Genomic DNA, 562,023 nt, shown 5'->3' on the forward strand with positions numbered 1-562,023 from the left:
TTCAGTATTTTTCATCTTCTTTTTTTCTTACCTGTTTTGAGAGTACACTCTTCAGAGCAGATGCAATCTTCTGTTCTGCGTTTGTGGAGAGTATTCAGGATTATAGCAGGGCTCTATCAAAATGAATATGTTACTGCCATCACTACTATTATTATTATTATTATTGTTATTGTTGTTGTTGTTGTTATTAAACAATAATAACCTGAGTCAGTCATTTGCCAGTCTCAAGGGTTAAAATCAACCGTCCTTGTGGATATTAAAATATTTAACTAACTAAATACTGCCAAAGTATCCACCTCATATACTGTATTTGTAGACTATCGGAACACCTCTGTGCCAGGTAAGCTCCTGGTCCTAGAAAGAGAAAGCATCTTGTATTAGGGATGGAGTAAGAGTCTTGTATTTTCTTGCTTTGATCACCATGTCTCTGCTTTTATGATCTCACTAGGAAAGTGACTTGATGTTTCTTTATTTTGAGTGTCAGCATGGCTCCTGCAAATGTTTGAAGTCATCTTTGTATTTCATTTATTTTTTGGCAAAACAGCATCCATCTGCAGTTTAAGAATAGAACACATAAAAACCTGCATACGACTCCAAAGCACAGAACACAGAATTTCTGGGCAAAATTCTCTTCTCAGTTACACTTATATAACTCTGAAGTAGCGTCTTCATCTTTCTTGTTGTTACTCTGAAACCCATTTTCATTTCATTGTGTCAGACCTGAAGGATCTACCATATACGGCCAAATCCAATTTCATCACAACTGTTGTAATTTCCTCGGCAAACTTACAACCTCAGAGGAAGTACATAAAGATGCATTTTCAGTACATGGGCCTCCATACTCTAAGAAATATGCTGCTGTCAGTTGTTCTCTGTTAGTAGTTTTCCATGCAAATAAAAATACCGCGTAGGTGGAGAACTGCTGAACTATCTGGAGCAGAGATTTTCTCCCCATACACAAGCAGAGAATCTGCGTGTATGGCTGAGCTCGTTTTTAAAACATCATTTTCAACAGCTCTTTCTCGGAACAAAGAAATAGTTTGCTCTAAATTGTTTGATATTTATTTTGTATAACTCTCTTCCTTGGCTGTCCATGCTATAGAAATGCTGTTATGCTACAAGAAGACAGATTGCCTGGACTGGAAGCCCCAGCCCTGATTCAGGGAAGCACATGGTTTCCTTACAATGATTATGATGATTATAATTACTATTCAGTATATGGTGCAATTGTTTTTGGTGTTTAAAACAGAACAAAACAAAACAAAACAAAGCAGTTTTGGAAAGGAAAACATTAGAAAACAACATTAGAAAAAAATAATTGTGAAATAGGAAGTGGTGGACCTTCAGGAGGTAACTCCATCTGCAGTGTCTGCTATCCAGCATTTCTAGTGATCAGAAAATGGAAAGAAAAAAATCCCATTAAATATCCCAATACTCCTTTAGAAAACAATGCACCTCCTTTTCTGGAGGTATAACATTTTACATCTCCTGTTCAACAGCTGCTAGTGTCAAAGGCCAAGCAAGCAGTACGTGGAATGCAGAGCCTGAAGTTTTTCAGCGGTTGCTGAAGGCAAAACCATCTAAAGCTGTAGCAGATGTTCGCTTGCTTCCTGTCTGCTTATCAGCCCTGCAAAGACACTTCGGTTTTGTACTTGTTATGCCAAGTGTAACTATGGAGATCTAATACAAGCTGCACAACTGCGATACGGTGAATAGTTCTTTACGTATTTGGTTATGAATGATCAAGCAAAATATTATGGTTTCTAAGAACTGCCTCAAATTTTTCCGTATGTACATTAGTCATTCCCCTCGCACGACATGAAAATGACAGTGTACAAAATAGTTTAAGAAAGACTACATTACTGCAGCTCTATAAAGATTAATCTAAATATCATTAATGAATTGTTGCTCATTGGACCTTCCATAGGATCCTTTCCAGTTTGACCTGCCCTTTCAGTTGGGACTGTTGTCAGAGGGGAGTCCATGCAACGCATTTACGTTACACCAACTGAACAAGAGTTACGTGCCGTGCTTGATGTTAGTTGCCGGCTTTATTAAAAAAAAAAAAAAGTGAGTTAGCATCTGCTGGGTTACAGTTCCGTGGTGAAATTCTTCATCCACTTCAGTTCACATCCTTTGTATAATGGGCAGAGTGAAGATGTTAGTTTGGCCTCAGTGTGTTCACGCCTTGTATGTTGTTTCTAGTACACCATGAAATAAGGAGTGGTATATCCTGACTGACTGTATTCCCCCAAGGCCTTCAATATGTGACAGAAGAGTTCTTAACTGTCAATTTAAAAATCGGTTACACTAAACATTTTTTGTTGAGTAATCTAGGTGCATCTCAGCTGGTTTAATTCCTGTTTATGTTCATTATGAGCTCCTGTAAATTATAACTTTAATATGCAAGTGTTAAAACAGTATTCTATTTTAGGGCTTTGAGCTAGTTTAATGAGACTGATTTTTACACTGTTGCATTTACGTTGATATGCATTCCCAGTACAGGCAAGACCCAGAGCAATTGGTTTTATTGCTTAATAGACCGGAGTTCTTTTTCCTGCATGAAATAGAAGAAATAAAGACATTTACTTTACGCAAATCCTAGCACAGATGTTTTTGCTTTAAGTTTTTAACAGTAACAGAAAAGGATGGTTTTGGAATGGTTCCTCTGCCCATGTTGAAACTGGAAACCAAAAGTGACAGCTTTGGCCTCTCACTGGTAGACATGGACATAGACATTCCCATGGGAAACAAAAGGTTTCACAGCAACAGTGGCTCTGCTGGTGTTTGCCACCTTTCATATAACGCTATCAAGGGAAAAGAGCACTAGGTAACCATTATTGCCACTTTTAAATGTTGATAGCATTGCAAATCTGTGTTGACCTGGAAAATGCCAATAGTGGGCACAGTGGTTCCTTGAGTAGTCCTTCTACAGGTGATAATCTGTTGTATTACAACGTTAAGGCCCATGTCCTCGAAGGAAATGAAGCACTGGGATGATTGATTCCAGGGAAAGTAGGATATTCTTTTGAGAAAATGAGCTTCCATCTGAAAGCTGTAGACCTAAAATTCAGTCACCTTCCTTTCCCCAAAAGCAAGCAACAACAAGGCAACACATGAAGCTGTTGTGGTTTAAGCCCAGCCGGCAACTAAGCACCACGCAGCCGCTCGCTCACTCCCCCTTGGTGGGATGGGGGAGAGAATCGGAAGGGTAAAAGTGAGAAAACTCATGGGTTGAGATAAAGTCAGTTTAATAGGTAAAGCAAAAGCCGCGCACGCAAGCAAAGCACAACAAGGAATTCATTCACTCCTTCCCATCGGCAGGCAGGTGTTCAGCCAGCTCCAGGAAAGCAGGACTCCATCACGCCTAACGGTTACTTGGGAAGACAAATGCCATCACTCCGAACGTCCCCCCTTCCTTCTTCTTCCCCTGAGCATGACGTCATATAGTGTGGAATATCCCTTTGGTCAGTTGGGGTCAGCTGTCCCAGCCTTGTCCCCTCCCAGCTTCTTGTGCACCCCCAGCCTCCTCGCTGGTGGGGTGGGGTGAGAGGCAGAAAAGGCCTTGACTGTGTGTAAGCCCTGCTCAGCAGTGACGAAAACATCCCTGTGTTACCAACACTGTTTCCAGCACAAATCCAAAACACAGCCCCATACTAGCTACTGTGAAGAAAATTAACTCTACGCCAGCCAAAACCAGCACAGGAGCAAAAGAGAAAAGTTGTTGAAAATGAAGATATCCTTTACACAAAGGATAGATTTGCAGGCAAAAGATGGATCTGATGAATGCAGTGATGGAAATTGCCTGAAGTACCTGGGAAAACACCACAAAAAGTACGAAGCTGAAAGAGGAAAGGGGAAAAAAGAGGACCCGGGGATTACACTCGTATGAGTTGGGAATGTGGACAAGGTGAGCACAATTCTTTGGGTGAGTTCCTGGAAGGGATGCAGTAAATATATTAAAAAAGCAACATATTGGTACTATGACTAGGTAGGGGATTTTTCAGTTGAAGTATTTGAAAATAGAGGTCAGTATTTAGACTCATACTGTAAGGGGTAGCACAGTAGGAAGCAGGATGGATGAGATGGTTTAATAGGGCTTCATTGTAGTCAAATTAATTCCGTTTAAATAATTAATTCTCTTTTAAATTGACTCTGCTCTGCACACTTGACATTTTGGAAAAGCTGCCATTCCCTGGCCTTCTGGTAAATGCTTTTGCATCTGTTTTCCATTGTTTCCTTCTTGAAAAAAATCCTTCTAACTAACAGGAACCATCAGCAGCATGGAACAAATTGACTTGCCAAGGACATTTCCTCCAATCTCATTATTTAAACTGGAAGTATTCTTTTTTGTATTAAGACTCAGTGTGATTTAAAAAAAATTGCCATCTATTAAGATAGTCTTGTACTGTCAAATTCAAATCTGAGTCAAATTCAAACTTGATTACGTGAATTACTTCCATTGCATCAACATTTGGTCATACTTTTTCAAGTAGGTGATCAAGCAGTTTAATTAACCACGGTTCTCTCTGTCTACCTCATTATACAGAGGTATATACTGTTGCAGCAGAGGGCCTCCCCCGAGTGTGAAGCAGATCAGATGTTACTCTCCCTCTTCTGCTGTCAGCACATTGATTTTGAGACTGAAGCTGATGAGAAGGGGCAGGTCCATGGTACGATTTGGGGCAGCTTGGGTTAAACAAATAAGTTTTGTGTTTTATTCTCAAGGTGCTTGGGTTTGTGTTCACTCTCATCTCCTTCGTCAGCTCCAGGTTGTGGACTCCTTTGTTAGCTCCAGTTGCTAAGAAAGTGTTCATCCCCTCTAAACTTCCGTGTTGAAGTGGCAGTGGCGTTACAGCAAAGGAATACAAACGTAAGTTTGGGTTCTGACTGCACGAGGGGTCTGTTGAGGTTAAGGGCTTCTTCGGGTAAGCTGGACCAAATCCTCAGAGAGGTCAGAGAAGGGCAGAAGCTTGGCCTGACCTATATTGATGGTGACTCACCGGTGAGATTTACTGTTGTGACTCTCTTTTGCCTCTGTTTCTCAGCAGTTGCTCACATTTAAACAAGTACACTCTTACCTAACCGAGTCGATAGATGAGTATAATTAGGACCCAATATAATAAGGGCAGTATTTGTAAGAACATAAGGGAACATTCCAAAGCAGTTACAGAAGAAAAGAATTTCAGATAATTAGGAGAGGAGTTGGGCAGTGATACAGATTTTAAAAGTACCCAAGATAAAATAACAGATACTAAAAATATCTGTATTGAGATGAAACCCTCATGACTCGGTACTTGAGCCAACCTTCATTCTCTAGGAATTAGTAAGAAAATCATCCAAACAGGATAAATTGTGGTGTATTGCCTTACTCTGGTGGGCTTTTACTCACACTTCAAAGAAGTATCTTGTGCTGAAAAAGGATAGACACAGGTCTGACTTAACAGGGCAATTGCAGTATTTTTTTGAGTATGTTCTGTAGCTGTAGCTTTTTAAAAATTGGTGGTTTTATTTCTACCTAGAAAAAAATTCTAATAATGAACGCTCTGGATCTTGAGTGACAAAAGCACTGTCAGCAGGGCCTGAGATCCGTACTTTTAGTCAACCAGGACATATTTTTACATACCTGTGACCCTCTAGCTAATAGTTGAGGAGCGATGAATCTAGCTTGCAAATAGAAACATGGAAGTGCCATTTTTTTCTTCTTTTTCTTTTCTGCATAATGAGTTTTCTGACTAGATGCAAAATTTTGGAAGTGCTGTGAGTATTGAAAGTATTTTGAAAGAAAGAAGTATTTTGAAATGCTGTAGTGTTTCAGAAAAGCAGTAAAGCTGTGTTATGAAAACATCAGCTATAATCTGGGTCAAATTTTCAGTGCAGATGCATCAGATGCATTTTCTTGGAAACCCTCCATGACAGTTGATGAGAAGAGTGACCCAATGTTTGCTCACCGTACGAAACAACTGTTCTGTTTGGTGATGTCATGTGGATGAAGCACTGCTTGTATTTCCAAAGCAGTGTCCTGTTTAAGCTTGTTTGGGAGCAGAGATTCTTCTCTCTGAACAGTTTCAAACAGGGAGTCCAGCAAATCTCTTCGGTACATCTTGACTGATCTCAATCTGACTTGGCAGTTTTCTGAATTTTAATGATCTGGGTTTATTTCCAGATAGTGACTATTTATGTAAATGAGATGTCTTATAAATAAGTATGGAAATTATCCCATAATATTAATTACAGGCTTTATGGTTCAAATACTTAATATATTAAAGGCAAATGGTGATGTGGATTGTCTTTATTAATTTAGTTATTTTGGTGTTTTGTTTTATTTTAACCTGACTTACATACGTTGGACAGTGTTTCCTGAACTAAAGCAAGCTATGTTATGTACCTGGATGTATCAAAGGATATTGAAGGACAATAAAAATCAAAATGCATCATACACTGGTAGCAGTAAATGGAAACCCAGATTTCAGAATGTTTTTGTTTAAGAATCAAATAAATTAGTTTTACTTGGAAAATCTCAGCTTAGGAGTTGTTAGCCATTTACTTAAAAGTGAGATAGTTTTAAATTAATTATAATCCTTTGCACTTCTATAGCTGCTTCTCTTGAGAATCTCAGCAGTGTTCTACAAACATTAATTAAGCCTAATAGTACTCCTGAGAAGTGGTTAACTGATAAGATATACTTCACGTAACCCATCATGATACAAGTGATCTCTAGAACAAAATTCAAAAACTTTAAACAGCAGCACTACACAAGAGTTTAGAGCCTGAAGCCAGTATCTTAGCCAGATAAAACTGTGGGGAATGTTTAGATGCATGGAATGCAATTACTTGGCCTAGGCATGGTGTGAAGATAAATAAAAGTGCAAAAACTAAGGAACTGAGCTCTTTAGTGAGGAAAAGCGGTTTTATACCTGATGTGAGAGAAGATACCCCCAGCACCACAGTATCGCGTGGTGTGACTCTGGATGATGAATTGGACTGATTCAGAGAAAAGACTGCTATTTGCAGAAATCACCTCCAGATGGGCCAAAGAGGGCGAGTCCGAATCGAACCTTTAAGGCTGATGCCACTGATGAACAACAGTGATAACAGTCGAGTCCTTACTCTCCCCCTGAGGGTACAGGGGCTGCTGAAAATAGCAACAAAACAGCAGTATCAGTGTGTACATTTACAGCCCGAGACTGTTATTTTTGCTGGCGAATCTGCATGCATAATTTCCTTCCTGATATTACTCCACCAAGAGAAGCTTTTGTTATCTTGCTTTACCGATGAGAGCAATACTTAAAACGAGTTAGTGTTGGAACAGACAAGAAGTTGGGTTTTGGTACAGGCACTAGCACTCGGACCATCCTCAAGCAACCCTTCTGCTGTCCCGTTCTCAAAAAATCTGCTGCAAATATTTGTTTCGGAGCTTCCAGTGTCTACGGGAAGAGCCACTCCAGAAATATGTTCCAGCTGTACATACTTATTTGCCTACTAACAACAGGAGAAGAGGTACGGCATCGCTTGCTTGATACCCCTGCCTGCAGCAACACAGCAAAGCGCAATGTTTTCACACCGATTAATACCAATGGCCATCCAGTGGGTCTCTTATCATTCGACATTTGATAGTTGCTGCAATGCTGCAATGCCTTGAGAATAGTTTTAGCATGCGCTGAGGGAAACTTCATGATGCACAGTCTACATTCGCAGATGCACAATTCTGAGGAGGCAAATCAGCACTGAAAAGTGAAATGATAATGAGTTTGCATCAGATTTTTAGTTATCAAAATGACTTGGAAACATTTGGGTCTCCTCTTTGGATACACTTACTTTCCTTTTTATTTCCCATACATAACTTTTGCAATACCTCACATAATTTTTGCAATAAATCCTTGCTGAGAAAGTCTACCTGCTGGAGAAAAACCTGCTCATTTTACCCAAGTGGAATACCTAGACACTGCAATTAGACTTCATCCTTACTCATACACAATAAAATTCTTTATTTGCATTTTGTGAATTGTAATTCATGACATACATGACTGACACCTAATGAACCCCCCTGCCGTGCTTCTGCCGAGTTCAGTGGCCTTTGGATCAGACCCTCTGTTCGCTTCATTTACCAATATTTTTAGCTGCTTCAGTAAGTTCTTTATCTAGAGAAGGTTCTGAAACCTCTTTTTTTTTCACATATATGCATGATATTCTATTGCCTCTTTTATAATTTATAATAAGTAGTTTCCCTGGAGTGCAAAAAGCTTTTCAGACATACTATACTCGAAGCAGTAAAAGGAAGGGTAACTGCACTGTTGTACTGCTGCATCACAATATTTAAATACTTTATTATTTCATAATCTAATTTCATAGAATTTAATCATTCCAAGCAGGGATGGTCTCTTGATGTCAAAAGGGGTAAGTTCTAGATTTTCAAATATGCATATATATAAAAAACCCACAAAGACGTTGCTTTGTTCTCAGCGTGATTCCAGCGTGCCAAAGGCTCCATTTCATCGCGTAACCTTCCGGATGTAGATCCATTACTGCGCCATAAAGTGGGTTACTGGACAGGGTAAGGCAATTCATCCTCTGAAATGCAGAGTGTTGTTTTGCCAGTTACATGGTTTATAATTATCCATTATCATTATCTTTATTTTTACCAAGGTTACAGATATGCCGTGTCTATTTGAAAGATGTTCTGTTGGGTTCTTTTGGAGACTCATTCTTCCCCCCTGTAGACATAAATGAGCAGTGCACATAGCACAGCCAAGTGAGTTCAAAAGGAATAAAATTGGTAAGAAAGTGAACAGATGAAGCCCCAAATTGCATACTTAAGAAACTGAAATAATTTTGCCTATGGAAGCCAGTCTCTGCTAGGAAATACTGCGAAATAGCAATAGCTGCTCTTTTTTTTTTTCCTTTTTTTTTTTTTTGAGCACTGCTGAAGCCTCATGAATTGTAAGTAGTCAAATCTCACAATCCTGGGACAAAGTCTGTTAAAACCATGTCCTGGGACAGGGAAGTTCTCCATTCCATTCCTGGCTCTGTCACTGACCATCTGCCACTTGTCCTCTGCCTTGCTTGAGTTTACCCATGTGTAAAATGCGCTTAAAATAAGCTAAGCCATACTTGGAAAATTACTTTAGTGCCACAAGCTAGAAATTTGGGGTTGCAACATGGAAAAAAATGGTTCCGTGGTTGCCAGTCCATAGAAACCCAGCGCGTCTCCCTGGCCGCACTCCTGGAGAGGCTAAATCTGGCTGACGGTGCTCCACCCTGCACTTGAGAGGCAGCAGAATACCACATTAAGCATGCATGATGCCTGCCCACCTGCAGTTGTTAACTTGTTTAATTAACTCACTATGCACAACAAGAATCTGCTCCAACACTAACTGGAATTAATAATAGGAAGATTTCTGTTGACTTCATGATCTTGGGGTTGGTCTCCGTATGCATGCAGAGACCACTGCCTAGAGATCCCTAAAGTCCCCACGAAGGGAAAGGCTTTGTTTGACTGACACACAGATACGTTTCTGTGCAATGAGCCTGCAGGAGCTGGGCACACAGTAAATCTGTCTCTGCCTGTACAGTAACACTATTCACTGATGCTGCTCTTTATTCAGAAATAAACACAGCACTATAGTAATTATTTTTCGTAGACCCTTTCGCACATGGCTTTAGACAAGCCTTAATGTGGAAAATTGATGACAAGCTATGCAGGAAAGCTCTGTGGCTAGATATGTTAGGAAAGGTGACTCGATAGAGGTGGTGACAAGCTAATAATGAAATGGAACATTGCAATTAAATGTGCTGGTGGGGAAGAAAGTGTGCCACAGCCAAGAGAGCGAGCAGCAGGTGGGTCATGGAGAGAAAGCAGAAGAGGCTTGATGGAATAGAGTGGGAAGGAGGGGGAGATGCAAGAACAAGAAGGACAGGACAGAGATAGGCACTGTGTTAGCTGGGGTGGTAGGACTGGGCAGAACCTACTTTGTTTGGTGTCTGTATCAGGCCTTGCACGGTGAGATCGTATCCCTGACTGCGATTTGTTGACATTGACACAATATGTAATTAAATGCAGGTAAGTCCTAGAAGGACAGAAATGGTGCATGGAAATAAACAGGTCGAGCTATAAATTAACAGCAAATCAAAGAGACGTCTACACAAAGTTTTACCTATGACATGAGCTGAAAAGTATGAAAACTGCCACAGAATGATTAAGAATTACGTTGCTGTGAAAGTTAAGTTTCCAGTAGAAATAGTCAGGAATATTTTAATGGTTATGAACCTAAACTGTGAGAGGTGAACTATTCATACCTCAATGCAGTGATTTTGCCTTAGTATACATGCAGCTGAAACAATACTCTTAGAAGTAGGAACAGACCCATTCATCTTGAATGTTAATGCTGAGGCCTAAAAATTATGCCTACATGAAAAACGGGCAAGGGCAGAGAGCACAGAATAGTTTGAATATCAAAATTACTAGCACAAGCCAGAAGATGGACTTCATTATTGCTATTTATTTGAAAAACATTTCCAGCATTAAAATGTACCTGAAACTGTCAAACGATTTAGAAAAATTTCTACCAGCACACTACATAATTTAAGGGCTCACTGCAGAACACAAACCAGCTTGCTGCAAAAAATACTGAGGTTCTGGGTGCTTGATCTCTCACTCCCCTGTACATTGTTGAGAGAGAAAACGTCTTTATGGGTGTGGCTAGAAACGCATTTTATGTAGAAATACAAGGAATGGGCGATGTTGTTCTTGTAGTCTCTGCCTGGGATAGGGGTTTGACACATTCCTTAGTCAGTATGCTGTCTGTTGAGAAAAAAAAGAGACAGACTCAGCTCGCAAATATCAGACCTGGCAGCGCAAAGCTGCGTCTGCATGTGCGGGCTTGCACATGGGTGCTTCTGCCTGGGTAGAGACCGGCTTGTGTCAGCCGCTCTGTTTCCTACATGGGGGGTAGGAGGAGCAGCATTTCTGCTGTAAACAGTCCTATTAATAAAAGCATGTGGGGAAAAAAAGTCTTATTTTGTACTTTTTGCTTGTATATTCTCCTATTTGGTCAGATTTTTCAGAGGGATGAGGTAAGTCAATACAGTAGGTTTGAACATACGTAAGCATTTACGGTCCAAATTCAGAACTTCATATGAATTTTCTGTCTTTATAACGAGCCACATCTAAACCCTCGAGCCAAACGGACTGAGGGAAGCTTGAATTCAAAGCCAAAATTGTATGGTTGGAGCCTATCCCTAAACATCACTTCAAAAATAGCACATGGGTATAAAATTTTGAAACCCAGGGTTGCAGTACACAAGGTGCCAGAAAAGTAGTATTTGTGTGTCGGTACAAGCAGGAGGACTCATTGTGTTGTGCTCAGCAACATCTTGACACGCTGCACTAATCTTAGCCGCACGTTCTTAAAAGATTATTTTTGTCTCGGGTTCTTTTCTAGTCTTTGATGCAACAACCTGATGCGGGTTACATCAAGCCTGCAGAAAATCCCCCCCTTTCGCTTCCCTTGTTTTCCAGACAGCCGGCACCTCCTCCGGGACCTGGCGACGGGCGCCGCAGGTGAGCGAAAGACTGGTCTATTTGGGCCGGAATTAATTTCTGTTTAAATTAAAGGTGCTGCCGGCGGGCGGGAGACGCTGTAAGGCGGAGCGGCGGGGAGGGTAGAGTCGAGCCCATGGTCTGCGCGTCGTGTTTTAGCCTGTGCTGAGGGGGTTTCACTGAGCGCGTCCCGCTCCCCCCTCACGGTTCAGAGCCGCCGGCGCCTCGCCGCTCCCTGAGGGGGGAAGGAGGCAGGCGGGGGCCGCTGGACCGAGGTCCCTCGCCGACAGGCCCGCCCGGCCCGAGGGAGTCCTCAGAGGCGAGCTGGGCGCCGGGGGGGGCCCGCACACGGCCGTTATGCAGCGCGGTGGCGCCGGGCCCGCCTCAGGCGCGGCGGGACACGACCGCCTCCCGCCGCGGAGCAGCAGGACCCGGCGGGCGCCCTCCCGCGCCTTCCCCGCGGTCACGAGTCTGCGCCCGCCTCCCTCCCCCCCACCCACCCCCCGTGACAGCCAAGATGGCGGCGCGAGGAGGCGGTGCGGAGGGGAGGGGGGATCCCGCCTGAGACGCCCACACGGCGGGGAGGCGGCGAAGGCGAGTCGGGCTCCGCTAGGATGAGATAAGGGCGCGGGGACCGAGTGTGCTTCTCCCCCCTACCCCCCTTCACCCTCCCGCTCCTCGGCGCCGGCGGCCGTTTCCCCTGCCCCGGGGAGCGCGGCCCCCGCCTGAGGTGAGGGCTGCGGGGCGGCGAGGGAGCGCGCCGGGCTGTCACCGCGGTGGGGCGCCGGGGGCGGGGGGGGATGTCGCGGGCCGGGCGCTATAGCGAGCCTGGGCCGGTGGGGAAGGGGCGTCCGCCTGCCCGCGGTTCCCCCGGCCCGCGGCGGGGCCGGCGGCGCGCGGGGCTGTCAGTACCGGGCGGGGGCGAGGGGGCCCGGCGGGAGGCCGGGCGAGGGGCTGAGGGGAGCGCAGGGGCGGCGGTAACTTTCCGCTGGGCCGCGGCGGGAGGGGGAAAACTTTCTCCTTTTCCCCGTCAGCCCGACGCTTCCCGCCAGCCCCCCGCCGCGGCCATGGCCGGGCCGGAGGAGCGCACCCCCGGCCCGGCTTGCGGGGCCGCCGAGGCAGGCGCTCCCCAGGGCGGAGAGCTGCCTGCGCCTGGGCTGAGCTCTCCCTGCTGACCTGCCATGTTACAAAGGCAGGGCAGGAGCGTGCTTGGAGAGCTGCTCGGGGAGAAACCGGCCGAGGTGTGTGTTCCCCAAATAAATGAGCAATTTTTCCATGCAGCGTGCGCTGCGTCAGCTGGAATTGCACAGGTAGTGTTCAGCCTTGTGCGTGCGTATTTTTATTGCGACTTTCCCGTTGGCTCCCACAGCCTGGGTTACTGTATACCTGGATTAATGCGACGCGCTGGATATGATGGTAAAAATTAGCCCTGATGTTTTTATCTTTGTTCCGTCATGATGTCTGCATGTAGCATAAGCTGCTGGTCAGGGGATGATAATATTTAATAACTTCCTAGCGATGGTTGTTATTCTGGAGTAATTTCAAACGGGCTGCATTTAAAAATGTGCCGCCTCTGAGAATGTTGATTTGCTAAAAATGAGGTCTTGGCGCTTAGTTCTGAAGTTTAATTTTTTTGAATTAACTGAGTAGAAGCGTGGTGTTCTGGACAGCTTCTTACTTCATTTCACAATTTTTTCTGGAACTGTTTCTCAACTAGAGGTTTCCGTAAAGGGTGTTACATTACGGTACATAATCTTTCACTTTCTGAATGATTAAACACAAATATTTAATCTTGGCAAGTATCTGTGATGGTTTAGGAAAACTAATTGACTTAGTCTAGCCAAGGAAGATCGAGGGGGAGTAAATGGATTATTTCTGGTTTGTGTGTCTAGCATACAAGTCTTACTTTGTAAGAGTCTCCCATTTCTCTCTTCTTTTAAAAAATTCATATATTTAGAGTATTTGTGAAATTCTGTCTTACTTTTAGAGTATTGAGGTGTCTGTAAGTTCATTTAAAGTGAACATTAAAGGGGAACTGCATCTCTGGTAAAGGAAGCTAAGTTTTCTAGGGGTAATCGTGAGTTGGCATTGAAATTGTTTCATTATCAAAAATAGAGCATTAGAGTTTTTGTGGTTAGCTTTTGGGGAAGGGGAAAATTGCATGGAGCCTTAAAGACAGAACAAAAAAGATTAAGCTTCTCTACAGCCTTAAAAGCTTGTGTGCTGTACATGTTTTACTTATTCTAGAAACATTAGGGTCCAGCTGGATGAGGTACTTTCCTCAAGTTTATGAGCGGCTTCTGCTCCTTTGGAACAGACTTTACCCAACGGCCTCTTCTAAACAGTGAATTTACTAGAAAGTAGCAGAAAAGACAAGACCTGTTTCTGCAAGCAGTAAGCCAAAAGGCATTAGGACCGTTTTTTAAAATACAGGCTTACTTAGAAATGTTTTTCCAGTATTAAGGATGTTCATACATGTGAGTTTTCATACTTTTTGTAGCAGTGTGGTTGCAGGTCTGCATTTCTGGTGAATGGCTTGTTCTATATGCTTTACTTGGATATAACACTGGTATGGCACTTAATGGAATTTCTATATGTGGTAATGGCAATATTAGCAATTTTGTAGTTACATAGCCAGAGTTAATTATTAGTTAGTAAAAGCATAAATATTGACTTAGCCTGGCACATACTATAGGGCTCAGGTGAGCGTAGCTGATTCAGGTCAAGCATTAGGAACAATGTAAATAACCTGGTCCTATTTAAGATATATGCTTGAAAGGGAAAGTAGCAAGGTAGTGAGTAGAGCCCAGCTGGTGCTCTAAAGAGAATGAGGTTGTCTCAGGAAGGTGTCTGACTAATACTACTGTTCTGTGTCACTCTTGCAAAGGAATTGTGGGCACCACTGTTCAGAAGCCAGACTGGCAATTTTTAATCTACAGGATTTTGCATTGAAGGGTTTACTAATTTCTAGGTAAATTCCTGCTGTAGTGGCTGTAGAAACAGTTTCATTCATGGTCAAACACTGGCAGGTTTGGCAAGGGAATAGTACAATAGCTACTTAGTTAAAACCTTTCTCAATCTTAAATATCTCCCAAAATGACGACTTGTAGGAAGTCTTCTTTCCATTCACTGTCCTTTACTCAACTTTGACCTTAGTTTTTAAATATGGTGTCGGCATGACCAAAAAGTTGGAGGCTAAAACATTGCACAATTTATAATGGATTAAAAAAAAAAAGTCAATGTAACCTTGTTCAAACATAATGTTTGAGGTATTGGTGATTTCCAAGTACCTTGCTGTCTGACAAAGGGTTCCAGTAGCTCAGATTTTGATATATTTGTAACTGTGGATTTAAAGTATTTGTTCTGAAGTTTCCAGGAAAGAACAGTAATACTTCTTAAAAGGAGAGGGAAAGGACCAAAAAAAGACACCAAAATAATTTCTATTTAAGTGCCTTAACAAAACATGATGCAATTTATGTGGACTGGTGTATTTCCAGTACAATTCTCCTTTTTGCTAAAGAGAAAGTGTTTAAATCAGTCTTCTCTGTGATGTATTGAAATTTCAAATTTTTTTTCATGCTGACTCTCCAAAAAAACCCCAAACCCCAGCCTGCCCCCCCCTTCACAATTCCCCCCCCAAACCAAACCCTGTAAAGATTTAGCACCTTTGAAGAAAGTTTAGGTTGAGCCTGCACAAAAAGCAAGGGTAGAGGTGTGGTTTAGAGGGCGGAGTTGTACTTGTCCCTCATCCTTCTGCTGTAGCCTCACTGGGTGATCTTAGGCAAGAGCACAGAAAAGACCCTGCATCTATTTCCTTATATATTAATTCTGTATACAAATAATACTTGCTACTGCAGCACAAATCATGATAGGAGTTTTATGCCATACTAAAAACAGCAAATCCTTGCAAATCCTCTGCAAGCTAAAGCCTTGGTTTAATTGAGGCTAGCTAACAGGTAGGAGATGAATATGTATAAACAGTGAATGCATCACCACTGTTCAACTATTTAAAATCAGCTATTTCTAACAGTGGTACTGACCAAGTAATTACTTCAAGTGAACGAGGTTGTTTGCTATATTGCTTAATAAGCCTTGGATATTTTCTGCTGTCCTTCAGTTCAGACTTAGTCTATGCCTGGTCTGGAAGCTTGGTCTATGACTGATCTGAAAATACTCTGCTGATGCATGTATGCTTATAGAGTGCCCCCACAGACTATAGAGTCAAAATTAAAAGGTACAGTGAAGGCTATGTGAGGCAGTGATGCTGAGAGGTTTGATCTATAGCAGTCGTTTTAGTAGAAGTCTATGATGCAGAAATAGTCATTGGTAGTTCCCTAAAGAGCTCAGAAACAGTACCAGGAGGAAATTGTGGAGGAGAAGTGGAAACAAAAGACTTCAGAAAGTGTTGGCCCTACTTTTTTAAATGGTATATTTTTACCTTTTCAAAGTGTATTTTCATGTATTAGATCCAGGGATACTGTAGGGGCTGAAGTAGAGTGAAATTGAAGTAAGCAATAACGGGGGGCAGGGAGTGAAAGAATAAGGAACAATGGTATAAAAATAGGATGCAAAGAGTAAAGAGGAGTGTTAGAAGTAAGTTAGCCAATTATATCCTCACTACTTAATTTTTACTTTAAAATTTGACTTTTTTTTAATTTGGGTCAGAAAAAAATCATTAATACTAATTAATCAAATTCTTTCAATTTAGCCATCTAAAATAAAAGTGGACAAGCAGTAAGTGTGTTGTATACGTTGTATGTACATACGTGCAAATGAGAAAGTCCCAAGAGGAAACCCCCACTTTTTTTTGTGTGCAAGGGTTATGCAAACAAAGAGGAGGGAATTGTGGACTGGACTCTGGAGTTTTGGTTTTGTCTTGAGCTTCAGAAGAAACTTGTGGGCTTAAGGAATTATTCTCAGTTGTACAACTAAGATCAGGATCTGGTCCAGCTCCGGTAGCTTCTGTATGTCAGCGAGTTTGCATGATATTTTGACTATAAAATTACAGTGAAAGAGCCAATGCTGGCCAGATCCTGCAAGTGCAAAAGTAATCAGGTGCAGCACAGTGCTGTCAGTTAAATGCCAGTACAGGAGCAGTGTTCTCACAAATTGTACAACTTTGTAGTTACCTTGTATGCTAAGCTCCTATTCGGGACAGTGAGACTTCATTATGTAGAGCGCCAGGGCAAGCCCTTCTGTGAGTACTTTTCTCATAATATTTAGCACATGAGGTGACTCTCCCTGACTCAGTACGCTCCAGCCTTTCTTTTAAGGGTGTGGTTATTTAATAATTTTGGTCCAAAAGATGGGGAAGGGTTTTTAAGATATGTCTGCTCTATGTTACAAAGAGGTATTTTGAGCTGGCTTTGGAATCCTGAAGCAGTAGTTACCTTGGCATATCATTGCATTTCAGCTAATTTACTGTGATTATCGGGGGGATACCCTAATGTTGCTTTATGTTGCTTTGTTAGCTAACCTAGCTAGGAAACTGTCACAGCAATACATGTTAGTTGATAGATATATTTGTAGCTGAACTGGTAGCAGTACATTCAGACATTCTTCTGTGGGGTATATGATGAACATTTTGCTAACTGGATGTAGAGATTTACTAGATGAGGGAGGTGTTATCTCACCATTAAACCTTTCCAGTGTGGTGTAGATCATCTGCAAGCGGCAGTTACAGCCCTGCAGTTGCAGTCTATGCATGTCATCCACTTGGAGTCTATAATTTGCAGCATGGCTGAGTCCAGTTTTCTTACCTTACAGGACATTTTTGCTGGCCGGAAAAAAAAAAGAATGTCAAATGTTCTAAGTCACAATTACAGTGCGTTTTTAAATGTAGCAAAAAAATGTTAGAAACAATTCCCACCTGTCTTTCCCTCCACCACACCTGAATTCAAAATTTTAATTTGGGTAGAGAATGGCTTCAAAACTAAACTGAGGTTGGCATGTGTGCCCAAACATGGCTGGGTGAAAGCAGGCCACTTCTGTCAATCTTGGTTGATGCACTTTGACATTTTCAGTGACAGATTTTGGGTTTGAAGCTCAATATTGGAAGATTTGCTGCTTTCATTTGCCTTTATCTGCTGTGCCAAGGAAAACAGAACATTCTGTTTGGGGGACTTCTCCTTTTAAAAAGTTGTTGTATAATAAGTAGTTGTACAAAAAACATCGGCTAGCTGCCCTCCTGAACTGTGTTTTGGATGAAGTAATGTTTACATTTTATAGTGCTTACCTTGGCTTCCCTCCCCCTCATTTGCTATAAATTGTTTTCTGCATCCCTCCCTACAAACAGTTGTACTTCAGAAATTGTTTCCATTCTTTGGTTGTGCTTTTTGGCCATAAACACTGTAATGTAGAAAGAAAAGTGGAAGTTTTAAAACTGGCCTTGTTAAGATTTGTCTCTGTCATGAATCTCATGGGATACTTGAACATCACTTTCTTGAATTTTTGTAGTCAGAGTTGAATATCGTGAGATTTTGCTGTGGCACAACAGTAATGAACACCTAAGCAGCCTGTGTCTTGTTAGACCCTCTTAGTAAATGGTTTTAGTTTATTGAGACTAAAAATAGCAATGAAGAACAAACAAATGGAAGACTTGGTGGGCGATGGTGGAGAGTATAGGAGATGTAGAAAATGCCTGATCTCTCCCTCGGGGTGAAGCCTGTGCCTTCTTGCCTTCTCTCTGCTAGTTATTCTGCTTCCTCCTCTAAGCTCTGATACTCTAGATGGCTAGTTCTTGCTCACTGACTGCAGCGATCCCACTGAATCTAGATTAGCCTCTGAATTTAAGCCTAATTTTTCTTTCTTCCTAGGCATTGCTGAACAAATCTGCTTGTCCCTCAGTTCTTGGCCTGCATTCCTATTTTCTGCTCCCAAACTCATAGTCTTGTGTTCTGTCCCTGCGCTCTTATCCAGCACTTTACTGTTTCCCGGGCACCTCTTGGAGATCCTTTGTTGCCAAGTTTTCTGAACTCTCTTGATTTATCTCCTCTGCTGTTTGGATGAGAGTATGTTAACCGTGAGTTGGTACAGATGATTGTGAATGGGCCTGCAAAAAACTTGATAGCAATTCCGGTCAGTGATGTAGGGGCAGAACAATGTTGGGGTTTTTTGTTTGTTTTGGTTTTTTTTTATATGCCAATATGTTTCTTAGCACTGGTACTACTATTGATGCAGCACCAAAGGGAGCTTAGTGGAGGCTAGTGGCTTCTCACTAATTACTGCGTTGTCTAACATTATTGAGCGCAGATGTATGCCATAGGATCTAAAAAGTAATGCAATTTATCACTTTAACCCTATTTGTTAGTAACTTTCTCTGTTGCTGTCATTTGTTTAGCTGTGGTAGTAGGAAATGTGAAGAAAAGAAAGTACAGGCAATGTCCTACTAAAAAATAAAAATGCTATGAGAAGTCCCAGCTGTATTGGGGTAATAATGTCAGTCCTGTGCACCTTGTTTCTTGAACAAGTAGATCTTTTACTTTATAGATGGAGGACAACAAACTAGTTGTAAATACATTCTACAAGCTGCAAGTACTACGAAATAGAGCTGCAAGTACACTGGCAGCGGTTCTTGTTGTGTTCCTTGTGATGCTTAAAAGTATATTTTTCTTTCCTTTAACTCTCCTCGTTGGCTTTCCAGATAATTGACTAGGAAAGATGTTTTTTGAAGTGTCCATGGGGAAATTATTCATTTGTTAATGCTGCTTATTTCTTAGACTTTTTGCAGCTGTGCTTGAGGTCTGCAGGTGATCCCTAAAATTATAATTTCTGACACTCGTGGAAACTTTATTTTACAGATCAGGTCATTAGACAAAAATGTGTAGTGCTGCTGCTGCATGCTTTCTTACTTTGTAGTCTGGTGTAAAAATGTTTAAAGTCAGTTACTGGAGAGTAACTGACTTTAACTAGTACTAGTCCATAGAGCTGTATGGATTAGAAAGACTTGCACCAGGGGCTGGGTTAAATCCTAGGCTGTCACCCCCCACTCCTTGCTGTAGGAGTAATGAACTAACAGTGCTGATTGCTTCTGCATGATCTGAAATAAGTTGTCCTGTACTTTGAGGTTATGAACAGAGCCTTGAACTTTGTGCTCCCAAAAATATAACCTAGTGTAAGGTTTTTTCCCAAATTTTTTATCACTGCAGGACTGGAAGCAAATCTTTCATGGTTTGCATAAACCCTCCTGAGATGTGTTTCTTCCCAGCCTTGCGCATGTTACACTTGTTTTCTGAAGTCTTCTCACAGTAATCTTCTAAGAGTGTTCTCCAAGTCTTGGCAAATAGAAGCCTCGTTAGACAAAATTTATTTTTGACTACAGCCTTGCTGATGCTAATGAGTCTTTCTGGGAGATTGAAGTCTGAGAGTGTCACCAGTGAGGTATTCTCCTCAATCCCATGGTGGAAAGCTGTTGCTTCAAAGTGCTTAACTGTAGCACAGGCTGCCTGGCTTGCACATGCCTCAGTATAAAACACAAGCTCAAGCTATCTATGGTCATACCAATGTTTAAAAGTGGTCATACTGGTATTTACAAGCTAAGTATACCATACCTGAAGAAAAACAGTGAATTGTGAGGGTAAATGGCAAGGAGACTGTAAATGTAACTGCAAGAACGGGGAATTGGAGTAAGGTGGCTAGATGGAAGAGTACGTGTATTGCTGATTGTGGAGTGAGAAGGATCTGCTTAAATATCGGAATCTTGCAAAGAGGAACAGTATTTTGAAGTAGACTTTGAAAGGTTATTGAGATAAAAGAGCACTTTCATAGCTGGCTGGCACCTTTCTATGAATAGACATGGAAGGTATTTATTATCAGAAAATAGTGGAAGAGTTGAAATAATTTGAAGTGGCTGGCTCAACCATTCTTTGGTTTTGTTTCTTTAAAACATTAAATGTGTGTTGATTCCATTCTTAAAATATCAATGCAGCATAAAACTTGATATTTTGTTTCTTAAGTTTAAAATCTGGTTTCATATACTTTTTTTAACAGTTGTGACATGTAACCTTGTCTTCGTAAGCAAGTCCTACAACAATTCACAATGTTTGTTTAATGTGGCTGGCACAGCAGAGTGTGCAGTAGTTAAGTTTTAATATATATGTACATTGTTTAATTTTTGTTTTTACTGTTTCTATAGGGAATGAAACTTTAACAAGAAGTCTCTGTTAAAGCCTGGCTAACAGCAAGAAAGGCAAAGTGTAGAAGCAATGCCCTGATGAAAAGGTAGGGAACACATTGAAAGAGTTTCCAAAAGGCTTGTCTTCTGACTTGAGATATTTGAAGTGCTTCTGCTTTGTTCCCAGGATTGTTTTCTTGCTATGAAGAAAATACTGGGGGGAAAAAAGGCTTGTCCATTGCTTTTGGCAGGCAACTTTGGAAGTACAGGGATGGAAGGTTTTTCTCTGGGTAACTGCAGTTATTCACATGTTCTCTAGACTGTTGAGCTCTCATGTGATTTGTGCAGTGTCATGGCTGAGAAATGGTTCTGAGTAGCCATAGCAGGACTGACTGATCCAGTTAACTTCATTTTGCTCTTGCATGACTAGCTGCCACATTTCTGTGTGTTCGCAGCGTACTTCAACAGGATAACGCAGCACATGAGACTGAAATGCTGGGGGCTGTTAAAACTTTAATGGCAGTTTTTTAAAATTGGTCATTGATTTGTCTATCTGTCTACTCTTCCTGTGCCTTCAAAGGAAGGAAGTTCTTGGAATGTGATTATATGATGAATGCTTTAAAAAAAAAAAATCACCATTTTTAATAAAGCTTTGAGCTATTTTTAAAAAATGGAGAGCCCTGCATTGGTTTCCAACCTACACTAAGAGACATTTGTTCCTTATTTACAAACAGAACATCTCTTTGGAGTCAGGTTAACAAAGTAAAATGTCACCTGCTTTAGACAGCTAATGGACCTGATAAGGAACTCAAATTAATAAGTGATTTAATATTCTCAAAGGAAAACATGGGATGCAATGGGAATGAAGACAAGGAAGATTAAAAGATTGCAAGGCAGTTGTTGTGTTTCTATCTGCTGGAGGTGGACTGGCAAAACTGTTCTAGGGGTGTTGGATGGTCCTTACTGCTATCTTTCATGGGTCATGTATCTCTTGCACATGCAAAAAGCATACAAGTAAACCCTTTTTGCTCTCTGGGAAAGCTGGCTCCTGGAAAGAAGCTGGCACTGGTAGAGCAGTTCTTCTGGTCTGCAGCCCACTTACAAGTTACCTCTACAAAAGTCTGTGGGTAGGAGCAGATTGAATATCAGTATTTTTTCCCTTGGAAATGGTATAGTGCATCTGTAGTAAACTCTGTACTTCATGAAGCGTGATGCCTGTTGCTGGTGCACAGATGGAATATATGGCACATCCGCATTAGTTCTGGTCATGTGGTGAGGAAAAAGCTGATGTTTACTTCCGTTTTGTAGTATTTGAATGAAAAATGCGATCTGTTCAAAAAGCTTGGACACTGATTTAGTTGTTTTACCTGGAAGTATGTGAGCTGGAATAAAATCATGTCTTTTGATTTTTTGTTTGCTTTCTGTATGAGAGTTGCAGATAGCTTATAGCAAATAGAAAAACACTTTGTTGGAAGCAAAATAAGTTAGTGTTCTGAATTCAGGGTTAGATCTAAGTCCCACCAGTATTTTATCACAAAAGTCAGCCACGTGGAACTCCTGTAAACCTCCTGATTATCTTTCATGTAATAGCAGATTGTTTTGCACTTTGCAGCAAACTGGTTCTCTTTTAACACTAGCAATAGATCCTATAGTGTTAGATCGCAAAGCTAATTTTTCAGATTAATCTCTTGCACAGTTGCTAAAATGCCAGCACCTATGAATTACAACAGTGGTGACAGTTAGACAGTGAAAATTATTGATTAGTATTTCCTAAATGTTTCTGAAGAAATATGATGATACTAAAAAATTAAGTTAAATAAACAATGAAACTGAGTTTACCTGTTGTCTTTCAGCAAAGTAATCAAGCTAATAGTTTGTGGATCTGTGGCAGGATTATGAGATTGCTATTTCTAAAAATATGGGAACAGGGGAAACAAAAAGCCCTCTTTTCTCCCACATTTATATAGTCATGATTTGCAAAGTCTGTGTGTGTTTTTAATATGCTCTTACAGTCAGTTTGCTATTTGCAAGGATATTTTGTTTCTTACTGATGTTTATGGTATTTAATTTATAGTGGTATTAATTGTATGCAGTCCATTGAAAATGATTGTCATGAGATGCCTCAAAGACCATGCATTGCACTTGTTTCCAGGGCCTTTTGTAAGAGGTTATGTTTATGATCCCATGGCATTATCTTCAAAGCACAGCCTTTCATCCCCAGATGACTGAAGTGTAGAGAAGCAATAGTAGCTGCTTCTCAGTGTGGCACTGTTAATGTTGTTGAATTTCACCTGGGACCTGCACTTCACTCTTCTGCAGTTTGACTTTTTCTGTTGTGTGGTGTTTTTGTTTTTTTTTTTTTCCTGGAAGTTGACTTGCAGCAATGTGTGATGTATATAATTAAACATGCTTTGGAATACTTTCATGGTAAGAGTTTCTACAGAAATTATTCATATCTGTCAGTTTATGTGAAATTGCTTGTCACAGAATGATTACTTGTCACTGAATTAGCTCACACTATATACCTTCTTTCTGGGGTCTGTTAACATAAAGTTTGCATAAATCTGCTCTCACAGTAAACAGATATTGAAAATTTGAGTATCACAGTAGCTCTAGTACAGTCTAAGTTGGCTTGAATAAAATACCACTGAATTGTTCTTATCTTCTGCATTTTTATCCCATTTTTAGCTGCAAGCCTTTGTATCAGAAGGCAAAGATCTGAAGGGATGATGCATCATCAGCTAGGTGTTTTTCTTCTCCCTTCTGTAAAAGCTGCATTAAATTATCAAAGTCTTGCTGACTTGTGTATTACTTGCTATAACCTTAGGAAGCAAATTTGTGTGATAGCAGGTGTTTGTATGTAGGGGATTCTAATTTTAACCAGCTCTAAATGAGGAGAGCTTGTCCCAGTTTTTCTTCAAAGTGCTTTTGGGAATAAATGAATGTTTGAATTTAAGACTTTTGGTATAAACTTAGTATGAAATAATTAATAGCGAGGCTTAAATTGTGAGATAGGTATGATTCTTCAGTATAATATATATATCTTTCTGTTTATTTGTAATGCTGTCTTGGCTAATTAAACTGAAATAGTGTGCTGCTAATACACTGAAGTTATAAGGCTTACTTGCAATTTTAACAGTCATAGCTTGTATAATTTTTGATTACTAAGATATTTTTGTCTTTTCAACTTAAAAGGCATTGTGAAGCACTCCAGAAATTGGTGTAGTTTTGTGAAATAATGCTAATGAGAAAAGGAACAAAACTTAATATTTTTCTAACTCAGAATCTTTAAGGCAAAGTTCAGTTTTGTAGTGTTTCTGCTGCTTTGTACTGAGCCTGTGGTTACGGGGCATTTTTCATACACAACAGTGCAAAACTTAGCCAGCTTTCAGTCTACCTTCTCTCTTCAAGTCTTTTAATGGAAAACTTTTTCGCCAGAGCTCATGATGGGGTAAGCGTTGAGTTTAAATGGCTTGGTTGGTAGCTTTTACTTAGCCAGCGCTTTCTTCCTCAGCAGTTCTTGAGGAATATTTTGGGGTTTATATTTTTTACATATATCTTCCCCCTCTATCTTCTGAGCAGCCTTTGAACATATAGCTCTTTTCTGAGATATGTTATGAAATATTCATTGTTTTCTTTCTACATTTCTTGGTGCATTTTCAGATGATACTTTTTAAAAGCAACTGCTTATAGTCTGATGTGTATATATATCTTTTTCTTTTTTAACTTAAGAGCAAATGCTTGCCCAGTGTATTGTAGCTTTAAAAAAACTGTTACAGCTTATCCATTGATTTAGAGTGAGTGCTGGTTGATAAAGATAGAAAGTTTTCATGATAGTTAAAATGTGGTATACCATAGTTAAGTTTTACAGAGAATTGTTAATGTTACAAAATATTTAGAACTTCAGTCACGTTAGCTAAAAGTTGTTAGTGTTTGGTCTTATGTTAGAGTTTAAAGATGCTTTATGAAACTTCTTTATCTCTTCATGCATTTGCTGCTAGCCTATTCTGGATTTGCTGAAGCCAGATGTACAGTGAAATAATAGGCAGCATATGTAGTGGTTGAATTTGTGTGTCTTTGAATGTATCACTCAAGGAGAAGTTTGAGTTTGTAGCTAACTACACTCATATACTGCTAATTGAGTAACCTCTTCCAGATGTTTTTGAAATAACTGAATATAGGTCAAATTAAGCTTAGTTTTGTAACTGCATTCTCTCTTCTCTCAGAAAACAAGCTGAACAGTTATTTACAAACTGTTACGCTGCTATATATTGATGGTTGTTTCCCAGTAATCATGTGTTCTAAAGTGTCCCGTGCTGCTTATTAACCATATAGAAAGAAATAAAGGTTGGATAGTTTGGGGGTTTTTCTTTGCGTTTTCTTGAATAATGTAAATAACCTTAAAATAAAAACTGTTACTCATGTCCTTGTGACTTTAGAAGCTAGTCAAGTCAGTTACTCCAGCAAAATACAAACAATCTGCAAAATAAGAGCACGAAGATGGAACTACCTTTCTTGCACTGGTGGATGAGGTTGATAGTGGTGATTAGGCGCAGGCTGACATTCTTCCTTCTTGAGCAGGGTCTGGTGCTGGAAATCTGAGGTCAGCTTGGAACAATTTGATTAAATGCACAGTATCAGCTTAGGACATAATTTCCCTAATTACCAGTGAGAGATGTCCAAATTTATTTTGCTTGTTTTAATGAAGATTTGTTGGTAAAATCCAAGAATCATGATGGTATGAAGGCTTAATACTTGCTACCTAAAGCAAAAAATAGAGGGAGATAAAGCAACCAGAATAAAGGTGGCATGAAAACTGAAGCCTTGTACCAACCATTCAAACTGTTTTAAATTCTGCTTGTTGGGTTTCTGAATACTAGCAAGTTCTTGAAAGTTCTGTGTTGTAACAGTTTCTCTTGCAATAAAATTTTACACCCAAACAAAATTAATTCAACAAAAAGGAGTCTTAAAGAGCTTGTCTGGTTTAAAAAGTCTGGAACTTGATGACAGTAAACTTCCTGAAGCTACTTTAACGAGGTTCCAGCACATATGGGTGACTTAGATAAACATTTTTAGCCCGTTTCCCAATGTTCCATGAAAGAGCAGAAAGTATTTTCTTTATTTGCAAAATCAAGCTATTAAATAAGACATGGGGTTTAAGTGACTTGCAGAGGTATTCAAGAGTCTCTGACAAAGAGGAAACTGAATCTGCAGTGCACTGCATTGTTTGCAAGGCCATCTTTTCGTCCTACAGATATTACTTTGTCCTGTGCTGAAGTTAATTTACAACATTCGTAGCAAACACTGCAAAAAAATACTATACAGAAAGAATTCATATGTAAAGAATTTTTGTTATCAATATGTTCCAGGGAGAAAGAATGTAATTTCCCAACACAATTTGGCTGGAACAGCAAGCCTGTATTCCTTTTCATTATGAAAAACTTCATGTGGTCTTGAATGTTTTTGTTTCACAGTGGTCTGTAGTCCATTGAAGTGGACTTGGTTTGAATGTCTTGTATAAAAGCTAGTATGTTGCTGGCTACGGATGGGTTGCATATCAAGGATCTGAGCCCCAAAACACTGTAAAATAAAATGGTATCAACTTTTAGCCTGCAAAATGCTCCAAGAAGATCTGGCCTTGGTATCTGATATAAAACCCCATAGGGTAAGATGGCTGCAAATATTATAGTTGTATCTTTAGAATAATCAAGACAGCCTTTGCATATATATATATATATTTAATACTCAGAAAGCAAATTAATTGCAGATTATGCCTCAGAAGATCCATTGTCGTGGTGAATAGAGTGCAGTAATAGTCTATATGCAAAACATGAGAACTACTTTTTGGCTCAGCCATGAGCTTTAAGTAGTGAACTATTTGCAAAACTTTGCACAGTATTTTGCTGTTACTGTTCCTGTTGATTCAGCTACTCTAGTAAGTTAACAAAACGAGGCCACTTGGGTTTTCCATTCCAAGATTTAACAATAAACTCTCATGATTGTGGCTCAGAATTCCAAATTGGAAAGATCATGATTACAAATGAAAAACGTTACATGATCCGATGATGGATTTCTCTATTTCTTTTGTATTCTTCTATTGTATTTTCATTTATATTATTGCAAGTTTTCTGTTTTTGAAAATAAACAAATTTTATTATTTCTGATATCTTGTAATTTCCTTTAAAAATACTGATATATATTTCTTTCTTACCAGCTATAACGTCTTGTAATGGAAGATGGAAGACAAAGGGGCTCGTGTTGCTGACTACTTTGTTGTCGCAGGATTAACAGATATTTCAAAACCACTAGAGGAAGAAATCCACTTCAATGATGCTTGCCATAAAATCGCTAAACCAAAAGAACCTATTACAGATGTAACAGTAATTAATAAATCTCTGGGGGAGGAAGTTCCTCAGGGATATAAATGCATAGATGTTACTCCCTCAGGACTGTCTGCAGATCTTAATAATGGCAGTCTTGTAGGACCGCAAATATACCTTTGTTATCGCCGAGGAAGGGATAAGCCCCCACTCACTGATTTGGGGTGAGTGTATTTTCTGTTCCAGTAAGTGATTTTGGCAGTGTTATTTGACCGATGAGGTTTATTGAAATACCATACTTCTTTAATATAAGGCAAAATTCTAAACAGGAAGATATTTCTTGACTTGAGCATACTGTAACCCAGTATGGGGGGAAAAATGCATGCCGAGTGGATTTTAGTGACCAGTGTAGTCCTTTGCATTTTGGAGTTTTCAAAGCCGTTTATGATTTTCAATGTATATATTTTGGTTGAGATAAGATGCTTAACCTATTTAATACAGATTGAAAGGAGGTGAGTTGTATGATGTTTTTAGGATCAGGCAATGAATCTTTAATGGAATTAAAAATAACACTATTTTGCAGTAAACAAAACACTTAAAAGCAATTATATGTGAGGAAAAGTAGTATAGTTTCATCATGAAGCTTTTCTGTTAGAATGCAATTTGAACTTGTCAGTAAAAATGTTTTGATTGGAGATGAGACAAGAGCTGCTGTTAAACTAGTACTATTCAGTTATAATTCTTAGTATAGTATTAGTATTGTAAGTGTTAAAAAAAAAATTGTCTTCTGACTTTTGTTCATCCCATTTTAACCAGGGTTTTATATGATGGGAAAGAAAGAGTAAAGCAAGGCTGTGAAATAATTCAAACTACTCCATATGGTCGGCCTGCAAATATTAGTGGCAGTGCCTCATCACAAAGAGTGTACATCACTTACCGAAGAGCATCCGAAAACATGACACAAAATACGTTGGCTGTTACGGACATATGTATAATCATACCAAGTAAAGGAGAAACCCCTCCACATACATTCTGCAAGGTTGACAAGAATCTTAATAATAGTATGGTAAGATTCAAAATCTGGATTTTGAACACTTGATATTCAATAATGTAATGTTTGTGGAGTATTTGTGACGGTTCTGAGAGTACCTGGTGAAAAATTTTGATAAGCACTCTCCAAAAATAAATCAAATCTTGGAAGAGTTGGAGGATTACATTTCTTTGTTCCTGCTTGTAAAAAAAAAAAAGTCTTTTTGGAAGTCTTGGAGCAAATAGTCTTTTTAGTGCTGACTTAGAAATGCTGACTTCAGCAGCTTTCAATTAGTCCTTAGAACCTCATGTGTCACCATGAGTATAACTGAAGGTTTCACAGATGTGGCTGTTTCTGACACTGATTTTACTGTTGTGATGGGAATTCTGTATCTAACAACTGTCTTCTGTTTTGTTTTTAAACTCCCCTATTACCTACAATGCTCTTTTATAAGTGTCATTCTCCTCAGTATTTTCACAAACTTTTTCTCTGAAGAAAGTTGCATATAAGCGATGTTGGATGCTGTTGCTGTAAGCCTGTCTAAATGCTTAATATGGTTCCAAAGCTAGACCTGCTAAAATACACAGGCGTCACAGCACTTTGTTTTGCAGAACTTAATATTTAGGTGTCTCCTGGTTGAATCTGCAGCCCTAAGTGCTGGCTTTTGTAGGGTCCTCATGTGCGTAGTATCATGCAAAAAAGATCATGGAAATTGATCTGTACTTGTTTTTAAATACATGCCTGTGGACATTAACAAATGGATTTTTTCAGTTCTACCAGTCCCTGTATTGACTGGGTTATGGGAGTGCTGTCTTACGGAAATTGCTGTATCTTTCTCCCATCCCTAAAAGCTTTATGTGCCCTTCAAGGGCGCCGGTCTTTTCCATTCTGTGGCTTTCCATGTTCTTTATTCTCATGTCCAGAAATTGAGAACTTAAAAAATATTTTAAAACATTAACCGTGCCAGAAAGGAAATTGTCGTTTAGAAGCTGCAAAAACTATGACATGATGCTGCAGCTTTTCACAGTCTATGAAATCACAGATGGAATAAGGAATTGTGCTTAAAGATTAGCATGATTAAAATAAAAATGCAGGCACAAAAGAAAGATTGTTAATTATTAACTTAAAGTAATACACAATGTAGTGAATCACAGAAACATTGCACTCTGTGTGTGTGTGTATACATAAACGTGTGCATGTATGTATGTATATCTGTCTATACAGATATTTAAGCCAGAAGTTTAACAAAATGGAGAAAGGTTTAAATATTTACATGGATGACAATTGTACTTACAATTCTGTAGTTGTGTTAACAAATGTTTTAGAAAAGAATTTATAGATGTCATGCTTCAGTCTATAAACCAGTTCAGTTTTAGAGGTCAGGCTGATGCCTGCCATGGCTCAGAGCTAACATAGTACTTTATCTGTTTGCGGCCGTTGTTGGAAAGGGTAGCGTAGTAGGCCCAAAATTCCTATATCTTTAATGCTCTGTATTTTTGTGTGTAGATTATAGTTCTTTGTAAACAAGGAAGAGGAGGTTTTCCTCCACTCTTTTCTGTTACGTCCTTTTGTTATACTTCATTATGTAATCCAATAATTTCTTTTGTTTTACAGTGGGGCTCAGCAGTATATTTATGTTATAAAAAGTCTGTGGCAAAAACCAACACCATATCATATAAAGCTGGTATGTAACTACTGTTTAGCTTTTTTCATCTTCAATTCAGGATGTACAGGCTTATTTGTAACGTAATACATTTTTTATCGAAGAATTATTTCACAAAGACACTGTCTTGGCATTATCCAAAAAGGAATCTTTCCCTGAAAAATTCTTTTAAAATAATGTCCTAAAATAAGCCTTAGAATTATGTATCATGACCATTTTGTTTTAAAATTTGCTTTTAATTGGAAGCTCAGTTGTGTTTTGATAGGTCTCTACAAACCTGTGCGTCTCCCACCTCTGTTTTTGTTGCTGATACTGTCTCTTAAGGATACGTGTGTGTGTGTATGTGTACATATATATGCAGAAGAAAATACCGCAAAAATTATTTGCTGCATTTTCATGATCACTTTCTTTAAGAAACATTTTGAAGAATACTGCAGACTTCCATGCTGCCCTGAACATTAGCAGCATTGAGCTCTTCAAGTATTTTTGGATTGTGTATCATCTTTATTTTGTTGTTTTATTTATAAGACAGAATTAGATTTGCTATGGCTCTGATAAAATGTGTTGGTTTTTCTTTTTCTTTTTTTTTTTTTAAATCCCTGATTTTGTTTGCGTACAAGTCATGAGCATGATTCAGACTTAAGCTTTAATTCACTTATATCCCTTTGAGATGCTGCTCTCTGTAAACAACAGTAGTTTAGGACTAACTAAGAGGTGGACAATAAATTTATAAATAAATAAAAATTTTAAAAGGCCCCACATCTGGTAGTAGCTTGCACAAAATTTTGCTTCTTGGCGGCAGGGTGGAGGGGAACGCTGCCCTTCTTGATTACCAGTTTTTATTGCTTATTAATATTTCACTCTATATTAGAAAAGAATGTGTAGTGATTGTGTTCTCTAATGCAGAGAAATCCTAAATCCCTTCACGCGATATTCATTCTCAGTTTGGAGTCCCCTGGGTTGGCAATAAGAAATGATAGATTGCTACAGCCGTATGATGTAATTGAAGACCTGTATGTTAAGAGCTTCTGCTTTAGAACTTTGTGTTTTACAGCTATGTTTAAATTTAAGTGTAAACACATTAGTCTGATAGCACATTAGCTGAATCCTCAGCTGAGGTGGATCAGCATAATTAATTGGTTCGATGTTAAAAAACCGTATCTAATATCTAACATACTATCAGATTTTTCAGGAAACTTTTGTTGGTAAGAATTAATTGCTTTCATAATTGAAAACATCAGTCTTATTTCTCAATGATTCAGGTTACCATTTTTTTAACTAAATTTTAAATCTCTACTCACACTAATGATAAATGTGAACTATTGTAATAATAGCTGAGATGCACACAACCTGCAAACAGAAAAAGATAAATTAGTTATGAATAGTTCCTAGAATAGTAAGTAGGACTTCAGACCAGTGTTTTAGGTGATTCTTCCTTAGGCCTTGGAAGCATGCTGCCCCTTTCCAGCTATTTGCTGTGCATGATTATTTACAACTTTCCTTTACTGATCTTCTGAAGTTAGTGTATGCTCATATACGATTTTTCTGGGCATGTTTTTATGGAACGAGCTATTACAAATGTGTTTCTGCTATTCCTTACATAACTGCCTCTTTACAAATTGCCTTTATAGGTTTAATATGCAGATATCCCGAAGAAGACTATGAATCATTCCCATTACCAGAATCTGTGCCTCTCTTTTGTCTACCTATGGGTGCAACAATTGAATGTTGGCCATCTAACAGTAAATACCCTCTCCCGGTTTTTTCTACATTTGTACTAACTGGAGCTTCTGCAGAAAAGGTATTTTGAAAGCTTAAAAAAAAAATCATTGTTAATAATTTAAGTTAAAAACCGTGGTTGTTCATCTTTTCAGGATGATGATAATGCATACCTTCATGGACAAACTTGAATCTATTCGTTTGGGCTTAATTCAAAGACTACTTTAAAGAGTGACTTGCATTTATTTCACTGCTGGACTGTTGATCATATAAACCTGTACTCCTTTGTTTTCCAATCATGTTAGCCTTTGAAACTACAGAGCTATAAAAACTCTGATTGCATATGCATGCAAGTATACTATTTTTATTGTAAACATGGAAATAACCTTGCATGTAAATACTTGTTCTAAAAAGTAAATTGGATGTCAGAGGAATACTGCTTTGAGTTGCTTATGAAGGATTCCTAAAATAGCTTTAAAGGCAATTGTAGGAGCAGTTGACTATAGTTGTCCTCTGTATAATCATTATTTTTCTGTAACTTAAATCGTTTCATAAATAACTCTTTCTCATATGACATTAAGTGTTTTAAATAAATAATAGACAGTCTGGATTTTCACAGCCGTAAGAATATTCCAGAATAGATTGCTTCAAAAGATGGTTCATTAATGTAACTCTTCAAAGAATAACATAGACTTGATTTTCCTTGCATGTTTGGCATTTGTTAGATTGCTTTGAAGGTTGAGGCAGATTTATTGACTTCAAATCAACAATGTTGTTTGCAGGTATATGGTGCTGCTATTCAGTTTTATGAACTGTATCCTGAAGAGAATCTCACAGAGAAACAAAAATCTCAACTGGGATTAGCAGCTGCTGTTGAGGGAAAGTCAGACACATGCAGAACAGTTCAAACAAATAAATGCATCTGTCTGCTCTCTCACTGGCCTTTCTTTGATGCTTTCAAGAAGTTTCTTACCTTTCTGTATCGTTACTCCATTTCTGGTCCACATGTCCTACCCATTGAGAAGTAAGTAATTTCAAAAATTCGTAACAGTAATTTCAGTTGATGAGAACTCTTTTTTTACTTCTAAGTTTCCTATAATATCCTTTTTACTTTAGTCATCAAACATTAAGTATAATGGTTACAGTAGATTAAGCACTTTTCTCCATTGATTAAATGTATCTTCACCTATTTCCTGAAAAAGACTACATTTTTATTTGTGATTTAAGTGCCTGCAAAGGTATCTCTGAAAGCCTTTTTTAATTAGCTTTGCACCCTTTAGCGTAGTGATTAGGAGGAGCAAGATTATAAATCCTTTCTTAATGTTGCATACATTAAGTTAGGAGAATGAAATACATAGTTTTGCATTTTTTCAAATGCCTATTTGTTATGTAATGAGAGATAATAAAGCAGATTGAATTTTTTGCACTAGTAATCCTCTTCTATTTGTGATAAATAAACTTAATTCCCTTCTTACATAAAGGATTTCACATTTTTAAATGCAGAGGAAATCCTTACATCCAAGAACTGGTTGATATCTGTAATTGATATGTAATAATTGATATGTAATACTGTTTTAACCCGTTTAACATTTCTAGGCTAATGTAAATTTAATGCATCAGATTTCAAATGCAGTATTTGCTTTTTTATTTTATTACACATCAATCTTTCTTCTGATTAAACTTCAGTATTAAGTTGTATGAGACTTTGACTTGTGGATTGAGTGTTTTTTGTGATTGTTTATCCACTTTGTTATTCCACTTCATGTCTACTATACTTGTTGTAAATTCTGATAGTGTAAACTTCCAATAATGAAAAGATTTTTTTTTTTAACCTGAGAACTATTTTTGGTTTTGAGTTTCGTGAATGAATAAAATGAGAAGTAAGCATAATAAATGTTTTATTCATTTTGATTTTACAGATTTATTTGCTTATTCTGATTTGTAAACTGACTGGTCAACTTACTGTGGATAATTTAAATAGAGCTACACTGTTTTGCATGAAGTTAATATAGTATCTAGCCTAGTTTCTTTGGCTATTTTAGTGATGATGAATGTTGTCTGTGCCATACATTTGTATTTGAACATTTCCAGTTACCCCTGCTTCTGCAAGCAGCAGGCCTTTCCCTTGATGTTTGCTGTATGTTCCATATTTCTGCCACCATCTTCATACATTGATAATAAAGACAAAGCCCCAAATTCGTTGTCAGCCTGATTCCTTTACTGTTCTCATTGCCGTTTGGCTGCACAGACATTGGTGCTGACACAAGGGAGGTCAGTTGAGGAGTGGCGAAGAGGAGGCACAAGACTGCTCCTCGTTAATGCCAGTTATGTGATTATAGAACTGCAACAAAAAGTTAAGCCTAGCACAAGTACACAAAATTAAACACAGTAAAAATGGGATTTTTTGCATACATCTAATGGTGTAATATGCAGCTACATTGAAATGTATGTATGAAATATATAGCTTTGAATCAGAAACATGTAAAACTTTTATATAGAGTCTTCTATATAAATCAATGCTTATTTGTGGGTTTCTCTGAATTTCTTCAAAATTTGATTGTTGTCTGCATCATAATAATGGTAAAAGTTGCAGAGATCACAGTAAAGTATGTGCTGTAGCATGCAGTTTATAATGGATTACCTGTTTCTTCCTGAGTTGCTACTGATTGCGTGTAGTTTCTTTTAATGTGAAAGTGTGTATTATGTAGAACTTCTACGCTTCTAGAACTTTTGTAAGTTTAATCAATTTATAAAACTTATTCCAATTTTAAAAACATTTTTCTGTATTTTTAGTATATGGAAAAACTTTAACACTTTTTTCATCAGAAACCTTACATAACATTTTGTACTTGGAAGTGAAGAAAATGGATGTGAAGAAATGGATGAACTTAATGATTCTCCTTGATACTCAGCTGTGAATATTTTTTTGCAAATAACCAGTGCTAGTCTCTGAGGTATAGTGCTATTTCAAGCCAGTCTCAGAAGCAGGATTGTGAAATGGTATTGTGGTACTCAAATATCAGTATTTCTATCTTACAATTAAAAACAAACAAACAAAACCAAAACAAAAAACCTCCTTGTAATTTTTCACTCTCACAGACCAAGCTTGTAGTCTGAAGGATAATCTGGCCTGCCATTTTGGTTGTCATGAGTAGAAAAATAGGTTTTCAAGGTCAGAATATCCCTGTAGGATTTGGGGGCTAGTTTTTTTTTCTCTCTGTCTTCTGAATAAGTATGTGCCGTTTTTATATAATAATTTCTCTTACTGGTAATAATTTTGCCTTGAGGTAAAGCAATTTAAGCTTATAATTTTTACTAAATCAGTATTTTTCTTTTCCTCTAGACACATTTCCCATTTCATGCATAAAGTTCCTTTTCCATCTCCTCAGAGGCCAAGAATTCTAGTTCAGGTAAGTGTAAATTTCTTCTTAATAGCTATGTCTTAAGAGAAGACAAAAGAGCTGTTGAACAGGTTAGTAAATGGAAAATGTAATTTTTATGTCAGATTTTTTTTTTGTTCAGGATTTTTTTCCTAAATTCATACACTTAATTTTTAGATTTCTCACTGTTGTTTCCAGTTTAGTTAAGGACTTTAATGAGCTATTACAAGATACTCTTCAGTGAGCTTAGAACTTAATTTTTTTTTTTTTTCAGAGTATATAGAAATTAATGAAAAAATACTCAAAGTCGGCATCTGGTTTGATTTTTTGCAATAGCTTTTGAACTGTTTTCTTCTTGCTACTGTATGAAGGCTGAGTGTAAAATAAATAAATAAGATTAAAAGCAGATGTGAAGAGTATATTCATGATTACCCGTTTTCCCAAAGGGCTTCATGCTGTCCTCTACCTAATGGATAGCTCTTACTGAAAACTGCAAGAGCCATGCACATTCAACAGAGGCATACTTTATCAAATATGACCCTTACTCTGTCCTACCTGCAAGACCTAGTATATTTTACTGTGTGTGAGTGAAATGGTATAATTGCTAGGATTAGGTTACCTGTTATTTGAGATTTCACCCATGTCACTATTGGTAGGAGAGAGGAAATCCCTATCTCAGAGATTTCTTAAGTGAAGTGTTATTAAATCTTCATATTTTTTTTCCTCCGAAGAGGCAAAACGAGTAGAGACATGTTAAAATTTTATTGCTGAGAAAAGACATCTCTATTCCAGTTGTAGTTATTCTACCAATCCTGTGGTTTTGAACAAGTTGTTACAAAATGATGTTACTCTCTGTTACTACTTGTATGAAATAAAATACAGAGAGCCCTGTGCAGTTTTCAAGTCTTAACGTAGTAGCCCATATGCTAGTGAAATCTTTCAGAGTAAATACTATCTTGGATTTTGTCTTTATAGAATGTATTTAACATTAAAGATCCTCCTTTATCCTTGGATATTCTAAAGAAGTGACATTTATTACTGTTACTGAAAAGGAGTTGGAGAACAGTTATACTGAAACTGTATCTGACACTTCTGTCACTTGTATTATGATTTTAAAGTTCAATGCAAAACACAGTAGTTTTACATTGTGGGGGTGGTTTTTTTGTATTCACATTCAATAAAATATTTGTGCTAGGGAACATGAAACACACATTTACAGAGATCTATAAGTGAGTTTAGAGAAAAACATTTAATTCTTTTAGTCTGAACTCTGTCAAAGTATACATGCATGTATATGCTGGAACAAAGTCTGAGGACCTAGATGTAAGTGATGTGAAATTATGCCTTTTATATCGTATTTTCAATATGCTGTAATGTGTCAAGTTAGTACAACTTTAGTGGCTGATAGTACAGATGGAGAACACTCTGCTTTTAAAGTAGGCAGTGGTAGTTGAGGTCTATGAATAATACTTCCTTCAAGCTGCTTTCAGGGTCTGAGTTATGTTTGATACTGCACTGAATAAAATTACAGGTGATTGTATCTAAGATGTTTTCCCAAAAATAGTATGGCAAATGCCTTTATTCTTGAAAATTATAAGCTTTTAGGATTCCATTTCATTGAAGAAATAGTAATTTCTCTCTGAAGCTTGTTAATGTAAAACATGGTCGTCTTCTGCTAAATGATTAGTATAGCAAATCCTTCTGAATGTGTTGCTGTAGAATGTCTCACAAGTGCCTATACGTTTTCTGAAAATGAGACCTGATATATTTCAGTAACTACATGTGTGCCAGTCTGGATGTGTAACCCATTCTTAGATCCTTCTTAGCATCTGTTACAAGCGAGAGAGAACATGGCACGTGTCTGACAAATTTTAAGTTTCAAAGAAATTACAGCCATTAGTAAAACATTCAGGAATGTTCCCGATTGCCAGTTTCCAGCTGCCATTGTTGATAGGTTGTTTCTGATTTGCAATCTGCTAGTCTCTGTTCTCCATGTCCTACATCCCCTTATTACACAGGTGTTCCTGTTCTAATGATGTATTCACAATGTGCAAACTTCAAGAGCACATCGAGTAATATGTTTCTCGCTCTGAAGAATGGGGGCAGTAAGTTCCCCTTCTGCCTAAGGGAGATGTGCTCTTTGAATAGATGCTTGATTGTGTTTATCTGCTTTTGCTGAAACACAGAACTTGTAGGACATTAGGCTGATGCTTCCTTTCTGAGGGTAGTATATGAAGGTTACCTCAGGCTGAAAAGATGAGGTCTCTGAATTCTTTCACGGAACAAGCTAATGGTGGCGGTTGTTACAAGGTGACTTACTTGAAGACAAATCTAGCATGTAGGTGGTGTGGCCATCCTCATTTGTCTTGAAGCTAAATGTAGCATCAGCCTTCAAAAGCTCTGGTATGTGAAATATGCAAGGAAGCAGTATTGCATAGACTCTCCTTAATGTCGTATGTTTTGTGTGTCTGTCCAGGCACAGTGTTAAGTGACTTAGTGCTTCAGCATTTGTATTACTAATTCATCTGATCTTCTAACTTCTATTGTCTGCTCATCTGCAGTGGGGTCTAAGGTGAAACATACTCAAAAATTAATATTACTAAACGTTGTCTGAACTTGCAGCTTAGTTGTACAAGTTACTGTGACTTACTGAATTACTACTGCTACTTGTATGTCTGCTTTTATATGATAGACAGAAAATGCATGACCACTTAGCGGGGAGAGTTAAGCTAACTGCTCTCTTGTTACCTTGGATTTACTATGGCTGAAAACATCAGCTGAGCTTTGACAAATAGATTGTGTATCTGTATTCTTGTACTCATTTGAATCCTCTTATTCATGGTCAATATATGAATGATTTCTCTTGATGTCATATCACTGTAAGAAAGAAATGTGAATTAATAAGATCTTTGTCTTGGATCTTCAACTAATGCAAATTTTAAAGATTCTGTCAAAGCTGAGCTGAGCCATTTCTACCAGCTAAGAGCCTAATTCTCATGTCTTCTGAAGAAAATATTACTTTACATTATGATCTGCCATCTCTCCCCTTCGTGCATTTTATCTCTCTCTCTCCCCCTAAATCCAGAAGGAATCCCCCCTTGGCCCCTGAAAGCTGTGTATGAGCTATGGGTCCTCACTTCTCTTAAAATACAGAAGGCTTCATTTTTTAGCAGTTAATATATTCAATTTTTTGCAGTATTAGCTAATTTAAATTTTATTCATAGTCTTTATGAATATGCAAGGTATTCAATTCTGACCAAGAAAGGAAGATTGTGCTTTGCCTGTTTTTTACTGAAAGATACTGATGCATAGCATTGTACACCACTTCTTGCAGTGCTATACAACTGGGGTAGATACGGTTCAGCTTAGTTTAAATTTTATTTTTAGGTGTTCTTTGTTATAGTTGTGTAATTTCTAATAAATATTTCCAAAGTTAAGAATAAAAAGAATGTATTTTAAAATCTTTTTCTAGCTATCTCCACATGATAACCTGATTCTTAGCCAACCTGTGTCATCACCCCTTCCACTGAGGCAAGTAGCAGTATCTTTGGTTTAATTGTGAAATGTATTCTGATTTATATTGCGGAAAAGATTTGGTACTTTGAATTGTAATTGTGCAAATTAACTTACCTTGTCTGGTGCCTTTTGTAACTAGTGTATCTGAGATTTATTTATGTGGTTAGACCTGCGCCCAGACAAGGATACATACTTAATGAAAAATATCTGTGTTTTTTCAAATAATTTTAGTGGTTCTTGAGGCAGGATACAGATTGTTAGATCCCCTTTCTAGGAGTCGGTACCTGGGCTCCTGAGACAGTGCAGCTTTTGTATTGCAAGGTTAAAGGAGTTCTGTGACTGTCTTAACTTTCGTGTCTTAGTGCAGGAGAATGATTAAAGAAACGTATGTTGTCTCCCTGTAAATTGCTTCTCAGAAGGAAAAATCATCATGCACGTGTCCTGAAAATAGTCTAGACTGATTGAAGAGTCTCAAGAAATTGTGGTTACTATTGGGAAGTAGCCATTCTTCACTTAACAGTGAAGTGTACCAAGTAGTCTGCCTTGCAGCCTTCTTTAAAAGAAAGATTTGCAGACTTACGTTTATAAAATCCTACTCTAAAGCCTTGTTTTCTATTTTGTAATTGAACATTTCTTTTTTTTTTTTATGGTCCCTTGTAACTCACCAGTGTCTTTATATTCTGTAACAGTGGGGGCAAGTTTTCTACACTACTTCAGAATTTAGGACCTGAAAATGCAGTAACTCTACTTGTATTTGCTGTGACGGAACATAAAATTCTCATCCATTCATTGCGACCTTCTGTCCTTACTAGTGTGACAGAGGCATTAGTCTCTGTAAGTAATGTTTTTTCAATCATACACCTGTAAGTGGAAAAAAGAATGTTTTTTAGATAAAATCTAAAATTAGTAGTAGTGCTGTTAGGCTTAAAGGTTACTTAAGAATAAAAATAAAGATCATTAGAGAGAAAAATTAATGTTGCTAATGATATCCTATGAAGACAGAAGAGAGAGAGAGTAACTCTGTTGTTGGTTCTTTGTGTGTAAATATTGTAAATAAGCATGTTGTTTGGTCATTACAATGCACTAAATACGAGTTCCTCGTTTTCCCAAATAGCACTGTATTCTCTCTTGCGGAATTCTAAATGCATGTTACTTTTTCCTGCCTGTCTTCACTAAGCATTGTTTTGCTACCTCTGCTATATGCAATCTATTATACTGAAGAGCTTTTTCCTACAAATGAAACAAATTGAATTTATTGAATTGAATTGAAATAAGTGCATTTTTTATTTAATAATCTGCATCTAGATTTTCAGTAATAATCTGCCATGTTGAATAATTTTGAAGTGGCAGTTAGTGAAGTGTGGTTTACACAGGTGCGTAGACTATATTATTATACATGTTTAACCTATGTTTTTGTCTCTGCATATTTTCAAAGATGATATTTCCCTTCCATTGGCCTTGTCCATATATTCCTCTCTGTCCCTTGGCACTGGCAGATGTGTTAAGCGCACCATGCCCATTCATAGTGGGAATTGATTCAAGATACTTTGATCTCTATGACCCTCCACCAGATGTTAGCTGTGTTGACCTAGATACCAATACAATTTCTCAGTAAGTATTTATTAACAGTTTTTCTTCTGTGTTAATTTTTTTTGCTTCCTGTTTTCAAAGGGAAAAACTAGCTTTTTGGCAAAACTTTGGGAGGTTTTGTTTGTTTTAAACCTCTGAACTTTCTAATATATCATCCTTGAAATGAGCATGCTAGAAATGATATCTCCTGTTCAACATGGCAGAGTGGAGGTACAATCCTCATGGAACATTATTGCCTTTTATTCTATTACATTAAAATCTTATTGCACGCGTTGGCACATTTCCTGGATTAACCATATTGTGTCTCACTTCATTGTCCCTGGAGGAGAATAGTAATTTTCATTTTTCATTATTAGCTTTTTAGTGTCGAAGAAATTCTAGTATCTTCATATGAGCATCTACTTGAAAGTTATAACAAATTAAATCATACTGCATATCAATATGAAGTACAGGAACTTCATGTTGAGAATTAGAGATGTGAACTTTCATGGGTTAGAGAGAGTCTTAACTAAGACTTAGAATCATGCCATCATTAACAACCTGAAATAACAGTATTGTAATATTTCTCATTCAGAACTGTGTAGAGTACTACATTTTTCTGTAATACTAATTATCTCGCATCTAAAACACTAGTAAGGGACAGCAATGCACTGTTAAAACCATTGGTAAACAGTCCATATTGTTATGACATTCAAAACAAAAAATTATTTATTTCCTTGTGGTGATGTGATACAAAAATAGACAGAAGAGGGTAAGGCTTCCAATTCAAGATTCTAAAACACACAAAATTAATTAAACTTGTATTTCAGAATTAAACTTTTATTTCAGTATAATGTTTAATATACTCAGTATATACTTAGTGTAACTTCTCAGTCTTCGGTCAGCATTCTTTTGTGTTATACTTAGTGTAACTTCTCAGTCTTCGGTCAGCATTCTTTTGTGTTATCCTCCTATTGATAGCAGTCTTTCAGCATTACTATGCCTAACTAAAAACTTTTTTCTTCCTAAATTTTCTTATTTGTGGGTTTATTTTTGCTTCGGTAGTTGTGTGTGGATTTAGAGAAGGTTGCATATATTAAGTATTTGTAAATAGAAATTTTTGTTAAGGATTTTATGTTGGTACCAAGTTTGTATAGCAATTCTGCTCTGAAGTTTTTAGGAACTAGTTCAAACTAGGCTGCGATAACTTCAGTTTTGGTTTTCTTACTTTTTGGTTAAAAGGAACATGTTTGTGCATTTCTTCTGGTAATCATCTAATTAGCTACACATTCATTAATGGAAAATAATTTATTTCCAGTTATTTCTGTTTTCATTCTACTTTTAGCTGATTTTCTGTGCATTTTCTTAGTACAGATTAATAGTGTTTCATTGTATGGGAAAAAAGTGTCAAACAAATGCTTACAATTTTTGCAACTTTGGGACCAATGGGGTCTTGAGGCTTGCTGGTGCCCTCTGTTGACAAAGAATGTTGTAGTTTTTTTCATCATGATAGTGATACAGCTAAGTCCAAATCTATACACAGTAAACACAAAGCGGTTATCATATCAAATTGATTTTTACTATGAGCATTCTAGTCACTATCTCCATCCTAGTTTAAGTAATTACAGCTGAGAACATAGTATGTGTGGTGGTTGCTTGTGCAATGGCAGGTGCTTAATACTATTAATCCATCTTTCATGAGTTCTAAGTGCGTTGATTTCAGTGCTAAAGAGTGTGGCTGCATAAACATCATCCTGAAATACGGGGCATTGGTTGGATGGCTGTGATCAAATCTCCATGTAGTAAATTAAGTTTGACTTTGTTGGTTGGTTTTCAATCCTTCTCAGTCCTGTTTTAATAGAGCAAATTGTATATGCTCTCCCGTTTCTCTGGTAGGATAGAAAAATCCTCTGAATACAGTCCTATATACAGATGTATTCCAGTGTATACTCACACTTTTCTTTTTTCCCCCCTTCCAGAACTGGAGATAAGAAAGCTATTGCATGGAAGATCTTACCAAAGAAACCTTGTAAAAATCTGATGAACACTTTAAGTAATTTATATCAGCAACTGGCAGAATGTGAGTGGGAAAGTACATAGTAAGATTTACACTGGATATAGTGTGCCACATTAACAGATAAATATAGCTAATTAAATATGTTCTTAAGTCACCTGTTACACTAAACACAATGTTTTCGTACAGAATGGGAAAAATCTGTGCTTTAAGTCCAGAGATTAGAACCCATTTAGGAGCTTTTGGGGTGGAGGAGTCTTCGATATATATAAAATGGTGCTCAATAGATATCCCTTTGTATTGATGTTATCCTCGTATCAAAAAAAATGCAGAGCTTTTATGAGAAGGGAATAGTAAAGCAAAAAGTAGGCCAGGACCAAATAAAGACCTTTGTTTTGTCTTCAAAGCCTGCTCAAGTCTGCTGATGTCTTGACAATTGACAAAAATATGACACTCAAGCTGGTAGTACTTTACCTGAAATTTTAAGATGGAAATTACAAATGTTCTATAAACATTGGGTTTTTAAATGTATAGCAAATTACTGGACATTTCTAAGGAAAAATTGGTTGTTGATAGAATCCTCAAATACTGCAGAGCAAGGTATATTGATGTGAGAGAGCAGAAAAATGGATAGGGATGATGTTGGTGAAATTCTTTACAATAAAACATTTGGAAATATGAATGTTGTCAAGGCCAGCTGATGTGCTTGGGCGTCATAGCTAACAGGCTTTGTGAAGTGCAAGGAGGTCCATCAGCACTCTGACATTACCTGTCTGCTTAGAAGATGATTTCCGTAGACACTGGAGGGAGCCTTGAGGAGCAATAATGCAAGTGTAAAATCAAGTTGCTGTGGCAGATACAGCAAGTGGTTAAGACTTAAATCAGAGTATGAAAAGGATGGGGTTGATCAACACTACGTGTTTGAGAAATACATACCTGGAAAGCATATTGCACAAGATTTTTGTAATTGTCGCCTGGATTTAGGGCACTCTTTTTTTAAAGGCTGTTTACACCTTCTTGGCTGTTGAGGTTACTAGAATTTAATTGTGTCCCAATTAGAATGTACAGAAACAGAAATTTATTGGTGTGTGCTGCATAAAAATGTGTATAGGTGATAAAAATTGTCTGTTGCTTCAAAATTTTGATATATTTTACTGTGAGGATTTCTTTAGGAAAAATTGTTAAACTGTATGTTCTCTATACTCTATAAAAATAGAGTGGTACTGATCTTTAAACAATTTACTCTGTAATAAGAATTTAACATGATATCAGTATAAGGTTGGTTATAAATATAACATGTGGAAAGACAGTAATGAAACCATCCTTTCACTTTTTTGAGACATTATTAGAATGTTACCATATCTTGTGTGTAGCAGTGAAGTCTTAGCTAGAATTCTGATGGCTTTAAAGTGTTGATACAAGTATCTACTTTAAGAATAGAGATTTTGCTAAATCTTCTAAAAAAAAATGCCTGCTTTCTCTTTGTATCAGGGCTTTGTGTTGTGATGGCTCCACTTTGCATCTGAGTGGTGTTTTTCTGTGTATATAGGTACTTAATATGTATAGTCTGCTTTTCGGGAACCCTTTTAAATGAAAGGCACTGTAAAAAAAAAAAAGTAATACACACATCCCATCGATGTGTTTGTCCCTAAAATATGCTTCTTTAATCAGCTCTTGTATAAATTTTCACATGTTTTTATAAACATGAGGGTTTTTTTTCAGCTCTGTCCATACTGGTTCTCTCTGCTGTAATAACTAATGTGCTGAAAAGGTAAATGTATCGTGCTTTTGCTATTATCCAGAGATACAGGAGTTGTGTAAGGTCAGGCTGAATCCATGGTCACATGTCATGATTGAATTTAATTGCATATATTTTAATCTGTTCCAAACTTAATGGAGCTCAGTAATCAGTGAATCTAGTAGGGTAAAGAGAAATTTTTTTTTTTACCAATATTGGAAAAAAAAATTATGTGAAACGTTATAATGTTGTTTTTGTTCACAGTGCAACAGAGACCAAGAGAAGATGCATTAATGGAATTAGCAATGAATGACTACGATTTTAATTCTGGGAAGAAATTGCATCTGTTAGATTTGGAGATCCAGGAAGCATTCCTGTGTTTCATGGCCTCAATACTAAAAGGTTACAGGTCTTATCTCAGGCCAATAACAGAGGCACCCTCTGAAACAGCCACAGATGCAAGTTCTCTCTTTGAACTACAAGGTGAAGAGTCATAAACTTGTTTTATGTATATTAATTTACTATTTTAGATTCTCTCTTATTTGAAGAGTAAAAACATTTGCAGCGTTAGTGTTGTGAATGATGGTAGAAATGTAAGTGCAGAAAAAATTACATGGTAGTGGCAAAGATTACAGAAGGGCTATTGCTCGTTAGTAGAATATATGATGATTTTTGGTGAGGGCTTTTTTTTTAGGCATTCTTACATGCTTCTGGTCTCACTTTATAGGTTTCCTCAAAAGTCGAGATCGTTCACATCAGAAGTTCTACACACTGATGACCAAAACTCAAATGTTTATTCGCTTCATTGAAGAATGTTCTTTTGTCAGTGATAAGGACGCAAGCCTTGCATTTTTTGATGACTGCGTGGATAAAGTAAGCATGTCTTCATATGCATATAGTTTTTTAACTTCTGCTGTTGCTTACATTATCTGATATAGTACAAGCAGAATATATTTGAAGGCAAGTTTATTTCTATTTTTCTTTTACTTCCTTTTTTCTAGTCACCGGAGCCTTCCATTTTCCTTTTTTGTTGGGCTTTGTTTTATTTTCTGCTTCAAATTCTTGAAAATGTAAATATAATATCATGAGAACCAATTAGAAGTGCTAATTTTCACATGTATGTAAGCTTCTGAAATACTGGCCCATAGTAAGAAGTGTAATATTCTGACTGTAAAGTAGCAACTTTGAGCTTCTTTATCAGAGAATTATACTCCGTAGGTAAAACTACAAGCACTTTTATAGATTGTGTAATATTTCATGCAGCCGTTTAGGAATGGGGTTGATGAACAGCACACTAAAAGATATAAGGCAGCCTCACTATTTTTTAATCATTATAAACAGAAGGCTCCTTGACCTTTTTTTTTTTAAACAATGTGCTGGCCAGTTCTTTCTAATAGTGATTCTCTAGTTACTCTTAGAGAACTTTTAGAAGGCTTGTACTAAAAGTAAATAATTAAAATGAATCTCTTATCAATTCTCCTTTCATTCATACTGCTGTCATTGCTTCCCCCAATTCAAAACCAGCTTGCTGATGTAAATATCTTGAATACAGTGCTTGTATTGATACTCTTCTCTTGGATAAGAATATTTTCTAATGACCTTATTATCAAATATTGATGGATATGAAATGTATGGGTTTCTTAAAGTAAGCAAGATTTATTATGGTGTGTCACATATAAGCTTTGCGTAAGCTGACATTTTTTGTAGGTTCTGTTACTCTACTGTCGTGTTTGTGTTGCAGTAAAGGAATACCTTACCATGGTTTGCTATGCTATTCTATCATTTGTAATGACAAGGAAAGGCAATTGTTAAGGATTATGTGACAAGGAGTGTGAAAGTGCAACACGATCACAATTGGTGTTTTTCCTGAAATAAGCGTAGAACAACTGCTGGACTGGAGCTCACAGAATGTTGGATTTCCCAGTTCAAAGTGGATTTCTTTTTTAGTCTTCCATGGAAGTATCACTCAGATTTTGGAAAATCCTAAGATATTTATAAGACAGGTCCACATTAGTATAGTGTTGAGCACTGTGAAGAACTAATTTTCTAAAAAGTACAGGTAGATTAGCTTTTGAAAATTCATTGTATTTCCAAAGAGGGTCTACAAAAGTGTTTTGAGGCTGCTTGAAATTTTTTTTGCATTAGTTTTTGTTTTCAGAAGATCTGAACTGAAAACCGCAATCTTATATCCCTGTTTGCTTCTATTGTAACATGAAAGAAATTTTTATGAATATTATAAGAAATTCCACACCAACTTGTCATCTTACTGGCTACCTGTAACACTCTATTTGTTGACACTGATGTTTAACTAATGCACAGTTGTCTAGAATTTCCTGTAAAGTAGGTCACCTGCTGTTCATTCCACAGAAGTTAATACCGAAGACTATGCAAACTGCTATTTACAGTTACTATTTATGGCTATTTCTGCTATGAAAGTGCAGAAGAGCTAAAAGGAGTTGTTTTGAAAACAAATCTGAAAGCAGTGAAGTTTAAGTTTGAGAGAAATACAAAAGCATAGTCTAATGGTATTTAGTGCTCTTTATAGCTTTTGCTAGTCTCAATATTTTATTAGTAGTTCTCAAAAGCGTTCTTCACAGTTATACGACATAAGCTGCAGATATTCGTTGGGTTGTAAATTGATTTTATTACAAACATTTCTGTAATGTTCACTCAGTTATCCTATAGTTCAGTTAAAAAGCCTTCAACATGTAGTGCTTGCTTTGCTGTCTGCCTGTTAGTGTTTAAAAATGGGAGGTCTCGTAGACAGGAATATACATACCCCAGTGACTAAACGCTATTGAGCAGTACTTAGCTTCCATTGTCTTGCAGGTTACTTCTCTGACTACTGTTAAATAGGATTTTTATTCAGAATGTGATGACTATGTAAGTGTCAAATTCTATCTGTTATATTTCATTTTGTAGAATGGTTTATGAGGGCACTGAAGTTGATGCCCTAGCTAAAGTTATCTTGCCTGGGAATTAAAACAGTTGTTCTGAAAAAGTAATACTTAGGTTTGTGATGCCACTGTGAGACTGCACATAATCTGTGAAGCGGTTAGAGCTTTCACCTTTTGTAAAAGGTTAAGTAGCCACTCGTACAGCTGAAGCACCGACTCTGTGCCAGTTATTTTGCTAGTGGATGCCGTGGGCAGCTTCTTTCCACTGTAAAAAAAAAAAAAAGCTCGTGACTGTGCCATGAGAATAAATTTTATAAGAAAAGTACAAGAAAACACTTGTACTTCTCCAACTTCTATTTCTGTCAGTGAGGATTTCATTCAGTTTTATTAATTGGACAACTACTTCTATGCCAGTGATAATTGTGGAGAAACTGAGGCACTGGAATTACTATGTGTTTAAGATTTGCCATGGCTTAAGAATTGATTGTGAAACTAGGTTTTCATTGACATGAGGGAGTGCGTTCCCCACGTAGGATTTCTTTGAACAATGATATATTTGCCTCATCTTCTCTTTCCTGCTTCTCTTTATTGATTTCTCTTATTTCTGATACTATGCTTAACAGTAACGTACAAAGTCAAAATACTGAAGTATACCAAGGACTACTGTACGAACTAGAGCTTTAGGCAAGATGCTCTACTTTGACCAGATACCACATTTGAATGATTCCAGTAAAGTGAATATTTATTTCTATATTAATGGCTTTTACTAGGTGAACTAGTACCTCAAAGGGTATGCATGAAAGAGTGATGTCATAGTTTGAAAGATGATACAACACTTTCTTATGGGTGGTTATAAGCCACTGGGTTGAGACAAATTTTATGTGCTATGAAATTAGTTGTCTATAAAATATAAACTATTCTTGTAAATTATTTGAGGCAGGGCTTAGATTAAGCTGAAGAGTGATCTCTTCTACATGTTATTTTATCCTAGACAGCAGCAGCAGAGATTGTAATTGATTACCCATTTTGTCTACTGAAAGATATGGTGTAATTGTCTCACAAGTTTTCATTTTTCCAGGAATTAAAAATTATCTCAATTCTATAGATATTTAAGCTACTGGCTTTATTGTAATTCACTGGTGAAACTTGTAACTGTGGGGTTTTTACATCCTTAGAAGTATTTAAATTGCCAAGTAAGGTTTCGTTTATTTCTACTTTTCAGGAGCCATATGTTCTTGCTACTTGGCTGGTTCGATTTGCTAATATGTTCCATCTGTCTCATGCAGTAAAATGTGTAATTAAGAACACCTTTTTGTATGTTTATCAAATTTTAAATATTCAAGAATTCTACTGAAGCTACTTGATATATTTCCAGCTCACTGGAAGGGAAGAACTGTGGAATATGCTTCTTTTTGTACATTAATTCTCTGTTGCTAAACTCCTAAGGCATGAAGAATGTGCATCCTTGGGTTCCACAGGTTACTTATTCATTTCTTTGAAATAATGTACCATTTGGCTGTAATTTGGTTGCCATTTAATCCATTTAAATAATGGCTATAAATGTAAACTGTGACAGTATTTGAGCTGAACACTGGGGCTATCAATATGTGAATAAAAAGCACGTTCTGTGCGCTACAAAGTAAGTAGTTTTTGATAGTGCCAACACTTTGAGATGGAGACGGGTCTCATCCCACAAGTGGAAGCAGCGCTTATGAGGTGTTGGAGGAGACACAATTGGTGACAGAAGATCAGAGACAAAGCAATACAAATACCAGTACAAATATTAAGTAAAGGCTCTCTGGTGGAATGTAATCATGTTATACTTGGTGTGTTCCTAGTGGTTTCTGTAATGTGAACAGTAGCAGTAGGAAGCTTGTAGTATTGTTGAAGGCTTGTCTGTTCTTTTTCTCAAAAGGAAACAGTTCATAGTTTCCCAAAATCTTGTTTGGGGTGGCCAAGTTTTGCTTTGGTTCTTTATTTTTGTCTCAAGCAATGGAAGAAATTCTTTCAGTAAAATTGTTGGACAGTGTTTTTTCTCCCGCTTGATCCTGCAGTTTGGTGCTTTGAAATTTGCCTGGAGCCTTGGAGTATGTCTCTGCTGCTGTCTTTAAAGCAGGGGCGTTAATTTGGGAAGTGCAAATTTCTCCTCCTCTCTGCAACAGCCAGGCTAACAAAGCAAAGATTTGTGGTCAAATTGCCAGTTACAAAGCTCAAAACAAAACAAAACAGGTGCAGCCATAATTTATGCTTAGTTGTATTATTATTACAAGTTGCCTTTGTTAGCTATGAACTTAATTTCTGTCCTAGCTGTGAGAGGACAGGACGACCCAATATGTGCTGTATTTTCACACGTACAACTGTTGAGTTATCGAAAGAGAAAAAAATCATGAAGCTGCTCTTTACTATTCAGGTTACTGTTTTTTTAGAAAAACAAAGTTACTTCTATCCCCCTTTAATTTTAGTAGAGGTCACATGTTTTTATTCCATTATCTCTTTGAATGCATGTGTATTTCTGTAATCTCTGCAAACTAGCATGACCTTAATGACTATGTAAGTGACTGAAATTGCTAGATAGTATTGTTTGTAGATTCTGTATACATCAGACAATTGGATAAAGTTTGTTATTGTTTTCAGTGGTTAAAACAGAGGAGAAAAGGTAGTTCTCATTTTCATATTTAAAAATAAATTTCAAGTTACTGCTGCAGTTGGAAACATAATTCCAGAAATGGTTGTATTCAGAAAGATTAACCTCTTTGTACAACTACTTACAATATTTAACTGAAAACAGTCAATTCAGAGTATATCGTTAAACATCGATTATTGTGCTGGTGTAAAGTTTACAAAAACGATGCAGCACTTGCTATTCTCATTATAACTTTGCGAGGCACCCTTACTTTTAAAATGCAGTCCTTTGATGCTGATATAGACTTTGCCCTGCTTGACCATATAGCTTTAACGGCAGAAAATAAATCACACTAGTAACTACTTTTTCTTTTAACATAATTTCTCCAGGTAGATATGGACAAAACCGGGGAAACACGACTTATAGAGCTGGATGAGTCATACAAGAGTGAGCATACAGTTTTTATAACACCACCTGAGATCCCTCATCTGCCAAATGGTGAAGAGCACCCGCTACAATACAGGTAACCTAAGGACATGGTAGGATGCTAGCCAAAATCCTATCAGCTGTCCTTGTAGAGTTTAGTTTCTAGGTTCTTGTGATAGCCACGAAGTACAGATTTTTTCCTGTCCCTTCATGTTGCTCAAGTAAAAATGTGTATGTAAAATGCCTAGTGTGCCAGCTCTTCTGAAGTTTTAATGATTTTGTGTGTGTGTACACACAGAAGCAATGATACTTAATAAAGCTGGCTGTGTGTTCATATTACATTGTGCTAGCTGTTGATGCTTTTTAAGGTTAAAATTGAAATTAATGGACCCAGTCTGTTGGCCTGCTGCTACTACTGATAACGATACAAGCTGCAGATACTCTTTGGACAGAGAGAGTACATTTCAAAGAATCACTGAAAACTGGTGTTACTAATTTAGTAATTGTGTCAAATGAGTTTGTCTATTGGTTTCTTCATTAATTCTGAGAAACATTTTTAAAACCAATCTAATTTAATCTTTTAGAGAGTTTTGATATTGTTCATATCGATTTTTATAAACCTCTGTCATGTGATGCTCAGTAAGGACTGTGAGCCACACAGATTTTATTTTTTTTTTATTAACTAGAATCAATACTAATGCATTTGACACATTAATTAAAGAAAATGCTGCGAAAGCAAACGTTTTTATCAATTTAAGTTGCTTATGCTGAAATAACAGGTTAAGAGACTGTGCAAGCTTATGAAATCATGTAGATGGATTAGTAAACCACTTTGTCAATGGTGTCTTTAAAGGTTTACTTCTGTGTTTTCTATTTCCTGTGTAGCTTCTAGTGCAACTGTGTAATTGATTTCATTTGCTATAATGTGGTGGTTTACTGTGGAACTGCCTTACGGAGTTAAGTGACACATTTCTTTTACAGCTATAATGGATTTCCAGTATTAAAACTAGATTTGTTTGAGCGACCTCAAGGATTTCTCACAGCACCAAATAACAAACTGTCCTCAAAAGCCAGTAGTCCCAACAGCCCATCGCCAATGTTCAGAAGAACTAAACAGGTACTTGCAGGTATTCTTGTAGTGCGAGGTGCTTTGGAAAGTGACAGCTTGCTGCCTTCATCTTGAGTTTGGCTATAAAGACTGACTCTGGCAGTGGCTGCAGCCTGACTAATGGTTCTTCACTGATACAGTGACTATAGGGTAGCCATGCTAATTATTCTTTGGGTTTTTACCTGTGCTTCTTGCCTACACTGTATCGTATAGGGCCCCTGTACACAGATTGTCATTTGCTGTGCTGTCCCTATACCTTCCGTGTTCTTCACGCTGTTATCCATGAGCATAAACTGTTGGGCTTCCACATCCACTTTTTGATTGCTTTTCACTGTCCAGGGCTTTAAAGGGGACTCTAACTTTCAAATGTTTCTTGCAAAAAATGCAGACCAAAAGTAATAGACATGAATTTAAAGAAATGCAAGTTTTTAGGAGGGGAATATTGCACAGCAACTGGTTTTGGTATCACTTGCTCTGCTTTCATTTTCTTTCCCACTTTGAGTATGTTTTTCGTATTAATGTTGCAGTTTCTGTAGGTATAATGATACATGTTCACTTTTTAACATGTAGGTTTGTGCAATGTGTATGTAAATATACACAAATAATCTTTATGATTCTTTACAGGAAATTAAATCTGCACATAAAATTGCTAAGAAGTACTCATCCATACCACAGATGTGGTCCAGGTGTTTGTTACGTCACTGCTATGGTCTTTGGTTTATCTGCCTTCCTGCGTATGTGAAAGTGTGCCATTCAAAAGTCAGGGCTCTGAGAACTGCATATGATGTGCTACAAAAAATGCACACCAAAAAAATAGATCCACCTGATGAGGTAAAATAAGTCACTGCCGAATTCCAGAAACAGCCTGTGGGTTTTATTGAATGGAGTACGCGTTTGACTATAGAAGCGTGATACTAACTTGTGTGTATTTTCAGGTATGCTACCGAGTACTCATGCAACTGTGTGGACAGTATGGTCAGCCTGTGCTAGCAGTGAGAGTGCTTTTTGAAATGCAGAAAGCTGGTGTTGACCCTAATGCCATTACTTACGGCTACTACAATAAAGTAAGTATTTTTGAAAGAGGAGGGAAAAAAAATGCATTTTTATCCAGGCAAATAGAAGCAAGCAAAATAAGGGAGCAGTTCAGATGTAATTCTGTCATTTCTAGTAACTGGAAGAAATACAAGACAGAATAATTGTGTTTTCTTTGGTTTTGTAGGTTTAGAAGTCTACTTTATAACTGCCAATGTAACCCAGTTTGAAATTTAAGTTAATGATTTCACACCTGACTCTTCCTTAAGATGACTTATTTGACTTCGATATTTCCAAAATAGGCTGTTTTGGAAAGTACCTGGCCTTCAAGCAATCGAGGTGGCTACTTCCTATGGATGAAAATACGAAACGTTGTTCTAGGAATAGCACAGTTTAAAAAAGCATTGAAAAAGCTACCAGCAAGCACCTCACATACAGCCATTCCTGGTAGAGTATTCACATCCTTTTCTTTTTTATTTTCATGCTGATAAGAAAATTATTTCAAAAAGCTTTCTGTTGTGAATTTGATGATAAAACCATTACAGGAAAAAAAAAAGTTCTTCCATAATTTTTAAAAAACAGCTTTTTTTTTTGTCTTTGAATGCAAAATAATCTGCTCTTTGTTTATTGTATCAGATCTTCATGGAGACAAAATATGAACCTGAAATCAATTTGATAATTATCCTAGTTCATACAACAGCCAGTCTCATAACTGGCAGAACTTCTGTCCAGCCTTGCCTTTTTTTTGTTTTCCCCTTTTTTGATGTTAGTTAAAAGGCAACTAGAACTAGTCCATGAGTTTGTAGTACTGTTTGCAAATGCTGCGTACCAACTGAAATGATCATATTTATTTTTATCTAGAATATAAGTACAATATTTGAGGCTGTAAATTTTGGTTTTCTTTCCTTTTCTTTCCAGTAAAGATGTATGTGATGTTCAAATGGCTACATTACCATGCTGGTGATTTACCTGTAGTTTGTATTTTTCATAGGTACTACTTTTCACAGTATTTATAACCTACTACTAGTAAAGCAAGATAGTACATTTTAAAGCACCAGCAATATAGTTAGCTTAATTGTAGTTGACCTTGGAAGACCTTGACAATATACATGTATAAATCTACGAAGATCATCTGAATCATCTTTCAAGGTCCTTTCCAACCAGGGCTATTCTGTGATTCCAAATATGTACAAATAAATCTTTGCCCAGACAAACAGAATAGATAGGATGGCCTTGTGGCTAGAGTATTTCTCCTAGACTCGGGAGACTACAGTCCTACTTCTGGCTCTATCACTAGCCTTCTGGATTACCTTGAACAAATTTACTTTATTTCTGCCTGTTCTTCATGAAGCTGACCTTCCTGATAAAACACTTTTTTGAAACCCATCTCTGCAAAGCACTGTGTAAGAGCTTAGCGATGCTGGTTGCAACTCAGACCATGTAAACTAAGGAATTGTATTTAGTCCTTTACTAATTAATGGTATTACTAATGGTCCTTTATATAATTAATGGTATTTGCTTTTGACATCATCTGATTTTTTGAGATTTCTTTGCATGAAAGCACATAGCTAGAATGGATGTTGACTCTTCAGGCAATCCCAAAAGCTTTTCCATAAATTCCAGAATATTTTGTTATCTTTACAATAGCAACAAGGTTTTTACCCTCTTTGGAGACATTCAGTGCAGCATCTTCAGGAAAAAGAGGGAAAGAAGCTGGCTTTCAGCCATGTTGTACCCTCTTGATCCTGGACAGGTGCTTACTGTTAACTCCTAAACTGTGTGAGAGTAAATCCCCTAAAGGTGGTGTGGGACTGCTGAAGACTTCAGGTTGACCTGGACAAAGGATGTGGAATGTGTGTGTCTTGAAGTGCTCACGTAGTAGTTACAGCGAACAGAAACTTTCTTATCCGCTTTGTTAATTTGCTTTATTTTGGTGCTTTATAACAACCTGGAAGAGGAACAACCATGTTAGTATTAAGTAAATTTGGTTCTTGAAATCAGTCAATCAAACTATACTAGTTACACTGGGAGCAGCGTTTTGTCTTAAGAATGACCAGATAGTGGCTTGAATGTTTGCAGGGTTTTTTTGGGTGGTGTTGGTTATTTTTATTTTAATCTTACTTTGCAAACAAACTCATGGTTGCTGCTGCATTGTTTCAATTTTTTTACTTTCTAGAGTAAAACCATGAGAATTATATGCATTAACTCTGAGAAACAAACTATGCTAAAATGAAACCATGTTTAGATGCTTCTTAGAGTTCTTGAAAAGATGTGACATTTTGATCAAATAAACCAGGCAACAGAATCAAAGACAAGCAGTGCTTTAGTACAGTATTTAAAAAGCAACGTTGCAAATTACCCCTTTAATCTCATCCTAATGAGCATTGCTTCAATGTTTGTACTGTAAAAGTAAGCCAATAATTTTTCTCACTTTTTTGTGGTAAAATGTTCACTGTTAATTGAATGTACTTGATAAGAGGCCTTTGAATTACTGTGGATATTCAATTTATTCTGTTTAACAATGTCATGCTATTAAATACCATTCTGTCATTGCCCTGATATGATAGGGGGACTTTCAGACTTTGGCAATAACACATCATTCAAAGAAGAAGCCAGGCAAGGGAAAACTTGTCTTCAAGATATACAAGAACAAAAAGAGGATAAGAGAGAGAGTGACTCCAGTTCTCGTATGTATCTTCTGAATACAGATACTCAGTTCAGTGTGGATAAATAGGGATTTCAGCAAAAGCTAAGTGGGGCAGCTGATTTCTTTACAGTGAGTGTATGTGATAATGCCCATTTATACCCATGCCTTAAGTTCTTTTCTCTAAATGTAATTTTCTGGATGTCTAATGGCTTAACTTTTAAAATTGCAGTTCTTTTTTTCCCTCCTCTGTTTCAGATAAGTGATAATGGTAATATAAAGGCTTAATGATAATTACAGCTTAATGCTTTTGTCTTTTAAAAAAATGAAATTGCTTTATAGGTATAATCTACAGGAAAGCCTTTTCTACCAGCCTGTTTTCTTTATAAATCCCGTAAGAGGAGAACAGCTGAATTTTTGCAGGTCTGTGAGAGAGGTCTAAATTACTCAGCTCCCTGGAATTCTCAAAATTTGGAGATGCATCAGAAACGAGAAGGGCTTTGGATTTGCTGTGGACCTTTGTTTTTTCTTCAGGTTTTACATCTGCTGCTCATGATTCCCTTAACTGCAGTTGAGCAGCATAGACTTTATGCAAGCAGATAGCAGATCAGATTGTGTAGTAAAAATGTATAAGTACTATAGATTCCCATATACATTCATTGAAAATGCTCTTCACAATAAATGTTCTCCTAATAATATAATTATTTAAATTTTTCAGTGTGCTTTCCCCTACTGTTTGAGTTAACTATCCCCTTGTCAAGTGGAAGTGGTGTAAAAGTGTGAGAAACCATGGAACCAGAAAAGTTACTTCAGTGTCGTCTTTTCACCACAGTCTTCCTTCTAGTATTAGTATTTTTTCTTCAGTTTGCTTGCAAATTTGTGTGTTACCCATGGTCATAAGAATGTACCTGTAAGATGGCAGGCAGGTTATTTAGGTTTATTGAGACTTTTGAAGACACCGAAAATGTGAATTGTGCTGAAAGCTTGTTTTAATTATGGCAAAAAATAATACAAGTTTGTGGCTCTCTGTAGTAATATTATGTGCTGAAAATGTTTTGCACTTTTGAATACAGCTTGAGAATATTAAGTTGCTCGAATTCCTGTAGAGAAGTAATTGCCTGTTTTGGGTAGCCACCTGACAACAGAATTTGTCTTTCGTATCTAAAAGAGGTGAATATAAATACTGCAACACTTGCTTCATGTCTCTTGTGTAGTCATGGTCATGGGGGTAATGAGATCTGTACGAAGATAGGCTCGTTGGCCCTGAGCTCTTGCAAAGGCAGGAGAAAATACTGTTATGCCTATCCTTTGCAAGCGAACAGGGTGCTCTTAGTCTCCACAACCACCACAAATTTTTATATGCAAGTACTGGTTACTTGGATTCTGTGTACAGAAGCTCATGGAACTTTCAGTGATAAAAGTAATGCCAAGAATTAAATGTCCATAGTTCAGATGTTCCAGCTTGAAAACCTCTGCCCAAGTAGATATCAGCCTATGCATCATGGGATATGTACAACGTGCTGTCACTTAATCCTGCATAAAGCATCTAATAGGTAATGGAAACTTGAGATTTAAATTAAGTTGCTTTGATTCTAAAGAACTGTCTGTCCTTTTCTATATACAGTGTCCGAAGTGGAAAGCGCAAAAGGGAGTGGTGACTGCCTACCTAAACTAAATTATCAGAACTCAAGTAATGCCGAAGCTCCTTCTAGCATAGTGCGGCTCAATGGTACAGTTGACAGTACCGTAGCAGAAGCTAGCACGGGTGAGTGGAAGAGAAAATAGATTTTGATTCTTGTGCAGTTTTGTCTATATATATTCCATTTCTAACAGGAGCTCTAAGTAGTGTGCCTGAGTTCTGTTGTCCGCAAAACTTATAGTATTTTATTGCTGTAATGGCAGTGGCCAATGAAATTTGTGGGAGCAACTTTGTGGGAGTGAGTTTAGGTTAGAGTCTGCACATGCTGTGTCAGGGAGATGCATCTGAATATTCTGCATTTCCAGATTTTTTTCTTGTTTGCCTTTTTTTTTTTTTGGCTATAATTAACATCTGCTTAGAAAATCCCAGGTCTTGGTTTTTTTCTTATAACCTCCAACAACTAATAAATTCTTTCAGGATGGACAAGAGGTTTCTATGCAGTGCAATTAAAAGAAACTTTCGGGCATTTTCACAATTCTTGAGTAATGTCAAATCTGGTTATTATAATACTGTCAGCTGTGCTTGAAATACTGTAATATCATACTTTAAAGTCTGCATCTTTATGCTCTGGCAAAACAATGGAAATTTCTCTGACAATAACGACTCTTGTTGGCTCTATTTCTAATTCATCAGGTTAGAAAGTGTTGCTTTTTTTGCCATGTCCTAGATACCTTTGCTGTCCCTAGCTTTCAAACCTGTTAATAATGGAGTATGTCTCCAAAAGGGGAAACTAAATACATCTGAGATTTTTCTTGATGGTGTCTCTCAAAGTACTCTTGAGTTGTATGATTTGACTCCCTTTTAAATGTTTTATCGTCTGATCCTTCCTAAAAGTGATGACCATGGTCAACTCAACTTTTCAATCACTAGCACAATACATAGTGAACTCCATCTCTTAGTGTTGTCAACTGTTTGAAAGATGAGACAAATTTGTGTTCTTTTGTAATTTGGTTAGTTTTCTTGCATAGCAAGAAATAAAGCACCTTGTTTCATCTGTTTTTCAGAGAGTTCTGTAGGATTGCTGTTTACATCATCTTTTGAGGATGCCAGTGAAGCAGAAGTTATAAAAAGTAAATCCTTAAGAAAGAGACATAAAAGCGCAATAGAACCTGACTTAAGGGAGATACCATGGGAAAGCAGGAACCGTAACCTGAGTGGAGACGGCTTAGTGGGACTCATGATAAATAGAATAAATCAGGAAGCAAACCCTGGAGAAATTGTTGAAAAACTAGGAGCTGATGCCAAAATCCTATCTAGTGCATTACAGAAAAGCATAAGGCCAAAAACTCTTAATATCAGAACTTCCTCTTTAGGATCTAAGAGAGAAAGCCTGGAGAAAGAATCCAGTGATGAAGATGCAGCTTTTGATTGCAGTTTTACAGATAAAACAGAGTCTCCTGTTATCTTTGATCTGGAAGACTTGGATGCAGAACCTGAAACATCTACAGCAGTGAAAACCTCCAGTGAAAAATCTAGAAGGCTGCAAAGAAAGAGCAGCTTTCCAGTAAAGCCAGTTGAAAAGACAGATGTTGAAACTGGATTTGATCCACTGTCCTTGCTGGTTGCCGAGACAGAACAGCAGAAAGAGGATGAGGATGAGGATGATGATAGAAGTGTTTCTACTCCATCTGCAAGGCGAGATTTAGCTGAAGAAATAGTCATGTACATGAACAACATGAGCAGCCCTTTGTCAAGTCGTGCCCCAAGCATTGAATTGCAAAAACCCCATGATGACAGAAATGCTAGTAAAAAGAGCCCAACAGTAATCCAACCTTGTAGGAGGTCCAGCCTCCCCCCAAACTCCCCAAGGCCATCCAGTCTTACCAAATCCAAGAGTTATCACGCAAAAAATGAAGAAAGGCCAAGAGACAGGCTTTGGTCCTCCCCGGCTTATTCCCCAAACAGTCCAGCAAAGGAACAGCCACAGGATGCAACTAGTGCATTAACGCTTGTGTCTTCACCGTCATTCAACTTGGATACGCTGTTAACACCTAAGTTTGACGTTCTAAAAAGCAGCATGTTTTCTGCTGGAAAAGGGGTTGCGGAGAAAGCTAGCAAGTGGTACTCAAAATTTACAATGTACGCTGCATCCTCAAAGGTAATTTTTTATAATTACTTCCCCCTTCCGCCCCCAAAATCTAAGTTCCTATAAATGAAGGAAGAAGCTTTGTAAAGGTTTAATCGTTGACTCCTATGTGATGAATCCTATTTGAATGGCATGCATCATGGTAGACTGTGTGCAGTAATTTGTTTTAATCATGTTTCAATTTCCAGGACCCTAATTTTATTGTCCTGAATCGAACAAAATTTCAGTCTAGCATGGGTTCAGAGTATATTTAATGGGAAAACCTAAGTGTACTGTAGTGTGTTGACAGGGCAGAGAAGACTGCTATCCCTTCCCTTATTTACCTAAAGAAAAAATACTTAAATAAACAATACTGGTTTTAATTCTTTTCAGCTTTTATGAAAAAAAATGGAAATCTTGTATTGATTACCAAAGTGCTTTAACTTGAACTAATTTTGAACTGAGGTAATTTGTTTAGAAAGTTCTTTGCTGCTACCAACTCAAACCAAAACTCATTTTATTCCCAGTCCTTGGGAATGAAAATAGACGCAGTTTGCTGTTGGTGTATTGTCTTAATGTGCTGAAAAGCAATCTGAGACTAATTAACTGAAGTATCAGTGATGCCTTGCCTATCCTAATGCATTCCTATGGCTGGTAATAACTTCTATAGCAATGATGGGAAAAAGTTATAGGATGAAAATGTTTAAGTTTTCATTTAGATCTTTTTATTCGGAGAATCTCTTAAAAAGAATCCTCATGTAGCTGTTTAACCCTGAGTGAAACTCGCCTTGTTTCACATTTGTTCTGAATACAGATCTGAGCTGAGTGACTTTTCAAGGAGGGAAGTTAATACCTTGAATTTACTGAGACAGAGAAGGCTGCCTCTTATTTTCAGAAACATTTTTGCTTTCCGTTTCTCAGTGGAATTTGTTTTCTTCTCTCAGGATCAAAATTCAGACCGAGCAAGTGTTTCATCTCTTGGAGCTCTGGACTCAGAATCTACTTCTCTAACTGATGAAGATGTCTGCAATGATTTTGAAAGTGCTTCTCCTCAGGAGAATACCACATCAGAAATTAAGGGAATTGGCCTCAGCAGGACAAGCCTAGAAAGCTCAGCTTCCCATGATGGCTCATCAAAACAATTTGACCAATGTGGTAAGAGACAGCTTTTGCATTGCATTCATTGATCTGAATAAAAATATTCAAGTTTTAGAAGTTGTTCTTTATAATTCTCAGTTTGGGATCATCCTAGTTATTAGTCCTTTTTCTGGAAGCAGTAAATTTTTCTTTTCCTGCATACTATTGCTCATATACCTATGTCCATACCTATGGATATTTTTATTGTAGAACCTTGTTTTGGATGTTCTTTCTTGTGGAATAACTTGCACAGTAATGTCCTGTCCCTGAATAAGTTTCTGGATGCTACAGTTATGCAAATAAGAGACCCTTTAGATCCTTCAGTATTCAGGTAATCATCTTATTTGTGTAAGCTGTACAGCTCCAGAAAACATCTATAAAAACTTTCAAAAGGTAACTTTATTAGTTTGGTTTTGTTTTCTAGAAGTAGTAAAAACCCTTTTTGGAAAATTATCACTTCCTATAAGCCACTGTTAAAGCTGATTATCAGACAGACTTGTTTTTTTTTTCCTAATCTGCACTGGATAATTGGTAGTGACTGTTATATCAATTTCTGTACTATTGTTACTATAGAGTAGAGTGTGTTAAGCAGAATCAGGATGAAAGGAAGATCTGTCTACTTAGATCCCTCCACTTAGCACCTAGGAGAGTATGCCCCAATTTGGCTCTCTGGTTTGTGGGATGTGGAGGAACTGGAGAGGGGCAGTGGACTGGGGCATCCTGAGGCTGAGGGGAGCCTGGCTCGTTTAGTGTGGCGAAGAGAAGGGCCATGGATATCTGCAGTCACGAGCAGCACCTCTTATGCTTCCCTAGTTTTTGTCCAGATAGAAGTGTGGGTATGAATTACTTAATCTGTAAAATTTGTTTCCAAGCTACCAACTGTTGTAAAAGAAGAAAACTGAACATATGGAAATTCTATGTTGGTAGATTTTATTTTTGCCGTTGTTGGTGCTGGGCAGATGGCAGCCTCACACTCCAGCTTCATGTTTCTTTCTGTCTATCTGATTTGTTGCATCTTCCATGACACATTTTATAACTGCAGTATTGTTTGACTAAAAATGTATATTCTGAATAACTAATGCTTTGGGTTTCTTCTGTTAATAGGTTCTCTTTCAAAGTTCCCTTTACCTGACAAATCAGAGTTGATATCTTCTTGCAGTACAAGTAGTACCAGTGTGTTTCAGAACTACGCTATGGAGGTACAGGATGATGTATTGATTTTAATTGATACGCTAAAAGCATATGTCTTTAAATATAAATGCTATCTGAATCTCTGTTAAAGTTCAAAGCTTAAAACTAATCCACTGAAGGATAGATAAATATTTCTGTGACAGAGTAGGATTCATTTCAAATCCTGCTCTAGAAATGTCTTTATTGCGGTCACATCTTTTGGTCCTTAAACTCTCAAGGGTTTGAGAATTGGATGCCATTGAATTCAGGCATCTAAATCCCTTGTGCAGCTAAATTTGCTTAAAGTGAAAATACCAAGTCTTAAATAGCACTATACATTTAAAAATACAGAATAGAAAACTATATTTCTTGTTGTAGCTTCTAGTAAGATCATTTTGCTTTTCACTATTAAACTTGTTTTGGGTGGCTCTTTTTTTTTTCTTTTTTTTTCTTTTCTTGTTTCAGTGGATTTGGACTAATGACTGATTATTTTAATCTCCCCTTTCTATTATACTGGCAGTCACTATAGAAGTGTGTTTAAATTCTAAGAACAATTTATGTAGCTGCATAAATATTCCTGTACTATTGTTTGCAAACGGATTACAAATGACATGTTATTGTTAATAAAAATATGATCGAATAACTGGCTGGTTTTACTCTGGGAAGCCATAAAAGGATCACCTAACCCACTTAGCTAAAGTGTTTTTATTTCACAAGCATAGTTCCAGATCCCAGTCTACTTGCTACAATAGAACAAAGACCTGCACTTAATAAATTTTTAATAAATGCTCATTCCAGTCATTTACCATATCAATGTCTGCTAATGCAGTTTGGATTTAAGATTTAATAGTTGTTCTGAAATACATAAGTTTAAATCCAAATGTTCCAACCTAAAGCCTGGAGACAGATACGTAACTGAACTTGTATGCAAGTGTTGAGTAGTATTCATCTAAGAGCAAAGATTTTGGCTACAGTTTTAACTGCTTTGTAAGAGAAGAGTGGTTTTGAGAATGTGTTATAGTGGAGTTCTGTTTTCTGCTGTATGCAGGTCCTCATCTCAAGCTGTTCACGATGTCGGACTTGTGACTGTTTGGTTCATGATGAAGAAATCATGGCAGGTTGGACAGCAGATGATTCAAATCTCAATACCACGTGTCCTTTCTGTGGCAATTTATTTCTGCCTTTTTTAAGCATAGAAATTAGAGATCTTCGGCGACCTGGACGGTAATAACATTATTTGAATTTTCCTCAATTTTGAATGCTCATAATTGTAAAGTGTTTTTTGTTTAGGTTTTTTTAGATAATATTAAGCTTTTGCTTTCCCTGCAGTTATTTTCTGAAGTCCAGCCCTTCTACAGAAAACATGCAGTTCCCATCACTTTTTGCAAATCAGAGCGGGAAGTCCTGTAACACTGCAGCTACTGTTGGCCTTGCTACATCTCTAATGTCTGTTCAAGAGGATATAAATTCAAATAGGTAAACCTGCATTTTCCGCATAGAAATTACTCAGGGTCTCTGTGGATGTGTGTGTATTTCTCATCAACAGAAATAAATTTAATAAGATACTGTCTGAAGAGGAGAAATTGATTTGAGAGAGGATCTCCTTGCTGCCCCTCCCTTACCTCTGAGTTAACCACATCATGCTTTTTCAGCATGGTGTTTACCATTTCATCCCTAATATAAAAATTCATGTAGGCATCTGTAATTCTGCAAATCTTATGACTCTCTTAGGATGCTTGTGTTCCTTATCAGTGCAAGGGGGAATAAAACTTGCACTGTAGCATGAATGAGTGTGGTGGCTGACAAGATAGAATTTGAGGTGTCAGGTCGATTGTTTCCAGTTTATTTCTGTCTGTGTATATGTTTGAGCACTCAGAGTAAAACAAAAAGCGAGATTCTTAATTTTATTTTTTTCTCCTAGCAAATCTAAGCAGCATGACAATATTTGTGCCAGAAGTATCCAGATCCCCTCAGGAAGAAGACAAAATACCTCTGGGTCAGAATGTACAAGTCACCCTGTAGCAAGGAGTATCAGTACTTTTGGTCCATTGGAAGAAGATGAGAAGGAAAACCAGAAGATCAGCCATATCATTCCTACTGGTAGCCTGCCTGCTACTTTGCAAGGACCAACAGTGTGTAGTTTTTCTACCTTAAATGTCATTTTTTTCAAGTGTGCGATAGATTAGAGAAATATGAAACAGCATGAATTAGGAGAACAGAATTAACCATCCCAAATTATGACAAATACTAAGTTTTATTATTTAAACTAATATTAGTTGTAGCTTTTAGATGTTGGTGTGTCTCATAGGGAACAAAAGCATTCATAAGACTTTGTAAAGATAGTTACATTCTAACTAATGGCATTTTTTCCTTTTTTACCATAGGATTCCTTGGGCCTAGAATGGCGCTTACCTAGTCCTGATCCTATAACGGTTCCTTATCTCAGTCCTCTAGTGGTATGGAAAGAGCTTGAGAGCTTACTTGAAAATGAAGGGGATCATGCAATAACAGTGGCGGACTTTGTAGATCATCATCCTATTGTGTTCTGGAATTTGGTGTGGTATTTCAGACGCTTGGACTTGCCGAGCAACTTACCAGGATTAATACTTTCTTCTGAGCACTGTAATAAGAACTCCAAGGTACGGAATTAGATAGGAAATATTGACATATAAGAAATGCTTGTTTTCCCATATAGGAAATCATTAGATAATTCAGTAACTCTTAGAAATGTGTCTTACAATGTGCTGGGCCCCGTCCTGAATTGGTAAAGAATGTGTCAACTGAGGGGAAAATATGTCTAACTCGAACTTGGGCTCAGCAGTACTTGTGTAGGGTAAGTGTTTAGCTCTTACTAGTCACAATGTAATTTGTGATCCTCAGTTACAAAGAAGAAAGGTTTCTAGTTGGTTTTATTGCAGTTTGACTAGTTAAACAGTAAAAGGAGGAGGAAGTTACGATTTTAGGACTGTACGAAGATATGCAAAATACTCGTTTACTATGTCACTGACATCCTGTTCAGATTTAGCTTTCTCTGGTTTTACAGCAGTTTAAAAGCTTTTTACCATGAGGCCTATAGATGTCAAGATATATTTTAAATACAGAAGTCCTTTGTCGTGACTTTGTAATAAAATATCTTTATGTATGCATTCTCCTGTTCAGATTCCGCGAAATTGTATGTCAGAGGACAGTAAATATGTTCTTATTCAGATGCTATGGGACAATATGAAATTGCATCAGGATCCAAGGCAGCCTCTGTATATTTTGTGGAATGCTCAGAGTAAGCTCTGTTTCTTGTGTTTTTAGTGGGTTTTTTTTAAAGAACAATTTTCATTTTGAGCAACTAAAGAATGTGTTTTGAAAAAAAGATGTCTTTGTGGATAGTTCACGCAAGATACATAACTGATTTTTGATCATACTACTTTTTGTTTTTCAGGTCAAAATCGCACTCTTTTGTTTGAGAGTGAGTGTTAAGTTTGGTGTTGCTATTCTGTGTGACTTGTTTTGAGAGGGAGGGAGGGTGGTTGTATGTTTAGCAGTTAACTGCTTGAACAAATTTAGTTTTCTCGCATACCTGTTTCAAATCATTGACCAGTATCTCCAGTGGCTTTTTGTTCATTGGGAAGGGAGGAATAAGAGGGAATATGTTTCAGTGATACATTGAACTTGTATTGACAGTTCATCCACTTAGCTACTTCTCTTATTTTTAGAATTTGCTTACTAAGAATTTTGTTGCCAGTGTTGGATCATATGCCTGAAAATAGCTCATGACCCATTACAGCTGTTGAGTTTTCTCTTATGTGCTTTTTGTTTCCTTATGTTGATATTATTTTGACTTGATGTTTATTGTTTTGTTCACTACATATATGTCAACGTTTTCACAGTTTGTGTAGCCTCCCACCTTTTTTATTAGCTTTCTACTTGCTACACAAAGAATATATTTATTCTTACAGCATTTCTAATGTTTTTCAGCCCAGAAGTACCCAATGGTCCATTTATTGCAAAAAGATGATGACTCTTTTAATCAGGAGCTCTTGAGAAGTATGGTGAAAAGCATTAAGATGAATGATGTGTATGGACCAATGAGTCAAATATTGGAAAGATTGAACAAATGGCCACATATTAAAAGACAGAGGTAAGAATGCGAACATGCCTAGCTGGAGCAAGGTTGGACAACAATAAGGCTTGTAATATGAAATATATTTTCATAGTGTGTTTTTTTTTAAGAAAAAAGCACTGTTTTTCAGCAGTGTTCTCAAATTTATCACTCAGTTTGGTAAATATTATTCTTTTTTGCGATAACTTTCACAAACTTATTTTAGAAAAAAAAGGAGAAACTATTTTTCACTTTTTCCTCTTCCTCTCCTCTTTCAGCCACCTCTTTTTCTTCTTGACTCTGAATGATGGGAAATCACATTTGAAATGCCACTTTTTAAAAATAAGATATCTTTAAATGCTTCAATCTATTTTTAATATAGATTGATTTGTGGTATATTGTTGCAGTATATAAATTGACATTTCTTTTTACAATTTCAGGAGCCTTTACAGAGAAATACTATTTCTTTCACTTGTTGCCCTAGGAAGAGATAACATAGATATAGGTAAGTTTTATAAATTATTCAGATAAACATAGATGATGAATGTATGCAAACTTGTTCTTCAGCTTCCAAAAAAAAAAAATCTGTAGATTAGATGTATGTCATTCAATGATAAGTGCTGAATAAAAAGAACTTTATAGTTATTTTCTGCTGATAAGCGTACTAGCTGTCATTGCATTTGGGTTGTGTTTTTGAGCATGGTATATAGCAGTTGTTTTTCTATTTCTGCAGATGCTTTTGACAGAGAGTACAAAATGGCCTATGATCGTCTCACAGCTAATCAAGTGAAGAATACGCATAACTGTGATAGACCACCAAGTACTGGAGTGATGGAATGCAGAAAGATTTTTGGAGAACCGTATCTTTAAATATACCTAGATAAAGAGGTGATATCTATGATATGTACCTGTGTAAAATAACCACTTCAGTCACAAGGAACATCTCAGTCTTCAGTGTTTAGGAACGTATGTACGAATGTACTATGGCAGAAGGCTTTGGAAAAACTAGGCCTGTCTACAGTTGTGGAAATGGACGGAGTGAAAAATGGGCCAAGTGTTATTTCCCTGTCCCTTGTCCTTTCTGCAAATCAATGTGTAGAAAGGAAGATTCTAAACAAAATCCATTCTTTAACTTGGGACAACATATACAGTTCCCTTCTTAAAAAAAATTAAACGACAGGTGGACAGAAACAATGCACTGAAACTAATGTGAGCGAAGTAAATTCTTCAAAATCTATTGTTTACATAGAATATTCATGATGTTATGAAGAGCATACAAAGTTGTATTATACATATTTTAAATTGTTTATAGTAAGTTGATATTTTTTTAATTTTTTTAAATTACTGGAGTGAATTTTAAATGGGACTTGTTGCATAAGCAATACAGTGCTTATTTTTTTTGCAGTACACTGCTATTTATAGTAACTTGTCCAGTTACTTTTTGAAGAGTGATTTGTTTTTAAAGCAGAATAGAAAACGTTAACCTTCACCTAGACAGTACTCTAGATACAGCATTTGTCTCATGCACACATGGAAAATCTGTTACCACAGCGATCAGAAGGAAGGTATGGTAAACTTCTGTAAAACTCTACTAATGAACACACTGATGTCTCTGTAAGACACTTCTGTAGAAACCTCCTCTTCCTCTCCTGTTCCCTTCACTCCCCACTCCCTAGTAAAGAGAAAGCCTATTGAAGAGTCCTACAGATTATGTTATGGAATCAGTACATCTCAGCTGTTGGCGTTTGTTAATGTGACCTCATTACAGATGTAATACAAAGCAAATGACAGCCTGCAAGAAATTCTTCATAAACATGCAGTGTGCAGAGTCTCGGTGGATGTCTTTGAAACACACTAAATATGGCACGTACATAATGCTAATCCAAAGCTTTTAACTAAAGTAGATACAGCAAACTTGCTACAGGGAATATATAGGGAATGTAACTTATTAGGGCATATTGTGCATAGTTAAATGTACTTGGAATGTTCGGTCTCTATTTCACAGGCAAAACAAATTCTTTTTTTTCTGTGAAGAAAAACGCTATGTCAGTCCTTGTGGTGGAGTCATGGCTTTTGACTCATGTTTTCATGTTCTGGAGATTTAAAAAAGTGTTCCATGCTCTCAGTCACATAGCAACTCCTTGCCAGAAGGTAGGCTACAGAGAAAACATCAGAAGTCTTGTATGGAGGTGGGAAAACAGACATTGAATTGTATAAAACACCCTAAACAAATTAAACCATGCTTTAACAAACAGCTTTAATTTAAGTAATCTTAATGGTTTTCCAATTCTAATTTCTTTTATTTGTTGCTCTTATAATATTTCTAAATATTCAGCTGTTACACTAGATTTTATATTTTGGTCTGCCGACCAGCAGATATTTTAAAAAATCTCTTTAGTTTGCAAGTGTAGTAATACAGCAATATTTAGTTAGGCAGAAAGGAGATAAACTTTAAAGCCCACGTTTACTTTGTTAAATGAAATAGTGAGCCCCTTAGAGGCTTAAATGAGAAGTAATGCTGCTATGAAGCTCTATGTAACCTCCTCCCAGACCTCTGTAAAGTAGTAAGAAGATGCTGCCCTAAGGAGAAAGGATTTAAAATTTGTAGAACTGCAGGTATGTGCTGATGATAATTGCAAGATGCAGTCTTGTTGGATACAGCTTTCATTGGGTAATACCTCTTCTCTGATTTGCTGCTAATTATGTAGCTGACCTTTTTTTGAAAGTATCCCCCCACCCTGAGGTGGAGCTAGCAATGCTACACTTACCAACATTTTTCACATTTAATTTATTTTAACAATTTGTGATGCTCTCTTTTATACTGCCACGCTTGTAAAGTATTCCTCATGCATGAAATATAGGTACTTTTTTCACCCAGGTAGATGGTAAACAGTGTATCAGTGTAGGGTGGATACATACCCCCTTCATTCTTCTGAACTATCGTGAAAAACACCAGGTTATTTTTTAACATATTCATTGTAAGTACCTATTAGTGTGCATGTATGCTCTGCTCTGTACAGTAGGTACACTGTATTTACTAAGTAAAAGTTGCATACAGTAGTTGCTGCGTATATAAACTCATCCATGTTTGTGCTGTGTATAGATAATGTTCCTAGCTCTTTGCAGTTCTGTTTCCCATGTCATTTACCACTTGGGGCAGCCACTGTTTTATAGGACCTTCAAGCCATGAAGGAGGGCAAGTGCTTTTTCCAGAGCTGCCGTGGTGTGTTAGACGTACTGAGCTATGAAGCAAGCTTCACACTTGCTATTTGAGTCTGGCAGAAGCGACTGAGCCTGGTCTCTAACCACCTCTCACTTACTAGGACATGGCACTGCAAACTGTGTGTGCTAGCACAGGAATAGATGCAGCGCTTGTATTAAGTGGCCCACTTTCTCCATTCCAGTCCCAGCTTAGTTGTAAGAACTTCCAACTGTCTTCAGACTTATAAAGCCAACAAGTTTGCCACTTCATTCAAATATCAACAGTCCTGCCAGTGTTACCAGAAAAGTAAATACTGTACCATGAAAAGGACTGTATATGCATCCCTTCAGACAAACAATCTTACTGTGTTCTTGCATCCTCAGAGTGGCACTCCTGGAGCATTGCTAATGTTTATTTGGGTGTGCTTTTAAATTACTATATCATGTAGTAGTTCATCAAGTGAAATCATTATACTTAATGAATTGTTTTATAAAGTCTGTTGCAAGTCAGTCCACTGTAGAAATACTATAATAAAATATAGTTGGAATAGTAATATACTTTAAGTGGGAAATTTTCCTCATTCAAGTCAATGTTCAAAATGTAGGTCCTGAGGTGGATAATTTTTAAGCATCATACAATTCAATGTTGAAACAGTTTTCAAATCTCACTATCCTTTATTAGAAAAGCAATTTGAGTATATTTTCCAATACCGCAAAGATGGATAAATAAAATATTTGAGACATATTTTCAATTTAAAATTTTGTATGAACTGAATTTTCTCCTTTTGTGTACTAAATAATGCTTATGTCAAAAACCTTAAACAAGGGTTTTACATTTGCAGTGCAATATATATTTTGCTTTACTTATGGTTCCACTGGAATAATTATTGGAGATGAAATACTGAAATGTGAATAGAACTTGTGCTGTTTCTCTGACACTGCTAACAGTTTCCCATTTTGAGAAGGTTTGCTGTTGGTAAATTACAGCCTGATGAATTAGACTTCCACTGGCAAATTAAGTTATTTGTACCCCAAGAAAGAGAAAATTCCTGCATGTAAAATCTTTGTATAACAAATGGGACATGCAAATAGTAATGAGGGGGGTATTTCTGGATATTATCTCACTGGGATTTAAAAATGGTACTTTGTTAGTCTGCAAGCAGCACTTTTTAAATGAATGGTTGTAGATTTGTAAATATGTAATGTTTAAATTTTATTTACCAAAAAACAGTATGTTGGATGTTTGCTTTGGTTTGTAGTTCCTTTAAAATACGCAAGTCAGTGTTCACAATGTTAAGTTTTTTCTGTCTCATCCAAAAACAGTTTTACAGTGAGTCAATAAAAAGCTTAAAATCTTTCTGGTCATTTTCATTAACATTTTATTAGATGGATTAGAATGACAGAAATGTCTGCAACTCTTAACTACGTTGTTTGCTCACATGAGGCATTGTTAACAATAAACCTCTCAGGTTTGTTGATAGTTGATGTCAGTGGCATTTTTTCATAGTGGTTATGTAGACGACAAAGCTAACAACAAGAATTAGTGCTGGATACAATTATCTGTAAATTTCAGAGATTAGTGTGAGGATGAAAACAAAACTCAAGCAGTTCAACTTCTTGTTGCAGTATTTCTGATTCCTGGTTTTACTTTTTATTAGTGGTAATGTGGTATTCTAACCCCAGATTCATTCAGTCTTGTTACAGTAAGATGTAAATCCATATGACATCACACTTGTATGGCAGCATTTACCATAAGTTTTAGGGATTGTATTGCAAGATCAGATACAGATTTAAAAGGAGCCATATGGATAGCTTTCAGGATTTCTCTGCGACTCTCAAATCCTGTGTTCTTCTGCATGCAGAAATATCTTACTGCTTTGCTTTTTCCTTGAAAACCTGAGTATTACATTTCCCACAGTCTTAGGAGGGCCAGCAAAAAGCATTTCCTCTGCAGTGCATCGCATGTCCTGTGTACGCTTCCCTGGAGGTCCGTGTAGAGTACCAGTTGTGGATGCTTATAGTGGCATTCACCGAAAGGATGAAAACTACCTCTGCATAGGGAAGGCGTGGCAAACTAGCTGCAGCACAAACCTCGGGAACCGCTGTGCTCGTTGCTTATATGCAATTTGAGGGAGTTCACTTCTGAGATGCAGAATGTGAGTCCGCACACTGATTTTAAGCAGAGTAGTTCTGTAAAGGCAAGCCATAGAGGTCTGATTCTGTTCCCACTGAAGAAAAATTCATTGATTTTGGTGAGTTTGAGCTGCTTACTAAGTAATTTAGAGAGTGTTCCTGAAAATATTTCTATAATGAGTAAATATTCTGTGCTGAAAATCAGCTCCATTAACTTGAGGGGATCAGCCATACTGAAAACTTCATGCACCTATATCATACCAGCCTTTCCATGAATGCCTAAACATGTATGTTATCTGATACTGGTCACTTCATTATCTGATCTTTTCTCATCCTAAAGAAAAATAGTAGAGGCTGACATACGACTTGAGATTTATTTTTTTTTTAGTATGTTAAAGATATTTTATTCTCAGTAAGTTTGTTATAATTCTGGTTGCTTTTTTCAGTAGAACAATTGCTACCTTAAACCCCTTTTGATTTTGATGTATGCTTACATTCATCTTGAAGTGTCCAAATGTCATACAGATACTGGGCAGGATATTATCTTGTCTTCTAACATCACACTGATGATCAAAAACACAAAGTAAAGAGCAAACATAGTGAGCCCCAGTAGTTTGTTCATTTTCCATTTACATACAGCGATTGAGATAATCACAAATAGGAGCATGAGAAAAAGGAGAACAATTGCACAAAACAAACCATTGCTACTGACTGCAACTGGACCGAGGCCATTGAAGACAGAATAAAGGAACCAAGGAACTGGCAAACTGCAAGTAAAGGAAAAGTAATTGAAATAAATGTTTTAAGGCAGTTCATTTTCTGCATCACAACTAAGCAATTTTTCCAACCCGTTACAGAAAAAAAATGCATGATTGCATTCAGTATAACTCAGCATAAATCTAAAATTGATGTTGTTCGTGTCAAAAATTGCATTTGGATAATACTTCACTATCGTAATGCAATCCAAGAATCTAAAAGGGTTTTTAAAATAGTACCTCTGAATTAAGTGTCTTAGCATGCTATAATAAAGAAGCAAGCCCTGATGCTTTATTGATGAAAGATACAGGCACAGATACCGAGCCTTGATTGCATAGGATCTGAATGTCTGAGTGGCTGGATAAGTATCCTGTCTGTAAATCTTTGATGTTAGCCAAAGATTTGCTGCATTTTTGCCTTGAAAAATCACTAATCTTCTGTTGATTCAGAATTAAGTGAAGATGGTGGTGCTTCTGTTTTGAGCTACATACCATTATTTTAAGCTGCAGAACAATGACCTGAACTATGCAACTTAATGTTCACTCTGCTGCACTAAGTTATAAAAATCTCTCTTTCCTGACTAAGTTAAGTTTTTTTTTTCTAAAAAAAAAGTAACTGGTTGTCCAGCTGCCCTTCATTTAATTACAGCTAAAATGAAATTAATTAATTGGAATAAAACAGCTTTCTTTGTATTTCAGAAGAAATGCATCTTTTAGCATTGAACTAATACTCACCCAACAGTGATGTCGAAGATATTGCTGCCTACGGAGCTGGAGACAGCCATGTCACCTAAGCCTTTCCGTGCAACAATGACACTGGTGATAAGGTCAGGGATTGATGTTCCTGCTGCCAGTATGGTTAACCCCATAATTTCCTCTGATATCCCAATTGTTTCACCAACCTAATAAACACAAAGAAAGTCGGGTAGGGCAGTTAGTTTTGGGACATGGAATTTAATTGCTCTGTGCAGCCTTTTAGGTTTTATGCCGTATTTGAGTTAAAATATTCTGAGTCCCCTTAAACATGGTAGCATTTTTCTGCTTTATAGGATAAAAAGTTGAATTTCCTAGTGTATGTTGATCTCAGATTTGCTTTATAGCGTAGGGCATCTGATCACAGTGTTGCCAAGACTAAGCAAGGTCAAGTCGGGTACAGCACGACTCTTCTGTCCTAAGTTCACCTCTCCTGGATGCCTTCTACCTTTCCCGCTCCAAATTTAACATCAGCTCTGTATAATCCGAGAGCTTTGGGAAATGACAGTCTTTGGATTTATGGCTTGATCCACTATACTGTGAATGTGCAGTGTATCACTAAATACAAATTGTGGGTCTGATTCTACAAGATGCGAAGTATTATTTCCCAGAATACCAGTGAACATTAAGGCAAAAGGGGTTGAGATCATTTAGCAGCTTCCAGAATCAGAACCTGTATTTTCCTAGAATTTTAATTAGGTAAGGGATAATTATGTTCTGCACAGAAGCATTCATCAATGAAAAGGCAGTATTAAGATAAATCTTGATGGCACTTTTCCTTTCACTGATGTACAAATTCCCTTGGAAGCTCTTGAAAAAGAATGAGACTCTGTCAAATCAAAAAGAATGAAATTGAAAATTCCCTTTTGGGTTCTTACAAAACAAAGTTTCTACTGTTTGATGGATGACTGCAGCTGTAATTCATTGGATAAAATGCCACAGTGACACTGTTCCCTCTCTCTCCTCTACTTGTTCTGAAATGGTCTTGTTTGCAGAGAGAAAATAAACCCCTCACCTGGTGAGCCCACCACACCATGAGGTAAGAGAATATAGCAATCCAGATGATGGATCCAAAAAACGTGATGACAAAGAATTTTTTGGAGTCCTGTTAAAAGCAAGTTTGAAAAGAAAAACATGGAGAATTTTCAGGAAAGTTAACAATCCCCAATGAAAATTATTCACCTGAAACACTTCACTGCAATCAATTGCTTTAACTTGGACCCTGGTCTCTGTAATTGTATTTATTTTTTGTCAGCTTAATTAGGTGACCGATAGTTGCTAGTCTTTTGTGGTTTATTAAATTAAGTCTCTGGAATTATGCTATGCTGCAGCTGGGGCTCCTGTCCCACTCCCTGCAGCATTAACAGCACTTCAAGCATGCAAAGACTCTAGACATGGAAAAACAGAACTGGGGACTCTTGCCAAGAGGAAATCTATAGTTCAGTTAATGAATCCAGTAGCAGAAGGAAGATAGATTCTTACGGGGTTTCTAACGTCAGGTATAGTGCTCCAGAGAGGGAAGACAATGGGAAAGAGGAAAAGGTAAATTGCTTGTTTTTTCCTAGTTTCTGGCCATTCAAGAGATAATGGCTCGTCGTTTTCATCATCATCCGTGCTGTCGTCATCACTGTCTTCGTCACTCTCAGAGCTGCTGTCTTCTGAGGTACCGCTGTCTGAAGAGGGCTGTAGATCAGGAAGAAGAAAAAAGCCCATCTGGTTTCACACTGGAAGGAGCTGCACAGCATTTATTCACCGTGGCCTTGCCTTGGCAGAGGTCGCATTTGTAACATGGCTGAGGGCAGCCACAGCCCACATCTTGCTGTTGTGGGACAAAATCCAGGCATACCTGTGTGTTCTGTTAACTAACTTGTAGCCGTTAACTAGAACCAACTTTTAGACGGGGTTTTGACACAAATGAAAAATTTACTGTCTGTCCTTGAAAAACCTTTCCTCATCAGAACAGCCAAATTGCATCAGTTGAAAGGAGGGCTTCAGGAAACAAAACAAATATACTGGTGAACACAGGACAGGGAGATACTCGTATCTTCCCTTACGTTGGCGTAGTCCTCTGACCTCAGAGGAGTCATTTGAGGAGAAAATACTATACAGTGTCAGTTGGTGTCATATTTTGGACCTGATCTGTGTTTGTAAGCCAAAATGTTTCAGCTGACACCTTAATATATCTCATCACTACACACAGAGTCTATTTATAGGTGCCAGGTATGGGAAATGGGTCAGGTCCTATCCCAAAGCTCTAGAGAGGGAAGAAGGAAAGTACCCGTGAAGTTTGGTCTGGACTGAGCAGGTATTGCCTGTGGTACTTATTTCAATACCTGCCCATCTTGCGGTGCGTCTGCCTTCTCTTTGTCTTTGCTGGGTTCAGAATCACTGGCAGGAGTTACCTGAACGGTGCTTGGTGCCTTCTTTTCCTCTTCTGCTAAAAGCGATAAGAAGGAATACTGGTTTCAGTCATGTTAGCATCAGGTCGTCACCTTCCCCTTGATCAGCAGGGAGGTTTGAGCTTCCTACAAAAATGCGTGGTGTTTCTTGCTAAATGCAGTCTGATTCTTAGGTTTTCTGTTTGTCCCCTCTGTCTTCTGTGGATTGTGATTAGTAAAAGCTGGGTAGAATCTAGAATGATACCTTCTGCTTGAAACTGCTGTTAAGTGGCACATGCGTAACAACAGGGAAATGCTAATTATCTGATCTACAACTGATGAGTGTTTCTTGGTTTCAGTCCGGATGCTGAAGATCTTATTAAAGCCATCCTTAAAAGCCAGAAAGGATGTAAAGCTTTGCTTCCCCTTTTTTTCTAGTAGAGCATGGCATTCTCCAGGGAACTGATGTTCTTCGAGGCTTCTGAGAAATGACTGTTAGGTGCTGCCAGACTTCAATCCCTAATCGTTTGGTAGGTATTCAAATGTAAATAGGAAAGTGCTGACACATACAAAGAAACAACTGCAATGTCCTCTGTGCTGTTCCTGTGTTAACCTGCGTGGCCAGGAGGGACACAGAAACCTCTGTACAGAATAGTGTAGGAATAGGGATAACACAGAGCAGAGGCGAGAGGGAGTGCCTGGCGCTCTGCTCGGTCACTGCAAGGGCCCTTTTGAGACTGCTGCCATTTAGGCGAAGGCATCCCCTCCATATAGTCAAGCCTGCCAAGTCAGCAGGATTGTGTTATCCCATGAATTGTACCAGGATGGGGCATTACAGGGTATCTTATCCTGGCCTGGGTGAGCTGATCCAGTACAGTGCCTCACAACTGCACTAGGGAGCAAGTCTAGAGGGGAGATTTTCAGAAATGTGTGTTTTCAGTGAGTGCCATTTGGGATTTCTGAAACTGGGCCTTAAGAAAGTTCCCCTGGGATACTTTCAGCCCAAAGTCGGAGACAGAGCAATAGCACTTTTGGAACGTGCACAGCTCTATCTATGCACCACAAAGCTTGTGGAACACCTCACGGGGTGAAAATGCATAGTTCAGTGAAGTCCATGTGGTGTTGATAACTCGCACCGAGAATTTACTTGTTTCTTAAACAGTATTTTCCTCAAGTTTGGTCTCATTCACATAGGTGAGGCTCAATGTTGTGAGGTGCTCGGGTGACTGCTGTACTGCAGCAGGGTGCTTGTGGAGTGGGACCTTCCACACAACGGTGTTTGCTTGTTTTTCAAAACCTCCAGCCTCACTGACAGCACAGACCCACGTTGTAGCACAGGCCCGCTGCTGCCTCTGACTTAGCTCGGAAAGCCTGTGTATCAGTAGTGATACAGAAAAACCAAAAACTATTAAAAAGGAGGATGCACAGACCCTTAGAATTGTTATAGACAAAGTCAATGCAGCTTTTCTCTGTGCAGGAATCTTTCGTGCTCTTCTGCAAGTGTGCTAAATTTCCAAGCTAAAATGAAGGTATTTTGTTTTAACGAACACCTCATTTGCAGGGTCTACCAAAGATCAGCAGTATAGCAGCACCTAACTGCCCTCTGTAATGGTCTGGCTTTCCCTCTTCCACCCTTCTGGTTGCAACTTACACTACATCCTTGTAGCACTTTCTTTTGGGTGCTATCTCACTAACCACTCCTGGATTCCCGTGGGGATGGTTTTTATTGCCCACTGTTAGCATACATCGATTGATTTCTGCTGCATTATTATAGCAGCCATCTGTGACCAGTAATAACAGAGAATTTGTGTTAGACCATGGTGCTTCTTTGCCAGCCCTTGGGTGTTGAGTGCTGGGAAGGTGAGGGATTGCAGTGCCGAACAAGGCAAACAGCACTGGCTCTTCTTGCACTCACCTTCTGGTTTTGATCCTTGTCCAGCCAGAATCTCTACTTTGGCCTTGGCTATGTTGCTCAGGATGTCAACCCTGTCTTTAAATTTTGCTGTGGATGAGAAGGGCGCATTCATCAGCAGCTGTCAGCTATGCAAAGCCCCCCTTTACCTGCCTCCCCCAACACACACACACACTGTCTCACCCCTTTCCTCTCGCACGGATTGCAGTCAACACTGACTCTTGAGCTGTCTTTCTGACTGTGGCCCTAGGTTTTGATCGTAGCTGTTATATTTAAATGCTTAGTACTATGGCAATTATGCCTGCAATTTGACACGTAACCAATACTTTCATATTTAAAAGAGAATCTAGAGGGAAGATAAATCCTTTACAGTTCAGTAATACAGGGGATATCTGTACTTCATAGGAAGCAAATGCAGAAGGAACAGAGCGATATAATTTTGTTCCCGAAAGCCTGCTAATTTTTTTCAGGCTAGATTATGTCCAAGCTAAAAATGACATTTTCCTTCTGCCATGTGCCTGTGTGCTGCTTGCAGCCTGGCGACCTGATGGTAAGGAAAAATAAAAACCTTTTATGTTCCAGTTATCTGGAAAAGGATTGATTTCTCTTAGTATAGGCAAGTGTCTCCTCTGCTGGAGTTGATCTAAATTCTTGGTATCCAGGTTCAACGTGGTCCAGGCTGCCCAAGAGCTCATCTTCACCAGTGTAGTGTCCAGTCCTATATTTCTGGGACTGCTGAGAACTTCTTCCAGCGTAAACCGTGCTCTGCTCAGCTGAGCTGCTGTATTATTGTTTTACAGTGAACTGTGAAACTGTGCATGTGTGTGTGTGTCTCCATAGGTAGGTGTTGTACTCAAATATCTTAACTCCTACTCTGATTGAAAGTGAGCAAGTCATTGGCTCAAAGGAAAGCCTCATTTTGCTCTAATCTATATCCTCTGTTGAGCTGCCTACTCAATGACTGGGTAGGGTTACAGGGTTTGCACATGGACAGTAGCCATAAGAAATTGGCCATGCTATGCTTGGCTTGTGTGCGAGGCTGTAAATTAATTTCCTCTGAAAGTTTTATGACACTGATTTAATCTACTGTACTGTTGACTGTGCAACCAGAGCGTGCTGTTGTCATTTGCCTCAAGGGCAGGGCTCTGCCGCTTTATTCATCACCGTGACACTGCGTTAATAGAAATAGCAGGTCTGAGGCCCTGAGCCGTGCAGGCAGATCTACCGTTCTGAGCTGAACCTCATGAAAGTCAGTAGACGCTGGTATACGCCCAATAACTGGGACTGGCTCAGACATTAAGGCTTCTGGGGACGAGTCCTGTTCTGGTGTGATTCCTGTCACTGTCTGACAGAAACATTTTTCGCCGACTGGGATTTCCACTGAACACTGGAATGGCTGGACAGAGATGAAACAATGAGCTCTCCTCCTTTGAAAGGCTGGCTGGGACTGAAGACCCTGACTCTTCCATGCTCCTCGTCAATATTGAAGCCTACCAGAAGGGATGTGAAGCACTTTGCTTCGCTCCCCCTCTACTGATGCTAAGCACAAGCGTACCCCTCAGTGCAAGGCAATGAAGAGGTGACTTTTTGCTCCCAGTCTCCTCTAACCTCTGGGCAACGCATCTTTCTGTTCAGCTTTTCCCAGAAGCTGTTGCAAAAGCTTCTGTCAGCAGGGTCAGGGCGGTCAGGCTCAGCCTGAAAGAGATTATAGAAATTCAAGCTCCTGGCTCCCTGCCCTCACCTAGGCTGCAGGCTGTGAGCACTGACCCGAGCAGAGCCTGTGAGCATCTCTGTCAGGATAAACAGATTAGGTCCGGGCCACTATCCAGTTCTCATGAGATCAGCCTCATTTAAAAAGGTGTTAATTCCTCTGACACACATTTCATGCAGGATGGACTGAGATTGGAGGAAGAGCTGGCTATGAGCTGGCCAGATCTGCAGGTCAGCATGGGGAGGAAGGATATCTGTCAGCTCAGACCTTGCTAGCGCCGGGGATTAGCTGGGCAGGGCAGCGTGCTGGCTGTTTCGGCAGCCAGGGCGCTGCCGGTGCTCCGCAGCCCTGTGGGCTCAGTCCTCGCTGAGGACTGCAGTCCCCTGGGGCATTTGCTGCTGGTAACTGTGGCCCCTGGGCCGAGAGCCCATCACACGGGACGTGCCTGTGTCCAGGGGCCCCGAGATGCTCTTCAGGAAGATTCCTATCCTATGGATTGACAGCATCCAGGCTGGACTTAAGGCTGGACTTAAGGAGCTTCTACCTTGAGTTTGGCTCTTATGTTTAATTAATTCTTTGGCTCTAATAATTAATGTAACAGCAGGAAGGACTTTTTTCTTTAAAATTTGGCATGAACCTGGAGGATTTGGGGATGCTGCTGTCTAAAAGTAGACGTAAAAAAAATCTCATGACTCCTTTTAGCCCTTGGCATCATGATTCTCATAAAACAAGTGAGTGAATGCTAATGAAGCAAGGAGAAACTATAGCTGCCTTCAATCTTCCAGCTCAACTGTAGTCTGCAACGCTGCCTGCCGCTCTATTCTGGTCTAATTTCCGAAATCATTAGCTTGTTAAGTGGGGCATACTGAGGGTAGACAGCTCTGGAAACCTTGCTGCTGGAGCCTTTTTCTTCATTCAAAAGTAAAAGCAGGCTTCTGTCTTCTTCCCTGTATGACTAGAATTTAAAGAATGATCTGATGGTAAGACTGGAGGTTCAGAAATGAGAGGGTTCCTCAGTTTTTCCAAAATCCTTGTTCCCTTTAATTTCCCAACAGTTCCCTCTGGTGTCTAGCCAGAAGATCTTGAAAAGATCTCATGTCCTGCTTCTACACACTTTCAGAGAAAGTGGGGAAAAGACCAAAGTTGCTAGAAATTCCTTATTTAAAAAAAAGACACTTTGAAAATAAAAGGTGCTATCAAAAATATAATTCGGGGTGCAATGTAAATGTTAGAATTTCTGAAGTAAAACACCTAGCCTCCTGTAGATAGAGAAAAAGACTGAAGTAATGATCCCTTTCTAATATAAAAAGAAAAAATAAATATTCTGAACTTAATCCACTGTTGAAATGAGAATTTTTTTTTTTCACACAAGGGGTGTTGCATTAGGAACAGTGAAACAAAATCTGTATTTCAGACTTCTACTTTATTTCTAAGACCTTTGCCTCTGGAAGTTGGTTTTGGAGGCTCAGTGCTGGCAGGTTTTCCACATTTTGGACTCTTGCTGCCCTGAAACTGCTTCTGTGCTGCCCAAATAAAATGCAACTGCAGCAGAAAGAAGGAAACCCTACAGAGATCCCAATTTCAGTAGGTTAAGTTAGGAACTGCTGAGCAATAGTTGGCAACCTTTTTCTTTTGTAGAGTGTTCTTTACCATAGCCTCTAAGTGCTGATGCTACAGGCATTGGCAAGAAGGATCAAGGACCCTTGAGGAAAGATAAATTGCTTTGGGATCATCTTTTATGTTGCAACCTAATTACAGAAATGTGTCCAGTACAGAGTGTGCTGCACACGCTGCAAAGAGAAGGACTTTGTCAGTGATCAGTGGGAACTAGGCACCCAGCTGTCCTGAGGGTACCAAAGGGCTGCAGTACTATTAACACAAAGGCTGAGCTTGCAGTCCTGATGTGCCTTTCGGGTTCAAATCCTTTTTCAGAGTCATCCTGGGGAAGTCACTTCATCTTTTTGGCCAAGATCCTCAAGGCACTTATGTTTCTCAGTCTATTCATAAATGATTCCTTTTCTGCAGACTCCCTTTTCTTTAGGTATGAATTTATCAGGGTAAGGAGTGTCTCCTACCAGATACACAGGACCTGGCTCCTTGATTTGGAGGGCTGTGCCGTTGTAATACCAGTAACTTGCTTTATCGTTATCTTTTCTGAGGAGCTGTCTCTGGTCTAGCAGTGTTGAGGGGAACAGGCATGTACCTGGGGCAGAGGCTTTGCCCTTAACTCAGTGGCATTATTACAGTAAAGGGTCTAAGAAATAACAACCTTTTGGAGAGGCTGTAGCCCTTCCTCCCATCGTCCCTGTTGTATTAGATGTGCCTATGGTCACACTCCCATCTAGTGGCTGCCGCATACAGAGACAGTAATTCAAATTCTGCCTAGCTGAAACGAGAGGGGAGGCTGTCTTTCAGAGAAGACCCAAACCACTGCCCCCAGTCCCATTTATTCAATATTCACAACTCGTGGTAACGCAGCCTCTTTAGCAAGGCCAGTGGCTTACAACTGCATTGAAACCCCCCGGCAGTGTGTTTTGGGCTGAGCTAGCTGGGGCAGCACTGGAGCACTCTCCTTGGCCTGGGCTGGCATCCTCGGGCCCCCACAACTCCGGCTGAGGTCCCAGGGTTTTACCAGGACACCAGCCTGGACCATAAAGCCAAGGGTGTGCTGGCCTGGGGTGGGCAGATGCTGCACAAAGACATTTAGAGGTGCAGGAAGGATGAGAAGGTGCTGGTGGGTCTCCGAGGGGCAGCAGTCCCTCAGGTCTGGCACTTTCTGATGCTAAAGGCAATGGCATGTCCTCCTGTAAGTTTTTGTTTTTATCTTTGTACTGTTGATACCACCTTTTAGGGGGCAGGAGGCAAGGGCAGTAGAGCAAACCCTGGTGAGTCTGGCGCTTGTTAGGCTACCGTAACATGATGGGTGCCTTCACTAAATTCTATCAAAGCGGACTCTTATCTGTCTTGCTGTCCTTATCAAGCCTCCTTTGTTCCCTCGATCAGTTTGTGCAGCTGGGATTTTGATCCGCAGAGTCCTTTTTGTAACCTCTGTGATAGACACGAAAGGTGTTGATCTGCTTAGCTTCAATCTCTCTTTGAATGGACAACAGATAATCTCTTTAGAACAAGTAGGACAGTGGAGGGGTGGGACGTGCTGAGCTAGGAAAGAAAATCTAAAAAAAAAATGTCTTTTTTTAACATGTTTCACCATTTCTTGGAAAGTGAACTTCCACACTGTGTTTGGATTAAAGTTGATACAAAGCACCACATTAAAAGTTTGCGTACAAAGACCCTGGGTCTGTCTGGAGATGTGGCTTCTCCGCACCCTGGGCAGTTTTAAAGAAGGTGTCTTAGTCCTGAGCTGCTCAGCCCTTGGCCATGGGGTGTTGGCCCATTGCCTGCAAAGTGCTGTGGGTACAGTTTACCACGGCAGTGATGATACTGCAGTGCTGCAGGTGGGGTTTAAAGATGCTCAGTGTTGGTCTAAATCACATATGGTTTGGCTTAACCATCATAATTGGAACCTGCTGTGTGTTTTAGATCTCAGCTGGGATTTTAACCACTGCCAAAATGATAATTCTTCAAGGGTTTTAACTTCTTTTTCCTCTTCTTCAGGTTTATGCCTTGTGAGGGGCTGTGTGTGTACAGCTGGGGAGGTGCATGGGTAGTGAGGTCTCCCCGTGTTCATTTTCCCATTATAAATGAGACTGATGAGCAGCTCTTTCTCGAAAATGTAGTCAGCATTGAATGCTGCTGTTCCAAGGCTGCAGTGAGCTACGAAGAGGAAGGAAGATGTACGTGCTATGAGATGGAGGAAGCCTGTAACTCATGTTTGCTGCTCCTGCTGTCAGAGGGTCAGCAGAAGCTGGGGGAGTGCAGTGACTGCCACTGCTCGCAGGGACCCCAGCAACAGCAGCTGCTCCGCATGCCCTCATCCTCCCTCAAGCAGCAGCTGCCACCGCAGCAGTAACCAGTTTGGCACAGACAAAGTAGATATGGCAGGGCCAAAATGCGAGGTGTTTGTCCTTGCTAGCCATGCGATCAGAAGGGGTACGTCCCACCGTTGCAGAACTCCCCCCACGTAACATTACCTGTGATACTCAGAGCTGCATTTCAAGGATGATCCCCCACACCCCGACATAAAAACGCTGTATTCCCAGTTAAACTGCTCTGCGCTCAGGGCTGCAAACCCAAGTCCCTCCGATGTGGAGCATTCACTCACCTTCCGTCAGGGGGTCCAGGGTGTGGATCATGAGTTGGAAGATGGTGCTGCGCATTTGAGAGTTGTGTAGGGAGGCTGAGCTGCTGCCTCGCTGTAAGGCTGATGCAGGCTATGGAAAGGTACAATGCAGCAGTCAATAGCAGTTTCCTCCTCAAAACATCTCCACCGTTGGCTCGCCTCTGCCCTGGGGATGCATTTATAGGGAGGCTGATCTCTCCAACTCAAGGAGCAGCCTCAGCGTGGATTTTAAACAGCCTCTGCATTCAAGTTCACAGGATGGCTGTCAGTATCGACTGTTCACAGCAAGAGACATGCTCTTGAGATAGCAGGCCAGCCTGTCCTCAGGTAAATACAACGGACTCAGCATCAATACGATGTTGTTATAAATTATAATAATCAAAGTATGCCGTGCTTTTAGTCATAAACTTGTTAATAACTGTGTAGATTGATATGTTGTTAAAAGGTAATGCTACAGTCATGCCAAGTGTCCTGACTTAACTTGAAAGCTCTGGTGCTCTGTTCTTATAGTCAACACCAGAATCCTAATGAGCTTTTGACTGAACATTAATTAGTACAGGTAGGTTAGGCGCGTAGAGGGACAAGTGGCATGCATATGAGGAAGCTAACACCTGTTATTTTACATACATTGCAGCCACTGCATCAGATAGGCCTCTCCATGCTGGCCAGCCACAGGGAAGACAACGGGTCAGCAATTTAACCACAAGCAGAAGAATGAGCTCTTCAGTGTTCACTGTGGGGAAGGACAGACCCTCCAGCCTCTGCTCTGGGAGCTCAGGAGGAAAACTGGCCATGAAACCAGGTAAGAAAAGTCATGCTCTGAGTTTCTCTACACCTGTTTAAAGCATAGAATGAATAGCACTCTCTTAGTCAAATCCGCTTGGGAAGCCTGAGCTGTCTCTTAATTTTTATAAAAATTCCTTTGAGGACACAACTCAGCCCGGTGTTCTCTTAAGCAAGCTGTGGATATTGTGCCAAGCGTGGCTGGTTCTTTGCACAAAGTAGGATTTGGTCCAGGTTCCTTGACACAGAAGTTGACTCCTTTATTCATGACCTGACATGGGGAGGGGTTCAAAGTACAATGACTTTGGATCCCTGTAAAGTTGCTTAGACTCACCTGCAGCTTCCTCGCATCTGCTGGCTTCTGTGTTCCATCATCTGCAACTGCCCCACTGCTTTTCTGCATGCAAGCAAGAACAAAAATGATTGAACTCCACTACTGCTTCACCTGCTTTTTAAGGATATAATGATAGCTCTTCAGGCTACTGCCTGTGAGAAAGCGAGACAGCTAATATGAATGACTATGCATGGATGCTACTGAAACAGCCGCAGCTATGTGCTCTCGTTAAAACCATGTGGCCTCCAAGAGAAACAAGATTCTACCTACAGGTCCTCAGTGATGGTGCAGGTACGTGGACTTGGACCCAAATGGCCTCTACCATCTGATTCCTGTAGATATAGGCAGCCCCAGACTTCATCCCCAAACATCTGTCCTGACATTTTCCAGCAGAGGCAGACTGAAGGTGCAAAGGGGTATTTTTTTCCAGTGATCAGCATTACTTTCCATATAGGTAATTTATTTTTCCCAAGGATTAGGTCCAGCAGCTCTCTGTTATGCTACTATACGCTAGTGAGAGTTCTCTGTAAACTTAAAGTGCAGAGTTTTTTTCCTTCAATCTGAAGGGTTGGATTCAATTTGTGATGATTAGTGATGTCCACAGTGATGTATGTGTATAGCTGCAGTATCTTGCACATGTATCCCACTGGAATGCAACACATGAGCTTTCAGGATGCTCAGCCTCGAGCCCTGGCTGAAAGACAGACCAGGAGGAGAAAAGAAAAGCATTCTCGATTCTGCACCACTTCCACTATCCTCACCCCTCTTCCTTTCTTTCCTTAAATTATGTGGAGTGCCGAGACCAGAAGGGGCAAAGCATGCTTGAGTGCCAGTGACACACATCTGACTAATAAAGCATGCCAATGCCAGAGGACAATTTGAAATCTAATGGTCTCTGCTCGACAGTTGGCAGTAGCACAGGTCAAGAGGACAAAAAGGCAGTAAGAGAGTTGGGGAGGGACAGAGGAGGAAGAAGTGGGAGGCACGCTCAAGAAGACAAAGCCCCAAGTGTTCCGGAGACCATGTCCTGGCCAGATCTGCTAGTCTGAAAGGGTAATTGGCTCTGGGACACCTTCACATACCGTCTTTGGGTAAGCAGTCAGCTCTGCCTTCAAAAGACAATGAGTGAAGGGCCCTGGTCTCAAATCTGGAGCGTGTAGGTACAGCCACAAACCTCCCTGTCTGAGCACCAGCGGCACACGGAATCATCTCTGAGCACACACAGCTGTGGTCAGTGCATGGAAATGGGATTTGGGCACTTCGATCTTGTTGCCAAATGCTGATTGGGAGAGGTGGCAGTGGTTGCTAAAGGCTGCCAGATCCCCTTCTGTGCCGCAGATTGGGTAACAAGAGATAGCACAGCATCCCAGCAACACACCCAGCTTCAGAATGGGAAAAGAGAATTTCCTCCAACATCTCTCATCTGCAAGAGGCTTGCACAGCACCTCTTACCAGAAGCCTTCTTTCCTCTTTTTAACACAGAGTTGTCCAATCACGTTCCCAGACTAACAACGTGTTCCTGCAAGTGGTTTTTCTGAAACTGCTTTACAAAACCGGGTGAGCAAAATCCCACGCATGGCTTTGAAAGTAGATAATTGACAGCAACTGATATCTTTAGTAATTGCAAGGGTAGAACTCCCTTTTAGTGGTGTTCTCTAATTTCTTAGAATCTCTACTATCTAGATTGCTTTTCCCTCATTTTATAACCACAATTATTGACCAGTACCTGTATTCTGAGGTTTTGTTTGAATATGCACTTTGTGAAGGAGATGCGGTTTTTCTTTGTGGTTTATGCTAGAACGAATTATTTCCAACTTGCCCTCTGAACAATAAGGACACCAACCTTCCGTATATGCTCTGCTGATGCTGCCTGCACAGCATTTAGCTTCTTGTTCAGCTCCTGCTTCACCCATTGTTCTAGGTACACGTTCTGTTTCATAGTGAATACATATGTGGCATAAGCAGTCAGTAAAAGGAGGCTTTCCCACCAATCAATGACACTGTCTAGGAAAAACAGGATGAGCATCAGTAAGTCTACAATGTAGAATGAGATGTCTCTAAATAAGGGCCACCATGTCAGGTGGAGTATCTCCCTCGAGAAGAGGGCACAGGTGCCAATGACAAAGAGGATATTAAACACTGCTGAGCCCACAATGGTACCGATGCCCACATTGCTGTGTGAGATGAAGACACCTATGAGGGAGGTGAAGAGTTCTGGTGCTGATCCACCTGCGGCCATGAAGGTGGCTCCAGCCACATCTTCAGAGATTTGCAACTTCTCTGTGATCACTCCCAAAGCAGGGACAAAATACTCATCACACACTATGGCCAAGGCCACAAATACATATATCATGCCAAAGATGTGAAGTACAACCCACCCTTGCCTGCGTTCTTCCACACTGAATAGGTCCTCGGGATATTCTCCTTTGGACTCATATGGTGGCTTTTCATCTGGGTAGCTTTCACTGACATTTTCTCGCTGTGGTGCTGTATCCACTGATGTAGTGACGGGCACAGTTGGCTCAGGATCCACATATACACAGTGCCTTATTTTGGGTGCTGCTGTGACATTGCCTGTTACAGCAGTCTTGTTGCTGGAGAGGTCCCTGGAAGTCACTTTGACAGGATCCGTGAGTTGGGGTGCTGTGTGTGGTGCTGGAAGGGCAGAGGGGCTGAACTGGAGCTGATAGAGAGAGAGGACCAACACTATGGCAAGCAAGAAAAAGATTCGGTTCCGTTGTAGCCGCCTTCTCCGTGGTAAATGCATTTCCTAAAGGTTCAAAAATCAGAGCCGTGTCCAGAAGCCACTGAAGACTTCTCTTGATCAGCAGTTTGCACTTATATCCACCATTGGAGTGTCCAGCTGATCTTAAGCATCAGGAGTGAAACTGCATGACACAAAGTGTAGAATCCTGCAAAAGAAAATCTGATGTAAAAAATAAAGTACCGCAACTTCCCACCATTTGGGTAACATCACTTCACAGACTGCTTTTCTATTTTTCAATAAAAAGAAATGGACTTAAATGAGTAAAGGCAGATCTAGAGTCAGGTTTCGGTCCTTTCTTCTTTTTTATGACTGTAGGCTATGCTGACTAATATTCAAAGGTTTGGCTTAATAGAGAGGAGTTGGCCGAGACAGTCCAACCTGAGCTGAATTCTGATTCCACCTAATGCCCACATCCAGGAGCTATTAAGGTTTGTGTTTTCACTTGCGTCCAGTTGTTAATCTGTAATATTAACAATTGGGTCAGCGTTCTGCAGGAGGAGGTGATATGGCTTCTGTCAAGGAACCTAGTTTAAATTGCTAGAAAAGATGATGCTCTGAAGACAAGATCATGCTGTTAAACCCTCCCTCCTAACAGACCAGTTATTCACCTAAGTAACATCAACGGGAGGATGAAAACTCCTTGATAGTTCCCAGCTATGCTGCTCCGTGGCTCTCCAGCCTTGCACTCCCACAGAATACAAACCAAGCAATGGTGAGCTTTTTTCTTTCAGTTTGAGAAGAGCATGAGGAAAACTTGGTTCTAGTAAAACTGAGGGTGCTGAGCATCCATTTGTTTCTATGACTACATCTTTTCAAGCCTTTCTGTAGAAATCAGAACTGGCAAAGCGGAATTGTAATCATACCTTTTATTAGGGGATAATTAGCGTATCTTGCATAATTATTTGAACAGCATTTAGAAAGGGAGAGAAATTGTAAATGCCAGAGTGACAGAGCCTGCAGCTGTGACAGTATGGAGACAGTGATTTGGGGCTGGACAGAATTTACCCTTCAGCACTGCTTGAATATTTTACCTTAGAATATCACTCTTCATGGATTTTTTTTTTCCCAAAGTGGGAATGTTATGTTATTCTTGAGCTGGATGTGAATCACAGTGTTGTAAGCCATTCTCAGATAAGCTCTTCATGCAAGTTCGCACACACTTACCCTCTTGCATAACACCCAGTGAAGTAATCAGCCTAAATTTCTTGCAAGACAGGCATTATTATCTTCTTTTAAATAGTTGGGAGGATCACTAAGGCAACAGTAATAGAGGGTCATGGGAGTACCTAGATAAATAGATTATATAAGCTTTGCTTTTCATATATAAAAAGAACATAAACATGCGTATGGCAGAACTGCATAATATGTATAACAAATTGCACGTTATTAGAAAATAACCCTTCCTAAGAAAGATAAGAGAGTAAAAAGAATGACACAGAGAGAACAGAAGACCTATGCACACACTCCTATTTAAACACTGTTTTTACTTCTCCTCTCCCAAATGAGTTGCTTAAAAGACCTTTTACAAGCAGAAACATATCCAAAGCTAGGATCAATTGTAAGAGCTCTCCAGCCTTTCACAACACCTGACCATCAGCCTTGTAAGTTTAGCAGTTCTCTTACAGGTCAACTCCTGGTCAACTCCTTTCTCACTGGTTGGATTGTCTCAGTCATGAGAGATCTGAAGCAATCAAACGAACCTCCACAGCTTACCTTCCAAAAATGCTGTCCAAGAGGAAGAGGAGTACCAAGGGCTGAGCGTAGTGCTGGAAGCTTCTAACTTAACAGCCAGATGGGAGATGCTGTTGCAGAGAGAGGCAGATGAAAATGATCCCATTTTCACGATGCCTCTGCTGGCGGAGTTCTAATACAAGAGAGGGTCAGGTGTGAAGGACATATTACTGGAGGAATAGCCAATCCAGTTTAATACCTGCAGTCCCTAAGAAGATTAAATAGTATTGTATAGATTTGGGTCTATCTCTGAAGCCAATATCTTTGTCTGCTACTACAGGTTATTCTCAGTAGGAGGGCAGGCGATTATCTCCATTACAAACTAACAGATGAAAGCACTGACTGTCAGACTCGTACCGTTCTCACGGCAGCTATGGAAGAGAGCAGCGGGGGTAAATCGCTCCGCTCCTCTGCATGGAGCAGTGGTCACTCAAAGAAGGCAACTTGCACGTAGCTTCATTTTGAGGCACCTCGTACGGCTGACAGGCCAGACAAGCAGCTCTGGTGGCCTTTGCCACGATATGAGCCTACTTTGCAATGCCAGAGGGAGGTTTGAAACTCACTGTCTCCTGGAAAAACCCCTCAGCTCCCACACCACGGCCACGGAGGCAGGGGGACGCTGCAGGGCCCCGTGCGCAGGCAGCCCCTCGCTGGCAGAGCAACCCGGGGGCCGCGTCAGCACCTCTTGCACCGAGTGGCACCGCTGTGGTGCAGCTCCGGAAAGGAAGAAATAACAACATTCCTGCCCAAACCAGCAGATTTATCACAGGGGAATTAGAAAATGATGATTTGACAATTTTAAAGCAACCTGTTGTCTGAATGGACAGTTTCGCAGGGGTCCGTCCAAGCTTTGCAACGGAGTTCATCGAACGCCCCCATCCTTTCTCCCCTACGTGCAGAACCGGGAGAAGGAGGTCCACTAGCCAGCTGGGATGCTTTTCCATAACCTCCTCTGCTCTCTGCATAGCTGTCTTTTTTATCTGGCAGTACTTTTCCACAATACAGGCATCTAACTGAACTGCCTTCCCTAATGTATGCGGCATTACAGACTTCTCCTGCTTTTACTGATGAAAATACCGTTTTTCCCATTGCCCCCCACGGGGAGGCCTTGTGAGGGGAGGGCTGGCCGGGGCTGCGGGGGGAAGGCTGGCCGGGGCTTTGGGGGGAAGGCTGGCCGGGGAAGGCTGCCCGGGGCTTTGGGGGGAAGGCTGGCCGGGGAAGGCTGCCCGGGGCTGTGTGGAGCGGCGCCCGGCAGCCGCGGCCCGGCACCTTCCCGCCTCGGCCGCGGCGTTCCAGGGGGGACGCTTTCTGCGACGGACCCATGGCGGCACGGCGGGCGGGGGGTGAGCCACACCATTTCCCTTCCCCCTTTTGCCTCACTCTTCTCTCACCCCCGAAACACCCCGAGCTGTCCCCGGGGGAGGGCGCCGGGGAGAGGCCCCGCTGAGGGGGAAGGCTTGGGAGGGAGGGCTGGCTCCCTGCCGGGGGGTCCCCAGGCTTCTCCTCGGCCCTCGGGGTGCCACTGGTGCTCCCTTTCCCTCATCGAGGCTCAGCCCTGGCCGCGCTCGCCGTTTCCAGGCCTTTACAGCCGGTTGGATATGCTGTGTGTGGTTCAGGAGCAGATCTGTTGGCTTAATCTGTGCTAAATCCCACGTTTTGGGGGGCAAGAGGGTAATTGTCGCTTCCCCCACAGCACAGTGGGGTCAGTGTGAGAGGGCGAGACACGTCACCTCATAGCTGCGGCTGCAGTAATCATGTGTGGCCTTTTTCTTCCCCCTCCATGCAGGGGATCACTGTTCTCCGCGACGGTAGCAGAGAGGAGCAGCTCATCATGCCGACGGTGGTGGTGATGGACGTGTCGCTCTCCATGACACGGCCGGTGTCGGTGGAGGGCTCCGAGGAGTACCAGCGGAAACACCTGGCTGTCCACGGCCTGACCATGCTGTTCGAGCACATGGCGACCAACTACAAGCTGGAGTTCACGGCCTTGGTGGTGTTTTCGTCGCTTTGGGAGCTGATGGTGCCCTTTACAAGAGATTACAACACGCTGCAGGTAGGGTGCACTACACAAAAGCAGTAAGCTGTCAACATTTAAAAAAAAAAAACCACACGTTTCCAAATCATGGTGAAATTGTGTGATTTCATATGAACCTGCGCACAACATCTTGGATTGAGTGTTTTATCCTTATTTTAAGCATAAGTGAAATCAATGCATTTGAAACGTTTTGCTACTTCACAAATCATACCTTTGCAGGTGACCTCTGGAGTGTGGTTATTTAAGTTAAAAGTGGGGATGGAGGAAAGTGCTGCCTGATGAAGCTCTTAAAAATGCCAGTGGTTCTGTGACGTTCACGTTTTTGTTTGTAGTTGTTGATTTGCTCTTGATAAATGATGCAGCAGACCAGACCGTTTAGAAAGGTTTTGAGTCAAGTGATTTGGTAGAGACAAGATGCTTTTAAGAGTGTACCAACTGAAGCAGGGCAAGAATGAGAATAAAGTGATTTTAGGCCTCGCAGATGTGATGGGAAGATGGGAGAAAATGGAAAGGATAAAGTCCAAGAAAGAAATTTCATGTGAATGTAGTAAGACATTGAAAGTCTCTGAATCCGGTAAAATTGTTCATCTGGATCTGTTTATCGTATATAGTACGAAGACGAAATGATACGTCACTGTCACAGGGCACCATGTTTTAGGTTTGTCAGTTGTGAGACATACAGATTTTAAAAGATATTCTCTGTTATGTTTGCATTTTAGCAGATGAATGCCAGTGCATTCTGTTTGCTTTATTTTCCCCTCCTTAAGAGTTCACTTGAGGAATTTCTGAAAGCCAAGAATTCAGCTAAGCTCCACTACCATGTTAGTTTTACAGCTGCACCCTCCTTGTGATGCTGTGTTAAGTGTAAAGTTTTCATTTTAAGGAGAACAGCTGGTTTATGGTTATGGAAACAGGATGCAGATATGAGTTTTGGATTCTGTTACTCTTTCTGCCAAAGAGTCTTTGTGAGACAAGCTCCTTGTGGCTACTTTCTGAATCTCTGAGAAGTTAAAGTTGCTCTGACACCTGGGAGTATTTTCTAAGCTAAATGTTTCATGTTAGACATTGCTTCAAATTTTGACTTTACTGTTTCTTTGAGACATGCAAAGGATTTTTTTTCTCCCAAAGAGCTGTGTTTATAATACTATAGTTTCTTCAAAGTCCGCTTTCATTGTTGTCTCATGATATTGTTCACTATTTCTTATATCTTTCTTTCTTTTTTTTTTTAAACTTTGCAGGTCATATGTAAGAACATAGCCCTTTGCATTGTGTTACGATGCAAAGCAAACATACTGACTTACCACAGAACTGTGAATAACTTTTCTATGTTTCCTGGCAGTGATATTTCACCCAGCAGTGAAATATTGCTGGTAGTGATATTTCACCCGGTGGTGTTTGTCTTTATAGGAAGCCCTAAGTAACATGGATGATTATGACAAAACCTGTTTAGAGTCAGCGCTGCTGGGAGTTTGCAATATTGTCCAGCAGGAATGGGGTGCAGCAATTCCTTGCCAGGTACGACTGATATTCACTATTCTTAGGATCTAGTGTATACTTAGTACTCCCTGTAAGTTGCAGAAGGAAATGTAAATGCAATTTGAAATCTGAATACTCTCAGGCACGCTGGTGCTACATGAAGACAAAGAATTACTATTTTGGATATGTCTGGAATATGAACAGAAAGTGGTCTTTATTAAAATATTCAGCAGCAAAAAAAACTAGACTGCTTCTTGTCCAATGTGTTACTGTAGAGGAGTGGATTATAAAATCTGACCCGAGAGTACTACTTTGGAGGCTTGGCATTTGATGCAGTCTTCTGTCCCAGGAGCCTCGTTCAGTTTGGAAAGCGTATAGTCACACATACAGTAACCTTTCTCCTCCAGTACCTGAAGGTTTCTGGGGCTTGTAACAGTTCCAGGTCTCAAGCAACAGCATGGGACTACTGCTGAGTGTGTTTTGATCTGTCTTCTTTCCCTAATGAGTCATTTGGCATGCATCTGCTCACACATTCCACTCAGCCCTTGCAGCGCTCAGCCTTCTGAATTTGCTGCCTCTTATGGCAAAATCTGCTTTTAGCCCTCAGTTTTCTGAGACACTTAAAGAGCCGGTTGCTCTTTGGGTTAGGATTTAAGTTCAGTAATTTTGCAGCTCGGTGAGCTAGGAAGATGTCTCAAGCCATATTCCTTAAGGAGAAAAAAGATAGAGTTTTATTGTCTAGGCAATGCTTCATAATCTAACAAGGATAAAAGGCAGCTTGGAAAAGCAGACATGCAAAGCAAAGAACTAGAAAGATGTAAAAACCAAGCATAGATTAGACCTCAACAATTTGGTCTCTCATTTGTGTCATGGCTCATTTTACTGGAACTTCAGGTGATGGGGTGATGAAAGGCAGTGGGGAATGTGCTGTGCAGAATCTTGTAATAGTGAAAAACATTACAGGTGAGCAACAGTTCAGATGGTAACTGAAGAGACTGCAAAAGAGAGAGATTGAGGATGAAGAGAGAATACAAATCTGGGTGTAGCAGATATATATTGAGTTTCAGTAGGATTTGATTTTCCTTATCTCTCAGCCAAAAATAATGCCTGCTGTTGCTGTGCAGTGCTGAAGAGCAGCTATTTTACTGCTCTGGAAATGACTGGGTCTCAGCTGAGTGTAGATAGTTCCATTATTCAGAGTAACCTATTAGTGCCGATTTCTACAAGGAGTGACTTTGGACGTGCAACTGAATGGAAAAATGCGTATTTTTGCTTTAATAGTTCTGCTGCAAAACGTGAGCGTACTGCAGCTGTATTTGTCTGCAAAGAGTTAGGGTAATTAATACTACCTTTTGTATGGCTTCTGTGGCTTGTAGCGGAAGTTGGGTCACCCTCCAGATTCTGCAGAAGAATGGTCATAGTTGGCCTTTATCTTCCATCTGAAAATAAACCCAAAGTTCTTGAGTCCATCAGCAGCAGGCTGCTTTTTTGGCTGTATGGTCACTGTTCTAGTGTACACTTAAAAATGGCTGTATTTATGCACAACATGGTGTGTTTCTGGCTATGAAATTTAAACTTTAGTGCAATTGCCTAATTACAACAAACTGTATATTTACCATGCACATAGTTTAAATTGCAATGGTTAAATCTTCAATTTCTCATTTATGTACCTGTTTCTGGAAATTTTACTCACAATTCCTTCCCCAGCTCAGTGGAGGAAATCTCCGTGTGAGCAGGGATTTTCAGTATAGAAGTGCATGCTGCTAGGAAGGCTACTGAAATGTGTTGGTGTATAGTTGCCCTCTGCAGATAGAGATGTGTCTTTACTTGGAAATGCTGATCTATCCACTTTCATTCAAGGTTGTTCTTGTCACTGATGGCTGCTTGGGGATCGGCAGAGGCTCCCTACGGCACTCCCTAGCTACTCACAACCAGCGAAGTGAAAGCAACCGGTTTCCACTGCCTTTCCCCTTCCCATCCAAGTTGTATGTCATGTGCATGGCAAATCTCGAAGAGGTGATGTCTTTAACACATACCTTCTTCTGTGTTACATTGGATAAGTATTATTCTTCTCTGAACTAATGATGACAAAACATACTTCAATGTTCTTGTGCTTAGTTTTAAAGTTTAGTTGACATTCCGGAGCTTAGTGTTAGTATTATTAAAAGTGCCTGTAGTATCTCTTTTAAAGTTTATTATCGCACTATTATTATCTACTACTGTTGCATTATTATCATAATCTTTATAAATCATGTCACTTTCTCCCTGGGGAATATTATGCAATTTTTATTTCTCTGTTTATATTATTACCTTTACTGCATTAAATACATTGAATGCTTTCGGGGGCTTTTCTTAATCTACAGTTAAATTCTTGAATAAATGACTTCTATTGCAAAGATGCTCAGCACTTAAAACAACAATAGCTTTATGTAGAAATGTGAGTGAGCAAAATTCTAAAGTCTCCAAGCCAGTGTTCAAACCAACATCCCTTAGTTTTGAAGGAAAGGTGACTGTTTTCTTTCTCTTCAGGTACCTTTGAAAACTCTCAATACCAGCTTTAAAAATCTTCACAGTAGTTAGAATTCTGTTGAATAAAGAATGTTTAAAAAGAAGCCTATATAGACTAAAGTTCTTTAGATTAGCTTTTATTAATAGCATAGCTTTTGACTTGACACCTGTATTCTTCTGTCCATCACAGAAGGATTTTCTACTTAGGCATGCAATAGATATTTCAGCTTCAAGGTCTCTATCAAGGATGATCCTCTTGATTAAACTGATGGATTGAAGCATTGTTTACACGTCAGAATAACTGGGAAAATGTTTAAAATAAATCTTCTATTACTGATAAGTTTAGGTGCTTTCACAAACATTCTCTAAGAACTTCTCAAAAAGAATTATATCTACCCTCCCTCCTAAAAACTATATTATCCTGAAGGAACTGGAAACTTAGCATTACCAATAAAATGTTACACTAGTTAAGGCATTCCTGTGCTCTTGAAAACTGAGAGCTTCTGGGATTTTTGGTTGCTTGAACCTGCTTTCAAAGCAGAACCTAATATGATAAAGCAATATATTGGGAATTGGACTCGATGATCCTCATGGGTCCCTTCCAACTTGAGGTATTCTATGATTATTTGTTACTACGCCAAATGCTGCATCTGGTCTAATATAAATGCAACATAAGGAGTACATTTCCTGGGAGACCAAGAATGTTGGTTTATTCAGAAAGGAGTGAGATTACAAAGAATCATTATAGCACCCAATCAGATGCTTTTTGCTGTGTTGTGTATATTTTCTGAAAACATACTGGTTAATAAAAAGAGAGTAAAAAGAAAACTTAATAAAAATATTTCATTTTATTTTTTTACAGCTTCAAAGCACAGATTCCTTAGACTGCCTGGAACGGCTCATAGATTTGAACAATGGGGAAGGGCAAATTTTCACCATTGATGGTCCCCTTTGCCTGAAGAATGTGCAGTCGATGTTTGGGTTAGTAGATTTGTAGATAATATGCCTTTGTGAAGGTTTCCAATTAGTATCTGTAACAGAAAACAAATATAACAAGAAATCTGATGATATTAGGTGTTCTAATTAAGCTTTTTTTCTTTTAATTTATGATCTTGTTAACTGCATTTTCGTCTTGACCTTTGCTGGTTAAGGCCAATATTTATTTTAATCATTCTGTAACAAACCATAGCATCTGTTTACAATTGGCAGGTGGAAGATACTGATTTCCAGAATTATTGTTAGTTTGCCATCAGTGTGATAATATGCTGCTTTGTTTCGTAATTTAGCAACACTAGAACTATTGAATTAACTGTAGTAAAAAAAAGTTTTGGGAGCTTAGTTAGTGTGCTTTAGACAAACTATTTTCATTTGATATGTGTTATGTTTTCCTTTATAATAACTGATCGTGTTCTAGAAAGCTAATAGACCTGGCTTATACACCATTCCATGCTGTTCTCAAGTGTGGCCACTTAACATCTGATGTGCAAGTATTTCCCAGACCAGAACCTTTCATTATAGATGAGGAAATAGACCCCATCCCTAAAGCAATTAATACAGGTAACAAATCTTTGATTGCCTTTTACTTAAATCCATCTCATTTCTACCTTTTCATTACCACCTCTTATCCTGTATAGTTACTGTTCATCCACTTTCTCTCTGCAAGGATCAGTCGCTGACTGTGATTTGGTATATGTGGCACCAGGGGACAAGAACCTCATTCTGTTTCAGCCATGTGTACCTGGTAAAAGGGCTGGAGTAGGGCAGAGGCACTTTCAAAGCGCAGGGTGCCCGTTTCTAGGGACAAGGACTGTGGAAGACAGCCACAGGCTGCTTTCCATGAATGCCCTTATAAGCTTCATGGAGGATAGGAGAGGTGTGTTCGAGAAGGGGCTGTATTTTGTATTAGAGTTGCCTTTATCAGAAAGGCTGTATTATCAGGTGAGACAAACCAGCATCTTTCTGGAAGGGAAACTACTAGGAGTGGAGTCGAGAAGAATTGGTGAGGCAGCACAAGTAAAGGTTGAGATTTATGAAATCTCTGTCTTTATAGTTTGTCTGTCATCCTGCACTTCTTACCAATACTAAGTTATTTTTAAAAACAACTGTGCAAAGAAAACCTTTCTCAGCCCTCCCATTAGTGGACGCTGCGCCCGTGAACAGCAGGTAGTCTGTAGATAGCCCACGCCTGTGACTTGCAAATGGCTAGGTACGCTTCTTGGAGAGAATACACCGAGCTTCACTGCTTTGCCTTAAGAATTAAGTTTGAACTGTAGCATCAAAATTGCTCTCAGCTCCTCAGCGCTTGGCCATGTGCATTTTGTTGTTCTTTCCAGTCAGGCAGTAGAGCGCTGTGGCTCTTGAGCTGAAGGTTGGCAGCCTCCGTGACACCCCATTGTGACTAACTCTGCAAGGAAGCTGATGGGAGTTCGTGCTGGCTTTGCACTATTTGGGAAGTGTAAAGAGAGTGACTTGGTTAGATCATATGCCCAGGTGTCCTTTTGGATAATTCCTTTTTTGTGAGTTTCTAGCTCTACTGGCAATTTCATTTCCTGGATCTGTCCTGTAGACTTCCTTTTTTTCTGTGTTCATCAACAAAATGTGCACAGCTTGCATGTGAATAAAGACACAATAGTGGTAAAATTTTGCAGGGACGTGAACAGCAACCCATAAATTACTGCCACCAAGATTGCCTTGATTTGTTTGGGTTTTTTTAAATCTGCAAGAGAAAAAACATTTCTCATTTGGGTGTGATCACTTCTTATTTGTAGCTACATACTGTTTAAATAGGAGTGAGTGCATCTGTACCAAAATAGCAAAAGCAAAGAAAAAGAGCATGCAGTGTGTCTTGATGAGGGAGGCTTTGTGTTGCGTTCAGTCTTAGAGTTCCTCCTGTCATTCCAAAGATGGGCATTTGGCATGAAGGAAGTTTTATTCTGTGTGCATTAAAATGCAGCGTATGGTGTGCTCAGCCCCTGAATTCCTCCATGGCTTTAATCAAGTGTTCGTTGTTCAGCTATGAGAAAAATGAATTGAATTGGCTTTGGGCCAGGTCTTTGCTTGGGCTGTCAAGGAGAAGACTCTGCTCCCCGGTTCCAGCTGCAGTACAGGTTGGAAACGCATTGATTTTCTAACTGTGCCATACACATATGGACCTGTGTCCATAGCTAGAGCACAACATTGTCACCATGCTTCATCTAGAGAAGAGTTTACGAAGCAGGTACTCTCTACACCTCTGCCAGTGTTGAGCTGGTCAAAGGCTAGTCCTAAGCCACACACCAAAACCTTCACATGGCTGAGAGACATGAACCCGATACGACATTTCTTGCAGCCGAGAAGTGGGGAGGAAATCAGATAAGGCTGAGCGTGAAGGACATGGTTGCTTCAATCTTTTACCAGCAAATGCCCACAACTCTGTATGAGATGGAGCTGCATTTAAACTTCCAGTGGGCATATAGAACTCGAGAGCCACAACTCAGTCTTCCCAGTCCTGGGAACGTGCCCCAGTGGGGCTAACCCTGCCAGAGGGTTGATGGGAATTCCTGCAGGTTCTGTGATGCCACTTTGAAGCTAGTAGATTTGGTTTAGTCCTTTGTTTTCTCTCCTTTTGAGTTTATAAAATGGCAATGGATTGTGTACAGTGTAAAAAACAATGTGCACAATTCTGTATTTGTCTAGCAGCACAGTTCATGGACAGCAGTATGTGTCTGATGAAAGTTATGTTCTGATCTTAAGGCGTCTTGGTATTATGTATGAATGTTTGTATCTTACTACCGCCTGGACACCATAGTCAAGGTTGGGGCTCTGTTGTGCTACCTCTAGTCACTGCTTCGGAAAACTTAGTGGTGTGAGAAGTGGTAATGTTAAATTGACTCTGAATACATTTCAGCTATTTCCAATTCTGACTTAAACCTGTTGTCTCCCCACAGATCTAGAAATTGTTGGGTTTGTAGATATAGCTGACATTTCTAGCCCTCCTGTCTTGTCCAGACACTTGGTACTGCCCATTGCACTTAACAGAGGTGAGCAAGTTTTGTTTCTTTTAGCAAAAACTGTTTTAAGCTTCCCTTGTAATGTCTGTGGTGGTTTAGACTAGAAGCACAGGTTTTATGCTTTATCAAAATGCCAGATGTCTTGAAAGACAGAAGATATTAACAGTTAAATCACAGCAGTATTCCAGCTGCTAAAACATAGTAATTTTCTCATAATGACCACAAATTGCATAGGAGAGGAGGACTTGAAATTCAGGGTGCTTTTGGTTCAGAAGCAGCCGTGTATTTGTTGCCAGACTCTTGGTGCCGTTTCGTTTCACTTCTACTTTCTTCAAAGCTGAGGTTTATTTGCAGTTTTTCGGTAACTCTGTTTTGTGAGTAGGATGCAGTGGAATATTTATGTAACATAATAGTGCCACTTTGCCCAAACAGTTCATTTAACAGCTGTTTGTTCTAGAAAAGTATTAACTAACTCTTGGATGGCAGAAAATACAGGGTGGTGTCATGGAAATGGAACTAGTGTGTTTGAATTTATTCTTATGTTGTCTCTTCGTTTGCTTTTATTCTTCCCCAGAAGGTGATGAGGTGGGACCTGGGATCACAGATGACACCGAAGATGAGAATTCAGCTAATCAGATTGCCGGAAAAATCCCCAACTTCTGTGTTTTATTACACGGCAGCCTGAAAGTGGAAGGCATGGTGGCTGTCGTCCAGTTGGGGTATGGAGCTGGACGTCTGCCTGAAAAATCTCTTACTTTGCTCATTTATGCTTTATTTATAAATTATGCTTATTTATATCTGTATTCTGTACAGAACTCTGCACTGCTAGACAAAGCTGTGGACTTGTAGTTGTGGATATGTTTATGCCAGTATAAATTGCAAATAGTGAGCCTCCACACAGTGGGAGGGGGCAAATTCTAGGCAAAGAGGTGTGGAAGATTTTCAGCCTTTGGGATTTGCTCTTTTCAATAGGCCAGAGTGGTATGGAATGCTCTATTCACAAGCTGATAGCAAGAAGAAATCAAACCTCATGATGTCACTCTTTGAACCTGGTCCTGAGCCCCTTCCATGGCTAGGGAAGATGGCACAGCTTGGACCTATTTCAGGTACTAGTCACACTCCTTTGAGTAACTCGTACACATTGACTGTTTTCTTGTGTGAATGACCTTGCCGAGTCTTAGATGTTAAGTTCTTTTTATTTTCTTTTCCCTGCCCAGATGCAAAAGAAAATCCTTACGGAGAGGATGACAATAAGAGCCCTTTCCCCTTGCAACCCAAGAACAAGCGCAGTTATGCACAGAATGTTACTGTATGGATTAAACCAAGTGGCCTCCAGGTAACGATACAGGTTTTGGACTTGACGCTTTACTTTGATCAGCAGTAACCATCTTACCAGCAAAATGGAGTCTGTGTGTGTCTTGTCTGTTTAATGTAATTGCTTTATTGCTTTTCTTTCATTTTTATAAACACTGCCTCTTTAAAACGTCATGATTAAAATGCAATCAGAAAGCATAGCTTGTTTAATGAAAGCTGTGTCTCCAGTGTGGCATCTGGCTTAGTTATTGGGTTTAGTGTAATTAGCATTTATGTTTCAGCCTTTGTGAGCTGCAGTCTTGTCAACGGTCAGGATAATTTATCAATAAATAGTTGAGGATTTTTTCGCAGCTTCCCCAGCAGTTGCCAAGATTTTTTTTTTCCTCTCTTTTCTGCAGACAGATGTACAGAAGATCTTGAGAAATGCAAGGAAACTCCCTGAAAAAACTCAAACCTTTTATAAAGTGAGTAACATTTCAGGCCGGCCCAAGTTTGATGCGTAGTGATAGTGGCGCATTTGACAGAACACACACTGTCTGTCTGTGGTATGTTCTGTGCAGGCTTGTAGGGCTCTGCAAAAACATACATGGTTCTGTAAAGGAGACATCCTGAGTCTATTTTACAGACTAGTTAAGGTGAGACAAGGGGCTCTGGTTTCCCTGCCACCACGTTCTCTGGTGTCATTTTACAGGTGCCCCTCATGGTCCCTGCTACTTCCATGGTGAACTTCTTTGCAGATTTTATGCTGTTGTCCAGGCAGAAATAAACTGAGGGATCAGACAGGAATAGGAACACAGATGTCATTCTGAGTCTGAAACTGTCTCCTACATTTTTTCTACAGCTGAAGCAGAGAAAGACAAAATTCCAGGCACATTTGGCTACGTTGTAATAATCCATAATCTAGACTGTAGCTGGAGGTAGTTGTTGTTCCTCTTGTAAGCTTAGTGCTGAAGCAGTTTGCTATTGTAGCCCCCAGCAACTTCAAGAATGAATACCCTGCCTAAATGCACATAAGCACTCATCAGTTTATAGTGAAGAAAAATCAATATATATACATTTTGCTGGACACTGTGGTTAAAGGCAGCAGTCAGTGAAGCCTAAGTTGGAGGCCGCCCCCAGCTGGGACACAGACAAAACAGGCAGGTACAGTATCTGAATGCACAAAAGGGAAAAGGGAGAAGTGGAGATTTATAGAAAAGGATCAAGGGAAAACCAGTTGTTTAGTTGTGCCACTGTCATCTTCAGCCCTGGAGCATTTTTTATCTCATGAACAGCTGGGCAGTTTCCAGCAACTGTACTGATCACTCAGGTTGTTTTCCTTCAAGTGAATAAGCTTGCCTTTAAAAAAAGAAGTAAGAAAACCACATTTTATATGTAAAGGCTTACAGTGGCTTTAAAAGGCATTTTTCTTCTTTGCAGGAACTTAATCGTTTACGAAAGGCAGCTCTGGCCTTTGGCTTTTTGGATCTCTTGAAAGGCGTGGCAGACATGCTGGAGCGGGAATGCACCCTCCTTCCTGACACGGCTCATCCTGATGCAGCGTTTCAGCTCACACATGCTGCTCAGCAGCTTAAAGTGGCAAGTACTGGAGCATCGGAATATGCTGCCTATGATCATAACATTGCTCCACTGCAGACAGACTTTTCCAGCAGCAGCACTGAAAGAATGTGAAGTCTCCATTCTTGTAACTTTTATAGATTAAGACTCAAGTGGTTCCAATTTTCTTGTCCCGTTTACTTTCTAGGGCCTGTTTAATTACTGTTTGGAGAACTTCCTGTCAAAACGGGGTCCCTTACCTGCATCAGTGCTCTCTAAATAAATGTAGCTAGTCTGTGGTGGCTTTAGTCAGACCTGGAAACTGTGGAAAGTGTCCCAAAGTCAATTACTGGGTTGGATGATGGGTGGAAGTTACTCAGTACATGCGAGGAGAGAAAGAAAATGCCATCATGGGCAGCAGACTGCTCATGGCTTTTGGCCTCCCCAAAACACAGTTACTACACAAATGAACTCACTGGTAGAAGTATCCTAAAAGGCAGCTACTATACTTTATACGCTGACTTGATTAGTCCAGAGAAAACACGCGAGAATCCCTGCGCAAGATCAGATACACAGCTAATTTCAGGGTGGTGTCACTAATTTTATGCCCGACTTGAACACCAGCCTGTACTGCCGTAATGAGAGTTATCACTTGCATTGCAGGGCTTATGCTTATGAAAGTAATTTAATCTTGTGAGACATATTTTTTATTTGCGTAATATTAATAAAGAGTAATTCTTCATGAAAGTTTAAGTTGGATTTGTTCCATTTTCATAGCAACTAGGCTGTGTGGCCTAAAACATTGACCTGGTGAAGGCTTGGCTGTTTATTACAAGAGTTAAATTATACAACTTCTTGCATTCAGGGAAAGAACGAACAACTGAACTAAAGCAAAATTTGGTTGTAAATCTTTATTAATAGAAACACATTCTTTCTGAAGGACTAAAATTCAGTAGTGTAAGATCCATGACAGCTTGCACTAGGTACCACAATTTCACTGAGAAATATCATGTATGAATACACACGGATTTCATAACAGAAGTTGAAATGCCCAGTGGAGAAATTAAAGTATGAAAGTGATCCTTGCTGTTCCATTACTCAGCTAATTCAATCCTTTGACATACTTCAAGCATAGGTACAGTGTGTGCTATAGTGAAATATTAAGTGTGTAAATAATGCTCAACTCTTCTGAGTAAAGTAAGCTGCACTCTCCTTTGAGTGCGAGCCTGAAGTATCCCTAAAGAGAAGTTGCATCATTCCTCTTGCTGACAGAACTCGTTTGTGAAATGCAGCATTGAGCTTGTACCAGTTCTTTGTTAAAATCTCCATATAACGCTATTTCCCTTCCTTTACAGTCACAATCAATGAGTCCATATCACAAACAGTAAGCGGTTTGTTACCTTTAATATAGAAAATAATTTTCTGGATGATTCATATTGTTTTACAGTAGAAAAAGATAAATAGTAACATGGCACTAAGCTAATCTCAACTTCAGTGCCTGTTCTGGATTGCTGGCATTGCTTTGCATTGCCCTGGGGGCAGTGGCAGTTACTGTGAAGCAACCTGTTCATAACCACAGTACGGTTTAGAGCAAACTTTTTGTACATTTTCTAAACTGGATTAAGGAGGCCAGAGGGATCTGGAATTAACTACGGGAGGCTAGGTGTGAAGAAGGGCATGCTGAAATAAAGTCAACTGAAACAAAGGTTTCCCAGTGAGAGAGTAGATAACGTGGAATGTGGAGGGAGCTTCTTTTTCTGTTGTTGCTGTTGTTTAAAGCAAGCACAGAGGAAAGGGTCCCTTCAAACCCTCTGTGAGATCTCCCTTACTGAGATTTGATACACGCTATCAAAATAATACACAGTTATTTTGACCCACTACTCCATCCCACTAGGGGCCAGCCAACAAAGCATATACACCAAATTCTCAGCTGCACCCCTAAGTTTAAGTAGAAAAGCAATCTCTACTGCCTTTCTGAAGGCTATAAACACAGGAGCTGCAGCCCTACCAGGAATATCAGAGGAGCCCGGTCTCCCATGACAGTTCCACGTTTTCCCTTTGCATGGGTGGGATGGAGTTCTGTTGGGGTTAGCATGCTAGGAGAAAGCTGGTACCTATGTTTCCTTATTTTGTTATGTTTCAGTGCTTGCATTACCAACCCAGAAAGCATTTCTGACCATGTCACAGAGTGGCAGCTTCCTTTCCCTGACGACTGGGTAAGGATGTGTTGCTACAGGAATGCTAGGATCCACACAGCGCTCCTACTCTGTCGAGGCTCAACTAGAAACAGACTAAGTTGGTAGCACTTAAATAGACATTAGCTAGTTCCAGTTTTAATTCTGCATCAGTATGCTGCAGAAGAAAAGGGGCGAGTATGTGCTGAGCGAGTTTACCCCAACCGTTAATAAATGCCCAAACACTGTTCACAGTAGTCTCAGACTGTGCTCCTCCTGCCACCAAGATGCACCCTAGGAACAGCATGGGCCAGCTAACAGTATATCCCGACGTCAGAAGCCCTATCTGCATGCAATATTGAAAGAGCAAATATCCAATCAAAAGATAAACACTATTTAGTGCTGCTCCACTGTTTATAAGCATATTATATGCAGATAATAGGTTTTCTTTCTAATATGGTAGTTGACAGGATACAAGTTTAAATGTTACTGTTCAATGGTAAATGCCATGCATACATGATTGAAAGGGAACAAAATACAGTATATGGGAATGTTACCTGAATTCACTATGCAATCATGAAATCTAGCGTGATCATTTAATTTTACAAAATTCTTTACATTACAGTGGGTAAACCCGTAAGAATTAGAGGCTTATCTTGTCATTGAGATAAGTTAGATAAGAAAACATTGCAGTCCTCCTTTACTTCATCTTTCTCTTCTTTGGTCCGAGGTGCCGTTTCCTTTGCTTGTAGAGATGACGGAAGTTTACAAATAACCCTGAAAAAGAATGAAGTGTTTAGGTAGGACATTATTGCATCTTTTTAATGCTAGATGGCTGTACCAAATTTAAAACAAACAAACAAACAAACCACCACACAAAAAAGCAATGGTTTAAGGGTGTGTATAGCATTGAAAGATAACGCAAGTTTTTTCTTGCTGAGTGAGGCAGGAGTTGCTGCACAGGCTGTTTGGTACCAGGCTGCTCAGAAGGTTGGTTTGTCCCTTTTAAAAAGTTGCAACACCAGCTGTGCAGAGCTGGGGAAGGATCAAACAGATATTTCAGAGTGAAACTCGATTAAAGGTATTCTTTAAGCAATGTCTGTGAAAGGGAGAGATCTAGTGAAAGTTCAGTTTAAAATTCTAGGTGAGATTCTACTGAGTTGGGGATACCCAGACATACTGGGTGTGCATACTACAAAGTTAACTTATATTTAAAAATGTAACACCAGAAACCAAATATGTATCAAGCACCATTCTTCTTTAAATATACTACTATTTAAAGAGCCTTCTATATTGTTTCCTGGAAAAACATGACTTCATGTTGCATTAGTGATTATAATGTAGTTTAGTTAAACATTGCTTTAATAAGGAATTATGTTTAGATTTCCACTACACAATTCCAAAGCTCAAATACCATGTAAAAGGTGAAACTAAGTATACTGAGGTTATAAACACATGTAAAAATTATTCTTTTAACCCAAGTGATCAGTAGATAATGCTGCTAACTTGTTACTAAGGTCTCCTTCTTGGGGAGCTAACCAGTGCTAATTGTCGGTCTGTTCCCCTCCATCACTGACAAATTTACATAAAAAAGCAACAAGGATAACGCTTAACCTCAAGCAATTTTGTGTTGCCATGATCCCCAAGATGCAGAAATTTAATTTTCTTTGAAAAATACACTTATTCAGAAGAAACTGGCCTTTTTATTTCAATAGTGAGAAATACAATTAAGTATCTTACCTAAAAACAAGGCTATAAGGTATATTTGAAGCAAAAATGAAAACTGGATTGTGACGTTCAGTGGATTTGGCAATCCCAGACTAAATTTCCCTGTTTCACTGAAGATTGGAATGGATTGAACGATACAGACGGCTGAAAGCAGAAGGCCACCATCGTTATCAAACACAGATAAAATACATAATTGCCCAGCCCACACCAACTTTTCCAGGATATTCCCTTCTTATTTGCTAGCTTGCATTAATTATACCAATTTTAAATGCAGCAAGACCCACAGCAACGGAACAGGCATAGTCTTTCCTGTGCTTGCGGTTGGGCAATGCCCAAGCTTACGCCTGGCTCATAGAAACACGTTCTGACAGGTCTGATCACAACACACTTCTTACAGCTAGAAGCTGAGCTGTGATATGCTTCTTTAATATTTAATAAACATTAAAAATAATCCAGACCTGTTAAGACAGAAGAGGTCACTGTAAAGCCCCCAGAGGGGCTACAGCAAGAAGACTAGGTGCCTGCTTCTTCCACGGAGCAGTCGCTCTCAAAGCGGAAAGGGAGCAGAGCCCTATCGGGGAAGCACCATGCCCGTCTCAGAACAGGCTGTGCTGCTTTCAGAGGAAGAATCGGCCCTGCCTGTCCTGTGCAATGATTTACAAGGTAATGTCAAGATCTGCGAGCTGCTGTGAACCCAAGCTAGGCTGACCACGTCAGGTCTAGCAGACAAAAGCAAATACACTGCTTTGGATCAGCAGAGGCAAGCGAGCGTTGTTGTCTTGTGCTGCTCGCGTGGACTGCAGCACACGCTTGGTCACTTTGTCAGCTCACCTTTTGTTGCCTTTACTTTCCTCTCCAGTGTCCAAAAGGAAGACTCCTTTTCACATCACATTGAAAAAAATACTTGATTCAGTAAGAAAGACAAAAATGCTTACATTTGGTTCAGCTCAAAGCAAATGTCTATTTATTTGTTGTTCTACTATATTATTTTTTAGTCCAGCAGCCAAACCAAAAATCGAGTTATTTGCCCAGCCTTGACTTCACTGTTTATTAAATTCTCTTTTTCAGACATACCTTCTGCCAAGACTCCGAAAGGGTAGAGAGGGATCCAGGTAGTGTAACGGAGCCAGGTTAGTGGTTTCCATTCAATGCCGATGCATGAAAGCATGTAATATGGATACCTAAAGCCAATTCAGTGTGAGAAGAAACAGACACTGTTTAATGGAAACTGCTGCTAGAATTAGTCTTGCATATATCTGCCATATAGAATAGTCAACATAATTCCCAAATGACACAAGAATACGGATCACGATGGACACACCCTTATTTGGCAGTTTACAGAACTAATGCTATTATTCTGACCATCTGGATGAATGTAACTGCCTGGCTTGCCTAATAAACCTTTCAAAATACTTCTTTTGAAGGAGAAGCAGAGCATAGTGCAGCTCACTTAATAATGGAAATTCAAAGCAACAGGTTTCCCTAGGTTCAGGGTATTTTTTTCAGACTCCAGCCTTGTCCCAGCTTTTGGCAGATGGAGCAACCTAGGAAGGCTGGGATAGTCCGTGTCTAAAGGAGATTTTACCCTCTGGGGCCAATGCACTAGAGCCACTCTTCCAAAAGGTACAAGGATCAAAATCATCTTTAAAGAGTTCTTGGGAACAATCACGTTGTTCTGTACACACCGGCTAGAGGAAAAATCCCACAAACCTGAACAGCTCAATGATACTCCAGAAATAAAATATGAAGAACACCACAGGTTTGCTCTGCATTTCCTCTAAGCTTCCGAGGACAACAAACAAAATAAAGTTTCTTCCAAGTAGCTGTTTAAGAAAAACAAATTAAGGAACAGTCACACTCTTCAGCAAAAGAAAGAGCAAGTCCTTGCTATCAGAAACACGCAATATATCTACTCTTTGTGCCTGAAACACGCTGAGCGCATAACTAACTCTGCAGCTGAGCTGTGACCTGCTTCTTATGGGCATGCATTTTGCTCTGGATTTAGGTGCAGTCCAAGGGACCTAGTCTTAAATCATCTACCCTCATTTTTATGCACCACAACCACAACCAGGATAAAAAAAGGCACTGGCACCAAATCAAAAGCATGTACTTTTCATCAGCCCCTTCTTGCTTTTGTTGCCCTGAAGTATCTTACGTAGGCGATGGAAGAAGACAGCCTGCCACAGCTAAGACTGGGAAGCCTCTTGAATAATGTATTCTCTAGTCCAGTGCCAGTGAGGTTGTACCAGTTATTTTAGGAGAGTCTCAACACTGGTGTAAAATAGAGATTTAAACATGGGAAGAGCAAGGAGAAGAATCTTAAAATATTACCTGCAGTACAGCAGGTATCAGCGGTGATCTGACTAGTCCTATTAGTGAGTTCATTATCTCCATTAATGCCAGGGTCTGACAGAAATACATCATGTCAGCAATAGTGTGAAATGTATCATAGAAGGAATCTGTAAGACACAGGAAACCATTTTAGAGAACAAATGAATTTCCATGTTCAAGAAGCTGGCGCAGCAGCAAAGCTTTTGATAACAGGATTCTAGTTGTATTTGAAAAAAACATTATGCATAATTACGTAACTTCTTTATAGGCCTTATCTTGAAGGCACAGCAGTTAGGCCAGAAACACTGCTCAAGTGCTCTTTTTCATAAACAGAAGGATCAAGAGCTATTTCCGTAATTACTTCACAGAAAAAGCGATAGCGCTGTACCTCAATAGAATGAATCGGTTTTGCTTCAAAACCAAAATATTCTGCCCGGCCCATTTTCAAAAATACTAACATTGCAGTGAGCGAGACATTCTGCTCCAACTGATTTCTTTAGAAGTAGTCTTGGCAGAGTACAAGTATCATTCATCAGACTATGCAGTTGTGATTTACAAGAGGACAGTATTTTCCTATCCTTGACATTGTGATGGCTTTTGAGAGGCTTTTGTTGTGTGCTTCGGTGATGTGTTTACGGTTTTGTTTCCTAAATACGTCTTCCTTTAGATTTCACTATTTAGAAAGTATTAAAAACACCACTAAAAAACCAAAACAACCCCCCAATGTAAACAAAATAGTGCTTATTACTTGCCTTTTCCTAAGATGAACAGTCGTACTGTCATGTTCACAAAAATCCAAGAGAATCCCAAAAACTGTACAAGATTATACATGATTAAGTATCCCTTCTTCAGGTGTTTGAAAGCTAAAATCAATAATAAACACATCAGGTGAGCAGAGTATAATGGCAACACTTCTGCAGAGAGTACAGCTGCAAACCAGGCTTTCTATGAGAATAAAGCTTACAAGAAAAAGGGAAGCTATTGATTGCAATAAAGGGTTGCTGTGTGCACTGTGGGTTCTGCCTGCTTTTACCATCATCTGCTAGGACTCGATTCTTGCTAGTCAGATTTTTTAAAATTCCTTGGAAACTGCAGTCCAATTTATTAAATTTCTAAATAGCTCACAATACAAAGATCGCCCTCCAAGATGCACCAAGCCAGTCAAAATTGCTCCATAAGAGTTGAGGTTCGCATGTAAGAGTGACAGAAGCTTTCTAAACCCCACCTTACACACTAAAAAGGTACAGATACTTACGGTCTTTTGGGACTCTGGATTCTATTTTCATTTTGTTAATCTTTTCTTCTTCCTTAAGATGAAGGATAAGGTTTTAAAGACTGTTACTGTAATTAGCAAGTGATTTGTTAACTATACTACTGCAAAGCTAGTGGGTTTAAAACTCAGCTAAGCAGCCAGTTGCTAGAGGGTTTAAATTTTCACTTGCATAAACCAGCACATTCATCACCCAGAAATTATGGTACAGTAAAAGCTAGAGGGTGTTAACTAGTTATCCTGCCTTCACTACGTATTTTATTCTAGTAATTAGATTTAGATTTTTTTTTGCTGAAAAAGCCTGCTGTTTTCTGTGTTAATTCTCAGTTATTACTGTTTCTTAGAGCTGTTCCTTAAAACGTTTCATGACCCACCAGTGACCTGAAGGAAAACATCCAGTCCCAGCTCTCTGCCTGCCCTTCACCACTGCTTTCTGGCTCCCGGCATTGCAGCGGCCCTTTCTCCTCCGTGCTAAGCTCAGTGGCTGTGGAGGGGAACAGGGCAGCATTTGTTGTAAAACAGATTTGCAGAAATGTGATCTGCTCAAGTCTTTTCCAAGACGGTCTTGCACCTCCCTGCTGCAGGAAGCTGCTCGAGCTTACCAGATGGTGGGAATGCACCATCAGGGCTAGCCCAGTGGCTCAGGAAAGAGCCTTAGAAATCCCTGCTTTCCAGACAAGCAATGCCCGGGACTGGCGTCTCTGGGCTCCGTATGGCACATCGATATGATCTTCATATGGATCAGGACACACAGCTGCGAAGGCGTCGGGCGAGGGGTGCAAGGCTTGGGCTGCAGACCCTGGCCAGGGCTGAGCTAGCGCACAGCCGCCAGTTCAGATTCGCACTGCTGCTCTTTCTAGCCAGCAGTGTGCCTATTTCTGAACTCCTCCTTACAATCTGAGCCGTTTAACCAATTCTACGTGGGATCTGTATGAAATAGCAGTAACATTCAGCATGCCAGACAACTCCAGGTAAATGAAAAACACAAGCTCACGCGCAGGGGAACAGCTACCCTTGCTTTGTAGCTGGCAGCACAAGCCACGCGTGCCCACAGGACTGACCTTCTCCTTCAGTTCCATTTCAGCATCCGATTCATCTAACCAGCGGTCAAAGTCAGGAGCTAGGAAGAGCGGGCGCTTCTCTTGCTTGGTGAGTCTCTCCCACCAGTTACTCTCTTTTTTCTGCACAGTGATGTTCAGCTGCCTTTGAGTCACCCTGCATACAGGCTGAGGGTAGACACAGGAGCAAACATCAGCAAAAGTCCGAAGAAACAAGCTCTGAGACTGAGTTGATACCCAAGCTCTCCTTATCAAGGAGGCAGGGATGACCTGGACTGCTGCAGCACAAGCACCCCTCTGCCACCCAAGGCATGGAAGCAAAGGGCAGCCCAGTTAAGATGGCAACTGTGATGGCTGTAGGACTTGATAAGCAGCTTGAAAGCCTGCCCGTACCGCACAGCACCATTGCATCCCAGCATAAAGAGCCAGCACAGACCCTGGCACTAGCCTTCCTAGGCAGAACCCATGATCTTGGCTTCAGACCTTCTTGCATTTAGTACTGTGAGCCACTCACTGCTAGTGGTAAAAATAACACTACCATCAGCCACAGGTCCCTGTCCAAAACAGGGGACCCCATGTGACACCTGCTACAGCGAGAGGAAGAGCTAACAGCCTTAGGAAACACCTGGAGACAATGGCGAGCTGACGGAGCTGGCAGCACGGTCATTGCCACCCCACGAGGCCTCTTCACCACGGCCACGCTCTGCGTAACGGCAGCCCAGAACCTCTCCATCCTTACAGCCCACAGCCTTACAGCCCGCCCTTACTGCCACCATCGCACCCCTCCGCACCTCGAGCCCATGCCAGGGTGCTCTGCATGGGTCTGCCTCTCAAACCAGCTGAAACCGATGCAGAAGAGCCATGAACTGCGTTCTTAACTGAGCACTTCACACCAGCGCTGCTCTCTCAAGGCTGTCTGGGTGCTCCTAAGACATCTGAAGGCTGTAGCTGTAATTTACAGCTACCAACGCCTGATCCTTGCCTGTCAGAGGCTCCATCTCTCGCTGGTGGCCAGCCTGACACTAGCAAGTGGCACGCATGGTGCACGTCAAAGCTGGAAGAGAAGGCCCTGGACTGCAATACTTCCCAGTCCCGACCATCTGCAGTTACACAGATTCCAAGGAGGCGATCCTCTTCGACTCGCAGCCCCTTCCACAGTGACTCAGAGTGACTAGACTTTCGGAAGGAGGCTGCTCTGCAGAGGCAAGGGTTTGCCTTCCAGGCCTGGCGCCCAGCACAGCCCGTGTCTGCCAGCACAGGGGACAAGCACGGGCGGTGATGGGCGCTGTGGACCAGGGCTGCTGCTCTACAGGACAGATGACAAACTGGTGACCAAGAGATGTTCATTGTCTGCCACTGAACACCTGGTAGGAGCCACCCAAGAAACCTGCCTGCTGACAGCAGCGTAGAGCTGGGGGTGCCTTTCCCCAGGAGAGTTTCGGTTCAACATCACTTTCAGGATGACCAGACCCTAGAAATTTACCCTCCGGCCCCTTGCGGTGTGGCACAGAGGGAACAGGCTCCTCCCTTGTTGAAGCAGCAGAGGTAACGGTGGCTCCCAGTCTGACTGCAGCTATCCCCAACAGGCAGCCAGGAACAAGCAGCATAAATCCTGCACTGGGAGCAGAGCCCAGAGTTCTCCTGTGCCCCTAACAGCTTTGAGAGGTAAAGACAGACTTTACAGCCACCTGCAAGTAACGCAGAGGGGCTGCTCTTCCAGCCAAGCTCTCTCCTGTTGGACTACGACAGCGATTAAGAAAAGATTTTGCAACAGGAGCCGCAGCGTGTCTGTACTGGCAACCTAAGAAACCTGCAGAAGCCAGAAGCACTAGTTCTCACGACTTTATTTTGTCGGGCTGAAAAAGAAGCCAGGAAACATCACTGACACTTCGCAGCACAGTGTTCCTCTGCTCTGCAGTCAAGGCTGCATCAGACAACACGTTGCCAGATTCTCCCATTATTTTGCTGCTTTAAATCCTTAAAAAAATTTACAACCACTGTTTAACAACTGATACATGTAGGGCCCTGTTTCTATTAAAGCTGACCCATGCGAGCACTATCTCCAGTGAGGTGATTTGCATTAAGGCAGGATGGTGCTGAGCCCCAGGACAGAAGACTGCCACAGATGGCTTTTAGTTTGCAGCGGTTACAGAGCCACCAGGAAAATCTAAATGACATATTATGGACTTTACGCACAGCCATTTTCCTTTCAAGTTTTTCAAAAATTACTTTTTCTTTGCAAGAATTAGAAAAGTAAAGATACCTACTTTAGGCTCAACCGGTTCTAGGAATTCAATCTGAAATTCGTAGATGTTGTCCCCTTTGGCACCATGACCCTGAGCTAAAAGACAAGAATTAACAGTCAGCGTGAAAGTCCTAGCCCGTTCCGCACACCCCGCCTGCAAAGGACGCTTTACACACAGAAATATTCAGCGGTTATTTACAGTGCTTCCCCCTGCCTTGCTGGGAGGCAAGAGGAAACCACACGATAACAGGGAAGATACAAACAGCCCAAAATGTTGCTCGGAGGTGCGGTCGCTGGAGTCGGCACCCAAAAGTGCTGCAGCTCTGCGTGGTGCTGGAAAAGGGCGCCGGCTCGCAGGAAGGCAGCGTGCGAGCTTCCCAAAGGGAAAGGCCCAAAAGGCTGCTCACGGCTAACTTGAATCCCACTGGAAATCCCCTTTGGGAATCCAGTCTCCACAATGACAAGCGAGCACCCAGGGAGGCCGCTCTCTGGTGGGTCTGCAGAAGCGCCATGTGGGGAGTCCCCTCCCAACGGCACATGCGGGTCTTGTCCCCAGAAGGGCTCCGAAAACCTGAATGCCGAGTTTAATTTCCATCCTTCCAAGCCGTAAACTGATCCTGAAGCAAACACAATGTCCAACACCCCACTATCAAATGGCCCTGGCTGTGGCTTAGCAGGGAGGCAGCACTTCCTAGACAATGCATCTTAAAGAAAACCACCAAATAAATGAGAAAATCCAAATAAAACCAGCTCCACCGTATCCTCAGTGCTACCCCGACAAGCCAGCCAGCACCAGCTCCACCGTGCTGCAACGTGCAGCTGCCCAGTGGAAACAAAACCATCTTTTGGGAAGAGATCTGCTTTACCTTTCAAATGGGGCGCTCGTTCCCGATGCAGAGGTTTGATAACCGCTGCAAACAAGGTCTTTGTGAATGGAAAAACCGCTGCCAGTTATCTCCGGGGTTCAGTTGAGACATACGGAAATTTCACTGATATTTAAATATCGGGAGGTGGTGGAGATGGTGGTTTTTTTTTGTTACTAGATAAGCTACAACCTGCTATGGTCACTAGCGCTGGAATACGACGGCTTGTAGGGGGGTGCGTGTCATGACGTATCCGTACACGCCCGGCACCCAGCGCTCAGCGCGGTCACTGCCACCAAGGGCAGCGACGGGGACCGGGCACCCCGTGGCTGCGGGCACCCCGGTCTCTCCTCCCGGGATACCCACGCTCCCGGGTGGGCCGGGCTCAGCGAGCAGGAGACCCCCCCGAAGGACCAGCCCCTACCTTTGAAGTGCAGCACGTTGTCGGTGATGGCGATCTCCGGGTTCTGCGGAAGGAGAAGCGTTAGGCGGCAGCTCACGCACCCACGCCGAACACCCGGGAAACGCGGGGCCTCGCTGGCCCCCACGCGAGCACAGCGTTCCCGGTGCACAACCCGCCCTCGTTGCGGTGCAAGACCCCGCCGCTGCCGTTAAGCCTCCCGCACCCCTCCCGGCCCGTTTGCAAACCCGCCGGTGCGGGGGAGGCTGCGTGGGTCCCGTGCCCACGGGACAGACCCCCCCCGCCGAGGGTCCGCGGGTGGGTCGCCCCCCCCCCCCCGGTACCTGCACGTCGCTCAGCTCCACGCGCAGGTAGAGCTCGCGGTGTCGCTGCGCCCAGTGCACGTGCGGCCGCAGGCTCGGGCCCGCCATGGCGCGCGCCCCGCCGCTCCCGAGGCGGCAGGGGGCTCCCGCGCGCCTGCGCACAACGCCCGCCGCCCCGGCGGGGGTGGGCGGTTCCTACTGCGCCTGCGCACAGCGGGGAAGGGGGCGGTAATGGCGGCCGCCGCGGGGCTTCCCCGCCTGCGCTCCCGCCTCCCCGGGGCAGCCCGGGCCGTGCTGCGTCCCGGAGCTCCTCCTGTGGCCCCAGGTGTCGTTCGGTGCACCGCCGCTCTCCCCGTCGGGGCCTCGCGTGTCCCCCCCAGTGCATGTGCGGCCTCCCCCGTGCCCTCGCGTCGCCGTGCCAGAGGTGCCGCCTGTGTCGGCCGCGATGGCAGTGACCTCGCTGAGAGAACACGTCAGGTATTTTAACAGAACTGCGGGCACCGTTGGCTTTCAGCCCCGCCTCGGCGGCTTTCTGCCGCCTGGGACGTGCAATCCCTCAAGTGTGCCCCGCCGCCGCTGCAACCCGCAGGGCGTTCGCCTTGGTGTTGACCCCCGTCCTCCTCCCTCTGTGCCACAGGCCTTCACCGAGGGGCGGCCCCGGGCACAAGGGGCGCAAGGGCACGGATTGCTGCTCAACTGTCTCAGCCATAACCAAGGCAGGCTGATAAAAATTCAGAAAATACCATGTCTTCTGTAGCCTGCCCCATGACCACGTGCCCCAACCCTTTTAAACTCCTACATTGTAATTATTATGTGCCCCAAGACCTTGCTGCTAATAAGGCTAAAAAAGGGGAGCACTGATTTTGGTGATACTTTGGAAAAGGCCACCCCGCGCTCCCTTAGCAGCTCAGGCAAGGGCACCTCACCCAAGGCCTGGCAAAGCTCATCCTCCTCCATCCCAGCTCCGGGCGCTTTCTCATCCTCCTGCAGAGGGTTCTCCATGCAAACCTCTGCGTCCCGTCGGTAAGAGACACCGGCTCCGTGCCTCAGCCTGCCTCTCAGTGGAGGATTTCCAACCTCTGCCAGCCCCTGGGGCTGCAAAGCCGCTGCGGAGGGACGGGCGAGCTGCAGCAATAGTTGCCGGGCTGCTTTATTTTGGAAGGCAAACCCCACGTACCCTTTCGGGACAGCCTATGGGAGACGGCGTCGAGCAGCTGGTGTGGGAAAAACAGCCGTTAGGTCCGTGTGTGACCTGGGGCTTGTATTTGTGCGTGCGTTTAGGAGGGGGCACCTGCAGCGAAATTATATTTTCTGGTTTATGGTGGATCAAAAAAGACTTTGCTTTACAAAAAGTGGCTTTGTTTTGCAAAGGGAAATTCAAATGTGTAGAAACATTTGGCTGGGGACTCACTGCACTGGAGTGTTATTAGTAGCTGGGATTTTTTTTGCTGCGGGAAGCATGTCAGAGTGGAAGTGCTAGGTTTTTTTGGGGAAAAAAAGCCGTTTTTTGAGACTGAAGGATCCCTGGGGGGAGGGGGTTGCATGGCCTGACCCCCTGCGTGGGGCAGTGTGTGTGTGTGTCCCGGGTCCCCGTGCAAGGGGTAAAGTGTGTGTCCCGGGTCCTCGCGCACGGGGCAACCTGCGTGTCCCGGTGCCCGAGGGGAGCGTGGCACGTCCTGTCCCTTGGCTCCCCGCAGCCCGGTCTTCCCGGCCGGCAGGGGGCGCCCTCGTCCGTACCCCGCGGTGCTCGGAGCGGCTGGGGCGAGTGCGGCGGCACCGCCTCCTCCCCGCCCGCAGGGGGCGCCGCCCCGCCTAGCGCGGCCCGGCGTCCCCCCTCTTGGCGGAAGCGGAAGCGGCCCGGCGGGGCGGCTCGGCAGCATCGCCGCCGCGGAGCGCCGTGAGTACCGGGGTGGGTGAGGACCCTCGTGGGGCTCGGGGTTCCCGGGAGAGGTGGCCTCCCGGGAGCGGGGCCGCCGCCTCCGTCCTGGGGGGAGCTGCTGGTACCCCGTGGGATGGGAGGAGGAGGGGGCTTGCCCCGGGGCGGCCTGGCTTTCCGCCCCCGGCCAGGCCTGCCCACTGCGCCCGGCGGTGGAGGGCCCCTCCTCGGGTCTGCCCGCTTCCTCCGACCTCGGCGGCAAGGGCAGGCCCGTGGCCGTCCACCCCGCTCAGGCCCGACCTGCCCCTTCGGCGCACCCTGCGGATAGGAGACGTCCTACGGTGTTGCAGTGCTGGAGGGTCCCCCTGAGCTGGTGTGAAGGATGGGGCGGTCTCTCTTCGTTGGCTGCAAGAAGGTGGAAGTAAAATGCTTCACGTGGCAGAAGGTGGCTGCAGTAGAGATCCCGCAGTGACCTCCTGGGAGCCAGATCCTCGCGTTAACCTGGACTAACACCACCTTTCTGGGTGGCAGTTCACACTCTTGTTTGCTCGTTAAAGTCTGCCGCTCTTCATTTTCTATCTCTTGTCGTGGGAGGGGAGTGTGAGAAGTAGGTCGGGTTAAGACATACCAGCATCTGGGTGTAGGTCAGTAAAAGAGATTTTTCTGTAAATTAGATGAGAGTTTTCTGATTCAGGATTGAAGTCTCATTGTCACTGTCTGAGCAGAGCAGTGTTCTGTGTTGGCGTTTGGACTGTCCTTCCAGTTTTATAGGGCTGTTTAACTTGTGCCATATTTTTGTATTATAAATAGCTCAGACAAAAGAAAGACCTCTGTTTGTTGTGTTTGTCTTGTCAAAGGTGGAACCAAACTTTTGATCCAGACTTGTCTGGCTTTGCTTTTAGCAGTTTCTGTTAAAATGGGTTTGGTCCAAGGTGTAAGTCATCTCTTTTTCACTCATCTGTGACAGATATCTCAGCTGCTGTGGAGAGCCAGACCATCCAGGAGTTTTACCTCTGCCCAAGCCCTTACCTTGAGATTCAGTGGTCCTTTAGTGCCTGTTTGCTCAATGGGAATCCTTTATTTAGTCCCTATTAATGTTCTTGTTAGGCTCAAACCAAAAAGCTCAGCCCTAGCAGTGCGCAGAACAGTTGTGCAGCTTTCCATTCTATATATAGAAACAACCTCTCCTTTTGAGGACTGACAATCCTTACACCTTATTTCTCTGGTAATGAACCCTGTGGTAGGAGTTTATAGCTTGGATCCTTTTGGAGCTGCCTTCAGATCTGGGATTTGCAGTGGAAAGACTCGGTTTCCTCTTGCCAGACAGCCGGGCTGTTCATTCCAGCTCAGATCTGCTTTGTAAAGCACAGCTGACTGCAGGAAGAAATATCTGCTAAATTAGCAACCTGTTCGGGAGGATAAGACTTATGCTGCGGATAAATCTATTTGGAAACTGCTTTTTTCACTGTGTCCCCTTTCTTCTGGTATCGCCTTACACTTCTGGAAGAGTCTTATCCATACAGTATTTGTAATTATATCCCTGAGATGATATAATAGTGATGACTGTTGCTAGACCCTTCCGAGCTTTGTTTGAAAGGAGATGCAAACAAACCCAAGAAATTATAGAATAATGGGAATAAGGGCATGCAGTTGCCTAGGCCCATTGTGTATGGGCTGGTGGTTCCAAATCAACTACTAATGTTGTTTCTTCTAAGCAACTTCTTGTCCCAGATCTTGCTACAGTCCTAATCATCCCCTGTTCTGATATCAGTGTAGCGAGGTGATATTTGTGCAGTTCACAGGAAGGAAGGAGCAGGCAGGAGCTTAATGGGGAAGAATTTATCCACTTCATGAACTGAAATGAGTAGTTGGTATATGGGGGGGGGCAAAGGCAAACATCAAGAAATCTGTGTGGCTCTATGAAGTTCTTAGTCCCATTCTGAAAGGCTGAGTAATGGCAGCCTGTTTTCCACAGCAGAAATCTTTTTCCTAGTCCTCTTCATTCTGCGTGGATTTTTTTCCCACATGAAATGGTGGTTTTCTTATAGCGCTTTTGCTGTGGTGTGTTTTGGGAGTCTGAAGTGAATGTTTGCTGGGCTGCTGGAAGGCAATGCTGAACCTCTGCTATTCTGTTCTTCCAGAAACATGCAACATGGCAGCAGCCATGGAAACTGAACAACCAGGCCTTGAAATCTTTGAAACTGCAGGCCGTGAGGAGCAGGTCCAGAGGGAGGAGCAGCCAAAGCTGGAACCTTTCTATGTAGAGAGACATTCCTGGAGCCAGCTTCGGAAACTGCTTACAGATACGCGGAAGTATCATGGGTACGTGATGGCAAAAGCCCCTCACGACTTCACGTTTGTGAAGAAAAATGATCCTGAAGGACCTCATTCTGATAGGATCTACTATCTGGGTAAGCTTGCTGCGACAGCCTGTGTCTTGACTAAACAGTCACTGCAGAGGCTGTTCGGGTTTGACTGTTCTTGAGAGCAGGATGTTTCTGGCAGTTAAATCAGAATGGATTTCAGGCCAGATTGGCTGGTCAAATGTCATGATCATGATTGTAATGTCTCATTAAAACTTGTGATGTAATCTCCCACAGAAATGGTGTGGTTGGAGCTGGAAAAGAACTGTGAAGTGTCCCTTGGGCATGTTCCCTAGCCGGGAGGATGGGTTAAGTCTGTTCGGTCTGTTTTCTCTCACTCCCGAGTATGATATCCCCTCTCCAAAAGCTGTGTCAGTTTGATTCCTTTCTCTTAATTACAACTAGTGGGTAGAATCCTTTTCTCCCTCAAAGTTTCCTTCCAAAACAGAGATTATAAATGGTATTTTGAAAGTCCTTTGTGCCTCAGCTACTGATGGAGTAGGTTTTCCAGGGATTCTGGAGGGAATAAATAGCAGTGTAGGGCGGGGACAGCTTAAAGAGTAAATGTTTTTCTCAACAATTTTAGTCTTGATAATGAAGAACTTAATGTAATTTATTGTTCTGGGCCTCAGTGCCTCAATTCTGCATTGTTTCACTAATTAGTGTTCACTTGATATATCTGCATTTCTAAATTGCAGCTGTGCTTGAAGTGATTTGGCACTGTAAATGATACTGTGAGCAACCTTCTGGGTGGCTTTTTGGAGCAGGCCTTGTGGTAGAGGAATGCTTGTGTCAAAAGCTGCGCTAGCTGAACTAAGTCCATGAAAAACTGGGTTAAGAGGAGAAGCAATGGCCAGAGCAAAGGCCTAGGAGCCGGAATCATGTTCTAGCCCCATTGCTTGCTGCTCAGGCTAGTTGCTTAAGCTCTGATTTGTGATTCACAGAGTCTTTGCATGTGCTGTGCAGTGACATAGTCGGAAAGCTGCAGATCTGTCTCTTCTTCCCCTTTTCAGAGGATGGGGGTCATAATCCTTGTGTCATGCTGAGTTCAAGCATGTTGCGGATGCATTAAGGCTGACCCCAGCTGAGATGAGCTCTGGTTTCCTATGTGCCACTTCCTGAGCTATAGGTCAGACTTGGCCTTCCCCGGGGCACATCTGGCTCCCTCTGGGGTGATCCCCGTGTGCCTTGGCAGGAGCTTTCAGAAATCTGAATAGCACTGAGGGAGAGGAACAGGAAAGAGACATTGAAACCTTCCTAAAGACGCATTATCTTTGAAACCCAAGCTGCATCATGCTGTATTCCAGCCAGGGGAATTTGCAGAAAGGCTCTCCTTGATTTTAAAAGCTTATAAAATAAAAGGGCCCCCAGCCTTCAGGAAGACACAGATACGCTTCAGGCAGCGTGGGGTAAGCCTGGGTGTATTTCCTTGTTCTCTGCCTTCTCCGTGACTTGCATTTCTGAGAAGCAGGGAATTCCCAGAGCGAGGCTGCAGTGCAGAGACTGTCAGTGCTTTCTCTGGTAGGAAGGGCCTGTGAAACTGTTCCTCAGTATCCTTTCAGAGTGTTTGGATTAGTAACAGAAAGCTAATACACATTTTTTTTTTCTTCTCACTTTCACAATAGCAATGTCTGGGGAGAACAGGGAGAACACGCTTTTCTACTCTGAAATTCCCAAAACCATAAACAAAGCTGCCGTCCTGTTGCTTTCCTGGAAGCCTCTTTTGGATCTTTTTCCGGTGGGTGCTGATTTCTTTCTTTCTTCTTGCCAGCGTAGCAAGCACATAGGCTTTGGGGTTGCACCTATAAGCCATGATTACAATTTGGAGTTTATTGTCTTAAACATTTTAAGATTCTCCTTGTACTTGGCTAGCTCTGCAGCCATCTCAAAAACAAGCACAGCTTTCTCATCAGTGTTTGGAGTTACAGCCTTTGTGCGTCATAAAACCTGTGTGCTGGATGATTCCTCCTTTGCCGGCAAAGATTGCAAGTGCTAATTTGCATCACATTCTCTGCTGTGAGATCTTGGAGATTGCTGAAGGAGCCTGTAGTCTCCAATAATCGCTGTCTTGCAGGGGGAAGTGCTGAGTCCCCCTGAGGATCAGTCAGTGGCTCTGTGGCTCATGCTGGAGCAGAGGATCCCTTTCCCACTCACTGGGACATGTGTCCCCTTTTCACCTCTGCGCATAGCAAGCCTGCACCAGTCCCACCCCATGTGCCATGGCAGGTTGGAGGAGGTGAGACAAACCACATGTGGAATTAGGTGTGGTTTTTCCCATGTTATTTCCTGAGGCTGTCAGTCAGACATAAAATTCATGCTGTGCTCTCCTCCCACCAGACCAGTCACTGTGTATCTTTGCGAAAGTTAGCAAAGACTCTCCTGTGCTCATTCTAGAAATAAGAGACCTTCAGTCTGATCTTTCTTATACAAGTCTAGATTGGAAATAATGCTGGCCTTGCTATGGGAGCGGTGGCTAGCAGGTTTGCAGTTGTGTAGGATCTGATCATGGCCTGCACCTATAACTACTGATGGCAAAGGCACAAGCAGGAGCGGGCTTCTAGCCGCCGGCAGGATTCCGGAGGAGGAGGGTGTCTGCTCCTGGAAGCTTGGCATGCAGAGGCGCTCTGACAGTATAGTAAGACATGCAGAGCAGAGGGTGTTGATTGTGCTTCTCTGCATGTATTCAGGCCATCCTGGACTATGGGATGTACTCTCGTGAAGAGGAGTTGCTACGGGAGAGGAAGCGAATTGGCACCATTGGGATTGCCTCTTATGATTACCACCGAGAAAGCGGCACCTTTCTGTTTCAGGCTGGGAGTGGAATTTATCATGTAAAAGATGGAGGCCCTTATGGATTCACTGTGAGTTTACTCATCTCTCCTGTTTTCTGCAGTACTGCTTTCCTCTGGCTAGAAGCTCCTTTGGCTTGGAGCGAAAGCAGAGCATGATCATCAGTTCTGCTGCACTAGCATGGCAAGTAGCCTTGACAACCCTTGAAATGCAGAGAAGTCCTCCATAGGGGTGCATTTCCATGGTTGTAGAAACTCAGATGGAGAATCACAAGAAATGGTAGAAGCTGTGGCAGCAAGGCAGGACACCAGATTTTGTTGATTTTTAACAAGTAGCAATGCCAATAAAAAGCAACACAAAGGCAGTGATGCTCCATGCTCTTTCATGTAGTCAGAAGTTACATCAGAGGCAGCTTTTGTTCCCAAGCTGTGGTTTAGAGGTCACTGTTCAGCAGTCGGTGCTGTATGTATTACAAGATTTGGTTGTGTAACTTGCAGAACAAGCAGCCTTTACTCTGCTGGTGCTGAAGCTGGACTTCAAAGCTGAAGTGATTTCTTATTATTATAACAAATGCCTGATGTCTCTCTAACCCTGCTGTCAGCGGGAATTTACTGTACCCTGAGTTGCTTTTGGAGGACAAGATTGTGTGTTCTGCCAGCCCCTTTTTAGGCTGCTGTTTTTAAGAGTGTGGCAGGCTTCTCTAGGCAAGCTGCCTTCTGATTTATGGCTAATCCTCAGCACTGGTGAAAGAGGCCCTGGTGGGATCTGTGCAACCATGGTAGAAGCACAATTTTCCCTATAAAATATCTGCACAGTATTTCTCTGTGTTTAAAATTGATAGATTGCTCTGTGGTAAACGTGTGTATTTGAAGTCAGTGTCCACAGCACTGCGCTCTTAGAGACCTTCTGATAATCCAGTTTAGTTTCTGTAAGTGTCCATGTATTGTTGTTGTTTACTGTGCTTTTTTTTTTTTCCTTTCAAACAGCAACAGCCTTTAAGACCCATTCTGGTAGAGACCAGTTGTCCAAATATCCGGATGGATCCCAAGCTTTGTCCAGCTGATCCAAATTGGATCGCATTTATCCATAGCAATGACATCTGGATATCTAATATAGAAACCAGAGAAGAAAGGAGGCTAACATTTGTGCACAATGGTAATGCATCCTAAATTAAAATCTCTGCACCTCCTCTGCACTTGTTCTTGCTAGACTGAATTAGGCAATGGCACTAGGGGTTCTTCTGAAATCTGGGGGAACGGACACTTTATTCCACCTTGTTTGTCACGTTCTACGTGTTTCCTCTACTGCAAATATTGTGGGATGATTTTTCCCTGCACTGTGGAATCTGGCAGAGTGAGTTATTTGTTGAATACATATGGAAGGGCTCTTCTCCTGAAACACAGCACATTCCTTTTTACTGAAACAGCCTTTTTTGTGTGAAGGAGCTGTGGGTGGAATAGAGCTGAAGGAAAGTTTCTGTCAGTGAAATCAGGCTGCAGGCCTTTTAGAAACAATACAGACAGTTTCTGAATAGCACTGTGGCTTCTGCTGGCCCCTCATACTCAATAACTTAGGTCCTCGCTTCTTACCCTCTCCAACTCTGTTTTAGACCCGTATCCTGGAGGAAGGAAAATGGGAAATCGTGGATAAAACACTTTTTAAAAATTGAATGCGTTTTGTATTTAAATCATACTTTGTATTTAAACTATATAATTTAAATTTGTTAAATTAAAATTTCTAACACTTTATAATAATGCTTTAGCTTATTTAAATGTTAAATATTAAAATATTATGTAAGTACATTAAAAATAAACTGTAGCAATGACTCCTTCTCAGATGATAATTATTTATGGAGCGCTGCTAAGTTACCTCCAGGGTAACAGGAAAAATATTGAAGCCCTATGGATATGTCATCATGTTGAGATGTTATGTAAGTCTGTTACTTTTGGTTTGTACAGTGAATGAAATACTGATTCTTTCATTTTCTGAATGTTGATATTTTCAGTTTCAGTTGTTCAGAAAGGTTTGGTTTTTTTTTCCTTTGATTTTCTTAAAAGTTGTGGTTCCAATTCACTGAGCTCAGATAGAGAGAACATTTTCTTTCTTCAACTAATACATAGAAAATTGAGAAACTAATTGGGTAGGAGTGAGAAGGGAGGATGGCTTTCCTTTCCTAAAAGAAGCTGCCATGTCCGAGAGGATTAGATCCTCCCTAAATAAATCAACAGAGCAGGGTGGAAGCAGAAAACAGTTCTTCTGAGAAGTCAGATTTATTATCGTGTAATTGTTCCCGGGGGGTGAACTTGGGCCATGTTTGGGATAATGCAGAACTGGTTTGATTCTGCAGTACCTCACTAATTCTTTTGTGTCTTTTTTTAGAACTGGCCAATGTTGAGGAGGATCCAAAATCTGCTGGCGTGGCTACTTTTGTGCTGCAGGAGGAGTTTGACAGATACACTGGCTACTGGTGGAGCCCAAAGGCACAGCCAAGTAAGTGTGGTGGATCCAGTGTGTCTGACAGGCACAAGTAGCGGCCCCCCCTGCTGTGCTGTCCAGTGCAGAGTTATTTTTTTCTGTTACTTGTCTTTATGCAAGATAGGAATCTTATACTGATAGCTCCTTTTGAACTATCTGCAGCGGTGGGCATGTTCCAGTGGCCTTGTGAGCACATGTTACTGGGAGAAGAGACTTTCCTTCTCACAACAGTGGTAGGAGTTGTAAGAGTCTCAGAATGTTTTGCTTAATGAAACATGAGTCACAGACTTTGTTGGATTTTTCTTCATCCTTCCAGCATGCTTGTGCTCCTGAGAGAATACTGATGCCTGCAATAATTGATAATGAGAGCTGTTCTGACCAGGAAATGTTAATTCATTTACAGCACTGAGTGGTGGTAAAGTTCTTCGAATTCTTTATGAAGAAAATGATGAGTCAGAGGTGGAAATTATTCATGTCACATCACCCATGCTGGAGACAAGAAGAACAGATTCCTTCCGGTACCCCAAAACTGGTGAGACCCTGATACTTTATCTCTCTGTTTCTGGGAGACACATATTTTATTCCATGTGCCTGACAGCAGTGATCTCCTAGCCTAGAGCAGGGGGTTGTTGGAGAGGTGTTGAGTAGTCTTTGAATTGGTGACCAGGTGGTGGAAATGTGTTTGGGGAAACTGCTGCTGTGGAGGTTAGATTAGTCACTGGTGACTGTGCTGATATTCCAGCCATGTGGTTACTAAGAGCTCTGAGCCTGGGTGTCTCAGGAGTTGGCGGAAACCCTATCTGATTGTCACTATTTTGGAGCTGCTGGCTCAGATCCTGGCAGATCTGAGTCGTTAGGAGTTGATTCTCATTACAGCCCCGTGTCTCTGAGGGAACAGCTGCAGAATTATGGCCTTTTGATTTTTTGGGAGGGTTTCTGTTTAGCTGCTGGCAGTGCACTGGTAGTTCAAGTTCTGAAGGACTCTGGTCTCCATGATTGCTCGTGGACTTTGAAAAATAAACTCAGCATGCTTACAGCCTACCAGGAAAACCCCCTGTTGTCATATTTTCAATCAGTAAATGATCTGGAGGCTTCAGCAGTAAAGGGGCGAGGGCAGGCTTGAAGCATATTAAGTGGAGTGCCCTTAAGGGAAGCGGGACGTATGCAGACCTGCTGGGGCTGATTCACTGGCATGTGTCAGGTGTATGGGGCAAATTTGAACAGTCGGACCCTTGTTCTTCTCAGATTTCCCTGCTGTTATAGCAGGGCATGTTGCCCACAGATAACAGTGGTTCACTCCCTTTCCTCACTCCTGAAATCTTCATTTTTTGGAGAAATATCTTGTTTGGCTGACCTTCCCAAGCTGCAGAATTCATTCAGATCTCGGGGATTCCATGATCCACTGGGATAAGTTTTCTGCTTACGATCCTGATTTACTACTTGTTTCAAGGAGAGAGAAAGGCTCAGTGTTAGCCTGGGAAGCAAGAGATGACTCCTCGTGTTTTTTTGGCGCTTATGTACACCCAGATTTCTGAGGGTATTTTGTCATAGCTTTGTTCAATGCTAAGTTTCAGCAGTTTAGGAAAACGAGCTAACCAAAGCCCAAATCCCTTTAAAAAAACAAAAACCACTAGGTTTTAATGTCTGGGCCTTAGTTTCCAGTCTGAGCTGCAGGGGTAATAGTCCTTTTCTGTGGGTTGTTATGAGGGCAAAGCTTGAAGTAGTGGAGAAAATTCTTCCCAAGGAGAGGGTAAGTACTTAAACAGGCCAGCACTGTGGCCCAAGGCAAGTCGTTTCACCTCAGTGCATCAGTTTTTGTGTATAAACTGGGTTTGATGAAGCGGGAGTACTTCACAGCAGCATTGAGAATATTCAAAGTACATGGAATTTGCCACATGTGGCTTCTTGTGGATCAACTGGCAGGGGCTTTATTCTTTATAGTCCCTCTTTTCTTGCTGTGGAGCAGGCCCCAGCATTTAGCACTGCAGGTGCTGTACAGCAGGCTGAGTTGCTGCTTGGTGTAAAGATTAGATTTTCAGTGTTCAACACAAATATGTAGCTTTATTATCTTAACTGCGCTAATCATGTCAATAGGTTTTTAAGTATTTGATTTTCACAGTTTAATTTTCACAGATGCTTTTTAGCACTGGATCACTTTCTATGCACCACCTTGAGAATAACAGCCAAACAGTAAACCAAAGCTTGCTTTGCTGTCCTGCTCACTCCTAAGCATTTACTTTCAACTAGTACGTGTATCCTTTGACTGTGGGAGAGAAGACTGACTGTGACAGTAGCATGGCTCTTGATCAGATCTGTTTGCAGGATTACATCCACTGAATCTGCCTCATGTTTGCAGTTTCTTTTTTCCCTGCCTGGTTCTGTGCTGTCTCTCGCACATGCAAGTAGGCTATTTGATCAAAGAGCATTCTGCTATTTGCCTTTTCCAGTTCTGTATTAATAACGCCACAATAATCCACAGTTCAAGTCTGCCCTCTTGGAAGCAAACAATTGGTGCCTGACTGCTAACATCTGTTTTTATAGGTACAGCAAATCCAAAGGTCACTTTCAAGATATCTGAAGTGACAATCAATGCGGAAGGCAGAGTAAGTTCTATGTTCTGCTTGTTTTCCAAATAAATATAATTTCTGTGATTCTTTTTTGGTAAAATTCATTTTCCAGTTCAGTACAAATAAGCTTTCTTGGTTGTGATAGCTTAATTGCTTCTCTGCAGGCAGTGCACTTGGCTCATTCCTATGCAGATACTTGGTGTCTATGTGTGCAGCAGTATTTCTCAAGGCTGTGCTTTCCTTCCCTACCACTGGTTTATGAACTCAGCTGCAGAGCAAAATATTTTAGGTGTGGATGGTTAGACCTTCTTATGTGACAGATCTCTTGATTGGCTGTAGATATTGGGAAAATTTGATTGCAAAGAGAATATGTCACCTTACAAAAGCATGAACATGTGGAAAGAGATGAACTTTGCTTTCGACCCGGGATTTTTTAACAGTTGCGGAAATTTCCATAGCCCAGTCCAACATCTTCGAACAGTTGGGAAATTAATCTTACCAAACAGATACAGTAATAGCCATACGTTATTGGGATTCTCTCTACTCTTGAGGTATTTCAGCCATCAACAGTCTCCTGCTGGGATAGCGATGCTGACGTCAGCCAGCAAAGGCAGGGAAAGCCATCAGGACCCTTTGGGTCCCACTGTCACTTGTTCCCAGTCCCTGCAGGGCCAGACCGCAGAACTGCATATCATGAATTAGAACCACATTGGTAACTGGATGTCATGCAGGATGTTCCATATCTACTGCTGAAAACACCTTACGAAATAGCTCAGTACAAATCACCTCCCCTTTAGATGCGGAAACTGAGTGTTCAAGTGACTTGTCCAAGATGAGCAGCATCCAGATTTCTCAAGTCCCAGCCCTGGCTGTGCTGGTAGTGTGCAGCTCTCCTGCTATGCTGGTGTGTGGCTACAGATGGGGTTGAATGCCCTGTGTGGCAAAGGCTGAACAATCTAAATTGCATGAGCTGCACGGAAGAAGTCTTCTGTGTCCAGACTCTCGTCGTGCATGAAAACTGATTGTGGGGGTTCATCTCAGTGTCACTGAATTGCTGCTTTGTCAACAGATTGCAGATGTTGTGGATAAAGAGCTAGTTCAGCCGTTCGAGATCCTCTTTGAAGGAGTAGAGTACATTGCTAGAGCTGGGTGGACGCCAGAAGGAAAATAGTGCGTATGTTAATCCTGTCTCTGCTTAGAGGGTTTGGGGCAATACAGTTAGAAGCAGAATGTAGTGGTCTCTGTCTTCTTCAAGCTTAAGCCTGCTTTCATTTTTACATTGCTACGAACTTGTTTGTGCGAAGGGGACGATTTTTCCAAAAACCAAAACAGAGTCCTCCTTGTCTCTTTCTCTGGTACCTGGCCCTACTGCTTTGGTATTGGGCACTCACAGCCTTTGATGTATGTGTCCTCTCAGCATCCCTGTGAGAGAGAGTGCAGTGCTATTATCCCCATTTTACAGATGGGGAACTGAAGCCCAGAGAGGCTAAGTGACTTGCCATGGTCACACAGGAAGTCTGTGGCTGAGGAGAGAAATGAGCCCAGGTCCCCCAGGCCCTAGGCTAGCGCCCTAACCACTGGACCATCCTTGCTGACCAGACTTACTGATCAGAAAACCTGCTGTAAGTGCTACTTACATTTGCATGTCATTTTTAACCCTGTAGATGATGTAGTACAGTGTTTCTAACTCACCAGAAGCTTCTCCAGAATTGCATTTCTCCAGTTCTTGAATCTAAAGATGGCTTTCACCTTTTTAATTTATTTTTTATCCCCCCAAATGTGGAAGAAATGTAGGGACACATTTGCTCCATTATCTTGCTTTTTGCGGGATTATTGTTAGAGCTACATGTAAAGTCATCAGAAGTATGGCAGGGTCTGCTGCCAATCCATATAGGTGCCAGTATTATTCTCTACCAGGTATAGATTTAAAACATTAGTATTTTCACAAGTGTCCTGAAATTTCAATTGAGATTTCTCTGCTTCATTATTCCCTCTGATTTTTCTCTTTGCTTTCTCCCCTAAAGCACAATTCAAATCTGGGAGAATAGAATTAATTAAACTTTTGAACCGGCAGTGCTTATGCAATATTAAAATGAAGTGAAATAATTTCTTGTGTTGTGGAAGAGATTTGCTTGTGGGTGAAATTTTACATGTGGCTTTGTGCTTAATCTGAAATTGAACATTCTTGACTCCCTCAAAATGCCTAGTGCTAATGAGTGTCTGTCGAGATTTTCAGACCCGTCTAATACTCATGGTTGCATGTTATTTTCTCTAATATCTGTCTCCTCAACAGCATCTGGTCCATCCTACTGGATCGCTCCCAAACTCGACTTCAGATAGTCTTGATCCCTCCTGCATTATTCATCCCCACAGAAGATGATGCAATGGAAAGACAGAAACTTATCGATGCTGTACCAGATTCTGTTACACCTTTCATTATTTATGAAGAAACAACAGACATCTGGATAAATGTAAGAATTTGCGTTTCAGCCTTCTCTGACAGTTTGTTGTTCAAGACCCTATTTGTAGCACTTGAGCAACGTTGTGCTGCCTAGGAGGATTTTCCTATTGTACAAGTTCTGTGCATATTCTGTGCTTCCTGCAGTAAAGAGTTCACAGTATGTAAAGAACAGAGAGATTTGGGATGCGAAAGCAGAACTGCTTTGCTTGAGGCTGCACAGTGGTCAGACAGAGCTAGGAGCAGAGCCCAGGGGTCTGGTGTTCCAGGGCAGCCCTTGCCCACAGTGTTACCCACTGACACCCTCCAGCTTCTTGGTGCCAGTTGTTCACCAACAGCAGTGCCAACAGGTGAAGTATTCTTCAGCCAGCAAAGATGTATCTAGGTGATACTGGGTGAACAAGTACCGAGAGTCTGCTAACAGTCACTAAAACCCCTCCTTAACTACATACGGTCTGGTGAAATAGATTTGTGTGTAATGTTCTCAGAGGTGTGCGCTAGGGCCTGTGCTGTGAGACCTGACACCGTTGCGCTAGGCAAATGCTGTAAAAATGAGTCTTGTTCGTAATTCTGCAGATAAAGATCAATGTCTCTAAAATGATATCCCGTTGGAGGTGTGCCAGGGTGCAGGAAGGCCTGGGAAAATCAATCACTGACAGGTAGTTGGATCTTTCAGCAGAGAGCATTTGCACAAAGCCTTCCAGTGAATGATCTCTATACAGCGAGTGCTCTCTATGATACCATGTTTTCTCCTTAGTAATAGTGTACATGGTTTCAGGATGGTGCAGTGAGTTGTCCTTTCTCCATTATTTTTACTGGCTGGAGTGGTTTTTGACTGGCAGCTCGTACTGTACAGATAAATGCTCCTGAGTCCCTCAAAAGATTGTCCCTTGAAGCAAGAGTTGGCATCTTCATGAGTAGGAAGATGATGTCAGCTCATCTTTCTTTAAATAACCCGTGTGGGCTTTTAGACAGCACTGGACAGAGGAGGCCAGTGAACTCTGGGTGGCTCTCATATGATGTCTGCAGAACTGGACCTGCCTCTGTATCTAAGCTAGAAAGGCAAGTGCAGAAAAACTTATTTAATTAGTTTGGTGGCCAGAAGTTAGAGTTAGACTAGCAAAAAGCCTGGAGTTGTGCAGCATATGTGGCTGCTGTCTGCAGACACCCTGCGGCTCATAAGCATAGCTGGTTCTCCCAGTAAGGGACAGTGCTGCACCCTGCTAGTGTGGCCTGTGTTGTCCGTGTTGAGCAGTGAGAGGGACTTACTATGTGTGACTTCAGTGCCAAAGTCCCGCTGATAACAATAATCCACTGCTCTGTTTCCACAGATCCATGATATCTTCTATGTTTTCCCTCAAACCCATGAAGATGAGATAGAGTTCATTTTTGCCTCTGAGTGTAAAACAGGATTCCGGCACCTATACAAAGTCATCTCGGTTTTGAAGGAGAGCAAGTATAAACGGTCGTGTGGAGGCCTCCCTGCTCCAAGTAAGTGAAATTATTCTTTTGCTTTAATTGGGCATTTGCTGCTGACTAGTGAGGAAGTAAATGTCTTTCCAGGTGGCAGGAATTATTGTCTTATTGGAAACCCATTATTGTCTTATTGGAAGCTCCTGCTGTTGTCCAGGAAAGCACTTCACTGTACAGTCATTCCTCTTGAAATTGTACAGGGGTTATTCTGTATTCAGCATGCCTTAGTTTTAACCCTGATTCTTCCTCATGGTCTAAAGGGAAAAGTTTCAAAAAATCAGATAGGAAGCAAGCTCCCTGTGATACTGTGAAATGCACTTAGTTGGCTTTTCCTTGTCAGTGTTAGGACTGTTTGTGTGCTGAATTTGCCAGAGGTTAATCATTATAGCAATAACATGGCTACCTGTGATGTGCAGGGTCCAATGTGTCCAATAGACGCACATTGGTTCAGGATTTGATTTTGCAAGTAAGACCAACATAGTCCCTGTCAGCCTTTACAAGCAGTTTGGTAGCAGAGAGGCTGACAAAGAGCACGGTTTGAACACACTGTAAAAAGGTCCGTAGAGGGCCTCCCTGTCTGAGTGGGCCCACATGTTAGTCCCTCTAAAATGAACATGTGTGCTTGGCAGCAAAACCTGTGATATGACAACTATTCAGAGAATTCCTCTCTGCTCTTAAAAACAATCATGGTATTGCTGTATAGACAGAGATGTTAGTAGGAGGAAATTACTGGCAGCTGTTGCAAATGGAAATGCAAGAAGAGTCATTTCAAGCACAAAATTTCAAGGACCATGTGCTTCTGAGCTGCAGTCAAAGTTTGGTCTTGCTCAGATGCGTGATGTAGCTGTGTGCAAAGCTCCTGGAGTGGTTTTTCCACAGCATGTATTCTTTAATTTACAGTTTCATGCTGTGATACTTAATTTACTTGGTGTGTGTTGAAGGCACTTGCTGAGCTCTGCATGCACGAAAAATACACCTAATTTTACTAGAGGTCCTAGTTTCATGCAACTGTTGGGCTTTTTTTTGCAGATAGCATGACATCCTGGGTTGATTAGATTTCTCTGAACGCATCCAACTTCTTTTTCTTGCTAAATCTCCCTCATTCTAAGGAAAATGAAACCATCTTATAACAGCAGAGCTGTTCCCCACACTGTTGCAAAATCCCCCATTTTTTGACACGTGAGATTCCCTTTGCACACCTATTTTTTAAGTATAAAACCTCTATTTGTGTGTAAGTGTCAAAATACTTTTTTTAAAAAAAAAAAAGCAAGCAAGCTGTCCAGCCCTCAGGTTATCAGGTGGAATCCTGTGAATCCTTTAACATATATTTCACAGAATGTTAAATAGTACTAGCCGTAACATTTGTCTGGGGAGCTGGCAGAGGTGTGGATCTTCTGCAAAGGCAGGTTGCTCTTGCGTTTAGTCTAGTAAAAAAGCTTGGAAGAAAGAAGTATTATTGGGATCGTGTGTTTTGTAAAATGTAAAAGTGTAAAATCTCTGTTTGTATGTTGGTTATTTGCAGGTGACTTCAAGTGCCCCATCAAAGAGGAGATAGCGATTACCAGTGGAGAATGGGAAGTGCTTGGCAGACATGGATCCAATGTAAGTCTCTGCTCTTGCTGCATGGGTATCCTGCAAGAAACACACCCTGCAGGGAGGTGGTCTCACAAATCAGTACATCTCCCATTAGTGAGGCTCTGCTCCCTGAGAGGAGTGGATCTTGCTACTCCCTGGTATTGAATTTGAGGATATGTATCATGGGTTTTTTTGGTCTACAGTGTGCTTTCATCCTTCTCTACCTTTGATACGCTATTCTGGACCAGAGGTTGTGGTTTTGGCAGTGTGGGAAGGGAACACGGGCAACATTAGTTGGCTTTCTCTTCCTGCATGTTCCCGTGTGGATCCTTGTCGACAAGGAGTATTCCCTACTAAGTCCAAGGCAGGAGGAGAAGGGAGCAAAAATACTGTGGGGCAGCAGTGAGGAAATTCCACATGTTCCATGAGCAGCAAGATGTCATGATGGTGTCCAACTGCTGTCCTGGAATCAAGAGACACTCATGGAAGGATCAGCGTGAATCTATTAGCCCTGTCTCTTTTTAGCCAGAATACACAGTGTTAATGTTCCATGTAGCCTGTGAGCTTGCACAAGGAGGGAGAGAGCTCTTCTAGCTCTGAGCTGGATGAATTCTTTGATCGTTTGAATCAAACAGCAGTTCAAGGAGAACTGTTTGACTCGGTTTGGACTTTGTAAAGGTCTTTGAAATCCTTCCTAAATGTAATTAGAAATGGGGTCAGGGAATGAGGTGTGCAAGTTGACCTGCACTTGAATCTGTTCTGCTGTCTGCTGAAAAAGAAGGCACAACTGAGGAATATTTAACATGGCAGTGGTTTACAGTCAGCTGCTGCCTAGATTTCCTCCTGGGGTGGTTTATATCATATGTGATTTGGGAAAGGGTCTGAAGATTGGGGAGATGACAAAGAATGGGGGACAGAGTTTGAGGGACAGGATGCCATCCAGAGGGACCTGGACAAGCTGGAGAAGTGGGCCCATGTGAACCTCATGAGGTTCAACAAGGCCAAGTGGAAGGTGCTGCACCTGGGTCAGGGCAACCCCTGGTATCAATACAGGCTGGGGGATGAAGGAACCGAGAGCAGCCCTGCCAAGAAGGACTTGGGGGTACTGGTGGATGAAAAGCTGGACATGAGCCGACAATGTGCGCTCGCAGCCCAGGAGGCCAACCGTATCCTGGGCTGCATCCAAAGCAGCGTGGCCAGCAGGTCGAGGGAGGGGATTCTGCCCCTCTACTCCATTCTGGTGAGACCCCACCTGCAGTGCTGCGTCCAGCTCTGGAGCCCTCAGCGCAGAAAAGACATGGACTTGTTGGAGCGGGTCCAGAGGAGGCCATGAAAATGATCAGGGGGATGGAACACCTCTACTGTGAGGAAAGGCTGAGAGAGTTGGGGTTGTTCAGCCTGGAGAAGAGAAGGCTCCGGGGAGACCTTATTGCAGCATTTCAGTACATAAAGGGGATTTATAAGAAAGATGGGCACAAACTTTTTAGCAGGTCCTGTTGCGATAGGACAAGGGGGAATGGTTTTAAACTAAACGAGAGTATTAGATATAAGGAAGAAATTTTTTGCAGTGATGGTGGTGAGACACTGGCACAGGTTGCCCAGAGAGGTGGTAGATGTCCTATCCCTGGAAACATTCAAGGTCAGGCTGGACGGGGCTTTGAGCAACCTGATCTAGTTGAAGGTGTCCCTGCTCATTGCTGGGGGGCTGGACTAGATGACCTTTAAAGGTCCCTTCCAACGCAAACTATTCTATGATTCTATTTAGGATAGCAAACAATAGGGGAGAATGGGAAGAGTAAAGGACCTCCATGAGAGAGCTGAGCAACAAGGTGTGGAGTGCAAATCATAACTGACAGAGTTGTGGACAGTAAGAACAGTCATTTGGGTTATTCCGTGCAGATTGTTGGGCTATAACTCAGCTTTATGGAAGTGAGGTGGGAGGGAGACTTGGAGGCAGTAGAACTGGGTATTGTTTTGGCAAGAAACAATATTGAGGGATGTGTTGTCTTGGTTTTGACAGATCTACGTTGATGAAGCCAAAAAACTGGTATACTTTCAAGGCACAAAAGACTCACCTTTAGAGCATCACTTGTATGTTGTTAACTACGAGAATCCTGGAGAAGTAAAGCGGCTGACAGAACGTGGTTACTCTCACGCCTGCTGTGTCAGCCAGGTACCGTTTGCCTGTGAGGCCCTGTATAGGCAGGACTGGCTGGGTGTGCTGTGGCTTATCGCCAGTCTTGTCCTTAATCAGTCAGCAGACAAGGCTGTATTTGAATATTACAAAAGTCGATTTTACAGTGTGCTGTGTGCTCCTGTACGTTGTACAGTGAGTGTGTAAACCCTGGAAACCAGATTTGACCTCCCAGTCCAATTGCTCTTCAGCTCACCTCAGGCAAAAGGAGCCAGGATGAATTGTTTGAAACTGTTTGAGCCTGGCTCTTTTCACCTGAAGTGGTCTATAGAGCAATCAGCAGAGGAGATGAGCCTGTGGCAGCGTTGGGTGGGGTTCCAGGCATCTGGGGCAGTATCTGGGAATGCTTTACCCAGAAAAGGATGTGTGTCAAGATCCTCATGCCACTGTTGGTTTTGCAGGTGTATTTTTGGCTTTGGAGTGTTAATATCTGAGTCTTGCGAAGGACTGTAGCTTCTCAGAGTCTATCTGCTGTTACCAAAAGAGCCCAGACTTCCTCTTTTAATTTGGTCCATAAACATCTTCTGAAAGATCTAAATGCAGAAAAAAGTGATCACTTTTGCTCGTGCCTCCGCACTGAGGAGTTCAAGATAATGTTCTTTTTCTCCCTAGGATTGTGACATGTTCATCAGCAAGTACAGTAATCAGAAGAACCCACACTGTGTGTCACTTTACCGGCTAACAGGACCTGACGATGATGCAGCTCATAGGACAAAGGAATTCTGGGCTACTGTTTTAGATTCGGCAGGTAACAGCATGGATAAGGAACTGGAAAAGGACAACCAGGATCACAGAATGAAAGATATCCGAGAATATGCTTGCTTGAAATTTGCTGCTGTGGGTGACCAGACTTGTCTCTGAAACTCATGCTTGTGTGAGGAGTTCTTGGAAGTACCTGAGTGACATTTTCAGCTCAGCAATGAATGGGTATAAACTGGCCATGAAGGAATTTAGAGTGGAAATTACTAAGTTTCTGCTGCCAGAGCCAGTAGAAACTGTAGAAAGCCAGTTTTAGCATCAGGGGAGGGGTTTAAGTGCGGTCATTTACTCTGTGCTATATGCCTGCTAATGAGCATATATAATGCTTCTGGGCCTCTGGGGAGGGGCATATACTCCTCAAATAGTTGTGTGCTGCTTCCTACTCATGTCTTTGTGAGGCAGCTCTTGGGCTTTTATTTTTCCATTTTGTTTCTCTTCTCTTTCATCTCTCCGTCCCCCAGGCATACTTTGTATTCTATGCTTTCCGTGTATTAATGCGGTGAGTCCTAAGTGGGGTTAGGAAGGGATGGGATACCTGTAATGGCTGTGTCAGGGGAGAAGAGTTACTACTGTTCAGAGGAGAGCGGGGATGGGAACGTGACAGGACGGAAAAGCTCCCCTAGGGCTGGGGCATTCCCAGTCTCTGCCTGGTCCCAGCCACATCCACTGGAAAGCGTGGGAGAGCTCCATTGGGATTGCAGCGAGATTGGTAATGGGGCAGGGCTGGAGCAGAGCTGCATTATTCATCCATTCCCTGTTAAACCAGACTCTCTGTTCCCTCCTGCGGCAGGCCCTCTTCCTGATTACATTCCCCCAGAAGTGTTCTCCTTTGAGAGCTCTACGGGGTTTACGCTCTATGGGATGATGTACAAACCTCACAATCTGCAACCCGGGAAGAAGTACCCCACTGTGCTCTTCATCTATGGAGGGCCTCAGGTGAGTGTGGCATGTTGGCGAGCAGTGGGGCGGGCTGGCCTGGATCACTCCACTGCTCTCCTGTACGAACAGTTCCTGCTCTGTGCTGAGGATAGCGTGCAGCGTTTTGCCTGTTTGGTGAACAGCTGCTTGGCCGAAGGCGCTGTAAGCGGTCATGGTTTCCAGATCATAGATCGAGGCACTGCCTCTTGTCAGGTGTGAGAGAACAGGTATGGAGTAGCAGAGCTGGAACTGGGAGAAAGGGGAGTGCGGATAGTCCCTGTTCCCTGTTCTCTATTCCCCCTCCTCTGTAGGGGCTCTTGTTCTTTGTTTCCACTTCCCCCATGTATGTGTGAGGGGAGCTCTCTGTTAGCGCTGACCATTACCAGTGTGTGCTTAGGAGAGCTTGCTCCCCAGTCCTCCCTTTCCCACTGATGAATAGGAGAAGGTGAGCCCCTTAGCCCTGCTTTGGTTCCCCCAACTCTGTTTTGCCCTGCTATGGTCCAAGGCAGCTGGAGTGAGACTTGGTGAAGGCAAAGATTTTCTGCTGGGAAAGAACAGAGAGCGGAGAGCAGAGCTGCAGGCTCGGGGTTGGGCTGTGCTGTCAGCAGCTGCCCCTCTTGCTCTATGCCCCTTGTGCTGCAGTGGAGCTCAGTTCAGCTCTTCATATCTGTGACACAGAATGGCTTTTTACTGGGGAACGAGAGTTTATTTCGTAGCAGGGAGAGGGAATCCTGCAGCAGGGAGTAGGGATTTTGAAAACTTTACATTATAAAAATATATAAAACATTTAAAGGAAGGTAAATGTAAATAAAATCTGAAATTGGATTAAGAGGTGACCTCTGGATTCCATATATGGTTGTGTCATTGCTCTTCTATTCCAGGTACAGCTAGTGAACAATCGGTTTAAAGGAATCAAGTATTTCCGTTTGAATACTTTGGCCTCTTTAGGCTACGTTGTTGTTGTCATTGACAACAGGGGGTCCTGCCACCGAGGGCTGAAGTTTGAAGGAGCCTTTAAATACAAAATGGTAAGTGGAGCTCTGAGTCTGGCTCTTCGTTTTCAGCCAGAGACAGATTTGAGTCCCAGTGTTATCTGAGCTGAAGCACTGATTTGGCACAGATGCCCAGCATTGCCTGTGTGACGCTGCCTAGATTTGGGGAGGGGAATTGCGTATAGTTGAGCAGCGTGGATTTGAGGGAGGAAAGACGCTCAGTGTGGGAAAGATACAATGTCAGGGTTTGAGGTTGCGAACCAACTCCAGCTTGGCAGGCATAACGCAAGGTGGTTCATAAGGGGTTCTCTGACTCCCACCAGATATGCTTGCTGCTCACATGAAGCAGGATAGTTTCATTCACAGCATGGGTTACTATTTAGGGCAGTTCCTGTGTCAGGCTGGAGAGGGTGAGTGTGTTTGGCCGTGTGTACAGGCAGGGAGGGCCTGTGCCAGGCTCTGCTGGCTTTACAGTGAAGCTCTCTGTGTGTTGGGAATGGCATTTTGATGCACAGAGCTAGAATGCAGCCTTGCTTTTGTAACAGCAAAAAGCGAAAACACTGGAAAATCTTTCTTGTCCCCAAGCAAGGAGACAAATGAAGAAAAGGATAGTTAAAAGGTGGGTTAGCATGTAGTTATTGTCTTATGGGGGAAAGGGGTCATCTTTCTGTAACATACCTAGCACAGTGGAGTGCTGGTGTGTGGTTGGGTGCTGCACAAACAGAAGCAGCAAAGGTCTGAAGGTGATTACCTTTGGAAATCCTGAGAATGTAACTTTTGTCTGGAACTAACAAAACTTACCTTTTTCTCTCCCCTCCCAGGGACAAATAGAAATCGATGACCAGGTGGAAGGCCTGCAGTATTTAGCATCGCAGTATGACTTCATTGATTTGGATCGTGTTGGCATTCATGGCTGGTCCTATGGAGGCTACCTCTCTCTTATGGCTTTAATGCAGAGGTCAGATATCTTCAGGGTATGTTCATACATTGAGTACTTATTCTGGTGGTGCAGACAGAATTTTTGCCTTAATCGTGTAACCTCCCATGGGTGTTCACAGCACAAAGACTTTTGAGCTTGCTCTAGACAAGTGAGGACACAGTGCTCTGGCTGTTTTCTTCAAGACTCTTCTATTTGGGTGACTTCAGAGAGAAGTTGCTTTGTTAGCAAACATTTCTTCCACGGTATTTCTAATTAGGCTTCCAGCCTTTGGTTATTTTTTTTGATACTTCACAGACAACAGATCTGAAAATCTATTCAGTCTTTAAGGCTGGTGCCTGCTAACAAGCCACAGTACCTTTTAAAGCCAGCAATCAATGGGTATTGGAAGAGCAGTTATAAGTTATTGTGTGACCTGGGGTTGTCTCCTCAGTTCTCTCCACTTGTCTTTCTGTGTGAAGCATGGGGATGAGATGCTCTTCCTCCGTAAGCCTATCGTCACTGTTAGGCTCTGAGAGGTGTCTGGAACTGGTATTCACATTGAGTCTGTACTAGTACAGCTGTGGGACTCAGCGTTTCAGAGACAGTGATACCAGTACAGCCCCAATAATTAGTACTAATAGAGATGCCTCAAATCAGAAAATTGCATTTGTGCAATTAAGTGCTGTGCTTTCCCACCTCACCATACAAATTTGCAGCTTTTCTCCCCAGGAGAGTGTGGTATTCTTATTTAAGTGTAACCACCCCAAAGAGCATGGTGTGACTGCACCATCACTGTGCTTGCTTCCCCCAGTTCCAAATGAGCCAGACATGATCTTGACCTGATGTGAAGGTGTGGTGTTGTCCATGAGGCTTCCTGCATTAATGCGAGCAGGGTGCTTTTGGGCAGAACATGCTTGCCATCCAAGAAACCTGGCATGTAAGAGGAATGTGGGGCTGTTCAGGTAGGCCAATTTTACTGGAATAGCTGAGAGTCTGTTCTTGTGAGCTGGGGTGAGGAGGAACAACTGTTCACCCCATTCAGCTGAGCACAGAAGGATATTCCCTCTCTGCAACTGTGTAAGAGAGCTTTAAAATGTTGGACTGTTGAGCCCTGCAATAACTTAACTGCGCTGGTACAGCTATACCAATCTCAGGTCACCTATGCTGAAGGTACCTCATATAGTCTCAGCTGTTGCCCGCTTTGTGTCAGCTGAGCTCTTTGTGCTGTGAACCAACTAAGGGAAATCCTGCTGAAAAACGACACCTCCTTCTCTTCCTCCTTCCCTCTTTCCCACCCTGAGAGAATAGTTTCTTTGCAGACTGATCTATTCCCAGATCACATTGCCCATGCTGCTTCGTAGCAGTGTGTTCTGAAGCAGCCAGGAGGGCAACCTGGGGATGGGGAGAGGTACTGAAAAGAGGTTCTTATGATTACATGACTTTAGACCACTGTAGTAAATGGCCAGACTGCTGTTGGGCAAGTCTCAGGGGTAGAGATGTGGTAAGGGCTGGATATTGCTCTTGGGATGTGTTTTATTCTTTGTGGCTGCTCTTGCTTTGTCTTAAGTCCAACCTGAATATTCCTGGGAGGTTTAATAATTATTTGTCTCAAGTCCTTAAGGATTGTTACATTTTTACTCTCAAGTCCTTAAGGATTGTTACATTTTTACTTTTAAAAATACCTGTCTTGCAAAGGGTTTTTTGGTGTTTTTTTTTTTTTCTTGTTGGTCTTTTTTTCACAAGCCTCTCTGCAAGCTGGTGTTAGCTGTGCAAGGTAGTTTGCTGAGTCCTAGGGAGCTATATATAGATCCCAGTTTCTGTTAGACATTCAAATGAACAAAGGTTTTGCAACCCGGAAGCAGAGCACTCTGCATTTTGGACAAAATCCGCTTCCCTCAGCAGGCCTTGCAGGGGATAAGTTTAGTATTGCTTCTGATTTGTCTGTAGGATCTTCCTTGTTTTCAGCAGCTGCCTGCTTTTCAGCACGTGTAGGTCATAGCTGAACTGTGCTGATATGTATGAACTGTGGGAGGGAGAGTGAGAATCGCTTTTCTTTTTCCACTGCAGGATTGTAAACTTATCAGTGTGTTTTGGGCAATTATAGTTGCACTGGGGTAGAGATGTGGGAGGGAGGGACGTTCCCAGATCAGGGGGTCAGGTGTTGTTATTCCCCTCCCGATGCTGAGAGCCCTGTTGAACTTGCAGGTTGCCATTGCTGGAGCACCCGTCACGCTGTGGATTTTCTATGACACTGGTTACACAGAGCGTTACATGGGCCACCCGGATCACAACGAGCAGGGGTATTACCTAGGTTCGGTGGCCATGCAAGCTGAGAAGTTTCCTTCTGAGTAAGTTTTGTTCTGGCTCTTGTCTTCTCCTTTTCCTACTGGGAAAGTTCAAGCCCCATGGACACATTTTTATCTCCCTGTTCTTGGCAATTGAATCCTGGAATCACAAATGCTAGTATTAAATAATAATCTAAAAAAAAAAAAAAAAAAGACTAAAACCCAACACTAATAAACTTAATAGACTTGAATGAACATTTGCATAATTACAGGCCATTCCACGTAATCCCTTTTATCCTAGCTGTAACTAAAGATTATCTTTTATGTCTAAAGAAGTGACAAACATATCTTCAATTATATGATTAGCACTTTAGAGTCACATTAAGCTAGACAAAAATTAGTTGATCAAAATGTTTTCTGCATGCTCTAAGGCTATATCAGCACAGTGTTATCTGCAGAGCAGGCTGAGACCATGGGCTTTCTCGCCAAAGAACTGAAAATCAGCAGTGATTCTGAGCAAGTGTTAAGCCGTTGTATTGTCCAAGGTAGGAAATACTTCTGAGAAGAAAGAAGATATACAGATGAAAGGTCTGACCATGATTGCATATGCAGGAAGAACTTTTAGAGGAGGAGAGAATAGATTTGGGAGACATGTCAATCCAGAGCAATTTACAATAGTGAAATTGCTGTCTTCAATGCAAATATTTTCTTCTGTTGAGTGTTTTTGAAGGGATGTTTGTGGACTGTGAAATGACTGGCAGGTTCTGGGATGCCTTCTAGAAATGTTTGTCTCTCGCTTTTCTCAGACCAAACCGTTTGCTGCTGCTGCATGGATTCTTGGATGAGAATGTTCACTTTGCACACACTAGTATTTTGCTCAGCTTTTTAGTGAGAGCTGGGAAACCATATGACTTACAGGTAAGGCCAGAACCGGGGTGTAAAGGTAATGTGTCTGTCTGTGAGAAAATCGGAACTTTTAACATGGCTGTGCTAGGCAGCTTGGAATTCTAGGGTAAAACTGTAGTATTTGAGCCTAACATTTCTTTAAAAGGAAGATTTTATGAGTAAACAAAAAAAAAATTAGTCAAATGAGCAGTTAAGAGCAGATAAGGCTGCTCTCAAGGAGGTCTGCAGTTTGGAGGCAGTACAGCAATGTTTGTGCAGTGTGGAACAAGGTTCTGCGTTTAATTAAACCCTGCTGGTTCTGTGCAGGTGTAGCCCAGGTATCCCACACCATGCTGCAGAACTGGGAGGATGATGATTTACGTGATGGCTCTGCCTCTGTTCAGCCAGGCTGCCCACCCCCAGCACAGCATCAGCTGGATTAGAGGGTGCGGTGGGTTGTCTCTGGGTTCAGGCAATGGAGGATGGGGTGTAGTAGTTCAAGTGCAGAGTTAATGCAGGGAGATTACATGAACATTTTGAATGGCTCTGGGGACCGGTTTAAATGTTGGTGCCCGCAACTCTTGTGGATACTCATGACTTTATTTTATATTTTAGATCTACCCTCAGGAGAGACACAGTATAAGGGTACCCGAGTCGGGAGAGCACTATGAACTCCATCTACTGTATTACCTGCAAGAGAATCTGGGCTCTCGTATTGCTGCCCTGAAGGCAATGTAACTGACCTCTGCAGAACTCTGCTCCACTGGCTGCTTTACCGAACGAGGAGATGTAGGAAACTAGAGAAAATAGGATGGAACATTGCATTTTGGTGCCTGCCACATGCACACACACGTACACACACACACACGGAGACACTTTTTTAAAAGTAAATTTGGTGCCATACAGGAAATTAAAGTACGGTAACCTAATAACTTTAAAGCTTAAGATGTAAATAAAATCAAATGTCTGTGGTATAATGCAGTACCATGGGTGTTCTCCTGGGAGGAGCTGAAACTGAAAATAATGTACTTCTACAGCACCAGATCCTCACTTTTTAAAAGCATTATGACATAATTGATGTATTTTTACAGTGTGTACCTTGGTATCTTATTACATAATACTGGATGATTTACTCACTACACAGCAAGAGTTTACCTGAATGGTTACAACTTGTAATACATTTTAAATGCTATCATATAGCTTTTATGCTTCATAAAAGGGATGTGTCTCACTCCTTAGAAGCTGGTCACAAGTTAGACACATCACCTATCTAGATGTTATTGTTTTTTAAGAAGAAAGACTTTTAAGCTGCCTCCTAAAGAATTTAGATTTTGGATTCAGTTCAGTTGATGCCAGATGATTCTTTTCAATGATTTTTTCTCTCCCCAGGATAAATCATACTCTTTTTTTTTCTTTCAACAGCTTGAGATCCTATCCTGATTGTACTTGATTTCAGTGGGAAAGTGAAATGATATTCTACTGTGATATGGGCATAACAATCTTTCATTCTGAGATGCAAACTAACTTAAGTTAAAGAGCTGAAACTTTGTAAATTTTAAAACAAGCTTAAAATTGCAGCCCGTTTCTCATTGATATTATTCCCTGATGTTCATTCTGGAGCTGGTTTTGCAATACTGTTTTCTTACCATCACATCAGCATGATATAGGTATATGCATCCTGTTACGATTTTAAAATTCAATACTCTAATTCGAAGGTCTACAGAGGATTTAGTGAGGAGAGACCGTACGAACACTACATGTGAGGCAATATGAACTGTTTCATTGAATTTCCTGCTTTATTTGAGGGACTATTTTCCAGGCTCATACTCTATCCAGTCCTCCACTCCTGAGTCCTTTCTAGCACTGCCGTGTAGCATGATTATGATGCTGTATTTGAGAAACCCCCTTCTGTATAGCTTAAGGTAACCCCGCTAAGCCTAAAGGATATGCAATCCCAGTTGTGTTTTTGCTAGTGAGGTTTTAACTAAGCAGCAGGCTTGGCTAAAAAGCATCATAAGTGTGTGAAGTCACTTTTAACTTGCAACAGGTCGTTTAAGATAGAAATCCATAGCAAAATTATTCTCTTTAATCCAGGAAATTCTCCCCTTGGGGCTTGCCTCTGAAACTCCTATAAGTTTTAATGGTTTTCTTAGAAACCTAAGAACTTCCTTTTCTTTCTGTTTTGGTGCTAGAAGGAAGCAGAGCATGATTTTCTTTTCATCTTCTAAAAATCTGGAATCACTCTCAGTGTTTACGCTCTTGGTACTCCACATGTTGTAACCTTGTATTTTCCTCGCTTTTGTACTGTTCAGCTTGATCCTGAAGCTCCGGGATTTAACACAATCTGGATGTATCGTATCAAACCGCATCGTTTTTCAGTTAGGCTGCTGGGCATATGCACCAAAGCTATCAGAGCTGGTGCAGTTACGTGGTTGTAAAATCTGTGTGTGAGAACGGGATCTGTTTTTTGGGTTACACAAAAGATAGCCAAAGCAAACAGGCCTGCAGTAAACGCAAATTTCTTCCGAGGTGGGGATGTTTGGTTTGGGCTATTTTCTGGTTTTCAGATCACAGTGATTATAAGTGGATCAGTTAAAATACCATTAGCAGGTCAATAACAGGCTTACAGTTTTATTTTGGGAAGGGCATGGCAGGGAAGGAGCCCAGCTCCTATAATGTCTTCTCTTATTAGTTAATTGTTGTGACTGAAGCGAACGCAGCATCCCTATGGAGTGTGCTATAGTCAGTATTGAGAGACGGAGAAGTGTGCTGATGCATTTGAACTAGAACAACACGGTAGCGAGTAGAGACAAGTATAAGCTGTTACTATGGAATTCCATTGTGTTCTGTATGTGTTTATGCTGTATTATATATACATATATCTATATCTGTTCATATATACATATATGTATAAAATTACGCGTGGATAGTATCACCTTTTCCAAGATTGTTTATATTTTGTTCAATATTAAATTAACTTGCTTTGGGGGTGTTTTTGTTCTTTTTCTAGAGGTGATTACCCTTGAATGTAAATGTATATGATTTTTAAGAGGAAATTGATCCTTTTGTTTAAAAAACAGAAAAAAAATGGCCTTCATCAAACAGTGCTTTTTTGGGAACTGAAGAACTAAATGTTATTCAAGTAAACCAGGCTAGATTTTGATTTAGCATAGGATGTGATTTTAAGTGCTGACATACAACTTTTTAATAATGCATCCCTCCATTGTTTTAAATACATATATCGAAAAGCTATTAAAGTACAACGTACTGTAAGTACTCTATTTTGCAACATAAATTACGTACTTCTTTCCTACGATTTTTTTTTCTTTTTACAGTACTTAAGCACTTTAAGACCCCATGCTCTCTTATCCTGTGGAAATGCTGGGAGGATTTATCATGAGAGTTTTGTAGTTCTTGCAAAGACGCCTGCTTGTGGGTGAAGGTGTGAGAGATGCCTTATATGAGGTCTGATCCAGCCCTACGCAGTCAACGCCTAAATTCCCAGTGACACGGGAAGAAGGGCAAAGCCTGTTGCAAATGAGACTGCAGAGGTAGGAAGGTGTTAGTGCTGAGGACCGTTGCATCGGTATTTTAGGGGGGAGTAGTAGTCCTGTACCTCGCATGGCGAAGTGTTGGTCCAGAACCGGCATGGAGAGTGGTGGTTTTGCCCTGCTCTGCGCCGCTGGAGTCACCTGCTCCAGGATGAGGTCGTACCTTGGGTCCGGGAGATGGTACTGTCGCTCAGGAAGAGATTTCCAGCCTGTTTGGTATTTGGGATTATACTTTGTCACTTCCTGCATGTTAAAAAATGTCTTGGTTAATGTGAGTTTTAAGCAGAACTAGTGAGATCCTGGGGGAGCATGTGCAAGGGAGGTTGTCTGTGGAGCAAAACCGTGGGAGGAGGAACCGTCCCTGTTTTGTTGCTCCCAAAACAGACGTTAGTATGTCCCCTTGGGGGATCTTCTGCCTTCAGCAGAGGTCTGCTCTGCGCCCAGCAGGACACATGCTCTGAGCGGGAGCAGGATTGAGTCAGCGTTGCGTGGTGGATATTAGTTGCACAGGTGTCTTTGAGATGAATGTTTTAATTCCATATATTTTAAAAAATATATATGAAATAGGGGGATTTGAGTGATGAGATACGGAAGTTGTTGAGTGTTGATGCCAGCAGTTTCTTCTCGTTTGCAGTGGTAGGGATTGGTTGTGCTTGTTCTTTTGCCCTGTTTTAAGGCAGCTTCCAGTAATTTCTCTTGAGTGTGCAATGCGCAAAGCTGTTGGGTTTCACCCTTCGCATTGGAGTTGCACCCTCTACCCCACCCCTTTGTTTTCAATTATCTCTTTTTATTCAGAACAAAGTAGAATTAGTAACTACCCAGAACTGCTTAATTTTTATAAACTCGGTTAACTTGTTTGTTAATGAAATACTGAGTTCAAAGCACCAAGTAAAGCTTTGAAAATGGACTAACTTCATTATATTAGAATGGAAAATGCATTCCTGCTTACTAGTGGCATTTGGAATAGGCTATGGAAATACTTTCTGAGCGGGATGGTGTAGTAATGCTTTAACCCTGGAGCACCGTATGTTTGAGCCTGTGTGGCGCATTGCAGAGAATTCACAAACTCTGAGCCCGAGGGTCCCGACCCTTATTCCCTACCAGGAAAAGTGGGTTGTGTTTCTGCTGTGTGTCTGTGTGTAAGGCAGGCTGTTTTGCTGCTGGCATGATGCTCAACTTTTGACGAGGCAATAATAGAGTGTAAATAAATGAAATAATCAGCCAGATGAGGACACTGCCTTGAATTGCCTGTTTACTTGAGTACCAGAACCCTGTAAAGACTTTTTGTGTGCCCCTCACGGTTCTCCGGGCCGCTCCTTTGGAAGGGGAAGAGAGATCTTCATGCGGTTTTTACTTGGATGTTCTGCACAGTAGAAGTTCAGGTGTTTAATTTTAGAACATGAAGTGCCTGCTGTTTGCGTTAACAAAATTGCATGTCTCACTCCAGTGGGTTTATTGGTCTCCCTCCCTCCCCCCCCTTTCTAGCTACATGGCTTTTAATCATGTAAAGTGGAGACATTAGTTTTGCTGCGTTTTATTACAAAACCTTTGTTGCAATAAAGATGCTGCTAAAGAAATTGAATTAAATGTTTTTCCCCCCTATTTTCAACTGTCTCTCTTCTTGATTTAGTAGCGTTTGTGTGTAATTAAATCTCTTCTCTCATTGTGCTGTGGAAAGCAGCAATGATGGAAAATGTGTGTGTGCGTTTTGTGTAGATGTTGGGCATTTAGCAAAAGCATCTGCGATTTTTCCTGCCCCTTATGGTTAGGTAGATTAGATTGATACAAACGGGAGGATCAGGCATTTGCTTGGCACAACTACATTTCCCCCTCCTGAACGTTTCTGTGTGAATGCTGTTCGCGGCCCTTGGCAGCCACCAGCCGGAGCTGTCGCACCGGCTACGGCACATCGCAGCTTCGCTGGCCAAGATGGGCCAAGCGCCACGGGGGACGAGGTGGCCCTGGCACCAGGGCAGAAGGACAGAGGGACCTGTGTGTGGCGGACGGGCTCTGCCGAGAGAAGAGCTGTCTCTTCACACAGTCACCTCACGCTTGGCCTCATGTATGTCTTTGTGAGCAGTATGGGCTTTGCAGGCACCCCAGTTCTGCTTAGTCCAAAAGGGCTGGGGGGCTGTTGAGGGCAGTCACGATTCATGTTTTTACTCACTCGTTCCTGATTTTTCAGCCACATGGAAGCACCTCTTGTTTTGGTGGCTTTCAGAAATATGCTGGTAACCAACCGTGTGTTGATATGTAGCATGGTGTCTCCCTCTGCGGGTTTGTGTAGGCCCTACCATAACATGGCAAAGGTTCCTCAGGAGCTTTCAGCAGCCCTTGTGCAACACAAGCCAGAACACGAGTGTCACACCAGCAACTGGCCGTGGGCTTTTGGGTTGTGGCTGGTGGTGGGACCCGCTGGTGCCTTTGAGCTGGATGTGCGGGTATGTCCTCATCACCAGAGAGCCAGGAGGGACGGGTATGTCCTCATCACCAGAGAGCAGGGAGGGAGGTTTCTCCAGATGCTGTTGTGCCTGGAGGATTTTGTCATGGCAAAGCATTTCTGTCCTCTTCCAGGTGCCCTAAGGCCTCGCGATGTCCTGCAGTTTGAGGTGGTATAAGCAGGGAGAGCTACAGCCGCCCTGCAGCCGCCCCTTCCATGGCCATCGGAGACGGAGGAATCGAGGTGAGCTTTCAGCAGTATCACTTAACACAAACTCTGGTAGTTCTTTGTGGTAGTTGGAAACAGTAATGGGTCTTAATCCTGGAAATGTTAATATTGGAAGCTCATTTTCTGTCTGTGCTGTCCTGCTGGTTTATAAAATGTTCTTGCTCTGCGAGAGCGGAGAGTCTGGCTCATGCTGGCACAGCCCTCTGGGGCTGGGCTGGAGGTGGGGCAAGCCTGAAGCTGGGAGCAGCTTCAGGAGCGAGCAGCAACCCCGTGGCAGGGACAGCTCCTGCTCCAGCACGGGTGCTGTGGGCGGGGGCGCGTTCCTCAGGTTGGGCTTGATGAATTAGCAGCTCGCCGCGTTTCCACGTCGTGCTGACAAACGAGCATTTGTGTTGTCCCTCTAATTCCAAATGACTTTGGAAGACAAGTTGTGGTCTTTTAAGTAACCATTTATCAACCCGTGTTCAGAGAAGAGGAGGAAACCAATTCCATGAGCCATTAGGCACTCCCGCTCTCCACCTTAATGCAGCTGCCCGTTTCTTAAGCTCTGGAGACCGGGGTGGGCTTTGCATCAGGCGAGGCACCCGAAGCCTTCTGCTATGGCCAAGTATCCTCATTTGGGTGGCAATTATTTTCCAATTATCATTCTGCCAAGCGCGAGAGGCCGAGCCCCATGTCGGATGCTCTGCGTGGGCAGTGCTGGATCCGCACGGAGGAGTTCAGCGGAGGAAGGATGGGCAGAGGCCAGCAGACAGGGGAGAGGTGACCCAGCCGGGAGGGACGAGCTGATCCAGGCCACTGCGGCTTTGCCTGTTTCCTCTTCCCATCCCTGCAAGCTGAAGGGCAGTATTAAACCCCATTAATTCCCCCCGAAAATGTAATCCCCTGCCCAACCCACCCTGAGTATTTGGGCAGAGCTGCCTCTGACCTTCCATCACCCCCAGTGGGGTCTGGGTTCGGGTGCCTTGCTGACAGACAATGGAGGTGATTGGAGCGGCGTAGCCTTGCGTGGGGCAGAGCTGCTGCAGGCACCCGGCCCTTCTCCTTGTCCTCCCCATCGCTTCTCTCAAGGGACGTGAAACTGAGCGTTCCCAGAGTCTGAAACACTCTAATCAAGAGAAACATGAGCTGCAGCACCCGGCCCCCTTTGCAATGCGCGGCGGCCTCGGTACCGAAACACATGGTGATTGTTTTCTTCTGGTGAGCTAAGAGATAGTGCTCAGACCCCAGCTTTATATAAAAGCCTAAATTCCTGCGAGAAACCCGATGCCAGGGCCTGGGCGAGTTTAACTGCTCTCAGGATATTTCAGCAGGTGGGTTGAACGGCTCCTGCTGAGCTCTGCGTCTCCCTGTCTCTGTAGCCACCCCTTGCACAGGAATAAACACCCATTAAAACCCTCACGCTTTGATTTTAAAACACAAGAAAGGCCCCAGTTAGACCAAAAAGCAGTCGTGGCCTTCGGGGAAAGTGCATGGCTTGGTGTGCTTTGAATTAATTTTGCAGGGGGGGGACACAAAAGCTGCTGTCGTGCCCCATCCTGCACTAAAGAAGCCACCAAGGGCGCTGGGCTGTTTCTGACTGCATTCTCAAGCCTACAGGGAGACGTTCGGCATCGCTGGGAGCTCTTCAGTGTTTGCAAAAGGACTTCAGCAGGAAAAGAGAAAAAATCCCTTTGGATGTACTAGCCCAGGAGGTTTTAACTTAAATTCCAGACTTTTCTGGCTGTGTGATCTGCTTGTCCTGTCTTTGTCGCCCTAAATGCAGACATAAATAACATTGGTGCCCTACCACCTCCCGGGTGCTCTGGTGTGGGACCTGCCGCGAGGCTGGTGCGGGGCAGTGGGGTCTGGCCAGGCACGATGGGTGCTTGTACCTGCTTTACATGCCTGCAGCTCTAATGTCGCGCTGGCGTCGTCGATGGGGAGATGTCCACATGCTCCGGGTAGAAAGACCCATCCTAGCTTTCATGGGCATCATTTTCAGGGCGCTTGGCTTGCCTGCGGCCCCCAAAATGCTCCGAGGTGCTGGGAAGGGCCCGTGTGTGTGTGCAGGGGGTGTAGCAGGGGAGGGCTTGTCCTGGCGTGCGCTCGCACTCCGGCTACAGCAGCAGCCCGGCTGTGCACAGCGGGCTCAAGGATGCTGGGAGAGCCCTTCCTTCGCTTCACTTCTTTTCCTCTGAAATTCTAGGAATCTTTTAAAAAATGTTCCTGTTTCTTGGAAGAGAGAAATCTGTTTCCCATCATCCTGGCTGGGTCAGTGCCTGGGGGGGCTATTGGGGTGCGGGATCCTGCCCTTCCCTGTGCACCTCCATCCGCCGGCACCGATGGCGGCTGCAGGCAGGGGAGCGGCAGGGGCCCCCCTCGGACCCGCTCCCAGCCCCACCTTGGCCGCCGGGCGAGGAACCGCGGGAGCAAACGGCTGCGGCATTGCAAGTCGCCCTTCGACTGCAAGCGCCCTGCCAACTCGTCGGGCTTTTCAGCGCCCGTTTCTCCCCATCCCTGGTGAGATGTCAGCCGTGGCACCTTACGAGGCCGCTCGCTCGCCTGTTCGAGATGAATAACCAAGGTTCCCATGGAGACTCATCCCTCCCGCCACATCGGTGCAGCCGGAGCACTTCACAGCCTTTTCAGGCTGCAACAAAACATGTTTTCCACCACGTCTTAAAAGGGGGGGTTATTTGCAATTTGGCGAGCTGGCAGGCATATGTGCTTTCTGTTGCTCGCTGCTAGAGGGAGCTAGAAAATACCCCGGTGTCGGGGAAAGGGCTCGCCTCTGCTCTGCACCGTGCGGGCCTCGGCCCAGCGGGGCTTTCCCCACGCTGCTCTTGAGCTTCACGTGGCCACGGCACAGCAGCAACTCTGAAATCCCGAACAGCAGCCGCCGTTGTGCTGCTGTCGTGGCTGGTCCGTGAAGCGATGCTCAAAATTGGTGCAAGAGGGCACCTTCGCTTGCTCTGGCTGGCGCACGTTGAATCCTCCTGCGTAAGAGGGCAGAGAGTCCTGGTTTGGGGTTTGTGAGGATAAGATATTTGCTCTGGAAAAGCTGCTCCCTGCCGGGTGACTGCTTTCGGCATCATGTCCTCGTGGTCCGGCCTGAGCCCTGCTCCTACACGAGGTTCACGGTTTGCAATCCTTAGTGCTTGCGCCCGTGGAGGTTTCTGAGACCCGAGAGAAAGGAGTGAAGATTTAGCAAAGTCCTTTCAGGGCTGAAGTCATGGTTTATTTTTAATGTTCGGGGTCATAGTGCTGGTCTGGGACAGCGATAAGGGGAAAATCTTTCCTGGAAGAACTTACAGCCTGGGTAAAATAAACCCTCTCTTCACCTTATGGGATTAATAATGAAACTGCAAACAGTAGCTGAGATTGAAGGGCTGCGTTTTCCTCCCCGGCGTCGAGTCTTTTCTCAAGGTGATCATCCCCCAGGCTCCCTGCCAACAGGGCTATGAAGAACCGGCGCCGTTTAACTCGGGCTCCCCGGGACAGGCGCGGGCCATCACGTGTTGGCCCCGCGAGCTTTCCCTGCTCGCTCCCCACGGGGCGCTGCCGGGCTGGCCCCAGCCGGGCTGTGCATTTCCCAGGGAATTCCCAGTTTCAGGATTTCCTCTCTTAAGAGCAAACAGTGAAGAACTGCTCTGGCAGGCGAAATCCTGGAGAGAGGAAAACTTGAGATGTTGAGCTTTGAATTAAGCCTTTTACAGTGGTGCTTGACAGCGTTTTAAGTTGAAAACTTAAAGCTTGTTTGAAAGGGAAAGTCAAACTTGCAGGAATGGAGCAGAAACAGAGCCCCTGGAAGCTTTCTCCAGGTTGTCTTTCAGGCAAAATTTTGTCTAAATAGACATGTTGTCGTACAACTTGACCTGGGTTATGCTTTAACTCCCACGTGCAGACTCGGAGTCTCTGCTGCGGGGCAGCCAGCTCTGCTGGTGGCCGCCTCCACGCGGCTCCATCCCGGGGGGTGCCGGGCTCAGGTCCTCGCTCGCCGCAGCAGCGCTGGGTCAGCCTCCCGGGAAGGACGGCATGGAGCTGCCGGATAAACTCCCAACCACATCCCCATCTTCCCGGGGCTTCCTCCCAGCTCAACACCCCTCCTGGCGATCACAGGGTGTCTGGTATTTCTCATCTTCCCAGGGTTTCTCATATTTGAACATGGCTTTCTCTAAGGGTTGCGTTTCTTCAAGCAAAGGTATTTTCTTCAGGGATGCTTTCAGAAAGGCAGGATAGCAGCGCCGCACGTCGGCTGGGTGCTGTGTGTCTGCAGCAGGACGGGGAGCAGGCAGTGTCCCCCCCGGTGCCGTGCCGGGGCTCTCGTCCCGCAGGAGCCTCTGCACGTGGTTCCTCCCCACCCCAAGCAAACCCCACAACCCTCCAGGGACAAATCCTGCCCCGTGCAAGGTGCCACTGGGGCTGGTCTGCATATTTGGGGTCTGGTAGGAGGCGGGGGGGGCTCCGAGCTGCCTGACTCATCCTCGGTGAGGGAAAGAGGCCAAAAAACCCCCTGGAACCAGCGTTTTGTCTTGGACTCGGCTCTCATCGCTCTGCTCAGCAGTGTCTGTGCTTTCATCAAGGGCCGTTTTAGTCCCGTGTCCATGAGAAGCCCTTCCAGGAGCTGCGAGAAGCCGTTTATTAACTTCAAGCTACTTTTTGCTGAAAAACGTAACTTAAAAACCAAACAAAAGCTTGCAGAAACGTGAGAGCTGAGGAAGGTGCCCAGCTGGGGCAGGATGCGAAGCGCTGGGAGGGAGATTTCGTGCAGCAAACAAAGAGCAGCTGCGGCTTGGGATTTAGAGGGCGGACTTTGCAGGGCATCGTCTTAAGCGTGTGCCCCGTCTCCCTGTGGGGAGGGAATTTGGGTTATTTTGGGGCAGGTGGGCAGCGGCAGGGTTCGGCTGAGGGCTGTGGCCGACCCCGAGCGAGATGTCGGAGACGTCACCCTGCAGCCCTTAGGGCCACCCTGCTGTCCGTGGCAGGGGGTGAGGGGATTTCCAGGGCAGGTGTTGGGCTCGAGGAAATTTCTCCCACGTTTGGGGCCGGGTGGGTACGTCGTGAAGCGGGTGTTTGGCAGCACCTCAGCAAAACCTCCACTTGCTCTGTCCCTGCCGTCCTCCCGGCCCCGGGGCAGCCAAAACTCCTTCTTCTTCCTCCAGACTTGCAAAGCCCCTTTCAGCCTGGGTTTTTTTTTCCCAGCTTCTTTTCCCATCAACAAAGCTATGAGGGCTGCAGAGCTCGTCTAAGAAGGAAAACCAACAGCAAGCAAACAATGACCAAAAAGCATCGAGTTGGAAACGTGCAGGAGGAAGGGGGGGTGGTGCGGGGCCGGGGCAGCATCCCGCTCGCTCGGCACTCGGTGCCGCGCTGCTTTGCATTCTGCGTCGGAAAAAAAGCCCTTTTGCTTTTCTAACAATGGTTTTGACAATTCCCTTGTATCGTCCCCCCCTTCCCTTTTCCTTTTCTATTCTACTTTAAATTTCGTTAGAAATAGATGAGTAAATACCGTGTACATTTGTGTGGGAGCTTGCGGAGTGGTGGCTTGCGGTTTTATGATTTTCCCCCCAGCTGTGATTCATTGTTTTTTACATTTTTTAATCTATTCCCCCACACCCCCTCCTGCTTCTCCCTTCCTCCTGTGCAGCCCAGCAGCTGTCGTTATCAGTGAAATGACTTGACATTATTTTGCCGTACTTTGTTTCTATTCATTGATTTGTTGAATGAAAACTATTTCTCCAGGACTGACACACGAGATTGGAGCCTTTCAAGAAGAGGCAACTCTGCGGTATAATTTGCTCCAAAACAAGCAGAGCAAGAGCTCCACATTAAAACAGCCCGGCTGAAATCCCCGGCCTCTCCGTGCCGTGATCGTGCAGAAGTAGTGGCTACAAAACCTACAGAGGTATTTTATAGAAAAAGCCTCTTTCCCCGCCGGGCCCCACAGGCAGCCCTGCTGGGTTCTTGCTGGAGGGAAATTTGGGGGTTCTCTAGGGGTGGGGATGCCGGGGGTTGTGGGTGGGGAGGCAGGTGCTGGGCAGCAGGTGTCTGGGTGCAGATGAGCCGTTCCCCTCCCCACGGTGAGCACAGCGGTGCCGGAGCAGTGCTCCTTTACCTCCCCTCTTCCCCGTCCCCTGTGAGCACATCCCCACGTCAATACAGGGCATCCAGCAACAACGACCCCCTGGACCCCTCCCGGGACCCAACAAGCCTGGAGAGAGGGTTGCACATCTCCAAAAATAGGTGTCTGCCTCGTCCCCAGCGAGAAGCGATGGACGTCTGCAGGGAGCACATCCCTGCCAGCCTGGTTGCTGGGTTTTGTGCGTTAATATTGAGGATGACGCTGGATGTTGAGGTTGCAACATCCATGAGGTTGCAACGTCCGCGGTCGAGGCTGCAGCAGGTCTCGGGATTGATGCTCATCCCCAGGAGGACCGGTGAGATGCACGGGGAAAGAGGTGCTTTGCATTGCTGTACGGACAGAAATAGGGCTGGAAAATACATCTGGTTTTTACATTGTTCATACTCGGGTCTCCAGGTTTGGGGTTTTTTTTAAACTAAAATCACAGCGGCCATTGCCCGCTGTGATTTTAGTTTAAAATAAACCCCAAACCTGGCCACTGTCACCTAAAATGACAGAAGCTGGTTCCCTGCCAGCGCTGCTCAGAAAAATCCCACATCTTTCGCTCCATCAATACCATCCGCACAGCTTGAAGGACAGGTTTTGCCTGGGGAATACGCTCTTGTTTGAGGGATTCGGGATCCCTTTTTCCCACAGAGCCCTGGCTCCTTTCTTCCCGGCACAATCAGCCCTCTTGCCGCTTTTCTTCCCTTTTCTTCCACCCGCTTTCCCACATTCTGTTCACACCTTCATGAATATTCAGAGGCCATTGGCCATATGAAGCTATTGAGAGCTCTTGTTAACACTCCTCCTAATGACGGGCACCTTCAATAGAAAACAAAAACACAGATAAGAGCTTGTTAGCGGAGACCCTTGTTCCCCACCTAACAAGGTTTCCATTGACTCGGACACTTGTGGTGACACATTGCTTGCTCTCGCTGTTGCCTCTTTTGATTTGCGACTGGCTTTTACGGAGGGTTTTTTTTTCTTTTTTTCCTTTTTTTTTTTTTTGTTTTTTATTGTGCAGTTTTAAGCTAATTAAGAAAAAGGTCAGGTCTCCTCAAATAATGAGTTACGGTGCTACAATGAGCCCGGGGAGCAGCGCGCGACGCGGCCCCAAATTGGTGGGCGATGGGCTCGCACGCCGCAGCGCGTGGGAAAGTTGTGCCGCGAGTGGCATCACCCTGCCCGCGCCGAGCAGAAAGAGCCGTAGTTGGGTCAAGAGGTGATTAAAGCCCGACGAGGGGCTCTGAAAAGGGGCTGAGACCACCCGCCGCGGTTCCCAAGGGCTCTCCGGGTCCCAGCCTGGCTGGACATCCCCGGCGGCCAAAGCGTTGTCCCCAGGGCCATACTATGGGGTGACTCTTCCAAAACACGACCAGGCTTCTGCGCTAGCATTGCCACGCTCCCGAGGTGCTCCCGGTGATGTTGCTCCCGATTTATGGCTGTATACAGAGAGCAGAGCCCCGTAGCCAGGTCCCCAATGGCACCGTCTGTCACAGGGCTTTTCCCCGGGACAGAAATCCCATCCGGCTTCAGCGACTCTTTTTTTCCATCCTCCAACTGTGCTTCGCCTTCCTCCAGCCGTCACCGTTATCTGCCAGGCTTTCATTAGGCTGGGCCCACCCATTCGATACCGCAAGGTGCCTCGCTTGTTGTTGTTGGTTTTTTTTGGCCACACCTCATTATTTCTGCTATTATTAGGCTCTCGCAGCGTTGTTTGTCATCTTGTCAAGGCCCCCGAGTTTCTATGGATACTGCTCCCCTAAGTGGCCACGCTATCAATTAAGACAGCTTCGTGTCTGAACTCTTCCAGAGGACTTTGTGAGATCCGGAGATAATTTCCCTGCAATGCTCTGTTCGTTACCGAGCTGCCTTTTCAGTAACGACCGCTCGGTCAGAGCTCAGGGTAGTCGGGTTTTCTAAGCGTTACCAGTGTCAAAGGCAGGATCACCTGCCTGGCAAGTAGAATTAGATGGAGGGTGATGGGGTTAATAATAAACCACCAGATATTTTTTATATACATATATATATACACACACACACACACACTCATATATATGTAGTATATAAGCAATAATGAGATAACCATCATAGTGGTGGAAGTAAAAGGCACCAGCAAAAAAAAAACCTGCCATGGAATAAAAGGACATTTGCTTTATTGTGCTTTTTTTATGACTCTCTGGGAGGAGGGAAAGCCTCTTTTTTTCCTTCTTAATGCCCTGCTTGAGGACAGACACTCGTGCGAAGCCGAGTATTTCTTCTGAAAATGAGACTGCTTGAAAATTTCCAAATACAGCAATTAAACTTGTTTTCCTTATTGAAAGCAGCATGAGCAAGCAAAACGAAAGACCTGTCGTTCTCAGTGGGAAAAGCAGGCAGAGGAGGATCGCGCTGGATTTATTGGGACTTTACTGGGAAGAGGCTGAGCACAAGGAGCGGCTTCGCCCATCGCCTGGCGGTTTCTCACTCTCCTCTCGACGTTTCTTCCACACCCAATATGTTTCCACGGCCAAATTTGCTTCACCTACTAAATCTATTTTGCGGCTGATGTGGCGTCTAGCAGTCCTGCGGGAGCCGGCGTTGTCTCCATCCTTGTACCAGCTCATTTTTGCCCTCCCGCAGGGGTGGGCAGGACGGGGGCACGTTGCTGGAGGGATGCGAACTGCTGCCCAGAGAGCAGCCTGTCCCGCTCCCCAGCTCTCAGACAGCCGCTTCATTTTTCTATGCCCTTCTGCAACCATAAAATGTTGATATTTAATGATTTCTCAGAAATATCAGGAGGCTTACAGCCTTTCAGCTGGACAGCGAGCCTGAGCACTGTCTGCATTTACTCTCTGGTGAGAATTAGTGTCTGGGGGCAGGAGGCGGCAGAGAAAAAGGCTTTGATTTGGATTTGAGTTTTGGCTGATGATTACAATTCTTTATATGCTCTAAACCAGTTTATCTATCCCTAGGTGGATGTGTGCTGCCAGCAGTGCTATAATATCCATTGAGGGCCGCCCAGAGGTACAAGGAATAAACTCATACGTTATTAGCTAATACAGGAAAGTGATTCGATATGGGTCTCAGACGCTGGAGTAGATAAATAGGATGATAAATGTTGGCATTAGCAGACGTGACTGACTCCTCTGTCTCTGTGATTTGGTAGTGCCCAGTAATTAAATAGTTGGAGTCTAATGTGTTTTAAACTAGAGCCGCAGCCTGTAAATCACGGAGATTATGCTCTTCCCCGCTGTGCGCTCTCGGGGTCGGGAGGAATTTCCACTCCCGAGCGCAGCTGTCCACGGGCTCCGGCTGGGTATTGCGTCCGTCGGGACTGGGAAAGGCAGCACCGGCCCCGCTGCTGGTCCTGGGCAATAAACCCATTCCCGGAGCCTTTCCGTCCCAGCAGAGCATCGTCTCCAGCCCCGGAAGGGTCCCAGCCCCGTGTCCTTTCCATCTTGGGTTGTCTCATCTGTTCTGGCTGGAGCAGCTTCGTGCCCCCACGCACGTGCAAACGCACCTGAGATCACTGCAGACCCTAAAACCCAGGGTGCAAAACATCCCGGCGGGACGATTTGCTCCCGAAACCCGTACTGTGTCGCTGGGAGAGCATCGGCCCCTTGGGCTGTCTTTGCTTTCAGACATGATTTTCATGATTATTGTTTTTGATGATCCCAATTTTATCATTGTATTTACACTGAGGTTTAGTTTTCTTTGCAGCCAGACTATTACCTTGCACTAAATAAAATGTTTGGTCTTTTTTAATATAAGTCCAAGACAAAAACCCAGCTATTTCCAATGCAGCTTGAAGTGGCACTGAACTAAAAGTTACTTTTTATCTTTATACAAACTAGTTTTCATTTCTAATCCTTTTATTGGCCAGACCTGATTCTTCTGCCAGAGGCTGGTTATATTACGCAGGGTTTCTCCATTAACATTTAGCAAAGGACAGATTTAAACATTTCCGTGCCATTCAGCCATTTTACACCTTTTAACACTGTTCCTGGATTAGCTCAGGCTTTCATTTGAAAATTTCTCTGCGATAACTCGCCACACATCCAGCAGACATCTCTCTACAAGAGACCCGCTATAATGACCCTGCCCACATGCAGAAATGCTGCCTGGAACCACAGCTGTGATAAAACCTATCCCCGCTCTTCCTGGATATAATTATTTTTAATAAAATCTATTTGTGCCTCAAATTCTTTCCTCTTCCAGCTCACACATTTTTAAATAAAACAGGTAATTCTGCCGTATTGTTACAAATTATGGTCCCTGAGGTCTGTTCTGCAGCGGTCACGAGAAACTTTCCTCCGACGGGAAGGATAAAGATGGGTTCTCCTTCTGTTTTAGCGAAAAGAAATGTTTCTTCTACTCTTTTTATTAATAGAAGCTGGTGATCTTCAACCCACGGCCTGAAGCAACAACTAATACTGCTTGCAGCAAGGTGAGCAGTAGGTTAACAACCGGTGAGCAGGAACGATTGGAGAGGAGTGTGTGTTTTGGAAAGCGTAAGGTGTAACCCTCCCTGCCGGGCTTTGCAGGGAGCTTGCTCATCTGTAAATCATCCCGTGGCTTGTTTTTTCCATACGCTGTCGCTGTTCTGCCTTCCAGCTTATTTTTAGCCTCCCTGTTCCAGGTACCGCTGTGATACACGACCCGCACCGACCCGAGGGGCTTCACCCTGCGAACGGTCGTGCTCGGCTGCCCTTGGCCAGCGGGAAGCCGAAGGACACGGGGACCTTCAGACTCGCCCGGCTCCGTGGTGGGCTGCGGTAGAGTTAAGGATCATCCCTCTTTCCCAAGTCCCACGGTAACCTCCTGCTTTCCACGCCGTCGTGCCCCGTCCTTCGAAGGGAGGCTGCTCCGGGGCCCCACGGGTGGGATACACGGCGGGCTGCCCACGGAGCAAGGGGATAAAGTTTTACAAGCTGTTGCTGAGGGTTTAAACGAAGGAAGATGGGAGCTCGTAGCTTCCTCTGGAGACACGCTGTTGGAGCAGAGAGGCTGTTTCGGTACGAGCTGGGGGCTGCTAAAAAAGATTTCGGTAAGTGGTGGCATGGACCTGGCAGAGCTGTCGAACCGCAGTTGCACAAAGGAACCACGGGGAAGTTTTTCCCATGATGAAACATCTCTGGAAGGAATGAATTCCCAGCCCCGAATGACCGACAGTCCTGAGCTTTGAAGAGGAATGAAAATGCCCAAATCCTGTCCCCCTTGGAGCTGGAAGTTTAGGTTTCCTCCTGTCTGGTCCCCTCCTAACCAGAGTCCCCCCTCCTTCAGCTGTCGGTGCCTTTGGTGGCTAAATGCTTTTCTTTTTTAGCATAAATATAAATGACTCGAGCGTGGTGTGTGGAAAGCAGTAGAAGCCACCTGAGCTGATACAAAAGGGATCAGGATCTTTTAGCCGAATGAGCTGGTAAATGGCAAATGCAGCTGGATGTAGACGAATGCAAAATGATAATTGGGGGCAGCGAATGGAAAGAAGGTGTATAATAGCGGGGGCACATAGAAAGTGTAAAGCCAGAGGGGGGAGGCAGGGGTTACTGCAAAAAATCCTTGAAATAATCTACCTAACGCTGGCAGGAATGGAGTAACGTACCCCCCAACCCTGACATACATCAGCAGAGGCGGCGGTGGGGTTCGCAGAGGTTTCCCGGGTAAGCAGCCAGCCCGCGGCTTTGCAGCAGGAATAGTAAATGTGGCCGCGGCCGATAAACTGCTCCTTACAGCACCTTTGCTCTGGCAGACTCCTGTAAAATAGCAAAGATGGATCATTTCTCCAAGCGTGTTACAAACGTCGCTGAGTTAATTCATTGGCTTTTGTGTGTGTGGAGTGGGAAACAGGAAAGCAAAGGGGTTCGGGTTTGCCTGCAGCCGTCTTTTATGGTCCAATCAGCCAATTTTCTGTGTAACTATAATAAATCACGGCGACAGACACACAGGATGGTGTTGTCTTTATGTAATTATTCCATAAATTGCCCCATTTTCTCCCCTAGAAAGCCCTCCCAGTTCCTTCCCTTTTCTTAGCTGGAGAAGGTCGTTATCCTGAACACAATAAGACAAACGCGTTTGAAGAACTTATTTTGTAAGCAGAGGGTGAAGAGATGGAGCCTGCTCCTTTTTCCAAGGCGCGGCTCTCGCGTGGCTGTTTGCTCCGAGGGGGGATTTGCAACGCAAGGGAAACAATCTTACAGCTGGGGAAATCGAGCGTGAACTCCAGGACTGAAGCAAAAGCATCTCACTGAAAAGCCAGTCAACACAGAGCCGAGCTGCCAAGGGCGACGATGGGGAGAGCAGCCGGCGGGCTGGGGGACGGGTATCGGCAGGGGCGAGCGTGGCTCTCCCTCCTCCTTTAGCTCTGCATTTCATTTCACCCGGGCTGTGGATTAGGGGTGTCTCCTGTACTCTCTGTAATTAGCTTCACCGTGGCGTTTGGCTTCTCTGCAGAAAAACACTTTTTTTTTTTTTTTACTATTTTTTTCCTCCCAATAAATTTGGAAACCCCACGCCGCGGTGACAAAGGGCAGCTTTTGCATCTTTAAGTTGTCCCTCTGCAAGCGACATTTTAGGGCCCTTTGGCTTTCCAGCTGCTGCAGATGGCACCCATCACTCAGCCCGACAAAGCCACCCTGCTGAGTGGCACAGAGGCACTTCCCACCCCAGCCCGGCTCCTTCCTGCGAACGGCACGCTTTGCCGCAGATTTGCTTCTGAGCAGCTTTTAATTCTCTTCCTATTCCTTTTCCACTCCCATCCCCCGGCTAACTACTGCTTCAGACCGCGTAACGCGCCGAGCAGAGCAGGTTCTGCCTGCAAGAAGCCAGATAAACTATTCTCCTGTGGGCACTTGCAGTTAGAAAACCCACACAATTTGTGAACGGCGAGACTTCGGGGACCTCTTGGCTTGGCGAGTGTTTTGATAAGTTGAGCTTGTGTTGTTGCTCCCTCCCCCTGCCCTGTAGAAGAGACTTTTAAAAAATACAGCAAGTGGGAAAGCAAAAAAAAAAAAAAAAAAGACCTTTTCCCAGCAAGGATATAAAACCTCCATCAAAGCGGCCATGTCACTAGAGACCCAAAGCTAATAAGTCGATCTTATGTCTGTATAATAAACTCATTTATTAGGTTTTTATTTTAAGAGTTGGTGGTATTAATTAGATTGATATGGCCCATAAATCACTTGATTTGGCTGAGCCCTCAGATACTTGTAATTTAAATTAATACAAGTGCAGCTTAATTAATCTGATTAAATCCTGGGACAAGCAATGTACTGTTTGCAGCATCCAGGAGTACGTTACAGGGAAACCGCGTATTTTAAGGTAACGCAGCTTCTTCGTCGGAGGGTCAGACCGGCTCAGCTGGTGAATCAGGGTTCGAGAGTGGAGCTGCAGAAGGTGCAACCCAAAAAACAGTACAAGGTGCGAGGTGAGAAGCTAGACCTGCCAAGCCAGGCACCGCTCAAATATCGTGAAGCCTGGGGCTTGCTGGGGCTCAGTGCAAAAGGGAGGTGCGGTACAGCCGCTCCGGCTCTGCCCCGAGACCTGGCAGCCGGGCAAAGCTCATCGCAGCTTCAGGGCCAGGCGAGGAGCTGAATTGCACAAACTCACAGCCTCCGCTCTGGTTTTGGGGAGTCCTGGTCTTCTTTCATCCTTTGGCACCAACAAAAGAAGGTGAGTTTAAGCCGTTAGTGAGCACAAGCCACGGCCTGATCTCCTTTGCGGTTGCTATCTTGATTTTTTTCTGCCTTGTTCCCCAGGGCGCTGGCAACGAGCAGACCAGGACGAGCAAACAGAGCGGGCTGATGCGGAGGTAAGTTGATGTGCCCCATCCGAGACATACCCGCTCCACAATTCCCTTCCCAGCGAGACTATTTCTCCTCTGGTGATGTTTCTGGATACTGGATCGTGGTAGTGGGGATTTTATTGTGGCTGAATGCACCCCCCGTGGGATATACATTGCAGTGTGTTCTTGCAGGGATGCACCCATCTGCTTCCCGGCGTTGAGGCTTACTAAACCTTTACCAGGCGAATAACACCAGACACTCGACCTGTGTTTCCATCTAGTTTTTTCCAGAATGCTCTGGGCTGACAGCTCTCAAGATTGATGTTCCCTATCTGTGCAGCCCAGACAGCTGCCGTGCAGCCTTCTCCCTACGCTCCTGCTAATTTGCCTTAATCCCGAGTTTAAGTGAGCTCCCCAATGGCTAAGAGTGGAATTCAGACCCCGCGGTCCGGCCCAGCCTTGGTTTCTCTGTTGCCCACAAGCGGTCCACGTGGGACGGTGGCACAAGTCTGATACCCACCGGTTCCCCAGAAGCCGGATGAAAACCCCTTCCGAGGAGCCCGCAGCACCTTTAGCAGGAAGCAAGCCCAGAGCTTGTGCAGCCGCAGGTTGTTTCCGTTAGAGTACGGACGCCATAAAATATGTTTTCTTTAAAAGCGGGAGATAATGCTATTATAGCAGTTGGATTAATCTAATATTCTCCTTCATCTTCAAAAGGGAATTGCCTAAACAGCCAGAGACACGTTTTATGAGTCCTTCTCAAGGGCTATCAATCAAACTTTCCAAGAAAGGCATTGATGCCCGTTTTGCTCACGAGAGGGAAATCAGATTCCCCACGGCTTTGCTTTCAGCCTGCTGTAGCCTTGCAGTGCCATAGCTGCATCGCAAACGGTCTGGACAACCTTTTCTTCTACCGGGCCGGAGAAAAACCCACACGGAGGAAACCTGTAAGAAGAGAGGGAAAACAGCCCAATTAGAGGCAATGATCTCTTAGCTCTCTGCCCTCTCTCCCCCCTGGATGAAGCAGATGTAAAACAATAGCTTTATTTGTGAAAATTTTAATTGGGTAGTTCAAAGGAAGCAGCGGAGGCTCTTTTGATCTCTCGGTGTGTTTGAATGCCACGTTGCAACAGTGCCTGCTGGCCACGGCGCTGACCTCTTGTGTTAATTAGTGTTTATCTGAAATCGAATTAGCTCACAATTGGGAGAAAGCAGAGTGAAAATCAGAGGATAATCATAGATTTGTGTGATTCTCAATTAGAGATAAAAGCGGGTCTTTGGCTGCTGAGTTGACATTAAACAACTCTGAGAACATTACATTTTTGCTTTGTTTTTCTAATACTCTTCGTCAGATGGTACTATTTCTCTTACTAATACCCCGTGCTGCCTTCATCTTTGCTGAGTCTGCTGGTTCGCGGTGCTCATTGGAACTTAAACCATAAACCAACACCGAACAATGATGCATTATTTATAGCAGACCGAATGCTGTAAGGTTGACAATAGTGCAAAGCTGCTCTTTCTTGTGGTCAGTAATCCATAAATAAATACATCATCTATTTAGGTTTGCAGAACTGTCTGATGGACGGGAATAGCCTGCATTATACAACCAGGGCACTGAGGACGCTGTGAAAGCCAGCATCTGCTTTGGGTGCAAACTGCCCATTTCTGAGTAACAGCATTGAAACTCTTTATGTAGCGGGGGGTGTGAGAGCTGCCCAGCCACCTTCATGGTGCCCATCTGTGGGGCTCTCCGGAAGGTAAAGGGGTTCTCGATGCAGGAATAGAAATGCATGAAAGCATCAGGTTCTCCCGCTCTGTGCAAAGTATTAGCAAAGGACAGGATTTTATAGCTAAAACTATCTCAGGAGGCAGGTATATGGTCCCAGCTTCTGAGCAGAGACAGAGACATAGCCAGAGACATAGAAGTCAAACATCTGTCCACCATGAACATCTGCAGACCTTCAGCATGTTGGACTGGAATGAAATCCCATTCTCAGATCAGCTCCAGATCCCAAAGTTTCCAGGGATGGTTTTATTCAAACCTTGCCTTTTGCTCCTAAGCTAGCTTCAGCTGACACCAAGCTAAAAGGTGGACCTTGCTGCTTGCACACGCAGCGTGCTCATCAGCGCGGAGCAAGGCACTCCGAAAATAACCCGGTGGCATTTGTCCTTGGGTGCACACCGCTATATTTTCTGGGGTTAGCCACAAGAGGGTGGCATGATGATGTGCACCAGGCAGCTTCCCTGCTTTGGCTGTTTCGCTTCTAGCATGGCATTTTATAGCCAGCTCTGTACATCTCATAAAACTTCGGAACAGACCCTTGTTTTTGGCACGTGAACGCATTTCCCACTACAAAGGAGCCTGACGGGTGTTTCTGAAGGCAGCCCCGACTGCGCAGTATTCCTTGATGTTACATGTGTTCTTTATGCCTAAAACCAGCCTTAGTTAGTAGGTACCGTAGCAGCGTATAAAATTTAGACTATTTAGGGATCAAAACTTTTATTGGTACTTGGTAACTGCTGTAAGGAGAAGTCCACAGATGTCGTTTATGAGCAAATATTACTTTTCATAGTCATGCATGTTTACAAGACAGTGATGTTCTTATGCAACAGCTCTATAACACGTCGAGATGTTTCTAGTGGGTCTTTATTTGATTATAGCTGATGGTGAACAAGCTGGTTAACAAATACACACAAAAAAGATTCACGTGACAGCAAGGGAGGCTAACTTAAATGAAACAGATTCATTTCATCTAAAATCTACCCAGCCTGGATTGTCTCAGCATGTTTTTCTAAATCAGACCTTCAGTAACCCAAGCCAAGTGACTCGTCTCGAATAACGAATCAGCCGATGTGTCTCTGTGTAAGGCAAGTTAGCATTTGATTTTGCAAAGCCTCACTTGGCTGACAAGTCCCAGTAAGAGCAAGGAACAGGGCACAGGGGACGGCCAGGTAGCGATACAAATCAAAGAGACAAAAAAAAAAAAACCACTCCAAGTGTTATGTGCAAAGCTTTACAAATGCTAGAATTTGTTTACCTTCCATTAACACGATAGCTTTCCGTGTGTAGACAGACAGAGGATGATGACACTCAGAACACACTTAGCCTCACTGCTGTTGCACAGCCTGGCACTCATCTCAATCAAAATTCCCCCGTCCTGGATCCGTGCAGGTTTCTGCAGGGTGCGAGAGTCCCTGCTTACTCGCGTCTCCGGCTGTAGGGCCAGGGCCCTTGTTTGCAGAAATCCCTTTTGCCATGAACATATTTTAAATACAAGCTTCCGAATCTCATTACTTGCTGTCTTTTTCTCTTCCATTCGTTTTTCTCCTAACAATGCACCTGCCAATATCTGCCCCTGAGCTCCATTTTAAGTAGCATTTTCCATAGTTAATGTCACACTCCCGCTCCCTATCCATCTTTGGCAACTGCCGACCGCCTGCAGCAGGACCAGAGGAAGAGGGAAAGCCCTCCCTGGGTATAACAATAACACAACACCCATTCCTGGAAGAATGATGAGATAGGCTGTGTAATAAATATTTATAAGAGCAAGCATAATGAAACGAATGTGTAGTATACTGAGGGTCCCTTAGGGTTTGGTCATCACATGTTTTTTTCGTCTTTTCTTTCTTCTCTGTGATACAGAATTGTCCTGATGTCCCTGGGTTGTCGAGCAAATTGCTTATTGTGTTGCTCACTTACACAATGCATGTTATTATGTGCAACCAGCTGCTCCTGTTTGGCATTGCTCGCACATACAGAACAGGAGGCTACCGTCACTTTTCTCGTCTGGAAGTCAACGTTCCCTCTAGCGCCGAAGTTGCTGCCAGACCAGAAGAAGTCTGGCAACGAAGCGAGTTCCTGGTGGTAAAGGTCCCTGGGAGACTCCTTTTCTGGGAAGACCGAGGTTGCAGTTTTGCAATGAGGTTGAGCTGATCCAGCTTCGTGCTGCCGTTGAAAGCTTCCTCGTGCCTCCGTCTGTATATTCCCATTGCTTTCCTTGTGCTGGCACTAACTCTTGGGTGATTGCACGGAGAGCTGGAGCAGGGGACTGATTTTGTTGCTATTGTTGTTGCCAATTAAGTTTTCAGCACCATCATCCTTTCCTCTGTCCAGCTCTGGGCTCATTCAAGCACTAATGCCATCACAAAGGAAAGAGCAGCCAACTCTTCCGGTAATTAGAGCAGCTTAAATCCGTCATAAAATGTCAACCTCAGTGTTCAGACCCATCTGGAGTCAGAGATGGTCAGAAACCAGAGCAAGGCTGTATTTGAGGCTGGGACGTTTAATCCTGCTTGGGAGAGAAAGAACCTCAGCATGGTCCCAAACACGTCTCAGGCAGACCCCTGCGAGATGGGGGCCGAGTAGCTGTGGGCAGCACGTCACATCTGCCAAACTGGAGGGCACTAACCCCCGGGGGGATGCTTTCGCTGAGAAGGAAAGCGCTTTTGAACAAGTGCATCTACAAAGGCTTCACCGTGCTCTAACTTCAGAGCTATAGGGTCTGGCAGCATGGGGATTTGTGTCTGAGCGGCTGTTCCTGATCAGTGCTCGGAGGGAGCATGCTCAGTCTGCAAAGAAAGTGCCTAATCCAAATTGAAAAAGTCCTCTTTAGTGTGAAGTAGATTAAACTAAAAGCATATAAAGCAACCTTCGCCTGGAATAAGAACATCCTCATTGTAATTTTTAAAATAGCTTTAAATTGCTATCTCCTTCAACTTTGAATTAACTTCCATTTCTTTCATTTGCTTTAAGTGCTCTGACCCTGGACCACAACTTCTCGATGCTCTGAACCCCAACCCCCGGAGGCGGCCAGAGAGCATTTTCAGCGGTAGGATTCAGACTGAACCTAGAACGGGGATAATACTGTGCTGCCTTTTTAACAAAAACATGCAATGTGCTGTGAATCTCCTCGTTCCTCAGTGCTTCCTCTGTGAAATGGCTTTTCCTTATTCTTCGGGTTTCCTTTATTTTTTGGGGGTCTTTTTTGGGAGCAAGCATTGTTCTTTACCTGCATTTGTTTAGTGTTTTGCACAACTGGATCTCGGTAGTCTGAATCCTGCAGCTGCCAGCTGGAGTGGACATGGGCTGCCTAGCGTGGGTTTGGAGAAATTCTGGTTCAGAAACCTCCGTAATTCATGCTGCTGTGCTGCGAGGCCTCTTGCATCTATGCCAACCTTTCAAAAGCATGGATCCCCCCTTGGCTACAGGCTGGCTGCATGGGAAAACTCCTGCTGAGTTAGATAAATTTAGAGCAGCTTTTGCTGGATTTCCCTAATGATCTCTTCATTGCTGGGATCTTATACAAACCAAGAGTTGTGTACGATATACTGTCCATATACCTGACTCACCAAAGATTTTTTTTTTGAGCACAGAAATAATGTCTCCCGAAGGGGGAACAAGAGGCTGAACTACAAAAACCTGCCACTTGCTGCTGCTTCTCTTTGCCATTCACACTTTCTCAGCTCCAAGTACCAGAGGTTTGCAAGTATTGAAAGGTAGAAAGAAACTCCTCGCCGACAGGGAGGGGAACATTGGGGAGTCTGCAGCACATAAGTGGGGGCTTTTGCTTGCTGTAAGTATTGGGGCAGAAATGCCATTATCTGGGGAAGGAATGTCCCTTCTGTTGGCACAGGTCTGCTGTCACTTCGTTCTTTATGGACTTACAGCCAGGGAGTTATCCCATCTTCCCCGAATCTACAAAGTGGCTCTTTCTCCAGCGCTGCAAGAAGTCAGCTCGCGCCCGGCGGGCGGCTGGAGCAGCTGGTGCCTACCCGGGAGGTGTGACACCAGGAACACCTCCCTGCGTCCACAGGACCGGCTCCCGCGAACGCACGCGCCAGCCAGCGTTGGCTTAAGTTGTGAAGGAGTCGCCCTGCGGAAACGTTGGTTGTCGCGAGCTCCGTGTGTGCCGATAAGCGCGAGAGGGGTGGGCGGTGGGGACTTGGTGTTACCCTCGCAGAGTACGTGTGTTGTCAGTGTGAAAGGAGCTGGTGCTCTGGGCCACGTTACTGGCGCTTCCACAGTTCAGGGGCTTTTGCTAAGTCTTTTTTTTTTTCTTTTCCCAGGGATAGGTATTCAAGGAATATATCTGTTGCAAGCTTGTGTTTGTCAAAATGCTGGTTTGATTCCTGTTCCCACTGACATGCAGGAAGACGAAGAGGTGCCACGGCGGAATCGAGTAACACTGTAGTGTCGGGTAGGGAGCAAAGAATTAGTCCTGGGCCTTTTGATTTCTAGGCTAGTGCCTGCTTCTGACCTGGACCTGTTGGCAGGGAGTGGCTCAATGCCTTAACACAGGCAGGTGCCGTTAGTCAGTGTGCAGTATTTTGCAGACCAGTAGCAGTTTTCATTACTTATATTATGCCAGACTTGCCTGACTTTTAGGTAAAGGTTTCCTTGCTTAAGGAGAGGGAGAAATGTCCAGGATTTGAGGAAAAAAAGGCAGGGGTGTGTCTAAGAGCAAGCCACTGGCAGACACAATGAGGAGACATTCCTCTACAGCCTCGTTAAAGCAATTTGACAGCACCTTTAAAACCACCTCACACAGAGAGGAGCAGGTGGGAAAGGCTCAGAGAGAAATGAGGGTTTGTGGAGGTTGTTAATCTTTAGTTCCACGCTGGAGTAATGCAGAAGGGAGCATGGCTGTTAGTAGCCCCTTTTCTTCCCGCAGGGAGGTAAGTGTATGGATGGTGCAGGAATAGGGTCGGTGGATTTGCTGTGGCCTTATTACCCCCCTCCTTCCCAGTGAGGTGCGCAGCGGGTGGGCCCTGATGCTCGGCAGAGCCTCCCTGCATGTCTCTGTCTGGGGCGGGGGGCTGCTGGATCCCAGGGCTTGTCTGCGCTGACAGTGCCAAGTACTAACTCACAGTTGCATAACTCGTACGCACAGGAAACCTGTTCCCACCACGCAGCCTTTCTGGTTTCATTTAAGTTTTTATAGTTCATTATACAAGCTAATAAATAGGAGGGTCTGGATTAAAAAGGTTTCTTTTTTCATATTCTGCATAGCTGGAGCCCTCTCTGCATTCCACACTGCTGTGATAAAACATCCCGGTATGCCGGGCAGCCTCTTCTCCTTTCGGGGGCCAAGCAGACTCCCTCCTACCCACTCCGGATGCGGCTGCCCTTCTGCTTGGCGCCAGCCGCCACTGCCAAAAGAAGGGCTTGGTGTCATTTGCCCTTAGGACTAAACCTGCACCTGCGGCTTTACATGCAGACACGCAGCCCGACTTTGTGTCTGGGACCCAGCCAAGCTGGGGAGGCTGCGGCCGCGGTCTCCTTCTTTCAGCACCCTTCAGCTCCCTGTCTTATTTCCACTGCTTGGCAGATGGGTCCTGCCTCTCTCCACAGTGACGGGGCGTGGACAGGCTGCGCCATGTATTTTATTTGCTTTATTTTAAACACAGACGAGAAGCATAGGCTGGACTGATGCCCGAAAAGCCCAATGAACGATATACACCTGAAGGAGTTGTGCTTTGAAATGGGCCCCAGCGGGACTGCAAACCCACGGGGATATGGTCACTGGTGCCTGTTTGCCTCTGCGGCCCAGCCAGGCTGCCGCCCCACCTCCTCCCCACAGACACGGGCCTGCGCCCGCCGACACCAAGGCCTGCGGGAGGGCGGCCATCACCCCTCGGGCAGCCGCCAGCCCTCGGGCAGCCGCCAGCCCTCGGCCGGCTGTGGCGGTGCGAGCTGCCGGGCACCTCGTGCCTGTCCGCCTGTCAGCGGAACGCGGCCGGTGGACGCCGCGGGGGGCTCCCGCAGCCCTGACGGGACAGAGGGGCTGGCAGAGGTGTGTGTGTCCCCCTCCCCGGGCACCATGAGGGGGAAGACGACGGCTGGCGGCAGCGCGGTGTCCTCCACACTCACCTGCGGCAAAAAGGAAAAAAAAAAAAAACACCTAAAGAGAAGGGGGAAAAAAATTAATAAAAAAGCACATAAAATGTTTATAACCCCCCGTTTGCCAGCCTGGGGAGCTGCCGGCCCGGCGGAGGAGCCCCGCACCTGCCGCGGCAGCCCGGCCCCGCTCTCCCCCCCTCAGGAAACGGGGCCGCTCCCCCCGCCGCGGGCTGGCAGCAACCTGTTGGTCCCGCCGCTGTCGAGGCGGGCGGGAGGAGCCCCCCTCGGCTCGGCGGCGAACCCGCTGACAAAGGCGGAGCAGCGGCAGGCCAGGGCCGCCCCCGCCCCCGGCAGCGGGGCCCGGCGGCGCCGGCGGGCAGCGCGGGGCTGGGGCTGGGGCGCTCGCACAAGATGGCGGTGGGGCGGCGGGAGAGCGCGCTCCCCTCTTAGATGCGACCGCGGCGGCCCCTGCTCCCGGCGCCCGGCGGGGCTTACATGGCGCTGGAGGACCTGCTTTGTCTCTGCTTCTCCGCCCTCGCCGTCCTGGCCGTGCAAGGTGGGTGAGGGAGGAGGGGGTGGGGGCGGTCCGTGCCCCCGAGCCCACGGACGGTCCGTGCCCCCGAGTCCACGGGCGGTCGCGCGTGGGGCCGCGGCGCCACCTGCCCTTACACCGCGCCCCGCTCGGCCATGGGCAGCGGCCGGCTCCCCGTGGGGATGCGCTCCCCGGTCGGGACCCTCTCCCGCGCCGTTTCTCGCCCCCCCCGGTAGCAGCCCTCTCTCCCCCTTTAGTGGCCTCTGCCCCCCTCAGTGGCCGCTTCCCCCATCCCGCGTGGCCATTTTTCACACCCCCCCCCCCCCCATCCCCTTCTCTCCCCCGGATGCTTTTTGTCCCCTTGAGTCGGGCGATGTCCACATTTGTGGCCTCAACCCACGTCTGGGCCTCCTTTGGGGTCACCTTTTGGGGGTGACACAGGGTGTCCCCCGTGGGGAGCCCCTCTCAGAGGGCCGGACTAGGCGGGGGGGAGCGGGCCAGCAGCAGCGACCCCCGGGCCTCTGCCTTGCCAGCGGCAAGTTTCCTCTGGAGGGACAGCCGCTGCGCCAGGCCGGCCCGGGGACAAAGTGCTTGTCCAGCGTGGGGCTGGCCCGGAGCAGGCCCAGGTGTCTGGCAGGGCCATGGTGGGGATGGCCGCCCCTCGCCCAGCTCCCACCAGCACAGGACGCGTGGGTGGGCAGATGTCCCGTTGGTCAAGGAGGCGACCCAGGAGTAGCTGTGCTCCTCGCGCCCGTGTTTTGCAACGGTTACGCAAACGGCTCGGTGCGCGGGTACACGTACGCCTGTCGCGCTTGCCGACTTTTTGCATTTGCCGTCGAAGTTTGTGTCGAGGGTCGTTGGACCTGCGGACCTTGGGGTGCGTGGTTCGTTCCCCGTGCGTGCGCAGACCCGCAAAAGCTTTTGTCTGCGTCCCCGAGAAGGGGTTGGAAAGGTGTAGGCTGGTGGAGCTGCACCGAAAAATGTGAGCCGCCTATGTGCCCTGGAGTTGCTCTCGTTTAAAAGAGCCTCCTAAATGGGAGATTGCGGTGGAGGAGCCATCCCTATGTCATTGTACATTTTTATCCCTTTTTATGATGCATTCAGGTTCGGCAGAACGGAATAACAGCACAAAGGATGTTTAGTCTTTATGGCTTCAAAAATAGCCTTTTGGGGGAGAATACAGTGTGGTGGACGGCTGCAGCATTGTTTTTCTTTTCTTTCTTTTTTTTTTCAGAACATTGTGAGCTCCCGTAGGGGTAGGTTATCATTTGATATAGGTGCAGCGTTACGGTGGCTGTGTGTAAAAATGAGTAACGGTCCATGTAAATGGCCCATTGTCGTCAGTGCGTGTGGGTTTTTCTAGATGGATGGCAGTCTGTGACCCCACCAGCAGACGAATGGGTTAGCTGGGGTGGGGGGGAGCTGCATCTCCTAAGTGTTTGAGTAAACAGCTAATTGGATCCCCAGGCTTGTAGTGGAGAACAATGATTTACAAAAAAAAAAGAGAAAAGGGGGGTGCTGGAGTGGATGTTGTTTTTCAAATCCCCTTCAACAAGAAAACTTGAAATGCTTTGCGGGAATTTGCAGTTGTGGCCTCTCTGCTTTTTTTGCAAGCAATTAGGCAACTAGTGAAAATTGTTTCTGTTTGTTTTCTAACAATGGGCCACGTATTGTGTAGAGGTAGTGAGTGCTTCCGCGCAGTCTGGGATGTGCCGCTCGGTACACACGGATGTGCTTTCCAACAGGTGGGTTTGATTCTGAAAAGAAAAACATGGACTTGTTTCAATCTGAAATTAATTTGGCAGAGGGTTGAAACGGTTTTGGGAAAGTCTGCATTTGATCCCAAAACCCACGTGTTTTGATCCAAAGTTCAAGCCTCGCTGCGTATGAAATACTTAGGAGAGAAGTAGACTGCAAAGCCTTTCCCCCTCTGTGGATTTGATGGAAGCCGTGCTGGTTTACACTAGCTGGGGATGTGATCCAGTGTTTTGAAAGCCGTCTGCCTGTCCTACTTCGAGACTGTTTTCCCTGCAGTAGCAGGACAGAGTTTAAGAAAAAAAAACAACAAAACAACCCCTCTTCAGTTGACTCTGGCAAGGGGTTTGTGCTGGTTGCTTTCCTTGGGGCTTTCTACAGGGGACGTGTCGGTGGGAAGTGGGCTGAGCTTTCCATCCGAACGATCAATTGAAATCCATCTGGGTTTATGTCATTTGGATTTGTGGTCAAGTCCTCTTGCTGCAGAACCGATTTCCTTTTTTGACATCACCTAACTTTAGTTCTGATTTGTTTTATCCTTCCTGTCACATTCGTCTTGGCGGCGTAACCCCGCAGCCTGCTGCGTGCAGTTAGTGCCTTTGCCTGGGGAAGTCAGTGTTGCCATTGTTTGGGGATCGCGCGTCTCTGCTGCTGCGCTCGCCTGCGCTTCGCAGGACGTCACCTGCATGCAGATCCGCTTGCCCTCCTGACTGTGGTGTTGCAGTGTTGCCTGTCCGAGGGCTGGGTTGCAAGGAGGCAGGATGAGCGGTGCAGGGAAGGGGTATTTCTTACAGTCCCCAAAAAATGGGGGGCACTGATAGTGCCAAACACTCGTGCACACCACGTTAGCGAGGTTTTGCCTGTGTCATGTTTCCAGTGTCAGGTTTCTCGCGTGGGAGCTTGCTGCCGTTGTGCTGTGGCTGTCATGACAGCCAAGTCTCCAAGCCCTGATGGCAAAGACTGCTCAAAAGTGAGGAATGTTTCTGCTGGCGTTACCCTGTTTCTTTTCTGGTGTGCGAGGCTGAAGGAGAAACGGCTCAGGCTTGGTTCCGTTTTTGTTTTCCCTGTTTTCCCTAGCTTTTTCCTTCTCTTTTTCTTTTTTTGTGCCCTCTCCTTTCACTACCTTGAAGTCCAAAGTGAAGCAGAACCATCTAATTTTCTGATGTCTCCCCCCTTTCTGCAGCAGACTTTCTCCGGGCAGCTGTAGAAAGTTTGATCTGTTGCAGGGGGCCCCACGCGGGGTGGGTGTATCGCTGATGGTACGTGAGCTGCTTCAGAGTGGCGCAAGTAATAATTTACAAAGAAAATGTTTGGCAATCTGCCTTTCCCTGGGGAAGAAGGGAGACGATTCTCCCTGCATGCGTGCTTGCAGCCTGATTTGGAGCTGGAGGCAGCTTCTGTGGTACGACACAGGTCTCTGTACATCGGGGGCACCAGAGCCACCTGCGTTTGGGAACTGTTGGGGTGGGCTGGGTGTTGCCGTGGCATACGGGACATCTCGCTTGAGAGCCCGCTGTGATCTTGGGCCAGTTGCTTCATCTGCTCTGGTGTCACCAGGGCGCATCTTTAGGCAAAAATAGAGATGCTGCACACTTCTCTTTGTCAAAGGTGTTGAGAGGATAAAATCTGTCAATGAGTATTCAGTACGTATATGATCTTTGTCACTGTAGTGTACAGCTGTCCTGAGGGCAGGGTGCTGCGTTGTCCCATGTTGGCTCACGAATTTGTGATTCCTGATACCGTTTTGCTTGCCAGGTGATTTGAACTCTACCTCTCTTGGAGCTGCCTTCCCAAAGGCTGGCTCTTCTCCCAGGGAAAAATCCAAGTGCTTGTGAACCAGTCCGGGCATTTGCAGTGTAAGAGACGCTGCTTGCACGATTTACACGCTCCTCTCCTGTTTAAATGGCTGCCTGGCCATTAAGCCTAGTCACGGTTATATAATTAAGATGGGAATTAATATTTAATCTGATTGTAATTTGTTGCTGGAATCCATCCCAAACTGTATCTCTGCGTGAGGTGAGTGGGTACCTAAGGGAAAACTGAGGCCAGTGTTGCACGTAGGGGATTTTCTGCTTGGACACTGAGAATTATAAGCCTACCTTGGGTGATGGCAGAAACCCTAACCTTTACAAACCCGCAGCGATCATAGTCATTTTGTTATCTGTAGGAAGCAAATGTTTGCTTTATAGTCAGCTGTAATACTAGAGGGGATATGGTAAATCCTTGTTATCAGTATTTGCCAAGTGCATGTTGGGCCAAAATCAACTCTGGTGCAATTTCTTTTGGAGAAGAACTGGACCCACTTGTCTGCAGTATTTTTAGCTTGGTTTTCTAAGGAAAAGAGACTTACGTAGTCATGCTGTCTGGTTGTCTGTCCATCTCCCTTTCCTTTTCCAAATAATTTTTGGGCCTGCTGGTCAGTCATAGCTAGTGTGGATATGGAGAATTCAGAGTTTTTGAAATTAAGTGATCAAGTAGAGGAGAGAAATGCAGTTTCTGCACAGACTGAAGGAGAGGCACTGGAAAACCCACCCTGGGGGAGAAACGTGAAGTGCCTCAACTGCAGGGAGAGCTTGGAACAGAGCTTGCACCTTGTTCGGGTAGGACAGGGTAATCCAGTCACAAGACACAAAACTGCAGGAAATCACGGTTTCAAGTCCTTGTATCCACTTGTTTATTTTATTTTTGAAGTCTTTTATGTTTTAAAACGTGCTGTTGTTTTATGGTTACGTCAGCATTCACGTCACAGGACTTGGTAGCTGTTTTGCTTTCCTGTCTTACTGGGAAAGCATTTTCCAAGCACAGCACTTGGAGCTGCTGTGACATTGGCTTTTTCTGTTGTCTTTGTGTTGGTCATTTGCTGTCTCTGCCTCAGTTTCCCTGTTTGTTCCAGCTGGGTAGAAGATGCTGTTACACACTGTAAACATAAGAACACCACCGTTACTCTAAGTATCCTTCTTGCGTTTATTAAAATCCCATGAGTAAGTGACCTCCAAGCGCTGCTTATGCTTTTCTGACTTAACGGCTTCTTGGTGAGAGGCTCCACAGTTGTTAAAACTCATTCTGCCGTCTTCATAAAAAGCAGAGTTGAGCTGTGTTTCCATGAGCCCTTCTAGAGATGCTAAACCCCACACCAGACATGGGGGGGAAGGACTGAAGAGCTCCTTCTAGTTTGTCTGACTTTCACTGGTATGCTGAAGTCATCCTTGAAACACCATTGAATTTTCCTGATTCTGAGGAGTAACAGAGCTTTCGTAGGAAGGGGAAGAGCTGGTCAGTGTTTACTTCCAGGAGGGTAGATACCTGCTAGAGTTGCAGCTGCTGAGAAGAGAAATTCCCTGGGAGAGCCCAAACACTTGTCATCAGCCTTGTTTGAGCGTATCTAACACTTTCCTGTCTGCAGGTGTCAAGACACTTTGCTGTGTGTCGGTCGTGGTGCTTCTCCCTTGGATGTGTTTTCGTTCATGTCACTGATGCCCTTTGGTGTCTCTGTTTGAGTCGGATCCTCTCCTGCTCTTAATCCATGGGATCCTGCTGTTGTGATATGGGCCTGCTTTATCTGAGAAGACCAGCAGATACAGCTGTGTTATCTCCATGGGTAATAAACATATTCTGTGGTGGTTATGATAAGCAGTTACTGTACTCCACTGAAACTTTCATATCAGATGTTCTGAAGTTATTTAAAAATCTGTATCTGCATTTTAAATGCAATTGCCTGTTACTGCTGTATTAAATTCAGCTGAGCTATTGAATAACCTGGTTTATTCTATGCTTTCTTCTTTTTTAATGTTTTAATTTTTTTTCAAGATCTCTCATGGATTTCTTGCAGACAGGTCTTTAATATTAAAGCTGTGTTAATGAAATGTGAGCATCCCCAGAGATTGCTCTCAGCCCAAATTGGTGGGAGAAGGAAAATCTAGCGTGTGGAGCTATTGTGCTCAGTCTGCTGTGGCCCTTTCCCTTATTCTGACTGACTTCCCTGCTCTCATTTCCTGCTTGGGTCTTTGAACCACATTCCCTTTGGAGTTGGGATGGCTTAGCACCTTGTTAAATGTAAGAATTTGGGAAATTAAACAATTAAAACGGAACTCCAGCAAAATGTGTGCTGGGATGGCGGAACTTGGAGCAGAGGTGGAGCAAACCTGGGATGCAGAAGCGATGCCAGGCTGGCAGCGGGTTGGGGGGGCGTGATAAGGTCCTGCTTTATGTTTCACTGTCTGTGCTGGGAAATGTGCATTCTTGATAGTTTCTAAATGGACTGTCGATAGATGATCAAGTTAATTGGTATGACCAAAAAGGTCATTACTTAATGGGATGGATTTCCCGTGCTGTGTTGTGTGAATACACTGAGGTGGCAAAACCTAGCTGTTCATGCACTCAGGGCTTTGATAAATCTTCTTTTTTCAAAAGCATCAGCAGTGCTTACAAGTTTTAAAATTCCCTGAAGTTTTGCACTTAATGCAAGACTGTCCTCTCTGTGTCTCTCGGCTGGCTAGTTTGATCCCATTTGCAGAATGGGTGCATGTATTTTCCAGACAAAAGTGGAATTGTGCCTGATATTAAAAGAAAACTAGTCAAGTGTTCACTGATTTTTGTTTGTTTGTTTGTTTGTTTGTTTGTTATTGCAACTGAGAAGGCTTTTATGTTTCTTTGGAAATCTTTGTCCCTTTTTTGTCTCTTTTTTTGAGATGGTCTAGTGAAAAACTCCAGAGTACTCCTTGTAGTGCTGATGTGATGTGCTGTTACCTTTCTGGAAATATCATTGCTGCTTTAGAAGGATGACATGTGTAGTCCTCTTAATCATGTTGACCCAGAGGGACTGGGCTAGTTGCAGCCCATTTCTACGCCGTATCAGTCCTGCTCGCTTGTTTGACTCCTGGCAAAGCCTTGAGAGAGCTCGTAAGAAGGAGATGTGGAGCTTTTCGTCACCAAAAAAGACAAGGGTCAGGGAGGGCAGAGAATTAGCAGATGTTCAGGCTGATGTTCAGGGGATTTAGTCTGTGGTGTAGGGATGAGACCTGTCACTCTATGGGAGATAAGGCTTGTGTACAAGATGCTGGGGCTTGTTTGAGGTTATCTTCAGCAGTGAGGTAAGAAGTGTGGCCTGGGGTGGAGGATCTGGGGCTGCCACCTTGACTCCATTATTTCCTGCTTGATAGGTATTTTCCCTCTCCATAGAGGCCCAAGCAGCCCTGCTGTTAGAGAATTCGGGTTGCATTAGGAGGGCAATCATATGCGCCACAGGTTTGTGTGCACTTGCAAAGGCACTGTGCGTTGTTGCATAGCAAGGCGTCTTGGCAAAATAGCATAGAAGATAAAAGAGGAAGAAGAAACCCAGCGTCTGATTCAATACCAGCTCCTTTGCTGGGTTGGCAAAAATTGTTTAGATCCTCCTTCCCAAGAATGATTTTGTAAACATAATACTGCCTATTAGCCATGTAAATTACTGTCATTGGTGGCAATTGTTGTGATGGAAAGATAAGTGTCTTGAAACTCTGGTTTGATTTACCCTCCCTGCCCCCCCAGGCTTGCCAACCAGTTGTTTATGTCAGTGCTGATTGCGGCTTTTGTCAGAGAAATCAAAATATTGATCAAAATTATTTAGCTCTGTTTTCCCTAGGTCACAGTAAATGCAACTTTTCTTTCTTTTCCTTTGTACTCTTTTCTCTGTGCTGAAAACAAAGCGAACCTTTCCTCGAGGATGAGCGGTACGTTCCCGAAGTCAAATGTCATCTGCTTGAAGAGAGGCCTTAGGAGCAGACCTCATATCTGGAGGCTTTCCTTGAGAGTCTGTCAGTCGAAAATCTGGCTAGCAGCATTACCACAAGTACTATTGCGGGATTTTCTTTACGTGCAAAGTGGGGAGGGAAGGAAGTTTCTCCCAGCTGCTGGCAGAGAATAGCTTCCCGTTTACTTAACGCTTGTGACTGCTGCCAGGATTTTCTGTTTAGCAGCAGAGGGAGTTAAGTGCGGGGTGCAAGGCTTCAGTAACACTTCAGCATCCGGGCACGAGGCTGAGCCGTCAAATAATTCTTCTTGCTCTTTGTTTTTTACACCAGTCAAGACGCTTGGGTAGTTTTGTAGGTTTAGGCTAGCGAGGTTGCGCTGCCTTCACGTGTACTGCGGGAAGCCGAGGACATTTCTTGTTTCAGGTTTAATGGTTGTGCTTGAACAAGAGCATCTCTTAAAAAGCAACACCCACTTCTGACTTAAAAATGTCTTGTGGGTCCTTGTCCGTCACAGCCCCTTGGTAAGCTGGTTTGATGTCCTCGCGCAGTAATGTGCACCTTCATTCAGTCTGAATTTACCTAGCTGTGGTTTATAGGTGTATATGAAGACAGGTACTGGTATGAAAAGCCTCCCTGTGTACACTGGTCAAATTTCCTGATCACCTGCTCTTTACTAAGCTGAATACATGCAGGTCCTTGAGTCTTTCACCTGTTTTCCATCCCTTAATCCAGCCTTCAGTAGCTAACACTAGCTACAGTAAAAGCCCTGCTTTTCTCAGCAGTTAGGTGTTTGCTCAGCAGAGGAAATTTCTTAGCTACTTCGATTTAGAGCCTGACTTTTTGGATCTGGACCCTGTGAGTCCCTGGGGGCACCTGTTCCCCCGCAGCTCAGTGCAGAGCCGCCGTTCAGCTCGGACAGCCGGTGCTGGATGTGGCTTTCCAGATGTGACGGGATCGGAGCCAAGCAGAGGGAAAAGTAAAGAAACCTTCAGCTCCGAGAGCGCCTCTTTGGTGAGCAGCTGAGCTGTTGCCGAGGCAGATTTTGGGTGTTGCAGCAAGACGCTCACACGCAGCAAACCAGAGGAAGAATCGGGATGGGGCACGTATGTGCAGCTTCCATATAGCTTTTAAAGAGAAGGGCTGCTGTCTAAGCTGGAATCACACTGTGTAGTTATACTTGCATAGAAAAATACTGTCTTCGTCTTACAGCAGCTTTCACCAAATAACATCTTGGCCACGTCCTCCATCAGCACTTCAAGTACAGGTGGAGTGTATGAAGCTTTTCCCTCTCCCACTCATAAAGATGCCTCTGCCCTTTTTCATGTCACCTACACAATGCAGCTTTTATATTCTTGTGTAAATGTCTCCAGCCTCTGCCCAGCTGTGTCCATGAAGCAGTAGTGAGCCTTCAGAAGTAGGAAACCAATAGTAGGACTTCTTGGGCTTTAGGATGGAGATGTTTGGTTCCCTGCTGCATGATACACTTAAGAGTGGCTTCAGGCAACCCTTTGTCTGCATCATGGTTCTTAATTTGTAAAATGAGGTATTAAAATTCTTGTCTGAGAGGCTGAGCATGAATACTTGAGGGGTGGAGGTGTCCAGGTGCTGCGGGGCAGAGTGCTGCAGGCGTGTCTTTCAGATGTAGAGGCCTGTAGAGTTGGGGGAATAGGTGCTGTACAAAATGCGTCTGTATATGTGGCTGTGCAGACATGGCTGTGCCTACCTGTCTGTGGTGAATCAGCGCTGGATGTGTGCGGGTGCAGTGTGAATACAGAGATGTATTACGTGGTATGTGCAGGCCTGTAAATGAAAATTCCTGATTACTTGTTTATATATTTTAAAGTTTGTGGGTTTAAAAAAATGCTGCCCTCATAGGGAATATTTTCTTCTCACCAGAAACTTGTTAGACTGGAAATTTCACAGTATTAATTTTTATGGCATTTCCTAAGCTGAACTAATTGGGTATTTTGGAAGGGGGAAGACAAGGGTGTGATGTGCGTTTTTATGTAGATTTCGTTAAAAATGTGACTTGGATTATCCTGCTAGCTATCTGAGCGATGTGAAGGTCTCTGCTGGAAAATGCAAGTGATTATAGGCTGGTGACTAACAAATAATCCTTGCCTAATATGGGGTGGGCTCAATTAATGTTAATCCCTGCTCAGCAGTAGTAAAAGTTGGATAAAGTCAAGGAGACTTTGCAAGGCTATTACTGACCTGAACATGAGAACGATCACACAGCATTCCCTAAAATGAAACTGGTTCTTTGGAAGAGGCATCATTCTCATAATTGCCTTCTTACACTAGAGAAGGAGCTATTCAAAATGGCCCAAAATTCCCTGGTTATGAAGATGAGGATTTCTCTTGCGCTGATGTTATGTGCTGAGGCACACAGGACCTCATGAAAAGAGGAGCAGCAGTAATTAGTCTAGATTAATGGAAATAAATCTATTTTTAGTAATAAATAAGGTTGTGTTCCTTGGTCCACAGCAGCCACCATCCATAGTGCTCATCTAGCAGTCTGATGCACAGAGGCAAAACCTCTCCTCACCGTGGAAAAGAATGGGGTGATTTGGGCATTTTTGCTGAAATCTCAGTATAAGTCCGGGTGTTGTTTTTAGATGTGTTCTGGTGAAATAAGCAGAAGCCCAGAGACAGCAGGGAGAAGCATCATGTGCGAGCCTGGAGCCCATTGATACAGGAGGGTCCCAGAGTGGTGTGACGGTCCCCACAGGCATTCTGCTGCTTGGATACTGCAGCGTTGAAAGCGTGTCCTTCACCATTTGGAAGCAGACCCAGTCCTTTTACTGCTTTGTCCTCAAACTGTCAGGTTTCAGCTGGCTGCAGCTTTGGAAAAAGGAAAGATTTATGTGCTCTGAAGAGAAACTTGCGCTGACAGTGGGTAAATGCACTGTAGATGTTGGAAAGTTAAATAGCCAAGTAGGTGTGAGGGATTTTGGAACATAGGCTATGAAATATATTTTCCTCCTGTTGTTATGATGGAAGTAAGTTTAAATTTGGAAATGGGAGGGCAAATTCCCACCCATTCTGACCCTCAGTCCTAACCATCTTCAAAAGGTGGTACTGCTCCTTGTTTTCCTCCACCTTCAAGTGCATCCCATGGATATGGGTGTTATCTTGCTATTTTTACTAACATGATCCCTGAGCTGTAAGAGCTCACTTTGCATTTTCAATGATAACTGAGTTTCCAGATCACAATCAGATACTGTCTTTTAAAACTGGACTAGGTGAGAAGTTATGCCAGCAGGATGCATAAGTCCTCCTGAGATGGTCAGGTCCTTGGTAAGATCATTGCATTGTCTACCTGTTGGCACTCCTTTGACTTAACAATTTAGCATCTCCTGTTTTATTACTTTCAGTGTCTCCTTCTCAAACCTACCCTCTTATCTGCTATTGTCCAAGTAAGGCTGGTGGGCTAGCTGCATTGATAATATACCTTTGTGGGTTAAGTGATAACGAAAAGGAGCAGAGCGTGGCTAGATAAAACTGGGGTAGTCCACCCCATGGAGGGAGCTGGTGTCAGACACTGCAGCCTGTAGCCAGGCAGTGAAGCACAGATGGGTTTTGTGACTTCCCGGAGGCCGTGCGGTGGATGGTGACAAAGCTGCGCCTGGACAGAGTCTGGTGCTTTGTCTGGACTGTCCACGCTGTCTGTTCTCTGCAAACTTAACTCCTCGCCAACCCGCCCCTCACTTTTCTCTTTGTGTTCCCTGCTGCGTGGCTGGTGTGGGTGTTCTGCAGTCCTTGTGTCCTCCCAGAGAAGTGAAACCTCTCTTGGGGTGATGCAGGCTTGCAGTGACAGTCATCTGCGGTGAGCTATTAAAACATACTTTCCCATTAGTTTTCTTTGTTGCTGTTCTGAATTGTCTTCTCTTCCCTTGTGTGCTGGCTCACTATTTCTCATTAATTCATGGTTTGTGCAATTACCTGGGAAATGCAGGAGAGTTGGCAGGTGTTTGATGAGCCTGACTTCTCTTTTCAGGGGTAGGTGACTTTGTAACGATACAGCATCTGAGAGTTGGTTCTTGTCTTCTTGGAGTGACAAGTTGCACACCCAGACCTCGCTGCTGGGACTTTATGGGACAGATTGGCTGTGTTGGAGAGAGCGGGAAAGCACAAGGAGCAGAAAAAGGGCTAAACATGCAGATTTCTTGGGTACCTGGTAGGACTGAAACCAGAGCCATTCTTGACGTTTTGTATCTGCTGTGTGTTATGGCACTTTACACCCTGCCTGAAGAGACACTCCAGACTTGAACCCCAGCCTAGCAAGAAAATGCAAGCAGACAAGGGAGGCTCTTTGCTTAATTTTAAAAACCAGAAATGTACAATAAATAGTTTTAAAGACATGCCAGGGGATTTTGTTTGCGGTGAAAACTTTCAGCTCAGTCTGAGGAGTGCATGTGTCTTGGGATGTGTCACCCCTGCAGAAGGGTTCTTTGCCCTTTTTCTTTGTGGACAGCATTTCAGGTAAGAACAGAGATGTGATCTGGTCCCTTTTTGCGAGGAGAAAGCCAGCACACGGCAAGATAAAAGGTCTGTCACTGATTAAAACATCACAGTTTCTCTGCTTGTAGCTTGTGTTTTACTGGCAAATATGTCGTGCCACTTGTTTCCCCATACGAATGCTCCTCTTTTTTAAGGGTTGTATTCATAGGTGGACTTCCCAGCTGCTAGGAAGGACCTCTTGACGGAAGCTGGACTAAGCTGTTTGACAGATGGTTTCTCAGAGTTCAGGCTGTCGGTGGAGAATGGGCTTTACCTGCTCTCCTCCTTCCGTTTTCATTTTCAGGTGAACTGCGGAATCTCATTACCAATGGCAGTGGAAGGGCTTTGAAGATTTCTGGCCTAATTATCTTATTTGCGCTGTGAGCAGCAGTGAAATCCATGTGCTGTCAGGGAGACTTAACTATTGTGCCAGCTGTACGGGGGTGGGAGAAAAAGGCCTCATGAAAGGGCTTGTGTGGCAGGTTTGTTTCTGGTGGCGCAGGCTGGCTTGGGCTGCATGCACGTTCTCCAGCTGTACAGGTGCTGCGGGATTTCCTGCAAGACCTGGATGGGGTGAATGAGGTGCAGGTGAGAAGCTACCATGTTCTGGACTCCATCCATGGCCTTGCAAGTGCCTTTTTTGGGTAATGCTCGTAAAGGTCAGCTTGCAAGGTTGAGTTCTTTCTTTGTCAGGACTGTAAAAGCAGCTTAACGTTATGTAGAATCTGCCATTTGGCTAAACATCATCTGCTGTCCCTGGGGAAGGTTCAGGCCCATTTTCTGTGTATGAGACTTCCTAATGGCTTCCTTGGCAGGAAGATTTAGGTACCTTCACGTAATTACCAACAGTCTTACGTATGGAGGGTTTTGGCAAACTGGATTTTTCCCTCTTTTCTATTCAGTTCACTTCTAACAGGAGAGAGATGCAGAGCAAGACTGTAACCTTGAGAAAGGTAGTGGCAGAAGGAGCTGTGCTGGAGGCAGTGGTCCACAGAGCACATCGAGGGCTGGCAGATTCTCTTAGCATAGCCAGAGGCCATCTCTGGAAGTAACAACTGGACAGGGCACAGCTGATGGGTTGTGACATGTGGATGGCCAAAGATACCCAGGAAGGGAAGAGAAGGTATTTGCTGAGGCTGCATGAAGCAGTTTCACAAACTTAAGGAGCAAAACCAAGATGGATGTTTCCAAAAAAACGCAGCTGTAGCCTTCTTTTTGGCAGCTGAGGCAGGATCCTGGAGCCACAGAGGTGGGCAGCTCCATCCTCACTTCGGATATAGATGTGCCTCTTCTGTGGCAAGGTGGGCCAAAGTGAGGTGGCAGTGGGGACTGAGCTGTGTCTTGCCTGGAGGCTTTCCCTCTGACTTGGGCAGAAAATGCTGGGTGCTTCACAGAGGTCTTCTGTGAACATGGGTGCCTAGCCACTGCTGCGGAGTTGCATCCCGTTATCCCCCTCTCTACGGAGGGGCCGTTTGGTTGTTGCATGGTTTTGCACGCTATGATATGTAATTACAAAGGTGGTGGGTCAAATGTAGCAAGTTTCAGTGGTGTGAGTGTGTGGGCTGTCATAGAGCCATGTATTTGCACATCATTTCCGAGACACAGATAGAGACATATTTCTGTTTTTCTGCTCGGATACAAATACTTTGCTATTTGAGTGAAACGGGTCAAAATATTATTAGCTCTAGCTATTCCCATCCTGAAGCTTTAGCAAAGTGTTGCCACATCTCCTGTGTAGGCGAGGAACTTCTGAGGCAGATATGGTCTAAGTAACACTAAACTGCATGTAGCAAGAAGGCAAGGAAAAGGAGTGCAGGAATATTTGATGCCTTGATCATCAGTTGAAGGCAGAGGGATGAGAAGGATCTTTGGTGATTAAGATCTTTGATCTTTAAGATGATGAAAAATTCAGAAACATTAGAATGTACTCCATCCTGACATAATTTCTTGGGTCTTCTTTGGGTCAGTGTCTCTGTGCTGCCCTTACCTTATGGGAACAGGAACCACCACGACAAAAAGAATTGAGGGTAGTAGTTTGTTTTCAGATGCTACGGGTGACTGGTCACTGAGGAGTCTGTAAGAGCTGTTTTCTCTGGCCTTTTATCTTAGCTGTTATTGTATAGGTTCAGAGTCACCTTCCAAGTTTATGTGCAGTTGTGTCTGGGTGGAAGGAAATAGATTGGGCCCTGTGACAAGCTGACCTGGCACAAAAACTCGGCAAAATGCTGGTCCCCCCTTGCATGGCTTGAGGGGTCTGAGTGAACCCTCCCAGTTTTGTAGGTGAAGCCAACCAGTCTCTACAAGGCTATCGCTTACTCCTAATGACGCTCCCTGTGGCTTGCATATCCAGAACACTGACTGCTGAGTAAAACAAGTGCGCAAAGTCAAGTAATCCGTGCACATCTTGAGTATTGCTTTCCCTTTCTGTGGTTCCAGATAGCAGCTGGGAGAAAGTTGGTTTGGAAAACAAAGCTGTTGGGAACTGTTTGTTTAGACACAAGGCAAAATGAAAGTGGAAAACATAATCTGTCTGTTCCCCTCAGCCTCCCACCTTCTTTTTGTTTAAAATGTCCACATGCCATTTACTTTCAATAAACAAAAGATGTTTCTTATAAGCCGGTGTTTACTAGTAGGGGAATGTGATTTATTAGAGAACAGAAATCCCTGCTTGTGCCTGTGTTTTCAAACTGGAGCAAGAGTCCATAATTTTATAGACCTTTCAAGAATGGATTTCCTAAAGCAAACAGTGAGGAACTGTTAAATTATAGCCATGTAAAACAACAGTGTAATAGTGTGATTGCTCAGTACTAATGGCTTTATTATTCTGTAACAAATAGAAGTGGTTTGGGCTGGTGGGAGATAACATGCCTTTCCTGAGATAGCTTTGGAGCCGATTCAGAGAAGAAGCCAATTTTAGATTCTTGGGCAACTTCTTTTCTTCGTAATGAGGGAGATAAGGACTGTATGGGTGTTCTTTTACTCCAGCTTTCTTCCAGGATCATGCGGGGAGGAGCAGCTTCCAGAAAAGCAATGTACAGTTTCTCTCTACAGTCTGAGAGCCACCGAAGTCTCACGCTACCCCTCGGAGTTAAACAGGGTCTCAGCTTCCCCAACATTTGCTTGGGGCGTCTCTGTGACTTATTTGCCCTTTAGAGGGAATAGGAGAGTGATGCAGTTCCCCCCCGGAATCGTGGGTGGTGGGGGCTGTGTCAGTGCCTCTCCTCAGCCCGGTCTGAGCTCACGAGCCCTGCAGGACTCCCAGGCAGTCGGACTCCCAGGGGCTTTGGGGCTGAGCTGCTGTGGGGGCTGCTGAGTTGTTCAAATCCCTGGGCATGAGCAGAAATGACCTCGGAGTGCCTGGCACTGACATCTCTGGATCCCGTTGAGACCCAGGTTTGTACCCCATCTGCCCTTTTCTTTCCACAGCTGCTTACATGGAGCTTGAGCAAGTTGAGGTGCCAGGTGCCTGGTCTTGCCTCTGTCTTCCATGTGTCCGTCACCTCCAGGTGTTGGTGGCTCTGTGTTGTGCTGACCTGGCTGTGAACAAAGCTCTGAAAATAGTGGCTGTTTGAGGAGGGTCCGTGCTCCCTTGTGCAGCTCTGCCAGCCATTACCTCCTTGGCTGTGCCAGGCAGTTTGTCGCTGCAGGTAGTGAGAGGCACAAGAGTATGGGTGGTCTCTGCTTGAGCTCCTGCTTCCTCTGGTCTTGCAGTTAGCATGTGTCTGAGGATGCCTGCCTGGAGCCTGAGTGGGATCTCTAACGGACGCATGCACGGTGCCCTGGCCCTACTCCAGCTCGAAGTCATTGCAGTGACCTCTGCTGAGACGTGTGTTGAAAGGGACCAATCTCTTGTGTTTCTTGGTTTCTTTCTCCTGGTCTCAACTTTTAGAGGATATATTGGGCTCATTTCTGGCTGCCCTACACATAATGCATGCTGGAAAACCTTGTATCAGCTTAGCTGGGCTCTTGGAAGAAATTGTCTTTGCAAAGAGAGCTGTAGCTTGTAATGAAACAGCTTTGCAGTGACATAGTTTCAGTGCTGCAGTATGTCTGTGCTGGCTTTCAGGCTGTTCCTGGGCTAAAAATACGGCCCATTAAGACTTCTGGAACAGGATGTATTTTAAAGATGCTTTATTCCTTATCTGTTATTGCTGAGTGGTTTAACTGATACTGCATTTGGAGACCTACTTGGTAAGATCACTTTGTCTGAAGTGGAAGTTGAGAAAAGTATCAGTTGTGTGTGTTTCTGATGGTGAAGATGTGGTGCTGCCTTGGAGGGCTGGGAGCTGCGACGCACAGCTTGGGAGCTGCACTGGTGTCTGGCGCTGACTGATCCGGGGCCGCTGGACCAGCTATTTCCATTTCTGATCTTCCCTTCCCCCAGATGACCAGAGATTCAGAATTGTGTGGAAAAGATTAGCATTAGGAGTTTTACCACCTACTTCATTTGAAACTGGATGCACTTGAGATGTGTTGAACAAATGGACAGTGGCCTTTCTTCTCCCTGGGGACAGCTTTTACATGGATGGGAAGCTACAGATGGGGCCCAAGGCAGAAATGCAAATAGGCAGGGCTGTGATACGAAGCATTTGGCAGCATCGCAGGCTTAAAAGCTCCCTCCCCACGGCTGCTTGATCCTGCTTTCTCGGTTGTGCTGACACAGCTGGTTGTGGGCTGCACTGTGAACTGTGTGAGTGGAGCTTTGGCCTCAAAACTGTGGGATTAGGGCCTGCACTGCTGGCACTGTGAAGCTGGCCAAGCCCAGTCCATCCCAGTGCTGCTTGTTAGAAGCCCTCAGAGGTGTACTCGCTTCAAAATGACTGCTGTGATTACAGCTTTGCAGAGAAGCATAGTAGTGAGCGCGAACAGCTAATTAGTTTTTATAACCCTCTTTTGTTTGCTTTTGAAGACACGAGTCCTTCGCTTGCTTGCCTGGCTCCCGTTCGGTGTTGTGACAATGTCAGTGCGAAGCTCATGTTACACGGGGAGAGTTCAGACAGGTTTGGTTTCAGCACAGGTCTTGTCCCCGAGCTGTTCCAGCGCTTTCCTGACAGGGGGCAATCGGTGTCAGAACAGGTTTGGCCCCAAGACTGTGAACAAAACAGTTTTGAGGGGCAGATCTCCCACAGTAATGAGTTCAGTAGTGGGTTGACTGTTTTTTGTAGATGAAAAGGTCAGATCTGTTGCCTGGGTTATGTAGAAAGGTTTTGTTCTGGAACAGCCTGCTCCTGGTCAGCTCCCGTCTCTGCTGAGCTGCCAGGCACTGGTCTAAACAGTGTTTTCCCTAGATTTTCCTCATCGGTGAGTGTTGGAGAGTTTATTTTTAGGTGAGTGTGTTCATTTAAGGCTGGAAAGCTTTGAGTTCAGATCAGCAGCGTGGGCCAATTTAAAATGCCCCTGGTTTTGAGCCTGCCCTACTTGGAGTTTGGTTTTAATCACAAGTTTTAACAAATTGAGTCTATTGAAAACGTTCTCAGTGAAACACCAGCTTTTTTTTCTCAGAAGCCATTAGCTGTCTTCAAGAAACAATATTTTAATTGAAGCCATGATAAAAGCAGAGCGGCAGTAGTTGTTATAAAGCTTAATTTATTAAACAGCCTTGTTCTTAATGCAAAAAAATCTGTAAAGAAAAAAAAATACGTGCTTTAAAACTGTCAAAATAAAACCTACAACTTTGAAGTCTTAAAATACTTTGGGAAATGCTGAATGTTTTTGACTGGTTATATGGAACAGCTGAACTGACTTAACTGGAACAAAATTAGAGGAACAAAGAGGTTTTGTTTCCAGAGCGTATTCTTTGCCCTTTGACAGCGCTGTCTGGCTCACACTCCGCAGCGCAGGTCACTGTCAGCTTCCCCACTTTGGTTAGACTTTCCACGTAACGAGTCTGCTGGAACACAGTAATATGCTTATAAAAGAGCAAAAATCACAGGAAGATTCAGGGGCAAGACCAGAACTTGAACCTCCTGTAACTGTTTTGTTGGTTTTTTGAAGGAGGCTGAGTCTCATATTGATGGTTCCTCTTCCCCAGTGCCACATGTTAGTGTTGAGTTTGAGGATACCACAGGCTAGCAGGTCTTTTCCTGGCTGGTGGTTGATGTTGCATCCTACACGGTTGGAGCTTCTCAACATGGTCTCAAAGTAAGAGACTTGTCTTCTGTGGAAGATGCTCTGAAAGTCTCCCAGTGAACACTTCCCATGTACACAGCAGCTTTCATCAGCAAAATGGTGAGATGGTTTCTGTGCACATGGGGTATCCTTAGCACAGTGGCTGGCACACCATCTTTGGGAGGTGCTCCTGTGCTCTGTTCCTCTGTGGCTGTTATTTGCATGAAAACAGGCTCTCTGTCAAGTCTGTCTTCCGTTGGGGAAGGATAGACAGCAGGAGGAGATGAGCAGCTGAGAAACGGAGCTCTTGTTTCCATGCAAGTATCCTATAAAGAACAAAAGAGGGTGAGAAGCATGCTCAGAGATAGGATCTACAAGCAAAAAGGCTCCAGAGTCATTTTCCGTGAAGCAGCATCAGGTCCATGTGAATGTAGTTTTTACATTTGCAGCTGACTTCACTACCCTAGAATTAGGGATTTTAGGGTCTGCTGTTGAAATGATGTGAGTTACCTCTTTTTCCCAAGTCCCAACTTGTATAAGAGGTAGGATGTAAGTAACACAAAAGTTGCCTCATCCGTCCCCATGGTGTATTCTCTGTGGCGGCTCTGAGGATCTTGGGGGCATATTTCACTGTCTTAAGGACTGCCCTGTGATTCCTTTCCCAGTCCATTGGAGAGAGGTTATTTCTCTTCCTTTGGCACCTGAGGAAGGTGTCAGAGAGTGGGAAGCCCTGCATCCCAGCTCAGACTGCAAAACAGTTTTGTGAACAGCAGCCTCACTGGAGTTGCCTTGAGCTTGCAGCACTGCCAAGCTTGAAGCTTTTTGAGAAGGAGGTGGGACTGGAGATAGGGACAGCCCTGTGATATACTTGAATTGGTGCGGCAATGGCAAGAACTCTCGGGAACTGATTGGCATTCACTGCAGCAGACAGCTGGGGTGGTTTGAGACTTGGCTGCTCAGAGCTGCCTGTCCCTGAGGTCCAGGGTACTAGCTTGATAACACAGGTAGCAGGAGCAAGTGCATGTCTCCCTCTTCCATCACTGCCCCACGCAAGGCACAAACCTCTGTTCATCAGCCTTCGTGTCCGTTTGACCTACAGGTATGGAGTTAGTTGCAAGCCAGTGCACTGCCTGAGCAGGTGGACACTGAATTTAGTAGCTTCTTAGAAATAAGTATCACCAAGATGTCAGAAAGGTTAGGCTCATTACTAGATGTCATTAATTCTGTGGAATACCCTGTAGAGAATATATTAATATTCTTATTCTGTTGACATATATTAACATATATAATAGTTGTATAATTGTTACTAATAATTATGATAATAAGAAGCTTCTTCTCATAGACAATAGTCAAAATGGATATTCCGAAGTCCCCGTAGGTACTTTTAAACCACAGTTGGTGGACAGGAAGGTGCTGATGTGTGTACAACATGGTGAGAAGTGCCAGTTTTCTGCCTATCTCTGCTTGGGAGTAGTGTGAGCCTGGAGACCAGGTTTCACAGGTACGGTTGAATGTGTGTATCTGGTGGTTGGCTGGGTCAGGCAGTTTGGGTCATGCCTTTAGCTGGAAATTACTGTTCCCTGCCCTGGCATTTGCTGCCACTCAGCAGAAGCACAGTAATTTGATGTGTGCATGCTCCTATGCCGTTGCAGCGATGCAAAAGTAAAAGGACATTGCTTAAGTCACCTCCAGCCTAAAGCGTCAGTTTGGAGAAGCCCGTTGTGCTTTGCCTTGCAGAAAGATCACCATCAGTGATAGTCTTATCTGGGGATGTCCTTTCTTAAAGCACTCTAACTCCAGGCTTTTCAGATCACTACCCTGGATGAGATAAAGCTCTTGGTTGTGTGTGTTATGTTTGCCTATATAGTTGCTAGCCTACTAGGCCAAATCTTGCCATTAGTTATTACAGAAAACCAGAGGGTGCCCAGATTTTTAGATCATTGAAAGAACTCTAAGACACGTGGAGTTTAAAATGTTCTGGATTAAAATGTGTTCTCCTGTTTTCTTAAATATAAAAACTGCTAACAATCACATGGAGACCCACAGCAATTACAATACAAGGGTACAGCTCTTCTTGGTTTATTGGAAAATAATACCCTGTGGCATATCTGAAAGCCAGATACAGGGTGACAAACCAGCATGGTTATGGCAAAGAAGTAATATTCAGGATTGTCCAAAGAAAGGTTCGCTTTTCAAGCCAGCTTTTACTGATGCAAATTGTCAACCACCGTGTTGCAATAAGGAGTAGAAATAACTAAATATGAAATGCTGACTCGTAAAGAGGAGTCATCTAAAGTGCTTTGTGTTGCAAGATTTCATGAAAATGGTTTTGAAATGTTCTGCTGCATTTACCTTACAGAGAGGCCAGTTCTGCCAGCTGGCAGGTGCTCTCGGCAGTGCATCATCCTGGAGATGTTCGGGGTGGAGCATGTGCGCTAGAACATCCCGTCCGTCTCGCAGGGTCAAAACAGGATCGTTCCCAGTGGTGCCTTTTTTTTTTAAAATGAATGAATTTTAAAAAGGCTTTGTTCAGTGCAGGTATAAAAGTCTCCAGCTTGGTTTTCAGTCTCTTTTTTCTGGGCAGCAGTTCCAAATCACTACCTTCCATGGCAGGGGATGGCTCTCTAAAATATATTCCAGGGTTCCTAGTCTGTAGGATCAATGCAAGTTGTATTCAGTGAACGTCCCTTTCGTTAAGCTCATATTATACAATATAAAGGCCATTTTTCTTCCTTCCTAGTGTGACCCCATTGCTCTGTGTTGTAGTTACCTTGCATCTGGTGGCCAATGTTACAGCTCTTGTGTCCTTTATGAATTGCTGTTTCCGCTGCTTCCATTATTATCTTTACCTGGTTTGGTTTTTTGTGGGTTTTTTGGTTTGTTTGTGGTTGTTTTGTTTTTTTTTTTTTAATAGTCTGCATTAAGGTTGCCTGCTCTTTGCAGCAAGCATCTTGGGCTTGATTTTTATTTTGGGAAGCATCTAGTGCAATTTTGCCTTGATCTTTAAGCAAGACCACTCCAAGCAAAATAATGCAGCCTGCAGTCCTTATCCTGTTAAAGCACAGAGGTTCTGATTTCCCTGGTTTTTGCCAAGACCCTGCTGGGCCGGGTCCAAAAGGTGAATTCAGTCACCACCCAGCTTCTCCAGAACTTTGTTTCCAGCTTCAATCCTTGCATCCTCTTCCCTTAGTCTAATTAAAACCTGCTGTAACAAATGCTGTGAAGCCAGCTGCCGTGCTTTGGCAGGTAGCAAACGCAGGGCAGTGAAACCTCCAGCTAATCCATCCATGCTATGAAGTCATAAGAATCTTGTTAATTTTTAAAAAGCCCTTGATGCCCACTAATCCAAATCAATTTTCATTTCTTTCATAAAGTCGTGCTTCCATTTAGACTTCAGCTAAGAATTACAGCTAATTTGTTCGATTTTATAACAGTATAATTGAAAAAGTGATTTTAATGTCCTGGCAACCATATTCCCTTTCTTTGGTTGTTAATGAAAGAATCCATTAAAGTTAAATGATTTGGGCACAGATTCAAGTTGAATCGCCTGAATATTCTAGGGGAGTGTTTCTGACCATCTGCTGCTCTGTCATTGGCATTTGTGTTGTAAATGGGACTGAGAGAAGGACTTCACAGGTCTTGTTCGAACTATTAAGCGTAAAATATAATTTTAATTTTCTGATCTCAGTGTAAATAGTGGAAATACTCGGGAGGGTTGGGACTGTTCTGGTCTGCGGTACCCTGCGCTCATAAATATTGCTGCTGAGCTGTACTTCACATCCTTTTCAGAGGCTCTCATGGCTATTTGTATTGATTACAGTACATCATTCAGCGGCATGTTGTAAGTTCCCTTTAATGACAAGCAAGACAACTGGAAGCGGAGCCTGTGAAGGGGAAAGTACACGTGATGGAGAAGTGTTTCTCCCGCTGCCTTGAGTCACACTTGTTTCCGTCTGGTTGCAAATGGAGCAGTGCGTCCTGGTGCAGGGTTGGTGAGTGTGAACAGAGACAACTAATAAATTAGAGCAGCTGTTGTCGTCGCCTTCCTTCTTTGCGTATTGCCATGGTGGGTGATTTAGGGCTGTTGGGCCAAGCTGACGCGTGGAAGCACAGGCCTCGTATGCCCAAGCCAGGGCAGAGTCAAGGGGCTCGCGTCCTCCTTTCCCTGCAACACACTGTTCCTCTTCCCTTTGCTCCGAGCTTTCTTGCTGTCCTTGGTGACACACGACACGGCTGACCGACTGGGAAGCAAAATGGACAATGAACCAGGCCGTGAAATCCACGGGGGATGGCGCTGGCTCTCATCGGGTTTGAGCCCGTGCTTGGAGGTGGATGAGTCGTTGGGTCCTCCGTTAAAGCTGGAAGCCTGTCCTTGTTAAGGATAGCTCAAGCAGTCATCCCTGTATTGCGACCTCAGGCTGCTTATCACAGGGTTAATATTTACCCACTTAGCCAAGGTGGCTCTCTGTCCTGGTTTCAACAGCCTTGCAATGTGAAAAAAAAAAAAAAAATTGCAGGTGGTGTCTTTCTTTGGAAATTACAAAGCATAGCTCAAGTTTCTGGAGGCCTTTAGAACGAGAGAGGGACAGGATCTGCTCAGTTTGCTCCAGAGCTTTACACTGCATTTTGCATATAAAAGTTTGAGTTGCAAAGGCTGAAGAATTGTCTGGTAGAGAAGATGGGATTTATTTGCTGGAAAGTTTGGTTGCTAGTTGCAGACCTGCAGTGCGGACACAGTTTCATTCCTCTGTGCATTGACTTTTCCCAAGGTTTGAAATTGGGTATGATGCTTTTTTTTTTTTCTTTCTCTGTAGGGTGGTGAGGAATTGACAGATGAAATATTCAATGTTGGAGCTGAACATTATTCAATTTAATGTGTTTGCATTTGTATTTTTGGAATATACAAAGCCACTAACTGAGGGGAAAAGAGCTACAAAATATACTCAGAGTTTTAACTGTAGCCCACAGGTGAAGGATCTTTGTGTATTTTAGTTGGTAATATTAGTTTCTGGTTAAGTGACTATTCTCAAGAGGCATAATACTGAAGCATGTATCATATTGCATACTTTTAGCTTTCTCAGGCATGGAGAGATGAAAGTATATCCTAAAAATATGCTAAACTTAAATAGTTCAAGTGCAAAAATAGGTAACATTGTAACAGGAGATCTTGTTTCAGACTCTCCTGTGTTGTTTGCAGATCAAACGTGTATATGATGTATGAAATAAAATCAGGAACTTCGGCATCTAACAAAAGCAAAATGACTGGATTTCCTTTCCAACATCAGTGAAAAAGGCAGGAAGTAGTTATGTGTTTAAATGTTGTCTGTGAAATCATGCAAATCTAAGCCAGTCATTTTAGCGTGCTATGGTCCTTTAAAATGGCAAATACCAGGCTTATTCAGCTCGGACCGCTGCTCAGCAGCAAAATTATAGTCACTGTGGCAAATGGGCCTTCTAATGTTAACACCAGCAGATAACAAAAATAGCATTTAATAACTTTCATTAGAGTTAGTGTTTCTAGGGCTTTGGGGCTTTGCTCTTTCAAATCATTTACATAATTTGCAGGTACAAGCTGCTGTGCCAGACTGTCCATCTGATTCTCTCTCTGATCAGAGCATATTAATGCACTTGTTTGATGGTCTGTTACCAATAATTACCTTGGATTGCATTAGGAGCATTTCCAACATTGCAGCTGGTCTGTATTTTTCACTAAGTGTATTTCAGTGCCCAATTACAGGACTCTGATGTGTTATTGTTCCAGTGCGCTTGTTCAAGCTTGTAATTTTAATATGCCTCTACACTGTACATTTATGAATGCGAACCCAAGGCTCTGTCCTGAGTTCCCCATGCATCCCGCACTTGCAGTAGCTTCTGCAGAGATCGTCTCAGCTGTTCCTCATCAGCTTTTTAAGAAGGCAAAGATGACAGCTAGGAGGTGGAAGCTTCCTCAGAGATGTTTATAGAGCAAAGCCTGAAGTTTGGTCTGCTGTGTGCTTGGCGTGGAGCAGGTGGGAAAGGGACAGAAACAGCTCAGCCCTCCCTGGGTCAGTGGGGGGGATTGTGAAGAGGTTTTCAGTGATTTTAGTGTTTAAGTTGCTTTGGCACTTCAAATAAGCATCCTTCGATGCAGGGAAGGCTAGTGCTGATATTACTGTACACAGGGACAGCTCTCCCTGTTCTGCTCTCAGTAGTGCGAGACACCCTGGGGAGAAGACCTGAAAAAGGACGCGTTTAACAAGTCTAGATTTTGGCCTGCTGTAGACTTCAGCTGCAGTTTCGGAAGCCTTTCTGGGGTCAGAGAGGAGGAAATACAAAGGCTTAACCTTCGTGAGAGTCAAGCACTTTACCGTTATGATTGCCACTGACAATTCAACACGATAAATAAATTATTGCTGCTATTGATTTGTTTCATCTTTCTGGACCATTTGTTTGCAGGGGATACATCAGAATAACACACATCTCAATGAAACTGAACTCAATCCTGAGAGCTGGTTTTGTGTTTATCCCTATCTGGTAGGCATCATCTATAGATACAGATGAGATGCTTGGGCAAACCTGATGCTTGTACAGAAGCATGAGAGCATTTAGTCCTTCCTAGAAATCAGTTGATACTTTACTGGATAAAGAATTGTCTTTAAAAATGCTTAGACGGAGACCTTTTCAGCTGTCTTATTTCTTTGATGCCTGGTATGTTATATTTATACATAAAGATATTCGTTCACCAAGGGCTTTGGCAGCCTTTGCTTTTATCTAAGTGAGTCTAGTCATTAACCTATTTACCTTAATTACAGCTTTAGAGAATATCAAGCTTTTCAGGTATGGCCTATAAACAGCGATGTGGCATTGCATTTGTTTTAGATAATGTTTCTTTCATGCCATCCCTCCTGCTCTCTTGTTTTTAACTGGGGATTTGAACAGAAAAAAGAGAAGAGGCTCTGGCCCAGCATCATCCTTCAGGGAGAGTTGAATTTGGAGCATACTACAACAAATCGATAAATTATGATTAATTTAACTTTTAAATGGAAGGGCTTTGTATACATGTGAAAATATAATAATGGACCACTATGAAATGAATGGGTTGGGTCGATGTTCCAAAGCCACAAAGCCTCGTAAAGATTTGTTAGATGCAAAGATCTTTGTAATTAAGTGAAGTAGAGCAATAGGAAGAGGGTATTTTTGTGTTGGCAGCATACTCCCTTCACTGGTCTTGTTGCAGTAACTGGGCTCCCTTTTGACCTTTCCAGGGATGCACAGCTCACCTGCTTGGACAGATGCAGTTGGGTTCAAGCGTGCTTGCTCCCATGTGACACTTTTCTCAGAAGAGTATTTGGACCATGACCCTCCTAAAGCTTTAGAGCAATGCATCCTGAGAGCATATTACAAAGTATTTCTGTCCGAAAGGCAGTTCTAGAGCTGTTTGTAGCTGTTGAGACTGGTCTAGGCTATGGGATGGCCAAGCCTGTGCGCAGCAGCTAGCTCCAGGGCATTTCCACTGGACTACGCGTGGATGGAGCTGAGCGTGCCCTGCCAGTGCTCATCCTGGGACCTGATGCGTACCGCGACTTGCGGGACCCTACTGCGCTCCTGAGCCCAAGCTGGGGACTGACCATGACACTGCGCACCCCTTCCCTGCAGCCGGGTCTGTGCAGGGTGTGAGGGGGGCATCGTACCCTACCCTTTGACGCGGGGACGGTGTGACAGTCTCCGAGTGCAGCCTCTCGCTGCACGCAGTGCCGGTCCGGCACCCAGCTGCTCATGAAAGGCTGGGATCTGCTTAGTGACAGGGTATGATCTGAGAGTCCCTTGCTGCCAGCTGGATAAATATTCCTGCAGCAGTGGGAGATGCTGCATTATTAAATAAACTATCTAGCTTGCTTACATGCAGAATTAGGATAAGGCTGCTTCCCACTGGCGAGCACTGCTCGGTACTGGCACCGCTCTGCTGTGCGTGGATATCACGTGTTAATAAAATGGTCTTTCCAGCAGCCCTGGCGATAGTTTTAGGAGAGAGGCTACATGGAGGCTGAAGGTGTAACTTTCTTACTCTTAGCTCGTTCGCGTTGCCATTACAAGGCGGAAAGTTCCAGTAACATCTGGTAACTGGGAAGGGAATGTAGGGATCTTGACCCCTCCATCTCACAGGCCTCATTACGCTTGAGTGGAAGAATGTTTTCTGTTTTATTGTGCTATGGGGAGGCTGAAGACTTGATGCACAAGGGGATTTAGGTGCCCAGTTCCTCTTTCAGCCTCCTGTTCTGTAGAGATCATGGGAGTCGGGTGCTCCGACCCCAGAGCTCCTCCCATCCTGCTTTTCAGTTGCTGAGCACCCAGAATGCAGGCTTCATCAGAGACCTCCGTCTGGATTTCTTTCTGGGTCACCACTTGCCAAGTGCAGTTGCCCTAAAAAGAGGCTGAAACCAAACTATTGACTTTTAATTGTCAATGCATAAAGTTTCCAGGAAGAAAGAGGGCTTTGTGCTGCTTTAATGGGGACACACTGAAGTATAGTCGCTCTTTGAATTAGACAATGAGAACGTAAAGATTTTCTATGGCTCTAAGAGCATCTGAAGAGCTTCAGCAGAAGGTTATGTTGAACAGAACAATGGCACAGTAGTTGGCTTGCTGAGAGGTAAGAAAACCCTTTGGAAGTAGTAACTCAAGTTTTTCTTCAGTGCTGTTCACTCCCGATTAAATGAGATTAATTGTGCTGTTGAGTTCCGCGAGTTCAGCATCCAAAATAAATACATAAATTAAGGCAGGCGACAGTGCAGAGGCTCAACTGCAGTTTGAATTCCTGCCACCTCCTGCGGGATGTGGAGGAAAGAGAGGAGCCCTTTCCTCTTACCGCCTGATATCCCGCAGAACACACACGACGACCGAGCGCTCTGCTCGCCTCATCTGAGCCGCTTTCCTTGCTGCCGGGAAGGTTTTCTTTGGCTGGAGCTCTGCAAGGTGCACAAGCCAGTTCCAAAATGCCAGATGTGTGTGGAATAGGAAATGCGCTGGCCGGGCTCCAGGCTGTGGGACCTGCAGCACAACAGCGGCTCCCCAGGAAAATCTCCGGCTGCCAAGAACTAGAAGTGATGTCAGCTCTGGAAGTGTGTCAGATTAGAAACCCTTGTACTTTGCTCTCTGTGAAGTATTAATCTCCCAAGGCCTGGGCTGTATCGGGTCCTGGCTGGCTTGGTGCAACTTTATTTGTTTTGGGCTGGAAGTGTTTGAGGGTTTTCGCGTGAAGGCACTGGAAGCTGTTGGTGGTTTAGCTGCTTTGGGTTGGGTCTTGTCCTCGAGTTGATCCTGGGGCCCCACTCAGCTGTGCTAAGGATGGGCCTCCCCTGCCTTGAAGTGAGGGTCTAAGCCTTGTAATTGCTGGGCTGGGTGTTTGTAGGAATAGGCTGGGGTTTGTAGGAATGATTGTGCCTTGGGATCTTGTATGTGCCTAAATCCCTTTGTCTTCCCCCAGCTGAATCAGTTTGTTGAAAAGAAGATAGTACATCTCCTTCAAATACTACCCTTCTGTCTGCCGTTAGGACAGCCCTTTTGGGTGGTGGCTTGGTTAGTGACAAGGTTGTGGCCATGATGGGGAGCTGTTGGGGCTGTCCTCACACCAGCCAGAGCAGAGCCTAAGCTGTGCTGCGCAACTGGGTTGGGTTTAAATGCTGAGTTTATGGTAGTGCTGCATTTGGAGCTGGGACATACATGTCTGTCTGAACCAGCACGGCAGAGCTGTGTGTCCACGTGGGGATGTGCCATTCGGGAGCGGGCAGTGAGCTCGCTCACGGACCTCGCTCAGGGATTGTGGATCAGCTGATTCCAGCTGTGCTAGGTGCTGTACAAAACAAAGAAGCATAGATACATCAGCGCACAGAAATGCATCCCTTTTGGTTTATGCCTGTATGTTTTGTTTTTAAAGTAATTACTAAAACACAACACATCCTCCTCTGAACAAAGCCATTTGTCTCCTGTTGAACAGTAACCTTTTATTTGCTCGTGCTGTGTAACAGAGCTCAAGGACATGTTTACTGCTGATAGCCAAAATTTCACCAGAACAAGCATCTCCCTTGTCTAGGTCTTTCCTCCTCGATTTCAGTTGTTACATCCCAGGGAAGGGAAATAACGCTATGTACAGGGAGACAAGCGGGGTTTTGTGCTGTTCTCAGCCATGGAGTGCAAGTTCCCAACAGATCTATGGGCTTGGAGTATTGCGTGTCTTGGATGTGAAAACACTGCTCTGAGGGTCTTGCCTCTGACCAAGTAATTGCATTGTCAGGAATCTCTCAAACCTCGCTGTGTTGCTAGCTCACGCTTCACCTGGTTATTCATAGTTTTGAAATTACAAAAACAAAATAATTGATTTTTTTTTCCTCTTTGCTCAGTGGTAAGTTGGGCTGTTCCTGCCTCCATTTGATGTAGGGGAGAGGAAATCAGAGGAGTGGTTTTGGCTGTACGTTGAGATGTGTGATTTGGGAAGGGAGACGTTGGCTGGTTTAACGTGGATTTTCGGATGCCTGCTTTGGATCTGGAATCAAGCCTGCTGCTGGCAGGGGCTGTGCTCCCATGGAGGGCAGAGGACAGCTTTGTGCCTTGAAGATTTTACAACCTTTGTTCATCCGAAATGCCCTGGTTTTTATGCCACGCAACAGGAGACACTTTCATTTACTTCACTGGGCCTGGACACTGGAGATGGATGGCTGCCTGATGGAAGTGAGGAAATAGATGGGAGGAAAAGAACATTTTTCTCCTGGGCTGTTTTTGCACGTAATGTAGCCTGGGGATTAGCAACGTGGGAAAGAGTAAAAAACCCCTGCAGAGCCTGGGTCAGAAAATATAATTTTCATGGGAACAAAATGCTTTTAACTTGCTGCATCAAAGACCCTCCATTTCGGGGCACGCTATACGTTTCAATACATCTGCATTCTCCCAGAACTCTGTGCATGCACATATATGCAGTCTATATTTATATGTAAGTATGTATTTGCACATACATTTATAATCTTGAAGCCGGTACTGCCTGTCTTGGAATAGCTCAGCAGTTTGCTGGGCTTAGTGGGGTTTAGTATGAACTCTGCTGGTTACCTGGGGCTGGATGGGCACAGACCGCACTGTTCCTCTTTCCTCGCAACTCACCACTCTGCTTTTGGCCCCTTTTCCCCCAGAGAGGTATTTTGAGATGTTCTCAGTTGTGTTGGGTCATTTCTGGGTAGTTGGTAGACGGGCAGTTTTGTGTGCTGTGATGTAAAAGCCTGCTTTGAATGTATATGTGATGTTGCCCTCCGTAGGGCAACGCTGTATAAGGTTCCCTGGCCTCAATTTAGAGATCCATGAGCTGAAAACTTCCAGTTCTGCCGGGCTTTGATGCTTGAAACTGCATCCAGGAGGAGCCAAAAGCAAAAAGCTCTCCGGCTCCAAAGCACAGGTCTGCAGCTGAAACACCTGCCTTGAACTGATATGTGAAAAGACCTTCTGGCTTCTGTCTCGGAAGCCCACCTCTGTGTTACTATTGACGTCTGTTGGAGTAGCCGTATTAGCTGTGTGAGGCAAGTGGCTGTTCTGTGTAGTCTTCACTACATTCATTACAGGTAAGACGGTGAAGGTAAGCAGGAGGCTGCGCAAGCGTGTCGCTGTGTGTTTAAACAGGGTCGTATCCATTTCTGTCACTATACGATGAAGAATGGAGGTTGGAAATAGTCAGCAGCTTCTGTAAGCACTTAACATTCCTGATTTCATTTGTCTTTGATCTCACTTGAAGTAATTTTACTCTCTTCTGATCCTTTCCCTTGAAGAGGCTTTTATCTCATTGTCAGGCTTGCTAATTTAGTGTTTTGAACCAGACCTCCTCCTACGTTTCCAGAGCCTGGAAGGTATTTTTTCCTTAATCAGGGAGTGTTTATACAGTTCTTTGAACATCTTAGGAAAAGAGTCGTGATGCGGCTTTTTGCAATGCCAATAGGTCCTGGGCCCTGCTGCTCCAACCTCTGTATGTGCAAAAGGCCTGTCCCCAAAAATTTGCAGTATTCTGGGGCCAAAAGGGCAGGAAGAGGGATGGATGATTCAGATCAGATCTGTGCTTACCTGCTAGAGCAGCCTGGTGTCAGTTGAGGGGTTCGTTTGCCCAGCTGGAAGCCTCCCCGGGCTGCGTTAAGGGACAGACAGCGATGGGTTGTCACGTGTGTTTGGCCTTGTCATGATCTTTTGCCAGGTGCTCAGTTTGAGCCCTGAGGGTTGTGAGTACATCTGGGGTTTTATTTGGCTTTTTGGTCTAGAAACATCTTTGGTGCTCCTGAAATAAAGGGCAGTGGTTTGAGTATGGTCATGAGCTCTCACCATCGCGTGGAGTAGACACTTGCAAGTAGAAACACACTGATACCCTGGAGGTTGGTCGCTTGTAAATGGTTCCTGCTGTTACTGGGTGGATTATGTGGTTGGAACAGGTTTCCAGGAAAGGAGTGACTATTGCTCTTTAAAGGTGTTGTTCAATCATGTGTTTATTGGTGTGAAGGCATGAAAGAAGGCAACCTCCTCCTGCCAATATCCAGTGAGATGGTATTGTCATGACCAGCTCAGCAAGCACACCAAATGTTGATGATAGAAACAGACCACTCTGGTTGCTCGTGGAGGATCCTGTGCTCCTGGTGTTAGTATGTTCCTTGGTGAGTGTGCTCCTGGGCTGTGGCAGAACAGTCGCCTGTGAAGTCCAGTTTCAAATGCATTTCTTTCCAATGGTCGTTTCTCCTCTTGCGGTATAGCAGAGAGACACCTGAACCAGGCTGTCGGGCCTGGTGCCAGTCTGGCACTGAATTTTGTAACTGGCCCTTTTTTTTTCTCTAACGTACCAACCAAAAGCTTGGATGCAGGTAGGTTTTGACTTTGGGGAAAAGAGCTGGGTGATACTTAGGGGTATAGAAACATCATCACATGTTTTTAAAAAGCAAATGCTGCTTCTGCTCTGGTGCAAAGTATGGAGCTGTGTGTTCTTACTCTGCTGCAAGCGGGTTGAGTTGATTTTTAAGGAATTGAAGTTTGAGAGGCTGATAATCGCTTCTTACTGACCTGCGCTGGCGTGGGAAGCGGCATTGCAGATCTCTGCTCTATTCCTGGCTGCCTGAGCCAGCCAGCTGTCCCCTCGCACTTCACCTTTTGAAGAGGAGGAGTATTTTCAGCAAAATGCCATTTTAATTGCCGTCTGAAGAAAATAGGACAGATATTCGGGCTGTTTCCCTGAGTGATGAACAGGAGTGCCTGGCATGGAGCAGGAGCCCATGGAGAATCTGGAGGCAGGAGGACAGCCCGTGGGTGTGGTGACAGGGGGCACATGGGATGCCCGGCACACAGAGCCAGCTGATTCCACGTGCCTGTGCACACCCAGCCCTGCTGCGTTACGGGAGGGTCGGTGTTGAAGGAGGGTAGGAGTAGGAACAGGCAGCGTTGATGCCCATGGTGCTGGTGCTGCACAAGAGCTGTCCGAGGCGTGTTGATGTGTCGCTGCTGGCAGTGACGTGTAAAGGGGGAGCCGAAGGGAAAGATGCAAAGAGAAAGCTGGAGCCGTTGGTTGAGGGGACCAACTTGTGACCTGCGTTAATTCCTTGTCTCCTCAGTTTCTACTTGTGCTTCTAAAGACAAAAAAATTAAGGAAAGGCAGAGGATTAAGACTTTAACCAACAAAGTTTCAATATCTTTTGAAATAAGCTCTGCATCACATGCCTCAGCCTTTGCCTTAGCAGCCCTACCTCCCTGGAGGTGGTGTTTACACACAGGCTGCCTGAGCCCCGGGTGACATGCTGCCAGGAGCAGCTGCTGTGGGGAGATCCCTTCAGAGAAGTGCCTGGGTTGCTGCTCCTCCATGGGTGGGGGTTCTCACCACAGTGCTGCAGCTCCCAATGTGCCTCCTGTCCTTAGCTCAGCTGAGTTTTCCCCAGCCTCAGACTGTTAACCCTCTCCTGTGTTTGGCCATTCACCTTCTGCACGTGTGTGCTCGTAACTTGCGTTGTGCTTTATTTCTCCCTATTTAATACAGTTTTTTTGTACCGGCTGTCTTGGATGGAAGGCTTCCAGTGGCAGTGTCTTTCCAGAGCATTTGGGGCAGCCTTTCAGCTTCATCTTTCCCTACTTCTAGCCTCCTGTGGAGCCAGTGAGTGAGTTTTGTAGCTTGCTGTGATCCTCAAAGGACTAATCTTCCCTAGGAGACATGAACGGGCAGAATTGGTGACATTTGGTGACAGTCTCTGCATGGTGGCATTGCTTAGCTTGTTCCCTGGCTTGAGGGGGCCAGGCAGCAAGGGACCTGCCAGGGCTGTGCTGGCTGACAAATCCAGAAATTACACTGAGATGCACGCACATTGGGAGGTCGATGGCATCTGCTGCTCCTCGCTGTGCCTCCTTCCTGCAGACTGAATTTGCGGCCCAGTGGAAACATCCGTGTGGGGAAACCCCAAATCCAGGGACTTGCAGGCAGCTCCACGACGGCGGTAGCTGCCCCTTTGTCGTGGAGTACAGTGCCTGGCTGTTGCGCTGGCTGTGTAGCATGGTGTGAAATGGGCATCTCTGCATCCTGCTGGGGTTTGGCTTCAGGCGATGGGAGATTGTCCTCTGGACATCCTAGTGAAGATGAGGGTTCTTGGGGCAGGGTCTGTTCTGTCCCATAATGATGGCAATCAACAGGCAGGGGACGGGCAGGATTCTTGTGTAGCCTCCTCGTCACTGAAGGGACATAGCTGGCAAGATCAAGTTCTCGGTGGTCGTTCTGCAAACCAGCAACGATGGCAAACCTGACAAGTTCCCATCCCCGCGGGCTTGGGTGGGCACTGGATCAGCCCCGCGTGCGGGCAGGGTTAGGCCCTTCCTTTCAGGGTTACCTGCCGTTTCCGGCACACGTCTTGAAATAATTCCATCTCCCTGCATGTGTAATTTTGCATGTCATTGCCCCTAATTGCGTGCTTAACACACTCTCTTTTAAAATGCAGCCCTTTTATCAGCAGTAGGTAGTAGCAGGTTTAATAGGGTGTTTGAATTCCTATAAAATTAATCTGTAGCCTTCTGCGATAGGAGACAGGCAGGGAGCCATGTGGTTCATATCCAGTGTTGATAAACTTGTTATAGAGGCAGGAAACATTTCTGATTGGAGCAGTGACAAAATAATTTGGAGCGGAGCCATAAAAAGCGTGGATGGTGATGGTTTGAGCACAGCAGAGATTGAAATTGCTGGTGTGTGGAAGCAGCGCTGCCAGCTAACATTGACTTAGTGTCTCTGGAGAACTCTAACGGCAAATGCATTTTATTAATGGCAATATTCTTTTAGGAAATGCTGAGCCTTGTTTCAGAGGTGGAGCTCTCCTATGAGTATGTGGGTTTGGAAATCGGCCAGACCAAGACCTGTTCAGCATAGCTCGCTGCTGGTCACTGCTCTGGCCTCCGGCTGCAGCAGGCAGGTTGCCTAAGGGCATGTTCTGGGTAAGACATGATGTGGCTGTGCATTTGCAGCTGGAATGTCCTTTCTCTTCTAGTGGGGAAAATGCATCCATCCATTCTCATTCTGGATTCAGCTGTATGGCATAAAACACTCAGAGACAGCAGGTCACATTTTTAGCCATTCTTTTGTTGGCTTTCCTTTGAAATGAGTCTCCCAGTACATGAACGTCAGCAGCAGACACTGCCTTTCTGGGTTCCCAGCTGGGCTCCAGCTCTTACTGCCAGTTCCCCCTGAGGGTGTTGTAACCCATCCTACATCTCCTCTGAAGGAGTTTGCTGCTTTGCTGTCTAGATCTTGGGGCCTTGGCCTGGCCTTGTGGCTGCTGGTGCCCCTGTAGTGCTGTGCTTACTTCCTTGCCTGGGATTTCTGACCATGACTGCGCTCCACCATCGCTAACTACGGCAGCCGCAGGCTGGAGTGGGACTTGCGGAGAAGCACTGCTCCAACCAAGTTGCGATCACTGGCATTGGGGCACCAAGCGGGGATTGAACATCTTTGCTTGTGCTTAGCTGTCTTGTGGGGGTTGATCAGCCTCAAAGGAAGCTCTGGTATCCAGGCGGGTTGAGGGGGAGCCCTCGCTTCTGTGGGCAGCTGTGGCAGGTGAAGGAGAGGTTGGGCCCTTGCTGCATCTTACGTGCCTGCTGTTGCTGTCTCTTCACCTTCTTCCAGTTGTTCTTCTCTGCTTTAATCCAGCGTGGAAAAAGCAAGTGTGGATAGAAGGGGTGGCTGCTGGGCTCCATTGGGGGTGGCAGAGATGATGCGGGTTGTGCTTGCAGCCCCAAGGATGTGTGATGGACAATGTAGTGCACAAGTGTAATGGGAGGTGCTGGTCACCTAACAGGGCTGAGTTTCATCTGTTATCTCCAACCACACTCATGGAGAACCGTGCTTCCTTTGCTGTGTAAAACTGAGATGTGATTAACCAAGGAAAGCAAACCCCACTGCAATGCTGTCTTTTCTTTGCAGGGAGGCTGTTGGAAGGGGATTCTCTGGAGCTGAGCTGTAGTGCTGGTCCTGCAAAGGTGATACTGGAGCCAAACCAAGTCGTGGTTTTGGACTGTAACCTGGCCCCTGTTGAGCAGGTGATCAATATCACATGGAAGAAGAATGGGTTTCCATTAGTGGAGCAGGAACATCTCCATGTGCTTCCGAATGGATCGCTCTTCATCTCATCCCAGGCTGTGGCAAAGGACAGTAAATATCCTGAGAGGGCTGGCGCTGAGGGTAATTACTCCTGCGTCTCTCATAGCTCCCTAGGGGCTGTCACAAGTCAAACGGCTGCAGTCAGATTTTCAAGTAAGTGTCGGAGTTTTTTTGTTGATTTTCTTTTTTTCCCCTCCTGGTGTTTATACAGACCATCTGCCTCCCAGAGGGTTTGAGATAAAGTGTCTGTGAAGTGAAATTCTATTAATGATGTGTAGGTGGGATTTGGGATAGTCCACAAATAAGCAGTGGTGTCTTTCTGTTATCCCACTGTTAACATCCTGCGTAACTCTCCCAGGTAAGTGCCATCAGCCATGAATTAAAAACAGGACCCTCTTCACTCTCCAAAAGGCAGTGCTTATTTTTGCAGAGAACTCAACACTTCACAGCCCTGAGTGCAGCACTCTCTGCCTGGGGAGGTGGCTGTGGAGGTCTGGCTGTGACAGCTCTGGCTCTCCTGGCCGAGGCTATGATGGGCTTGTTGCCCCAGTGACATAGATAAGGAGCACTGCCTTAAATCTGTGAGCACTGGCTGAAGCTAAGGGGCTGGGTGATGGGGAAGTGGCTGGGAGAAGGCACCCATTGCCTTTCCTCTACATGAGTCACCTCTGGATGGTGTGTGCAGGAATGCACCCGCGTTACTTGCGTGGGGACAGCTGGAAGGACTGGCTGTGTTTGGGACGGGGCCGCTTCCATTGGTGTGCTGTGTGCTCCCAGCTCAACTGAGCTCTTTATCCCGTTCACACCCCAGAGGTGGCAGTGGGTGGCCTGCAACTCTGTCCAGGTCAGGATCTGCCCTGAATGAAGAGTGTGGATACACTGATAAAGAGTTAATCACTGAGAGACAGTCAGGTGGACGTGGGTGGTCGCTTGAGGGGCAAAAAGCGCTGGGAGCAAGCCAGGCTGTACTCAGCGGGTCCAAGTTCCCCTTTGTCCCTGCTCTCAGTAGCTGGCTTAAATCTTAACACGCTTCTAGGGGCACCTCCTGCTCTCCCCATTTGGAACGTCTGGTGACTTTGATGGCTTTAGTGTGTCTGAATATGGCCTTATGAAAATGATAAAGACTGTGAACGTAGCTGGGAACTGATGCACCAAGGGAGGCCTTGGGATCTTTCATCTTCTGCCCTGTGAGGTCCTGACGGACAGGATGTTGGATGTTTCCCCTTCCGATGGCTTTTGTTTGTGAAAGCTTAGCTCTGCCTTTAGCACAGCGAGTAGCGGAAGAGCGGGAGCTTAATCTCTGGCAAAATGACTTATCTGATGAGAGCCCCGGCTGGTGACTGTGGTGAGTGGGAGTGTTGAGGCTCTCTGTGTGCTTGGTGAAGTGGAGGGAGGTACCAGGATGCCAGTGGGGACAGATGCACTGAATGTCAGTTCCCAAACATGCTCATCAAAAGAAGCGTGACCAGCAGGTCGAGGGAGGTGATTCTCCCCCTCTACTCCGCTCTTTTGAGAGCCCACCTGGAGTACTGCCTTCACCTCTGGGGCCCCCAACACAGGGGAAGAAGGACATGGACCTGTTGGAGCGAGTCCAGAGGAGGGCCATGAAGATGATCAGGGGGCTGGAGCACCTCTCCTATGAAGACAGGCTGAGAGAGTTGGGGTTGTTCAGCCTGGAGAAGAGAAGGCTCGGGGAGACCTTATAGCAGCCTTCCAGTACCTGAAGGGGGCCTGCAAGAGAGCTGGAGAGGGACTTTTTACAAGGGCATCTAGTGATAGGACAGGGGTAATGGCTTTAAACTGAAAGAGGGTAGATTTAGATTAGATACAAAGAAGAAATCCTTCACTACGAGGGTGGTGAGGCACTGGAACAGGTTGCCCAGAGAAGTTGTGGATGCCCCATCCCTGGGAGTGTTCAAGGCCAGGTTGGATGGGGCTTTGAGCAACCTGGTCTAGGGGAAGGTGCCCGTGGCCGTGGCAGGGGGGTTGGAACTAAATGATCTTTAAGGTCCCTTCCAACCCAAACCATTCTATGATTCTATGAAAGCTGCAGGGAGGAGGTCATAGCCCTGAGCAGAAGGGATGGCAGCTCTGTGAACAGGCTCTAGGTCTGACACACTGGATTTGGCTGTGCGCATCAGCTCAGCTGCCTCCAGGTCACCGTCGGTCTCTTCTGGGTTCCCTGGTGAATAGTCAGCACAGTTTGGGAAGGAGCATGGAGGGGACTTGGGGAGTTTGATGCTGAGCAAGGAGTGGTGAGAGGAGGGCAGAGACAAGCAGCTGTAGCTTCCTCAGTAGCTGGTGAATGCAGTAGGTGCTACTGGGTTTGCTCAGATGTTCCCGCAGGTGGAATTTACCCCATCTCAGCATAGTGCAAATCTCTGAACTCCAGGGGAAACTCCAGACAATGAAGAGCAGTGCGGAGGCTGGGACAGACAACTGTCTACATGACAAAGCTCCACTTGGTGTTGGGACTGTCTTGTGAGGTGAATATCTCTTTATAATGGAAGAGATGAAAGAAAGGGCTCTTCAAGCTGTTTTTCCTTTCGGTCTCTGAGAAAAACACTCCAAGATCTGAACTGGTGAATCTTTGCACAACATTCAAGAACAAAATTCCTTTGTATTCAGGAATGGCTCCTGGAGCTATTTTAAATGTGTGAGTGCCAACAAATGATTCCTTGACCTACCGAACAAGTGAGATTAGAAAATAATGCAAATACAGTAACACTTCTCTCTAGTACAGTGACTTATGTAAATGTTAATGAATGCAGGTGCACAGCACGCCATCAGGGCCGGGGTGCTTTTGCACTTGCTCAGAGCTGTGGTAGGTGAAGGCACAGAGTAGATGTCCTAACACGGCCTTTACACCATGATGTATTTAACCTCTGGTACCCCAGGCAGGGCGGTCTAGGTTTGGCCAAGCGCATGTTTCAGTCTGTGAGCATTGTGCTTTAGAAACCAGCACTCCTGATGGCAGGTGGAGCTTTTGCCAGATCAGGAGAAAATTTTTGACCTTTGCAACACGTCCTCCTTTTCTGCTCAGAAAATGTTTAGCATGCAGCACCCACAGATTGCTGGTCACCCATCCCTCCTGTTCCCTCCTTTCAGTGATTTGTAGTGCCAGATAAATAGCTGGTTCCAGTATTTCATTAAGCGAAGGGACCCCTGAGGGCTGTGAAGATGGAGTCGGGAATCCTGCACACAGATACTGTCTGGGGAGGTGGGAGATCTGGAATAGAAAAGGCATCATTAATCCAGGAGGTTTTATTCGGCTGCTCCTGCCAATCCCAGCCACCGTGAATTAGGATATATTTTCTTTTAGGGATGACTTGTGTTGAAGTTTGCACCATGCCTTTTAGCTGGTGGCAATGGTTTGTGCCTCTGTTATGGACCTGGATTTATTGTTTGGTGTCTCACGCGTGAGAATGGTGGAGACATCTCAAAACCAGGAGACTGACTTAAATTGCCTTTCCCTCCCCCTGGGTTTTTCCAGAGGAGCATACATAGGTGACGCATCTCTCCATCCCATTCTGGGTTTCTCCCAGAAACGGGGAATTTCAGGTGAACTCTCTCCTTGTGCATACTCGTATGTCTCCTTTTATTACCATCTGCACGGGGAAAGTGCTGCTTCTGTGGCTCACACGCGCACCTGACATAACATATTCATTTCTGAATGGAGAGCAGCGAGGGAATTGATTAATGAAATGCATCTCTCGCTTCGATTTGTTTTGTGGGTTGGGCAGAAGCACTTGCTACATTAGCATTCAGCTGGTGCAAATGAGGATTGTAAAGGCCTTTTTTTTTCCCCCCTGCCGCTGAGTACAGTAGTCTATCCAAGGCTGTTTACGTGTAGATGGAGTTTTTCTTTGTGCTGATTGCCCTGGGCACTGCTGATCAGTACGGAGCAGTAGAAGAAAACCTGTTCAGCAGGTGGGATGTGTAATCCCTGCCATCAGCCCGTGCTTCTGACCCGCAGTGCGTTTTCTTCCCCGGACTGGGGGTCCATCCATGGTCGGCCGTCCACACCTCGTGGCAGCGGTGGCCGTGGCAAACGAGGAGTCTGTGATGGCTTTTGGCATGAGCGTGGCTGTTAAGTGAACAGCTGCTCAGGCTGATGAATTAGGTTTGAGGGTCTCTTCAAGCCCTGCGTGCTCCCATGTGGAAATACCAGAGACGTTATTTTAGTTGTGGGAAGGTGTAGCTTTCTACCTGTTAATAACTACATTTGTGAAGATTTGTTAAAGCTGTTAATTTAGCTTAAACATTTTGTGTGAGGGAGGTTCTAGAAAATTACAGTAATTGTGACTGTCAGATGAAGACGTTTGCTGTGCCTGGAGGGAATGGGCCTGCGCTGCGTGGCTGCTGGCAGCGAGCGCGGGAGAGGGTTGGTGTTGCTGCGCCTGGAGGGACAGGCCGCCGCGGGAATCAACGCACATGGGCTCTCGCGCGCCGCTCTCCACAAGGAGAATCTCTCTTCTCCGTGACGCGCAATGTGTCTGGGCTTTGAGGAAAGGCAGACTAGGATTTACTCTTATTTTAAGGATTTATTTTATGAATTTTATGCTATTTATTTTGTGGATTAGGTGCATAGGTGAGTGAAGGCCAGTGACTGTAGGCAGAGTCAGGCTGGGCAGGGAAACCTGTAGCAGATGCCTGCACAGGCTCTGGACCACCCGCAGGTGTGACTTTCAGATGCTATTTCGAGTAGGTGGGGAACTGGCATCTGTGAAGAGGCAGGAGCAAGCCCTGTACGGGTCAGCTGGGCAGCGCAGGTCCTGTGCTGCCATATGGCCCTGCAGGCCGAGCGCTGTTCTGGCTCTGCCTCCACCGCGCTGTCGGGCCGTGGCAAATCGCTTCCATGACTTTCTGTGCGTGTTTCCCTTCCACCCCCCTGGCCTGTTTGGAGGTGAGCTGTTCAGAGACGGGTCGTCTGGGTGGTGTACGTGATCTCAGTGGGGGCTGTAGTTGCCCCCATCTTAGAAATACCTAGTAATAATTGTAAAAAAAAAAAAAAGGGGACGAGCACACGGAGAGTCTGGGGGCAAAGCGCTGTGGGAGAGAGCAGCAAGCCCATTTCAGAAGGCTGAATTCCTTGCATAGACTGCATTTTCTGCCTGGGGTGTAGTGTTGCTGGCTGGCAGTCTTTCCAAGCTCACGGCCTCCTGCACGGATCAGGCTGCTGGGAGAGGGGGAGGGTGCTGTGTTTCACCATACTGCAGTCACCCCTGGGCTCGGGGCTAAAAGCCTTGGCACATACGGCTTGGCTCCAGCTGGGTTTAACATGTCAGCGGGGAGAGAGCTGCGTGCTCCATTCCTGGAGGCGCGGAGCCTGGTGCTTTGGCATGTTGCTGAGGGCAATTTGCTGTAATGCTCTTCACCTTCTCACCTGCAGTGGGTAATTTTTACTGAGTGGCCTATTAAGGTGTTCAGGGTAATCAGCGCAACAGGCCTGGGAGGTGTTTTGTGGCTCGGGATGGCTTTGCAAGCTAAACCCTAGCTGAGACGTTGAAAATAATGTGGAGTATGTATCTGTCATCTTTGTTTCCCTTTTCCCCTCAAGCATCTTCTTTCCCTGCCTCCCTGTGTGAAAACCTCTCACTTCGCAGCACTTCTGCAGTAGTCCCTTCCATCAGAACGTGTTTCTGGGAGGAGAACAGCCCCTCCGAAGGATCCCTGTGGCCCTAGGGTGAGCAGTTTGTTGGAGCCTGTCTTGTGCTCGCTGTGACCCGCACGCGCGTCTGTGCAGTGCATCAGAGTAGCAGGACCTCCTTTCCAGTACTTCCACTGCAGGCTTGCCTTGCTCTGGCTGATTCTCTTTTTTCCTCCTAGTGCCAGCTGTTTGCAGCACAACTCTGAGCCTAGGTTGGGTCATGCTGTAGGTGCTGGACATGTTCTGCCTCCTCCATTCCACCCTGGTATCCCTTGGGATGAGAGAGGAAGAACACAAGGGATCACAGCGTGCTGTGGTCCTGGCCCCAAGCTGATGCAGAGGGGCTTGTGGAGCAGCGATGGGCCTGGCCAGCAAGTCTGTCTCTGCCTGAGCCTCGCCAGTGCTCAGATCCAGGGTTCTTGTTTGGTCCTGCATCAGAGAAACCTTTTCACCATTCTCATCTTGTTTTGGTGTTGCTTTCTGTGCACAAAAGATCCCTGTTCATGTTCCCTGTCCTTTCCTTCACTGGGGAGGCTGCAGGCTGTTTCTTTCAGAGGTGATTTTTTTCAGTTTGTCCTGAGCAATTCCCACTATCCCTATCCTGAGCCTGTAAAAGGAAGGCTTCTCAGCCTCTGAATCCCACCCCAACAGTTAGGAGAAAGCTCTAACAGACAAAACAAGGTTTGCTCTGCGTTGCCAGGGTTGAACCTTCGGCACCCACTGAGCTCTCAGCCTTTGCTGGCTCTACCGGGGAGCTGTGACTCTGCTTGGGAAGCCTGGCTGTTCCTGCGTGCCGCTCGGAGCAGGAGGGACGCTGCACTCCCTAATCAGGGTTGCTGTTTAGTCACGCTCCTCCACATCCTAATGAAAAATCTGTCACGGGTGCATTTCTTGGCTCTTTGCTTTTGAAGAGCCGTTCCAGGGCCCGGCACAGCAGGCAGATGGGGCTGGGTGGAGGTGAAGGGCAGGATCTGGTTCTCAGCAAGGAATGCCAAGCTCGCAGACGCAGGTCTGGCAGGTGATGGGGAGGAATAGCCAGCAGCCCCTTGCTTTGGGACAGGTTATTGTCTGGGTAACCCTGGGGAGCCCAGGAAGCATTGTCACCTTTTGTACCCCTTTGCACCTCATGCCAAAATGTGCAGAGGTAACCCTGCCTCGCTAAACGTCCTGCATCTCTTACCAAACTGTGCAAAATACACATGCATGCGGCCGTGAGGGAGCGCAAAGAGAGCGGGGAGCTCCCCGCTGGGATTCACTGTTCGTGACAGTGGTGTTGCTGTTCACGCACACCATGTGCTACTTAGGTTCTCCGGTCTCTGGAGACTGGTCTAAAGCTGCTGTAAGCTTTGGGACCTCAAAGTATCAGCTTAGATGGTGCCACTTAATAATGAGCAGAAGAGAGACAGGTGACCTGACATGAAGCAGAGGAAACAGAGATGCCTACAGATTTCCTCTTTTTAGAAGGATTCCTGCCTCCCATCGTGAACTTTCCAGGTACATGACCCTCAGAGCCTGCCAAAGTATTCTCATGTACACTTGCAGGATGAAAAGAGAATAATAAGAAAGAGCATTAAGGATATCTGCTGCCAGGAGAAGGTTGTTTTCATGGTGCCATCCTGAACGCGCACTGGCATTTGGTGGACTTTCTTTTAAACTCTTGGGTTCAGCAATTTTTATTAACATGAGCTTAAAAGATCTTGCAATCCTTAGAAATTACTCTGTGTTAAAGTGGTCTACAGTGTATATTTGAAAATACGAAAGCAATTGGCTGAATTGGGGCCTTACATATTAATGTCTTTTTCAGAATTTTCCAGGAAAACATTTTTCATTGCCATTTGTATTGAATTGAAAAACTAGACTTGGCGGACAGCTGGTGGGAGAATTCAGTCTGTAGCTGCTGCGGAGAGCAATGAGTTGCTTTAAACATATGATAACTATTTAAATTAAAGAAAAACACTAATGACAGCTAAGAATACGCTAAGGTTAAAATGGGTCATGTAAAAGCATTTAATTTTCAAAACTGCACATACTTCCTCAAGCTAACACTGCAATAAAGTGTGTATGTGCATGCATGTGTGTTCGTGTGTGATGCAAAGAAAACTTCAGTTTTGGAGTCCTGTAAAATCCAAAGCAATGATGGATGTTCTTGGGAAGCGGTGGTGGACAGGCACATAATTGTGTTGGAGGACCAGAAGGTCACTTGGGGTCCTTATAAGCACAGCGCTGTGCTTGGGCAGCAATCAAGCCTGTTTTCTGGCTGAAATTTATGTTTATTGTGCCACGTTCAGGATTTCTGGCACTTGGGTTATAGCATTGCTGGATGAATTTGTACTGCAGAGTGGGTTTAACAGCAAAGGCGGTTTAACAGAGACTTACTGAAAGCAGGAGTCAGTTCTTCTGGTGGAGAAGAATACAAGCTTTCTGCCCCCATCAAGGAGCCTGCATGCATATTCAAAACTCCACCGTGTGACAGAGATGCCTTTGGGTTATGCTATTGATAGGACAGATGCTGACAGCCCCCGGGGGAGGGTTTCTGCTCCGCTGAAGTCAGCGGGGTTTCGCTGTGAGCGTGGAAGGGGAGGAAGATCAGGCAGCTGTGTATGAACGATGGGAAGGGTGTGGTCCAAGAGCCCTCACAAACGTCAGTGCTTTGTCTCCGAAGCAAGTTCAGCCTCTCTAGTACAGAAAGAAGCATATAGACAGGGGTGAGCCTTGGAGGGCAAACAACAATCCTGGCATGTATGAAATCTGTCCTCCTCTTAGCAAGGTGGCTGTGTCTGTATTCCCTTGGCTGCATCTCATCTGCTTGAGTACTATGAAGTTGGTTTCTGCAGGCAAAGCTGTTCACTGTGGAGAAGGAGGATAATAACTCTTACGGTCTCTCACGCTAGTCTCCAGCATTGCCAGCCTGTGGGCAGTTGTTTTGTGTAAGTAATTTGACATCTGCCTTTGTTCTTCCTCTTGCCTTGTTTTAATTTCCTGTGGCTGTGGGAGTGCCACAAGGCAAGGGGAAGCTCTCATCTCTCAGGGTTGTGGCATTTCCCCTCTTCTTTTTCTCATTCTACGTCCTTCCTAAATGGAGCAAGTGAACAGACAAGGAAGCAATTTAGGAAGGCAACTGCTGATATCCGGTAATTGCCTGTCTTTTCTTTCACACTGTTGCCTTAAAGGAGAAAATGAGGCAAGAAGCAAATTTGCACATTGAAACCTTTCAGTTACTGTTGTTAGGACTCTGAGCGTCTGTAGGGCATGGGAAAGTGAGGAATTACATTTCAGGCTATCTTTAGGAGAGAAAAGCCTTCCTCTTATCTCATGCATCATAACAGATTTCTATTTCTCAGCAGAAACACTGAGTTATTAACTTTCCTTCCCTTCTTCTTTCCCCAGCATTATCACGCTTTTTCCAACAGCCGGAATCGCAGACAGTGGAAGAAAATGGCATGGCCCGGTTTGAGTGTCGGATCGAAGGGCTACCCTCCCCTGTCATCACGTGGGAGAAGGACCATGAAGCTGTTCCAGCAGAACCCAGGTGATGCCCTGATTGCTTTCCTGGTATAGCTTGAAAAAAAGTAAAACAAAACCTGACCATGTAGGATGTGGAAATCCTTCATAAAAAGGTAGAATGAAGAGAGAGATGATAGACCAGGTTTGGACCTGATAATTAAGTGGTGTAAGAGGAGGTGTTCAAGGGGCCCATGCAAACAGGTACATAAAACACCTAAATAAAATTAACTTTTCCCCAAATGTCCAATCCACCAGAAGGGAAACAAAAAAAAAAAAAGAAGAAAAGAACCAAGCCCTTTTTTATTACTGATCTCTTGTTCCTTGAGGTGCTGGAGCACTTCCAAAGAAGGGCAACAAAGCTGGTGAAGGATCTAGAGAACAAGTCCTATGAGGAGCAGCTGAGGGAACTGGGAGTGTTTAGCCTGGAGAAAAGGAGGCTGAGAGGAGACCTTATTGCTTTCTACAACTGCCTGAAAGGGGGTTGTAGCGAGGTGGGGGTCGGTCTCTTCTCCCAAGTAACAAGTGATAGGACGAGAGGAAATGGCCTCAAGTTGCGCCAGGAGAGGTTTAGATTGGACATTAGGAAAAATTTCTTCACCCAAAGGGTTGTCAAGCGCTGGAACAGGCTGCCCAGGGAAGTGGTTGAGTGACCATCACATGTAGATGTGGCACTTAATGACATGGTTTAGTGGTGGACTTGGCAGTGTTAGTTTTATTGTTGTACTTGATGATCTTAAAGGTCTTTTCCAGCCTAAATGATTTATGATTCTGTGGTTCTGGAACCTTTGCCATGGTGGACCAAGTGCTCACTCTAGAAAAGACAGTTTCAAGGAAATGAAATTGGCTAGAAATTGGCTGATAAACAAAGTAACTGAGATTGGAGCCGCAGTTCTCCAGTGGCCTGGAAGGTCTGTATGCAAAGATGCACAATTTCAGTACAGTTTACATCAGCCATTTATTCCCCATCCAGAGTGTTGGAGGGAAATTAAGAAGAGTATGCAGAAGGGCAGACAGCAGTGTAAAAGTGAAGAGCGAAACTTGAAATCGTGCCAGTTCTTACAGCACAGAACCTGCACCCTGTAAAGGCCTGTGTGTGTATGAAACAGGGCGCTGCAGGCTGCGGCGTGAGCTGCCTTTCGCTTGTCCTCTTGCGTGAAGTTAAGTGAGGTTGAAGTCTTTGGGGGATTGGGGCCTGACGTGAGGAATATTTCTCCAGCTGACTGTGGGGGTACAGCGCTGGGGGTACTGGGCATACCCAACTGAACTCCGTGATGTGGTTTTTCTTTCATTTTGGTTGTGGTTTTAGATACGGTAATTTTCTTCACTGTTTTCCTGCACAGATTTGTCTCAGGGTTAACGTTTCTTCTAGAGCACTGTGTGTGCTCAGGAACCTGGGAGGTCTTTCTGTTTGTTTCTTTCCCATGTTTAGCGGTCACCTAGTAACAGACCCTGAATTTTCTTTTTTTTGGGAAAGGATAAGAGTCCTGCAGCATGATACCTTTTCTTTAGTGAAAGTCAGTTACAGGCATGAGAAGAGGATAAACCATTAGGTGGCTGTTCGTTGGTCTGTAGGTGTCACTGCAGCAGGGGATCAGCGACTGTGTTGTCCTTTAGTTCTTAAAAACTCATTTTCTGTTCTACAGAAGGAGCTGTTTCCCTCCCAGGGAAGTTAAGCCAAGAGGTAGGTGGAGAGGAAGGAAAGAGGGGTGGGGTAAGGTTTAGGAATAATTCTGCAGCAATGACTGTTTCTGGAAGAATAACCGCTTATATCCTTATCCTTGAGTCTAAAGTGTGGCATCTAAAGGTTTATAGGAGGCTGTTGCTTTGTAATGAGAAGAAAATTAATTAATAAAAAAAGAAAGAAAAAAAAAAAAACAAACAAAAAAGAAGGGATTACAGAGGGAAGTGTGCCATAGATAGGGCAATGGCTTTTTAATGAGACAGCTCGATGGATGTTGTGAAATTACTTGCTCGGAGATTGCTTTCAACACGGCAGCCTGAAAATTGTTTTCCTTGTAAAAGCCAGACCATAATCTCTGGCTGCAGATCTTGCTTTTTAAATCATGTTTTAGCTAATACGCTTTTTCAGAAGTATTTGCTTTTTTGTTGTTGTCTAGTTGTTGTTGTTGGATTTAATATTACCGGCTTTCGAAGGAATTAAGTGAATTCCAGGAAACGTTGGCTGCCAACCAGAGCTCTCTGTTATCCTTACCCCATCATGCCTAAGGACTAGATCTCAGGCCAGCCTCTGATTACTGTGGACTCCCTCCTGTGCACACATCTGATGAGCCTGTGAAAATGAAATCATTTGGATAGGTAGGCGTCAGGATGATGATTTCATATTCCAGAATAGCAAGGTTAGGTGAATGTACGAAATCAGGCTCTGGGGCTATAGATGCAACCCTTGAGATAATGCTACTACATCAGTGTTCATGATTTATTCTACGAGGGAGAGAATAGTCATGGCAAGCTGATAGTGCTTTTTTTTCCTCCTTTTTCTTTTTCTTTTTTTTTTTTTTTTATATTGATCTTGCCTTTGGGCACTGTCTTTGGCCTTTGCCCTTGGGTGCAGGTTCTAGCATGGTGCCACCTCGAAGGTGATGAAGGCTGAGCTTAAAAAATACTTAGACAACCTAAAGGGTAGAGAAGTGCTTATTGATGTTTTCAGAATACCTTTCCTGCCCTGCTGAAGTTCAGGACAAAATCTAACTTTCATATGTGAATAAAGCACAGAAGTATTTTGCAATTCTGGCTCTGAAGTACTTTTAAAAAACATGGTCTTAAATCTGCAGCAGCTGCTGAGAGGTGGCTTGCAGGATTTCTCTAGATTGCAGCTGCTGAGAGGTGGCTTGCAGGGTTTCTCTAGATTGCAGTTGCTTTGGGGTGTGTGCTTCATCTCTTGGCATAATTTCTTCTCTGTTTTAGGTGCTGGCTGGGTTTCACACCAGTCTCCAAATTGCTGTTTGTTTTCTCTAGAGGCAAGACGAGTACTTGCTAGGAACTGGAGGTCTTTGGAGGTCTGCACATCACAATGTATTTTTCCACATTTTGGCTAAGTGAGGGTTTTATCTGTGTGGAGAGTTTACTTCTATCATGTGTCAGGAGTGCCTTCATACGGTTCACGTACAGGGCTCTTGAGCTGTGAGCAAAAGGGCTTGCAGGCTTTGAGTCTGCACCAAAGCTGCAGGTTCCCAACTTGTCCTGAGGACTGGTGCTTTGGTCTATTTTGTATACCTTCAAAGGGCTGCGAGGAAGGGTGTGCCAGCAGTTCATTGGGGAGGAAGTAAGAAAGGGATTTGGACTGTTAATGCTGGAATATTCTCTGCTAAACAGCAGCATAGCGCACTGAGCTGTGGAGTTGCAGGGTTTGGACACAAGGCAGCAGCACCTTCTTGAGCACCGCCCTTGTAATCGTCACTGAAGAGGTGAGCAGCCGTCGGTCCTTCTGTGCTCTGTTCTCTGCCCCTGCTCTCCTGTACGAGTCTGCTCGGGGAGGAGCAGTGAGGGGAAGAGCTACACATTTGTGCCCTGTTGCTCTTGCAGCTTGCTGCCTTCTGTGCCCGTGGCAGTTGGGCCCTGGTCTGAGCGTGCTGCCCTTTAACCAGCTACCTGTTGCAAGTGCGGGGCTTGCCTTTCGCCCCCGTTCAAGGCAGTCTCCTCTGAGATCCTGGCGCTGTAGCTGTCAACGGCAAAACTCCTGAGACTGCCGAGGTTGCAGCATTTCTGTTTCTCCCAGGTCCTTTGTCCACCTGTCCTTTGGTTTTTGTTTTCTGCTTCATCGTAGTGAAAGTGAGCAGACAAAAAGATCTGCCTTTTGTGTGGAAGAAAAGCTAGCGCCAACTGTCTGCTCTGAATCATCAGGCAAACGCAGCTTCCTTGCAGAGAGCCTGGGGATAGAGCAAAATGCCCTTGCAGGCTGCCTGGAGTCTTCGAGTTCAGGGCTGCCAGGAGCCTGAAGAGCTGGAGGCTTTGTGAGCAGCTGGGAGAAATTGTGGGTAGAGAAATCCTGCCTTTCTTCCCTCCTTGCTTCCCTGGGAGAGCAATGCTCACCTCTGTCGTGCTTTCCCAACAGGACGTACTGCATTAAGTAGATCTCTCTGCTGCTGGCCTCGCCGAAGGGACCATCTTGAGCTACATGTTGATCGAGTCTCCCCATTCACTCCCGCTTGCCTCCAGCTCCTGCTCTCTGTAGAAACACAATGGCTTGTTTTCTGCCCTCAGGAGACGCTGAGTGTGTTGGCTGAGCATGACCGTGGACACGGTCCTGAGCAACCTGGTCTAGCTGACCCTGCTGTAAGAGGGGAAAGACCACAGACAATTTTCAGAGGTCCTTCCCAGCCTCAGTGAATCTGTGATACATAATTGGAGTGTCTCTGTGTGGCTGGGAGATGCCTTGCCTAGTGTTTGAAATATGTTGATATTAATTACAGACTCAAATAGCAGATGCACGACAAAAATAAATATTATCGCAGTGGGAGGCTTTCCCTCCACAGAGCCGAGAGGATGCAAATATTTGTCGTCTTTCTCCTGAGTCCTGATGAGGCATCCTGATGAGAGCTTTCTGAGTACTACCTCCTCTGAGGAGCTTGATCCTGAGAAAAATGTCTTTGTAAGTAGTGGGAGCATGGCTTTAGCGTTGTGGGGCAGTTGCCCTTGTGTATGTGGGAAGCTTCAGCAAGTCTGTGTCCATGAATCAGGCTGTAGGATTGTGCCAGCAGAGATATGGTCACCGGAGGAGCTCTGTTAGCTCTTCTGTTTCTTCATCAGCTGTGAAGAGGACAAGAAGTGATGAGCTCAGATTGCAGGAACTGAGGTCCAGGATAGATGCTAGACTCGCAGCAGGGATATTTGTCTCTGGAACAGACTGCCTAGGGCAGGGGAGGTATTTCCATTACTGGAGATTTAGGATAAATGTTTACAGGAGCTGGTGTGCTGTTGGTGACCATGGCTTGAACACAGGATGGGTGATCTCTTAAGGTCCTCCTCTTTTCATGACCCTTGCTCATGGCACTCCAGCTGTCTCAGCACCTGGAGAACCACAGTTTTACTTATTGGGTATACTTATTGGGATCTTTGTGGATGGAAAGGCTGGCATTCATGGTTATAACTTGTCTTTCTGCTGTTCCCGTGGAATAGCTGCTATCCCTCCCCTTAGCAATTGCCTTTGAATGTGTCCTCTTCATAATGAAGACTGATAACCCAGAGCTGCCTGTCAGCTCGGCAGCTCTGTTTATAGAGGCTTGCAATTAAAAATGGATCTCATATATAATTAAAAAGGATCACGTAGGCTTTGCGCCTTGCATTCAAGAATAAAGAGGCTGCCATCTAGGAATCCAGGCAGAAAATGGAGATGCTGACAGCCAGCTCCTACTTTTATGCTAATTGCTAATCATCTGCTTTGTTCAGTAGAATGCAGCAAGGATTGTGTTCATGTTTTGAGCCATGTAGCCATTTCACTCCATGGAAGTGTTGCCCAGTAGCACCCCATGGGCAAATGGGGGGGATACTGAATGCCCAGCTGTAAGGTTGTCAGCTTGTGAAAGCCAGAACCTCCTGGAAGAACAAAAGAAATCAATACAACCCAGGAACGGTGCAGCTTCAGGCGGTTCTGTCCTGACTGCTTTTGGCCATGAAGGTGTAGCTGTGTATCAGTTGGTCCCTTCATGTACTTGAGGTGCAGCAGGAAAAAGATGTTCAGACTTCTTTGCAATGTATTTTTTCTCTGTCTGCCAAACATTTGTGAAAAGCAAGTGGTGAAACTGGCTGTAGTGTGTGCGAAGGCACTTGTACCCTTGGAGATGTCTACAAATCTGCATGTAGAAATGTGTATGTGTGTATGCAGTTGTTTTATACTATACAGTCGGCTTGTATCAGCAAAGCCTTGTTGGTGTGGTAGCCCAAAAGCAGATGCTATGTTGTGAAAACTCCAATGCCACAGATAGGTCTGTACCTGCTGCTTTTTAAGAACACGAGTTGGGTGGCTCAAAGGTTTGTCAGTCCCGCTCTGCTGTGATTACCAGGGTCTGTACATGATGCATCTGTAGGTGAAAAAGAAGGGATAAAAGGGCTTCGAGTTGATGAATAGCTCAGGTAAGGCATAGCCTGTCTCACACTCTTCCTTTTGGTCACTCAGGTTTATAACTCTTCCAAATGGTGTCCTCCAAATCGTGGATGTGCAGGAGAGCGATGCTGGGGCTTACCACTGCGTGGCAACCAACGCCGCCCGAAAACGTTACAGCAATGATGCAGTCCTCAGTGTCCTGAAAGGTAAGGTGCAGGCAGGAGTGTGTTGGGCTGGGCACGCCTGCCACATAGCCATTGCGTGGGATGGCAAGCTGAGCTGAAATACCAGTGACAATCTCTCCTGCTGGTGTGGCTCTGCACATGGCAGGCTTTGGTTAAAACTTGCAGAGAAGGCATTTTATTAAAGATTTCTCTTTACTCTGATGGAATAAGCAGGCTGAGTTGGGAGGTATTGCCACCTGGGAGTCACAGCCGGCTGCAAACGCAAAACACAGCACACCCCCCAAGCTACTGGGAAGAAAGTTAACCCTGTCCCAGCCGGAACCAGGACATCGGTCCAGCCCTGGGAGTAGGCAGCCAACAGGAATAATGGGGTGGTTTCTCTCTGCAGGTGGATTGTAGCAGCAATTGGATTTTAACAGCCCTAGACTCCTTTATGCTCTTAGAAGGGGTCAGGCACCCTGCTTGCACCTTGGGGAAGTGCAGGTTGTTGCAATCTTATCTCCAGTGACCTTGGATGGCGGGACAAGCAAAGGCTGGCATGGACAGAGGAAGACGCTTGCCCAAGCTAGCAAGAGAAACAGTTGGAGGCTGCAGTAGTTGACAGGGCTGTGTCTACCCTGCATTGCCTAGCAGGGTCCGGAGGAGGTTAGGCACAGTGACGTCCGACTTTCATTCTGTGTCCGTGTTGCTGGCTCTTTGCTGAGCTGTTGGGTAGGCTCCAGAGACGTTTTTGTGGTAGTTGGAAACAGCCTCAGCTGGGATTTCTTCTGGTGACACAGACCGTTGGAGCAAGGCTTTGGATGTGTGCTGTCCTTCGCCTCCCAGTCTGGGCCTCAGTCTCTTAATGCATTTTTTTCTATAAACCAAGAGCGCAATGGGCAAGTCTGGACATGAGAACGTAGCTGAGAGCATAAGTGCAGTGGGGGTCTCCATACTCCAGCATCCTTCCCTGCACGCCTGGCTGCCTCCCCAGTATTGTATAATCCCCGTTTGCAAGCGGGCAAACTCACCAGGGCTGGGAGTCTGGCTGAGCTGTCCCTTCTCTTGTGACAGTGCCCCCCTGCCACGTCTGTCTCCTGTTCATGCTGACCCCAGTGTATTTTGTAGGCAGCTGTAACCTTGAAAGCTCTGAAATCCTTCCCAGCCCCTTTTGTCTTTGTTTAGGATTGCATTGCTTGGCATTCTGCTACCAATGTATTTTCACAGAGGTGGCTTTGCTGTTCATCCATCAGCAGGGAGTGTAATTAACTGTGGAGCCTGAGAATACACCTCTGATCAATGGATTGTGTCGTGGAGGTAATCTGTGTGGAATCTGCAGAGAATTCGTGAGGGTTGAATGCTCTGTATCTAACTGCCAGCCTCTGCCAGATCCCCTGTGTGCTTAATGAAGCACAGAGGCGAGGGGAGCGCTTGCTATGGGCAGTTCCACACTCCAGAGAGAGCTCCCATGTTGGGTCTGGTTCACTATTGATGAGTAATATTGATCAAGCTACAAAGGTGAATATGCTGTCCTTGGCATCATAACTCGTTCTGCATAATAGTATCTTGTGACTCTGCAATGTTTAATCTGCTTTGCAAATGTAGGCAATGGAAGAGGTTAAATGGGAAGCGTTCCTTCTGGAGCACCAGCCGGCCCGAGCAGATTTCTGCCTGGAGTTCTCACCCAAATCTCGCTTCTGCAGCACCACACCACCCGCTGGCTGCAAAAACAAATATGCGAGGTTGAGTTTTTCACCAGATTGAGCTGATAGTGATGAAAAACATGCCTGTTAAATCTCTGGGGTTTTTTTATAATTGGGGAGAAGTATCTCTGAGACAGATGGGAAACTGCAGTGACCTGTGCAGGCTGCAAACTCCTCCATGAGTGACTGGCATGGTATTGATCCTTTTTTGTTTCAGCACTTCACTATCAGAGGCACATTTTTGGATGCCTGGACTGCTTGAGGAGTCTTTCCTCCCTGTTCAGAAGCAGCTGATAGCAGTTGGAGTGAACTGGTCAGGCAGAAATCCTTTGCCGGTTGTAAAAAAATAAAACCAAACTAAACCAAAACAATCAAAAAATCCAAGGAAGAAACAAACAAACAAACAAACAAACAGAAAAAAAGAACAATAGCCTGAAATACAGCTATTTAGTGTTGCTTGAGTTGCTTATTTGGAAATTTCAGGGACCAAACTCCTATGTGTCTGCAGGCAGGAACAACTGAACTACTTCTTCCCTGCCTGCTGATGGCTAGTGAGTCATTTGGGGTCCAGTCTTTCAGTCCCGCTGCACTGCCAAGGCTCCTGGAAGAGGTTTGTGCAGTGGGACCTGGTGTCTCCTTACCAGCTGTGCCTGCAGCTTTGGTGTCCCAGTGACAACACTGGGCAGTGCCATGCGATGATGACCAAGTCTCTGTGCTCATGACGGGTTTTGTTCCCAGGCCTGGGAACGTCTTGTGTTCGTGCCTCTGCCCCTGACAGACAGCGCTGGATTTGAACTGGCTGTGCATAGCAAAAGAATCCGTTTCCCTATAGCTCTTCTGCCCAGTTGTCCTTTTCCTCCCCCTTCTACCCCTTGTTCCCGATATGATGGCTGGCAATTGTTCCATCTCCCTTATTAAAGGCCTTTTCCCAGTAGAGGCAGCAATTAGCACGACCCCCTTCTGTCATATTTGCATGGCCTAAAAACCCCAAAAGTGTCGTTTCCCTTGACGGTGTGACTTCCCTGTCACGTGGGGAAGGCTGTATTGTGTGTCGGTGGCTAAACACACACTGGCCTTACACAGGCAGGGCAGAGAGCGGCGGTGCATGGTGGTGCTGTAAGTGCTGCAGATGTTTCGGCTGTGCAGACTTCATGGTGCAAATTTCCAGACGTTCCCTGGGGAAGCGGTGTTTTGAGCTGAAAAGGAAGAGAGCAGGCGGAGAGCGGGATGCAGTCACGCAGCCCTGAAACAGAGCCTGCTGTTGGCATAGGGATAACTTGGATTTTCCCCTTGGATCTCCACTGCTCCCCAGCGGACAGAGTGCCAAGCACATCTGGTAGCTCCGTCCCTTCACCCCTCACCTGGACAGATGATGAATGAACACTGCAGCCCTGCTGCGTGCTCTGCCAAAAAGGGCATTAGGAGCTGGCTGCAGGGTGCTTTTCCCAGGCACTCCGTCTGTGCGTGCTGCCTTTGCTTGGAGTCAGGTCTCGACGGGGCTGTGTCTTATTTCTTTTAGCTCCTTTTTCTGGAAGCAAGCTCTGGAGTCCTACTTTGGACTCGTATATAAAGAGTTAATTCTCAGTGTGTCCTGGTCGTGTTCCCAGGTCCTTGGCATACACAAGGAAGTGCTGCCATGCTTCATAAAGCAGCTCTTGAAGAAGAGTAGCAGAAAGGCTTGGGGCATGTGACGTGTGGTCTCAGCAGGTCACTTTGCCTATCACTTCGCTTTTCCCCTCCATGTCATGCACGTGCTTGCTCTTTGAGTATTTTCTTGGGCATGGGGACTACCTCTTGCTATGTGTTTGCCCCACGTCTGGTGCACTGTGGCTTGTGTCCCCAGTGCAGCACAAATAACCGTCAGAGTCAACAAAGTGTGGTCCTGGGAGCCAGGACTCTTGGGTTCTCCTTTTCTCTCTGTTGTCAGACTACAGAGGAGAATCAATTCCTTAACACTTTATCCCTATTTACAGAGGTAGAAATTAATGTCATAGGCTTGGAGTTGCCCTCTTAGAATCAATCTGTAGAGTGATTATGGGCATTTGGTGCTGGAAGTTTGTCTGCTCGAGTGAGCTGGGCATCAAGGTGCAGTTGCAGAGGAAGCTGCAGATACGTACCTGGGTGTGGGGTTTTTCTTCCTTGTGTCCTCTGCACCCTGTTCCTGATCTGTGCGTGCAGAGTAGCCGTGATTGCTGTGACACATCACTCTGGTATATGGGTAAAACCTTTGCCTCAGGCCAGGCTGGCAAGAATGTGCAACAGCCTTCCCCCAGCACCAACAAAACATCTATGCAGCGATACTCCTGCGGTGGTCTCAACAGTCATGCTCCACGTGATCCTGTGCCTGTGCTGCAATAAATGCAGGATTGGGGAGAACAGATCAGGGCGATGGGCATCAGTACAGCAGGTCTGGGCTGAGCGTGCCACTGAAGAGTCTTCCAGCAGATGAGCACGTCCCCCGTGAGTTGGGGTTTAGTACTGTGTTATTAGAGATGACACTGCAAGATTGCCGTTGGCAGAACATCATTTACGTTGACAGTTGTAGCAGCTTGCTGCAGCAGTGTCCCAGGAAATGTATTTTTCAGCCAAATATTTGTATGAAATATGATAACAGGGACAGAGCTTGGAGGCAGCTGAAACACCTTCATGGTTTTTGTTCTTTTGGTGTTTGTATTGCAGTGGCTCGCGGGTACCAAGGGAGAGGCTGGCTCTGGGTGCTGGGACCTGAGCGGTTCCTGCTCCAAAGGGTTGTAGGAGAATACAGCTATTGAATGGGATGAGCTTTGGGCATGGAGGGGAAGGTGGTGATGAAGTGAGCAGCACTCGCAGTTGGCCACCACCTCGCAGAAACAGACGTGCTGTTACCACAAGTGGATTTTCAGTCCCTGCATGTGCGAATGACGTGCTGGATGCTGGGCTGGCGCTCAGCCTGAGCCCTGACGACACGTGCTGTGCTCCCCTCGCAGCTTTGAACATGGATACCGTGCAATGTAGGAACAGGGCAGTTCAGATTCGGGTCAGTGCTGCTCGAGCCTGACCTCCCTGACCGCAGCCGGGCGTTGATCCCGTTGTGTGTGCTGCCATTGACGGAGAAGGGCAGCGTTAACCAAAGTGGAGTGATGGTCCCACCTGGTCAGGGGTGGCCTTCCTCTGGTAGGAACCCATGCAGCAGAGGCAGTAGGGCCCTGGGGTGTTGTGGGGGCAGAGCTGTGGGGGGAGAGCTATCCACAGCTGTGTCTGTGGGCACAGGAGACTGCCTGAGGCCCTGCTTCCGGGAGCCAAGAGGCTCGTGGAAATGCATAGGGATAGAAAACATGGGGTGGGATAAGGCAGCTGTATTTTTACTGTGAGTTGTTGGCTTAACCGGGAAGTGATGCTTCACCTCTGGAGAAGGAGGCATCCCAGTTCCAACCTGCAATTGCTGTGTCCCAGTTCCTTGTGCTGCTTCTGCTGGGCACAGACCTCTGTCACTTTTCCCTCTCTTCTTTTAGCATCCTGTTTTTCTTTGCCCTCCACTCTCTCGTTTTACTAGCAATTAAGCAGGGAACTGCTCTCCACTTGACATCCCCAAAACTCAGCCACGAGGACTCTGTTTATGTGTGTTTTGAAGCTCCAGTTTCCTGGGCAGCAGGTATCTGAAGCTGTTTGCATAATGCATCTGCTGGGTTGTGAAGAATGCTTTTGATCCTCCTCTGTAGCAGAGGATGCTAAGCGAACCACGGTAAGTGTGAATTCAGAGAATGGCAAGATCGAGGAGGAGATACACAGCATTTCTAGCTTAATAAATAGATCTTTAAAGCTAGAAGTGACCTGCCTAACATGAGCTGTAAACTTTCACTCCATCTCCCTTTTACTGAGCCTGGCAATGCTAGCGATTTCAAGCACGCGTGGAACAGGACTGAGACCACAGATTTTGGGTGAAACTTGTGAAGGGCTGGTGCAGACATGCGTCAGGCACCCACCCAAACACACAGCTCTCTCCTTGACTGGAGTTTGTACGGGGCCAGCATGCATCACACCACTCACATCGCCGAGGGAAAGCTTCTTGTAGCTCAAGTGCCTGTTCCCAGGAGCTGGTGGGGAGTTTCAGCTCAGCTGTCTGTGAAGTTCGGTGGGGCTATGATATGCCACACTCCTGACAGCTCTAGCAGCCTGCAGTGACAGAAGGTTTGATACAAAATTCAGAGCCCTCACCTCCCATTAAACATAACAGCTAAGCCTGGGGTTGGCACCGAAGTGAGTGGCAACAGAGGTGTCAAGGATAATAGAGCAGAACACGGGATGTACAGCTGGGAACAGGTGAGCTGTTTCCAGGTCCTGAGGGGAAACTGGTCTCTCCCACACGCAGCGTTGGCTGTGCGTTATGTTTGGAGCTGTCAGGTATGGCCAGGCTCCTCTGTTACAGGCAGCTCTGCTTCCGACTCCTGAAGATCAGGGATGGCTGCATTCAGGGATGGTTTGCGGCCCTCCGGTGTACTCCACGTGCATCTCTCATTAATCCAGATCTGTTGCGCTTTTGAGGCTTCCTGAAATAAGAGTTGGTGTTTGGTAAGGCTCTGACTGAGGCAGAGTTTAAGCGGCAGTCTCCATTCAGCTCTCCTCTGAGAGTCTCTTGGTGCTGGTGTAACGCTGTGGTGCATCAGCACATCTGCGCTGCAGGGATCACACCTGGCCTCTCCCGGAGGGTACTGAACAGGCTGTGCCGGCACAGTGAGGCTGGAAGGGAGCTAAGAATAGAGATCATAATTAGGTCACCAGCTTGCAATGGGCTGTGGGACAGGAAGGTTGATGTGGTTGGGTTCCTGATGGCACTTGTTAATTATTAATCATCTGTGTTACAGCGGAGCCTCAGTAGCTCTCCGAGGTCGAGGGCTAGCGGTGCCCTGCGGCACTTACAGCATCCTAACAGCTGAGGTAAAGATGTTGCAAGTGTCCAGCGGCATAGCAAATCTCACGGTCCCGTTGCTTTAGACATGGGACAGACATATGGAGGAGGATTGTCCCTGTCTCAAAGACCCACCAGTATCTACAGGCCTGGTGGTGCTAAGGAACAAGAATGGGGTGAGTCAGCGGGGGGAGGCTGAATCGGGAGCTGAGCGCTCGCTCTGATGCTAGGGATCGCTCAGGACACAGCTGGGAGTTTGCCTTCAGTAACTGAGAGATGCTTCTGCCCAGCTCTGTTTCCAGTGCAGCCCAGGGGCAATGCCACATGGATTGTGGACAAGAGTGAGAAGGAGGAAAAGAGAAGAAGGATGGGATATGGAGGGGCAGGTGGGTTGCCACACACTGTGTCTTCAGGCACAGCCTTAGACAGATCGGGGCTCTCTGCAGCGCTCAACAAGTGTCCAGCCTAAGGGCCTTGACAGAATCTGTGGGTATCACTAATGATCCTTCCCCATGGAAAGCCAGCTTTCCTTCCAGACTTTTCCTAGAAAACCAGATTTGCATTGTCCTGAGTTAATGCAGATGCATCCATCTGCTTTTAGTTCTTCCTTCCAAGTTGGCAGTCTTCGTTTGCTGCCAGACTGTGTTACTGTAGGCTCCCAGCATGTTGTGTGTTCGAAGCGTAGCTTGTAGGAAGCATTCTGCGTACCTGGCATCAGGGAGACCACGATATGAGGTGGCTTCCCATAATGTTTCTCTTTTCAAAGCTGTGCATGACAGTAATGTGAACGGCCATCTCTGGCAGACGGAATGGGGCAGAGCACAAGCCCTGCTCGCAAAGAAAGCAGGTTGTGTCCTTCTGCACAGCCCAGGGCCTCCAGCCCGTTCCCTCTCTGTTGTCGCTAGATGTGTGTGAATTGCAAATAGGTCTGATGTTGCAAATAAATCTGAATTGCAAATAGATCTGATGAAATAGGTGTCAGCCCCTGGGAAACGTCAGCCTCTGAGCACAAGGAGGAAGTTACTGGAGTGAAATGGCCCCAGTCACTGAGACAAGGTGAGGCGACTGAGTAAGGAGGAGTTTCAGGGCTTGTGACCTGTGAGCCAGAAGGATCTTCTGTTGACCATGTCTCTGTCTCATTTCTGTGCAAGAGGTAACAGAGGTATCTTTACCTGCCTTACAGCTTTTTTCTTGGAGGTTTCTCCTGCACCATCCTGGAAGCTGATGTGCTGGCCTCGGAAAATGACAAAGAGAGCTGGTGTAATGATGGCTAAAGAAGTGTGGGAATGTTCCCACTGAATCCCAGAGGCTGGCAAGCTTAGGTCCCCAGGGCCATTTGGTGTTTACTGTTTTGGGGGGGGGTGTCTGTATTTAAATCTCTGATACTGTGACTTTTGTTAAGGGTCTTCTGATGCTTTCTGGCTATTACTTTTGCATCTTCACTTCTGTGAATTAGCTATGTTACGAACTCTGAGCAGATGGAGTCATGGAGATGCAGAGAGATGTGCCCACAGCAGCACAGTGAGTTAGTGGCAGAGACCAGGGGACACTCTCTTTCTCTTGAACCACTGGACCAGAGCCTGGCCCTGCTGAGAAGCTGGGACATCATCCTGGCTGTCAGGGCTGAGGCACTGTGCTGGAGCTGTGTGGAGGATTGGTGCCCACAGCAGCCAGGCAGGTTGAAGGACTGGACTGGAGCAGCACAGGTCGCATCAAGGATGGGGTCTGGCTCTACCCTTTGTGCTGCTGAGAACGGCGTGTTGCAGTAGCATCAGTGTTGTCAGCCGTGGGACATGCCTGGTGTAGCGTGGTGGTTCCTGTTGTGGTGATAATTTTGCAAAGCATCCTCTTCCAACTCTTGTCTTTCTTGTCTGTGTTCGTGGCAGCCACTGGGGAATGGCTGGGGCTCGCAGTGCTTTAAGGGCTCAGCTGTCTGTGCCTTAGGGTTAGGGCAGGGAGACTGCTCTGCCATTCCCCAGACTGCTTCAGAAACACTGAGGTACCTCTGCTTCTTTCTTCACCTCTTTTTTTGTTGGCCTCTCATCTGATCTAGAGGCTTAAATCCTATTGTACACTGAGTGACTTTCCTTCAAGGACTTTGTTTGCACTAAGAGCAGTGAAAATGTGCCAAGAATGGCTAAAGGCTTGTTAATTACACAATGGTGACATTATCAATGGTGCTCCAACACGGTCCTTCCGATAGGTCTCAGTGTCCACTGTGCCCTAAGCTTGGGTTTCCTATTGTCTCTGCCCCATTCCAGCTTGTGGTCTGCTTCTTCCGCCTCCCAGAAACTCCCTGTGACGTATCTGCAGGCTTCTGAGGATTCAGATGCATGGCCTGAGGTCTCCAACCCTTTGGCTAACTTGGGCCTGCAGCAGAAGACCAAAAGAGCCCTAATTCTCATAAGAAGCAGCAGCTCTGTGGGGCTACAGGGCCGCATGGCCATGGCTGTCGGCGCGGCACCTCCTGTTTATTTTGCCTAGCTCCCGCTCGGAGCGGTGCAAATGTAGGCGCTTCCAAGCGCTCGCCGGGGAAGCGAGCAGGAATTTGTTGTGCAGTCTGGCTGGCTCCCATCCCTTTTGGCGTGATGAAGAGCAGTTCCAAACGCATGTACGCAAACAGAGAGCCAATGTTGACAGCTTTTCAGGAGGTGGAGTGGTGGGCAGAGCACACTCTGACTGCTTTGCAGCAGAACTAAACATTCCCTGGACGTGTAAAACTCCATGCCCTGAAGGTTCAAGGGTTTCGAGTGGGGGAAGAGCCCCCTAAAAATCCAAGCCTGGAAACCTGCCACTGCTCAGCCTCTTTCTGGGCTTCTGGTTACGTATAGTTCAGGGTGTCAACCTGTAGCTGAGCTAGTACATTAAAGGATTTAATTTCTGAGCTGAAATCTGTCAGCTGTGTAAAGAAGTCGAGGGGAATGAAAGAGGATTGCCTGGCTGGACTGGGATCTGTGCGCTCCCCAGGCTTCCACAGGCAGGACACAGAGCTGGGGAAAACGTTTAACAGGCGTTTTCTCAAGCCAAGTGAGAAGCAGGTCCTAGAGCAGCTCCTCCTCGGAGGCCTGTAACACGCTCCGTGGAGAGACCCCAGGAGCTGTGGCAGGTGCTGGTCTGCGGAGCGTGTCCAGGTAGTAAATGAACACTCCTCATCCAAACTCATTAATCTCTTTTTTTTTTTTTTTTAAAAAAAAAAATCATAGAAGTGTATTTCCTCTATTAACTTCTCCATTTTGCATGTACGTATATGCAGACATTAAAGGAGCAGGGTTTGTGCCTGCTATTAGAAGTGTAGGTTGCACCATGTATTTTGGGATCTGTTTGCTGATTTCTTTTTTGGGGATTTTGTGATAGTAGTTTGAGATACAACATGTGGAAGTCTCTTAATAGCGCTAAAAAAGTGATTGAACTTCTGTGTTTTAATCATTTGTGCGTGTTTGTATGCTGCTTTAAAGATAACAACTGATGTGTAGCTGCTCTGCTGGAGCACTAACTTATAAGTAGGAAGAGAGACTCTCTCCCCGTTCCAAAACTTGGAGATATATTCTTCCCTGTTCAGCTTTTCAGTTAAATCTTTGCATTGACAAATGCATAACCGCTTACAAAATGTTTCGAGGATGTGAGGTAAAAAGACAATACAAAACTGATGTACTGACCTCATTTATATTATTGGGCAGAAAAAACCCGTTATGCCAATACAGTGTCACTAGTGCAATAAAAGCCGGGTTGCTTTTCAGCCTCCCTTCCAAGATGACTCGTGCGCTGACCCCGGCACACTGCAGCTGCCTGAACAGGGAAAGAAAGGGGCATTTCTAATGACGGAGGCTATGGGCACTGGTGCTGCCAGATTGCACTGGGACAACTTTTGCAGTCCCAGTACCTAAGCATGGTCAGTGCTGGAGCTTCTGTTGAGGTACACGTCTAAAAGCTCCTGCAAGTCTTGTGAATCAAAGCCTGATCCTCTGCAGAGGAGGAGTTTCCAATGCTGAGAACCATCAAAACAGTACCAAATGTTTAGTGAACCGAATCCATAATCGTGTAACCAAAAGTCATCCCTCACCAGCTTCAGTGGCGGAGGAAAACAGAACTTGGATCCAAACTGCCACAGGGACTGGTATAGCAAAGGTGGAAGAAAAACCCAAAAAAGCAAATTGTAATTTTCAGAAAGGATGCATGGTTGCGAGAGCTGCGTTTGGGGAGAAGAGGAGGCGGTGTTTGACTGGGGACACTTTGGGGAGGCCTGGATTGTAGGGTGTTGGAAGGGCAGCACTCAACATCACTAGCCATTTCTGAAAAATTACTGGTGCTGGTCCTCTCTTGGCTGTTTTGCTTTCCTGTTTGCAAAGCTGTGCATTGCTGTGTTCAGATGAGAACAGTTACAAAAGAAGAAATGCTTCTTGCTAAGCTTGCTCAGGTTTGAGATCTGACATTGTTTATATTGCCCCCAAAGCAGGTGTGCCAAAGTGTTAGGATACAGTTAGGCAAGTGCCCTGCCTAGAGATTTTACATGCTGGTTATCTCCTGTCCTGGGTCGAGCCCAGAAGTAGAAATAAATTGTAGATAAATTTCCAGGAAAGTGTAAAGGGAGGAGGAAGGCAGGTGTGGAGGATGTTTTTTCTCCTCCATGGTTGCTGTCAGCTTTCTCCCTGAACATCCAGGAGGTCTGTGAGTTGTCTGAGAAAAGGCAGAGCGCTAGGGAGTGGGAGTAGGACATGCTCTGCAAACACAGCACCTGCATTTTTGAAGGTGTGTGCTTTGCAATGGGTAATTTGCTCCTTTATTGTCTGCAGAATAACAGCAGTGACAGCATTGACTTTCTCTAATGAACAGCTGCTCAGTGCTAGAATCTATTCCCGGGGGAGGCTCGCAGGGATGAATAAGGTTTCATGCTCCTCCTCCAGAGAGGGTGAGAAAGTTCGCAGAACAGAAGATTGTTGCGTGATTGTTGGATATCTCCAAATCTTGAATTGCCGACAGCTGAGAGCTGAATGTGTCACCATGCAAGTCATGTTTAACCTTCCAGCACTTTCGCCGAGGCAGGGTGTTTATAGAGTCAGGAGAGAGGTGTTAGTTCCTGTCCAAGAAGTCATCCTCTTGTCACTGCAAATGACCGTCACAAATTGGCTGAACAAAAAACATTTTCCTCCTGTTGCACTGCCCGAATTCTTTGCTGATACTCTGCACTAACAAGAGCAGGGAGGCAGGAGAGGATAGGTGATGAATTATGGATGCATTAGAGGCAGACCCAAGTTGTAAACTTCTGGAGTTTGAAATCACTCGTGTATGTTATAACTCTAGCTAGAACTTCAAAAAAACTTTTTGAGCTTTTTCCCAAGCAGCTCCCCATGGTGCCTCCCTTCACATCCCTGCCTACCATTCTCCTTCACTGTGAAACGACCCAGACTGGATTTTCAGAGGTTAGGCAGCATTTGTGCTGAGATCTGTCTGGCATGCTGCTTGCTGTCGCAAGGTTCCATGTGCTCCCCTCCCCAGCTCCTTTTGGTTTTATACTACACTTGATCATAAGCAATTTGTTGTATTTCCTCTGTGCCTGCCCATCACCTGGCCCTGGAGCCCAGCTCCAGGTGCTGAGAGATGCCCGGGAGAGCAATGTTACAAAAAAGTGGAGCACCCGAATTTGGCCTGACTTGCCAGTCTCATGATAGGAAAGTGGAAAAGCTCATAAACTGAGAAGTCTGCTGTAGTGAGTCGTTCATAAACAAGAAAACCTGGCAGAATATTTTGAAATATTTCTGCAGATTATCAGGAAGTCTTGTCTCTCGCTCTGTGATGGAACCCTTGCCGTCTCCCTGTGCGAACACAAGCATGTGCACAGGTTGACGAACCGTGCAGGAAAAGAGCCTTCATCTCTTAACTCTTTTCAGTGCCCAGAGGATTTCTCTCAGTCCTAGTGCACTACTCCGAGTCATCCCAGAGCCGTGTTTGGCACCCTACAGGCGTTTTTTCAGTAAAAGAGGGTAAAATTGATCCGTCTGATTCAGAAGGGCAAAAAATCCACAAAGGCCATCAGTGACAGCGAGTTTTGATATGACTCCACGGGTTGTGCCTTGGGCTGTGCAAAGCTTTTGCCTAGAGCAGCTTTGCTACTTGGAGAGACAGGACAAAGCTGGGGGGGGGGGGGCGCAGAAATCTCAAAGATGAAGCTTTAAATAGGAGCACTGTGAAAGCTTTTAGTGCCACAGAACGGACAGCATGGCGCAGGTGCGTTCAGTGACCTGTTTTGTTCAGGCAGTGAAAGATGTCTTGGAAACGGTGGCTCTTCTTTCCTTTCGTTCTAACAATATTCCCTCTTGACCTGAAATAATCTTAATGGCAGTGGAGTCAAAAAAACTCACGTTGGTTTTACTCTTTGGTGTTTGTTGGAATCCCCTGTGTGGAGGTTTTCCTGGTAAGCTTAGTACAGTTCTTGGGAACTTTTCAAACCAAACGAAACCTTAGCGGTTTCGTAGCAAGTTAACCTGCGATCCATCCTGTCCAACCAACCTATTGAGATAGCAGGTGAGAAACGTGCTCTAAAGGGGTCTCAGTTTAAAGAGGAGCTTGACTTGTAGACTTGCTCTGACAGACCCACAGTGAAATACAAAGCTGCAGAGAAATGCGTTTGTGTGCGCAAGAGGCGTATGGGGCGTTCATCCATGCACACACCCAGGAGCGCACTGGGAAAGCAAGCAGAACTGTTTGGTTTTGTAATATAATTTCAATAATAATCAGCGACAAACAGATGTGGGGTCTGGGCTAATATGTTTTCCCAATAGTTTTTCAAAGCTGAAACCAGAGTTTCGGCCGAGGGAGAAGGAAGCAGAAGTGGATGTTTGAGCTACAGGTCCCTGTGGCTGTTGCCGCTCTTGATTGTCAGAGAGACCTTGAGTTGTGCCCTTGGATTTGACTGCCAGGAAGCCCCAACATCATCTCTCCTTATACCTTCTGCAGAGTAACTATGGAGCTAATAAGTAGCTCGTTGTCAGCCCTTCTGGGTCGGCAGGCCTGGTTTCTGCTGGCTGGTTACCTGACCACCAGCGAGCTCCTTGCTCTTTCCCTTCCCGAGCACCCAGGGTGTGGGACGGGCAGCACCAGGGAAGGGCGGCACGTGGTGCTGCTGCAGGACTGTTCAGGGTGAGGGTGGTGAAGCGTTTTGTTGGCCCTTCCCCAGCCAAGAGAAATGCAAGGCCCCAGGGAAAGGTGAAGCTATAGGCTGTGCCTTTACAGCAGCGCTTCGCGGTGGCTCTGCTAAACCAGGAGACTGCAGAGCTGGGCTGGTGGCTCCTGGGGCTGTTTCAGAGTGAGGGTTTGTACAGCTCATAAAATCCCTCTCCTAGAGACTGACAGCGCTACAAGACAGCTGTTGAGGGACCGAGTGATAGGGGACAAGTGCCTTCACATGAAGTTTCTATAACGTGTAAGGTGCCTTTGCCAGCCAGCACCTGGGGCCATGCACCTGAACGCAACAGACAAGTGTTTAAGTCACATTTGAGGAGCTTTCTCTCTTCCTCTGCCCTAAGCTTGGCGGAGAAAGCTGCTTGGAAATCTGGCAGAGAATATATTGCCATCTGGCTGGTGTTATTTTTTTACTCTAGATTTATTTTTTTTTCCCCAGCGCTGCAGAAGAGGACAGCTTTATGCACACAGATTCGTTTCAGCCATGTCCTGCCCAGCAGGTACCCCTGGTACCAGCAGGTGGTGTCGGGTAAAGAAGCTCTCTCCCGTGGTAGGCTGGAAGTCTGTCCGTGTATACTGCTGCTCCCAGGACCTGGGATGTAATCTCCTGTCCTGTTCATTTTCATCAAAAGCTGCCATGGCCCCACAGTGGGTAATGGGTCTCCAAGGTGGGCAGATGAGGCTCGCTGAGCCCCGCGCAGGGTGAGCCGGGCCTGTGGTCTGTGGAGATGTGTGACCACATCCAGCCATGCTGCCAGCCCCTCAGCAGAGAGCAACTCCTCGCCTGGCTCCTTTGCACCTCTTTCCTCAACTCACTTCTTAAAACCGACCTCATCACAGCTTGTTGGTTCTCCAGTGTCTTCCTAGCACTGTGGCCTTCCCTGCAATGGCTGCTATAAAAGCAGCCTTTTCCTTTGCTTCTGGTGCTTTCTCATGTGTTTCTTTCCAAATCCTGGCTGGAAAGCTCCTTCTCCTTGTTCTTTCTCTGATGTTGCCTCATCCCTCTCTGCCGCATGGGGTAGAGAAGGGGTAGAGGCCTCGCATTAGCAATGTGCTGAGCAGCCTCACCCGTCCAGCCAGGTCTCGCTGGAGTCCCTACACTCAGTTGTTTTGCAGGACTAATGATTACTCATGGATTTTAGTGCTTTGTTGAACTGGAGCTGGAGTAAAAGAAAGCTGCTGTTCCAAAGAGCCTTGTGTTTCTCTGATCCTTCAGCTTACGTATCTGTTGTGGAAGCTCTCGTGCCTGTTTTTGCATTGAGCCCATTTGCTGTCTCAGTAGTTCTCAAGCCCAGCCTTGGCGCTCCCAGGACTTTGATCTGTTTGTCAATGAGGCCTCTGAATCCGTAGTCTGATGTGGTTTCTTGTCCCTGTTCTGTCCCCCAAGTTGTCCTGCTGCGGCTGGACGTGATGGCTGTGAGGCTGAAAGTGTCTGTGGGCATGAACGATGTGAACATCTAATGTACGTGAAGGTAGCAAAGCCCTGGCCAGCCCACACCGTGCTGTAAGCACAGAAGGAGACTGTATGTGCCTGAGCACACCAGGCCCTCTGTGTAGCTTCCTTGTTCCACCGGCAGGATAGCTGGCTTGGCTTTTCCTTCGTGCCCCATGGCAGCTCTTATTGCTGGTGTTTGCCCAGGGCTGGGGTTGAAGTTTAGTGTGGTCCAGCCATTGCCCCGGGTAGGGGTCCATGGGCACTCCTCGGTCTCTGCTTCCATCTGCTGGACAAGCACTGGCTCCTGCTCTCTCCTGTTTTCCTTCAGTGCCTTGGGGATTTTATTAGCTCCTTTTCAACTGTGCTCACGTAATACTACAGATGGAAATCACTTTCACGCATGTATGGACTGCAAGAAAATTTCAGTGTTGAACCAACTCTTTTTGGCAAGTCTTCTGTGGTAGCGTAGATGGCAACAAGCCTGGAGACGGGCTGAGCGCGGCGCGTTCGGTGCAGCGATGTGTAGCCTCCTGCCATGCAGGCAGACCGACGTGCTGAGGCCAAAGCTTCTCTGGTTTATATTCACAAGAAAGTCAAGTACGAATGAGGATTGCTTGGATGCCACATGAATGGCCAGTGTGGGTCAGGCCAGAGGTCCCGCCATTGCGGTGCCATCTCCAAAAGTGATCACAGCAGATGCTAGAGGAAAGCATGTAAAAAAACTGAGCAGGGAGGACATGGTGCTTTCCTTGGACATATCTCCCTCAGCATCTGAGAGTCAGGGATATGGGAACATCTTGGGCTGGGGACTGCAGTGAGACCTTCGTATTTAACAGTGCCGGTAAATGTGTCGTTCATGAGCTTATCTGAACCTCTTGGTTTTTGAACTCTGCAGCATCTTGAGACAGTGAGTTTGTACTGTGCAAAAAGGTCCTGCTTTTATTTGAGACTTGCTGGCCAACAACTTTCTCTGCTAGATCACGGGAGCACCTGGAGCAGGCCTAAGAATTACTTGTACTACATGACTCCTCTGCAGTTATTTCTCCCTTCATGAGGACAACAACAAAAGTCTCCCTCAGTGTTAAACATGTTTGGGAGAGCTGGAAGAACAAGGTTGCTACGGTTGAGGGTCATGAACAGTCTGGTCTGCTCAAGAGCGCTCTGGTTGTTTTCATCTGACAACAGAAATTTGGCTGCTGCAAAGGCATTTCCTTAACCTTCCCTTAACCTCTGCTCAGCAGTGGGCAGACGCAGGCAAAAGGTTCATTTCAAGCAAAAAATCCCCGTCCCGTTCTCAAGACATTGTGCAATGCAGCCTGTAGATCTTCCTGTAAACGTTGCTTGATTTACGTGTTGGCTGTTCGTCTGTGCATGTATAAGCTAAATAGGTCTCTCTCCTCCAGGTGTGTAATGACTGATTTAGTCTTTGTGCCACCAGGTGAAGGCCTGGACACAGAGGCTTGACCTCTCTTTGTGGCAGTTTACAGTACAGCATCTGGATGTTAGAATTTCTTTAACCAAGTTACTAGATTCTTTCTGAGCTATTACAATGCTCTGGCAAAGGGTGTGTTGTGTTGCTGTTTCTCTGTTTGAGGATAGCGGTGTCTTGTTTCATCTAATTAACAAACATTCATTTAGCAACAGTCGATGAAGGTGCTGGGTTGAAACTCTACTTATTTTCCATGTGAAAATCCTGATATTAATTTTTACTAGGGCCAGCATGATTAGAGTAGATCTGCAAGGCACCCCTTTGTTCATTTCTTTTGCAAAAATATTGTAGTAAAAGCAAGATCTGCTTTTCTCCTCCAACTAGGCGTGAGCCGTTACCACACATGAGACTACTTGAGAAAGCACAGCTGGGGCATCTGGGCTCTGCATTCTGTGCTTTTTTAGGGACTTTGCAATTTGGAAGGACAGACTTTTCCTTTTATTTTTGACATTAGGTTCCCAACCAGCAGGAGGAGATGTCACCATCATCGCCGCTCCAGAGAACACCACGGTGGTGGCCGGGGAGAGCGTGGTGATGGAGTGCATGGCGGCTGCTGATCCCACCCCCTTTGTCTCCTGGATACGACAGGGTGAGCGCGAGGGATAGAATTAAGCTTTTGTTGTCAAGAGGAACCTGTGGACACTTTATTTTAAAAATCTATTAAAAGGTAGAAAAATCTGTGGGACAGGAAGGGCGCTTGTTACATCGGCACCTAACGACACAGGTGGTGTCGCAGTGTAGGGTGTCCTTGCTAAACTGCAATTACTAATTAAATCTAGAAGGTTACAAAGCACGCAGTTCACTTTATAGTTGTTTGACCTGTGAAATATATGAAGTTCTAGTGCCTGGATGCCTTTTGATCTAAATTAGTCATCCTCATTGTATGAGCTTGAGCAGTGAAGGTCATGAGATGGGGTCAGGTCTGTGCCACTCCTCCGGGGACTCAGAGATTAGCGGGGATTCTGTGGAATCTGCCACTGCATTGAAGAAATAACTTGTATTATCTTGCAGGATTATAAAACATGATAAGATCTATTAATCATTAGAGTGGCTGGTAGTGTTGCTGGGAGGTTTTTATTCAAAAATCTTACTGTGGTGAGATTGGTAATGGAAGGATCGAGAAGATGCTTAGGTCTCATCAGAGGTGTACAAATGAGCCAGACTGGCATACGTTACCCAGGGCTGATAGACTAAGTCATGAGTAGGATGCTAGTGTCACTTCACCGAGTCACATCCATCAGATGTGTTTCAGAGGCTCTGACTGAAGACATTCTCAGCTCAGGGGTCGAGTCTACCCCAGAAAAGGCTCTCAGTCATTTTCATAAATCCGGGTCACGATTTAAGACTCCTCTCCCCTGTAACCATTTATTGTGGTTGGTCTTCAGCCCAGACTTGTCCGTAGGCAGTGATTTTAGTGTGTACAAATACTTCCTCTTCCCCACAAAAAAGGGGCAAAAAAAAAATCTCAGAGGACACAACTTTGGAAATCAAATCAGCAAGTATTAAATGTTCTGGCAGAAATGTTTTTGGTTTATCCTGTGAACTTCACAATTACAAATACTCAGCTTTCCTATGCTAGATCACTTATTCATTATTTTACTGAGAGCTACTCATGCCTAGAGCAGAGTAGATATTATTAGAGTTAACTATCAGAGCTAATTATTAGAGTTTTTTGGATAGGGGGAAGAGGAGGGGGAAGGGGGGAAAGGTTGGCGAAACAGTTCCTTGCATGCTTTATTTTAAAGTCTCTGTGTGATCCCTCTCTGCTTCCCGGTGTGGACTCTTCAAATTAGAAAAGATGGATTAACTGTGCTGGCAGTTCTGTGTTATACAAGCATGTTTCTTTCCAAGACGTCATTAAGGAGCAGGCTGGCTTACTGGACAATTAGTCATGCAGGTAACACCGAGGATTGTACCTCCAGGTTGCCAGTTTGGCTCTTGCCAGCCTTGGTGGTGTCAGCTAATTGCTACCATCTGGAGTTAGATTTTCAAACCACTCCAGCACAAATGGGGTGCACAGATTTTCTCCTCTGAGTGTGCAGCCACTGAACTGTGAGGCCATCTGAAGACCCCCAAAATGGATGGAGGGGGCAGAGGATCTGATCTCAGCTGCGTTCCCTGCTGATGGTGCTAAGTAGGTGCAGATGCTCCTGGTGGTGGAGAGCTTGCTTCTGTCTCGAGACACAGGCTCAGCTGAATCTGTGAGGGCGAAGGCAGGCGAGTACTGAATTTTTGCTGTCTGAAGGACATTCCTTCTTCTGCAGGTGGAGAGGGACAAGGTCTGGTGTTGCACAGGTACTGCACAAGCCAGCTGGCTCTCCCAACCCACTAACTGATGCCAAGAGCTGGCCGTGGGTTCCTGACCTCCCATCCGAGCCTTTCCTCAGCCAGACTGTGCTTGCCCGTACTCTGTCCCCAGCTCTTGGCTTTGCCCCCCTGCACTCGTTCAGAGGTACCAATGCCATGGTCCCCATGTTTCTCACATCAGAGCAGTGCTGAGAATAAGCAGTGCCCAGCACCAGCCTATTGCCTTGTCCATGATATGCTGAGGAGCCTAGGGCTATTTGAAGTTGTAAAAGGATGGCTCAGCTTCTGGAAAGCCACCCTTTCCTCCTTCCCTACTCAGCAGTGCTGAGCATCTAGCCAGGAGAGTGGGCAGAGGGCAGCTCATGGCCCATGTCTCTGACCCAAGCATCAGAGCCCCAAGGAGAACCTGGTGTCTTCCTGCTACCTTACAGGTCAGGAGCCAAGCTGGGGGCAAAGAATGAATTGGGAAGCTCAGTAAATTTGGGTTCATGTCCAGGACCCAGAGGAGGAAGAACCCCTGAGTTGTTAGTGATTCAGTGCTCTTGCTGACATGTGCATTAATAGTGAGGGGAGGAGGTGTGTGTGTTCGTGCATGGGGGTCAGCAGGCAGATCCAACAGCTTTTCCAAAATAAGTGTTAGCGTAGCTTTCCCTTGAACGTGCTATTCCTAGGGGGGTCTCGTTGCAGGCACACCCTAGGCATCAGAAACTATTTTGATCCAAACCAGAACTTTTTTGGTTATTACAGGCTAAACTAAACCTTGGGCCAACGTTGGCTTGGGCTGGCTGACGCTCAGTCAAGCAGTGAGGAGTGTCCCAGCAGGAATCCTTCTCTGGGCTGGGGTTTGGGATTTGGGGGTCTCTCTGCTCCCCAGCTGTGAATCCTGGCTCTAGTAGATGCGTTGTTTACAAGCCCTCCTAAAGAGCTGCTTGGGGCTCCCTCCCACATTTGTGCATGTTTCTTCCTGCAGATGGAAAGCCCGTTTCCACAGATGTGATTGTGCTGGGCCGGACAAATCTCCTCATTCCTTCCAGCCAGCCCCATCACTCAGGGGTGTACGTCTGCCGCGCTAACAAACCCCAGACCAGGCAGTTCGCTACAGCTGCAGCTGAGCTCCGGGTCCTTGGTGAGTAGAGAACAGGATAAATGCTCCAGGTGGAAACGCTGGCCAGGTAGCTGTGCGTTACCTGGGCTGACATCCAGGACATCCCCAAGAAGTTGTGTTTGTGGTCCGTGCTGGGTAAGGTGGGAGCCAGGTTAGAGCCAGGAGGCCCTGGGCTGGGATAGCTCTCGGTGGGAGTGTCATCTCTTTAATTTGGGGTTTAGTTCCTTCTGTTTACTGAAGCATTCTATCCCTTATTCTTGTTCTCCAGGTTTCCCCCCGTGGAAATCTGTATCGGCAATTAACTTTCAGTATCGTGGAAGCCAGCAGGGAGAACAGCCTAGGATCAGGGAACGCAGCACATGATTGATACAGAATTTATTTTTCCTTTTGGACAGAGTCTAAATTAAGCCTCTAGAGTCTGCCTGGCAAATCCTATCTTGTAAGCAAAGCTGCTACTGAATAAAACATAGCACCGGGTGGGGAGGAGAAGGGATTTGCTTTGCTATCTTTTCTCCTCCTTCCTGCATTAATTTGTCCTCTCTCTTCCCAGCTACACCCAGCATCTCCCAGGCTCCTGAAACCATCTCACGCACCCGAGCCAGCACGGCCCGGTTTGTCTGCAAGGCAGAGGGTGAACCAACCCCGACCATTCACTGGCTGAAGAACGGCGAGGCCATCCTCTCCAACGGGCGGGTGAAGGTGCAGAGCAGCGGGAGCCTCGTGATCAATCAGATCGGGTTGGAGGATGCTGGCTACTATCAGTGCGTGGCTGAGAACAGCTTGGGCATGGCTTGTGCCACTGCCAAGCTCTCGGTGATCGTGCGGGAGGGATTGCCCAGCGCTCCCAAGAAGGTGTCAGCCGTGTCCCTCTCCAGCACCACAGTCCTCGTGTCCTGGGAGCGGCCAGAGTACAACAGCGAGCAGATCATTGGCTTCTCATTACATTACCAGCGGGCTGTGGGTAGGTGTTACCTGCCTGTGCAACACAGCTGTGTTGCAGGTACAAGACACAAGGCACAGGTTGGCTTTCTTTCCCAGCTAGTGACAAGTGTGAGGCAATTTCAGTTAGTTTAGCCCTTTTCATTGCAGGTAAAGGAGTTTTCTCTTGGAGACAGCATCAGCCTGTGACAGTGCCTGTGGATTAGCCGACATATACTAACTTGTTGACCAGCGGTGGCGTATCCACGTAGCTAAGTTGTCTGGATTCTAGTGGGACCAGGCACTTCTGGAAATTTATTTCTGTTCTTTACTTTTTCCTCCAACACATTGATTTTATATGCAGAGAGTGTGATTATTAATGAAGATATTAAGCAGCTACATTGTGTACAGGAGTAATCACTAAATTATTCACACCCAGAATCTGAAGTGAGGCACTTGGGTCTCTTGGGGTCTGTCTTCTCAAACAGCCAGCAAGCCAATACTCTTGCTGAACTGTTGCCAGAGCTCCTCTGAAAATAAAGCTGGTAACTTCAGCTGCCTTAGCATGGATTAAGGACCTTGAGTCAAAATGGAGATGTTAACATTGAGGCATTGAATGTTTCTGTCCAAAGAGTTCACATAAGAGATGGGTTTTGTGCAGGTGCTGGGGAAATTGGAGAAGACAGTGATTTTTAAGGTAGATTTACACTATGGACCTTATGAGTTAAGTGATTTTTCGAGGAGTGTCTTGGCAGTTCACTGACCTGCTGATCGGTGTTTCCTTTGCTCTAGGAACAGATAATGTGGAATATCAGTTTGCTGTCAATAATGATACCACTGAGCTGCAAGTCAAGGACCTAGAACCCAATACCAACTATGTCTTCTACGTGGTCGCGTATTCTCAGCTCGGAGCCAGCCGGACATCCTCTTCCATCATTGTTCAGACCCTGGAGGACGGTGCGTTGAATTAGATGGGTACTGGTGCCTAAAAAATGTTCTTGGCATGTTTCTCATGGTGAGCATTGAATACGCTATGGAGAATAGTATCAGCTCCTAGAAACGTATACCTGCTGCTCCTACAGCTTCTTGCCAGAAGCCCTTTTAAAAAAAACAAACAACAAACCAACCAAAACCAAAGCACCCTGGTCTGATTGTCAGCTTGGGTGATGAACAGCGTGAAAATGATCTCACTGACACTGGGGCCTGTGAGAATCCTGCAGGAACTGCAGTCAGCTCCTCTGGGCTTTCACCTCGCTAATGTGATATTGCTCCAAACTTGACTCTGGGCCAGTCTTGATTTTAACTCAGAATAAAGACATCTATTGCAATTTGTAGGGGTGGGAGCAGCCTGGAGATTGGATCCCTTAAGAGCTAGTAGTTTGTGTTGATTTTACCATTTATCACGTAGCATTTTGCGAGCAGTAAAGGCAGAGTGCCAGAAGGACAGCTGCCCAACAGAGGAGGACATGGACAGCTTTCAACAGACTGCAGGACAGAGGCAAGAAGCGATGGTTTTGGCAGACCTCATGCAAGCCCCTGCTATGCTGCAGGGTGCATTATGTGCTTTTAATACTCCTGACGTAGTGAACTGCGTGGTCCCACGTGTATGTGTCTGAAGCCTGGAAAGCTGAATTGAAAGCACGAAAGCTGTCTGCAGCACAGAGCTGTGGTTCTCGAGGGAATGGCGATTCCCAGACTGAAGTCTGGATCTACGAGCCATTTTCTTTAGCGTCTCCTTCTTGCTCCACAGTACAGCGTAGGCTGATTAGCTGGTCTGTGCCAACCTGCCCAGTTTGCAGTGGACACAGGGTCACTTACATTTTGCTTCCCTAGAGAAGCAAATATGTGTGGAGAGAAGAAGTGGTGTGGCCAGCAGGCTCTGATCAGCCTGTTGAAGCTGAGCAGCCCACTGTCTCCCCTCCGCAGACACCCTGCCGATGATCTGAGCTGTTGAAGAGCTGCGGGGTATTGGTTCCCCTCGTGACAGACAGCATGTCACCAGCGGCTCTGCAGGACCAAGACCAGGTGGTGGCCTCCAGCCAACTGAGAGAGCTGGCAGAGATGTGTTGAGGTCTTGGCCTGGTCTTTGCTGACTTCCCATTCTTGCTTCTGCCCAGTTCCTAGTGCGGCCCCTCAGCTGTCCCTGTCAAGTATGACTCCTGGTGACATCCGTGTGACATGGCTGCCTCCTCCTCCAGAGCTGAGTAACGGCAGGATAACGAAGTACAAGATCGACTACTGCACCCTCAAGGAAGGTGAAGGAAACACCATTTGGGGGGGTTGTGTCTTCTGCTCCAGCAGTGTTAACAGCATGTCATGTCAAGGGGAGGAGGTGCAAGGCTGAAAACGGAGGGACCCCCTTTTTACCCAAGGGAGGAGAACAGCCCTCTCTTAGCCTGGCTCTGCTGTTGGTGGTCATAGCAGTGCTGGTGCTGTGCTACTTCACACTACTTTGAGGTGCCTTTTTCTGTGATTGTGGACAAGCCTGTGTCCCCAGGGGAATGGCCTGGCGCGTGTTTGTGCTGCCCCATGAATGTCCGCATGAGCAACCCTTTGGTGCCATCTGCACTGTGTGTTTTGGGGGAAGAGCTTCATGCTGGTTGGGGAAGAGGAGTAAATGCATTTGATTCCTTTAAAATGGAGTCTAATCAAAGTGATCCTTGTGAGAAGAAGCAAGTATCCTGGCCAGGCTGTGTTGGTCTATTGCTGAGTTCTATCAGGTTTTATTTGTATTGTCAGACACTCTAAGAAGCCTTCAGCAGGGATGGTAACGTTTCCCTATGCTGGATGCAGTTGTTCCAATTCCATGTGTGCTTGCTTTGCAAATCCTTCTGGGAATTTGCTCTTAAAACCATCAAAGCTCTGCAGCTTCTCACTTCCCAGGGTCATGGTTCTTACTCAGAGAAGGATGGGGAGTGTGATGAAGTGCTGGACATGTTCCCATGTATTTGATCCGGATTAGTAGTCTGTGCTGTCCTGGCTCTTGTTTTTTTGCCCTGAGCCTGCACGTGGCTCTGTGGCATCATAAAACCTTGGAAATGTTTGCAGTCCAGGGATCACACTCAGCGATACGCTGTTACATAGCAGGGACAGTGCTCCCAGCTGAGTTTACGCCAGGTGAAGCTGAAAAGCAAGACCTCTGCGTTCACCAGACAGGCAATATGAATCTTCAGCAAGACCAGTTAGTTGTTACAGTGAAAATCCCAGGCCATTCTCGGTTTAAATTTCCTGTTATCTCCCTTATGAGCTTGGGCGGGCTGAAAAGGGAGCGATAAAACCTCAGTCTGGTGTGAGTGAGGGTGTAAATTTTGCAGAAAGCAGGGCTGCTGGACAGTTCTGGTTCAAATTAAGGTGAGGATTTAAATACAGCAATGAGCTGCACTGGAATGTACCATCAGCTACCATGGGCTGTGCTCATGTTCTGCCATCACGTCAGCACCAGCAAGGTTTCTGACAGCTCCCCTCCAGGCGGGCGCGGTGGTGCTGAAGGCAGCCTGCAGTTTTGAATGTGATGAAGGGGGTTGTCAGTCAGGATATCTGCTCTGCCCAGTCTTTAGTTCTAGTTTTTCCTGGTGGCATGAGATTGCACTGGGCAAAGCCAAGCCAGCCCGGGCGTGCGGACCACGTCGGGGTAGCTAGGCTTTGTGGCTGCTCAGTTATATTTCCCTTTGACTGGGAAAGCCATGTTTTCAATGACATCGCCTTGGTTCCAGCAGATCAGGTTACCTCCATTGAAGTGGGTGGAAACGAGACACAAATCACTCTCTACTCTCTCCATCCCAACAAAGTATACAAAGTTCGCATCGCAGCCAGCACCAGCGTGGGCTATGGTGCCCCTTCTGAGTGGACCCAGCATCGGACTCCTGACAGAGACAACCAGATGCATGGTAGGAGGCTGGGTGATGCCTGGGATTCAGGGTGGGGTGTGCAGGACATTGGGGAACTTGAGGCATGATCGGAGATGTTTGCTTTCATTACAGAATTATAACCATTGGTTTTGGTTAGACCTGAGTACCCACCTTTATCTTTCTGTTGAGCAGCCCCTGTATGTCTTGCTGCTTGCCTGGGTACTTGGTCTTTCCTCCCTCCATGTGCAGCTGTGAAAATTCTTAAAAAAAGGAAAGAAAGAAACAAACAAAAAAACCCCCAAACCCCAATGTTATGACATTTGGGAGTGGGTAGACAATTCTGCCAAACAGAGCTGAGCCCAAGCCAGACTCCAGCGGTGGTTAAAGGTGGTGGTATCTCAGAATACATTGAGAAACTTCCATAGTGGCTTTGTGACACTGTTTTTTCCTGTATCACTCAGCTGGTAAAGTCACGGTAGAGCATAACTGCACCATTCTGTCAGACTGTGGAGATGTCCCGCTCACAGGATGGCCTCTCCTCACCCTCCCGCCTCATGGCCGAGGGTGGGAAGGATTCAGTAGAGCGGGGAAATGGAAACGAGTGGCTGAACTTTCTTCTCTTGTCTTGTTCTTCTTCTAGTTCCCTTTGCCCCAACAGAATTAAAAGTCCAAGCAAAGATGGAGTCTCTCCTGATAACATGGCAGCCCCCAGCCAACCATGCGCAGATATCTGGCTACAAGCTCTACTACCGAGAAGTGGGCCCGGAGGAGTCCAGCGATGAAAGCCCTTTGGATGGTACTGAAGATGAGAGCTGGGACGTAGGACCCATAAAACTAAAGAAGAAAGTGAAGCAATACGAGCTGACTCGACTAGGTTAGCTGGTTACATCTTCTTAGCAGTTGGTGTGGAAGCCCAAGGTCTGTCTCTTTGTAGCAGTCCCGGGATGTTTCCAAGAGGCTCAGTTATCTGCTTGGCTGCAGATACATAGGACCAGGTCCGTGTGAGCTAAACTTTTTTAAGAGCACCCAAAATAATTTCAGGAGTGGGGCTCTTGGGACTTGTTCTAAGCAGAGTTTAAAACACAGAAATTTCTGATGCCAGTGTAGCAGGGATTGTATTTTTAACCAAGGGCTACTAATATACTTAGTATATGCTAATAAGTGGATCTGAATCAATTAGTGCTTTCTATTGTGTCACTATAAAGAGTTCCTAGATTAAAATCTCCAATGATCTCTTCTTTCTTGTGTATTTCTAAGAAGCTCCGTAACTGAATGCTATTTGAAATCTCTCTGTATTAAAATGCAGAGATGGTTAATTCATAGCATGCTAATTTTGGGTCGGTATTCTCCTCCACCTCCCCCTAAGGGAAAAGGGATAGAAGACTGGGTGTCCATGGCTGGAGAACAAGTCTGCACCACGGTCAGATCTGCCTGCCTGGCTAACTGCACTTGGTGTTTCCCGTAAGGAGTTATGTTTCTAACATCTGATCATACCAATTAGTTGATTTGCCCACTGATACAGGATGGAGAGAGAGAAGAGAGTCATGACAGATGCATCCTTGAAACAGGATTCTGCTTCTTAGAGTTCTTCCATCCCCCACTTCATGCTTCATCCCTGTTACTGCCCCGTGAGCTGAGACCGTGGGGCGAGCGTTTCTCGTGCTGGCTCATCTTACACGTCTAGCATATATATTATGCATGGTGTAAAGGTCAGGCTGCAGCACCTGAAAAGACAGTTTGTGTCATCGCTAAGGAGGTTTCCAGCCATGTTGCAGCCATCCTGCCACCGAGAGGGTGTTAACAGTTATGAGTTTCTCTGAAGAATTTAGGTCTGTAATTATTGCACTGAGGAAACCACATGTGAACATCATCACGCGCTGCACTAACCACTGGCAAGTCAGTTAGCAGAGGGACTCGGGAGTGGGCTGAATTGGTTCCAAATGCTCTGGCACGATGATGCTGAGAAGGCTGCTTGTTCTTCTGTAATTACTTCCTTAAATTTGGGCATCCATCAAGCCCTAATGGTTTCCTTATGATTTGGTGGTTGTGTATCGGCTATCATTGTGTCAGGAAGAGAGTCTCGGGTTTCTTCCAGCCGTGGATGTTCTCTTTTCTCCCCCTTACGCTGTTGAATGACGTGCTCCTGCATGCGTACAGTAAAGGAAGGGGTCAGGAATCTGCCTGTATGGAGGAAGACAGGGGCTCTGGACGTGAAACGAGGAGGAGTAGTTGGGATTTAGAAGCGGTTGGTTTTATGGTGGGGAGCTACCCTGCGCCCGTACTTACATCTGTATTAGGGGTCTTGTAGGCAAAGTGGGTAGCAGTCTCGGGAACGGTTGGCAGCCCTAACGTGATCTACGCTGCTGCACGTGGGCTGATGGGGAATCGGCTGGGGGGATTTCTCAGCTCATGGATGTCTGCCTGGGAAGCACAGCAGTGGAAACGTCGCCTAAGATCCCTCTGTAAAAACAAACAAACAAAATACCCAACGCTGTCTCTTGGGAGTATCTCTTGACATCGGGTAAGGGGGCTGCGTGTGGTGAACAGTGCTGTCTGGTGGGAGAGTGAGATGTGCCCAGGCTGCCCCACGGGAGGTGGGCTGTTGAAGAGGTGTCATGGCTGAAACTACAAATTGGGTTAAGAGCTTGAAGAGGTAAGGTGTCAGGAAATCCCAGGTTTAGGCACTGGGAATACAAGGCTGTAGCTCAGACGTGGTTGCACACCGTGTCAGTGCAAAGATCCACGTTCCAACAAGATCCACGTTCCCCATTGGAAGCTGCGTACTGCTGCAGCGCGGTCGCTAAATGCCCCTTAGCTCCACGTCTCCGCAGTCTCAGTGAAGCCAGCGCTCTGCCTCTTGTGTTCGTTTGGGGTGTGGCCTGAGAGACAAGAACTCCTGTCCCGCTGCTTGTTCCTGCATAGCTTGATTTTGATTTCCTGATTTTTCCTTGTTTTTTTCCCAGCAGCACAGCAGGGCAAGAGGGGAAGCACTTTGTGGGGACAGAGCTCCTTTCAAGGCACGCCTCAGACAGAGGTGGATGGGTGTGCAGAATGCAGCTTTGGACAGAGCTTTCTGAGCACAGTTATTCTTTATTCACAGCGATAGCACAATTTTTACACCAGCAAAGAGCCCATGTTTCCCTCCCATAGTTTCCTGTAACATCAGGCTGTGTTTTACGCTGCAGTAAGGGTCCTTGTGCTGGTCCGGTGCAAGATTCGTGTTTTGTCTTCTCTTGCACTGGCTGATCCTGCTACTAAAATGGTGCCAGCATTGTCCACTACCTCTTCTCTGTCCTGCAGGCTTCCTCATCCTTTACCTTACCCCCAACATCTGGCTTCTTGATTTCGCCTTTGGTAATGTCCCAAATAAAAGAAATAAGCTGTCTGAAATAAAAGAAGACTTTTCTCCCATGCTCGTGCTAACCTCTGGAGCAAACCATGTCTCCTTAGAGTGATATCGCTAATGACGCACCTTGTATCTTGCCTGAGAGTTATGTGCTGAAATCCTGTGGGAGAGGTGGGCAGCTGTTCAAAGGCACATAAGAAATACAGCAATTTCATGAGCCCACAAAATCAGAAGGAAGCTGTCCTGAATCACAGGAGGGCTTTTCCCTGAGAAATTCTCATTCATTTCCATCTACGTTCTAGCGGTTATTCTCTGTAATGGTGTGCAACTACCAGGGCTGTCATTTACATGAAAAATAAATGGTCAGGATCTGATCCTGTCTTCCACATTCCCATGAAGGAAGAGTGCATTCCTCTTGGAGTGACTCCCTGGAGATCCGGGTATTTTCCCACTTAAAGGAAAGTATGGGATATGGCATCTGGCCAACATGAACACCTTGAAAAACTGAATAAAACAACATATTTAGCATATTGGATATATTATGCAGTCATCCAGATTAGTGATTTGAAATGATCTGGACTAGATTATTCTGCTTATATTTAATGTATGATGGAATGCAGTGAAATACATCTGTTTTCGTGCTGCCTACTAGCTTCTTGACAGCTTGATAGAGCTTTATGTCTGCATGTTCTAAGAGCTTGAACATCTGGGCCTGTGTATAAAAAACTGAAGCCAAGCCTCTGACTGAGAAATCCAAAATAACCCTATTTTCAGAATGTGAATTGCTTGATCTTGTAGTGCAGCTCCTTTGGCTTCACGTGTAAGTGGCTGCTGTATTGATCCTACCCAGGAATGGAGATGGAGGACTTGTCCTTTCCTTCACTTCATTCTCCAACAGGAGCTGCCCACAGCTGCATCACATCTGTGAGCTCTTCCTCCTCGTTTTGGATCGCATCATCCGTGATGAGCTCGTGTCCCAGTGAAGCCCAGCCAAATGCTCAGGCAGGAGGTGGAGTGTGTGTGCTGGCGAGAGACAGGCTGTGGGGCTCTTTGTTCCGCCAAGCCCGTGGTCCCAGCCATTTGGAAGTTGAGTGCCCTTTGGTCTCATCCCCCTTGTGTGACTTTGAAATGTTTTCCTGTGGCTGGAGAGTGTGGAAATGCAGATCAGGCTGCCTTGGAGGCAGACAAAACTCTGTTTGCTTTTGGGATTCTTTCGGGAAGAAAAATGTGGCTGAACTGTTTTTATATTCTGAGCGCGAACATGTGTTGTGGAGCAGAGAAAGCCTTTGGTAATTGGTACCATTAGCCTCTGGGAGCATAATCAGTGCAGTAATAATAAAATTGGCATCAATAAGAAAGGTTTTATTCTGCTTACGTTGTCTGGCAAAGAGAGCAGTGATCTGTCAGGGCAGGGAATGAACAGGCACGTCCCAAATTAACAAACTTCATCAATGCGCTGCAGCCAAGGCAACCAAAGACAGTCTGGACTGTTCTCGCTGGGTTTCTGAATGGGCTGGCTGCTGAAGGGAGAAGCTGGCGAGTGTCTTATTTGAGAACTTTGTATCTCCCAAGTTGTTTCCTCGATTAAACATCTCCATGAAAAAAAAACTCAGGTGTTACTTAACACAGCAGAGGATATTCAGCTGATGAAAGGCCGGAGGAAAGAGGGAAGGGAATTTTGGACCAGGGCAGCACTGCTTGGAGACAGAGCACCCTGTCCTGCGGCTCAGTTTGGGTCCAAGCGTGAGGTTGCCCACAGAGTGCGTGGCTGTCTGATGGGAAGAGCGTGTAATGAGGACCCTCAGGTTTCTGGTGAGGGTTTTGTGTGCGCTGTTGCTTTTCTAATCGCAAATCAAGAAACTCTGTTATGGAAGCAAAATAGTCACCATACAACAAAAGCTGCCAGTGACTTAACAGAGCGTGTGAGGACTTGTTGGAAGGAAGATCCTCGCAGCAGTGAATAAATCAGAAAAGACTTTAGAAATGGGAGGTGCATTTTGGAGAGGAGAGGATGTCCTCACTCCTCAAGAATAAACAATGCAGTGCATCCGCTTCCATGGGGGGGAGAGAGGAGTCATCGTGCATAGGTTTCTTTAGTAGTTTGCAAGGGAGAAAGTTCAGGAGATGCTGAGATGATGCGCTACAGGCCATGACACTGGTTAACCCTTGGTGGCTGGGGCAAGTCCAATTGCTGCTGATAATTTCTGTAGAAAGTGAGGGGAGAACTAGAGAGTAGCTGTGATGATGTGAGCACCTGTTGTGAGACAGTGTTTGAATGTGGAAAGCCTGTAAGTGGAAGGGGGACTCCCTGCTGTATTTTAGCAAATACAACTCTGCTCAAGCTACTTTCTTGGATGGTGAGAAAAGCTGGTCAGATCAAAGAAAACATGTCTAACTGGGGAGGGCTGGTAACAAAAATAACCCCAGACAAACGCTTATTGATTTTTCCAGCTCCTGGGAAACTCTATGAGGTGAAGCTGGTGGCATTCAATAAGCACGAAGATGGTTATGCAGCGGTTTGGAAGGGCAAAACAGAAAAGGCACCTGCAACAGCAGTAGGTGAGGAATGCCCTTCATTTGTTGTCTGTCTCTTCTGCTTGGCATGTGGCTTCAAGCAAGGCTAGAAGTAAAGTTACAGAAGATTAATTTGAAGAAGGACAATACGAAAATGGGGAAGGTTCCAATATAAGGAAGCTCTCTTTGACAGTCATTGCAAATTGCGTTGGAGGAATTATCTTGGGAAGGAGAGAAAGGAGCAAAATATCCCCCTTCTCATTAGGGTTGTTCTTATCCTGGGTGTGGATGGCCTTCACCGTGTTCTTTCTGGCCCCGTTAGTGGCTCAGGGATGGTCTTGGAAATGCCAAATAACTTGGGTTTTATCTCTTACATTATAAAGATTTGAGAATGTGAATTAGCAGCATGTCAGGCTTTTTGCAGTGTTATGAAGAAAGTAAAAGCTCTGAAGACTGAGGCTCCATTCTCAGCTCTGCCAGTCTGTTGTGGGATGGTGAACAGTCTGGGCTCCTCCTTACCCTGGTGTGGGCCTGTCAGGTGGGTAGCTTTGAAGCTGGCCTCCTGGCTCCACAGTAGTACACCAGCACCTTGGTGCGTGGATCCTCATTGTGATCTTTCCCCCACGTGAGGAAAGCGTAGACCACTATGCACAGAAGGGCTAAGCTGGACATCTAGGCTTACGCTGGAGGCCAGCATATCAGTGCAGGCTTCACAACCTAGGCCTGTTTTCTGTGTTTTCTGTGTCCGTGATGGCTGTCCCTTGCCTTACTGTCATGTATGTCTCCACATCGCTTTTCTCTTTTTGTCTTGCACCGTAGATCCCCCTGTGCAGAAGGGTCCTCCGCTGCCTCCAGTCCAAGTCTATGCAGAGTCCAACAGCTCCACTTCCATATGGCTCAGGTGGAAGAAACCTGACTTCACAACAGTCAAAATTGTCAACTACACCGTGCGGTTCAGCCCCTGGGGCCTGAAAAATGCCTCTCTTGTTACATACTACACAAGGTAAAGAGGGATGCTGAGGGCTCATCTGCCATGTATTGCTCATGTCAGAATAAACACAGGCCAGGAGGAACCGGCATGGAGTTCCAGTACTGAGCAAAATCCTGGGTGTTTCACATGCTGGAAACGTCTGCCTTGGTCACAGATACAACCAGAACTGCTGAAATGTGGCACTGGGACTTGTCTATGACTTGAATACCAAGGGATCATTTACTGGCTGGTCTCTGCATCTTTTCTGCTCTGGTTGGACCGTACATGCTTGTTTCCCTGTTAATAACACAGCCAGGTGCAATTATGTTCAGTCTCTATGCATTCATGATTTGTGAGATGGTCCTCACAAGTTTGATTTAAAAATTGCCAGAATTTAAGCAGTTATAATAGTTTGGGGATGTATTTTAAATCTGGATTCCTGTGCAGGTTTTCAGCCTATAACCAGGCTGTGTTTTCAAGCTTTTCTCTGCAAATACGTCAGAAATGGTCCTGGAGGCTGGGAACCTACTTTGCTCTGTATTTGGGAGCTGAGTGCTCTTGCATTCACATGACTGCAGGAGATGAAGCTTTAGGTGAAAAATCAAATAATGTAAGAGTTAGGATAATCTCTTGCAGGGTTCCTGGTAAGGTATCAAGGTGACGGTGGGTGGGAGAACCATCTAGTGTTCATGGCCTTGTGAATGTGTCATCTTTCGGCAGCTCGGATGAAGACATTCTCATTAGTGGGTTGAAGCCCTACACCAGGTATGAGTTTGCAGTGCAGTCCAACGGTGTTGGCATCGACGGGCCCTTCGGCAGCGTGGTGGAGCGGTTCACCCTTCCTGACCGTGAGTATTTATGGGAATTGAATCCTCATTTCTCCTGGCTTTCCCTGAATCTCTATCAAATGCCTCCTAATGTGCCCCTGAGAGATGTGATCTCAGATCACCTCTAAGCTCTGATGCCCCTGATGCTGAGAGCCACTAAGCATCCTGGTGGCTTTCCCAAGCCCGTTAAAGGAATGCTGCTTTGTAAACAGAGAGGAGCATGTAAAGAGAATTGGGGCAACGATTGCTGTTACTGTGGGGTTCCCTCTGGGTTCAGAGAAATCCTGCTCATTAGAGAGAGCTGATTATGCATCGTTCAAGTGCTAGGTCTTCCCCGGTGCTGAATGTCACTGTCAGAACAAGAGTGCCTTGCCTAGTCTGGTTTTCCTCCACCTCTTAGCTTCAGGCCTGGTGAAGGCTGGGAGGCAGAGGTGATGTGGTGGATGAGCTCCTTACTCTGTGACAGCTTCTCCGGTATTCAGCTTCACAGAGCAGCAGCGATGGCCTTTGGAGGTGTTGTGTGTCCTGCCCCTAGCTGGGACTAGTTGCAGTGCAAGCAGGGCTTTGGGGAACATGGAGAAGAAAGCAACAAGGAGCGAGTGTGTGCTGGGAATATTCTCTCAAAGATGAGCAACGTTAAATAGCCTCAAACTGAGCTGCGTGGCTTCATCAGCACTGTCACGTTTCCCTTGGCCGGTTGGCCGTGATGCACAAGTCCTGCCTATATCGGGCTCAGCCCCCTCTCTGCGCTCTCCGCAGCTTGTTTGGATGAGGTGTCCGGCCACCCAGCCTGCCCATCATTTCGTGCTTGCAAACATGGCTGTAGCACCACTGAGAGAAGGCACAGAGCAGTTGTCATGCCCTGCAGATTGAATGCTTTCCTTTTTTGCTGTTCACGCTGGGTCTTTACTTGTCTCTGCCAGGCCCCTCAACTCCTCCATCTGACCTGCGACTGCACCCGCTCAACCCCTACGCTGTCCAGGTGCACTGGTGCCCCCCTGCCGAGCCCAATGGCATCATTGTGGAGTACCTCATCCTGTACAACGCCAACAACACACAGCCCGATGACATGTGGACCTTGCTGACGCGAGAAGGTGAGCCTCCTCGAGGTACTGTAATGCCCCACCAGGTCCTCCCCCTCCTGCCTTCTTCCCTGCCTACGGAGCCCTGGTTGGTCAGTCCTCCTGCCCTGATTTTTGCCTCACTTTGAGCACATACAAATAAACATTCAAGAGCTCATGCTGCCAGCTTTCTTGGAACATGTGCTGGGCCTTACTCCTGGTCATATAGGAGAGTCCAGCGACACGACTACTGAGAGACATGAAATCATTCATGTCTAGGGCTGAAATAGCCATTATTATCCAGTAAACATCCTGCAGATATAGGCTGGCAGCCAGTAATTCCCAGGAGAACGTATGCCAGCAACACCACGTGCAATCTGTATCATCAGCTCTTTAAGCAGCAAGTTCCTTAATACCGAAGAGATGTATGAATTACCTCTTGGAGCTCATGACGCAAAATCCCTCGCTTCTGAGGGTCCAAAGGAGTTCCACTGCTGCTTTGCTGCAGCCTATGAATACGCTTGAAACTGCACATTTTAAACCTCTTTTGACTTGCTTTTGATCAGGAAATATCTTCAGCACTGAAGTGCATGGCCTGGAAAGTGATACCAGATACTTCTTCAAGATGGGAGCAAAGACAGTCGTGGGATCTGGTCCCTATTCAAACGTTAAGGATGTGCACACCCTCCGGGAGAAGTTGTCTGGTATGAATTTCCCCTTTGTCCCCGTGCAGGAAGCGAGTTGCGTTGCTGAAGACCGCGATTTGTCAGCAATGGCATTTCTGTTTGCCAAGCAATTGCCTGACGTCGCCGCGCAGGATGCGCGATATGACTGTGCGTAGGCAGTGCGGAGGATCACGGCAGAGTCCTCAGATGTGCAGCTCCACAGGCCTCAGGCAGCTCCAGAACCCATCCCACAGCCGAACTTCATCTCTCTTCCCCATCCCAGCTCCTGTGGAAGGCACAACCTGCATCTTGCTGCCTTTCTGTTAGGCCTGCGTAGCGTGAAATTAATGAAGGCGCATAGATGCCAATTTGCTTTAAGCTGCGCTAAATTGTCGCTGCCAAGTAACCTTCTTCCTTTATGTGTACAGAGGCATCACCTATTGGTTTTAGCGAAGCTGGTGCTTCTCTGAACATAAGACGCTTGTACCTTCTTCCTGCTAGCAGCTGAAATGATGTATCTGTCCTTCCCCTACTAGATGTTCTGGATATCCACTCTGTCACAGGAATCATTGTGGGGGTCTGCCTGGGGCTGCTCTGCATACTCTTCTGCATGTGTGCCAGCTTCCGCAACAGCAAGCAGAGGTAGGTGGCACCTCGCCTTTGCAGGAGGTAAAGGAGGCAGGTGTGGAAGGAGACGAAATACACTGTGAGCTGCTTCCCTGCGTTCAGCTAGGCTCTTTGGGATGCAGTGTATGACATCAGTTAATACTAAGATTGAGTCTTGGGAGTGCTAGCTGGCTAAGGAACGTATTTAGTAGTCTTTCCACTGATTTATTTTCTCAGTAGTTTCTCTTTACTTTGCGTTGTTAGACTAATAGGGTTTTTTTCAGAGAAAAAAATAAAAAAAAACCCAAACCCAAACAAACAAGAAAAGGGAAAAAACACTGTTTGCCAGATTATTACCTGTGTCTGTTACTGTGGGCAGTATTTTGCTTCTGAGGGTGGACAGCTCTAAGGATATTTGGAAAGGGTTTGTTAACTTCCACCTGGGAAAATGATGAAAGACTTCCCGGTGAGTGACAGGCTGGTTTAAGGAGGGTTGGACTCAGCCCAAAGCCCCCTGCTATCCCAGGAGTCTGAATCCAGCCACAAGCATTTGGGAAGACCGTGACTGGAAACCAGCTTAGTTGTTGAGAAGAGCTTTGAGCTGGCGGCAGATCTCAGAAGCAACTTCTGAAGTCTCGTCCTAATGTGGCCACCAAACTTTTCTGTCCTGATGCATCTCCTACCTGTAAAGCAGAGATGACAGGAGGGACACAACTCCCCACGGGCAGGGGTTGGAGAGCGCTTGCTCTAGTGCTGGCACTCGTGTTGTCTGCTGCCCTTGTGGTCCACTGGCGAGGGGGGGGCTTTGCATCCAGCACCATGCTTTGTATGAGCTTTAGGATTAGTGAAGGTGGTGAAGAGATGCCTCTGCGGAGAGGCTACTGCAGTGAAAGCTGTTACAGCAGGATGTGGATAGAGGATCCCCTTCCTCAGGAGCGTCAGGGCAGGGGCTGGGGCCTGGTCGCTTCCACAAGGACAGGCTGAGTGGCCCGGAGGGGATCACTTTGTCTGGCAGTCCATGGCTGTTTGGGCCAGAGGAGAGTGAGGCTCATGAGAGATGTCAGCTCCTGCTTGTTTTCCCTCAGGGAGGCCCTGCCAGGCCTGGATTCCCAGGCAGCCGGCAACCACGCTTACTACCACCGGAGCAGGCAAGGGGTGGCAGCTCCCAGTGCCACCTTGGACTCGCATGAGCTAGAGTCCCTCATGTCCCCACTCCCGGAGGATGCACCCGTGCCCCTGGGGGACATCACAGAACTGACGGAAGTGCACAGCCTCATCCACACGAGCCTCCCTGAGGACATCGTCCATGGGAAGAGGAAGGTAAGGACCCATGACGTGGTGACTGGGCTCCCACCCTAGGCAAGAGCCTTTGTTTGGTGTGTCGCTGCTGGGAAGCCAGGGTCTGATCCTGTCCTGGCTCTGCGAAGTGCTGGTGGTCTTGGCTGCAGGCTGGTGCTGGGCAGCCGTGCATTTCCCTCTGTAAAACTGACTGGCTCAGTCTTGGCTGTCAGGTCTAAGTTTGGGATCCCTGTGCCATCTACCACCCCTTTTCATCTCCGCCCCAGAGAAGCAGCTACCAAGCTTACTGCTGCAGAAAGCTGCACATTCCTGTTGCTGTGGCGTACAGATGGTGTGAGAAAGTGTCATGTCTAGAATAGATGCTCTGCCTTCCAGGATACAATTTTGCTTAGAGTAAAATGAGCGTTGTCCATAAATAGCGTGTTCACTGGAATACCCTTGAAGATATACAAGGGTATATCTTATTTGTGAACCTTATTTTTTGAAGTAGTCTTTTCCTGCCCTGCTTGGTTTGCCTGACATTGCATTGTCTTTCAGTCCTCCCTGCCCATTTCCGCTCTTAAGCTTGCCTGAAACATTTCATTCCATTAGGGAACCTTTAATTGGCCTAATTTAGTTAATCTGTTTATGTCTCTCTTTGTAGCCCAGGGAGAGCATGTAAAGTAATTAGGAGGTTCAGTAAAACAAATGCATTGTGAGCGCATGGGATTTCACGTTTGTATCGGCGACGCACTCGTGTGTCACTGGAGGGAAGGTGAGTTCGGGATACCTGGCTAACCGCGAGACCCGTCCCTGCCGCAGTAGCAGTGAAGGTACGGTCTTTTGGAAACACAACGTCTTCTGCTGGCTTTAATAGTCCTGCGAGCTGAAGCCGTGCTCTTGGCCATCCCCAAGTGCCGTGGCAGATCAGTGCTCAGCTGAAGGAGAGGCAGCGTGCAGCCAAGCCGCATCTATGGATTTTGGTGGAATGTAGCTCCCTGTCTGGACCCAAGCCAAAGAGTGTGAGGAATTTCCTACAGCTTTCTGTTAAATAAGGATCAAATGTTTTCAGTGATGGTGACTTACCCTGAGAACAGGTCAGAGTGGGGGGAAGTTCCCTCCCTTGGGAGGCCTTTCTGGGGGCAGCATATCCAGATCTCTCTTCCAAAGCAGCAATCCTGTCTGCAAAGGTTTACACAAAGATTTTAACGTGTGCAGAGCAGGGGCTGGAGAGGGCAGTGCCAAGGCCTGGCCGCTCGGGGCTTAGCCTGAGAGCTTGGGGCCCCCGGTGTCTGTTGCAGAGGCTGGCCGTGTCCAGCAGCGGAGATGTGTTCAGAGATCAGAGCTTGGGGGAGAGGGGCGATTCTGGCTGTAGTGTCTCTGCCTCCATAATTGGATGGGGAAACACCACTGAGAGTTAAATTCACTGAGGATTTTTGCCAGCAGAATAAAGAGCTTGTTTTTTTGATGGATGTGGATAGGGAAGCAAGGATCAGTGAGGAGCAGCCGCACGCAGCCACCCGGAGAGCAGTGTTGTCACCCATGCCGACCGGTGAGGATGACCTGGCAGGTGAAGGAGAGCTTGAGCGGCGGCCAGGAGCAACAGGCTGTTGTTGCTGGGAGTGGGCACTGGAGGGAGATGTGCTCCCACGCAGGAGGCCCTGCTCCCTCCACTGCCCAGTTCCTGCTGGAAGTGCCACCTGAGCCAGCCCTGAGCACTGTTGTATCCTCTCTGTACTCTGACGTGTATAATCAAGAGTGAAAAGACACGGGCCAAAAACATCTTTATGCTGCAGTTGCCAAGAGGCCACATGTCCGGATGGCGATGTGATTTTACCTGGCTGGGCGGTCAAGGAGTTTGGCAGGTCTCATAAGCATGGCCGGACTGGTGCACACATTCCTGGTCCCCACAAGAGATGTAAATCAGAGTCAGGTGCGGTTGTGTGTGTGCGCATCTCCCTGCTTGTAGACAAAATGCTACTAGCAAGGGCCCAGGAGTGGGTTGTAGGTTCCGTGGGTTGTCTGGTGTGCTGCAAATAGCTTCCTCCAGCAGCCATTTAAGCTAGGCTGCCAAAAACCCCCAGAGACCCTGCCTGGAACCGAGTGTTGCCGGGAACTTTGTGCCCTACAGTGACCAGCTGCTTTTGTTGCCGTCTCTTTTCTTCTCTCATGCTGTGTGTGGTTGGGGCTGTGAAAACCCATGGCAAGGAATGTGGTAGAGACACAGGAAAGAGAAAATCCTTGTGGAAGGAAATTCCTGGTCCAGCTTGGCAAGGGGAAGCTCCCCAGGGTGCTCTAGACTGGAAATTAAATAGGAGCAAAGACAGGCTGGACCTTCCTTCTAATTCATACCAGAGTAGAAGCTCCCATCTTAACCACTAAAAAAATCACTTGCAGTTCCTAGTCAATAAAGAAAGGGAGTGAGAAATGTCTCAAGGATCCCTTTTATTTAACAGCGTATCATGTCACCACAGAGCTCAGGATGTTGGCTGGGACAGACTCTTAGTCCGATGCTGCTGCCACTGTTGTGCAGGTTTGTGTAGCTGTGATGCCAAGGAACTGGCATCTCCAGGCCTCTGTGACCTCCAGTTGCCTGCTTGCCTCTCCGTCCTCAAGTTACGCTCCTGAAACCTGTGTGTGTTGGTTGGGTGGCACTTGCCATTAGCAGTGGCAGTGATAGCTGCTCCCGTGCTTGCAGGCTTTTCACATGCTGGCTCGTTACTTAGCGTTTCATGGATTATTCTTTATTGGTTTTATTCTTGTGGCAGCCTGAGGTTCCAGTGGAGATTGGAGGCTCCGTGTTGTTGGGAGACGTACAAACACAAAGAAGGGACCGTCCCCGTGTCACAAGCAGTCAGAAGTGAGTGAATGTCACTTTGCGGGTATGGGGACTGGAGAACAGCGAGACCAAGGGCAGGAAGACTTTAACAATGCTGAGATTTGAACTGACTCCTGCAAAGAATCGTGGGCAAGCGTTTTGAGAAGTCCCCTTGGTCATTTTCAAGTCAAGATCACCAGTTCCTTCGAACGTAGGGCCGTGATTCCTCCTGAGCCGTTACAAGTAATGCTGGGGGGCGCAGGATGGTGCAAGTGGAAGGTGGGACAGTGTTTGTGCTGCTGGACAGCCCACGGGAGCCGCCTGGCCACCCTGCCCCTGCTTGCAGGACAGCAAGGTGCTACTGCAACCGAGCTGTCAGCTCGGGTCCCCTCTGGACGGCTGACAGCTCCATTAGGCAGGAGTATGCTCGGCCATTTAGCGGGCCCTTTTCCTGGCTTTCTGTGTGTTTCCCAGTGGTCTCACACAAGGATTTGTAAATACACTGACAAGTGATTTTCCTCTCTTACTCTCTTCCCCTTCCAAGTGACCCCCAGACTGATGCCCTCAGTAGCCGGCGTTATAAATGACACCGTAATGCACAGGCTGTGGTGGTGCAGCTCTCTTTCCCCTGACAGATGGACTGAGGATGATAAAATGGCTCTGCTCCAGACATCTCTGTCACTGCTGCTTTTGGGCCAAGCAATTTAGGGGGTGGGGGAGAATGTTAAAAAGCATCTGCTTTCCATGGAAGACTTCAGCTTTTCATTGAATGAAGCCAAACCCAAGCATTTTGGCTTGGAAATGTTTGCCATTGTGCTTCTTGCGAACTGGAACCTTCCTTACTTGCTGCCCCGCTCCTTCCCTGTGGGCCTCCTCCCCGCGGGACTGCGTTTCCCATGAAGCATCCCCGTGACTCGGAGAGCAAAAGCTGTAATGCATCAGGGAACTTGGATCTACCCAGGTTGTTTGTCATTTTCGTGTTGAAATTTTTCTGTGGGGGAAAAAAAGTCCCAATGTTTTCTGAAAAGTCTTAGATGAGAGCTATGCTCCCGTTGACAGCTAGCAGAGATTCTCCTTTATCTGGTGGGGGAGAGGTCTGTGTTATGTCGCATCTTGTTTAGAGGCGCAGCTGCGAGCAGGGGTGCCTGTATGTTTGCATGACATGGAGCTTTCCTACTCCCACTGGCTGCTGTGGTGCTGTTCAGCGATGAATCCTTTCTCCGCTATGATACCCTTAAAAGCTGGGCAGATCTGAAGTGTCCCCAGCCTTGTTTTGCACAGGATTTCAAGCTAGTTTAAATAACCATCCTCATAAAACAGGGAAGGTTTCAAGATCAACATTTCCTTACATGTTCATTCTCAGCTCATATATTTGCATGAAATCATTACTTGTCACTGAAAAGGTAACATGATCTAGGCGCATTTTTACCAGTTGGAGCTTCTATAAAAAGGCTAAAATGAAAAGGCTTGTTTGCTTTGATAAGGATTTAGCTGTAATGGAAACACCTTTTACTGAAAGATGTTTTTATTAGTTTTCATTCTTGTGTTTGCAGTGAACTGACAAAGGGGTTTTTCCCTCTTTAAATTAGTATGAGGCTGACACTCCTTGCCTTCGTTATTCTATCGTAAAAACCAAGAGAACATTTCCTTGTCCTCGTTCAGCCATTCGAGTAGAAAGAATTCGAGTAGCCCCCCTCGAGTAGAAAGAAACAGTACCATTTATTACACCAAAAGATACTGCTTAAAAAAGCAGAGAAGCTTTCAGGCACACAAGACCTTCTTCAGGTCTGTGATGAAAACAGACCTAGAGTTAATTGCCGCTGCCCAATCTTAGCGACTGAGCCCCAAGAGAGATTCCCCCCCGCCCCCCCCAACATAATGTGCTTGAACAACATGTGGGATATAGGCTATGTTGTGTGGCTGATGGTTTTTTCTGTTTGTTGAAAGTTGCAAACTGGTACAAAACAAGTTTGTTCTTCATTGCAGCCAATTTCAGCCAGAGCTGAACAGGCTGTTCCCAGAGTCATCAAAACCTATGTAAACATGGCAGATTGACATTTCCGCTAACAGATGGTCCATTGGGGATTGCAGTAGAGCTGCCTGTTTCTTTCCACTTTTTTTGGTATTCACAAGATGCCTGCAAGAAGGTTTTCAAGTTTGCTTTGTGTGTGTGTATGCGTATGATGCTCAGATCTTTCTGATGGCAAATATGCATGTAAGCATCTATAATAGGACACACATTTGTGTGCATGTGTGCATATTTGTGTAGGTTCAACGCTGAAATTTCCAGGCAGTATTTGCTCGGTAACGTATGTTCCTTGGAAAAGGCACAGAAGCCATCAGTCAGCGATGTAGCTGCAGAAAGCCTTTCAGATGGCAGCAGAAGCAAATTGAACACGTTACTTGAGTACTTGCATGTAGTGATATTCCTTATTGTGAGCTGTGTGTGATCGCTTGGTTGATTTCTTGCTATTAAAGTGTAGTTTAATGATTGTCCACTTAAAAAGGGAGCAATTAGGGAATGCTCTTGGCTCAGAATATGTTGTTGAGGATAGCAGAGAGAGGAATGGCAAAGACACTGCCCCCAGTGTCCACTTCTAAATTAGCGAATGCTGGATAGCCACAGCGCTGGGTTTGGACGTGACTGTTCCGCAGGGTGCTGTCATATAAACGAGGCCCTTTACTACTTGTTTTCTTAAGGTTCGATCCTGAGGCAGTGGCCGAGCTCCTATGACTTAGGGTTGGTGCTGAGATGTAACGCTGCTCTACCTCTCGCAAGGTGTTGAGCCCCTTTGGTGCTTGAGTCAGGGTGGACAGAGAGTGCTCAGGAAAGGCTCAGGCAGCCCTTCAGTGCATACACGAGTGCTTTAATGTGCCTTCGGACAGCACGAGGTAGCACTTGCTTCTTGCAAAATAGCTGACTTAGGAATGCCTGGCTCGCACACAACATCTGGTCATGTATTTCTACCTAATTTCCAGCCAGATGGACCGAGGCACAAGGAGGTCAAATGACTCACACAAGGTCAGGCTGATGTCAGAAATCTCCTTGCCACCTCGGCTGGACTCGTGCTACGTTGGCTGTTGTTGGACTAGATCTGGCCTGTGTAAGTAGCGTCCACATATGCAGAGCAGAAACCTGGGTTTCTCCTGCCTGACAGTGAGCAATAGGTGGTTACTGGGTTGGAATAAATGTGCCATATATGTTCACCCTACACAGCTCACACCACCGGTATTCAGTACGCGTGTGCACACGTGCACACTCACAGTTGTGTCAGGTCAGGATTTTCTCTTCACTTCAGCCTTGCGTCGGCCTCTCACTTCCATTCAGGCAACGTGTAACGTCTGTGGAATGAGCCCAGAGATAACTGGCTCACGTGGTCCTTAAATGTGAGCGTGTGTGTGTGTATGTATGTATATGTATATGAGTCAGTAGCAAAGCTGAGCTCAGGTATATGCAGGACAGCCCAATAAAATCAAAACCTAGAAAGAAAATACTTTTCTGCCTGTGAACTAATAGTCTGAGCTGTTAAATAACTTCAGCTCTTAAAGGCACACATTTCCCATACACAGAGGTGTGCATTCAACAGTTTATTGCAAGGGGAAGCTGAGAGAACCCAGAACAAATTGCGTTCAGCCCATATAATTTAATTAGATCTACAAACAGGGTAACACTGGTTGCCCAGGGGATTTAAAGCTGAGCTAAGAATTGCTTGGTGGTCTGTTGCAAAAAAAAAAATTTTCAAAAATAAGGCCCCCAGTTTTGTGCCTCTGTGGATGGGGAATGGCAGAGTGTTTACCCAAGCCCTAGCTTAGAGCAGGAAATCTGGCTGCACCGCAGAGCGAGTAGTTTAGCATTGTCTTCAGCTCTTGGTGGAGCACACGTGCCAGTGCACACAGGTGAGGGTCTTTCTCCATGCTGCAGAGCATCGCTTGCCAAAGCAAATACTGTAATCATTCAGCTCCAGATTTCCACCGTCCCTGTTCCTTTCCAGCTTTGCGGTATTTTTCAGTAGGCTCGTACTGCTCTGGGTTGTTTGCAGCTTTGCAGGGAGTTGGTTTCAGTGGACCTTTGAATGATGTCTTGTGCCATGATATACCCGTTGGCCTCAAAATTTGAGAATCAGTGGAAAGCCCCTTATGCGACCAGTTGTGAACCGTCTGGCAACTGTCATCCACTTGCTCTGCATCAGACCATGTAACAGAGCAATAAAGCCTGTTCTAATGCAGCGGCTCTGTGAGTCCGTTGCAGCGAGCATTTGTATTTTGATGCCATCAGAAGTGTCGTCCGCATTTAACTTGCGTCTTCTAACACCATGGTATTTTCCTGCTTGCCTTTTTCAAGCTGCTTCTCATTTCAGGTTTGTGAGGATAAGAATCTGTATCTGTGATAATTGGATCTTTTCTCCTCCCGCTTCTCTTCTGCAGCCTTCATGGAATAAATCAGCCAACCAGCCCTGGACAAACAGCATAGCCAGGTACGGGGACACTATCACAAAAGACCCTCTCTCTGCTGTGAACGGATCGCTGAAGCTCCCCTCCAGCGCGGGACAGAAGCTTTTGTTACAAGCTCTGGTTTACGATGCCGTGATGGTGGGTGTCTTCGCTCCTTTATTGACTTGCGTATTCTGACATGATTTTTCCATTTATGTTCCCTATCTTGCTTTCTCCTTTTTGCAGCACGGGAGAAAATGTTTTCTTCTCTGAGCTAGCTTTAGCTGGCTGATCGTGGGCTTTATTTTTTTTTCCTGGTTATAGGAGCGTATGCCAGCGAGACTGATAAGGATTTGATTAAAAGCTGTTTGGTTTTTCCAAGCATCGCTCAAAGCCTCAACTCTCCCCTGATCTTCTGTCTTGACTCCGGCCACCCTTGAGGGCCTGTGCTGTGGGCTTGTTCTTCTGGTGATGGTCAGGGGGGGTCAGACAGCTCGGTTGTCAGCAGGGTTGTGGCAGTCTCGGTTCCTGAGGACCCGGAGCCAGGCACCAGCGGTCTGCTTTGAGTCTTCGCTGTGGCCGTGCAGCAAGCAGCCTGCCGAATGAGTTAGGAGCTGCAATGCTCAGCGCAGTCATTAAGATCTACAGTGTGCTTGCCTGAAGGAGGAATTGCATTTTTGCCTGTAAAAGGAGTCAAAGATCAAGGCTTGATTTAAACTCCTTTTCCAGATAGGGTAGAGCAATTTCCACTGTACTTGTCGTCTTTATGTAGGTGCATAGACTGGGAGGAAATCCTGTTTCTGATATTGCTTCAGTGGAGTAAATATGCACTCCCGCGTTTGGGAGAGTTTGTACAGGGATCGTGATGTCTGTGCCATAGTCTCAGCAAAGCCAGCGGACACGTGCTCAGATTGACTCTGTACCAGAAGATTTCTTTGGTTATAGCTTTAAAAAGTTCACCTCCCACCCTCAACCCCAGCAAATACTTCTAAGTAACCTACCTATGTTTCCTTCCTAGATAGTAGTGTGAAAATCAATTATACACAGGATGTAATTAACATTGTGGATAGAGTTAAGACAATGTTTTACAACCCAATTACAGGGCACCGTTTACAGCACAGCTTACCCATCAGAGTTTGTCAACAAAAGGAGAAAAGTGTTAAAATATGTAAATGATGCACAAAGTTGGCTTCAACAGAAAGCGCAAATTACACGTGGGATATCACTTCCATACTTTGAATTGTCTTCTTGCTACTAAATCACACTCAGCCCAGAATCTGAGCGCTGATTGCCTAGAGAGCTCTTTGTGAGCTTCCAAAATAATTTGCCTGTTAAATTATTGAACGATGATCTAGCAGAATGACCTGCATGTTAGCCAGATTTGTGGAGACCTGTAGCCTGAACTCCGCTTAAACACTGCGGAGGAGAACTGATTGTTCTCTTTCTGAATTAAAGTGCTTGAATTTACACCAACTTTTGCAAGCTGTGACCAGGGCTCTAACGAACAAACATTTTGTGATGTGTAGCCAAAATTAAACCAGGAAAGTGAAGGGAGCCCTGGTATCTAGTTGTGGGTCTGGATCATGAGCTGTCTTGGAAACCAGTTTTCTGGTGCCCACTCGCCCTCTAGAAATCTGGCCCTTAATATGGAAACAGACTGGTGAGTGTTGAAAGTTGTGGTCTCTGACAGAGGCTTGGAGGAATGGTTGCTCCAGCCTGCCAAGAAACTGTGGGCAAATCACTTCACTCCCTTGGGACTTGCTTTCCCAAATGTAAAATAGGAATAACGATCCTGAGGTGATTTGAGATGCTTCTGAAGACTTCAGCTCTGAGGAACATATCAAGATAATGCTTCATAGAGGCACAGTACATCCCATTGCACTCTGTGGGATTAAAAAGAAGTACATTTCAGTGCTTGGTTGGGTCACAGCCTCAATTATCTGAATTTCATTTACTTTACCTTCTTTTAATTTTTCCCTTGTTTGATAACAGAATGAAGCAAAGAAAAGCCGCCCGCCAGCCAACCTCCACCAAGTGGAAGCAGAGGTCATTGTCCATTCTGATTTTTCAGCCTCTGACAGAGACTACGACTCCCAGCTGCACACCCTGGAGAGCGCAGAGACAGAAACCGAGGACCAGGAGCCTGAAGAGCTCCCTTCCGGAGAGCTGGCTCTCCCCGGCTCTCCCAGCACCCAGCAGGACGCTAGCCAAGTGTTGGTGGACTGCACGGGCAATTCTGAGGCTCAGGCCCAGGACGAGCTGTTGTGTACCGACAGAAAGACTAACGAAACAGAGGCTGTTTGCATCCGTGGGCTCACCAATGGCTTCCACAGGCACGGGGAAAGTCTGGATTCGGTGGAGAGCGGAGATTCGAACTCCATCCAAGAAGGCAGGGGGGATGTGCAGCCAGTCAAGTGCCAATCGCTTTCCACGGCCCCGGAGGAGGCCCCCCTCTGTAGTAACTCTGGTTTAACAAGTTCATCCTCAGCATCTGAGAACATGGCATGTGTCCACAATCGTTAAAGAGTGAACTAATCTGATTTTGATCATGGGAGAGCTAGAAGCACTAGTAAGGGCCCGTCCCTGTGAGGTGCTGCCTGCCCTCGACTCACTGAACCCAGCAGGAGCTAAGAAGGTGCAGCATCTCACCAGAACAGGATTCGGACCTGTCAGCTGTACATACTGCCTTCAAGAAATCAGTAGGTAGATTGGTAAGGGCCCATCTTCTTCCCGCTGCAGCTGATGAGTAACTTGGTTTGCGTGGGAGCAGGATTGAGCCATCTGCCAAAGTCTGACGTGAAACCACGGCTAGAACAGAGCCTTCTGCGTTAGACTGGGGCTGTCACTTCGCTGTAGTCCTCGAGGCGACTGGCAAGACATCTTTTAATGCTGGGAAGAGGCAGGGTACACCGAGCGATTCTTCTCAACTGTCTCTTCACCAGGGAGCGCCTTGGCACTACCTACGGCCTCGCAGCGTTGGGATGAATTTTGTCAGAGGAGTCCCGCAAGGGGGTGGAAGCCAACACAAACAAATTCAGTGAGCTGTAACCACCAGCCTTTTCTGCCCTCCCGTGGTTAAAAGGATTATAAGGCTCTCTTTGTGCGCCACCGAAGTAACTATTACTAGCAGGCTGATGTAGTGGCCTTTTATTACACACTCTACGAGTGCCTCTAACAACTTGTACTATATAGAACCTTCTGCAGTGTCTGGGTCCTTTCACCAACCTGGACTTTGTTTTATGTAGGTTCTTGTACCTAATATTTTAGGTACATATCTGTCCTTTTAATGTACAACATGTATTTTTATTTCCTTGGAACATCTTTATATTATTTAATTTTATAAAGTGGAGTAGTGTGTGGTATAGAGTAGCATTTTTACTACTTCTCTCTTTCTTTATTTTTTTTCCTCCCTAACAACACAACTACCTCATGTCTGTTGGAGAAAAAAAGCAGTAGATCTACTCTTTTGTTATAGTCCATGATAGGTTTTAACTTATTCTTATACTGCCTTTTTCTAAAGAATATGTTTGCACTGGTTGTTGACTCTTTTTTAATGCATAGTGCTGCAGATCTGATGTCTCTCTTGCTTTGTTTCTAAGTCGTGCTGTAGGACACCTTCCCTACAGCTGGAGAGTTGGGTTGTGTTTCCCTGTAGGACTGTGTTCTGCAGGAGCTGGCCAAAGGAGACCGCTTCAGCTGGCGGGATGTTGATCCGTCTTTCCTTAAGAAGCTTATACTAGCAAAGAGAAAAAAGAACCAACAATTGCAAAATTAACTTGTGATTTTGGGGACATCTGTTCCTTTTTTTTGTTCCGAACTGGAGACATCTCGGACGGTTTTGATTTCCAGGGAGCAGCTCTCAGCCTTCTGTAAGCAGTGGACTTGCTGAAGTCTTTGGATGAAGAGGTGAAATTTTCCAGTCACTTCTGAGAGTGCTGGCCAAAGTGGTTTGGGGTTTTTTTTTTTTAAAGACCAGAGCACCACCAGAGCTTAAAAATGAAAATAAAATCTTCGCTCTTATATCAGTCAGTCTGGGTTTATTACAGATAACGTTTGAAAATCATCCAGTGACTCTTCCTTGCTGACACTGTTTGCTTACTGCTGACATACCTCTCAGCCCGGCCTTCTGGTGTGGGGCGAACTTTACCTTTTCTTTAGCCTGTCTCTGCCCTGTTCCAGGCTTGCAGAGTTTGACTGCGAACACCACGGATGGGACCAGCTCCTCGGGAGTGAAAAGGATCAGTAACTCTGTTCATTGGGTGTTTGGTAAATGTTCTGCCTTCCTGGATGATTCAGAGATCTGGCCATTTGTTTGTTTAAAAAATGAGGGAAAAGATGCCCATCTCCCTTTTTTCCTACCGAAATTCCCCCAAAGCTATATGGGGGGCTGTGTGCTGACCTGAGATCCTGTAAAAGACTTTAGACTTTGTTTTTTGTGGTGAAATCTGGACTGAGATACCACTCAGGAGAAGCTTGCTCCACCAGTCCTATCCCCGCTGCTGCTGTGAAGAGCCATGTCACAGTGTGCCCTGTGTTTGGAGCTGAGCTGGACCAGCCCATGTCCTTGCAATCCTCCATCAAACCCTGTTAGCTCCAGCTCTTCAGTAGAGGAGTACCTCCAAGCCTCCACGTACCCTGTTGGGAAGGATATTGGAACTTCCACCTCTCCCCATCCTACAGCATCTCCTCCCAGCATGACACGCTATTCTGGTGGTATTTCCACTCATTGCACTTGCTCTGTTGCTCCAGCTGCTGCTTGGTATCTTGAGGGGCCTCAGAAATGCCGTTCCATGACTCTGAAAGGCTGTGGCACAGAGACTGGAAATCAGAGCCAGTGAGCAGGCGAGGCAGGAGTTAGTGTGTGTGTGCTACCAGAGCAAGAAGCTAGAAAGCAAGAAATCATAACTGGGCAGAGGAAGCGCGTAAATAACCTCCAGAACTCACTGCCACAAGACTTTGAAACTAATGACTTAGCAGGGTTACAGATAAGGCGGTGGAGTGTTATTGCAGGCAATAAGGGCAATTCACAGTTATATGGGAGCGGATGCGATTGCAGAGGTATAAACCCTCCAGCTGGGGAGTGTCGGGCACTAGCTGCGGAGGATGGGGGAGATTTCTGCAGCTGGACCTCAGTTCGCAGTTCGTGCAAGACTCTTCTTCAGACTCTTCCTCATGGAAGAGTCCCTGCCCTTGCCCAGTGACAGAACAGACCCTGTACCAGCCACATTGCCACTGCTGATGTGCAGAAAGGGAGAAGGACCCTTCTCCAAAAATCTCACTCCAGAGGAACCCCTGCTGACTTCCTTTTACCTCCAAAACCAAATCATCTGCCTGCAAGCATGACAGTATGCCAAAGGACCACTTCTGCTGAGCCTGTTGGCTGCCGGAGGGCAGCGCCGGGAGGAGTTTGGCCAGCAGCAGGTATGACCAAGGCACCGGAGTTCTCCTCCCGGCACCCTGTTGTGACACTGTACCTGGGGCAGGTCATGTACCAGCCCTGAGCTTTCCATCCAGGGGCCTGTGGGGATGGAGGCCTAGTCCAGTGGCTGATTTAGGAGCGTGCCATAGTTTCTGGGGTGCTCCTTTGTATGTTCACCCTCTGCTTTGTCTGTACTGACTTTAGCAGTCGTGTAGCAATGGGGTGAGCGTTGCTGATCTGCCTAAAAGCTATCCCCGCCTGTCACTGAAGCCAACACGAGCAGGCACAGCGTGGCACCGTTCCCCTGGATCACCTTGGGCCGATCACAAAACCACCAAGTTAGTTACGTGCTCCAAGAGCTTTGGGGGAGATGCAGCAGAGTGCAAACAGTTCTGCTTATGCATCACAAAAATACTGTGTCTCCTCACGCTGAAGCTTATTCTGATCTTGTTACATCCCAACAAATTGTACCGGAGTGTGAAACTGGCAGCGTTTGGATGTCCAAGTACATGGTATCCGTGGACTGGTATGCCAGACCTCAGCTACAGAAACCAAGGCGATTCCCTCAGCGCCAAGAGATCACCACCGATGGGCAGCAGCGAAGCCGTTCTCTGTACGAACACGTGTCCACGCAGAGTGCTGGGTGTCCTTGTCTAACGCGGCTGTACCTCAGCTCCCTCCTGTCCTGAACGCACGTGGGACCTTTCTAGTCTCAGCTAGAAATGAATGGAAGAAGACAGATAATACACATTTTATGTGTAAAGCCGAAACAACCAGTGCATATATTTTTTTATCATGAAATAAGTAGCTTTCTTGCAGATTTCTCACAGACACACAAACTGTTGATACCTTTAATTACCCATCATACGTAATGTATGTTCCTACGCATCAAGCTCCTTTCTCCCTTTTCTTCCTTTCAGTAACACTAAAGATTATTGCTGTTCAACTTTTTGCTGGTGTATATTGTTTTACATTGTTAAAATGTCAGGTTTGTCTCACTGGCATAATTTTGTAGTATTAATGTTACCATTTGGCTGCACAACTGTATATTCCCCATGCTGCTGCGAGAGTCACAATTCTCATCCTTTTCTTTCTTTTAATTCCTTGTTACGTGAAACACGACTTGGATAAAAATCTCTTTCAACTTTTTGTTGATTTTATTTCTTACTTAACAGACAGCAAAGTTCTGGTTTAAATAGTTCAAATGAGATAACTTATAATCTAGGTTTTGAGAATTTTTTACATTACTAGCTAACAATCCTGAGATCGGCCCATGAAATACGCTGTGTAAGAAAACAACCATTTTAATAGAGCATTATATATGTTTTTGATCTCATTAGAAATAGATGTTTTGAAGGGATCATTGTGTCTTTTCTAATCAATACCCTTGTTAGAAAAGGTGTTTAGTCCAGCAGAAATCTACCATCTAGTTCTGTTACTGTATTCCCTTCCTTGTATTTTAAAATTAAACTTCGTTTAATTTTCTACACAGTGCATAAGGATGTGTAACCAGAACTTGATCTCGTTTGAAGATTGTGTCTGTGTTTGGTTCCATGCTGTACTTAATTATAACTTTCTTTCTTCAGAGACTGTTCTTACTCCACAAATATTCTTTAGTGTTAAAGTGTAAGAAGACATTGTCCTTATATTCCTTAACTAATGGGTTATTAATAAAATATTTTCAAAAAAGAGTGGAATTTGTCTCAGGATTCAGTCTGTTACAGCTCTTACTCCGAGAGAACGTTGTCCTGGAAGGCTGATCCTGCAGCTGGGCTTGGAGTGGCTGGACCCTGGGAAATTTGCTGTTAGGTGCTGGGCCGTACCCTGCCCCTCAAAGCAGGGAGAGGATGGCCAGAGAGCCCTCTGCCTGCGTGGGGTTGCCAGAGACGGACCTGCAGGGTGTCCCTGCAGGCAGTGTCAGCCTGGCTAGAGCTGCGGTGCAGGGGGGCCTGCGTGCGCATTGCCTAACGGCCCAAATCCAGCCTCGTGCTTACCCGAGTAACTCACTTCTGGATGGATCTGAACAAGACCCTGCAGCTGGCAGCCCCGGGGTGATGTGGTGGAGCACCTTCCGCACCTCCAGCGGCGGGAGCAGGACCCGGGATTCACGCTCGTGCCAGTTCAGCGCCTGAGCTCATAACCATGGAGGTTGGGAATGTGGGATGATGGTGGGTGCCTGGTTCCTTAGACATCACTTCGGGGATTTCAGGTGTGGGCAGAGTTTGGGTGCATGAGGCATTTCTTGATGCTTGCTCATTTCTCAGTTTTGAACCAATTCCTATAAATAGGAAATAAATAGCAAATAAATTATCCAGTTTCATGCTTTATCTTGCTGGGGAATTTTTTAATGTCAAAAATAAGCAGAAGCATCTAGCAAACGAATGGTGAGCCTTCTCTTGGATGGTGCGCTGAGCTGAACACTCAGTGGCTTGCATCCAGCTAGATTGGCGAGAGGATATCTGGCAGTGCCCGAGGACACACTATTAACCTCCCATGCATCTCCCTTTCTTCCTCGGATGCAATCCCTACTTGAGTAGATAGTTTCCATTATTACTTTATGCTGCCAGGACTACGGAGCCATAAAATCTCATTTTATCTGCATTACAGAGGTAATAAATCTACACTTAGTATAGAGTTCTCTGATAGTGGTTAAAGGGAACTGTGTCAGACTGCGTAACTCTGATGAGTCTTTCTCCTAACGACAGGTAACCCCACAAATGAGCAAGGAAGGACCTTGGGGGGGGGTGACGGGTGACTGCAAGTCCCACTTCCAGCTCTCGGTTTGCAGCATGAGAAGCTGGTGGGAGGTTGCCGAGAGGGGACACGGTGGGGTGGCTGCAAACACGGCAGCGCGTGGGTGAACAGAGCGAAGGGATGGACCAGCAGTTACAGGGGAGCCGGGACAATGGAGAAGTCAAGATAAGAGCGAGGTGTTTGTTTGCGTTTCTTTCTCTTCCCAGCCCTTATCACCCCAGTATGGTGCAGCTGGCGATATTACTACAGCGGGCTTGGGTCTCGCGTGGTCTCAGGTAACTCAGTAAGTTACAAGTGCCCGGTGCAGCACATTGCCCAGCTCAACCCTCTGGCAAATCGCCAGGAGGCAATGGGCTGCGTGGTGCAGAGAGGCAGCCGGGGATGCTCCACGGATGCGCAGCGGTCACCAGTGGTGGAAACTGCATCGCATGGGGACTCCTCTGACCCCCTCCCCTCCAGCAAAGCACTGGAGCAGCGGCTACAGCAGCACAGTCAGATCTCCGTGATTTGTGTGGCAGGTACAATTGTGTGGGTTTCGTCGTTAGCGCTGGCTCCCCACACTCATTTCCACTGATGGCAAAACTGCCTGATCGGTGGTACGATTGTTTTCAACAACGGAGAACAGGCAGCTCCTCCTCAGCCAGGCAGCTAAGTGCCGGGAGGCATCCCCTCGGTCTGGTGACAAGTGCTGGCCCCTGCCACCACGACGCCTGTGTCCTTATACAGCCAAAAGTGGATGGAAAAGGGTTTCTGCTGGGGAAAGCAGCTCCCAGGAGCACGTCGCGGGGCTGTCCCACCGCTGCTGGGACAGCTCTCAGCTCAGTGCCTCGAGGTGGGTGCCACAATTTTGGCTCCCTTCCCTGTTGCTCACTGACCACGAAACAGATGCTAAAACCCTGCTTGTATGTACATAAGTGAAAAGCTCCTAGGCTGTTAGGAGACAGGGAAACCACAATTACCCATCGAATAATAAATGGAGTGAATTCAGACAAGTTAATCTCCCACTTCATCTGCTGAAACTACTAATGGTGTCTTGGGGAACCTCAGTTTGCAGTTAATTGGTGTAAATCAGGAGCACCACTGGAGCTGATGTAAATTCGCTGTGCAAGGAGGGGTGAGCGACACCCTCTGAGGCCGGTGCTCGTGGAGGATAACCTTGTGGGGAGGGAGGACAGATGGACGGACAGACCCTGTGCCCCTCTGCAGGAGGGAGGGTGGAGGGATGGAGCCCACGACCGCTCTGCAGGGAAGGGGTTTGGAGCCTCGGTTCGGGCTGGGCACTGTAACCCCGCTGCTTTTCAAAAGGCTCCAATTTCTGCTCGCAGCGTGATAAGCAAATCCCTGCCTCCAATACAAAGCAACTTTTTTAAGCCCTCATGGTTACAGAGGAGCACAGAAAAAACATGAGCGCTCCGGATTCCTGCACTCAGGTGGCTCTAAGGAGAGCTCAAAAGCTGCATTTTTCTTTAAAAATCTTATAGCTTTTCATCGGAGTCCTGTTGTTTGGCAGGACCACTCGCACTTGTGATTTTTGAATTTGACACCGGCGATGTCACAAGTGTCATTTGCAAGACGCGGGGCTGAACTTGGTGATGCCCTGAACGCGTACGTAGCTACCTCCCCCCGCTCCTGCGTCCTGCCACCGCCACACAGGCCATCGCCTGCTCACGGGAGGAAAAACACCCAAAATCTGTGGTTTCTGGGGAAAACAAGCCTTGTAAAGCCCACGGCGCTTCATTTCCCTGGGAGTTATTAATTCCCACAAGCCGTCCTCGGTGCCAGCGGCATCCCAGCCCACGACGGCTGCGAGCGTTACACAAACGCTGGCGGGGCCCCGCGGCAGGAGTCAGGGAGACGGCTGGGGAACAGGAGCAGGGTTGGTGCCAGAAGGTCAGGGACAGCGCAGAAATTCAGATGTTACCGAGAGGCTGACGGAGCCAGAGCAAATTCTTCCCCAGCTGAAAGCAACCTCGTACAGCTCAGCCCTCTGCTAAATGAGGGACGCTTTAATGTGGAGCAGATGTAGTGACGTCTTCTTTCCTCGTTAGCCGACTCCAACACGCTCAGGGTGCACCATCCAGGGGAGCCAAGCAGTGCTTGTCCTTACAAAGGGTTTTTCACCAGGTTTCCAGGCACAGTTACAGGTTTTAGTAACCCGGTCCATCAAGCTCTGTTTTTATTCTGAAAAAATAAGTTAGGATCCACTTTTTTTTTGTTGTTTCTTCCCCAAACAAACACCACAAAAGCCCTTGAGCTGTCATTGAAGAGATGAGTTTTACTGCTGCTGCTGATGATAGGGAGTTGCGTTTGCGGAGAACGTGGGCCAAGGGACTGGGCAGGACCAGATGTAAGGGCCTCTTCAGGGGTGAGCTGGTTGGTGCAACATCTGCGTGACTGACCCGGGTAAGTCACCTTATGATAGCGTTTAAAATAAGGAGCACTGAGGTGGGACAAGCCAAGCTCTTCTTCGTTCCTGTCCCCAGGGACTTCCCGGATGTGGGATCCCCTCATGGCCATCGCTCTGTGATCCCACTGCCCCGCTTCCTGGGGCACCTCCAGGCATTGCCAGCCACCTCGGTGGGTGGTTTTGGTCTTCAAAACAAAGCCCGAAAGCGAAACGCTTGGTGGAACCAACCAGAAGTTGTGCTGAATCATCAGTGTTTTCCCCACCAGTGTTTTAATGCCAGATTTTTGGGTCCCATCCCTAAGGGCAGATAAGAGTCAGCTCCCCGGCCCAGGGCACAGTGGCACGGGCTCGGGGATGGGACCTTGCCTTTGCCCACTGTGGCAGACCCGGACACCATTGCCAAGACCGAGTCACTTTGAGCAGTGATGGGCAGGAGAGAGGCCGTTGGGCAGAGAGCAAGGAAACTTCTTCCCGTATTGTTACTGCAATCTCAGGAAGGCCTGGCGCTGGCTGCCATCCCCTGGCCATGGCGGGGCCACCATCCCCTGGCCATGGCGGGGCCACCCAGGACCGGGCAGTCCAGGCTGCACCCCTAGAGGGCTTTCCTGCTCTGGAGGGCCCACAGTGCCCATGGGGCTGGGCTGGAGGGAGGCCATGAAGGAGGGGAGACCCATCAGGGGGCTCTGGTAAGGGGAGAGCTGTGAGGGGAGACTCGTGAGGGGAGAGCCGTGAGGGATCTCTGGTGAGGGGAGACCCGTGAGGGAAGAGCCATGAGGGGTCTCTGGTGAGGGGAGACCTGTGAGGGAAGAGCTGTGAGGGATCTCTGGTGAGGGGAGACCCGTGAGGGAAGAGCTGTGAGGGGAGACCCGTGAGGGAAGAGCCGTGAGGGGTCTCTGGTGAGGGGAGACCCGTGAGGGAAGAACTGTGAGGGGAGAGCCGTGAGGGGTCTCTGGTGAGCGAAGAGCTGTGAGGGGAGATCCATGAGGGAAGAGCCGTGAGGGGTCTCTGGTGAGCGAAGAGCTGTGAGGGGAGATCCATGAGGGAAGAGCCGTGAGGGGTCTCTGGTGAGGGAAGAGCTGTGAGGGGAGATCCATGAGGGAAGAGCCGTGAGGGGTCTCTGGTGAGGGGAGACCCGTGGGGGAAGAAGAGCCGTGAGCGGTCTCTGGTGAGGGGAGGCTTGTGAGGCAGCGCCGGTAAGGGGAGACCCGTGACGAGAGCCTCGTGAGGGCAGACCCATGAAGTAGCCCCGGTGAGGGGAGATCTCTGAGGGGACTCTGGTGAGAGGGCTCCAGTGGGGGTTGCCCCGTGAGGGGAGCCCTGTGAGCGGAGCCCCGGCGACGACTCGGGCACAGTCCCCGCGGATCCCGGGAGCGGCGGGCGCTGAGCGGCCCCGCACGGGGACAGCCCCCCCTCCCCCGGCCCCGCAGCCCGGCCGGACCCGGCACGCCGCTGCCGGCGTCCCAGCGGATGCGCAAGATGGCGCAAGGCGCTGCCCGCCCGCCCCCGCCCGCCGGCAGCCCCGCTCCCTCAGCGCCGCCCCCCCGCCCGCCCGGCGCGGCGGCGTGCTCGCGCGGAGGGGAGCAGCGCTGAAATCCGCTTTTTGCCTTTTCTTTTCCCCTTTCCTCACCCCCCCCCCCCCCCCGCCCCGCTCTCCGTAACTGGGGGGGTGGTTCTCGCCTCGCCTCCCTCCTTCCCTCCCTCCTGCGCGGGCTGCTCCCTCCCCGTGGGGCGCAGGGAGGCGAGCCCGCCCGCCCGGGATGCCATGGCTCCGCCGGGCTCCGCGCTGCCCGCCTGCCTGCTGGGGCTGCTGCTGCTCGGCTGCCGCGGAGGTAAGAGCCGGGTTGGGCTCGGAGAGCGGGCGGGGGGACGGACCTGCCGCCGCCGCGCCCGGCACCGGCGCTGCTCCCCGCCGCCCTCGCCCCTCGGCCGGTCCGTCGGTCGGTCGGTCCCGTCCGCGGTCCCTCCCGCACTTCGCATCCCCCCATCACCCCCGTGTTGGCTGAGGCCATGCTCGTCCCCGGTCCCCCGTGTCCCTCCCCACCCTGCGGTCGGTCCCGGTCCCCAGCGCTCGTCCCCAGCCGGTCCCGGCCCCGCACGCCTCCCCGGTCACTCCCAGCCCCGCGCTCAGCCCGTCCCCGTGGCATCGGGCGCCGTGGAGGCTGAACGGGGCCCAACAGCTCCGGGGGCTGGAGGGACCGAGCGCGGCTCCGGCACGCGTGTGTCCGCCTGTGCAGCGAGGAGGTGCGCGGCCACGGCTGTCCGTGTCGCCCGCCGTGTTAGCATCCCTCTGTGGGAGCAGGGGGCTGGTCCCCCCGGGAAGGCACACTGGGGTCGTGGCTCTCGACTGTAGACTTCTACACCAGCCCATCCAACACCTGAATCTGCAGATGGCCCGAAACGTTCCCCCAAAGTTGTCTTTTCAGTTGGAAACCCCACTTGCGCGGCGGGGGCTCCGGGGAGGGGACCATGGTGTTTGTGGGGCCCTCGCCTCCATGGCCAGTGATGGGGAGGGATGGGGTGGCAGTGGTGTGGTTGGGCATCTGCGCTCAGACCCGAAATCATCACCGGTGATGTGAGCGGGAGACAGCGCTCGAGCAAACCAGTTGTTTGTTAGCAAGCGCGATAGCTACCGAAAAGAGATGTTGGACTGCAAGTTGCAGGGATGATGGCGAGCTACTTTAAACCTACAAGTATCATGCTCTCCTGTAATGCCTGGCTCGGTTCACACCGCTGCAACTGGTAACACCACCCACCGGACCAGGGCCGAACTACAAAAACATCAAAGGGGTTTTTCCCTGGACCTACTGTGCACATGCCCTGCTGATAAATGGCAATATTGTCCTTCTACTAGTGGTGCTGTTTAAGCGTGGGTCTAATTTGAGAAAGATGCTGTTCTGCATCAAAATACCCATGTGCATCCTGCCCTCGCCTCACTTAGCAGCCTTAAAGATCAGAAAAAGTAGGAATTGTTTAAAAAATGTGCAAGCAGCCCAGCATCGTCAGAGGGAAAAAAGCGTGTGTTAGATTAATCGAAGATTAGCTGCTGGGGTGTTTAGGAAACCAGGCTGTGGGCTATTCCCATAATAAATCTCGCCACGTGGTTCGTAGCAGCAATGGCGAGGAGGAGAAGCCGGTGTAACTCATGGAAAATATAAGTTATCAATCAGTGAAGTGGATGTAATGAAGTAGGTCTTGTTACTCTGTTGGGACTCCTGGGTACGCAGCAGTGCAATGAGGATGGTTGAAAAAGTACTTCTTTTTGGGGGGAGGAAAGGAAAAGAAGTGAATTTTTGAAATCAAAACTTTAGTAAATTGAATTTGTGTCTAGTTTATCGCCTGCTGCTGTCCAAATTGCCCTGTGTGTTTGTTTATGCTGCGACTTGTCAGGTCAGTGGCTCCTGACTTTGGGGTGTGTTTTGCTGGCCCCGCTAAAGAGTGCTTGGCTGCACTTGAAAAGTTTTTCTGTTCTGAGTTTTTTTTCCCCGCTCGGTGGGCTTATACGCTCTAGACGTGATTAACAGTGAGGTAACGCGTTTTCTGCGCTCTGCAGAATTTAATAAACCCTCCCGCATGGGTGTCAATCAGCGCCGGAGCAGAAAGCTAGCTGCGGGGACGGATGCTGCATCGGGAGCGGTGCCGCGCTGCACGGGACGCTCCGCTCCCACCCCTGCGGTTTTCAAACTCCCCGAAATGCTGGCCTGGCGACTGTGAACCAGGCGTTGGGAGCTGCTGGTCAGCGTGCTGGAGTGGGCTCAGCAGCGAGACAGTATTTTCTTTCTTTTTTTTTTTTTTTTTTTAATTTCCTGGAGCTCTTTGTTCTGGGTGGTGGACAGCTTTTGTCTGTTATTGCTGAGCCCGGCATTCAAAGGCAGGCATTGGATACGAGAGGCTCCCCGGCTCTGCTCAGTACAGCCTTGGAATTAAACATCGTCATTTATATTTAAGTAGGCCTAACTTCTAAATTATTGAAGCTATAAGCTTTCACTAATTCCTATTCTATGTGGCTTTGTTGGGTTTTTTTAGATGCAAAAAAAAGGATTGCTTTCTCCTAAATTGGTGTAATACCCCGTCTTTTTTCTTAATATACATAGAGGGTATCTGGTATCATTTTTCCCCAGTAACGCTCAGAGACGCTATATGAAATTCAAGCCCACGTTTGGGCTTTGTCCCTCTCGGGGAGTTCAACAGGAGAATCTCAGGACGTGGTTTTCCTGTGTGGTAGATGTGGCAGGCGGCCGTGAAATGGGGTGGTCGTCTCACAACCGTACACTTGTGCACCACATTTGGGACTGGTACTGGGTGCGAAGCTCACGCAGGGGTGCGGGCGTGCAGCCACCCGTGCCAGTGGCATGCGAACATCTGCTGGGGCCACCATGGTGCCAAAACTAAACTTCTCGTTGGAAGTATTTAAAAGCCAGCCGATAGAGAGGGGAATAGGGCGGGTTAGTCCCCTCCTGATCTGCCCTGCCAGCCACTGCGCAGGGAGTTAGAAATCTTAAATTAGTCTAATTGCGCCTCTTCTTATTACCTGTCAGACTTTGGAACTTGCACAGCGCAAGCTCCCATGCTCGCTTAGGAGCTGGGAGACGGTCCCAGGGAAAGGAGCTGGGCAGAGAGTCCCAGATCCAAGATTACAGCCCAGTTCCCCACTCCTCTCCTTTCTGCTCAGTCCCAGTTTTGGCCCACGTACGCTGGTGCGATGAGCCCGGCATAGGCCAGCGTGGAGCAGCTCAGCAGCAGTACTGCCCGGCAGAGAGCTGCAAAACTGCTCTCATTTTATGTGTGCAAATGAGAAAGCCTCTCTCCCTCTTTGCTGTCTGCCTGAACTTTTCTTTCTCCGATTTCCTTCTTTCGGGAGAGTCCCGTGTCACAGTGTGTGAAGTGCCAAGCAGTGACCCTGTGCAATGCCAGCCTCCTGCTTCGCAAACCCTTGGGACGCTGCTCCCCCCACACCTTCCCATCCCGCTGCCTTCAAACATCTTTCTCCTCCGCTCTGGGATGGCCAGACCCGGCTCACTCGCCTTGCCGCAGCATTAGAATCCAGCACCGGCTCTGGCGGGCGCAGGACGGGGCCCTGACGCGGGGCTGCGGCACAGGCAGTAGCATGCAGCGGAGCTCGTGCGAAGCCGCTGCCGGCGCCCTGCTTTCCCCCCCGAAGCAGCGAGCTGATCCAGCACGTGTTCAAGCAGACCATGCACTTCATTTTGCAGCCTGCAACAGATCTGGGACAGAAGATGCTTTTCTCCGTGCCCCCTTTCCCCCTTATATTTCATGCTTTGTGCTCCTGGGCTTCTGACCCCGGATATTGTCCTTTTATTTGATCTAACAAAACAATGCAGGAGCCCCCCTCTGCAGATGAAGAATTCCCATTTAAATCAACTGAATAACGTCGGGCAGGAACAGGAATAGTCCATTCAAAATTACTTTGAAATCACAAACTTATTTGAACTTTACTGGAGCTTTTAGTTTTACAGAGTTTAGAAACTAATAAATTATGTAGCAGGGCTCATGAAAATCTACCCGAGCCCGTTTATCCAAAAGAATATGCAACATTTTGGTTTTGCAAGAAAATAAAAATAATTGTTTACACATGTTCAGGAGTCATTGGCAAGCATATAAAACTGATGGTTAAGGAGGCGAACATGTCAATAATTGCACTTTAAGAGAAGAGAGAGGCAAATAGGCGAGCGTACTGAGAAAAGTACACAGCATACTGATCTGGCCTTGCTGTTATATCAAATGTCACTGTTGTATCGCACCCTCCACTCGAGAGGAGCCCAGTCACTTAACAACCCAGACCCGCTCCTGAGTTGGTAATTTAAAACCAGAGTTTCAGAGCAGAGTCAAGGTTTTGCTGCCTTTTTATTTTTTTTATTTTTTGTTCTTGCGCATGTGATTGTGTTGATGAAGCTAATGGCAAGTCAGGAGGATGCGGGTTGCGGCGGGTGATTCTGCTGAGTTGTGAAGATGCTTTTGCAAAAGGATCTTTGCTGCTGAAACCTGGAAGTACGTGGAAAGGGAGGGAAGTGCTTTTGTTTTGTTGACACGGCTCTGGTTTTGGAGCAAGCAGGGATCAGTGCAGTGCTCGGCAGGAGCGAGAGGAGCGAGGCGATGCTTTTCTCCGTCCTGAATTTCAGGGTGGGAGGTGATAAGGCAGAGGGGATGGCAGGGAGGAGAGAGCGCTGTGTTTGCTTTGAATCCCCTGGATGCAACTAAGAGTTTCAAAGGTTTTAATGTGCACAGAAACTTCTCTTCCTCCCAGAAGGGCCTTGCCTTTCCTTTCCTTGCACACCATCCAGTCCTGCCTGCCAGTACTCAAGCTGAATTTCAAGGGCTGGGCGACGGGGCTGTGCTGGCTGGTGGTTTTGGCACCGTGATGCCAAAGGGTGCCTGTGGCTCTCTTGGCAGCCTCATGCCTTCATGCTTCTCCCAGCCGCTGTGTCTCTCATCCATAAGCATCGTTACGTACCGTGTGGCCGGTCTGTGCCCTGCCAGGTCTGTGCAAGGGACCAGCCACAGGGACAGCCACCTTCCTGATGCTTTCTCTGCAAGGGGGGCTGAAGGCTGTTCTGCGTTAGAGCAGCCTTGGGGGCTGAAGCCCGCAGGGACCCCGGCTCTGGGCACAGCGTTTCCCATCGTGGCCGCTGCCTTTGCCGTCCTCTCGTGCACGGTTGTTTCCTGCTCCGTATTTGTATTGCTGATGGCCTCTGCGGTAGGACTGTGATCTGGTCAGGGCTGTGAAACACGTGGGGAATGCAAATAACAACACATCCTACGCTTGGCTTGCTGCTGTGCTCTCTGGATGCCTCACTGTGGATGAAGCTACTGTGGGCAATTAACTCAGAAAAGGTCTTTGCCCTTTCCAGCTATACCAACAGGTTTTACCTTGCCTTCTTTAGAGATGGGGGAGCCCACGAGGACTCAGAACTCATCCTGGAAAGGGTCTTTGTGCTGTGAACGCTTCCAGCTTCCACGCTGTGTTTAACAAGCGACCTCCTGGGATTTGCCCAGTCTGGTCTTGAACATCTGAAAATTATTTGGGGCCACTTCTCTGGCTCTTTGGGCTGTATTTGCCTTCTTTGGCTAAAATCTGTGCCCCCACCGAGGGCAGCGATGCCGGGTATGTCTCTGGGCTCCGCATCAGGTAGCCAAGAAGTCACATTATCCTTGACAGAGACCTCCTGCAATCGCTTAACGAGTGGATGTGGTTTATGTGCCCTGATGGAAAAATTGCTTTATATAACCTCCTGTCCGAAAGGAAAGGGAATAAAAAATTCTGAGCTAGTAAACTTTACTGCCAGCAAGATGTTGGGCCTGTTACAGCCTATTCTCCTCTTCTTTAAATGTAAATTTTTCTGGATGCCCTAAAGAGCCAATTTGCACTTTACTGAAGTGTAGTGCTTTTCTCCTTAGGGTCTGGGACAGCCTCAAGGAGATTTAAGGGAGCACCAGCTGGATTTTTAGGTTGCCAGTTTCATCAACCTGAAACCTGTTATAATCCGCTAGAGAACATATTTCAGATCCAGATATCTCTTCCTTCCATATCCTCCCATTTGCAGAAGGGATTAAAAAAAACCCAAATCACCACTGAAAAAACAGGAGCCATTTTTTGTAGGGCTGTCCCAACCTGCACCCGGGTTTTTGGTCCTAATGTTAACCTGCATCCCGCTATAAAAACCTCTGGTCCTGGGCTCGTGGGACTCCAGGGGCATCTTCTTTTGGCTTTATTGAAGCAGGACCAGAGTGGCTATCCTTGCTGATGGTAAGGCTCGCCGGTGGGTCGCTGCTGATTTATGCTGTGTTATGCTGGGAACGAACACGGCAAGTCAGGAGAGGGCAAATTTCTGCTCATGAGAGGCAGTTCGCAGGTGGAAGTCGTGGTGTTGGTGTGATGAGAGAGGAGCTGGGGCTGCCTCGATCTCCCCACCAGTGCTCCAGGCAATGCTGCGCTGGGAAGAGCAGGGCGGACCCGACTGCTCCTGCAATATCTCGCCTTGCCACGAGCTCAGACCGGGCCCTTGACAGGTCACTTCATCTCTCTGTGATTAATGTCCCCTGTCTAGAACTGGAGTAATAATACGGGCTTCATCTGTCGGGACTGCGTGCTCCCGGGGCAGGGATGGCCCTGCTGACTGTGGGTCTGGACAGGGTCCAGGAGGATGAGCCGTGATGTGATGAGGTCCTTTGCGATGGATGTTACCGCTAATTAGAGCAGGGAGATTAGCTGCTGTATTTTTCAGAAGCACAGGAAGGAAAGCTGAAATCGTGTTTCCCAAATGGAAAAGGACAATGCTAGGGTATGAGCAAGTTCTTTTGAAGCTTTGAACATGAATCACAGTGTCAAGTAAAAAATAATTAAACTTATTTTTTTTTAAACGTACTTCAAAGTGTCTTTTAAGCTTCCCATTAATTCGAAGTTCTTTCTCTCAGTGCTAAATAAATCTCTTGGTTCAAAAGCGCAAGTGCTAATTGGTTTCTCTGAGTATGCCTGTCTGCTTGATCAATAGGGGAAGTAGTTTTTGTTAAATATTTGCACATATAGTCACATATTGTATTGCTTAGGGAGATAGTAAATGTTTCTCAAAAGGAGACTTGTAGAATGAGGATTCCAATAATTTTCTTGTGGCCTTTATGTCAGAGCTAATAACGCTTCCTCCTCCATCCTTTTGCAGAAAGCAAAGCAATTTTCCCTTGCGTGCTCCCCGGTGCAGCCTGCCGGTGTCGAGACAAGCAGTCTGTTCAGCTGCCTGCGTAACACCCCTGCCTCCAACTACAAACTCAAGCTGCTGTAAGCCGAGTTTTACAGTTTCGGCATCGAGCAGAAAGTGGCTGTGAGCCACGCTGCCTCGCAGTCCGTTTCGGGAGGTGTCCGGGACGTTGTGTGGGATGAGCTGGGTTTGGATATGCAGCCAGCTGTTGGAGAGGGATGGAGCTTTCAGGCTTCCCGAGTGAATGTGCACGGCCTCGGCAATTTCCTCTCTGTCTCTCTCAATTAATTGCACTTTTACTGTTTCCATGTGCCTTCGGAGTGTCATTTATTTCCAGCAGCATCATTTGTGTGCCTCACTGCTAACTACAATCAGTTATTTATGCTAACGGAGTTGGGTCCCTCTCTTCCCCCGTTACCTCCTTGCTTTGTGTGTGCTCTCCCTCTGGCCCGTCTCAGCTCACCTCTAGAGCAAACGCCAGGAGCCTTCTTGTCCCACCATGGAGACTCCTCTGTGAGTGTCCCTGTCCTTTTGTCTCTCATCCTGAGCACCCCGGGGAGGCAAGGCCCTGTGTTCAGAGTCCACCTTTGAGACCTGAAGCCCCACAGTGCCAATCTCGGCAGGCCAAATCCCAGTGTCCTTGTTTGAAACCTGATCCTTGAAAACCACTTTTAATGCAAATAATCTCATGGTTACAGGCAAATGGATGAAGGGGGGTCTTTAGAAGGTGTAAGGTGCCCAGTTTCTACCATGCCTTGCACACAGTTCTCTCCAGAGTGGCTGTGCATCGGCCATGTGGATCTTAGGTTGGGCTGTTTGTCGACCCGTTTCTCATACCCATTCCTGATGGTGTGCAGCATCCCAGGGCCTCATTCTTTTTTGAGAAAACCTCCAGGAACATGATGCCCTGTAGAAGCACAGCATTGAGAAAGGTCTCCTTCTCCCCAAGCCCACTCTTTGCCCCCAAATTCAGCCACAAGCCTGAGGGCCATAGGGAATAGTGCTGGCTTCAAGGTGACCTTTGGCTGGGGAAGAGCCCATGGTTGCTTCCTCAGAGCTTGCTGCATGCTGGGGACCTGCTGGGCTGCAGTGCCATGGTGGTGGCAGAAACATGCTCAGGTCAGCTTGCCAGTTTGGTTCTTGCCAGCTGTGCCACCAATGACTTAACCTATTTGTGAGACTCAGACTTGTACCCCATGGAAGACAGAGCCTGTGGTTTTTGCAGAGTGGGGTACCGAGGCCCTTGAGGACCAAAGCTCATTTTTTTAAGGCAGTTTCAGATCTATCTGTTTAACAATGTAGATAGGCAGCTTTAGGATGTCTAATGTGCCCATGGTGCCAGGGAAAGGTATATGCTTCTCTGCGTCTTTCAGCATCTAAGTATTTGGAGAGAAGAGAGACTTTTGGCTGAGTTTGCGTGGAAGGCCCATGGCGGGGTGAAAGATAGAAGTTGGCTTCTCCCACATCCCCAGATGGGGTGGGCTTGGTTTTCCCTGTACGTCCGCTTTTTTGGTCGCCTGGCCCTGAAGCCCCAGGAAAGTGGCAGTGGAATTTCTTCAAGGTCACGAAAGCATTCCATGAAAAAAGCATCCATTGAGGCGGAATTTCAGTGTTTCCAGACATAGGGAGGTATCTGCGGGTTACAAACCAGTTGCACACTGTCCATTGCACAGTGTTACACTTTGAGGCACAACCCCCCTCTCGATTACAGCCCGAGGAGACCCCAGGACCAGCCAGTGTCCGTCCCCACCCTGGTGTGTGTTTGAGGGCACCAGTCCTAATTGTGAGTGTCATCACTTCTGCTGCTTGCGCAGCCTGGAGTTAGGATGCAGACCGAATGTTTATGGAGGTAAACATGATTATCTCCAATCACAGGCCTTAATGATGGTTATTATAATGACAGCTATTGTGGGAAGGGCATGTAATTATGTTGATTCTTCCTTTTATTGTACATATAATAATAAGCTGTTTTATCTAAGTGTACAGGGGAGCTGGGGGAAGATGGGGCATTTATTTCATTAGCGATTTTTTTCTGATTGCCTGTTAGACTAAATCCTGAAATCTTGTTCAATCTTTCTGGAGTCAGAAGTCCCCCTCCGTTCAGTGGGGAGTCAGGACACAAGGGTCCTTATCCTCCCTGGCTCCCAGGAGCACCCACGCAGGGAATGGGGCCCCAGCATGGTAGGTGCTGTTGAGACGCTGGCCACTTTGCAGAAAAATGTGGAGCATTCATCTAATTCCTTAATTTTCACAAAAAAAAGTAATTGATGGGTTTGTGCTGGCTGTAGTCTAACTTGCTGAGAGGACCCCAGGGCTATCTCATAAAAAAGAAGTCACAGTGAGCGATAGATCACTGAGATGGCTGGAGCTAGCCTGACATTTTAAGACTTAATGGGTTAATAAAGTGTGTATTTTAGGTGTCTGTCACTAAGTAGAGTTTGTCCATTCCCTGCACACACTCATACCTTGACAGCAGTACCTTTGACCTGCCGTGCACTACCCCTGCCTTCTTTGTCTGCTCCATCCATCTGCCTCGGCTCAGGTTGCACTCAATGTTTATCCCCCGTAATCCAATTTAAGTTGCCGTAGAAAGCAATGGGGATTTACAGAAAGAAAGAAAAAAATCTACTGGGTTTGCAGAGCAGAAAAGACAGACTTTTTTTTCTTCTCTTTCTTTAGGATAACTGCCTCTTCTCATCTCTTTTATTTTTACCATGCATTAACGATCTGCCCTCCACTCTGTTTTTGAGCCTAGTGCGGTGGGATCTGTATTAGGGACGGGCATTACAAAAACTGTGCTGTGGCTGGTGTTTGCTAAGAGAAATTGCCCACATGTGTGCCAATTCTGTGAGCAGCTGTGGAGTCGGTCCCCCTGAGCCCATGAAAGAGGGAAGAAGCTGTATCGCAGGTTTGAGCAGCTGGAAACCTCCACCCGTTGAGGGGCTGTTGCACAAGAGAACTATTAAGAAAGGCTTTCCCCATATTCGGATGAAATTGTAGTTTTCTTACTGTTGGAATTTCTTCTCCATTGCTCTTTAAAAAAAAAATTCGCCTCCATCCCTGCATTTACACCCTTCAAATATTTATATGACTCCTGTTTCTTGGTCGCTTTTTGTCTTTCATGTCAGCATGTATTTTGGACTAATCTTTAAACAATAGCTCTATTTCTGTTGTCTTCTGTAGCGTCTAATCATGACTGTATGGCAAATTATACCCTAAAAAGGTGTGCTGGACCAAGTGAAGCATAACATGCCAAAGACATAGTGTTTAAACGTTCTGTTGGCAAAAGAAGTAAATTAGTATGTATCTGTATGATGGGAAGTGAGGGTTTGCCTATTGTTGGTACAAATTCTGCAGTAACTTATCTCTCGTGGACGTCGTTTAGTGTAATTGCTTTGAGAAACCTTTTGTGTCGCTGAGCCAGAACATTGTGCATTTGTATTTCGGTGCTTAACTTGCTCTTCATTAAGGACTGAATAGCACCATCCTTTGCCTGTTACAGTGAGAGAGAGACCAAAGCGACAGAAGGGCACGGTGTTATGTGCAAGAGGCAAACAGCCTCCTGCTCTGCCAAGCCGGAGAAGTGTCGCGATGATGCCGGTGGCAATATGGTCTGAATCAGGAGCTGCCGATCCTCTTCTTCACCCCCGCCGGCTGCGCTGCAAACGGGCCTGGGGCATGGCGCAGCCCCCTCCCCACCTGGTTACATGGGGGAGGGGAGCGGATTTCTTGAATTGGTGTAAACTTCTGCTCCTGGGGTGGGAATGGCTGATGTGAAGTAAGCACTGCTCCATGCTTGTGCAAGTTTTAATTCTGTATTGCTGTTTCCCTGCAAAGGGAGGTGAAGAGGCAATCTGCAGGGGGGTATGAATTGGAGCTGCGGTTTGGCAAACCACTGGAGGGGTGTGCCTGGCCGACCCCTTCACTGGAGTCTCCAAAGGCAGCCTTGGAGGTCTGTGCCTGTTTGTGCCTTTGGAAACTGCACCCTGAGATTTTGATAGCGAAGCCCTGGGAGGCAAAGCACGCCCAAGGGTTTCATGTTTCTCTGAAACTCTTGCACCCTGTAGCCCTAACATAGCCCACTCTATCTGAAATTCTTTCATCATCCTGTTAGCTGCCGTAGCAGTTGGCTCTTGCTGCTTCTTGTGGAAACACTGCTGACTCTGTCCTTTTCTGTTTGTTTTAGATTTTGGCCATTCCTCCGAGCTGGCATTCGTTGTGGAGCCTAGCGATGACATAGCTGTGCAGGAGCAACCCTTGATCCTCTACTGCCAGGTGGAGGGGATCCAGCCCATCACCATCACGTGGCGGAAGAATGGTGTGATGATCGTGGACAGCGAGAATGCCTTCATGTTGGCCAACGGGTCGCTCTACGTCTCCCGCTTCCAGAGGATCCGGGGAGATGGGTCCTCGGATGAAGGCGAGTACGATTGCATGGCGCAAAACCACTACGGGCTGGTGGTGAGCCGGAAGGCAAAGATTCAGGCAGCGAGTAAGTATGGGCATCGTCCCACCTGCGCCTCATGGGGCAATCCCGCAAGGGGCCCTGGCTTTGCTGGGAAACAGGAGGGTAGTGTGGTGGGTGCTGGGTGTTCAGGGAGGGAGGATTAAAGAGGGGAAAGAGGAAAAAGAACCTGGAGCTGGTGTGGGGATCTGGCTGGCATCTAATCTGTGTAGCTGTCCAGGTGTGAAAGAAGAGCTAATCGGCCTTCTCAGGGGAAGAAAACTAAAAGCCACCTTCTAGCAGTAAATTACCTGTCTCGGAGGGGTAAGTTATGTTAAAGTCATGCGGTGAAATAGTCCATGGTTTGTGTATCTCCTGCGGTGGGTTTGGAAGCCCCTCTGCTTTGCAGCCCGTCTGGGCTCTGCTTGGCAGGCAGCACTTTCCAAACCATAGGCAAAGACCTTCTCAAGGTCATGGTTTCTTTCATTTTGTTATTTAAGGCAAGCAGTGTGGAGGCAGCAGGGTCTTATTTACTACCCGCCGTGGCAGTGCCTTTGGGGGCAAGGCTAACAACACCAGACAGATTGTCTGGTGGGGGAGCCCAGAGGAGGAGAGAGATGAAAATGTCAACGAGGGAATGAAATTTAAAGGTGGGGGAGGAAGAATTACAGGGCAGGCTGTGACTCCAGCCCTGCGCAGTACCCAGCTTAGCCCGTCGCATCGCCACGGCCAGAGCGGTTGGTCCTGTTGGGTCTCCTGGGTTCCCCCTTGCTGGCTCTGGTTGCTGGTTTGTGTTTGTCCCGGGACTGATGGCAGAGCTGAGATGTCGTCGTGGTTTCTGTCCCTGTTGTCTTGGTGGCCAGCTTTGCCCACAGATTGTCTGTAGGCTCTGGGGGTACAGCCGCTAATCCTTTTTGCATTCAACCAGAAGTCACTGCTGGGCATAATTTATACATGGGTGTGAGGACAGGTGTCCAGTGCAGCCCTGAGACCTGGCTGAATGCTGGCTTGTTAAATAAGCTTAACTGAAGGCTTCTCCAACTTGTCTGGGAGATGGCTACCACTCTTCTTTCTGTGCAAGCCACTTGTTACCACTTCTGTTGCATTTGTAAATCACACTGTGATTTTTTTGGTGCAAAGCAGGAAAAGTCTATGGCAAAGTCTGGGGCCAGGGTCCCCTGGCTGCGCTCCCCAAACTGGGGTGGCCTTTCGGAGTGCTGCTGCCTGCTCCCCGCAGCGCCGGGGCCGGCTGGCAGCGCACCAAGGGAACACTCCAGCCCTTGTGTATAACAATCCCTGAGTGCATGAAGTGGCCATCTGCAAACCTAGCTTTTCAGTAGTGTAAGAAGTGACATTGTCCAGGAGCCAAGGGCTTTGGGTCCATGCCAGATTAGCAGCTGGATCTCAAACTCGTCAGTCTTGTGGTGCTAAACCTTGGAGCACTTTTGGTGAACGGCTCTGGCATTTATGAGCTGGGAGCTGGCTGACGCACAAGCACAATGTCAAACTTCTCGGACCTGTAAACAGGAGACATGAGAGCCGAAGGAATTACCTTTGGGATAGTGGATTGTCAATAAACACTGTTATCTCGGCTCCTGCATCAATATGTATGTGATGTGCTGTGTGTCCCTGAATAGCATTTCCTTTTGTAGCTGTAGTTTCGCGTGAATCAAAATAAAAAAGGGATCGTGTTGAAAATGCTCCGGACTGAAACAGAAAATGCTGTTCTGGCTTCAGGCTTGGTTTCTTGTCAGCCCTGAGAAAAGGTCTGGGTGAAGCCAGCACAAAACATGGGGCACCTGGCCTCGATGCCACAGGTGCCTGCGAATAATGGGAATAAAACGGGATGTTGTGGGCAAATGTAACCTGCTGCTCAGGGTGAGCTCCCCCGCTGTACCTGAACTGCAGGAGCATGCACTTGCACTTAAGACGTAACTTAAACATAGATGAAATCTCCTAAGAATGACAGTTGTACCCTCGAGCCCCCATGTCTCAGGGTGGTTACACACAAGTAATAGCGATTTTCCTTGCCCCAAGTCCCAATAAGCAAGTCAAACAAAGGAGGAGAGTAATTATCCCCATTTTAGAGATGAGGGGACCACTGTGTCGAAGAAATAGGTGCTAGCTGCCTGCAAGGAAAAAAAAAAACATGCACTAAGCAGACCTTTGCGAAGCAGAGTAAATACTGCCGGTGGGTAAAACCTCATCCCAAAGCTGATCTCTTCTTCTCTCTGAGCCTGACATCTGAACACAAAAGCAACGGAGAAATAAAAACCTTTCACAAACAAAAATCTTGGAAGTTGATCAAGGCCGTGCTACTGAGGAATAAAAGGGATCTGACAGACCGGAGCCCCTCGAGAGCTCTGCTGCACTTTTCACTGTCTTCAAAGGCAGGCTCTTAGTCTCATATCACCGTTACAGACCCTGGCTTTGTATTATTGCGTGGAATATAATCTTCTTGGCTCGGAGGAATGTACATATTTGCATTCAGGAAATGTGGGCTGGATATCATATTTTTATGTTTCAAATTTACTTCAACACTTGGCATTGAGTAAAATTTAACTGGAAGAATATGCTGCTCTCAGCCACTGCGCGTGCAGCCCCGATGGGCTCGAGGTGCATGCAGTTTCCCCACGAGCCAGCACTTCTTAAAACCTTCCTCCTAAAAATTGACTTATTGAATTTATTTAACTAAAATTCAGGGGAATTTGTGTATGTCATCATTATTAACCAAAGATGCTCAGCGGAGGGAAGTCGAACTTGGCTGGTTTGTGGATTGGCAGGTCAGGTGCTAAACGCATTGATAATATTTTTGTAGCGTAACCTTCTTTTGAACAAGTACAAGTGTGCAAGAAGCCTACGCATGACTGAGTTGAGCGGAAGCCCTCGGCATTTCCACCCTCTGCCTAACACGCCAGTTGGAATTTTTTCGGTTGCTGTTTCTACGTCTGTTGAAACCCTGGTGTGTTAAGTTTAAAAGGTTGTGGAATGCAACATGTTTTTATAATCTGATCAGGTTATTGAATACAGATCTTTTTTTTCTCCTAATGACAGTTTCATAATTTCACATGAGTCCGAGCTGTCTTAATTAAAATCAGTTTCATAGGCAGAGTGTTCTCCGGAGGCACTGCTTGGCTGTGTCTTCATGGGTCTTTTTGAGGTGCTGTATTTCCCTTGTGCATGCCAGAAGCTGATGCATGCCTTTGCTGTCTGTGGATGAAGATACCCTCTGAGCAATAGTAATGGCTAGAGTCCACTCCTTCGGAAGGTGAGCTCCCCAAAACGCAGCTGCCTTTCTTCTCATCACCACCCTTCGCTTAACTTGGCCTTACTTGACTCTGATTGTGTTGTCTCGTGGCATTTCCAGCCCTTTTTGCCGATGCTGTAATTTGATGGAGCTGGCTCCACATCATCATAAATCACAGCCCGGCCGGTGGAGTAAGACCCATTGATTATATCACTCAATAACAAGCAGTTACCACTAATTGGAAATCACCATCAAACTGGGTATCAGATCAGGCTCTGCACGCATCCGGCTTGAGAGTAGCAATTTTCCCTGTTTGATCTGGTGCTATAAAAAAAAAAGGAAAGAGGGAAAGTAAGTCAATTGTGCAACTTGGAGCCAAAGAGGTTTCTTGAAGCTTGGTGAAATGGACCTGCCCAATATTTGAAGTACTGTGGGACCCGAGAATAGCTCTGGAGAGATCTGGGCTTGTAAAGATGCTTTCCTCATCGTGTCTTGCTGCAGGGGGACTGTTTTGTAGCCAAGCATAGCACTACACATCCCTGCGCCCTTCTCTGCTCCCTTACCCCCTTCCCTTCTGCATCCTGCCCCAAATCCTGCTCCTCCATCCCACTGTGCGTGGTCGTCCGTGGCACTTACCGGCCGGCAGGAGGGCAGGATTGATAGCCTGGGCAAGGCAGATGCTACGTCTCTTCTCCGCATCGATCCGTGCAGACAGCAGCAGCAGCTCCTCTCGTCCAGCCTGGGGGCAAACACGCTCTCCCCGCAAACACGCTGGCTGCTGCGACCTCCAGGCCAAGGGTCTCAAGGTCATCTGCAAAGTATAAAAATGGGGGAGGTCTGGTGCATGTGCATGCTTGCAAGTTGGTTTCCCTGCCAAGCTATGTGGCTAGGGGAGGAGGTTGGGAATTGCAGGGTTTTTAAAGCAGGAGAGATCTTCCCATCGTTTCAGCTCCTCTGAACAGAATATATTCAGGGTTTAACCTGCAGCCCCCTTTCCAGGCTCTGGGGTGGTGGGAAGAGCTGCTGAGCCCAAATAATGGCAGCATTTATAAGAGTGTAGCGACAAGAAGGAAGTCTAAAAGGATTAGGGAGAGACAAAGGGGGCTGATTATTTTATGGGTCACAATACAAGGCATTAGAGTGAGATCACAAAGGGATGTAATTACAAAAGAAGGCCATACTGGGGGGATCAAACCAGGATTACAGTGGGAAATGTTTTTACACAGTTTTGTTCCACTCATTATGAAGTTAGCATTTTAAATTAAGGTTTAAATAAGGTGGCACCAAAGTTGTCACCAAGGTATTTCCTGGGCAATGCCACTGTTTGGATGCAGATTGCGAGTCCCAGCTCAAAACATCAAGGCAGACCTTAAACACGTGCGTTTGCTGTTGGTTTTTCTTGTGCACGTACAGTATCCCTATTGTTAGCAAAGCCCTACCTATAGCTTGTGCTTAGATCAGGTAAACCTGTTTCTGCAGTTGGATGCGGGGTACTTTTGTGATGACACGTTTTAGTTGTGCGAAACACGTGCTGGAGGTAAAGGTATGCTTTAAAAGCAACTGCCCTGGTGTCGGTTTGCGGCTCTGGAGACATGGTTGTGTTACACCCAGGAGCTTTTGGCTAGTGGTTGCTTGCATTTTATTGCAGTTTAACCCCTGGTGTTGCATGCCGAGTTTCCTCCATCCACAAACAAGATCTTTTTTTTTTTCCAGTTGTGGCTCTGCTTGCATTTAATGCCCTTTCTTCCCAAATGCTGAGCTTAAGGACTCAGTCCTGATGCCGGTGATGTTTCTTTATTGTCTGTACTTTGAATGCTCATGGTTCTTGGTAAGCCCAGAGCAAGTTCTGGGCTTGTAGCAGTGGGTCTCAGAGGGGAAAAATACCCATGAGGAATTACTAAAAAAAAAAAAAAAAAAAGGAAAGAAAAATAAATTAAGTAAAGCAAAAAGACTGTGAGAGGTTTCCAGGGGATGGATATGATGGGTAAGTGGGTTATTTCTCTCCATCAGCTCTTTTGGCTGCCTCTAGGACATGCTGGCTCACGTGATACTGCCTCTCACATCTGTGCTGTTGCAGTATTTGGCCCTGTGTGTGCTGCAAAACAAATGTACAAATATAGGAGTCACCGGGCGGAGGTCGGAGAGATTTGACTGGGAATTTTAGTAGGTTTGTGGAGTAAAAGAGTTGGTCACTTACCACCCACTGCATTTCAGTGTCTGCATGTAACAGCCAGGATTCATCCTGAGACTTGAGCACATTATAAGACCATATTTCTTTTGGCTGCTCATTTCTTAGCAGTGTGATAGTTATTTAAATATCATCTTGCACTTCTCCACAAGGCTTCTAACATGGATGCGCCAACCTTAGCTCCAGCAATGCTATCTCTCATATAGGGGCTTTGCACTGCAGGCAGTAATGTCACTTAGTCATTTATAGAAAGCTCAGGGGAAATATATCAGAAGAATTTCATTAATGGTAGCACTGTTGAGTTATTTGTCTCAATTAACTCTTGGAGCACAGCTGAGGAAGTTCTGACATGTCTGCAGCTCCTGCCTGCAGCATGAGGCTGCTCCCGAGTTCTCTGCCTGTGTTTTTAACACAGGGTGATGCTCTGCCGGTACCCGTGGAGACAGTGTGGTGCTCAGCCTCCTGTGCTTTCACGCTGCTTGGTCCTCTGGCTGCTGCTTTGCTCCAACCTCTCCTTGAAGCATGGGGCCAGGGCAGGTCTCTGCTACCTTAGTGTCCTGCTTGCAGTCATCACCCCGGGATCTCTTCAGTGCCGTCACCTAGAGCAGCTCTTTATCTGCTTAGGCTTGTCTCAGCTTAAGGATTGGTAATGCCACTAGTTATATGGTTGTTTTTCCAGCGGGCTGGTGATGGTTATATATGGCTTTCACACTCATACTGCACTACAAGGGTCCCAGCTGGCTGAGCCAGTCACCATGGTGTGGCCAGTAACACCGATCTGTGCCTCAGTTTTCCCTCTCTGAACCCAGGGTGGGTTTGCCTCAGTGCCATCATTTGCAAACTGCTGTGAGCACCTTGTTGGGGCAAGTTGCTATTTTGTGTTTATTGGAGACCCGCATTAGCTGGGGATGGTGTTTCATCTGCGCCCATGCTTCCCTGCAAGCCTGCCAAGAGGCGAAGGGCGCGCAGTGCCGGGGAAAGGCTGGTGCCCAGGTGAGAGGGGGGCTGTTTTTCTGCCGCTGTTCGTTGGCAAGGCTGTGAGTAGGAATTGATTTTTGGGGGCGTTTGACCAGAGCAATCAATGCTCTTGATCTAGTGGGTAACCAGCGAGTTAAAGGAAAGCATCGCTGCATTTGCCTCGAAACTCTGGTCATGGCTGTAACCCACAGTTACTGAAAACAGCAAAATATGTAAATAAATAAAAGGGCACAGAAGTTGTAGAGAAAGATACCTGATTTTGTCAGGGCTTTTGTGCTGATCCCTGCCCACAGCAGCCTGCCTGCTATGAGATCGGGATTCAGGGACCCTGCTTTGAACGTTTGGGGCCTTTGGGTGCAGTAGTGATGGGAGCAAGGGCAGACCTCACAAATCCCCTTTTACGGGTGAGTCCCCACACGGGGGCCAAAACTGCTTTCCCAGGGATGGCAGGATGAGACTCGGGAGAGCCGTCAGCCAGAGCTCCCCGACACCGAGGGATGCTGGATCCCTGCTCCATGCACCGCCTCTTCCGCTCTGGTTTTGGCTCTACCCGCCGTCACAGCCCTGTTGCTGGGAAGGGAGTCTGCTCCCACTCCTCCTAGGCACAGCATATGGTTTTCAGAGAGGTTCTTGCTTTAAACCCAATTTTACAGTTGGGTTGACTGAGGCAAAAGGAGGTCAAACGATTCGCCTGAGGTCACTCAATAAGTGGCTCAGATTAAATCTCAACCCACGACGCTGCCCGTTCCCAGCGCTGGCTGTGCCGGCCGGACCAGATGGCCTTCTGAATGCGGCGTCAAGATCCTCGGCTTTTTCTCTACCTCATTGTTCTCCATTGTGGGCTTCTGAATGCAGGACCTTGAAAGTGAGAGTCATTTGGATTTGCCGAGTCCAAGTTACTCTGTTTAATGACATGGATTTGCAGGAGAGGGTTTAAACACACTGCTTTGCTACGGAGGTTTGAATTTTGCAGAGATTTACCGCTTTACTTTGGTTTTCTGATGTTAAAACTCTCTCTGCCCTGACCAGCTAAAATTGCTCCCGTTACCCTTTCAGCTGCCCCGCTGCGTCTCACCAGCTGTGGGGCTGCCCTGGCTTTGTACCTGTGCAGGTTTGTCCATAGGGCTCTCCGGCCCCGATTCCTGGGATGATTCCCCGGGTGATTTTGCTGCAGCTTCCACATTGCTCTGGTCTGTCTGTGCAGTTTGTGCGTTCCCCCCTTAGCTTGGTCCTGGGATCGCACAAGGGGGCCAGTGCAGGGTGCTGCTGGACGGACAATGTTGTGTGTTTGGCTCTGGGAGCCTGCAGGCTCTCGAGTTAGATCTGGAAACACAGATGGAGATGCTGACATCTCCCTGCTGATCTGATGTGGTGTCCCATGCATTGCTCCTGACAGTAGCAGGGGCCATGGACGCAGTTAAAGTCGTGCATTGAGTACCACGAGACAAGCTCCGTCCCCACTCTCTAAACCAAGGAGCTGCCTGGAAAATCATGGCTCCATAACCTCTTTTGGAAAGCAGGCGGACAAACCCTCGGGACATGCAGAGCAGAGACCATCTGCCCAGGGAGCAGCGATGCTGGGGTAGCTGTTCCTCCCTGCAAGCACCCGCCAGCCTGGGGCAGGCTGCGGTCCCGGGGGTAGTGGGGAGCTCTCCTGCGCCCACACATCCCTCTGCATCCAGCCTCCCGCGGGAGGGCCCGCGCTCGGGACCGGCGCCACTCACATGCCTCAGTAAGTTGGCACCTCTTGAGCATGCCTTGATTAATGGTGTTTTTTTGTCAGTCCTAAGAGGCCCCCATTATGTCCCTTTGATGCTGCATTTCGCACTTACCACTGTCACTGAGCTCAATGACTAATTTTCATAGGTCACGGGAGAGGGACAATGGATCAGGCCACGTTTGGAAGAAACAAATGAAATTTTGCTGCAACTGAGAGCGCTAATTAAGAGTGAGGATCAATTTGGGTGTACAAAAGAGATAGTTTTAGGCTGCTGGTGTGTAAATGAGTGGCAGTGTTGTGGTAGCAGAAAAGGCTCGGTGTGTGCATACTTCAGCTGCAGCATTGTACTCGGCTGCATTTGATCGATACTTCTGTGCTTATTCAATTGAGGAAAAAAACAAGTGTTTTCCTGCCTGCTGTGCCCAGGAAGGGCAGGGACAGCAAACCTGACAGATCAAGGCATGGTTGATTCCTGCGAGATGTTTTTGGCCAGCAGCAGGAGCAGGAGCTTGTGTTTTTTCAGTTGTGTTGCTCATCTTGGAGCACGGCACTGCAAATTGGCTGGTGGCTTTTGAGTGCAGTGCATTGCATTCCCTGCCCATCTCTCTGGGCAGGATGATGCCCATCCTCATCTCAGGCCATAGCTCACCCTACCAGGGATTGCACTGCTTTGCTGAGACTGCAAAGGAACGCTGATTTGGAGGAGGTGTCAAAGAGGGAAGGCGGACAGTAAACTCTCATCAACAAGGACGGCATGGATGCAGCAGGAGAGACAAGAGAAAGCCAAGGGTGCGCAAGCTGGGTTCATGGCTTCACTGAGCATTGAAGAAACATGATTCAGGTTTGCCCAAGTCTTCACATACAACAAAAAGTCAGAGCTAATGTGTATTTGGGATGAGCTGGTTGCAAATGTCCAGGTCCCCAAGCTGTGCCAGTTAAAATCAGTTTGCAAATCGGTTTGGTAGTAGAAATGCATCATGTCTATTTTTGGTTTGATTTGCCTCGGGCAGAAAGGTAGGAGCATCGACTGGCGCATCCTTTTGCCAAGAGGGTTCTCCAGGGCCTGTGGGGTTCCCATAAAACAAAGGCTAAGTAGATTTGAACGGAAACAGATTTATGGTACTGAGCGAACTTCCAAAATGATCAGGCGGAAGCAGCAGTCCCCTGTTTCCCTTCGCTCCTTGGTGTGGTTTGCCCATTACCAGCGTTTTTCCCTGCAGCTCAGCATCTTCCCCAGAGAGCAGTGGGACATTCAGTCTCGGTCCAGGGGTTTGCTCTCATTCTGAGCTCTCTGCAGTGACATTGCCCTGAATAGCCAAGCAATGAGGCCTCGTCCCTTTGGTTCCCAGCATGGCAGCTCCTGCCGAGGTGAGGGTACATGCCGAGGCACTTTGTTTGCTTGGAGCAGCATCCACATCCAGCTCACCATGGTTTCCCACGGCAATGTGTAAAGAGGTGGGAGGGAAAGTCTTGACTGTGTCTTTCATTAGTGATCTTAATGCTTGGGGGGAGAGGAGAGGCAGGGCCCCAAGCGGGTCAGCTCAAACTTTGTCTCAAAAAAAAAAAAAAAAGAGGAGGGGAGAGAAAATAAAAGTTTTTATAAAAATAGTTTATTTTAAGTGAGCCTATAGGTAATAACACTTGGAAAGGTTTTATGACCATTGGGAAAAATCTGTCTTTAAGTTCTTCTGCAGCATTAGAGAGACCTTTGCAGAAGGGGGATGTGGAGGTGATGCTCCAGGGCACACATGGGGCCGCGTCAGCTATGCTCCCCTTGCCCTGAGAAACCCTGTGCCTACCATGCCCTGGGCCTGCAATGGCTCTGCAGGACATTGCCTCATGCCTGGGGTGGCAGGACAGGCTGCCCGGTTGTATGAACACAGCCGAGTTTTGCCAGCCCTGAGGATACAGTTAGTTACACTCCTTCTCCCTCCTTCCCCAACCCAGCAGTGGGCTCTGCCCGATCTCTCCTGTCGGTGGTGGGGAGCAGGAAGAGCAGCAACGCTTGTTGCCCAAGCGAAAGAGGCTCTTTTCGTGCTGGACCGGCCATTTGAAGGATGACAACAAAAATAATCTTTTTTTAATTTTATGGTAGCCAAAGAGAAAACAGCTTTCTTGTCCCTTGGGACAACCATGGGTACTCTAGACCCTCACAAGGGCTCAGGCTCTGCAGGCGCCCAGCACCTCTAAATGACAGGGACTGATCAACATCTTAAATACAGAGCCTGGGTGCTAGTTTTAAGGATTCAGGCTTGACCATTTTAGCTGAAGCAGCGTGGTGGTTGATGCCTTGGGAAGCCTGGCTCCACTACTGCTGTCCAGTGTCACCTTGGGCAGCTTTCCTGATGCCCTTGTATCTCCAGGAATTGGGGATGGAGGCAGTAGTGCTCCCCAGCTCCTCCCAGCCCCTTTGGGTTTGGGAGCCCGTTGCCTGCAGCCCATCTGCGCTGAGCTGCTGCGGGGGGCCCTGACCCCGCTTGAAGCTGTCAGAGCCCGTTATCAGCACGGGCAGCTCGTTCCCATCGCAGCAGGTCTGGGGAGGCCGGTTCCCTCCAGGCGCGCTGCTCAGCGCTGATTGCTCTGTGGCTAACCAAGATTGAGGATTTGGGGTGTTGCGTGGACCTTGCATTGCTGCCGGCTGTTGATTTTCGTGAGGCTCCTGGGTCTGGTTTTTCTGAGGCCTTTTAGCTGGTACCCAACCATCCGGGAACCAGCCAGAGGGTTCAGAAGTTCTTTTAGGGGAAGACAGAGGTCCCTGCATTGTATATTCGTATGCAAAAGCCTCTTAGACAACGAGTTTTAAAAGCCAGCGTGGGTATACGTATACAGGAGGTGTTTGTGTTTCTGTGCTGGGGAACACGTACAAGCCTTTCTGTTTTAAAGCGTAGTTTGCATACGTTTGAAGCACCTCCGCGATTCATGCTGCCGCGTCCTGCGGGGGAAACGGGATTTGTTCTTGTACAGCTCCCTGCCCAAGGGGAGCCTGCTTAATTTTTCTTCTGCTAACTAGGTTCCCCCAAGAAAGAGAGATTACCTGATCTTCCAAAAGCATTTCCAATGTGGGGAGAAGTCTGGATGACTCACAACTTTTAATTAGCTCTCCTGACCGAGGCAAGGATCCCTCCCTCCCTTACAGAGAGGTGGTGATTAGAATTACAATGAAGATAATCCAAACTGTATGTGTAGGGTTTTCTGTAAGCGGAGAACAAAGCAGGACATCCATCTGGTGAGTGTGAGCCCATAATACCTTTCTGCTCATTTCTCCAGTGCAACAGGAGCTGCTTGGGACGGAAGCAGGCTCATTATTTTGGAAAGGCTTGCTGACACACAGAGCAGGGCTGGCTTGTAATCTCCGAGGCACTGAAACCGCTGCTCAGGAAGGAGCATTGCTTTTATTTTTAAGTCCACCTTTGTATTTCTCCTTGTTAAAATCTGTAGCGATGAGGGATACCAACCTCTTCTGAGCCTGCCATTAATTAGTGTGTGAATAAGAGATGGCCTTAGTTTTAGCAAGGCTAATCAAAGCTATAAGGGAGTTTTAAAAGGCACTACCCGGCAGCTGAGCTAAGCCTGTCCTGTGACAAACATCCCAGCAGCAGTGAGGAAACGCATTAGCTGGAGACAGCCTCCTTTTCGAGTGATGCTGTTTCCCCTCACTTAAAAGTTCCTTCCCTGTATTGGTCAGAGCTCCTGCTTCAAGACTTTGGCATCCCTTTATGTCCTGTATTTGCAGCGGGAGGCTCGCCTTGTGCCATGGGGTCTGCTTTCCCATGCTGTGCCCTGCAGCAGGCAGGGAAGAGGCAGAGTTTGCAGCAGAGAAATGCGATGTTGGGCCCTTGGCCGCGGTGCTGCTGTGCTTTACGGTCAGCTGGATTTTGCCAGGCTGCTCCAGCACGGCGAGAGGATGGGCGGTTGTCGCCTCGGTGAGAAAGGAACAACAAAAAGCCGTTGTGGAGGAGCAGCCGGCGCTCCGTGTTGCCGCTCGCCGCCATGCCGGCGGCGCAATGCATGCTTCGACTCCTGCCATGGCAACAAGTTCATCCTTAGGCCAGTACAACGGTTGGCTGCAATGTGGCAAGGCCTTGCGGCATCCCCAGAAGGACCCAGGGAGGCAGGAGGGATGGGGTTAGGTTTCATGCCTGCAAGATGCTCTGCCAGCTGCAAAATTCAGGCTGCTGGTTTCCTACCCAAAAAGGACAGGCGAGGCGCTGGGCGATCCTTTTGGGATCCTGAGCTGGGCAGCACCGGTGTGCAGAGTCGTGATAGCTCTTGTTCTCCAACACAAAGAGTTTGGGAAGGAAGATGGAGAGCCCAGATCCAAGGAAATGTTGGTCAAACACAAGGATCCATTCCTCTTATTAGTGCTTCAAGCACTAAAAAAATCCTCCCTGTGTATCAGAACTAGGTGCAGCGTTTGCTTTGAAGGAAATGTCTCTTCAAGCCAGCTGCCGAACTTGCCACCAGCAGCCCTGCGCGAGCCAGGAGTGCTGGTGGGGTGCAGCTGGTGCAGCTCAAAGGGAAAATATGATCAGCTGTTGAATGGCAGAGATTTGAGACGTCACGCCAAGGCTTCGTGTTTCGATTTTTTTCGATGCATGCTGTGAAATTCATAGGTGGAATATTTCTAGAGAACTGCTTGGCTTCCTGTAGGAAACGGGGGAAAAAAGTGGAAAATAAATAATGTACTATATTGACAGCTTCCAGCATTCAAAACCTGAGTCGAGCTGTCTTTCCTCTCCTAAAATCGTAACACTTGTTCTGAATTCTTGATATTAAAAAATAACAAATTATTAGTTCCTTTAGCTTGTCTATTGACTTTTAGCTGTTATGGTACACTTAAATCATGTTTCTAGCATTTGTGATTCGTGGAGAAAAAAAAGCTTGAAAACCTCTCGCTTTTAACATAATGAGAGCTAAGGTTGTCGGAGCTGCGAAACGCTGAAAGTTGGGGCTTCACGGCATTGCCAGACATCACAAGGTCCTTGATGACATGAGGAGAGCTGGGAAAGCTGAATAAACTGATGAGCTTCTTCCATTCTGGTCCCTTGTCATGTAAATAGGCTCCAATCTGCATGTCAGATCCCTTGGGTAAGGGAATGTAATAACATTAAAAATAAGGCAGCAAAAACCCCAAGGTGTGTGTGTGTTAGCAATCTTTAAACAGGCAAAAAATATGCTTGGAGGAGTTCGGATCGGGTGAGAGGGCTCCTTGTTACTGCTCTGCTTCTAATGCAAAAAGGTAACTGCCGTGGCTTTAAAGAAAGTACTTTAATGCTACATAAATATAATTGCTTCAATGAAATGTCTTTAGCCTCCTGAGGGAAGTTGTAGTCTGGTAAGCCTTTAGATATGAATGGGCGACTCTGTAATTGCTATTGTTTCTGAGACACATTAGGAAGGCCTAATGCTGATCACTTCTGACATGTTATGGAAGCAGCGTAATGGCAGTCCCATGCAGCGTGCAGGGGAGAGGGTATTAGTATGCATTTTGCAGAGGGAAAAACTGACAAACGCTTCAGGACTTGAAGTTTTTTTCCTAATTAGATTGTGGGCTTGTGAATTTTATTTGATTTTTTTTTTTTTTTCCTGCTGGTATGCAGAGTGAAGGTATCTAATTCTTTGCAATTCAGGCTTTGGGTAATGAGCTTGTAGGCAACATCTCAGAGGAGTGCGGAATTGATGGGTTGGTACATCAGCTCTGGTTAATGCAGCCTCCTGACTCTGACAGGGTCCAAACCAGCTGGTTCAGTGAAAAGGGCAAGACATGGGTAATGGGTATTGAGAATAAGTTGTTGGTTTTTTTTTTTTTTTAAATGCTGATTAGTAAAACATGGGATATTCTGGTACATGGGATGTGCTTCCATCTCTGGATTGGGAGCAGCTATGTTTAAAAATCAGAATCTGGGCTTAGAGATCATTCCTAAGAGGTATCTTGGGTTGTCTCCTGGTTTTGGAGACTGTAAGCATCCTGTTTTCCAGCTTTTCTTCACGGCATAGGGTCCAGAAAGGCTAGCAGACTGCTCTGGCATGGTAAGCAACTAGGCAGGAGCTGGAAGACCTTACTCCATGCTAGCAATTCTGGCTTTGGTGGCATTTTTCCTGAGAGGCCGCAGTGTAGCCGGGAGGACTGGCACATCCTTTGGGATATCAATGTAATTCTTGTGCTATCGGTTGGACCCAAGCTTATTCCTCATTTTCCACTGGGCAGTGTTTTTAAGTGTTTCTCAATGCTGTTTGACTGCAGTCGTGTTCCCTGCCAGAGATGGAGGCATGTTTGCAAAACCAGGGAGCTTTCCAGACCTGGCTGGAAGAATTAAGGCCGTGTATGGCAGACAACTGAGATCTCCTATCGCACCGGTACTCACTCATTACAGATTAAAGCCTGCACGCGGCTGGATGGTCTGTAGGGGTTAGTCCATCTCCTGTGTCTTATTGGAAGTGGCAGTGCTTGCCAGTTTTGCCATCATTTGCTTTGCTTTTCTATTAACGTGCCTTATTTCCACGGCTCTCCTCCCAGAGATAACGTTACTCAGACTAAGTGAGATGTACTCCCTGTTTCCAGAGACTGGCCCACTGATCCCTGGGGTGGGAGTCTGGCCGAGCAAAAGCTGTGGGATTGCCCATTTTATCTCTTGCTTCCTTGTGCTCGCTTGGACCCTGTCCGTGCCATCGGGTGCATGCACACCCTGGCTGCTGGATGTTTCTTCCTTCCATCAGCAGCTCGTATACTTTGTCATTGATGCTCAGAGCTGCAGATCTGTTTTCCAGCTTTGTTAGCACTGACTTCTGTTCAGGAGTGGTATCAGTTTGTGGTTATTCTGTTGCTTGATCCTGGAAGAATATCTATTAGGTAGTAGCCAAAAAGGAGATGAATTTCTTCCCTTGGGTTGCGTGGGTGTCTCCTCTAAAATGCTGCTCTCCTCTCACCATCCCGTGTGCAGCTCCAGCTTGTCTTCCCAAGAGAAAGTCAGTCCCCAAATACTTGAGAGTTGCTAGCCGAAAGGCCTGGAGAGAGAGCCTGGCAAGAGCTCTTTTGGGGAGAAACAAAAAAAGATGGGGTTAGGTCCTTTTATCATTGCCCTGGCCTTGCACAGTGACTGATGCAAATGTAGTCCTCATCTCTGCTGCACCATTAGCATCCTATTACGAAAAGAAAAGTAATAACTTACTGATGCTTTCCCTTGAATGTTTAGCCTCAAGTGGTAAATCTTGGTCTTACTTGGAATTTATTTTCATTCTGGAGATTTTTACTGCCTTCAGAAACTTCACTTAGAAGAGCGAGATTTTATGGCTCTAAACTGTTTGGTTTTAAAGACTGTTTTTTTCCCCCGTGGGCTTTTTTTAAGGAAAATGAGAGGAGTCATGTAATCCTTGACACACAATAGATTGTCCCAGATTAATAACACACTATTTTTCACAGTGAACACAGTCCTGGCCCGCTGTAATTTACTCTCCATCCTGGCATGCTGTTAATTAGGATGAACGCTTATGTGAAAACTCCACATATGGCCAGTGCCAGCTTTCATAATAAGTTGCCCCAAAAACGTGAGGAACGAGGGGTAGTGAGTCAATGAAAATCCCAACATAAATTGACTTTTTGTGTCCTGGCAGTGCTTGGCTGAAAGCCAATGACAATAAGAGCCCGGCGTGCCAGAATTCACAGGCAAATAACACTTTTCCACTATAGCATCCTTACGAGACACCCTCCCAGCAGCCATCCTTCCTTCCTGCCACTCATTCCCTTGTGTCCAAGGAGGCTGTCGAGGCGGTGGGGGGAAACGTCTCAGTGTTGTGACGGGGTGCAATGAAAACATGAGTGACAGAGTGACATTTTGACAGCTTGACTTCAGGTTCCTACTGTAAATGTAAATATGTTCATTTGAATCCAATTTACACAACCAGGAGTTTTTAATAGGAAATAAATGGAGGATTTGGGGATTTTATTTTTTAACCTGGGATATTTGTGGACTTTTTTTATGGGTTCAGCCACAAATTTCCATGATATGGTGGAGGTCGAAGTGGTCTCCGTCCCAGTTTGCTCCAGTCATTTTTCCATCAAATTGCTTTGTTTTCTCCCAGTTTAATGCTAATCCCCATCTGAGTCAAGAGACCGTCAGCAATGTAGTTCATTAAATGTACCTACTGAGCAGCTGATAACATTGAACCACAATCCCATCCTCCTCAAATCAAAGATTGATTTGGCTCTTAAACAGCCAATAGTCCATTTTATCTTTTTCCTAAGGGGTCTAATCTGTTGCTCTTTCTCGCTTGGAGACTTGCTGTATTTTCACTGGAGAAAAGTCATATAATCGTAGAATCGTTTACGTTGGAAAAGACCTTTAAGATCATCGAGTCCAACCGTTAACCTAGCACTGCCAAGTCCACCACTAAACCATGTCCCTAAGAACCACATCTACACATCTTTTAAATACCTCCAGGGATGGTGACTCAGCCGCTTCCCTGGGCAGCCTGTTCCAGTGCTTGACAACCCTTTGGGTGAAGAAATTTTTCCTAAGATCGTTTAAACCCTCCTTAGTAAATAGTCCCTTTGGGAACCAGTGCCGAGCCCAGTCTCTTTGCCCACTCAGACCCACATTTGTACTGCTCTGGGTGCTGCAAAATGTTGGGAAGGCGCAAAGGGTGCGAACAGAGCTTAAAGCAGACTGGCTTTTCATGTAGTTGCGTCCTTGGACCAAGCTAGTATAAGTGCAAACTGCTTCCCCGTGGTTGCCTCCTAGCTGAGAATCTGTGTCTCTCCTACACAGGGAGAAGGACCAGGGGAGCTCATGGTTGTGTTAAAACCAACTTGTCCTTGTGGGGCTGAAAAGAGACTGGAGCTTCCCACCAGTTGATACACATCATTTTTTGTTTGGGTCCTATAGGTTGTGTCAGAGTCTCCTTGTAGCTGCTGGTCCTCAATGAGTAGCTTAAACCCTGACTATTTAAAAAATTTTGAAAACAGATCTGGGTTTTTTTGTTTTGGTTTTGTTTTTTTTTTTCTTCTTTTTTTCCTCCAGAAACCTTTCAGTGCTCCTTGATTCGGAAGTTTTGCAGTCCATGGCTGGGAAGTCTCCAGCAATAACAAAGCAAGTGCTCTGTAATGCAGCCAGTTTAGCTCATTCACCGCCCAGCCTCTCCCCAGCTAAGGGGAGTTTATGCACGTGCAGTAGTGTATGGGATTTTTGACTGTACAATACTCCATTCCTGGGTCTGTAACTGGAGTGGATGAGTTATCTTGGCTAAGAGCTAGAAAATCTTAAAGCTTAACCACAGATACAGAGATCGTACAGACCCTGTAGCTGTAGGTGTTTGACTTGGGCATCTGGCTGCCTTGAGACGTGGAGGTTAGAGATGAGCTTCTAGCAAAGCCCTAGTTTCACACCCGGAGTTTTGTCCCTCCGTCCCCTGCAGCGATACACAGGCATCCCTCCAGGGACTTCAGCAGCGTGCGTCGCTGCAGGTGGATGGAGGATGTCACCCAGGATTTCTAAGAAGTAGCAGATTGCTTACTCCTTACACCGAGACCTGTGAACACCCATGATGGATGCTAATTAAGCATCTGCTTCCTTCTCAGTTTTAAGTGAAAGGGTGGCAAGGTAAAGTGACAGTCAGACCTCATTTATCTTAATGAGAAGGGTCAGGAGTTTAATGGAGTTCTGCTTAGTGAGGGTGTTTCAGCCTACCCTTTGTTTGTTTGGGAGACATCTCTACGTTTTGGGTCCACAGGACTTTTTAGCTCAGGTGGTGTGGCTACCTGGGATTTAATGCTGATGTCCTCTGAAGTCTTTCCTAGGGAGAAAGGTTTTGGAAGAAATCCAGGAGACTTTCTGGTATGCCTGCTGTGACTTGGTAAATGATTTGGATAACGATATAGTGGATTTTGCAGACAACTTTTCCCTGGCTAGCATGGTGCATCGGGCTGTCTTGCATATATCTCTGAGTTGTGTGCTGTGCTAAGCGACGGTCGCTTTGAAGCTCTTTCCTATAACAGTTTAGACATTTAGCCAACGTACTTAGCAGATACCAGCAAAAAAATGTGATTGTTTTTACATACCAAACTCTCACCTTGTACTTACCACTTCTGAGGTTTGTTTGACACGATGCTGACATATTTACAGTGTAGCCTTACTGTATATAGATGGAGTAATCAGCCAGTCACTCAGGGCTGCATCAACTAGGCAGAAGTAAAGCTCTTTTTATTAGTTCACGTGCAGCACCATGCTGTGTGCATAACCTCATTTCTCAAGCCTACTTCCTAGGTATTGAACATAGACCCAACCAACACCTACCCCTTAATGGGACAGACCTCCAGCTGGCGTATATCAGCACAGCTCCAGCAGAGAATAGCCCTCTATCTACAAAGGACTATGCCAAGATTAGCAAGGGAATTCTTGCAGGGCCGATAAAGCAGGTGAATGTCATTTTTCAGAGGGGACACGAAGGAATGGGGGGGGTAGAACGATGCTGAGACAGTCCAGAGCTCTGTTGCAGAGCTGATGTGGAGCGCGAAAGCCTTCAGTCTCTTGTTGGGGTTGCGTGCCCTGCACAGAGAGGAATTCAGACCTGCTCTGCTGGAGTCATTCGTGCTTGTTCGAAGTCAACATCAAAGGGTCCCATTCTAATTCGATGCTTTTTAACACACAAATGGTGGTAAGATCATTAATTATTGCACTTAACCAACTACAGCGATTAAACGCTCTGTGTTTGTGAGAGTCAAGAGCTGGTGAAATCTTTCTGGCGCTGTAAGTGAAGAGCAGGGGTTTTGCCTGCTGGTGAGGTTGGATAGTGCTGCTGCTCTGCAAGCGGGCAAGAGCTGTCTGCTCTCCAAAGAGGCACATCTGTGCCGGCATATAAGCTCCATTTGGCCCAGAATATTTTCACATCATGCTTGATGGCCTGCGAGTGCTCTCTGCTCCTACCCAGGTAGGTAAGCAGGATCTTCCCTTTTGGAAGAGGGATGCAGTGATGTGAGTATTTTTTGTTGTGGGAGTGTGGAGCACCTTGTCTTATTGAGACAAATGTCTCTGAGGTCTCCTGCAGGTAAACCTCTGTTGGCTTCTTGATTTCTGAAGTGTTCAGCAGCTCTAACGGTGTTACTTTTTCTCCACTGAGCACAATGCAGTGGGGCTGGAATAAGGACCATTCCTTGGGGAGTCCCCTTCCATCTTGGGAGATGTTGGCTTGAGGCAGAGATGCCTTGGCCTGAGCTCTTCCCAAGCTGAGGAATTCTGCAGGCAGCTTCTAGCTATTTTTGCAGAACATCGCCAGTGGGCAGCTAGAGAGCCAGGTGGTTATTTTCCGTCCAGCCAGGTTTTGTCACCTACCACTACCCATGGGGTGAGAATTTCTCCCCTTCCTCCAGAGTGCAAGACCTCATTGTTCCCAGCACCTGAGGCATGCAAAATCCCCCTTGCCATCCTGGAGGAAGGGTCCAAGGGTAACCATGGCTGAGTAGTGAGCCCTGAGCAAAAAACGGGCCAAAAAGCTCATGCACATTACTGTGCAGTGAGAGAAAGTGGACCCTCTGAAGAGGGTGCAGCTCCTGCCCCGGACCTCAGCGGCTGCAATAACCTCGCTCCCGTGGGGCTGTGGCATTTGTCCCCAGAGAGAGCCCGTGTTCAGCAGGGCTCTGCGAGAGATGGCGTTCGGAGGATTGAATTGGACCTGGGATAAACACACTCTCCAGTTTGGTTTGCGTTCAGCACGGCAGGGGGGACACGTCCCTTGCTGGACTAATGAGACTAGGCGTATGTGACATTTTTATGACTCCTTCCCAAGCTATTTCCTCCAAGTTTTTAGTGTTAAATTGGATTCCTTCCCCCACCCCCCCGGTGTTGTTGGGAAAGCCATCTGCAGACGGAAGAGTGATGCAGAGATAACGTTCCTGGGGGTGGGTCTGTCTGAGTTTATGGCTCTTACATCTTTCCTTTAGGGTTTCTCTGACTTTTTACCAGGCACAGATGCATCTCTCTGGGCTGCCCGTGGCCCTGCATTAAGGGCTGCCCAGCCCGGCACATTGTGGACCCCACTCACCCCACAGCCCTCCCAAGGCTTTGTTGCAAGAGGTGTTTTGGAGCAGATGTCCCAAATGAGCATTTCCCAAGTTCTCACCCCACTAGAGATATTCTCAAGAGAAACATGCTTCAGTTTTATGATGTAGATGAGCCTCTTTTCTTCTCCCCCCCCGCCCCCACCCCGTTTCCAGCCCCAAAAGTAGGCGGTGAATTCTAAGGCTTGAGGGGAGCAACCGCACAAAACCCTATTACAATGCAGTCGCATTGTGCAAGGTGGGGATTTGCAATTTTAAGCAGAGGGAGAGGGAATCGTCACAATAATTACATATAATACCTAAAGTACCTATAAATACAGATGTATATTTATATAAAGCCTCTCCCAGCACACGAGTTCCCTGTCTGGATGGGGTTGCCAGACCACCCTGTCCTGCACAAACAAATGAGTTAGAAAGTCCGAAATTCCATCCCTGCCTTTCGGGGCTTGTCTGGGGAATTCCTGAGTAATGGAGGTTGAATTGGGTCACAAGGGCAGCAGGGAATAAATCTTCAAAGGTTAGCTCTGGCATGAAGTCTCCTTTTTTAGGCATGTCAGGGATTCTTTTGTTTTGCTTTGTTTTCCAAAGCCCCCCCGGCCAGGGAACAATACCTCGCTGGGGCCAACCCTAGCCGGGCACAGCCCCGCAGCATTGTCCGGGGGGCCGGGGAGGGGGTCGGGGGGGAGAAATGACATCTTAAAGAATGGTGCTTCTTCTTATGGACACTTAGTAGATCAGTATGCATTCAATTAACCCTATAAACCATGCAAGGTCCAGGGAAAGAGCCTTTCAGGCATTATGGATTGAAAGTATGAAGGGGGGTGTGGGGGAGCTGTTGGTGAGTCCTGTTTAAATAAAGCCCGTTAGGCAGGAGCAGTGTGGTGGGGGTGGAAAAAAGGGATGTTTTTTTTCTGAAAATTGAATTCAAATGCAGTCTCATGTACTGGTCTGGATTTTCTTTAAATAAAGCCAGGAAATCATTGCACAGCTCAGGCTGGGTGTCTTGGTTAGATGTTTGGTCCGACTGTCTTTGGGTCTGCTGGCTCAGCAGCAAAGGGATCCTGTAGACCGTCTTGGGTGGAAAAAACATGAGTATTTTCTTCCCCTTCACATTTCTGCTCAACCCTGAATTGTGTCCTAAGGCCTCAGCTGTAATAGCCTGTGGGACATCCCTGACCTTCCTGAGTGCATGTTTGATGGTCCCCTGGGTATAAAGACATCCAAATGCTTCTGTGAAGGACCAAAACACCTTGATTTTTCCAGTTGTGTGTCTGACATCTTGCAGGCACACTACAAGACACTTCCATGTTTTAAAAATACAATATTTATTCCTATTAATATTTGGAGGACAGTCAAATGTTGAAACTTTTGTGTGCTGGCAACTCCACCCCCGCCGTCCACCCCAAACCCCCAGTGCCAGTTGGGGCTAAGTAGCCCCTCTAGGATGAGAGCAATATTGTGAGCAGAGAGATGGAAACAGCCAAATTTCTTTCACTGCATATGGCTAATACTCACCTGGAGAAATCCAACCCATTTGTAGATATTAAACTAGACACAGTAATAAGTTCAGTATGTATTTCAATTTACTTTGCTGCAAATAGATTTAATTTACCAACTGCAGAGTTTTAGATGGAACTGCCTGTATTCCTGCTATTTTATGCTACATTCTGAATATATTATACGTAAAGTTGTAAATTAATAGGCCTGTTTCTGATTTGTTGCACATGTGACATGGACATGCAACTAAATTAACAGTGAAGTCTTAGTGTTGCAGAGTTTAATTATATTTGCAGATGAATTAGCATCTAATTCCTCTATCCCTTCCTTATTGTGAAGTACACTGGACATGTTTTTTCCCTAAAGAAATTGATATTTTGTATTTTTTTGAGAGGAGATCCGTGAGATCTGCTGCATTTGCAGCTTATCTTGGAGCTGCTTTTTGAATTTGCAGTGCAACCGCTCTACATACAGCTATGTCTATCAATTATTGAGTTATAAGTGGCATTTCTGGTGATGCTATTGCTTTCTGGACATGATATCACCAAGAGTCCCATAGTGGTAGAAAAACAATGTGTATCCCTGGGACCTTGCCGCCCAGGTTGGTTCCTGGCAGGCTGCTGTGATCACGGAGAGCTGGTGGACTTCACATGGGCTGCAAGTGCAGGCTCACGACAACACGTTAGAGATGGCTAAAGCAGAGAAATGGCCTCAGCCTTGGGGAAGAAGGAAAAGAAGTAGCTGGGAGTTGTGCGAGTGGTTTGAGGTGTCAGTCCTTCAGCTGGGAGAGTCCCACAGCCCGCAGGAAAATGTTGGTAATGGTGCAAGGTGACATTTTTTTCCTGTGATGATTATTCTTGGAAAGCATCCCTAATCAGGTCAGCACCAAGGTGTGGGCTGAAGTCCCTTTAAAACCAGCCTGTTACTTGGCTGTTCTTAGGTGGGATGTTTCCCAAACTGGGACCAGATCAGCCAGTGCCAGCTGTGTTAATTCACTCTCGTGAGGTAACCCTAATTGCTGGAGGCACCATTGTATTAGCGAGCCGGGAACATGGACCTCTGCTGCTGCTCTGCTGATGATTGGTAATGTAAAATGGAGTCTGATTTTGAACAAAACACAGTAAACAACAGTGAAATGAAAGCAGCTGTGGTTTTGCCTGCTAGTGAAGCTTGCTCTGTATTGGTTTCCTAAGGAAATAGCACCTTTGTAGCTCCTTTATCTTGGGAAATGCTCCAGAGCTCGGTGGTAACAGCTTTGTGCCCTGTGCTCCTGGAGATCTGCAAAACTGTTGGGCTTCCTGGAGGAAAATTGCTGATGATGCTGGGGCTCGTAGTCCTGCCCCAAATTCTTCCCTAAAATGCCCCGTTCCCTCAGAGAACAGGTACCTCCAGGGCTGGAAACTCATTGAGAAGATGTGACTGCAGAGAGAGTGGCATATGCGTGGGTCCCTGGGACCATGGTGTGCCAGGGTCCCCCTCCCTGGCACTGCTCCCCCATGTTTGCAGAGGACCTCCATAGCATGAAGACTTTGTTAATATGATCTGTTACTGAAAAAAATGAAACCAGCAGCTCTTTTCTCTGCTATCCTTCCTGGGCTCCAATCCAACCTCCTTGGAGGAACGTGCACAGCTTGGCTTTCCGGAGGGCTGTAGTACCCGTCTCCGTGGGGTCTCCAGGAGCATTAGCTTTTCTAGGATCTGGGCCACGAAGTCAGCGCTTGGTGGCATTACTCTCAGCTGCAAGTTGTGTAGGTGCTTTACTGCTCCACTGGATTGAGGACTCTTTGCACAACACTTTTGAAAGCTGCCTCCATCCTTGGCGCGTTAGTAGCATCTGTTGACCTTTTTTGAGCAACAGGGATGAGATAATGGTGTCTCGCTTTATTACCTCTTTTAAAAATTATTCTGACAAAACTAATGGTTTGCTCTCTCCCTGCGTTGTGCTGATTAGCCTTTTACATAGCACTGCACCCTTCCCTTAATTGAAAAGTAGCTTCTAAGTCCATTGCAGTGCAGATCGCATCTTAGGAATAAATACTTCTTCTTTCCTGAGCAAATACAGGAAGAGTCAGCAAATATGAAGCATCCCTTTTCCCTATTGTCACAAAACTGTGGCATTCCCCGAGATTGATTTGCGCTTGCTCGAGGGTGTGCTTTAACAGGAGCACATTTGGGATATAAAGTGGGAAAGGTTCTCAACAGCTTTTAATTGGAGTTGTTGCTTTTGATGGGGCTGCACTAATTTCCAGTGGCTTCAAAGCTGGCGGGGAGGGAGGAAGGCCGGTGAAATCCCGGCTCCATCCACAGGCGGTGGCAGGTTTGCTGTTGCCTCAAAGGGACGTGGTGTGACGCCGCTGCACTTTGGGAAAAACAAGAATTAAATCCAAATGACACCGATCCATGCACCAGGGCTGTTTGTATGAACTGGAATTTGGGTCTGTCACTGCCGAAAAAGAAAACTGGGCCGTAATGAGAGTTTGTAAGGGGAAACCGAGCTATTCCCCCCAGAGCCGCTTTCCTAAGCCATGCCTGGTTGCCAGTGGCTTCCTGTCTGTTGTTAGTTTTTCTTTTCGAATACAATTTAGTTTCTGCAGGCCAGTGGCTTTTAATGATTTCCTTTGAGTCCATGCATCCTCTGGAGCAGCCCTCTTTTCCCTTGACATTTGATGTGGGAATGTGTACATCAGTATTGTTACTTAAACAATACCCTTCAGGCACCGATGCTGGGCCCTCAGATAAATCACAGATTAAAATGAAGCAGAATTGTGTGATAAAAAGTCTACAGTGTTCTGGCATGCAGGGAACAAACTGCACAGAGTCCAGGTAATGGGAAATAGTGTGTGTTATCTGAAGACCCATGTAATTAATGAACAAGAAACCTGTTTACTCTGAAAATAAATGGCAGAGTTACTATAATGCCTTTCTGCTTTGAATGCTGAATGAGTATCTCTGGAGGAATAAAAGCCCTAGCAGCTCAAAGTCACATCTCAACCAGAAAGGCAGTTTGGAGACGGTGCTGAGAATCAGAGCTGTTTTGCTTTTATGAAGAATATGAAACCAGCCTTCCTTCTAATAAACACCTCATTTATTTTCTCTTGGCTCCTAAGCGATCTAGTTTGCAGATCGTGATGCGGACAGAACAATTAGCGGATTCGATTCAGTGCACATGCGATTGCCGAGCAGGAAACAAGCACGCCGGGCATGAATAGCATCAATCTTATTTTCAGGCATGTGCAAGTATCTGGCACTTCAGAGAGATTTGCAAACAGGCTATACTTTTTTCTGTTTTTCCCCTTGCTTTCCATCCTGATCATGCTGCTGCAGTATTCATATGTATTACACCAGGCTCTCTGCTTCCCCGTTACAGCTGCTGCAGTGCTGATGGCTCAGTAGGCTTTTACCACGCTCGGTATTTCATCCCAGCTATTTTCCACGCGTGGAAAAACGCTCCCGTGCAGGAGTAAGCGTTGCAGCAGGCACTGGGAAGGGGAGAGCTGTCCCTTTAACCGTGCAGAGCATAGGGCTGTTTTTAGTTAGACCTCTTTTAGCAAGTTGTCTCAGCACATCAGGGCCCCGCTTTCATCATGCCTGGCTTTTTTTCTTTTTCTCTCTTTGAGTCCTGGAAGTCAGAGGCCACAGGAAGGGTGACAGAAAGCAGTGACCTCTGCATAAGCGGGGGGACCAGATGGCCACTCCTCTTCCTCTGAGCCTTTCTCCCCTGGCCCCAGGGCACAGATCTGTGACCTTCGCTTTAACTGAATGCCCAGACTGTGTGACTGGGGCTTTGACATGCTCTTTAATAGGCATACATTATCCCACCGTTGCTAAAAGCCCAGAAAACTGGGTTCATTTAGATGGAATTCAAGTAAAACTGTTTGGATTGGTCTTGCTATCCCCTAGCTGGCTCCTGCTAAATTGTTGATCTTAGTGCTAAGGAAGGGAAACGCACTCACGGACGGGCTGGGAAGCATTTTATTTTCAAAGCTTTGCAAAACTCGGTGTTTTCTGACAGACGAGGTGTGCACTCACGGTGTGGCTTATGTGCCCACCCATGGCACGAGCGATGCTCTGGTACTCGGACCACGTCGAGCCCTTGCCCTGGACGGGGCTTAGTTCTGCTCTAAGGTCTGTCTCTCCCAGTCAAAGAAAACTTCTGATGTTTAACAGCAGCAGAACTTGGGCTTGTAGCCTCTCGCAGAGTTTGTAGGCACAAGGGGGAGATGTAATCACTAATACTTCAATAATTCTCAGTTCCAACCAGAGGATTTGGTCTGATTTCCAAGTGTGAGCCAAGCTAGAGCATTGCAATGTGGTAGCACCCCATGGTACTGAGCACAGGATCGGTGAGAATGGGCAAAAACACCTCTGAGGAGGAGGGCTAGCACTAGACCAACTGAAAATGGAGAAAATTGAGAAAATACTTTATTCTCTGTGAATTAGAAGTCATTGCGTTTTTCTCCAGTACCCCAGTAACTGAGAAGTTCATCTGATATTTCTGTCTGGTCCCGTAGCTGTTATTAGAGGAGGCCAGGCTCTCGTTAAAGCAATTTGTGTAATCGTAGCTGTGCTCTTCAGGAATGTCCTCGGGAGAGACTGGAAATATGCTCTTTTCCAGCAGAATGGAAATGCAGAGGTGCGTTTTTCTGCTAATGATCGGCAAACATCTTTGCCGATCAGACGGGGATGGCCTCCAACCTCTGCCAGGCAAGCGGATGCTGAGGAGGGGCTTTATTAATGCCTACCATTTCCGAAGGGTTAAGCACATGAAAGTTATTCAAGGAATTTCCTTTCCAGGGCAGACCTAGGGAGGTAGGTATAAGCAAAGGCCAATTCAGCCCTGCTGAAAGTGATGGATGCAATTCTCTTTGAAGTTCCTGGGAGTTGCTCTTCCTTGCTGCATGGCTGAATTGAATCCAGAGATCTTCAACTGTGAATCCGTAGCCACAAAACATGATTTTGTGACATCTGCCGTGGTTCACCAGCTACTGAAGGTGGGAAGGGGAGAGCAAAAAAACTGCCAGGAATGCTGGTGCAGATGATACCAGAGGTTTTGACTGCTCGCAGCTCATGTTCCTGTTTTCAATTAAATTAGAAAGTATTTGTGGATGAAGTGACCCATTAGTTGGGTAATAACACTACCTTATCACGCCTGCTTATCAGTATTAGTTATGCACTATAAAACCCATACCAAACCCCTTGGGGGAATCAATTAAATTGAAGCGGGCAGCTTTGTGTATGCATGCGATGGAGCTGTCGTGAGATGCGTGGCACGTTTGTACACCAAACTGTTGCAGGTTTCGGGCAGACGGTATTTCTGAGCTTGCACACTAGCCCTGCCTGTAAGCTGTCAGCATCACACATCTTTGTTGCCTCTGCCAATTCCTCACTGAACAGAAGAAACAGGCCATAAATTTGCTGATTATGTGCATTTAGGCAGACTAGCTCCCTTAATGGCCTTTACAATGGTTGCAGCCGCCAGTGATGGAGTTTTGCATCCCCAGTTTCTAATAGCAGACGGTTGCTTGTTCATGCTGTACATCCCGTTAAATAAATCTGAGCCAATGGTAACTGATTGCTGATATTAAACCATAGAGGGAGAGATTAAAAGTATTTTCCCTGTCTGCTTGGAAAGCTTGGGAGGGCTTTGTTCAAGTTTTGTGGTTTTCTTTTAAAGAGGAGATAGGAAACACTTTAAGAAATAGCCTCGTCTGTTTTTGCCAGTGTTTGAGCGTAGAAGCAGGTAAGGGCAACCTGATTTAATGACATATCAAATAGAGAGCTAGCTCTCATCCGATAGACCTCTTTGAAACACTGCCAAGGAGCGATCAGTGCCCTGTCTGCTTGCATCAATAATTAGACCTTATAAAGTATTTAGACTCTGGTGGCACAGGGAGCTGTAGTGGCCGATCGCCTGGAAAGGGCTTGATTTCCAGGTAAAAACTCCCAATGCGGTGATTGAATCTGCTACCATTTCAGCTGGCAAAAAGGAGCCAGAGAAAAGCAGCCTTCCCCCGAGTCTTTCGGGGCTGCAGTGCAAGGAAAAACGTGGTGGTGGTTTGCAACGTCCATTAGAGCTGTCGCCCCTGGGGCTGTGAAATGGCCGGTTTCCTCTCGGCCAGGCGGCGAGGAGCGATCGGAGGGGAGAGCCGAAGCGCAGGGCAATGCGGGGCTCCTCGCTGCGGCCCCTTCGACCCCCCCACCAGCCCCCCCACCAAAGGCAGCGCCGCCGTAGCCGGCTGGGGCTCAGCTCCGAGCATCCTCTCTCTGCTTTGAACCTGAGGAGCCGTCACACCTTAAGGTCAGGCGAGGGGCCCCCTGTTAGCGGGCAGGGGGAGGTGGAAGGAGCAGGATGTCATTTTGTCATTAGCCGGGCTTCAAAGGCAGGCAGGCATTGGGGAGGGGGGAGAGGAGCTGCGGGGTCACAGGGGGCTGCGAGCCCCTTGCCCAGCCTCCCCGCGGGCCGGCTCACCTGGTGCACAGCTGCTCCAGGAGGAAGGAGCCCAGGGAAAGCAGAGGGACAGAGGAGGCAGCATGGGGAAAGCCACGTTGCCGATGCCTTTCACCCCGCAGCCTGCCGAATTCAGTGTGCAGGTTGTGTGCTGGGGAGGCATGATCTTTAGCACTGCCGAGATGATGGTGTGAAGCACTGCCTGTGGGTTAGGGCAGCTGTTAAAAGCGTAGTCCTCTTGGAGCAGTGCTGCCTAAAATGATATAAAGGGGTCCTGCACGTCTCTTGGAGACTCTGGAGCATGATTTTGGCTTGCTGGGGGTGTTCATGTTGGAGGCTGGTTACAAGGCTCAGTGCCCTTGTGTTCATATGTCCTGCTCTGGATGGCCTTAAGCTTTCCAGAATCAGATCCAACCCCAAAAAATCAGGAGAGTGGGTTAAAAATGACAAGATTGCCAAAAGAGGAAAAAAATCCCCCTCATTTTGGGGATCTGTGACTTTGCACTCCGGGCCTTGAGGATGCTTTGGGGTCTCCCATTGAGGCTTTTCTCTGTAGCCGCTGGGGTCGGGTTTGTTTATCCCAATCTAAACTGAGATCCTCCTGCAGATCCCCTCAAGCGGGGTCGGGGAGGAATGCCAGCCGCTGCGAGGCTGGAGATCAAAGCACATGTGTTGGCAATACTGGGAGGCTTCTGGGATCAGATGCTCTTTGACCTGCCCCTATGAAAGCCGAGGGCCCTGAGGAAGGGTGCACATCGGGTGGGGATGGAGGAGCTGGGCGATGAGATGAGGGGCAGCAGCTCCGGGAGCAGCCGGGCAGCGCGTGGCACAGTGTTCGGTGTAACCCAGCCAAAGCCAGCAGAAACATGGCACAGCTCTGCTTCACAAGCTCCTTCCATCCTGCAGCCCGATCAGGCTTGTGTGCTGGTAATTAGGATGTTTGCTGTCACTTCTATGGGCACGACAATGCATATTCATCAAATATGTAAATTAACACATTAAGCTATTTGCATAAATCTCCTGGATCCGAGAGGATGACGGAGATGAATTGCTGCAAGAGCAGCTCTGGAAATGATTCCCTGATACGCAAGTCGCACTAGGGTCCTGCACGCTCTCCGTGGGTGCTCTAGTGATGCAGAGCAGGAACTCAGGTTAATTAGTGCAAGAAGTCTAGGCATCATTACCTCTGGAGCAGGATTACAGCTGCGTTTGCACAGGCAGCTCTCAGGTGGCCTTTCTTCCTGGGGGAGGACGGGTTGGAGGGGTGGGCAGGCAGGTGAAGAGTTATCCATGGAAAAAGCAAAGCTGCCCGTGTGCTAAATGTGCCAGAGGTCTCCGGTGAACAGTAATGCACAAAAGTTTGCTTGGGCTTCCTCTGAGCTTCCCAACAAGCTCAGCACAGCCACAGCCTCCAACACATCTGGTACTACCAAAAGGAAAATACATAAGACCTGTAACCCTTGCCTGCAGTAGCTTAACAATACCTCTGAGTATTGCTTCAAATACATATAATAAGTCTGAACTAATAAAGTAACGAGTTTATGAGCTTTTTAAAGATTTTACTAGATAAATGGAAGGCCTAATAACATGATTCGATTTCTTAATATAAACAATGTATTTGCTGGGGCCTCTTAAAATATTCCTAACTTTAGCTGCAGAAAATGCAGCACATGATTTATATTTCTGGTTGCTGGAAGCTCTGGCTTTCATTATCTGTATGCGCCGCAAATCCAATTATGTAATATCATTGAGATAAGGCACGTAATGTTTCACGTCTAATTGTCCTAACATGCAAATTTTTTCCAAAGTGGGCGTATGTTAGGATGAAAGGAAGGCAGGGGCTGTGTTTCATGGGTGTATGTTATGGGGGTGGAATCAGGCACTCTGCAGGCAATTGGATGTGTCGACCTGTTTCTGGCTGGGTGTGTTGCGGTGCAGGGTCTCTGAGAAGCTCTTCAGGAGTCACAAGGTGATGTTTGCTAAGCAGGATGCTGGTTTTTGGGTGAATAAAGTGCCAGTTAAATGCAACCGAACAGAGCCTTTGCCTGGATGGGGAAACCTGTGTATGACTGCAAATATTTCACTGGTCCAAGCTTTGCGACTCATTTTTTCCCTAGGAGGTCCCTACCGTGGGGCTTGATAACCCCTGTGCTTTGGTGTGAATGGGCCTACAGCCCATGGGTCTACAGCTCGGGTCTACAGCCTCCGTCTCCTCCCCAGCAAACGGCTGTGAAACCAGTGTGCGTGCTGAATGTACCCCCAACAGACAGACTGTGCCAGTCCAGAGCACCTGTTGATTCACTGTCTTGGATCCAAATTTCACACTCATTTTCTACGTGGTTTTCATCCATAGGTAGGAAAGAGACCACAGACCTAAGGAAGTTCTTGGTACATCCTGTTAAACAGCAGCTTACATGCTTTGCCCCTTCTTTCTGGCCTTAGGTATTATCATCGCTGTCTCTGAACATCTTTGGACACGTGTGCTCATCCAAGACTCTGTAGACTTACCTTTTGAGCTGGCTGTGTCCTTGTCCCTTCCTGTGATGGGGTCCCATCTGGCCTGCACACCAAGGTTTCACAGCCAGGGCAGGCGAGAAGGCAGGCAGGGCTGGGAGACACTCAAATCTCCCCTGTTGCATCTTCAGAATACAGCCAAGCAGCACATCCTGACATGGGAAGAGGACCTTGTAAATGGATGTCACCTGGGAGACCCCAGTCTTCATCCTTGGGACCAGCACAGACGCTCACATTAACACTTGCCCACATTAAGTGGAAGGGCTGGTAGCAGCGTGCTGTAAATTGGGGGTCTTCATGCAGTCTGATCTTTGGCTTGTGCTGGAGGGGTGCTTGGTTTCTCTGGAAGGGAGTGGAGAGGGGATGGATTTGGTGGCTTTTGATGGCCTTGCTTGTTGACCATAGCACAAGGGCACATGGAGATGTGTCAAAAACCTAGCTTTTTTGGTAAGATTTCTATTGCCCATGGTGGAGCTGACTGGGAAAATTTAAAACAATTTAAGCAAAATGTTGGGGGTTTTTTGGCCTGATCCGCTTATGTGCAGGAACTTGTCCTACATGTTGGATGGGAAATGCAGGCAAATCTTGCTTCCTCCCTAGCAGCTTCTCAGCCCTTGCTTTTCCTTCTGGCCACGCACACCGTCCCTGCCGGGTGTCGGTGCTACTGTGGTGTTCGTGACACCATCCAGCCGGTGGTTCTGGTCCCGGTATTTGGCTCTTTTGAGGAAGTTTCCCACTAGCTATCTTACAGCTACTGGGCATTGTGCTCTGGACGTGAATAGGTCCCATTCAACCTTGTTTTATTCATCATCAGCAAAGCATGAAATTACAGTGGAAATGCTAATAGATTTCCTAACAACTTAGTACCTACTTGGGTGAAACAGTTATTTGTTGACTAATTAGTAAGTTAATTGTTTTATACTTTATTGAGGTCAGGTCGCTATTTTAATGTAGAGGGAGGTGGTGTGTGCTCTTCTAAACAAGACTCTGCTTTAATGAACGGTTATTATCATTGGTTGGGCTAAAGGATTATAGGGAAAGGGTAATGTTACCTCCTAAAGGAGCTTTTCCCCAGCTGTTTGCCGTGTGCCAAGCCAGGATCTGAGCAAACTTGTGGTCCAGGCAAGTGCAAAATGCATGGGTGTCGCATGCATACCCTGCAAATGGCTTGGACCTTTTGGCAGGTGAGGTGCGCCCAGTTGGACCTGTAATCAGGTATTTGCTTTTGGAGCTCTTATCAATATTCAGGCACATGTGGAAAGCTCTAGCCTGACGCAGCGCTGGGTGAAATGCCTGTTAGGGGACTTTGTGTTGACCTCTGCAAACCGTTCAAAGTGGGGAGGAAAGGGCTGGTGTTGCTCAGAGCCATACCTGGAGCTTGCTGCCGAGCATGAGGCTGCCAAGAAATGGTGAGGACCTTTGGAAACCTGACCATCTTCCATGGTGTGGACACTTTCCCCGTGCTCTGTTTTCCTGCCGTCTCTCCGGTGTGGAGCTGGGGGGATGAGCTGTCCCTAGGAACCGGGACGAATCCTGCTGGGGTGCTCAGCTTTCTCTGCGACCGTTAACAGGGCAGGCTTCTCAGCTCCCAGAGCTGCTTACAAGCTTTGGGCACACTAATTGAAACCATTCCTGACATAAAAAAAGCATTTTGCAGAAAGAAAGGAAAGACCTCTCCTTCCTGGAGTTTATGATTGAATGTATGAGTAACCTGGCCTTGGGTTTCTGGGGCATGAAGTCTTTTTCCTGGCTTGATTTATGTGATTTTTCAAAAAAAAAAAAAAGTTTCCTGCCCTCCTTCTCCTCCTCAGTAGCTTTCCTCCTCCTTTCTTCCTCCTCCTGACCCTGTGCTTGTGGCCAGGAGAGGTTTCCTGGATTTAGAAACAGTCTTAAAAGAGATCCATGTGTGCATGGAGGCAGTAGCAGACTGTTGGGGAAGGCTCCTCCAGGGTGATTAAGCCATATTGCTTTGGATATTTTTTTCCTCTTCCATGTTCTTCCACTCCATCCTCCTAATTAGGGCTTCCTAAGGCTTTGGCCAACCCTGTCCTTTCTCAGTGCAGCCCCAGAGCTGTGACGTGAGTCAGTGAGTTTGTGCCTCTTCTCGCTCGCCCTGCTGGGGTTGTCTCCCACGTGGGGAGGGATCATTTATAAAGTGTTATTCTGTGTCAGGCAGCATTGCAGGGAAAACCGAGAAAGATTATTGCTTGCAGACAGCCCGTTTTGTGCTGATTTTTCCTCCTTCCAGCTGGAAATATAGTGTGGAAATTACTGATACCTATTGGGTTTATTTGTTGACTGATGACCGTATGCTTTTTGGAAAACCTGCTGTCATCTTCTGCCTCCAGGTATCTATAAGCCTGCTCTGTAGTCTCAACAGTTTTGCCCATACGCCTATACCAGTTTGGCAATCCTGGAAATGCAGAGTTATGGGTCAAAAGAACACTGTTCCTGCTGTCACACAGTCTGTCCGGTAACCAGAGCAGTTTGTCCTGGCAGCAGCGCCAGCGTGGCAGTGCAGCTGCAGGCTGCGCCGAGACCTGCGGTCGTACAGAGGAGTGTGCAGGTAGACCTGTCCATCCCTTGGCCAAATTTGTCTGGTTTTCAACTCTTCCCCTAATGTAAAATCAAACTGGAAATGGCAGGATGGCTGCCAGGAAATACAAGCTGGTACCAGACCATTGCAAAAAAAAAAAATCAAACAAAATAGGCCTCAAACCAGCCAACAAACTCCATCTTAGTTGCCCTTATTTTTTTAGTTGCCTTTATTTTTTTTTCCTGGTGTGGCCAGATAGCTTTTAAATCTTGGCAGTGGGACTTCTGCTTTCCTGTGTGCAATAAAGCCTTCTACATGCATTGACTGGCAAGAACAATCCCTGGGCAGCCGGCGAAGGGGAGTATTTTTGCAGCCTGCATCCAAGTGTGACTCCGACGTTTCACGCCGCCACCTGAGCTAGGACGGGCTGTGAATACAGATCGCACCGCTCCTTTCCCTGCTTATCCCAGGCTCTCGCTGGGAAAAGGGCCGTTGCTCAGGGGCTCAGGGAAGTGGGTTATAAAAGTTCTATTAGTGAAGCAGAAAGATGTTTCCAGCCTTACTGTTCCTTGGGAAATAAGAGAAGAAAAGACAGATGATGTTTTGCCTCTTTATTAGATTGGAAAATCATCTATAAAGCAGAAGTGTATTGGAAACTGAGCCTTCGTGTCTGTCATTAATGCCAAGTCAGCAGCATCCAGCTGGTTGGATGGAGGGTTTGCATGATGGGGGGCTTCGAAGGGGCCCCGTTATAGTGGGACAGGCTCTGGAGAGCTCTGAAGAAGCCAGATGTGAGGTGGGAAAACCAGAGCCAGCAGCCCAGGCGGTCCTGCACTCAGCCCCTTGCAGTTACTTGCAGCAATGCAGCCGAGTGCTAATGTTCAACTGTGGCAATCTGCACGCTGGAAAAACTCAGCCTTAGGGGAAGTTACCTGCCTGGTGGGTGGATGAGAGCTTGTGTGTGCTCAGGCGTTGTTGTAAGACACTGAGGGATAGCAGTGAACCATAAAACGTCCTTAAAAGTAGCAAGTCCAAGTAAAGCTATGCAGCTTAAAATGTTTTATCATGTCGTGCGCCAGGGCTGTTAGTCCCCTTCTGTGCTTCCGTCAGGCAGCATGGCAACCAGCAGTGAAGTTTTATCAGATATTAAAACCTGCTTTTGAAATCTCTCCTAAAGCAGAATGCTAAATCAACCTCTTCATGGTGTTGGTTTTTTTTTTCTTCTTGTGCTGCTTCCTGCCTGGCAGCTTTACCTTTACTTCCATTTCTCTCTCTCATTTTCCATCAGTTCTATCTGTAACCATTTTGTGTTTTATTGAGCATGAATGAATGGTGATGCCTTTTAGATGAGTGATATTTTCATCTGAAGATGCTTGTTTAATATAAGCCTCTGCTCAGCTGTTATCCCAATGGTGTTTTGTGTTTACCAACAGATTATTTCAACTAGCTTGAATTTGGAGGCAAATTAATTGCGTCGAGAGGTTTTCTCCCGTTCTCCCACCCCATTCTACCTCTTTTCTGGTGGGACATTACAGACCTGGAACGCGATTCAGAGGCGGCGTGAGCTGTGTAAGAGCTACAGCATTGCTCCTGGGGCTGAGTGTAACCTACGCTTACCATATGCTACCACCCTCCCCCTTAGGTAAAATGGGAGTGTTTCTGCCTCCCTGCAAATGATAGCGGCTCCGCAGAGCAGAGACCATAATCATTCAAGCTGCTGCCGTGTGGGTCTCTGTGCATTTGGGAATAAAATTTTCCATCTGTGGGAATAGGTTATGAATCCAAAGTCATTAGAAAGGGTCTGGGTTTACCCTTAGTGCTGTAAGCAGGAGCTCAGCTGTCGGTGACAGTGATGGATCCCCAAATACCTGCTTGTTGCAAGGCATCGCTGCGACCCCAAGAGGTTCCCTGGGCTGTGCAACAGCAGCTGTACCTGGGGATGCTGAAATGTGCCTCAGTTGTTAAAGATTTGTTTTTTGTTTGGCCCGAGGTTTGTCGCAGCAATTCCCTGGAGGTCTCTGCTGGTTGAGTTCACCCTGGGGAGGTATACAGCTATTTTTTGGCACTGGCGATAAACAGGCTGCTGCTTACAGCCGCAGCAAAGGCATGCAAAAAAACAGCGAGGGCATCGTTTGCCTCTGTCATGCTGGGGTGCAAGGCAGTGTGTGGGGGACCGGCTGCGGGCAGGCGGTGCTGCTCGGCGCGTGACACATGCCTTAGCAAAACCCCAGCGGTGAGAGCCGTCTGGTGTGTTGCACTCCTGCGATGTTCCTTTGATCCTCCCAGGCTCTTCTTTGCCTGCCTCTAAATTAACCCTGCTGTCTCTGATCCCCGGCTCGGGCCACTGCAGAGCTGGGTTCCCATGACTTCTCCGAAGCAGGTGATGGAGAGGAGAAATGAAATCCCTGCCTGAAGGTTGACATTTCTGTTTGTGCCCAGATAGAGGGGGCAAATCTTTTTGCATGCCCCAGCCAGAGCTGAGTCCCTTCGGAGGTCTCTGACCTGCATCTTACGCCACAGAAACAGCATTAGATACCGATCAGCATACCCAGATGTCCCCAGGGTAGCACCCCGGGCGCTTTTGGAGGCACAGGTCTCGGCACTGGCCCCAAAGCCTGCTGCCGTGTTAGGAGCAGGGGAGGAGGTGGGATCGCGTGTCCCCCACGGGCGGGAGATGTGCTCTCCAATACGCATTTCCATGCCTTGGGAGCATTGTGCATCCTAAATCCCTTGTGGCTTGTTCTCTTTTCGCTCCTCATGCAACAGCTGGCAAGGGAAGGGGCCGGAGCTGGACCTCGTGTCCTCGACAAGGTGCTCAGCCAGCCCTTTGCTTCACCAGGACAGCACTGAATTTTACCTTGTGATTCAGTGCCAGGCTCTGCCACCCTTATTCTGTACTGTAGTGCTTAGGGAAATCAGATATTCATGGCAGTAAATGTTCCTTTGGGGCAATGAGTCCGCTGGGGTCCATCCTGCCAAAATCAGTGGGGTTGCTCCTGGGTAGAGGTACTGCTGTCGAACTTGGCCCCGAGCGCTCATATCAACATCTTCATCCCCTTCCCTGTGTATACCCCACGCACAGTAATTTCCTAGCCGATCTGCTCCAATACGGCATTACAGGAACATTAGTTAATGAGGCTGGTTTTGAGAGCGACGTATCGGGCAGGCGGCATTAATTTGGGCTGTCCCCGCTGCTGCAGCATTTGCATCTGGCCAGCGTTGTGCATCTCGCTTGGTGAGAAGGGCTGTGCTTCCAGATCCCCTTGCCAACAACCAGTCTTGCAAATGAGCAAGAGCGGCTTGCGTCCGCCCTGGCCCCGCTTAATACGACGGCTGGGCTGTAACTTCGGGCTGGCGCAGGGTTTGTGGCATGCTGCAGCTGGCTCACACCGCTCTCTTTGCTGCCGTCCACCAGCCAAATTTCTCGTGAGCGGGCCACGCATCTGCATTAATTTAGACGGCTTAATGTGGGGAGCTCGTCAGCTTGATTTCCCCCGTGGCTCTGGGAGTCAGCTGGGGTGCCGGGGCCTCCCATTAGCGGTCCAGCCCGGTGCCAGATGGCGGGTGATGGCTTGCGGAGGCTCCGGAGCTGACATGCCCCATTGTGTGAGAACACAAAAGCGAGCCGGGCTGGATTTTTTTTTTTTTCCCCCCACCCCCTTCTGCTTTCATTTTCCTTCGACGGTGTCACCCTCACAGCTAATTTCTGGAGCTCTCTTTATTTATTTATTTCGTTTCATGGTGGGGAGGGCTGTGAAGTTGCTGGTGATGTTTTCCATGCGGCTGCCTCTGCCTTGTCCCACGCGAGTATCTTACAGACTTTGCCATTTCCCGTCTTTTATTCCACGCCTGAATGTGCACGTGGGGTGCCCGGTCCCATGTGCGTGCAAACCCACACAAAATCTCTTCTTGGACAATTTGGTTGCATAAACAAGTTATTAGGGTATCATAGTGGGTCTCCTGGGGAGCCATTATATGCCACAAGGTTTTGTTAAGATAGATTTAATCGCCATCTTGGATATTTCGGGTGTCCCAGCAGTTTTTCAGGTTTCTAACAGTCTGGGCTACAATTACACATTTGTTACTGAGTTTTCATCTGTTTTGTTAATACCAGAGAGATGCCTGTTTTGGGGTGCAAGTGTTTTTTCTGATGAAGGTGCACATTTCAGGAGAGAGAGAACTGATTCCCCAGGCTCGGTGCAGGAGGGGCTGAACATCCCTGCAGAGGCCCCTTGATGATCAGGCTTACGAAGCTTTGGCTCTGATTTCCCCAGTGTGCTGCAAACACCGGGGCAAAACTCAAGTTCAGAGCTCAAAGTCAGTAAAAATACCCCCCTGTGACCCCACCATTCAGGCACAGCGTTTGACCTCTGCCTGCTCTCTAAAATCCACATTGGTTTTGCAATGCCGCTGTTCCTTGACGTTTAGCATCGCTCCAGCCCAGGCAGGCTTGCACACTCGTGTGCGCATCCCAAACCCTTAACAAACCTTAATTAAAATGAAATTTCATGACAACAGGGAGCTTAGGTGGCTAAATGTTGTTAACCCTGGCATCTGGATGGGGAATGTATCAAGGAAGCGAATGGGGACAGCAAGTGCATGAGCAGGGATGGGGACGGCAGAGTCGGGGTGAGATTGTCCTCTCCTGGGGGTGCACCCAGCCAGCAAAGCCGGGGAGCCTTCACAGAAGGGATGTGGCCGCATCCCTCCTCTGCATCATAGCTGGGGAGTTGCAGGTTTGCGTGGCTCTCCCATCACTGAGAGCCTTTGAAGGCAAATATTGATATTTAAATGTGGATTGCATGGCTACTTGAGTGTCCAGCCTTTCTTCTAGCTCTCCTTCCTTCGGCAGGAGCTGCAGGCGCTGAGCCCTTGTCCAGGCTGGGCATTGGGCGCTGGGTTTCTCATCAAGGTCTCCTCTTGTCTTTTGTCCATGACACTGAATTTTGCTGCCAGAGGTTGTTTGGAAGCGCGAGTGCGGAGCGATGGAGGGTGTAGGGACTTGGTGCGTCTGCAGAGGGTTTATCTGATGGTCGCCACAAGCCCGCAGGAGAATCTGTGTCCCCTAGTCAGGGGACCACTGCTCGGGGAGTCTGGCAGCCTGCCCACCCCGACCAGCCACGTTTGTGCTTCTTCATGTGTTTGTGCATCCGGAAACTCATTTGGGTAAAATATTTGCAAATTCCACAGTAGGAAATAACACAAGCTCTTCCTATCTCTCCTCCTCCCAGCAAATCGATAGAGCCGCTCCTTGTAGCCCTGCGAGCTAAGTTATCCCGTCCGGGAGCACCCCTCAGGAATTACTCTTCAAAGGCTTCCTGAGCCTCACCACCCTTGCCTCATGGTACCCAGGGCTTCTCATCGTATCCTGTTCCTATAAGCAGTACAAAAGGTCTTTGAGAAGAGAGGAGAGATACCACCTGAGGTTACCGGTGTTTGTCTAATCTATAATAAAAAAGCAAAAAAATACTAATATCTGAAGTATATATCTGAATACCTTAGCAAAGTGTTCAAAGCTGAAATTTCATTTTTCTTGGCTGCTCGTTTTAAAAATTCCCCATAGAAAGGACTTGGTTGTTTCTCCTTGCCAGTAATAGATGCATATACAAAATATTGTATTTGGTTGTGACACAGTACGGAGATTGGATGATGGCAGATCCCTGATACATCGCTCTCCCGTAGGCACGGTGAGGTTATCTTTCTATCGTATAGAACCCTGCTGTTGTAAACCATCTTATATGCAGAAAACACACCCAGCGAGCGCAGCCACATGGCGTGGCTGTGCGCACAATAAACCGCAGAGCTGTGTGATGGCCTCGCAGTAAATCAGTGCACCTCCTCTTTCTGTCGCTTTTCTTCCTTGACGTGACGCTCTGGGACGTTTTGGTGCTGGTGGTGGTCTCGCAGGCGATGTTGTCCCAGCAGCCACCACCGCTGCTCGGCACGTGCTGGTAAGGATGCTCTGAGCCGGGAGCGGCACATCAGGGTGGTGGGAACGTTGCCTCCTTGACCCACCACTCTTCTCCTACCCCCTCTTTTCAATGAGTCCTTGAAGGTAATGAGTTTAATTTGATAAACTGGGCCCGGGGTGAGGTGTCGCTGCGAGTTTGGGAGATAAGCCTCCGCGCTTCTTATCAACCAGAAGCCAGTCCTCCCTGGAGAGCTGTGTTTTCTGGAATGCATCTGTGCTCCTCAGGTTTGGTGATGGTCTGGTGATAGTGAGGAAGATAAAGATGGTGAGATTTGTGGTTTATAACTCTGCCATCGTTTTCTTCCCTTGTGTGACCATCCTCCCCGTCCTTCTTAACTGTTCTCCCGTGTCCTCACTTGTGTTTGTCTGGCTGCGTGCTTCAGGAGGGTGATGTGCCTCCCTCATACTTAGGGCGCTGTGGGGTACGTGGGGAGGAGAGGGGACTCGCTGCGAGTGCAGAGGTGCTTTCGGATGGAGCAGCTGCTTCACATGGACCCGGCGTGAAATGTAAGCTCTCACCTCATTGTGGGAATGGGTGCCTGGAGGGACCCCGGCTCACGGAGTCCAACCTGTGTTACCACCCATGCTGTGTCATACATGCACATGTATGCACATACTGCACATGTACACATGCTACTGTGTATATGCTGACAAGCGATTCTGGGGTACAACCCCAAGTACAACCATCCCAGCAGAGGTGCAGGAAAAGACTTAATACTTGCTGGCTCATGCACAGAAATACAATCCCCATCTCCTCCAAGCTCCCGGAGGGAAATCGGTGAAAACATCAAACCACACGTCCTGTACAGTGGGGCTGATACGCCGGAGCTATGAACTTTCTCTTTGAGGTGGTAATAGTTTGGCTAGCAGCCAGGAGCGGCAGCCGCGAACGGAAAGGGGGACTTCCAGAGATAAGCTATTTTCAGCCAACGGGGCTTCTCGCTGCGAAATAAATAGAAAAAGGACGAGCTCTACGTCTGCGGTCATGTGTCCTGCTTTCGTGGATTTGGCCTATTTTCTGAAGAATGGCTGTAATTCAGCTTGAATTTCCCCTGGATCGCTGCCAGCAAAATAGGAAGCTGTTGCTATTGCCAGGGAGCGAACAGGAATTTATATATGTAACTCAGCCACAGGGATGAGATGACAGCTAACGGCTTAGCCGCTGCTAGGAGGAAAAGCAGACCTTGGAGGAAGCTGGATTTTCTCAGTATCACAGCGGTTCAGTCCTTTTTACATCTTCGATATTATCACCTTCGATCTGGATTAGGTAACATCATAACACAATGGCTGTGCTCACTGCGAAGGGATGGGAGCAGAGGAGCACTCAGCATTTTGGAAAATCACCTGCATTCAAATGAAATTCAGCATTAAAATGACCAGAAAGGAGCATTAGAGCAGTGCTTCTAGTTTTTTCTGTATTGAGTAGTTACTCTTTAGTCAACATGTGCACCGTTTCCACCTCTACTTCATTCCTTAATAAAGAAAGCGGCAGTTTATCATGCTCGGCACAGAGTATGGACGTGGTGAAAGACATACTGTTCTGAAGGATTTAAAGTTAATTTCCGATGGACAGAGCACCCGTTGTTCGGGTTACTCCCTCTCGAAGGCAGGGCAGCGGCCTTTCTCCCGCGCTCTGGCTGCCTCGGGTCTACGGGGAGCCTTTACCTTGTGTCTTTGCGCAGCTCTTCCCCCTGGCCGGACCCCGTGCTGCTGGGAGGTTTGCAAGTCCATAATGTTTTAGAGTCTGAGGGATACAGCTGAGACTCAAACCTGCCATCCGGCCTCAAACCTGCCATCCAGCCCATGCTGTATAATGGGACACGGCAGAGAGGTGTGTCTAGGTACCACGGAGTCCATCATGTCTGACTGCCCGCTCCTTAGTGAAAGCTGAGCCGCTCTCCGCACTGCGCTTGGGTTTTTGCTGAGTGCTAAGAGATGCTTCGTTGTATGCGCTGCAACACCTTGGACCACCAGATTTGATAAAGAGATGCAGGGCGTCACCTTGGAGGCAGTCCCACCTCCTCCAGGCACGCATCCAGCCACTGCCCAGGGGAATATCTCGGTCTGTACAGCAGCACCGAACACTTGCTGAGCTCCCTTGCCCAGGCAAAACTCCCAGCGCGGCGGGGCTGACCCCGCTGCAGCAGAAGGGAAAATGAGGAGTGAATTACCAGCACTGGTGCTGTTCACTGTCGGCCCGATAAAAATGGCACCTTGCCCAAGTCTTCTATAAATCACAGGTTCCATTCAGAAAGGAGTTTTCCGTGGTAATTAATGAGCCAGTATAAAGACATTAAATGGAGAATGTGTGGTGATAGAAAGGCTTGTCATTCACTGAGCCATCTTCCCCCATGTGAATAACCACGAGGGAACAAAGGCCAAACTCCTTATAGACTGAAGTGCACTATCTCTGATAGCTGGGAATGAAGTAATTCTCTGAAAATAACAAAGGCGCAGTGAAATACATTAGTAAACTAATTACAAGAGAGCTGGTAAAAACAGATGCTGAAAATTTAAAGCTATTATTGGAATGATTGCTAGCAGAAAAATGGGGGCTGACAACAAAAAATTAAAAAATGCATCTCATTTAAAATTCATTAGCCTGTAAATCAGGACAGCTCCCTGTCTGAAAGCAGGGCTGATGGCATTTCCGTGGGCAGTCATGATGAAAAGCTTCCTTTCCTTCACCTTTCTGGATTCCACCATCGCCTCCGGAGATGCCGAAACGAAGCGTGTGCTCGTCGGCGAGCACAAACAACCAGGCACGGCTGCTGGCTTTGCAGACGGGGAGGTCTGAGCAGGGGTGTTTCTACCTAGAGGTGTTGCAAGGGCTGCGGCGGGGCAGGATAACGCCTTGTGCTCGGATGGCTCGCTGCCTCTCCGAGCTGATAAAAAGCAGGATTGCTCGTCCGCGCTCGATATCGGAAGCAGTTGGCTGCAAACAAATTGGTCCAGGGCCAAAAACGGCTGTGCGGGAGCTTCCTCTTATACCATCTCCATCAATATTTGGGAGAGGGATGGAAAACATTGTTATTGTGCAACAAATCAAAATGGTAACTATGTAATTTGTCTTAATTGTCTATGTTGGAGTAGGAAAAACACGACGAGCTCCGGATGGGAATCTGGCAGGAGAGACCTGCCTGCTGGCAGCGTGCTGCATGCTTTGCTTTGCCCTCGCTGAGCCAGCCTCTCCCAGAGGCTTGCGGGACAGCTTGCCCTTCATTTTCTCATTATTTCAGGGGTCTGCAGGGGCACTTGAGGAGGATAAATCATAAGTATTTTGCAAAGAGCAAATGTCGTGCTTCAGAGGAAAGCCTGGGAGGTGGCAAGGTCCTGAAGAAGCCGTTGCCTGAAGCGGGGTGAGCTGTGGATGCAACAGGAGAGAGCATCTTCTTGTGATGCCGGAGGGAAGCCCTGCTTTGGGGTGGGGGAACCTTGTGTGATATTGGGGTTTCTTAAAAAGTCACCCTGCAGAAATGCAGGAGCCCTTCGTGGTGACTAGTGCCACTGTGCAGGTGTGACAGCAGCCAGTGTTGCCCGGCCAGCATCACCCTTGGTGCCGGAGCACTGCAATGATGACGGATAACCTCCTTCTGCACTGCAGAATCACTAGCCCCATATGCAGTCCGCCCAAGCAAATTAAGAGTTGTTTATGACATTTAATACTCCCCCTTCCCTCCAGCAGCAGGGCGGCAGGACCACAGGTTTGGCTTCACAAATGGTCGCCTCAGGATACACTAAACACTGTCATGAGTCAGAGAGCAATTTCGTCTTGAAAAATTACTGCAATAGCACTCCCTGATAAAGGTCTCTCCCAGTGATGCCTCCCTCTCTGCCAGAAACTTTTTCTCTCCCTGAAACCAATTTGAGAGCGCTAAAGGGGCTGTTTATTAGTCGATTCCCCTGGAAAACAAGAGGGTGCTGGAAGATGAACCGCCTTGGGCTGCTTGCCGTGCAGCACTCTGTAGCAGAGTGGGGATGGGATGCTGCTGCGTGCTCCGAACACGGAGGGAAGTGAGAAATTTGATCCGTGGGATTGCCAAGATGCATCTTTCGAAGTGATTTATAAGGAGCAGCGTTGCCTCGTGGGTACTCAAGGGATGATGTTGGATTTGGGTTGTGACCGTGGGTGTCACTTTATGTCCCCTGTGCCTATCTCTGTAAAATGACCTATACGTTTATAGGAAAGCTTTGAGGAAGCTGAGACAGCCCTGGTTGCTCTCTGGGCTACGGAGAGGGCATTTGTGCTGATGCACTGGGACTCGCTGCTCGTTATTTCCAGGGATGATTTCTGGCTGCAGCCACGTTGCAGGAGATCTTGGGTCTGCGCAGGCAGCATTTGGGCAGTGCCGCTGCATGAGGCAGAGTGTGGCGAAGGCCAGCTGCTTTCAGGGGTTTCCTCTGGCACAGGCAGCTCCCCGGCATTCTCTATCCTCCCAAGTCAAGATAGCGAGGGTGGTGGGGTGTCGGACGTTGGGAATGCTTCCTGGCATGCTGTACTGGGACAGTGTGGGCGCAGTCTCTCTCCAGAGGATAGCACTTCGTGAGCTTTATTGGAATTGTGAGATATTTCAGTTTAAAACAACCCTTAGGGTGTATGGCCCCTGTTTATTTCCATGCATGGCTCAGAGACTGCATTTATCCAGACAAAAACCTTTCCCACTCACGGGAGAGTACCCCTGCATCAACAACTGATGGTGGTGTAGTTATTTTTCCAATAAGCGAGCTATAATCAATACCATAAATCCACTAAACGTTCTTTAGGACTGGGAGGCCGGCTTGGAGGTGCGTGTGATTGTGCAGGAGAGGCTGGTGTGTGCTGGTGATGGGGAGCACGTTCAAGGGAGCCTCAGGAAGAGGAGTGGAGCTGCAGCACAGGCATTTGGAGGTTTTCCAGGTGCCACGATCAAGTCCCTACAGGGACCTTCGCAGGAATGACCCGTCCTTCTCCTCCCAGCCCTGGTCCTTTGCTCATGCGGGGCGGGTAGAGCAACCGGGGACCCCTGAGCATGTTCCCTCTGACCCTGTTCCTCCCGCGGTCTGCGTGCGGTGGAGATGTGCTCATTACCTTCGGAGGATATTTATCATCCCTACGCAGAAGCAGCCCTCGTAGGGCTCTGTGCTTTTTTCCACTTGCTTCTCAAAGCACCAAAACAAACAGTAAATCACAGGGCGGTGGAGTCCATCAGCGCTGCTCATTGCAGTGTAGCGGGGAGGTGACCTGAGCTGGATTTGGCTCGCAGTCATTTCACGTGTTATGCAAAAAATTGAGAAGCCACAGTCCCAGATCAGGCAGCAATTTGCCTCCTGGTGGACTTCAGTCATGAAGCAGTAGATTTTTTTTTTACCCCCCCCCCCTTGTAAAATATCTGTTGCATGTTCCCTCCCGTGGGCAGCTGCTGTGTCCCACTGTGAGGCATTAGCTCCGTTGTCTCCTTTCCATCCCCATCCCAAGGGCTTAGGGCAGGGGGGGAAAAAACAGGCCAGGAGGAGACTTTGATCCTCAAGCAGAGAAGTCACTCTGATGGGGTGTCTTCTCAATCTTGTTTAAATTATTTCACTCAGCTTTGATTGAGTGTGAGAACAACGGAGACACGATGATGCAAAATGCAGAGAGGGTGGGTAGCCTGGACCATCCTCCGTCCCTGATCTGAGCAGTCGTATCAGCACCCAGGAGGGAGAAAACTACAGGCAAAGCAAAAGAGGAATAAGCAAATATTTGCAAAGATTACAAATAAAAAGCGTGCAGGACTGACCCTCTTTCCCTCTACATCTGCCCAGTACAGAGCGAGATGGGGCTTCCTCCCTCTCTCATCTCACCATGTATTTTGGTTCCTCTTAAATGAGCTACATTCCTCCAAAATGTCTTCCTTGCTTCAAACTCTCCTGAGCCTTGCAGCCCATTTTCTTTTGAGATCTGAGGCCCAGCATGGACAATAGAGATTTGGGATTTTCACCGCTATGATTAGTGGGCAGGAGCAGAGGGGATTTTCCTCTGTGCTGGGAGAGGCACAGCTGGTCTTTAATATTTCCCTCCCGTTCCAAAGCCGAGAGAAAGGCGATTTTTCTTCCCTTTAGATGTGAGCGAAGGCCCCCGCTCCTGCTACTCCTGGAGAATTAAATAGATAAATGGGCGGCGCTGTTGTTCACGCTTCACTATGCACAAAGCAACTTGCATTCAAAATTGGGCTCACGGCAGTTCAGCAACAACCCCGCACAATAGCATCATTAGACACGCAGGGCCGGCTCGCAGGCGCAGAGGCTGCTCTGCAGCTGGAGTAGCCACTGGGCTGTTGTGACATGGGCTTTTTTTTTATATTTATAAAAATGCATCTTTAAAAAAAAATGTAGAGAAAGAAGACACAGTGTCTTTTTCTTAAAGACTTGGGAAAGCATCCCTGTTTGAAAGCGGGTGGAAGAGAGGAGAGGATGGGATTTGTGGTGTCTGTATGCCCCCCATCTTTTGTGCCGGCTCTTTCGTGCAGGGAAATCCTCTATTTCCAGAGCATGGAGGGGAGCAAATACGAGACCTGTGTCTGCTAAGCCTTCACCTGACATCATCCTTGAAAATATTCCCTGGCTAACTTAATGGTGAAGATCTCCTAAGCCAGGAGGGAATGGAAGAGGATGTAATCCCTCTGCTTGCTTTGGGGCAGGGAAAGCGTTTGGGAGGAAGTTGCGGTGCCAAAGAGGATGGGGGCTTCATAAATCTCACAGATACTGAGGGTTGGTTCTGCTGGAGCTGTCAGCCTGATTTGAGAGTGGTTTAGGTCTAGGTTTAATTGGCATGGTGGTCATTGTGTTTTAAAAAAGACCCTGACTTCTGCTGACCCGAGGGGAAATTCAATTTTATTAGTGAGTTGGGAAATTCAGTGTGAAAATCAGCAGCTGTCGCCAGCATCGGGATGGAGCCACACTTGGAAGGGGTCAGCTCTGCCCATGGCTTGTTCTCTTACACTGGGCAAACCATTTGCCTCCCAGGCTTCACCTTCATCAGTTTTAATGGAGCTAACGAAGCTTGTCCTCCTTGGCAGGGGTGTCTGGGAGCGCAGGTAGTGGAGGCATATCGCCATTAAACTCTTGTTCCTTGTACTGTGTTAACTTTGAGACGTTTTAACCACGTGCCTGCATTGGAAGAGGTCTGAATTTAACAGGTTGGTGGTACAAATGTGGAGAAAGGGTCTTTGCTTGTGGGCTGTTGTTTGTGAACTGCTTGGTGTCAGTGTCGGTGAGGATGCTCAGCTCCTCCCCAGCATCCTTTTGTGTCAGAGCCAACCTGGGTATCCATTTCCCCGTAAGTAATTTAAAAGCAAAAAGCAATGTGATTGCAGAACTAACTGGGCTTCCCAAATACTCTCCTAACACCAGGCTTGGCACTGAACCTTTCAAGTCTTCTTCCTCCCCTTGTGCCTGCAGTTGATAATAATGTTTGCGTTTTAATGATTCTAACAGGCCTGGGATTTGCTTTGACATACCAAGTTAATGTTTTCCTTTTCTATATCAAATCTAGGTCAATCTCTGGCTTAGCACTAATGCTGTACTGAGCAAAAAAGGATTGGCCACTAATGGTTTCAATTTAGTTTTTTGTGGAGTAAAGAAAATTTCACTCGATACCTATTTTCATTTTTATTCCGTTGGCCTTTCCACAGGGCCTGTTAGGATGGAGAGAGTGTTTGCACTTTGATTAGGGGAGACCCAGCAAATTCATTTGCCAGAACAAATCCTCTGCGAATATGGATGAGGGTAGGAGTTGCTGCTCACCTGCACTATGTCCGTAGGACATGCCTTTGGGAATGGCGTCCTGGTGAGGGTTAGGTGGTGGGAGATCCCAAGCATGGGTTTCTCTTTAGGGAAGAGCCTCACCTGTGATTCAGCCTCATCCTAGTTGAGGTCTTCCATGATACAACATGGGGGAAGAAGAGATGAAGAGTAACTCCTCTGCCTCATGCATTAGTGTGGCTGTAGACAACTCAGCCTGAATCTAGCCTTGGCCAAAGTCTTTGGGAGAAGGTGCACCCATGCCTGCAGCGTGGGAGGGCTGCTAGGTCCATTCCCCATCTGCTGTGAGCCCATTTTGTTGTGGCTTTCCCTGCCCTGTGCCAGCCTGTGTGTACCACGGCCAAAATCCAGGTGTGATGATAGCAGAAGCACTGAGACACCGTGGCTTGGAGCATCGATATGAAGCGATGAGTGTGCGCATGATTTAGGTTGATTTTATGGCTTGATGACTACCCTAGGCTCACTGTGTGTGTGTGGACGGTACCGTGCTACACATGGAGATGGCAGAGGGAAGTTGAATGGGAACAGGGTGACGCTCACCCCGTCTGATGACAGTAAAAAGGGGCCTGGGGCAGCACCAGTCCCTCCGCTGGCATGCAGATGCTGCATTGCTGGACCACAGAGACCGCAGGCAGATGGATTCGAGGGTGCCTCCCCTCTTTGGAGCTCGCAGGTGAATATTGTGATTGCATCTATTTATTTTTAAAATGATTATGGCCATTAGCATAGAAATGAGATGCGGCTCCCTGGCTGCTGGCCAACCCCACCCGGGCTGGTGTGCAGCTCTTCTCCGTGGTGGCTGAAACAATAGTGCCTGCCTGATAACGGGGGTCCTGGTGTTTGCTGCTGAAAGACAAGTGACAAATAGGAGCAAGCACTCTCCTGTATGAGTTTGTTACAGTCAGTTGGGACAAACATAAAAATCTCACATGGGTCAGCAGAGATTTAGCCCCTCCAAGAGATGGGGGGCCCTGTAAAGTTGTTGTGTTCCTCTCCATCTCCTCTCCTTACACCCAGTGATTTATTTTCAGGCTGAAAACAGCATCCCAGGTAATCACTTGCATTCAAGTTTTGTTTTACAGGAGATCTACAAAAGCTTTTGTCTCTGCAACTGTAAATAAACTCGTAAACCTGTTTTAAAAATAGCATTTTGTAGCTCGGTGCATGAATTTTTAATGCATCTTCTGCAAACCAGCTGGTCTTGGCAAGGGTCACAGTGTTTCCTAGGCATTTAACATAAAACTGTGCTTCAAAGCCACATTATAGGGTCGTTGAAGAGTAATATTTTACTTAACATCCTCATAACTGAATTATTTATAACTTCCCATGTTTTATTCATGATAAATATTAATACTAGTGTCTTTAAGAGTAGAGGTTATTGCTGCAGTTTTACCTATAAGAGGTGGTATTATTGAAATAAAGGAACGGCAATGAATTCTGTAGCCAGCAGAGTAAAGTCTGTGCCGGGGCTGTTCTCATTCACACCTCCCTCTTCTTATCAACCCTGTCAGCCACCGAAAAACCTCAGCGCTGAGCATCTGTACATTTGAAAGGAATTTTTCTGCAGGCATCTGAATCTCTGCTTTTTTTTTTTCTTTGCTTTTTTTTTTGCTTTATTAAAGAGCTATGTGTAATTCTCATTAATTCTTGGATTCGTTTCTTAGTGAGACTTCATAAGCTTTACTTGCAAGATGCTCACCCTGGCCTGGTCTCCAAATGGCAGCCTTGAAATATTCTGCAGGCTCCCTCGAGCTCTCCTGCCATGGGCACCCCTGGACCCCCCCATTTTTTGAAGCATGCCTTGCTACCTTGGAAAGGGGATCACCTGGTATGGGAGACCCCCCCAGCAGCCTTTGGGCTCCTTCTCACATGGCTCTGGGCCACGAGCAGTCTCACTTCAAGGCTAAATGTGTGTGAATAGGGTAAATTGCCATTCCACCATTGCACTCCATCCCTTACTAGAGAGGGTATTTGCATTAGCTTTTGTCTTGGGAAATGGAAGTATATTTTTGCATGATCTGTTCCCTTGTGCTGGTGTGTTCCCATCTGGCTGGAGCATTGCACAGCCACCTCCCGGTCCTGCTCCCATCGCTGTATCCCAATGTGGGGCTGGCTGCCCATCCCACCCCCCCTTCCCAATCCTATGGCCGTGTGCGGCCGGGGCTTTGCTGCGTGTTACTCAATCAGCTTAACAAATCTGCAGTCAGCGGGTTGAGAGCGGTGGTTGGGGGAGCAGTGCGGGTTAATGCAACACATATTTAATGTATGATTGCTAATGGCCATCTCCCATCTGCCTGAGCCCAACTGGAGTTTGCAGATGAATGATTAAGCTGCCCTGACACATATGCAGCTTGTTCCTTAGCAGAGGTACATTCATTACACTTGACGCATGTAGAAGGGGATGAGGCTTTCTCGCTGGGGAGAGGGGTATTATCGGGCTGGGGGGGCAGAGCGGGGGGCTCTCTTGGAGTTTATTTTGTATGATAACGTGAGAGATCTTCCCGCGGATGCAGCACTATAAATGAATCATGAGCTAAATAACCACTGGGATGTTTATTAGCCTCGAATATGTTTATTGCAGAGTCAACAGGCAGCACCTTCCAATTAATTAATAGTAATAATTACTGTATTATTTATGTAGCTCTAACAGCATGCCAGAGTCTTTCTGCACAATGGCTACAGCTGTGCCTGTGCTGAAACGGGCTGGTCTGTATTCATCCTGCATGGGCGCGCTGAGGTTTGTCATTCGCTGTCGGGTGGTTCCAACCCCAAAAGCCTGGTGGGCTGAGCTGCTGAGCTCTTGGCAGCTGCTCTTTCTATCAGCTGAAGCCTGTTGCTCCAAAGCGCGGGGATGTGACCGTTCCTTCTGCAGTGCTGCAAGGCAGAGTATGTAATGAGCTGGAGCACATGCAAACAGAGAAATCAGGGGGTGTAAGTTTTGCTAGGGTATCTGGGAGCTCTTTCGGTGAAGGTATTTAAACAAAATAGTCAAGCCATGGACATCAAAAGGATATTTACAGCAGATAAGGTATTGGCAGCAATGGAAGGGATAGACATCTCTTTTCTGATGTGAGCTTGGATCCAAAGCCTGCTGAGGCTGTTGAGAATGACCTCTGATAAGTGCCAGTGCAGTGTCTGTGCTTCTCACTGCCCTGTAGACCTTGCTGCGGAGCATGTGGGTCATGGAGCGCTGTCTCCTGTCCTGGCTGAGTCAATCAGTTCAATGTGCAGAGGCAAATGTATAGCAAGAACTTGCCACTAGTCTTGTTTTTCCATGCACATGTGAATATTTTTGTCTCTCTTTGTGTCTTCCAGCAATGTCCGACTTCCACATCCACCCTCAGAATGCAGTGGTGGAGGAAGGTGGTGTAGCCAGATTCCAGTGCCAGATCCATGGCTTGCCTGAGCCGGTCATCCTCTGGCAAAAGAACCGCATGCCAGTCAACACAGACAACGAAAGGTAGGACATGTCCGAACCACGTATTGCTGTCTGTTGTCCAGGTGGAAAAATGTGGCCAGGCTTGCTCTTGCTCTCACGGTTGTGCTAGGACACAACTGATTGGGACTGAGGGTCTTGGCCAGCGTTTCTGACATGGAAGACTCTTTCAGTCAATGTTGTGGGTTGTCTGGGCTCCTTCTGGCCAAACACTGTGCAGAAATACTGCATTTTCCAAGAAAGCCAGATAAACCCCGTTAGCTGATTTTGGAGGGGGCAAGGGTTTGCACTGACCTTCCCTGAGAGGGTCAGCCCTCCTTCAGGTTTACTTTCCAGTGTGAAGAGCTCACCAGCAATCCTAGCAGAGCTGGGGTAGCTTTGGCATCCATCATCCCTCTGTGGCTCCATTTTGTGCAACTCTTTCCGAGCCAGATCCATGACTTAGGGTCTTCCATGTGGGTCCTGAACTCTTGCAAGCACTAAATTACACGTGGCTGCTAGACTTTCCTTCCCAGGTGGACTCCCTCGTGATGCTTTGTGTGTGGCGGCAGGGAAGCTCTGCGGAGAGCATCCCGCAGCGCCCTGGGGTGCCATTTCCCATGCAACCTTCCTGAAGAGAAGCCCCAGCTGCCCCCCTTCCCCAGCCTAGACCTGGGACGGCACGTCCTCGCTTCCTGTGTTTGACAGGCTGCTCCCTTCGCGTCGGAAACGTCCCTCATCACGGTTTGATCCTCCAAGCGGCGGTGGGGCCCGCCGGAGGACAGGTGGCAGGAAACGCGTGCTCCGTGCCGGCAGCCTCCGGCGGTCCCAGCTGCGGCTCGGGAGCCACACAACCGATGGTGGGAGACAATCGGTCGCAGCACCCCTCGATCGTGAATTGACGTCTGTGCGTTGGGAATAGGCGAAACCAGGAAGCTGTAAATATTTTCCTGAAAGCCCCTATTCTTAAAAATGTCAGTTCTGCAGCAGAACATGGTTGGGTGCTTTGGAGGCAGGAGAAAACACGAGGGTTGGAACAATGCCTGACCTTTTCAGCGTTGTGGTGAACTTACAGTAGAAGGACCCAAGAGGCCCAACCTTGCTGTGGAAAACTGCAACTGTCAGGTTTTGTTTTTCCTTGCGTTTTTCATCTGAGTTTTTTTTAGCCCAGCACAGGGTTGATTTGTTAAACTTGATCTCCTCCGAAGGCTCCTTACTCACACAAGTGCTAAACTGGGGATGTGGCAGAGCAGGGCAAGTGGTCCAAGGTGCTATCAGCAGAAGTAAGGGGTGCAGATCTGGGCCTGACACCTTGTGTGCATCCTGATGAGACATTGCAGGACAGATGAAGTTCCCTTGAAGTCCCTCATGCATTATTGCCCCTTTCCATTTGAGTCCAGGGTCACGGATGTGGAGATGACCAGAGATGTAGCAGGGATTTGAGTGTGACCAGGACTACTTTTCTGCAAGGCTGAGGAGCCCCAAGGCTGAGGAGCCAAGACTTTTCTCCAACTCAGAGAGCCCCAGCTGTGCTCATCTCTGCTGCTTCTCCTCCGGGGCAGGGAGCTTGCCCAAGCCCTGGAGGACGTGGGCTAGGAGCAGTTGCCCTATGTTCAGTGTCCTGATTTTGAAAAGATTTGGCTTTTTGTAGCAGTAGAGTTACTGGGGAAGGTTTTTATTGTCAGCTCAGTAGATTAATCTCTGACATCAACGGGCCTGGGTGATGAGGGTTGCTTCTCTAACTGAATTGGATTTCTGCATTAATCACGCTTGGCGCATTTCTGCGTATAAAGTGTATATAAATTTGTATGCCGAGTCTTGCACTTGGAGGCTTTGAAGGCAGAATAATAGCTTTGGAATTGAATCTTCTAATGCTGTGGGCAGATTGTTAACAAAAATGAAGGCTTCTTGTGGTATAATTCATCCAAAACAATGGGCATTTTAAAGTCCCAGAGAGATTGCAATCAACTTCAGGACATGTAAAACTGATTGCTGTCACGCTGCCACCGACACCGAGACGCGCGTTTGGAACCCAGCACAGGGAGCAGGTTATAGGCACTTAACCATATGCTGATACGGAGAAAGATATTCTTCATCTTCCAGGCAGAAATGGATTATTAACTCATCACAATGTAATGACTTACTACCAGCCAATTTAAACACACAGTTGCCAAGCAACCTGTAATGTATATATACATATATGTGTGTATGCATGCATGATTTAAATGTACCTATGTTTTAAATATATAAAATATGTATTGATATTTATGTATGCCCACTCAGTATCTATTTTAAACGTGCCTTTCCACACATTGGAGGTTTTAAGGTTACGTGGATTTGAGTCCCGGACCTGGAGCTGGGAGTGTGGAGCACACACTTTCCCTGGTGCGTGTCCATGATCACTGTGCTTCAGCTGCTGAGTGATAATTTGCGGGTTAGCTGTGTTCTCATGCAAATGCACTGCCAAAGCTTTTCCACAGGTTAAATAGGAAGCATCTACTCCATAGCCTTCCAGCAAAAGTCATCCTTTCGCAAGGATGCATTAGAAGATAAAAGAAGGGAATGTACCCCCTGTAAAAGAAGACCAGAGGCTCAAATATCCAAAAAAATAAAGAACTGATGCACGCGATAAGTGTGGGCTCAGCCTGCCGGGGGCTGCATCGCTGGGGTGGTATTGGCACCTCTGCACCGGGATGCGGGGAGCCAGCCTGCCCCACCTGCACGGCTGTGCAGCCTGCTTTCACGTCGTGTCCTGCTTTGCAAGTTTTTGTTTCTGCTTTTCTCTTCCCGCAGGTACACGCTGCTTCCCAAGGGGGTCCTGCAGATTACGGGACTGAGGGCAGAAGACAGTGGGATTTTTCACTGCGTTGCTACCAATATTGCTAATGTGAAGTTCAGCCGGGAGGCCAGACTCACCGTGTCAGGTTAGTACCAGTAAACAGTCTTCTGACTGTCTTTCCATCTTCTTCTTCCCGCTGCTGGTCTGGACCAGGATAGTTTAAGAGAGCTTTAGGCTAACAGCACTGAGAAGCATCCCTCTGTCCAGCCATAGCACCTTCCTTGTTCTAGATTGTTATTAGTTCCTGCCAGATCAGTCCATTTGATAGCAGATAAATCTGTCTCTTTGCCTGTAAATTAGCACTAGTTTCTGGGTAGAGGGAGGATGGTGAGAAAATGAGTTACAGCAGCTTTACATTAAATAAATTCTTTTGGAAATGTGGAAGATTCATCATTTCCTTATGAGACCTGCCCACTCTGGAAGTAATTGCAGCACACAGGGTGATCAATTATTTATCTAATGGGGGAATTACATTCTGAAGGCTGTTAGCATTGCATTGTGACCGAAGTGGGCTAGCCTTGCTTTGGAAGATGAGAAGGAGAAGCCCTGAGCACCCCAGGCTGAATTTTGACTTGGTTCTCCATCCACATTTGAAGTCAGTGGCAGAAACAGGTTTTCACCTCTGAAAGCTCCAGCTGAAGAAATGACGGTGCCTTATGGTCTCCTCTCCAAAAAAAGGGCCAAAATCACATACTTGCTGTTTGGTTTCATGCTGCCGGAGGTAGGATGTGATGAAGCTCTAAGGCAAACCAAAGCAACCCACATCCTCACTTTGCATGTGCGCAAGTTTGGCCTGTTTGTGAAAGCACATGGAAGTGATGACCTTGGGCTCAGTGAAGGAAGGATTGGGGTGCAAATATGCCGCGACCACGTTTCCATAGCTGTGCTACCCTCTGCTGACCTGCCTGTTGCCCATCCTCTGTTAGCTGTCCGTGTGGGACCCAAGCTGATCTCTTGGAGCCCCTTCGAGCAATAACTTGTCAGCCAATTTCTAAACCTGATGTTAGATTGTCACCTTCTAGTTAGGCTTTCTTCGTTTGTCAGTCTTTTTAATTTGAAACACTTTTAGCTTCAGAAGTCTCTCTTGATGTTTCAGTAGCTGCTCCTAGTATGAAGGAAACGGGAAGTAATTAAGTCAAATCATACGACCCAGCCTGATCAAGCAGCCAGGAGTGAATGACACCTTTGTGCCCTCTTCTTAGAAATGTCTTTGATATGCTCATCCTCCTTGTATGAAAACAGGACAGCTTGCTTCTCCTGGACGTCAGAGCATTTGTGGGTTACCTTCAGAGAAGATAAGAGTGCCGAAGAAGTAGTCACCTGCAAATTGTGGCTCTGTCCTGCTGGCAGGGTGGCCTCTGAGATACAGGACTCCGTGCAAGTCAGAACCCCCCTGGGATGGTGGGTACCCACTGTGTCCCCTGTGACAGCAGTGGTAATGCATCTGTGGCTCTTGGTTAGGGGACCAGCCTAGATTCCCTGTGGAAATGGAGATGACAGTTCTGGAGATGAGAGGCAAGGGAAGTCTGCACAGGGCTGGTTGGGTGTGTGTTTCTGCGTGAGCTTTTTTTATTTGCAGCAAAGGGTCTTCCCTGCCCCGTGAGCTGTGATCCTCCTGTCCATCAGATACACATAATTGCTGGTACCCGCTGGCTGGAGGCTTCCCAGCGTACGCTCGTATCTCACAGCCTGCCCTCAGCCTCTGAAACGGCTGCCTGGGCAGTGGTTCTGGAGTAGGAGACTTAACGCATGTACCGCATGTCAGATTAGCCTCTGCTGACTGTAAAAAAGCAGAATGTGTGAAATGGGGTGAAGCTGAGGAAAGAGTGATGCTGTGTATATCAGCTCTGATGGGGAAAGAAAGCAGGTTAACTGGTTCTGAAAGACCTGGGAGCTTTTGATGCCTGTTACTTATCTGTTTTCTTGATCTACGCAAACGGTAACCACATGGAGGGAAAAGAGAACAGTAAATTATCAACGTGGTGAAGTTCTTTGTGTCAATTTACTGGTCTGAGTTATTATTTCTCGCAGGGCAGAAAGTGCTAGTTGTTCTCATCTGACCATCCCTCATTTCAGATGGATGTTTTCCAGGTTTCCTGTCTGTGAAACGTTTGTGGTTTTTTTCTTCCTTAAAGCAGTTGGATGATGAATACGGGCACCGCGTGTGTCTGTTGAAGGACTTGGACCGTGCTTCAGTGACTGCATGGCAGCAGAGCTGCCGTAATGGAGCGTTTGCACGGAAAACCCATTGCACTGGGTTAAACCTCAGTGAAAAAGGTTTATGCTCTGTGGTGTTTGCTAAGAGCACACAAATATCTGTTAGACCAGGACAGGGGGTATGTGCTCGCATGTTAACTCTAGGCTTTGGCACACCGGCAGAGGCTATGGTGTGCCGCAAAGGTAGCACAGGGACGTTGCTTCACTGGTGTGGGTGTTGTATCAGTAAATACGGAACTAATGTGAGTGCTGTTGTGTGCATGTCATTAGGCATGATGGGGTAAGCAGTAATGTTGCAAATCTTTCCATCGCCTCCCTCTTGTGTAGAGGGGTAAAGGGAATGGTGCTCTCTGCTCTTCATCGTGGTAGGAGGGTTCCCTCTCCTCTTAATGGGGCAGCAACTTCAGCCAATGCTTTACCCACAGAGAAGCACCAGGTCTGCCTCACCGGGGTTTCCAAACCGAGCCCTGGCTGGGGAGGGAGGAGGGAGAGGATGGAGATGGGACCTGGGAGCTGCTGCCCTGCAGGGCACTGCCACAGCCCGGCTGTGGAGAAGACGAGGAGAATGGCTGCCTACGGGGGATGAAGGAGCCTGCTCGCAGCACTTTCCTTTCTCTCGCCGGCAGCGGTGGCAGGGCTGCCGGCAGCGAGCAGCACGGATATGTCTTCCAGCCATGGTGATTGATTATTTTCAAGTGCCTGCTTAGCGGAGATGCTCCCGAGGGGTTGCCTGCCTCTCTGCGCTGACACCTTTCCAGTGCGAGCTGCGGCTCTCTCTGCTGCTGTCCTTTTGATCAAGATCTAACAGCCCATGCTGGCGATGCTCCCGTCCCTGCTAGAGTGCCTGTCACTCCTGGCGGTGCCGGGGACCTCCCCGTCCTCGCCACGATTGCTGCTGGCAGAGTCCCTGGGGACCATGTGCATCATTAGAGCCTTTTTCCCTTTCAGAACAGATCCCCCCCACGTTGCCCTGAACCCTTTTGTGCTCCAGTAGCACGAGTCCCTCGTGTTGTTACTCCTTCCTTCCTGACCCTGCATCAAAGAGCTTTTCTGGTTGGAGAAGGAAACCTCCTCCTCGATGGTCGGGCACGGTCAAGCCCTTTGCATGGTGCTGGCATCTGACCACCGTGTTCCTGATGGGTCACCGTCCCTTCTGGCCCTGAAGCTGGCACTGCCGGGGGCGTTGGGCTTGGCAGCAAAGCTACGGGACCATTACGTGGCCTTTGCAGGAGAAGGTGAGCAGCAGTGGAAATGCCACTTGCAGAGCTGGGCAGGGTTTGGCCAAACTCAGGGAGTTGAGCTCACACCTGAAAACCTGAATGCCTATTTAGGACTCAGAGTATAAATCAAAGAGTGTGATTTTTTTATTATTTTATTATCAAAATAGAGAGTTTTATAAATTCTGCTTTGGTCTCAGCTCCCGCTTACTGATATTCTTGGGTGACCTTGGACAATTCATTTCATTTCTCTGTGTTTTGAAATATTGAAATCACTATACAATACGATGATAATATCGTATTATTCTAAGCGTGAACATTTAGTATTGTGATTTAGAACAATAAATCTACATGGGTTTTAAAGGCACTCCGAGGTACTGAGGGGGAAGGTATTGTTTTTCAGATCTCTTGGGGTTAACCAGCCGGTCATATGAATTTATTGTGCATTCTGGTTCTCATAAAAAAAATCTGCATTTTATGGCTTGCAGTGAAATGCATTTAGTGAGCAAGTCAGCTCTTAAGTCACACTGACACGGTGATTTTTCTTGGATTTTGCCCATTTAGACACAACCTCTGAGTCGCTTTATCGCTCCCCATTTAGCCCCTGTAGGAACGATTAACAAACGAGCCGCTCTGATCTGTGCTTGCCCTTGGACCGCTGCGAAATCCCCCTGCTAACGCCCTGACTTCAGCCCCTGAGCTGCTGTGAAAGGGTAATGCTAAAAAGTGTAGGAAGAAAAAAAATTTTTTCTTGGAGAAAAACCCTTGCAGATAGTTTCTGGTGGATCACTTCTCTTTAACAAGCTTTTCGGACATCGGAAAGACTCCATGTACAGGAGTCAGTGTGGGATGGTCCCTGCAGCAAAGCCTCAGCTCCCCAGCCCTCCCCGTGCCCCTCTCCTGCTCGGGGGCAGACGACCAGCCCAAGTATTTCTCTCCGCAGGTGTACAGAGCATTTTTGCCAGCAGCAGCTGTCAGATTGTTGAAATTCCTTAAACACTGCTTGACCTCAGCATTTCTGGAGTATAACCCAGCTCTCGTCGGAAATGGGGAGAAGACTAACGCAGAGATTATCAGTGTTCCTGTTTACTGATGGAGAACTGAGAATATCTCCTCCTTTTCCTCCTCTCCTGCTGCCAACAAATGGGAGTGAAGGCTGAAGGGAGCTTTGGCCCAGGGATCAGGCACTTTCTGGGGACTCAGGAGAGGAGTTCAGCTGTGGTATACCTGACACAGGATGATGTTTTTGACCCGTGGTCTCCTCCTGTGTGGTGAAATGTGATTTCTTTTGCTTCTCCTGTGCCTGTCTGGTTTCCAGAGTCCTTGTACCAGGGCTTTATTTTATTATGGGTTTGTGCATCATCTGGTATGATGGGTTTCATTCTTGGTTGCTGCCACTTGGTGCTACTGTAGTGCCAATAAGCGATTAGCGATTGCATCATGAGCAATGATTGTATCACGATTATATCGGAGCAATGGGATGCATTCTCTCCCTGCACCCAGTTACACCAGAGTGGGCCAGGACAGGGATGCTGTAAGAGGCAGGGAAATGACCACCCTGTGAGCTGCAGTCATCAGAGGAGTTTCCTTGAGTTTCCTCTCAAAAAGATCCTCAGCAGGAGTCAGGGACTGGCACCTCCATCGCTCTCTGTGTCCCAGGACAGGGTTTGTGGAGGAAATTACACCAGCAGTGAGAGAGGATGCTCGCAGAGAGGCAGATTTAGGCATTGTGGACTGCATGGATTACTTTATGGCTTGAAATGCTGAAAGATAAAGCAGCTCCTTCATTTATTTGCATTCCTGTCTGCACGAGCTGTCCTACAGCTTGCGTCCTCCCTATATACCGTGTTTTTCCTGCACATCTGCTCTCTGCAGTTCACAGTGCGGTTCCTTATTTATGCTGCCCATATCTGGGTGTTAACAGGGCTGCTTGCGGCTGGGTGGGTTGGCTGAGGGGTTTTCCCCAGGAGTATCAGCGCACATGTAAAAGACATTCAGACAACATGACTGTCACGCAAACATTGTGCTCCTTTTGTTTCATGTACATCTCAAATTTTTTGAGGATTGCACCAGCCACATCATTTGTACTTGGAGGATGCATGAAGCACTTGGTGTTTCCATTAAACAAGAGAGAATCAGATGCCTTTTAACGATGATGCTGTCCTTGCAGGCTCCCACTCCACCGTTTACAAGGACCCCATGATTCTCGTCGGTCCGGAGAACCTCACACTGACGGTGCACCAGACCGCTGTGCTGGAGTGCATTGCAACGGGCAATCCCCGGCCCATCGTCTCCTGGAGCCGCCTAGGTAAGCCCAGGGGTGACCGGGATTTCCTCCTCCTCCTCTCCATTGCCATTGCGTGGGAAACAGGTAGGTGCCACTGGCTGTTTTATGCAACAAGTGATTCACCCTTTCCCGTCCCACTGAAGTTAATTGTAGGCTTGAAGTGCTTTTTATCCTCATGTCTACACTTTGTTTTTTCTCTCTGCCAAGATCCTGTTTTCACCTGTTAGAGAAGTGGGTTGGTTAAACCTGTAGATGTTTCATGAAAGGTGATAATTTTATCTTTTCTCGAGTGACAGCATCTTGTTCAGCTGCAGCAAAAACATCACCACTGTTGGCCTAGAGAAGCAAAATCATACACAAACACATCTTTCATGTAAAACAGACTTGAAAGAAATTTGCTGCCTGTTCAGGGAGTTTTAAAAAAATGTTGAGGGGGAGAGAGCGTTTAAAGTCATATGTCTGAAGCTCTGAACAAACAAATGCTTGCTGCTGGGGTCCGTGATAATTTTTTTAATCAGCGTGGAAACCAGAGGCAGTGTCTGATGGCGTCATACAAGCAAGGAAAAGCAAAGTGCCGTGTTTCTCCCAGTCTGAAAGCAAGGGTTATTTTAGGTTCTAACTTTGCGATAGTAGCTCAGAGCGACACTTCCATTGCCCTACAGAAATCTGTGCTGAGCAAAGAGCTGATGGTTTTTGTTTTATCTTCCGGAGCTTGTAACTCGCCTGTGCACACTGTGGGGTTGGGTTCAGTTAGTATTTCCCAAGCCCTTGTGGTCTGCGAGGTCACGTCATTTTGGGATGCTAATCTCCCCAAGTCCCCCAAGGTGGCTGTGAAGCACAAACAGGGATAATCCTGTCTCATGCTGCTGGACTGGATGTGGGACTTCATCCCCATGGCTCTCCAAGAGTCAGGGTCCGGCTCATGGGAAGGGCGACTTCCCACTCCAGAGCCGTCTGCCAGGGGATGAGGACACGTATCCAGTATCAATCGCACAATTTCTCCATGTTTGCTCTCCTGCTTGCATCCTCTGGTGGCTTGTAAAATCAGCTGGTGTCTGCCACTAACTGGGTTTTTTTTCCTCCAGAACCATAACGGTCAGATTGATGCTGTTTTAAAAATTCCCCAGATAGGCTGTATCACTGTTTTGGTTCTCTTGGACACAAGGCGGCTCTATGTTAGCGCTCAACTATAATAAACTACTTTATAATTGCCTTAATTATAAGTGCTTATTACCTTCTTCAAAACACTTGTCTCTATAGAGCAGTGCAATAATGAAGATGTAATAGCTTCATATGATGTTTGTCTGGACGGTCTGAGCTCAGCGTTGCCTTCCACCAAAAATAAATACCCTCTCCACGCTGCTTTGCAGCACAGCAGCAAAATTAGAGCTACTGAATGAGAAAGAGATCCTGTTATTTTCCCTCCCCTTCATCAGGAATGTTTCCTGTCCAAAGCATCGCAAGATCTTGTTTAGTATTACACCGATCTCGACAGCGATGTGGCGTACAGGCTCTCAGATGAGTTGGAGGATTTATCATCTCTTTTGGAAGCGCTTTCATGTCTCCGTGTCTGTGTGATCAGGAGGAGGGAGAGGGGTTTACGCTGGACGGGGAGGTCCTCCGAGCATCTGTCGTCTGTACATGTGGCTTCCTCCCGTGTGAGGGTCTCCTTCCAGGGGTTCCTCCTACAGCGCTGGTTTAGCTTAAATAACCAGTTAACTTACTCAGCTTGGAAAAAAACACCTTTTCATCCGCTTCCAGAAAGAAAAAAATCCATGGCCACGAAGTCTGAGAGAGATGCAGCTGATGTAGCAACAAGCCTGACTTAATTTAAACAAAAAAAAGTCAATTATATGTGAACATCTTTCTTGCTTGGTCGAAATAAAGAAGAGTCGTGGCATTGCCATTATGCTGGGTCTTTGCACAGGGCATGTTGCTGTTTTGGAGTGTCTCTCTGAAGCCCTTTGCTCACAGTTTTGATGTTGTGGCATTTCTTCTGTCAGAAAGGAGCAAAAGAACAATTTTGCTTTTACAGCTTTCTGGTGCAGGGGAAAGCAAGCCATAAACAACATTTGTACTTTTTGCTTTGGCTTTGCTAAAACCTGGCTAGTTTTCAGTAGGAAAGGCAGCTATATTTTGCTTGAAGGAAATAATTCAAATTCTGGGCCAGTTTTTGAGTGTCACACAATCAATTTTGAATTTAATTTCCTTGGGAATATGTTGTAGCCCCTGACCACAAACAGAATTCCTGTGTCTTGCCGTGCATGAAATGTCAACATTCATTAGAGAGCAGGCTCCGAGAGAAATGTAAAATCATTAAGGGTTCGTTCAGGGAAGATAGGGCTTTTCCTTTCAGAGCTACGCACTTCAGGCTTGGACCTGTATGTGTGCACAAATGAATATCCTGGGCACTTACTGCAAAGCCTTTTGAATGAATGACGATTTTAATGTATCCTTACCCTTTAACTGACAGGCCACTGAGCTGGCCTCCATAAAAGGTACCAAGGCAGAATAATAAACTATTTAGAGAGATACAGAAAAGTGAGGCGAGGGAGAAAAGACAGTGATTATCTGATAGTGTTATACAGAAGTTGTCAGAAAGGGTCGCACAATGGGAAGGAAATTACTAAAGAGGGAGCCATTCAAGAAGTAAACTATACAACAATTGTAGGAGCCAATTAATTGGTAACTTATTGGACACAGAAGCTTGCAATAGATGGCTGACTGGTTGACAGGAGCACCGTTCCCGTAAGTGTTTAGAAATAATAGAGTAAATTTCACCACTTCACATACTGAATAGTCAACTGTTGCAATGTACTCTAAATATGCTAATCCACAGTGCCCAGTGTCCGCTGGAGCAGGAGACCCATGTGTCTAAAAAGTGGAAGGCTACTATGGCACAATACAAAGAATTCACAAAAGACCTAAATGATCAACATTAGAAAGTTGTTACTTTCCTTCAACTTGCTACTTATAAAAGAAAGGCATTCGTGTTGTTGCATATTCATATTGCCTGGCACGTTTTAACAGGTCTCCGTAATTGGTGCCGGTGTGCCAATCACTCGGTTAGCAGGCGGGGAATGGACTCCAGAAAGCATCACATACGCCTTGGAAAAATAAATAATGCGGCTCCCAAACCGCAGGCGTCTTTCATCCAGACTTCACCCCAATGGGGAACCTGGAAGCCTCTACTGGTCCATAGCCAGGGCATCCTTTGGGAGCATCTCCCATTTGGAGAACAGTCTCCTTTATTCATAAAATCATAGAATAGTTTGGGTTGGAAGGGACTTTTAAAGGTCATCTAGTCCAACCCCCCTGCTGTGGGCAGGGGCATCTTCAACTAGATCAGAGGCTCAGAGCCCCATCCAACCTGACCTTGAATGTTTCTGTTATTAATCAGTTGCTTGGCTGCTCTTCACACCCAGCTGAACCTCCTCCTTCAGCCCTCGTCAGTCAGGGATTGACAGAGAGAATCTGTCAGACATTTCTACCCAGACTGGCTTGTTTTCAGCCCTCACATTTTCTGCTTTTGACTTCATAAGAAGAAGTAGAAGGTCATGTTAAAGGAGCAGCAATTTCAAGCCTGCGTGGGTCCTGGGAGCTTTGGGAACTCAGCAACAGTGTTAGCTTTGGCAGTCTTTCGGATCTCCTCCACGGAGAGATTACTTGGTGATGGCAAGCGATGCCAGGAAGGTGGTTTTCAGGGTTTGGATCCCTTGATCCAAGCCACTCTTCAGGTCTCTGTGTAAGTGAAATAGGGTGAAAATAGATAGCAACCTTTGCAGAGCAGGTGTCAGATATCAGTCCCTCTGCACAGCACTTCTGCAAAGTGCTGAGCTTTCTGGATGCAAGGGATTTCTTCTGTAAATACTCTGTATTATTTATATGTGCTCTCAGTGTTACTAAGTTGGACTTGATATTTGCTGAAGAGCTTCTAACTGATCACAGGATGGCTCAGATTGAGTGAGGCACAGTAGAGTAAGAAGGATGGAGCAGACTGGGGAAGCAGAGATATTTCTCCAGAAGCCCTTTTCAGCGCTCTTTGGAAGGGAGGAGTTGAGTAAGAGGCATATGGGATGATCTGGCATGGTGATCTTTGCTGGCTGTGAGAGGTGGCCACACTCTCTGAATCAAATGGTAGATCCCCTGAGGTTTCTGAGCTTGGAGAGCTTTGTTCTTCAGGGAAATGAAAGATGCTTGGTTGACAGGAGACGTTTCTTCAGATCACCACACCTCTAATTAATAGTTGGAGCTAGAGAGGCAACTGAGGATGTATTGATGCTGGTATTTGGACTGTGTGGAGTACCTGCTGCAGGCTGGGTCTTTGCATGCTTAAATTATGTAGCACGTTATAAATAATACAGTAAAACTACTGACATTCAAGTCACATTTCTGTGGTATTTCTTAAGGCAGTGATGTGATGAAGCATCCCAGGTATGGCCACTTCGCATCTTTCACCGGTCACGCCCCTCCCTCGAGAGAGAGATTTGATTTTTACGCCTCTTGTAAATATGGACTTCCAAAAGGTCTAATTTAAAAGATGAAATCAGGTTCAATTTAAATTTAATTCAGACCTCTTTACACTTCAGTTCAAATGATGTTTGAAAGGAATGGTTCCTTCTTATTGCTCATTAAATGTGGGACAGGTCATGTTTTACCGTCCTTTTTATGACTGAGCCATTTACTGCTGCAGTGGCTTGGCCAGCTATGTGATCATTTAATCATTTAATGACATTGTTTTTCTCTCTCTGAAAGACCCGAGCATTTTTCTTTGCAATGCGAATAATGAAGTGGTCTGGCATTGCCTGCTTAATGAAGCAAGGAAACCTTTAAGTTTAAAAATTTTCTGAAAAACAATATATAAAGAGCATGGCAGGAGATATGTTTGTGAAGTGCTTTGTAGCTTTCAGTCCATGTTTTGCCTGTGTTTGCTAGCAGGATGCTGCTGTTAATCTGAAATGGGATCCCTCACTTGTATGGTCCAGGCTTGCGAGCTGATGAACGTGCACTGCTCTCACTAATGCTGTCAGGGACACTTGCTCTCCATCCCACCACGTGCCTTTCCATGGGGATCCAAGCGCTTGCAGGTTGCAAAGTGGCATTTCTGGGTTGATGGTTAATTTGTCCCTCTCCTTGAGTGCTGCTTTGCCTTCATGTTTTCGCAATCTGTTCCAGAACCTGTTGGTTATGAATGGCCCAAACCCTCGTAATATCCTTTATTATGCAAAGCATGATATTACACTAAAGCATACAATTGCAAGGTAACTTTTAACTAGCCCTGCATGTCTGTCTGTGTTGAAGCATGAAGCCTGCCCGAGGTCAGGCCTGAATCAGGTCTTGGTCAGGGATCCATGTTGGTGTACAGCAGAGGCTGTGAAGGAAATCCTTGGGGATAATGGGGTGTCTTGGGGTGACTGCAGCAGCCCCATGGCAACTTATGTTTCCCTCTGTGTTTTCCATGAAGGTTTCCCGTTGCTGGATTACACCAGATGCAGCCACTGAAGTGTGGTTGTGTGCCATGAATATTGGTAACGGGCCTGAGTCTGAGGTCCTTCAGCGCTAAACGTCCCTGGAAACTCTTCTGCCCACTGGATGATGCTAAATTTTAAAGCGGGTTCTCTCAGGAGGTGACCCACAGGTGTGGAAACCAGCTAAGGCATCTCAGATCTTTCCCCATGACCCATCGCTTCCTACAGAGCATTTCTGGTTTTATTTAGCTTCTTCCATTTCCTTAGCAAGATTATGGCACAGACCAATAGAGCTCCCAGGAGGAATTTTTCAGATGAATTTTTCCTTTTACTAGCCACAACTTTGAAGCAGAAGAGAGAGGCTCTTCTGCCGTTGTGGAGCACACGTGTATGGAGGGCTCGTGGGATGGTCAGGTGGGGAAATCATCAAGGCTGGTTCTTGCTTCTCCCATTTCTGTAGGTTCTTTAACCTCCTTCATGAGCAAAGGCAAGAGAGGAACTGGATTCCCGTTTCTCATCTGATGAAAGTGTGCTCCCTTTAACTGCTCCTCCAGTAAAACTACTCCCCTGCCTTGCCCCTCTGCTCAGACACCCTGACACATGCTAGGACTGATTTAGAGCTGCCTTTGTCAGGCAGTGTCTTAAAACACAAACCAATGAAACAATAAAAAGCAATAGCCTGATACTAATGAAACACATTGTAATTAGAGCTGGCTGGGAATTTTCCAGTGAAAACAGGCTTTGTTGGAAAAAGGTGAATTCCCTGATACGTTAAGTGCTTCAATTTTGAAGACCTTGTGCTGGAGCCCAGGCATGGTTTTTTGGAAACATCACTGCTCTCCTGCCAGCCTGCCTCAGACCCTGCACTCAGGATGGAGGCAGCCCTTTCCAGATGCCCTTCCAAGCCAGAGCAGCTGAGCAGATCTAGCCACCAGCTCAGAATTTGGCTCCTTGGCCCTAAGCTATTGTGTGTTCAAGAGCTAAGGAATTGAAAATCCAGTGTTTGCATAGTCTCTGAAGCCACAAAAATCCGTCAAGGGTTAGCAGGCAAAAAGGCATAACTTCTGGCTCAGGAAATCCCCAAATCATAAATTGCTGGTGGCTGGGAGAGTGCATCAGGGAAGTACTGCACTAGGTTGGCTGGTCTTCTCCTTCCCAGAGCATCTCTGTTTGGAGCAGACTGTTGAGCTGGTTGGATCCCTGGTCAGTCTAATGTTAGAAGCTGATATGATTTCACTTGGTTTAACCGTTCTGTTGAAAAGTGTTCTGGGCACTTCATCTCAATCTGAACATGTGGCTGAAAGCTTTCACATTTCCTGCGATGGGACCTTGGTTTTTCAAGCAGCACAAAGTGTGGTTTTGGGCAAACACGTGAGGATCCTGGTTTTCTCCAGAAGGCAGTTGTGCTAAGAGCATCAGCTAAAACCCACTGACGTTGCTTGGCAAATCCCAGTAACAGAGCATGGCACCACTCCATAAGTACTTAGATTGGGCCTCACCAAGGACTGTGCCCTGGAGAACCTCACTCAAAGGTCCAACGTGTGACTCTTACCCTTTTCCCCTTCTTTCAGATGGCCGCCCGATAGGCGTGGAGGGGATCCAGGTGCTGGGGACAGGAAATCTCATGATCTCGGACCTCACCGTGCAGCATTCTGGCATCTATGTGTGTGCCGCGAACAAACCTGGCACTCGGGTGCGAAGGACCGCGCAGGGCAGGCTCGTTGTTCAAGGTGAGCAAACCTGGGGCTCGGGGAGCAGTGATGCCCGCTTCGCTGTGCCCTCTGCACAGGCTCTACGTGTCGCCTGGGCACTGTGATGGGTTGGGTTGGACAGATGCTGACTTTGCTTCTCTGATGATACCAGACAAAGGACTTCTTTTCTAGAAGTCGTTTTCCAGGTGGGTGTATGTCTCAGTGTCCCACGCAGATGAGTGGCAACCAGGTATCATTCAACTGAGGCCTCAGCTGCATGGGTTGCAATGGTTTCCCACCCTATCACAGGCATTTGTTTGGCTTAACAGACACCGGTTGTTGCTTGTTATCATACTTGTACATCTCAACAGAAAGCCTGGGATGAATTAATCAGCCAAATTCATCTTTCACCCCTGCATGGTCCTTAGTGATATGGGTACATGGGCACTGTTCTCATATCGGACTCCTCTGCATGATAGATATCGCTCCTGCAGTGATATCCAGGAGTGGATGTCACTCACAGAGTATTGCTCTCCAACTGAAATGGCACCAGTAAGTCTAAAACCATTTCCAAAAGTCAGTGAGCTGTTTTCTTTAGCAGTCAGCACCGTATCTGAGCCCCCACAACATGAGTAAAGCACCCTTTGGGGGAGATGCCCAGGAAATGCAGGTTGCTCCCCTTCCCCGCAGCAACTGTCCTGAAATGCCACTTGTAAAGGGTGATTCAGCCCAGAGATCGGCACTCAAGAAACCAAACAAATCCCCTCCACATGCTCCGTGCCACCAGTTTCCATGGTGAGGGGAGCCAGACAAGTATTTCAGAAGGCAAACCCAGCTGGCAGCGTGCTCTGAATGGCAGTAATCCGCCCCTGATTACAGGCACTCACCTCCTCTTCAACTTAGTCCACTTAAAGCATCTCGTGCTCTCATCAGTTCACTCGCTGACTGATGGTATTTAAAATTATACACCTCCTGCCAGAGCGAGCTAATTGAACCTTTCATGCTGGTGACGGGGAAAGTGTCCTGCTCCAGCCCTGGTGCTCACCTCCAGGTCCCGGGAGTCGCTGACGGTGGTCCGGCACCGCACCGCTTGGGCAGCAGCCGTGGTCCCTGGGTGCTGGCTTCCCTTTTCCCCTTTGCCTTGGGAGCAGCGAGGAGCAATGTAGAAAGGGTGCTTATACAGGGCTGCTCATGCCTCCTGAGTCCCAGGTGCTGATCAGACACAAGAAGAGGTGAAAACTCGCCGTTTCTTTTGCTGTTGGATTTTTGGGTGAGCAGTGCAATGAGGGGGCCTCCCAGCTGGCTGGTGGTGGGCACACTTATAAGTTCCCTTATTAAGAAACACAAACCCAGGCATTAAGAAGAACCTCGCTGTACTGATACAAACTCTTTAGAGCTACTGCAGGACAGCTCTGCACATGGTGCATGTAGCAGAGGTCTACTAAACCCAGACACAAAGCTGATCTACAGGAGGCAGGCAGGCAGAGCCAAAAGAAATTACTCATAAAATCTATGAAGTTGTAAAAATACAACTATTGAATACTGTTGACTGCTCCTGTTAGCAATTGGATGAGAGGGGGAAAGGTAGCACGACTCATTGCTACAGATCAGCAGTTTTCAGTCTCTTTGGAGATTTGAACATCAGCTCCTCAGCAGCTGGTCTAGCGCTGGAGTTCATCTGGGGTAGATTTACTGTGGATTTTCATCTGGGGAACCAAGATGAGAATTCGACCCTAAAACGGTAATCGCAGGGCCATCGGAGCCCAGCCTTGCTGTGGAAGGGGGATGCTCCTGCGTTCAGCATTAGCAGAGAAGTTGGCAGTGGTATGGAGAAGCGTGGCCAGTGTGTCCTTGGTGTAGCCCTTAGATATGAGCTGCGCTATCCCAGACCCCAGCCTGTGTTGCCCATCCATAAAATGCTTCATGTTTTTCGGGGGGCTGTTGTTCCCCAGGGAAGCTAACGGCAGACCCTGGCCAGGCAGCTGGACTCACCCCAGCTTTGCTCACGCTCCCTCTGGAAGCAACTTTTCCTTCCTCTGAACCTCATTTTGCCTGAATTTTCCAGCTGAGAGGTACAAATGATTGCTGTTCAGGTTTGTCTGGGAAGAAAACACCGATAATGACTGACATGGGAGACTGTGGGTTTTATCTTTGTCAAGATGTCAGCAATGCAAATTACATCCGTAAAGAGAAGAAAAGCAAAGAGCGGGCTATCAAAAGCCTGGTTGGAGAGGAAGTTAGCACAGGGCTCGGACAATACAGTGTCCTCAAAGCACACCAGGCCAGGTACTTGCTGCCTTTATGCAGGGGCCCTTGAAGTGCCTGGAGGCACAAATTAACTTGCCCCTTGTCTTTTGAAGGAGGCACGTTTTATAGGTGGGAAACTGGGGGAGAAAGGGCGATGTTTCCTGTTGTAAGGCAAGGAGTTAGCGGGAGGCTGGGACTGAGACCACCTCCTGCTGCCAGCGTTGGTCCTTGTCCCCATCACGGCCGCGTGGGCAGAGGTGTCCTGGTGCAGGGCTCTGCTCTTGCTCTGGGGGTAATGTCCTTTTGCGTTGCCGGCTCTCCTTCAGGTCATCTAACACCGTCTTATTATCTTCCTGGGAATTCCTTCTCCCTTCGGAGGAGAAGGCGTCAATCCCCCGCTCCCTCCCTCCCTGCCCTCCCCTGGCCATTTAGGCTCCTTTGATCTCTTTTGTAAGGTTCTCACACAAGAAAGTTTCCATTTTCTCTTCAGATCCCGGCACAGCCATTTGAATATTGCTTTGTGCCGGGCTGCGAATGAAAGTCTCACGGGGGGAGTTGTCGAAGGGCCGAATGCATCGCCGGCTGAAACGGAGGGTATGCGTGCGTGTGGTGCAAGGGAAGAGCAGGCTTCGGTGGCAAGGAAAAAAAAATATCAAAGCGCTTTCTCTCTACCTCCTGTGCAATCTTTTGTGCTTTATTATGTGTTTGGTGTCATAACAAACTGATGGGCTGTGAATGGCCAGATGGTCACCAGTGTTCTCCACTCCACGCTTCATTTCCTCCTGAAAGCTATGCAGAAAAATGAGATCCCATCTCATAAATGAGTGCCCATCTTAAGGACATGTTTTTGAAGGCTCTGCTGACAATGACTGCCTTGTTCGCCTTGCTTTCTGCCGGCAGAACCGGGCAGCGCTCCTTGGTCCAGCAGATCCGGCCACCGCTGCGTTTCCTGATGTTTCTTCCATCGTTCTTGCTTGCTGGCATTGCAAGCCTTGGCTGCAGGGTTGAATTCATCAGCAGATGTATTGCTGTTGCTGTGTTTTATGCTTGGCTCTGTGGTACTTGGTTTGCCCTCGAGCTTAGCCCTAAATTCATGCTGCAAAAACAGCTTCGGTACATGCTGCATGGGTCAGTGTGCCCCATGGAGCCGTCCCCTTCCCGCCCATGTTTTCCTTCTCAAGAAAAGCCACCACACAGGGACAGGTGGGCACTTGGATCTTGTCTGTCGGGATGCTGGAGTGAGCTGGGGTGCCTGAGCCCTCTGGAGCATCCTCCCAGGAGCACACCAGTAGGTGACGTCCCACTGCTGCGGAGCTCCAGCCTGCACCTTGCTTGGACAAGAAGTTCATGATACCCGCTGAGGGCTGATGGACAGCCTCCACGACAGCCTACTTGAGTGGTCTCTGCCTGTTTCCCAGGGGACAAGGTCACGGGTTCCATCTTTGGCCCTAGCAATCTCACCAGCTCTACAACTTAACTATTGAAGTTACTTAGGGAAGCATCTGGGCATCCTCTGTAGTCAATAGAGAGAAGCCAAACGGGCAGCAGTTCTTTGTCTTAAATCTCCTGTCATCTGATGCTGTGCTTGACTGACTTCCCCATTGACCTGTCTTCTCCATTATACCCTTATTGTAGGTTCCTGTAGCCTAATTTATGACATTTTGTTGTTTCCATGTTATTCTTCCTTCTCCTCACCCCAGCCTCTCTCCCTCACCCTGCTGCTCTGGCTACTTGAGAATTAATGACGGCTTCATACCGAAGTGCAAGGATTCGTCTGGCCCTGGTGCATGGGCTGTCAGTGCTCCCCTGGGCCACCCTTCCTTAGGACAGCCCTTCTCAGTGAGCTGTCAGGCTCTGCCATAAGCACCACGCCGCAAACTCACGGCGAGGGCAGCGAATCCCTGTTATCTTGGGGGACACACTGGTGGCTGGTCACCGAGATGAGATGTCCCGAAAGAGATGGAGCTTGTCTGGGTCTCCTCTTACAACCCGCTGTTACAGTGCATCTTCATGCTATCACAGTTTGTTGAGCACAGTAAAAGCTATTGAAGCACTTCGTTAACGATTCTGGGGGTGGTATTAAGCATTATTGCTTTTTGATACCAATGTCACGCCTTTAAATATTCATTAAAATTGCATGATCTCCTCCCATTAAGTCCTGAATGATCAACGCTCCGGTTTCTTCATACTTCACAAGCCAGGGCTGGATCCTGCCCACTCCTCCTTGCCAGGTTTGAATCCTCTGCTCTTAACAGTATCTTCATTAATATCTTCGTTAAGATCTTCATGGAGGGCAGAGAAGCACTTTCTCTCGCCGCTTGCAATCGCCTTTTGGCGTGTAGCGTGGAAGGGGGAGAGGCGTTCAGGCCGCTGCGCCTCCGTGCAGGGCGAGATGAGCTCTGACAAGATGCTCTATTAATTATGAATGACGAGGCGGGTGGAGGGCTGGCAGCAGGCAGGGCTGGCAGCAGGCAGGGCTTTGCTTCTGCTCCTTTCCCGCTAACCCAGGGCCAGGGGTGGCAAACTCTCGGTTCCTGTTGAAATCATTTGAAAGGGCAAGGAGAGGACCCAGGGGAAGGAGAGCAGACGTTCTTCTATCCAGGAAAGGGGCCATTCGCCCCGAGACCACGCACCAGCAGCCGCCTCAGGGCACCCTGCCTGCGGACGTGGGGATGAACACAGGGTCGGGTGCACCATGGTTCGGAGTAGCAGAGGGGCATCTCCTTGCAGCAGTGTCTGTCCCCGTGTTAAGACCCTGGTGGCACCTGGACCATGTCCTTTCTCTGATGCTGTCGGAAGCTGGTGATGGGGACAAGGAGCCTTTTAATTCCATGAGTTTCTGCTGCAGCCTGGGCCCTTTTGCCGCTACAGCTCCACACTGCTGCTCCTTCTGCCCCCAAAGGAGGAGGGCAAGACCTGAGCAGGACGGAGTGATGCCTGGAGAAAGCCAGAAGGAGCAGGAACAGCAGAAGGGCATCCCGTGCCTTGCAGCAAGGGGTGCCACCGAGTAGGGACAGCTCGGCACAGCGGAGGTGGGAGCCGTTCGAAGGAGTGGCTGCCTGCTCCCCAGAGGGTTTAAGCAAGTTAAACAGGGGACGAGGTTTTGATCTGGTTGTGTTTAGCGAGACAGCGAAGAGGAGGGACGGCGGAGGAGAGCAGGGACCCGAGGAACCCGAGGGGCCGCGGTCCTGAATAGCATCGCTGGCGCCGAGCCAGCGGCCGCAGCTGCACGTTCGTTACCCCCGAGTCACACGCGACACCGCTCCAATTACTCCCTCTTGACACAGGCTAATAAGGGAGGATAAGGAGAGCCGGCGATTCCAGAAGGGTTACGCCGGATGCTTCTTTCCATATTTAAACTTTGTTTCTGCTGGAACAAACGGCGGGTTTGAGATTTGGTGAAGCAGGGGGGGAGGCAGAGGCAAAGAGCCAAGCAGCAGGATCTTTAATGAAGCTGCAGCGAGGAGCTGCAAGATGGCTGTGCCCTTCCTTGGCATCGTGGGCTTGCACCTGCGAGTATCGCGGGTGCAACTTGTGAGCCCAGATGAAAGCAGGGAGGTGCACAGCCACTTGCAAAATAATTGCTCCTGCAAAACCGTGCCAGCACAAAGCGGGGGGCGGGAGGTTAAGGAAGTCTTGAAAATCAAGTCTCTAATGCTCTCACTGTACACCACAAAGGGACCATTCACTGCAGGGATGAGAGGTTTCTCCCCCTGTCTATCCATGCTTCCAACTTTTATTGAACCCATCCTGAATTTTATTTTAATTTCTAAGTCTAGAGGGGGAAAAACATAGGAGGGAATAAAAGGACAAGGGATCGATTGGCACGTGGGGAAGTTTAGCAGGAGGTTCTGGAAATATGTGTCCATTATATTGCTGAGATCAGGTTCATTAGTAGACCCGAGCGTTGACAGAAGTGGCCTGACAATAAACTCTGCCGGTGGACACCCCCTACCGCTAACATAAGTCAGACCTGCCATGCTCCGCTTCCCTTTGATTGTTAAAAATGAAAGAGGGGGCTCCTTCGAGGTAGACGGGCTCTTCAATGAATTTCTGTGTCTTTCTGCTTGCAGAACTTATAATGTGCATGACTCCGCTCTTACACACAAGCACCTTTGGCCTTGTTGCAGCAGTAGCGATGCTCTTCCCTTGCACGCATGCAGCTGGGGAAGAGCTTTATCACCCCATGCTCCTGCAGCAAACCCTGAGGGCTTTTTTTGGCCATGAACCATAGGGCTCTGCTCTTTCATAGCTGCTCTCGCCTGCAGCCTGGCCACCCCTCAACACATTTGGCTGGACCAGTTTGCTTCCTTCTCCCACCCCCACATCTCTGCTGGTGGCAGAGCCCACCAAGCCCATGCTTGGAAAATGCCAGCGAGTGGCACTGAGTGTGTCTCCCTGGATAATTTTGCTTTTGTCAGGAAAATTTAACGCCAGCCATCCATTATGTGACACTGGTCGGTAAATTCATTACGGGCCCGTGCCTCTCATCTGTTTGTCTTCATTGCGGCTGCTGCCGGTTCCACCTGATTTTAGGTTTCAGCTGCAATGTGGGGTATATTTATCACTTTGCCCTTTGAAGCGTAACTGTTTGAATAAACTCACCAATTTGGCAGTGTCTTTCAGGCCCTGCTTTCTGTAGGCTGATACACTGTTTTATTCTGATAAATGATTTTAAATCTATTTTGAGCTGCTAGAAAGGGGGAAATCACTTTCCGTTTAAAAACGTTATTGTTAAAGGTGAACACATTTGGTTACAAGGTGAGCAGCAGTTACAGGGATGATGGAGTCTTCTGCCAGGCTTGGCAGGACTCCAAGGGTCCCAGGCTGCAGATCTGGGGTAAAAAAGTCTCCCCAGTCTATTGCTACCAGGATAGTCTGCAGCAAATCTGATATTTACTGGGGAAAGAACAACCTGCTAGATTGCTGTACGCACATCCATACATTTCTTTCCATTTGCAAGCAGTTAGCTAATGCCGTACGGGTCCTTTGGGCAAAGCAATGGCATTGCTCTCGCTCTGCCATTGATGAAACAGCAGATCTCCCCAACCGCAAATACTATAATTGCCACATGTAGTTGCAGCCTTCCTTCCTTACCACTTTTTGTGTTCTCAATACGTGCTAATTTTGGCAAGCTTCCATTGCGGAGGGCTTTTTTTCTGCCAGGGCGATGGCCCTGCGTGGTGCCGCGCACTATGAAGGGTTATGCACACTTTCTGTTTTACGTGTGTGCAAACGACTGGAGACTGCTGACCTTCCAGCCTGTTCCCCTAACAGGCAGGATGCATTTTTAAATGACCTTTGTCAGATATGGATTATTTTGCAGCATTGGAGTTGCTTTCAGTGGGAGACTGGGGAGAGGTGAGGGGGCTTAGACCTTGATGCTGTTTGCCTGAACCCTGCAGGACTCACCTTGGCTCTCCATACAGTACTGAGCTGACCTTCAGGTGCCTTCTATGAAGCCATGACTGCCAGGATGGGCAACCAAACTGCAGCATTGCGTTGATTACAGACACACCATCCAAACCATAGTTATCTGCTGCCTATGCTGTGGGTTGGCCAAGTATCCCATGTTCCCAGCAGGCGAGGCTTACTGAAGCCCAGGCTATGAGGTTGCTCTTTATACCAGGATCATCATGACTTTTCTCACCCTCCTTCTCCTTCCTCCTTGCAGCCCCTGCAGAGTTTGTGCAGCATCCCCAGTCCATTTCCAGGCCCGTGGGAACTACTGCCATCTTCACGTGCGTGGCCCAAGGGGAACCCCCCCCACAGATCACTTGGCTGAGGAACGGGCAGATCCTGGAGACCAGCGACCACATTAAGCTGAAGAATAACAACAGGTAAGTCCTCGTGCACTGGCCACTGGCACTGCAGCACGGGATGGAGGGCAGTGTGAGATGCACGGCTGGGTTGTGCCATTCCCCAGCGTCAATCTGGAGTTACCACGCATGGAGGACTGACATCGCCTACCAGAAATAGCTGTCCCTGCAGGTAGTTCTTGGGCAAAGGGCAAGTTAGCTCACACAGGCTTCAGCTTTTGCGCAGACAGCGGATTTGAGGCAGATGTGTGCAGTAGTTCGTTTTGGACCGGTTGGTGAAGGCTGGCAGAGAGTAGTGGGGTCTGCATTATGTCCTGGTGAGCCGTGCAAGCCCTGCTTTTGCTGTAGCCCCGTTGCGCTGGGCAATGGCTGATGTGCTTGAGGCCGAGACAGGCGTGAGTGATCCAGAGAGACTGCAGCCCTGCTGCTTGAGCGCCTTGAAAAGGGCTTCGGCAGGTGAGGTGGGTTGCTGTCACGCATCCCTTGGACAGATGCAGTGCTCCCTGACCCTGCTTTTGAGAGAGGCTGGATTAAAAGCCATTATTTTGAACTATCTGGACTCCAGTGGAAAGGGTAGTGGGAGAGATGTTACAAAGAGCATTACATTACATTTACATTAGCAAAGAGCTAATGTAAAAGTGGTAATGTTCAGAAGCAGATCGTGGATTCAACTTGGGCTTTGATATACTAAAACACTGCTCCAGTCCCACTAGCTGCTCTTTGTAGGCTTACATTTCAGTGCTTCATGCTTTATTGTACCAGCACCTCAGCATTAGACTTTGACTGATGATGCAGGAACCCAGCAGAAGTTTCTCTTTTGTCGTGATCATCATCTGGGTATTTCTGGAGGGACCAAATGTTGTCCCTGGAGTTGGCAGTGGAGGAACCAACTCCACAGTGGAGGAACCAACCTTTAACCCCTGAACATTGACCTGCCTGGGTGTGCAAATGCAAATACATTTGAAATAATATTTGCATGGAAGCCGACTTTCACTAAACTTCAGCCTTTTATCTCACTGGGGAAGAGTGTTTTCTCTGAGTACTAAGTAACTGCATTTTCATGCGAGGGGATGGGGATGTTTGTACTGAGGAAATGATATGGTGGGATGCACTTAGTGTGAAAATTATAAGTTGACAACATAGTTTCTATGGAAATAGCATGGAACAATATACTGAAAAATAATAGTACCTGTGTTGTAAACCTACATTATTCGTAGAGATTTGTACTCTGTGGAGTCATATAGCTGCTATCTATATTAACAAATGCGTCTCATGAGTGCAACTACCCAACCTTGTGGGAGGGTCCGGACCTTCAGTTTAGACTGTTGGGAAGTGCTGCGTGGGCACCATGGCTTGTTCCTCAGGGGAGAAGAGTGGGTTTATTTTTCTAAGTTTCTACATGATATGGCTTTTTGTTTTCAGGTTTGAGGCTTTTTTAAAGCTTTGTTTTACAAAGGATGGAAGGATGTATGTTGCAAGAAGGGTAAGGTGTGAGTTGTAATAAAATCTTCTCAATCAGTGGAGGTTTTCTCCAAGCTGGAACTTTTTAGAGCTTCAGGGAACTTTTGTGTGCACATACAGATGCCACTCAATCCAGGCTTGTGGTCTTCTAATTCATTGCATGGGTTTCTGAGGCATGTCTGCCCTTACGATATGAACAGAGCAGAAATGGGAGAAGGGAAATTAGTGCATTCCCTTTTATAGGCCAGGAAAAGGAGTCAGAAGTGACCGAAGACTTTACAAGTGATCATTAAATCCACGACAAAACTCACACTGAGTTCAGCTCTGCGTCTCGCCCAGATGTCTTGCCTGTGAAATCATTCCTCTTCGCTGTTTGGGGAAGGTAAAAGTAGGGTCTTTGGTCATGGTCGTGTCTCCTTGCCAGGCCCCTGTGCCTGGAGCTGCGCTACACGTGTATGTGAACTGCAACTTGACGAACATAGCTGTAATCGTTTTCTTATGGCAATCATTTAATGCAATTTAGCGTCAGTCTTTTCCACTGCAAGCCGAATGATCAGATTACATTGCATCTGGCACAGGCTGGGGGAGCTCAGCCAGTTACTGGGGCTCAGCTGACACGTGGCATCTTCTCAAGCTATAGGAACATGATTGTAAAGCTGAGCCCTAAGGCCATCGTACTTGACGATGTTGAACTTTTGGCTTCTTTCGCACTAGTCTTGGTGTACTCTGACCCTCAACTTCAGGCGAGTGGCCATTCCTGGTGAGTTCCAAAGCTGTCAGTCTGCAGAATGCCCTCGCTGGTACAGCAGGGCTGGGTGCTCCATGAATTGGAGGAAACAGATCAATGGCTGGGTTCTTTTTCTGAGCTTTTTCAAGTTGTCCTTTGTTTCATTCTCATGGGCGTGACTAAGTGCTGTAACCCACTTAGTTCCAGGCAGAATCAGTTTGTGATTATGCCTTGGATTTATCAGTCTATTGCACTTGGAAAATATTTGTCCGTATAAAGATGGATCTCGAATCTGCTAGTAATGAAGCTACTAAACTGCACTATGAGCTTTTTAATTAGATTACATGGTTTCCTAGAAAATTCATTTGGATTAAAACTCTGCTTAATATGGCAATAAAGGTCTGACTGCCCCCAAAGGGATTTTTAGAAAAAAAGAGTAAATCATCCCAAATCATATCATGTGTTAATTGATTGCAAAATGTATCCTTATGAGCAACTTCGTTCTTGTAAACAAACACAGCTAGAAGTGAGGTCCAGACCTGCAGAACACGGTGTGTTCGAGATGCTGCTCTGCTCCTGCAAGCTTTGCAAGTACAGCCACCGTGTGAGGCATCACTCCTGCGGGCAGTAACGTGTTTGCACAAACCCACAGCCGATGGGAAGATCTGTCCATCAAAGTGTTGCTTCACAAAGTTATGAAGGGCCCTTTGGCATCTACGTCCCCCCATGCTGTCTCTCATATGTAGTAACTGCAAACCCAAGGAGACAAACCCTCAAGGTCAGGGGACTTCGGAAGCCCTTGGCTGTTGAGATGGGACAGCAGCTTCAGGACTGGATTCACTGCAGATTGGATGTAGCTGCTGCTACGACATCAGTCGGTCACTTGTTAAGCATCTTCCAGCCTTTCAGCACAGTAAAATAAGCCTCACAGGCTGTGTCCAATAAATACCTTTTCCCTCGTGATCCCTCAGTTGTGAAATCTCATCACCTGATGTGTTGACGGTTTCTGGGCACATTAGCGTTAAAGATCAGCCCTCCGCTGTGCCCTCTCCAGAGGTGGTTGTTATGTTTTGAAAATGCCAGCTGTGTGGGAACAAAATATCCAATCGATGATTAGCAAAAATCAGAAGCAATTCTGGGATAGCGGATAATTGTTAATGAAAAATGCATGAAGGCTCAGGCATAGGGAATTCTGGGGCTTTCCATTAAAAGCTGTGAATAAAAATCACTGAAGGAGCTGACGATGGGGCTGTATTGCCATGCGATCCCTGGGTTGGGGATGGAGCCGATAGCTGTTGGGGTGGTGCTGCACTGGACCATGCTCTTGGATGGAGAAGCTGATGAAGCCTTTTTGACTTTGGTGGAGCCATCCCCGTATTGTTCCTGGGGTGATTCAGTTTAATCATGATCCAAATGCCTGAGAGGTGTAATAGGCATTTCCAACAAAATTCCCACCCGGCACCACCAGCCCATCCCAAAAACAGGCTGCAGGAGGAAGGGCAGTTACTGACCGAGTTAATTGTGGGCTTGTGTAAAATCATGCTTTCTTGGTTATTACTTCAAAATTTACAAGGAAGCATGAAATAGTACCTGAATTACTGCTCTGAAAGGTTTATTGCTTTTCTTCCTTTGACCTAATCAGGTTCAGGGGGGTAATTTTCAGCCTAGAAGTATATCACACTATGGGGTTTGCATTGCCCTAATAGCAAGGAACAAAGGCCAACATCTTCAGAGAAGGCAGGCTCTAAATACTGATTTTTCCAAGAAGATTTTATTTACAAAATGGTAATTAAGGGACTTCATTTGTTCCACTGGAAGAAGGTTTCGTTAGAATGTGGGCTCAGGTGGCATTCGTTCTCCTCGGTGACCTTCGCTTATGAACTGTCTCCTTTTTAAACTCTTCCTCACTGGTTTGCACTTGTTCTAGAGCTCTGGGAATGACTCACTTCAAGGGCTGCAAATGCTCGAGGTTTATCAGAGAAAATATTCCTCCGTAACTAAACTTCAGGACAACTTTGCTTTTCTTGCACTTGTTGCTTAATCCTAGCACAAGCACTTGGGACAGGACAACCCTTTTGGTACCAAACCCAGGAAAACTACAACCTGTCATTCACAAGGTGGCTTTTTTCTGCAAAACCCACGTTAGCTGGGTGCAGAGGGATGCAGATGGGTTTGTACATCCCTTCATGGGGCACACACCCCACAAACCCTTGAATTTGAAGGGATTTGGACACCTTAAGGGAGGACAGGCAAGCCTGCAGGTTATTTATGCAATGAGTTCGAAGACCGTTGGTGACTATGGGAAGGGTACCGTATAGCAAATCGTATTTCAGTTCCCAGAAACGTGATAAATAAGTATGTGGAGGACTGGGATATGAACCAGCTGCTCCTGATTTAAGAATAATTTATGGGTTGGACTTTGTTTGGAAGACACATGGAAATGGCCTTCGCAGGGAGGGTCTCCGCATGAGCGCCCAAAGCCCCACTAAGCAGTGAGGCATCAGCGTGACCCCTCCTTCCCTGCACTAAGCAGGGATCCTGTGCTGGGATCATGCAGCCATATCCCATGAAAGGGATCTGCAGCAGCCCCGGAGCAGCCGACAGCAACAGGCGTCAGTCTCTCCTTCTCACGTGGCTGTGATTATTTTGCTACCGAGTTGCCCGTTTAATTTTGCTTTGTGTGCTGCTCCACTGAGCTGCTCTTGAAGTGCACCAACGATCCAGGCTGTTAAGAGTTTCTTCCAACTGTTGCATACAGCAAAATACATCTGCAGAGAATGGTCCTTATACAGGAGCCTTCAAGGCGGGACTGAGCCCGTCGTGGGGCAGCCCAAACTCAGCCTCCCCTGGATTAGGCTGGGTCTTTTTCCTCTCCAACACCTGTGCCCCTTGCTGAGAAAAAGGTTTGGAGGACTTTCCATTTAGCAGCTCTCCCAGCTGTCTGCATTAGCAGTCCTACCAACACAGGCACCCTCCCTTCCAGTAGCTTTTCCTGAGATGTTTTGTGCTTCCCTGTGGTCCTGCAGATGTAGACTTCTCTGCTCCCTCCCTGGGACAGGATTCAGTTAAATCTGTGATTGCACTCTCTGACTTGTGAAAACAGGTTGAGTGGCAGCCGACGAGTTCACCAGATAACCAGCAAGTCTTGAAATAAGGGGCAGCTGGCTCTGCCTGTTGTCTCCTGCCTGTGCCAGGGTGCACTTCCCAGCTCTGCAGGGACGGGAGGACGCAGCTCCACCACTGTCAGTGCAGTTGGACCCTCTTGCCTTGGCCATGGATGTGAGGGAACAGACCTCATGGGAGGTTGGAGCCACTCACTTGCTGAAGGTCTTCTGCATGGAGCTCAATGCCGTGCTGGGAGGTGCTCCAAGGCAGGGCTGAGTTGCAGCACCAGCTGGATGTGTCCTTCCCACCTGGGAAGGCTCAGACCACCTCTGATGTGGACCAGAGCTAAATCCAGGGACCCAGAGCCTCCAAAGCTATAGTGTCCAGTTGGATTGCTTGTCCTGAGCACGGTGCCTGAGCAGCAGCAGGTTCCCCGGAAGGCTCAGCGTGTGTGCTTGGTGTCATATCAAGACAGTGCAAACCCAGGTGTCATGAAGCCAGCAAAGAAGGGTCAGCATTTCAGGATGAAATGGTGCCACTGCTGTGCCTCCTGTAGCAAATGTGACGCCGTTTACAACTTCCCATTTGCGGAAAAGACGCCATACAGCCAAATCCCTGTCCTGCCAGACTCCGTTCTCTTCCAGGGGCGTGAGAAGGAGCACCATCTCTAACCAGCTTTGCGGGCTGAGAGCCTGCCAGCCCTTTCATCCAGCACTGGTGGGGAGGGTGGGCTAGTTACCCACAGCACCGTGCACCCTGCTGGGACCAGCAGCATCCCTCCAGAAACTGCGCTCGGGTGAGTCTGTAACCGCAGAATTGGGCTGGGATCCTGACGAGCGGGCTGCAGGACCTGCTAAATGTAATCCAGTTTGTGCCGAAAGGGATCCTTCTCCTGCATAACACAACCGAATTTCACCTAGGAAGCCCTGCATGAGATTTAATTTCTGGAGGTGTAAGAACATGTTTATAGAGGGCTGGGGATGATCTGCAGTGTCTCTTTGGACCGATGAGTGTCACTCTTCAAGTTTTGCACCTTATTCTCAGCCTGTACGAGTCAACCTTCAAATACAGGGCATTTCTGCAAAGCTGCCAACAACCAGCACTGGAGGGAAAAAATTTCCTTTCCAGCACAGCACCGGCCGGCAGCCCAGGAGCGGTTCGTTCGGTGCAGCATGGGACAACGCAACCCGTAACAAATGGAGGCAGAGCAGGGCACGGGGACGGGGCCTCTGAATGCAGCGCTGGTGGCTTTCTGGAGCTGCCGGCACTTAAAATGCTCTCCCCGCTAGCCACAGCCTGCTCTCTGCATTAATTTCATCACACTCCCTCTTTTGTGCGTGTGTGTGCGCGCGCATGCTGATATCCTTCCAGATGGGCCCCTCTTCTTCTTTGTGCTGCTGAATCGATGAAGAGGCTTCCTTCAGTTCTCAGACTTTTTCAGAGGAGCCTTTGGAAAGCCGATCTCCGGTCACCGGCCCAGACCCCTGACCCAAGCCAGATCAGTCATCCTGATTGCCTATGAACTGGGAAGACAGCTTGGGAATACCGCGGCTTTCGAGCAGCGGAGGCCTCTCGTTTCAGCTCAGCCGGGTGTGAATCTGCAGCGGCTCCTCTCCCCACTTCCATCAATGCCTGTCAGGGCATTGTGCGGAGATGTGATGGAGCCCTCGGCTCGCTGAGCGGCTTTGGTGACCAGCAGAAAGCCTTCTGGCATCTCGCCTCGTCTGACGTGCTCGCGGCGCTGCCAGTCTGGCACTCGCGGGAAAGTTTTCCAACAGCAGATGTCCCAAAGTGACAGATTTTTTTCCTGTTGACGGGAAGAAATAAAAGGACACTGCATATTTCAGATGGTTGACGCACAGAGACGCTCTGCGCCTCCTTGCGCAGCAACTACATATTTTCCTTTTGTCTGAGCTTCCTTAGAAAAAGAAAAAGACAAAAAGCAGCAAAACCTGGGAAAGCTGCTGGACTGAACACTGACCCTGCCGCACCGCATCCTCTGCATCCCGGGGGGTGATGCGGTGGGCGAAGGCAGGAAGAATTTGTTAGTAGTTAAGGTGAAAACAGATGCACAGCAGAGGTATCAGCTGGGATGGTGCTGGCGTTCATGTAACTCACTGCCAGCTCCTGCCCTCCTCATCGCAGCTACCAGCGTGCTTCAGAGCTCACGCCGGGGCTTGCAGGGAGCTCAGCAGCCTCCTTTAGAGGTCTGCTGGTGGGTGTTAGAGGGACCGACAGAGAGAGAGAAAATCCTTACTCTCATGAAGCTGGTGTTTAGATGCTGGGCATTCTGCGCGCCAACTTCTCCGCGCTTGGTTTCCGCTCCTTACCCAGGTTTATAGACATAGCCGAAAATCCAGGTTTTTTATTGACCCGGTTGCCTGTGCATCATTCCAGGTAACGTGGGCCCCAGGTAACGGATGGCTGAGGCTCTTATTGCACAGTGCGTCCAAACATAGCCTTGTAAATCTCAATGAAAATGAACTTTTCAAAGCTTGAGGCAAGTTTACAGCTACCTGCCATGTCTACTTTGTAGAAATTTATTTTATTTATTTCTTCTGACTTGACTTTGCGTGACAGTGTTACCGCCCACCCTGGGACCTCTGCAGAGAGGCAGCTGGGATGTCCGAGGCTCTGCCCAGCTCTGGGTCCCAGTGGCCAAGTGCTGTCCTGCTCCAGGAGCGCTGGCATCCAGCACATCATTGTGTTGCACAAGAGGAGCTTTGCCCAGGAGAGAGATGTCTTTGGCCCCAGCATCATGCTGTTGTCGTCAGGCTCCTTGCACCCTTGCACTGCTTTCCAACCAGGCTCCTCTCTTCCCTCCTCCGCATCTTCTCCTCTCTCCATGTAAAGCAAATAAATACACTTGGAGGCAGCGGAGCCTAAATACTCCTCGTTGTTCCTGGGCTGCTTTGTGCTTGGGAAGCTTAACACTGCTCTCGACTTTCGTGCCAGCCCAGCCTGGGTGCTCCTGGATGCCCAGATGCACAGCAGCCGCGTGGAAATAATCCCTGCATTGACGGGGCAGAAGGAAGCACTGCTGCTCCTTCCACACATCTGCTTTCTGCAGAGCTGCAAGTACAGCTTTCGGACGGCGTAATCCTGCCTTCTGCCATCTGTCCTCACAGGAATCAGCCCTTGTTGACACAGTTGAGCCACACATCGGGGTCATTCCTCCCTGCGCCTCCCTCCCAGCTCTGCCTTTCTCCTTCCATTTAATCAGCCCGTGGCTATGAGGGGAGCTTAGGGCTGATTCTCTAAAATCACCATATCAGCTGAAACCATCACATTTGATATTCCATTTACAATGTTTCCAAGGAAACAAAGGCACAGGACATAAATAGATGACTGTTAAACATTTGCTCACTCACCATGGCCCTGATAATTTGCAAGGCAGAAATATGAATGTTAAATCAACAGCAATAATAAATTTTAATATAGGAAGACCAATATTTCTCTGCAATTAGAAGAAGCATTCGTTCTGACGTACAGGCAGGCAGTGGCAGGTTATTTATAATTTCTACTTTCCATGTACAATTTTTCATTTACATAAAGGGCAGCTTTGATTACGACTCCCAAAAAAGCCATGAAGTGCCCCTTGCATCAGCAAGGGTGCTTGGGATTTACTCATGTGCAGTCAAGTCCCAAGTCCACCTGGAATTCACCGCAGGAGAAGAAAATAATTTATTTCTCCCTAGAAGCAAGCAGGGGATATGGATTTGGTTAGGTTCGGGTCATTTCTGACAGAAAAACAGCAACCAAAAAGCTCATGCAAGCTTTGGCGTAAGCCAGCGAGATGATGCTGAAGCTTGGAGGCATCGTGGTCTCCCAAGCATTCATGCCAAGCCGGAAGCAAACCACAGTTCAAACAAACTGGGCAGGACTGGAAATACGGATGTACAAATAGGGCTTAATCCCGCGTGGTGCACGTATGGGTGATGCTCTAAAATGGAAGGGGAAGCAGTGGTGAGCGGTGTTTTATTCAGTGCTGTGGGGTGTGTCCTATAAGCGTATCTATAGGACTAGTCAATCCCCACAATTTGCAGTAACAAATACAACTTACAGTGGTGTCAAAGCTGTCACCAGGTTTAGTTGGTCCAGTCTGGACCCCTACTGGAACTTTATTTCCAAAATTTTCCCCAAGATACCCTGTTTGTGAGAACATCCTACCTGGACTAAGGGCATCATAAGCATATCGTATCGTAACCTGAGCTGCTGCCTCAAGATGTTTTTTGGTAGAAACATCTCCAATGTCAAAGGCTGCCTTTCAACGTCTAGCTCGGAGTTGGAAACAGTGTGGTGAGACTTCCCTGCCCCATGTCTTGGAAGGGTATTTATTTATGGGGTCTTGCGTCTGCTGGATAGTCACAAACTGAATCGCGTTGTTCCTGGCTTGGTTTCTGAGGAAGGGCGCAAGCCCTGGAGAGAGCAGAGCTTTCATTGACGGGTCCCTGTTCGTGAACAAATGTTATTAAGAAAAGCTGTTTTGCATGCTGAATGGCAAGGCAGAGCTAATGCGTTGCACAAATTATTTCTGACTCAATATTTGCTGGTGGTGTTTTAAAGATGCCGGGCAATGCAACCTATTGACTGGCCCTGAACTTGCTCCGGTTGTACACAGCCATTGCCGGAGCGTCATGCAGCTCAGAAAGGTGGCCACATGTACATGGACTCTGGTTGTCCCTGCGCCCATCAAGCCACTAAACACCCCTCCTAGAGGTGGCGTGGAGATGGGCACCTTGCTCAGGAACGCACTCATTTGGGAAGTTGGTACGTGGTTGGCTTTTCCCGCTCCTTTAGGGATGTTTTCCACCAGGGTAGCCAGTGCCTGTCTTTATCTTGGAGGCTGACAACAGCATCTAAGCCTGGTGTGGAGGCCCCCGAGAGCAGGCTGGAAGAACCGTCCTGCTTGCTGCCCTGGGAGAGCAAGCTTTGATGCGCCAGCATCAAAAAGACGCTCAGAGGTTTTGCAGACAAAACCTGCGACTTGCTTGTAAGCTTTGGCTTTTGGCTTGCGGTGATCATGTTTCTGAAAATGCAGAAGCAGGAGCTGAGGCTGTAACCCTGCCGGATAAGTCAGCTAATCCCAACGTAACCCTAAGACTGCTCTAATGTGCTATAATGCAATGCTATAGAGCATCACCAGAGGGCTTTCTGGCTGCGCTTGATTAGACTTGGCTTAGCAACCGTATGCGGTGCCTGGATGGGTCTCACTGGTGTGTACTGGAGCTAAGCCAGTTAAAGCTGGTTTGGGTGTATGGATGCACTTGCCACAGAGGTATCTCTGTAGTGTATCTCAGAAGGTATCTCAGAAGCTGGGATCTTCCTGAATTCAGGGCTTCAGATCCTGCCATTCCCTGTCCCACCCTGTGTCCCCATCTGGCTGTACTTGAACCGCAGTCTCTGCAAGTCAAGACAGAGATAATCTGCCCAGTCACAGGATCTGGGGAATGATGCAGCCTCCTCCTGGGCTTTTCCTTCCCCAAAAGCCCCAGCCCACAGCTTCCTGGAAGCTTTCTGTGGAGATAGAGGCATGTGGGATGTCCTGCCATCAGACCCAGCGTGGGACCATGGCATGGCTGGAGGGGAAGGACATCCACTGCGGAGCACTCAGTGAGAGCTTGTCCCTCTCGTGTCCCCATGCAGCACTCTCTCCATCTACGGGATCAACCAGGCGGATGAAGCCATCTACCAGTGCATCGCCGAGAACAGCGCCGGCTCCACGCAAGCCAGCGCTCGCCTGACGGTCCTGTGGGCAGATGGGCTGCCCGGTCCTCCGCAGAGCGTGAAGGCCGAGACGGTCTCTGCAACCACCATCCAGGTGTCTTGGAAGGAGCCTCTGCAGAACACCAAGGAGATCATCGGCTACGTGCTGCACATTCGGAAAGCTGCAGGTACGGTGCTCTACCCGCTGCCCAGAGCATCCTCAGCCTTCCCATAATTTAGCAACACGGCCTACTAGATAAACCAGGTCTGCACTGCAGTCGACAGTGCTGCCACCCATGTTCTCTATCATCTCCATGTTTCTGAAAGTCAGAGATGAGGCGGTAACGCTGATGTAAATACCAAAAGGGTGGGGAGGGTGAAGCCACGTAGTCAAGTCTCACTGCCCACTTAGGTCTCTGGCAAAGCACACAGAAACATCAGCCAAAAAGGATGTGAACAGATATATATCCACCTTAGGGACCAAAATTACCACTTGCAACACCTGTTTAGTCTCTTTACCTCTTGCACAGCCTAACGCCACTCTGTTCTTTCTTTCTTTGCGCTTCAGATCCCGTAGAGATGGAGTATCAGGAGGCTGTTAGCAAGAGCACCTTCCAGCAGCTAGTGACTGATTTAGAGCCCTCGACCAGCTATAGCTTTTATATAAAGGCTTACACCTCCCGGGGTGCCAGCAAAGCCTCAGAAGTCACAGTGGTGAGCACGCTGGGAGAAGGTAAGGAACGCTTTGCGCTTGGACCATCAGATGCTGAAACCCGCTGTGCGTAGCAGCAGCGCCGGTCACCCCGATACCCACTCCGGAGCGCTTTGGCACTTGGCCTGTGGTGCTGATGCTCCTTGTTCCTGCTCCTCCTCGTACTCTGCGATATTGTGTAAAACTCACTTGTATCGTTACACGGGGGTTGACTGATTGCCTTAAATGCGGCATTGCCTCTCACAGCTGATGTTGTAGCAGGGTGTGGATGCAAGTCTGGCTGGTCTCGTGCATTGCAGCTGCTCTGGGCTTTTCCTAAACTGCTTGCTAAATGCAGATTTCCTATCCAGCAGCGTCTCAGCATCCTCCAGCAGCTCTGGTACTCACAGCTCTTACTGGATAGGTGCCACACTTTTTTAAATATGATTTTTTTCTGCTCTACCCTGGAGAAATCACCCAAGAGCTGAGCTGTCCTGACCTACAAATCCCTGCCTTGGAGCAGCTTTCTGTTTCAGTGGGAAGTTAGGGCGATCTCTAAGGCTTTTTCCCTGACTTGGCCTCCCAGATGTGGCCACCAGTTAGCTTCCCCAGTAAGAAAGTGGGTGCTCTAATGCAGAACCCTTGCACACAGACACCAGACAGACCACAGCCCCAGTGTGATCTGTCAGCTGGCACGTTAGTAACGTTTTCCTAGAGACTCATGTACCTCTCCAGCACCTCTGAATCCTGGCTCGTCTCACATACGGAGACTAATTTCTTAGGAGCATTGCATCGTTCTCGTGAACACTCAGTAATCATGAATTTGCAGCAGAGAGGGCCTTGGGAGGGAGGATGTTGTTTAGGATCAAATGAAAGGGTGCGTTGACTTCCAGGTGGGGGATCCAGTTCTCATTCCATTTTCAGCCCTTGCTGAAAGAGGTTTACTACAGCATTTAAGCAACAGTGCCAATAAATCCTCGCCCTGCTGGGTTCGTTACCCTGCAAGTTTATTTTCCTTGGTACTCTGCAGGGAATCGGTCACCCTTGGCGTTTGTTTTTCCTTCCAATTTAGAGACAGAAAGATGGACTAAGGCAAAACTTGAAACGCCTTGACCTGATGTTCTGAGTTCAGCTACTGGAGCTAGAAGCCAGCCATGCTTCACAGAGCTTGGTGTTTCTGCAGAAGTCTGGGTCAAGCCAGAGAGGACTTTTTGTCATTATTACCTTCAATCACGACAGAAATAGTTAGGTATCCAGTAATGGGATCATAAATTTCCTGACTCTCTAGAGTTTCAAGGCATCACTGTCCTGCTCTGCTATCCTTTAAAAAAGGCTTGTCCTGTGTAACGAAGCTTCAGCAATTAGCTCCATGTTCAGGATGGACAAGATGGCCTGGTTAAGATCACTCAACCCCAGCTTGTGTTTGCCTTGTAGGAAGATAAAAAGAGATTTAAAAGCCCCAGTTCTGGCTTGATTTGTTTGCTTTGCTTCACTCGGGTGCCTGTTGCCTTCTGCTCACAGAGGAGAGAGTGGGTCAGAGAGCCAGGATCCAGTGGCTTTTGTCACTAAATTAAGGTTTCACTGCAGATTTGCCTCTTCTCACAGCCAAGCCATTTCACCCTGTGCCTTCCCGAGGCGCACGTGACTCCCCTGGGCTGGGGCAGCCCCTGGATCTGTGCTAACAGCCTTGGAAAGGGACGGGATTTCCCCGACTCGCCGTGTCTCAGCGTTGTCGTCCCGGCTCAGCATGACACGTGTGAGATGTGCAGAGAGATGTGCGCGAAGCCCTGTGGTGGCAGGACCCCCCCGTGTCACCATGCTGCCGTGTCCTGTCTTGCATGGAAGGGACACGGCAGGTGAATCTGCCAGCCAGGGACAGCTCGGCGGAGCCGGGGCAGCACTTGTCGGAGCGGCCAGCAGAGATGCTGCCAGCTGGAGACTGGTCGGAATGACCGTGTTATACTGGTGGTGTCTGGAGTAGGAGTACGGTGAAGGGACTGAGGAGCAGGGCTGCTTTCAGCTTGGGGAGATCAGCTTTTCAGGGCTAGGAATATGCTGAGAATGAGCTTGGCTGAAGCCTCCAACGCTTTCTTGAAGTGTGGTGCTCCTTCCTTTGTGCCAGTGATAATTTTGGATGGAAAGTAGAAAGGAAGACGCCGTAGAGAAACTACCCAAGTGAACCTTGTCCTCCATAAACCTCTCTCGCTAGGAAGGTCCTCCTGTCTCCTCCCTGTCATTCTCCTTTACGCCATTTCCAAATGCCGTGGTATTTTAAATCTCAAACTCTCTCTGCTTCATTAAGCAGCACACACTCCTTGTTCTTGTCTTTTAATGCTTTTTAGGGTTTTCTCCAGGACTTTTTGACATTTCTCTAGGATGAAGACTGTTCCTTTAGTCATCTTCGGCTAAAGACACCTTCAAGAAGAAAGTTGAAATGACCTGGGGAAAATTCCAAACAGCACGGAAGAGGAAAACAAGTATCCCAGCCCTTAGCATAAGGGAGATGCCTCACTTATAGTAGATCCATATTATGTCTTATATATACTTCTGTGAAGCACCTATACACTGGTGTGTGTACATATATTTATACACACACGCAGATATACTTCATCTGTATACACTTATTTGTGTAATAACATTATAAACAGCACATGCATTCTGCAAGTGCATACATATAATCAACATTATACATATATATATACTCAAAGCTTGAATAAATACTATATATTCCATACTTTGAAGGAGAGATATTCTTGTGGTTTTTATTAAATGTAAGGCTCTGCAACCATAAAATAAAGCCAACTCTTCGCAAATCAGGATGGCCCACATCAGTGTTTCTTTGTCCATGGGATAATGCGATTTCCCTTTCTGTGGCGTTTTCACCCATGATTTGGAAAATGATGCTTTAAGCAAGAATCCAACTTCTCCGAGGGGGGATCCAAACAATTCCTAATTTTGCCCTAAAGGGAACTGGGAGACAGAAAAAAAAAGTATTTGATTGGATTGCAAAATATGCAGTCTTGGGAAGAATGGTACATTCTGGTATAAATAGAATTTACTCTGTCTTTTGCACCCAGAAATTGCTAAGCACAGCCTTCCCATCAATGAAATCAGAATAAATCCTAGCAAGAGAAGTACTTCAACCCTTTTTTTCCCATGGGCAGCACTCAGGCAGGATGGGATCTCATTAACCTGACCGAGGACAGCCGCTCTCTGAGTCTTTCCTCCTGAATCCGCATGGAGATGCTCACCAGTCAGCAGGGACTTGTTCCTCTCCCCATGCTTATTCGGAGGGCATCAGGCAAAGCCCCTGCAACCTGAAGGAGGGCATCACTTTGGGAAGAGACAGGATTGTCCAGACCCTCCTGCTCACCAGGAGAGATGTCTTTCCTTCCCCTAAATCTCCTCATGGGAAAGCTTGAGCTCTCAGTGCCTGGGAAAAGGCAAACTGTTGTGCTGTGCGGTTTTGCCTTTACGGAGGCATTAAATGGAGGGAGTGTCCTTTTTAGCTCTCGTCAGTCTTCGATTGACACGGCCACATTTCATCCACTTTTCACCATCACTCACTAAATGGCTGTGCTGAACTCTCTGCCAAAGGACGCCGTCAAGGCTGGGTTTGCACAGCTCATCCTTTGAGAGAGATCCTTTGGGGAAAAACAAGACAAAAAGCAGCATCGGTCCAATGCAAGCCCAGCAATCCTTATATTTGGGGATTTCTGAGCTTGTAATCATGTGGGATTGGAAAAATAGCTCTGCCTCAAAGCCTGGAGACCCTGGAGAACAGACAGGGCTGTTGTTCTGCTCGGTGCTTTTGCTGCAGGGTTTAGCCGAGCTTGCTGCCTGGTAGAGCAGTGCCCGAAAAGCCTTCTCCCTCCTGGTGCCAGAGCAGAGCCCTGGGCAGGGCAGAGCCTGCAGCGCCTGGCGCTTTGCACCTTCTGAATGGTGCCAAAGGCTGGGGAACTGATGGGAGCATTTGGCCTGGGGGTGTTTTGTGGAAATGAGGTGAAAAAAAATCATCAGTTGAGATACATCTGAGATACATCTCTGCATGGTGTGATCGCGTATGAGAAAGGGAGGGAGAGGGCAAGGAAGAGGCTTGGGGGAAACGAGGTCCTGTGTGCCCCAGCACTGCACAGGACTCTGGGGCAGGGTTTGTGCAGAACCAGCTTTGGAAAACCCAGATACCTGGGCATCACAAGAAAACTGGCTTTGGTTTGCAAATCTTTGCCTCTCAGCCCAGGCTGATGGGGCAGGATGGGGCTGGGCAGCTTTCTGGGGACCTGGGGATGAAATGGCCGTGACCCCCCCGCTGCAGCACACCCCAAGAACAAGGGCAGGGTTTTGGGGCATTGACCGGAGCAAAAAGTGTCCTGGTGGACTTTGAGTCAGGCCTCGGTGACACCGGGCAGCAAGCAGGGACATCTTCCCAGCTAAACCCCCGTGCCCCCGCGCGCCCCTAAGGCCAGGTAAGTACCTGCCTACCAAAACAAGCCAGCCACAGCTGTGCAGGGATCTCAGGCTGCTCAGGTATTTAGGGCTGTTAATGAAGATGCCCCGGTTCTCTCCCAAGTCCCCAGCACAGAATCACAAACCTCCCTCCTAAAGCCAACGGGGAGAGCAAGCTCCCATGCACCCTGCAAGCCAGTGCAGGTACCTAGCAAGCTTTTAAGACAGATGTCTCCAGCTCCATCCCTTCTGGGTCCTTCCTCCCTGAGGGATTAATCATTCTGAAAGGTCCTCGCTGCCCTCAGGGCGAGGGCAGAAAAGTGGAACTTGGGAATGCATTGCCAAAGTCGCTGCATTCCTGCCCGGACCCGAGGGGGCTGAGCATCAGATTGCAACCGGAGTGTAAAAGTAGCCTCTTTGCTTGCTGAACCGAGCAGAGGAAACCCTTGGAAACTCCTACAGCTCCCTGAAGAAGTTCCGTGCTGTTAAACCAGGATCTGGTCTGATCTGATTTTTCTCAATCTCATCTAGCACGTTCTTTGGTGCAGTGACCACAGGGAAAGGCTGCTGGGGAATTTCTCATCATGCAAACTAAAAAAGCACATGCAACCCACTGTTTTTCTCTCTCTGTTTCAGTCCCAGCCATGCCATCTCTCTTTATTAAAGTCATTAACAGCACCGCCGTCCAGGCCACGTGGGAGCCCTCCATCAAACTGGGCCAGCACGAAGGCTTCAAGCTGTATTACCGCAAGGTCCACCTCTCCCAGTACACAGGTCCGGTGCTGCTGCCCAGCAATGTAACAGCGTACAACATTACCCACCTGGGTGAGTATGGTGACAGCTTGACCCGCGTCCTCTCCTGACCCTGGGAGAGCCTCTCGTGATGGGAGAGCTCAGCTGTGTTGCACAGCCACCAAATGGGAGCCGCTGCAGCTCTCCCCCAGGTTTTTGGGGTGTTTTCCCAGTAGCGGGTACTTGTTTGCAGCATCTTGTGTGTATTTGGTAAGATGTGTGTTTCCTAAATAAGTATCACTCGGGGAGATAACGCTAATGATTAAGGCTGAAATGCCCTTCTTGTGTCTCCTTCGAAACAGATGCATCGGTGGTGTATGAAGTCAAGCTCCTCGCCTACAACCAGCACGGGGATGGAAATTCAACTGTCCGCTTCGTGTCCTTGAGGGAAACTGTGGAGAGGACAGGTGAGACGGGATGTCGGTCTCAGCGGTGGTTTGTGAAAACCACTTTGCGGGAAGGTGGTGAGGCCAGACACATCCCCCAGACACCCGCGGCTCTACCCCACCATCTCATTTTCAGCCCCTCATTTATTTTCAGCATCACAAATAATGACGAAGCAAAACTCTGCGGGGCTGGGACCACCTGAGGCTGGTAGGGGTGGCTTCTCTGCCATGTGGTTTGCACCATCCGCGTTGGCCTTCATTAGCATTAGCGAGACAACACCCCTTCACAGCAGAGTTCAATCCGGTGACTTTTTCACCAGGGGGGAGAGGACAAACCAGACGTTCCTGTAATTCCCAGTTTTGGCCCCTAAGCTTGAGCTAGAGGTGAGGCCACGAATATGAACAAGCCCCCATGCATAAACTGCCATCCTCAGGTGGGACATGGTGCATCGAGCATCTCCGTTCTCCTGGAGCAATCCTGGATATTTTGACCTTCGCTGGAGCCGGGAAGGGAGAACGCATGGCTTTGGAAAGGAGAAGGGCTGCAGAGCATGAGCACTGCATTACATGGCAGAAAAGGGGAAATCTCTAGAGGGGAATCTCTAACTGATCACACCTTTCATATTCATCTATGTGTAAAAAACATCCTGCTGCTCTTGGAAGCCTTTTAAGCCTTCCAGTGGGAATATCTTCAAGAGACAGTTATTGGTCCTCCCTCTGTGTTCGAGTAAATACTAATCTCATTGGCATCTGCCCGCTCGGTGCTTTCCATCAGGCATCAGCCTGCTCTGGCGTGGTGGCCGCCTCTCACCTCCCACTTTGGATGCAGGGTTTTGCAAAAATTAACATTGGAGTCTTTTTTGTTCATTAATTTGTGCCTAATACCAGCAGCCCGGGTAATGGGGCTGGCTCTCTACGGACCTTCCAGTCCTGTGCTTGCTGTGACTGCCTTCCTGGGGTACCAGGAGCAGGGGAGCTGCTTTGGCAGGCAGTGACCCCCCGGCCCCCCACCCCACTCTCCTCTTCCCCGTACATGGCTCCCAGCACCAACCAGGCTCCAGCTTTTGCTCTGTGCTCCCCAAAAGCTGGAGGAGCAATAGGAAAACAGCACCGCTGACCCCCTCTCCCCCTTTCTTCTGGCAGTGCTGAATCCCCCTTGCGACTGCATGAAGGATGAGCAGAACAATAAAACCTCCACGACCGGCATCATCATTGGGATCCACATCGGCGTCACCTGCATCATATTCTGCGTCCTCTTCCTCATGTTTGGGTACAGAGGAAGGTAGGAATTGCTGGTGCCGCTGCTCATGAGAGGCGGTGGTCCCTAATGCCATGTGCGTATCCCTGCGGGGGTCTCACACCCCCAGTGCGATGACGGGCTGTTTCCCACGCACATCTCGGGATGCGCATCCCGCGGCGTGCGATTGCGCAGCCTGGCTCCCGTGAACGCCGGGTGCTGTTCGCAGCACGGCTCCTGCCTCCTTCCCAGGCACCCAGACCCAGCGGGCTTCTCCGAGTACACCCCACCAGCTCCGGTCCCCATCGAGGGACCTGGTACTTCCCGGGACCATCACTATTTGTGCTCTGGCAAGCCCCGATCCTCCCTGTAAACCAAAAGCCTTTTCACAGTGAGGGGAAGGGACGTGACTTTATAGGAGGGATTTAAGGAGTGAAGGAATGTAGCACAGTGATAAGGCGGACACAGACTTGGGGGAAGGAAGCGGGGGAGGCACCGGCTTTGCTCACCCTTAGGCTCCGTCTCTATTTTTCAGGCTGCTGATGTGCAAAAATGTGCAGGAGCAGCTGTCAACCCCGCAGATCCCCAGGAGCCAGCGGAACGCCACGGGCCTCGTCCTGAACGGAGCCGCTCGCAGGGACAGGGACGACCGGGACTTGAATGGAAAGCAGCTGGATATGAACGAGCTGGAGAGGTTATTCCCAGCATCCCCATCCCAGGAGCAGCAGGATAAGGGAATAACGGTAAGTCCAGCGGGCCGGGAGCACGGCTGGGAAATGCAGACGCGGCTGCGTCTCTAAGAGCATTGGTGACCTGCCACCATCATTGCGTTGTCCCTTTCTCTCTTGCCAGTCGGCTCACAGCCCGCCGGCCACCCACGACAACACCCAGATATCCACACTCCCTCTGGATGAGTTCAGCATCATCGAGGAGCAGCCAGACCCCCTCCCGAAAAGCCCCCGCGGCGGCAGCCCCGCAGCTCCGGCTCCCGACCACGGTCCCGCCAATGAAGGATAAAACTGCCAAGACTCGAACCCTCTTGTAGGAGTTACCAGAAACCAAACCCGCGGCTGGTGATGTCTTTACAACGAGTCGTCAATCTCAGGTCAATTGAAGATTTCTACGGTCTGATTGTTATTTTTTTGTTTTGCTTTATTTTTATATATATATATAAATATATATATATGTATACAGCCTTTTGGAAACTCTCTGAAGTTTATCTTTCTGACCTCTCTCGGGCCACTCGGTGTGTTTTTTCCGACGATGGCTTTATCGAGACTGGTCACGATGGATTTTCCCTGCAGCTGCTAAGTAAAAGACTCCTCGGCAGAGTTTGGCAAACTCTCCTGTCTCTGACAGACTGGGGATACGGTGGAGCCTCCTCCTCTTGGCATCCCAGACTTTTTCCTGATCAGCAGCTTTAGGACTACTTTTTGGATCTATTTTTTATTTCCAGAAGACTGGATTTGGAGAAATCCTTCTAACTTGACTCCAAAAATCGAGGCCCAGGAAGGCCGTCTCTCCATGGATTTGATGATTTTGTACACTTTCGCTATTTCTCAGGATACTTTTTTTGCTGATTGACTCGAAATAATATGAAAAAAAGAAAAAAAAAAACGATTAAAAAAAAAAAGAGTGTGTGTGTCAAAGGATGCCTGCCTGAGGGCTACTGAAAGACTTGGACAGACAACCCGAGTGAACTCAGAACCTACCTCAACCGGAATGAATGTCTTCTGGGAAGCAGAAATACCTGCGTCTTCCTTCGTGTTCAAAAAACAAGTAGCGTAGCACTTGGTCAGTACAAACTTGGTCCTACCTCAGCAGTCACGCTCTGTACCTGCCGCCTTGGTGGTTTTGTTGTCGTCGTTCCCATGTAAAGCACTTCCAAACCTTGAAAGCAATGTTCTACCTCAAGCGTGATAGAAACTCGTGTGCGTGTGTGTGTGTCCTCTCCTCTCCCCCGATTCCTGCCTCTCCCACCCAGCCCCGCGCGAAGCAAGATGCTTCACTAGTGTTACGAGCTTTACTTTTAGGCACGTAGCGGGGCTCCGGTGTGATTTTTCTGTGGCGGAGATTCGTATCATGGTTTTTTTACTTTAAAGACTGTTGGGGCCGTCACGGGCACGCGGCTCGATGCCCCGTGGCTCGCTGGCACCGTTGCTCTCGCAGGGCCAAATTCGGCACTAGTGGTGGCTGCCTTGGTCCTGTATTCAGGATAGGGCTCCCCAAGGCTGGTTCCCCGCCGGATGATTTATGGCATGTGCCAGCACGAGCAGCTGGGAGGTGGGAACCTGGTCGTCACCGTCTTGTCCCTCCAAAGCCCACCCCGGCATCCGGAGCGCCTACGAGGAGACCCTGATACAGCACTTCCCAACCCCCTTGAGATGCTACTGAGCTTCTCCCGGCTTCTCCAGCGTATTTCCAGCGAGCAGGGGCTCATCCCCGGGCGGGCAGGCACAGCCAAAGGAGGAGCTGAGCCAAAAAGGGTTCGCGTCCCTGGGAGGGATGAGGTGAGGAAGGCTCCCGGGTGGCGATGCAGAGCAGGGCTGCGCTGGAGGATGCTGGGGGCTGCTGGCAGCTGCCCCTTCCCCATGCCTGGGGTGGGCAGAGGAGCTCCCGACACCAAAGAGAGGGTTTGTGTGTGACCCCCCCGCTCCAGGGACCACCGCCAATGTGCCACCATGGTTTTTGGGTTGTCCTGGTGTGGTGCAGCCTTGTGAGTCAGTGTGACCAGCGTTGTCCATGGGGTGAGATGGGGGCACGCATGGGGGACAGGGACATCGGTCAGCCGGTGCTGGAGGGCAGCAGCCCTTTCCCCGCCGCATGGGTTGGTTAAAACCGGGCAAATGTGAAGGTTTGAATTCTTTATATAGGTGGTGGTAAATCAAACGTCGCCGTATTTGCAAGGAAAAGTGAAAGGAATCAGGAAAGGAAATTAGTTTAAGTTTAAAAAAAATATATTGTATTTTTTTAAATGGTACCAATGGGAGAGTCCCTTGTGTCAGAAACATCCCCCATCACCTTCCCATTTGGCAAGGGGTTGCTACCGATAGTTGTGTAAATAATACAATATACAGGACGATCAGGCAAAGCTCTCTTCCCCTGTGCTGTGTCCTGGTGCTGGGCTGGGCTAGCTGCGAGCAGGACTCTGTCCTTCGGATCAGGCCCAAGCAGATGGAACGGCATTGACCTTGAGAGCCAGGAGCTCTTGAGGCTCAGTGTTGGTAGCCCTCTCCCATTAAAGTTCCTCCGCCTGTAGACATTTTGCGGGACAGAAAAAATTTGAAGGGTTAAACTTTTGCATTAAACCCCCAAATAGCCTCTCCCCACCCCACCAAAGAGGCTAAACGGGCCGTCAGACCGATTCCTGCTCACACCTACCGGCGGGGGGATGCTCCCTCTCGTGCGATGCTGGACCTGGAGACAGCCTGGGAGGGGACCGCGGGGGGGACAGCGCTGGTGGCACCATGCGAGACCGGTAGCACAGCCCAGCCTATCCTGGGAGCCGGAGGATGCCGGGGCTTGGAAAGGGCAGGAGGGAGGGGGAGATGCCAAACGGCTTGAGTTATAACCTCATATCAAAGAAATCCCAATCTCCTCCTGCCCTCCCGCTCCTGCTCCAGCCCAGCTTTTCTTTTTATTAGGTTTTTTTTTTTGTGTGTGTAACGCCGACGTTCACATTGAATAAGTACTGTTGCCAAAGTGAACACAGAATTTAGACTAGCTTTCAGCTCAGACTTCCTGGAGCTGTGAACGTGCTATTAATTTAATATCATATTATTGTGATATTGTAATAGTAACAAGTATTTGTCACTACTTCCTTTTATTAAAGGGAAATGCTGTGCCATTTGACTAGTTGAAATACAAAAGTATGTCAAGAATAGAGCTTTTTCTTTTTTTTTTTTTTTAAATAATTATGCAGAAATGTAATGGCTTAAACCAATGCAGATTATGTGTTGGTTTGAGATGGTTGAAGATGGATGTGAATCTTTAAAGACTATTTTTTAGATGTTTAGCTTTTCCTCTTTTTTGGGGTTTCTTTTCCGCTCTTGTCAATCCGTACTGTTGGGACCTAACACGCACGGTTGCGGCAGGTCAGCCCCAAAGGGATGAGGCTGGATTCTGGAGATCCAGCAGGAGGACATGGTTCTCTCTGAATTATCCAAGCCTTCCAAGTCCACAAAGCTGGGCAAAAAAACCCTCGAAATGGCACGTTCTGGCTTTGTGCTGTGGAGCACATCTAGCTGCCACTTAGCTGGAGAAGCGACATGTCACAGCCCTTCTCGCCATTTATCGGTGCCTGAGCCGGGCAAAGCTGTGCCGACCGAAAACTTGGAAAAACATCACCTGGAATGTGTCTGGCCTTTAATCTGTAAAACAAGAAGGAAAAAAGGGAAAAAAGGAGCTTGTGTTTGGTTTCAGCATGGGGTGCAGCTTCAACCTGTCCTTGGTTCATCCAAACTGCTGCCCTGTGTTTGAGGGAAACCACCGGATTTTTATTCTGTGCTTGGGGCGCAGTTGTACTTGGGCAGACACGTTGTACTTGGGTGGATACGTTGTACTTGGGCAGACACGTTGTACTTGGGCAGACACGTTGTACTTGGGTGGATACGTTGTACTTGGGTGAACTTGTACTTGGGTAGACGTTGTACTTGGGTGGCCAAGTAGGACTGCAGGTCCCCATGTGCTGCCAGTGGTTTGGACGCGGTTTTACAGGTGTCAAAAATGCTCCTCCCAGGTCTTCCGTGAGCACGTACCTGTTTTCATGGAATCAGAGGCTTCTTCAAAGGAATCTCTGTCGGGCTTGGGCCAGGCTGTTGGTTGAACAGGAGCATTTCTGCTCTGGGAGCGTGTCCCCCCGCCGCTGGCAGCCGCCGTGGCAGTGTCCCAGGAGGGACGAGCCCTCCTGAGCCTTGGGGCAAAGCTCTGCTGCATCCAGGGTGCAAACCCACCGGCCACCAAACCCACCACCACCCGGGGCCAGAAACGGGACGGGGGTGCGGGTGTGGGGCTATGCCACAGAAAGGGGTCCGGGCGTCGTTTTACGTTCCCGGACCAGAGGGCCAAACCAGCCGGACTGTCCCAGGGGTCGTTACCGGTGCCTGCCAGAGATCAGCTGACGGCAGGTGCTGACCGCCCCGATAATTCATTTATACACCTCAAACTTTAAGCAACAGCTCGCCAGATTTCTTATATCTTTTTCTTTTTTCCCCCTTTTCTTGACGGGAGGAATCGGAGAGTTTTATCCAGAGATAAAACCGCTGGATGGTGGGCAGGTGTTGGATCCGGCGCAAGCTGCTGGCAACCGCCCGCATTTGGGGTAGGAATCTCATCCTCTAATATTTTCCCAAGTAAATAATTCTGCTGATTCAACTCACTGCCTGTTCTGGGCAGATCCAAAAAAAACCTCTTGCTTTTCTGGCTGTGGTGAGATGAAATTACAGCAAGGAATAAAGTATCCAAAAGCTGATTTTTTTTTTTTTTTTTTTTTTTGGTAACCCATAATGGGCACAACTATTCTTGGAGCTCTCAAGTTTACCAGAGATGGCTGCTACCTCAGGGATAGTATCCACATTGTCTTTAGTTGAACAGGGAATAGTTTTATGCTGTGACAGGGTATTTTCACGCTGTTGGATTCAGGTATTTATTTGTCTACCATATCTTTCTTCTTCCTTGTTTTGTAAAGATGCTGATATATTTAAGTGCTGGACCAGTTTGGGAATTTTAAAGCTTCCACCCAAAATTATACCAAGGGACTGTACGTTATAAGTTGGCAATAAAAGAGGAGAGAAGCTACGAAGCGTTGTTGCTTCTGGATGGTGAAGGGAAGGTTTTTGCTGCCCGTGGGGGTGTTTCTCCGGGATAACCACGGCACTTCAGGGGGGAATCAGTGCAGTGCCTGAGCCCTCTCCGACTGACTGACAGCACTTCAGGCTGGGAAGATCGGTTGAAAAAAAGGAAATTAAAAGCTTATGAAAATAAACGGCAGCGGCGTGGGGGGGAGCTACTTACTTACTTCATCTGTGCAAACAGTATTTGGAAATCTATCCCTCCCCATGCTGCGCCAGTGAAGGCGGAGGGAAGATCCTAGCTAGCAACTTGATGCCTGCTCATTTATTTTCCTCACCCGTCAAATTAAAAAAAGGGAAAGGAAAGGAAAGATGCTTGGGCTGGAGCCGCGGGCAGGGAGATGGTTACGTGTGAAGCACCAGCATCCCCAGCCGAAAGCGCTGCTGGTGCAGGCCACGGCACCGAAACCCACCGTAACACTGGAAATCAGTGAAACGGCTCCGGGTTTCCTCCGAGAGCAGCGCCTGAACTTCAGCATCGGGTAACAAGAAGGGACGGGGCCGGTGCAAAGCCCAGTGAGTCGGGGAAAAGCCCGATTTCATGGGGCTTTGGATCAGGGACTTACTTACAAAGTAAAGAGGGATTTTACTTTGATCATATCTCCATCATTTAAACTTGCAATATCTTTACGTTTGTAATAAATAACAACAAAGACGATGCTAAACCTTTGTCCCAGTCCTCTTCGGGAATCAACTGTTAAGAGTAACATTAAAAACCCAAATTGCAAAGCACTTTTCTACTGTTTATTTTCTACCTTTCTTACTTTGAACTGTCTTGATATTTGAAATCCCACTGATCCTACGATTGTTAGCTCTGTATAAAAAAAAAAAAAAAAAAACCCAGTTTTTTTGTAGTTTGCTCTGTTTAGATTTTAGCCTGTGGCTACTTGTACAAGAAAAATAAAGCTAGAATAAACGAGCCCGAGCGGTTCAGCCTGAGTGGTGGTTCCTTCGTGCGGCAGCACGTGCACGGCTGCAGCGTGGGGATCGCGCGGGGCGGCTGGGGCCCCGCCGCTTCATGCGGAGGGCTGGTGGATTGGGCTCCTCTCAAAGAGCAGCTTCCAAAATGCAGTTTTTAAGGCTGAGGAGTTTTATTTTTTGCTGTTTTGCTCATAAACCTCAGACCAAGCTGTCAGCAGAGACGGGCTGGAGCATCGGGGGCTGCTGGTGGCTCCTTGGCAGCTGGGGGGGTGGTTGGGACGAGGAGCTCCAGGGTCACGGTATCACACCTCGTGCTTGGGGGTGCAAATTAATTTCCAATTAATCTTGGCTCTTGCTCAGTTATTGCTGCCGTCTGCTTTTCCCACTGCCTCGGGCACTAACGGGGCATCGCTTACCTGGTGGCTGTTGGCAGAAACCCCAGATAAAAGCCACGCTCCGGCCTTTTCCAGCCCAGTTGCAAACTGGTCTGCGATGGCCGAGGCGGGATGGGCATCCTCGGCAGCGGGCAGCGCCGAGCCACGGCCCTGTCGCCAACTGGGATGGCATGAACCTCGGCGTCTCGGGCAAGAGTGGTTAAACCCAAGGTTGCCATCTCCGCAAGGTACCGACGAGCCAGGTATGAAGCCCAAAGCCTAATGACACGGCGGCATCCCCGGGGCTGAGGGAGAAGGTGTACCCCTGTATCCTTGCCCCAAAAAAGGGGGCTGTGAACCATGGGCCACCCTCTTGCAACTGTCCCACGTGCTGCAGCGCTGCACGGAGAAAGGAGGCTCTTGACGCTGGCTCAGTGCTGGGGCTGTTTTCTTTATTCCACCTGAAGAGATGGCTGGTACGGGGCTAAGAGTGATTTTTTGGGGGGGCTCGGTTGATCCCAATGGGGACACAGACACAACCCTACAGGGACTGCAGGAGCCCGGCCAACTCACACCAGCCAGAAATCCAACCCGGTTGCCATATCCTGTAGTTTTGGACTCTTTCAGCCACGTTTTCAGGTGCTGCCTGTGAAAGGCAGGGAAGGGAGCTGGAGACAGTGCCCCTCCATGCAGCCCAAGCTGCAGGACTTGGCCGCCCAGCTGACCACGAGCATCAATTCACCACCAAAACTGAAATATTGCAACGCCTTTGGCCTCCTCCAGGTCTTTCCAGGCTTTTTTCTCGCTTCATTTGCACCATCCACAGCCAGCAAGTCCCTCCCAGGACTGCCACCAGCCACTTCAGAAGGACACGAGCTGCAAACGAGCCCTTCTTTCACCAGGCAATGAGTTTGCCAGGTCTCTACCCACACTGTCGGCATCGCCGAGCTGCGAGGCGAGTGCCGGGTGTGCTCGTGCGATGGGCTTTTAATGAGAGCCAGCAGGTACCCCGCAATAAAACCTAAACGCCCAACGCTCGGGCAAACCGCGCATCCCGAGGGATGCTGGAAGCTGACGCAGTCGATGCTTTGAGCATCTTAACGGCAACAGAAATGGTTTCAGTCCCCCCCTAAAAGCTCGCCTGAGGATGCGGAGGGGTTTGATGCCGGGTGGGGGATGCAGAGGCAATTAGCTGCTGCCGAAAGTAATTAACTGCCTTGTGAGCGAGGGCCGGTGCGCGGGACTCCTCCGGAGGAGCTGGCACCTCCCTGGTGTTAATGGCAAAGCCAAGCCCAGCCCCAGCAGCCCCGGGACGGGGAAAACACCATTTATCGATGAGTTGGCCGCAGGAACAGCCCCGTCCTCTCCTCCTGCTGCTGCTCTCGGTGCCAAAGGCCAGTGAAAGCCAAGGGCTGCGGGGAATAAAGGAGTGAAGCCGAGCCCAGCAGCACTTTCTAAAGAGGGTTTCAATAAGCAGGTGAGTGAAGAGTCACTTCAAACAACTCCCCAAAGCTCTCGAAACTGCTAAATTGCAGCACGGATGGTCTAAATGTATACTCCATAATAAATACAAGCATAAAAACTGATTTTATTTCCCAGTGGCAATGCAAGAGGTGAAAAAAAGATCAGAGCTAGCTCACTCGGGGGATTTTCGTGTAAGTTCGATGGAATACAGTGCTTCAGATGGCAGCTGCGGAGTCAAGGTATTGTATAAAGCTCGTGGCTTTCATTAAAAAAGGACTTTCCCTGCCTTCATGGCAATAAAAAAAAGGCTTGACAATATTAAGTCTTAGCAACTAAGGAAATAAAAAAACCCAAGCAATACGTTTAAATTGCTTTGATTTTTGGCTGGAAATACTAGTAATCTCAAAAAAACCCCTACCTGAGTGTTCAAAACTCATCTTTAATAAAAGAAATCTCCTTTTGACTGCGCACATTCAAATTTCTGCTGGAAACACCTCCTATCAGCCCTTCAGCTCCAGAAACACTAAAAAAAACATTGTGTCGGGTATATTCGGCTCTGAACGCCGGGTTCCTGCCTCGGGTATGGCTGGAGAAGATGTTACTGCTGATGTCCTAGTTATAACCCTGCCACCACAGGGAGAATTTATAATATCCCATAAAGCCCTAACTATCCGAAAGGTCATTTTAGCGCTAATACCGCTCGGGCATCACCGTTTCATTTGCTGACACTTTTACGAAGCCACGCTTAATTCCAGCACAGCTGCTGTAAAACCTTTATAGCGACGGTCTCTGCCTCAAAAAATAATCTTTAAAATTCAAGAGCCGGAACATCTTCATCAGCGGGTGCAGGCGGCCCCGAAAGGCTGCGCCTGCTCTCAGTGCGAGGTCCCCCAAAACCCAGGGCTGGGCACCCCGACCCGCTGCAGACCTGGTCCGGGATGGGGGTTTAATCCTCAAATCTGGGTCTCCAGCCCTGTTATTCGCAGCCCCATGAGCCCGCCAACGCTCGCCGCCTTGGCTAAATTAAAAGTCTCCTAATTTCACACAAAACTATCAAACCCTCATCTTGCCCAGGAAGCCATTTCCTTAGCGCTAAAATAGCTAAATTAGTCTTGCTCGGCGCCGTAAAGGAGCTTGTCTTGTTTATTGAGCGATAAATATAAAGGTACAGTAACTAAATTCATCAGTCCCTAAACAGAGCCGCTGGGAACGGCCATTTCCACCATCCAATCTACGACTGCATGAATATTTCAGAGTCCCCTCTCCCTTGGGCACTCGCCTTATCTCTGGAGCCTGGATATTATTTTCTGCTTTTCAGCTTTTTGGATGTATTGGAGGAAATGTCATTATTTGGACCTGGGTGGATTACAGTTGACTTTCCTAAGCCAATTTATATTGGCAAGCTGCTGTTTTTAAAAACCCCTATAAATCACTCCTATGAATTTTAATAATATAATGTGGTTTCAAACATGCTCCCTTAATACGTGACACACTATTACAGCTGGCAATAGCTCCTCGGGTCGCGAACTCCGTTTTACCATCACCTTCGGCGAGCGCCGCGGGGAGACGAGCGATGTCTCGGCCCGAATTATGGAAATACCCGCTCCTGCCCCAAAAAACCTCGTTGCTGGGATTGCGATTTGACGGCATCCAAAAGCGCACCTTTGCTCACGCCGCCCCGCTGCATGTGATGATATCTGCCTACCCAAAGTGTAAAAGGCAGAATTAAATCTTAATTGCATGAAACCCTCATCTAGGGGCTTACCCGGAGCATTCAAAGCGCTGGAGGAAAGGAATGGGGGGGGCTGGGATTCGGCCCCAGTCCCCTCACTTGTGCTGAGCACTTGCAAACTCATCACAGCTGCCCACCCATCACAAAGGGGTGTCCCTTTGAAGATGGGTCTGAAAGCACCCTGCTGCCGGGGATGCTCCCCACCGAGGGTCCCCTCCAGCCCACCCCCGCCTGCCCGACCCCATCCTCCCCCAGGGACACGGGTGCTCTCCTGGCCCCGCATCACCCCACGAGCCCCAAACGCTCCTCGAGACAGCCCCCATCCCTCTGCGGGGTGTCGGGTACCGGTCACGGCACGGTCACTACCGGCAATAATACGTTTGAGGCCGTTTAATTAATTTCTTTATCTGAAACTTTGTTTGGAAGATCAGGAATTTCCTCCCTCCCTGCCAAGACCCTGTTCCCAAGGCAGGGGCGGGATCCAGAGCTTGGGGTGAGACCTTAAAAGATGCTGGTGCAGAAATCGCTGGCGTTAGGACTATTTTCTGATATTTCCCTTAATGAAGACATAAGACGCGCGTCCAGAGTGCGACCCAAGCCGGGATTCACAGCTCTAAGTGGTCCAGAAACTCCCCCACACTGGGAGACGAGGCCAGACCTCCTAATCACCTACGGACTTATTTTGATGAGCTCTGTCCTCATCTTGTGCAAATTATATTAATTGTCTTCCCAGCCCCATTGCAACGACTCCACGGCGTTTGCTGGCTATCAAGGGGTGCCCGCGCGGTGGGGAGGGGTCTCCTGGTCAGAAGGAAAAAGGCTCAGAGGGACGGGGAGTAAAAGCCAGGGCAGAAAGGAGACCTTGGGAGACCTTCTTCAAGGAACCAGGTCATGGAGCATCTCCTGCGGTTCCTCCTGATGATGGGGTTTGATGCCCCAACGGTGGCACCGGTGACGTCCCCACCGGAGGGGTGACTTTGCTTTTCCACGTTGCCTGGTTTTAGTTGCACAGGAGCAAAATATAAGCCTATGCACATCTGCAAGAAAGAGGATCGTTAAGGGATGGACTAATTGCAGGCAGGGGAAAAAAATAATGAGCCAGCCTTTGCTTTTTGGCTTCTGAAGGCAGCGAGGGCTCCCCAGCACGGGATGCAGCAGGACGGGGGCAAAGGGGTGCAGGGACCTCCCCGGACCTTGCTACTGCTTGCTCGGCTGCAGCCGGCGTCGCTGAGCCCTGAAGCCATCGCTGGTTTAATGTTCTTGGGAGAGCAAAAAATACCCGGTTTGTGCAGGGAGCGTACAAGCTTTTCAAAGGCTTTCGCTGTGATGATTTACCCTGAGATGTTGTCACGTTCATCATTAATCTATTTTTTCCCTTTTCTGTAACTTAACCTGCGACAAGCCGACATTGTAAATGCTTGATTTTCCAGGAATAAATTACAGTTTCATAAATGGTATTTTGCTTCGCTGCTCAATTTGCAAGTGAAATGATGCCAATTGCTTTGTTCACAGGATTTTATCCAGCACGAACAATACCATCCTCGAGATTTTTTTTTTTTTTTTTTAACCCTCAAGTTATTTTCGTATCCTATATAACAGGGATACATGGAAAACTACACGACAGCCCATATGTTTTTGCATTATCGACTAACCGCGAGCAGATACAAGGGCACATGTGCCTATAAAACCCCGCGTACGTCGATCTGGAAACGAGATAAGTCACACACAGAGCGATCCACTTCCCAAAGAGAAAATAATCCTTTAGATGAGAAATATTTACCGTTGCCGCTCGCTGGTTTAGAGAGTGCCCCGAGTGACTTTTTACATGTGTGATTTACGATTTGCGTTTGGGAAACCAGCCCCCCCCAGCCTCCCCGAGGGACCCCCGAGTCGCCCAATGGACCCCTCGACCCCCATGGACCAGCACACGGGGGTCTCCAGCGCACGGGGTCCCTCAGCCCCGTTCAAAATATTGCAGTCTGCACAGCAGTTTAATTTTTTTTTTTTTTTGCTATCCTTATAAAATGAGGAGAAAAAGGAAAAAAGCATCTTCCCAGCTATTCACATTTTTAAAATGCAGAGGGGTCCTCCCTGCTGGGGACGCTGGGCTCTGCCCAGGGACAGCCGGGCCACCGAGGACGCCCTGGACAGGGGGCCAGACAGGTCGGAACATGCCACCATTAAACCTGGTAAACCCTTTCATCAGAGGAAGGGAAAGAGGGAAAAAAAAGTCCCTGCATGTACGTGAGGTGTTGGATATTGCAAGATTTGGTTAACAGTCTCGAGCTTGCCCCAGGACTTTTTTAACCTGCGCTTTTTGGGGAGACCTTGAAAGAAATGACCTCTTTGGGGAATATTTTGGGTGTTATTCGCTGTCCTCTTTCAGTGTAAGAGAAGTGAATGGAAATGCTTGTGTTTGGAACGGAAACCTTGTCTTTGAGGTGCTTGTGCTCACCAGTACGTCAAGACGACTCCACAAAGAGCCTAGAGCTCCAACCTCCATCCTTTAACCTGAGGCACCCCGGCGGGGCGGGCTGGCCCCCGGTTCCTGCGTTGACAAACCATTTAACCTACACCCCCGAGCTCCCAGCCCGCCTCAGCAGAGCGCTGCGGGTTACCTGGGCGGGCGGGGGCAACATTTCCGACAGAGAAACTGAGGCACAGAGAAAATATTGGTCTTCCCTTTCAGATACGAAAATGCGTTTGCTCGCGTACCGCCTCCGCGCCTCACCCCGGTTCCCTCGTCCCCCTGGATGAGACCCCAGGAAAGGTTTTTGCTTTTCCCTCTCCAAACGGATGTTTCAAGGCAGTCCCAGACCCTCGGGCGTTTGGGTTTCTTCCAGCACCGAACAAGGACAAATTTCTGACTATAAACCCCATCACGAAACGGACGTGTCACCTTCTGGCCAAGCCCAAAAGGCAACATCGAAATCCCGGAGAAACGAAATATTCGCAGCCAGACAAAGTGCAAATTGAAAGAAAGGAAAAAGCAGGTTTGTGCAATCCCAGCGCGACTCCGTCCTGCCCGGCTTCGTGCACCTTAGCGGGCAGAGACTGTCTCAGACGTCAGAGAATCCAGACGGAAGCCTTCCCACCCCCAGCACCCCGCGAGGACATCACTAGGTTCTTACTGAGGTGCAACGAGGAGAACAAGATTAAAATTTAAATTGTAAAATAAGTGAGGGGGCTGCCCACTGCAGGTACCAGGAGGATGGGTCCCTCCCGACGCTGGTCCGCCGTGCACGGGGCTGCTGGCCATGCGCTACGGGCTGCTGCGGGCTATAGGGGCTGCTGCGGGCTATAGGGGCTGCTGCAGGCTATAGGGGCTGCTGCGGGCTATACGGGCTGCTGCGGGCTATACAAGCTGCTGTGGGCTATAGGGGCTGCTGCGGGCTATAGGGGCTGCTGCGGGCTATAGGGCCTGCTGCGGGCTATACGGGCTGCTGCAGGCTATAGGGGCTGCTGCAGGCTATACGGGCTGCTGCGGGCTATACAAGCTGCTGTGGGCTATAGGGGCTGCTGCGGGCTATACAAGCTGCTGCGGGCTATACAAGCTGCTGTGGGCTATAGGGGCTGCTGCGGGCTATAGGGCCTGCTGCGGGCTATACGGGCTGCTGCGGGCTATACGGGCTGCTGCGGGCTATAGGGGCTGCTGCGGGCTATATGGGCTACTGCGGGCTATAGGGGCTGCTGCGGGCTATACGGGCTGCTGCGGGCTATAGGGGCTGCTGCGGGCTATACGGGCTGCTGCGGGCTATAGGGGCTGCTGCGGGCTATACGGGCTGCTGCGGGCTATAGGGGCTGCTGCGGGCTATACGGGCTACTGCGGGCTATAGGGGCTGCTGCGGGCTATACGGGCTGCTGCGGGCTATAGGGGCTGCTGCGGGCTATACGGGCTACTGCGGGCTATAGGGGCTGCTGCGGGCTATACGGGCTGCTGTGGGCTATAGGGGCTGCTGCGAGCTATACGGGCTGCTGCGGGCTATACGGGCTGCTGCGGGCTATAGGGGCTGCTGCGGGCTATACGGGCTGCTGCAGGCTATAGGGGCTGCTGCGGGCTATACGGGCTGCTGTGGGCTATACGGGCTGCTGCGGGCTACAGGGTCTGCTGCGGGCTATAGGGGCTGCTGTGGGCTATAGGGGCTGCTGCGGGCTATACGGGCTGCTGCGGGCTATACAAGCTGCTGTGGGCTATAGGGGCTGCTGCAGGCTATAGGGGCTGCTGTGGGCTATAGGGGCTGCTGCGGGCTATACGGGCCCGGGCTGCTAATGGCTTTAAGCGGCTGCTAATTGATCCGTGCAGTCACTGTAATTACAGGTCTGGATACGGTAAAACACCGGCAAGGCATTCACCGCTGCGGGAGGAGAAATCCAAATCACGGGTTAATTGATCTTCGGGCAGCCGGCACTGAAAGCCCCGCACAGCCCTGTCCCTCATCGCTGAGGATTTTCCATTGCGCCCAGAAAAAAGGCAAAGTTTTCTGCGGAAACGTGCTGATTTTAGGAACATTTGATGGGAGGGAGGGTGGCTGCTTTGCTCTTTTTATCTATTTCTTTGCATTTTGCCTTCAAACCCAGGCTGAGCCATTGCACAGCTCCCTGACTTTGCCCACGCTGCACTGGACCATCACGGCAGCCCCTAATAAAAAGGTGCCCAACGGAAAGCACTGGGTATCTTTGCAATTAATTAGACTTAACGACCACCTCCAGCAGCATCAGCACCTGCAGCCAAGTGTTGCAGGGTGTTGTACGGGCCACCACGAAAAGCTGCGTCGTGCATGAACAGGAACCTGCTCCGGTCCTTCTTCCTAGCGCAACTCATTTAATTATCCTAATTATCTTACCCTCAATTATCCTAATTCTCATGGTAAGGGGCTGCGTGGGACCGAGGGGGAGTGGGCTCAGCCCCCAGCTCCTGCCCACGGCCAGGGGCTCCCAGCAAGAGCCGGACAGAGGATGGAGAAGGGAACGAGCAGGGGAAGGAGAAGGAGTTGGGTTCGGGGACAGCGCTCGGAGTGAGAAGCTGTAGGAAGACGACACTGTTTGCAATAACCTCCCAACCTTCGTTAATACCGCTGCCACAGCGCGTATGTTCTGCGTTAATTAAAACAAATGGTACATGACAGAGCGGGGAGGTGCAATAATGCCATTATTTCTCCATGCTTGCACCTCCCCAGGCTTCATCCTTGAGGAGTGAGGTACTGGGTGCCAGCACCCATCCTGCCAGGACCGGGGGGCTCTGAGCAGCCGAAGGTCCCCCGACCTGCTGCCTCCCATCAGGGACCTGGTGCCGAAAGCAAGAAGGATGCTCGGGGCTCCGCGGCCGCTGATCCCCTCCGGACCCCACGCCGGGGCTACGGCAAAGCCTCTGCGGCCACGAGGGTCCACGTGCCACATCCACGCAGGGACACGCCGAGGGCAAGGAGGGCCCTGGGGCCGGGAAAAGCACCCAGCAAAGAGATGAACCCTCCTCTCCCACAATGAGCAGCCGCAAGCAACAGAGAGGTACCGACCGACGGCGAATCAAGGGTTTTGCTAAAATGCCTCATCTGCAGAGGCTGTTCCTCCCCCCTCCCACACCTCCCCCTGCCTCCATCCAACAGCATTCCCAAAAGACTAAACACCTTTGGTTTCCATGGCAGCCTGATTTTCAATGAGCATCCTTCAAGTCCTAACCGGAAAGAAAGTGTTTCATTAATGCGTACAGGACACACTGGCATCTCCCCGGGGCGACAGTATCCTTCCCCCAAAACTAGCACCTTCTGCCCATGTTTTTTCTATTTTATGGACTGATGGGAGCCAGCAGCCTTCACTCCCGCCGGAGCCGTGGGAAGGGGCTGGCCGGGCGCTGCCGCTCGCTCCTGGGGATGGAGTTTGCTTGCGGCCAGGACAGAGAATCGGGCTGCTTTTATTTGGAGGAGATTAAATAAATAAAGCGCTGTTGAGCATCAGGAGGAGGCACAGGGAGGCTTCCCTCAGCCCAGCGGCCCGGGGACAGTGACACCTCCCCGGCTGTCCCCTCCCGAGCTGTCCTGGATACAAACCCCTTGCTTTCTTTTGCCTGCCACCGGCCGGGCTCTGCGTCTCGTCTCCCTTTTATCACAAGCCCAGCCGTTTGCACACTCCCGGTTTGCCCGTTTCTTTCGGGTTTAACCCCATTTAGTGGCTCTGCCGGGCAGAGGGTGCCCGGAGCTGGGAAACGGGAAACTAATGCACCCACAGATTAGAAGCACGGCACTTCGGTCTGCAGGATTTCATCAGAAAAATGCCCATCTAAGCGTCAAAAACATTCCCCACCAGCCCAGGAGTGCCCGGGCAGGGCCAAGCACCACGTGTTTGCTATGTGATGTCCAAATAAACGAATGATTAAGCAGAAGCAGGGAATTTTTTGTGCAGAGGATGCCCGGGGGAGGATGCGGAGGACACGCTGATGCAGGACAACCCAGACCCTTCAAAGATTTTTTAAAAGACTCCAGGTCACGGCACAGCCTTGGCCCTGGCTTTTCCCAGCCCGGGGGATAATTGCCGTCCAGCCGTGACGTACCCTTTCGCTGACCCCGCCAGGCTCCCGGCCGCCCTCCAGAATTTGGCAAGGACAGATATACGGCTGTAACTCAGGGGGCTCCTAAAAGCAGGTCACGCCGAAACAATAAAGCTTTGTCGGCTGCAAAGAGGGAACGAAGCCGCGGTCAGCCCCGAACGCTGCGGCGGGATTTACTGCCTGCAGATGGGCCGGCGGCTGCGGATGAGGCACCGAGCATCGCCCCGGGCAGTCCGGGGAATGGGGAGCCGGGAAAGTCTCCCCACAGCCGGGACACTCGGTTTGGTTTTCTGTTTGCACGTGCAGCAGCAGCTTTAGCTGCGAGAGGCTCCTCTCCGCAGACCAGGACTTGGGAGGGCTCAGGTGGGGAAGGAATGGGTCCAACACTTGGCTGCCCGGACTTGTTCCCCCTGCCGCTGGGATGCCTAAATCTGGAGCTACGGGAGACGAGCTGAGCCCCAGGGCAGGGTTTGGCCCCAGGGAGGTTTGCTCTCCATCGCCACGTCACCCGACCATGGGTGAGCCCGGCCGTGAGGATCCAAGTGTCTCAGAGGGACCTGGCCCTCAGACCTCCATCACGGAAAGGAAGGAGGGACGCGGCCATGCCAGCAGCACTTATTTATCAGCCGTGTTTATCCCAGAGGTTAGGAAGGAGCCACAGGGACACGGTAAAGAGCTTCTCCACGCACCAAGGGGTGGGTCAAGGAGTATCAAAGGTAAATGCAGATAAAGATACTGCATAGGATACAGTTGAGATAGATAAAAGGTATTCTTTTTTAGAAGATCACCTAATGCAAGTTCATTTTAGCATATAATGACTGTCCGCCTTAGCGGCTCCTTCTCCACTTCTCTGCTTTTGAGAGGACACACAATTCTTCATTAAGACTCAAGGGCTTCAAGCACCAGAAAAAACCCCAACACACTTTCACTTGCCCAGTGCCCATAATGCCGTCTGCACTGCTTTTTAATAGAGAAAAGGATATTTTCCTAATCCTTCTGCAAAACCGGTGCAGTTTTCATAGCCGAATTTCAGACCGGCCTTGCTCCGCCAGCCCGGACACGTTTCTACAGCACAGGCAGCCCACGAGCGCTTGCAGCAAAGCCTCCAGCCCTTGCACGAGCAGCTCTCTGCCAGGATAGAAAAACCATTAGAGCTCCCAAGAGCAGAAACACATTGGAAGCCCGTAACATCATTAAATGAATATTCATAAATTATTTTGCTACATAAACAATATTAATATCACACCTTCCACCTTCAAAAGCTCATCGCAGGCATGGATTCATTAAGACCCCAGACTTCCAGAAAAGACCGCTCGCAGACTTTCAGTTACATTTAAACTCAGCGACTTTATTAAACACTAGCAATATATTTATTTTAATAGAGTACAAAGCCTGGATTTGGCCACCCTAAAACACCACTCGGAGTGCCGAATCTCCGAATAACCCGATCAAACAAAGCTAATGTGTGCAATATATCTTGGGTGAGTAATATACAGCCACATTTCCTGCTCCATTTACCCAGTTTTAACTACACCTGACCTACTCTTATCCTAATAGAAAACGGCTGCTCTTCTCATTGCCCCGTCCTCCACACATGTTTTTCTGATAATGGCCAAACCTAAATCACTTCCCTTTCTCCTAAGTGCTGGGCACCAGCTGTCTTGTGACATTTAACTACAACAAGTCCTTTTGCAGGACCTCCAGGTTAGTTCCTGGGGCTCTGGACCTCCATCCCTGTGTCCTGTCTCCGTCCTGCATCCGGCATCGGACCTAAGGCATTAGGTTGAGTGCCGGGTCCTGCACTTGGGTCACAACCACCCCAGGCAACGCTGCAGGCTTGGGGAAGAGCGGCTGGAAAGCTGCCCGGAGGAAAAGGACCTGGGGGTGCTGGTCGACAGCCGGCTGAACATGAGCCGGCCGTGTGCCCAGTGGCCAAGAAGGCCAACGGCATCCTGGCCTGTATCAGAAGTCGTGTGGCCAGCAGGAGCAGGGAGGTGATCGTGCCCCTGTACTCGGCACTGGTGAGGCTGCACCTCGAATCCTGTGTTCAGTTTTGGGCCCCTCACTACAAGAAGGACACGGAGGTGCTGGAGCGTGTCCAGAGGAGGGCAACGAAGCTGGTGAAGGGCCTGGAGCACAAGTCTGATGGGGAGCGGCTGAGGAACTGGGGTTGTTTAGTCTGGAGAAGAGGAAGCTGAGGGGAGTCCTCATCGCGCTCTACAACTCCCTGAAAGGAGGTTGTAGCGAGGTGGGTGTTGGTCTCTTTTGCCGAGTAACAGCGGTAGGACAAGAGGAAATGGCCTCAAGTTGCGCCAGGGGAGGTTTAGATTGAACATTAGGAGAAATTTCTTCACCCAAAGGGTTGTCAAGCGCTGGAACAGGCTGCCCAGGGAAGCGGCTGAGTCCCCATCCCTGGAGGTATTTAAAAGACGTGTAGATGTGGTGCTTAGGGACACGGTTTAGTGGTGGACTTGGCAGTGCCGGGTTAATGGTTGGACTCGATGATCTTAAAGGTCTTTTCCAACCTAAACGATTCTATGATTCTACGATCCCAGCTCTGTGGGATTTCCCTGCTCGGCCTCACCCAGGAGGTACGTGGAGGAAGACCTGGGAAATGCCCCAGTTCTTGCTGCTTTTGGCTTTGCAAGCCAACGTCTCCCGCATCAGCGAGGATGACGCTTGCGAGCGTGCACGATGCATCAGCTCGCACCGGGGTGAGAGGTTCCCCCCAGCCTGTGAGCATCACCTCACAGAGCAGGTTCAGTTTTGGCAGTGAAAAAGTCAGGGAAAAAATCTGCTTCCAACAGTGTTTTTCCCCCCATGGAGCTTAGCTCGTAGTGATCCATCGAGGTGGATTTAAAGCTTCCTGAGCAGCATGCTTAAATGGCCAATTTGACCAGAAAATGTGCTCGATTCACAAGTGCTGGCTGCGTTTCTCCAGCGCTGAGAAATCACAGCTATATTTCATTATTGTTACTAATTGCTACAAAGTATTATGGCGAGGCGATGGCACAGGCGGAAAGAAATATATACCATTTGCAGTATATCGACCCTGGAGAAAATTTCCCAAGCTTGCTTAGGGGTGCAGAAATTGGTGCTTGGTGCAAATAAATGAGCAAAAGCATTTTCTGAAGGAATTAGCGCATGGCACAAGCAAATTGCAGCAATTGTCTCTCTCCTTTCTAAGTGCTGAATTGCCTCTATAATTCCCCATCATTTAGCTGCATAAATCTTGCACAAATAAACCGGCAATTTGCATATGCACAGAAAAGAAATTATAGAAACACGAGGAAAGAAGTTATATTTTTTTCTTCTCGAGCTGGAAATAAATATGCATTGCTTACTGCCTAAGCTGTGTTTGGCCCAGCTCAGAAATAAAAATTTAGGAAACCCTTTAATTTTCAATAATAAATACATATCAGAGGATGAAAAACATAATTTGTGGCATATGGAAGCCCATAGTTACTGGGTTGTTGCGCCACGAAGTGCGATGGCTGCGGTGGGGGGGTGGTGCGTGCATGCGGAGGGTGCAGCGTTACGGGCGATGCTGATGCCCTTCGTGACCGGGCACGGGATGCAGCTCGCCGGCGGGGCGGCTGGTGGGAAGAGCGATGCTGTGGGCGTGAGCGCAGATGCCTCCGGTGCGGTTTAATCCAGCCCTTACTGAAATAAATGGAGAGGCTTTGGGGGAAGCAAACGCCTCTTGAAGGCAACAGCCCTTTACGAATCATCTCGATTTTCAGTCCATGAAATGCCTATTCGTTGCAATTTCTCCGGCGGACTCTGAGGTCTTCACTACTACAAAAAGCCCAGAGTCAAGCCCAGAAATAATTAAATTATATCTCTGAATTATTGAGCCATAACGCGCCGGCTGGCCTTATACCCCATGGGTGGAAGAAGGCACCAGTGGGCAGCAGGCGGTGGGAGCGACTCCGATAGTCCGACTGTTCGTCATGGCGGGGAGGCTTCCCAGCGGAGCAAAATTGCTCCGATTAACTCCCCGTGTGACTGATCTCATTCTGGAATAAGAGGGTGTTATTCCAAAACACCATAATCCCCTTCCAAATTACTTAATCACATTTGGACTAATGTGCTTTTCTTCCAAAACATTCATATAGGAAAAAAATCGGGGGTGAAAAAAATTCAATCAGAAGCAGCCCTTTAGAATAACATCTCATGCAGAAGAGCTCTCAGTGGGGACATGCGATACTGGGTGGGTTTACAAAGATTTAATAAATCGCTATTTGCAGTAATTCCTGCAGGCTGGGAGAGCGGTGTGACCGAGAGGCACGTGGCATCTCTTCCTTCCTCGCTTTGTCTCCAAAGCCACGAACCTCCAAAGCTGTCCTGCTATGGATATTTTTTAGTGCTGGTGCTTCAAGCACCCACCCGTTTCCCTCGTGGTCCCTATGGACCATATAACGTGGCACCTCTCCACGCCACACGGCTGGAGCGTTGCTGCAAAGCCGCTGCTCAGGGATGTGTCAGTCAGGCCAAGCTGGAAAGCTAAAAGAAGGTGACATTTTAGCCTTGGAGGTGAAATGAATTATGCTTCTTTAAAGGAAAAGAGAGTGGGAGAGAGAGGGAAAATTCAATTTAAACCACAGATCTTTACCAAAGCCGCTCGTTAGCAGTTTCGGTCGGTATAATGACACTAACGCTGCTTGCAGAATAAACGCCCCTGGTTTGGCAATCTACCCGGTTTGGAAGGGGGCTGCGGGAGCGACGTTCGTTGTCCTGCTCAGACTGTGGTGGTGACAGGTTCGGCCGGAGCTGCAAGGGCTGCGTTGCAGACAAAAGGGCCGTCTAAGTTCCATGGCACTGGTGGAAAATTGGAGAAAGACCTTATTTCATCAAGGGGTCCTCCTGTGCCATCTGCTGCACCAGGTCCTCTTGGTTTCACTGCCACGGACCAAAGCGGCGTTTCATTTCGCCTTCCCTCTCCCCAAAATCCAATTGCCAACAGTGGCGGTGCCACCCGGGAAGACCCAGACTGTGTCCCCAGGAGAAGGTGCCACCAAGACCTGCTGGCTCCTGTCCCACAGCCTCTCGCTCTCCTTGGCATCGCCCACACCGCCAGGGCAGGAGGAGCCTCGTGTCGGGGAGGAGGAACAAACAGCGACCTGGGATGAAAGCACGGGCTCTCACATCTTTCATCCATTAACTAATCATTCCTCCTGCACGACACATGCGCCAATTCATCATATGTGATCAATACCTTCCTTGAGGCCCCAGGATGATGAACGTCTCTGCTGATATTCAAAAGACCTTGAGAGAACAGGGGCAGCTCCCCCAGGCACGGGTCAAAGAGCCGAGACTGAAGCACTGTGTAAGGTGATACGTGGTCCCAAGATCTCTCCATAAGGCACGGAGAAATATTTTTGGCTAGAAAGCTTCTCCAGCAACATGAGGGAAGATTTTAGATCATGCAGAGTCTGGAAGCTGATGCTGGGTCAAGAGGACCTGGATTTTGTGTGCCAGGCTGGAGCAAAAGGCTGTGACACCCGCCTGCAAAAGGGCAACGTGGTTTCCCATCCCATGCTCTTGCTCTGGGCTGAGGGTCATCTCACGGCATCACTTTGGGTGTAGTCAGAGATGGAGTCAGAGACTGTGATCTCCATCCTCCTGTGTTCGTGTAGCCCACGAGCCCCATGCGCTCCTGCGTGGCTCCTCTCTCAGGTGCCGTCCCTTGCTCAACCCATGCCCAGCCTTTGGTCATATAACGAGTCTGTGGCAGGGTAAGGACCAACGCGCAGCCTCTCCAAATCGCCGTGCTAACCTTCATCTCGCCAGCCCAGCAGGACCAGGGGCTGCCCTCCTCCTGCACGAGGCATTTCTGCCTTCAGCCACGGCTCTCTCCTTCGCCCGTTTCCAGCAGGAAAATAAACCCCAGTCCCGCTCCATGCGCAATGCAAACAAGGCTCAGCACGGAGGCTGCCCGTGGGCTACGATGCACAGGGTTTACTTTTCTCAGAAGGGGGGGGAAAAAAGATAACTAAAGCAGCATCCCCACCTTCAGACTCCGGAGAAAGTGAAAACCAACCCTTTAAGAGAGCTGTTTGTCCTGCAAAGCTCCACGTTTTGCCCCAAAAGTGATAATTAAAAGAAACATTGAGAACCAGGAAAGCTCCTATAGTAGCTGCTTGCGTGATTTAGGTTAAAAATAATTGCTGTCCAGGCTTATCTGCCTGACATAAGTAATCAGATAACAGAGTACTTATAAGCTGTCATTTCCTATGAGCATATTTTAACATGGCCTTTATAATTTGACCTTTATATCTGCAGCGGCTTCATCCATTCCCTGCTCCTGTGATGGATTTATTTTTGAAGATCGGACGCGTGCTTGCCAGTCCGTGGGTGAGGATGCTGCACAGCAGACACGTTACAGACCCAGCGGTTTCTCCAGAGAGGAGAGACCCTTCTCCCAGTTGCTGGTGGCTCCGCTGATGGCAGAGGTGCCAGACCCGGACCCTGCTGCAGCTCCACCAAAATTAATCTAGAGGGTTAAATGTATTGTTTGCGCCAAGGGAAATTATTGATGGGCACTAGAAAAGGTTGGGCCGTGCATGGCAACACACCACTGGCCTTGTTATATGAGATATATTCATATATATTCGTATTCACATTTCCCCCCCCCAGACTGGAGAAGCCTGAAGATCCCTTCTGGTACATCTCAAAGAGCAGGAGATGTGCTTCCCGACTGGTGGGGGAAGCACCTCCTTGCCTCCTGAAGCCTGGAGAAGGCCAAAAGCAAAATGCCAAGAAGGAAAAGAAGCCAGGAGATTTAGATCACCGTCACTATTTTCAGACATGAAGACAGCTACAGGGAGACACTGATGCCTGTGCCCAACAAACCCTAGGAGGCACAGCAGGGACTGGAGTCCTTCACGGCTGAACGGCTCTGAGTAAATAGAAAACCAAAAATCTAAGACAACATAGACTACTTCCTTTCCTTTTTTATGAATCCCAGACTTGGGTAGGCTCCCTCTTCCCCTCGACATCCCTTGAGACGCAATTTGACTTTGCAGGAGTTGTCAGATTTCTAAAGTAAGCGATTTCATTTTTACACCTCATTCAATATATTTTATCGAATCTTCCTTCCTTTTAGAAAACATTTTCAAACTCCCCTCACAACTGATGGATTTGTTTTTCTTTTATTGTCATAACTTCCTTAATGACATAAAGACCCTAACTTTAAGAGTAAGTAGGGATTGCTAAAAAAATAGTTTGTATTTATTGCAGTGGTGTCTGGGAGGCTGCTGCTAAGGCAATATTTCTTTGCATCTTAAAAATCTGCATGTCGACCAAGAGGCATGAACCTGCTATAGGAAACCAGCAAAGCGTTGCCATTTTCAGATGCGGTACTCAAAAATAAAGTCTCTATTTACTTGTTGTGCCTCTAAGAAGAGGCACCGAAACGTTAAAACAAGCCCCCCACGACTAAAGAGCAAACCCGGGCTAAAACCCACACCGCCACCACGCAAAGGGCTCCAAGGCTTTCATGTCTGAGGAGCTGTAGTAATGCAAAATATTGTTATTAATAATAAAATCCTGACTTAAGCAGGGTACAAAACTGCGCTTCAGGGAAACGTGGATCCTCATAATCTTTTCTGGTTCCCTGGAGCCTGACCTCCACCGTGTATTATTAAGCTTCCTCTCTGCAAGGCTCCTCTTTAATCCCAGGCATAGGAAGACCTGGGTATCTTTAAAGACAGAGGTGGTTTTTATCTCAGTTAGGGATGTTTGTTATTGATTTTATTTATTCATGGGAAGTCAGCAGCGCTGTGCTATCACATTTTTCTGTGAGAAAAAAAAGGCAACGCGATATCAACTCAAGAGCAAGGAAGCCACCAGGCACCCATCAGCGCAGTGGTCCTTTTTCCTCGCAAACCAAGAAGTCAAGCAAAGATGACAACGTTTGCACATGCGGTTTTCGATGGCCGATGGTGCTGCACCCAGGTATGTGACAGGCACCAAGCAGCCTGGCCGTGCTCAGCATCTCTGCGCGGTTCCGGCTAAATGTGCTTTGCATCAGGCTCCTCTGATAGGAGTCAGAGCACCAGCTCGACTCCCACCAAGCTTCACCTCCCAGTTTGGCCACCGAGATGCTTTTCCCTGTTTGCTGTGGCACCCTGGGTCCCTCTTTTGCTCTGTACCTGAGAAGGCAAGGGTGAGGATTTCACTGCTCCTGTTTGGGTGCGGATGGTGCTGGGGCACATGGTCGGGCCGGCTGCCCTGGGTGCATGGAGCTGGGAGGGAAAGAGAGGAGAGGGGGCATGGACTCAGCTACCCGTGTCATGAGCTGTGGAGGGCTCAGCGTGGGCCAGGTTGCTGGTTTTTGCATTCCCTCAGCCAAATAAGAAGCAAATATTCCCTCTACAGCCCCTCTGCCAAAGCAGACTTCCCAGGATGGTTTAAAGGGTCCGAAACATTAGGTCTTGCAGTGGCTTTAACGTTTGCAGAGCTATTACGTGTCTCCAAGGATGGAAATCTCTATTTTATGGAACCTGAAAGCTTTAGAGAGCTCTGTCCCTCTCTTCGTGCAGATAAAGTCAGACACTGGGGTCAGAGTTATTTCGGTAGAAGGACACATAGACTAAGAGGTCTTCTGCTTTAAGGGACCAGGCTGAAAATCCTGGAAGCTGCCAGCCAGGTACTCTTCCTGCTGAGATTCCCCAAATTATGAAGCAGAACAATAAAGCTGAACCTCACCTCCAGCTGGCAATGGTGGGAGCTCTCCTGCCCAGCTCCTCTAGCACTCCACACCCTTGGGGTATGTGGAAAACCCAACAGGGCAATTCATCATTTTGATCTTAGAGGTCTTTTCCAACCTTAATGATTCTATGATTCTGTGATTCTGCGATCCCTTGACATGGATGGGACCTACCTTGGATTGAACAGATGCTGTATCACCCACTCAACCAGCCTTTCCACCAAGAGCTGCCTTCCCACCACGCCTCGAGCAAGCCCCCAGTACATTTGCCGTGGTTGCCTGCTGGTAGCTCGAGGTGGATTTGATGAGCTGAGAAGGACCATCAGTCCCATATAAAAGCCTGGGCTGTGTTAGATCTTCAATTGCTTTCAGAAGTGGGACAGATGGAAACAGCTGCTGCAGAACAGAGCTGTTTCCCATCAGGTAGACAAAGCGAAGGGTCTCTTCCGAGCTTGCCAGGAGTTTGTTTCATCGGCGAGTTTGTCTCTTTTCAGGGGAGGCAGAATAGCTCTTAATAGGATTTCAGGACCGGTTTATCTATCAAGGACGAAATCCCACAATGAGACAATATCACGGAGAGATTATGCCGTGTTCTCTGAAGGAGAGATCACAAGATTATCCTCAAACGAGGCTTGTTTATGTTGAGCTAATGACAGATAATTGGTAACCCCCTTTGCATAGCTGAGTGACCCAGCGAGCGCTCGGAAAGTAGAAAAGCAGCAGCACTTCCAAAGAGAAGGAATCCAAGGTCTGACGTCGACTCGATCTGAAAGAAAAACTTCTGGAAAGGATCAGGGCAAGGCCATGAATTTATGAAGTCGTTGTTTGGCTGACTCTAATTTTTAAAGCATTATTATCCTTTTAGCGGGGCTGTCGGGTAGATGGAAGCCAGAGCTGCGTGATGAAGAGCAGCTGAATAGTGATTTGCAGCAATTCCTGCCCTCCACACTTTTTTTTGCAGAGCGGTGAGCCAAATCGCTTGTAAACAGCTTACTGCAGCCCAAAATGCTGCAAAAAGGGAAATTTCTGGGCTTGTGGTGTGAGGAATGAAGAGGGAGAATGAAAAAGGAAGAGAAACACCAAGTCCTGAGATCCACCGGCGTTTGAAAAAAAAGCCAGACAGAAGGTGACGGGAACATTTGCTTCAATTCCTTGGAGATTCCTTCTAGACTGACCCAAATGGGCCAAACCAAAGAGTCATTTCTGCAGATTTAAATGCACTCCGTGTGCCCTTGCAGCAAATCCTCGCCTTGCTCACAACCGTATCATTTGCATTTCTCCTGCATTGAGTATGTGCAAAAGCAGCTCCGTCGCTGCTGCATCTCTCTAACCTTCCAGGCGCTCATGTGCCACCTTCCAAGTAATGCAACCAAAACAATCCAGCTGAAAGCATTTCATCTGGCCTAGACTGACATGAATTGTTTCTAATAAAACTAAAGCTCTGTGGGACAACTAATGGGTGCTTATTAGTACAGGCAATGGACTATTCAGTCAACCATATAGGGAAACTAATGGGGATTGATGGCCAAAATACAAGATGAGGACTTACCTCTTTAAATAAATAGCTGATAGGCTGGTGATTGGATTAATCTTAGGTTTCTATGGGGAAAGTTTATACCTAGCTAATAAAGGGAAAAACAAAACGTGCGGAAAATAGCATCACTGGGTCCCTGGAGGTTTTAACGTTATTGCTTTTGCAGCCGTGGCAGCAGGTGGGTTTCCAGAAACGCCCGTCTTTCCAAACAGCACTGGTTTGGGAGAGGGTTAGCAGGTGGTCTAACCCAGATGATGCAAAAAAATTCACAGAGCAGCTGGAAAACCTCTCCTAGCTTTTTTAGGTCTCTGGCTCTTTTGTTCATCTCCACTTGTGACAGTCCTGGGAGTCACTACCATAATCTTTGCATGGGAATCACGAGCAGCAGGCTCCGGAGATGCGCCGGCACACAGCGTGCTGCAAGGGCAGCCTGGGGAAGGCAAGCTTTAACCTTGCTTCATTTCAGAAGTCAAAGCCTGGTGTGTGCAATCTGCAAGCAGGGCAATACCCCCTGTCCAGGCAGAACTTTTAATTTGCTTTCTGTGCTGAGGCAGTTTGCACCAGACGTCAGAGCTTGGTCGATTCCCTTCAACTCAGAACATCCCACATCTAACCTGGAAAGTCCCTGAGCACAACGGAGGCTGCAGAGCACACCACGAACACCCGGCAGGCCTCTCTTTTGCTTGATTCTTCTCTGAGCATCACCTTCATCTTCCGCTGGGGAGAGGATTCAGGTCTGGGTGAACCTTTGCACTCACTCAGTACGGCCCTTGGTTTTTTTAACCACCTTGCAGACAATCCTACCTGTCCCTGCTTCATCTCCTCCCTTCAGCAAAGGCTTCCCAAGGTTTTTCCAAAACCCAAGATTTTTCTACCTTTGTTCTTGAGCTGATGGAGAAATGGAGCGATTTGCGGAGCTGAAGGAAGGGCACGTGCACCTCCGGGGCTTGCAAGTCACTCTTCCCCGCAGCAAACCATTCCTTGATCTCCACCCTCCCGTTTCCTTCCCTTTGAAAGGCCTCCGACCGGATCACAGATGGCAATTCCTATGTGACAGATCCTAATGTCATTATTGACGACAGACCAGATGTCCAGGGAGGCACATTGCTCCTTTTAATCCAAAATTCATCAAGAGCCTCACCTTTGTAGTTTAGGGTGAGTGTAAAGGTATCTTCATGGGAAGGGGGCACACTGGTTTTTTTCCCTCTTGCCTCATTTTTCCTTTTCCTTTGAGGAGGGGAGAGCTTCGCACAGCATGGCAGGGAGTGACTAAACCCGACACCAAAGGGGTCCTGTTCTGAAGAGCAACGTCATTAAAATGCTCCAAAAAATCTCTCTTGAACTTTACAAGGAGACGGGAAGGGACGTGGTTTGTGTGATAGGGTGTGTATGAGCCTCGGGCCGGTGCAGCACGCTGCCCCGCTCCTTCTGCATCTTAGGTACCTAATTCCTAGTCAAGAGAGAGAAATAATTCCCGGTTTGGGTTACGGAGCAATCCTGACTCCTAATGTATCCGTTTGTCTCCCAGCACTCGACAATACCTGACCGTTCTCAGCTGGATGTAAATCAGATCTAATACTCACTTGCAGGCACTGATTATGCCAGTGCAAAACTGCTCAGAGACTCAATCTACGCAATCACCCAGCGTGTTTTTTCTTCTTTAAATCACACAAATGCGGTTGTTATTGTGAAGGTGCAGACTCCTGACCTGGCTCATTTTGTCTTTGCCTGTCAGCTAAATACAGCATATTTTTCCTGTAGATTAAGTGCCGTATAGCTCTCCTGCTATAGGGCATGGCAGTGTGATAAAAAGGAAACTACACGGGATCAGCCGTAAGCGGGAGATGCGGCGCAGACCGCAGCTAGTTAGCACCAGGTAAAAAACCAGAGGTGACTTGTTTCCACTAATATTTTAAAGCAAGAGCTCTCACGCTCGTTATCTCTCTTAGATACAGGGAAAAAATCCCAACAGCCTTTGTGGCAGCGAAGACAAAGCTTTGCTCGGTGGGAGATGTCCTATACGGCATAATGTATGCCGGGAGCAATCCTGTTGTTTTATGGGTACGGTTAGTGTGAAGTGCAAAGCAGGCTTGGGGCTGAAGCTGCATTATTCATGGGGGAGCTTAAATATTTCAGTGCGAAGCTGAGGTGGGGAACAACATAACAATAGCGTATTGTCCTCTTCCTTCCCCTAAAATCATTGTTTGTGTTTAAGAAGGCAAGCGGGGAACATTCTTTTCCTTTAAATGTAATGCCATCCCAGGGAAAAGCAGGATAACAGCAGGGCAAACCCCACAGCTGCTCCGAGGGAGAGGGAATAGCCCCGTCGCCTCCTGGCTCCCAAGGAAATACCAGCCCTGTCTTTACGGGAGGAACAACTCAGCGCCTGGCATTTATTTTTGGAGACGATTCCTCAGTTCTGCTGCGCTTGCAGGGGACAAATCAGCAGGTGGGTGTACAGGCAAGGAAAGTTCCCTGCAGCTTTGCCCCTCCGAAGCAGCAGACTTATTTCCTTGCCACTCTCCGATAACTCTCCTGTGCGCGACTTATTTGATCAGAGCCGGTTCGCACCAGGGCAGCGGGAAGCTGCGTTATAACCCTAAGTTGCAATATTTGGGGCAATGTGGCGAGAGCAGCAAAGGGAAGAGGCAGGTGAGCAGGCAGAGCTGCCTGGCCCCCCGGCCGCCCGCTGCCTGCTCGGTCCCTCCGTGCAGATGCTGCCATCAGCCGGCAAATGGAAACCAGCACAGGGCACAATCCCCTCCCTGGTACGAGGAGAGCCAAAGCAGGCACAACACACACCGCTTAACACGCCAAACCCTCCTTTTGCTGTTTTCACTCCGAAGAGGCATCCTTCGGCCCAAAAAAAGAGCAACGCAGCAGGTGGGGTGCTCAGGCGCAGGGGAAGGCTGGACCTCTCCAAGCACAGGTCACCGTTAAGTGTTGCTTTATCCTCTCCAAGGCCATGGAGCTGAGAATTGCAGAAGTTTAAGGGTGGAGTGAGGGTGTGGACAGGCTCTGTGGGTCCCGGGTTGGGTATTTTGCAGCTCAGCAGACGTGGGATTGCTCGGGCAGCTCCCTACATACTGTTCACGCAGTTGCACCAGAGATATACACCCCTTTCGATATAGGGATTAAACAGTCCTGAGAAGCAAGCAGGTTTGTCCATCATCATTTTCATTCATGGATCTTTCCTTTGGATTTTTTTTTACGTCATTCACTTTCTAATTTCCAGTTCCCCTCCTCTGCCACCTCCTGCCGAGGCCCCCAGGACCCCGCTGCCCCCAGGAGCTGGCAGCACGAGCTGCCTCTCGCACAGCCTTGTGCCATGTGAAATTGCATCTATGCTGTGGTTCCTGAGCTCCGCTGGGCAGATTGCTGCCAGTCTCACAGCTCGCTGCCCGCCCTCACCTCTAAAGCAAAAGGTTTCCTGGCCTTCCCACAATATACATCCGTCATATGCTGGTTTGAATCATGAAAAAATGTATAAAATATGATGACAAGTGTTTAAAAAAGGAAGCGAAAACTGATTGCAAAGAAGCTACAGGCAGAGGCTTAATGTTTCCTAAGCTAGAGCCCAGTCACGGCCAGGTAGTGGTGGGCGACCGGCTCCATCCCCACGTCCCACCCCGTGCCCGAGGGGGCTCTGGGCACACCCAGGCAGGAGGTGCAGAGGGGAGGGCTGGGGGCTTGAGCCCGCCTGCTCACCGCACCACCCCACTGCTCCCACCCCCTGCTCCCACCACTGACTGCCTTGAGACCTTCAGCTCCAAAGGGAGCCAGTCCAGACCGCTCTTCTGGGCTCAGAAACCCATTTTTTAGGTGCGCAGTCCCTTAGCTGACAGCTTGGGTCTTGCTGTTTATCCCTACAGTTCTAGTCTGGCGTTGAGAGTCTCATGCAGTGTGGGGTTTGGCCAAATTTCAGATAACCAGTTATTTCAGCTAACATGATTTTGGCCACAGCTATTTATTCCAGACCTTTCTCACTTCTGTTTCCCTTTCTGCAAAACACCCCACAAAGATAAATCTTGGCAGTTCTCTCTTGTACGAGGTAAAACAGAACCAGCTCCCCAGATATGACACAGCTGAAGTGCAACAAAATCCCCGTTTCTGCTCTTTTTGGGACTGTCAGAAAGAAACTCAAGTGACTTCCCCAACAGTAAGAAACCCCGAGATTTTCAGTTCTCACATTTCATTTCTGTTTCTCTCCCATGTTCCTTCTCAGCTCAGATTCAGGTTCATAGCCAGAAATCCATATTTCATAGCCAGAAAATCTTACAATAATCCATTGTAAGTGCTTGCCGTGAGCTCAGTTTATTTGTGAGCTGGTCCCTGCGCTGCAGAACTTTCCCTTTGGAATCAGCCCTCTGAAGGCGGGGAGACATAGGGCCTCAAATATTTCTGAGATAACAGCCTTTTCTGATTTGTGTCAGGGTCACGGAAAAACACTACTTAAAAAAAAAATACCCCGGGGTTGTACGCAACACCTCAGTTTGGGGCATTGGGCAGTGTCACACTTGGAAGACGGGCAGGGTCCCTTTGCAACCCCCAGCCCCGGGGCTGCAAAGCTGCATTTCCCATACGGGCACCTGCAGCATCCAGCGTCTCCTGGGCATAGACAAGTCCTTGCCACGTCTCTTTGCCTTGGCTGCAGCAGGAGCGGGGCATGGAACAGCATTTACCGTTATCCCCGCGTTGCCAGGAGTAGGCTGGAGGGGCAAGTTAGGCAAGCTTCAAAGCAGCTTTGTGTCACTGTAGACTGCAAGCCATTTTTATCGGAGAAGGGGATCTGGCCCATAACAAACGCTGTCACCTCCTGCCGTAGCGTGGCAATACCAGACTCAGGAGCGGTTTACGGAGCTGCCCGTCTTTTGCCAACGAAGCAGTCAGAACAGCACTTTGCCAGGAGATGTTGCTGCCTCCGGGACAACTGTTGTACATCCACAGGTCTAGTCCTACAGGACGGATACGACTACTTTAAAGACTGCTCTTTTGTTTAGATTACCTGATAAGTAACAGGCACAGCTCATGCTGCGTTTCTGAGAAGATGGAGGAGAACACAGAGATCGCAGTGCAGGGCTAGACACGACCCGCGTGCGTCCCATGCCAGAGCACTCAGCTTCCTCCAGGGAGAGCGTTCCCGAGAGCCAAACCCTGCTGCAGCCCCTGTGCTGCCCTGGGGATGCCCGCACTGCCTGGCTAGGTGCAGGATCGTATCATTTATCTCCTTGGAAAAGCCGCAAAGCTCTCATTTGGGAACGGGGGAAGAAGCAATAGATCCCTCCTTTCCCGCAGGGGTTTGGCGGTGGGTGACCGCGGCCGGGCGGCCCTGCAGACCCGCACCCTCCTTGGGCTCACCAAGCAGGTGCAGTGCAGACGGCGGGGGTGCTGCCATCCCCAGCTCCTGCCAAAGCTGACCCAGAGGCTCGCTCCTGATCTGGCTTGGATTGGAGCCTGTGACCTAGAGGTGAACTGCTCTATATCCCATATCCAGTCTCCCACTGAGTTTATTTTCTAGCGTGTCAGATCAAAGACTGCTGTAAGGAGCAAATCTATCAAAGGCTCAGCACCCTAAGATAGATCCAGCTCGCTTTTATGTTTACTTTTAACAAGCATACTCCTTCCTATTGTTTAGCAATTGCTTTAAAATGGATAATTATCAGATTTCCCTATTAATGGGAAAAATCAGGCAATCATAAATCTTAAAACGTGCTACCATCCGCACACTGCATGTCTCACATTAGGGAAAAAACAATCTGTGGAGCAAAGCTATTACCGAGTGACCATGTCTCGGCTCCGCAGCTGGTTTTAATTTCAGCAGAAGAACCCCTCTGCTTCCCAGTAATGCCACCAGCCCTGCTCTTCCCACCGCTTCTCTGTAAGCGCTGCAAAATTCCACACCACACGCTGGCCTCGCACATCACACGCTACAGCGATTCAAATCAGGAGAACCTTTGCATTGCGACAATGAATGCCAGCTCATTACTGCATCTGCCCTGACTTTCTATACACTGTAAGCCCAGCTCTCTTCATACGCTGTTTTTTAGTCAAAACTATACTTGCTTTAGCCGAGTTGTTCCTGAATTTCACCCGAATAACTGAAAAGGGCTTCTCTGGCTGCCCGATCATAGACATAAGCCATCAGAAAGCTCTGGAAAATCGCCATCTAGTAGGAATTAACTGACAGCAGTTGTATCCTCTGACGTGTCTGGATGAAGTGAAAACTTCCTTTATTCCCCTATGTAGGGACCTACACAAAGCCGAACGTGGACCCAGACGACTGGTGGACACGCCAGCTTTCAAGTCCTGATATCTTCCTTATACACAAAGAGCAAAAGAATAAGGGAACATGGGCCAAAAGATACGGGACGGTCCTGTGGTTAAAGCAGCAGACTGGCATTCAGGAAACTCGAGGTGAGATTCTGGCCCTCTCCCCCAAAAAGGGCTGGAATCAACCGTAGCCTTGAGGACTAATCTGAGTTTTGCTACAGATTATGAGTGGCTTTGAGTAAATTGCTTAATCAACCTCATTTCCCACTCCCCATGCTAGCTGGGATACTCGTGCCCGTCTTGCTGGGATGTTGCATGAATTGTCTGGTATTTGGGAAGCTCTTAAATCCATGTAACTCACATGGAACAATTAAATGTGGTCCTGCTTTTAGATTAGAACTACATTTTGTTTTGATTTTCTTATGACTATATGAATTCACCGAGACAAGTGACGGAGAAATATGATTCACCACATTCATATGACTATTTCCAAAACAATTCTTACTTTTATCTGAGCAATTGGAAAATGTTAAAGGCAAGCCTATTTTACCCAGCTGACTTAAGAAGGTTGTTTTATTCCACATTTCTGTTTTCAATAAATCTCTCAGGACAAAAACATCCCCTGCAGCATATATATGCAAAGGACAAAAAGGCGTTAAACCCTAAGGGGGGGGGAAGAGATAAATAGTTTACTTCTATTATCTTTACCATATGTTCTATTCCAACTGGATACACATAAACAGCATGTAATCTTCAAGCTCAGCTTTAGACTCTTTGAAGTGAGCTGACCATACTACTGATTTATTTCAAACTAACCTTTCTCTTTGAACCCTAGGTCAAGGTTAATTCTATAATAAAACATACCTTATACAGCTGGCTTTTCCAGTGGTGCTAGCAAGTAACGAACCCCTCAGTCATAAGCATTTGTTTCACTGAGTGTAGTATTGTATTACTATTTTCCCTTCCCTACATTAATTTCCTTCACAGACCCTCGTTAAGGGGAAAAAAATCTCTTTTCCGGTCCATGAGATCAATTTTAAATACACTGGAATTAAATGAAGACATTTAAGCCACATTTCTCTGCTGAAATGCATCCACCAACACCAGAAACCATTTTTATTACAGTTTATGTTAAATAATCAGATCTTCAATTTCATAAGAAGCTGTACAGCTACGTTATTCAAACTCCTCCACTGGCAGTGACCCTGTCAGAACCTTTTACAAAACCATCTTTGCACTGAATCATAGCAAACCACCGAGGATAGCTTTTCTATCTAGGAAAATAAAATTGGAAAGGGGAAATAATACATTTGAAGGGCACTTCTCAAAAAAAAAAGAGAGCTCCTTGCAGATGCCCCCAGCCAGTCTTGCCTGCCTGTAGGTATCGAAAGGAAGTACTCCAAGCAGGGGTACAAAAGTCCGCGAGCTAGCTTGGCGGTGTGGGATGCAGTCGTTAAGAGATGCTGAGGTGCACACCATATTGTTGAAAGGCTGCTCATCGGGTTGTTTTTAAGAGGACTGGAAAGATGCTTTTGAATCTCAGCCTCCAGCCCACGGCACATACTTGCAGCACTTAATTAAAAAGCAGCAACACACAAGCTAAAACAGCAGCTGTTATGTATTTCTTCTGACTCCAAAGCCTTGCCAACACGGTGCCTGCTAGAGCTGTTGGGAGAGGGACGAGATGAGATCTTCTGGGTTTGGGGCTTCCGCGAGGCGCAGGCTGGAAGACCTTACCTGCAGTAGCTAACACCAGGGGGGAATTGTGCTTCCCCTCCAAATGAATGATGACTTTATCCTGGCTTATCCTCACACATTTTGCAGGCCAGAGTCTAGCGGGTTGATGTTCAGCATCACCAGCACATAAAGGTGCACCACCCTTAGAACCGGCACCAAAAGCTTTCAGTATTTCATCTCTGGCTCAGTGGCCACTTTGTAAAACAGGGTTTTAGTCCGGTGTTAGATGAGTTTGACCAGACAGCACTCTCGTTCAGCATCGATACAGCAAACTTGTTATCTCATCAATATCTGTCATTGCCTAACTCAGCTGAGCTTGCCGTAATGGAAGTGCCATCCATTTGAAATCCCAAAGGTAGGCATCAGTTTTGGATCAATGCTCTCAGAATCTCCATTAACTATCATGATGCCAGTGATGTTTTAGATCTGTTTTGGGTTAATTTCTTCATGCCAGGACAAGTCAACAAAAGGCCTTCACTTCACTTTGAGAGACTCTCTTATGGCAATATAAGAGCGGTGGCACAGTGAGCCCAGCATCTCCATCCCATTTCACCACGCTGTCCTTCTCTTCTAGCTTCTCCTCGGGGACTATCACGTATCCCCCACTCCTTAGTCGCATGCCAGGACGCCCCGCTCCCCACAGCAGAGCCCCAGTTGCCAGTGCCGTATGTGTCCTGCCCTCCGCACCATACTCTGCCTCAAAATCAGAGCCCCGGGCACGCCATGAGATAAAAGGCACAGGATGCTGCCTGTCACACAAAAGTCCTGAACAGGAGACCAACAGGCCTTTTGCCACATGAAATGTCTCTGCCCGTGCCAGGGATGTCAGAAGTACTCCTTCTCTCTTCTCCACCACAATAAGTGGTACTTCAAACGAGGGCACTGGAATTACACCAATTCAAGAGCTCAAAATAGCAATGTAAAATTCCACCCAAAGGCGTTGAAAGAGAAATCTCTACCATTTTCTAATATTGTTCTTTAACAGGCGCTGAAAATTATTACATCTAATGATTTATTAGTGAATGAAATCAGCCAATTAGACAGCCAACGACTGATTTTCAAAGGGATCGCACCGAACAATTTAATATAATGCAAGATAATAAACATGTCCCGAGCTGAATCACTGAATGATGTCGCTAACAGCCTGTCAGAGATATCAGATATTTACAGCAGAATAAGGCACCACATCAGATAAAGTAAAATACATCCTCTCAAGGATATAGAAATATGGAAAGGAATCTCTCCGGCTGCATTTCAAGTCTGGGCAATTTACATTCCTGAGAAAAAGCTTTGTGCGGTGCCAGACCTATTCTTACAAGTCGCCCATCCATGCTGCTGGTGTGCGGGAGACCCTCTGGACCACGCGCAGCGTGGCTGCTACCCGGTCTAAGAAAGCCAAGAGCACAAAATACAGCGAGGAATTGGAAATGTGCTGGTTGTGACACTCTGACAAACCTCTATCGGTGTGAGAAGTTGTGCAAAGAGCAGACAAAATCTAGATTTCAAGGTTTCATCCAAAGCCTGCACAATAATAATCCATTACCAATATGTCAAGAAAGAAAAAATAGCATGGACCTCAGAGGCTGGATAATGTTTTAAAGATAAAAACATGTACAGATATCTAGTAAATTGGGTAACCTCAACCAAAGGTACCTTTAAAATCATTTTGTCTACATGTTGCCATTAAATATGTCAGACCCAAGCAAGTATTTGTGCCGTCCTAGAACTGATGGCTTCATATTGCACGCTTGTTCATGCAGCTGTTATTGAAAGATGCGTTTTTGATAAAACAGTAAAAAGCAAGTAAACAAATCTACAACTCAATTCAATTTATATACATCGTTGTGGAGTCATTTTCAATTCAATGTAACTGTGCACAGTCTATGATCTATTCAGTTCTATCCAAAATTACAAAGCCTCTTTATACTCCCAAGCCATTCAAGTGGGTGAGTAAGAATATGAACTCTGCACTTAGGAATGAAGTTCACATTTTGTTTGCTTTGATATCAGTTTCCCCTTAGACGGTATTTAATACCACTGGTGTTCCTGTTCGTTATGAGTAAGGCTGCAAATTACAGCTCAGAAAAGGAGCAAGACAATCTTTGGAGATCCAGTTGCAGGATGAGAGATACCAGTAACAGGTATCCACAAGTGACCTTAACATTTTTCCGAGCACCTGCAATGGTCTACGTGTGGTGCCTGTATCAATTACTCCACGGATATGTGCAATTTCCCTCCTGAATGAAGAAACCAAGAAAGGTGTTAGAAGACATCTAATATGGCTATACATTTCCAAAATTGGTCAGTCTAAGTAACTTGCTCTCAGGAGACCAACAGAGTTTGGGTTGAGGAGACCTCCATCCTGCCGATGGTGACTTCTAATACATCTTGGAACCAGAGAGATGCCTCAGAGCGCTAACACTGTGCCAGTATTTCAGAGAGGAAGATTAAGCCCCAATTTCAGGCAATGTAGTGAATACAACCTGGTGAAACCACCGGTAAGAGGTTCAATTAAAAAGTAAATTCCTCTCCCTTAACTCTGCAACACCAGCCTGCGGGAGATGACTCAAACAAACCTGGATTCATTCTTCGCTACAAGCTTGGATGGTAAAGGGAACTGCTAAGGAGTAATGGCATCTATGTGCTTTTGACTTACTATCACATAACACTCCATTAAAATCAGAGCTATTTAACAGCAAATTTTACCCAAAAAGCAGTCTCCCTGGATGAGAGGGCTAATCCAGTCTCCCTGGATTAGCTGTTCTGGCTAATCATCATTGCTGTTTCGCATGAATGCAATGCCCAAGCTGGGAGTTTGCATCCCCAGCAGCCGGGGACGAGGGCCTGGGACCCTCCTGACGCCGTGCAGGGGACGGGGCACAAGCCGTCTGACAGGGCCACGCTGCAACTCCCATCCCAGCACGCTGCTGCCATCCCCGCCAGCCGCTGTTCCCCGCCTCGGGGTCACGAGGCGCAGGCGTTGTGGGTACGGAGAGCTGGGCTCCCCCTCCATGTTCTCCCTGCCCCACGGGCCATCACCTGCTGAGGGGAAGGCGCCATCCCCCCTGTACCCCCATCCCAGTCTCTACCTGAGGGGAAGATGCCATTACCCCCTGTACCCCCATCCCAGTCTCTACCTGAGGGGAAGACGCCATTACCCCCTGTACCCCCATTCCAGTCTCTACCTGAGGGCAAGGCGCCATTACCCCCTGTACCCCCATCCCAGTCTCTACCTGAGGGGAAGACGCCATTACCCCCTGTACCCCCATCCCAGTCTCTACCTGAGGGGAAGACGCCATTACCCCCTGTACCCCCATTCCAGTCTCTACCTGAGGGCAAGGCGCCATTACCCCCTGTACCCCCATCCCAGTCTCTACCTGAGGGGAAGACGCCATTACCCCCTGTACCCCCATCCCAGTCTCTACCTGAGGGCAAGGCGCCATTACCCCCTGTACCCCCATCCCAGTCTCTACCTGGGGGGACGACGCCATTACCCCCTGTACCTCATCCCGGTCTTTTCCTGAGGGCAAGGCGCCATTTACCGCCTCGCCCTGCATCCCCTCCCGGTCTCTACCTGAGGGGAAGGCGCCATTTCCCCGTACCCCTCTCCTGGTCTCTACCCGAGGGTAAGGCGCCATTTCCCCCCCGGCCCCGAACCCTCTCCAGGTCTCTACCCGAGGGGAAAGCGCCATCCCCCCCACGCCTCCCTCCTCCCCGGGGAACGGGCGCAGCCCCAGCGGCCCGGCCCTGCGCGGCACGGAAGCCCCGGCGCGGCGCGGGGAGGGCGGACTGCGGCGCCGGAGCGGGCGGAGGCGGCCGCCCGGCGGCGGGGCGGAGCGGCGGGGCCAGGCCGCGGCCCCGGCGGCGAGGCGGAAGGGGCGACGCCGGCCGGGCGGGAGCTCTCGCCTCCTCGGAGCGGCCGCCGCTCGGCAGCCCCCGCCGGGCATGCCACCGCCCGGCCCCGGCGAGGCGGCCTCCCGCGTCAGGGAGGCGGCGGGGAGGGACCCGCTGGCCGCCGACCTGCGGTGCAGCCTCTTCGCCGCCGCGCTGCAGAGCTACAAGCGCGACTCGGCGCTGAGGCCCTTCCCGGGCCGCTACGCGGGCGGCGACACCAAGGACTTCGAGGGGCTGGTGAGTGGCAGTGCCGCCGGCCCGGGGGTGTATATCCGAACCGGGAACGCGGTGTTCTAGCTTCGGAGTGAGGAAGCAGCCTCGTGAAAGGGCTGGTTGGATGTGGGAGCCCAGGCCGAGCCTGCCTGGGCTGTTCTGGGGGAGAAGCGGGCGAGGTTGCCCTCCGAGGTGAGGGCAGCGGCACCTCAGGGTTACGAATAAAGCAGGGTGGGTTGTTTATCCAGTCAAGGAATCCAGGTTTTAAAGTACATTTGGGATTCTGACCAATAAACCCACCCTTGGAAACTTCCAAATCCAGCGTTGGGAGATGAAGTGTTAGAAGAGCTTGCCCTGCGTGCAATTCGAATGAATTTTGGAGGGTTTGTATTTTACACGGCCTGAACACCCCCTGTGTCTGTCCCGCTGCAGATGCTGCCCTTGTTCTCATTCAGGAATTTGGCTATTCTTGTATGTGTTACAGGTATTCTTGGTAAATATAAATATTCTATAACTTGTCTGGTATTTGCTCTTAGAACAAGTGACAAACTTTCCCACAAACTGTATACAAATGTTTATATCTCAGAACTGAAACTGTTTTTTAGTTTACAACCTATTAGGGTGAAATATTGTTTTGTTTTCACTAGAGGTCTCTGTTTAATCATAATGAAAAGAAGGAGCTTGTACTAAATGCCTGTCTTGTTAGCTTGCAGATACCAACGCTCTGCCAAGCCTGAAGGAACTTCTGGAGTCTGTTCCAAACACAGAGAAAAGGACCTGGGATTTGTTTAGTTGGATTTTATCATCTAAGGTCTTCAGGATACAAAGTACTAAGAAACAGGAGGTAAGTTTTGAATTCTGGAAGTCTTGATTAGAATTTGTCTTTTAAGGCAAACTTGCACTTCAGAAGGTATTTCCTCCTGCCAGAAGATAGTTGGTTATTGTGAGAGCTTGACAGTTCAACGTAAATGCATTTTACATAGGGTTTGTTTTTTTTTTAAATAAAATTTTCAGGAACACTACTTGGAAGAAATAGTTATCACTGTCAGTAGTTGATGATGGGCCGTGATTGTAGTTGGTTACTCCCATTAACGTAGCATGTACCTGCATGTTCTAGACTAAGATAGTCCAGCTCAGGTGTCATGGAGCTAGGTCCTGCTTCTCACTGAGAAAGACAACTTTGTGCTTCTGCATACTGCCCCAGAAATGGAAAGGGTGAGAGCCACTGAGGAACTTGTGTGACAGGGATCAAAATAGTTGTAGAGATTAGCAGCAGTGAAAGATGTAGAGATTAGCAGCAGAAGTGAAAACTTCTGTTTTCACTTTTTTTCCTCTTCCAAGATCAGCTGATGACTATATCGTCTTAGTACCTAAAGTGGCATGGTAGAATTGTGATGTTGTCCTTACATCATCAATTAAATCATAATCACAATTCAAGTGGTTTTTTTTTTTTGGAAAGAAGGATTAGGATTTAGCTTTGATAGCAAGGAACAGTCAGAATTCTCACTGTACATTTACTCCTTCTGAATTGTGACAGTGTTGAATTCTAACAGAAAGCTTAATCAAAATAAGCAACATAAAGCAAGGTGAAAGACTAAGGGACAGTAAGCAAAATTTCCAGTGAGTAATCTAACCCCATAAACCAACATTTATATTCCTTCCTGGTTTTAAGTACGAGAAGATCCAAGAACTCACAGGGATGTCTGGGGCTGCGGTTCCTGCTCCAGACTACCTCTTTGAGATCGTGTATTGCGATCAAATGAATACCAAGTTTGCCGAGACCAAGGGAGAGCGGGACCTCATCTACGCCTTCCACGGGAGCCGCCTGGAGAACTTCCATTCCATACTGCACAACGGCCTGCACTGCCATTTGAACAGGGTGAGGCTCCTGGTATTGGCACCATTTTCTGTTGGTCACCTGCAGCTAGTGACACTTTTCAAAAATAGCCCCAAATTCCTTTAAGGGTATGAAGTGTGCTGATGATCTTATGCTGCTGTTTTCACTTAAGTGTAGGCCTTGGTGGATGGTTGTGTTGGATTTTCTAGTGCAGCCTGAGGGTAAAAACCAGAAGCGGCATGAAACCCTTTTCTCCGGTGTGACAGATTATGTCTGTCCTTTGCTTCTGTGTAAGGAAGTGTAATGCCTCTGAAAATACTGGCCTATCTGACAGCCTCTGCGCAGAGGAGGAGGATGGTGGCCCAGGCAACGTAGAGATTCTCTCTGCCTGGCCTCATGTTTAGATCAACTAAGTTGTAGGTGCTACTGCAAATGGAGCCTTCTTTAAATGGCCTGGTTATAGATATCCCGTAAGATTTGCACCTCTTCCGTTTTCAGCAGAAAGGCAGTTGGGACTCCTGGCTTTGTGTGTCATCTCTAAAGCAGCTTTGTCACAGCAGCTGCTTAACCTTCCAGTCAACCTGGACCATGTTTCCCCCCCCATTCTGTATGAGTAATGGCTTATCAGGGTCAGTGGACTTACGGATTAATAATTTTAGCCAGGGTGGCAAATCCCCTGATTCAAAGTTACTAAAACAGTTAGATTTGAAAGGAATTCACAATTGAAAAGTACTTCCCTCTTTTCTAGTAAAGCATGGATTTAAATGCAAGTGAAGTCTTGTCTTGTTTGTGGAGGTTGGATTATTTGAATGACGGCAGTGTCAATAAATCATTGAAATGCCTCTAACAGCAGTGCAGTCATGTTGATATAAAATACTTATGCTGGCAAACTAAATCCAAATCCGGGAAAGCATGAATCTGTCCACACCAAGGACTGTGCCAAGCAGCTAATTTGAGGGATGGGAGAGGGCAGCTGCCCCACCCCGAGGACGTTGTGCCAGGACAAAAACAGTGCATGGACCCAACACGGATCAGAAAAGCCTTTCTTAATTTACCTTCAGAAACAGAACTACCAGTCTGAAAGTAAAGAGAACTTCTATGTTGTTCATAGTTTGCGCTACAGGATTTTAGGATGTATTTCTGCTCCATTTCAGACGTCCCTGTTTGGTGAAGGTACCTATCTTACCAGTGACCTGAGCCTGGCTCTCCTTTATAGCCCTCATGGTCTCGGTTGGCAGCGAAGTGCCTTGGGCTCTATCCTTAGCTGCGTAGCTGTTTGCGAGATCATCGATCATCCAGATGTAAAGTGTCAGGTCAAAAAGAAAGGTGAGTCTCTTGCAATAATAACTACGTGTAGTTCATCCCTTACTTGGCACTTCTCGTATTTCAGCTTTGTGCATATATGCTATCATATAAACAGTGCAGTGTATGGAGTTGGATACCCTTCAGCAGGAACTGGCTGCAAACTGGCAGAAACTTTTCCGATTGACGCCTCAACAAATGCACAACAGCCTCGTTGTCTGTGAAGTTTCTCTTGAAATAGTATATTTAAGGGGTAGAAAATACTTTGGTGGCATCATTTGTTTTTCCTAGTTTCAGTAGCATGATAAAATCATGTTCCATAATGCCTGATCATTTCACCTGTGATGGTGGAACAGAAGCATCACAGATGTATCAAGAATGAGCTATGTTAGATGTCTAGGATGCCTCTGCTCAGATTGTCCTTCTCCTTTGGCTGCTTCCTGCCTGCAGGGCTCAATCAGTCCTTCGACGTTGCTTTTCCTTTCCTGTTAATGTTAGCAGCTCCTGAAGCACTGTGTGGGAGACCCACCTCCTTTTCACCCTGGTCTGGGCCATAATGCCATCCATACCAAGGATGCCTAGGAGTGGTATAGCCTCAAGCAAACTTTTCAGTCTATTCTTGGATACCGAGGGATTCAGGGGAATACCAAGACTAGATCTTTGGTTATCTCATTCCCACTCATGTGTAGGGGGGTGGGTGGGTGTTGGTTGTTTACTTTTTTATAGTTACTTGAAGTTATGCATCTCTTTGTGCTTTTCTGTTCCCCAAAAGACCATTTCTTTTCTCTTCCCATGCAGATTCAGAAGAAATAGACAGAAAAAGAGCAAGAGTGAAAAACAGCGAAGGGGGTGATGTACCACAGAAATACTTCGTTGTCACAAACAATCAGCTTTTACGAGTTAAATACTTGCTAGTATATTCACAGAAACAGCATAGGAGGTAAGAGTTCAGCTGTCTAGAGTGATGAGCACGCTATGACAGCCGGATAAGCACATCTCATTTTTGAAAAACAGCAGAAAACAAGCAAGAAAGTTTTTAGTCTGTTTCCTGTGAAATCAGGCTTAGACCGTCATGTTGCCTCTGTCTCTTTGACACTCCCAGGCTCAGCTAAACGTGCTTTTTCACCAGACCTGTAAGCACTCAGTATCTTTGAGAGCTCTGATAATCTGTTTGTGGCAGGAAAGAAAGAATGAAACACTGACGAGTGCAGCTCTTAAAACCAGGGCAGTCTTAACTCTGCCCTTGTCTAGCCTAAGTGGCAACCTTCACCCAGCTAATCAACGTGCGTGTACAGGCCAGGCAGTTACCGCTCCAACCGCAGAGAAAGGTCTGAAGATGGGGAGAAAGGACAGGACTGCGCACGGTGACTTAGGGAAAAGGGATAAGGAAGACGGGCTTTGTTTAGTTACAGGGATTGTGGAACAACTTTTTGGTCTTACTGCATTAGCTTAACCATTTAAAATAACAAAACCTAAGATACTCTTTGCCAAGGTGTTTGTGCATCTCTGACAGAATTCATGCACTTTTCCCTTTTCAGGCCTTCTAGTCAATCTTCCTGGTTTTACACCCACCGTTTTGCCGTCATGATGATGCTGTACCTGCTGCTGCTAATAGTGATAGGGGCCAGCAACTCGCCAACCTTCGTCTACTACTGGCACAGAATGTTTGACTCGGAGAGATGAATTGCCCGAGATGATAAACTCTTATTTTCACCACGTGCCTTAATAATAGCCAATCTGCAATGCACTGCATCTGTTCCAGAGCTCTGGAAATATAAAGGTGCCCGGAGCTTTCCAGTTCTGTCTCCAATATATTATCCTCATGGCATCTTTCCATTTATTCTTATTTCTGTGTTCTGATGATTCATGAGGATGCCCAGTACAGCTGAAAAGGATCACAATGGTGCAGCTTAGCGTGAATGAATTGTTAAGGGTCCATGGGAAAAAGTTATTTAAAATTAATGAAAACTCAGTGTGGAAGCACTCAGGTGTAACTATTTTCTGTCAAACTGAGGTGGTAATATTTGCACAAGTTGGAAAGGAGGATTTTTCTGTATGTCAGGCAAAGCAGTCTGTAGGGAGTCTTACCAGTTTGTTTTCAGAAACCGAATTTAGTGATGTTTAGCATGTATCAATGCAGATGGGATCACTTTTAAAACTAACTTTGGCCAGGAACTTTTATATTTGAGCATAATGATTGTAAGAAAACAACAAGAAATAAAACAACAACCAAAATGGAAGAAGTTAAATGTTTCTAGTGTGGGTTTTTTCCCCCCATAAAACATCTCAGAGCCATGATCTACCTCGTCCTTGGTTAGTGTGCAGATCAGACAGACTCGGGCCCTTCAGCATCAGTACTGAGCAAGGATCATTCCTATCAAACTGCCTTCCATTTCTGTTCTCTGCACCAAGAAGGGGGAGGGTGAAGGGTTCCACTTATGCTGCCCCCTGACAGGCTTTTTGGGATTGGGGCTGCCTGGGTTTTGGGAGCTGGTGCGATATTTTTGCCTGTATGGAATTGTTTTCAGCCTCCCTTTACGAACAAATGGCCTGACTAGCAGTAACGTGCCAACTATTTCCTGAAACACTTGTTAAGAAATGGAGTAAAATGGCAGCAGAACTGGTAGGGTTGTATTTTGTACCTGTGAATATTTGTAGTACAGTTAACTTCACGTAGACTTCACTTAGGCTTCCACGTGACAATATAGTATGTTTGTAAGATAGACTGTCTACACTAAGTTCTCACAGAGAGGTTGAGTTTTCTATGGTCAGAATTAGGTGGGGGTTTGTTTGAAAACACCCGTATAGCTATGCACAAGTTAGTCATGCAACAAACAGGGCAACGCTCTCCCTCTCCTGTCGAAGTCCTTTGCATTTGCTGTTGTTACAAAGCAACCTACAACTACCTGAAACTGAAAAAGGAGCAAAGGACTATCTTCTGATTAGTGACTAGGCATGGGATAAACCTGACGAAGAGCCCAGGGATTCTAGGCAAAGCAAAGCTAGATGTGTGCCAGAGTTCAAGCTTGCGATCTAGCTTTTAGTAGTAGACTTGATAAACATGGATTTTCATTGCACAGTGAACCCTAACCACACACACAAAAATCTCATCACATATTTCCAGCAAATGAGTCTATGATTACTACCTTACTCATTAAATATTTCAAAGAAAATCTCTTCTTTCTCTGATGTTGTTCTGGTACCTAATTGCCAGAAATAATGACCTGGTAATCGGGTTTTCTAACTCAAGGCTGAGAACAAGTTCATTTACAGCAACCCCTCTTCTTGGTGGATGGAGCTAGAAGCATTTATTCCAGTTAATTTTGCTGCCAGAACAAATTTATTTATTCACCATACAGCTTGCAAAATGAGAACATTATAATCCAATTCCCCATTGCCTTTTACAGTCCATTAATAATGCTCACTGTTAAAGCACATGGCGTTGCCTCAGCCCAAGAAATGTACGTGCTAATTATAGTGTTGATTTGCAATTAAAATATACATAAACTAACAATTTATTGCACTACAGATTCAACTACTTTATAGTAGTTTACTCCTTGATATTCCAGTGCAGGAACTTGGGGTTTGAGACATGCATGGGGTTCCTGGGAGTATTTGCCCATTTCTGGTCCACCTCAGCATGTTATATATAATCTTGTGCCATATATGTGTCAGTTTAGGTTAAAACCAGCCAGAAAACCTACAGGTATCTGATGCCACCTAAAGGGTCTTGTGGTGTTAAAAGGCTTGTACATCTGCAAAGGAAACATCTTTTGGCACAGATGGGCTGTTGGGGGCCCTTTGGAAAAGGAGGAGGTTAGGCAGGTGGTGGGATGGATGGCAGTGGGCACTGGGGGGGAAGGCACAAACCCCGGAGTCTGCGGAACTCCGGAAAGGAACAGATGGGGAGGAACGCAGCAGGGCTTTGAGGCTCTCTTCTTAGGGTTTCTTTGCATAGGAAAGTTTCTGAAGAGTAAGCAAAAGGAATGAATGCATAGTGGCCCTTCAGCACTATCTCCTAATGTCTGGGCTTTTATCTGGCTTTAAGCCCTTCAGCTGAGCTCTCTTCCCAAGTGTGGGGCAATAGCATCCGCGTCGGGAGCTACTTCCCGAGCTGACCAGCTGCTCCAGGCTGTATCCCCAGAGAGAAAAGTATCGCGGGGGCTCTCACGGCAGACGCACGCAGTCCGGCGCTGCAATGGAATCAGCGGGTATCAAAGGAAAAAAAATCGGCTTTTTCTGCTTTGAACAGTTTAAATAGACCCACGAGAAAGAGGTGGCTGCAGGTAGGGGCGTCTCGAGTGCCCCTCGGAGGGCTCGTAGCCCCGTCCCTCACGCTCCCAGGCCTGCAGGGATGCTGGGCACAGCCGCCTACATCTGCGGAGCGGGGTAACGCTGTCCTCAAAGGCAATGGGAAAATAAACACATTTAAGGTGCTCAGATTCTACCTTAGCGGGCCAGCAAAATACTTAATATCCTACTCCCACGCTTGTTTTCTGCGCTCCCTGCTGATTTCGGCATGTGTTTCCCAACGTGGCGAGGTGCAGTCAGCTGAATTCATGCGAGGATTGTGCTGAGTAACTAACAATATTATGAATTAACCCAAGGTTCGCGTTAACCTCTTAAGCCACTTGCGTGGCTCTTTGAACATGCACAGTACTATAAAAATGCTAATGGGGAATGAATCAGAATTTCCTCCCGAACAAAGGACCGCTGTGTCTGAAGCAGGCAGCCCAGGGTGAGGTCGAGGAGTTGTAAAATTTAGAGCTATCTGTGCTTATTAATACGTTCGTTACATTACTGCGGTGAATATTAACGAACTATAACCGAGTCAGACAGATCCGACCCTGCTGTGACTGCAAGGAGAAGCGTGGCAGCTGGTGTTTCCCGGGCGGAATGGGCAGATTTTGGGGAAGTGGGAGAATTTTCCTTCCGTAAGGGGAAATAGATAATAAATATATATGTGGAGAGATCTCAGGAGCCAGCTGAGGAGGAGGGCAGGTGCTGCTGGAGACCAGGGTTTGAGGCAACGTGGGAGAGAGGGAACCACGGCAGAAAGCAGGATCACCCCCGGGGCGGAGAGGAGCCGGGCTCCGGGTTTCGCGTTCCTGATGAGCGATGCAAAAATCTTTTGCTCTCCTAAGGTACAAACGGATTTAAGAAATGCAGAATCAGAAATGCAGGGACATTCAAACCAGGCCTGGGCTGTGGTCCACCTCTGGCAGGACGCAGACCCGGGTCGATCCCCAGTGACCCGGGGGCTGCCCCAGCTCCCCCGGCGAGGTGCTGCCCGCCTGCTCGCTCCCCCTTCCCCCGCGCGTTGGGCGCACGGCTTGCCAGCACGCTCTTCTAGTGACATTTTCCTTCTACCATGAAAGCTGTCACTTTGGGCACCTTGCCCACGCTCTGGGCTTCCCAAAATGTCAGCCTCGAGCACCAGCAACGGGAGGGAAGGTATCAAGAGGCGGGCAGAAGGAGCAGCGCTGGAGTGCCTGCAAGCATCCCAAGGGATGTGCCGTGCTTCCCCAAGGACCAAGGTACGTATCCTTGCCAGCATCCCGATTTTCCTACTCTTCATCTAAAGTCAAACCTGTTTCTGACCTCTCACCATGGGATGTAAAGGTGGTGGGTCCCTCCCACAGGGGAAAAAATGCTTCTTGCTCCTCAGGGAAGATCTCCGAGCTCTCCTGCCGCTGTACAAGAGGGAACAAATGGCCTAAAGCGTGTGAGCAATGCTGGACCTGTTCTCTCCCACTCAGCAGATGAAGAATGTTCTTAGGAGATTAAAGACACTTTCCTGCTTATTTAAGGCTTGCCAGGAAACCAACACACCTTCAAGGTCTGCCTCCCATTAGCCATCATCAGTAATATAAACAGTCAGACCAAATGAGTGTCTGAGGAACAAATTAGCTTCCCCTACCACAAGTCATTCCCATCACCTTACAAGAAACGCTTATTTCCACTGGTCGAGCCCCGCCAGCCTGGCAGCAGCGAGCCCTGCTCCCATTAGCGTTGCGTAATTAACCTTGAGCAGAACGAGCCCAGGAAAGCCAAACGGCGATTACGCATCTCATTGGAGTTTGGATGCTTCCTAAAGGACTCACACTAATCCCCACCAGCCGGTCTGGGCTCCTGCAGCTCTAATTGAATTTTTTTCTCCTTTGGGCAGCATGTTTAGCATAAATGATAGTTAGCATGGGGAAAGGCAAGTGCTCGACACCCGTCCACAGCTTGGCATCACCCTGAGCACCGTGGCTTCCCATAGCCTCACTGCCCAGCCTCAGCCAACCTACAAACACCACTTGCCACCTCCAACCTACAAACACCACTTGCCGCCTCTCTAATTTTAATAATTTGTTAGCTGGGGCACTGGGAGGCTGTCCAGATCCTTTCTGACCGTTGGGGATCCATCCCCTCTTGGAGACAGGGACCCCCTCGGCACCCAAAGGAGATTTCTTGGGGGGAGGCATCTCCCAGCTTCCCTACACACGCAGCCACATCAGGTTAAGAATTGTTTTTAAAACAAAGCTCTTTCATCCTGATTGATAAACTCCAGATGCTCATTCAAAGCTGCAGCGGTCACAGAAATGCCCATGGAGCTGCCTCCTCTGAAGTCCAGAGCTCCTGAGCTGCCCAAAGATTTCACAAACCAAAAAAAAAAAACCCCCACGTGGCTCAAAACTAAATTTCTCTTCAAAAGCAAAAACTGCATTTAACAACAATCAGCACATAACGAACAAATAAACAATCTACTACTTCTAGTTGCATGAAAGGGAACACCACAGTTCAATAAAGCCACCTCCTTCAATAAACCCACACCCAGAGAAGAGGTTTCCACCTTCACAAGCAACTTCAGGCACATTTGGCAAAAAGCAAAAAAACCCGTTTCACTCACCACAGCTCAGCTGATCCCCTCCAGCAGCCTCCCTTCCCCTCGCAGTGCAGCCAAAGACCATCAGCACCCATGGGTGCCAGGTGGGTGCTGATGGGCCCCTTCACCCACAGGTGCTTCCCATCACCTTCCTCGTCGGGACACCCCAGGCATCACCTGGCTGCGCCCACCCTGCTGGGGGCAGAGCTGAGATGCTGGTGTTGGGTCCGGCCATTAAGGTGAAGAAAAGGTGTATAAACGAGAGGGGGGAAAACAGAGAGGAGAAAATGTGGGGTTTGCTCCCATTAGCCCGTGCCAGCTGCTGGGGACAGCCCAGCGCGTGGTCTGAGCCCTGCCAGCTCGTGCCCTGGAGAGAGTCAAGAGGGGCTGGGCAGTGCCGGTTCTCACTCTCTGGTTACCCCAAACACTCTCTCTCCTGGTCAACCCTGTGTCCCAAAGAGCTGCTATGTAAGGATGTCTTCACACTGCATGCCAGAACAAGGCAGCAGGGACTGTTTTCCCTTCTGGCTGGCTCCAAAAGGGAGAAGAAACCCCATCCCATCCCATCCCATCCCATCCTATCCCATCCCATCCCATCTCATCCCATCCCATCCCACTGCAGTTCTTCATACCCCTCTTGCCCAAGCCCCTCCATCCCTGCAGCACCTTCTCCCTCCCCAGCATGGAGGCAGCCCAGAGGGACTGATGTCCTTCATTAGTCACTCCCCAAATATCTACATCCTTCCCAGGGCTTCACACATGGCCGTGGGAGAACCAGGGAGGCTCTGAGTCAGGAGAGCCAAAATTTCCAGAGAGCCTTTCCTACAGCGGGTGGAGAAAATGGAGTAAAAGCCTGTGATGGCACCTTTGCAGCCTCCCAGGGTGACACCACATAGCGCTGTGCGTCTCTGCAGCTCCGCACTTCGGTGTAGGTGCAAAGGGCACTTATACATTGGCCACCCTGGGAGATGTGGCCCTGGACCATGGAGGAGCCAACATGTCTCCTCCCAGGGGTCGATGCTGGCAGATGCTTGATCCCAGAATCAGGGCTAGAGCATGCGTAGGCTACAAAAAGGATGGTTTTCTAGTTGCCACGGGGCTGCCAGAATATGGAATAACAACCATAAATACCCCCAAATGGTCACCCTGAGTACAGGCAGGAGACACATTCCCAGTTTCTGGCCAGAGTCCCTCACCCACCAAAGTTGGGTGGCAAACCTCCTTATGACAGCCTCCAGAATGATCCTATGGGACAAAGCAGCCCCCAGAGCTGTGCCTCCCATCTCCTTGTGGGGACATCTCTTCAGCAGACCGTGTTGACAGTTGTCCCATTGGAGCCCCCTGATGCCACCCCACCATTTACAGCACCATCCTTGATGTTCTTCTCCGAGACGGAGACGGGTTTGTGTCTCTCGTGCCTGGCAATGGCTGTTTCAATGCCCCTGAGACACAACTGCACGTCCTCCCGGAAGGAGGGGGTGTACAGTCCATAAATGACAGGGTCGGTGCAGGTGTGCAGCAAGCCGAAGAGAAAGAAGCTGTGGTTGACATACTCTGGCATCTTCTCGATCATGGCTGGCTGGAACCAGTACCACAAGCCCAGGAGGTAGTATGGGGTCCAGCAGATGATGAAGGTGGCAACAATCACTATGGTCATCTTGAGAGTCTTCATGCGTGCCCTGGAGATGTGGTCATTTTGATTTCTTACCAAACCTGCCAGGGAGAATCAAAAGGATAGCTGGAGATGGGAGAAAACCAGGAGAACATAACCATCCATGACTGTGCTTCTGCCAGAGAGGGGAGACCATCTCATGGCCTGGTCCGTGGCCCATGGGAAGCAGAAGACAGCAAGGAGGAGGGTCAAGAAGTTTGTGTAAAATCCTTTAGTTGGGTTACCCTTCGAAGGGTGTTGGGACAGACCCAACAACGCTCCAGGCTGGAGCAGGCTCAGTCATAAAGTCATGGTGGACACTAACGGGCTGGGACCTGCTTACCTTTATTGATCTTTAGCTGCTTACTGATCTCCCAAATGATCCGGATGTAGCAAACGATCATGACGCTCAGGGGGGTGATGTAGAGGGTGGTGAAGGTGAACATGTTGTAGGCGGTTTCCTCCCAGTGCGCTCGGAAGCTCCCGTGAGTAACGCACTGGGTGAAGTTCCCTCCCGGGACAGTGTGCAGGTGGAAAAGGAAAAGCTGAAATGGAGAACCAAATAATAACTCAGAGAGGCTTTGGAGCAGGGCACCACGTCCTGCAGATGCTCCTGGCTGTGCATGAGGAGCACCTCCTGGCCACTGTTGGACTGGGGGAGGCACCCTGGGCACCTCACTCATGGCTATGGCCAGGATGGGTGGGATCTGATGGCTGTGAAATCCCATTTTCTGGCCATACCAAATGTTATTTTGGTCAGGAACTGCTCAGGTTTCTCTTGATCTGCTCCAACATGTTTTGCAGTGGTGCAGTGATGCATTTTTAGGAGAAGACAACCATGTGCATGAGGAATAAAAAATAGCGGACACAATTTTTTCCCAGCCCTTAGCATAACACCCTGATGGTGTTGCAGTGAACGGGTGCTATAAGGACGGTCAGCGCTGAGCACCCAACGCAGCAACCACACGGCTTCGCTCAGCAAAGCCAATCCGGTGGTGGTGGAGCCCGTGGATTGGGATGGACTTGTTGGGGCTGCTGGGATGGGGAAGCCCTTTTCCAAAACCACCCCAGCCTGGGCAAACCACACGGGGAGGGCACCGAGCCCTACCTGGGGCAAAGCCAGGAGCACGCTGCCGGCCCAGGCGGCGCGGAGCAGCAGTCCGTTGCGGCGGCGAGCGCGGGAGAAGGGATGGAGGATGGCCGCGTGCCGGTCCAGGCTGATGACCACCAGCACCAGGGCGGCCGCGTACATGGCAAAGAGCTTGAGAAAGTTGAGGAGCTTGCAGGAGATGTCCCCTCCATACCATTGCACCGTCACGTTCCACGCTGCGTCCAGGGGCATCACCGCCACCGTCACCAGCAGGTCGGCCAGCGCCAGGCTGAGGATCAGCGGCCGCACGTGGGATTTCCTCCTCTTCCTCAGCAGGCTGCCGAGCACCGCCGCGTTGCTGCCCGCCGCCAGCAAGAAGAAGATGGCTGTGATGATCACGCGGACCCTCGCCGCTTGCGTGAACCGGGGCTCGACCCAGTGCTCAGGGCAGCCAGAGGCCGAGGCGTTGGCGTCCCCCTCCGCGGCGGGGCAGCGGGGAGCTGCGGGGAGCTGCTCGTCGCTCATCCCCTGCCGAAACGCAAGCGGCAAAGTGAACCCCCCTCTTGGGGGCTGTGTCGCGTGCTGCAGCTTCAGTGTAAGGAGAAATGGGGAAATGGTGGGATCTGCACCGGAGGCACCAGCAGCAACCTGCCGGTCCCGGCCTGTCCCTGTCCCCTCTGCGTTGCCCGCTTTGCCGAGCCGCCGCACCTCCCGATCGCGGTGACACTGCCCGGCTGCCCTCTTTGGCTAATCCCTGCTGTAGCTATAGAGATCGCTCACACAGCCATATATTTTTAGCTCTTTGCAAGACGGTTGAGCAGCTGGGAAGCGGGAGCGGTGGCCAGAACCACGGGACGAGCCGCTGCCCGCCAGCGCCCGGCCGGGAATGGGTCACACTGGAGCTGGCTGAGCCTGTGCCGAGGCAGCCGGGCTCGGTTCAAGGACTTGTCCTTCCAAAGGGGCTTTGCCAGCAGGGCTCAGCTTTTTAGAAACCCCCCGGCACTTTCCATTAGTGTGTTAAACCTTAATGGTCCTCCTCCATCTCCAGCTCTGGATCCGAGGCCGTGGGTGGGAGCACCTGGGGGTGGCCAGGAGGGGAGAAGGGGGATCCCACGCTGTCCAGTGACTGACAGCGGCTCTTGGGAGAGGATCACGGTGGCATTTAGGAGCCTGGACCTTCCCAGGACCCGGGCAGCACCAGCTCAACACCTCTGTCCCTTTGCCTTCAGGAGGCGAAGCAGGAGGTGAAGGTAGAAACACCACCCACGCGGGGGGTGGCTCGGGGGTGATGAGCAGCGTGCTGGACCCCCCCGGCCTGATTTAATTGCCCTTTTTGCCCGAGCATGACCAGCTTGGGGACAACTCACGTTTCAAGGGCAAATGCTTCCAACTCTCGGGGATACGAGCTGCTAACAGTCCCAGCCGCAGGTCGGGGATGTCTCTTACCATTTCAAGCACTTTCCGGTTCGCTGACACCAAAATAAAGCATTCCCCACCTTCGCACAAATAACACAAGCAGCAGAGATCAAATCTGTCTCCCCAGCTCTGTGGGATGGAGATGCCGACACCTTGCAGCAAGCCGCCCTTCTCCAGCCCCACCACCCGCACCCCGAGCCCCTGCGAGCCAGCTCCCTTGCTGCCTTCGCCCCCCTTCCCTCCCCAAAGACCAACCCAAGAAGCAAGCAGCAAAAAGAAAAAGCTGTTAAAAAGTACCGAGCTGCTTGCTGGCTGTCTGGGAAAAACAAGGGGAAACCCATGTCGAGGTCTGGATTTGTCCCAGCTGATGGGAACGTACCTGGCACACGCGTGCCCTGATGCCAAGAGAAGATGCTCCTTGTTTTGGCCCCCCCGGGTCTCCCACCGCCGCGGTGCCGAGTCAGGATGCTCCAGCGTCTCTTTGCATCACAGCCCTGCAACAAAACCCCTCGAAGCAGCAAAATTTCCCCTTGCCGGCGGCCGAGCCGGGAGCTACGCTGTTTTTAGCACAGGCGTATGCAGGGATCTGGAGATGGCAACGCTGATGCAAACATCCCCGGCACTGGCAAACCAGGAGCGGGGCACGCCGAGGTGGGCACCCACGGGCAGCTGCCGGTGTTTCACCCCCAGGCAGGGGCCGGCACCCCTGCCCTTGCGGGCTTAACGAGCTGCCTGATTTCAGGCTTAATGAGCAGGCAGCGGGGATGATGACAAAGCCGCCGTAATTGCAAGAAATGACCAAAATTCAAGACGTTGTGGCCAAACGTGGCCCCATCAGGGATAAGTGCCAACACTCCCCACATTGGTTTTCTATAAATACAGAAAAATGAGTTAATTATCCCCGAGTTAGCGATGAACGTCCTGTTGCTCAGACAACCGGGAGGCTCGCAGCATACACAGACACACACACACACACGCCCCAGCGATGCTCCTGGACCACACAGCTCCGTGGGAGCACCACGGATGAACACAGGTACGTGCCTGGACTGGAAATGCTCTAAGGAGGGAATTAATAAGGAGAAACTTGGGTCATTTTAATGAAGATACTCTTTCCTCTCTGCTCTATCAGTTCCCACCTTGTTCTTTTTGTATTTCTTTCAGCGTAACGCAGTGAGGGCTTCGATGTGCGGCACGAAACCCTGGGAGAGACAAAGAGCTCACAAGGGCTTAAAAAATTTGATGTGCAATGCAAGGGCAGGGAGGGAAACCGAGGACACCCGGCTCCTCCGGCCAGCAAAAGTAAAAGAGCTGTGGGGATGACAGAGGGCCAGCCCCAAGCCGGCACGCACGCTCCCAGGGGCATCGCGGGGACTTTAATTACGTACATCACATCTCCCGGTCTATTAAATTAAGAAGTACGTGGTGTACAGGGGGACCGCAGGTCCCGGGCTGGCGGCGGTGGCTCTGCGTTGTTCCCCGAGAGGACGAGGTTCACTTTCTGGGATAGGAGGTTTTCCATCGTTAAACCTATTCCTACTTATTTTCGGGAGGAAATGCCTGAGCTCTGAGTGGGGGGAAGATGCACCGTCTTTGAGGCTGCTCCGCTTGCAGGAGTGCTCCTGGGCCCAGCAAAAAAGGAGCATTTTTTTCCCCTTTGGGGGTTTAAGAGTCAAATTATGTGGCAGAGGGACCGGCTCCTGAGACCCAGGAGATGCTGCAGGCGCTGGACCACGTCAGCCCTTGAGACATCACCGTCCATCGGGGCTCCCCAAACCCTCCCTCACTTCTGCATTCAACCGCCAAAAGGGATCAGGCTGGGAGGGCAATTTATGCCCTTACATCTGAGAGGAAAGAGAAAAGCAGACCCCCCCCCGGCACTGCCAACCCTCCACCCAAAACGTGGTCTCACAAGCTGGGAGCGAAGGGACATTCTCCTGCCGAGACCCAGTTTCAAAGCTGCTTAACAGCTGCAGCCCCGGCACCAACAATATCCCTCCGGATGGGGATAGCAGCCCCCCGATCCTGCCGGAGCCTGGCTGAGGCCCCAAAGCCACCGCGGGCAGAGCGGGAGGGCAGGTACCCAGCGAGCAGCAGCCACCCCTGGCACGCAGGAGGGGACCGTCCCCGTCACCTCCTTACCTGGCCGGAGCATCGCCCGCCGGCACAGCGGGAAAAAGCCTGGTCCCTGGGGAAAAAAAAAAAAGCACAGAAACCACAAAGAAGTTGGGTGGAAGCCCGTTTATTACAGCAGCCGCCTTCTTGCGTTAGGCTCCTGCTTAAAGCCGAGATTAATTCGGCCCCATATGCTCACCCTTATTTTCCCTTTCATTTAGCTCTTTGCACCTGCACTAAAGCAATTAAACAGCGAGTCAGGAATGTATTCCCTGTTTGTCCTCCGTCCCGACTGGCTGCCTTTTTTTTCTAGAAATGTCCTCTCCATCCCCAACTGTATGATGCAAGAGAGGGACAGGATTTTTCTTAGGAACTGTAAGCCTCGCTCATGCCACAACAAAGCCTTTGGTCCCTGTTCAGATAGGATTTTTTTAGCATGCCATCACGCAGAAATGTCCTGGGCATGCTTTAGCAATAAGTCTTATTTTAAGGGTGGGGTCCCTTATTCAAATGACTATTTTTCTCCGGCGCTTGCACAGTAACCCCCTTGTGTTTTCTCTTTTTTTTTTGCTCCTCTCCTCAAAGGTCAGCTTGGATGTTGTCTGCTCAGCAACCTTCAGCCGAATCTCTGAACGCTGGTTTAACCATCAGAGGGTTTTGGTCCCCAGGATTAGGAAACAGTGCTGGCAGGCAGGGCTTGTTTCCATACATCCCGGCTCGGCTCTTTCCGAAATCCCGTCCTTTTGGGATGCTGCCCCAGTACATCCCTGGAGCTGCAGCCCAGCGCTGGGTCACAGCGAGTCAGAGCATCTCCACGCTCCCCAAAACAGGACTTTTCTCCCCAAATCCATGCAGATCATCCCAGGATGCTGGAAAAACCAGAAACTAAAAAGCCACAACAGGTAGCACAGCCCCAGTGGCAATTTTTTTCATGAGCAGACCTTGCCCAGCAGTACAAGCACTGTGTTTTTCCATCAGACATCCCATATAAATTGGGATCTCATGCAGGGAAAGCAGCACGGGATACAATTTCCATTAACCTAGCGCGAAGGCGGGGCAGGGAACCTGCTGCCGTTTATCCTAATAAATCACTGCCGGGATCTTGGCTTCACAAAAGAGAGAAAAGCTTGTCTTTTCACCTCCTAGAGAAACTCCTGCTGCTGGGCGTTACGGAGGGGTAATGATGGCTCTTCTTTGAGCAGAGCCATCCCACAGCAGCACCCATCACTCGCACCCTCACCCCCAGCACCATCACCCCAGGTGATGCTTCTGCCGGGCTGGCTGTCCAAAAGTTCCCCTTTTCTCAGAAAAACTTTATGATTTCAGAGGTTTTAATGCTGATTATTTTTTTTTTTTCCCCTCCAATATTCTTCTCCTCCTCCAAGCCTTGAATTGTCTCAGGAGCAGCTCGTCCAAGGAAATTTTTGTCTCATACTGGACTCGAAACAGAAAGTCTAGTCAGGGACATCTGACATGCGATGTTTTTGTGAGTAAATACCAGCGTCCATGAAGTCATTTCCCGGGGTTAGAAATGAGCTCACCTCTGGAACGGCTTCTCTTCTTACCCAAAGTTCACAAGTCAAGCAGTTGTGAAGCTCCCAGTTTTCAGCCTTCTCATTAAAAACCAGCATGGGGGCTGCGTGCGGCGCAGTGCCGCCTCCGGCTGCGCGCTCCGGACGGACGCTGGGCATCGGCCCTCATGGGGCATCACCCTAAATTCCCGGAAATCTTTGCAGCAAAAGGCAGAGGACCAAAGCTCAGCGGACACCGGGGATAAACCGGCTCATTCTGCCTGCTCACCCGGCCCCGGCCGCTCTGCCCAGCCTGCCAAGAGGGACGATAATTGCTGTCCCTCGTGGGGACAATCTGGGTCATCCCGTCTCCCTCCTAAAAGTCCTTGTTTAAAGCAGAGGGAGGGATCTCTGCTGCCCACAGGGCTCAAACTGCGTCTTTGGGCCTTTCCTGGGTGAAATAACTCACTGTTTCTGATTTGGCTTCGTATATCGGAGCCTTTCTGGAGCCCTCGCCGGTAAAAGCCCTTCTCCGGGGGGTATCACACCATCGGGCAGCGGTGCTGAGAAAAATGTGCTCTCGATGCTCAAACCCACTGCAATTCCCATGTTTTAATACCCTGGCTGGTGCTCCTGGTGTTGCTGAGCCCAGCAAGTCAGGTTGGACATCCAAGTCACGTACCCAGCCAGGATGGTGTAAAGGACAAGGACCCCACTGGCAGGGGAGCCCAGATGTCCAGAGCATCATTCCCAGACGTTCCCCAAATTTACATCTTCCCACGCGGAGCAACAGCTCACGGGGTCTTTCCTCCGTCTTTCACCAGGACATCTCAACCAGGGCAAAATCTCCCTTCCCCATCTCTCAACTAGGCAAGAGAGAAGGGTGAATTTATCACCCTGGACCAAACCCTGAGGTGAAGCTCCAGAAAACGTGGTGGGCTTTGGTGTTGAGTCTCGTGATGCTCCTGGCCCCAATAAACCAGGAAAATCACCCAGGGGGTCGATGGAGGGGCCGTGGGTCCCCTTCGGCTCCGGCACGCACCGACCCGGCCAGGGCTTTCACTGTCCTAACTGGGTATTTTTCTTGAGCTGGAAGAAATTATGAAATCCCGATGTTTTCCTTGTGACTAACCCATGGAAGTGAACAATTTTGCCCTTGTTTTTGGAATGGGTTTTAGTTGCTCTCCTTGTCTTTGCCTTTCGTGCCCTCTTTTATCCTCTGCTTTTTTTTCCTCCCTTTGGGACCTGCCCATTGCATTGCTCAAACATCAAATATCCTCCTCTCTCCATGCTCGCAAATTGGATTGTGTGGCCCGAGACCATGTTTCAGCATCCCTTTGGATGCTCCTTCCCAAACACAGGCTGGACGCGAGGGCTGGTTTCCTCCATTTCGCTGGGGGAGAGGTGAGATGTGGGGAAAGCTGAGAGCCCCGCGGGACCCTCAGCAGCGTTACCCGGAGCTTGCAGGAGCGAGAAGCAGGGAAAACCTCCCCCGGCACCTCTTTCGCCTGTGCTTGGTATCTTCAAGCAGTTTTCAAGCCTTAAAAACACCCTTGGGTGATCTTCAAGTGGAGAAACAACTCCTTTTGGGACAGGATCAGTGGCTTGGCAGGGAGAGTTGCCATTAATGCTGAATTAAATGAGCCGGAGGAATATAATTTCTGCTCTCTCACCCTGTTTCTACCCTCCTGCAAGAAACCTGCTCTGAGCCAAGCCCTGGGACTGTGGGACCCCGGTGTCCCTCGGGATGAGCATCGGTGCTGACATCAACCCCCGATGGATTTGGGCTCCCGGGGGGGCGTTTCTGGGAGGCAGAGCTCGATCCGGTGCCGGGAGCATTGCATCAAGTTTCCCTGGGGAAGGGCTTACCTCCCCTGCTGCCTCCCCAGCCTGCTCCCAGCAGTTTTCATCTCCGCTGCTCCAAGGTGCTCACCCCGGGCGGCTGCCAGCCCTTCCCTTTGGCAGCACTTGGCCCCCACGTTCACCCTCCAGCGAAACACCTCTGCCCGCGCGTTTACCCTCCAGCGAAAGCTGATACGGCCACGACCGCCCCAGGGGGAATCCCGGCAGCGCCAAAATTAGCTCGGCAGAAACCAGCTTTTCTGAGCACGCCCTCGGCACGATGCATGAGGTCGTGAGATATTTTACAGCTCCGGTTGCCCCCATGACCACAGGCGCTCCGGGAAGGAAAGGCATTTCCATGCCCCCTTTTGCCAGCATGGATACTGGCAAACTCTCTCAGAGCCGAAACCCGGAGGCGGATCGGCCCCGATTACCCCAGCCCAGACTCAGCTCCATGTTGCTCAGTGCAATAATTAACCTGAAATAAATTCACGCATGGTTTAACGAGGAGTGCCTGCCGCTCGCCCAGTTCCATCCCTTGCACGTTTTCTGCCCATCCCTCATCCGCACTAAAAAGCAGCTTTTAACCTGATGCTCCAGTTCTGCTGCCAACGCCGGATCCCCCGGTCCGGCTCGCGCAGCCTACGTGCGGCGGTGCACCTCAGCCGGGAACCCTGCAGAGCGGGAGGGAGACGAACCGCAGGGTGCTGGAAGACCCGAGCCCTCCCCAGCACGCTTGCAGGTCACCCAGGATTTTGCCATTTTCTCAGAAAAACTGGCCAGTGCTTTGCTGGTGTAAATCAGCTGCAAACTGGCCCACCTTGACATGGTCTACAACAAAAAAATCGAGGAGGAAGAGGCACAGATGAGACCAGGGACCGCCATCCCACGGGCGGGAGGCTGCCCTCCCCACCAGCACGGACGGACAACCCAGAGAGCATCCGAGCCCAAAGTTAATGCCGGTAAATAAGAGCAATAAATTAAAGATTTCTTCAGGAGCAATTAATTGCCCAAAGCAACACGCGCTTTGACACAGGACGGTCTTTGTCCACCAAACCCTGTCCAGAGCTAAAGCAAACAGCCGGCGGGCTGTGGGTTGGAGCTCTGCTCCTGCTCTTCCTCCGTGGTTTAAATGCCCCCGTTGAGGTGCTGCCCCGGCTCGGACCTGGCCGCGTTCCCGTCCCGCCCGGTCACGTCCTGCGACCGCGTTTCCAGCACCGATCCGAGGTTGTGCAATAACTCAGGCCCTGCTGCTGGCCCGCATCTGCCCGCAGGATGTTCCCGGCAAGTATTGGTGTCGCACCGGCACGTGGCACCGCGGTGCTGCCCTGCGAGCCTCCCCGAGGAGCGAAGGCTCCGGGCGCCGGGCAGGGAGAGGCTGGGACGTGCATTGCTCAGGGAGGGCTTGAAAATAATGGCCCTTCTCCATCTCGCAGAGAGTTTCTAAACGAGCCAGAATACTTACCTTAATTTCCCCAGCTCAGCAATGTAATTAAAAAGGGATTTGCTATCGAGACACCTCTGGTGCTCTCAGAGCATCTCCCACCTCTGCTCTTCCAAGCTGTGATGGGAAGGAGAGGCGGCAGGGATGGACACGGCATCCAGGAGGAAAACCCCAGCAGGACCCTTCGGCGGTCCGGGATATCCCAGTGTCCGGTGAAGCCCCCTCCAGGCGGTGCGGGTCTGGACGCAGGGCTGTATGCAGGGGTGCAGGTAACAGTCCCTGGGCACTCGGATAACAGCCGTTCCCTGCAAAAGCACTAGGAAAACCCCTTTTCCTTGACAGATGTGATCACAGAACAGGGACACCCCCCATTTTACATGCCGGGGGGTCAGTGCTGGCGCCAGCAGACATTCGGGGGCTCGCCCCATGGCCGGGCCCCACGAGCAGCACGGCCGCAGCCGCTTGCTCTCGCCCAGCTCCCGGCTCTTTCACCGCTCCAGAAAAAGCCTTCCCAATCTCCAGAGCTAAAATCAGTCTTTCCCTGGCTCCTGGCTTTCATGTCACCCCCCCTCTGCGGTGCTTTTTGCATCTGGTTGATAAACGACGTACGTGGAGCTGAGCACCGCTCGGCCACGGTGGAGGCTTTAGCTCCTAAGTAAATCCTTCCAGGGGGGAAAGGTCCGCTCACTCCTTTTCTCCCAGCCACAGCCTGTAAATCCTCATCTGCACAATAAAAACAAACTCCAGTAGTTCATTTTTTGGGCTCTTTTCCAAAGCTTTTAGGCAGCTGGAGTGCGATTTTGTGCTGATGAAGCGATGGAGGAGGGCTTAAGCGAAACAATATTGCGGTGGCTGCGAGGTTTGCTGGTGGTTCAGAGCTCAGAGTGAACCCCGGGGACCCGCCACATCTCCAAGTTCTCCTTCAAACCATGGAAATCGCCAGTCCAGCTCCTGGGATAGCAAAACAGGATTTAAAAAAAAATGAGCCACCTCTGGAGCATGGCTGGAGAAGTGCCGGGAGCCAAGTGCTTAACGAAATCCCAGCTCCCTGCTCGCCCTCCTAAACCACCAAACCTCCCTAAAGTGTTTGGGATGGAACAAAGTCATCAATCAGTTATTTTAACTCCCATCTCTGTAAACAGGAGCGAGCCCAGAAACACGCAGCAGGGGAAAATAACCGTCAGCTTCCTTCGGTGGAGCGAAAAGGGTGCGGGGAGGGAGGACGGGGGCAGCCGGTGGGGAGCTGAGCACAGCATCAGCCCCAAAGGACATATCATGGAGCCCATAGGGTATTTCATGGAGCCCATAGGGTATTTCATGGAACTCATAGGATATTTCATGGAGGCCACAGAGCATTTCACAGACCCCACAGCCTGTAAATCCCACGCGCAGCCCTAAGCGCAGCCCCACCATCCTCGCCGCCCTCCCAGCTCGGTGCAGTCGGCTTTCGGTGACGGTCACTCTGCCGATGCCGTATCGGAAAGGGTGGGAGGCACAAATAGCTGAGATGAGCATCAGTAGCTTCTTTTCCCCTGGATTTATTAGAGGGACATGAGAAGAGCGATAGAGACGTCCACAGAGGAGCGTGGAGAGGGAGATGCTGTTGCACCATCCACCATCACAGTCCTCTTACCCTGCCCCAGCCCCGGCACTGGTCGGGGGGAGCATCAAGCATGGCAGCGTTCACATAAATACATTATGGCTTTGGAATTACACGTTGATGATGAAACCATGTCAAAAACTCACGAGAGCCAGGCAGGATCCCCGGGGTTAATCCAGGAGGGGAATCAGTCCGAGGGGCTGCGGCTCTGCTGCACCGATGCTTTGGTTGGGAAACACCAGCCTTGGACAGCTGAACCCGCAGCTAGAAAGATAAGAGTGGTTGGGTGTGGGTTGCATCCTTCCCCGCCGGCCACGGGTGCTACAGCCCTGCGGAGCGACTGCCCTGGGCATGGGGAGCACCCTGCTTGTCCCCTCTGCCCCACGGGTCGGGGCATCGTCCACCTCGGGTGGATGGAAAGCAGCCGAGCATCTCCCGGAGGTGCGGCGCAGCCGGGGGTGCTCAATGCTGGAAATATCTGGGGCTCTGCTCGTGCTGCTCCATCCAACGTCAGCCACACGCCGGAGCTGCAGCGAGGGATGGCCAAGCCAAGAGAGATTGCACAACCGGACTGTTCTGGAGACTTGGTTTTTGCATGAACTCCCACGTCCCAGACCCACTCCTGAATCCACACACACGTCTCCTGAGCTTGTCTTGCAGGAGCCACGCTGGGGAGGAGACACCTCTGCTAAGAGGAGACACCTCTGCTAGGGAGGCTGCAAAATCCCGTGCAGAAACACCTGTGGCTGCGCTGGGCTGGAGCTATGGTTTCCATAACATAAAGAATAACATCTTTTGCCTCGTGCAGAAAAGCATGTTTCTTTACCCTGTGGTGAGACCCATGGAAATCGATGCCAGCACGTGCCAAGCAGCCGGCAGGACCGGAGCCGCCCGCCGAGGCATCGGTGCTGTGCCAGGGACAGGCCGGCCGTGGCGGGAGGTAGGTGCCGTCCGGGAAAGATGAATTCCTTGCTCTTATTCTCGGCATCTTTCCCACATCTTGACCTCATCACGGCAGGGAAATGTGGCCGAGCTCCATGTTTATCTCGCAGGTCCGGGGCCTCCGGCTCGCTGGGTGCTCCTTGCCCACCGGATAAATGTTCTGCCATTTTTTGGCACATCTCTGGTGTTTTTTCCTTTTCCCTCGTAAACATAAACAGGAACCGGTGCAGGCCACCGCCAATTATTTTTTATGTGACACCTTGATGGATGTTCCTCTTGCACCGCTCCCTCTGGCAGCAGGGCCGGCAAGGATTACTAAGCGGCAGCCCAGGACACCGCCGGCACATCCCGCTGGCCGCCGGCCACCCCGACACCCATCCCCATCCCCCAGGGCTGGCTCCCGCCGTGCACCGCACACGCTTTTGCACCAGGCTCCTGCACGGCCCCACGGTGCCCGGGGCTGCATGCATGGGTGGTACCCGCTCGCTGCAGCCGCACGCCTCGTGCAACACCCAAGAGCCCCGAGCCAGGACCGGCTGCCACGAGTTCCATGGGAATAACGTGGCTGCAGAGGGAAGAAGGACCTGGGGAGGTTAAAGCCAGCCTGGGGCAGGCGGGGAGCTCTGGTTAGGGGTCGTTGCTACATTTCCCCATGGGTCGAGTGAGATGCAGTCGCATTTATTTGCGAGGATGGTCCTGCCCCTGCAGCTCTGGGCTACCCCGGGTGTCCAGACCAACCCATCCGGCTTTGTCCCACATCCTCGCATCCCCGCAGCAGCCTCATTTGACCCCTGCCAGAGCCAGTGCCGGGGCAGAGGCGAGCGGGCAGCGCAGGGGAAGGCACCGAGCCGAGCCCTGCCCCACGCCTGCAAAATGTGGGAACCCCACGGGCAACGCTGGGTGGGCACCCTACTTGTCCCGGACCGGGCAAGAGCCAAAAAGCATCCCCAAAACTCATTGCACCGCCTGCCTGTGTCTCCATCTTCAACGCTCAGCAGCATCCATTTGGGGTCCAGACCCAGGGCGAACCCCTAACAGTGATGGTGCTGTGCCAGGACGCGGTGCCCACACCGGGACGTGGTACCCACGCCATGCCCTGCCCCGCTGCCGGCAGCACCCTGCCACGCCGTGGCATCGCCGCCAGCCCCGGCGGCTGCTGTTTCGCCGAGGGCTTGTGTTTACCATCACCTTGTTAAGGGATTATTCAGCCTGCGGTTTCCTCGCTCGTCCGATCTGTTTTTGCTCGGCGGCCGGTGGCTCGCTGCCATCCCCTAAGCTACACGCCGGACTATATAAGCGACCTCGCCGCCTCGGCTGCGGGGAGGCTCGCGCGCAGCCCGGCTCGGCGGCGGCACAGGGGAGGTTTCGGTAAGCTGCAACTCTCTCTCTTCTTCCCAACCGGCTGCAAATCCCTTAACCCGCAGCTGACAAGCCCTCGCCTCGCCCCCGGACCGCAGCTCGGCTGGCGGCTCTGCGGTGAGAGGACGAGACTCGCCTTAATTGGGGTTTTTATGGTTTTCGTAGGTAAGAGCGAAAAAAAAACCAACCCAAAACCCTGCTAAGTTTTTCCCCTTCGTTGCAGCTCGCGGTTATATAATTTTGCTGTGTTATTAAGGCGGCGTAATGAAAAGCGGCTGTGATTGAGGGGGAGGTGGAAATTAATTGATGGGCAGATGAAGGCGCAGAGGCTGCGGGCTGGAAAACATCGGTGGGGACGCGGTTCTCCACGTCCCGCTTCTCCCCTCCTCATCCCAGCTGATGGGTTTGGAGCAGGGTTATGGGGACGGCCGGAACGGGGGGTTCGGGGGGGGATGATGCTTTGCTCATATGGGGCTGTTTGATCTCCCACGGCTCCGTCCCGCACCGGCTCCCCCAGCCCCCTGCCAGAGAGGGGACGCGGGCGATGCCGAACCCTCCCCGTCGCTGGGATCCGGCCGCTTGAACCCCCCCCTCTCCCAGCATCGCGTGTCCCGGGGAAAGAGGGACTCATCCCGTTCCAAACCCAGCGCCGAACAAGTCGCAGCCAGCTCCCAAAATAGCCGCTGAGTGGGAAACAGGCTTTCAGCCTGGATTAATTTTTCCTGGTTATTGTCTGGCTGAGAGTTCACGACCCCGCCGTAAGCCCACAAAACACCGCTCATGTGTTGCTTGTTATTTTTGCTTGACTGGGATTTGCTGAGCCATAATCAAAGTATTTCCTAGTCCCACATTCCCCGGTCTCGGAGGGGATGGTTAATACCGCTTACAAATAACAGGGTGTTCTCGCTGCCGGCTGCTCTTTGTAAGCCTCATTTTATGGGTAAACTGAGGCACCGAAAGGCTGAGGCAATATTGTTCTGCCCCCAAGTTCATTAATTTGGGAGGCATAAAATAAAGCAACTGGCATTCCAGTTGGTGTCACTCGGGATAACACCAGCTCCATGGGTATCTTCAGAAATTAAACACCCAAACGCTTGAAGCCGCAGGGCTAAGGGACTCCCTGAAACAAGATCTGGAGTCGCTGAGCTGGGGAAGAGCAACACAAAGCCTCAGTCCCTCATCTCTGCCTGCAAAAAAAAGGAAAATATTTGGCTTCTTGCTCACGTTTGCCGCGAAGTCTTGGCTTGTGCACGGGATTTTCCGCTTTCAGAGGCGCTCTGGAGCCTTCCCCCTTCCCACACTCCTGGGATGTACTGGGACAAGCTGCTTATCCTCGCCCTCAGCCCGGTTTGCAGGCAGAGGGATGGAGGCGTGGAGATGTCCTTGCTCATGTGGGGGGCAGAGCGGGGTGCCGGGGGGCCCGTGGAACCGCGTGGGCTGCAAGAACATCCCTGCAGAAGTATTTAAGCTGTCAAAAGGCGCTTTAAGGAGATATCATTACAGAGCAGCGCTCTGCAGAATAGATTTGGGCTGGCGGCCCAGATGTGACCCCTCAGGGGGTAAGCGGGGGGCTGCCGGGGGTGGGTGGGTGGCCAGGGGTATAAGCGGCCCTGCGGTGTGTTTTGGACTGGTTTAGCTGGGAGAAGCTCCCTGAAGGCGGCAGGACCCTGGGTGAGCCTCGACGTGGCCGGGCTTGTCTCTGCAGGTCTGGGGAAGGTGCAGGAACGCTGAGGATACTCCAAGAAGCCGCTGGTCACCTCTGGAGACGATGATCACCGCAAAAGGCTGGGTCCTCCTCCTCCTCCTCCTCCTGGGAGTCACGTCCATTTTAGGTGAAGGTTAAACGTTTCTATTCCCGTCACCGTGCTGTCCCCTGCCCGCAGGCACGCCAGCATGAAGGCATGTCCGCCGGTGGCCGCTGAGCCGGCAGACACGGGCCCGACAGCGATGCCGGGTGCTGCTGTGGGTCAGCGCGGCATTCGCCCGGCCAAATGACTTCCAGACAAGGGCTGGTGCCTGTCCAGCCCCCGAGCACGGGCAAAGCCCGTCCGCGAGTCAGCCAGCCTCTGGTTGACTGGGGATGAGCCCCCCTGCCCACTGGGCATGCTGGGACCATCCCCGCCTGCCGCCCCGAGACCCCGCAGTGTCCAGCCCGCACCCCGGCTCCCCTCTGCTCCAAGCAGACCCACTCTGGCTGTTGCCTCGTCCATCGCCCGAGCACGAAACAACCCCAGCCTCGGGGCCAAGCCGTCGGGAAGCAGCGGCGTTGCTCTTCTCCAGGAGAAGATGCTCGGGAGCAGCAGGATCTGTCCGCTGCTGGCTCTGGCAGTCGCACATACCAAAGCGCTGAGCGATAAGGAACCTGCCCTCTGCTCCAGCGGGTCTTGCAGAGAAAACCTGTTTGCAGGCTCTTTGGATTTGTTTTCCGAGACTATAGAGGAATTTTGCCCTGAAGTGCTCTGGCCAGACGCCCGGGGATAAGAACAGGGAGAGTCAATTTGTCGCTGGGGAGGTGCCCAGAAGCCCTGCTGAGCCCCCAGGAGCTGGGCACGGGCGAGAGCCGGTGCTGGGCAGCTTCAGACTTAGCTCCCCACTTTAAATGGGACCGGTCCCAGCAAGCAGCCCTGGAACCAGCCATGACCACCAGCTGCCCTTGGGCACATGGGCAGCCAGCAAGTGCAGAAACCAGTCCATGTCCCATAACATCAACCATCCTCGTTATGTCCAACCTCATCCACCTCAGGTTCATTTCTCCCCACACAGGGAGAGGCAGGATATATTTTATATCTCCAGCTATAAAAAGATGATTTGATCTGAGCTGCTCCAACACAGAAAGCACAAAAAAGTTTTTCTTGGGCGCTAAGGGAAATAGCAAATTTGCGTCATACCCGAGCCGCAGTGATGCTGAGGGACATCTCCATCACTCCCCTCCCTGGGCATCTCCTGCACGTGATGCACCGCACCCCGCAGGAGCTCCAAGCAGCAGCTCTAACCAGCCACAACCCAAAGGGAAATCTAAAAAACTGAGCCTAAGGGTGCCCAATCCCTTGAATCTAATTAATTTATTATTAATCTAATTTAATCTCTAATTTATTGACCCTTAGGTCAAAGGCTTCTGAAACCAGCCCTCGGCAGGATCCAGATAGGACAGAAAACCTTCAGCCCACTGGTAACGCTCAGCCTGGAGAGTAAGTTATTTCCCAGCTACGGCGGCTTTCCCTCGCCGGGACAAGGGGCGTTCGCACACGTTATTTTTTTTTTTCAGCCTTAATTTACAACCGAACAATATTATTTGACTAGATGAGGACATTTAGGCAATGAAATAAATGTTAATCGTCCGGGATCTCCTGTAGGGTTTTGGCTATCGCTGACACATGCTGTTGGCTTCTCTCCTGGAAAACTGAAGGTCAAGAGCGTGACCACAGCCCCGACTCCCGTGGGAGGCACGTGCGGCCCCTCGCCGGGCTGGGAGGGCGAGGAGAGCCCCGGGATGGGCAAGCACCGGCTCCGACCTGCCTTTCCCCTGCCCAGCCTGTCCCCACGCCCACGGGGCAGTTTGCGACACCATTGCTTTAGGATTAAAGCCCGTGGGGCATTAATTACCCGCAGCTCCCGCTCTGCTCGTTAATCCCCAGGAGATACCCCGACTCCTCAAGCTTCACTGCCCAGGGCTTGGGATTTAAATTCCAGCAGGCACTGAAAGGCTGGAGGTGCTGATGCCGTAGCCGAGGGATTAGGGGACATCCCGCTCCCAGAGCTCTCTTAGCTGCTTAGAGAATCAAAGCACCGAAAACACAGACCCTCAGAGAGAGGTCCCCTCCACCTCCTGAGAAGTATTTTTAGGAAAACTACCAGGAAAATTGTTTTCCCTTCAAAGCGGATGGCACAAGGCAGTGATGCTGAGGCTCGCAGAGCAAGGGGTGACTCCTGCTTCTCTAGGGAGAAATAAAGCAAAATCTTGAGGTTTTGACCGATGCAATTGGAAACTAAAGCATCTGCCCTTGGCAGCAGTGAGCTGTAAACTCAGTTTTTGCCTCCAGGAGAGGGTGTGCCAGACCTGGTTGGGTTGAGCAGCCAGGCTCGGTGCAGCCGGGCCGGCGGGAGGGACCGGTGCTCGGCCAGGGAGCAGGCAAACCCTGCCCGCATCACCCCGCGCGTCCTCTGCCCGCAGGTACGAGGAGCAGCGCTCGCCGGGGATACCCGACCTTCGCCTACGCCAGACGCAGTACGTTCCTGTCCCTCCCCACGCCCCCGCCAGCGCTCGGCCCCTCGGCTTCTCCCTCGTCCTCCGCTTTCTGCTTTTTCTGCTGTCCAGGTGCTACCCAGAGCCATATAACGCCTATTCCCTCCACAGGACTCCCCTCCTCCTTTCTTATAATCACTGGCCCCGCAGATTAAAGCAGCCGATCCCAAACAAGCTTAGGATCTTACTGAGACCCCACTTTAATTTGTTGCACGTTAAATTTTTGCTTGGGGCAAGTACAGACGGGCATTTATCCATGTGCCGCCTGGGATGGGACCACGTCCTCTAGCCCACCTCCTCCTGCAACCCCCAAATTGCTAAATAAGGTCTACGGATGCATCACTCGGGATGCTGGAGATCCCAACGTGCCAACAGATTAAAAACTCGCCCATCTAAGCCACGCGCTCGCTCCAAACCCGAGATGACGCCTCCGTGGCTGCTCTCATTCAATGGTCTTTTCCAGCCACCTGCCGTGGTAAGCCAGGGGTTCCCTTTCGCCCGTCACTATTCAAATAGCCCAGCCGTGTGCCTGTCTGCCTTTCTAGGAAATAACCCGACCTGCTTTATTACAAATCGGGTGGAAGAGTAGGTGTGGGAGACGACACGGCACATGTTTCCAAGAGACCTCATTTTTAGAAACTTTAGTCACAAGTGCATCCTCGTAAACATTATTAGAACATTGTCATTTAAAAATAAACCCAAACCACAGACTTGGAGTGTATCTCATCCATTCAAAGCAGCTTAAATTAATACCATCTAGTAGCCCAGTTAAAGAAATTTCTTTAAAAATCTAACCGCATATTAAACTCTTAATAAATCCTTTTTGTGTTTTACAAATCAGCTGGCCCCTAACATGCTCAGCCTGCTCGGTAGCATCTTAGGCTTCTGTTTGCACACAGTAAAACTGGTGTTTGCAATAGGACACACACTTCCCCTATAGAGAACATATGTTGAAGTATAGTTAAAGACATTCAACATGATCATACCAACAATTCTACCCTCTTTTTTTGGGGTTTCTTTTTTTTTTTTAATTTAACCACATTTGAAACACAGGCGAGCGTTGCCTCTCAGACGGCATTTAAATGACAATGTGCGTTTGATTTCCTTTAAGCCAAAGTTATTCCACACTAAGCATGAACTGCATGCACTTTGCTCCCCTCGAGTTTATCTTAATCATCCTGAATTCAGTAGCCTGCGGGGAATTAAGTCAGAAGCATTCAGGCGCCTTCTCATGTTTTAGTTCCCAGCTCCCTGAACATGCTTTGAGTTTGTTTAATTCATGTGGTGTGTAATACCCAAATACATAGTCTGAGCTAGATAGAAGCTGCTAGATAGAAGCTGCTAAGAAACCAACTGCCCGTTTTCGGGCAGCCATACGTGTAACGCGCGTCTCAGTAACACACCACTGATGTTATTCAAGGTCCACTGGTGCAAGATTCAAAACGGTTTTTATCTCCATGGTCGAAATGGAGCGAGTGCTCAGGAAAGTGTGGCCAAACCGGTGTGCAGAAGCGTACCAGATCCTGCCTAGCTGAGCGCCTCTGGGGCGTGCACTGTAATGAAGCAACCGAGGAAGGGCGGCTCTGCATTGGACACGTTTGCTCAGGTGCTCCTATAACCTCGCTTACGGGCAGGGGACCATGTCCTGATCTCACCACCGCGTAGGCGTTGTACTCCCTTCGCTGCTGTTTTACCACCTTTCTCTCCCCTACCAGAATATGGTGATGCCAGAGCAGGGCTGGAGAGTACTAAGGGAGCAGAGCGTGGGGAGTTTATAGCCAAATAGCAAGATGGGGGGGTGGTCCAGGTATGGGGAATCGTCAGGGACCCATAAAGGTCCTGGGGAAACAGGAAAAATCCCGTTCATTGTGTTGTAACAGCAGCTCTCAAGGTGGAGTCAGCGATTGCAGCATGCAATCTCCAGGAAGAAGAGTTGGGAATATTGAATTGCCACAGCCCCTGCTAAAGGGGCTTGTAATTAATTATATTATTCTTATAATCCCCTTTTAAACAAGTCACTCTGAAAATAGTCCATGTTTTCTCCCAGAAAGTTGTTTTGGGTTTTCCCTGATTTCTTCCATTTATTTCCAGCTATAAAAAAATTATCAGGTAACTGCTGTACAGGGATGCTCTGTGGTTGTAAAAGGAATGCCCTGAGCCCTTGCACTGGGAAGAGACAGAGATTATTATTTAGCATTAATCACTACAGGTACTGAAAATGTTTCAGAATCACTGCCTGGGAGACAATTCGTTAAATCCATCAGATAATGCTCATTTGGCAATTAACCTGTGTCTTGGCCAAGCCAGGATACCATTGAATAAGGGGAGACAGCTTTTAAGATAGACCAAAGTCATGACTTTTGGGCATGAGTTGGTAAGAGACACCTACAAAGTTTAAGGCATTTGGATTTGTAATTTTGCCAGGGTTGAGCTAAGAGCTCACAGGCTGATCTGGATTCAAATTTCCCTGAAATTCAGCCCTTTGGGGAAGGTAAATAACAGTTCCCAGCTGTAATTATATCCACGTGGCTGCTTTCTACTAATTGTCAGGTTCAAAACGACATCGTCGCTGTGTTTCTAATGCACAGCTGTTGATAATCAGTAAAAATATGTTTTGGATACAATTTATTCCTTATGCAGTATCTGCCTTATTGCATCTAAATTAAAAGCAGACGCGAGGCCGTGCCGTGAGCGTTACGGGGACTTGGGGCTGCTTTCTGACCCGCGTACCTCTCCTCCAGCCTGCAACATCACCTGCCCCATGGGCCGCGTCAACGCCGACTGCGACGCCTGCATGTGCGAGGATGCGACCCTGCACGGGAAGGTCTCCCTTGAGGACGGGTCGCCCGCTGCCGATGCCCGGGTCTACCTGCAAGCCAAGAAACTCAAGCTGTTGACAATGGCCGATAACAGGGGCATGTTTAGGATCCCAGGAGTCTGCCCCGATGGCAAAAACACCCTTAAAATAAAGAAGGCTAAATATGCAACAGCGACTGTCACCGTGCCCAAGAGCAACAGAAGAAACCTGGCGATCCAAGTGCAGCTGCAGCGATCAGGTAGCCCCAAAGAGGGAGGGAATGCAGGAGCCTTTATGCAGTAAATCAGAAATAAACCCTGATTTTTAGGAAGGGAAGAGTAACGAGACGGCCTTTTCCTCCTCCCGCAGGCAAACCCTACATTTTCAGGAGCCCCGAGGACAAAGCGAGGAGAGTGGGACAGAGCGTGTCGCTCTGCTGCGATGCCCGCGGCAGCCCGGCCCCCGACCGCTACCTCTGGTAAGGAACTGTTTGATCGGACAGAAGTCTCACCTATCGCACAGATTCAATTTTTATCTCCTTACCATCTCCATAAAGGTGGTTTTTTAGCCGTAAAGCAGCTAAAGATGCCGAGAGCTGATTGCTGGAAATGATGGTTTCCTCGAGATGTGCAGAGCTGGCAATTCTCGCAGGTGCGGTTATGTCATCTGCAGAGAGACTTACTGGAAAAAAATACAAATAAGAGTTTGAAAAACCTCAGCAGGCACGACTGGCAGCTCTGCCTGCCTGCCAGCCGCCCCGCAACCACATCTCAGCGCTGCCAGGGGAAGGGGAATAACTTTTAGGTGATGCCACCTAGCCAGACTACAAATAGGGAAACTGAGGCAAGAGGTCTGGCAAAATCCACAGGGCAGGAGCAGGATTAGGGCATGGCTCTGCTCCGGCCAGGCGGTCAGTCTCTGTCCCCTTAACTGCCTGCCTGTTCCTGGCAGGTACCACAACGGCTCACTGCTGGATCCCTCCTTATACAAATATAAGAACAACTTGATTCTGAAGAACTTGAACAGAGACCAGTCAGGAGAGTATTTCTGCAAGGCCAGCAGCGCCGGGGGGTCGGCGAAGTCCCAATCTGCCAAGCTTGCCGTCATAGGTAAGAGAAAACGTGCATGATGCTCTCCAAGCAGCTGGGGAGGCAGCGGGGTGCAGAAACCAGAAATTGCAATACATGCGGGAAAGAAAAGTCGCAGGAAAAATATTTGGGGTTTATTTCATGTATCTGTCAGCAGATAAGCTTGCGTGAGCTGGTTACGAACCAGATGCCCTCTCCAAACTGGAGCTCTGGGTTGCAGGTGACCTGCCAAGCTCAGTCTGCCGGTTTCAGCAGATTTCTCCCTGTACTTGCTGTCTGACGCGTGAATATTTCTGTTTGGTTTTTCTTTTTTTTTTTAAACCCTGGGACACATTTTGGTCTGTTCATAGCCGAAAAGCCAGGCAGCTGTAGAACATCTAGCTGAGGGTGGGTTGGATGGCAGTGGTGGGTAAGCAGGAGCTGGGACGCTCCTGCAAACAGCACTGCTCTTAATCAGGTACCTAAAGCTAAAGCTGAGGACCTGCTTCACCGAAACAGAAGCTGGATAAATTCAGCTAACCAAAATCCTGCAAAACATCTGTTTGATGGCTGCGAAAACCTCACTGTTATTGGAAGCAATGTGTAGCTCTGAGGGTTTCAGACCACATAGCGATGCCTGTACAATTATTTCATGCTGCTCATTAAGAAATCCTATTCAACAGGAAGACAAGAGGCAGCCTGCAACTCCCAACCCCAAAGCCACCTCATCCGCCTTCCGCACGACTGCTTCCAAAAAGCAACCGACTCCTTTTACTACGACGTGGGCAAGTGCCCAGCAAAGACCTGTGCTGGGAAGCTGGACAAGGGGCTCCGGTGTAAGGACAATGTCGCCTACTGCTGCGGGGTGTCCAAGATGGAAACCAGAGACATCTCCTGCAACGGGTACACGCTCCCCACTAAGGTCATCGTAGAATGTGGCTGCAAAAAATGCACCGAGACCAAAATAACGGTTCGAGGCAGAGCTACAGCAGCAGATAACGGTGAGCCGCTGAGGTTTGGCCACATCTACATGGGGAACAAGAGAGTGAGTATGACCGGCTACAAGGGAACCTTCTCCATCCACGTCCCAGCAGACACGGAGAGACTGGTTCTAACTTTCGTCGATCGGCTGCAGAAGTTTGTGAACACAACAAAAGTTCTGCCCTTCAAGGAAAACGGAGGTGCTGTGTTTCACGAGATCAAGCTACTAAGAAAGAAAGCCCCTGTTACGCTGGAATCGACCGAAACCAACGTGATTTCCTTGGGAGAAATGGAAGAAGATGATCCAATCGCTGAATTAGAAATCCCTCCCGATGCATTTTACAGGAAAAATGGAGAGGCCTACAGAGGCAAAGTGAAAGCCAGTGTGACATTCCTGGACCCACGAAACGTCTCAACAGCTGCTGTGACACAAAGTGACCTGAACTTCGTGGACGAGGAAGGAGACGTATTCCCGCTCCGCACGTACGGCATGTTTTCCGTGGACTTCACGGACGAACAGGGCACCGAGTCTCTTAACGCAGAGGAGGTGAAAGTTCATTTGGACGCTGCTCAGGTCAAGATGCCAGAGCACCTGCAAGAGATGAAGCTTTGGTCGCTGAACCCAGAGACAGGATTATGGGAGGAAGAAGGGGACTTCAACCTTGAGAAAAGCAGACGGCGCAAAAGGGAGGAGAGAACTTTTTTGGTTGGGAACATGGAGATCAAAGAAAGGCGGCTTTTTAACCTGGACGTCCCAGAGGGCAGACGGTGCTACGTCAAAGTCCGAGCATACAGAAGCGAGAGATTTCTGCAAAGTGAGCAGATCCAAGGGGTTGTGATTTCTATTATAAACACGGAACCAGAACCGGGTTTCTCCTCCAACCCCAGAGCATGGGGCCGTTTCGACAGCGTGGTCACTGGTCCCAACGGCGCCTGCGTGCCCGCCTTCTGCGATGAGCAAAACCCCGAGGCCTACACAGCTTATATCTTGGCGAGTATGGGGGGTGAAGAGCTCGAAGCTGTGTCCTCTGCTCCCAAACTCAACCCTAACGCTATTGGAGTCCCACAGCCGTACCTCAACAAGCTCAACTACAGGAGAACAGACCACGAGGACTCCAGCACTAAGAAAACAGCATTCAGCATTAACATGGCCAAGCCAAGCCCCAATTCCCCAGAAGAGAACAATGGCCCTATTTATGCCTACGAAAACCTAAGAGAATGCGAGGAAGCTCCACACAACGCTGCTCACTTCAGGTTTTACAGGATAGAGGGAGACCAGTACGACTACAACACCGTTCCCTTCAGTGAAGATGACCTCATGAGCTGGACTGATGACTACCTGGCGTGGTGGCCCAAGCCCATGGAATTTAGGGCCTGCTACATTAAAGTAAAAATAAACGGACCCCAAGAGGTGAACGTAAGGTCTCGTAACATGGGTGGGACGCACCCACGTACCATTGGCAAGCTCTACGGCATCAGGGATGTCCGCAGCATTCGTGACTCCGAGCAGCCGGACGTGTCGGCAGCCTGCCTGGAGTTCAAGTGCAGCGGCATGCTCTTCGACCAAGACCGCGTGGACCGCACGCTCGTGAAAGTGGTCCCGCAAGGCAGCTGCCGCCGAGAGAGCGTCAACAGCATGCTCCACGAGTACCTGGTGAACCACCTCCCCATGGCTACAAACAACGACTCCAGCGAGTACACAATGCTGGCTCCTCTCGACCCACTGGGACACAACTACGGCATCTACACGGTCACTGACCAAGACCCGAGGATCGCCAAGGAAATCGCCCTGGGCAGGTGTTTCGATGGCACGTCCGATGGCACCTCCAGAACTATGAAGAGCAACATCGGTGTCGGGTTGACTTTCACCTGTTCGGAGAGGAGCGCGGCGGAGCAAAGCATCTTCCAGTCTCAGAGGAACTCGGGCCAGCAGTCCATACTGGTTCTGCCAGGGGAGAGCCCCGCGTACCGAAGGCAGCCGGCGAGCCGCCGAACCACCCAAGGCAGGATCCCGATGAGAGGTCAACGTTCTCCCACATACTAGAGCTGTATAGAAGCCTTGGTAAAGTCGCTCGCACTTGATCAAATATAATTTGAAAGTAACACCCACCTGCTAATAACCTAATTCAAAGCTGGTAGGTGTCATTATTTTTGAGACATAATTAAGGTGCACTTTTTTTTTTCCACCAGAAAGGAAAGACATAAGGCAAAAGTTGGGGGCCAGTAGCGGTAGTGGGTTCGTGTGTTATTAAATGCATCCATAAAAATCTTCTTTCTGCCTGACGTTAAACAGCTTCACATGATAGCCTAAAGGGAAGACTAAACATATAATTCAATTAAGTCATGTACATAAAACATTCTTCTGTTCTGCATCTGCAGACTTTGCCAGCCCAAGTACCTGTACAGTAGTTGGTTAACATGAAAAGGAATAAACTGATTTCCCCATACTGAATTCAACTGCAAGGTTCTGTACTTGAAATGTAAGTATTTTATTTATTTCTAGCTTGGTTTAGAATGACTGTATTCAAGCTAAACTACTGGCAGCTGCATTTCTAAAAACTCACATGCTCGATAGCACAGAGAAGCCATGTGGATTTGTAGGCTCCACACGGATAAAACTACAGTTTTCTCTTGCTTCTTGCATTATTTGACAAGAAAATCCATGCTCTGTGATAGGGTAGGTTAATAAAAAAAAGTAATTTTGTAACTTCGACAACACTGTGTTGCTCTTTGTGTTTGACATGCCCGAGTAAACCACGTGTAGAGCTGACCAAATAACTTGCAAAATTTCACCTTTCTGTCAGAAACAGGTCACAGCTTTATCAATGTGAGACTGCTCCTGGGCATGGGCGAGGGGTTTGGTGGGTAGCTGGTGCTCCCCCAGTCCGGGGCTTGGCCACGGTGTGCTGCGGGCAGGGAATCTGTCCCCAGCTCGAGATGGGGAGAGGCAGCAACAGTGCTGGGAGAAGCGGAGCAGCAGGTCAGGGCAAGGGATGAACTAAGGAGACAGCAGCAGGGCTCCCAGAACGGGACAGGATGGGGGGAAAAGAGGGCTGGGAACCTGGGTGCTTTAAGGATGATAGGAAACCAGGCAATGTAGAGCAAGGCTGGGAGGTGCAGAGACAGGGAGGAGAGAGGCTTCCCTCCACATTCAGCAGCAGTGAGCAGGATACTGCTGGGCAAGAAGCTGCTCTTAGCTGAAGGTACAGATGGCCACAGAAGGGGTCAGACAGTGATCCATCTCCAAGTGACCTATTAAGTTGCCGTATCAAACCCCCCCTACTTCTAGCACGGAACCAAGGACCTCACCAGCACAGAAGACATCCTTGTGTTTACACCCAAACACACCACTGGCAATAAATTTTTGGGGTGCAGGCAAGCCAGCAAGCCTGCAGTGCCAAAATTGCCACCGAGAGATCACCGTGCTACAGGGCAGCGCTACTGGATGAAAACTGGAATTCAAACACACCCTCAAGCGTGGATTTCTCTCTCCTACCCGATCCCCTCCTATGGGTATGAAGCCAGTTCTAGGCCTGTGTTGTCTTACCCACAGCCCATTAAGGGCATGGGGAATCTTTCAACAACCTTCAGCAAGCTTCAGAACAGGTTCTCAGGTCTGACACGGGGCATCCCAGGCATTAAACGCAGAGCTGTGCAGGACTGCGTGCCTATGCAGCCTGAATTATGCTTAAAAAGGTAAAAAAAAATCCCTTAATAATTCATGTTTTTATGCAAATTGACGGTTATCAAAGAGAAGCAGAAAAGGAAGAGCTGTGGAATACTCTGGCACATCCAGATACAGGCTGGATCGATGGGCCGAGGCCAACTGTATGAGATTCAACAAGGCCAAGTGCCGGGTCCTGCACTTCGGCCACAACAACCCCAGGCAACGCTACAGGCTTGGGGAAGAGTGGCTGGAAAGCTGCCCAGAGGAAAAGGACCTGGGGGTACTGGTTGACAGCCGGCTGAACATGAGCCGGCAGTGTGCTCAGGTGGCCAAGAAGGCCAACGGCATCCTGGCCTGTATCAGAAATAGTGTGGCCAGCAGGAATAGGGAGGTGATCGTGCCCCTGTACTCGGCACTGGTGAGGCCGCACCTCGAATACTGTGTTCAGTTTTGGGCCCCTCACTACAAGAAGGACATGGAGGTGCTGGAGCGCGTCCAGAGGAGGGCAACGAAGCTGGTGAAGGGCCTGGAGCACAAGTCTTATGAGGAGCGGCTGAGGGAACTGGGGTTGTTTAGCCTGGAGAAGAGGAGGCTGAGGGGAGACCTCATCGCACTCTACAACTACCTGAAAGGAGGGTGTAGCGAGGTGGGTGTTGGTCTCTTCTCCCAAGTAACTAGCGATAGGACAAGAGGAAATGGCCTCAAGTTGTGCCAAGGGAGGTTTAGATTGAACATTAGGAAAAATTTCTTTACTGAAAGAGTGGTCAGGCCTTGGAACAGGCTGCCCAGGGAAGTGGTGGAGTCACCATCCCTGGAGGTATTTAAAAGACGTGTAGATGAGGCCCTTAGGGACATGGTGTAGTGGGCATGGTGGTGTTGGGTTGACGGTTGGACACGATGATCTTAGAGGTCTTTTCCAACCTGTATGATTCTATCCTCTTCATACCAATGAATTTAGACTCTGTGTGTTTTCTTTTGTGTCTAGTCTGCTGCAAGGGCTTGGCGTGAGCTGGGGCCAAGGCAGCCAGTGGGGAGCATTAGCTCTTGGCTTGCGCTGCAAACTCGCAGAGAAATGTCTCTTCCCCCTGCTCCCCTCCTCCTCTGCAGACAGACAGCCAAATCCCAAAGTTAGTTTCATCACTTTGAGGGTGAAGTAACACAAATGACTTCTACAGACCAACGCAGAAGATACATGGATGAAAGCAGGCTCGGGATCTCGTCCCTGTGCTGCATGTGGGCTTGCCAGAGCCAAACACAGCAAAGTACAGGGCTCTTCCTTTTGGGGAGAAATGTCTGTTTAACAGGAATGAAATGGTCACAGCCCCACAGCCTGAAACAGCAAGAAGCTTTCCAAGTTTCCCCAAACTGTCCCCCGCTACAGCTTAACTCCAACTTGGAGGAACAAACTAATCCCTGCCCTCACCGAGTCCCTGAGCTCTCAGAGGCGGCTGCTGGCAGAGTACACTGGATACAGAGAGGTTTTAAACACGAGTGCTTAAGCACTATCAACAGAAAACAACCTTGGCCCAACAACCACCCCTCAGCGCTAACACTTTGTCATTACTGGTGAGCCACCATGCCAAATACATGAAGAAAGTTTATACAGGAGAAAAGCTACAGCAGGTCCTGGCATCCACCACTCGCACAAGTTTTATGCTTTAGTTCCATGTCAGTTCTGCCTTCTCCAGCTCGTGTTTATGGTCACTGTACGGCGATGTCCTTTCTGCAACCTGAAACCCAACCCACACTCCCACATATCAGAGGAGAGCATCAGCTGGAGGAATGCAGGAAGGCTGCGACTCAGCTCCTCCCTCGGCCTTAGCCTTCGGACCACCAACCTTGAGAAACAGGCTGAAGCAGGAGCCCTGGCTCCTAAACGTCGGCAGGTTTGCGGCTAACGGCAAAGCATCTTCCATTAAGGTCACTCAGTTTCCAACCCTCAGATACATCTGGTGACCTACCCCTCCTCCTGTTTTTAAGAAAGGGAAAATATTGCTTCCCAGAAGCTATCAGGCCACCAGCGGTTACGATAAACAAAAGGCGAGATATTCTTGTCTAGTTTCAACCTTCAAATTATTCAGGGATTTTGCAATCAACTTTTTAAAAAGACTCAAGTACTTACACTTTTTTTTAATTTATTCAGCCAAAAACAGGAATAAAGAGGTTTCCTAGGAAGCAGGGGGAGTAATAAGGTTTCCAATCATGAAACAGATGCATCTAACTGCGAGTCACCAGCATCCTAGGAAATATCACTCCCTCTAACATTTATTTGACATCCAAGATGAAGTCATCCCTATCCAACACCAGAGCCCTTCTGGTGCCCAAACGTTTTGCAGTTCTACCAGTAATTTGGCTTCAGTGATCTTAAACTGAGCCATAGCGGATGCTGGGTCTATGAACACCTCTGCTACTTTCCCTCTCTCGTCCGCGGGAGGACAGCTGTTTTATTTTGCTAGTATCACTTTCCAATTGCTAGGGTGGCTGTACTTGACCTCAGCAGTGGTACTGGGGATTGAATCACCATGTCTATGTTTCAGAGTCAACCTTGACATGCTATTCCACACCTCATCAGTGAATGCCCCATTTTTGTTTTGTCTGTTCTGCAAAAATAATCAGATTTTCATTACCTACAGAGTTAAATCCCTACAGAGCTAGGTGAAAGCAAAGTTTCCAAAGAGACATTTTGGCTAACAGCTGCCTGGGGAACCCCAATTCCCTTTAAAGCTTCTCTCACGTCAAAAATAGCATGCCAAAGATTTCCCCCATAAAAAAAAAAAAATTAATCTTACCCTCTTTTCCTCCATAGAACAACTGCGGTGAAGTTGTGCCTATTCAGAGCTAGGACATTAACTGTTAAGCAACAAAGAACTGTATAATCTTTGATAACCTCTTGCATAGAAAACAATTCTGAGAAGCCTGCAAACTCTGCACAGATCAAAAGATTAAGTTACAAGTATAGGTATCCTGGCTACAATATGGTTTAGACGTTATTTGGTATTAAACAACTAACTGAAGACGTTCTGTACCAGATTTTCATGATCTTCTGTCCAGCTGACCTTGGTTTTCCCCTAAAAGAGAGGCAGCGAGCACCATCTACCGGGTTCTGAGCACATGCCACCTCAAACTCCCCCAAAGACACAGGGAAACTCTTCGCTGTTGCTTCATGCTTTAGCTAGAACTGAAATTACCACCTGCCAGCAATGACTAACAGCAATAGGTCTCACACAAGGCGCAATCTAAAACTGTCAGCGACAGATGTACAAATTGCCCTACACTTTCTCTCCGATGCTAACATCTAATACAGACACTGCTGCCTGAGAGTTGATATTCCAACTAGCAGCATTAATGCCACCCAGCAATAACATTGCTTTGCTCCATGTCATTTTGGAGATGCCAAGGATAGAAACATAGCTCTTACTTGCTATCAGCTTTATGATGCCGGAGCAGATTCCAAAAAGCAAAGGAGTTAAAGGACTTGCAAGCAGTTTTCCTCAAAAGTCATTCCTAGGAACAAGTTGATTTAACAGTTTGGTCATTCCTAGGAACAGTTGATTTAACAGTTTGGTCATCTAAACACTTTTAACCCTAAATTGCCTGAACTTTTGATACTCTATTGTTTCTGTGGGAGTCACATCTCACCGTTCATTTTGCTTAGGTCATAATGAACCACAATTCATTTTCCAGTGCTCGGGGACCTGGTACATCAGAAGAGTTGGGTCCACCCATGCTAACAGATAACTAGAATACTTCACTTCTCCTAAGTGCAAAATTCTTTATCATTTGTGCTTAAAATTACCTATAAATTGCGATGGTGAGTTTTTGGGTAGGGTTTTTTTTGTATACTCATTTCTCTGCTAATTCAGCTTCTGATACAACCCACGCCTGAGGGGGGTACCATACAGCTGATTAGTGTCAAAAAACCTCACTGCCTATGGAGAAGACACTTTAGAGAAAATGTTCTTATCCTCAGCAAACATTGAATATTTGAATTCCAATGACGCCTATGAGTGTTCTTTAAAAATAACCGATTCCCAGAAGCTCCAGCTGGGAAAACACAAGGCAAGCAGCCGTACAACTGAGACCAGCGATGTAACAAACCCAAGAAAACCCCCAAACCCACCCACCATCCCCACAAAACCCCCACCCACCCATCCGCCATCCCTTCTGTTGGCATAAGGTGATAAATAACCTTTCACAGACTGATCTGAACAGAGTAAAAGCAAAATGACTTCACAACCTTTACCTGCAAGTAGTAAGTAGGAGAGAGCAAAGCACTAAAATATAATCATTTGCTTAGAAACAAACTTGCCGGGTTTGTCATTTTTGCAGCACAAATTGCACCCTTGAGTCTGTGGTCAAAGAGAAGAGGAACAGGAGCCTGGCTTCCACCTTACTGTTGTTTCCAGCTTTTGACTCTGATTCACAGGCTTGGATTCCTTGGAGAATCGTGGGTTCTAGAAAACCCACCAGAGGCAGATTAATTGTTGGACCAATGGCAATGAAAGAAAAATACTGCAGCATCTGCTTCAACAGACGCTTCTTTAGAAACATTTTAAGCCATGTTATGTAACACATTTTTCTAGATTTTTTGCTTTCTCTCATTCGGTGAGTCACACTCAAGCATGTCAAGCTCCTGTCACTTTGGCATGTCTCATGAATTCACCACCGGACTTGAGCTTTAAGTTCCAGACATGAGTGCTTGAAAAGACATGCATGCACTGAAAAGTCTGAAGAGCCAAAAGGACATGTGGAAGAGGATGAGCATGAGCAAAACGGAACCAGTGTAACACCAATCCTACTCAACTCCCACAATTTTTCTTTCCTTCTGAGGCTTCCAAAATTTCAGTGATAATGCTGTAAATATGAAGCTAAAGAACAGTGCATCCCCAAGTCTAAATAGCTCCAGTGGCTCTGCTTTTACTTCAGTAGTATTCAGAAAAAGCAAGAATAAATTGAGCAAATAAAACTAGAGCAGCTTCTAAGATCTGGCCGGTCTTTTGCTGTTATCCCCACAGTGCTACATTACTTCTAAGACAAGAAAGAGAGAAAGTCATCAGTTTTGGGGTTCTTCACATGGAATGCTCCTTCTTACACATGCCATTAACCAAAGGCAGGTTGAGGAAAAGCTTGGATTAGATTAACAATTCCTCATCAGGTAAAAACTTCTCTCATCAGAGAGGAAGTATGATAGCAGAACATGAATTTTCTGGATGGATGTCACACAAAGATGAATTAAGTAGGACATATACTAGGATATGAAAACAAAAAGGAGAAGGAAGAGATGATAATCAATATGACTAAATAGGAAAGTTAAGAGATTGATCAGAAAAGCTAAAGGTATCAAAGAAAAATACCTACTGAACAAGGTGACTGACAAGTTTATAGATTAGAAACAGAATCAATAAGATTAAAACAAGTCACTTGTATTGAAAAGCAAATATACACAGTAATTTTTTCTTTTCCGAATTTAAAAGGAAACAAAATTATGTGCTCACATCCCATGCAGGTGACTAAAAACGATCAGCTGGCATTCATGGATGACACTAAATAGTACCTACTATTTACAGCACTTTCAAAGTCAACAGGCCCAAATAAACATGATGGTCCTAAGAGAACTGGATGAGATCTCAGATTAGAATAAAACAGGAATATTCTATTTATTCCCTTTCTAAATCTGAGACTTACTGAAACTGAATTCCAGCACAGTGGAAGTGCCGACAGACTAAGACTATACAAGAATATGCAGGAAGACACGTGTAATTAAGCAGCTGGCAAGGATTGTTGGAGTAAGGGTGGGGGAAAAGATAAAATTCCATTTAACTTTCTATGAATCAAGAATGATTGTAACATTTCACATGATGAGATTTCCCCCGCTCCTTAGAGTCAATTGTTGTTCAGCAGGATTAATAATGGAAACAATTTAAACGCAGACACAGCTCTGATGTAGATTCGATTTGTAGTAATACAGGATATTATAACTAAAGGGGTCAACAATATGTAATACCGATAAAGCACATTAGCCAGTTCTTTATCCAATTAATTATCTAGTAGTGCAACATGGAGGAATTCTACAAGATCAACAAGATCAACACAAAGCTTGAAATTATTCAGTACGTTCATCAAGCACCACAATGTTGCTTATCAAGTAACATTATTGTTGGTAAAAAAAAAATATAAATAACCAAGAATAGAAAACAAAAAAGGAAAGGTTGATCACACAGAACATCAGACTGCTCAGAAAACCCCATCACAACCCCGAAAAAGGCATATGACCAACTACGCACAGCTCCAGGTACGGTATTATATCAAGATGCTGCATCAAATTCCAGTCAGACGTAAGGGATGTTTTTGTGTTAGGAGTAATTGACTCTTAAGAAAACTATCACAGACAGGAAAAGATTCTCCAGATGCTCCCAGCTAAGGCTTAAGCTATTCATCTCAATGTGGGGTTACAAAGGTAGTTCAAGGGCCCACAAGAAAATCAAACTAGACAATTTAAGAGTCTCAGTGAGCATTAAATTCTGAGGTAGAGCAGATATCCTAGACACATCCCATCCATTAATTTCACTAGAAAATATTCCACGGATAAGTATTGCAAAGCTGTAAGAAAAACACTGCATGGATACTCTTTTGCTAGACATCTTATCAAAGATGAGAAGATATTTGACATAAATTATTTGGAAATGAAACAGGCTTTAGTCCTTAGAATCTCGCTTTTGTGAAACCACATATGAATTACAGAGAAGCATGTTTTTTTTAACATTTCCACATTAAAGTAATTGTGCACAACTTGTGCTTGAAGAAAATGATACCAGAAGTCCTCAAAAATAAATTGAAAACATTGTATAAAAATAAATTTATTACCCAACAGTGGAAACAGGAATTTATTCGCTATCTTCAGCATTCACAGAGATTCTCTTCCTTGATGGGGAAAGAGAAATGAGTATCATCAGGAATCCATGACGAAAACATGCAGATGACAGTAAGATCAAACATTTTGGGAGCAAAGCCCTTAACTAAGTTGAAAGCTATAGGTGGGCATTGAAATATTTTATATTACTATGAACTTACAGACATCTTCTCCCACATCTTAAAATACATCATTGTTTTACATCCTGTGCCAATATTTCCCTCTCTTTCAGAGTCTTTTTTGTCGTGCTAAGTTTGAGTGTTTGAAATCTGCATTCCTGATGAACTGTTCTTGAGTTCTGCTGGAACCAAGAGTGCATATATCCATTGTAGAAGTCAACTGCTGTAAGCTGCTTCTTTAATACGACTGTTTTAATTCCAATCCAGCTTCCCTAAAAATAAAAACAAAAAATTGGCAGTAAGCTTCTTCCATGTTTTAAAATTATGATCTTTAGCTGTCACTAGGCTGGCTTACAGAACACATTTTATTTAATGTCATCATGTTTACATTGCAAGTCACATTCTCGCTTGCAAGTGAAAAGCCTGTTAGCGGAAATTAAAAGTTCTTCAAGGTATCAAATAAAAAGACTGATGCTCATCTAAACTAGTTCAGTGAATAACGATGGATAATTAAGACAAAATTTATGTAACACACAAATACTGAAAACCTCATCTTTAGGACAGTGAATATAAAACTAATGGGAAAAACCTACCTTGCAACGAGCTATCAGCGTTTGGGACACTTTATGGTACAGCAGTGAACCAGGAACAGCTCCACTGTCATTTAGTATCTCATCTAAAAGCAAAGCAAGATTGTCTTGCATTTTTATGCCAACAAGTACAAGAAAGTTTGAAACACTTGTGTCTCTCTGAAGCATGATCATCATCTTGAGTCACTGTTTTGCTCTAAAATATTTTATTGTATTCTGTGGTTTATTATACCCAAATCAGCAGGGTAGAATCAGAACAGTCACTCTCTGGCACCGCTCCCCATCTCCTCCATAAACAGCCACCAAGCCCTGTGCGCTCTGGCACACCACTTGGCCGGGAAGGCTCTCAGACTCACGGGCTACTCCAGAAAATGGTTTAAGCGAGAGTACACAGGGACAGCTCTCCTTGTGAGAGATCCCCAGCCAATGGCATCAGAAGAGGATCTCCTAACTAATTAGAGGATTAAAATCCTCCAACCTCAGGATTCACAGGACTATACCTGCTGCTCGCTCAACATCATCACAAAGCAGGAATGTCCTTAAAACCCATCTTATGCTCCTCTTTGGGCACAGAAACTTACTGCACTCTGAGTATATATGAGTCTGACTTAGTTCTACCGGAGTTTCAGAAAGCAGTACTTAAAGCTATTGTTTAGTAGAATTGGCTACTATCTTCAAGTCAATGTTGGAAAAGACAGGAAAATTTAACTTAACACATTAATTTAAAAGTAAATACCAGTAAAACCTGGGATGTTATCCACTTCCACAAAGTCCAGAAGTTTAACAGTACTACCCTTCCAGAGCGTCTGTAAAGGAAACTGGAAACAGAAGCAGATGACACATTGAGAATATTTACACAATTTCCAGGCAACTGTCTAGGTTTTCTTACGCAAGATACCTGTGATAATAACATTAGGGCAAAAATTTAGGTGTATGTCCAGGTAAGAGACTCTCTTTACTATATCTAGTTTTCCTTGTTCTTCTTCATCTCATTGACAAGCAAGCCATTAGCATATGCAGTAATGAGTTAAGCAACGAGCTACAGTAGCTGCTCAGTTGCACTGTTTACTGTCACGCAAAGATGTCAATATAGTGTTCTGAAACCCTCTCAAATGCATCAGTGGAAATCTCAGAGCTAAGGAAACAGAATAAAACTATTGAGCTGATTTCACACTTGGGATCAAATTGAAGAAAATTCTCCTCCACTCTAATTCCACCTCTAACACTAAACTATCCTGGGATTTTAAAACATATGCTAGGTTTTAGAGGCTGAAATAACTAAACTTGAGTTTTAGTCATTAGTTAAAATATCTACACCAAACTCAGACATGCTACAAGACAGAAAAAGATTTTAAAAAATCCACTGTTTTACCATACTTCCTATTGCACGATGCAGTTGAATTATCTGTGCAGCCGTTTGTTCTTCCCAATCTATACAACTCGTAGCTATAGATATTTTAGGAGCTGGGGGGGGAAAAAAGAAATTAAAGGACTTCATATTTTGTTTTGTATCTTTTTGCAAACAAATAGCTGTACTATTTTATCTTATTTTAAACTATTTTAAAACAGATTTTATCCTGACCAATGGCAGGTTTACCATCTAACCATATGTACCTTAGATAACAACTGGAGAAAAGATTTTGCAGAAACCTCAAATTGGCTTATTTATATTTTATTCTCAGCTGTCCTCTTATTTACCCATTGCACTGAAAACTGATAACACACATTTACAAATGGTAACATTTTTGTTAGTGTTACAACCACGAAGAATAACAAATTGGCTTAGATTTTGTGACATTGTTAATGATTTTGATATTGTACTGGCAACTGGAAAAAAAACATTAATGTAATAAGCCTGAAGAATTCTGAAGTATTTTTCCCCTCTGTATGACTTTTTTAAGCCAGAGAAGGCAGTGAAGAGACATATTGATAAAGGTATCTAAAAAAAGTATAACCCAGCACAGTAGGAAGAAAATTAGTTTTCCGACTGATAAAAGAAAAAACAAACAAGTTGCATTAAGTATATGTACCTACCAAATGTTACTCCTTCTTTTGGCTGCTCTTTTTTATTTTTTAAACTTTCAGGCAAGTTTCTCAAAACTGATATCAGCTGCAAAATTAAATTTTGTACAGAATATTAACCAAGCTAAGTAGAGTACATTTATTAACAGTAAATCCAAGACATACAAATGCAGAAGTTAATTTTTTATCAGTGAAACTTTCTTGTGAGTTTTTAGAAAATTGGGTCACTACATTTAGAAGACTTGTATCATACACACAAACACACTAAAGGCATCCTTCCCACTGAATTACAATTAAAAAACCACAAGTACTCTTTTATGGATGATACCCTCTCTGATATTAATCCTACAACAGGACGAAAGTTGATTATTAAGATGAAAAAGCAGATATTCCCTTCAACGAAAGAAGCAACTGCACTGTATCCATACAAATCACTTGAGTTCTCCACTGAACAGAAACAGAACGGCAACGCACAGGACCAACGCTGACAGCTTATCACGTACCAGCTTATCAGCTTTCCTCTCAGGAAGGCAAAGTGCTCACAAACACTAAGTCTCAGATCACTCTCCTCTTAACAGTCGCAGTCAACTCAGAACGAGATTAAAAAGAACCCTGTTTACATATGTTAAAAGCAAGGTACTAATCAGAAGTGACACCAGCTCGCATCACTTTACCATGTTTGCACCCATCTTTGATAGTATCACTTCCAGCTCCTTTGCAGTACAGCGGGGAGGAACAGCAAACTCTTCTTGCTTAATAATTGGACCTACATCAAACCTACAAAGCAGAAAACATACAAACTTACTGGAGAAACCAAAACTCAATTAGCAGTTCAAAAGTCTACATTCAATACATTAACTCAGTTACTAATTACCCTTTTTTCCCCTAAAACTTCACTTTTCACACATTATCAAATAATGTTTGGTTCACAAGACCAAAAGAGAAAAGAATATCAGATATATCTTAGCAAGTAAGATTCATCTCGGCAAGCTGAGATTGTTACGAATGCACAATTTACAGTTCAGAAGCATCAGATCTCAGAAGAAACAACCTGAAGTATTCAGAAGAAATTTGTTTCGCACTTTCCTGAGATCTATTATCAGACAAGCATCTAAGAAAAAAAAGATAACTCCGATAATGTGTTTTCATAAGCCTTGTAAGCCAAAGTTTGTGCTGAAACGAAAACATATAACCTCTCTCTCTCTCATCCCTATACAGGCAATTTCTTGTCCTCTGTTTCACTTACAGGAGGTTACAGGCAACTCTTAAGTCTGAAAACCAGGTATTTTCTGTCGCGTCAGACCAAGCCTATCCATCTAGCTGTGTGACTGTTTGTTCTCTGTCTGCTCCTTGTAATAACGCTAAGAATTAGAGAACAGGCCTAGAGTCTAGGGTGCAAATTACGCACTCACTAAAATACTAAAAGTATTTGTGGCAAGTCTCATGTGGTCAGATGAAAGTTTCTGAGAGTTTCAAATTTTCATATTAAACACACACACACTTATAAAAAAATAGTGATTACATAGAATAATTTAAATGATGACTTAAGCAGTGATGATTTAAAGTCCTGAAAAGCAACAGCAGCAGTGAGTTGTTTTGGGAAGCACATCTAACATACCTTTTTGGTCTTATTTCCATAATTGTCACCCCAGTCACTTTATCACCATGAAGCACTGTGTGGACTATTGGTGCAGGACCACGCCATCGTGGGAGACAGCTGGGATGGACATTCAGCACGCCACTGAATTGAAATATTAGGATAGGAACAGTACCTGAAGCTGAATCCATATGTAAATGGGTGTGCAACATTTATTACGCTGAAACTACTTTAAGAATTAACTCCTCAGACCTTCTGAAGTGTTACTGGTTTAAATATACATTTAAAGGAAAATTCATACTATCTAACCTTCAGTTTCTCAGTGAACACCGAAAGGGACATGAGGGGAATAAAGGTAAACAGCTTATGCTGAACATTTGCATGGAGCTACATCAATGTGTTAAAGAACAACAGTGAACCTCATGACGACAGACGTAGGGCTCAGGCTAAGCAGATGAACCCAGGGAAGAAGTTCACCTCACCTACTACAAGTCACAGATGCTGACTCAAAAACAGAGTCTAGCTTTGCTAACAAAGCAGCAATACATGTCCTGCGAACTCACTTACTATGGGAACTGCAGAATAAGGTCCTCGCTTAGGAGACGTCCAAATGATGCCACCACACCCACATCAAACTGCCCCGCAGGTCCCGTGTGTGGCCACTCATGAACAGGCAGCTGGAGCTCCCGGGCACAGCTCCTCACAGGCAGGTCCCCGGGCAGGCGGGAGGGCAGCGTGACCACCTCCAGCCTGGACACGAGCGAGTCCTCGCTGGGCTCCCTGGAGTGGACAAGGCATTGAAGACCTCACGCAGGCAGAGCAAGGGAGAGGCGAAGGCCGGGTCACCTCCACCCCTCGCTGTGCCCCTGTGCCCTTCCACAGCACCTGCCCCTCCAACTCCTGTCCCCCGCTTGGTCTCCAGCCTCCCTCCGCTGACCCCAGCCTCCCAACCCTGCCAGCCCCCAACCCCTCACCACCCCTGGCTTCCTCCTTTCAATCCCAGACCCCCCTCACCCAGCCTCACGATCCCTGACCCCCCCCCCCAACTCCTGACCCCCCCGTGATTCCCCTCCATCGACCATATGGCCATGGTCCTTGTCCGATCCTAAGCTCCCTCTCCCCCCCCCCGCCACTTCCCTACCAACCTCTGCCCAACCCACGGTCCCTGTCCCCGCCCCGCCCCCTGCTCATCCCCCAATGGCCCCTGAACCCCACCACCGGCCCCCATCTCCCATTCCTCGGTGCCCGCCAGCCCCTCCCTCCACAGCCCCTGCCGTCCCCCCTCAGCCCCCATCCCCTCAGCCACCACCACCCCGGCCCCCTCTGCTCGCCCCCCGACGGCGGGCGGTACCTGGCCGCCTCCAGGGCTCGCAGGGCGGTGACGGCGAAGCGGTCGGTGCCGAAGAAGAGCACCCGCCATGGCGGTGCCCCCGCCCCGCGCGCCGCCTTCACCCCCTCGCGCCAAGCGCGCAGCACCCTGCCCCGCATCGCGGGGCTTCCGGCGCCGGGCGATGACGCACGTAGACGCGCGGAGCCGGCCTCGGGGCGGGGCGAGGGGCGTCGCGCGACCGCCCCTTGGGCTGCGGCGGCGGCGGCGCCATCTTGGTGCGGGGAAAGCGGGACCGACGGGCAGGGCTGGCCGGGAGCAACGCTCCGAGCTGCGCTTCGGGGCAGCGTGTTACCCCGGGTAGCGCTTCCCAGCCCCGAGGCGGTAGCACCACGCCGAGGGAAAGGCGAGCGGTGGCGGGGAGCGCAGCCAGGCCCATGCCTCAACCCCGGTCTCGGCTGCGCACCCCGAGCGCGGCCTCCAGCCCTGCCTTCTGTCTCTCCACAGCGTCGGTGCTGCCCGAGCGAGCGTCTCCCGTGGCGGTGGACCCGTAACCCCGGCCCTCATGACCGTAAACTGGCCGCTCTGCCTCAGTGCAAAGATAATGTGGGAAAACATCAGGGCAGAAAGGGGTGTTGACACCGCAGCCACTGATTTTCCACTGGCTCAGATGCAGAGCTTGAAAAGCTGATTTCTGTGTGCCTGGACAGCTTTGTTTTAACAGTGATTAAAGAATGTTTTCTTGTAAACCATGGGGTCAGAATAACCACTTAAAGAACTGTCTTCTCCCATAACATAAGAATGAAAATATTTTATCATTCTGCTAAGAACATTTTTTTCCCCATGGGAAGATGGTTTATTTGTGTAGATTTTCATTCAATGTAAATTACATACACGAATTCCCCGCGCATCTGAATCTCAGTATGTCCTACAGTCTGACAGTAGGAATTTCTAAAACATGGAATGTGAGAATGTGGAAACATTTCCTATATGCCAGTGAAAACATGTAAATTACTTGGAAATTGGATGACAGAATTTATGTCAGACGGATACATGAAGGAAGGATCATTAAGAAAAGTGAAGTTTTGTGCTGCGCTGTGCGTATTTTTCACATCTGTTTTGCCCATCATTAGGCCTTTCTTCTCTTGGACAAAGGAAAACTAATGAGAAAGTGCTGTTATAGGTAAAAAAAAAAGAGTCAGGCCATCCTAACTAACTGAGGTGCTTACATCCCTGCACCCTGAGAAAAGAATATGCTACCAAATACCGAGGTAATTTCCTAGCTGAGAATCGGTGCATAAAAATCAATTGCCCCAGAAAACTTAATTCCCTATTGCTTGGGGAGCCCCATGAAAATCCTCAGTTTAGTCGCCTGCAGGACACTCTTCAATTCCAGCCGCCTCATCTCAGGGTGCATAGATGAAACCGTATAGTAAAGAATAAAAAGATAAACAAGAGGGTAGCAAGGATGAAGGAATGGCTTCTGCTTGAGAAGAGATTAAAGCAACCAGCGTAGTTCACCTTGGAGAGCGGACGTGGGGAGAAGGGCAGGCGAGCGGTCTCACCACAGATAGTACGGAGCTGGTAAACAAGGAACAATTAGTTGCTGCACAGTAAGCGATTACCGGCACTTACGGGTATCAGGCCCCAAAAGAGAGGAGGCAGCGTTCCACACAGCGTGTAATTTGACCACTTATCTCAGATGCTGAAAAAATTTGACCTCATAGTATCTCAGATGCTGAAAAATACTCATGGTTTCCAGAAGCAGACAGCGCAGGAAGGCAGGCTGGAAGGAGACGTCCTGTGTCGTGCCGGCGAATATCAGCTCTCTGAGGTCTTGGGTGAAACCCTGGATTTATCACCAGCACTTCAGAAAGGCCAGGGACGTACCATGCGTGTCTGGATGGCCCAAATGCTGCTCGAAAGCTGGGAATTTGAACCTGGCATCCAGCTGCGCCTCGGTGTTAATTTCCAGGTATAGAATCCCGGCGCGGGAGGCACTGAACGTCTCAGCGGCACATCGGCGCTGTGTGCGGAGCTTCACCTGCTGCTCATCAGGGGACTTAAACCCTGGAGACGGATTCTCAGTTCTGGCAGTAGTTAAGGCTCCTGGAAATACTGAAACTTGGTGCTGGGTTTTCGCCAGACTTGCACATAAAGTAATTAATGTTTCATTTGCAGTGAGTTTATGAAGTAGACTTAAATTCAGTCCAGTATACTTGCTCCCACGTAATTCATCCTCAGCTCTGATATGACTGTACACTTCAAACAGATTATGGCTGTTATTTAGTATTATGCCTTGGACACAGTGTACATGAATTTCACTGAAGATTTATTTCGATGTAAATTTTTCCAGCAGAATGAAAGCAACAATCTGATTGTTTCATGAAAAAAAAAGCTCACAAATCTTGCTTTCCTGCTGCATTTGAACTCTGCTTTTGTATATGGGGGGGGGGGGGAAAGCAACCCTGAATGTTTAGTTATTCTGTAACCAGGCATTTCAGGTCAAAGACACAGAAGGGATCAAAAAAGATAAGCAAAATTAAAATGCCAAGGTCAGACAAGTTCTTCCTAAGAGTAGTGAAGACAAATCCGAGGAGGAAGCAGAACACAAATCAACGTCCTATCTCCACTTTGCTTTCTAGCCAAAGACACTGAAAGTGTCTCCGAGAAGTAAAAAGATACCTCCCGTTAAAGAGCACCAGTTGTCAAGGGGAATATGAAATAAAACACTCACAGCTATTGCTGAAGAGATTGCTCCTGAGCGCGTTCGCAGTCCTCTGGGGAAGGAGAGGATTACTGGGCGCAAGGGCCAACTCTAACCAGTGAGAAACTGGTTTTATTTCCATGTACATCACTCTGAGTCCTAAAGGCATCTCGGCCACCTGCCTGCATCTTGACACTATTTTTGGGGGGCATAGGGGGTGAAATAGGAACTGCTTTGCTGGTGCACTAGGGCTTGTCCCCGACCCACACCACTCCACGTGGGGAGGCGAGCAGAGGTAGCCCATCACTTCACCACTGGCTGCGGGACATCAGACTTGCAAGGGCTTTGGGGGTCTCCCGTACGGGAGGAGCTGTCGGACACCTCTTCTGCAAACAGCCCAAAGGCAGGACGGGATCCAAACGGCTTTGCAGAGCTGCAGAGGTGCCCGTGACTTCCCAGGGGCTGCAGGCACTCTGTCTCCTCTGATCAGGTTTCTCCACCTGGTTTCAGAGGCTTCAGTTTAGGGAAATGTGGGTTGTACTGTCACGCCCAGCTTCCACACAGCAGTTGGGGAAAATGTTTTTTTTAATTAAAATATAGATACATAAATCAAGCCATGTAGGAAATTGGGATGAAAAGAGACCACCTCGGGCTTTGCAGTCACCCTCCTCCTGTTACAGTCACTCTTCACCATGGCTAACGTCTCCATCCCTCGACTCAGAGATTCTGCTCCAGGGGCCAGGCGTTTTCTTTGCACCTTTCTCAAAGGCAGTGAGCCAGAGGATTTTGTTGTGTAGCTTGTGAGACTGCTTGACTGCTTGTCACTGTACCCCTTTCCTGGCGATGGAAAGGTCACAAGGACACTGTAGAAAAGAGTTCCCTAGTGTGATGGCACTTTTTAAATAATCCGACTTGAAATGGGGAGGAAAGACGGCACGATTTACAGCGTGGTGTGATGTCCCGGCTCGACCTGCTTCCCCCAGCAGAAAGGAGCTCTTGTTTCCCGGAGGATGCGTTTCTGAGTGAGAGCTCCCATCTGATCGCTGCCAGGCTGACGCTGAACAGTAAAACAGCTCCGTTTGGGGAGTGTGCATGTCTGCTGGGTGAAATTTCACAAGGGGCAGCCAGAGGAAGCTCTGAGTCGGATGTGAGGTGGGATTCAAAGGATTAATCATGCTGGAACACGGCTTCAATGCCAAAGACGCTTTATTTCAAGCTGGAAAACACTGAGAACAGGATGAACGTAAGGAGACTGTGCCCATCTCCAATTAAGCTTAAGCTAACCAGTGCTAGTTGCGTGCTCCAAGCCCATCGCTGAGAGGTCTCTAGCTTGCTTTGCAGTATGCAGCTCCATCCATGGATCAGATAGTTCAGGGAGAAAGAATCCCCTTTGCCAAATGTGGCTGGCACAAAAAGGCAGCACATCAGCCTCGTGACGCTGCAAAGCCTCTTAGTAGCCTATTGACTTAGCCAGCTCCATTGCCAGTGCCTGTGAAACAGGGATGGCAAAATCTCTGGTGGGTGCTTTGTGCTTTGCCTGCAAAGTCAATTGCTCTTGTAAGATGCTCTGAGAGCCTTAGAGTGACCATTCACTAAAAAAAAAGGGGCTAATATCTGCTTTATCAGGGCATGCTTCCTTTACGCAATGAGGACCGAGCCAGGCAGAGTGAACGTTATAGTTTATTTTAACCCCAGGGTAACTTATTACTGAGTGTCATTCTATTCGGCGTGCTCTTTTAATACTGATTATGCCAATAGCTTGAGCAAATAAGCTGGAAGTTCCTACGCTTCATTCTTTGGGAAAAGGTCGTTCACCCTCTGCGGTAAATTGACCCACTAAAGAGGTGTGTTTTTTTCAGGGGCTGGAGCAAACCTCACCTGTTGGACTGGCCTTCACACATGACTCAGGAGCAGAATGAATCACAGCTCATACCAAGAGTAGGAGGAAAGGCAACCTCGTCGCCGTAGTAAGGCGCTGACGAGTGCTCGGAGGAGACGTCTTCAGACAGCAGGGCTTAAAGAAGAAATGTAGCTTCCTCTCTGCTGGGAACTGCGTGTTTCTGGTGAGTTAGCGGAGATTAACGGACATTCCTGGTGCACTAGCTGGTGGGTTAATTTATAGCTATCTGTAAAGAAAGGCTTATTTATTTATTTCAGTTAGAAAGCTTGGATCCTTGGAAATTTTAAGCAAAGGCTGTATGACTTGTTTAAGGACAGACTGAATGGCAAGTGAGAAGCAGGCTGGGATAACTCCTGCATATAAACAGCCTGGAAAGCAGTCAAAGGAAAATATTTAATATAGCTCAGATTTGCTCTTTAACTTTTGACTATACAAAGGTTAAAAAATAGTACAGGCTGCCTTCTTGCTTTAGTATGTTAAATATTAGACATTTTTCTTGTGTTCTTTAATTGAACTCAGTCCTTAATATACCTTTATAAACTAACCCATCCATTTGTATCTCCGTGGTGTACCATTGTATATCCTGTATGAATCCCAAAGACAGAGCATCCCACTTTTATGATATATTTGGAATAACTGACGCATTTTAACACAATCAGTTAAGGTAAGATAACCGCCAGAGACAGACGCTGAATGACAAGAGGAGACTATTTTACAAAGACTGGGACATTATAAGTGCATTGCCCCATATTGTGTAGTGACTAGGTGGGACATTATCATCTCAACAGAAGCTGTACTTGATGGTCTTTCCAGAAGGTTTTTTTCCCCCCATCTTTACTTTTATCAGTATAGTAAGTATCTCAAGACTTCCCATTTGCAGAGTGAGGGCAACATCTGGCTTGGTAAGCAGCCTTGAGTATTAAACTGGATAAAACCCAACATACAAAGCACATGGTGGTTTCACAGCACCGCGTGCTGTGCCCTGGCTGGAGAGAGTCCACATGCAGCTGGGGACGTGCGTGTTCCCACACGGGACAGGCCCCTTGCCGGGTTATGCCAACCTTTAGAGCACCGATCCCTCAGCTCTGCCTTGTGCGTGTGGTGGGTCTCATATCTCCAAAGGCTTCCATCATGAGGAAGGATTTTACCATTTAAGTGCTGGGATCAATATGTAGAGCAAAAATCAGTCACTTGCCATTTTTCTGTACTTTCTTGAGATTTCATAGGATGCCACCAAAGTCCACAGATCCTCACTTTGAACCAGAGGATTTGGGACAGCATTGGTGAGTGACTCTTGGTTCCTGAAGTATGCACAGCATAGAAATTTTGCAGCTTTTGATGTGAAAATCTCATTTGCAAAAAGAAAAAAATGACAAAATTATTCAGGTGTAAATATAAACTCAAAATAACACAGGTAAAATGTTTCCTTGCTGGCCTCCTTGTTCTTTCTACCTCCTTCCATACAAGCTTAAAATGCATGAGCTTTCTCTCATTTGAGTTCCCTGTGTTGTACCCAAGCCCGGAAGCAACCCCAGAAGGGTCTTGGGTGTCTTCAGAGGGCTAGGAGACCAAGGTCCACAGCTTAGAGCTGTCAAAGGCCTGGATCTAAGGGCTCATCCCCACCCAACAGCAGCCAGAGTGACTGCTGAAACGTGTGGGCGAGGCAGAAATAGTGAAGACATCACCCACGCTCTCTCAGCTTGTTTGGTGGAGCAGTGCTCACCCACGCCGGGATGTGGGCAGCGAGGCAGAGCAGCTGTGTGGGGGAAGCTGGAGGAGATGACTTTAAAAATCTCTCTTTCAGGCTGGAAGATCCAAACTCTCCAGAACATGTCCAGCCCAATTGCGGGACTCGCTGTTTCCTTATTGGGGAAACTGGTGGTACAGGCGGTGTTCTGGATCCTGCTCAGGCTCTCCGCTGGGGTAGATACACTTGCCTGAGAACACTTTGTTTTATAGCTTTGATGAATGAAACTTCCAAACTAGTTTGGTCAGGTTGATGTAGAAGATCTTTAAAATAATGGGGGTTTCCCTTAAAGTCTTTTACCTAAATTTCCTGTTAACGCATGATAAATATCCATTCTGCTACTGTATTGTACCTGAGAAGTTCCAGCCTCCCACGTCTGGGGGAGATTTGGCGGTCACTGCTTTATGAAGCAGTGAAGTACTTCTAGCAGCTTTCTGGCACCCCTGCTGTGTATGGCAGCTTTAGTGCGGACGCCAGGAGGTGCCCCACAAGTTATGAAACACCTTAGGAGAAAATCAGCAACATGCATGTCAACTATTCCTGTTCAAGCAAATGATTAGACAGAAGCCTTGCACAGCAAGCTTTAACACATTCAAGTGACACTTCTTATTAGAGTGTAGCAGAGTTGTAACTTGATTTCATTGGCACCAAGGCTTTATTTCCTCCTTTCTGAGGAGTGAACCATGTGAATAAACTAAAGGTTACCTGAAGGGTAAGGTAATTGGCATGCCTAACTGCGGGGAGCGGCTTTACCCATATTTTCTGAAATAGAGAGTCAAAGTGGACCATGTATTTCAGAGCCCCGTCCTCAAAGAATTGCTAACAGGTGGTTTTCTGGCAGCAGGGAGCAAGCCTGCATGCCTGGTTGGCTATAAAATGTGAACTTTGAATTGTGAAGACATTGAGAAGGGGGGGGAAATAGTAGCAATCATTAGGTCTATAACCGGTAGGACAAATGCTTCCCTGAGGAGTCAGCAGCAGCGTTGTTGACACGCCTGGCACGGTGGAACATGCTCGTGAGCGATTTTCAAGGAACAGTTTCAGTGCCAGGCCACACTACAAACGCGGGTAAAAGTTGAGAGTATCAGACAGTTGTAAAAGTCTAAGTGTTCATATAATAATTAATGGCCTGTGGGGCCAGCATGTCTGAGGGACCCATGTGTGTTGTGGTGTCATTCACCTGCGGTGGGTGACAGTTCAGATGAGGCCAGTGGCGGAGCAATGGGCTAGGGAGAGCCGCCTAACCATCTCAAACTAACTCGCAGTGGACAGATGGGAACCCTCTGCTCAGGTCGGGTCAGGTCCCTCCAGAGGAGGCTGAAGAACTGAGTTGGACAAGCAGCCATAAAAGCTGGATTGATGCCACTGATAAATGAGGGACTAAAGGTCAAGGAGGAGCTTTCTGCTTCTCTGAGGGATGGGAGATACCTTTGTTTCAATGGCAAGCTGACTTTTCCTCCTCTTGGAGCTGAGCCCTCCGCTTCCTCATCTCCACACCCTTATTCTGCCATCCATGGATTGGCAGCAGTAGTGACTGTCCACAAGGTATGTATTCTCTAAGGATTGTGGCAGGAGAGCAAGGAGGGAAGCAGGGAGGTTAATTGGGGAGGGGCTGGCTCTCAGCAGCCGAGCTCGCATCTGCACAGGGTCACCTAGGCAAGGGGTCCAACCCCGGGCAGCAGACCCTGTGCCAGACCCACTCTGCTATCACCTCAGTGGCTCCCAGGATGTCTGCACCCTGTCCTGGCAGCTCAGACTCACGTTCACAGAAGAAAACGGGTGCCAGAGCTGCAGGGGTACATCAGGTCCCCTCTCTGAATACAAAGCTGGAGCAGGGAGGGGAATCAGCATGAGCACAGAGTCGTTTAAAAGATCATGACTTCTACTTGTGCTTTTGTCTCCTTTTATCTGCTGTAGACACCAGAGGAGAAACATGCTGGCCTGCTGTACCCAGTCCCTCTGAGTAATAACTCGTATAACTTCAGGGCTCCCACTGATAACACCAGTGGCACCGCACAGTGGGAGCTGGCAGAGGATGCTGCGAGGTTATCCCTCACCTCTCGGCTCTCTCTCTTTCCCAGGCATCTGCGCACTGAAGAAACACTGGTGAAGGCGTGATCATCCATCCCAGCTGCACATACAAATATGAAGTTCTTCTGGATAATCCCATTTTTCCTGCTGCAAGGTAGAGTCTTGGCTTAGAGGATAACAGTGTGGGTGAAGTAGGTCACACGTGCTGAGGCTGTGTCTCTTCACAGGCTCTCAGCCACACCAGGCTCAGCAGGGGTTACAACAAGACATTGTCTGCAGGGCAGGTTCGCAGGAACTGGATGTACATGTGCAAGTGTCATTCCCATCTGCCCTATACACTCTGTGTGCGTATACGTCCTGTGCTTAGGGGGAAAATCATATGCTGGTTTCTTTGCAGACAGTGAAGCTTTTCTGATGAAAAATGCTAAACTCAAGCTGTGTTTACAAGCCAGCCTGATGAATGGGAATTTACTGCTGGAGGACTGTAATCCAGAGTCAGATTTCCAGGACTGGTCTTGGCAAGGCGATTCTTTGATGAATCACGGCACGCAGAGCTGCCTCTCCGTGGTGGGGGCCAACAGAGTGCAGACAAGTCTCTGCGGCAGCGCAGGCTACACGACCTGGGACTGCTCGAATTCTCTGCTCTCTCCTCTGGGCAGCAGCCAGGGCTTCCTGGTGGCAAACAGGAAAGGAGTCGCTCTCAATAACGTGGGAGGCCTGAAGGCCCAATGGCAAGATGTTGCAGACAGGAGCGTGTGCGAGCAGAAAGCAGGTAAGTGCCGCACACCCGGGGACCAGTGGTACATGCCCAAGCGCTGCTGGGGAGTGCGGAAAGGCACAGTCAGTGTCCTGGGGTCTTTCCAACCCTGGGTGCCCCACCATAATGGGATCTGCAGTGTGAGCCAGAAATGCTCTCCACTTCTTTGTGTATGAGATAAGGCTGTGCCCTCACGGCTGCGTTCTGCCTGCTTGGAGGGATGTGCTGGGCAACCCTGGGAGCCAAAGCGAAGGTCATTTCTGGCCTCAAGTATTGCAGAGAGCAACCATTGCATCTTTCTGCTCTTTTCATCCACAGCTGAGGCAGAGCAAGACAGGTACTTCCCTGCAGCCCTTACCAGCACACGCGTGTATGACCACACAGCAGGCAACGCGACCCTTGCGCTGGGTATGGATCAAGAAGAGCTGGAGGAGCTGCTCTGGTTCTTCCGCAGAGAAGACCGTAAGTCCCATTGACATTCCTGGGTTGAGAGTTGAAATAGAGATAGAGAGTCCTTGGCTGTTAACCCTCCTGCCTAAAGGAGGTGCCCGAGGGAATTACCCGAGGAGGTGATTTACCCCAGATATATAAACCTTCAGTCTCACCTCCAGAAGAAGCGGACCATGGGTGAAGACATGGCCTGAGATAGCGTCTCCTCCCAGAGCGGGGTTCAGCCTCTTTCCAGGCATAGCCTGCCAGGAGAGCAAAGGTCTGGGCTGACCAGTGATTTTGGCTGGGTGGAGGGAGCAGATCGATACGAGCAGGTCAGCGCCCTGAGGATCAACTTCAAAGCCACAAATATCAAGGACGGAGCATCCGCTGCCATCTGTGCTGCACACCCCAACCGGTGTTCGAAGGCAAAATCTACCTGCCTGAGTGTGGCAGAGGCAAGAAAGGCTGCAGAGCAGAGGGGCCCTTCTAGCAGTGCTCATGGTGGGATGCTGCAGCTCTCAGCCTTGCTCCCACCCTCAGGCTCAGCCGCCCACGGCTCTCGGGCAAGGTTGGAAAGCCCGAGAGATGTGGGAGATACAGAGCCTGAGGCAGGGGGCTGTGAGCGGCAGAAAGCAGTTGTGTAAGTCTCCTGCCCAGGAAGGGGGAGTTGCCTGAGGTTATGCCCAAAAACGTGAGCTCTGGGTGCTGAGCTGGACACCAGCACCTCTCCCCTCCTCCTGCAGCCAAGCCATGGCACTCTGAGCTTGGGTATCCTCAGGAAACGCTTGGCTGGGCTTTGTGAGCCACACTGCTCTGTGCATGCTAACGCTGCCCCTCTGTGCTTTCATCCAGCGTCAGCGTGGAATTACTCCATCCTTGCGCTTTCCTTTGTGGCCATGATTTTGGGTCTTCTCCTCCTGGCCGTTAACATTGTGCGAAACAGGTGAGTCAGGAAAATTTGGGAGTCTTTTCGTCTGTGGTGGTGCGCTGAGACCCCCCGAGGCAGACAGACAGGGCAGGGCAGATGCTGAGACGCAGGGCGGGAACAAGTCCTGAGTGATGGGGAGAAGAGCAAAAACAAACTCCCTTTGAACTGTGCTTCATTGTAAAACCTTGCCTGACTCCCTGCTCTCCTCACGTGTCCCTTGGAACGAGCCACTTCACTCCTCCAGGCCCTGGATCCTCACGGGTAAAGCGTCTGCAACAGCTCTGCCCAGCCCAACAGAGCCGTTGGGAGGGAAGCGACATTAAACGTGTGGTGTGAGGTGCTTTCCCATAAGTACAGGGGCATACAGGGGCTCTGGAGCAGGACTCCCAGCCTTTCCCCACGTTCCCACCATGTTCCCCTGGGCCATACTGCTGCCCAGCAGCCCTGCAGCTGAGGAGCAACTCGCTGTCTTCTCCAGCAAGAAAACTTACATCTGGGTCAGAGCTTTCATCTTAAAATGAGAGGAAAAGAGCTGATGTTACAGGCCTGCCATGCTCTCATTTTAACGGTGGCTTGCTGGGTGTTACCGCCTCGCTTCGGGCGATGTGGCGCGCTGTGTGTTCTGCAAGGGTGAGCCCCGTGGCTGCGTGTACTCAAACACTTCAGACCACGCTGGTGACGCAGTGCAGCTGGCGGGGTTTGCCCGTAAGCAGCTGATGTGTTCCCAGGGCCAGGGTGCGAAGAGATGGATGTAACCCATCGCTGGGGTGATGTGGGCTGGGCTCCCTGCTTCACTCCGCGTTTCCTTTTTATGCCTTCCTGCAGGAAAAGGAAGATCCACATGTACAGAGAAGCACTGCAAACCGCCCAGGAGGCTGAGCTGGAAGCCAAGCAAGCGCTGATGCCTGTGCAGGAATACAGCCTGGCCGAACAGGAGCCAGTGCCCCGGGATCAGAGATCAGGAGAAGTGATGGTTCAGTGGAAGGATGGGACAGTCACGTCTCTGTACACAGAGAGGTCTGAGGATGCCATATAGCAGCAGCTGAAGTCAAAACATTTAGGCCCTAAGGAATGTATCAGAATGTCTCGATTCATAGTGATGGAAGTTTAAAAATGCAGTTTAGCCTGGGGAAACAAAAAAAAGAAGGCAGCAGAGCTGCACCAGCAGAAGCAGCTCTGGACTCGAGGCAAACCCGTGCCTCCCCCGTTTCAGCTCGGGGCTGGCTGGTCTTTACCCACTGCGCCCGGCTGCCTCCAGCCTTCTCTCCTGCGGCAGCTTCACCCCCTCCCTCAGATCCCGCCTGCCTCCGCCGCAAACGGGGGGGAGCTGAGCCGGGGCGGGAGGCGGGAGGCTTTTCCTGCGGTCAGCCAGGGAATGCGCCGTCAAGTCCCATCAGGAAAACAGCCACGCTGAAGCAGAGGCACTTTTGTTCTTTTCAGAAATCGTCTTTATTAAAATATTTTCCAAAGTGGTTGACAAAATCCCATATTGAATCTCTCTCTCCATCAGTAAGGTCATATATATATATATGTATATATGTACAAATATACACATGGATATTTTACTCTGCAGAGTAACTGCAACTCCAGGGAGAAGCAGAACGTTTAACCTGATACAGCAAATGAACCAAACGCACAGCCCTGGCTTGGGCACAGGTAAAGCCTGGGCTGCTTCAGGGCTCACTTCACGCCCTTCGCCGGGCACGTGTAGAAGCCGTGAAATAATTTAAGACTTTTTTGGAAATACGTCAGTCTTTTAAACAGGCTTTTCAGAGCGTGTTCTCGTCAGTGAAGCATCTCTCCTTGCAAAGCCTTTGAAAAGGAACAGTATAGTGTAAAAAGTTGATTAAAAAACCAGCTATTTTGGTATGACTTATTTCAATGCATGGGAATCAGTTTCAGGACACCTGAGGCCTTTAGTTGGCTGAAACAATGTCTGCACCTTTCTTGTTTGGATTAAAAAAAAGAAAATAAAAATTCCTCCTACTTATTGCTCGGTCAGGGGACCCGTGAGACAAACGAGATGGGTGCCTCCATGCTTGATTAATGATTAATTCCCCCCTCCTGGGCTCCCCTCGCTGTGCGCCAGGGGACGCCTGGGGGGTCCCTGGCGACAGCCCTTGCCCTCCCAGTGGTGCCTGTGGCTCCGGCTGCTCTGGGAACTGCTCGGATCCGCACGGAAAGCTGGGCTGGCCCCCGGTGCCGGTGGCAGGACAGGGTGCGAACACCACAGCAGTGCTTGGCCAGGGGGGACGAGAGCAGGATGGGGGCAAGCAGAGTGATGCCATAGCCGATTTCAGACTCTCGGCACCCCGTCTGCTCGCCGAATTGTCACCGCAGGCTTTGCCCCGGCGCAGAGACCGGGGCCACCGTCCGCCAGCGGCTGCAGCGGTGCCCGTGAGTCCATTGCGGATGGTCTCAGCCCTTGCTGAGCTGGGGGGACGGGGGTCTCTTGCCGCCGCCTCTGCAGCCCACAGGGACACATCCTAAAATATCTTGAAACCTTTCAGCAAGGTGAGCGTGGGAGCTTTCCTCTTGCTCTGAGCCCGCGAGGACTTGACGGTGACCAGCTTGGCCTGGGCCACCGCGGGGATCTCCTTGTAGTTGACGGTGGAGAGGGTGTTGAAGGTGCAGCTGGCCAAGCCGTGGCGGGTGGGCAGGGCGACCGGCGTGGCCACCGGCGGGCAGGGACGCTCCTCGGTGATGAAGAGTGGCCGGACAGGCAGGCACTGCTCCGCCTGGCGCCGCACCTCCCGCACGGCTTCGTGGAAGACGTGCTGCACCCCCGCGAAGTCCTGGCACGCCGACACCTCGTAGAAGAGGCACCCGAACCTGCTCGCCAGGGACATCCCTTCGGCTGCGGGCACCTGCCTGGCGGGAGTGGAGGGGAGGGGTGCAGCTTCCCTTGGGGTGCTGCAACCACCCGAAAAGGGGAGCAAGGGGTGCAGGCGAGAAGAAATGGACCCTGCATCCCATGCCTGCGGTGAGCACCAGGGCAGCACCCACTCGCCCCCTCTCCTGGGACAAGCAGGGGACATGAATCCAAAAGAGTTTTTTGCCTTTCCCGAAATCCCAGGGCCATGGGCTGCGCGGGTCCCTGGGGAATCATGCAACCTCCTGTGCCAGGGACGTGTGCCAGGGACGCAGGGGGCTGGATGCGACGGCAACGCGCTGGGAAGCGGGGAGGAGATGGGGCAGGTCCTTGCCGTGGGGAGGGGGAAGCATTGGGGGTTCAGCAACGCGCGTGACTCAAGGACCCGTGGGACCAACACTCAGCGCGGCCCCGGAGTGGCACAAAAGGCCAGAAAAACACACCGGGGACATCCAGTCCTGGCAGCAGGGACGGGATGAGAAAGAGCTCCAGGGAACGGGCACGTCCAAAGGGAAGCGAGGAGCTGGAGCAGGCTCAAGCCCTGCCCGGGGACGCTGACGCTGCCTTACCACGCAGCCGAAAAACATCCCGCTGAAAATACCAACGGGCTCAAAATAAACGCATCATCCCCCGGGCAGAAGAGCAGGAACCTCGGAGATGTGGGAGGATGTGGTGAATACCAAGGGGGGTGGAAATAACCACAAAAAAAATCAGATTTGGATTTTGCACCCCAGCCGGAGGGATGGGGGGTGATCTGTGAGCTCTCCCGCACCGGGACAAGACAGCCTTGCCCCGCGCCCGGTACCTGTACTGCTCCATGTCCAGCTTGTTGCCCAGCAGGAGCACGGGGCAGCGGCGCTGGCAGCCCCTCGCGTGCAGGGCGAGGACCTCCAGGTAGCTCTGGCAGCCCTCGAAGCTCTTCCTATCGTCGATGCTGTAGACGACGAGGAAGGCGCTGGCCCAGCGCAGGTAGCGCTCGCAGTTCCCGGGGCCGTCCTGGGGGCGAGAGGATCGGCTGAGCCCTGGTCCAGCCGCGGTCCAGCCGGGCCACGCCGGGCGTTTGGCACCAGCGGTGCCCCGGTGCCTCACCTGGTCGGCGGTGTCCATCACCTTCAACAGCACGGGCTGCTGGTCCACCAGCTCCTCCGAGGCGTAGGTGTCCTCTGCAAGGAGAAGGGTGGTTGTGAGGACGGGTTGGGGTGTCCCGTCTTCTCCAAAGCCAAGCAAAGCCCTGGATGCTTGGGACACCATGGAAAAACCTCATCTCCTGATGAGGAGCATCCTCCACCGGAGCCTCCCACCTCGCTCCTTCCCGAGACAACATTATTTTGGGGGATGGCGGTGATGCTCCTGGCTGGGAGCAGTTATTTCCCCCTGCATGCCGCAAGCGTGGGCTCCCGTGGGAGAAGGAGGGAGGGGAGGGAGCCCGGCGCGGCCATCACTGCACGCGGGGCTCAGCCCTAATCTAAAAGCCACGACCTGGTGAGATAAGGCGAGGGGGGGGCTTGACACCGGGGCTGTTTCCCGATAAATCAGGCAAAAGGAGCACCCCTTTCTTTTGGAAGGAGGGTGGGCGGGGAGAGCCGCTCAGCCGTTCCCCTGGGAGGAAGATGCCTTCCCCCAGCCGGGTCCTAACGGATGAGTTTCGGAAAGGTTTTGACGTGGGAAGATGAAACCACATTCCCAAAAAAGATCTGAGGAGGAAAGGATTTATCCTTCTTTCCTAAGAGTCGCTGAGTTATTAGGGGCTGGAGTCAGTTCCTGGACAAGGTCCATATCTCTCTAATGTCCCCGATAAATCATTTACGGTTCTTCCCCGCGCCCTGGAGTCAGGCCTAGGAAAATAGTTATTAATTACTCAAACGAGTGGAAAAAAAAAAAATGTCTAGAACCTCTCACTGCAAAGCGCAGCCCCCGAGGCCGCCCACCCTGCGGCCCCGCTTGCTGCCCCAGCCCTTCCCCTGCGGCCCCCCCGGAGCGAGCAGGAGGCACGAGATGCTCCCCAAGGACCCCCAATAATTCGGCTTCCAGTTCCTTCGGGGCGATGCGAGGAGCCGACGTTCCCCCGAGGGACGTGCCCGTGGAGAGAGCGCTGCTTTCACCTCTGTTTTTACAAGCGGGTTTGGGTCAAATCCAGCCCTTCCGTTGTTTTTCATGTAATTTTGGGTGTTGGTGTTTTTTTTTTTTTTCCCCATAAATACCAGATTCGTGGGAAATGCGGGAGATGGGAAGGATGCTCCGTGGGAGCTCGTGGGGGAGAACCGGGGGGGAAACACCCGCGGAGAAAGCGTCTTACCCAAGTTCGGATCATATTCGCTGATGAACCTCTTGGTTAGAAACTTCACGGTCAGGGCTGCAGGAGGTGAAAGAGGTGGGTGAGGCGGGCGTCCCCCCACAGCACCGGCACCCTGGCACCCCCCCGGTGCCCGGCCATCCCCGTGGCAGCAGGGCACCCGTCTCACCTGACTTGCCGGCCCCTCGGCACCCCAGGATGGCCACGTTGCATTCGGTGAGGGGGCTCTGGGGCGGCCGCTCGCCGCCGGCTCGGGGTTTGCCGAACATCGAGGACATCCTCTGCCCTGGGGAGAGAGCGGGGGGGACGTGGGGCACCCGCTGCCACGCCGGATGGGCACCTTCTTGCCGCCTGGCTCGTGGGGTGCCCCAGCCTGGGGGAAAGGGGGGCTCAGCGGCACCGGGGAGGGGGATCCGCTCTCCTCCATCCGCATCCCAGAGCCAGGGCGGCCGGCATCACCATCCCACGCTGGCGGCCAGCATCCCACCCGAGCAAAGACAGGGACCTCCCCCCCCCAGCCCCCGCCCACCCTTCGCACCCCAGAAAGAGAAGAGAAACGCAGCCTCCCACCTTGAAACCCACCGCCGGAGGAGACGGGGGGCTCGCCGGGGTGCGCGGGGCCCGAGGCCGGGGGAGCAGCGGCCCCTGTGCCGCCGGGGCTGCCGATGAATGAGGCAGGCGGAGGCGAGCGCGGCTCCCGCCGCTCGGGCCCCAGCCAAACTCCTTGTAAGGAAAGCGGCCGCGCCGGCGCCGCGCTGGACACGCTGCCCTGGCCGCCCCGAGGACGGTCCCCCCGGCAGGGCACACGCCGGCCCCCCGAGATCCCGGGGCTTCGGGCAGGGACCTCCAGCCCCGAAACCCATCGTGCCTACGCTTGGTGGCCACCTCGGCGTGTGCCCAGCACCTCGCCGAGCCCCCAGCAAGCGAAAGCCCGGTTCCGCTCCCCTGGCTGAGGCCGGTGCACTCGTTACACCTCCCGCAGGCAGCAGCAGCACCCGGGAGCGATGCTGCCAGCACAGCCACCCTCCTGCCTCCGCTTGCCCGGCCCGTGTGAGCACAGACACCTCCTGCTGCTGGCAGAGACTTTGCAGGGGTAAAAAAAAAAACCTTTTTGCACCCAAAAGGCGCGATCCCGAGGGGGGAAAGGGGAGCACGGGGAGTACTCACCGCTGCTGCCCGCACCGAGCCATCAGCCAGCACCCAGCAGGCTCGGAGCCCGAGTAGGTGGCGGAGGCTGAAGTCAGCGTTGTCATGGCGATCGCAGCCATTTGGGATGGGGCTCAGCGCCCAGGACCGCAGGATACGGCCCCTGGGCCGGCCCTGAGGGGTTTCTGCGGGGGACCATACCCGGGGCTGGGGGGCAAAGGCTGCTCCGCGGCCATGCGGGGCTGCTGCGCCGTTGGGATTATTGCCCGTTAATGCCGGGAGGATATTTTTAAACCCTCCCAAAATAGTCTGGGAGTGTGGAAGTCCCTGCAAGCCCCAGGGATGGGGAGGGTGAGGAGGATGGGGATTGCTCCCCTGCGGGAAGCAGAGCCCCTCTGGGGACCCCCGACCCTCAGGCCCCCTTTGGACACAGGTCAAGGATGCTTAAAAGCCATCAGAGCTAAATGTGGGATTTTAAGCCGCAAGGATCAATAACAATAACACGAACGCAAAGCTTTCACCTTCTCCCCTAAACTGAGATTTTTTGGGGAACCTGCGGGGGCCACGACCCCGGGGCAATGGCTTTGCCGTCACGCGATGCCCCAGGAGCTCCCGGCTGCTGGGATGAGGGGCTAAGGAGGGAGGAAAAAATATACCTTTGGCAAGATGGATTAAATTATGCATCATTATGCTGCTTGGATTAAATTAGGCATCAAAAATAAAGACCAGCTGCAGGGGGTGATGGGGGAAATTGGGGGCCCGGTTGCCGGCCCTCCTTGGCACCCCACGGCAGAGGCGAAATGGGAATTTCTAGCCAGAAAAAGCTGTGAAGAGCACACAAACCAGCGACGTGCCACGAATAACCCTTTTCTTCACTGAAAACCTCTACATGAGTCGTGGGGGGGGTGTCCCTGCCCACGGCCGGGCGTTATAGGGCAGTGGGGTGTTTTCTCGCCCCGGGGTCCCCAGACGAAGCACAGGCTGGTTTATGGCTCCTTGCCCCAGGGATGGATGTTGCCCAGGTTGCTCCATGCCTCCTACCTTTCCCACGGCCGGGCTGGATGGCACGGAGATTTGCAGCCCTAAAACCCACTTTTATAAAGGAAAAAAAACCCAATAGCGCAGCAACACGTTCTTCCCAGCCACCCAAAGGCGCTGCCCCCCCCGGGGTGGGGACCGTCCCTGTAGGGCGTCGCAAGGAGGATGCCCGGGAGCGGGGAGAGTGAAACCCGTCTGCCCCGGGGCGGCCGGGCGGCCTCCGTGGGACGAGCCCTGATAGAGCCGGGCATCTCCGCCGTGAACCGCGCCGGCCGGTGACGCCGGCGCCCTGCCTGTGTTTTGGGTGGGCAGCTGAGCTCGGCGGATGCCTTTGAAAGGCCCCGGTCACGAGCTCGGCTATCTTTAGCCGAAGGTATTTATATTACAAGGCAGTGGCGTGGCGGCCGCCGGGCAGCGCAGCAAAGGCATCAAAGGGTGCTGGAGGGAGGAGGGGGCTGCACCGGGACACGGCACGGAGGAGCATTGGGTGCTGCTCCCCCCCCCACCGAGAGCCACTGAGCCCCCGGGTGAGGATGACCCCGGAGGAGGAAGGCTCCCGGGCAGGTCCCCCGGAGCGGGTGCGTATCCGGGTGGAGGAGCAGTCGTTCTGGGTGGAGAAGACCTTGCTGGTGGAGAGCAGCGAGTACTTCCGTGCGCTCTTCCGCTCGGGCATGAAGGAGAGCACGCAGGAGGAGATCGGGCTGGGGGAGCTGAGCGCGGCCGGGTTCCTCGCCATGCTGCGGGTGCTGGCGGGTGAGAGGCCCATCCTCGGCAGCGAGGAGACCTTCCAGGCGGTCGAGTGTGCCGCCTTCCTGCAGGTGAAGCCCTTGGCCAAGTACCTGATCCACTCCATCAACTCCGACAACTGCATCCTGCTGTACCAAGCCGCCGCCATATTCGGTCTCCTGGACCTCTTCCACTGCGCCGCGCTCTACATCAGGGACAGCTACGCCGAGCTGGAGGAGTACCTGGACTGCCTCTCCGCCGACCTGCTGGCCTACGTGGAGGCCCTCCTGCCCAGCACCTTCGTGGCGGTAGGAGCCCACACGCCCACCTTCGAGTTCCTGGAGGACCTCTCCAGGACCATCTGCTACCTGGACGAGGAGACCAACACGTGGAGGACCCTCTCCTGCCTGCCGCTGAGCGCCAGCACGTTCCTAGCTGGCATGGCGACCATGGATAATAAGATCTACATCGTGGGTGGTGTCTATGGGGCCAGCAAGCAGGTGGTGGAGAGCAGCTTCTGCTACGACGCGGATGCCAACGCCTGGAGCGAGTTCCCCAGCCCTCATCAGCTGCGCTACGACGTCAGGCTGGTGGGCCACGAGGGCTACCTCTATGCCATCGGTGGGGAGTACGAGAAGATCTCCCTGAAGTCCGTGGAGAGGTACGACGTGGCCTCCAGCACCTGGACATTTGTCTCCGACCTGCCACAGCCCAGCGCGGCGGCACCCTGCGCCCAAGCCATGGGGCAGATCTTTGTTTGCTTGTGGAAGCCACTGGACACCACCGTCATCTACGAGTACGAGACCCAGAGAGACGCATGGCTTCCCGTCACTGAGCTCAAGCGGCACCAGAGCTACGGGCACTGCATGGTGGCCCACCGCGACAACCTCTACGTCATGCGCAACGGCCCCTCAGATGACTTCTTGCGTTGCGTCATCGACTGCTTCAACCTGACGTCGCGGCAGTGGACCGCCCTGCCCGGGCAGTTCCTGAACAGCAAAGGAGCCCTCTTCACCGCCGTCATCAGGGGTGACACCATCTACACCGTCAACAAGATGCTGACGCTCCTCTACTCCGTGGAAGAGGAGACCTGGAGGTTCAAGAAGGAGCGGGCGGGCTTCCCGCGCAGCGGCTCCCTGCAGACCTTCCTCCTGCGGCTGCCGAGGCGCGACCATGACGTCGCGACATAGGTGGCCCCCCGTCCCACGTTGGGATGCTCTCCTTGCACGTGGCCTTGGCTCTGCACCCACCGCTTCCCTGGGCTCCTCTCCTTCCCCGTGGAGCCGTGCTCGGGTCCAGGGACGCGTCACGTTGGACCTTGGAGGTGACACCAGACCCTGCCAGAGGGAAAGGGGCTGCAGGCAGCTGCTGCCTGCCTCTGCCTGCGCTGCACAGGCTGTGTGCAGAGTCCTACCAGACGTGGGCTCACGAGCCGACCACGTGCAGGGCTTCACGGCTTCTGCAGAGGACAGATACCAAGGAGATGCAAACACAGGTTTTATTTATTTTGACCGCTCTCTGAAGGTGTGCGGCATCCCACCTCCTCTCTGCTCCAATGGGAAATCATTCCTTATATCCTGGAATTAAAAGGAAAGCTATAAAAACCCCTGTGTTTTTCAATTACTCTTGGGGTTTGGGTATTTTTTCCCCCTCTTCTGAAGGAAAATACCTCCTAACAGGGATCCACGTCAAGGCTCGCTCCTGCCCGCTGAATGCTTTTTCAGCTGCGGCTCCGTTTCAGAGCCGTACGTAGGAGCGCGGTTCCCACGCAGCCCCGCGCTCCCCGGGGAGGTCTCCCTGGCCGCGGCAGGGTCCTGGGAGGAGGAGGGGAGAGGGGAGATGGGGGGGTGAAGGAAAGCATCTCCTGGGCATCGGTGCTTAATGCACTGAGGGGTTTCTGGGACCTGGGAACCACCCATCACCCCACCGAGTGTGTTAGCCAGCTATCGTCTCCTCCAGGCTCATCTGCCAAGCCCCGCGTGGACCCAATGGGGTGGCAAGTGCTGGTGCTCACCGGAGGCTCATTTGAGCCAAGACAGGGTCTTTTTAGGACATGGCAAACCTTGGAAATACAAAAGGGTGCAAAAAGGGCAGGAGAGGAGAGAGCACCACCACTGCACGGCGATGCCAGGCTTGCAGAGGTCTTCTCCATTAGCAAAACTCCATAAGCAGATGAGCCGTTCTCATGAGATACCATCCCCTAGCATCAAAGGTCGTTAGCCTCCACACCAGCTCTGGGGACGGCTGGAGAACGTAGAGGTCCCCTCTACTGCGGCTGGGAGACCTACGGGGACCAGGGCAGCAGCAAACCCAGCCCATGGCTCAGCTGGTTTCCCATCCGTGGGGCAGGCTTCGGGCTGCCCGTGCCGTCCCAGCCGAGACGGAGCGGAAGAGAATACCAGCTGGGATGGCTCAAATACCTCCGCTGCTGACCCTCGCCAAGTTCTCAGCATTTTCAAAACAGTTACCGCATTTGAGAAAAAAACCCACACAACACAACCACAAACCAAAACAAACAAGAAAAGCCCAGCTCGCATCCACGTCCAGATTGAAAACCCCTTGATGCATCTTGTCCCCATTTGCCCTCTGCCAGGCCAGGCCACCACCCCGCTGTCACCCCCGGGATGGGGACCGCAGCCGGTGGAGGTGCAGGTCTGATGGTGGCACGGGGGAGGCAGGGGACGCTGGTGGACCTCCCCCAGTTCTACACCGTGCTGCAGCATTAGCTGAGCATCGTTCCTATCCTCGGGCGGACCGTTAGCAGAAAGCCCATCAAGTCAAATCCTTGTTCCCTCCCTAGACGAAGCCAATTAACATTTCACGCTGTCTTCTCCTAACTGAAGGCAGCACATGGAAGCAGGCTGCTTTAAAACCATTTTAAGTTGAACAAACAGCTTAAACCCTCCATTAAAATAAAGTTAAAGTAATTCTGTTACTAAAATATTTATGACAGGCTCCTGTGGCTAACCCGGGACAGCTGAACTTGGCAGGCTCTCTCCTTCCCTCCAGCTCTGAAACCACCAAGCGATACAACCTCTCCCCCCCACCTTCACACGCTGTTTTTTTGACAGGTTTACAAAGAGACTTGCCGACAAAATGCAAAAGGTTTTAAGATTTGAAGTGTAGCACCTGGGGGAAAGAGCAGGTCTTGGCAGGCACTGTTGAGTATAGCACGGATGCTCCCAAAAGGAGTAATTTGTTGCATCCGTTAATCCAGACCATGATACAGAAAGTAACACAAGATAATTTTAGGTGCGCAGGGAGGAAAAAAGACACAGTTCTTACCTCTGTGGGGAAAAAATGATGAGCCAGGACCAAGCAAATCTCTAACGAGAGCGAGAGGCTGCTCAGCCTCTGCGTGGTGAGTGGGCACGACGCTGCAAATGTGCTTCGCTCCAACAGAATGTAGCCCTCAACGTTACTGGCACCAGCACAGCACCGTTATCTTCCCCTTTCAATCTTCACGGTGCTTACTCTGCCAAAGATTACAGTTCGAGGCGAAGCGATCTATCTAATCACAGTTTAACCTTTTGCAAGTTTCTTTTTAAGGTGACATCATCTTGGCAAGGATGAACGTAACGAAAAGCTGTCTGTAGAATGGACTTGCCTTATAAGGGCCGTATCAAAAATAAAAGCTTGTATAACCAAGGGAAAGCTGGAGGAAAAACAAGAAGAGCCTGTGAGCTCCCCAGGAATATCTCCCTTGGCCACATTTTCCTTTTCAATGCCATTAAAGAAGAGAAGGTGTAAAGCATCCCTGGGTATGGATGGGTCGAGACCCCCAAAACCTGGATGCCAAGTTTCCTCGTTGCATCCAGGCGAGGATGAAGGCATGGAGGGCTGTACCCTCCTGCTGGTGTTTGGCACCTACCTAGAGATACAGGGAGAAGGGACACGGTGTTTTCACTCGATGGCAGTACGTTGGGCTGGGAGATCGTTTGGAAGGATACAATGGAAAAACGGTACTAATGCAACTAATTAAGGATTCTCTCTGCTAGGTTGTGCCAGTTGGCATTTTCACAGGAAAAGACACAAATACATTTCAGAAGAATCCCTCCAACCATCTTTACTCAAAGAAATTACATCTGTATCTAATTCACAGGAAAATAATACACTTTAATGTGAAAACACTGTCCACTGTTCCACTGCCAAGCCAAGAGACACATCTCGTAAGGTGATCTGGATCTCCCACTCTCCGTCCTTCAGTTACATACAAAAATTCCACCAGGCATCCAGATTTTCCTGATCCTGACATTCATGCTTAATTTCACTTGGTGCCACTGCCTCCACAGTTTAGGGAAGAATCCCCTGAATGTTCCTGATTTGGGAAGAGCACGAGGGCAGCCAAGCCATTCCCCATCTCTCTGTTCTGATTTCATTAAATTCCCCGAGCGCAAACCCTCGCATAAGCCATTTTTCATTCACTGGATAAACTTCATGTATTTCTAGAGCAAGGGCAGCCTGTTTTCTTTCCTTACCCTCATTGAATTGTGTATTTTTCTCAAGTTTCTGGCTTAAAAGGAGAAGCTGTGATCGGACTGGATTTCAGTTACAATATTCAACCATGACTAAGGCAGCTGAGACTCTTCCCAAGCAAGGACCAACAAATGTTTCTGCAGGAGCCTTCAGTTTTTATGAAGACAATCTCTTCTGTTAATTTATACAATCTTTTAAGAATCCACATTTGATTGTAGTCGAAAACACGACACCCATCACCCCAGGTGGAGGGAGAAAACCGTGGTTTGGGTTTTGCAAAGTCTAAGCCGAAGGCGGTTTGGATCTTATTGCATCTAATCTAAACAGCTGAGATGATCAAGGGTGGAGGTGCGTGGGTGAAGAGAGAAACACTCCTGCTAAAAAGCCTTTGCCTTAGTACAGCGACAAACAAACTTATGATGGATGTCCGTAAAATGAGATGAGGCACCAAGCCGGTGCTTTGAAGGTTTGTGCCCGGTGAGCCGTGCTGCTCGGGGTGGGGATGGAGCAGCAGAAGGGTAAGCGCGTGCCGACCCACCCGAGTCCTTCGGGGTCCGGTCTGGAGAGGGGAAGCTGTGACTGGGGTCCAGGATGCTGGTCACTGGGCTTTCATCACGAGCTCTTCCAGCGCCTTCTCCCTCTGATTCCCACAAAGCAAAAGAACTTCTTTGATTTCATTTTGCTGGAAACCCATATCGTTAAACTGAGCTAACAAATGCAAGAATTCAGCTGCCTGGGGGAAGAAGGAAGAGAAAGGAGTGATGTTATCATGGGGTTTTAAGGATGGATTTAGCGTAGAGTTGCAGCAGAAACAGCGTTGGGTGACGAGGCTGCAGGCAGACGACCTGGCCGGGTTGTATTACCGCTGAAGGGCACTCCCGGTGCCACTGCCGACAGCAGCGCAAGGGGACACACTGCCAGCATTTAAAAGTGTGCCTTTACATCAACTTTTTAAATAAGAAATATTTACTAAAGTCAGCCTCTAGCTTCACTTATTCCTTATAAAGTCTAATATGAATTCCATGCAAGTGTTTGCCTGTGTTATAAAGAGACGGGGGAAAGGCAGTGAGTGCAAGCTGGAATTAATTTGTCCTGCTTTCCCCCTTGCTCAGGCTGGGCCCCAGCACCACAACATCTCCCGGAGCCGCGTCCTCAATAAATAACCCCCCGCCTGACACCCAGACCCGGGCGCCTTCCCGCTGCCACAGCCCTACGGAGCGGTGAGCCAGCAATCCTACGTGCCGTCGGCATCACGTCAAACAGCGCCAGCCCAAATTTCAAGCAGCTTTTCTCCCACCCCGGCTCTTCACTACTCCCAGGAGGAGACTGGGGATGGAGACCAACACCCGGCGTGCCACCACGGTTCTTCTCCGGGGGGGGTGAATGCAAAGGGGGAGCCGGGAGGGAGGTAGCGAGCGTGGGTGCTGGTGGGCTCAGGGTGGGGGATTCCCCGCGCAGGGGCTGAGCAAGCATCGTGCGTGCACGGCGGGGTGAGAGGACGGATGGAGAAGAGCGACGGAGCGCGTGTCCTTCCCGGGGGGGTCCTTACGGTGATGCTGCCCCAGGCAGTGTCAGAAAAATCTGACCTTTTTCTCCGAGTACTGGAACATTTCCATGGCCTCCTCCACCTGCCCTTCCTCATAGCCCTGCTTCAGCAGCCGGTCACAGGCACCCAGGTAGCTCAGGAACTGCAGAAGAAGACAACCAGGGTTAATCCAACCTCGCAGGCATGGGGTACAAGTGCCTTCAGGAGCCCACCTTGCCACCTTCCAGGGACCTGCTCGTGGGGAGGGCCTGGGGCACAACTGTCCTGCTGGCTCCTGCCGGATGCTTGGCCAGGGCGGTCTGTCTGTCAGCAGGAATCCCACCGCGAGAAGACAATGTCTTGGTGTCCCCCCCCCTCCAAGGGTGGGAATGGGAACAAAGCGGAGGGAGGACGAGGAGCAAACCAAACATCTGAACCATCTGAGATACAAAGCGGTGACCTCCAGGCTGGAGGATGAAGCAGAGCCTACCCCGGTGAGATGTCTACCCTCAGCCGACCCCGCATCCCTTTGATGCGCCGGAGTTCAGGCGCCTGCGGGTTCGCTCCAGGGTCCAAGCACAAAACCTACCCCAGGGGAGACCCGTGTGCTGTCATTACTGAAAGTAAACAGTTATTTTTGGCTTTTCTCGTTGTTCTTGGAGTGCTGACAGCACTATTCCCAGTGGTATCTTTTAAATACCACGAGAATCATTCACTGTCCAAAAACATATGGGACAGACAATAATAAATGAGCTATACAATAGCAGGGGGAACAAAAACATCTCACGGGCCTCCCCGAAGCCATGCCGTCTTCATCCAAGGAGAAGCTGATTCATATCTCCCCGGATCCACCAGCGCACAGACCTCCACCCTCCCCAGCACCGCCGTAGCCAAGGAGAAGGATTCAGTAAAAGACCATAAAACATATGAAAAAGCCAAAAAAGTTCCTCGAAATGTTGAGCTGATCTAGTTTGGCTGAAGAGCAGAGTAAAAACTTCAAGAAATGTCAGCCTTAAGGAGCAGCTTATTAACTCAAAAATTAGATAGTCATTGGCATTCATAACCTGTTTTTATTTTCCTCGTTACCTGACTAATACCCCAGATCATTGCTGTGTTTTCTTGCCCTGGCGCAGCAGGGACAGCCGCTCACCGCCCTCACGGCCAGTCCTGGCAGCCTGGCGTGCTGTTCAAGCCCAGCATGAAATTGGTGCTGTTGTCAACTCAATGATTTTTATCACAAAAAAAATAATATAGATATCTCCCCTGAAGACTAAACAAAAACAGGTTTTTAAATACTATGATCTGCTAAACCCCTGGGTCCGGTACCAGCCCCACGCCTCGCTGGGGACGAGGAGGTGCCACTGTCCTCTTGAAGCTCCTTCTCCCCTTGTAGCTCTCAAGGAGGCTCCTTATTCCACTTAGACGTGAAGTTCCTCCAGGGCAGGCACCCCTGGAGAGCTCGGCTTTATCTGCTACGCAGTCAACCCAACAACCTCATCAAAAACTGCTTGTGTGGGAAGAGACTTCCAGGCTCTGCTAGATCAGTAACCTCCTGATTGATCTCTTCCCTCATTTGCTGCTACTTGATGTTATGTGCAGCAATGTAGCTTTTCACATCAGAGACGGGCATGTGCAGTGACGTAAAGGAAATCCCTCCTCCGGTGGGTTTTGTCTTCCATGTCCCTGTACTACTTCGGCTGACGCCCGTTGGAAAGGCCCGTCCCCATGAGATCCTCGCTTCAGGAGCTCCCACAGCTGGCTGCTTAAGAAGAGCGAAGTCTTACCACCAACCACTTCACCAACCCACCTGGACCATGGGGACCATGCTGCTAGCATGGAAGAAACCACGAGCAAACACCACCAAAGATCCAAATGCTGATTTCATGGTGGAGGAACAGGGTAAACATCTCCCCAGTCTTGCAGCAGGGTGCAAGCCAGGGACACGCAAAGCTGGTGGGCACTACCGCTCGGGCGCTGAGCCTCCAGGGACAGAGGCTCTCTGGGCGGGTAGGGACATCCCAGTCAGCATCCCAGTGGACAGCCCTGCTCAGCTCACTGCCGCAAATGCCACCACTGAGAACGCAACTTATACAAGCGTTGGAGAGGCTCGGGGAGCCACCACCAGTGGGGACGGCTGATGCGAGGCTTGTAGGAAGCGCTGAAGACCTAGATCGTCACTTGGGGTTAGACAGCGAGTTCTTTTGGAGGAGGAAAGGGGCAGGAGCACATTATGGAAGCACAGCTGAGCATATATTTTGCTGTATTATTGACTTCACAAAAGTCCAACAGACCACAGGAAGAGGCTCCCCATCGTGCATGGCCAGGAGGTGGCCGGCACAGTAGGCTGTGTCCCGTGGTGAACGCCCTGCTCTGAACCCCATGCTTACGGCTATTTGGGGAGATGATGCCGACCAGCTGCAGCCACCTGTCACGTCTCAGCTCACACGTACATTGAGAGCTCCATGGATCAACGATGCATTTTTGATTGATCAATGACCATTGATCAAAATGCAATGATGCATTTTTGGTTTAGCTCTTGGCTATGACATCCTAGATGATGAACCTCTGGGCCGTTGGGTCAACTAACCCTGCTTGAGCCTTTTAGAGAGGCTCTTCCACCAAAATCGAGAAGGCTTCGCGTCCTTAAGGCAGCAGACTTGCCTTCTCCACCAAACGTGGACTCTGCCAGTTTGACTTGACACTGCAAAGAAATTGAGCAATTTTTGGCTACCATCTGGTACCACAATCAATCTTCACAGTTGAAGCTGTCATCGTCACACACTGAAACCCCACGTGACACCAGCAAGCAATGAAGAGTGCCCACAGCTCTTGTTTTTAACTTGAGTTGAAACATCTTTTCCAGGAAGGTTTAGCCTAATTTGGTAGTTTTGTACTTGTAAGAGCCGCACGAAGGGCTAGGCTTTACATTTTATCTTGGCTGTATTGGGCATAAATGGGAAATATGGGAACTGCTAGTGAAGAAGGCACAGGATATAAGGCAGACCTTGTATTTTGGTGCATTCATCTCTTCTCCAAGGGAATGGGAGTCCTGGTGTTTATACAGAAGGGAGCAGACTGTACCCATTTCCATCCTTAGTAAGATGCATTGCTTCTTCATATTGAAGACAGCAGTTGCTACAAGACACCCTTGCACGGCTCTGTGCAAAGAACGTGGGCTGGGCTCTGCCCTTCTCCCTCTGCCTAGATGAAACCTTTATGAATTGAAGAAATAAAGCTTCCCTTCCCACCTCGGCTTGCAGCGACGCTTGCCTGAAACACCAGCGAGGGTCTGGGGAGGCTGGTCCAGCCAGGGGTGACTCAGGAGGGAGCCAGAAGCTGCAGGATGACTCAACCGCAGAGCAGCTTCGTGCACCAACCAGACGGGTAAGAGCTGGCCCACGCAGCACAGGCAGCTCCCCGGGAGCACGGGAAGGAGACCGGCACCCGACAGCGGCTGCTCTGTGCCGTGCCTGCTCACACCTCTGCCCGGGGTCTGTTCCTGCTCCCTGGCACGACAGCCCGGAGGACATTCCTCTTGCTAAGCTGCAATCAAGCCCCTTCTCTCTCTGCAAGAGCTGATAATTTAGCCCTATTAAATCCTGCGCCGGCATGGGCAGGTCCAGCCCCAAGCTTGCCAAGCCAGAGCGTCAGAGCCAGCAGCATCCCTCACAGCACGGATGCTCCGAGCCCATCTGGACCACGGGGGGTTTGTCTGGACAAGCAGAGACCTCGGGAATTGGGATGCAGTACAGCGGGCTGCGACGTACGCAGATACCAGGGATAGGAAGAGGTTGTATGTTAATTATTTTCAATAAATTCCAGGTTATTATAAAGGGTTCCTCAGGAAAAGAGCTCTGGTACCCAGCTGCAATGCTTGCACGGAGTCCCTGGTTGCTTCAACTCAGGGAACTGGTGTTTTGGAGAGAGCCCAGACAAATTTCCGAGGTATTCGTACAGTCCTGCTCTGACAGGATGAGCCATGGCAATAATCATATGAATCTAACAGCGCGGAAAAAACGATGTGCAAAAAGTTTCCATATACGGGGGCAAAATTTGTACTTCAAAAGGACACCATGCTCCATACAACAGATTGAACAGATAACATTACCCGGCCGTTATTACTCGCTGAAAAGCTGAGGGCGACTCATTGCTATTTTATTACAGCAAAAGTGCAGACGTGTGATCTCATGGAAAACCCTGTCAACTGAGCTCTGATACCAAAGTGGGAAACCCAAGGCCATCAGAAGTCCACCCCAAGCAAGACAGCCATCCCCTTCTCTACGAAAATCAAGTTTTTCTTTACCAAAAGCTTTCCGCGGTGCCGTGCCAGTTCCACCAACCTGACTTAAGCTTTGCCTTCCAGTCTTCTGGAGGGTGAGGATGGCTTTGCGGGTGGGGTAGCCCAAGGCTATAACGGGTTCGATGAGGTCTCGCTCCTCTTGGCTCAGCGCCGAGAGCAGGTCAGCCGCCGAATCCGGCTGGGATCTGTGGGAACTGAGAGGTCGCGCAGGCGTGGAGGCAGGCGTGGAGGCAGGGGGGAGGCAGGCGTAGGGGCTGAGGGACTAAAAGAAAAAAAAGCAGATGGTGTTCTTGCTCCAGCTCATGAAACGATGTTAAACGACCCAGGCTGAAGCAATGCTTTCTAGCGCCGGCAGTTACCTCGCTCTCTCCAGAAGAGGAAAATTCCCATACACGGAACAAACCCCCTTGGGCATCAAAGGAGACCAGACTTAATTAAATCCGGGCTCAGCTACAGGTACAGATCAGAGAAAACAGCGCTCAGGAGAGTTCATGGGGCAAAGCAAAAGCAGCTTCCTTTCCCTGGTCACATCTCCAGCAATAAATGCCATCCTATACCGGCCAAGCGAGAGGCAGCGCTGCCTGCGGGCAGGTGATGCAGCAGCCTGGGCAGGAGGATGCTCCCCTGATGCCCCAGTTACGCCCGTGATGTTTACCAGGTGTATTTAGGCTTCTCTTACAAAGCCATCTCCAGAAATGACCTTGCAGATAGAAACGCTCGCTTGAGTATGAGGCTTTAGTATTTGGCATGATCCATTTGTAACAGCAGCCGAGCAGGGTGGGTGATGGATTAGTAATTAGTTGCAACAGCTGTTTAGTGTATAAATACACATGGGCATTTAATCTTTCCTTAATTACCCTATGTCTAATGCAACTACATATAAATAACCTGGCCTTTCATGTGTCCCGATGGTTTTAATTGTGGGTTTTCAGTAATTCATCTCCTAAATCTCTCAAGCAGCTGGGTGAGATGTGATTTCTTAAAAAACATGGCACAGTTCAGATTTAAGGTGACAGAAAGCAATATTTACTCCATCACTTCACATCACTGTCTCCATCATTAAACAATTTGTATTTCTAATAGGACTGTAAAATATAAAGTTTCCTAGGCTTTTAACAGACAGCCTTTGCCACAGAGGAGGACACCAATATTGCAAGAGGAGTCAGGTGAAGTGGCCTTTTCCAGCTACAAAACAGGGTGAAGGAGGGCAGTGAGCACGGGGACAGGTAATGAGGGAGACCCAGGGCAGCGGGGACGCAGAAACAGCCCGGTTTTGTCTCCGTTCAAGCCCCAGCTTCTCTTCTGCCAGGAGGCGCATCTGTGATGGCTGTAAGGGGCGTTTCCCCATAAACCCTGTTTATATCTGTTAAAGAGGGAAAATGGAGAGGAAAGAGGGAAAAAACTTATTTCACTTGGTTTTTTAAGCGTTTCAGTTGAAAATCAAGTAAGATGCCTTGATTGTCAGGAAAAACAGAGATGTTTTGGTTAGGACAGAGCAAGTAAACGTCCTCCCAGAAAGCTTGCCTTTAAACCCTGGCAAAAAAAAAAAAACCCTTCCTTCACTTCTTATGAAAACTCGTCAGCAATTTCTCATGGGTTTAGTGTTCCCAAAGCCCCATTTTGGTTCCATTTTGGTGGCCCGACCCCAGCAAACGGGACCGATTCAACACCTTCCACCCCGCTCCTGTTTCAGCGACAAGCAAAGGGCTACCAGAAGAAAACACCTCACCGGCACCGTGGGCTTATGCCGTTTGATCGGGGGGATCGGCGCGGCCACAGCCGGAGGAGCGGGCACCAAGGTCCCCAGCTGGGACATGTCCGGGGCTGGACCGTACTTGACGCCGCGGCTGGTGCAGGGACGCTGGGGGAGCGGCCGTGGCACCGGGACCCCTCTGCTTTCCTCGACGGCTCTGTTCAAAGGATGCACCAAAGCAGCCAGCTTCCTCCTGGCCACTTCCAGCTCGTTCTTCATGTTGTTAAAGATCACCATGGATCTTCTCTGCTTGCTCGGATCCGAGCTGGCTGGGTTGTGGCTGCCATTCTCCGGTGAGGGCTCCAGCAAGCCAGGCGATGTCTTTGGTCGGGTCTGGTAAAAGCTGGGACGCGGAGCCACACCTCTCCCAGCGTTTCTCCTCCTGGAAACCCTTTCATCCTTGTCGTTCTCTTCCCAGGAAGTCGAGGAGTACTCGTCGTCCTCTGAGTACTCGTCCTCCTCCGAGTGCCAGGTCTCGCTCTCTGTGTCGGACAAGGCACCTCTGCCCTTGGCGTGCCCGTAGCTGCCGTCGGCAGCGCTCAGGCTGATGCAGCGCCGCACCGCCCCGTCCCGCGCTCTCCCCCCGTAGCTGTCGGTGGGGTCCACCAGCAGCAGCCAGCACGGCGGAGCCGTGGGGACGACTTCAGAGGTGACCCGATGCTGGGAGGTTTGCTGCTGAGAGGCCACCTCGACCCAGTAAAGCACTTTTCTTTCCAGCGAGAAGTCGTGCTGCGGAAGAGGGAGAAGCAGCTGGTGAAGGCATCTGAAACACAGGGCAGGGAGCAAACCACGCGCTTCACGAGGGCTTAAGGGCTGCATCCTTCCCATATCGGCTCCTATTTCCCCGAGCATCGGGGCTGGCTGCGGGCATTAGGGCCATAGGATTGGGCAGTGCCAGCCTCATCCCTATAGGGAATCCCCCAAATTTATACTTGAAAAAAATCTGGCTATGAAGTTATTGCTATTTTGAGTTGTAGCTACAATTCTTTTGATAGGTGTCTTACGCTCAGAGGTGGTTTTGTGTCAGTTTGGCTGCTGTGGAAGGGGACAGCACCCGTTAGTGGCACCTGGCAGAGCCACATGGGGCACGGGGACTCAGGAGCCACCGGGGGGGAAATGCCACCATGGGCAGAGGCAGGACCAGCCACGGGAGTCTCCGCCGGCGCCAGGGGCTCGGCCGGTCCCCAGAGTCGTCATTTCCACGTAGTCCGGCTTAAAATATAAGCATGTTTGAGACTGAAATCTGAGGGTTTTCCTGGAACAAACAAGCCTTGCCCGTCCCAGAGCTCTCCAAACAAGGCCTCCTCCGGACAGACAGGCAAGTACATTCACAGCCCAGGAATGCTGTTTTTACTGCTCCTTGCCACTTGTAGGCTGTGGACCCAAACCAACCTCCCCGAGGAAAATACCACCACGTGCCTCCAGAAGGATCAGCCCGGACCGCCAGCGCAATCGCTCGGCCTCTGCGGGGAGCAGTGACGCATCCCTGACCAGGGAGAAACCCAGGGCTGGGGGTTTCCCGGGATAGGACGGGGTGGTGGACCACCTCAGCTGGTGCATGGGGATGCAGACCATCACCTGCCTTTACACGGGTGGCAAAAAATGTGTGCATTAAAATTTCCTTCGGAGGAATTGCTTAAAATGAACAACACGGCAACTTTTCACGTTAAACGCGTCCTGCGGATTCGGGATGTGTCATTTTTGGGGGAGGGATGAGCAAGGCTGAGCTAGCAAAAAGCCAGATGTGGGGTTTACTGCTGGTTCATCCACCACCAGGAGCGAGCAGGGGCTGTTTGGGATCACCCAGATCGCCTTCCCCCCATGAAGTGCACTGACCCCATCTACGGGTGAGACTATTTAAGGCTAAACACGCAAAGTATTGCTGAAATCGTCTTTGACTGGACCTGTGCTAGCGCTACCCGTAAGCCCGGAGAGCTGACGCCATGCCTTCAGCGCAGTGGTACAGGGAAAGGCTTCCTACCCCCTTCCAGAGCACAGATAGCTCCTCCAAATCGCTGGGCCGGCATTTAAAATTGGTGACAAAGCTGTTATAGCAATAGGTGTAGATTCAAAAGCAGTTTAGGAACGAGCAATGTGGAAGATCACAAAGTGCCACAGGGTATTTTTAATATATATATACATATTTTATATATATGTTGCCAGCACAGGTAGCGTTGCCTGCTTACATCTCTGTTAGATTTATTAATAAATATTTAATAAATATTATTAATAAATGAGATGGTGATGATTGCAGACTAGAAAACAATCACAGAGCAGAGCCCAGAAAGACCCAACCCTCCTGCTTGGATGGGATTAAAAAAAACCAACCCCAAACCTATCCCTTCCTCACTCCCACCCACCACAAATCGTCCTCGCCTCCTCCCACTCCTGCAAACTAGACAATTAAGAGGAGATCAATTAGGAGGAGAGGTTTCCCTTCCCTTCTTTCACAAGAAAAGGCAAACACCGCTGACATCCCTTTGAGCATCCCCCCCAGAAGCGAATCCGGGCGCGGATGCAGGCGGAGGTGACTCACCATGGTGCTCATGAGGATGTCGGCGCAGTCGGGGAGGTCGATGGCTGGGGCGGTCATTAAAGCGTTTTCTCCCCCTGAGTCCCCGTCGAGGCTCCTGGCCGTCCGGAAGGGAACTTCATCCAGGTAGCTCATCGCTGCTGTCTGATTTCTTGCTGCCAGAGAAAGGGATGAAACAAAGCTGTAGAAGGCAGGACTAGCACCTTTAAAGTTGGGTGGAAGGAGGGAAAGATGAGCTATTTCAAGTGACACCGGTAAAAGGAACGCAGCCCTTAGAGACGCTGCCAGCCAAGTAAAAACCACTGTGTGCAAAATCTTAATTACTGATACCGGGAAGATTTGCCTGAACTAACCTTTGCTATTCCGAGCTTGAGCCAGGAGGACCTGACCAAGCTTACAGCTTCATTTGGCAGACATCCTGAGCATTTTTCTCCTCCGCTTCCACCTCCATGCATGCCCCGCTGCTTTCCATCCCTCCTCCCGCCTCTCCCTCTCCCTCCGCTGCCCATCGCACGCTCCCTTTCCCAAGCTGGGAACAGACCAAACACTTTTTCCAGTTACAGAGGCAGAAACCGCAGCCAAGGAAGACACCTCGCAGGTCTCCTCTCTCTGCATGACCCAAGAGCACCCGTGGTCACGGAGCTCATGCATGCGGCCACGTGCTGCTAAGCCATCACACGGAGCAGCCCGGCGGGGGCGAGGGCAGCCCCTCCAGCGCCGCAGCAGCTTACCGCGAGCCAAACAAGGAGGCTGGTGCATCAGGCAAGCTTTGGTGTTAGAGGGATATCGAAGGAGCCATTTTAAGGCCAGATTAGCTTTTTAAGAACCATCGAGTCATTTTAAGTGTGGTGATGTTTTTTAGATCAGGAATAGCAGGGGAGAAAAAAATTTCTGATGAACTGGGAATGGCGGCATGGAAAATATTACTGCAGTAGCGTAGCCATCAGCTCTGTATAAATGTCTCAATTTAGTAAAAAGTCACTACAGCTGCATGAAGCCTCGAGTCCTCAGCTTCCCAACGACAACAGCAAGCAAAATAATTTCCTTTATATATTGTCAATTGGCTAGAGCTAATGGTCAGTAATCCATCAAGCTCTGGTACCCGCAGCCCATGCGTGCTCATCCCGAAGCAGCAGCTCTCAGCAGCCATTCCCAGGACACAGACAGTAAACACTTGGTGACATCCCTAAGTGCTTTTCCTGATCTTTTTTCCCTTTAAAAAGAAATGGCTTCTATGACAATGAGGATAAACACTCCACAAAAAGAAAATAAGCAGATGAATGTATGGAGGAAAGCTGCCTGTTAGTTTAATGCAAAAATAAGGGTCTATAATGGGAAATGGCATTCAAGGTCATTTCTTACGTTAGCAAAGGACTAACAAACTGCCTCTAGACCACAAAGGAAGAGCGACAGGCACACTCACTCGGTTCAACTCAGTTGCTCCTAGAATTACAAAAGCTGTCGCTCGCCTGCTTATGCCAGGAGCCTTAAATACCCGGGGCTGGAGCACAGGGAGAGCCCCTAACCAGCTTTGCGGCTCCGCACATGTACTGCCGCTAACACGCGACACCCGCAACGTGTCGGGAGCCTGCAAGGAGCCAGGCCATCTGCTCCCCAGCCTAAGAGGGCTCAGCGTAAGTTATAATCCATGTCAGCACCAAAAAAGACAACATGTGAAAACATCTTTTAAGGGAAGCCACCTTCCCGCAGCTTTCTCCAAGTTCTCCGCGTGGCCGTGCAGCCCCTGCCTGCAAGGGGGACAGACCCTCCTCGCAGCTTACGCTGTAAATCAGCTCTTCCCAAAAGCTGTGCAGTGCAAAGATGCGACGGAAAAGAGTATCTCGTCATCCGTCACCTAGAACAGCTTTTCTTGGTTTTAAACGCCACTTGAAGGGATGGAGATGGGTAGTGAATGTGTCTGAAGTCACGGTGAAGAAAATACGGACATATTATGGTACCATACCTCACTGTATTTCACCGCATAAATACTGTGCTCTGAGAAAGGCTCCCACTAGTGTTAATTCCCCAAACCGCTATTTAGAAAAAATAGTAGTACATTGGGGTGAGGAGCGATGACAACGGAAGTGCTACTAGACAAGAATAAAAGAGGGTCAGTCGTAAACACCAACTTACACCAGAAAGCAACTCCTACAAAGGTTCTGACCTCATCTGCTTCACGCCGGCCCTGCCCGCTTTCACAGCAAAGACACAGGCTGGCAAACGAACAAATTCGCATCAGGAAGAGGATGTGCCTTAAAAGCACAAGAAACCTGAACTGCACTGGGACCAGGGAAGGAATAGGATGCAAATGAGCCTTGGCAACTCATAGCCAACCCCTCTTTTCTTCTGAGCTATAATAATGTTTTAAAACTTAAAAATAGTAAGAAATACTATACTCAGACAAATTTGAATCTTAAATCTTGAATACGCAAGGATTTTTGAAGAATGAATACCCTGTCTCCATGTATTTTATGAGTTAAGACTTTAAACATTCCTCTCCCATCTGTGGCTTCAACACCTTCCTCACTAAAAATATAAAACATTTTAATTCAGACGTCGTTATACAAGAGCAAGAATGTAGAACAAACCACAGAAAGCTTGAGGGATTGAAACATACCTAAACGTACATCACCCCCTGGCATTTTCAAGTCCTATTTTTATTAACAATATGAAGTTATCCTTACCGTCAGACAAAATCATGGAGCTCTTCTCCCAGGGAGAACAGGGTTGCTTCTCCGCTGCCTGCTTATCTACTGTTCAGTCCTTTAAATTCTTGCCGTGTCGGACAAGCATCTGACTTTGACAGTTCTAAGATTATCGTAGCTTAAGGAGTTAGCCTGTCCCATCAGACGTGCTGATGGGATAAGGAGCCTAACTATTTAAGCAGAGCATCCTCCGGTCACTAAGCTTCCGGAACTGAAAGCGTTGTTTCTGCAATTGTTTTTATGCTATTTGAACTTTGCTTTTTCATCAGGTAAGACTCCCCATGATCTGACCCAGCCATAGGTCCTGGAGTAACGAGATGCTAGAAGTGACAGTAGGGATGGGAGGATGTACGGACGTGCAAATCAGAACCCCTACCTCCAGAGACTTCACGGTAATCTGCATTTTGGGGTGCTATAGGTAAGCGATATACACGTGAGCAAGAACTGCAAACTTCGGCACCCACATTAATTCTAACTCTAGCAAAAATGACTGGTTCGTGTGCTCTTACTAACAGAAATCAATGCAAAGCTTCAGCCAAGAACTATTAACATTACATATTAGGCCCAAGTGTTGAATTTAGGTCATTACATGTTGCCTTCTCCATGAATTACACAATGTTGTGATGCAAAGAGGTAAGGAATTGGAGAGATTAAATCCATTCCCACACATCAGGGCTAAGCAAAAATAACGACTGCAGCTCTGGAAAGATGCCACAGCAATCTGCGTAGACCAGCAAAGCCCCAAACCCATACGGCCCGTCACTGTTTCAAGCAAACTGTCCAGAACACGGAAGGCTTCAAAATCAGCTGCCTCTGTTACCTTGTAGGAGGGAGAAGTTCCTTCACACAAACCTTGTGCCAGCAATTCTCTCCACATTGGAGTCATATTTGATGCCAAGTACTAAAACAAATCTCTCCCTCGGAGTAAAAACGCTTCAAGCAAAAAAAAAAAAAAAATCAAATTCATTTTCTCTGTTTATTCTGAACAAAAAAAACAACTTACAAAATAGAGCTGCGTTTTTTAATCCAATATTATACACACGATCTGTCCCTATACAAAAATAGCTATATAGGCAAAAACAATTACAGTAGGTTAGACTTCAGATTTTATTGTTTTTTTTCCAGCAGACTTATTCATCAAATTTATATATATTCACACGGCTGCCTGACCTATTTCACCACAACTGGGAATTTTTTCCATGTTGTGGTACTGGTTTTAGTCCACAAAAGTAAAATGTCAACAGCTGCTTTAATCAACCTTGAAAAACTCTGTCTTGTTTGTACTTCAGAATTTGTTTAAACTTGTAATAGGTTTGTTTCTACACAAAAAAATACAGTAACTATTTTGACAGTGATGCTTGACATGCTTCATTTAGGAAGAAAAACATGTTTACTAATGATTTCTCTTTTTTTTTAAACTACTTTATTTCTGGAGATTTCATCATCTGGATTTAGGCTTATAAAGATAAAAGCCACTAAAAATAGGATGTTAATACTGGCACAAATACCCTTGTCAGCAATGTTTCGTTATTAAGATTGAGATTTGTTAACTAAAACTCGCAGTGGGATTGTAATTCCATACCACGAGAGGCCTAGCAGCTTTGGGCTTGCTCAGGTCTTTCCCTGCAGAGTCAGATGGCAAAAACAGTTCTTACACTTTCCTTCAAGACATTCCAGCACCTGGCTACCGAAACAGAGCATGAGACTTCCTCTTTGGACCCTCTCATATTTACACACACAATTATAATGAAACATTCCTCCAACGTTACAATAATTTATTACTAAATTATCTGACAGCAGTGGCCCAAGTGTCATTTGTGGGGAGACTCGGAAGAACCCATCCTGGAGGGATGCAGCTTCCTTCAGGGTGATCAGCTGGCACCAAGTACTGATCCCATTCATGCCTTTAACAAAGAAAGCGTTGTTTGAGAGGAGAGCTGGTATGAGTTTGGTAGTAAGATTTATTATATACCCACGCAAGTATTTTTCCATACTGATCAATACACAAAACACTATAAATCGCACTCTGAAAGTTGTTTTTCAAAACACAAATGTGAAAATTATATGTACTATTCTATTAAATGGAATGGTTACGCATGGAAGTGCACTCTGCCTCACACAGGCATCTGTTGGATACAACTCTATCAAGCGAGAAGCTTGATCCTTAGCTGAAAAAAAACAGGACAATTCACTGCATAACCATATTTGGAAGTTAATGAACCAAAAGGGACCACAATTTTACAATCTCAACAAACAGTACTTGTCACCTTTGATAATAAAATAAAGACTTTGTTTGTTTTACCTGATCTGGATTAGAGCTGCTACAGAATGCTCAGCTTGTAAGTAATATTCTCTGAAGGGCTGCAATAGATGGGCTAGAGGAAATTCATCTGTTAAAACACAAACATAGAAATCGTTCCATAAACCAGAAAGACCTTCCATTCTAGTAAGTCTTACAAGCCCCTAATTTGCCAACTCATTTGCTGCTCCCCAGCTATAACTTGAAATCACTTCCCTATGTAATATATTAAGGACTATTTACGTGTTTTGCACGTCTCCTCATCCTTACCAGAGCTGTCAGAGGCAAGTCAAGACTAGCAAAACTTTTCTTGCCTCCATCCCCTAAACAAGGGGAACATATGGACACTGAATCTTTACAGATTACGAGCCGCACTTTCCGAATCACCAGACTAAAGCATCTGTTGGGTGCTGGAAGTCTTCAATCTATTCTGTTTATTCTCACTTCAGCTTAATCTACAACCTCTCCTTGCAAAACATTATGAAATTGGCTTGAGATATACTGCAGTCTACGCTGAAGAGCTAAACGGTTCTTCTTACACCACATGTGTTAACAGCACACTACGTTTATTCCACCTTTTCCTCAGAGCATAAATTACTCCAGCGGAAGATTCCTTTCTCAGCTATTTTTGTGCCTGCATTTTAAAGCCAGTGTCTATGAGATGGGGGTGTGGTGTGGAAAAATACCGTTAAGTATGGCATGCAGAATTTACCTGGATCCCCAAACAGCTTGGAATCAATTTCGAGTTTCTGCTGTAGTAGTTTTTCCCTTTCCTTCTTCTGTTTCTTTTCCATTTCTCTCTTCCTTTCCTCTTCCTGTTCTCCCTCCAACATAACTCTTAATGCTCTCTCCTCAGCTTCATACAGCTCTGTGCGATTTTTGAGCAACGTTTTGAGACTCTCCACCTGATTTTCAAATGCTTCGTCTGCCGAGGGGGGTGGACAAACACCTAAACAGAAAGAGAATTAATTTTAAATTTTCAAATTCAAAAAGGGCTCTGTTATCAGACTTGAGAGTGGAGCTGGCAAAATCTCAGAGGAACATGAGCTTAATCTCAGTAACAATTATCTCACTGGAATAATTCTTCTATCAAGAAAGAGCTTGGAAATGTAGGAACACAACCACTGTATTCAGCATTTTATAGCTATTCTTGCATAACAATGTAACTAAAATCACTAATAAAGAAACAGCTTTTTTAAGCTGCACCTTGCTAGTCAGCACCAGGCATGCACATCATCTTATTTCCTGTGTGCGCAATTAAAAAAGTTTGGTAAAAATCTCGTAATTAACCTTTCCTGCCAGCGGCCTCTTTTCTTAGTTTCCGAAGCTTTTCTAATGCGCGCAGGATGTCCACCATCCTCTTTGTGTCTGCTTGTTTCTTCCGTACTTCAGATAAGACACTGTCTGCAGCAGCCTTAAGTTCTCGTTCCTATGAAAGAAAGAAAAAAACCAGACACAATGTGTGAAATATCCCACATAGACAAGAATGAAATAGTACTTTCAAAAAGCTTAGCGAAGCGCTGGAGATCAGAATAACTTCCTAGTAACACAGCCATAGCAAGTTAACCAAACCATCCAACCTTGCCTTTCTATGAAAAAGCTAAAACATGATAGACTTCAGGAAACAAAAAAAGAATGCTGAGCAACTCATAAATCTGGGCCAAATGGCTAATGAATTCATAAAGCCTGATAACCTTTAACCACAGAAAGTTAGGAAAAACATTAACAATAAACATAAACCATCCCGATTCTACAGCTTGGCAATTAAAGACCATTAACGTCCCACAGTCTGAACACAAAACCTTTCCCAACAGCTGCTCTGTACCACCCCAGTGGCAGACCCAGCACCCCAAGCAGAAGGGCAGCTCTTTAGCCAACAGCCAGCACAAAGGTGCCTACAGCACTTCCCAGCAAGCCTAATTCGAGGTTTTTTTTTTTCTTTGGAGCCGGTGAGACTAAAAAGCTTGCAAACAACAAGCTTTGCAAGGATGAAGCCAGCAGGCAGGGCTTATGGTTACTGAAATGGTGCTGACCACCATAGGGCAGCTGTGAGCAGCGTGGGGCAGGCTGACCGCTTGGGACCAGAGAGGAAGACCTCCACACGCAACCAAGAGTTCAGAAACCACTTAAACCCCGACTGTCAAGGCCTAAGGCGTGAGTGTGGCAAAACTGAGATGCCCACCAAGGCTTTTAAGGAAGAAGCCGGGCTGCAGGCGTTTGAAACAGCGCATCTCCAAGCAAGCCGAACCCACGCAGCACCCAGGTGGCACCTACTGAACCGCAGGGGCCAAAGCCAGGTGCCGGGCAGGCACGGCCTGCCCTGAGCCCGTTACCGGCAGGTCTCCCCCGGCTCCGCCACGCTGCCCTGCGCCCCAGAGGGACGCGCAGGAGTCCCCGGGAGGCCACAGTGCAGCTGCGGGAGGCAGGATCAGGCCGCTCGGGGCCGTACCCGGTTCTTCTCCTCCACCTCCTGGATGCACTTGGCCCTCCACTGGTCGATCTTGGCCTCCCGCTCGGCGGCCCGGGCCGCCTCCTCCTCCTTGGCCGCCTTGGCTTCTTGCTTCCTCCGCTGCAGCCGCAGCCTCCTCTTCCTCGCCCTCTCGGCCTTCCTCCGCAGCGCCTCCCGGTAGCCGGGCTCCCTCAGGGGCCGCACGACCTCCCGCAGCTCCTGCCGCGCCGTCTCCGCCTCCTCCCGCGCCTGGGCCCAGCCCGCCTCGTCCCCCTCGGCCTCCCGCCGCCGCAGGGCCCGGCAGAGCGCGGCCAGCCGCGCCACCAGCCCCAGCGCCTCCACCGCCAGCCCCCGGGCGCTGCTGGGGCTGGCGGCGGCGGGCGGCGGCGGCGGCGGCGGCGGGAGGGCGGCCCGGCGCCGGCCCAGGAACTGCGACAGCCACAGTTCGTCTTGCTGCCGCTGCGCCGCCGCCGCCTCCTCCTCAGCCACCGGCCGCGGCAGGAACGGAGGAGCCGCGGGGAAGTAGGGGCCGCCGCCCGGCGGGAAGCGCGGCCCCGCGTCGCCCTCAGGCCCGGCTGGCGGCGGCGGCAGCGGCGGCAGGAGGAAGGGCGGGGGGGCCGCCGCTGCCGCCGCCGCCGCCACCGCGAAGGGCCCCGGGCGGGCGGCGGGGCCGGGGAAGGGCGCGGCGGGCGGCGGGAAGGGCCCCGCCGGCGGCGGGAAGGCCCGGAACGGCGGCGGCGGGAAGCGCCCGCCGAAGGGCGGCGGCTGCGCCATGCTGCCGCCTCGGCCCACCTGCCGCCCGCGCCGCAGCGCCCCCTGGCGGCCGGGAGGAGCCGCCGCCCGGCCCCGCCCCCCCCCCCCGCGCGTGCCGCTGTACCCTTCTCCTCCAGAGCTCCACGTGGCAGACAAAAAAAAAAGCCTCAAAAGCTCCAAATACCCGTAAAATTTAAAATTTCTGGGGATGACGTCAGGGATGACAACTCTCCGCTGCTTGAATATTCGCTTTGTTTTATTCAAACGCCAGAGGTGAAGTACAAACTGTAGTTAGACAGCATTTTGTTTCCTTAAAAACAGTTCTTGGTAACATAATTCCAAACAACTTTCAAAACTAAGTTGTTGAACAGTTTTGCCTAAAATGTTTGTGGTGTGGTTTTTTTTTTCTTCAATCTATTTAAAAAAGGATTTGAATGAAAGGATTCAGAATTAAGAGCAGTTATATTTTTTCCACTCTACAAAAAGGAAAGTGAGGATGCAGTTACAGATAGTTCACCACAGATCCCCATTCTAGAATTATCCTCAACTCCGAACGCAGCTTCTTCTGAACCATTAGTGGGTCACTTAACCTGAAAAAACCAGAAATCCTAAGGGAAGTATCTGTTGCATCTGGCTACGAGTGCACATCACGCTGCTCCAAGGTAAGAACACGAGTATTACATAAAATTTACATGACAAAAATTAACAAGAAAAATAGGGTCAATGCCTCTGCAGTATCCTTCCTGTCCTAAAACATCCACTAGACTGAAAAGAACGATGAAAGTTTTATTTAAATAGCATGAATTAAAATTTCAGAAAAAAGGGTCAGTAAAACTGAAGTCCACGTATCACCGAAGGACAAAACAAAGTTGTAAGCAACAATTTTAATTCCTGAAACAAATCAAAAACATACAGGTCCTTTAGTGTTTTTACAAAGACTTTCCTAAAGGATTGAATTAATTTTGGTGTAGAACAGAAGAGGGAGGATTGCTCTGCTGCGAGACTAAAAATCAAAGACAAAACCACAAGATGCAATACTAGCATTTGAGCATATAACTTAAAAAGCACTGTGTCATGTGAACAATCACTACTGATTACATCAAAAATATTATACATTTAGTTCTTTCATCTCTTAACATTATAAGATAGGTTGGGCAAATACCTGGCACCAAAAAATTGATGCATGATAGTTCCAATACGTTAAACAAAATGTACTATATTAGAACATTAATATTTAAAAATTTATGTCGACTTCTCGTCCAAATTCAGATGGCTTACTGCTTCCTAGAAATCCTGTTTACCCTTCCGGAAAAATTAGCAAATTACTGACTTCACCTTTTTTCACAGTATTCAAGGTGATTGAAACTTACCCCTAACGGAGAGGTGAAGGAAAGGGTATTATTTTGATATTGCGTTCAAATTACTGTAACAAACTAGTGTCACATTTTAGCAAGATCTCCCAGCAGTGTCATAAAGTGTGTCCCAGTTTTTCCAAAATCCTGTTGCAAGGGCTTCCTCCCCCACCAATGTAACAAGTCACTCCAGCACCCATCGGGTTTCAAACACCGCAGAAATCTCACGCTGACCTGAACATAACCCCCTATGAGTCGTACAAGGAGCTAAGAGTTTATTCACCCTCTACTAATTATTAATCTTGATTTCCCATTTGTAGAGTAACATTATTGTAAAATCTAACTATCTGCAGCACCTGCATTGCTGTTTTAATCTCTAGAAAGAGCAATCCAGGTGCTGCTATATTTGCTATACATTTTAATTGAATGAGTGTAATATACAATTCATATTTGAACATTATGCCATCCAAGTCCACACAATGTCCATCAAATAAATCAATGTGATGTTGCAATAAAATACACAATCTGATTATCTAAAGTTCCTCATCACGTATCGTATCCGAGAGAGATCCAATGCCTTTAGTATCAGACTGAAGCCAGAGGCAATCGTAAGGAAATAACCAAGTGCGCTTTATGCGGGCGAGCATTCTGACAGTATTTAATGGTTTGCAGCGTCTGCTTGTCGAGGCCAGCCTTCTTCCTCAACGCCAGAGTCATACTCTTCTTCAGATGAATCTTTAGTGGGAGCCCTATAATTAAAACGAACTGATCAGATACTTTAGAAATGGAGGAAAAGAACGGAGACAGTTTCCATGCCACCTGCAAAGTGCCCCAGCGACACATGTTCTGACAAGCATCCATCTGCTAAACAACCTTCTGACCTGAAAATGGTCCTGTGCAGATTTACACTGCTACCAGTATGCAGTCGCATTACTGAATTCCATAGCCTTTTGATTTTCAGTAAAGTCGCTTGATTTAATTAGTAAATTTTAAATTTCAGCAAACATGGGTGCTGGTGCTCTACAAAATCACTTAAAGCAACCATCACTGTCAGAGCAATACTTTCCACTCCAGTCATTCCCTTTGAGACACCGGCTGTGCTGAGCCAAGCTTCAGGCACAGACACAGATGAATACAAAGCACGTACTCAAAAAAGTTGTCAGAAGTGGAAACCAAGCCAGAGTTTCTAAATTTCAGGCCTGTGTTTTTAACCTGACCCATCCCTTCTCAACTCCATCCTTTGTTCACTAGAAGTAGGATTTTTTTTTTTTCAGATCCAGATTTGTCCAGTGCTTTCAGCGTTCCACCACATTATTACCATAATACAATCTTTAGAACATTAAATTGATTATTTTAACAAGAGTTCAGCAAATCAATAGACATGCCTTTGTGGCTCTCCGCTGCTGCAAGAGCAACAGAGAAGAAAACTGCAGCAGCCTGGAGCTTGCATTAAAAAACAAAGAAAAAAAAACCCAAACAAAAAAAACCCTCAGTGGTAGAAAGTGGTAGAGGAAGAAAAAAGTTCTGTTTCAGAAATTTCAGTATAGTCACAATTAAACTTCGGATTTTTACTGTTACCTTAAGATGCTTATAATTTACTTCTAGTTCTACAGGTATACACACACACACACAAATAGCTTAAAGTAACTTCATATATAAGTTTATTTTTAAATTTCTATTTAAAAACTAAAGCAATACAAACCCAAGGTCTCTAGGACAGAATAGGCACTAATTCAGATGTGTACAGTATACAGAGAATTGGATCCTTTTTAGGTTGTGTGCATGGTTCTGTGTTTATACGCCTGTTCCTACAGCAAACATCAGAATACCTGTCTAGCTGTATTACTAGTCTGTTCTGATACTTCCGTTATGGTTTTACCTAATGTATCCTGGCTCTTTTTTGCCTTCTACAACATCTTTGTCAACTTCCACGCATACAATGTCAGAATTGGGCACTTCAAACATGGGCTCCAGCAACAGCTTTTCCTACAAGAAAACAGAGGGAAAAATATTTCTGTATGCCCTATTTGCATAACAATATGGTTAGCAAGCAATTTTCAGAGTTAGAGAGTTTTCTTGGAAGAACTCTGAATACCCACAGTTTTTCTCCATGTAAGACCCAGAACCAAGTGAGGTTTTGACTGAAAATTGTCACGATTAGGTCCATACACACGCATGTAGGTAGCTTCATTTACTCAACATGAAACTTAATTTACTCACCATTATAGATCGAAGACCTCTTGCACCAGTTTTTCTGTCTAGGGCCAGTCTGGCTATAGCCTTCAGTGCATCTTCAGTTACATTTAATTCACACTACAGAGAAAAACGGTAAGTTTATATGCTTCATTTATAACTCAACAGTGTGTTGAGTACGACAGTGCAAGCATTACTGAAAATAACAAACAGTAGCCATTTACTTGTTACAGACCAGAACATTTTACATTTAAGATACATACATAAAGCTTCAGCTACGCTTCGTTTTTGACTAACATTACCAGCATTGACTATGTCCCCTTACCTACAGCTACTATAAGTACCTCTACAGTACATGAAGTGGCTCTTGATGCCTATTCAGGCAAGATCACAGATGTTCATCTGAACGTTAACATGAAGAGCAGCTCAACTACTTCCAGATTACTTGCCCCACAAGGATAGTTATCTAATCTAAACCAGTCAGGTTTTAATGAGTTAGCCTACTTTTTCTTCAGAGTGGGAGGGTGCACATGTGGGGGGAAGATGTGATTTCAACTGATATTTTAGATTGCTTTAAAACTGTTTTTATAAACAAGAATATTGAAGAGTCATCAAATAAAAATTCAAACCTTATCCATGCTGAAAAGTGCCTGGTATTGAGGAACCACAGCATTTCGTGGCTCAGTAAGAATCCGTACAAGCGTTTTCTCATCTAGGCTGTGCAGAGGAACCACAACTGGCAAACGTCCCACAAACTCGGGAATCATGCCAAACTCAATGAGATCTCTGGCTTCCACATGACGCAGCAAGCGATCCTTTTCTTCAATATCTTCATGTGGATCAGACTCTCCACTTATGTTAGCAAGATCAGCTGCTGCTGCAGCCCTTCTGCCTTTTCCCATATTAGATGGTGTCCCAAATCCTAGATACTGCAAAACAAACATGTTATGCTTACAGAACTATAATAGTTAAGTTTTCTTTATGTAACTAAATCACATTCCATGTGCATTAAAAAAAATGTGGAGTGACTGATTATGTCATTACATATTAATTCAAGCTCAAGAAATTACTCATAGTAAAATTAGACCCCTTGACCACAATCAGTTCCTTATAACATTTAAATCCCTCAGTAAAGTATCAATACATCAGCCTAAGAGCAAGTTTTTCTTAAAATAAAAAAAGTTAGTAACGTGTCCTGGTAAGTTCACAAATACCAGTGACGCTAAAAAGGGCTCTTCAGAAGTGAAGCAAATGCATGTAAGAACGCTCACATGAAAAGCTACATGAATTATCACAAATAGTAATTCGGATTGCAGTCACTCCTCTGTTTTTAAGAAGCAGGGTGCACATTTTGTCAGAAAGCTGCAGCCAGAAGAACTCTGTCTCCTAACATTAACATACAAAATAGTCAACTGCATGACTAGGTATTTTAAGAAGATGATAGCTTTTAGCACCATTTGCTCAAATTATCTGAGTATCAACAGTAAAAACTTTTTTCTACTGATATCCCAAGGTTTTCTCAGTTTCATACTTGGTACACTCCAACTGAAAGAAACCCTATTATAATTGCTAGAACTGTTTCACATATTCTGTTTTTAAGAAACACAGTAAGGTAAAAAGTTTACTACTTACGTATGGACAGCAAGTCCTCTACCAACAGCTTTCAACCTTTTTCCCCCCCTTATTTGCATATGCTAAAAATTTCTGTGTGGAAGCAGAGACCATTCAAGCTACTTAAGCCTACTAACAATAGGCTTGTTCTTTGCTATCTTTCTTAGGCTTGACCTCAGGTTCCCAGGTAACAGATGGAAAACCACTGCTCTACAAACAAACTTAGTCGGTTTACAAATGTAGCAAGACTTTTAGGAGTCAGTACTGTGAACAGTAATTAAGATAACCGTTTTTCACTTCAAATACAGCCTGATGCACTCACTTTTTCATTTTTCCTCCTGCTGATAATTCTGTCAAGACCATTAAAAGCACCAGAAGCTACAAAGAGGATATTTGTTGTGTCAACCTGCACCGTTTCTCCACGTAGCTTACGAGAATTCTTTTCTGGAACGTTTACTATTGTGCCTTCTAGTAATTTTAACAAGCCCTAAGAGGGAGAGAAGAAATAAGCAATATAAAATTCCACTGTGTAGCATCATGTAAGAAGGTGCACCATACTGTGCTTACTTTCACATATGTACTTACATTTTTTATCCCTTATACCTTTATAGTAACAGCAAGAAATCAGTTTTCCATACAAGACAAACAATCCCACTCAAGGACAGACAAAACCCTTTCTTTAATGTGACTCCCGTGCACATTATGAGCTGCACTTAGCAGAGAATTGCTTTAAGAGTTTTGTCAAAAATGGAAAATGTTATCTATTCCTGCCTACATAATGCAATTTGCTATCTGAATACTGTGAAGACGTTTTTCAATTAAAACATTTCTATGAAGCAGTCTAGAGTTGCTTTTGAGATTTTTTTTGGAATGAAGAAAGTAAAGAGGAAAGATGAGAGTTTTAAAGATTAATAATTAAGGAACTGAAGAACTACGACTCTATACACTCCTGTGCTATTTGACATATGATAGGATGACACACAGGCTCAATGGGCTGTTCACTTACAAAGTAAAGTCACTCCACAGAAGTACTTACTTGTTGAACACCTTCTCCTCCGACATCCCGTAACTGATGAATACCAGGAACGCTGCCAATCTTATCTACTTCATCCAGAAAAACAATTCCTGCAGTTACAGAAAATGGGTTTAAGGAAGACTCCACTTTTTAAGAGAAGCAAGAACTTACACACAGGGAAGAACATAATTTAAGATAGCTGTAATCTGTTCTACTGCCATACTGTAGATTGTAAAAAGGTACGCAATCTTGTCCAACTATGGGCAAGAACAAAAACTACAAGATATGTTTAGAGCTCTTTTTAGGTTTATTATTTTGATTTAAAGTGTCAAAATTCAGGTACATGCAACAGGAGCATAAATTACAGAAATACTGATGGTGTCAAAGTTTAGAACACTTAAGCAAGATTAACACAGTCTATGAATGAAATTCAGGAAACATACTGTAAAAGTTTACCTTGCTGAGCTTTTTCTACATTGTAGTTGGCATCTTGCAGGAGTTTCGCAATAACAGATTCAATGTCTTCCCCAACATAGCCAGCTTGAGTCAAAGTAGTACAATCACAGATAGCAAAAGGTACATCTAGGCATTTAGCTAGAGTCTGAGCCAGCAAGGTTTTACCTGATAAAATAAAAACTGTATGTTATATCTGCTGTACATTCCTCTAGAGCACACAAACCCAACTAATTACCATAGGATCATCATTACTGTCATTAAACGTTTTGAATGATGCCAGCATATTCATATATTCATGTATTTTCCAAGGGAGCCAGTTTTCATACATAGTGTTTTTTATGTTGGGCAAGCTGTATTTCTGAATTAGACTAATACTATACATATGCTTGAAATGCATGCAGTATCACAAATAAAGTGTCACACAATTTATAAACCAAAATTCATGTACTTGCATAGATTAAAGATTAAATAAACCAGTAGCCCTTTGCAGACACTCAGGGTGCAATGCAAAGTCCAACTGCTCTTCCTTTGAAGTTGGGGAGAAGCAAAATTAAAATATTATTTAATGAATGTTCTCCCAAATAGTCTGCAAAATGCTATTACTTCAGCACAAACACTCCACTTTTTATGAACACACAGATATAATTTCTCTTTTAACCCGCCTGTAACTGATCTGTCCCAGAGGTGAAACAACGCTACCCAGAGCATCTCAATTTGCCATCTAAAGCAGAGAAACTTCAAGTGAGTTTTATTTCAGCTTAGTGAAAGTTGCATCTTTTAATCAGTCAGGAAATAGAGGCATTAAAAAAAAAACCAAACTCACAACAAAACCACATGACTAGACCTCCCTCCTTTTCAAGGCCCTTTAGCTCAGCTTGTTACCATGGCATGAAAGCACAAAATCCCAGTTTGGATTTCACAGTTTAGCTTTTTATACACCAAATTGGAATAGTCACAAAAGAGAAAAATCACTCATTAACAATCAATTCTAAGAAAAATCTGACACCTATAAAAACACGCAGCTGTATACCTGATCCAGTTGGTCCAAGCAGCAAAATATTACTTTTTTCAAGTTTTATGTCATCATTGGGTGAATCTAGTACTTCTCCTCCCCGTTTTTCCTGAGGTATCTGCTGGTTCATTTGTTGCTGCATCGATGCTCCTAAAGCATTACCGTGTGGACTGATTCCAGCAATCTGCAGTAGTTCTGAAGAGAACAATAGTAGTACTGTTTGAGCACTGACTAGGTCTGCCATTACCTTAAATACACAATAAAAGCTTTGTTCTTCTGTTTTGTTCTGCAAACCTATAATTCTATCTGTACAGAAGTTTAGAGATTGCAATAGAAATATGGTGCAATTATTACAAAAACATCAGTTCCAATCATGTTTTGCACAAGCACATATTTGCATATATGAAAAAAAATCCAACGGTACAGTGGATTATCTAAAAATATTCCTCTACGTTAAAAACAAGTGCTAGAGAAATGTTCAGTCCTTACAAATTGACTCATTTTAACATAACTTTTTTTTTTAAAAAACACGAGAAGAAATAAACCCAAACTGTTCATCGCTATGATGAGAAAGTACAAGGACTGGCATTTTGTAACAATTACAAAAGCAATGCACAGGTTTACTCTCAAGAATTAAAGACTTGTCTTAGTTCAGTTGTTACAGGTTTTGTCTCTATATATGGATACAGAGATCGAGCTGGATTTTCTTTTTTCAGAGCACTAGTTTTAATTGGCTTGCAAGGTAGAATATTGAAGATTAAGAAAACTGGTTTGAAGAGGTATAACTGGGATTACAAATTGATCTACACTAGACTAAGGAAGAAGTTCAATAACCAGTGACAGTTCCCGTGGACTGAAAATAAACATGACTGACCTCACCCAGATTAAAAAAAAAAAAAAGGCATTCTGAGGTTCAAGGTGATAGTGCCTTTTAAGAGTACAAATACCCTGCAGAAAACAGTTGCCTAACTTCCCTTATTATCTACCTCCCATCGTGTCTTGCGTGGCATTATTAATATAATCATATCTCAGTTCTAAATTAAAAATAAGTCAATTTCCACTTGTTCTATTGAGGACAAATCTAAGGACAGATAATTATTGAACCGACTTCATAAAAAGTATCTTTACATTTTACTTGCTTTCCACCTAGAACTAGATAAAGGGTCAGATCCTAGTCACCTCCGTTAAAAATATGCACAATGCCATCAATTAATTTACTTGCAGAAGAAAAGCAAACAGGATTTTGCCTAACATTTCAAACTAGCAGTCACTAAAGGCTATTCTACATTAACATCAAAAGAGTAAATATTGCAGAGGAGGACATGAGCAGAGAGTTCACTTACTTGTAAATCTGTACTCATCCTCCCGTCTTCTGATTTCTAATTCTAAGAGAGAGGATGAAAACAGTAATAAAAAGTAAGTTTATAAACGCTTATAAATGCTCCACCTCTTGCCCTCTTCTGAATACATCTCATCACTGTGTATGAATGTATTTCTAACAAGAAATCCCCACATGAATTTGTTTTTATTGCTGTCAAGTTTAACCCAAAACCCAACTTGCACGCTTTCAAAATGACAGCAAGCTTTCTACTACTTAAAACAGTAACAATCTATTAGCTCTGATTTTCATTTTAAAACCACTTATAGAAGGGGAAAAAAATGCTATAATATAATCTTGTTTTGAACAGGCTTCCTTAAACTCTCACATTTGTATCTCAGAGTTACAACGCAAGACTTCACATATTTCAAAGTACTATCTATTATAAACATTCACTGCCAGTCCCTCTGGGTGTGCACCAATCTATCTTCCCGTGGAGGGTCAGGAACTTCTCTATGCCAGGTACACAACTGCTCTGCTACCATTACCAGAACAGTGCTACTAATGCCTCCCCCTCAGTTAAAATACTTCTTTACATAAATTCAAAAACCAAAGAAGATTTCTGTTTGCTTAGCGTACTATTTATTGCAAGACAGAATAAAACACCTTTAAAAAAATTTTAAAAAATCAAGGTACACTTTGAATCAGAAAGAGTAACTTAATCCTACTTCTAAAAATAAATTAGATCAACATAGCTACACACTTACTCAGCAGCAAAAGTACTGCCAAGAGTAACTCCATCTACACTTGCTGGATATGGAACAATACTACGGTGACCAACGGATGCTGCCAACAGCAGCAAGTGAGGTTAGAAAGCTAGCTATTCATCAAATTACCTATGCAAAATATTGATCAGATCTTCATGATCTGCATTGTTGCTTGCAGATTAAGTAGCAGATTTACCACTAAGCAGTAAATTAGATTAGAAAGAAAAGTTTAGGAGGCTCACTTTATAAAGTTAAATACCTAATAACATACCTCAGTAAAAAATGCTACCCATGTAATATGGTAGGCAATACCCATGGCATCATAAACCTTCTGGATTACTATTTAAATAAATCACAGAAGTTCACATACAGTGAAAATTAAATTTAATAGAAATTCTTTTAGATCATTTCAATTACAGAACATCTAGTGTCAAGGTAAAACCTTTCTCAGCTTTCTTAAGTTAGGGCCCTGAAGCAGTAAGTTTTATTTGACCAGAAAAATACCAAACATCATACAAACCTCTTGGTGTTAAAGAAGTCTGCTTTTCAACTTCTGCTTGCTGTCTCAGGTTAGCTGGGATATTATTGTAGATTCTCTTGTAATGATTGTACACAGCAACCGAAAGCACCTTCTTGGCAAAACACTGACCAACAACGTATTTGTCGAGGTAGTTATAAATCTGAAAAATAACTCAATCTTAGTAACTCTTCTACATCACCTTGCAGCAAAAAATTAAAAATAGTATGTTGTGCCAAAGAGGGACTTTGGTCTAAACCAACCGTTACAGAACTAAGAAACAGAAACCCAACATCTAAAATACGAAATACATTCCTGTGATAAGTTTACTTAAAAACACAGGGCTTACACAATCATATCATGTCTGTCAGTTCTCCCCTACTAACATTTGAATCCCTTGTCATTTTCACCCAAATTTATAAGAGGAACAGAAATTTCAAGAATATTTAGATGTCTTACAAGAAGTCTATTCAGGAGCCACAGGCAGCTTCGGAAACCATTACAGTCCACTAAGAACTGAGAATCACAATAAGCTCCCTCACTATTCAGCAGAGAGAAACCAAATGACTTTTGGTCACCGCCAAAAGCTAATCAGCCACGGTTCTCACCCAGAAAGAGGCCAAATAAAAGGTTCTGCAGCTACACAAAGAAGCTGCTAACATGAGGGTGCAGAATATGAGGCCATAGCAGGAAATAAAAGATACTACAGTTGGTGAGAGTTGAGGTTAGCCTCAGGGTCACAAGGGAAAAGTGAAGGTACTGGACTTCAGTCACAAGACAAAAGCAGAGGAAAACAAGCCCAGCTACTTTTATTGGATCTACTTGTTCCCTTTATCAGTGCTCTGCTGGGTCATGTAGCTCTCAAGGGTTTAATCTTGGGCTAATCGTCTTTCTTGTTTGTTACTCTGTGACAGGAGACGGTTACACACCTGATGCAGATCAAGCAGCAAAGCATTTCACCATGCTGTAATACAGGAAACATTGGGCTGAAATTAAGAACCATACCTTTTTCGGTGGAGGCGGCGGCTTCTGCTGGAACGCCAATTTCACAGCTTCTGCTGCTGACTCGGGCTCTTTAATGATGCTCTTTTTTGTGTCTGCCTCTGACAGTACAACAAAAAAATGGTGACACTTTTCACACTTCACAAAACGGGTGGAAGCTGCAGAAAAAGTAAAACAAAATGGTAAGAGGGATTGCTCAGACAGCATTCATTCAACTGCCTGAGTTCGTCATACACAGGACAAGCACCTGTAAGACAGCACAGCCACCTCTGTGTTTACACAGCAATTCCCCTTCGTTCACCTTAGGAGCTTTAAAAGCAGTTATTGGACTATGAAATTTGACACAGAGGGAATGCAATTTGCCCAAAAAGTCACAATGCAGGGCAGCAACCAAACAAGGGATTAAAAATCAAAAATCTATTTCATATTTATTCAGTAGCACTACACTCAGAAGAGGAAACTTTGAATCTCAGAGCGATGCAAAATTAATGAGGGCTTCTGACTATACAGGAATTGTTCCTAACTCTCAAACTAGCAGGCAAAAAACTTGTCATTAGGGACAGACCACTCTAAAGTGCGGGCAAGCAATCTACAATATCAAAGATAGCATGCAGCAGCTTCAGAAAGGACGGCTGTGTCTGGGGCTCTGCATCCCACTGGCTGTGGAACACTATGGAGCATGCTCGAGACCTAAGCCCAGGACACAGAGCACAGCGGGGTCACACAAAGGGCTCATCCCAACACGAGGCAGCTGTGGTATGCAACAGATGATCAGGACTTTGATGTTTTGCAAGATCTTTTGCTTATTTATTTTTACTGTCAAGAGTAGAACAAATTTCTTTCAAATTCCAAAAGCCAAACCCTCCTACTGCCACTTTGTGAACCATGTCTCAAGAAATCATGTTATCTGCAAAGACTGGTTTCAAAAGCCTGCAAACTAGAGCTTGCTCTACTTTTTTTTCCTTTGGAAAAGCAAGGTTGAAATAATCAAAAATAGATAGTAGAGAAGAATAAATCTGTATTTCAAAATAGATCTTTTCTGACCATATTGCTATGCTATTAAATGCAAGTCATGCTCAATAGGACTGATTTAAAGTAAATATATTAGTAAGTGTGTTAAATTAAAAGCAAAGTAATGTAGCAAAACAACCACATGAAAAACTTTAATGTCAAAACTTCTGAAATCATAAAAAGTTTTTAGAAAATGGCTTGAACACTGTAGTACCAGCTGATTTTAATAACAACCTCTGGCAATAAACAAGCTGCTTATTTATAACTTGTTGTTGTCTCCCATAGAGCTGGCATCAGCAAGAGAGGAGCAGGGTTCTTTTTCTAATATTAAACACACCTTATGACTGTATAAGTAAGACCAGCAGATTATTTTAATAATTTATCACATACTACCATGACCATCACAGCTTTATTAACTCTGCTCCAAAGAAAATTGGAGAACTGCTGGAAAGTTCTCCTGGCAACCTTCCAAATTACTGTTATCTGCCTGATGGGAATGCAGTGGAGAACCACTTGCATGCACCCCTCTTACTAACTTTTATTTAGCAACAATGTTGTAGGGAAAAAAAACCCAAACTTTCTCCCAATGCTCATTCAAAACACCTCTGATATTCTTAATGACTACACTGCCATGAGGCTGTTTTTCTTCCTTATGCAATGCTAATAGTCGGCTTCATTAGGATCAAGTAGCCACGAGAATATTTGCCCCCTGTGTAGATCCACAGGAATGGTTAAAAAAAATAGAAAATAAAGAGCAGGCTATAAGAATACTATTGTGCATCTTTAAAACATCATTCACCGAAAAAATTATTATGCAGAGTACACTTTTATAAATTACTCCACACAGCACAGAGGAAGGTTATTAGAGATCTTCCTAATTTTCAGCAAGACCAATAGGGTCTGTGGTTACAGAGGAACTTTGAGGTATGGGATGCCTTGGGGAGGAGACTCGGTTATCAAAACACAGCTGTGAAAATGCCAGTTTCTATCATCTACACAGCAATCTGGAAAAAAGTATCAATATGAGTTTTAACAAAACAAAAAAATGTGAGAAGTTTGCTCTGAAATGCAAGAAAACCGAGTTTAAGTACTGCTATCTCCCTAAAACCAAGCATTCAAAATTGCAAGCAACTTTACTATTTTTAAATACTGGCATGTTTTCATATGTTCTTTTAGCAAACACATAAAAGCACAGCAAAGAGCTTTCATGTCAAATTACCTCACTGTCATTAAGATGTCTGCAAATATTTACAGTGTGGTAAAATGCAAGTCAAGTGTTGTTTTTGGTTCAGGCAACATTACCCCAGAGGCTGCATTTGCAAAGAGATTTCTAAAGTCCATATGAGCTGACCTTGCCAAAGAGAAAGGCCGGGTTTTTACAATACATACAGGCAGCCAAAACAATCAGAGGATTAATCTTAAAAACACTTGTAGTGTTGAGATCATGGGCTGCTATTAAATTGCTGTAAGATAAAAAGACATCAGGAAAAAGAAAGCAAGGAAGCTTCTTGCCTATTAAGTATGGACAGTAGCAGGGAAGTCTTGCTTTGGAGGACGGGAGCTAACCTGATAGCATCAGACGGAGACAGTAAAAGCAGCGCCTAGATAAGGCTTCTTATGTCAATCAGCTTTATAGCTATTGGATTTCACTCTACATCTGAGGCTCACATTTCACCGACCACAAAACTCTCCTTACAGTCTCACAATCCAAAACAATACAGGAACTGCTGAGAAAGTGTGTCAAAGCAAAATTCCTTTTGGTTTGCGTCATATTCTCCCTTAATTGTTAATTACTGGAAAACCATTGCCAAGCAAACCCTTGTGCAAGATTTGCAGAAACAAAGTGAAGCCCCGTTAAAAACAAACTCCACTGGACAACCAGCCTGTCACACTGCCACTCGATGGCAATTAATTTACTAATAAATGTGGCTTTTATTCAGCATTTTGTTTCCCTACTTCTCTCAAAATGACTGAAAAACCTAATATTTAAAAACTGAAACAAATGCTAATTGCATTTTTTCCTTTGGCTTTAGATATTTACTTAAGGCTTTGCAGTTCAGCAATTCAAACCAGAATTGACCAAATTCATCATTTTTCCTGAGTAAGCAACATCAAAGGCTTATCTGAAAAATGAAGTTACAGTCTGTTTAATAAAACCTGCAACCCATTCATTTTGGGCAGAACAGGACGGATTTTTTTTTTCTTACTAGGTTTTGTTTTCTTTTTTAAAATCGTTTTTAAGATAATTAGAACTTAAATCTTCCATTTTCCAGCTGCTTTATATTCTACAGTTTGGCTGGGAAGCAGTGTGCTCAAATGAACGGACTAAACCAGAAAGAAATAGGTCCAGAGAAAACTTAACCTCACAGGAATTTCTGAGAAATTAAAGCAATTACAATCTTTGGTTTAATTCTTTTTAAGTTACCAATTAATAGAAAACTGATGACTGCTGTTCTCAAGATGAACAAAAAAGTCTTCTCTACTCTGTTATCTGGTGACACTGTGCTTAGTTTGAACTAGTAACAGACTTCATTTAAAGGCTGTAAAACCCTAAAGCCTCAGAGTAGAACGTGCAAGGATGAGAAAAGTAGATACATTCAATAATTCACAAGCAGACTTCCTTATATTTTGACTTTCAAGCTTCTGACAAATCTGACCAGCTGCAACACTTCACAAGCACAAAGTGGGTTTCCAGTCCCAAGCTGTTTACAGTACCTGTGCCATTCTGATACCACAATTCAAGTGCAGTATCACTACTTGTGAATTTGAGATTGCATATACCAGACATTTTCTCCCATAATGTTAGTATGAACAAGCCCTCTTCCTAAGAAAGTTTTCAAACGCGCTTAAAGATTCCTAGCGACATTGACAATAACTAAATCATATCTCTGCTTTCCAGCGATACACAGTGATTGTTCCACGCTGAGGCAATGCCTGAATGGTATTTCCACATAAAAGCACAAACTCCAGTAACAAGGGGAGCAAACACACCAGTGAAGTGAGAGAGTTTCAGAATGTCTCTGTCTACTCATGAATCATCTGATAAGAAGGTAAATGAGGTTGAAAATCCTTCCACTGTTTTCAACCACACCTTGTCCAGGGAGAGGTCAACATATTGAACACCACAGAGGATTGTATTTCTGGTTCCATCAACTGGTGCCAGATTTTTCAAAAAACCTTGTTGCCTATAGTTTCAAACAAACAAACAAAAAAGCTTATTACTTCTGGGAAAAAAAAAAGTAGCTGAGGACCGATCCTTTTATCTAACATAAATAAATACATTGTTATTATACAATTGTCTTGTGATTCATGATGTTTGATCATTTTTATTACATAGTATTTTATACGAGTAGCAGCACATAATAGCACATCTGCTCATTATTTTCACCAACTGCGATATTAACAATGGCTGAACAAGTTTATGCTGACCTTGTCTTAAGCTTCTTAGTGCACAAGTCTGATTATGACTTGATACTTCCTCCTTGAGCCCCACCAACTGACAATGGGTATTTGCTTTCTGACAACTATTTTCTAGGCTGGTCTCATTAGAACTGAAATAAGGAGAAATGTCTTCAAGTCTGATAGAACCTAAAGTATAACTGGCATTAATTTGGACTGTACTTCAAAAAAAGTAGCTATTGCTGCTGGACACCAGGCATCTGACATGTTTTGGATTTTCTGTTTGGACTTTCCAGCCTCCTATTTGGAACGTATTATGGATCTGACTTCACCACAGAAGACCATTCTAGTAAGCCATCTGTCATATACTAATTCCTCTGCTGGATAAGCACTTTGGTTATAGTACATGCAGGATTAAAGCTTTATTATTCAGTAAACAAAGGACAGACATTACAAACGTACAAATATATAAGTATTTATATAATGGACAGAAAGAAATATCAGTAGTTAAAATGGTATTGTTTATGTGAGTGTCTCTTCCACTGCATAAAATATAATGAACTATTTTAAAACTGCATATTCACAGTTGCAGTCTGAATTCCACTGCCACATTCTGCTCCACCACACATCATAGGAAATTACACAAATGTATCCACAGAGACAATACATGCTTACACCAACATGGCCAAACTAAGCATAACAAAATTTTTGAAATTGTAAAATTACACTTGGGTATCAGGACTACGTTAAGGCACAAATATAGTCATATCTATGTCTATTTAAAAAAGAAAGTATTCATTAAAACTTACACACAAAGGTCTCCACGTGTGTGCACAAGTCACCACACTTCGGGCAGCGCAGCTGGTTCCCTCCTTTCCCAGAGCTTCCAGAGCTTGACTTTTTACCACCTCCCTCACCGACAGACTTCTAAAAAACATTTCCAGACAATTAGCCCCGAACAATGAAGCAGTTACATTAGGCATTTAGCAGTGTATTTATGGAATCCAGTAATGTGAATATTGCAATAGCTGAATGACAAAATAACTACTGTCAGAATTATTTTAAGGCTCTGAAAACTTAGAACACCATGATATAAACATTTTGAAGTGTACACACATCTGCATTTCCCAGGTCTGCCAATTTTGGATGCCCATGGAAGAGGCATCCAATATCTACATTAGAACTGCTTGACTGGCACGAGAAGAATAACAAGCTAAACTATGTCAAGCATGTTTTAATAGTATATTTCAATGTAATTTATTCTAACCCCAGAGAAGAAAACAAATCATACTTATAGAGACAGTAATTTCATTATCACAACTGTGTTGATTCTAAAGGTTTCTGAAGCCACAACTCCTCTCACGTCCTTGACAGATGTAGCTATGCTGGCAGATGGCTGTAGGGTAGATATGGCCTATAAAACAAGCATCTCAGAAACCGCTTGGAAATATTTTACTTCTAAGGCAGAGTTCCCTGACAGAGACCTACTTGTCTTTCTCCGTGTTACCCTGCTGAGTGGTGTTCAAGAGTAACATTTTTTAAATCTATATCCGTTCCATGCCTTTGTACTTTAATAATAAAAACTATTATACTTTAGGAAACAGCAAAGATCTCTCTCCCCTTTTCTAAGACAGTTCCCCATTTTTTTAAGCCTTGCTTGCCTACTCATTTCTCTTCGCAAGCCTTCTCAAGAAAAAAAGACTATTAGAAATTTTTTATCTTCCTTCTTTATTTTTTAAAAAAGTTTAATCTGAACCTTCAGAACATGCCTGTGTCATCTGGACAGTTCCTCAGATGTCACAACACACCATACTAAGGCAAAGTTATTGCCTGTGAACTCTCAAAATCTTATTTGCTGACTAAAGAGCAGTTTTATTCTCAGGTAATCATTTATCTGAAGAAGCTGTTTATTAACTATAATTATAGAGAAAGACTAGGATGAAAATAGATCACCATTTACTAACAAGAATAAAGCTAGTCTCCTCACAAACTTGTCTTGCTTAATACAACTACCAAATCAGTGCTGAAAACAAAAACATTTTAAAATGTACTTACTTTAAAAAGCCTACTTGGGAGTAGCAGGCTTTTGAAGGAGAACAGTTCCGATAACTACTCTTTCCTGAGATCCTGAAACCTGCTGTGGATTTATAACATTCTACAAAGTTTTCAAGTGCCCCTTTATGCTAGGCAAAAAGATTTATAAAACTGGGAAAAGCATTATGGGATGTTTATAAGGTTTGTCTGCTAACAAATTCACAATACAATTCATTTTTTCCTCAGTCAGTTGTAGCAATTTGAAGGATTAGAAGTGTCAAGAGTTAGCAAAAATTTCAAGAAGTTTCTAATTTTAACTAAGGAAAAAAAATCTACTAAAAACATTTAAGAAACATTTTATATAAGCTATTGTAAAACCTAATGCATGGAGATTACCTTGCTTCCATCTCCAGAACCATCCTTGCTTGCACCATCCTTTGAAGCAAAATACGCCGGTGTTTCCGAAAAGTTTCTAAGAGGAATACGTCTTAGAGAACAAGTTTCAAAAGTTCCAAGTTTTCCTAAAACAGGGATGCGTGTACGACCACAAGTAATACCTAAACAAAAATGAAACATGAAAATTAAACATTAAAAATACTCTGGTTCTAATCCCAATGCCACCAAACCCCAGAATTTATTTACATTAAATGGAGCTCAAAGGTTTCAGCAACAGAACTCAACTCTGAACATCCAAATTTCAGTTATCCAAAAAAATTCTCTTCACCACCTTAATGTTGATCTCATTAAAAGCTGCCTGGATTGTCCAAAAATGACCCAAAAGTAATTCCAGGTCCTGTAATGTCAGACAATTGACAGTCTCATTGTGTCATGAAATAGGGAACATCCCAGTTACGAAACCAATCCTCAGAATGATAAATACAACCAACATCCAGCACTTATTGTGAAATAATTCAACCCCTGAAGTAAGAGAGAGACCTTTGAAGTGTCTCCTTATTACGCAAAAATTACAAAAGAAGTGTCTCAGACTCACGGACTGCACGTCTGGATTTGGCTTTCACTTGTGAAACTCTACTAAAATCTAGTTTCCAGGAATCTGAGGTACCGCTTGACAAAAAAAGTTGTCTTGAGGAAAACTGAAAGGTAGTGTCATATTTGGCACATGCTGACAGACAGGCATAAGTAAATTCAGCGTAATCTTAACTTTGTTGAAATAGCTTACTGCCAACATGAAAAAAAAAAACCTCATTGAGAAACTAAACAGCCTTTTCCTCCTCTTGCAACAGTGGGTAGGACTACATTTTATGATTAGGTATGTGAATCAACATATGTCGTGCTTGTGATTTCAACATCTCTCAACATAGACAGGAGCCTGGAAGGCACATCTCAGATCTCTCTCTCATTTAATAAGTGGCAAACTTCGCACTTGCTCTCTGGTTTTGATAAGAACTCTGTGACTTACTGACAGAAGAGCTATATAGCAACAATGACAATTAAAAACTTGCTGATAATACATGGTTTTACTGTTAGAGAGATGAGAGAATCCTATAGAAAACTCAAAAAACTCTTCTAAAAAAAGAATAAAACCAGTAAGAATGGCAAGAGGAGAACAGTTTATTTGCTCTGAAAGAGGTAACAATGACAATTAAGAGCTGGAATCTTAGTTGAAAGAGGACATTTAAGAAAATTCACCTTGCTACTTAACAGGAAAACAGAAAAATAAAGAAAAGCATTACGGACGATTCCTAAACCAGGAAAACTCTCACAGGCTTCTGCAAAGTCACAACCAAGACGACAGTCTCAAATGAGATTTGAAGTTGTTTTATTAACTTATATGCTGCTTAAGATTCCTGAACTAGAAGATGATTTGCAATTATTTTTAACATGACAAAATCTAATCTTTCAAAAACCGGTAACAGCATTACTTCTGTCTGTAAATGTGAGGGAGGAATAATGATCAACGTGCTTTCCAATTTTAAATTCCTCTGCCCAGTGCCACTGCCACACAAGACACTTTAGATTACATAGGATAAACTATGAAAATATCACAGTAAACTTAAAAATACTGGCTCACTTTCACAAGTAGTTGTGTTCCTTCAACTGAATCCGCAGGGAGCTCTGAAGACTACATGCGCCAAGTGCACTTGTCAGTACAGAATAAGCTGTGGTGAGCGTTTACAATGCAATAGCTGTTCTGCATTAATTCCCTGTCTTAGGGACTTATTCCTCATAGATAGTTCCTTTACTGAGATTCGTTTGACCAATTCTAAAGGGAACTGGGAAAAGACCCCTTAACAAAATAAAAAAAAAAAACAAACCACCTCACCTCCCGTGACCAAAACCCAAAGTCCCACAACTTTCCTGCAACAACAAGGAGATTTGGTCGGTGGAGAAAGGACGAAGCACTAATACAGAAATTCAAATATTTTACCAGTAAGCACTGTATGAGGACTAAAGATCACCGGTTTTAACTCAGAGCGCCTCTGTGACATAGAAAATGCACTGAAAACTGTATGGGATGAACTATGAAACTATAGAGAGTGTCGAGTACTGAGCCGGTAAGTGCCACGTTAGTGACTGTGCCCATCTGTTGGTCAGAAACACCGCAGCTGCGGGGCTTCACCTCCAGCATTTGACGCTGGCAGCAGACCCAGGCTAGCCAGCAGCATTACACCCACGCTGTAACGCTTTTGTTGCTGTTGAACTCACTCTCACAAAAGGCCAGCCTTTTGGGAACATTAAACTCACCCTGCTACACGTGCTGAACTCTAAAGGGTATAGATAGGCTAAACCAGGAAAAAAAAAAATCATATTACTGCTACATCAGCTTGTGGCTAAATATGAAAAGCCTTGTCCCTGTGCTTATCATGAGGTCCAAGTGATATTTTTTTGACAAAATATCATTGTACAATTAAAGAATGAAGCAGTAAGAAACTTACCACAACTACTTTCTTGCATAAATAAGCCCAGAGGCAGATTTTCAGGAGGAATCAACATTCCAGCCCAACGCCTGGCAACTTCCACTGAATGATCCAGATACCAATAAATGTTGAAATATGCAACAGCTGGTTAGCACGGCAGTATTTGCTCACACACACAACTGGCAGACAGGGCTTGGGTGTTTTTTGAAACAGTAAATTTAAAGGACATGTACCTAACATAAGACTGTTGGTAGCAGCAGCAATGGCATCTATCCAGGGTGTTCAGATTAGTGTGTTAAGAAATAGTGGGAGGCTCCTTTACACCTTACTAACCTTTAATTGAAACTTGAGGGAAGAAATACTGACTTTTGGGGCAAGCTTCAAATGTCTTGGAAGAATCGCTTGCCCAAGGAAGCGACAGGGAGACTGACAGAAGAGAAGTCTCCTCTTTGTCCCACACAACACTTGATGGACTAGACCGACCCATGCACTCCGAATACTCTCAAGTTTGTACCAAACAGCAATAGCAAACAAAGTACCTGGCAGAAGACGTAATCTGTTACAACAACAAAAATGCACCAAAATAAGTTGTTTTATTTTTAAAAGAACTTTCACAGAAAGCCAATGCATAAATAATCTTATTACTCTGTATCTGTGTTTTAGTCTCGTTTGTTCTTTTACATATCCCTTTTAAATCTTAGTTCTGACAAAAAAAATTACAATTTTTAAAAAAAGATAATTCTGAAGTTAATTTGGAACATTACTTGCTTTAAAGGTTATTGTTTCAGTGGGTTTACATGAGGCCAGACAGGCTGGAGTTGAAAGTATTGGTTTAAACCTTTCAGCACAGGTGACATCAGAGATGTAAATGTAAAGTCAACTGCAATGAGTTAACTCGCCTCCTGAAAGCAATAAATCATCTCTGACTCGTCAGGCTATTGCTGAGGGTACAATCACTCAAAATCTTGTTGCAAATGTAGCAACAGCAAAGATTTTCAGCGCAATTTGGGGGTGGTCTGCCTTTCACCAAAAGCAGCACATGGTACATCCGCTCTCACTACCCACAAGAACATGACGAAACGGAGAAAAGTAGTAAAAAAAGTAACAGCCTCCCTCTGCTTCAACTTCCAGTAAGTGGTTTGCACAACCTCACCTTTCCACTATGTTGGAAATTACTTTTTGCTAACTGAGCCCAAGTCTTTATGAGAAATATTTCAAGTGCAGGCGGCAAAAACCGTAGGTTTTTAATCAGTCAGCTTATTAAGTTCATTTACTAGCACTGCAGGGTCGCACACCCTGGACAACTGCCGCTGAAAATCACTCCCGTGGAAACAAACTCTATTCTCGCATTACATTTCCCAAAAGATATTCCAGTGGGGGCTAATTTTCCAGAACTTCACACCGTGTAATGCTGCCCTTAACCCTGACACGCCACCGGCCGTCCCCTCACGCCACCCTCGCTGACACCAGCAAAAGATTAACGGGAAAAAAGGAAAAGGCCGAAGCAGCCGCCCGTCGCCTAACCGAAGCCCTTATCGCAGCGGTGCAGCACGGTACTCCCCAGGCCGGCTGCCGCGGGGCGCGGGGCCGCGGGAGGGCTCGTCTCCCGGCCCCAGGCAGCGCCTCCGGAGCTGCGGCGCTGCGGCAGGGACTCGGCGGGCCCCACTCCCGAGAATCACCGGCAGCGGCGGGCTGGAGGGGCGCGGAGCGGTGACAGCCGTGCGGCGGCCGGAGAGAACGGGGTTTCCCCTCAGGGAGGCGGCGGGGAGCGGAAGGGGCCGCCGCGCTCCGGCCCCGTGAGGGCCCCGGGACGGAGGGCCCAGCCCCGCCGGGGAGCAGCGTCGGGCCGGACGACGGCGAGGGGAGGACGGCGGTTACCTCTCCGCGCGGAGGGCAGCGTGGAGCCCAGAAGGCGGGCGGCGGCGGCGCAGCTGTGGCAGGCGGACATGGTGCGGCCGGGGGCCCGGCCCGCTCCCCCCAGCCGCCGACTAGGCCTCGCTGGCGGCGGTGCTGCGCGCCCCACCCGCGCCGTAAACACCCCCTCCCCCGCCCGGCGCCGCCTCAGTGACGGCAGCGCGCTGCCGACCGCCCGCCCGGCGTCACGGCGCACACCCCCGCCGACTACCGCTCCCAGCGGGCAGCGCGCGGGACGCCTCGCCCCCCCACCCAGGCGGCCGCGCGGGGCCTCATGGGAGATGTAGTCCTAGGGGTGAGGTTCCCTCCTCGATCCCGCCGCATTGCATCATGGGAAATGTAGTCCGGGCAGCGTCGTCGTCGGAGAGGCTCCCGCCTGTTAATTCTGCTTCCTAAATACAGCACAAGAAACTATTTCCCTTGGGTCCCAGAAACAATTTTTTTACAAAAGCTTTTTGTGAAAAATCAAACTGAAACAGCAGCTGAAAACTTCAGGCAAAATGAAGCAACTTCGGGAGAGAGATGAAAACGCCGCCTTGTCTCACAGGGTGGTCTCAGGCAGGGAACAATGTGATGCATAAACATATACATTACCTAATCAAACGTATCCTTTAGACGTATCTCACAGAGGATGCACCTACAACTGACAGGTCTGTTTCTTTCAACTCACCTTCAAGTCCTATTTGTCACATACCAATTAAACGAAGCTAATTGATCCCAACTGGTCATTAGAGGAATGACTCAGAGATAGGAACACATCACCTGTCGCTCTCCCCAATTAACCTGAGCTGCCCTACAGCAAATTAGACCACGCTAACAGTGGATAACATGCACCGTGCTGCCCAGCAGGAATATCGAACAGTGTTTTTAATTTCTGCCAAGCTCTGGATGGATTTTAACCCTTGTAAAATACAGGTTTAACACCACCACCTACAGCCAGACAGCTGCTAATCTGAATTTAATCTGCATTAAATCCACCACTGTGTTTCCTTTCAGGAGCTTTTCGAGGGAGTTAGGCAGGAATAGCAGGTTGGGCTCTGGGACGTACTGACGTGCATCGACAGAAGCAGTTTGCCTTGCACTCGCACCTTACGAAAGCGTGGAGGGAACAGCGGTGCCATCTCCAGCAGGTACCGGTTGCTCTTTGCCATGAACACAGCTTTGTTACCCGGTCCAACAGCACATCCGGACCACTCATGGCAATAGGTGGTGATCTCGGCTCGCCCCTCTCAGCTTCCCCTTAAGCTTGGTGTACTGAAAATAAAGCAGTAAAATGCTACTTATGAAAAACCATTTGAATGAACAGTTTTCTCAGCTCAGAGCTTTACCTGCAAATGTTTCTTTATGTACAAAAGGCAGGCAGTAGTATTACACCTTCTAGCTTACCTTATGTAACTCAACTTTTAGCATAGCCTTGAATTTAGCTTTTTTAAAATAAACTTGGTTTGAATAGACCCAGCTGATGAAAAGACCTAGGTTTTGTATTAGACGAAAGAGCAAGTGCTGCACAACACCCGGATCAAGGGAGCGGAATAAAACCTACTATATTAAAAATAAGACCCCGGCTTGAAGACACGCCGTTTCACTCACCAGTGCTTTCACTGAAATCACTCGGGATTTCTCACATATACCAAAAAAATGACGCTCTCTCCCGCTGGATGGCAGTGGCAGGTCACAGTGACGTCTGCGCCAAGCAGAACGGCGGCAGAGAGCGAGATAAAGCACTACCAGAGACCTACCATGCCTTTTTTTGTAAGTTAAAACCCAATTCTGTGAAGAACCGGCCGAGCGGCGGGACAACGGCCGCGAGCGCCTCCTCAAGCTCTCCCGCCTGAGGGGCGACAATGGCGGCCGCGGCCCTTCACAGCCCGCCGACCAATCACCGCTCCGCCGTGGGGTCACGTGACTCCTGCCTCGGTAGCGATGGCGCCGGAGCCGCTTACTTCCGCCTCGGCAGCAATGGCAGCTTTCCACCCCGCCCGCGCTCCTCCCCGCCGTCACGTGGCCGGCGCGGGCGCAACACCCGGAAGTAGCGGCCGGCGGCGGCTGCTCCCGCTTGGGTGCGCCGGGGGAGGAGGAGAGCGGCGGTTCTGCGTCCCCGGGCCCTGCCGAGCCGGTGAGGGCCGAGCAGCGAAAGGGGAAGGTGGGGAGTCGTCACTGTGGAGACAGGCCTGCCCCTCTCCTCAGGGTCCCGGCCCGGGGAGGGGGCCCTGAGGGCTCGGGGTGCGGGCACTGAGAGGCCGGGTGGGCCCTGAGGAGACCGGGGAGGGGGCGCACTGAGGGGCCGGGTGGGCCCTGAGGAGACCGGGGGGTGAGGCGGGGTACTGAGGGGCTGGGTGGGCCCTGAGGAGACCGGGTGGGATCTCAGGCTCCGGGACAGCGTTACCGCTGGACGGGGTTGTGCCTGAGGGGTCGGGGGGCTATGAGGAGGCGGGGGGGGGAGGTGGTTATCACGACCTCTGAGGGGCCCTAGGCTGGGCGGGGGGCTTGGGGCTCGGCCCCGCAGGGGGGGCCTCAGGGGGGTTCTCAGGGGAAGGGGCTGCCACAGCCTGTGCTGTGAGGAGGAGAGCCTGGGATGAGGGTGCTGGGTGGGGTTTTGCCCACTTCTCCCTGCAAAGCCGGGGGAGCCGGCTCTGGTTGGGGAGGGGGTAGGAGCAGGGACTGGGGTCGCCGGGAACAGCGCTGGGGAAGAGGGGAAGGAGCCTGCTGCCATGTACTGGCTATCCATAACTCTTCTTCCCCATTGCCTGCATTTGGTGTTCATAAAGCACCCGTAGCTCTGGCGTCTCCCCTGCATCTCCGGGTGTTTGCCTGCAGCCCCCATCAGCTCTCAGTGCTGGTGTTGCTGATTCAGGTCTCTTGGCCCGTGGGAGTGGGCGCTGCGTGGCCAGCGCAGTGGGAGAGCGGCTGCGCGGCGGCCCCGGCTCACGCAGACACGGCACGGGGGAGAGGAGCGAGTCACCGCTCGTCTAATCCGCTCTGGCAGGGTTTCCTCTCTAGTGGCAGGATCAAAGTCTTTCTAAATCGATAACGAGTGCAAAGTGTTACTAGTGTAGTGGGAATAACTTACAAGGAGAATATTATCGAGTGCTCTGAACATGTCCATAAGTGATTCTTCCTTTAGAGGAATTATTTTTAAGAGGTTAGAGTTCTTCAGGTTGTTTGGTTTCACTGAAAATGAAACTCGGGTCTTTAGAGGCTTGGTTGTGAACAGCATCAGGTTCTTTGTGATTTGAGTTACCTTTGCTGGCTGATTCCTTGTTTAGAGTTCATGGTTCAGCTTTTCTGTGGCTGGAAGAGCACATAGTTATTGTTGACACAAATAGTTGTGTGTGCAAATGTAACGCTGCATTTCTGTGCCAAGGGAAAAAATATTGCAGTAATAGGACATTGACTTCAGCAAAAACTTCTATAATCAAAGAAAAACCATTTACTCTTGCTTTCAAAGAGGGGCAATCCTTAGGACTGGGGGTTGCAGATGTACCTTTACAAAAAGGGAGTGGGGAGGGGCGGGAATCAGCCCAGATCCTGGTGACCAGTGATTTGTTTCTACCAGTGGTAACAGGTGAACTGGGAAGCTCAAAATTGAGGCTTCAGATGGACTCTTAACCTGCTCTGGTGCGAGCCCAGGTATGCTGACAGGACGAAGTTCATCTGCATCTGTGCCTGTTCCTTACCTAGCCTAACGATAGACAGCTTTGTGCTCCCAAGTGATGTGCCAGCCCACAAATTACCTTAACGGTGCTGAAAGACTGAGGTGGCAGAAGGGAGGTGATCACAGCAGGAAGAGGTTGCTGACCCTTTATGGCAACCAGAATTATTAGCAGAAAGTCTCCCTCTCCCGTGTCTCTGTGTCCGTGTGGCGCGTAGTGTACCTGACCATGACTTGTGCTGCTTGGCCCTGCTGTAATACAATACTCAAAGAGAAGGTGTTGTTTTAAGGCATTTGCTGGAGTTTATTTCTGCCATAATTTTATCACACCTTGGTTTGCTGACTAGCTTTTTGAAAACTAGTTGATGTGTGGTTACGGAAAGGAATTGGTAGTCTGAACTGCTGTTTCCTTTCCCTAATGACCAGCTGTCCCCCTTAGTCCAGTAATGCATCTTTGTGCCTGCTCTGCTTTGCAGGTTGTTGGAATAGATATTTTTTTACCTCTGCTGTAATTCTACCTGCTGCCAGACTATGACAAAGAGCAGCATAGTTGATGCAAGCACTAAAACAAAGCCATGCAAAATTGAAACAATGGCCACACAGCTGAATTCTTACCTCTGACACCCTTGTTAGACATGAAAGGTGTATCACCTGCTCTGTGGAAGGTGTGTGTTGTCTTACAATTTAGAAAGTTCTTTCCCTTTTAAAATCCATGTTTTCTGTACTTGGGAAATGGCAAACGAAGACTGAAAGATGAGGAAATTGTAAATGACTGTTAATCCAGCAGTAACCCAATAAGACAGTTAAACCTGCACACCAGCAGCTTTCCTGCAGGGAGAAATGAATTGGAGTGACTCAGAGAACATACTGAGGTCTTATTTTATGAAGAATTAAGAAACAAAACCTATTGATTTATATTAGGCAACTGTTAAGCAACAAGAGCAAAAGTTGCTTTGTTTTATTATGCTCAGTGCTGTGTGTGAATGCATGAAAATAATCTCCTGAGGCAGTTGGCTTTCAGGGTAAAGCTATTGAGTCTGCAACTTCAACACTGTTTGATACCATCTGTTGTATACATGGAAGGTAATGGTCTCTCGCTGCTTTACAAAAAGTTAAATCTAGAAGTTAACTAAGTGTTTATTACAAATTAACGGAGTATTATAAGACCCTTTCATTATGTACGCTAGGACATTCTGACTTGAGTGAATTAGTGGCATGCCACTGTGGATTCAACTCTGAATCAATTTGTTCTGTATTAATTGCTGTGCTTCAAAGATATCTTTGTTGGTAACTCCTGACAAGAGTCAGCTTCTTTGTGGATAGAATTAAAACTTCAGGGCCCTTCTGTAAATTAAGCCTCCGATCAGCTGACGGTCCCGATACGCTTTGGGACTCCTTTGGGTCAGTTATGCTGAGATGGAAGAACGTGGCCTGAATACTTAGGCAGTAGGTTCATGAAATAATGTAAGTCTATTGTCTGAACTGCTGAATGAGTTGTATGAATATTTATTAGATATAAATTTGGAGTGCTTTATAAATTAAAAACGAACCGAAAATGTGCTTTAGCTTTTTAAGCCACTTACAGCCTGCAACACAGTTGTCTTTCTCTACAACTGTTACATGGGAATGCTGTTACAAAAGCATTGTCATTTCATAATTAGGCTGGTACAGTAAGGCAGCCAGGTGACTGCCTCTTGGGAGAATAATTAAATGGTTTGTGATGAAAACTGAGGATAAGTAAACTTGGCGTGCAGTCAGAGGGAGTACAATCAACTGATAAGGGCAAACTCACCCTGCAAATGCTTTATGTGCACGGCACAGCTTTTGAGTGCTGCCTTTGGTAAAGCTGTTATATTGATTTCTAACTTTACCTCTCTTTTTTTCAGGCTGACCTAAACTGAATTTTTTCAAAACATCATGGGAGAGATTAAAGTCTCTCCTGACTATAACTGGTTCAGAAGCACAGTTCCTCTTAAAAAGGTACGTACAGCTGTACTCAGCTTGTGGGTGAAATGTCTCCTCTTGCTTTGCAGTGGGGGAGACTAAGCTCTTTGGTTAACGCAGAACAGTTGTGGCTGTGCTAGTGACCTGGCTTATCTCCTGAACTGTTGTCCCATGTGTCATGTGAGTGCATGAAGGCACGCTCTTAATTTTCACATGCTTCTCGGAGGTCACTTCTGCATGTGGTGGTGGGGAGCAGAGCCTCGCAGTTGTGAGCCACAGCAGCAGTACCTGGCGTCCTGATGCCAGCCATGCCTGAGGAGGAGACTCCGAGGGGATAGTGCGTGCCGGGGACCATGTGCGTGGCCTCTCGCAGAGCTGCCTGTGCGGCCAGAGCCACCTCCGGCCATTCCTACCCATCGGCCTCAGGCTGAAGCAGAGCGGCTGAAGGCAACTTCTCGGCAGTCGGGCTGCACGCAGGGTTCCCGAGAGTGGAAAGATGGCTTAACCACGGTGGAAAAAAACAAGTGGTTTCTTCCGCTGCGTGTCCTTTAGATGACTTCTGCTTAATCACACTGGCCAGCCACTTTCTCCTCTCACTTGGATTTCTCCTCGTCCTTTCACTGAACCACAGGAGAGTGTTTGAGGTGTGCAGTGCTCCAACTTCTCGTCTCTACGTGCCGAGCGGCGGAGGGCATGGGGTGCAGTACTAGTACGTAGCTCCTGACCCGGACTAGCTCTCGCCTACCTTTGCAGATAAGGCTTGCTGGGGCTGTGGTTACAGGCTAACCTGCAGCAGCAGCCCAGACTCCTGCCGGACTGAAGGCCAGTCTTGCCTTTACACCCCAGCCTGCTGCTCCTGAAAGCATGGTCGCTCATATAACCACACAAGCTGAGCAGAGTCGGTGACCTGTCTTGATTTGGGGTGGTTTATAGCTTGTTTTTGTGCTGACTTCCAGCTGGTTCAGTTCCCTAATCTGGATGGCTGTGTGGGCTGCAGGAACACGGAGATGGTGCTGGCAGCAGAGGCAAAAGCAGCATTACCTCTTTCAATAGCAAGCTGGTTGCAGTTGGGCCACTCGAAAGGCACTGTGTCCTCAAACCTAGGGAACAACGCTTCAATGTGCCTAGCATTATTTCCACTGAGTGGTGTGTAGCTTTCTCTAAGAAATTACCTTTATGGAAGGGCTATAGGATTTTCCGTTCAGGGTTTCTCATTCATTTTTGGCAGTTTGTGTCTTCAGTAAATAAGAAAGATCCATTGCTGTTGACTGTGCATGCTCTGTCTAGGCTTTGACTGTCCAGCTTCTTTCTGTTTCTGGCCAGTACCAGATCTGCTGGGTCTATTTGTGCCATGCTGTTGCCTCCAGGCAACGCCTCACCGGGTCAGCGAAGCCGGGGGGCAGCATTTTGCATAAAGATGTGTGGGTGCTCCGAGGTGCTGCTTTATGGGATGCAGTATGGTAAATGAAAGGAGCTGGAGGTTGTGGTTACAGCGGAACGCATTGCTGCTGCCGTGGGGACTGTGTGACGCTGCAGCTGACTGCCAGGGGCCGCTGCCTTCAGCTGCTGCTGACTACTCAGGATTTCATAACGGGGACACGTGTAAACTGAAGCTGCTGGTGACCTTCAGACTAGGGAATACCTTACCCTCTTGAGTGATTCAGTCTACTCTAAAGTGATGCCACAGTGATGAGTGTGGGGTATGAAGGAGGTAGAAATAAACAAACTAGTCCTGGTTTCTGGAGAGAGAAGGGGAAAAAGCACAATTTGAAGATGTAATAATTGCTGAAGCAGTCTTTAGGGATACATTTGCTTGCATCATCCCCCCAAAAGTATAGGCAAAGTACGTGCAGTACAGAGGGAGGAATGACCGACCATCATTACCGCTGGTAAACACGCGTTACTGCAGTCAGATCGACCTAAGGATGCAGAGCCAGAGCTGGCTGTTTGAAAATGGGCTGAGATGTTCCTCCTGACAGGAGCAGGAAATGCCCCGCTCCGTCGCCCTTCCTGCTCTTGTCAGATATAGGAAGTACAGCACAGAAAATAACGTCTTTAAATTAAGGCTTTAGCTTTGCCTGTGAGCCTCCATTTGCATACACCACTTGGTGTCTTTGCTAAGTCCTTCCTAAAAGTCTTCAGCAGGGGACACCCTGGCTCTGCTAAACTCAAGGGAAGTTTTGCCCCTTGTTTCAATGCACTGCAGATTCTACCCTTTATGTAAACTGTAGGCGATCTTGATTGATCTATCAGAACAAGAAAAAGGCTGGTGACTATCAAATCAGCAGTGAACCACGCTGCTGTCTGCCTACGCAGCGCTTAGCCTTGTTTTGGAGCTGCAGTTAAACTATCCGGTATGTGGCTAAAAATCAAATAGAACAATTGTCTAAACCCATTGATTCATTGTCTGGGCTCGAGGAAAGAAACGTTATCTCTCAGCCTCTGTTCCCTTGGCGTGAACTAACTTTGGTTTTGTGATTTCAAGGAGTATGGTTCACCTTTGGAGATATTCCTAGAGGTAAACTTTGTAGTAGCCACGACAGCTACGCTGAACTGATCCAAAATTACTGCTGGAATAACAGCTGAGAAAGGCAAGGCCTGGAGCTCTCGAGTTGTGTGCAAAGGGTTGTTTTTGGGGGGGGTTGGGAGGGCTTTTGTACAAGGTTTATTTTTAAATGGTTTCAGTGGTCTGGAAGCTCTGGTATGCAATCTGTCTTATTTTTTTTTTGTAGAGACTTTACAAAACAACAGTATCATGTGATTTCTCACATGCTCCCAGAGCCTGAAATACTGGCTTTATTACAAGCAGATTTGTTAGTCAAGCAAATCTGATTTGTGATATGCTGTTCTCCTCTGATTCCCTGAGCAGCTTAACTGCGGTGATGGAAAAGCGAATTGTGCTTGTTTATTGCTATTCAAAAAGCTATAAAATCTTGATACAGAGGAGATGAATTCCCGCTGTGTGATGCAGGCTTTCCCCAGAGGTTTGTGCTTGTTGATCTGGTATGAGCTGCACGCTTTTGCTGGGTTGTAGAGGGTTGAAAGAGCATCCTAAATATACACAACAGTTTGCCTGTAGAACCGGCCCTGTAAAAACAAGTCAGGCTCCAGCATTGCTAGGAAAGATGACCTTTGTCTAATTTCTATACCTTTAAAGATACTAATTGTTCTAGGACTTCTAACTTCTGCCCTGAGGTGGGCACTGTATGAGAAACTGCTCATTAAGGATAGCAGCTTGCGTGCAAATAATCTGCTTCAGCCAGCCGCGCGTCCTAGGCACTCCAGATGCTCCCGAGATGCTGCCAGATGATGGAAGTGGTTTTCTTTCCAGGTCAGCTTTGCAGTGCTGCTTTGGGAGTTGTGCGCGTCTCTGTTTCTGGCAGCTGGCTGTAACCGTTTCAGATCAATAATTTGTGGTGTTAGCTGCTTAATTCAGTAGGCTTGCATGTATCCAGACCTGTAAAATCTTCTGCATGCAAACCTAGATGGTTGTTTAAAAAGCGGCCCCCGGAGGCAGTGCTGGCTCTTCCAGCCTACGGCTGCTGCCCTCGTACCTTGAACTGACCTCCTGGGTCTCCCCTGGGCCATGCCACGGTGGCTCCTTTCCCAAGCATATTTTTCTGCGTGTGGAATGTTGCATAAACCTGATCCTTTGGGACACAGTCTTGCTGTTCCCATGATTTATTTCTGTATGAATTTTTAGATCCAGATGTACCATCGTTCTGACTAAGGCCCTCTGAGTTGAAATCCAGAGCAAAGCATTGCAAACTTTAACTAACAGCACTTCCTCAGAAAGGAAGAGATATTTTTTCCAGGTGTAATTTCTGAAGTGCAGTCCATCACTGTAAAACCGACATAATTCATTACTTTCAGCACTTGCACTGTTCTCCAGTTGTCTGCAGGATGAGCTCCCATAAGACACCACGTATTGTGCTGCCGCTGACTGCGCAGTGCAGCGTTCGTTATCCAGCTTATGTCAGGACACACAAAGCATTTGGTCTGACAGCGCTGGCCGCAGTTCTGTTTCCAGCAGTATTCACAAAAACATCGTAATTCCAGTTAGTAAACAGCCTTAGAGAAGGCGGCTATTGTGAAGGAGAGTAAAAGATGGTCTTGTTCAAAGGGGTCTTGAACATTATAATATTTACTAGGTGACAGAAGTTTTGTAGAAGCAACCCTGGGAGCTGGCTGAAGAACCTCATTTTCTTGTGTGTTTCTTCTCCCCTCTGTGCCTCTCTTTTTCCAGATAATAGTAGATGATGACGACAGTAAAGTCTGGTCGCTGTATGATGCAGGACCTAAGAGCATTCGGTGCCCACTCATATTTCTCCCTCCTGTAAGTGGAACTGCAGATGTGTTTTTCCAGCAAATTTTGGCGCTGACTGGATGGGGCTACAGAGTTATCGCTGTGAGTATTCTCAGTCCTGTGTCAAAGTTCGCATACATTTGTGCTTGTTGCTCTAATCAGAGGTTGGATAATGAAGATGAACTTCTTAGTGTTGACTAAGGAGAATCCACAAAAAAACTGCTTTTAAGTTGTACTCCAGAGTCTGTAGCGTGCAGATCCAGGCTGAAATCTGTTGGTTTATGGCAGCGTTTACCCAAAGCCTTGTGCATAGACTTTATTAACTTCTTGGTCTGTTTTCTCCCTTGTGTGCCCTGGACACCACTCATCTTTGCCTCCAGCTGGATCTTTGTTAGCCATGAGGCAAGCGTATGCGTTCGTTCAGGGTTTCTGGGTAGGGCTGGTGGATAACCTGGTTCGTAGCCTGCATAGCTGCAAATGCTAAGTCACTCCATCTTAAAATCCTAACAGCATGCTCTTTTGTGGCTTCTCAATTCCTGAGCTGAACTGAAATGATTGATTTCTACAACAATATTTCTGCTAAACAGTATGGCTTTGGGAGTGCTGTTACATCTCTTGCAGTAGTTAATGATTTCTGTACCTGCCAATTTTACGTGCTACAAAATTGCTGAAGAATCATTCCAGCCTCTTCTCCCACTGATTACAGAATGAAGCAATGCTGCACTTTCCCCAAGCTTGCTCTGCGGTACTTTCAGTTGTGTGTTTTGTGCAAGCGAGGGGGAGGTGTCCACACTCTCCGGCTGTAGGGACCTTGCTGAGGAGCTTGAGCCTCGTGATACAGGAGAGGCAGGCTGCTATCTTGAAACCTTTAATGTGAGAATCGATACGACTTTCAAGCGGACAGCTGACGGGTGCTGATCAGAGACCAGCTTTTTCTAACTTCGTATTATTTTAGTTGCAGTATCCAGTGTACTGGGACCACCTCGAGTTCTGTGATGGATTCAGAAAACTCTTAGACCACCTTCAGCTGGATAAAGTGAGTGCTCAGAGATGGGGAAGTGGATGTAGAGTTGCAGTAAAAACCTAATGTTTGAAAGAGTCTCGTTTAAGAGCGAGCATCTAAAATATGACACAAAAATGTAGCCTATAAATAAAGAGGCTGTGTTGCAATTTTACTTTTGAAACAAGTTTATTTTTGAAAGTGAATACCCTTGAAAATTGTCATACTTGGCCTAAATTCAACTGCTGTTCTAGGCCTATTAAATTGTATTGGTTAACTAGTTTTTCATGAGATCCTGTGGAAATTATCCTTCCTAACTCATGTAGTACAGAATACCAGAATAAAGTATCTTGGATTGGAATAGCTATTGAAGACACAGTAAAATGTTTGCTTTTTTCTTAACCTGATGAGCAAGCAGAAATTTGAACTGTGATCTGGAACACTTCCTTTTTTCAGTATTTCTCACATTTATATCACACATAAAACCAGAAGCTGTGAATAGAAGAGTTTAATTCTTTTAAAAACTGGCTTATGAGGACAAAACTTGAATGACTTATCTTTGTAATGAAATGTTGTGCTTAGAGGTCACTTATTTCACAAGTGTAACATGATCTGTTTTTTTTTTCCTTGAATTAGGTTCACCTTTTTGGAGCTTCTCTGGGAGGCTTTCTGGCTCAGAAGTTTGCTGAATACACACACAAATCTCCCAGAGTTCAGTCTCTGATCCTGTGTAATTCCTTTAGTGACACTTCCATCTTCAATCAGACATGGACAGCAAACAGGTGAGGAAGACAAAGACAAGCGATCAGATGCGTAGTGTTAATCTTTTTGGAATGAAATGTCACGCTGATCTGGTTGGACATGTGTCTAACCTGTTTCCAGCCTGGGTGTGGGAGGTGCGGGATGGAATACTTGTGACTTTTAAAGCCATGCCACAAGGAAAATGGGAATTTTCACAATTAGGAGTGTGGAATTTGACAGACGAGTCATCCTGTGACCCTCTGTGCACGTGTGGTCAGATTTAAGAACTCTGCCTGTTTTCTAGCAAAACCATTTAGAGTCAGAAAAGTGTTATTCACTGTTTAAAATACACTCTTGCAATGTAAGACTAACAGCTTCCCAGAGCATTTCAAGCACGTAGCTGCAAGGTTTTCCATCTCTGTGCTCTTGAAGCTTCTTCAGGATTTCATTTGAAGTTAAAGCACAAAGTCTGTGCAAGGAAGGGGAGCGCTTACAACAAAGCATCTTAATGTTAGAGTCTGGGGTGCTTGAAGGCTGTTACATCTTGTTTCTATTTTAGCTTTTGGCTGATGCCTGCTTTTATGCTGAAAAAAATTGTCCTTGGGAATTTTGCATCTGGTCCTCTAGATCCTGAAATGGCCGATGGGATTGATTTCATGGTGGACAGGGTAGGTAGCTGTGTACTCTAATGGCTGTGATGTCGATCTCTGTAGATTTACTTAGCAGGAGGCTGTAGGTATTTCTGCTGCTTGCTTCATTTACTTACCCAGAAGGGAGGATTAAGGGATGGATCTTTAGCCAGTGTTGACTGTCACAGCCCCAGCAATGTAACTGACGCTGTGACCGTCTACCTTACGGTTCTGTTTGTTTATGTAGATCAGAAGAGACGTAGTGAAGAAACTGAGGCGGAAAAGGAGAGAGTGCTGGGATACGTCTGTAGGCCATGCTCTGGAGGCAGGAGCTCTGACAGAACACGTTTTAAGCATTTGTCTCGTGCAGAGAGATACTAAGTTGGAACTATAATCTTCATCTGATGTGCAGTCATGTTTCCCTTTAAAACTAACTTCTCTTTGGCTGTACTGTTAATATTGCATTAACTTCCTGCAGTGAAATGTGGTGTTAATCAGTGTTTCTCTCTACTGAAAGCTGGAGAGTCTGGGCCAGAGCGAGCTCGCTTCAAGACTTACCCTCAACTGTCAGAACTCCTATGTAGAACCTCATAAAATTCGAGACATCCCTGTGACCATTATGGATGTAAGTTAATCTCAATGTAATCCTTTTTTTTTTTTTTAAAAAAAAAAAAAAACAACAGTTTCCTGCCCTTGGCAGGTGGGGCCTGGATATTCTGTTAGCAATATTTGCAGCATCTAACTTCATATTTAGATAAGCCTGATTGGGCAACACCGTGATGCCTCTTCTGAGGTAAATTATGAATTGGATATTCCGTGCAATAACACAGACATATGTTTACGTATCACAGCGTTAGCTTTCTAGCTGCCAATGCCTAATGTGTTTGCTTGTTTTCTGTTTCGTTAATGCTGTTCCACAGAGAAGCTGAGAATTGCTTCCAGGAGCAGCATATATCCAGCCTGATTTAACGAGCAAAATCTGATTAGATTCAGAACTAACTGCTGTGACTTGTTATGTAGGTGTTTGACCAAAGCGCACTTTCGACTGAAGCAAAAGAAGAAATGTATAAGCTTTATCCTAGTGCCAGAAGAGCTCACCTCAAAACAGGAGGCAACTTCCCCTATCTCTGCAGGAGTGCTGAGGTCAACCTATATATTCAAGTGAGTTTCTGCATTCCAACCCAAGCTACCAACGCGTAGAGCTGAAACATTAGGAGACTCCTTTTCTGTGCTTGCTCTTGTTTCTTAACCTGCCTGAGCTCTGTTCGCTCTGGCTCCCAGATCACTGATACAGAAGGGCAGGGCTGGGAGCAGCCATGCTCACGGAGGGCTGGATCTGGGGGTTTGTCTGTTGCCCGTTTCCTCTGTCCTCTCTCTGAACTCTTGTACTCCAGAGCCATGATTTCATCCTCACAGCAATTACTCAGAAGGAACGTTTCTCTTACCAAAACCTTATGCTTCTACACCTGTGTCAGTGTTGTTTTCTGTGTCCGACAGATCCATTTACTGCAGTTCCACGGTACCCGTTACGCAGCCATCGATCCCTCCATGGTCAGCGCAGAAGAGCTGGAAGTCCAAAAGATCAGTCTTCACACCAGCAATGAGCAAGAAGAGCCGTAGGTTTCGGAGTGCCGGTGGAAAGGAGGAATGGTTTGGTGGTCTTCCTGTGTACGATCAACTGTTCCCGCTCTGCCTTTTTCCTTGTGTTGGCCGATTATCACTGTGTGATTCCAACAGGATCAATCGTCAGTGAACTACCCGCGGGCAGTAACCTCCAGCAGTGTGATGGGATAGATCTGTTTAATTTTTAGTCTTTGAATTCAAGGAAGCATCTTTTGAAGACCACAGTTTTAAAAACAAAGACATTTTTGCTACCAAAGTCTTCACTATCATGTTCTTAAACAGAACAGTATTTCTTTTTATATTTTTCACTCAGCTGTGTATATTGCCACATGCAGATTGTGTACTTATAAGCTGACATATATTTTTGTTGAATATTTGGTTTGAAAGATGTTTAAGTGCCAATGTTGCCATCACTTATTTGCTTCGTATGTTGCGTTGTAAGTTAGTTTCTATTTGAAATAAAGCGTTTGAATTTTTAACTTTCTTGCTAGTTTAAAAATGGTTTTCAATAAAACTTCAATTTCAGCAAGTGTCTCTTGTTTTGACTACAAGAGAACAGCAGTGAAGCTTACCGCAGTCCTGCTTTACCTCTACAGGCACCCCTAGAAATTAAGAAAACCAGCATCTTCTGCTTGAATTCACCTCACGCTTTAATTATAAAGTTGCACAGGTTTAGCTCTAAGTGAGAATTATGTAGGGTTTTTTTAATAAAGAACGACTAAGACATAACTTGCAAATTTAAGGGTAAAATCTGGGTTTATTGAAATACAGACATTATTTTCCCCTTGAAACACTGTAAAAAATAAATACGAAGTATTACATGACAAATTGGTATTTAAGAAAACTCTCTTTGTCAGACATTATGTAGATAATCAGTGACCATCCTTATCTTACACTTTTCAAGGTGTAACCTAGGGATTAAAGAAGTTACCTATTTGATTTATGAATGGTACCTCTATGTTAATGTATATTTATAAACAGTGTACGTTAATGTACTTCTCTGAAATTTTTTGGGAAGAGTCGAAACATGAACAATCACAACCCTTAAGGTTCCAAAAGGACTGAGTGGCAGCCTTAACTTTTCTTCTTCAATTCCCACCCTAACAGGGAAGTTACGAACACATCCAAGACACAAGTGATAAACACCCTGCCAAAAAACGTAAGTAAAGAACACTCCTGAAAACAAAGGCCTTCCCCTCAATAACTTAAAAAATTGACAGCTAAAAATCTATATACAAAAATGTGATGTAAACAAGTTACAGTAAAATAGTGTAGTATTTCCTGATACTCACAGTATGACGGGGGGCTCACTCACTGAACTCCTACTACAGTCCCCAGACCACTCGCAATAGCTGATAAAAATCTCCCTTCTTCGTAAAGAGGCATTTTAGACCCTCAGCGTTTGCTGATGCCCTTGTTGTTTCAGACCAAGAAGGAAGCAGCAGCGATGCCAGCTTTTTATGACAAGAAGCCCTTAAGTTGCAGCTGCCTTCTGCTGAGCGGCAGAGCAAGCGTCTCTCCTGTAGCTCCAAGACGGGCTGCGGATGCACCGGTTGAAGGTGCCCTCCCACTGCTACATTGCTGTGCACTTCCGTGGGGAGGCAGAGTCTGCGTTTGCTTTTTTCCGAATGCTTTCTGTAAAAGAAAAGAGCACGTTCTGCTGCGCAGGAAGTATAAAGCCGTGGCAGGATGTGTTAATTTATCAAAATAAAAGGAAGAGAAAGAAAGGACATGTAACGGTAGCAAAGGGGCAGAGCAGGGCGGCTTCTGGCGTGCGTGAATTGGCCTCACTTAAGTTTTCCTCTGTGCGTGTTGTGTAACCACAGAACTCAGGTAGTGCTCAGCGCGCGTTATTTGAAGGAAGACAAAAGTATTACCTGCTAAATCTCTTCTTCCGATCCCCACAAGGCCTTCGTACAATCCCTTGATTGGATTTTCTCCTGCCGTGATCACGCCATGGAGCCAGATAAGCAACATTCTGTGTCCGTGCTCCCTGTAGCTTTTAGTACCTGGCGAGATCAAACCTCAGTGAAATCCTGCACTTCACAGCGCACGGCCCTGACCAGAGCAGATTTCCGAACTGGTGAGTTTGGACACCCCTCCCTCCTCTTTGGATTTTACTAGGCTGCTCTAAAGTATGGTTTAACTTAATTCCTAGTTACCAGAGTAACGTTAAACTTAACGGAGTGGGCCATGGATGAGCTTGGGCTTGTCAGACAACCTTTCATGGCAATACAGAATTTCTGCCTTCAGAGCATAGCTTAGCCCCTTGCTCGCGTTGTGCAAACTACAGGAGTCCTTACAGTAACCGAACCAGCGGGGATCTGCTGCTGAAACTCACACCCTGCTTCTGCTAACGTATCTCTTAAATTCTAAATGGGACTCCACTGTCATCTTAGTTCAGCTCCTTAAAAGAAAAAAAATAAAACCAGCAAGTTTCTTCTGTCCTAGAGAAAAAGAATTTTTTATTTAATTTCTGTAGCAAGGACTAACAGGTCTGGCAGTACCTCAAAAGCTGCAAGCAATGGACCACTAACCCCCATGCTTGTGTGCTTTACTTCTAGACAAATTCCAGCATGTAGATACCTCCACATTAATTAAATACAGGATTTTTAACCTAATCTTCTGGTTGTTTCAAATAAGCCAGCTGGTTTTCTTCATGCTTTGCTATTACTGCAGCCTTATCTCCTAGAAACACAGTCCAAGTGAAGGAAGGAAAATATCTGGGCAGTGTTTTATACCTGTCCATTGATGCTCAATGGCCCTAATGTGGGCATCAGTGAATTTCCAGTAATGTGCCAGCTTCTTCCATTCCCCAGGTTTGAGGTACTTAGTGGCTAATCTCCACATGACTGAGCGAATGTGCTGTGTTTCCAGCCTGTGATCTTGCTTAAAGGTCAAGTGCTTTGCCACCCAGGAGTCGGAGTCGCTGTTCAGATTGTCCTGCAAAGCCAGAACAGGAGTTTCAGGTGTACCTGTCACTCTGCAGCCTCCCACACGCTCAGCTCTGCAGGTCGAGTTCATTCTGGCACAGCACATTTTATTCTCTTTATTCTCTTCCTTCACTCTGTTCTAATCATGTATGTTCATAGCAGCTTTGCTGTGGAAGCCCATGCGGATCGCAATTTGCATTTCTACAGTGCCTTTTATCAAGGGCTTGTATGCAGAATCATTTAATTAAATCTCCTTGCTCCCCTGCAACACAGGCGCAGCTGCTCAGCCCCCTTACACGCCAGACTGCAAAGAGGCTAAACAACTTTCCCTAGGGCTGCGCAGGAAGCCCATGCAAGAGCCTGATACACACAGCATTACTCCGGAACCTGCGCCTGAGCCATAGGCGTATGTCCTCTTTTCCTTCCTTTTCTTTCCCTGCTAGAGCACTGTCTGTCCTGGTACGGGAGGATGCCCAAAGTCTTGCGAAGACGCAATGGATGCGGTGTTTGGCTGTACTTTCAGCACGCCCTCTGCTCAGATTGGTTTGGGCGCAGGCAGGGTTTCAGATGGGGACTGGGGCTGAGCAGCTGCGCCTTGCACACGGGGCCACGGGAGGAGAGAGGCTGCTGGGCTACACCGGGAAACACCGGAGGAACAGCCCCAGCTGGGGGGAAGTTTGAGAGGGAAGTCGGTCGTACGACTCCAACAAGAACTGATCACTCTGCTCACAAGAGGCATCTCCCTTCCACTGTTGAAAAACTCCCCACATCCCATTTGGTGACCTTGGGCCAAGCATTTTCCTGCTCAGTGCTTCAGTTTCTCCTTCTGGGAAAAGGAACTCATGCTACCCCAGTTCCTTCTACAGGGCTTTGGGAACAGCTGCCAAAGAATCTTTGAAAACCCCTGTTCCCTCCAGGCAGCCTGAGGTTTTTAACAACAGAGGCTTTTTTAAATAAGAAAAGCCTTAAGTAGATGTTGTTGGTATGGTGAGGACCTTCGTTTTTTTAAATAAGGTGATGAAAGTAGAGGTCAGGCTGTCACAGGATGTCCTGCATTTCTTTTCCTTTTGACAGCTGGTAATGTGGAGTCTCAATGGAGAGGATAAAGCTACATCTGCCCTGGGAAGCACAGGGGATGGTGGTGTAAGCCACTCACCTTTTCCCATTTGTAAAACCGATCGGCTTTGATAATCATGTCCGCCAAGTTGATATGATTGCCTCGGGCAGCGACATCCAGAGATGTTTTCCCTTGCTGAAATTAGAAAGGGAAAAATAAGCTGGAAAAGACCTTGCACGCTTAGGAGGTACAATCTCCGTGCCCACCCGGCAGTCTGTAGTACCAGGCAGCATGGCCTACTGCGCAATGCACCCAGCCGGGATGAAGGACCCCTATCCTCCACCTGTAAACACCATGGATGTGAGCGAGCTTCGAGCAGCGCATGGGGAGTCATTTTCTAGGCTCTGCAGCATCTCCTCTGTTGCCACAGGGGATCTGCCCGTTTGGCAGGAGCGGCTGGGAACGCACCTTGTAACCCGCAGCGGATGGCAGGGTGCTGTCAGGCTCCCAGCCATGTGGGTGCAGCCGTCAAGGACCAGCTCAGCACTACAACCCAAGGCATTTTATATCCTTTTGCACAGCAGGTTTGCTGACACATGAGACTGAAGTGATTTATACAACCTCATTAATTTTATAGGCTCCACATACACATGATTAGAAACGGTCTCCTAGGAGAAGCACAGGCTAATGGGACTATGAAAATGCAACTACGCTCCTTACATGAACGCGATTTTGGATTGGCGGGCGGGGCGGGATTTGTATCTATATCTACTAGCGTATAGCAGAAAGGAACAAGATTTGAAAGTTGCATGAAGGAAAGCGAGCCAGCCCAGCCATCAGGCATGCCAGTGAGAACAGTTCTAGCCTCAGATGTGAGCAGAAACCCAATTTCACACAGGAAAGTGTGAACAAGTTCCGGCGCTGAGTCTCACTGTGGTTCCACAGACTGCTGGAAGGTGGCAAACGTTCACTGCAGCTGAAGGCCGTTTCAGCCAGGTGGCTTCAAGTCTGTATGTGCTTTAACCCGCTGCAAATGGCAGACACTATTTTAATCTCTGCCCTTCAGTATTTTCTGGGCATATACCACGCTTTCAGCTGCACGAAACTTGCCTGATCCCTCCAGAATTCCTTTTGTTCCTCTTTAATTAGAGGGCAAAAGCCCTGGACATCGGTGCCAGATCTATACCAACCAGATACTTTTAACCTATTAAAACGTGTGCTATAATTCTTGAGGTGTATCATTTATCATTATTCGAGAAGATCTTTGATATTAATGTGCATGATAGCACAAGTAAAATTAGAAGGAACTAGAACAACTCTGAGAAGAAAAAGTTTGCTCATTGCATGAACTGTTTTCTACCTTCCTAAGAACCAGTCACTTCTTTCCTGAAAAACACATCAAAATAACCTACTCAGCAATGTTTCAAGGCCTTATCCCTGGAAATATCCAGATTTTAATATTATGACTAGCCTTCCTTGAAAATTATGAAAAACAGTGGCAAAGACCATTCATGTTTTCCCTCCACACCTCCACAGAATCTATTCAACCGATGGAGACATTTACCTTGTCTGTTAGCTTCAGATTAACTCCTGCAATGAGAATCATCTCAGCAATGTCCTGCCTGCCATGCTCCGCAGCGATGTGGAGTGAGGTCTGCTGCCTCTGCAGAAGGAGGGCGAAAGGACTAAATTTCAGAGAAGGACAAGTGTGAGGCTGGAAGGACAGAACAATACCAGGAGGAAGTGCTGTAAGAATGCTGTCAGCTCCGCCCTCCTTTCCCCTCCATCCCTTTTTAAACTGAGGGCCAAACACCTTCCTCCCTCAAACTGGATTTGGGTTCCTCAGGCTGAGCAGAACTGGTCTGTGCCCGTCCCAGCACCAGCACTAGGAAGCCCCCCTGATAACATTTCAGTCTAAAGAAGGAACCTCTTCAGTTCCATAAAGCTCCCTAGGGTCACTTATAGGACTATATTATTTCCTGTTATTTAAACAATTTCTGTAGGCAGATAGTTTGGCCAAGGGAGGAAAGGATCTTTGCCAATTCTTTGTTCCTGGGACACAGGGCCGGGTTAATGTGTATGCACTGTAAACTGCGTGCACCTTGGGATTGTTTAATGGCAACAACTAAAATCAAATACGAAATGTGGCAATTTTATGGTGTCATCAGGAGAGAACATCACTACAAGAATGAACATTAACTGAAACATTACAAAGAAGTTACACATTTGTTAGCAAAGCCCCTAATTTTGCAGAACATCTTCTGGGCTGAAACTTCTCCCCCCTGCTTCCAGCAGGGAGGAGAGAGTCTGACTACGCAATGTCTCTGCACACAGGTCCCAGGGACGTGGCACAGCCCACATGCTGAACGCCATCAAGCGATTACCTCACTGCAACACTCAGAATCATTTCACAGGTTTCATGTTTCCTAAGTTCCGCTTCCAGGTTTTCCCCATTTTAAAGCACTCCTCTTTAATCCTGTGCCCAAGGTGATCAAATCCCCCAGGAAATGGGTTCACATTTCAAAGACAAAGAACAGGAGCTGCAGTCTCACATTATCTGGAATGTCAAGGTCACACTCCGCATCGATGAAGAGCTTCACCATGGCTGGGAAGTTCTGCAGTACCGCAATGTGTGTCGCTGATGCATTTTGCTGTGGAAAGAAGACCCTGCGCTTAGGAAAAGCTTAGCTCATGGCTCCGAAAGGACCATGCAGTGCCCAGCATGTCTTGTTCTAAGACACCTGCCAGCCTGGACTGGGGGTGGACTGGGGACGCTGCCCCATAAGCACAGACCCCACAGCAGCACTGGTCCTTGGCAGAGTTGCTTTGTGCTCTTGAACAGCTCCACAAACTGGCTTTGCCTTTTTGTAAGTGATGAGAGCATTGAGGGGGACTTACATGATTAACAGCGTCTGTGTGGATTCCTGCATCCATGAGGATCCTGGCTATCTCCTCATAGCCGTGCAGTGCTGCGTAATGAAGGCAGTTCATCTTCTTCTGAGAGCACATCAGAGGAGATGGGTATTAGTCAGGGTTTCTTCTCCGAAGCTGCAGTTTGTACAGACTGTCCACAGAGATCTCCCTGCTTCCCTCCTGCAAGAGCCCCATGCCCCCACACTGACAAATTCATAGAGGTTGTCTCCACAGCCAAACCGGTCCCAGGGCAGCTTCACCCGCCTCTTTGTACAAAGCCCTCTGTGTGTACTTCCCTCTGGACTCTGTGCGCTGTTTCTGAAGCGCTGGGCTCCACACAGCCTCACCTGATAATGGGAGCCATCCCTGGCAGGCCACAGGTCTGGGCAAAAATCCACAAAATAGTGTCTGGAAATGGAATCACCTCCCTAGAGCTCACCTGGGTTTGGGCATTGACATCGGCACCTGCTTCCAAGAGCAGCTTCACACAATCACTGTGACCCCCCTCAGCAGCCAGGTGCAGAGCCGTAAGTCCTTCCTGGACAAGGAGACAAGCAGCATTTCTGTAGACGAGGCCAAGACAGAGCAGCGGAACGAGCAAGCCTCTATCTGAATTCATTCTGCAAAAGTCTTCTGAATCCATGACATGTTAAAATACCGATTCTGAGGGCCAGCGTGATTGTTAGGAAAATAAGGGACACAATTATCTGCCACCGACATATCAGAGTACTGCTCTGTCCTTATGCCACTGGAAACAGCTGGCCCAGAAGACAGATATCATGTTCATCATCTTTTCTCCCCTTCAGCCCATTAGCAAACAAAAAAGGATTTCATGTGGATGATGAAGACAAATCATTTTCCTAGAACAGCCCAGAAACAGCCACAGGCAGAACTGGAAGCCTGTGGCCCTCGACCACTGGTTCTCCCTTCTGAGGGCTGCAGCTCATTTCTTTACAAGAAACAAGCAGAATTCCTATCTAGTTTTATTATTGCTCTTCACACGAAGGGCAGCTCATCTAGGGGAACACAAATGCTACCAGAGTTACTGCAGTTACTTTTCTTTCAGATCTTAATCACAATCAAATACACTTTTCAAAGACAGTAACCAAATAAGACTAAAAAAATTGCTGATAAACTTAATTGGGAGTGTGCCCTGGAATAAATAACAGCAATACTAAGCCAATATTTGCTGTCTAAATCATTAACTATGTTCCAGCCACATAATTTTCCAAAGCAGGTCTGTCAAAGAGAGATCTCAAACAGAAGGTCCATATGTTCAGCGACTAAGTCAATACTATAAAGCATAGTGAAGTTTAGTTTAAAACACATTCAATAACCATTTAGGCACTTGAATGTACAAGGGTCAGGGAGAAAAAGGGAGATGAAATGGAGAGATAAGGTAGGTCAGCAGATACAGCAGGAAGAAAAGGCAACACTTTAGAATTGGATATTAGCCCAAGAAGGATGTTGCCTTGCACTGACTCTGCAAGTGTGACCTGCATTTACACTCATAAGCTTTAGATAAAATCAGCTATTTTCTAAACCTCTCCTGTCAATACTGACTATTCAGCCTGATGACTGTGTCAGGAGAGTATTTCTAGGGAGGGAAAGGGCGAAACTGATGTGGTTTTCATTTCATTTAAATGTACTTACTACGTTCTTTTCATCAAGGTCCACTCCAACATCTATAATCTTCTGCAGCACAGAGAGATGTCCATTTTTAGCAGCTAAATGCAATGCTGTATTTTCTTCCTGAAAGTAAACATCACTTCATAAATATATGTATCACAGGACTGAGTGTTCATACACCACAACTTTGCAGAGAGTATATCCAGCGTGTCTGAAAAGGAGGTTGTAACCAGTAGCATGAGTCTGAAACAGTCTTCTAATAGGGAGGTAGCAGGGAGGTAAGAAATCCAGCTACCTTAAACTGGAGCATGGTCCACCAGGTGTGTATCCTGTATCCTGTATTGCTGTGTATCCTGTCTGAAAAGTCCTGGAGAGAAATCCAACACAGACTGAGGTGCAAATGGTTTGCAAGTGGATAGGGAAGAAAAGCCCTGACATACCACAACCACAGTTACAACTGCTGACAACTTGCCTGCATGAGCCTCATGTGGTATCCTGTTCCCTGACTTTTACATCCTCTAATCCTTGGACTTTACCTCCCTTGTGTGTGGTTTTATGCCCATACCTTGTCTTTGGCACTGTGAGAACAACCCAGTCGAATTAGGAACTCCACCACCTCCAGCTGCCCATACTCCGCAGCCAGGTGAAATGCCGTCCTGTCCATCTTTGAAAGGAAACAGAAAGAAATACAGTCCAAGAAAGGCTCAGAAAGCACAAGATTAGATCATCTGCTGCAAGCAATATAATAATGCCTTGGGCGATAACCCAGTCCACAGGGGGAAAAAGTGCTGCACTTCAAAAATAGTTATCTTTTATTCTGCTGTTAACTTTTATTCTGCCTACCAAAACAAGGTGAACAGAACTACCCACTGGGGCTAACAACTCCAAGCACTTTGGTCTCGCCAAACACCGGAAAATAGATCTTTTCAGTGTTTATTTCATATAAATAGAGGGTAATAAATAGTTTACTAAAAGCAACTAAGGATAAAAAAATGGAATTATATCCGAGACCCCAGTTATCGAGTGAGTCAGAACCCCTTTTGGGGAAAGGGGGAAAGGCAGATCTCTTGTTGCCTCATTTATCTCCCAAGCATCAGAGTGGGGATCACTCTAGGAACCATGAAGGCCAGGGATTGGAAAAGAGTGTGCACCAGCTCCTGTGTGCTCCTACGCTGTCTTCAGGAACAGACCAGCTAATGCTGGAACATGCTGGGAGAGGGTTACCCTTGGTTATTGCTTATCTACAATACACCCTGGAGCATCAGTTGCACAAGAGAAGGACGCTGAAATTCCTGAATTCATTCTGCAGAAGGCTACATTGGGAAGCCCTGGCTGCCAAAGCTTGATCAGAGCCAGAATCCTCATCATCCCCATGCCCCCCTCCGGAGGAGGGCCAGAGCCTGTGTGGGATACCCTTGGTTTTCTGGGAGTAGCATCTGACTCCGAGTCTCTTCCCAAGACCAAGGGCAACATTCCTGCTAAGCTCAGCAGGGCAAGATCAGACCTCTCGAAACAGAGCAGTGAAGAGCCTTCCTACCTTGTCTGTCTTATCCACACACATCTCCTCCAGGTCCTCCATGATGAACTCCATCACCTGGATGTGTCCCCTCTGAGCCGCACAGTGGAGCAGGTTCCTGCCATTCTGGAAAGGAGATAAAGGACCATTCAGTTAACAAGTGCAAGACTTCAGGACAGTTTCTTTTAACAACCTGTTCCTGTTAGCAAAGACCTGTTCCATGCCTCCCTGCACCTGTAGGGCTAAACTAGCTTGTGCTGCAGACGGCAAGTTATGACTGAAGTATTAATGCTCCTTTTCCCAGCAAAAAGGTCTATTTTAAAATACATGGACTGCTGATTCACTAAACCCATTTCCCATTTCTGTAACACCTTCCACACCACCACTGCACAAATGTGAGCTGAGAAAGTCATGTACATCTCTATTATTACACCTGTTTTAGGAATAAGGCAGAAGTGCAGATGGCAGTCCCCATAGCAGATGCTGTCACACACGATTACCTCAGCTCACAGGTAAGCCTCTCTCTTTGCCCCCCGTCACTGTCTGGAGCTGCATGATGGACCCATGTAGAGAGACTTTCTCACCCTATTGACACAGTTAATCTTGGCCCCAGCATTAACGAGGATCTGCAGGACGCGGAGGTGGCCAAACCAGGCAGACAGGAGAAGCGCATTCATTCCAAACTGCGTGGAAGAGAAGAGAGATACTTACAGCTAAACTGCAGCCACCACCATCCCCACCCTGGAGGGAAGCTGTCCCTCTAGCTTCATGAAGTTTCCCAAATATTTTTGTTTCTCTCTGGGTTTTTTTTAGCCCCACTTTCTCCAATTACTATTATTGCTGCCACAGATGGTTGCAGCAGCTGAGCAGAGACCTGCCTCTTGACTGCCATTCCTAGTCAATGGTGCGTATTAGCTGGTTGTTATGGGGGAGATAGAATTTGCTGGCTGTCACTGTCTTCCCACAAGCCCTAACAACACGACCAGAAGAAGCCAAGCATCCCCACGCTATACCGAAAACCTCACAGATTCTACCAGCCTACTTCCCGGTCACTGTGCATGCAAGGAAAAGGCCAAAAGACAGAGCACAGACACATCTGAAAACAAGGCTTGCTCCAGAAAGGTACTGCACCGGCCTCAGCAGGGAGGCCACAGCTTCCCAAGCACTGCAATGCCTTGTGCCACCCACCCAGGGCAAAGGTGCGGTCTGCAACTGCCAGCCCAGCACCCAGTCCCCAGCGCTTCCCCAACACAGAACACATTTGGACATGCAAGGGAGATTCGCCTTCGTACACTGTCTTCGTCATCCACTGGGACATTGTGATCCAGAAGCAGTCGCACAGCATCCACGTTCCCTGCTCCCGCGGCCCAGTGCAGGGCAGTCCGGTCTGTCTGGAAGGGAAGGAAGGAGAGAGGCAAGGCTGAGGTACGCAGAGTGTGTGTGTATCCACCAGCCTTCCTGAAGGCCAAAATCTCCTTTGCATCCATGGAGCCAGAATCTCCCGCACTGTGCAGGGTTTTCTTTGAACATAGCTCTCTGTCTCTTTGCTCTCTTGTCAGGCAGATAGTGACCTCTACTATTCACCTTCTACTCAGAAACTCCAGTTATGATACATAGAGAGATAGGGAGTGTATCGCTGACCATGGTCAGACAGATTGAAACAATAGGGTGGGCGCAATCCTGTATTTCCAGGAACCTTCTGGTCAACAAGGGGAGACCTGCACCAGGAACTGAGTTAGTCCCACAGCCTTGGCGTACAGGGATAGCAAAATCAAAGCCTTTCATTGCAGCCACGTGTATCTGGCACACAAGTTCCAAGGGGAACCATAAATTATCACCCTCCTTCAGTGCTTGCAACTTTTCAGTCTGGCCAGGATGACAGTGCTGTGGGTTCCAGTGTGTTGTGAAACTGCTCAGTTGCTACAGGCCCTATTTAGCACTGGGCGGTGTATTTCAAAGCTTTAACCAATTGAGCAGCTAATGAGGAGAGTAGCATTAAGGAGCTGCAGTTCTGAAACACACCCTCAGCATTTCCTGCAGCTTAGAGGTAGAAAAACCCAGGACTTACATTGTTTTTGGCTTTGATGTCGACCCCTCTCCTGATGAGCTCCTCCATTCTGGCCGTGTCATTACGCTTCGCCGCATCATGGAACTCCTTCTCTGAATGAAGCACTGCAGCAGAGACAGAAGAGAGGGCATTAAAACAGTGTTGGCAAGAGCATGGAGCAGCATGCCCCAACAAACCTCCCCTTCATCTCACCGGCCCCAGTGGCTTCAAGGAAGGATGACTTCAGAAAGATTCTTCCAAGCAAGAATCCCAGCCCTACAGATGTTGGCATGTTTGCTGGATTCATCCTCTCCCACTATCGCCCCTTCTCCGAGTACCCCTGTGCCACATCAGTGCTCTTCCAGCCCAACCAGCTTCTCTTCTAACTCAGTGCCTTTCTCTGTTTGCCTGGACTTGCTCCAGCCTGAAAACCTTTTGATCCATTAGGTCTGGCATCCTCCGAGGCCCAGAGCCAGTGTGAGGGCTCGGGCAGATGACCCAGACCCTTTCCTCCATCCCTCCACTTACATCCCGCTGCTCTACAAGGAGGCCTTTACACATGGTCCTGCTGTGACCCTCTGGGCAACCTGAATCAGCCAAGCAGCACAAAGCTGCCAGCCTGGCCTGTGATTAGTGTTGCATCTCTTAATAGACCGTGGCAGTTCTGCACATAATTTACCACAATCGGTAGCATTTGTCCTGCACAGTTAGGCACAATTTAAGGGTGTTTACTCTCCATGTTGGGCCTTGCCCCAGCAATCTTCTCCTTGATCGAACAAACCTTCCTGCCAAGAAACGAGAGCAAGGCTGTAACTCTGGGCCTGCCGCAGCCCCACAGGAAGGCTCTCAAGGTTTTTGGCAAGGCTGGTGTCAGTCTTTGTTGGACTCCGTCTCTGCCCTAATGCTTTTGGGGAATTCTTTCAAGAAGTGCTTGAGTCAGACCCTCAGCCTGTCACATCCCGCTGGAGAGCTGTCTCGGATGCTCTGCTCTCTTCTACGTTTCTGCAGATCTCAGGCTGCAGTTTGAGGGTAGCAGGGGCTCAAAGCAACTTCAGTTTGTATCAACATATCGACTACACACTAACCACATGCATCAAAACATATTATTGTTCCCGTTCCACCCCACTGAGGAAATAAACAGGAGACTTGCTGTCTAAATAGCACTACCCCATTTCTCTCTGGAGCGCATAGAAGAAAGACACCCCTACTGTGGACTCTTAGGGCAGCAGAGGTATAACCTCACCCTCCAGTTTCTGTTCCTCTTACCTTCAAACAAAACCCGTTAGCTCAAGAAAAACACAAATAACTCAAATCTTAATACCAGACAGGATCATTCAAGAGCTTTGGACCTCCTGCTATAATGAAGGCAGTAGGATCTGGACACTGATTTCTGCAGGAACAGTATATTGAGACCCTGCTCTCATCTGGTCCGGTATGTTAACAAGACTGCATTTCCGCACTGCATGGATCCTTCATTTGAGAGGAAATATCAGGAGAACTTGGGAAAAACCTGTGGAGTTTATGGTAATTACCAATGGCTACACACATACTACCTCTTTGCATACTACCTCCGTTCAGTGGAGTGAATCCTATGTCTCAGTTAAGCAAATATTGCTTCCCCTGCTCTCCAGGTGACAGAAATGTGTTCTTATATTTTATGATCGCACAAAGCACCATTGTCAAGAGATGCCAAACTGCCCCCTGATTTATTTATTCTTTCCTCTACCTGTGAGGATGTAGTAACAAACCTTGCACTGCTAAGGCTGTAGAAGCCGCAATTTATTTATTTTCAGCAACACATGGGAAAAAATTTGAAGGACTGAGTTTTCTAATTAGTGTCCACACCAGCGAAGCTAGCCCTGTAAATGTAAATGCACTCCGCCTCATGGCATGCACCCGTTCAACAGCAGCATTTCAGCAGATACTCAGCACTTTTTCCTTCTCTTTCGAGCTCAGGTTCCAGAGTATTTCATACCTTAAGGTACTGAATATGAATGCAGTTATCCCAAACAGCATGGCAAACAATTTCAGTGATTTACCCTCAGTGCAATGCACCAACTCACAGGCAGTTTATTATGCAAGAGATTTTAAAAAGCAGCAAAGGAGACGAAAGGCATGCAAAGAAACGCGCTAAAACTGCCCGCTGGGCTCTACCTGAGGCTGCAGGACACAAAGACAACCCGGTCGGCTGGGCACTAGTCGATAAAGGGGGCCAAAACGCCGAAGTGGGGGGTACTGGCGTTATCTGCAGCACCTCAGGGGTACAGGATGCTTTGGGGCAAAAGCAAGCTCGATTCCCGCGCAGGTGTTTGTTTCTGAATGGATTTTTATACGTCTTGTTATTCCTTAAAGCATCTCGGCCCTGCCCCAGAGCCCCGGGCCCGGGGGAGGCCGGGGCCGCGCCCGCCCTCTCCCGCCACACAAATCCCCCCTTCACGGCGCGGAGCCCCCCGCCCCGCTAGGGCAGCCTCCGCCTCGCCCCCACTCACGGGTCTCGCCCTCCGAAGCCAGGTCGTCCCCCATGCCGCGGCCCGCCAGCCCGCCGCCGCCTCAGGGCGGGCTGACAGGAGCGGCCCCGCCGCCTCACGGGCGGGCTGACTGCTGCCGCCCCGCCGCCTCACGGGCGGGCTGACTGCTGCCGCCCCGCCGCCTCACGGGCGGGCTGACTGCTGCCGCTCCGCCGCCTCACGGGCGGGCTGACTGCTGCCGCCCCGCCGCCGCAGAGCGCCTCTTTAACTGTTATTTAAAGGAAAATAAAATAAAATAAATCCTCTCTCCGACAAACACGGTGTTTTCGGGCCGTTTTGGGATAACTTGAAGGGGAAAATCCAGCTACCGCCATTTCGGTCAGGGGGCCGCAGGGCTGTTACCTAGGCCAGTGCTACCCTTTACCTCAGAGTGCCTCGGCTGAGTGCTGCTTTGAGGCTGTGGGTGGTTTAATTGTGTTTCCAAAGCCATTTTGGAGGAGGGGGATTTCTATTCTGTGGGAAATACGGGGTGGGTTATTGTTTTTTTCCCCTGAAAGCACGGGGGGGTTTGGTGTTTCCCGGGGATGAGGTGCTCTCATCTACCACGCGGCCAGGGCATAGCAGCGGGTGCAGGAGGGGGTTAAAAGCACTCTTCACCCAGGGTTTTAGTTAATTCTCCTGTTTCAGTATCTGGGTCTGGTTTTGTCTTTTATTTTCTTTTCCATTTTGATAGTATGAGGAGGAAGGAACCAGGCAGTGGCTGAGCTGAGGTTGGGGGGAGAATCAGATCTGTTTCAGGGAGGTCTGAGGTAGCAGGAAAAAAAAGGTTCAAAACAGCCCTGGGTGCTTGGTCCTGTCAGTGTTGTCTGTCTCCAGGCTGGAGAGACGCTGCTGCCTTTTCACGAAGGACCAGGTAGCGGCTCTCCTGGCAGCAAATCTTTCCCGGAGCTACACGGGGGCTGCTCTTTCTGCCCAGCCATTTCAGCTCAGCCTGTGCAAGGTCTCTGGCGTGGGTCTGACCCCCACAATTTTTTACCTATCTAATTTGTCAGGGTAAGTGTGGGACATGAGTGTTCCCTATCCTTACATCTTCTAGCCTTTCCTGTGTTTACTTGCACTCAGTCAGATATGGGGTGACACGCTGGGTGACACCTTGGGCTGATGTTTGTTGGCCTTCAAATGCATAGGAAGGAGAAAGGAATAACCTGTTCTGCAAACCCAGGATGGGCAGGACTGGGAGGCACGAGCTTAAATCATGGTAGGCAGGACTTTCGTTTCTCCTGTGTATGGCTTCCCAGCGGCCAAGACAGCACAGGGGAGTTGGCTGCAGAAAGGGGGGTTTCTTTGCTGCTGGTCTCAGGATAGGAGAGGTGACATCAGATTTGTATTCCCTCCCTGCACCACGCTGCCCTACAGACTGGGTCCTTGCCATGGGCCCCTCTCTGCCTCCTCCCTGCGGAGCCTCCCCCTGCCCTGCAGCCTCGCAGTACCGCGGGTTTTGGCTGCGAGCACGCGCTGACCCCGGCGACCGCACGAGGGTGCCAGTGCTGTTCACCTGCACGGCTTGCTGCAGGGAGCAAGGAACTCCGGGGTGCAGACGGGGCTGTTCCCTGGGCTCAGGCCAGTTTTGGGGGACACCCCTGTCCCGGGGACCCTTGTGCGGGTCTGTGCTGCTCCTGCCAGAGAGCGCGGGGCGTGCGTGTGTGGTGGGAGATGCAGGGAGGCAGGCAGTGTCCCGGGGGGATGCAGAGATGCGTGCAGAGACCCTCTGCTACTTCAGAAACATCCCTCCGTGGGCACAGCTACACCCTGCGCAGGGACACCGGAGTTGTTTCAGGGCTGGGAGCAGCAGGGCTGAGTTGGCGGTTTCCATCTCATCGAAGCCCACTGCCGAGGGTCTGCGTAGCCAAGCGCTGTGCTGGTGCAGCTGACCCACTGCAGGGACCACGAGCAGGGCTTGGCCTGCCCATCTGTGAAATGGAGACATAGACCCTAAGCTCTTGAGTGAACACAGATTGTACGGGGCTAGCTCTGGTCTCAGAGCTTTGGATTTGTGTTTTCCTTTTATTCAAATTGAATTAAAAAAAAAACCCTCTCCAGTAGGAAAAGCAAACATAAGGTCTGTCTGGATAAAGGGGAAGCCTTTCTTTTGTACAATAGCTCAGTGGGTAGAGCATCCTCCCTGAGGAAAGGGAAAGCTAGGTTTGATCCTTGCTTCTGCCGGAGGGGAGATGCAAGCCCTGGTCTCCCCAAGACCCCAGAGAGTACCGTAAACAGCAGGCTGCGAGCATGTCTGGTGTGGAGAGTTTTTCTGGCTCTTTCCTGTTATTTTAAATAATTAATGATTTGATGGAGCAGGGAGTGGAGAAGGCAGGTGTCCCGTCTCCCTGGAGAGCAGTCTGTGCACCCGGCGAGACGGAGTTTTGCTCTCTCTCGATGAATATTTAAGTGTCATTAGACAAATTGGAATGGCGCCAGCAGGAATGACTGAGAAGGGCTGAGCCCTTCCCACTGGTACCCTAGTGCCTGGGGGCTGGGGAAGCAGCCCTGAATAGGGCAGGGAATAATCCCTGCTTGTACAGACATACTCTGCATCCCAGCCTTGGGTGGGACCTCCGGCTCTTGCTAGTCCTTTGTTACGCTGTAAGAGATCCTTGGATGGAAAGCTGTCCAGACTTAACCTGCCACTGTTAATGTTGTTGTCTGCACCTCTTCCAGAGCTTGAATCAGCCAGGACTGATCACCTACGGCTCTTCTGCTGCTTAATGCTGACCTCGGAAGAGAAGTAGCGCAGATGCACAGAAAGTTTGCATCTGTTCGTGGGCTTGGGCGTTTCCAGCAAGCAGAAAAAAAGCAATGTAGGCAGTTCCT

At 47.1% G+C, this 562,023-nt stretch overlaps 19 protein-coding genes and 2 long non-coding RNA genes across 65 annotated transcripts; 11 read left to right on the top strand and 10 right to left on the bottom strand.

Annotated features, from left to right (window-relative positions):
• The first annotated feature begins 7,317 nt into the window (after window positions 1-7,317).
• DENND4A (DENN domain containing 4A) lies at window positions 7,318-69,052 on the top strand. Of its 10 annotated transcripts, none has more exons than XM_075159752.1 (33): window positions 7,318-7,500; window positions 20,673-20,758; window positions 26,866-27,195; window positions 27,788-28,037; window positions 29,616-29,685; window positions 31,296-31,465; window positions 32,166-32,407; window positions 34,727-34,793; window positions 38,236-38,294; window positions 38,969-39,113; window positions 39,715-39,890; window positions 41,828-41,928; window positions 43,865-44,083; window positions 44,328-44,473; window positions 49,510-49,643; window positions 50,528-50,663; window positions 51,279-51,485; window positions 51,590-51,718; window positions 51,989-52,133; window positions 54,254-54,373; window positions 55,955-56,095; window positions 57,034-58,127; window positions 59,039-59,249; window positions 60,336-60,430; window positions 61,450-61,625; window positions 61,731-61,877; window positions 62,323-62,533; window positions 62,786-63,040; window positions 63,561-63,678; window positions 63,835-63,861; window positions 64,371-64,533; window positions 64,935-64,999; window positions 65,228-69,052. In XM_075159752.1, the coding sequence occupies exons 3-33, from the start codon at window positions 26,888-26,890 to the stop codon at window positions 65,362-65,364; spliced, it is 5,664 nt and encodes a 1,887-aa protein (XP_075015853.1). In that variant the 5' UTR covers window positions 7,318-7,500; window positions 20,673-20,758; window positions 26,866-26,887; the 3' UTR covers window positions 65,365-69,052. The 10 variants fall into 10 exon arrangements, 9 of the variants coding, with proteins under 9 accessions (XP_075015853.1, XP_075015856.1, XP_075015860.1 ...); XM_075159755.1 differs by lacking the exon at window positions 7,318-7,500 and adding an exon at window positions 11,542-11,560; XM_075159750.1 differs by lacking the exon at window positions 7,318-7,500 and adding an exon at window positions 12,026-12,269.
• A 1,039-nt stretch (window positions 69,053-70,091) lies between these two features.
• Window positions 70,092-85,617, bottom strand: SLC24A1 (solute carrier family 24 member 1). Its single transcript, XM_075159760.1, has 9 exons — window positions 84,538-85,617; window positions 82,695-82,757; window positions 81,560-81,668; window positions 75,630-75,716; window positions 73,670-73,770; window positions 72,819-73,019; window positions 72,352-72,441; window positions 71,319-71,485; window positions 70,092-70,595 (listed from the first exon to the last, which is right to left on the bottom strand). Exons 1-9 carry the CDS (start codon window positions 85,459-85,461, stop codon window positions 70,346-70,348), a joined length of 1,992 nt encoding a protein of 663 aa, XP_075015861.1. The 5' UTR covers window positions 85,462-85,617; the 3' UTR covers window positions 70,092-70,345.
• INTS14 (integrator complex subunit 14) lies at window positions 82,361-102,806 on the top strand. Of its 5 annotated transcripts, none has more exons than XM_075159763.1 (12): window positions 82,361-82,379; window positions 88,979-89,245; window positions 90,635-90,742; window positions 92,564-92,719; window positions 94,074-94,192; window positions 94,626-94,768; window positions 97,138-97,230; window positions 97,775-97,919; window positions 98,173-98,306; window positions 98,418-98,536; window positions 98,913-98,978; window positions 99,934-100,803. In XM_075159763.1, the coding sequence occupies exons 2-12, from the start codon at window positions 89,024-89,026 to the stop codon at window positions 100,183-100,185; spliced, it is 1,557 nt and encodes a 518-aa protein (XP_075015864.1). In that variant the 5' UTR covers window positions 82,361-82,379; window positions 88,979-89,023; the 3' UTR covers window positions 100,186-100,803. The 5 variants fall into 5 exon arrangements, with proteins under 5 accessions (XP_075015864.1, XP_075015863.1, XP_075015862.1 ...); XM_075159762.1 differs by lacking the exon at window positions 82,361-82,379 and adding an exon at window positions 88,494-88,535 and having other exon boundaries at window positions 99,934-102,806; XM_075159761.1 differs by lacking the exon at window positions 82,361-82,379 and adding an exon at window positions 88,571-88,863.
• On the bottom strand, window positions 100,947-112,607 carry HACD3 (3-hydroxyacyl-CoA dehydratase 3). Of its 3 annotated transcripts, XM_075159767.1 has the most exons (12): window positions 112,464-112,560; window positions 112,144-112,186; window positions 110,879-110,952; window positions 108,615-108,779; window positions 107,928-108,037; window positions 107,539-107,590; window positions 107,036-107,146; window positions 106,284-106,411; window positions 105,663-105,775; window positions 105,027-105,133; window positions 103,965-104,096; window positions 100,947-103,001 (listed from the first exon to the last, which is right to left on the bottom strand). In XM_075159767.1, exons 5-12 carry the CDS (start codon window positions 107,946-107,948, stop codon window positions 102,925-102,927), a joined length of 741 nt encoding a protein of 246 aa, XP_075015868.1. In that variant the 5' UTR covers window positions 107,949-108,037; window positions 108,615-108,779; window positions 110,879-110,952; window positions 112,144-112,186; window positions 112,464-112,560; the 3' UTR covers window positions 100,947-102,924. The 3 variants fall into 3 exon arrangements, with proteins under 3 accessions (XP_075015868.1, XP_075015867.1, XP_075015870.1); XM_075159766.1 differs by lacking the exon at window positions 107,928-108,037 and having other exon boundaries at window positions 112,464-112,607; XM_075159769.1 differs by lacking the exons at window positions 108,615-108,779; window positions 110,879-110,952; window positions 112,144-112,186; window positions 112,464-112,560 and adding an exon at window positions 108,156-108,449.
• Window positions 112,608-112,661: 54 nt separating this feature from the next.
• On the top strand, window positions 112,662-144,135 carry DPP8 (dipeptidyl peptidase 8). 13 transcript variants are annotated; one of them, XM_075159772.1, is made up of 20 exons: window positions 112,662-112,919; window positions 116,460-116,729; window positions 118,307-118,419; window positions 119,369-119,542; window positions 120,458-120,626; window positions 121,851-121,961; window positions 122,350-122,478; window positions 124,488-124,549; window positions 125,583-125,683; window positions 126,807-126,984; window positions 128,303-128,462; window positions 129,967-130,046; window positions 132,040-132,192; window positions 132,826-132,961; window positions 133,763-133,908; window positions 134,772-134,918; window positions 135,704-135,856; window positions 138,007-138,149; window positions 138,893-139,004; window positions 139,587-144,134. In XM_075159772.1, the coding sequence occupies exons 2-20, from the start codon at window positions 116,471-116,473 to the stop codon at window positions 139,707-139,709; spliced, it is 2,649 nt and encodes an 882-aa protein (XP_075015873.1). In that variant the 5' UTR covers window positions 112,662-112,919; window positions 116,460-116,470; the 3' UTR covers window positions 139,710-144,134. The 13 variants fall into 13 exon arrangements, 12 of the variants coding, with proteins under 12 accessions (XP_075015873.1, XP_075015878.1, XP_075015880.1 ...); XM_075159773.1 differs by lacking the exon at window positions 112,662-112,919 and adding an exon at window positions 114,278-114,339; XM_075159774.1 differs by lacking the exon at window positions 112,662-112,919 and adding an exon at window positions 114,284-114,351.
• Window positions 144,136-145,011: 876 nt separating this feature from the next.
• On the top strand, window positions 145,012-159,063 carry LOC142086594 (uncharacterized). 3 transcript variants are annotated; one of them, XR_012675193.1, is made up of 5 exons: window positions 145,012-145,205; window positions 150,915-151,077; window positions 151,335-151,609; window positions 155,669-155,789; window positions 155,918-156,115. It is a non-coding gene; the product is annotated as an uncharacterized LOC142086594 (long non-coding RNA). The 3 variants fall into 3 exon arrangements; XR_012675191.1 differs by having other exon boundaries at window positions 155,669-159,063; XR_012675192.1 differs by lacking the exon at window positions 151,335-151,609 and having other exon boundaries at window positions 155,669-159,063.
• A 5,788-nt stretch (window positions 159,064-164,851) lies between these two features.
• IGDCC4 (immunoglobulin superfamily DCC subclass member 4) lies at window positions 164,852-268,005 on the top strand. The gene is made up of 20 exons (XM_075159783.1): window positions 164,852-167,454; window positions 201,958-202,287; window positions 211,172-211,313; window positions 217,422-217,555; window positions 234,656-234,790; window positions 237,479-237,634; window positions 238,164-238,574; window positions 239,324-239,488; window positions 240,649-240,786; window positions 242,248-242,418; window positions 243,020-243,253; window positions 248,177-248,284; window positions 249,059-249,242; window positions 249,930-250,057; window positions 250,960-251,130; window positions 251,664-251,801; window positions 252,299-252,404; window positions 253,454-253,688; window positions 260,890-261,054; window positions 262,888-268,005. The coding sequence occupies exons 1-20, from the start codon at window positions 167,349-167,351 to the stop codon at window positions 263,416-263,418; spliced, it is 3,888 nt and encodes a 1,295-aa protein (XP_075015884.1). The 5' UTR covers window positions 164,852-167,348; the 3' UTR covers window positions 263,419-268,005.
• Window positions 268,006-273,237: 5,232 nt separating this feature from the next.
• IGDCC3 (immunoglobulin superfamily DCC subclass member 3) lies at window positions 273,238-379,312 on the top strand. Its single transcript, XM_075159558.1, has 14 exons — window positions 273,238-273,304; window positions 284,370-284,675; window positions 334,870-335,014; window positions 337,763-337,893; window positions 343,413-343,550; window positions 350,569-350,727; window positions 358,610-358,775; window positions 369,694-369,941; window positions 370,322-370,486; window positions 375,527-375,715; window positions 375,985-376,089; window positions 377,212-377,350; window positions 377,841-378,048; window positions 378,158-379,312. Exons 1-14 carry the CDS (start codon window positions 273,238-273,240, stop codon window positions 378,320-378,322), a joined length of 2,331 nt encoding a protein of 776 aa, XP_075015659.1. The 3' UTR covers window positions 378,323-379,312.
• Window positions 379,313-416,304: 36,992 nt separating this feature from the next.
• Window positions 416,305-421,935, top strand: PARP16 (poly(ADP-ribose) polymerase family member 16). Its single transcript, XM_075159784.1, has 6 exons — window positions 416,305-416,571; window positions 417,254-417,391; window positions 418,220-418,426; window positions 419,539-419,710; window positions 420,485-420,626; window positions 421,225-421,935. Exons 1-6 carry the CDS (start codon window positions 416,386-416,388, stop codon window positions 421,367-421,369), a joined length of 990 nt encoding a protein of 329 aa, XP_075015885.1. The 5' UTR covers window positions 416,305-416,385; the 3' UTR covers window positions 421,370-421,935.
• A 5,925-nt stretch (window positions 421,936-427,860) lies between these two features.
• LOC142086433 (gonadotropin-releasing hormone II receptor-like) lies at window positions 427,861-429,823 on the bottom strand. Its single transcript, XM_075159502.1, has 3 exons — window positions 429,317-429,823; window positions 428,552-428,753; window positions 427,861-428,270 (listed from the first exon to the last, which is right to left on the bottom strand). The coding sequence occupies exons 1-3, from the start codon at window positions 429,821-429,823 to the stop codon at window positions 427,861-427,863; spliced, it is 1,119 nt and encodes a 372-aa protein (XP_075015603.1).
• Window positions 429,824-441,446: 11,623 nt separating this feature from the next.
• Window positions 441,447-453,328, top strand: CILP (cartilage intermediate layer protein). The gene is made up of 9 exons (XM_075159785.1): window positions 441,447-441,533; window positions 443,230-443,356; window positions 444,629-444,712; window positions 445,696-445,749; window positions 447,188-447,373; window positions 448,509-448,823; window positions 448,934-449,042; window positions 449,516-449,673; window positions 450,315-453,328. The coding sequence occupies exons 2-9, from the start codon at window positions 443,293-443,295 to the stop codon at window positions 452,654-452,656; spliced, it is 3,312 nt and encodes a 1,103-aa protein (XP_075015886.1). The 5' UTR covers window positions 441,447-441,533; window positions 443,230-443,292; the 3' UTR covers window positions 452,657-453,328.
• MTFMT (mitochondrial methionyl-tRNA formyltransferase) lies at window positions 447,954-467,017 on the bottom strand. Of its 2 annotated transcripts, XM_075159787.1 has the most exons (12): window positions 466,869-467,017; window positions 466,085-466,297; window positions 465,539-465,661; window positions 464,595-464,697; window positions 463,933-464,008; window positions 463,271-463,362; window positions 462,635-462,716; window positions 461,902-461,984; window positions 461,351-461,580; window positions 461,144-461,200; window positions 449,108-449,245; window positions 447,954-448,636 (listed from the first exon to the last, which is right to left on the bottom strand). In XM_075159787.1, the coding sequence occupies exons 1-9, from the start codon at window positions 467,003-467,005 to the stop codon at window positions 461,380-461,382; spliced, it is 1,110 nt and encodes a 369-aa protein (XP_075015888.1). In that variant the 5' UTR covers window positions 467,006-467,017; the 3' UTR covers window positions 447,954-448,636; window positions 449,108-449,245; window positions 461,144-461,200; window positions 461,351-461,379. The 2 variants fall into 2 exon arrangements, with proteins under 2 accessions (XP_075015888.1, XP_075015887.1); XM_075159786.1 differs by having other exon boundaries at window positions 461,144-461,580.
• A 4,429-nt stretch (window positions 467,018-471,446) lies between these two features.
• Window positions 471,447-478,832, top strand: SLC51B (SLC51 subunit beta). Its single transcript, XM_075159788.1, has 6 exons — window positions 471,447-471,614; window positions 475,280-475,383; window positions 475,627-476,001; window positions 476,305-476,448; window positions 477,271-477,361; window positions 478,172-478,832. The coding sequence occupies exons 2-6, from the start codon at window positions 475,344-475,346 to the stop codon at window positions 478,380-478,382; spliced, it is 861 nt and encodes a 286-aa protein (XP_075015889.1). The 5' UTR covers window positions 471,447-471,614; window positions 475,280-475,343; the 3' UTR covers window positions 478,383-478,832.
• RASL12 (RAS like family 12) lies at window positions 478,784-482,925 on the bottom strand. Its single transcript, XM_075159790.1, has 5 exons — window positions 482,681-482,925; window positions 482,515-482,571; window positions 481,308-481,381; window positions 481,024-481,214; window positions 478,784-480,217 (listed from the first exon to the last, which is right to left on the bottom strand). Exons 1-5 carry the CDS (start codon window positions 482,787-482,789, stop codon window positions 479,833-479,835), a joined length of 816 nt encoding a protein of 271 aa, XP_075015891.1. The 5' UTR covers window positions 482,790-482,925; the 3' UTR covers window positions 478,784-479,832.
• Window positions 482,926-485,228: 2,303 nt separating this feature from the next.
• On the top strand, window positions 485,229-486,611 carry KBTBD13 (kelch repeat and BTB domain containing 13). Its single transcript, XM_075159798.1, has one exon. The coding sequence runs from the start codon at window positions 485,229-485,231 to the stop codon at window positions 486,609-486,611; it is 1,383 nt and encodes a 460-aa protein (XP_075015899.1).
• A 1,717-nt stretch (window positions 486,612-488,328) lies between these two features.
• UBAP1L (ubiquitin associated protein 1 like) lies at window positions 488,329-503,647 on the bottom strand. 7 transcript variants are annotated; one of them, XM_075159793.1, is made up of 6 exons: window positions 501,709-502,671; window positions 500,012-500,163; window positions 497,452-498,204; window positions 495,763-495,984; window positions 491,484-491,585; window positions 488,329-490,630 (listed from the first exon to the last, which is right to left on the bottom strand). In XM_075159793.1, exons 1-6 carry the CDS (start codon window positions 501,854-501,856, stop codon window positions 490,496-490,498), a joined length of 1,512 nt encoding a protein of 503 aa, XP_075015894.1. In that variant the 5' UTR covers window positions 501,857-502,671; the 3' UTR covers window positions 488,329-490,495. The 7 variants fall into 7 exon arrangements, with proteins under 7 accessions (XP_075015894.1, XP_075015895.1, XP_075015893.1 ...); XM_075159794.1 differs by lacking the exons at window positions 488,329-490,630; window positions 501,709-502,671 and adding exons at window positions 494,693-494,997; window positions 503,566-503,647 and having other exon boundaries at window positions 491,495-491,585; XM_075159792.1 differs by lacking the exons at window positions 488,329-490,630; window positions 501,709-502,671 and adding exons at window positions 494,693-494,997; window positions 503,566-503,645 and having other exon boundaries at window positions 491,495-491,585; window positions 500,012-500,211.
• A 32-nt stretch (window positions 503,648-503,679) lies between these two features.
• Window positions 503,680-508,264, bottom strand: PDCD7 (programmed cell death 7). The gene is made up of 5 exons (XM_075159800.1): window positions 507,462-508,264; window positions 506,303-506,441; window positions 505,725-505,961; window positions 505,016-505,103; window positions 503,680-504,617 (listed from the first exon to the last, which is right to left on the bottom strand). The coding sequence occupies exons 1-5, from the start codon at window positions 508,233-508,235 to the stop codon at window positions 504,500-504,502; spliced, it is 1,356 nt and encodes a 451-aa protein (XP_075015901.1). The 5' UTR covers window positions 508,236-508,264; the 3' UTR covers window positions 503,680-504,499.
• Window positions 508,265-508,449: 185 nt separating this feature from the next.
• On the bottom strand, window positions 508,450-530,838 carry CLPX (caseinolytic mitochondrial matrix peptidase chaperone subunit X). Of its 7 annotated transcripts, none has more exons than XM_075159803.1 (15): window positions 530,659-530,814; window positions 528,799-528,882; window positions 526,298-526,458; window positions 524,677-524,794; window positions 519,461-519,615; window positions 518,459-518,618; window positions 517,197-517,238; window positions 515,872-516,048; window positions 514,842-515,006; window positions 514,407-514,495; window positions 513,693-513,857; window positions 512,389-512,688; window positions 511,787-511,879; window positions 511,446-511,552; window positions 508,450-510,315 (listed from the first exon to the last, which is right to left on the bottom strand). In XM_075159803.1, the coding sequence occupies exons 1-15, from the start codon at window positions 530,726-530,728 to the stop codon at window positions 510,225-510,227; spliced, it is 1,977 nt and encodes a 658-aa protein (XP_075015904.1). In that variant the 5' UTR covers window positions 530,729-530,814; the 3' UTR covers window positions 508,450-510,224. The 7 variants fall into 7 exon arrangements, with proteins under 7 accessions (XP_075015904.1, XP_075015902.1, XP_075015906.1 ...); XM_075159801.1 differs by lacking the exon at window positions 530,659-530,814 and adding an exon at window positions 529,114-529,384; XM_075159805.1 differs by lacking the exon at window positions 530,659-530,814 and adding an exon at window positions 529,014-529,035.
• A 799-nt stretch (window positions 530,839-531,637) lies between these two features.
• Window positions 531,638-532,581, bottom strand: LOC142086605 (uncharacterized). The gene is made up of 2 exons (XR_012675194.1): window positions 532,285-532,581; window positions 531,638-531,948 (listed from the first exon to the last, which is right to left on the bottom strand). It is a non-coding gene; the product is annotated as an uncharacterized LOC142086605 (long non-coding RNA).
• Window positions 532,582-532,695: 114 nt separating this feature from the next.
• On the top strand, window positions 532,696-545,068 carry SPG21 (SPG21 abhydrolase domain containing, maspardin). Of its 3 annotated transcripts, none has more exons than XM_075159810.1 (9): window positions 532,696-532,810; window positions 536,233-536,326; window positions 540,537-540,698; window positions 541,552-541,632; window positions 542,233-542,378; window positions 542,897-543,005; window positions 543,484-543,591; window positions 543,987-544,127; window positions 544,464-545,068. In XM_075159810.1, exons 2-9 carry the CDS (start codon window positions 536,264-536,266, stop codon window positions 544,584-544,586), a joined length of 933 nt encoding a protein of 310 aa, XP_075015911.1. In that variant the 5' UTR covers window positions 532,696-532,810; window positions 536,233-536,263; the 3' UTR covers window positions 544,587-545,068. The 3 variants fall into 3 exon arrangements, with proteins under 3 accessions (XP_075015911.1, XP_075015913.1, XP_075015912.1); XM_075159811.1 differs by having other exon boundaries at window positions 532,749-532,837; XM_075159812.1 differs by lacking the exon at window positions 543,987-544,127 and having other exon boundaries at window positions 532,706-532,810; window positions 544,464-544,827.
• A 673-nt stretch (window positions 545,069-545,741) lies between these two features.
• On the bottom strand, window positions 545,742-559,282 carry ANKDD1A (ankyrin repeat and death domain containing 1A). Its single transcript, XM_075159809.1, has 15 exons — window positions 559,174-559,282; window positions 556,706-556,809; window positions 555,930-556,028; window positions 555,222-555,320; window positions 554,659-554,763; window positions 553,687-553,785; window positions 553,146-553,244; window positions 551,932-552,030; window positions 551,478-551,576; window positions 551,132-551,230; window positions 550,144-550,242; window positions 548,679-548,774; window positions 547,331-547,532; window positions 546,467-546,598; window positions 545,742-546,224 (listed from the first exon to the last, which is right to left on the bottom strand). Exons 1-15 carry the CDS (start codon window positions 559,205-559,207, stop codon window positions 546,163-546,165), a joined length of 1,527 nt encoding a protein of 508 aa, XP_075015910.1. The 5' UTR covers window positions 559,208-559,282; the 3' UTR covers window positions 545,742-546,162.
• Between the last annotated feature and the right edge of the window lie 2,741 nt (window positions 559,283-562,023).

This window comes from Calonectris borealis, chromosome 11, assembly GCF_964195595.1.
Source record: "Calonectris borealis chromosome 11, bCalBor7.hap1.2, whole genome shotgun sequence".
Taxonomy (NCBI): domain Eukaryota; kingdom Metazoa; phylum Chordata; class Aves; order Procellariiformes; family Procellariidae; genus Calonectris; species Calonectris borealis.

Bases quoted from the DNA above. Each gene is read 5' to 3' on its own strand.
- DENND4A (XM_075159752.1), top strand. From the start codon at position 26,888: ATGGAAGACAAAGGGGCTCGTGTTGCTGACTACTTTGTTGTCGCAGGA. The intron at 28,038-29,615 runs GTAAGATTCAAA...TTTGTTTTACAG, and splicing joins AGAATCTTAATAATAGTATG to TGGGGCTCAGCAGTATATTT. The intron at 56,096-57,033 runs GTGAGTGGAAGA...TCTGTTTTTCAG, and splicing joins CGTAGCAGAAGCTAGCACGG to AGAGTTCTGTAGGATTGCTG.
- SLC24A1 (XM_075159760.1), bottom strand. From the start codon at position 85,461: ATGCATTTACCACGGAGAAGGCGGCTACAACGGAACCGAATCTTTTTC. The intron at 81,669-82,694 runs GTGAGTCTAAGC...ACCTTTCCATAG, and splicing joins CAGATGCGAGGAAGCTGCAG to CCTGCATCAGCCTTACAGCG. The intron at 72,442-72,818 runs GTAAGAATCTAT...TGCTTTTAACAG, and splicing joins TACCTGACGTTAGAAACCCC to GACTCCAAAAAATTCTTTGT.
- INTS14 (XM_075159763.1), top strand. From the start codon at position 89,024: ATGCCGACGGTGGTGGTGATGGACGTGTCGCTCTCCATGACACGGCCG. The intron at 92,720-94,073 runs GTGATGTCTTTA...ATTTTTTTACAG, and splicing joins GCATGGCAAATCTCGAAGAG to CTTCAAAGCACAGATTCCTT. The intron at 98,537-98,912 runs GTAACGATACAG...TCTTTTCTGCAG, and splicing joins TTAAACCAAGTGGCCTCCAG to ACAGATGTACAGAAGATCTT.
- HACD3 (XM_075159766.1), bottom strand. From the start codon at position 112,550: ATGGCGGGCCCGAGCCTGCGGCCGCACGTGCACTGGGCGCAGCGACAC. The intron at 107,591-108,614 runs GTCAGTCCTGTG...CTTCATCTTAAG, and splicing joins AAATGGAACTGAAGGAGAAG to GAAGAAGAAAAGATTAACAA. The intron at 106,412-107,035 runs GCAAGTAATAAG...TGTGTCTTACAG, and splicing joins ACTGTTCATCTTAGGAAAAG to ATTCCTTCTATGATACATTT.
- DPP8 (XM_075159770.1), top strand. The intron at 132,193-132,825 runs GTACCGTTTGCC...TTTTCTCCCTAG, and splicing joins ACGCCTGCTGTGTCAGCCAG to GATTGTGACATGTTCATCAG. The intron at 139,005-139,586 runs GTAAGGCCAGAA...TTTATATTTTAG, and splicing joins GGAAACCATATGACTTACAG to ATCTACCCTCAGGAGAGACA.
- IGDCC4 (XM_075159783.1), top strand. From the start codon at position 167,349: ATGCGACCGCGGCGGCCCCTGCTCCCGGCGCCCGGCGGGGCTTACATG. The intron at 202,288-211,171 runs GTAAGTGTCGGA...TTCTTTCCCCAG, and splicing joins GGCTGCAGTCAGATTTTCAA to CATTATCACGCTTTTTCCAA. The intron at 217,556-234,655 runs GTAAGGTGCAGG...TTTTGACATTAG, and splicing joins AGTCCTCAGTGTCCTGAAAG to GTTCCCAACCAGCAGGAGGA.
- IGDCC3 (XM_075159558.1), top strand. From the start codon at position 273,238: ATGGCTCCGCCGGGCTCCGCGCTGCCCGCCTGCCTGCTGGGGCTGCTG. The intron at 350,728-358,609 runs GTGAGCAAACCT...TCCTCCTTGCAG, and splicing joins GGGCAGGCTCGTTGTTCAAG to CCCCTGCAGAGTTTGTGCAG. The intron at 369,942-370,321 runs GTACGGTGCTCT...TTTGCGCTTCAG, and splicing joins GCACATTCGGAAAGCTGCAG to ATCCCGTAGAGATGGAGTAT.
- PARP16 (XM_075159784.1), top strand. From the start codon at position 416,386: ATGCCACCGCCCGGCCCCGGCGAGGCGGCCTCCCGCGTCAGGGAGGCG. The intron at 416,572-417,253 runs GTGAGTGGCAGT...CTGTCTTGTTAG, and splicing joins CCAAGGACTTCGAGGGGCTG to CTTGCAGATACCAACGCTCT. The intron at 418,427-419,538 runs GTGAGGCTCCTG...GCTCCATTTCAG, and splicing joins TGCACTGCCATTTGAACAGG to ACGTCCCTGTTTGGTGAAGG.
- LOC142086433 (XM_075159502.1), bottom strand. From the start codon at position 429,823: ATGAGCGACGAGCAGCTCCCCGCAGCTCCCCGCTGCCCCGCCGCGGAG. The intron at 428,754-429,316 runs GTAGGGCTCGGT...TCTCCATTTCAG, and splicing joins TGCTCCTGGCTTTGCCCCAG to CTTTTCCTTTTCCACCTGCA. The intron at 428,271-428,551 runs GTAAGCAGGTCC...TCTCCCTGGCAG, and splicing joins GCAGCTAAAGATCAATAAAG to GTTTGGTAAGAAATCAAAAT.
- CILP (XM_075159785.1), top strand. From the start codon at position 443,293: ATGATCACCGCAAAAGGCTGGGTCCTCCTCCTCCTCCTCCTCCTGGGA. The intron at 448,824-448,933 runs GTAGCCCCAAAG...CTCCTCCCGCAG, and splicing joins AGTGCAGCTGCAGCGATCAG to GCAAACCCTACATTTTCAGG. The intron at 449,674-450,314 runs GTAAGAGAAAAC...CCTATTCAACAG, and splicing joins TGCCAAGCTTGCCGTCATAG to GAAGACAAGAGGCAGCCTGC.
- MTFMT (XM_075159787.1), bottom strand. From the start codon at position 467,005: ATGCGGGGCAGGGTGCTGCGCGCTTGGCGCGAGGGGGTGAAGGCGGCG. The intron at 465,662-466,084 runs GTAAGTGAGTTC...ATTTCAATTCAG, and splicing joins CTTATTCTGCAGTTCCCATA to TGGCGTGCTGAATGTCCATC. The intron at 464,698-465,538 runs GTATGTTAGATG...TCTGCTTTGTAG, and splicing joins ATGGAAATAAGACCAAAAAG to GTTTGATGTAGGTCCAATTA.
- SLC51B (XM_075159788.1), top strand. From the start codon at position 475,344: ATGAAGTTCTTCTGGATAATCCCATTTTTCCTGCTGCAAG. The intron at 476,002-476,304 runs GTAAGTGCCGCA...TTTCATCCACAG, and splicing joins CGTGTGCGAGCAGAAAGCAG to CTGAGGCAGAGCAAGACAGG. The intron at 476,449-477,270 runs GTAAGTCCCATT...GCTTTCATCCAG, and splicing joins GTTCTTCCGCAGAGAAGACC to CGTCAGCGTGGAATTACTCC.
- RASL12 (XM_075159790.1), bottom strand. From the start codon at position 482,789: ATGTCCTCGATGTTCGGCAAACCCCGAGCCGGCGGCGAGCGGCCGCCC. The intron at 481,382-482,514 runs GTAAGACGCTTT...TTCTCCTTGCAG, and splicing joins CGAATATGATCCGAACTTGG to AGGACACCTACGCCTCGGAG. The intron at 480,218-481,023 runs GTACCGGGCGCG...CACTCCCGCCAG, and splicing joins CTGGACATGGAGCAGTACAG to GCAGGTGCCCGCAGCCGAAG.
- KBTBD13 (XM_075159798.1), top strand. From the start codon at position 485,229: ATGACCCCGGAGGAGGAAGGCTCCCGGGCAGGTCCCCCGGAGCGGGTG.
- UBAP1L (XM_075159791.1), bottom strand. From the start codon at position 501,856: ATGACGAGATACTCTTTTCCGTCGCATCTTTGCACTGCACAGCTTTTG. The intron at 498,205-500,011 runs GTGAGTCACCTC...CCTCTTCCGCAG, and splicing joins ACATCCTCATGAGCACCATG to CACGACTTCTCGCTGGAAAG. The intron at 495,985-497,451 runs GTGAGGTGTTTT...TTTTTCTTTTAG, and splicing joins GGCATAAGCCCACGGTGCCG to TCCCTCAGCCCCTACGCCTG.
- PDCD7 (XM_075159800.1), bottom strand. From the start codon at position 508,235: ATGGCGCAGCCGCCGCCCTTCGGCGGGCGCTTCCCGCCGCCGCCGTTC. The intron at 506,442-507,461 runs GTACGGCCCCGA...TTTCTTTCATAG, and splicing joins AGGTGGAGGAGAAGAACCGG to GAACGAGAACTTAAGGCTGC. The intron at 504,618-505,015 runs GTAAAACAAACA...TCTTTGTTAAAG, and splicing joins GCAGCTCTAATCCAGATCAG to GCATGAATGGGATCAGTACT.
- CLPX (XM_075159801.1), bottom strand. From the start codon at position 529,267: ATGGGTCGGTCTAGTCCATCAAGTGTTGTGTGGGACAAAGAGGAGACT. The intron at 524,795-526,297 runs GTAATCTCCATG...AATGTTTTTTAG, and splicing joins GTTCTGGAGATGGAAGCAAG to AAGTCTGTCGGTGAGGGAGG. The intron at 512,689-513,692 runs GTGAGTGCATCA...TTTGTTTTGCAG, and splicing joins GCAGGAGGAAAAATGAAAAA to TATCTAGGATTTGGGACACC.
- SPG21 (XM_075159810.1), top strand. From the start codon at position 536,264: ATGGGAGAGATTAAAGTCTCTCCTGACTATAACTGGTTCAGAAGCACA. The intron at 540,699-541,551 runs GTGAGTATTCTC...GTATTATTTTAG, and splicing joins GGGGCTACAGAGTTATCGCT to TTGCAGTATCCAGTGTACTG. The intron at 544,128-544,463 runs GTGAGTTTCTGC...TGTGTCCGACAG, and splicing joins AGGTCAACCTATATATTCAA to ATCCATTTACTGCAGTTCCA.
- ANKDD1A (XM_075159809.1), bottom strand. From the start codon at position 559,207: ATGGGGGACGACCTGGCTTCGGAGGGCGAGACCC. The intron at 550,243-551,131 runs GTGAGACTGCAG...CTCCTTCTGCAG, and splicing joins ACCTTGACATTCCAGATAAT to AGGCAGCAGACCTCACTCCA. The intron at 547,533-548,678 runs GTGAGTGGCTTA...CTGGCTTTGCAG, and splicing joins GGTTTTACAAATGGGAAAAG to GACAATCTGAACAGCGACTC.